This window comes from Brachycentrus maculatus, unplaced genomic scaffold (assembly GCF_059751285.1).
Source record: "Brachycentrus maculatus isolate JH-2025_06_01 unplaced genomic scaffold, ASM5975128v1 h1tg000050l, whole genome shotgun sequence".
Classification (NCBI taxonomy): Eukaryota; Metazoa; Arthropoda; class Insecta; order Trichoptera; family Brachycentridae; genus Brachycentrus; species Brachycentrus maculatus.
This window is the reverse complement of record NW_028280804.1, coordinates 1,183,625-1,667,147: the sequence shown is the minus strand read 5'-3', so window position 1 is coordinate 1,667,147 and position 483,523 is coordinate 1,183,625. Positions and strand designations below refer to the sequence as shown.

General features: G+C 33.9%; 17 protein-coding genes and 1 long non-coding RNA gene across 41 annotated transcripts; 9 read left to right on the top strand and 9 right to left on the bottom strand.

Moving 5' to 3' along the window:
- Positions 1-11,860: 11,860 nt before the first annotated feature.
- On the bottom strand, positions 11,861-65,181 carry Rat1 (5'-3' exoribonuclease 2 Rat1). The gene is made up of 17 exons (XM_088277856.1): positions 65,024-65,181; positions 64,475-64,607; positions 64,164-64,270; positions 63,196-63,425; positions 62,630-62,736; positions 61,491-61,649; positions 60,347-60,657; positions 59,268-59,483; positions 57,819-57,956; positions 56,024-56,205; positions 52,791-52,959; positions 51,992-52,081; positions 51,560-51,716; positions 50,636-50,825; positions 49,385-49,581; positions 48,440-48,556; positions 11,861-12,524 (listed from the first exon to the last, which is right to left on the bottom strand). Exons 1-17 carry the CDS (start codon positions 65,096-65,098, stop codon positions 12,160-12,162), a joined length of 2,943 nt encoding a protein of 980 aa, XP_088133982.1. The 5' UTR covers positions 65,099-65,181; the 3' UTR covers positions 11,861-12,159.
- A 436-nt stretch (positions 65,182-65,617) lies between these two features.
- Positions 65,618-74,741, top strand: mRRF2 (mitochondrial ribosome recycling factor 2). The gene is made up of 12 exons (XM_088277852.1): positions 65,618-65,856; positions 65,997-66,125; positions 66,843-66,980; positions 67,834-68,025; positions 68,597-69,111; positions 69,202-69,291; positions 69,834-70,188; positions 70,893-71,106; positions 71,923-72,040; positions 72,545-72,640; positions 73,311-73,457; positions 74,448-74,741. The coding sequence occupies exons 1-12, from the start codon at positions 65,697-65,699 to the stop codon at positions 74,607-74,609; spliced, it is 2,316 nt and encodes a 771-aa protein (XP_088133978.1). The 5' UTR covers positions 65,618-65,696; the 3' UTR covers positions 74,610-74,741.
- A 356-nt stretch (positions 74,742-75,097) lies between these two features.
- AMPdeam (AMP deaminase) lies at positions 75,098-117,092 on the bottom strand. 9 transcript variants are annotated; one of them, XM_088277847.1, is made up of 17 exons: positions 110,352-110,471; positions 108,430-108,652; positions 98,691-98,841; positions 89,849-89,981; positions 86,053-86,248; positions 83,209-83,428; positions 82,636-82,761; positions 82,155-82,353; positions 81,911-82,042; positions 81,655-81,818; positions 80,997-81,120; positions 80,726-80,892; positions 80,008-80,128; positions 79,157-79,330; positions 78,503-78,613; positions 78,055-78,192; positions 75,098-75,264 (listed from the first exon to the last, which is right to left on the bottom strand). In XM_088277847.1, exons 2-17 carry the CDS (start codon positions 108,506-108,508, stop codon positions 75,235-75,237), a joined length of 2,265 nt encoding a protein of 754 aa, XP_088133973.1. In that variant the 5' UTR covers positions 108,509-108,652; positions 110,352-110,471; the 3' UTR covers positions 75,098-75,234. The 9 variants fall into 9 exon arrangements, with proteins under 9 accessions (XP_088133973.1, XP_088133971.1, XP_088133976.1 ...); XM_088277848.1 differs by lacking the exon at positions 75,098-75,264 and adding an exon at positions 76,689-77,431 and having other exon boundaries at positions 110,352-110,516; XM_088277845.1 differs by lacking the exons at positions 108,430-108,652; positions 110,352-110,471 and adding an exon at positions 116,844-117,092.
- LOC148312067 (uncharacterized) lies at positions 116,630-119,324 on the top strand. The gene is made up of 3 exons (XR_015839286.1): positions 116,630-116,786; positions 117,537-117,687; positions 117,966-119,324. It is a non-coding gene; the product is annotated as an uncharacterized LOC148312067 (long non-coding RNA).
- ATPsynCF6 (ATP synthase, coupling factor 6) lies at positions 118,299-119,866 on the bottom strand. Of its 3 annotated transcripts, none has more exons than XM_088277854.1 (3): positions 119,665-119,866; positions 119,166-119,323; positions 118,299-118,613 (listed from the first exon to the last, which is right to left on the bottom strand). In XM_088277854.1, exons 2-3 carry the CDS (start codon positions 119,321-119,323, stop codon positions 118,442-118,444), a joined length of 330 nt encoding a protein of 109 aa, XP_088133980.1. In that variant the 5' UTR covers positions 119,665-119,866; the 3' UTR covers positions 118,299-118,441. The 3 variants fall into 3 exon arrangements, with proteins under 3 accessions (XP_088133980.1, XP_088133981.1, XP_088133979.1); XM_088277855.1 differs by having other exon boundaries at positions 119,826-119,866; XM_088277853.1 differs by having other exon boundaries at positions 119,841-119,866.
- A 916-nt stretch (positions 119,867-120,782) lies between these two features.
- alpha-Man-IIa (alpha-mannosidase 2) lies at positions 120,783-141,313 on the top strand. The gene is made up of 23 exons (XM_088277822.1): positions 120,783-121,383; positions 123,991-124,230; positions 125,203-125,350; positions 126,356-126,527; positions 128,097-128,398; positions 129,260-129,345; positions 129,434-129,534; positions 130,031-130,208; positions 130,911-131,095; positions 131,797-131,979; positions 132,057-132,129; positions 132,455-132,559; positions 132,673-132,762; positions 133,339-133,505; positions 134,171-134,392; positions 134,975-135,137; positions 135,715-135,870; positions 136,501-136,653; positions 137,089-137,214; positions 137,601-137,716; positions 138,434-138,548; positions 138,929-139,042; positions 140,192-141,313. The coding sequence occupies exons 1-23, from the start codon at positions 121,252-121,254 to the stop codon at positions 140,339-140,341; spliced, it is 3,477 nt and encodes a 1,158-aa protein (XP_088133948.1). The 5' UTR covers positions 120,783-121,251; the 3' UTR covers positions 140,342-141,313.
- A 4,478-nt stretch (positions 141,314-145,791) lies between these two features.
- LOC148312064 (uncharacterized) lies at positions 145,792-146,756 on the top strand. Its single transcript, XM_088277821.1, has 2 exons — positions 145,792-145,935; positions 146,024-146,756. The coding sequence occupies exons 1-2, from the start codon at positions 145,792-145,794 to the stop codon at positions 146,180-146,182; spliced, it is 303 nt and encodes a 100-aa protein (XP_088133947.1). The 3' UTR covers positions 146,183-146,756.
- A 5,895-nt stretch (positions 146,757-152,651) lies between these two features.
- IFT54 (intraflagellar transport 54) lies at positions 152,652-158,103 on the bottom strand. Its single transcript, XM_088277816.1, has 6 exons — positions 157,712-158,103; positions 157,147-157,264; positions 155,015-156,237; positions 154,388-154,561; positions 153,568-153,779; positions 152,652-152,842 (listed from the first exon to the last, which is right to left on the bottom strand). Exons 1-6 carry the CDS (start codon positions 157,844-157,846, stop codon positions 152,692-152,694), a joined length of 2,013 nt encoding a protein of 670 aa, XP_088133942.1. The 5' UTR covers positions 157,847-158,103; the 3' UTR covers positions 152,652-152,691.
- On the top strand, positions 158,048-172,976 carry LOC148312062 (DDB1- and CUL4-associated factor 10 homolog). 3 transcript variants are annotated; one of them, XM_088277819.1, is made up of 13 exons: positions 158,048-158,154; positions 158,244-158,327; positions 159,054-159,282; positions 160,423-160,536; positions 161,047-161,416; positions 162,711-162,866; positions 163,341-163,400; positions 164,068-164,247; positions 164,959-165,044; positions 165,943-166,077; positions 167,810-167,978; positions 169,134-169,427; positions 172,432-172,976. In XM_088277819.1, the coding sequence occupies exons 3-12, from the start codon at positions 159,074-159,076 to the stop codon at positions 169,389-169,391; spliced, it is 1,737 nt and encodes a 578-aa protein (XP_088133945.1). In that variant the 5' UTR covers positions 158,048-158,154; positions 158,244-158,327; positions 159,054-159,073; the 3' UTR covers positions 169,392-169,427; positions 172,432-172,976. The 3 variants fall into 3 exon arrangements, with proteins under 3 accessions (XP_088133945.1, XP_088133944.1, XP_088133943.1); XM_088277818.1 differs by lacking the exon at positions 172,432-172,976 and having other exon boundaries at positions 169,134-170,310; XM_088277817.1 differs by lacking the exons at positions 158,048-158,154; positions 172,432-172,976 and having other exon boundaries at positions 158,192-158,327; positions 169,134-170,310.
- Positions 172,977-173,812: 836 nt separating this feature from the next.
- On the bottom strand, positions 173,813-179,927 carry Etfb (Electron transfer flavoprotein beta subunit). Its single transcript, XM_088277820.1, has 6 exons — positions 179,778-179,927; positions 179,371-179,529; positions 177,144-177,302; positions 175,353-175,433; positions 175,032-175,172; positions 173,813-174,263 (listed from the first exon to the last, which is right to left on the bottom strand). The coding sequence occupies exons 1-6, from the start codon at positions 179,826-179,828 to the stop codon at positions 174,093-174,095; spliced, it is 762 nt and encodes a 253-aa protein (XP_088133946.1). The 5' UTR covers positions 179,829-179,927; the 3' UTR covers positions 173,813-174,092.
- A 957-nt stretch (positions 179,928-180,884) lies between these two features.
- Wsck (tyrosine-protein kinase Wsck) lies at positions 180,885-187,536 on the top strand. The gene has a single exon (XM_088277815.1). The coding sequence runs from the start codon at positions 181,121-181,123 to the stop codon at positions 183,290-183,292; it is 2,172 nt and encodes a 723-aa protein (XP_088133941.1). The 5' UTR covers positions 180,885-181,120; the 3' UTR covers positions 183,293-187,536.
- An 83-nt stretch (positions 187,537-187,619) lies between these two features.
- ps (RNA-binding protein Nova-1-like protein passilla) lies at positions 187,620-291,142 on the bottom strand. Of its 7 annotated transcripts, none has more exons than XM_088277814.1 (10): positions 290,959-291,101; positions 258,868-258,979; positions 205,493-205,639; positions 204,596-204,904; positions 203,110-203,267; positions 200,941-201,102; positions 197,868-198,078; positions 194,063-194,110; positions 191,259-191,510; positions 187,620-190,817 (listed from the first exon to the last, which is right to left on the bottom strand). In XM_088277814.1, exons 3-10 carry the CDS (start codon positions 205,518-205,520, stop codon positions 190,597-190,599), a joined length of 1,389 nt encoding a protein of 462 aa, XP_088133940.1. In that variant the 5' UTR covers positions 205,521-205,639; positions 258,868-258,979; positions 290,959-291,101; the 3' UTR covers positions 187,620-190,596. The 7 variants fall into 7 exon arrangements, with proteins under 7 accessions (XP_088133940.1, XP_088133939.1, XP_088133934.1 ...); XM_088277813.1 differs by having other exon boundaries at positions 197,868-198,093; positions 290,959-291,091; XM_088277808.1 differs by lacking the exon at positions 258,868-258,979 and having other exon boundaries at positions 197,868-198,093; positions 290,959-291,133.
- Positions 291,143-295,162: 4,020 nt separating this feature from the next.
- On the bottom strand, positions 295,163-301,945 carry Yif1 (Yip1d-interacting factor 1). Its single transcript, XM_088277807.1, has 6 exons — positions 301,911-301,945; positions 301,515-301,712; positions 299,165-299,439; positions 298,176-298,299; positions 297,298-297,560; positions 295,163-295,857 (listed from the first exon to the last, which is right to left on the bottom strand). The coding sequence occupies exons 1-6, from the start codon at positions 301,912-301,914 to the stop codon at positions 295,639-295,641; spliced, it is 1,083 nt and encodes a 360-aa protein (XP_088133933.1). The 5' UTR covers positions 301,915-301,945; the 3' UTR covers positions 295,163-295,638.
- A 4,748-nt stretch (positions 301,946-306,693) lies between these two features.
- Positions 306,694-312,997, top strand: LOC148312057 (transmembrane protein 179). The gene is made up of 5 exons (XM_088277806.1): positions 306,694-306,919; positions 307,250-307,393; positions 308,365-308,526; positions 309,555-309,639; positions 310,378-312,997. The coding sequence occupies exons 1-5, from the start codon at positions 306,810-306,812 to the stop codon at positions 310,555-310,557; spliced, it is 681 nt and encodes a 226-aa protein (XP_088133932.1). The 5' UTR covers positions 306,694-306,809; the 3' UTR covers positions 310,558-312,997.
- Positions 312,998-318,202: 5,205 nt separating this feature from the next.
- LOC148312055 (uncharacterized) lies at positions 318,203-354,767 on the bottom strand. Of its 3 annotated transcripts, none has more exons than XM_088277830.1 (6): positions 354,542-354,767; positions 354,317-354,453; positions 352,796-352,929; positions 347,937-348,089; positions 347,301-347,347; positions 318,203-324,042 (listed from the first exon to the last, which is right to left on the bottom strand). In XM_088277830.1, the coding sequence occupies exons 2-6, from the start codon at positions 354,393-354,395 to the stop codon at positions 319,713-319,715; spliced, it is 4,743 nt and encodes a 1,580-aa protein (XP_088133956.1). In that variant the 5' UTR covers positions 354,396-354,453; positions 354,542-354,767; the 3' UTR covers positions 318,203-319,712. The 3 variants fall into 3 exon arrangements, with proteins under 3 accessions (XP_088133956.1, XP_088133958.1, XP_088133957.1); XM_088277832.1 differs by lacking the exon at positions 318,203-324,042 and adding an exon at positions 325,753-327,804; XM_088277831.1 differs by lacking the exon at positions 318,203-324,042 and adding an exon at positions 329,978-332,854.
- On the bottom strand, positions 343,197-346,763 carry LOC148312056 (uncharacterized). Its single transcript, XM_088277942.1, has 2 exons — positions 344,533-346,763; positions 343,197-344,458 (listed from the first exon to the last, which is right to left on the bottom strand). Exons 1-2 carry the CDS (start codon positions 345,532-345,534, stop codon positions 343,316-343,318), a joined length of 2,145 nt encoding a protein of 714 aa, XP_088134068.1. The 5' UTR covers positions 345,535-346,763; the 3' UTR covers positions 343,197-343,315.
- A 1,908-nt stretch (positions 354,768-356,675) lies between the features above and the next one.
- On the top strand, positions 356,676-452,842 carry ERR (estrogen-related receptor). 3 transcript variants are annotated; one of them, XM_088277838.1, is made up of 10 exons: positions 356,676-356,828; positions 439,095-439,277; positions 440,291-440,401; positions 443,107-443,245; positions 444,417-444,647; positions 445,454-445,627; positions 446,764-446,870; positions 447,454-447,561; positions 450,105-450,277; positions 451,053-452,842. In XM_088277838.1, the coding sequence occupies exons 2-10, from the start codon at positions 439,101-439,103 to the stop codon at positions 451,213-451,215; spliced, it is 1,383 nt and encodes a 460-aa protein (XP_088133964.1). In that variant the 5' UTR covers positions 356,676-356,828; positions 439,095-439,100; the 3' UTR covers positions 451,216-452,842. The 3 variants fall into 3 exon arrangements, with proteins under 3 accessions (XP_088133964.1, XP_088133965.1, XP_088133963.1); XM_088277839.1 differs by having other exon boundaries at positions 356,687-356,828; positions 443,107-443,233; XM_088277837.1 differs by lacking the exon at positions 356,676-356,828 and adding an exon at positions 366,116-366,298 and having other exon boundaries at positions 443,107-443,233.
- An 11,102-nt stretch (positions 452,843-463,944) lies between these two features.
- LOC148312053 (lysocardiolipin acyltransferase 1-like) lies at positions 463,945-476,685 on the top strand. Of its 2 annotated transcripts, XR_015839294.1 has the most exons (9): positions 463,945-464,084; positions 467,572-467,686; positions 469,647-469,753; positions 470,271-470,634; positions 471,313-471,509; positions 472,085-472,263; positions 472,868-472,971; positions 473,683-474,663; positions 476,172-476,685. XR_015839294.1 is itself a non-coding variant. In XM_088277943.1 (8 exons), exons 2-8 carry the CDS (start codon positions 467,620-467,622, stop codon positions 473,925-473,927), a joined length of 1,263 nt encoding a protein of 420 aa, XP_088134069.1. In that variant the 5' UTR covers positions 463,945-464,084; positions 467,572-467,619; the 3' UTR covers positions 473,928-476,164. The 2 variants fall into 2 exon arrangements, 1 of the variants encoding a protein (XP_088134069.1); XM_088277943.1 differs by lacking the exon at positions 476,172-476,685 and having other exon boundaries at positions 473,683-476,164.
- The last annotated feature ends 6,838 nt before the right edge of the window (positions 476,686-483,523 follow it).

Below are 483,523 nucleotides of genomic sequence, written 5' to 3'. Positions count from 1 at the left end.
ATATATTTTTAGAGGGTTGCTAACACACAATGGAGGGTACTTGTGTTTTCAAGTGCCATGGGTAGAGTTTAGAATCGGCGCACACCCGGCGCATTGCAGAGATCCAGGATTTACCGTGAAATAAAACTTGGAATACCAGTGCACATACGAGGAACATCAAATTATTTTATTTTTATATTTTTTAAACATCAAATTAAAGATAACGGTGTCCAAAATTAAAGACGTGAGAATCGTTTCAGAGAGAGAAATGTTTTCACGATTTCAGGTTTCACATCGAAAGTTCAAATGAAAAAATAAAAAGGATCATGTTTCACGTTAACACGTCCATTTATATAATATCTTAGAATGATATGATGTAGGTGTGGGTGTTCATGTTAATGAAAATGTAAGCATAACACGTGTGGAATTGAATTCATTGAATTTTATGAAATCTCCTGAAAACTGAAAAAAGAACAATGAAATTATAAAAAAGTATGACGTTAGAAATTTTTATTTAAATGACTCAATTATTGTTTAGTAGCGTTTTATTTCGGTGAAGACGAAGAAATTGTGGGTGAATTTTAGTGAATTTTAAAAATAAATAAAACCCTCACAACACTGGTTAAAATCGATGAAACCAATTGTGGATTTTCTTGACCAGTTCAGACAAAATATTCTAAGCAAATACAGATCAATACTAAAATTTTATACACACTAAATTGACTTAAATTCTTGACCTTTCCTAGCCCCTTCACATTTTTACACTTGGTTATTATTTTGACTTCAGTCGATGACAATATTAGTAAACGGTATTTTAAAACCCTATTTGATAAATATTTTATTTAAGATTTTTTGGTTCAGCAATGCTTCTATCAACAACAACAAAATGCAATTAAAAAATAACAAATGCAAAAGAAGATAAAAGGACAATAAATGTAAACAATTCTTGTTTAAAACTAATGAAAAAACGGATTTAAATGGAAAAAAATCGGTCACCCATCGCCAAAAAATTGGTAATATTTTATGTAGTAGTTAAATTAATAACTCATAGTTCAAATAGACCTCGGCAAGGTATTACTAATATTAAACATTTATAATTTACTTTGTATATGATTATACTATCTACAAAATTAATTATAAATGAAAATACTAGAAACATTAATAAAATCAAGTATTCCTATGTTTTTTTGTTATTTAAAATGCTGATATTGACTATTTTAGAAATCCGTTTTTAGGAGACGTTCATACATGCGCCGTGGCGTAGTCGGGTAGACGCTCGACTTTGAAATTAGGTTCGATTTCCGCCAATTGCAAAATGAATTAAAAAAATATTTGTTTTTAATTAGTTTGGGTGTTTGTGATTTCTTTCACATTTACCTTCCTTTTTCTTACTATCCTACGACAAGCCACTTAAAGCAGAGGCTTTACGGGTTATTCCTTTAAACTAAATAATAAAAAGGTCCACAGTTTGACAGCCACTGGGATACAATACCTACTGGTTGTGCATGAGGGGGCATTAAACACGAAATGTTAAACGGTTGCACACCACTTCACCTATAAATGAGTGATGGAAAAAAGTCTGCCGAACTACCACTTTACGATATTACGTCAAATCGGTGCTAACACCACTAAACACAGATGTACCATAAATATACCAGGCAGCTAGGAATATCAGGAGAATGTAGTAAGTATACATATTTAAAACTATGCAAAATATTAACAGCAAAAAACAACCAAATACAGGTTTTAACTTTAGATTTGGGTAATTTTTTATGTGAAAAGAGCGGCATGTCTAGAAATGCCATCTAAAATAAAAATTACTAGTTATTTTCATTTTTTTTCTCTTAAAAGATAATTATTATGGTGTAATATTTAAATTGATTTTATTTACATCTCTCCGCCTCCAGAGTGCAATAATCAGCACGCTCGGCTACCGTTCTTGAGGTCCCGGGTTCGATTCCCAGGGAGGGAGGTCAAATAAATATAAATGATTTTTTTCACTCTAATAATTATTAAATATTTCCCTGGTTTGGTACCTGAAGCGGAAGGCTGATCATTTTTCTTTCATGTGTTAATGATCAAGATAACATGCGTTTATATGATGCAGTGTCTTATGCACCATTGGGATGGGGATAAGGGTTTGAAGAACTTGTTGATATCCTACACGATTCTGAGCATTTACATGACCTACGATCTGTCAATGGCTCGTTTAAGTGATCACAATACACTAAATAGTACTCACATTGTTTTTCGTAGAATATTATACTCGAAATATTGGCACACTAATATTTATTATATGGGAATATATATTATATTTTATAATTTCATTTTTAAATTATTTTTATTAAATAAAACTTGTAGATTTTCTTTTCAAGTGTACCTATTTTCATGTATTCTATTATTGCGTTTTCTATTATAATGCATTATATGTTTATATTATTTCCTAATAAAATATTTATCGTTGAAAAAATGTATAAATTTTAGGGAAATTTACTAAACTAAAAAAAATACAAAAAGTTATCGACAAATTCTCATATTTCGACAGTTAAATTTATTCGAAGTATCAAATTTTTAAAAGTTTCATGTTTGAATGCATATATAATAGAAGGCAATCAATAAAATATAATCTAAAATGAAAATCATTTAAGTTTTTTTTTCAGATTTTGCCAAAATTTTAATTCTTGAACATTTCACTCTTGCTGCTAAAGACGGCATTGTATGAGTATAAAACCTATTAGTTCACCTATTAGTAAAATAAATCCATTTAAAAAATAACACAAAAACACAAATTCACCATGAGGTAATATAATATATTCAAAATAATAAAAAGTTTCGTTTAATGTAATATGATTTCGTCATATTATATTCGGAGATAATATTGGAAGCTGAGGGTTGCCATAATAGCTTTCGCCATAATTTACAATGTAGCGAGTCTGAAGAGCGGACAGTTGCTCCTAACTTCCTAGCTGCAAATAGGGGTTGAGGGTTAAATCACAATACTTCATATATTATAACATGAGTGGGATACGTGGGCATTAGGCACTGCACTGCAGAAACAAAGTAACGTAACAAATTATGGTCGTTTAGGGGGCGCTGGACTGCGTGCAAATATACTCCACTAGGGGCGAAATATAATCCTTATTTATTTTATATAAAAAAAATCATGCTGATAATATTTTCTTCTTCTTGTCCTGGGAGGTGGATGACCAGCTATCTTTCCATCGCTTAGGTTTTGCTGGGGGTCTGTTACCTCTTATGCATTCGTCTGCTGCTATCCTAGCCACTCGATCCGAACTTGCTCTTCCCACATGATTTCTCCAGAAACGTCTTCTTACTTTTTCCCATGCTGATAATATATTAATTCAAAATATTTTCAAGACTTGTAAAGAATTTAAAAATAAATCGCCGTTGTGTCCATCAGTTCCTATCTTATTAACGTAAAAGCTCACCTGTTTTATGGTTCAACGTCCAAAATAAAATATACACACAAAAACATAAAAATTTTAGGTATGTAAATAATTTTTGGCAAATGATTGATCTGGTCGACGCGTTTGGCTAACGTGCTGGAGGTCCCGAATTTGATTCCCAGGAGGGAGTGAAAATAAATATTGGTGATTTTAAACACTTATATATATTTAATATTAGCCTGGACTGGTTCCTGAAACGCACAAGTGATCATCTTGCCTTCATGTAAGTAACGATCAAGATAACACTGTGTCAATACGATGCAGTGCCCTATGCACCATCGGATGAGTTGGAGGAAGAAGAAATTATAAAAAAAATCAGGGTGCTGACTCCTCGTAGTAAAAGCAGTGGCTAGCTGTGGTTTAAACCGATTATAAGTTTATGAGCTAAATATATAAGTTGTGTCAGGATTTATAAAGATATTGTTGATGATATTCCACTATTCTTTTTATAGCTGATAATTTGATATTTTATAGATATAAATTTTGGATTTTTAGCCATGTCTCGAATAAAAATATTTCAAATAAATCAAATAAGGTATGTATGGAACATTTGCTAATCATTCAAGGCTGAGTATAATCCCGTTTTATTTTAAGTCATTAATTTATTTATTTATTTATTCAAACAAACGCCCAGAGGGTTTTTACAAGCAAAAAGTGTCAAAAAAAAGAGTTGTTGAAAGTATAAGTTATTTCAACAATTTTTTAAAAGTTTAATATAGTAAACTGACGTTTTAACGGATATTCGTTCCTAGCCCCTAATGCAAAAAATAATATTTTCACACGAAAGTTATCCAAATATGCAACATTCAAATATCATTTGAGTGATGTTTCCAGTCAAGTAAACGCGGAACTAGCAAAATCACTTCCCAGAAAAGTTCCTGCACAAATACAAATGTCTCTCTTCGAGTATCGCGAAAATCTCGACGGAAAGTATGAGAAAGATATAGTGATAAAGTTTTAATAATGGGTGTTGATTGCTCCTGTGCGCCGTGAATGGCTGCACGCTGATCATTTCAATCGGCGGGCGCTATACGGAGGCGACTTCACGCTGAGAGGCAGAATCGCGAAACGTCACAACTGCGCGGGGAGCCGTGCGCATGAGCCGGCATCTTGAAATACTTACAAGGGTCACCAGTGTCGAGGCCTGCCGAACCGTGATGCTTTGATTTGTGCTGCTAGACTAGAAAGAATATTCGAGTGCTCCATCTTATTCTTTTGACGTGTGCATATCAAAGGGCTTTCCCATATAACTTGCGGTCGGGTGGAGAAGTCGAAACTCAACGTGGAATTGATTGGCTTCGTTCGTATGATGAGGGAAACGCGGAAGCAGTAGGGGGCATTCAAATTAATTAGGTTTGCTTTGCTGAAATACGGGAACATTGATCACATTACGGGAATTCAAATGATTTGTCTCGACACTAAACAACGTCGGCATGTTCACTGCTTGCGTGTAGGTACCTACTTACTTCTTTGCTATTTTTGACAATAATTTTTTTTTTATTTCTTTCTCCAACCCTTATCCGCCCCCAATGGTGCATAGGGCACTGTATCGTATAGAAGAAGGCCTTGCGCTTTTGGTACCAGTCCTGGGTGATATTATGTAAATATAATGAAAAAACACTTATATTTATTTTGACACTCGGAAGTTAACCCGGGACCTCCAGCATTGTAGCCTAACGTACTAACGCATCACACTATGGAGGCGGACATAAATAATTTTTTAAAATATATTTAGCCGTCTTTTATAAATAATTTCAAAAATATATTTAGTTGTGTTTTATGCCGGCACTAAATTTAGCTTCAAATACTCAATTTATGAAATACCCACAAAGTAGAGAAGTGTGGTGTAGGTAGTCGAGCGTGTCTATAAATTTTGAACAAACAATAAAATATGTCAAATGTGTAAATATAATATTTGAACAGGATGAGTAGAAAATAAAATTTAAATGAAGAGGAAAGAGCATTAAAGAAGCAGAAATGGCATTAAAAAAGGTGCAGATTACCAAGGAAAATTTCTGAATCAAAATCTACGATAAAGAAAAAATATATAAAATTAATGTGGAAAAAATTGCAGTTGTTATTTTATTCTAAAAATGGATGGATGCGTTTTGATGTATGAAGTGTACCTGCCTGAATGTCTATGGTTTATGGCAGGAAGTAGGTACCTAGTTATTTGAGTGGTGCCTACCCACGCGATTTGTCGCCGCGCAAATTGGCTATGCTTGTGCGCGGGAAAGTGGCGGGACGCGGGAATGGCGGCGTGCGGAGATATCGATTCAGGTGAACTCCGGATTATCCATGTGGCGCTGGATGGTGCTCGAGCCTGGAGATGTTCTTCACAACTTGAAAAGTATTTTTGGTTTTGTTGCGGCTACAATGCGAGGGAATTTCTAGAACTGTGGCGGATAAAGAGAGGTTATCGATACATCGCGATGTTTTTCAAAGGCATCGCATTTTTCGCACTCTAGTATAATACGAAAGTACTTACTTAACTACCTACCCCACCTTCGCAAAACAAAGAGATATTCCGTATTTGAAAAAACTTATTTTGCTGTAATAAATATTGACTACACTTCCAAACCTATGTTTTGCATCTATAGATCTAATAAGCTAATGTTTTAGTTGTATTGATAACATTTCGCAGACATTTTTCAACTTTTTAGTGAAAGGAAATTCATGATTATTTTCTCAACAAATAATAAGTAATTTCCTTTAGTATATATAGGGTTTTCCATTAAGAGTTGTACAGTACAAATAATAATAAAAAACATACATAAATTACTTAGTGAGACACAAATTTTAGTTTTATTTGAAAGGTTACATTAAGCCATTATGTATGAAAAATTACAGCGTTCATCTGAGCACCTTGACTTCTCTGAACAAACCGCATTCTATCTACCCGATTTTCCATCACTTTTTCACATCTTTCTATTACTAAATCGCTTAACCTACTCTTAACAGAAACGACGATATGTAGGTATTTAAATTTTCAATACTACTTTGAATCATGAGTGTTATTTTGAATGTATTTTTAAAAATTCTAACTCTTTTATGAAATAAAGTAAAACACCCAATTTGTTTTGTAAAATGTCCAATTAGATTTGTAAGGTATTCAATTTGTTTTATAAAATGTCCAATTTGATTTGAATGGCGTCCAATTTGGTTTATAAAACGTCCAATTTAATTTGTAAGTCGTCCAATTTAGTTAGTAAAACGTCCAATTCGTAGTGAAACCCTGTATCACCCTGGACTGGTACCTAAATTACATGCCTAATCACCTTGCCTTTACGTAATTAACGATCAATATAATACAGCGTCGATACGATGCAGTGCCCTGTGCACCATTTGGTCCAGATAAAGTAAAAAGGCATATCATTTAGAAAGTATGCCGTTTAGGCGTAGGATACCAGTGCCCACCCTACTGTAGAATACACGGTACACTCTGCTCTGCTCGCTTACTGAGGGACGCGGAAGAGTGGAATGGTGGCCTATTGTTCTGGGGCACAATCACAAAACATCCATGCAAAGGGGTGCCGCGACACAAATCGACTTGTAATTAGTCAATTATTACGGAAACTAAATTGTCAAGAATATTTAGATTCTGTATGGCAAATCGGGTATATATCTACTCGCTTCCTCTTTTTTCATTGGCATGAGATAACAGTGCCTTCTATATCAAATACGAACGGCAGCATTTACGAATCGGAAGCTAAGTTTAACAACGTAACCTATTTTACTATTCACTATTTTTACCAACACAATGGAGTTTTACAAGCTAGCACGATTGCGAATATGCAACTTCGAGTGATCTTGCTATTGCTGTTATTCTTCGTTTCCTCTCTTTTAGTACCTACTATTCTTCCTTCATCTCCTTCACCTTGGACTTCTTTATTTAATCTATCTGCTTCCTACCAATCATATTATACTCTTGCATGGTTAATCATATTATACTCGACATGATGCCCTATACACCAATCACCAATTGGGTGCAGATGGAGGTCAGAATTCCTCTTTGGAATAGCACTTGAACATACTTACATTTTAAACTTCAGTCCTAATTGACATAATTTTCAATTATCCCTAATGTTAATATTCTCTAGGTCTAAGCTATTTACGTAGTATAGACTTTACTTGGGAGAACTGCTCTTCCGAAACTAGCAATGTTGTTAATACAGAATTGTTTTATTGTGTTATATATTAAAAAAAAATCGGAAAGTGGAAGAAATCGAAATGCAGTGAAGTAGGTAGTAAATCTTGCACTTAAAACATGGCAGTTGGAAAACCGAAACTAGCAATGTTTATATCTTCTTCTTCATCTTTCCATGTTCGCTCCCTAGGTGGAGCATATGGCCAACACGATACGTCTTCAAGTCACTCTGTCACGCGCCATCTCCTTGGCTTCCTCCCAGGTCAGTCCGGCGTCTCGAAGGTCGTCAGCGGCCTTCCGGGGCGCCAGAGTCCTCGGGGTTGGAAGAAGAGAAATGAGGGGTTGATGCCCTCAGGTGGCATTCTAAGGACATGTCCCAACCATGCCCACCTTCTCCTCTTCAGGACTTCCAGTATGAGGGGCTGTTGAGTTCTTCTCCTCACATCGTCATTCCTGACGAAGTCATACCACTTTATACCTAGTATTCGCCTCAGGCACCTATTTTCAAAACTTGCTAGTTTCTTGCTTTGAGCTTTGGTGAGGTGCCACGACTCACATCCGTACAGCAACACTGTTAGGATGCAGGCGTTAAAGAGACGACACTTGGTTTTTGTCGAGTAAAGCAGTTAGTCCCAGACATTGCGCATTTAATTGAATATGTTAATATAGAATTGTTAATATAAATTCTGAGACTAGAAGAAATCGAAATGCAGTGAAGTAGGTAGGTAGTAAATCTTGCACTTAACGCACGGCAGTTGGTGGAATATCGACACAAGGAAACGAATGCAGTTTTCCCTCCGACGCCGCGGAACAATGGGCTCCAATCGACATCCGACGTGAATTAAGCCGAATAAAAAAGGTTCAGTCTGTTCACGAACCATTTATTTCTCGAGTGTTAACGGACACGTATTTGTTCTCGCTTTTTTAACGGCAGGGGCAACTGATTTTTTTGTCGCTCGGCCACTTGAGATTCGCGCGCGAATTAAAATCGACGAAACAATCGGCCCATTGTTTCTGGCGAACCTCGATTGAGAATTTTGCTGTTCTCCCAAGAAATATACTATCGCAGATGTTTGAAAACAATTTGTAACAGCTGTGACACTGGCCTTTTACCTACCCGTTTTGAGATGATAATTATATATAAAATTTTGAGTGTGTCCAAATATAAGAGTTTCTGCTCAATAAAAAAGCTTCTTCGTCTCACCAATGGATGTCACTAGTGAAAATTCTAGTGATTCTTGTACAATCGATAGATTATAGGAGTTATTTCATATTATTTTTTGACATCTCAACATAGATGAAGAATCCTGTATTATAATAATGTTTGTGATTATAATCCAGGATTCGGACCTCAGATACAAATAAAAGTGTTTCTGCTCAATAAAAAAGCTTCTTCGTCTCACCAAAAGATGTCACTAGATATAAATATTTATATATATATATATATATATATATATATATATATATATATATATATATATAGAACTTCCAAGAATTTGAGTAGTGTTGTTGTCAATCATGGGTAGAATTGGTGAACATGTGTAAAGTGATCACTTTAACCAGCCTATGACGGTCGTAAGCCCCGTTAATGCCCAGACTTCCATATTATTCTTCATATCTCCTTCGAACCCTTATCCACACCCCATGGTGCATAGGGCACTGCATCGTATAAGCGCATCGTTTACCGACTGGAAATTAGATCCCAGTGTTGTGTTCCTTCAGGATATCTACGTTTAACAGTATAAATATGTCAAATTTTGTCAAATGACAATTTCAAAATTGAATTCATGCAAATAATTCAGTATTAGCAATCTTTGCACACGTGAGAGGCAAATATTGTTTGCAAAGACAGATTTGTGTGGCGTTCTATTCTCTTTGCCTGGTAAGTTAGTAGAAAATAAAACAAAATATAAGTTTTAAGAAACGTTTATTTAAACCTTACAGTGAAGTGTAAAATTATATAAATACACATAGTCATCATCTCACTCCCTAATAAACTTGCAGAAAAAAATTGGTTTTATAAATAAAAACAATTTGTTGCACGCCTTTAACGTTCAAGACATAAAATTCATAATTTGTCAAAAGACATTAATTTTTAACATTTCATTTGTATTTCATATGTAAGTATAAATCTTTATACTTACATGTAATAACATATAGATATCGCTCACTCCTTTCAAGAACGTCATAAATCAAAAATCGTCAATTTTCAGTTGTGCATGTTTTCGGAATGCCCAAAAAATGTACTATATCCTAGCAAAAGAGGCATATTTTTGATTTAATATTTACCCGGTACAGGGCAGAAAGTGTTATTTTTGCATTTTTAAGAAAAGGTATTGTTTAATTATTTTTTTAAATGTACTTATTATTTTTCAAATGGAGAAAAAAACCTTCAGATTTTACATAAAAAGATCAGTTACACAGTAAAAAGTTCAATAAGTGGCTTGATATTTATTTTCAATAAATTGTATTAAATTTTTAAACATTAAAAACGTTCTCCTGAAAAATCAAGTATTTTGATTTGTGACGTTCTTGAAAGGAGTGAGCGATATACAGAATTATTAATAAAATATCGAGTGCACAGTTGTAAAGGGTAGTTTTGATTTTCACATTTTTAATATTGGATTCAATTTTGACTGGCTTTAATTTAGAAAACGTATCGAAATTTAGCCGATCTCAATTGCCAGTTTCAAAATAATTAAACGAAATCGAATTTCAATTAAAAAAATATTTACTATTTTTAATTTAAGTTTTACTTTTTTATTTATTGTTTCGGCATTGACTTTACGGTAAGACATGTTACAATGATTAAAGAAAACACTTCGTTTTTTTACCACTTGAGTTTTGTTATAGACTACATGTTTCAGAAGTTAAACTTCCATCATTCAGGTCTGTATAATAGAGTTATTATACAGACCTGAATGATGGAAGTTTAACTTCTGAAATATGTAGTCTATAATAACACTCAAGTGGTAAAAAACGAAGTGTTTTTTTTTAATCATTGTAAGTTTTACTTGGTAAATATCACTATTTCTTGAAATCTATTGCTTAACATACAATAGATTTCAAGAAATAGTGGTGTTTACAAAATGAAAATGACACGGAATGCATCGAAACACGTGTCACAATAGATTTTTAATAAAAAAAAATAGTATTCACTAAGTAACACTTAAATCAAAAATGTATAGATATAACCACAAAGTGACTGCCGAATCAATTTATGGAATTATTTACTCTCAACGCATATAGAATTTTTTGGAATTAATTTTTATTCCTTTTTTATAATTTTGACAAATATACATTTACAGACTTGCTACCCTTTAGCACTGGGCCATCGATGTAATATATCATTCGGTCAAATTTTTAGAAATCAAATATGTATGCAAAAATAGTATCTAATAGCAAATCGTCAAACATGTTCTATACCTACGTGAAACATATCTGGACTCGTCAGACTGCCATCTATCGGGTAGTTTTCCCACTTACTGCCAATCTGTTAATTTTACACATAAGCCGCTTGTGCACTACACGGAATTTTACCGTCCGGCAGTCCGATTTTGAAAAATAAAAGCGACTACGATAGTTTAGCGTGACCGAATTTACGCGTAACGTGTTCACGCACCGATCCGAAGAAAGATGGACAAAAGCACAAGCCAATCCAAGCTAATAATCGTTTTAAAACGCTAACTGACGTGCCGGACGGTAAAATTTCGTGTAATTCCGTGTAGTGGACAAACGCCTATACTCTAGCAATCGTTTTGCTAGCTGTCAGTTGGTTGTCACAATTTTATATAAAATTTCAAGTTAAATTAATTTTTTCAACTAAATTTTACTTGGTGAACACCTATAGGAACAATTATAGGAGTAATTTTCATATTATTTTTTGAATCTCATCAAAGATGAAGAAGAATATGGAGAAGTCTCACCAATAGATGTCTCTAGTGAAGTTCTAGTGATTAAAGAACAAGGTTTCTAAATTGGTTCATATATATAGAACTTCCAAGAATTTGAGTAGTGTGGTTGTCAATAATGGGTAGAATTGGTGAATGTAACACGTGTGTAAAGTGATCACTTAAACCAGCCTATGACGGTCGTCAGCCCCGTAAATGCCCAGACTTCCGTATTCTTCTTCATCTTTGATGAGATGTCAAAAAATAATATTGATATAAACAATACGAAGAACGCTGAAAGAAAGTTACGATAATATTTTTATAGTTTATGATCAAATAAATATTTATGAAAATACTATGTTTCAATTCCCTTCAAATTTGTTTTTGCACCAGTAGAACTTCTTGGTCAACGGATGTCAGAAGTGTGAACACAGTTTTCTACTGAGTTTTAGCGGAGTTTCGCGTACTAATATTTAAAAGTATCTTCTAATAATTGATTTGAAATTCAGGTATTACATCAGAATATAGAGACGTTGGACAGGTCCGATGTATTATGAAAAACAATGAAAACTTTTTTCATTAGTCTCGAATATAAGTGCACTAACCCCAAATAGTTTAACATAATCTGTTTAAAAATTTATGAATTGTAATTGACACGAATTTATTAATTGAAAAGCTAACGCCGTTGGTACCCCCATTGGTTGTTGGGCTCTCTGGAGTTCTGCGCCTGTCCCCCCCTGCCGCCCCTGAAGCCCTGGTAGCCCCCGCGGCTGCTGCTATCCCTGGACTGGTTGTAGCCCCCCCTGTTGCCGTCGCGGGGGTTGCTGTACCCGTAGTTGTTCCCCCCGTGGCCCCCTCTGCCCTGGCTGTAGCCCCCCCGGCCGGAGGAGTCCCGGGACTGGTAGCCCCTGCCCCCGGAGCCACCGTAGTCCCTGGAGGAGCTGTTGTACCCCGAGGGCTGGTCGTTGCTGAAGCGGGTCCTCTTCTGATCGGGTCCCGAGAAGTTTGAGCTGTATGAGACTCTTCCCCCGTATGAGTTACCTGCGAAAGAATTGGAAAAAAATATATAAATAATTTGTAAAAATATTATACGAGTATACAGTGGCAGCTCGTTAATCCGAACGCTAAGTAATTCTAGGCCCGCTGTAATCCGAACGATGGTAGTTTCAAATATTCTACCTTTTGAAGCCATGAAAGCTTTCAACATAGCCATAAACTGGGCTGAAGATGTCGTCCAAAACACCGAAGAATTTATAGTTTTAAGACGAATGCGTGATTTAACTCATAACACCAGTGAGGTTCGTTGGGATTGTGTTATGATTTTTATTTATATTTAAAAATAAAAATAAAAATGTTTTGTTCTTAAGGGGATACAACGCAACAAAGAATTCAGTCACCGGCCGACCGCCATAGAGGTAAGAGGTCTTTCAAAGCCCGATTTTTTTACAGAATGTATATTGGATTTTTTTCAGAATATGTTTACAAAAATATTTTTATAACTCTATTATTTTTAACTCCCAGCTTTTCAAAAACTTTTTTCTTTTCAAAACCATATAATTATTCCGAAGAAAAATTAACTTTTTCATTGCGAAAACGGAAGAAAATCGATTGCATTAAATGTTGAATTTAGAACCTATATTTAAAGAAAATTAAGTTGCGATTTAACGAATACTAGGCCTTAATAGAAAAAATCAATATTTTGGACAATTGGTGATAATGTAACGCGAGTCAGATAAGCCGCCCATAAACCCGCGTTATAACCGACTTCCACTAAATTAAATAACAGCAGCAATTTGGGGACCATTGGAAACGGCATACGGTATTTTCACCATTCCCCCGATTCACACATCCCAAAGTAACTATTCTCCTAGAACGGGCTCCACAAAGTCAAAGTGGTTGCCGCTCCACTCCCGCCCCCGCCCCCGCCCGTACCGCGGGCTACGGGCTGCAGTTGAAGATCGGCTGAAGAGGCCTTTCCTCAAAAGCTTCATTAGAGGATTTACACGATTCGGTATTAAAGAGAGGACAATTGCAATCTATGCCGATGGCGAACGACCGTTATGAAACAATTGCAGAAGAGAAATTTAATTTTTTTATTTTATTTATTTATGGTTCACAAACAATGAAAAACATATTACAATAAATGAAATACAGTGCAATATTTTAATACTTCTCATCAATTAGATGAGAACACAACGAGCTTACAGAAACAATAAAGGTGCAGGTTAAACACATATCGCTCACTCCTTTCAAGAACGTCATAAATCAAAAATCGACAATTTTCAGTTGTGCATGTTTTCGGAATGCCCAGAAAATGTACTACATCTCAGCAAAAGCGGCATATTTTTAACTTAATATTTACCCACTACAGAGCAGAATGTGTTGTTTTTGCATTTTGAAGAAAAGTTATTGTTTAATTATTTTTTAAATAAACTAAATATTTTTCAAATGGAGAAAAAACCTTTAGGTTTTACCTTAAAAGATCTGTTACACAATAAAAAGTTTAATAGGTGGCTTGATATTTATTTTTAATAAATTGTATTGTATTTTTAAACTTTAAAAACGTTCTCTTGGAAAATCAAGTTTTTTGATTTATGACGTTATTGAAAGGAGTGAGCGATATATACAGAATAGAAATTATGTTGTAAAAAAAGGGTAACATTTAAAAGTAATGAAATAAGAAAAATAAAAATAAAAATTAGAAGTAAAAATTAAAAGTGAAATTAAACTATGCTACATAAGGTACAAAATTCAAGACTCCACCAGATGGTGAAATCAATTTGAAATTGATTTCAGCAATCTGGTAATAGACCTCTTGTATTTCTCCGTGCCATCATTAAATATGTCGATAGTGACATTATCAGTATTTTCTAAATTATTATACAACCTTAGCATCCTAGAAATGGAGTTAAAGTGAGCCATATTATTGTTATATACTGGAAGGGAAAATGTGTTGTGCCTCCTTAATCGCCGAGAGGGGACATTCATTGCTATCTTCTCGACACAAAAATATAAAAATATATATGAAGAAAAAAAAGAAAATCAAGACGGAAGAGGAAGGCCATAGAAAACTTCAAATATTTCAAGTATTTCAAATACTTGAAGTGGTCAGGTCAGGAATAATCGAAATGTATGTTTGAGAATATGTATGAATATGGAAGAGGTGAAGATTGTGTGCAAAGACAGATTGGTGTGGCGTTCTATTCCTTCTACCTACCCCTGCGGGGAAGCGGCGTGATGGTTAGTTAGTTATTTCCGAGACCTATTGACGTTTTTTATTTATTATTTTTATATATTATTATCATCATCATAACATTATGTACGTCTTTATAAGCGCTCTTGGGGTCCTAGTATTTTACGAAAATGGCACTATATAAGCTGTGCAAATTATTACATATTTTTATTTGAAACTGAACAGTATGTATTAAAATTATTACATACATTATTTATTGATTTGGCGTTTAATTTGTAGAACACCATTTTAAATTATGTATTAATTTTCAAATCAAACACAGATTTTTTGAGTCTACTTAGTTGTATTTTCTTAACAAAAACAGTTAAAAAAATTAATATTGTGACAATTGTTTCGCCTAGTTATGGCATTTCGACAAAAACGACATTCGTTTGAAAATGCCATAACTAGGCGAAACAATTGTCACAATATTAATTTTTTATGTGTTTTTGTTAATAAAATACAACTTAGTAGACTCAAAAAATCTGTTTGATTTAAAAATGAATACATATATAGATTTATATTATCCACTGACACTTCGTGATGGAATTGCATTTTTAATTTATTATTAGATTAAAACCAATATTTTTAGCTTTTCCACTTTTTTATTTGACCAGCGACCGGGTTTCGTCGTTACCGACATCATCAGACTGGTGACCAGTCTGATGATGTCGGTAACGACGAAACCCGGTCGCTGGTCAAATAAAAAAGTGGAAAAGCTAAAAATATTGGTTTTAATCTAATAATAAATTGAATACATATATTACTCAATATTATTAATATTTAAAGCATTCACTTTGTGTTTAGTCATTTTTACTAACTTATTTTTTTACAAAAATGTTAGAAATATTAGTATATAACTACCACCGGTGAGTGGTTATATACTAATATTACTAACATTTTTGTAAAAAAAAGTATTATATACAGTTTAGTTTCGCGTCTCCGCCGTCGAATTCCCCGCCCTGGGGCAGCTTCTCGCTCCTTCCGTTCCAGCCTTTAATCCCGCCGCCCTTGGAGTGTTTAATCGTGGATTTGCATTAGTCCCGCCATTGTGCAGCCGAGACCCAAAGCGCGGCGCCCGACCATCTCCCGATCACTCGCGGTGGGCGGGATTATAGCTATGCATTGTTCCGCCGGAGAACTAATTCATTGGATTTACCCACTCTCCTTCGATCGCGAAACTCCCCGAACGTCGTCACAATACACTGAACTACCCATTTACGTGGTACATACGATATCCACGCGATGCTGTGTGAAAAATAATAACATACTAAAGCTATCAAATATGGTGGATAGATCGACGGCCCCTACGTAAAGTACTCTATCTGCAAATCTGTTACTTTACAGAAGAGAGCTTAGAAGATTTTTTTAACGTATTTTTTTTTTAATATTAACTAACGGTTTTATCTGAAATTCTAAACAAGTATTAAACATTCAAAAACACGATGAAATAATGTATTAAAGCGTTTTAAAACTTAATGCTTTGTAATAGATTTATATTATCCACTGACACTTCGTGATGGAATTGCATTTTTAATATATTATTAGATTAAAACCAATATTTTTAGCTTTTCCACTTTATTTTTATTTGACTAGCGACCGGGTTTCGTCGTTACCGACATCATCAGACTGGTCTGATGATACCAGTCTGATGATGTCGGTAACGACGAAACCCGGTCGCTGGTCAAATAAAAATAAAGTGGAAAAGCTAAAAATATTGGTTTTAATCTAATAATATATTATTAATGCTTTGTCAAAATTAAGTAGTTAGCGTTTTAGGGGTTCAGTTCATTTTGAAAATTCAATGTAGATAGCGTCTTATACGCCTGAAAACTATGCGTTTTTTGTTTGTTTATATTTGTAGATAACGGTCAGTTGATAACATACACCAAATATCTCAAAATTAACAAAAATTTAGTTAGAGCACTTTACGTAGGGCACGTCGAGATAGGTTTCCCTGTATAAAAATGAATTCATGAAATATAAAAAAAATCATTATTGCTAATTACATGTTAGTTTTATTTATAGAATAATTCTTTAAAAGAAAATTATGATTTTTTTGTTTTTGTTTTTATATTTACATAAATTGTATGCATTTATTTAAAAAACCATTTTAAACATATTAAAAAAAAATTTTTTTAGAGACCCACCAAGCCACCTTGTGTGTCTTGTCGGTGAAGTAACAGAAATTACTCGCTTAGCCTCCTTCCACGACGTTCCTCTCTGCGCATATCACTGAGAGACGGATGTAGGAAATTCCAAATTACTTTACGCATTGTGGAATGAATGTTCGACCGTGTTATTTGAAAACCGTGTAAAAAAACATGTGAAAGGGGTTTTAATGATCTATAATTTAAAAAATCACATTCGATACTTATTCATACTAAAAAAAACCACGGAACATATTGATTGAAAATAATGAGGCGAGTGTGTATTTCGTCACTTATGATGTTATGTATTTTGGTGTTATGACATCAAATTGTATATCTTAAAAATTCTGAAAATACGCTATGAGAAGAATATAACCAAATCAACACAGAGGTTATTGATATATGTCCTTGACTTGCATGTGTAAGCTAATTTCTACGATTCTTTTAAGGAATATGAAATAATAAAACGATGAAGGAACCGTACAAATACGAACGATCGCGTATCTATTTGTAAAACCGGAATCTAACTCATATCGATACCTCTTCTAAAATACTTGAACATTTCAAGCGAGTGGAACAAAAGAGGTTTCAAATAAACTTATTTTTCATCTTCAGTTTTCCGTCTTCAATCTGCTTGCAAAACGCTCGCAGCTGTCGAATGCGCTAACTCGGAAGTGCGCTAATTCTGCCTAGCATTCCGGGGTTGCGAGACATCCGCTGTTGAGCAAGCTGGGTGCACAGTAGCGGGTAGTATGTAGTGGACACCCCGACAGCTACCATAGTCCTCTCGCGACTGTCGAAGCGGTAGAAGTCTTGAGTCCCAATATACGATAAATTAATATACGAATAGGCCCACTTAAGGCCCCATATACGAATGAGCATATAAACAGAATGTCAGAAGACAGACTTCCACGTATCGCCCTTCAAGGAAACCTTGAAGGACGTAGACCGCTAGGCAGACCTCCGAAAAGGTGGAGAGATAGCTGGGAGTCAACATCCCAAGAGCGACAGGCGGAGGCATAAACAGTTCCTTAAGATCTACAAAAAGAAGAAGAGGAAGAAGAAGAAGAATTTTTCGATTAAAATACCATTTTTGAATTGAAAAAATAATTTTCTTCGAAATAAATATGGCGTTTTGAAAAGACGACTTAATGATAAAAATATTTTTTTCTATGTATTTTCTTTAAAAATGTCAAAGGATGCGTCACGTTTATTGGGTACATTTCGTTACACGAGAGAGAGAACACAGATATAACGTAGAGAGGAGATAGAGAGGTATACATTCCGACGCCGAGCGACGTATGATACAGAGCGATAGAATACGATAATGTCGCGCATGCATGCGTCGTAGATGTACACGTTAGATGCTATATATGAACAGTTAAGGTACCACGCATTGCGTAAGTAATATTTATCATTATGTTTCAACAAACTCACCGACATCAACATCAAAATCCAGACCTAAAATATATCAACGACATAAAAAAATTGTATCTTCTATTTTTTTGATATCCAATGGGAAGCTATTGAAGTACATGACATTCCAAAAGGAGTAAAGGACCTTTATTTTCAACGTTACCTTTGCAACGTTACAATGCCCCTAAAAGGAGAAACGAAACATGTTGGAAGGAAGAGGGAGGTGAGTGGAGCCTGCAAAAGGAATTACGAAATTAAATGTCCCAGGGAAGAGGACGGAAAATTCACTCAAAGGACAATATCAAAGGAAGCCGGTTTATCACGGCAGAGGGCCGGAAACAGAAGAAATGGGATATGCACGCCAAATGCCACACTAAGTGCGCGGCTCTACATAGGTTCTAGTTCCCTTCTATAAAACTTATTTACTACTACTACTACTACTACCATCACGCCGTTTCCCCGCAGGGGTAGGCAGAGAGGATGGAACGCCACACTCTTCTGTCCTGACATACACTCCTCGCCTCCTTCACATCCATACATCTAGTCATACATGCCCTCCGATTACGCAGACTTTTGACACCGCCAGATTTTAGGTTCTGATTGATCTGATCGTGCCAAGTCTTTTTCGGTCGTCCACGTTCTGTTTTCCCTCTCACATTCGCCACATATATTTTCTTAGTCATTCTCTCGCTATCCATTCGCTCCACATGTCCACCGCAAAGAACTCTTCCTAATCTTTTCAATTATTCCTCGTTCAGCCTTACATTCCTTTCTTATATCGTCGTTTTTAATTCTAAAACTTACTTCAATTTCTAATACATATCATATTTTCCTTAAGTACACATTGCATTGAGTCTGAATAATCGGCGAGTGTGTATGAGGAGATGCATGAATGTGGAAGAGGATATACACACATACACATAATTATTAATATTTTGTTTACTACTACATAATTTTTATCATTTTCAAAACCTGACCAATACATGTAATCGAGAAAAAAACTAAAAACATTTCATTTTCTGAAAACTTCAAATGTTGGTTTAACGACGATGTGTTCCAATGTGTTAAATAAAAATGTTAATCTTAGTTTATTCTAAATCTTAAATCTCCGCAAGTTATTCACCGATTCCCTTGAAATATTGACTAAACATTTTTGATATACCGGTGATATTTTTTACTCAATAATGGTAAAAAGTCGTCCAGAAAAGTAAGGAATTGATGGTTTTGAGACAAATGCGTGACTTAGCCCTTAAACACCACTTGGGTTTGTTGGTTTGAAAGAAATATCTGTTTTATTTCAAGAATGAAACAAGAATGTTAAAACTTTTAACTATACATTCGGTACCTTAATAAAAACGTAAAATAAAAATCATTTTCAAAAACCGAAATTTCCCTTTTTTCTCATTTTTCTCAAAAAACTCCGAAAGATTCCCTGATCTGCACTGCACGATTTACACTCGAATTGGCGAGCTGGCACTGTATAAAAATTTTATAGGTAATATCTTGATATAGGAAACTTCATTTGTACTAATTAAAATAGGTGTCTTATAATTCTGGTCAATCGAATACAACACATTTAGACATTACGGAAAAAAACTTAACGTGAAACACATCGCTCACTCCTTTCAAGAACGTAATAAATCGAAAAACTTGATTTTTCAGGAGAATGTTTTTAAAGTTTAAAAATATAATACAATGTATTAAAAATAAATATCAAGCCACTGATTGAGCTTTTTATTGTGTAACAGATCTTTTTAGGTAAAACCTGAAGGTTTTTTCTCCATTTGAAAAATATATGGTATATTTAAAAAAAAATTAAACAATACATTTTCTTCAAAATGCAAAAACAACACTTTCTGCCCTGTAGCGGGTAAACATTAAGTTAAAAATATGCCACTTTTGCTGGGATATAGTACATTTTCTGGGCATTCCGAAAACATGCACAACTAAAATTTGACGTTTTTTTATTTAGGACGTTCTTGAAAGGAGTGAGCGATATAGGATACCCGATGCCTATGTGTCCACGTGTATGGTATGTATAGTATATGTCTGTGTCCGGAATGCAACCGATACTGCATCTATCCGCAAATCTGGAGAGCCGCCAGGAGTGTCGCTCCTTGAGATTTCCGCAGCGAATCCCACACGGAGAAACGTTATCCTCCGTATTCCTGCTTTCTCCGCACACATAACATAATGTAACGTTTCAGTATATATACACACACACACAACCACTGGCAAAAAGTAATATCCATTTCATATTTTTCAGTATAAAGTAAAAGCATTTTTGTATTAAGCAAAAATATCCCCGAAAAAAATACAATATAACGCTCCTAGTACTTTATAGCGTATCATAGTTTAGTAAAAAATATGCGTTAGATAGACTCTTGCTTGTTAGAAATGAATCTTTGTAGGTTCTAGAAACAGTTTTTTTTGACACGCTCAAAATGTTTTAAATAAATTGACTAAGCAGATTTTATGCTGTGGTTGCTCTCTTTGCATTTATTGATTCTATTTTTTCAGGATTATAAAATGGTTATGTGGAATTTGATCGAAGAAAATCTCTCTTCATTGAATGAAATATTTCTTATATTCATCAATTTCCATTCACTGAAGATAGAAATAGTGGGTTATTTTTTTATATTCTAGAAACAGTTGTTTTTATACATTGCTCTTTTTGCATTTGTTGATTTTATTATTTCACAATAAGAAAATGGTAATGTGGAATTTGATATAAGAAAATCTCCCTTCAGTGAATGAAATATTTCTTATATTCATCAATTTCCATGCATTCAAGATTTTATGCATTGCTTGTTCTTTTTATATTTGTTGATCTGATTATTTCAAGATAAGAAAATGGTTTTGTGAAATTTGATCGAAAAAAATATCTCATCATTAAATGGAATATTTATTTAATTCATCAATTTTCATTCATTCAAAGCAGAAATTAAAAATTATAATAGCTGAAATATGATATAAATAATTTAGACTGCAAATTTTATAAATAATGAGGGAATATGCATTATTTGTTAGTATGATTTTACAAGTACTTATTTTGTAATACTCGTATGAATTCATGTAACTGTTCTGTAAAATTCCAAAATAAAATAAAGTTGAAAATAAAATATAATGAAACAGATTAAATAACACGGGCCAGCAATTTTTTTGTAACTGAAATTTTGATGACTGATTTGGACTAAGTTATTCGTTCTTATTCAAAGTCTATATGGTGACAAGCTTGTATCACGCCAAGTTTTGATGTTACAGTTATATTATTCTTTGTATGGGCCCCATACGTTGAAACCGTAATAGTGGTTGGTATCTAGACATGTTTTAGTCTAAGGGATTAAAAAAAAAGTATCGATAATTATGGAGTAACAGTGGAAATATATTAACTTATTAATATTGAAAACGATAGCATTATATGTTTCTATATATTTGTACATAAATAAGATAAATTTTAGTCAATATCAGAATAATAAACATTCCATAACTAAAAAATGTAAGGTGCTACATTTTTTTGCTTTCGTTTTTTAATTCAGCTATGCGAAGTGCACAAAGATAAGGTATTTTCATGCCAATTACAAAAGAAAAGTTGTAAATTGTTGGCCAGTGTAATACTTAATACTAAAAAAATCTAAGATGGCGGAATTATTGCTAGGAAAATAAATATTTAATCTATTTAAAATATAAGTATGTAAATTAAGCTTTGCGTACACCTCGCATCGTCCCGTAAGTAACAAACGACTCATTTTGCGTGGATGCTAGTTTGGTTTCCCGCATTCCTCAGCTTCCGGCATCCGGTTTGCGGAAATGCACCTCGAGTATGGGTGTACTGTGTGCGCAGGTACGGGGATAGAGTGCACCCAGTCTTGGGTTGCATTAGCAGACAGAATGCACTCACCGCAGCGCTACTACAGTCCGCTACGGCACATACCAAAGGGGTACATATCGCACTGGAAAATGGACGATGCATTATGTACTCAAATCCTACAAACTAGTTACAAAAGAAGAATGTTATATGGTGAAATCCATTATGCTTCAAATTCGATATGAAACATATATAGTGTGCAGATCTAAACACTAGTTTTAGTCTAAAGATCTTTGAAGGCTTCCGCCTCATTCTCAGGTCCGGTATAAAAAGCTTTTGTTTTCCATTTGGACCCGTCCATAAAAAAAATCTTTTCTTTTTTAAAACTTTTATCGGCATTTAATCAATCATGCAAAGTTTTTCGCGATCAAAGATTTTTTAAAAAATACTAATGCTTTCGAAGTCCCTATCACTGTCAGCGAGGCATGTAAGTAATGTGTACAACTCAGTCTAAAGGTCTAGATACACGTTCTCATTATTAGCATAAAAGGATACTATTATTGAGCAGTGTGCATCTGCAGCGCGGAAGGGCCGTGTACTGAGCGCGCCTTATGTCAGTGTTTGATAATGTCTTAATAAGACGAAACGCGTCACGTATTAACATATACATAAATAAATGTAGAATTCAATCCATTAAACCTAGTTTAATTTTGGATATTTTACTCAACAATTCAATATGGAATTCTACCAACTGACTGCAGTTACAATAAATAAACTATAATATTGATATATCATCCGTAGGGTGATATTTTTAGAAGTTTAAAAAAGGTATTGTAAATGTGTATTCATTAAATTCCGTATATTCTAGAGAGGCGTGATAATGCTTTAATTTAAAAATCCCATATCGTCAGCTAAAATGTCGATGTCACATGTTCTTCGGTTGAAATTTAAGGATGACGGCACGAAATATTATTTTTTTTTATAAAAAGAATTCAAGTGGCTCCGCGAGGCTGTACGTGCCTGAGAGGCTTACTTCCCCTCCACACCCTCTCCCCGAGGGGGGGGAAGGGGAGGAGGGAAGGATACCACAATTTGGGCAGAGGACACGTTACTATTAATTACTGAGAAAATTCCCAGTTTTGAACATGTTTCGATCTATCGTCTACAAAGTTTGCGATACTTGTTACGTTAAAGATATTGTGGAAGTTTATACATTGGTATGACTTCAAGAAAATTCAAAACAAGAATCGGGGAACACGATTATGTTTAAGAAATAATGCTGTGTCAGATTGTGGTCTCGTGGTTAGTGTCGCGGACTCTTGAGTCAGAGTTTCTGGTCTCGAACCCGCTCTACCACAATGTGATACCCATTTTTAATGAGCCGCTTAGGCTCACAAAAATTGTATAAAATTGTAAATAATGAAAAAACATTTTTTTATTATTCAAATATTTATTTTTCTTGTTAAAATAAAATAAAATAAATAAATTATGACAAAATCTTTTTACATTGTAAAATTGTGACTATATTTATGGCTGGCGATCTGATTAACACTAACAAAGCTTTTATTATTAGAATTTACTTAGTATTTCTTATATTTACTAAGAATTTACTTAGAATATAAGGTATATTAATAAACCAAATTCACAATTTACAGTAACTTCAAACAGAATTGTCGATAAATATTTGAAGTATGTTTGAAATATTTTCCTCGCCTTCGCAAAATTAAATTAACCAAAGGATTTAATCTAGTAACAGGATATCGGGAGGATGTAAGAGGTATCTTTTATCCGGCGTCTCCCGTCTTCCTGCAGGCGACTGGTTCGTGCGTGCCGAGAACAAAGAAACTCTTGTCGGGGAAATATACACCCGTAAATGTGTATGTCCGTATCAGGATAGCATGAATCATAAAGGAAATTCTCTCAAAAGTGGAGCGGCGGGTGAAAAATAATAAAATATATAAATACACATACACACAACAGGGCAAAAATGAGAAGGAATCAAAAGACAAATGAGCGCGAGAGGGCAGAGACAAAAGGCGGAGTACCGGGAGCGCAGAATGGGGAGGAGGAAATCAAGTCGAGTGGCTTCTGAGGACGGGCCGGGGGGCGGCGCGGGGGTCGGGCGGCTAGGGGACAGGGCCAACTCGAGATTATTTACATTTTAATAAAATCTCGAAAAAGTTCCATTTCCCGAAGGTCTGTATCTAATACGAGTTCATATATTTTCCTGTTCGAGAATTACACAAAGGCGAGATGATCAGATCAGTCTCCTTATACGATAAAACTGTCACCCGAGAACATGAATTAATGACAAATATACAAAAAATGTACTGGTTCATATTTATCTATTGAAAGTCGGAACAGAGCAGACATAATGGTGCTATTTCTTCTTCTGACCCTTATTCGCTTGCAGTGGTGCATAGGGCACATCATCAGACCGATTCATCTCTGATAAAATCGTTTATCAATGAAAGCAAGATTGTCAGGCCCGAACCTTAGATACCCGTCCAGGGTAGAATCTAATAAATAATATCCTCCTAGGAACAAACGCGGGACCTCCAGCACGGTAGCCGAAAGCGATTACCAAAGTGTTTGGCAATCGATTACCAAAATGCTGCGACGAACTATTTGCTTTTTGTTTTAATTTTAAGGCCCAATATACGATAAATCGCAACTTAATTTTCTTTAAGCCCAGGTGAAATTTGCTGTAATTGAATTTTTTACTCAAAACCGTTTTTATATTAAAAAATAAGTTTTTCTTCGAAATAAATATATGGGTTTGAAAATAAACAAGTTATTGAAATGTAAGGTAAGGCCATGTGAGAAGAATAGAACCATCCAGACTTCCCCACATTACGTTGAACGGCAAAACCCAAGGTAGACGACTCCCGGGCAGACCACCAAAGATATAGATCGACAATGAGAATCGACATCACAGGAGGCTAAATCCCTCTTAAAAACAGGCCACAAGGCCTACAACAAGCAGAAGAAAAAAAAGGTTATGTGAGGATTTAAAAAAATACTTTATAGATTTATATATATAATCTAAAAAAAAAATCTAATTCCAATGTATTCTAAAGGTATATCTTTCAAGAACGTCATAAATCAAAAATCGACAATTTTCAGTTATGCATGTTTTCGGAATGCCTAAAAAATGTACTATATCCCAGCAAAAGCGGCATATTTTAAACTTAATATTTACCCGCTACAGGGCAGAAAGTGTTGTTTTTGCATTTTGAAGAAAATGTATTGTTTAATTATTATTTCAAATACACTTAATATTTTTCACATGGAGAAAAAACCTTTAGGTTTTACCTAAAAAGATCTGATGTACAGTTCAAAGTTCAATAAGTGGCTTGATATTTTTTTTAATAAATTGTATTATATTTTTAAACTTTAAAAACGTTCTCCTGAAAAATCACGTTTTTTGATTTATAACGTTCTTGAAAGGAGTGAGCGATATGTGTCTAGCTCCTAGCGCGGCCGGTCGTGTTTTGAATTTGAGAATTTGAACGTTTAAGATCTCAGCCTTAATAAAGACATACTTCATTTCCTGGTGTGTTAATCAATCGACCCATCGACCATCACCCAACTCTCCGATCAGTGTGCACACATTGCTCATACAATAAATATTAAAAAATACAGCACTTGGAACTGAGGTAGGGGCTGTTGAATGTAATGTCGGTAAAGGCACATCCCTGCTGTAGTATTGCACGCTCGCGGGCGGGTAGGCCCTTGTTAGCGGTGCGCGCACTAATTGCTATAGTCATCATTAGGCCGCACATCGCCAGCCTCCTTACACACGACAAATTATTATTTATTATTTTACTCCGCTCATCTCCGGCGAATCCCCGCGCCCGGTGCTTGCGCACTTGGAAATGTAGCGATTATTATAATTTTCAAAACGCTAGGTCTAGGATTCATTACGTCCCGCTATTAGAGACCCCCCCCTCCCCCCCTTTGTCGTACGGGAAGCAATCGTCTGCAATTAACTTTTAACTACGCAAAATTTAAGTACACCACTATACGCGTAACGCTGTTTCAAGTATAACTTTTATTTTTTATAGAATAAAATAACGACTATGTAATTTTTTTGCACATGAATTTTATTTGACCAGCAACCGGGTTTCGTCATAACCGACATCATCAGACTGGTGATGATGTCAGCTACAACGCCGGTTGCTGGTAAATAAAATAAAATTCATGTGGAAAAAATAAAATAGTTTTTTATTTTATTCTATAAAATGCAGTTCCACCAAGATGTGTCAGCAAAAACTTGAAAAAAAAAAAAAAAAAAATTTTTAATATTCACTAAGTAAATACCAATTGTTCTTAAAATCTATTGCGACTCGTATTTCGACGCATTCCGCATCATTTTCAAACACTGTGTTCATATGGTGTTTGAAAATGATGCGTAATGCATCGAAGCACGTGTCACAATAGATTTCAAGAAATAGTGGTGTCTACTAAGTAAAAGCTAAATTAAAAATGGATAGATTTTACCACAAAGTGACGTTGGAATAAATTAATGAAATAACTTTAGTATGCTACTCATGTATTCGCGTGCAATCTTGCGACGCATTTGATATAATCACAGAGCACGTGAATTACGTGTTAAGATGACCTCGTTTAACGCTGTTTCGTTTAGCGACGGAAATGATTGAAACATATTCCCCGCATAAAGCGGGTCTTACTGTAAAAAATATTTGTATTATAGAGTTAACATTATTTTTTACAAAAGAATATAAGAATACAAATGTTAAATTTACGAAATTATTGCCTACTTATTTTCAAAATAAAAATTATGACATTATAAAATTAATATAAAATAAAGTTTTTTCAGAAAAGAAAAAATAGTATTTGGAAAAATTTTCTAATGATTTTTTTTTCTCTAAAACTACCCCCCGTTGAAACGAAAACCGAAGCGATTACATCTGTATAAAAAAACACGCATAAATTCATTTTTTCGGCATGAACGACCCGGCTGAGAAAAATATCTAAAACGTCTTATAAAAGCTTTAAAGTGCTGTAACGTTCTATTGTTGTACAGGTACCCTTTGTAGAGTACAAGTGATTCTACTGCAAATCGTATTTAGGTAAAAAAAAATACTTAAAGAAATACATAACCAGATATGGATGTAAATACTTTTTAGATTCGTACATCTTCAACCGCAAACCCCACGATGAATCGAGATTATTTTTAGAATTATTGTTAGGAGTGCGTTACGAAAAAAAGGAGACCGGCCAAGTGCAAAAATCTTGGATAATCTGTTTTATAAGATGGAATAGTGAATGGAACAGGTAATCTTCGTACTGAATAAAAGGATTCGCTGAAGCACTTTTTCGAGTAGGATTGCACTCTCTCGAGTCCTTGTGTAAGTACCTTTTGATTGTTATTTTTGCAGTGGCTATAATAAAATCTCTACTTTTATTTTTATGATCTCAGTGCAGTGGTTACCATTCTGAATTGACTCTTGCACGACGCTCCGGCTCGACTGGGTTAAACTCGACAAAAAGATCATTAATTATTATGATCTACTTCAGATAAAGTTTAACTGTTACTGAAATTATTTCTAACGTAAAGATTTTAATTGCCTTCTTCAACTTTTAAAAACTCTCGATTCATCTTCTTTACCCTCTGAACTTAACACTCTAGAATGATCCAGGTTCAACTCCTGGAGCAGACACTTATATATATTTCAGTTGTTGTTTGTTTTGTTCATTTTTACTACAAGGTACTTCCGCGTTCACGTGATAATCGTAGGAAAAATAAAACACATGAAACTAACTTATAATTTAATAATTTTTCACTTTTTAATCAATTTTAAATAATTTTGTTGCAAAAAAGATAGCAATACCGATTTTTGTAGATTCTGGATACATATATTTTTTTTCAAAATAGACTAATTAAAATGCAACTACCGGTTTCATAATTTCAATTTATTCAACGATAATATAAAATGCATTGATTCGACCTTGGACGCTTACAAATACCTCTTTTTTGTGGTTTTTGTCTCCAACAATATATACGGTGTTTGAAAATGATGCGGAATGCATCAAAACACGTGTCATAGTGGATTTTAAGAAATAGTGGTATTTACTAAGTAAAAAATTAATTAAAAATGGATAGACTTTACCACAAAGTGACTGCCGAATCAATTAATGAAAACATTATCCTTTCTTGCATGTTTTTTTGCAAACACTTGTAGCTTTATAAAACTGTATTTAAAAAAAACCTAGACCTTTGTTTTTAACCACTCTTATTTTTGGTACTTTTCTCCACCCGGTTTCGACATCTTTTGTCATCTTCAGGAATGTATAATTAAGTTTCCATTACCCACTCCTCAATCCCACCTATTCATCTAACTATGAATATTTCACATTTTAAGGTTTAATACATGTCCATTCCTGAAAATGAGTGTTGTTGTCGAAACCGGTTGGAGAAAAGTACCTTAAATAAAAGTGGTAAAAAAGAAAGTTCTAGTTTTATTTAACAAAGCTATATCATCTGACAAAATGTGAAATGTGTTTCGGAATAAATTCTAAATACGTCATCGATGATTTACCTCTTCACGTTATTTCTCAAGCAAATGTATTAGGAGTGCATAAAACGCGCGGGAGATCGCATCATACAGTTGTTAGAGGCATATCACGGCCCAGCGGACACGATCAATTGAATATATCTCCGGTGGTTGGTTATTTGAATTAAATTGTGTTATGATTTCTTATGAATAGCCCCCAGACATACACCGTGCGCCGAGGGGTGAACTTCGAGCGGCGGGGGTGAAACACTGCAGAAAATGCACGAAGCAACAACAAAAAGTCTTCTTTACTTTTTATTGATAAATTACGTGAAAAGTATGATATCTTTTAACAGAGTTTTGGCTATTAAAATAAAATATGCACATTCAAACATATACAACGGTATTTTTTAATAAGATTTAAAAAAAATTAGCGCGATATTAAAAGAATAATAGATATATGAACTTGGTTAAATGGAATTTCATTGGTACATTTCTCACACCGCCATTTTTTTTAATTCGAATAATTTGTGTCGGAAAAATATTAACCAATTCTTTTCTGAAGCTATTACTCCCTATACCATCTGTTTTATTTATGTACAATTATGAAATTATTAAATAATTCTTGCTGCTATTTTTTCTAAAGTGTGTTAAATTATTTTATTACCTAAGACATGATAAAAATAATTTACAGATTTCCACTTTAATTTACAATAATTATTTTATGTTAATTTATTTTTAATTTAACTTTTACTCGGTAAATACCAATATTTATTTATGTCTATTGTGGCACACGTTTTAATGCATTCCTCATCATTTTTAAACACCGTAACGGATAGATATGACTACAAAGTGACTACCGAATCAATTAATAATTAATCCCTTACTGATTTTCCAAATGAGCCTCGCGATCTCTATCCGTATGAATTTTGTATTTGATTTTTATTTCAAATCTCTTATTTTATTTAATTCACTAAAAATTGTTAAACTCATTTAATTCACTAAGTAAAAAAACGTTCAAATTACAAAGTGTCGTAAATCTTGAATTTACGATCATTCCGAGCAATTTTTTTATATTTCATCCGTCAGGTGCAGCTGCAGTGTTACACCCCCGCCGTGCGGCTCCACCACGGTTCATAAAGCACGGGCAAACACCGAGGGCAGAGGGCAGAGGGCAGAGGGCGGAGGGCGGAGAGCGCGGGCCCCCTCGGGCCCCCTCGGGCGCCGCGGGACTCGGGAGTCGCGGAAATCGCTCTAATTGGTGGTTCCCTTACAGGCGAAATGCGTTATTAAGCAAAATTTGGGAATCACATTCAACTGCGATTTTTCTCAACGAATCTTACAATCATCGATTTTTTTACAATACATTCAAATATAAGCAGAGACTCTTTTCATTTGTATGTAAGGTCCGAATCCTGGATTATATTCACATACATAAGAAACGCTTCAAAACATGATTTTCAATTCATTTTCGCTCTGTTCATTTTATTTTAGTATAAAAGTTTTCCTCATCCCACCATAGATGGCTTATGATATTTGTTTGTGTTTCTTTCCACGTGGCTATTATTAACTGCCTAACTAACCAACACGCCGCTTACCACAGGGGAAATCAGAGAATACAACGCCACACTAATCTGTCTTTGCAAACATTATTCACCTCTTCCACATTCATGCATGTCCTCATACATGTCCACCGATTATTAAGACTCCTCCCCGACCGCTTTCAAGTATTTAACAAACCTGATCATGCCAAGTTTTTATCGGTCTTTCTCTGCTTCTTTTCCCAACTACATTCGTCTCATAAATTTGTTTTACCATTCTTTCTTGAACTGGGCTATTATTTAAAATACTTTTTGAATTTGAGCATCGACGAAGAAGTATATAGAAGGGATGTGATGGAACTTTGACTCGCCCAAGAAAAGAAAAAAACTAGACTCACCATCCCAGCAATAAACATAAGTACCAAAACAAATTCCGAAAATGTAAATTCTATTATACAGTAACAATTTAACTCGTATTAAATGTGACCAATTTTCGTATTCAAGTGAAAATGTGACAATAATTTTATTTGTAACTAAACTGGTAAATAGTTGCATAGAAAAGCATCCAATTACTAGGCACACAAGATCGAGTCTCCAATTTAAGAGCAGATAAAAAAATGTACGAAAAAAGAAAAAAAAGGTGAACTCAAAGTAAAGATTCTTCTTATAAATTAGTTGTATATATAAACACATCAAATTATCCACCGCGCACAAAGGACATCGAAATCTGGAAGGCAAAAAAAATGCCCGCTAATGCGTATCGCACAATTGTGTGAGTGGAAAAAAACTGAAGATATTATCGTTTAATGCACGATATATAAACATGATAGTTCACAATGGGTGTTTGCACCAACAAAGGAATCCACCTTAGCGACGACAATGGCCGGGTTTCTCGGCTATTGGCCGCTCGTACATCTTTTGGCCTATTCTCTCTCCATTCAGCGCTGGGCAGGCCTATTGAATTGTAAAAGAATTGCTGCCTGTCAAAATATTTTACCCTGGAACATAGGATACGGATCGAGTGGGGTACGTTATAGAGGTAGTTAGAGGACGGAGGACAATACATGCTGGAACTATAGAACACTTATCCATCTTGCCACCGGACTGCGCAGTAGCTAGCTAATTTCATATGTTGTTTGTAGATGAAGATGAATATGGAAGTGTGGCATTTACGGGGCTTACGACCGTCATAGGCTGGTTTAAGTGATCGCTTTACACACGTGTAACATTCACCAATTCTACCCATGATTGACAACCACACTACCTACTCAAATTCTTGGAAGTTCTATATATGTATATGGTCCAATTTCGAAACAATGTACGAGAATCAATAGAATTTTCAAAAGAGATATCTATTGGTGAGATGAAGATGCTTTTTTATTGAGCAGAAACACTTATATTTGTATGTGAGGTCCGAATCCTGGATTATAATCACATATATAATTATAATACAGGATTCTTCATGCTTGCGATGTCAAAAAATAATATGAAATAACTCCTATAATTGGAGATAATCCAGATTTGTGAACAAGTATTTAGACTCACTAAAAATTTTGTTAATTTAATATGTTGTAGATATGTCCGCCAATAGATAAGCCGATAAGCCAAGTTCTTTATTTTTTTTATAAATGTAGATTTTTTTTCTTTTAAACGAATCTTTTCTATTTCAATATAACCCTATTGGCTCCTGTAGATGAAACCAGCTTACACAAACTAAAAGTATCATCTAATTAGGGGGGTGGAAGGAAGCCCGGTGAATTTACTTGTCAGATGATAAAAAGTTATTGTTTTGTATCGGGGTCGCATGAATAGCGCGAGATCGCTACATGTGTTATGGGGGAAGTACGCTGCATGCCCAGGAGCCTTTACAAGTTTAATAGACTCTAACAATTGCCCCACATTATTGTGGCAGGGGCACGATCCATTCATCTCACTCGACAAAGCAGAATACGTAATAGTTTATTATCTAAGAGATAGTGCATCAATTCTTGGTGCCAAGGAATGCGGATGTTCAGAAAAATTTCACGGATAATTGAGCAGCATCACGAAAATAAAGCTATGCAATTTTATTCAATCTTAATTCCACAAGGATAAGTAGTTTATTATGTCGAAAATGTTCTTGTTTTTACCGAATTATCTGACATTAATGTTTTGAATATAAATTCAATAAACTTTATATAAATTAATATAAAATCAGGATAAATTCAATAAAAAATTGGAATTTATCCTGATTGATGGTGGATTTTACCACTTTACGGAGAATGCTATAAAAAGAATCAATTTGCATGATATAATTATTGTGAGAATTGTAGGTATGTTTAAAATTATGAGTATTTACAGGAATTATGAGGACACAGTAAAAAAAAAGGTTTAACCCTTTGCATTTTTTTGTTTACACGGAATACCTGCTACGAATTGAGTGTTATCTAAAAATATGTGAAAAAAATGATATTTTTAGAAAATGAGAAAAATATATATTTTGGTAGGGCACTAAATAAAAAGTTGTGTGTTATTATTGTTTCGGCATTTACTTTGTGGTGAGACATGATTAAATCATAAATAAAACACTTGTTTTTTTACCACATGAGTATTATATTGTTACGGCTGGTTTCGAAAGCTACAGATGATTTACGATTACGGGTTTGAAAATAAACTACATTTAAAAATTATTGAATGAGTCCAAATCCTTGTTCACAAATCTTGCCACAAACACTGCCGTGAACTCAAAACATGAAGCAACATGAGATTTATGATAAAAGTATGAGTATCAAAGTTTGGACAAGCGTGGTTGTCAATCATGAGTAGAATGGTGAATGTTACACATGTACCTATAAAGTGATCACTTTACCAGCCTATGAGGTCATAAGCCCTGTAAATACTCAGACTTCCATATTCTCCTTCATTTATCTATCATGTTGAGATGTCAAAATGTCAATTAATTTATTTTGTCCCTCTGGGAATCGAACACGAGATCTCTAGCACGGTAACCTAACCTATAACCACTACACTACGGAGGCGGAAGATATTCATTTTATAATTTGCATACTTTTTTACATTCAGAAAACTATAAAACACGTGTTTAAAAAAATGACGTGTGGAGTATTGGGAGTTCGATCCATCAGGGGTGCAGAATGCGTGAGGAGGTTGTGATCTCGCATAATAGCGTGCCGTCGCACTATCGCGATCGCAGGGGCGAGATGGGGCGAATAGATTCCGGCATTTGCGTCCTCCCGAGTGCTTTGTGTGAGCCATGAGCACATTCGCGCGCATAAATTGACGGGTTGCAAATTGAACAATGCACAGCGCAGCGCGAGATGTATTTTTAATTTTACAATACAACCGCCCCTTACGGCTTGTCACAATAAGGGGCATCGTTTATTTTTTGTGATAATTGAATTTAAACTTTTTTAAAAAAAATACTGATGAAATTTTCTTGGTACAGCCGTTTTCATCATAGTTGATCAAACGAACACATACATAGGCAAAACAGATTATTAATAGTAAAAATGTAATTAATAGTAAAAATAAATTTATTGAACTCCATAATTTGTAATTTAAATATTCAAATCAAACACTGATTTTAAGGTCTACTAAATTGCATATATTTTTTTTTCAAATTAGAGATTTTTATTATAATAAATTTTCAATAATTGATTTGTTCGTAGATGAGTATTATGCACAAATTGAAAATATTGATACAAATGCAGCACTAACAATAGGCAGAAATACAATTGAATTGGTAAAAAGTTCGACCGCCATCTATAGGCACAGAGAAGTATTCATGTATCCAATTAAATAAAAATAGTTGGTAGTTTAAATACAACAGGTCATGAAGTGATTTCATTCGATAGTGAATTTTGGCGAATGTGAACGGGAGAACAGAACGAGGACGGCCGAAAAAGACTCGGCACGACCTGATCAATCAGAAACCTAAAATCTGGTGGTGTCAAAAGTCTACGTAATCGTAGGGCATGTATGACTAGATGTATGGATGTGAAAACAGAAGAATGTGGTCCTGTGATCCTCTCTGCCTACCCCTGCAGTGTAACGGCTTGATGGTAGTAGTAGTATAGTAGTAAATCATAAATTTCTCGACATAGGTAACAGACTGCTTAGCTCAATCGGTATTGTATTTGTGTTAGTGAGGCTATGTTTGGACCAACTCTAAGGGCGTTTGTCCACTACACGGAATTTTACCGTCCGGAACTTCAGTTAGCGTTTTAAAACGATGATTGGCTTAGATTGGCTTGTGCTTTTGTTCATATTTCTTCGGATCGGAGCTCTTGATCGGTGCGTGAACACGTTGCGCGTAAATTCGATAAACTAAACTGTCGTAGTCGCTTTCATTTTTCAAAACCGGACTGCCGGACGGTCAAATTCTGGGAAGTGGACAATCGCCCTAATGGTAGGGACTGACCGGAGCAATTTCGTCGTAGCGTAACAAGTTACGATGCGAACATTCGTATAAACAGTGAACAGCGAGCCGAGTGCTCCATCCATAGTTTAGGATGCTCGCTGATGCTCGCCGCGAGCGATGTTACGACGTAACGTACGACGAAATTCTCCGGTCAGTCCCTACCATAATGGAAACGTTTGTAATAGAGGTATAACCTCTTTTATGGCAAAGATAGAACTTACTCTTAAACGCCACTAATTATTTTTTTCAATTTTTGTATCGAGTGTTTCTGAGAAGTAAATAATTTGTGGTAAAATAAACACTGGAGAAATATGAGAGCTTTACATCATTAAAGTTACATAACCGTTTACGTAGATACAAAAACAAATAAGTTTAAAAAAAGTCTGTCACATGAGTTACAGAAAAACCAAGCGGTTGGAAAATTTATTATGAAACTTGACGGGGACTTCAGAGTAACAACAAATCACTTGAATGTCAAAACGGACTTATCATTCAGTAATAAGACACTCCGTCTTGAGGCTAGAGAAATATTCAAATGGAAAAATTGAAGGTTTATTTACATAGTTAGCCAGGGATACTAAATATAGGGAAAGTAATCACTATTTTTTTATTTGAAGATTTGGTGTTTAATTTGTAGAAAAACATTTAAAATGATGTATATTTAATGTTAAAATCAAACACTGAATTTTAGGGTCTAAAATTTTTTTATTTTATTATGAAACATTAGTTTGAAAATGCCAGAACAAGGCGAAACAACTGTCACAATTTTTTATGTGTTTTTAATAATAAAATGCAATTTAGTAAACTCTAAAAATCAGTGTTTTATTTTATTATTTATTATCACTTTTCTCCATAAATTTCGGTAAAACTTCCGCTTCTCCACAGGGGTTGGCAGTGAGAATAGAATGCCACACCAATCTGTCTTTGCAAACCATCTTCGCCTCTTCTATATTCATGCATCTCCTCAGATATACCGACTCCTGACCTTTACCGAAGTATTTGAAATACTTGATCACCCCAAGTTTTCCCCTGCTTCTATTACCAACCACATTCGCCTTTCTTCACCCATTCGATTCACATGCTCAAATCATCTCAACACAACTTTCTTTCAACCTTGCATTCTGTCCTTATTATCACCATTCCAACATCTACATACATCATTTTGCCACACATTCGTCTGAGAGATCGCACTCCGAGTGCATTCACTCTACTTTCATCCTTTTTTGCCAAAAATGATGATTTCAAGATGTCCTTTATCTTCCAAAGACGTCCAAAGTTACCCAGTTGGAGATTTTTTTAAATTTTAGCTTAACTTAGTAAATACCACTACTTCTTAAAATATATTGTGACACGTGTTTCGATGCATTCCGCATCATTTTCAAACACCGTATGTCATTATTTTTTTTAAAGAGAAATATTTGTGTTTTATTTACACAAATATTTCAATTTCATACTATTTCTGTGAGCCTAAGCGACTCATTATTAGAAATAGGTATCAAATTGTGGTAGAATGGGTTCGAACCGAGAAACTCTGACTAAAGAGTCCGCGACACTAACCACGGGACCACAACCCGACACATTTATTTTTGTATTTTTTTATTATTTATTATTATGTAGAATGGGATTCCCGATCGAATACGGCCGGAGGCATATTGTCCGAGGTACGTCACGCGCTCGGTGGAGCGCACTGATTGGCCGGCAGGACCATCAACACCCGAAAGTCTTCCGCGCGACAGGGACGCCACGCTGCGGGCGCCGCGGGTGCGACAGGGACCGACCCCGCTCAATGCGTCCTCTCTCCCGTGGAAAACAACGAAAATTGAACGGTGCGAGTGAGAGAGACGTGCAAATCTACAAGACACACACGCGAACGGGATAATGCTATTTGCCAAATGTTGTGTACGAATGAAACAGGTGAGGGTTGGGAGGGAAGAAGGGGGTGGGGTGGGGATGATCGGGATTTGGAAAAGTTAACTGAACGATTGTGTAGTGGACAAGTCGGATAATTGAATGTCTGTACCAAGTTTCGAGCGACTACAGCATACGCACAGTGCTAATCTTATACGCCCTTTGATCGGGAAATTTATTCCAGCAGGATGGATTAATTACCGCTTTACCGTTGCTGCTTCCCTGGTCCATTTTCGCACGTAAGTGGTGCATAGGGCCATCGAGCCGACGCGGTGCCAACTCGATCGTGACTAAATTAGGTGGAATATGTTTGATAACTAACTAACCATCACGCCGCTTCCCCGCAGGGGTAGACAGAGAGAATAGAACGCCACACCACTCTGTCTTTGCAAACATTTTTCGCCTCTTCCACGTTCATGCATCTCCTCATACATACCCGCCGATTGTTACGACTCCTAACCTGACCACTTTCAAGTATTTGGCATACCTGATCGTGCAATGTTTTTCTCGGTCTTCCTCTGCTCTTTTTTCCACTTACATTCGCCTCATAAATTTGTTTTACCGTTCTTTCCTCACTCATTCGTTCTACATGTCCAAACCATCTCAACACACCTTTCTTAATAAATATATTTGATAAGGTGAATTAAGTGAAGGAGTCCGATGTGAAGGTTATTACCGGAGGGAATAGTAGACACAACATTTTAAGTGTGTCCTAATATTTGTTCACGAATTGAAAATCATATTTTCAGGCGTTTCCCAGTACGTAAAAAAATCCGGATCTTGCATACAAATAAAAGGGTCTCTGCTAAATAAAAGCTTTTCTCGATTCAACAGGCTGAGATGGCTGTTGTGAACTCATATGTACTGTGTCATGAGATTGATCAATATGTGTCGGGTTGTGGTCCCGTGGTTAGTGTCGCGGACTCTTGAGTCAAAGTTTCTCTATTCGAACCCACTCTACCACAATTTGATGCCTATTTCTAATAATGAGCCGCTACGGCTCACAGAAATAGTATGAAATTGAAGTATTTTTGTAAATGATAAAAAAAAAAACAAAAAAAAAAAATTTTTATTTTAATAAAATAAAAATATCTAGGAGTTCCAAAAATTCGAGTAGTGTGATTGTCAATCATGGGTGGAATGGTGAATGTTGCACGTGTGTAAAGTGATCACTCAGCTCTGTAAATGCCCAGACGTCCATATTCTTCTTCATCTATTTTAAGATGTCAAAATGGAAAAAAACATATACTATTTATAATATAATAAAGGAAAAGGAGAATAGTACGAGCATTAACTTGTGTTAGGTTCTTTTTTTTGACATCTCATCAAAGATGAAGAAGAATATGGAAGTCTGGGCATTTACGGGGCTGACGACCGTCATAGGCTAGTTTAAGTGATCACTTTACACACGTGTAACATTCACCAATTCTACCCATTATTGACAACCACACTACTCAAATTCTTGGAAGTACTATATATATGAACCAATTTAGAAACATTGTTCTTTAATCACTAGAACTTCACTAGAGGCATCTATTGGTGAGATGCAAAGAAGCTTTTTACTAAGCAGAAACTCTTGTATTAGTATGTGAGGTCTAAATCCTGGATATCAATCACACACATGAGAAACGCCAGAAAATACCATTTTCATTTATATTATTTAAGCTTATAATTTGACCAGATAATTTATTTACAACATTTTGAGTGTGTCCAAATACTTGTTCACAAAATCTGTGTTAGTTTCATAGTGCCAATACGTATGAGTCCCTTCAGGATAAACGTATCAATAAAAATGCACGTAACAAGAAGCTCTTTCCAAGTATACCCTACTCGACTTATATTTCCTGTTGAAATTTGAAAGCTAACTTAAAATTTGACTCAAATCTTCCTGTATTTCCGAGATTAGGTCAGACAGTTATGGTCCAAATCACCCCATTTAAGTAAAAACAAAAATCAATGTTTTTGAACGGACGTCAGTCTTATATAAGTATAGTATTTATATAATAGTATTTTTAATCGCAGTTTCATTTACACCATAGCCCATGCGATACCAGTGAACGCTATTTTTTGCAAGTTTACCAAATGAACGTTACAGTTAAATAAATCGCAGGGGTGAGGAAGGGGGTGACACGGAAAAGCGACGCCACATTGATTGACGTCCCGTTTGTATGTCGGGAAAACAAAATAGCAAAACGATATTCGAAATTAATTTGGACCAATTTGAACGCGCCGCCCACGGCAGCGGGTGATCCTATCCGGGTAGCAGAAGAGCGAGGAGTGCGCGTGACAACAGCACAATGGCGGCCAATTAGGCGCGGCACACCTCCGTCCCGCCCCGCCGCGCCCGCCGCCCGCCGCCGTCCTGCCACCCTGGTACCTCCGCGTCGTAAAATTACAATTCTAACCCTCGGCCACTTGCAAGGGAGGGGTTAGTTAGTACTACGCTGTCGGATATTACGGAAATTTATTGTTGACGCTTCAATAAGAGGAACTTTACTTTACACAACACTTTTTGACTGAATACCTTTTTATTATTTTGAAATCACGAATGTCGACAGCTTAGAAAGGAAGGCTGGCAACTGTAAGATTCATTAGGATTTTTCTATCAAAGTCAGCTTTCTATAAGGGACCATAAGACGTAATTAAGCGATATTCATTTTAAAATAGTTAACCGTTAAACTTAGTTTTCAGAGCAGAAACTCTTATTCGCATCCATATGGTGTATAGGGCACCGAATCGGATTTACACGGTATTAAATTAATTGTTGTAGTCCTGCGCCCCAAAACTATGAGAAGACGAATATATTTAAAGGGATACAAATGACACAAGTAAAGGAGTTCAGAGTGAAGACATTATTTTTATATAATAGGGAAGGGAAATGGAGATAGAATGTCATGTAGGAAATAGAGAATAGCAATGGGAAGGTCACTCGGGAATGCATAATATGTAACATGAACATTCCTTTTTTTAACAAATGATAAATATTTGTGTATTTATTATTTACACAAATATCTCAATTTCATAATGTGGTATATTCCTAAACCTGAGCGGCTCACTATTTTTTTAAAAAAGGTCTCATATTGTGGTAAAGTGGGATCGAACTCGGAGTCCGCGACACTAACCACGGGACCACAACTCTTCAACAAAATATGAAAACTTTTATAAAATATTCATGAAACATGACGATTATAAATGAAACGACACAAAAATTGTCGAATACCTACTGAATTATTTGCACGATTTCAATTTAAAATGACAAAATTTGACATGTTTACAGTGTATAAGCGAAGATTTCCTGAAGGAACATGACACTGGAATCTAATTTCCAGCCGGTAAACATACATTTCCCACAATAAAAACACGTCGTTATCAGGAGGACAGGAGGGGCGGCAGTTGACAGACACAAAGGGTTTCCGCGCGCTCACAATGGGCACCGTGTTTGGGCGTTTATTTCCCGGAAAATCCGACGGGGTAGGATTTGTCGCTAGCGACTCGCGAAAGGGGTGATCGGTGCGCGAAGCACCATAAACCTCAACATGAATGGGTGATTAATGATTACATCATATTCAAAAGTAGAAACTGAATTTGTATTTGGGGATGTGAATTGCCAAATTATAATTCTCCAATCTTTCTGTGATATTCAAGATAAAATAAATATTCTATGAACTATTTATTTATTTAAACTTTATGACTTCTTACAGAAAAGAAATAAGTACCTTCTACATTGGGGAGCTTATTGCTAAAAAGGAATATCATCATATAATCAACGCAATTATCAAATTGTTTATATACGTTTTTACCGTAATAAACACATTTGTGTAGGGTAGTGGTCCCGCGGTTAGTGTCGCTGACTCTTGAGTCAGAGTTTCTCGGTTCGAACCCACTCTACCACAATTTGATACCTATTTCTTATAACGAGCCGCTTGTGCTCACAGAAAAAGCATGAAATTGAAGTATTTATGTAAATAATAAAACACACAAATATGTCTCTTTAAAAATAAATAAATAATAAAGTTTTCAAAAAAGCATTTGAGGTCGATTTCACCTCAATGGCAGCGCCATCTGTTGACCAACAACTAACGAAATACCAAAGATTGCTCATGGCGGACACAATCCTTCTAAATGGCTACCGTCACTTACCGTTTTTTTAGGTGGGGGTCTAGACAAAATTTTATGTTACACAACCACGCAGGGGTTGAAAACCATGATTTAATATTTTAATAAAATCTGACAAAATTAATTTAAATTGAATCAATTTAAGTGGTGTATACTAATAATAATTACATTAAAGTTTTCGTCAAGGTTTTAAGTTTCATTTTATATTAGAAATGGATTTTTGTATGTAAATTTAAATAATTATTTTTTATAGTGGGATTATTATTTACCATGGTACATACTGGCATTAGTTAACATACTGAGAGACGCCTAAAAACATTATTTTAAATTTTAATACAGCTTATAATTTGACCAAATTATTTTATTCACTACATCGGGACAGACCCGTAAAAGTTGTGCATATTCCCTTTCGTGAATGGATTTGCACAGCCTTCCCCGAGGCAAGGAATGGAAATAGATTCGATTAGGGGCCGGTGACAAAATAACCTTAATTCAATTTTCCCCCGGCTGACTCTGCTTTGCGAGCAACAACTGTTTATGTAATGTGACTGTCACTAGACGGGGTGAGGGAAGGTCTACGCAAACAAATTAACTCTAGGGATGGGTACCTATAGCCTACAACACTGCCATTCAGCGACTGAAGCGCAGTGAGAGCGTGTTGTAGAATAGAAAAACTCAAAAATAATCCCAATATCATCGCTTTACACTTGTATATAGTGATAACATTGGGATGATTTTTTTTTTACATTTAGAGCTCTTCAAAATACTTAGTACAGGGATAGCGAACCTATGGCACGCGTGCAGGTGGCAGGCGAGACGATTTCAATCTTAAAAGGGTAAAATTTAAGGCACTTCTTCAATATTTCGTGCACAATTGGTGAAATCAATTTGAAATAGTCTTGAATTTTGTACCTTATGTAGCTTAGTTTCATTTCACTTTCAATTTTTACTTTTTTTTTATTTCATTACTTTTAATTGTTATTACTCTTTTTTACAACCAAATTTCTATTTTTTATATATGTATTTAACCTGCGCCTTTATTTGTTTCTATTAGTTTGTTGTGTTCTCATCTAATTGATGAAAAACATTCAAACAATTTGTATTGCACTGTATTTCATTTCTTGTAATGTGATTATCATTGTCTGTGAAAGACATAAAATCCGCACTTCTCTTCTTTGTAATAGTTATTACTATAATAGAAATAAATGTATATCCTTTGCAGTTTGTTTTTTATTCAATTTTGAAATCCAAATTCTGCCACCGGACACCCTTATTACCATTATTTTTTTAATCTATTGTTACACGTCTTTCGATCACAATAGATTTTAATAAATAGTGGTATTTACCAAGTAAAATTAAAATTGAAAATGGATAGATATAACTACTGAAATAAAAAACTAGCCGCTAAGCTTGCCGTGAGAATTGGCCTATAACACATCGCTCACTCCTTTCAACAACATCATATCGCTCACTCCTTTCAAGAACGTCATAAATCAAAAAACTTCATTTTTCAGGAGAACGTTTTTAAAGTTTAAAAATATAATACAATGTATTAAAAATAATTATCAAGCCACTTATTGAACTTTTTTCTGTGAAACAGATCTTTTTAGGTGAAACCTGAAGGTTTTTTCTCCATTTGAAAAATATTTAATAAATTTTAAAAAATAATTAAACAATACCTTTTCTTCAAAATGCAAAAACAACACTTTCTGGCCTGTAGCGGGTAAATATTAAGTTAAAAATATGCCGCTTTTGCAGGGATATAGTGCATTTTCTGAGCATTCCGAAAACATGCACAACTCAAAATTGTCGATTTTTGATTTATGACGTTCTTGAAAGGAGTGAGCGATATATAAAAAAACATGATTTTTCAGGAGATCGTTTTTAAAGTTTAAAAATATAAAAAAATGAATTAACAATAAATATCAAGCCACTTCTTGAACTTTTTACTGTGCAACAGATTTTTTTAGGTAAAACCTGAATGTTTTTCTCCATTTGAAAATATTAAGTATATTTAAAAAAATAATTAAACAATACCTTTTCTTCAAAATGCAAAAACAACACTTTCTGCCCTACAGCGGGTAAATATTAAGTTAAAAATATTCCGCTATTGCTGGGACATAGTACATTTTCTGGGCATTCCAAAAACATGCACAACTGAAAATTGCCGATTTTTGATATATGACGTTGTTGAAAGGAGTGAACGACATACAAGACATCTAGCACATTGAACGAACGTGTCACCTCTGTACGTCCGACTGACGTCGTCAAAAATGTAATTGCGACAACTCAGCAAGTTGTAGTGCCAATTTGGTGTGAATGAGGATGTATTTATTCGGGAATAGTTCTTTACTCCCCCTATGATCCAATCAGCCTCCGGCTAGTTGACTACCCGACACTGACTACACAACGAGCCGGTGCTCACCGACACCATAATTCGTTTATTAGTTTGCTTATTTTATCCTTTATAATTGGCGAACGGAACCAAATCACCTAAGCAGGTCTCATCGAAGAATAAATTCAACATTTTGAGTGTGTCCAAACACTCCCAAATCTGGATTATCTCAAATTATAGAAGTTATTGTTCATATTTCAACATAGTTGAAGAACTATATTCTTCATCTATGCTGATATGTCAAAAAATAATATGAAAAATAACTTCCAATTGGAGATTATCCAGATTTGTGAACAAGTATTTGGACACACTCAAAATGTGGAAAATAAATTAACTATTTAAAGCTAAAATAATAAAATGAAAAGGATATATTTTAGCGTTTCTCGTGTATGTGATTATAATCCAGGATTCAGACTTCACATACAAATAAAACAGTTTCTGCTCAATAAAAAGCTTCTTTCATCTCACCATGTCTCTAGTAAAATTCAAGTGATTCAAGCACTATGTTTCGAAATTGGATCATATATATAGAACATCCAAGAATTTGAGTAGTGTGGTTGTCAATCACGGGTAGAATTGGTGAATGTTACACGTGTGTAAAGTGATCACCTAAACCAGTCTATGACGGTCGTCAGCCCCGTAAATGCCCAGATTTCCATATTCTTCTTCATCTATGTTAAGCAACTAAGTCAGTTAGTTTACTGCATTGAAGTGAAAAACACACAAAAGCCACACTCAAAGTGCATTCGGATATCAGGGGCACAGCAGGTCGGAGGAGAGAAACCAATAACCGAATTGGCATAACGCGGGGGTGATTCTACTGGTACATCTTCACGCACGGAAGGAACCTTTTGACTCGTAATTTCAACATAGGGTGTATGGAAAAAATGATTGGAGTTTTTTTTATAAATTAATTTCAGTTACGATCACCACATCAAAATTTCCGATAAATTAAAAAAATACTTGAAAATTGTCGTTAAAAAAAAAGAAATTGAGGTAATGTTTATTTTATAGGTCTCTATAGGATTTTATATGAAGATAAATTTAGTTTGATAGTAGTCAACGACGTGTTATGTATGTGTATATGTGTGTGTGTGTGTGTGTGTGTGTGTGTGTGTGTGTGTGTGTGTGTGTGTGTGTGTTTGTATGATCCTCGTACATTTTAGGTAACAATAATTTTTACTGTCCGCATTTGAATATGATTTAATTAATGTAGATCGAAGAGTTTATTTTATATTTTCATTCATGTCCGTTTTTTTTTCTTCTCTCTCTATCTCCTATTATATCGTTTATTTATTGTTATCACATACAATGTATTATGTTTGTTACAGACAAAATCTCTCGTAAACGAGAAGAGGCTTTAAAAGAATAGTCAACGACGTATATTTTAATTTTCGTGACATTTGTGTTGTCTTTCGAGTTGCCAAGGATAAACTTTGTTTTCAAATTACTTTTATGAAGTACCTACATAACGAATTCTCAGTTGAAATCTCGAAAGACTTTAAAATTGTTTATTCTCGAGATCCCATCACGCATAACGATCTGTAAAAAGAACGGAGAATCCTTGATGGAACAAATCTTTACTCGTCTGAAATGTCTGAAGTTCGGGAGGTGTATGTGTTCGTATCGCACGGGGACTAATTACCGAATAATAATTTGTTTGTCGTCTCGCTAATTGATCGCATTGTGACGGGTGACAGGCGCACAAAGCCGGCGAGAGGTCGCGTGCCTACATATTTATACTGTCGTTATTGTGAAGCGAGACAATGCGCGCGCGGAGAGTACCTTCCCGCCTTCCTCCGGAGTAGAATCAATGGAGTGGGCGGGAGGATTGTTTAAAATGTTTAATGACGCACGTAACCAGCTCTCTTGCATGCCTTCCTGGTACCCTCTGATAGCAATACAGAAGAATAACAAGCAAAAGTTGATCTATTAATTTACTTAGATATTTAATTTAATTTACTAATTTCTTGAATGTTTTCCCCAGATACTTTGTGGTACATTTTATTTTATCTTTATAAAATTAATAGACTTTGTTTTCACCACTTTTTTTATTAATATAATTCAACCTACCGGTTTCAACAACACATTGTCATCACCAGGGTTTATTTTAAATATATATAAAAAAAACATTAAAAATATTATAATACTTTCACAAAAAAAAAAAACTTCCACACACTCCATAAAAATCCTAGGATTTAGGATTTTTATGGAATGTGTGGAAGTTTTTTTTTGTGAAAGTATTCTAATATTTTTAATGTTTTTTTTATATATTTAAAATAAACCCTGATGATGACAATGTGTTGTTGAAACCGGTAGGTTGAATTATATGAATAAATAAAAAAAAGTGGTAAAAACAAAGTCTATTAATTTTATAAAGAAGATTATAATAATTTTAGTAAATTAAATTAAATCAACGTTTTTGTTTTTATTTTCTAATGTTACCTAACAATATTCTTACTGTTGTGAATATCAGTGTCTATTTTTTTTAATTCGCACGTTTTTTTAAATAGCAGTTATCAAAACTGTCATTTAGGTTTAATATTTTTTCACGAAAAGCAATTTTTTTGAATGTATGGAACCGTTTGTGCGCTAAAATTACACATCGTACACCTAGAAGGCCAAATTTCCAATTTACAAAATTTGGTAAAAACTGTTATTAGCCTGAACGGCTCCTAGATCCAAAAATACGACGGGCAGGACTGATCACCTTGCCTGGATATAACAATCCTGTGCCCTGTGCACCATCTGCACACAGATAGGGTCGGCCTAAAATTGTTATTAGCCTGAACAGCTCCTAGATCCAAAAATACGACGGGCAGGACTGATCACCATGCCTGGATATAACAATCCGGTGCCCTTTGCACCATCTGCACACAGATAGGGTCGGCCTAAACTTGTTATTAGCCTGAACAGCTCCTAGATCCAAAAATACGACGGGCAGGCCTGATTACCAAGCCTTGATATAACAAAGAACCGGTGCCCTATGCACCATCTGCACACAGATAGGGTCGGCCTAAACTTGTTATTAGCCTGAACACCTCCTAGATCCATAATACGACGGGCAGGACTTATAACCAAGCCTTGATATAACAACCATCCGGTGCCCTTTGCACCATCTGCACACAGATAGGGTCGGCCTAAAATTGTCATTAGCCTGAACAGCTCCTAGATCCAAAAATACGACGGGCAGGACTGATTACCAAGCCATGATATAACAACCATCCGGTGCCCTTTGCACCATCTGGATACGGAAAGGGTCGGCCCGCATCCGATATAACAATTTGGCTGCAAGATCGCTGACGCGAGTGAACCGGTTTGATTTGCGTCGAGTGCTCCCACTCGGCCCCTCGGCCGTCAATCAGCCGACACAAGAGGTCGGACTTCCGATATTATTATTAAATAAATTCCCCGCACTTTTTACTTCCGACACGCGACCCTCCCTCCCATAGGCAGTCGCTAAGCCCGAACCCATTTGGAACTGAGATTCGTTCATTATAAAGTTATTAATTAAAATTACTTATAACTTATGACCCTTATCCGCACCCAATGGTGCATAGGGCACTGCATCGAATTGACGCAGTGTTATCTTGATCATTACTTACATGAAGGCAAGGTGATCACTCTTGCGCTTCAGGAACCAGTCCAGGGTAATATTAAATAAATATTACAGTGTAAAATCCCTAATATTTATTATCACACACCTCTGGGAATCGAACCCGGGACCTCCAGCACGGTAGCTAAAGACGCTGACCATTACACCACGGGGGCGGACATTCAAATGACAGCATTTGTAAAATGTAATTTGAAAATATGATTTTAATAATAGTCCCATTTTCATAATTATAAAGTTATTTATTAATTAAAATCATAACCTTTATAACATGTAATTTGAAAATATGATTTCAAATGACGTCCCCTCTGCATATATCGCTCACTCCTTTCAACAACGTCATATATATATAAAAAATTGTCAATTTTCAGTTCTGCGTGTTTTTGAAAAGCCCAGAAAATGTACTATATCCCAGCAAAATCCGCATATTTTTAACTTAATATTTACCTGCTACAAGGCAGAAAGTGTTTTTTTTTTGCATTATGAAGAAAAGGTATTGTTTTATTATTTTATTTTAAAAATAAACCTACTAAATATTTTTCAAATGGAGAAAAAACCTTCAGGTTTTACCTAAAAATATCTGTTCCACAGTAAAAAGTTCAATTAGTGGCTTGATATAATATATTTTCAATTTTTAATACATTTTTATTATATTCTTAAACTTTTAAAACGATCTCCTGAAAAATCAAGTTTTTAAAAATATGACGTTGTTGAAAGGAGTGAGCGATATAAGGGAAGGAGAGATAATTTTGTGACGGTCCAAATTCGAGATACCATCTTTGACTAGGATGAAACCCGCCGTGGTTTCGTATTTATTGATCATTTGTTTTTATTAATGATACAATTAATTATAGAAAGCAACGAAGACATAGTGAGTAGGATCAAGTAAGGAGTCGAGAGGGGGAGAAAAAGATATACATATTGTGATTTTTTAGGTTCGAGCCCACTTTGACACAAGAGAACACTTTGAGAATACAAGTTGACAACTTGATTTCTAGTTTTGATGACGAGACGCTTAGCCTTAAAAAAAATACAGTAGAATTTAAATATTTTTGTATATAATAAAAACACATTATTCAAAAAAAATATTTTACAAAAAAAACACATAAAAAAACAAAATAGTTAATGAAATCAGTAACTGAAAAAAAAATTATAAAAAAAACTTTTTTTTGTCATCGCAGTTTTATTTTGAATTTAATGGAAAATATATTTTTAAATACTTAATTTTTATTTTATTTTAAATCATCAATACTTCCATATGAAAGCATCATTGTTGAGACCAGATATATATATTTTTTATTTTGTATATTTTTTCATAGATTTTATACACATATACCTTTTTTAATATGGCTTTTTTTAAATATATCTTTTTTTAAAAAAAAAATTTTAACCCTTATCCGCACCCCAATGGTGCACAGGGCACTGCGTCATATAAACGCAGTGTTATCTTGATCGTTTACACATGAAGGAAAGGTGATCAGCCCTCCGCTTCAGGTACCAGTCCAGGGTAATATTGAATAAATATGACAATGAAAAAATCACTAATATTTATTTTACCCCCCTTGGGAATCGAATCCGGGACCTCCAGAATGGTAGCCGAGCGTGCTGACCATTACACTACGGAGGCGGACATATATCATAAATATATCTTTTACATACTCATAATTTGAAACTTACAATTCCAATTGTATCACAATTATATCAACAAAAAAAATATTATTATAGCATTCTCCATAAAATGGTAATCAAAAGTGTTCTTTCAATCAGGAATAAAATTTGCAATTCCTATGGAAATGCACAAATAGTAAGTCATGACAATAATAATAAAATAAGACTTACCCCCTATGTTGGCTGGAGGTTGCACATTCCCGTACATTCGGTTCTGCTGCGTGTGGTGACCCAACATCCTATGTCCGCCTCGGCCCAGAGATGCTTGGCGGTTGTACGGCGCCATACCTGGTGCAAAATATAAATTATACTTAAAATGCGGGCAAGTTTTCTGAAATACAAATATATGCCCGCCGTAAACAATGTGCTAATAGTGATCGTGATAGAAATCAAACCCAGGACCTCGTGTTAAGTAATGAAGTGATCTAACGACTTCACTTTTATTTCGCTACCACTATCCACACCCGGTCTGCCTCAGATGTGTGATGGTCAGCACACTCGGCTACTGTACTGGAGGTCTCGGGTTCCATTCCCAGGGGGTGTCAAATAAATATAAGTGATTTTTTACACTAATACTTATTCAACATTACCCTGACCTGAAGCGGAGGGCTGATCATCTTTCCTTCATGTGTTAATGATCAAGATAACACTGTGTTTAAATGATGCAGTGCCCTATGCGCCATCGGGTGCAGATGAAGGTTTGAAGATTTGGATTGGATCAACGCGGTGTTATCTTCCCACTAGATATTTAAAAAAATTAGGAGTTCAGGATAAAGAACATTTCAGCAATATGGGGAAGTAAACAGATATGAAATATCTGTTTCCTTCCCCATATTGAAAACACTGAAAAAGGTTCTAATTAACCCTTACCGGTCCAATAGCGAATCTCATTTGCCATAGATTTTTTCCTCGTAGGTCCCATGTCAAATGTCATTCGACATATTTTTATTCATTAGTTAAAATACAAACTCACATTTTTTTCACTCGTATCTATTACAACAGTATGCGGAGTAGAGGACAAATGAATTTTTACCCATTGGAATGAATAACTGTCTAGGAACCTGTTTTTTGTTTTTTTGGTTAAGGAGAACAAGTAGCAAAAAAAGACAGACATACCAATCTGAGGCTTGTAATTTCTGTTCTCTTGGTGGGAGAGGTCTCCGGGCTTCAGTACCCTGGCGGGCTCCACAGCCCCGCTCAGGCGGATTGCCGGGAATATGAAATCATCAGGGTATGCGACGTCGCTGTACTGTACACACAACACACGGTTGTCAGTAATGTAAGGCAGTCCAGGAACTGGTGAATTCAATTGCCTAAAAGAAAAATCACAATCTTACTGGGAGAAAGAGCTCAAGCTATAGTAGTCATAGTTATTAATCGATTCGGCAGTCACTTTGTTGTTTGTATCTATCCATTTTATCTAGTAAAACAAATACTTTTTTATTTTTTTATTATAACCGTATAAAAAAAAAGTGACTATCCAAAATCAGAGGGTTTACTTTAAAAAAAATATATGTTCACATATTTTTACTTGTTTAGTTATTGCCTCATAGCCATGGCTTGCCAATGTACAAGTCGCTCACTCCTTTCAAGAACGTCATAAATAAAAAATCGACGATTTTCAGTTGTACATGTTTTCAGAATGCCCAGAAAATGTACTATATCCCAGCAAAAGAGGCATATTTTTAACTTAATATTTACCTGCTACAGGGCAGAAAGTGTTGTTTTTGCATTTTGAAGAAAAGGTATTGTTTAAGTATTTTTTTAAAACTTTATATTTACCCGCTACAGGGCAAAAAAAGTTGTTTTTGCATTTTGAAGAAAAGGTATTGTTTAATTATTTTTTTAAATATACTAAATGTTTTTCAAATGCAGAAAAAACCTTCAGGTTTTACCTAAAAAGATCTGTTGAACATTAAAAAGTTTAATAAGTGGCTTGATATTTATTTTTAATGCATTGTATTATATTTTTAAACTTTAAAAACGTTCTCCTGAAAAATCAAGTTTTTTGATTTATGACGTTCTTGAAAGGAGTGAGCGATGTATGTTTGATGAATAAATACATATTACAGTATAACGAAAAATGTACATACTATATGAACACTGTTCGGGTTAGTCAATAAAAACAAATTCATAAATATATTTGGCTCGGGCAAATCAAAACATACAAGTTGGAATACGATTTGCCCAAGCAGCACTCGGACACATCAATGCAACACAAACTCCTTGCCCGAGTCACGGTCGGGATAAACTGGCAACTAATTAAAGTACACATAATTGACAAAAAAAAGTTTTATTTCCGGAATGGAGTTAAGACTGATCATCATCAAGTATTTGAATAGGAATTTTATAAAAAAATAATCTTACCCTCCCTCATACACGCAGTCATCAGCAACCATCATGGTTCCTCTCACACCCTCGCAGGAGTAGGGGATTTCCACATCTTTGGTCTTGTTATTGGCCTGGGATACCTCCGTGTACAGATTCTTAATGAGGGCAAAGGAAGGATTGGCTATCCCTACATACAATCGGTCCTTGCCGTGTGAATTACGCAGCTCTGAAAAAACAATAGTATCAAACATCTCCAAATGCACAATGCCTGGATCAAAAGGAGGAAGCAAACAATATGAAATTTATCATTTTTTGACATCTCATCAAAGATTAAGAAGAATATGGAAGTCTGGACATTTATGTTGCTGACAAAAAAAAAAAACTCTTGTAATTGGAGATAATCCAGATTTTGTGAACAAGTATTTTGATACACTCAAAATGTTGTAAATTTAGTTGCTAACATTTAGATTACAATTTCTTGATTTATGTAACTACACCCCCGGCAACACAAATAGCGGAACCCGTAAAAAATAAAACTTTTTAAACACGAGGACATTTATTTATTTTTAACGTTCATCCTAACACATTTTCCAATTTTATGCTTTATATTTTAATTTGAATTTTATAATAATAATAATTTTAATTTTAATTTTATTTTAAACTAAAAAGAAATCACATCCAAATTACGCTTTCAAGTCTATAAAATCTTAAAAATTCATAAGTTGTTTACTGAAATTTCTCAGTGGGACGGAAATTAATATTACATAAGAATAAAATGACAACTAAATAGCTTTTTTCACTTTTCTGACAGAAATGGAAAAAGCTATCCAATATAATCAATACTTTCTTTGACACAATTTGACTTATCTTAATCTATGACACTTAAAATATGTTACATCAAGAAAGGAAACGCATAAGACTTTTTTTATACATAGCCTATAGGAATTTGGATAAACTTACTTTCGGCTTGTGTTAATTGATCCTTATACATTTCAAGCGCTTTGAACAACCTCTTCTCCTCGACAAATGGTAACAGTGCAACTCCCTGCCAGGCAAACTTCTTTCCGTTCAAATCAATTTTAAAATCTTCCGGGTAGAAATCAATAATGGGGGAGCTCTGGAACAAAATTAAGAATATAATGAAAAAAGGTGTCAAAAGATAATATATAAATGTCAAATATGAAGACAACCGCATCTCTACATCTTAAAAAATTCACAAAAGTCACAGAAAAAATTTACTCCTTAATGTTATAGAATGATTTTTGATATCAAGCTGACATGCCCAAAGATAACACTCATTTTTTTCACATGAGTAATAGAGTAAAATTCAACTTTAATGACAACGGTTGGATATTTAAAAGTGCTGATATTTATTGATAGGTAAATGCTCACCGGATCACTCATAAGAGTTGCCCACGACTTGGGTACTAAGTTACCACTCGCTGCGGGGAAAACACTCATCAGCTGTTCCATGGGTTTAATCTGAAATAGAAAGAAAAAATACAGGAACCATTGAAGAAGAGAATACTACTTTTGAAAAAGTATTATTCATCTCATTAATTTATATCCATCCATAATTTATTTAAGTTATATTTAGCAAATATCACTATTTCTTCAAATCTATTGTCATGTTTCGATGCATTCCGAATCATGTTTAGTCACAATAGATTTTAAAAATAATAGTATTCACCAAGTAAAACTTAAATTAAAAATACAATTAATCATTTAATTTGAGTTGTGAAGAATCCCACTATCATTAAATTTAAGAGAGGTGTGTTGAGATGGTTTGGGCACGTGAATCGAATGAGTGAAAAAATAACAGTAAAATAAATTTACGAGGTGATTGATTAAACAGAGGAAGACCCAGGAAAAAACAGAAATACTTGGCCATGGTCAAGGTTAGGAGTTAAAATAATCATGTATGAGAGGATGCATAATGTGGAAGAGGGGAAGATTGTTTGCAAAGACAGATTGGTGTGGCGTTGTATTCTACTCTCCTCATACTTGTAAATTGATAAAGTAAATCTTCGATCTTGAGCTGGTGTTTTCTTTGTTTCCTCTTTATCGCCGTGTACTTCCAGTACCATTAAGCATATAATACATGTGATTGTTGCTATTTAAAACATGATACAATCACAATTTATTATACTCTGTGATCACAAAACTAAGGAAGGATTAAATAGATTCTCACCGGCTTAGTGTTCCTGTCAAACTGTGTGGAGAGTCCGCTGATGTTGACAAAGTCGGATGCAAAGGGGGCATAGTGATAGGGAAAGTACCATTTCCACGAGGCACAACCTTGATAGTAGTAGCGGAGCACCCAGCATAGGCCACGCACATACTGCAACGCCACGTGATACCTGCACATACACATGTGATCTATCGGAAGTTCAACAATTAAATATACTTCAAACCCTTATCTGCACCTGATGGTGCATAAGGCACTGCGTCATATAAATGCAGTCTTATCTTGATCGTTAACACATGACGGAAAGATGATCAACCCACCACTTCAGTTACCAGTTCAGAGTAATACTGAATAAATATTAGATAAAAAAGTCATTTATATTTATTTGACCCCCCCCCCCTGGTAATCCAACCAGACCATTACACTACGGAGGTGAACATCTGATTTTATTACCAAGAACATTCACCTTGTGCATTTGTTTTACAATTTTTTTTAAAGATGATGGATTTCAAATACAGTAGAATCGCGATATAAGTGATCGCGATATATCGAAAAATGACGTATATCGAAAAAAAAAACCGAATTTATTCCCTAAAACTAATTTTTCATACAAAAATGCATTTATATAACGAAATCCCGTTATTATGTATAACAAAATCACTTTTGTCCCGTACGAAAAAGTGCCAATACATTTAAGTAAATTTATAACAAATAAAAAATGTTATGATAAAAATATTTCAAAGCCGCGCCGCCACGGCGCCGCGCGGAAATAAAAAATGTTAAGATAAAATTATTCAAGCCGCGCCGCCGCACCATATGCGGATGGTTTTATGGCGATTTTTAAAAGTAATTCAATACAATATCTCATCAGCTTGAGTAATTAGTAATTAGAGTCAATGAGTCAGTGAAATGATTTACTTTAGCAATAATAATTCTTTAGTTGTGTCGCCTACTTTCAAAATCCGCTAGATCCAGTTTTATAAGATTTTAAAATAAATACTCTATCGGAATGCCAGTTGTGGTTTTTATTGTTCAAAATTTTTAAATACTTGAAAACCCCGCTAAAAAATACTTAAAAACAGCGTTGTATTTCAAATTCCTGAAACTTGCCTTCTGACCCATATCGGTCAATCAGAGAGCGGAGATAGGTCAAAAGTTAAGATGACGTCATTATCGATTTGTGTCTCGTGTTTTTTTTTGAGTACTGAAAAACTTTCCAAAAAAATGGGAAAATTCTCTATTTTAAAATATTTTATATAAAGATAGACAAATCATTGAAACATAAATGTTATCCGGAGAATTTGGATTTTTTTTGTAAAATCGACTTATATGGATCTGGCGGATTTTGAAAGTAGGCGACGTAGTTATAATCTCTCTTCTTATTTCAATGAAATTATTTCTGTAGGCCATAAAAATTCTCAAGTATATTCTCTCCCATAATCAGTCCACCTGCTTATCTCAATGGTAGACAATAATAATTCTCAAATTACAATCCATCTTTTTATCTCAATGAAATGATTCTGTTGACAATAATAATCCTCAAATTGCATCCGTCTTTTATCTACATCGTAAGGGCATTTGTCCACTACACGGAATAATTTTACCGTCCGTTCGACACGTCAGTTTGCGTTTTAAAACGACGATTTTACGATCGAATTTACGCGCAACGTGTTCACGCACCGATCAAGAGCTCCGATCCGAAGAAAGATGGACAAAAGCACAAGCCAATCCAAGCCAATCGTCATTTTAAAACGCTAACTGACGTGCCGGACAGTAAAATTACACGGAATTTCGGGTAGTGGACAAGCGCCCTAAGTGGGGCGTAGTGTCGGGTAAGACAATCTGCACACTATTGGACTAGCGGAGTAACGTGTTACGACGTACGACATGCACGCATACTTACAAAGCACGCCACACGCGCAAACACAGAAACGTTTGTGTATTTTTACGATTTTATGCTAGGATTGGATTCCCGATTTTTTTACAAATTATTTATTTCCGTCGCTGCAAATGAATGACATTATGAATAACATTTACCAGACTCAACATTGCAAAATTGTTTTATTTAAACTTTAAATATGGCCAATAAAAGCAACTAGGAATATTAAATATGACGGACAATTTGGACAAATACGAATTTGTCCGTTTTATACGGATTTTGAAGGAATAAAGAGATCAAACGGAATTTGAAGGATTATAACGGAATTTTAACGGATTTTAGGAAATTTTTAGCGACGGCGAAAAAAAATTCATCGCGTAAATTTTGGAAAAAAATTTTTTTTCGCCGTCTCGTAATTTCGCAATCTCAATATCGAAAACTACTATTTGACGTCTGACAACACTGGCCGTCAGTAGCGCGCAAGCCGTTCTCGTTCTCGGCTTTGGCGGCTACTTGTGATATTATTACTATTATATTTGATGTTATTATTCTCCTTTTTAGATACATATTTACCAGACCCAACATAACAAAATTGTTAAATTTTAACTTTAAATATGGCCAGTAAAAGCAACTATGAATATTTACGTTTTTCCTGTTTTAAAATCACATTCTCATATTGTGTACAAAATACATACGAGTATCATCGATTCCCGCGGCACTTTTATCACCGTAAGGTTAATAAGAAAACTAGTGAAAATATGTAGATATTCAGTTCCCTATGGCCCTCTTCCTCTTTTGTTTGCAGAACTTGCGATCTTTTTGAAAAGCCGCGCAACATTTTTTGCAACGGCGCGCAACATATACATACTAAGTATGATTTAAAAAAATTCGTTATATGTGGGAATTCGTTATTACGAATTAATATTTTTTGGTCCCTTGGATTTCGTTATATCGCGATTCTACTGTATAGCATCATGGCTAATACTTTGGAAGGAGTATAGCGAGACAGGACCCCACAAGATGAACCCCAAGAATTCTACGATGGAGACCTTGGGAGAGCAAAAGAGGTGTCGGTAGACCCCAAAAGAGATGGTCTGACGATATTGTCACTGTGGGGGGTAAAAACTAACTGTAAGCAGCAACCAACCGGAGTAAATGGAAAGAATGGAAAGAGGCCTATATCCAACAGTCGAGGTCAGAGGGCTCGTAAAGAAGAGAGAAGATGGCTAATACTTATGCAAGTCCCGGGGAATGCTGAGCCAACAAATGAGTCCATCCTGAAAGAGCTGGACTCTCAGAATATTTCAGACATGTTATACACTGTACTATATTTATATCACAATGCATTGAAGATTACCTGAACTCTACGTTATCTGCTGCTACATCGAACTTGCTCTCGTAATATCTGTCCTTGAATCCATCTTCCCAAAGTCGGACTTCGTCGTGCGCCTGATCGTCTTCTTCATCAGAATCATTCTTATTATTGCCGTTGTTATCATCAGCCTTCCTTTTCACGCCTCTGTTATTATCATCGTTGGACTGGAAACAATACAAACCAATTTAATTTACAAATTAAAAAAGGGTATTAACACATTGTTGTCGGGCAGTTTTTTCATCAACCCCGACACTAATCAGTTAACTAATCAGGGATGTATACTAATTACAAGTAACTGCAAACCCAATTCTGATCTTTACAATGTTTTTTAGCGTCTCCCACTCTACCAAAAGTAAGCAAATAGAACGCTTAAGGTGGAGACTGACTGGAGCATTTCGTCGAAACGTAACATGTTACGATGCGAGCATTCAGGCAGTCAGTACACCGAGCCGAGCGTACTCCATCCATAGTTTCGGATGCTCGGTGATGCTCGCCGCGAGCGATGTTACGACGTTATGTTACAACGAAATGCTCCGGTCAGTCTCCACCTTTATAAGCGTATCCTGCCCTCTACCAACAGTATGTTAAATACGCTTTTAAGCGTTTCTCGCAAACAATGAGTCAAAAAGTTATTATTATTTTATTGAATAACTCATAGAGCACCATTTTTGTAAAATATTACCTCAAGTGTGATTATTTATATACATACAGCACAGTTATGTGACATTTGATTGGTCGAGACATTTCATTGAGCCGAGCCAATAATGGCCACATGTACTCAGAAACAATGTCTTTGAAGTAATTGTCAACACGGTCCAATGAGTAAGAATGCATTCAAGTTTGAGAGTTAATACTCTCCCTTGTCTAAAAGCCTGCTGTAAATGCATGTTTCTAGACACTAAGCAAGATAATCAAGCCATTCAGATGGGTGTCTTTCAACCTCTAATTATTCAGAGTATGCAATCACAAAATAATATTTATAAAAGGACCTACTTAGTAGTTTATAAATAAAATTTAAACGTCTTGACAGCCACAAGTGCAATATATAAATAAATAAAAACACTATCAAATATTCAGTCAAATTGGCTACGCTGGTGAGGTGGGTGTTAACGAGACATGGAATTGGGTTGGAATGTATTTCGCCATTGGAATGTCTTAAGAGACTGGCACTGCAATTTTCCTTGTGTAAATGCTTTTAAAAAAAAAGCCGCCTCCGTAGTGTAATGGTCAGCGCACTCGGCTACCGTTCTGGAGGTCCCCAAGGGGGGTAAAATAAATATAGAGATTTTTTTTCACTGTCATATTTATTTAATATTACCCTGGACTGGTACCTGAAGCGGAGGGCTGATCACCTTTCCTTAATGTGTAAACGATCAAGGTAACACTGCGTTTATATGACGCAGTGCCCTGTGCACCATTGGGTGCGGATAAGGGTTTAAAAAAAAAAATTAAAAATGCTTTAAGTCCGCCTCCGTGGTGTAATGGTCAGCGTGTTTAGCTACCGTGCTGGAGGTCAAAGGTTCGATTCCCAGGGAGGGTGAAAATAAATATTAGTGATTTTACACTGTAATATTTATTTAATATTACCCTGGACTGGTTCCTGAAGCGCAAGAGTGATCACCATGCCTTCATGTAAGTAATGATCAAGATAACACTGCGTCAATTCGATGCAGTGCCCTATGCACCATTGGGTGCGGATAAGGGTTATAAGTAAATAAAATGCTTTAAAATCTTAAATGTAATAAGGGCTCGTAAAACATAGTAATGCAATACTTACTACAGGCCTCATCATGGCTTCCAGTGGAGACGGCTGATTCTGATGCTGATTAGTGGAAGCATCTGTTTGCATCCCGGCTATACGCATCTTAAATGCCTCGTTCCTTGCGTTGTGCACTGGTCTAGCCTGCCCCAAAGGCTGTAATCAAATTACATGACTTTTAAACTAAACTGTTATTTACAACATTTTGAGTGTGTCCAAATACTTGTTCACAAAATCTGGATTATCTCCAATTACAGGAGTTAAAAAATAATATAAACCGTTATGATCGACCCAACTTGTTAGATGAGCATATTATCGCTTGCGTTCCAAAGTTGCAATTTTTTGTACCGGTATTATTATAAATTTCAATTGTACAAATATGTGGTATGGATATTTTTTTTTTAAAACCCCAAACCCGCACCCCAATGGTGCATAGGGCACTGCGTCATATAAACGCAGTGTTATCTTGATCATTCACACATGAAGGAAAGGTGATCAGCCCTCCGCTTCAGGTACCAGTTCAGGGTAATATTGAATAAATATGACAGTGAAAAAATCACTAATATTTATTTTACCCCCCTTGGGAATCGAACCCGGGACCTCCAGAACGGTAGCCGAGCATGCTGACCATTACACTACGGAGGCGGACCAAAAGGATATTTTACTCGCAGTTAATGGATCAGAATCACTTGTTACCAGATGTCGGTCTCCAAATTCAGCAATCTTATTTTTATGTTGGAATTTTACCATTTGATTTATCTAAAGTCATCAAGTTGATTTTGCAGTATTAACATTTAAGTCCGCCTCCGTAGTATAATGGTCAGCACGGTCGGCTAACGTTCTGGATGTCCCGGGTTCGATTCCCAGGGGGGTGTCAAATAAATATAAGTGATATTTTCACTCAAATATTTATTCAATATTACCCTGGACTGGTAGCTGACCGGAGGACTGATCACCTTTCCTTCATGTGTTGACATTCAAGATAACACTGCGTTTATATGATCCAGTGCCCTATGCACCATTGGGGTGCGGATAAGGGTTTAAATAAACGAAAACATTCAAAAGTAAGTTTAAACATTTTGTTCATATTTCTTTTGTTGTTAAACTTTTCATATATTACTTTCATTTCATTTCCTTTGACAGTAAGAAAAAATAACGGCCCTATTGCAGACCATTATGAATTGCCATGAATTTTTTTTCAGAGATTAGTGATTGATGCCAAAAATTGAAAAAATTATATTAGTCTTTAAAAATTTATTATACAAATAGACAGTTGTTTTGCCTTGTATTATCAAATTGTGTTAAATAATCAAATTGACACAATATTTATGGATGTATAAAAAAAATATCATAAAGGTTTGGCAACAAATGGTTGGCATTTCCACCATTTTTGGCTTTTGCCCTATGAAAGATTAACCAATAAGTCAAGAGTAACAGGAATCAAAACCTGCACCTTTACTCTCTCACCGTTGGCGCAAACTGGGTGTTGTTCAGCATGTTGAAGTTGGGGCGCTGCTGCTGCTGCTGCATCCTCTCCCTCCTCTTCTTGGCCTTGTCCCTGGCCTTGAACATCAGCTCCGTCTGCTGGCGCTTCTTGAATATCTCGTCTTCCGCCAAGCCCAGGTCGGCCATGATCATCTGCACCCTGTCCAGGTTCACATCTCCCGAGTCTGTTAACCAACCCTAAAAAAATGGATTGTTAAAATAAAAGGTACAGCGAAAAACGAAAATATGTTTTACTTTTTTTAAAGTTTTGTACTGACATGTCTTGGCGGAACTGCATTTTATAGAATAAAATATGTAACGACTGGTCTGATGATGTCGGCTATGACGAAACCCAGTTGCTGCTCAAATAAAATTCATGTGGAAAAAATTACATAGTTGTTATTTTATTCTATAATATGTATTCCGTTTGATTCCTCGAAGAAGCAAATACAAAAAAGTAAATCAAATGAGGTTAAGATTTCAGTGAAATGAAAAATGAATAATTAGTTTTACATCAGAATTTGTGTATAAAAAATTGATGTACAGAAAACACTCATAAATTTGATTTCATTCACGGTTATTATTATTTTGTAAATAACAAATACTCATTTCTTTCTAACATAGCTAAAACTGGTATGTGAAAATAAGTCAACCTTTGTTTTATAAATTTATTTTATTTTTATTTTTGAGCCTTTCAATTTCAAATAAATGGGCTTTTACTGTATATGTTACACAAATGAGATAATGCTACTATTTTTTTTACATGTGTACATATTTTTGTTTAAATCACTTCGACATTATCGCAGTGAGTATAGTTTCTTTGTAACTCATTATGCTCTCCAGACATGAATAAAAATTTTCCTGTGAGTGACTTTCTGTATATTTTCATTATTAATGATGTGCATGAAATGTCTAGTCTTTAGATATTCTTAGCCCAGTGCATTACAGAGTGACGATTTGATAAAAGTCAAGTAACAAAAAATCTCAAAGAGGAATATATTTGCAATGCTTCCAACTAATCCGAAGTAACTTGTAATGTAGTGCGTTATCTACAAACTTACTTTAGTTTTATAAATAGTCTTCTTGTAGAGATTGACCAATCTGTCGACAGCCCCCTCTCGGATCTCCAGACTGGGAAGGTGGGGCAGGAAGTCGTTCCCCACGAAGAAGCACATGAACACCCAGTCGTCCAGCGCCCGCTCGAAGTTGTACTCGAAGGGCAGGTTCGGCATCTGCAGCTCCTTCTCCAAGTACTCCCTGAGGACGTACAGCCGCACGAAGATGTACTGGTCCTGTATGGAGAATGCGGGATTGCTCGGAGTATTACTTGACTCCTCGGCCGCAATGCCGGCGCACTCTTTCATTTCGTGACCTGAAAAATCAAGGAAGTATAGAATAGATTTTTAAAATCTGATTGTGTTTATTTCTTCTTCTAACCCTTATATGTACCCAATGGTGCGTAGGGCACTGCATCATATTGATGCAATGTTATTACTTGCATAAAGGCATGGCACAATCACTCCTGCGCTTCAGGGACCAGTTCAGGGTAATATTAAATAAATAGAACCTGGGATCTACAGCATGGTAGCTAAACAAGCTGACCCATTACACCGCAGAGGCGGATAATTTTTAAGCAATCAATAAATATACAAGACTACTATTTTCAATAACCTGATTCTAAATGATGCATAAAATTAACTTAAATACAGCTAAAGGTTGTCAATTTGAAAATGACTAACACTTTTTTTTTAAAAAACATAATTTTTTAAAATCTAAATATGTACACTGATGCGAGGTGATCACATTTTGTGTTCACAAAATAACAAAAGCAGTGGATAAAATCAATGAGAATTAAAAGAAAAATATTATTACAGAAACTTTCTTTAAATTATTCAGAAAAAATGTGTTTTTGTATGGTACCAGAAGTTTATAATATTTTTCTAGAATTGTGACATTATTTATTGAAAATTAAATGACTTTATTATTTTTTTGTTTATTTATTGATTTGGCTTTTAATTTGTAGAACTCCATTTTAATTTATGTATTAATTTAAAATCAACACAGCTTTTTTGAGTCTATGTACTAAGTTGTATTTTATTAACAAAAACAGATACAAATTAATATTGTGACAATTGTTTCGCCTTGTTAGGCTTTGTTGTTAGACTTAATTATAGATTAAATAAGATAAACCAATTATTATTTTACCAGTTTGGCCGCAGATATCGCAGGGCCTCGGCTTATTCGGCTTGAACTCTTCCCTGATGATGGTGAAATTGGGCTCATGGGTGGCCAGACCCAACATGATCAGATCGGCGTCGGCTCCACACAGGACGTGCTGGGTGTTGGGATCGTGATCCGGGTGAGCTGTAATCACACAACAAGACTCAGCGACAGATTCTAACCTAAAGATAAGTTGCGTTTACAAATAATAAGAATGAAAATAAATAATAAACATTGGGTTACTGAGAAGAAATTTTAAGAAAAGAAGCACTATATTTCAATTTCACTTTTGCCTGTAGACATTGATTGCATTGTGCAACTATCTAGACTAAATTTTAAACTGCCTTTAAGGCGATTTTTCTCAAAAACGACGGTTTATAAATTGGCCATTTTTTTTGTATTTCAAAATCTGCTGCCTCAACATACGGGAAATTAGTTCCAACACAGCCTAACCACACATGACTCACTTAAGCTTAGTTGAGTGATAAGACTGATTGCGCCTTTAAGAATAGACAAACGCTTTTACAGAAACACCAACAGAACCTAATCTTTACTTATCCAGGAGTACAATAATCGATGTCCGACTTTCTCTGGTGAGTGGGTTTTTTTTTACATTAAATATGTATTTTATTTAAATAAATTCTTTGTATTATGAATACAGAAATTATGTAAAAATAATTTAAGTAAAAAATAAAGCTCACCATCTCTAGGTTTTATTTTATGACAAAGTTAAATACAAATATCTACAGATACCATTCCTATACAAATTACATTATATGTACCAACTGACAGATAGACTTCGACGTTTATTAACATCGATACTCCATTGAGGAAAATTCAAACTGACGTTCATTTACGTCCATACTCCCGGAAAGGTTAAATTCTAATTCAACTATCACAAGGTAAGATTCTTTTTCTTTACGTGTCATGTCGGTTCCCATTGGGTTGACGTTGACTATCACTTGTGAGAAAGTGTACTTATTTTGGGCAATCCGAAATAGCTCCTTGCCGTTCCGTACTCCTATCCACTCGTTTATATTATGGAGCCAGATCAGCTTTCTTCCGACATCTCTTCGACCCTCGATTAAGGTAAGTTTAGAAATAGTAAAAATAATTGTTATCACCTCTCTGCTTGCGAATATAGTCCATGATCTTGTGTTCTCCTTCTCCCGGAACCTTCGCATCAGACAATATAACCTTGATTCCTCTCCAACCAGGGTCGTTGTTCAACCTGTATTGTTAAGATAGTATTTATTAAATGACAAGAATTAAATTTAGGCAAATTGAGATTTTTCACATTGGTCCAATGTGCTACCAAACATCCTGTCTTTCCCTTTTCTCATCCACTGCTCTCTGACAAATCTGAAAATTTCCATTAATCTCGATGATGTTTCTTAGTCCACACCATCCGCATGTCAGGACACATTTGGTCCATCTACTTTGACACAAATTGGAAATAAGAAAAATTGTCTATGATTTCTCTACTCAATGAATTCTGTAGGTACTTATGGAACACAGGTTGTATTTTATAAGCATTTTTTATGATACTATAACTCTTTGAGTAATACTTATAACTGTAGACTAAAGTGAAATTGCCAGGGTAATTCGGAAACTGGTCATATTCATCCAGCAGATGATAAATACGGGCTGAAAAGAATATTTAAATCTGGACGCTGTTAAATAACCCTACCTGTCATGCACATAATAATGCAGACATTTGCTGAGACGGTCCATGAACTCAGTGCCGGGCGTGATGCAGTTGAGGTCGAAGTGATTCTCCTTGGTCTTGGGCGGAGGCACGTTGGCGCCCTTAGCCTCCAACTCCTCGCGGATGCGCGCGATCTCAATGATCTTCTCCTGGCCTTCTTTGGAAGCTCGGAAGCGGCGGGAGCGCTGCTGGTTCATCTTGGCACAGGGAGCCTGAATAATTCAATACAAACATTGTGAATTCTTATACAGTAAACCTACAATGTTGAAATAGGTATCCCTTTATTTTAGGAAATTTTAAAAGAGTTCAATGATTTAATTTGTATTTTTACATTTTAACTAGCGAAAATTACTGAAATGAGTCATTTAAAATTGAAATACAATTTAAAAACATTAACTTTCCTATAACGTGGTACCTATCTCAGCATTACAGGGGGGTTTACTGTATTTTTCTAACTTCCATCCACACCCAATAGTTTAGAGAGCACTGTATCGGATCAAACGGAGTTAACACATTGTTGTCAGGCGGTTTATTGACAAACCCCCCAACCTAATTAGTATACTAATTGGGATCATGTACTAATAAAAAGTAACCGCAAACCCAATTCCGACCTGTACAATGTTTTCCAGCATCTCTCGCGCTATACCAAAAGTAAGGAAATATAATGGTTACAAGCATCACCCGCTCTCTACCAACAGTATGTAAAAGATGCTTTTAAAATTTTCTCTCAAACAATATGTTAACTTAATTGTAAATTATACGAAGGCTAGGCAATCTGTCCGGCGCTCCAGATTTATAGATACGATTGAAGTTAAATTTATTTGAAGGAATATAAATGGTATAAGTCAAGGAGCTCAAGGAGAAGGACATTAACAATATATGGGAAAAGACATGGAGGTGGAATGGTATATAGGAATAAAAGAAAAGGAAACACCAAATGTTTTACTCACCACACCATCAATAGCCATGTACAGAACCTTCCTTGGCCGTACGATCTTAAATAAACGGTCCACACATTCAAAAATGGCGATCATCATCTCGTCCTCATTCTTGGGTGCTAGAAATTTACAAATTATAAATACAATACCTTTGATATTCTTTTTTGATGGCTTTTTACCCAAGAAGGGTGAAAAGCCATCAAAAAAGAAGAAGAAGAATAAATACAATAAATGAACTACTGAGTACATACGAAGTAATTTCAAGTAACAGTACGCAGCAATTTTTAATTCCTACATAATTTTTTTATATGGAATCAAATTACCTGGTTTATCTTCCGGGTGGGTACAGGGATGAATAATTCCGTTCATGTCCAAATAAAGATTATCGAATTCAACTCCATTTGGATTCGGGGCTGAAGCATCCACGGGAACTTGGACTCCGTCCACATCTGTGGTCTGGAACATTGAAAATATAAAAATTTGTCATTCAACATTCAACATTGTAAAAAAAAATTCTACCAAAAGTGATGCTTTGGTGATATTTATTCCTCGTTTAGATAGTAAAATATAATTCACAAATTAACATAAGAAGAAAAAGATTCAACTCGACCATCATCGACCTCCATAAAAGTTTTTTTTAAGATCTATTTAATGTCCATTATCGGCAGTAAATAACCAAAAAGGCGAGGAAAGCGAGAAAGAATTCGAGAAATATGAGTCTACATTTGAAAATAATAAAAAGTTATCTTTCGACTGGAGGCATTGAAAATATAAACATTTTTCCCTCTCTAAATAATGTCACTACGCGGTGTTAGCGGAAAATGTTATCAGAATAATAAGGACATAATATCTAGATTATACAATATGTTTACCGATTGTTCGATGCACTCGACAATGACGCTCGGATACTTTCGGCTAAGCCAGCGAAAAAACGCTGGAACACCCATGCTTCAATCAGTTATAACAGGAATTTCTAGTTATAAACATAAAATAACCAACGCGGCTATCCGGGAGATGCTTGTCAACAGGAAAGTCATAGAACAAAAATCTAGAGGACTGGATGACAGATTGCATAGATATGACAGACGAAAGACTAGAATAAAAAACAACACGGATTGCAGGTACTTACTTACTCTTTAATCCAAAAATCAATAATTTTTTGCCCCCACTACTCCAAATGAACTTTTTCCTGTAGCATTTTCCTTTATTAAAATTTAAAATGCATTAATCTCCTATTAAAATATCAAAAGCGAGGAGTATTTTGTAGCACGTGGATTTCGTAATTGCTATTTATGCATTTAGAATTCGTCGTTGTTGTGAAAAAGGAAAACGTCAGCCGAGAACTTATCAGCCTATATGAAAGCTTAAACTCTTGAACTTTTTTACCTCGGTCATTATTCGTATGAGATCCAAATAAAAATAAATCAAAATTGATGCTAAAGTGGTACGGTAATGAAACTTGTTGACGATATAACGTCTAACCTGTAGTAGTCACCAGTATTGGAAAATAACCTCAAATTTAATGACACTGGCTGTCAATTCAAAATGCATATATTTCGAAAATGCAGGAAACTGGGAACAAATGTATTTCACAATGTTTTAAAATACGATCGAAATTTTTCTATTTCCTGTGTACATTCACAAACTATAGACGATGTTTGCCATAGCCTGCGAAACATCGGTATTCTGGCCCATATCGATGCCGGTAAATATTACGATTATAAAATTCCAAAATAAAATTTATTCTACTGAATATTACTCATTGGCCATAAGTTTGCCCTTGTGTTTAAAAAATATCTAATAAATAAATATGAAATATTTTCTTGATTATTATGTTTTTACAAGGCAAGACAACTACAACCGAAAGAATGTTGTTTTATTCCGGTACTATTCGATCTATGGGAGAAGTTCATCATGGGAATACAGTAACAGACTATATGGCACAGGAGCGGGAGCGTGGAATAACTATTACCGGTACCTATTTTAGTTTTTGTTACATCACTAACCATTAGAGTTGAAAAAGAGAAAAGTTTTGTGTACCTACCCAAATTTGATTTGTTTATTTTTTTTTGTTGTTAAACCACATATAAATAATTTGTTTATAATTTACATTTTAAAATTCACTATGTGTACACTCATTCAGGGGATTAGTTTTTGTTTATTTTTGGAAGTAGAATAATTTTACATACTTTTATGAACACATTAAGGACGGGAAAGGTATTTCTACCCGTTCGGTCGATTGATGCTTAAGGACGGGAAGTGTATTTTTACCTTAAATATTTTACTTAATTTCAAAGTCAGGAAAGAAGGAATTTTTGATGTTTTTATATGAATGTTATGTACCAAACTCTTTGTAAAAGTCTAGACTATATGTGCACAATTATCAAATCCCGTTGTCAGCAGTCCGCAGGCGTAAAAACAACACCCGTCCGAAATGTGTTAACTTATTGTTGTCCGGTGATTTTTTCTCCAACCCCGACCTTTATTAGTCTTGAATATACTAATCACAAGTAACCTAATCAAAAGTAACTGCAAACCCAATTCCGATCTGTGCAATGTTTTTTGGCATCTCGTACTCTACCAGAAGTGAGTAAATAGAACACTTATCAGCATCTCCCACTCTCTACCAACAGTGTGTAAAAGACAGTTTCCCGCAAGTAATGTATTGATATAGATTATTTTAATTTGTAGCTGCGGCTGTTTCGTTTAAATGGAATGATCATCAGTTCAATTTGATAGACACTCCGGGTCACATAGACTTTACCATGGAAGTTGAGCAGAGCCTTGGGGTACTTGATGGTGCTGTTGTAGTGCTTGATGGATCTGCAGGTACGTAAATATTGCACTAAATTCTTTCCAATTTATTAGGTATTATTTCGTGGGTATACTTTAGAGTGTTTTATTACCACACCACAAAGTTTTTTTTCACTTTTATGTTTTTTTTTTATCATATTTTGAAATATAATAAATCAGTATAAAACATAAATAAACAATATTAGGAAAGAAAAACAAAGTAAGAATAAAAATATCGCTCACTCCTTTCAAGAACGTCATAAATTAAAAATCGTCAATTTTCAGTTGTGCATGTTTTCGGAATGCCCAGAAAATGTACTATATATTTTTAACTTAATATTTACCCGCTACAGGGCAGAAAGTGTTGTTTTTGCATTTTGAAGAAAAGGTATTGTTTAATTATTTTTTTAAATATACTAAATATTTTGAAATGGAGAAAAAACCTTCAGGTTTTACCTAAAAATATCTGTTGCATAGTAAAAAGTTCATTTAAAGGCTTGGTATTTATTTTTAATACATTGTATTATATTTTTAAACTTTGAAAACGTTCTCCTGAAAAATAAAAATAAAGTTTTTTGATTTATGACGTTCTTGAAAGGAGTGAGTGATATCTAGACTGGTGGGGGAATGACTCGACCTGGATTCGGGCAAATCAAAAAAAAATGTTTTGTGTACGATGTGCCCGAACTGGATTTGGGCAAAACACTGCGTTAGCAAAATACCTACCTGAATTGTATTCGGGCAAATCACACAAGGGGTTAATGTTTAAAATATGATTTGTACTTGATTTTAAACAAAGTAGATGCAGTATAATAAATTGATTCTCAAGCTGCGAAATGTTATTATTGTTATAAGCAATATAATTTCAGGCGGATTCTGGTTCCCGCAGGTGTGGAGGCACAGACCCTGACGGTGTGGAGACAGTGCGATGGCTACCGGCTGCCCCGACTCGCCTACATCAACAAGATGGATAGGAAAGACGGAGACCTGAACATGTGTCTGCAGTCGCTGAGGGACAAACTCGACGTCCGGCCGCTCTGCCTTCAACTTCCGATTCGGAACGATGCCGGAATGTTGACAGGTTTGGGAATTTCAGATTTCATGCGTCTTAAAAAAGATGTTTTCATTTTTATTTAACTTACTCAAAAACTTTTTTTTAAAAAGGAATAACACGCAAAGCCTCTATTTTTAGAGGCTTGTCTGCAGGTAAGATAGTAAGGATAGGGAAGGTAAATTTGAAAAATACATTACCAGCACCTTAACCAAAATAAATCTTTATTGAATTTATTTTGCAATTAATGGGATTGAACTGCGACGCCACTTAATCAATGCAACGCATCAATCTTTTAATGATTTAAAAACTATAACATTCTTGGTGCTACTGTTGCTAATACACACAGTTAACTGTCCTGGAAATATTATCCTCCTTTCAATTCAAATTTGTATTTTTGTTTTTATATATTTTTTTCATTTCAATACTATTATTATGTAAGCTTCAGCGGCTTAGTATCTCATACTTCCTAATAGTATATAGTATACTAATGAAATTTTATTTGTAATATTCTAATCATTCTTTAATAAGAACTTCATGGTAAAAGAAATATGTATGTTTCCATGCCCCTTAAGAAAACACTTTTTATTTTTATTTGTAGGGTTAATTGATGTTATAAATCTGGAAGAACTTACTTGGTCTAATAAATCGCAGGGTAAAATTTACACCAGAAGAAAATTGACCGAAGAAACTGATGGCTTCACTTGGGAAGATGCCACGTCGACTCGCAATGATCTGGTCGATAGTTTATCAGAACACGATGATGAATTAGCGGACATAATAATCGGTTCAGATTCCTTGGATAATATAGGTTCCGATGTTATAAAGAAATTTGTTAGGAAAGTAACACTAAATGGCTCTGCTTGTCCCGTTCTGTGTGGTAGCTCATATAAAAATATTGGCGTTCAGACACTGATGGATGCCGTGATTGACTATCTCCCTAATCCGAGAGAAAGGAACCAACTCTATCAATGTTTTGGAAAAGATCTGTGTGCCAAAGCGTTCAAAGTCCAACATGATAACCGGAAAGGTGTTCTAACTTATTTTAGAATATTTAAAGGGGAACTTACGAAAATGCAAAAGATTTATAATATCGGAAAAGAGAAAGCTGAACAGGTATTGCACATGTGTTTTTCTTTTTACTTTTATACTCATTTTTGTTATTTTTTTAAACTGATATAAAATAAAATATTGTTTTTGTTATAGGGAACTGCTCTATACATTCCTTATGCTGATGAATACGAACCTGTTTTGTCAGTAGGAGAAGGACAAGTTGCAGCTGTTAGTGGTTTGAAGGTACAAAATAAATACATACACCTTTATCTTAGAATCAATAGGCTTAAAAACTTTGCAATGATTAAAATTTGACTGACTGAAAACAAAAAACTTTTTTATGCTATTCTTGAATAATAATATGTAAATAACGAAATACTTTTACCAGATCATACAATAAATGTTTTTATCTCTGTATTTCTATTTCGGTATTAAGTATAGATTTACAACAATTATTATCAGGCATTTTTGATTTTATGTCACGGTCGTAAAAAAACGTACTGGTGTTAGTCACTATATCATTCATCTTACTAATACACAGCTTTTTTTCTTTTATCAATACAAATGCTGCAAGTTTTGGTAATAAGAATCTGTAACGAAAAAAAGCAGCTGGATGGCTGCAGCTGTATCTCAAGAGTTTGAAGTGTATGTTTATCGTTATTAAAGCCAGAAGATAACCTTTTTTGCAATCGTGGCCAGTCCATTCATTGTCATAGTTTTTTGCCAATTGTCCACACAGTTTGTTACCTTCCCCTCAATTTATACTATTGAATTGAATATTCTAGTTAACAATGACTGGAGATATCGTTACTTCGACACAATCTGTGGCAAATGCAGCCAAAAAGCGCCTCGCAGAAGATCTTAAGAATGCAAAGAAAACAGAAGAACTGAAAATCCCTCCCTACTTATGGAACAAAATCTCGTCTGACTTTGAGAATATCCCTGGTAAATCGGAACAAGTGGCTTCGAGTATTTTCGGTGTCGGTGCCACCATTCCTGATCCCGTGTTCTATTGCTCTATAGAGCCCCCGAGTTTGGCTTACCTGTCTTCTCTTGAAGTGGCACTCGCAGAATTACAAAGAGAAGACCCCAGCTTAAGATTGACTAATAATGAGGAGACTGGGCAGATGGTATTAGCAGGTAACTTTTATACTCTATATTAATCACCATATTGTTATTACATAGTAAATAAGAAAAATGTAAAGTGCCCTTGAGAGGATGCCCTTGTAAAAATGGCGCTACATAAATTAACAAGTATTATTAAATCTGCTTCACCGCAGGGTTAGGTAGAGGAGAATAGAAAGCCACACCAATCTGTCTATGCAAACATTCTTCGCCTCTTCCACTTATTTTATTCGCCTTGCCGATTATTTTGACTCCTGCCCTGACCGCTTTCAAGTATTTGACATACCTGATCATGCCTTCCAAAGTTTTTCTCAGTCTACCTCTACTACTTTTTCCAAGTACATAAATTTGTTTTACTGTTTATGTCCAAACCATCTCAACATACTTTTCTTGATTTTATCGATAATGCTTATCTCTGCTTTGCATTCTTTCCTTATTTCACCATTCAAACATCATACATCCTTTTGCCGCACAAAAAAATGTATTGTTAATATTTTTAGATAATTTTAGAACACAGTTGGTTGTGAAGTCATAATGATTTACAGTAATTTATACTATTATCAAGAATGAACCAAATGTATGAATGCTGATTCTCAATGTGAGCGATATTAGCACCCTGGAAACACCCCATATTTTTTTCCATTTTGAATTTCAATATCATAAAGTTCAAAGCGTTTTCTGTCAATATTATGTTCAGCTTAAACATCTTATATCCTCAGGTATGGGTGAACTTCATCTGGAGGTGATAAAACAGAGAATTTTAACGGAATATAAAATAGACGCAGATTTGGGTCCATTACAAATATCTTACAAAGAAACTATTACTAAAGACGCCAAGGAAACTCACACTTCAGACAATATCATCGGAGGAACTAAGCATTGTGTCACTGTCACCATGTCAGCCTACCCCTCAACTAGAAAAGAAATTTTGAAGTGAGAATAATTTATTAACCCTTTCTTCAAGTAACTATTCTCCTAATTATTTATTCAACCACTTTGCAGATTATTTTACATTTTGTTACTCAGTAAAAAAAATAACCTTTGCTGAGATTATTTGAGTTTGAGTAATTTTTATCCCTACCATTTTAACACGTTGACTGCCACAGCAATTTTCAGAATTCCGGTCTAATTTCACAAACAATAAAAATATTCTTTATCTTCTTGATTTTTAATAAATATTTTATAATTATATTTTCTATTAATTTATTTAGAAGTTTTCTGTTCATGTAAGCCAGCATTGATTTTTTGTTCTCTTCCCAGAAGCCATTTATGCTTATTTATTGTAACTGCAGGCAGTTGGTAGAATTCCATATTGAATTGTTGGGTAATATATCCAAAATAAAACAAGGTTTTTGTTGGATTGAATTCTACATTTATTTATGTATATCTTAATATGTGACGCGTTTCGTCTTCTTAGGACATTATCAAACACTATGGTGGGGAGTGTTTGAAACTTTCCTAAGAAGACGAAACACGTCATATTAAGATATACATAAATAAATGTAGAATTCAATTCGTTTTATTTTGGATATATTACCCAACAAGCCATCCATGCTATCTGATATACTAGGAATTTTATCATAGCTGCACGAATATAGCAAGTAAACACAGTATGAGATAACTCGTAGTAGGTGTCCTAAGCAAAGAACGTAAAGTGCGAGTTCTCATAGTTGGCAGTCAACGTGTTAAGTACTCAGGAGTATATCTGTATATTTTTAAATTGTTCTTTATAACTTTTAAATGTTTCAGGTTAGATCATTCGCAAGATAGTGCATCAAATTTATCTCATATTTTACCTAGACACATGCAAGCAATCAAACAAGGAGTCGAATCAGCATTATTACATGGTCCCAAATTAGGTTGTCCAGTAAGTATCTAAATACAGTAAAATCTTTTCAATTTGAAAAAGGTGACAAATCTTTGGGAATTTTAACCAAAAAGGGATAAAGAATAGCAATTAAAAAAAATATATTAATATCCCACACATGTAAAAAACTGATGCATGGCAATATTTTGAAATTCATGAGTATTATCTCACAAAATAATAATAAAACAGTGAATATAATCCGTTTTTTTTCCTAGAAAAACATTTTTTCATTTGTTTTTGCCTTTTTGTAATTTTATTTTGAATTTTATGGAAAATAATTGCTTGAATTTCAAATCATCACAAATTATCATAAAGAATAATCGTTAGTGGACCAGAATTTTCATACTTTTTTTTATTATTGCAAAATTCTATTCTTTTACCCTAAATTAATAATTATTTTATATTAATATTACAATTTGTCATAGAATAATAGAAAGATTTAATATAAAGTTAAATAATTTCATTGAAATACTTATGCAATTTCATATGAACATTTTGTTTTAGCTAATAAATGTTGGAGTCACGCTGCATTGGTTAGAAATACAAAGAGGAACTTCGGATACTTTCATTGCGTCAGCTGTGGCACAGTGTCTGAGAAAGGTCAGTCTACTAGTCTACACATTAATTTAATTTGTCTTTGACTCTCACAACTCATTTTTTTAGTAATCCAGTTGGCAAGACTTAGATGCTGTCCAACCAATTAACCTTCCGATCAAGCTGGGATCGTCTAGCCCGGGGGGGGGGCAACCTTTTCATTTCTAAAGGCCACATTCATTAGTTCGATTCGACTTAAGGGCGCATTTATAAAAAAAATCAAGTCACAATGATTAAAGAAAACACTTCGTTTTTTACCACTTGAGTTTTATTATAGACTACATGTTTCAGAAGTTAAACTTCCATCATTCAGGTCTGTATAATAACTTACTTAGTTATTATACAGACCTGAATGATGGAAGTTTAACTTCTGAAACATGTAGTCTATAATAAAACTCAAGTGGTAAAAAACGAAGTGTTTTCTTTAATCATTGTAACATGTCTTACCACAAAGTTAATGCCGAAACAATAAATAAAAATCAAGTCAATCCATTCACTAGAAAACAAATGGATGTTGAATTTTCAAATATAAAAAAATGTATTCAGAAGTCAAAAGGTCGTATCAGAGTAACCAACAGGCCGCAAGTTTCCCACCCCGGGTTTAGCCTGTAATATTGGATTTGCTTAGATATAAATATATTCACAAATATAAATCCTTATTTATGTTATTTTTTAGACTTTCCTTTCGTGTGAGGCAATTTTGATGGAACCTACGATGATTCTTGAAGTAATATGCGAAGAAAATCATTTGAGTAAAATTACAAGTGACCTAACTAGGCGGCGCTCCGCTATAAAACATATTGGCTACAGGGGAAAACAAAAGGTAATTACATGATGTATCATATTTTGTCCATCTTTCATAGAGATACATTTTAATTTGCTGATATTACAAAGACTTCAACTGTTGACTGACTTCACAAGAAAAAAGGAATAAATCAATTCTTAAAAATATTTCAAAGCCAATTATTTTCTTCACAATAAATAAGTCTTATCTGTAGTCTTTTTTTATTAAGGGAAAAATTTGTGTTTTTATTATTTACACAAATATCTCAATTTTAAACTATTTCTGTGAGCCTAAGCGGCTCATTATTAGAAATAGCTATCAAATTGTGGTAGAGTGGGTTCGAACCGAGAAACTCTGACTAAGAGTCCACGACACTAACCACGGGACCACAACCCAATACTCTTCTTTCTTTTTTTATTATTTAGTTTATAAATCTTTTGAATGTATTCCTCACTGAGAGAAACACTGTGGTTGGCCAATTGGTTGTCTCTATGAAAGGTAGACGGCAATTTTCAGTATGGTATTGTATTTTCCCAGATCTGTGTAAATTAAAATAATCAGGGCTGTTTTATTTTTGGCATTTAGTTTGTTCTAAATTAAGTTTTATCAACAAAGATAAAGTTTTTTGGGAAAGTAATTGTTGGGATTTACAAGTGTTGAATTATTTCACTTATATACTAACACATTGTTGTCAGGCAATTTTTTCATCAACCCTGACCCTAATTAGTATACTAATTAGGGTCGTATACTATCACAAAAAAACCGCAAACCCAATGTAGACCGGTACAATGTTTTTTTGGCATCTCTCGCTCTCTCGCGCTCTAAAATTAAAGTAATCAAAGTAAGCAAACAGAACCCTTATAAGCGTCTCACGCTTTCTACTAACAGTATATAATGGGCGCTTTTAAGCGTTTCCCGCAAACAATGCTTGAAATGACCAAAAACATTTTTTTTTTTTTTTTGTTAACAAAGATTTTAATATCCTGAGAAACATTACATATGAATAATATTTTTTGCATCTATTTGAAGGTAGTGGAAAGCATAACTCCTCTCGCAGAACTGTTGGGTTACTCCAAATTTCTCCGCACAGTGTCGTCAGGAACAGCTACTTTCACAATGGAGTTCCATAACAATCAACAGATGGCCCAATTAGATGAGGAAAAGGCCATCATGGCTATTAGAGGATACTAACAAAAACAAATTTAATATTAAATAAATGTTAATTATTTAAATTGTGTAAATTAAGTAGTTAATATAATTTAAATCCGTAAATAAAAAATAAAACAAATAAATAAAAAATAATTCCAAATCTTCTCTCTTTTTGAGAGGTATTTGTGCCAGGGTATTTATACATAAATACCCTGGCACATGGATAAATTTATTCTTCTGCTAACAGTTCCAAAGAAGATGGATGGTAAAATGTCTTGAAATATTGGCAAGAATTGTAAATAAAACAGCAAATGCATAATAAAATAAAAATTCAAACACCATACAACAAAAGAATTAAAATCTGAAGACAGAATCTTTATTTTAGCTTGTATGGGGATCGAATCCTGTATCCCAATTGATTTAATGTGCACTTACCACCATGTAATTGAACCACGGCAAATTCATGAATTCTGATTACATATTTCTAAACTTGTAAATCATGTTTTTTAAAGGGTTTTAATAAAAACACATTTATTTTTGTAGTTTTGTATACATTTATTGATAATTTGTATATAAAATAATATCTAATAGGTTATGAGGAACTAAAGATGACATGTTTAGTAATTAACTCTTCTAAAAAGTAGATTTTGAGGAGAAGAAAACCCACTTAGGTGAAAGTGAAGGTCGGTGCTTTCAGCTAGAAAATCAAAATAAAGAATTTAGATACATATATAACCTAATCTAAGTTTATAAAATTCAACAAAAATTTATGTATAAAAAATATAAAAATACATTACTAAAACGGGTTTACAATTTCATGTTTTCATTATTATTACAAAATATAAATTTAGCAACAGAAGTTGTCTCCTACCTTTTGCTGAAGAAATATTAAATATTCAAAGAATCATTTTTTTTTCTAATTTAAATACATATTGTAATTTTTTTAGCTGTTAAAACTTTAATTAATCAAAAAAACCAAAAAGATTCGGTCAGTAAATCTGTACTTTTAACTCATTGAAGGAAACTGAGATCTAAATAGTGGAAATTCCTAGTGGATTCAGGTAAGGCCAAATGTTTCCTTATATATCTACAATTTTGGTACTTCTAATGATTCTAAAATTATTTTAAGGCATTTGATATTTAGAAATTGTGAGGTCATAACGATAATTTCTGAATAAACGTAAAATAAGTGATTTTTAGCATTTAATTTTTTTATTATTTTTAAACGAGCAGACAATTTTGACTAGACTATTCTACCTGATGTGATAGAATACAAACTGCTTATGATTTTCTTAAGGACCATACCATAGACAATGGAAACAAGTAAATACAAAACGTGGCTTTTGACCCTAAAAACAATTTGGCATCTCAATTGGTTCATAATTTTCAATTCATTGGTCATATATATGTATTAGAATAAAGTTTCGTCAAATGTTTATCGTACATCAATTTTCTACAAAATGCAAACAATAATCCTACATAGCTAGATATATTTAATGAAATGCGTATTATAGTTTGCAATCATTTTAAATTCAATAATATTAAATGAATAATTAAATTTGGAATTAATTTTAGGCGTGACATATTTCTGAATGCCAAAATAGACTCTTGGAAGTAATTTATAATCCTTTTATAAACTCGGGAATGTAATAGATATTCTGTAAAATTTAACAATGCGATATAGTTATTATTTCGTAATATATTTTTGCTTACTATTAATACTAATCTAAACGGTTGATATTTTCCGTCTGCTCCAGATCTGCCAAAGTATAAAGAATGACATTATAGAAAGTGACTAATTATTACATAGTTATTTTATCAAAATAGAAAATTCTACAACTAACACTACCGCTAATTAGATTTATGTATTTGTATCTACATAAGAGTGAAAAATATCATTTATAAATATTTTATTTTTTTAAATATATAATACCCTCATCCACACAAGATTAATATCATACAATACACATGTATCTGAAAAATAAAATATACAAATCTGGGGAACTTTGAATCTTTTTAGCGTTTGCATTTGCTTTTGTTATAAAAGGTATAAACAAATATATACAGGGGGCTTTGGTTGTATGGTACATTATATGAATTGTACATGAAGTTCGTATTTCATTTTATTTTTCAATAAGAAATTCTGAAATCAGCAAATATTTCAGCTACTCGGTAAATTGAGGTTGTCAATCTTAATACATCTATAATATGTTGTAGTTTTATTTATTATGATAGTCTAAGATAAAAGTATGTCTTTTAGTAAATACAATAACCAAATTGAAAATATAATCTCAAATGTAGACATTGTAAGTACTATGTTTTTTATGAACAATCTTATTTATTACTATGCGCTATTTTATTTATACAGTAGGATAGTCTGTTTAACATACTTCACTACTGCACCAGTCATTAGGGAGATAAAAATTGCTAACTGAAATATTTCAGTTTTGTCCAATGTTAGTCAGGAGTTCAAAGTTACCCAGATTTATTGTAGTAAGAAGAATTTGTAGTAAGAAATAACATAACAAGACAGTACAGACAGCACTTACAGAGATTTTATTAACAACACATTAGTATGTATTATTATTATTTGGGGTATATAGTGTACCCGTTTTTGCAATAAAGCTATATGAAATATAAATGGCAAAAGCATGTCTAAAAGTCGAGACACATTATTATAATTAATTAAGTATGGAGACGGTACAGTTAAACTTGAAAAAATATATATAACTGCATTTAATATACAGTTTTTTGGGTCTCGTAATTTTGTTTAATTCTATTTGATTGGATGTAGTTAATTTCTGAGTGGTAAGTGTTGTGTTAGCTGCTTGTATTCGTGTTTATCCATTGTCAGATTGCTCTCCCTGAAAATAATAATTTGTTTATTAAACAAATGTGCTTCAAACGATAATTTTACCAATAATTTTGTGCGAGTGTAAAAATACCAGTCAACAGTAACTTGGTGCGTTCTAAACAAAAAGCATTGTGTCAAAGACTAAAATTGTACACAGATTTTGTTTCGACAATCTTCTCGTGTTTGCCAAGAGTGTATTTAGAATAATTTAACTTGAGAAATAACCACATTGTGCAGAGAGAAAGTTGAGACAAAACGTTAGTTTCCCCACTAATTCTCGGTATATTCACATTATCGTATTATGTACACACAGCTTCACACCCGAGTTATGTTGTTAGAATACATGTGTATGTAGTTTCCAAAGGAAGTTTGCTCAGTCTTTATAAGTTTTGAATTGATTTTTTACTGAGTGCACATGCTTATTTCACTGATAACACGATGGGCTTATTTATAAAAAATGCTACAACACAATTATTGAGTAAACAGTCTTGAGATTATGCACAATATGACAGTAAGTTTCAAATTATTACTGTCGTGTTGAAATAAACATGGGCACTGCTTAATAAGTAGTATGTTGACAAATATGTTAACAACTTGCCTGTGTCAAAAGCAAAATGACATTTAATTAAAAACCTTGAAGATGTTGGAAAGTTCGTTGATTAGAGTTTCGTAACGGAAGGCAACTCGGATGTCCGGTACGTTTGTGCGAGTTATGTCATTTCCGGGGACACCCTCCTTGGTGTAGTTCGGACCCAGCCAGTATTGTTTTGACTAAAAATTAGTAAATAAATAATACATTTTACAAAAAGGGTAGAAATTGTGGAAAATTATAATACATATTGACAATAAAGTAAAATTTTACAGCAGAGGACAGAAACTCCCTCCAGGTTATCTCATGGCTTGTAAAACAGACGTATGTATGAAAAAAACACATTAGTTAAGAAAAAATATATACAATCGTTACTTTAGAATTCAGTCGCGAACAGTGAAACTGGATTCTAAAATAATATGTTATATGTAACAAATAAAAATGTGATATACAAAATGCGATTGAAAGATCACAACAACAAATAATAAGTACCTTGTGTGGGAAACCACTCATGACCACACTGTTCCTAGCCAACTCGCACATGTCACAGGAACTTAGTTTCCACACCTGAGCTGCGATGCTGTACTCCTCCATGAGAGGCTCCTGGAAAAATTACAGATTCATTAGCACAAATAAAAAAGCAGAGACACAAATTTAAAATTGACATTATGTTAATAATTTCCCAATACATACCTGAAATGGATATACGATACAATATAAATTTGATTAGCCCAGCGCCAATTAGTATAAAAGTATAAAGCCAACAGTATTGTTTACAATGAAATGCCAAGATGAAAATTTTCCCAGACAACATGACAATAAGTTAATTTGGAGAAGATGTTATATGCTTATTTTTTACGCCTCAAATACCCCTTTATCCGTAATACAGTCCACCTCTAGTCAGTAGAACCTATTCTGACCAAGGCCTCTTTAATTGATAAATTAAAATCATCTTTTTTTATGGCGCTTAACAATTCGCAGCATCAGAATGCAGTCTGCGAAAAAAATGTATGGGAAGATGATCGATACTCAAACTTTCAATAATCATATTCCCAAACAAATTTTTTGCAAACACATACTGCTATTCTGATACCAAAACTGTAAATACTGACACAATCGAAATGTGTAATTATGGTTCGAACCAACCTTGGTGAAGTGGAACTGTAAAGGATCGTCAGTACTGAGGGAGACGCACAATCCCCTTGCGAGGTATTCAGGGAGAGGGTTGCGGTGGTAGTTGAGGAACAGGGAGTTGTTACTCAGCGGAGACATGGCGATGCCAATCTGCGCCAGATAGTACAGGTACTGCAACACCGGGACCTGCAGGGAAAAACACACATTAACAATGTTACATCATCTAGAATACAGGAGCATTTAAAACGCTATATCTTGAATAACCCGCAAAGCCTCTGTTTTTAGAGGCAGGTAGAATTCTTCTTTTCCGTCTTATTCCTCATTACTGAGGGTTGTTGTGACCCTTGTGGATGCAATGATTCTTCTCCAGGTAGGATAGTAAAAGTAAATGTGAAAAATACATCACAAACACCCTAACCAATTGAAAATATTTTTTTCTTAAATTTATTTTTTAATCGGCGGGAATTGAACCCGCAACGCCAGTTTTGCAGCCGAGCATCTACCCGACTACCCCACGGCGCTTGTTATAATATTTAATAATAACTGATGGAATGAAGTCTTGGCAAAATGGTTATGTACAATACGCTAATGTACGTGACTGCATAACAAAGTCATCGCACTTCGCATCCATCTCCTAAAAAGTTGCCATTTGTCACACCCGCCATTTTGGCTGGCAGAAGATACTATTATTTTTCTTTTTTTTGTATTAGATCTGAAAATCTATATTTTTTTTCAAGAAAGTGACTCTTCCTGTGATGTTAACGTCAAGCTATCCTTCCATCTCTTTGGTGGTCTTCCGGGAAGCATAGAGGCTCACACTCCCCTTTAGGGACCAGAATAAATAAATAAAAATCCACTGTTACCTTTCTGAGTAGGAGGCCGTGAGATATGTTTTCAGCCATCATGAAGCCGCAGACTAAATGTTGAACCGGACCAGCTTCACCGCAATGAGGTCTGTGCACAAATGTATTCATACCCATCTCCCTGAGAAAAAAATAGTCATGCACATATAGAAAAATAATGAACACTTTGACAAACAAACGTATTGATAGCTCACAATGAATACAAATTATTTTTCACGTGTCGGAAGAATAAAAAAAATACTGTACTTTATAATTTAATGTCCACTATTGTAATATGTATTTAAAATGTTTAGGAAACCGTAGGGTTGTCGAAAGAAAAAATTATGCTAGCCGGAACCCATTTGTCAAAATAAAGTATTCATCTCTCTCTCTCTCTGGTCTCAATCCTGCGGATTGGTCTGTAGCAACAGATTACATCTCTTTCGCCATTCTCGCCTAGTTTCGGAAGTCCTCTTCAGCTCCTCATACGTCGAGCAGCCCATGTCTTCGTATAAGTCGCTTAGGTATTTGCGATTAGGTATTAGAACAATGATACTCTTTTTCCCACCTTTTGGCATCAATTCATCGCACGATAATGTAAGCACCAAATGTATTAATTAAATTGAAACAAACCCTGTTTTGTGTGTTTTATTTATTCATAAGGCTGTAAAGTAAACTTTTTTATTGTTGTTGGTGAATTACTATTAAAAACTTTTTCAGCATAGTATTGGGAACTTACTTTCTGAAATGATTCAGGACTGTCATGTTGGCGTACATGTAGTATTGGTAGTAGGCATATGGAGGATTCTCAATATCATTCCACTGATCTGGTGTTGGAACGTCTTTATCGAATAGTGGGTTCTCCGGCTTACTCTCGTCATCCACAGAGTCGAACCCGATCACATACTGTTGACAGAAAATATTAAATTTTTAATGCACTTTCTTATTCTTACCTTAAACATATTATTTTTACCGAATATTGATGAGAATGTAAATGAGGAATACGATACCTGCAAAAACTTGTGCAATTCTGGGTGTGCCTCAGGGTTGTTAGTTGCTTCAAACAAAGGCAAGAATATGTTGTTCAGAATCTCTTGGAAATTATCCATCATCTTGTTTAGCTTGAAGATATCACTGAAATAATTTATACAAACATTAAATTTCATATACTTAGGATTAAAAAATTCAACAGCCCTAGCTCCCTTTAGAAATTAAAAATATAAAAGACACAAACACTCTAAAAATAAGATTTAGCGAACACTTTAAACTTATACAGACTATACAATAGAAAACTAAACAAGATAACTCCCTCGCACTGCATAAAAATATATGTTCCCCAGTAATATTTTTTTTTAAACGCAGAACATGATACTATCAAAAAAGAAGAAAGAAGTCCCTCTCCAAGCACAAGAGCTCAGTCTCTCATTTAGAGAGGGTCAGTGCAACTATAATTATAAGATTGTATTAAGTAGAAATATATAGAAATTGTATTAAATTGTATAAAAAAATTAACTATATTAAATAAATTAAATAAAAATAATAATTACACCATTTATGTGAAATTTTTAAATATAATTATATATTATATAATAAAATAAATTAATTATTAACATTCAAGGAGAGTTTTTAAATACATGGTCATAATATGTAGTCGGTACTTTTACTCACTAGAGTCGAGGAATCTGTATTAGCCAGCGGACATTGTCAGAGTAAACATTATAGTCAATAGCCCATTTGGCCAACTTTTTCCACTCTGAAGCATTTTTGCCGTAAATTGAAAGCCTCAGCTCCGAGTTTTGGTATTTACTTTCTTCCAGATCCGCCGCCACTTCCTAGTATAAAATATTTCAAGTCAATGTTATAATAATTCGAAATACTTTAATACATATTAACACTGTGCATGTTGACCTAGTCGATTACTCACCTTTATAATCCTTGCAAAATATTTCCCGTTAAGGTCATTATCAGTCTTGAGGAATACCTCTCTCAGCCTACTCTCTCCTATCGGATTATATTTGGCGTTGAACTTGTCAAATCTGTGAAATGTGTTACGATCCTGTAACAATACAGACATTTATGAAATAAATCAATTATCAGTGTCAAATATCTTCCTGTTATATACCAATATAATGAATATCCCAAAGTATAGAGTGAGAATGAGTACTCACCGCATGTACATCCAGCATGTCAACTGTTAGGTCGTAGGTGGTGAGATTCATGGACTGGAAGACCTCCTTCAGGGTCATGGGAGTACCTCGCTGACAAGTCACCACCTCATCTGCGTGATTCTTCAAAGTCTTCTTGATGAAGCGGAGGAGATGCTTCTGGTTCATGCATGATGCTGCGTGGATGTGAGTGTCCACTTTTCTAATGAAATGAGAAAATAAGATGAATACTTTTGATATAACTTTATTAATGCATAATAGACAAATAATGTAAATAATTAGTACATATACTGAACACATTATTGTTGGGAGGTTTTTTTACTGGTAACCGCAAACCCGATTCCGATCAATACAATGTTATTTGGCCTCTCTCACGGTCCACCAAAAATAAGTGTATCCCACTCTCTACCAACAGTATATAAAAGACACTTAAGTATTTCTCACAAACAATGTGTTAATTTAATAAAATGGAGTAAGAACTAACCTTATGTTATAGAAATCTCTATGTGGAACAGCTTTTTGTGAGGCCAATTCTCTCAACTCGTTAAGTAAGACATGCAGTTGGAACTTGGATGACAAATAACTCAAGCGACGGTAGCAGAATGATTTTCTGAAAGAGAAATGAAAGGTTATGGCAACATAAATATGAAGAAATGGTAATGGATATCTCTGGAAAAAAAAAGTTTTCAATGTTTCAGAGCATTTTTTTAACCACTTAACAGTCAAATTTTGGCGAGAAAATTAGACGGTGCAAGAAATCGTCACTAACAAGACTGGCCGAACACCACTCGGGTTGGTCAATAAATAAAAATACATAAATATATTTGGCTCAACAAATCAATACCGAGAAGTCGGAATACGATATTCCCGAACAACACTCGGGCTCAACATTACATTGCAAACTCCTTGGCTAAAATAGGAACTGGTTAATGCATATTTAAATATTTAAAGACAATACCCAGAAATTGGTCTTTCGAGTTTAAAATATTTTGAATATCATCAGTTAGTTTAGGTTAACATTTAAACATTTCAAATGATAAGTGATTATCAAACTTACAGGGGTCCATCAGCTATCATGCTGCAGAGGATATTCATGTCTTGAACGAACTGTGGTAACTTTATGTATGGGTAGTCCAAGGGTTTATCATTATTGAGGTCTTCTTCATTGGCATACACTTGGAACACTCCCTTAACGGCTTTCATAATATAATTTTTACTCGGGGGTGTCGGACAGTCCCACGGATCTCCCTCTGATGCCGGCACGTGAACAGGGTGATCTAAAATGCATTAAATACATATATAAACCATGTGATCAATTGAATATTTAACTAAAAATACTTGGGCCAACCAATATTGGTCAAATTTTAAAAATTCTTCCCGTCTGTTAGTATAACCCAACTGAGCGGCTTACTTTTCCTAAACATAGCAATTCCTCTTTCACTGTCGATTTTACTGTCAAACAATTGTTTAATGAAAACTAAATAGGTATTATAATGCTAGGCAGAATACCCAAATGATGTGGGGATTGTTCACTTACGGAACAAAACTGAATTTGTCATGACTTGAATTATGCAAAATTGGAATATAACTCTGAGAATAAAACAATAAACTTTACCTACTGTAAAATGCAGTCTCTAAAATTTAGAACACTAAATTTACGAAAAACGAGAAATAAATCAAATTAATATCATATAAATTTAGGTCTTTAATCAAATCTAAATTAACGGAAGAAAACTTTAGTAACATTAAACTTTAAAAATTAAGGTATTTAATTTTTAATGATAATTTGGGAATGAAAACATCTGCAATTTTAACAAACATGTACTTTACAAAGCCTTATGAGAATGAAACTCAGTGAATCGACGAAACGATGATAGCTATTTATGGATACAGATCAATTTCAATTACAAAAATTTCAATAAGCAAGTTACCTATACGAAATGAAATGAAGAATCTACACAAATTCAATAAATAATATAATATTATGTATCTACAAAATGCTGTGTTAGTCAAAATACAAAGCATTTCAAGAAAGTGAAAATGACTTTCAATTATAAAAGTGAGGTAAAGAATATATCTACTCAAATATTGTACAAGATTTCTGTTGTTGTTATTAAGTGGTTTATTAAAATCAATTGTGATTTTTCTTGCAATGTCTTCAAATACTATATGGAATATTTTTTCTGTTAAGAAAACAATACATTGAATCTCATACCTACTTCACTGTTTGTTTCGTAGCCACATAATAAAAGTGATATACTTATATATATTTTATTATTAAAATGACTGTTGAACGGTGAAAAAAAAACATTTGGTAGAAAACAGAAAATAATTTAGTTTGAATTCCTTTCAATAAAGATTAATGAATTTCAAGGATCAGTTTTAGTTTGCAATGAATATATTTTCCATACAGAATCATAATTTCAGAAAGTTGTGTTCAAAATCATGTGACTTGAAGGAACAAAATGGTCCATTCTGGTCCAAGATGGTCCATGACATTCACAAATTGTATAGGAAAGGCTAGTGAATAATCATGTATGAAGGCTAGTAAATAATCATGTATATAGCTAATTGTAAGATTAGACTTTGTGGCTACGGCATACGAAATGTGCACAAATCCACTTTATTGAAATACAAGAAAATACATACCTACATAATAATATTGTTACAAGTGTGATTGGATACGTGAGGTTATTACGGGGTAGGATACTGTTACCATATAAAAGGAAGATAGTGGAGCTGGAAATTTCTTCTACGGAAGAATCGTCACCTGCACATTTGTTGAATTTATTTATTTATTTGTATGTGTACTTGACACAAATGAATTTCAAACTAAAATAGGTGTCTTAGGTGATAAAATTGTTGAATCGTTCCAATATAGAAAGAATATTTTAAACAATAGGAGTTGACATTCAAGAAAGATGTAACGGGAAGAATACACAAAGGGTGGGTTAGGTAAGGTTATTAAAGCTAATTGGTAACGTTGAAGGTTAACTAACCAGCTCAGCCAAAATTACATTACAACAAGAGAGATAAGAGTTCAGGTACAAAGGTAGGTAACATACTCAATATTACAATATTTATATGAATTGTTTATATGAATTTCTTGTTTCATCAGACTTTTTTAAATTATAAAAACCAACATACAAAATAAAAATAGGATTAAGTAGTCAGGTAAACTCAGAACTCTTTTTTTATGAGAAAAAAGTTGAGTGAGTTTATGTCGCAAGAATTAAGATTTTATTTTTACTATCTTAACAAAGGTATTATTGTTTTTAAAGTTCAGGGTGGATTCTTATTGGACAAGCACAGGGTAGACAACGGGATATATGGTTAAATTTTGTTGGATAAAAATGTACTTAATAAAAGATGAAGTTACAAGATTCAATGTTGATTTAAAGTAGATAGATAGTTTGGAAAAATGCAAGTGAAAAGATTCAGGATTGATTCTATTATAAAAAATTATGTGAAGAAAGGTTACAAGATTTAATTAAGCTTGTCTTTTACTGTATAAATAGTTTAAGAAAGGTAAGTTTACAACATTCAGGGTCGATTTCTATCAGATTAATATGTTACAAGTTTCAGAATTTTGAATTTGTTGGATAAATGGTTTAATAATAAATAAAAGTTAATTTTTGATGGAACAATAGCTAGGAAAAGATAGATTACAACTATCAGGATCACCCTTCCCCCTCTAGGAATAAAACCCGGGGCCTCGAGCATGGTAGCTAAACACGCTTACCGTTGTACCACACACGGTGAATGTTACTTCACTTAACAGTCCTGTAAATACCCAGACTCCCATATTCTTGCTGACCCATGTCGAGATGTCGACATGACTTAAGGTAGGGTAAGGTAAGGTTAGGTTGGGGTTGGTTAAGGTTAGGTTAGGTTAGGTTACCTTCGATGGTCATCTTGTCGTCGTGCACCTCCTCGACGTGGCCGTTGGCCAGCGTCTGCTCGGCCGTGTCGAGCGTGCGCAGGAAGCGCGCCGTCATGTTGGGGAAGTTCTGGTGCGACACGGCCATGTAGCGGCGCCGCGTCTCCAGCGCCTGCACGAGCAGCCCGGACGCCTCCTGCAGGTCCTCCAGGGGCACCTGCACCAAACCGGACCATTGCCATAATACCATATACAGTGAAACCTCTATCTATCGTTCCTCGAATAATCGTTTTCCCGGATGTGTCGTTTAATTCTCCTATCCCGAATTCATTTCATACAAGATAGATCGCATCGATCGTTTCTATCTACCATTTTGCCGCATTGATCGTTTGAATCACGCCGCACATTTAACATATTTTGTCTGTTTTTTTGCATTCTTCTCAATTTTGTTACAATTGACGACAATATCCCAACGTGTGGTATAGAAACTATATAAAGCTTGCGTGACTTAAGGTTGACAGATACAGCAGAGGTCGATATTGATGAAGAGGAGCCGCTGCCTGTAGGTACTTTTATTTTCAGAAGCATGCACACTCTTTTAAAAATTAAAAGCTTTCTACTACGCACATTCAATAACTGATGCCGAAATAATATTTGCAAAGCCCAAAGTATACTATTGATTTATGGAAACAAAAAAGTCAAAAACAAATGTCTATCAAAGATTATTTAGAATGCAAAAAACATAAATATTTTTTTGGTTCTGTTAAATAAAAACATTTATTTGCATCTAAAATTTGTAGTCTGCTTAGAATTTTAACCTAACCATTATTATGCAGATTGGGAGGACGGTATCTTTACTCGATTGTATCTTGTTGTGTATTGACTTCTTAATCCCGCATCAATTGTTTTCCCGCATTCATGGTTTATTTTAATAGGTCCCTTTAGAAACGATGGATAGAGGTTTTACTGTACCAAGCTAGGACACAAAATGCCGAACCCTCTTCTAGTGGAACGGAAGGTCCGCTAACGACAGCCAACAGACCGGCTTCTCCTGAGAAATTTTACGTGGTTTCCTCCTAGCAATGAGCAAATGCTGACAGTTCCTAAATGGCCCAAACTAGATTATTCCTCCTGTCCCCAACACAGATTAATATAAAACATTTTTTTTAAGAAATAAAAATTCCCTCAACGATCTATAAACCTTGTACATAATGAGCAAGGCCTTGTACGTAAATGCAACTCCCATCTAAAAACATACCATTACCTATTATCGTCAGCTCGATAATCCGAATGTAAATCGTGCAATAGGTCGTTCGGATTACTGACTGTTTTGAGAAAATTGAGAGAGAAAAGGGAAATTTTGGTTTGTGAAAATGCTATCTATTTTAAATATTTATTTCGGCACTGAATGAATATGACTGTATAAGAAGTCCCTTTATCGATTACTTCAATAACTTGGAATAATACGAGGAACCATAATTAATAAGAAATTCTTTTACTTCGAAATCATTCGGATTACGGAGCGTTCGGATTAGCGAGCCGGCACTATACTGTTATTACTAATTTATTCTAGTAGTGAGATTAATGGGAATTTATATGTAAACAAAAAAATATCGCCATTAAATTTCGATATGATTTCTTACATTTTTTCTCAAATTTATCCTGGCGAATTTTCGAATGGCCCCGTTTTCGAATTTTCGATTGTATTGTTGTTTCATAGATTTTTAATACTTTTATTACTTTATAAAATAATACATATTAGAAATGTGAGATTTCTATTTTATTTCTTTTCCATTTGACCAGACCGAGCCAAAGCAACGCGTGGCTGGGTACAGCTAGTCGCAAATAATAGATTAGCCTCACAAATCGCTCACTCCTTTCAAGAACGTCATAAATCAAAAATCGACAATTTTAAGCTGTGCATACTTTCGGAATGTCCAGAAAATGTACTATATCCCAGCAAAAGCGGCATATTTTTAACTTAATATTTACCCACTACAGGGGAGAAAGTGTTGTTTTTGTATTTTGAAGAAAAGGTATTGTTTAACTATTTTTTTAAATATACTTAATATTTTTCAAATGGAGAAAAAACCTTCAGGTTTTACCTAAAAAGATCTATTGTACAGTAAAAAGTTCAATAAGTGGCTTGATATTTGTTTTTAATACATTGTATTATATTTTTAAACTTTAAAAACGTTCTCCTGAAAAATCAAGTTTTTTGATTTATGACGTTCTTGAAAGGAGTGGGCGAAATGTATTATGCTTCCATCATATGTAGTTATGCGTGTTACTAACCCAGGCATGGGGAACCTTTCTATTTCAAAAGACCACATTCACTTATCTGCTTCAACATGAGGCCGCAGTAAAGAAAACTTTGACACCCCCCCTATAAACTAAATATTTTTATTATATCACAATATAAATTGTTAAAAATGCAATTTTAAAAAATATGGAAAAATGCCTATTTACAAAAATTGGCATCAGTCAAAAGGCCGCACTAGAATAGCCAAATAGGCCGCAGGTTCCCCATGCCTATACTAACCCGTTCCTATAATATATAATAATAATATATAATATTGCACTGCAGATAGTAATGAATGTCTAATATCTGTATGATAATTACGTTATTCATAAAATAATCCCTTTGTTGTTGAAACCAGCTTATGTTTAGTTAACAGGATAATAGAAATATCGTGAATGGATCCGATTCCCATTAGAACTACTAATTCTACCTAATACAGAGTACAAAGAACACTCCAATTGTGTTCTCAATGACAAATGTGACGTGGAATATCCTTATCAACCCATATTAATCCGTCTAATAGTAATGTGGCCAGCTAATTTGTATAGGGAAATGTATGTATATTAGCCGTAAGCACATCGGATCGTGCAAAGATAGCATATTCCAAAATGGACGATATTTTAAAATTTGAAATCGTCGAAAATTATTTTTAAATAATACCCATGAAATTCGTTAACGTTTTACTGAAATTTTTCATGAATTGAGTTTTGCCGCGATTTTCCCGATCTAATTATAAACTTTTAATTTTCGAATTTCGAACTATAATATTTTCATAATAAAAATTTACCCATTGCTTTAAAATTTTGAAATTATAGTATCTACTTAATCGAATTATTTTATTTACTCTTTAGAAAATGACTTTATCAGTATTTAATCGTAATATTTTGATTTCTTACAAACTATTCATCATTCAAGCAAATAATTGTTGTAGAAAGAAAGTGTGTTGGTTATATACTACAATACTTACCTAATAATTTATTGATTTATTAACAAAAAACAATTTGATCTTTCAAAAAATCTTTGATTTAAATCAAAAGTAGAAAACTTAGAATGGTGAATGTTACAGTGTGTAAAGTAATCACCAATCATTCACTGGTCGTAAGCCCTATAAATAATTCTATATTCTCTTATCATTATACAATAATCCATCTTTTCTAAGATATAAATTTAATATTGATTTTTTATTTATTTAAAAAACTCCTATGCGGGGCATAACCCAGAATTTGTGAATAAAGATTTAGACACACTCAAAATAATGTGGTCATTTTTTTAAAATATAGACTAACTCGACGCGCGGCGGATCAACATTTGCTTCTTAGTGAACGAGTTTTCCCGCGATTTTTCCGTGATCTAATTTTAAAATTGAACGACTATTTTGAAACAAAGAATCGTTGTAGAATTATCAACAATAGTACCTACCTATGTTAACGTACAAATAAACAATAATTCTAATATTTTAAAAAATCTTGTCTATGTTTTTTTTCATCAATCTCTTCAAAAGAATTAAGAACTTACCCCGGAAGTGTCTTCCCCACTAATGGAGACTCTCTGGAAATGTGGCACGAAATCATGTTCGTCCAATTGCTGGTGTCTGTCGTCCAATTCATCCGCCATGCTCCCGACTACCGACTTTTTCTCCTCGGCTGCCCTGTGAACAATTCAAACACAAAATTAAACAACTATTAACCTACCCTTCTAAAAAAATACGAACACTGAAAACAAAATAGCAATAAATGGGATATGAAATTTCGACCGAAATTTCTTGGTTGGTTCCTGTTATATCAAAAATCACTTTATGTTATCATTAAAATAATCGTGTTATATATACCTATAAATCATCTTTTTTTATTAAATAAAAGGAGACGATAATACATTATTACCACGATGCTCTAGATAAAGATAAATAAATTTCGTTACGTTTAAAAAAATGGCGAATTTTAAAATAATATAAAAACCCTCCGATTTAATGGTGGTACAGTTAATTATGTCTTGATTGCTATCCATGCAACGCTTTCATTCAGACGACAGCCATCACACTGATGAGTTATTCTACGTATTAGTCACTAGCAAAATATTCAATACCCCTCCTCCCTTTAATGCTTCGTAAGTCGTAATATCATCGTATACTATACAAAACACCACGCATAAAGCAAAACATTTAATTGGATTCATAGGTGACACATTCATAGTAAATAGTATTAAACCTTACAAACTATATGAAACTATTCTTTATTTCAACAAAAGCATCCGTCATCAACCTTTTCCTTGCCCACTACACGGTAATAAGGGAAATGCATCTGAATAATGCAGTAATATCTTGATTGTAAATTAAATAAGACAAGGTATGACTCCGGAATTCTGGAATTTCATACAGAAGATAAAATTTTTACTTCGTAGTGTATCTTTAACTTTTATCCGGTTGAAAACAAACAAATATTTATTCATTTTATATTCAGTACCATTAACTTACTGACAATACTGATCGGTTTCAAAATGCCCAAGTGGAGAGAAAAAATTCTAGAAGCAAAGTAAAAGTTATCTAAAGTGCATACTTTCACATTATCTATTTATTCGCTGTAACTTCAGTCCGGGAAACATAACTATTGAAAAAATGGTTCAAAGATATTTCTTAGCTGACAACGCTGGGAGTTAACCTTAACTGGAAGGGAACCCAGTGTCTAATGCATGGTGGCCAAATATACAAACCACTAAAATACAGAGGTCAATAATCATTAATTTACACAAAAACAAAAAAAACATTGGAAATCGTTTAATAACTTGGCATTATTTTGACAGCTTTTTTTTAAATAAATTTATTTAATAAAAATAATAAAACCCTTATCCGCACCCCAATGGTGCATAGGGCACTGTGTCATATTAACGCAGTGTTATCTTAATCGTTTACACATGAAGGAAAGGTGATCAGCCCTCCGCTTCAGGTACCAGTCCAGGGTGATATTGAATAAATATTACAGTGAAAAAATCACTTATATTTATTTTACCCCCCTTGGGAATCGAACCCGGGACCTCCAGAACGGTAGCCGAGCGTGCTGACCATTACACTACGGAGGCGGACGAAATTTAATTAACTCTCCAGAATTATGTTATTTATCTTTATACTAATATTAAAAATAATAATTTACATACTTTTTATATATATTTCTTCCTCTTTCTTTTTCCCTGTACCAACGCTTGGAGTCTTGTTTATTCCCAAACATTTTTAATTATGCACGCACTAAGAGATCACGTTTAATAATTATTGTTATTGTTATTGCCTGAACGAATTGCTAAGTACGTATAACTGAAAAATAAATTATTATTTCACTTCACGTGGCAACATTAGGCGCTCGCTGTCAACCGACTTCAAAAATAAAGGAATACCAGGCAACCGTTATATGAATTCGAAACATTGAACATTCACACAAAGAAAAATGTAACTCGAGCTTGAATCGAAAGCTTTAAAATGAAAAACAAATCGATGTAGACACGAGAACTGAATTATAAACGGAAAAGTGTTATTTCAAACTGAACAGAAAATGTAATAACATCAGCTCAACTCACAAATATGGCTTCATTTAGTTTAAACGTGTATTTCCGTGGAGTGAGAAGGTAACATTACCCGCGTAACATTCCGTTTTAAAATAAAACGCGTAAAGAAAAAAATACATATTTATATTTTAAATTAATCAAAAAATTACTTGCGTAATTTAAATACCTTCCGCGACATTTTTAATTGTTGTAATTAAACTACACGAATTTGTAGTCGATCTTGAAAATAATGGAGAGTTACCAAGGCTATCGTGTATTAATTAATTTAAATTCGACCAATATTTAAATTCATACATTTTAATTTTAATTATAAACATGTTACACCTGTTTTGATCTGTTGTCAAATGTCGTCGTCCATTATTGTAATATTACAAAATAGTATTGTATTACACACCACCCATAACAGCGAGCAGTGTTTCATACTAACAACCGGAATGATTTGAAACATACATTATAATAATACGTCTTTACAAATATTTGACGAGTTATTTTGAAGGTGTGAAAATATAGGTCTCAGATTGGAGCGAAAATAATATTTTGTATGTAGTACTCGAGAAATGTAATTCTTTACCGCGGATGTCTAGTAAATATTTGCAAAGCAAACGCCGACGGAACGAAAAACTAACTAACCATCACGCCGCTTCCCCGCAGGGGTAGGCAGAGAGAATAGAACGCCACACCACTCTGTCTTTGCAAACATCCTTCGCCTCTTCCACGTTCATGGAAGATGGACGTGGAAGAGGCGAAGAATCATACATACCCGCCAATTGTTTCGACTCCAAACCTGACCGCTTACAAGTGTTTGGCATATATGATCGTGCCAAGTTTTTCTCGGTCCTCCTCTGCTCCTTTTTCCAATTACATTCGCCTCATAAATTTGTTTTACCGTTCTTTCCTCACTCATTCGTTCTACATGTCCAAACCATCTCAACCCACCTTTCTTAATTTTATCTATAATGCTTGTCTCAGCTTTGTATTCCTTCCATCTATTCGGACATCTATCATACATCCTTTTGTCACACATTCTTTTGAGAGAACGCATTTCGACTGCATTCAGTCTACCGAAGGAACGAAGAAGTTGGAAAAGTCTATAATTGATTTATTTCAATTTGTTTCTACCATTTTTTACAGATGCGTGGTAAAGATGACTTCAAATATTTCATTCGGAAAACTGGCGATTGATTGCTCTGATGCAACATAGAAAATGTCTTAGCAATACTGCGACTATGCGAATTTGAAAATGTACCCCACTTACGCAAAATTATTTCTCACGTTCAAGTTAAACAAATTTTACCATAATGTGGTGTATTAAAAAAGAAGAAAAAAAGTTCAATCTGAAAAATTAACAGACCATTTAAACCCCTTAGGACAATATTGCAAAGATTCTTTATATACAAAAGTATATTGGGAAAACAAGTTTTGCAGTAGAAACATGATATATAGGTAAATAATAATTAAGGGCTTATTTACGGAAAGATAAATCGGTTACAAAATAAAATGAAATAATTAACGATCACGACAATTATTAATGTTTCAAACATTCAACTTTAAATAACCGTTATTCAAATTATTATATATAACTTAAGTAATATGGGTTATACGAGTTAAGTAATTACCATATTTATATTTGAGGATAGATTTTCAGTCATTATTTACTATAGAATACGTATATAATAAAACCCTTATCCGCACCACAATGGTGCATAGGGCACTGTGTCATATAAACACAGTGTTATCTTGATCGTTTATACACGAAGGAAAGGTGATCAGCCCTCCGCTTCAGGTACCAGTCCATGGTTTTGAATAAATATCACAGTGAAAAAATCACTTATATTTATTTTACCCCCCTTGGGAATCGAACCCGGGACCTCCAGAACGGTAGCCGAGCGTGCTGACCATTATACTACGGAGGCGGACAATACGTATAATACGTATACGTAGAATACGTATACATATATATTTTTTGTTACATGGTGTAATGTTATCCCCGACCGATGCGACGGTGATAATTCTGTCCTTGCAATACTTTTTATGTATATTTTTTATATTTGTATGATATAAATATAATTTAAAAATATTTTCTATTATTACATAAAAATAAACAATGATATCCACAAGTGTATATTTTTCTAGTTCTTGGGACATTTTGGTTTTGTTTTTGTTATTTATTAATATTTTTACGTGATACATATTTTTTATTGCATTGCCTAACTAACTAGGGTTATCCCTGTTCTAAGTCAGACAAAAATATTAATGCAAATGAACATTTTATAAAAAATGCCGTAAAAAAATAAAAGAACGATAGATCATAGGATTATTTACAATTTATTTTTTAATATTTCTACATATCAAGATCGCAAGTATTTTAATCCTGAATTATCACGTTTATATCTCGTGTCGGGGCAATCAGGTTTGCAGTTTAATTATAATATTTGAAATTATTTAAAAATAATAAGAAATTACTTTTGAGACTTTGACATACGACATTTGAATATGAATCAAATTTCACATAATTTCAGTAGCACAGTGCCCTGAAGAAGGTTACTGTAAGGGATGGCCGCAACGTCAGTAGGAGTATTACACGGTGCAACTCAAAAATGTGTATTCCATTATTTTAAGTAATTTTTTAGTCAGAAAGTCGCAAACGGCCAGTATACTAAATTATTTAAGGTTTAGTAGTTTACGACATATTTTAATGTAAATTCTAAATTTCGACGGTTTAATATAAAATACTAAACGTTTATACATCGATATCTGAATACAAATATACATACATAAATACTGACCAATGAATGCTGGCCAAATATGTAAACATGTAAAATGTTACAGTAAAAATGTAGTAAATTTTCGATAGACGCAATGATTTTTATATTCAGTTTTCATGTTACTGCTACCACTACTACTACTACCATCCGGCGTTTCTCTGCAGAAGTTGGCAGAGAGGATGGAACACCACACTCTTCTGTCCTGACATACAATCCTAGCTTCCTTCACATCTAGTCATACATGACCGCCGATTACGTAGACTTCAGACATGTTAATTCATTAACTTTGTATACTTAAGTAATCGCAATACATGGGAGTATATTAAGATCAAGTATAAATATAATTTTACATAATTTGCAAATATTTTATACGTGATTCGTAATCGTAAAATATCTCGTCTTTAATATTATCAAAACTCCCGAAAGCGACGACTTTTGGTAATTTATTCGTAATTTTTCTAACGAAGCGGGACACGTGAAATTGCTTTCCCGAAATAAAACATATTCCAAAGAAACAGTCGGCGAAAAAAAATGGCCTCCGAAGCGAACGAAACACCTGAAGCGGCTGCGAGAGGTATGTCCGACTTCTTGCCGACGAAGATAACTGTGACGCAAAGGGCCGATTCCTGAGCAGGCTTGATACTTATAGGACCAGGATGGTCACTCGAGGGAATTCAGTCATGCAATGGCTACAGTGAACACACGAGGGGGTAATAAAATAATGATCAATTCATTATTATAGTACCAACCTACAGTCTTATATCCTAGCTTGACCAAGTTATGTACCTACCTGTAAGTTTAGTACCTACCACAGCCTTACATCCTAACTTCACGAAGTTTTGTAAGCTGAATCCAACCAGAAAATTACGAAAATTGAAGATATTTAGTTAGTGCATGTCAAACCTCGGCTCTTAATATCTGCGGAAAGGGTAATTTTACCATTTCACTCGGCTGGTGGTGTTCGGCGGGAAGGGTAATTTTACCTTTTCACTAGACTCATCGTAAATTGCGTGTTTTAGGTTATTTTTACGCATGACTATTGCTGCATCTTTTGATCTCATATCGATGTATACAGTATGGTTAAATGTTATCTCTTCTTTTCAGAGATGTTTATCTCTATTATGAACGCGAATGCGCCCGCAGATAGTCAGAGATGTTAATCTCTATTATGAGCGCGAATCCGCCCGCAAATAGTTTGTTAATCCATGTTTGTTCTGCAACCCCGAATGCATGTTGGTCCTCGGGACGCCCGAAATAGCATGTGATAAACATTTTGTGTAGTTGTAAGTGTGTGAATATTGCTACGGTGGTGACGGGTAGTATTGTTTGCATGCTGTTGTTGTGAGTGTCCTGACGAAGAGACGGGTACGTCTCGAAACCGGTAGACATAAACATCTCGAGTGGTTATTTACTAATTTGACTAAAATTTATGTAAAAAATATAAAGGTGAAGATATTTTTTTTAAATAACCTAACATCCAAGTGACTGAAATCTAGCTACGGTTTATGCAACACCGCTTATCATGACCCCTATTTAGGCTTCAACTTTAAACGTTTTAAAGTCTTTACCTACTTGTGAGTAGATTTACTCTTTATGTTTAAAGTTACTATAATTTCATGTAATTCATGAGTGAAAACTCTAGGCAAAAACACTCGCTATCTCGCTAAAGGCCCGATTTTAAACAAATTTTCTATGTTAGCAATGAAGTTACTTAGGTATATTATTTTATTTCTATGATTTGGTTTGTGAGTTCTTATTAGTATAAGTAGTTTTAGGTCACGAAACATCAAGAAATGGATGTGATTCTTAATAATTTTTGCGCTTATAACTGGTCTAACTTTTACCTGTTGATGACAACACCTGTAGTTTTCGTAACTGACGTGTTTACATTAATAAACCCAAAAAGTGTTTTTATTGAAATATTTTAATTTTTATAACTTGATCAAGTTATTCCACAAAGTTAATAGCAAATCTATTTATTGATTTATTGAAAAACCAACAGAATATTTTCAAAAAATTAAAAAAATATATAAAATTAAAAAATTAAATTCCAATTACAGGGTTTTAATTAAAAGTAATCTAAAACAACAACAAAAATCAATAAAAAATCAATACTTAATATATAGTAAAGCATGTACGAGTGATGATAATGATACATTTGGAAAATACACATCGCTCACTCCTTTCAAGAACGTCATAAATCAAAAATCGTCAATTTCCAGTTGTGCATGTTTTCAGAATGCCCAGAAAATGTTCTATATCCCAGCAAAAGTGGCATATTTTTAACTTAATATTTACCCGCTACAGGGCAGAAAGTGTTGTTTTAGCATTTTGAAGAAAAGGTATTGTTTAATTATTTTTTTAAATACACAAAATATTTTTCAAACGCAGAAAAAACCTTCAGGTTTTACCTAAAAATATATGTTGCTCAGAAAAAAGTTCAATGAGTGGCTTGATATTTATTTTTAATACATTGTATTATATTTTTAAACTTTAAAAACGTTCTCCTGAAAAATCAAGTTTTTTGATTTATGACGTTCTTGAAAGGAGTGAGCGACATATTGTATTAAGATATTTAAATTTAACACTGAATTATCTCAAAATAATAGTTATGTTGGTTGGATCTGGTTTGCAGAACTATAATTGTGTCTAATTGATATACTAATTGTATTCCTTAAACTCGGAATAGCGTGTACCACAAATTGTTAGTTTTTTTATATAATAATCGTTATCATTACATACTCGGAAAGTGGATGAGACGTTTTAAAATTGAAAGCAAATAGCCCCTTAAATATTAGTAAATACATAAATGAAGCAGCAAAGAAAACATTAGTTGTCTTTATGTACGTGGTTTACATAATAATTACTTGATACACGCTGTTCGCGTTCGTGACAAAGTATAATAAAAGTACGTGTTCAATATTGGTAGTACATAAACATCCTACGATTATTCCATCACGTAGGTACCTTCTAGAAAATATTATTATTACTTGGTATAACAGCGTGAAACATTAATTTTCTTCGTTTAATGTTATAAATGTGTGTAATTCCTAAGAAAATATTATAATCTAACGTGTAGTAATTATTACTAACTCAAAGTGGATATTCTGGTTTATGAGAAGTTCTTAAGATTGATTATATAAATGTCATATGCCTAGTAAATGTTGTGGCCAACTTTTGTTCAAATCCGATATGGAAATCTACAAAATGCCATACTTCGATATTTGTGTCCAATATTGATCAGTATTTAAATAAATGAAAGTTATATTTTGTATTTTAAAAGTATTATTAACTTGTGGTGTTGTGATATATTTCGTCCGCCTCCGTAGTGTAATGGTCAGCACGCTCGGCTACCGTTCTGGAGGTCCCGGGTTCGATTCCCAAGGGAGGTAAAATAAGTATAAGTGATTTTTTCACTGTAATATTTATTCAATATTACCATGGACTGGTACCTGAAGCGGAGGGCTGATCACCTTTCCTTCATGTGTAAACGATTAAGATAACACTGCGTTAATATGAAACAGTGCCCTATGCACCATTGGGGTGCGGATAAGGGTTTAAAAAAAATTGTGATATAACACTCTCTTTGCCATTCATCGTTCATTTTGTATAATACGGTATCATTTTGTATTTAAGGTCTACATTTGACCTGATGATGGAATGGTATTTTTCAAAACCGGTAGTCACGAAGTAGTGTTTTTAAGGGGCCTTACACGAAGTGAACGATGAATGATAAGGAGAGTATTAAATACAAATTAAATAGAACCCAAATAATACGGATTTGCTTCAAGCTGTAAAGACGTACGCAACGCGTTTTTGTATATGATTGCAAATATCAATACAAAGTTCCTGCAGTACATTGCCGACTGGCTAAAATGACGTTTTCTGAAGAGCGAATTTAGTAATTTGCTAGGAAAAATTATGATTTTAAATAATTGTGGATTCTCGAATTCTGTTTTTTCCTTCATATAGACTTGTCGCCGAACGGCAAAGATTTGAAGAAATTCACTGAATGTATGAATGTGTAGATATAATGAACTTACTTGACATTGAGCTGGCGCTGTATGGCGAGTTTCTTCTCGATCTGCTCTATGGGGAACTGGGGCACCTCGTAGGGGGCGGACAGCTCGTTGGGCAGGTCCCGGCCCTCCGCCCCCGCCGAGGGCGGGAAGGGGGACGTGGGGCTCTCGCTCCCTGGAAAAGAAAAACTTGTAAGTACATTTTCATTTCAGTGTCCTGAAAAAGAGACGGGTGCATTCCGAGACCGGTAGACACATCTCTGTGAGCGGTTTTATCTATTAAGTTCATCATTAAAAATCTGGTTATCTATAAAAAAAGAGACTAAAATTAAATATGCTGATTCGTATATATAAATTTTTAAACAATAAATTACACAAATATTTTAAGGATAAAAAAATGTTAAAAAAAATTCATGAACATATTACTAGAAATAAGGATAAAATAAGACTGAATTGTTGAAAAAAAATTGTCACTACATTGTTTAATGTATAGGGGTTTGAAAATGTGTGATGAGATGCCTGAATGTGTGAAGAATGAAAAGAGTCTGAAAGAATTTAAAAATAAATGTTTAGTTTACTGTAAGAAAACAAAATATACATGATGTAAATTAAGTGTAAATAATAGTTTATATTAGTGTAATATAAGCTAATTAAAGAAATAAATAAAAAATAAATAAATAAAAATTTAAAATGAGTGGGGTGGGCAGAGGGAATAGAACGCCACACCAATCTGCCTTTGCAAACGATGATTAATGCCAAATAAAATAAGTACGAATACTGTAGAAATGTAGTGACACTAATTTATGCACCTATTATTTCCAACACATTCATTAGATAGTACATATAAAGATAGTAATATCTTCTTAAGATTTTAGAGCACAATTAATTGTGTTTTTTTTTAAATAACGGCAGTAGAAAAGTTCTTGTGCATACTATATGCTGTTTTAAATTTGCTATATTTACATTTATTTGCTATATTATTTTGTCCGCCTCCGTAGTGTAATGGTCAGCACGCTCGGCTACCGTTCCGGAGGTACCGGGTTCGATTCCCAAGGGAGGTAAAATAAATATAAGTGATTTTTTCATTGTAATATTTATTCAATATTACCATGGACTGGTACCTGAAGCGGAGGGCTGATCACCTTTCCTTCATGTGTAAACGATCAAGATAACACTGCGTTTATATGACGCAGTGCCCTATGCACCATTGGGGTGCGGATAAGGGTTTTTATTATTATTATTATATTTACATAGAATATTCTAGTTTAGTATTTTTTTTGTTGGCAAATGCTGAATTTGCTAACAAAAAAATGGTATATTTATACAGTGTATAAATATGTTTATATTATCCATTGTATAAATAATTTAAGGGATCAGGAACACATTCAATACACGTACTTTATATTATTTTATATGGAGAAATTTATCGAAAGTTGAATAACTTGAAAGTCGAACAAGTCCCCTGAAAGTGTTAGAAGTTGGGTTCAGGCCCGAGGCAGCCCATTAGTATTGCAGGCCACTATTGCACTGATAGCCCCTAATACAATAGACATTCTTATCGGTATATTCTTAAATATTTTCATTTTGTAAACATTGATAACAGGAAAGCTAGAGGATCATATAGCAAGGTTGAAGTCTAGTATTAAAATATTAAAAAAATATATGGTAAAATAGATCAAAGATAAAAATATTACTTTGCTTCAGTCGCAGTAACTTCGATTCTGAAAGTCTGTCACTAAAATCGTCTTTATCGAAACTGTACTTCACTAAAGATGATTTCCTGCGGGAGCTCTCCATTTGTTCTTCACCTTCGGGAAAATACATAATAAACACTAAACTTTTCTTTCTTTCAAAGCAGCAGTGAAATAAACTACACTTTATCGCATAAATTTAATCAAACGCCGTTCATTGCACACTGGTGGAGCGCTAACAACAAGTTCAAACACCTAGTTTTGCAACAAAGGCAGATAAAAATACCGCGCGAAGTTGATACGAAAATAAAACGCGAATCGTAATAAAAATGACACGAGTCCAACACGTAAATAAACAGAACCGAAGATGTCAATACAATCAGCTGAGTCACAAAAAACAAAGGCGCGAATATATACGCAGTAAGAATGTTGTCATTTACACTCGTGCAGAGATATTTTTGCGTATTTAACAGACTCTATATGTGTCAAAAAGGTTTTTTTAATTAATTTATTTATGACGCCACGCGGATTTGAGACTTAACGATGCACACATGATCTCATTGGGCGCCTGTACCGAGACGCATGCGTCGGTAAACTGAGTAACCGAGCAACCGTGGAACTGCGGTTACCAAAGCGCGAGGCATCGCTCCAAGAGCTGTTCCTACCCGCGCCAGATGATCTGACACGGATATCGCAGTAACGGCGTGAGACCGCTTCGACACATGAAAATATCAAAGCGGATTGATTAATGCGTCCAAAGGTGAGGCGGGTCGCAGATTGTGGAGCGCCAGCGGTGCGAATTACGCAGACGCAAACAGCCGGGAAATAATTCCCGGAAAACAGACGACTCTTTGTCCCTATTCCATATAACTCCGTTCAATCATAAAACGGCGTTACTGAGAAGATAAAATTGCCCGTTTTATGAATGACACAGGTAACAGGTGTTTGTTTATAGTGAACCCGATTACAAAATATTCAGAATTCACATACCTCTACGAGGCAATATGTAGTTACGCCCGCCCTACGCCGGGATTTGCGCGTAGGGATGGATATAAATAGAATTTTCAACCCTCCTGGTATTCATATAATAAGACCATTCCTCCTTTCACTGACGACAAATATTGATTTTTGTGATACGTGTTGTACTCGCTTCAAAGTGTCTTAAGAGATTATTTAACAAAAATGGTTGGTTGGCTTAATATTTATTTTTGTATAGTATAATGATAAATGACTTAATAATTTATTCCTTAATAATTAATTTCCAATAAGAAACTAATCAGAACGTATTATCCGTTCTGGACAACTTTACGATGGAAATCCTATATAACAAACTAATCAACTAACCATAACGCCGCTTCCCGCAGGAGTAGGCAGAGATATTAGAGCCCCCCCCCACCAATATGTCTTCGCACACAATCTTCGCCACTTCCACATTCATACATCTTTTCATGCATACACGCCGATTATTCCTACTCCTGACTTGACCAAGTATTGGAAATACTCGATCATGCCAAGTTTTCCTCGGTCTTCCTCTGCTTCTATTACCAACCACATCCGACTCATAAATTCTATACAAAACAATGAAAATGATATACTTAACCAAACTGAACTAACTATGCTTAACTAAATATCAATAATTGTAAGTTAAAACAAGAGAACAAAAACCTAATTAACTTATTTAACTAAGAATGAAAATACTTTGTAAATGTACTCCTGTTTCGTTAAATTATGAAATGGTTGAACCTGCCCAAAAAATATTTCACTCTCACTAACAACCGTTCAATGAGATACATAATACTAAAATACTGTTTGCAAATCGTATTACCAATCCTATGCGGATTTTTTTATTTAAAATACATTGAACTAATATTCAACACCAGTTCTCATTTCACTCACTCCTTTCAAGAACGTCATAAATAAAAAATCGTCAATTTTCAGTTGTCCATGTTTTCGGAATGCCCAGAAAATGTACTATATCCCAGCAAAAGCGGCATATTTTTAACTTAATATTTACCCGCTACAGGGCAGAAAGTGTTGTTTTTGCATTTTGAAGAAAAGGTATTGTTAAATTTTTTTTTTAATATACTAAATATTTTTCAAATGGAGAAAAAACCTTCAGATTTACCTTAAAAGATCTGTTGCACAGTAAAAAGTTCATTAAGTGGCTTGATATTTATTTTTAATAGATTGTATTATATTTTTAAACTTTAAAAACGTTCTCCTGAAAAATCAACTTTTTATTTTATTTATGACGTTCTTGAAACGAGAGAGCGATTTGTCTTTTTTTATAAACATATTTTCCCGCGAATGACGCATAAATTGCTAGCTAGTGTTACTAATAATAGCATGTGGTCAAATATATTTTTATTTTATTTAACAGTTACGAATGGTGGGTCTAAAAATAAAATATATACTCATTTCGTGCCACATTGCTACGCACATATTTATACGTTTGATTGCAATTCCACGCACATACTTGTATAAACATGTAAATATGGATATGTTTATGAAGTGTAGGTTATACAATATTCAAGGTAAAAAAAAATTAAAAGAAGGAAATAAAAGTTGACCACCTTACCTTCGTGAGCCAATTATGGTATAAAATATTATGGTTTTCTTGATAATATTTATTTTTATAAAAATTAAAATGAAACTGGTTAGATCGAGTTATATTTTATTACTAATTATACAGGTATAACAGTTGGTGCATTCAAATCTCAAATAGATAATATCTTGGTCGATCATTGGTCACATCATCTCATAAAAATTACCAAAAAAACATAGTCATACACGTATGGACCAGACACATTCACCCCATTCGTATGTCGGTGTGTAAATTGATTTATTTTAACGCTTCATCAATTTGTCAACATTCAAATAAGTTAGTGAAAATATTTCGTGTAAAATGTTTAAAAATTAAACATTTTATATAAAGTTGTAGGTATAAAATGTTAGCAATTGTAGTGCAGATAGCAACAAAACAAAAAATTATATTAGTTTGAGTGTCAAAATTTTTATTAACATTTGATTTTCCTCCACTTAGAAGTTATAATATCAAGATTTTTTAACGATATCTTAATATATGTATTAATATAATATAAGTCGGATATTTTTTGGCGTCTCCTAGTATGTAAAATAATTCGGGATGAATCTAACATACATTTCATAAAGGTTTCTGTTAGTTTACAACATTTTGAGTGTGTCCAAATACTTGTTCACAAAATCTGGATTATCTCCAATTACAGGAGTTATTTTCATATTATTTTTTGACATCTCATCAAAGATGAAGAAGAATATGGAAGTCTGGGCATTTACGGGAGATTTACGGGGATATAAGAGTTTCTGCTTAATAAAAAGCTTCTTTACATCTCATCAATAGATGTCTCTAGTGAAGTTCTAGTGATTCATGAACAAGGTTTCTAAATTGGTTCATATATATAGAACTTCCAAGAATTTGAGTAGTGTGGTTGTCAATAATGGGTAGAATTGGTGAATGTTACACGTGTGTAAAGTGATCACTTAAACCAGCCGTAAGCCGTAAGCCCCGTAAATGCCCAGACTTCCATATTCTTCTTCATCTTTGATGAGATGTCAAAAAATAAGTTTCTGTTAGTAAAAAAACTTCAAAGTAATTTCAACTAAAAGTGGCACCGAAGAATTAGTATATGGAATATTTTTATTATAACACCTGAAATTTGAGGAGTGTCAAAATGGTTTTAGGTTAATGTAATTCATGTAGAATAGTAACTAGTCAGACGCGGCGTCCCCTGTTGAAAATGACCTAGGTCACAGGTCGGCAAAGTGTGGCTCGGGAGCCGCATGCGGCTCTTTGACCTTTTAAGTGCGGCTCCGGGACAAATATCCGCGAGAAGGCTCTTCGACTATACTTACTCATGCGAACAACCATTTTAAAGCGTGAACATTATTAAAAGTAATCTGAGAAATTGCTTTATTGACGAGAACCAGGAAATATGCTAAAAACAACGACATACAAACCTGACTTGATCAAACTCTCAAAGGAGATGCAAGGATATCATTCGCAATAAGTGGTGTTCTTATGGATACCTTACATTCAAAAGATTTGTTTATCAATTAATAAAATTCTTATTAAGGGGATATTCGCAAGCATAGAACTCATTCCATCGGAGACCATCGGAGAGGTCACGTTTCTCTTTTCTTTTCAAAACCATATAATTATTTCGAAGAACAAGTTATTTTTTCAATTAAAAAACGGTATTTTAAGAAAAAAACAATTACGTAAAATGTTTGTTAGCTGTATTTAGAAAAAAATCAGTTCTGACTTAACGAATACTGGGCCTCAAGTGTGAAATCATGTATAATTAAGTGTAACCGTAATTTATAATAATTAAGGTCTAAACATATAATTAAGGTGTACTAGAATTGAAAACAGATTTCGCTCTCAATATTTTTTTTTTTTTTTTTTGATTTTTTATTTTATTTATTTACGGCATTACTGCCTCTAACTAAAAAAAACATAGAAATTAGAAATTAAGATGAATTACATAGAAAATAATAATAAATTATTTAAAATTAAAATAACGATAGTGAAAAACGAAAAGATACGTATAAGGAATAAAAAAAATGCAAAACTTGGTGAAAAAAAGGTTTAAAAAACTGGTATAAATTAGGGAAGCTAATAATCGAAATAAAAGTCATACCAAGAGATCCAAAAAGTGCCCTGTAAATTTTGACTTAAAGATGTTTGTTGATTGTTGTAATGTGCATATTTGGCTTTCCGGCTAATAAGTTTGCCGACCACTGACCTAGGTACATGAAATAGGAAGCGATGTCGTATCGGAATCGGTAAACAGAAATACGAGTAGGTACATACAAATTGATCTAAAGCGACAACTAGTTTGCTTTGTACTCGCTACCGGTACCAATGGCAGTGCCGGTAAGGAGCTATTTACAGAATGACGGACCATTCCGTCTTGCCGGGATGGAAAACGGGTCAGTGGAAAATCCCACGGGCAAGGACTAATCCACGCCCGATCGGGCAATCTCACTGCTCGCCGAGTGTGTGGTGTTGACCAACACACTCGTCGAGCATGTTGGGCGAGAGAGTTGGTGACAGCATGCTCGTACCTTTGTGGGTACAACGAACATAGCCAAATTAAGGTGAGGTCCCATTAGTGTTATGAGCTGCGTCGACCCTATAACCTTTACGCCTTCTTAATTCCATTTCTAAATCCGAGAATCTGGAGCTTTTGAGCTCCAGATCCTGATCACTTTGCAATCAGATGATTAATAATCAAATTAACACCGCGTCGACCCTATGCGGTGGACGCTGCGACGACGAAACGCAGCGCATCGCACTAATGGGGCCTCACCCTTAAGGAACCGCATTCTTTTTATGTAATAAAACTAGCGTCCGGCATGCGTTGCAATGCCACTTAAAAAAACGAATCGTCGGGAGCCTCTCGTCTTCCAATTGAATAAAAAATAACTGTCTCCTATCTTTTAATAAAATAACAACTATGTAGGTCTTTCCACATTAATTTTATTTGACCAGCGACCGGGTTTCGTCGTAACTGACATCACCAGTCACCAGTAATCACCAGTCTAAAACCCGGTCGCTGGTCAAATAAAATTCATATGGAAAAAACTACATAGTTGTTATTTTATTCTATAAAATGCAGTTCTACCAAGAAATGTCAGTACAAAACTTAAAAACGCATTTTTTTGATCGATTGGATATATCGGACTCATGGAACGGAAGTTTTATTTGTGATTATGTTTGATCAAAGGTGCTGCAACAAAAGGGTGTATTCTTTATGTAAAGTGCTGCGATGTGTTGTCTTTCTATGTCATGGTTAGGATTTTGAACTAGGGTTGCTTTTTTAGCGTTTTTTAGGATTATGATAGATTTTGTGTCAAGAAAAATCCCAACTTGCCGATGAATAATGGTTGAATGGATACGATGACTGGACACTGTCGAGAAAAAAAGAGGAATAAAAAAGTAAAAAGGGTATTTATGATGTTTTTGTTTATTAAGAGCGAGCTCTAACATTCAATTCAATAAAGTGTTTTATACGTAGAAGCATTTTTTAAATATCGTTCAGAGAAATTAAATTACTATTATGTATAAAATAATATCGGCCAGTTGGCCACCACGGCCTTCCTTGGTCTCACTAGCAGTCTCCTTGGATTATATGTAGGTGATTGGCTCGAACGACATCTTTCTTATCATAAGTCGAGTGCAAAAAATGTTAATACATCAATACATGTGAGAATCATGACTTAAATTGCCATGTCAGCAATATCAATTCGGATATGAATTGGAAACCGAGAACATGCTGGGCTCGGAGTTGGCATAGAGTTTTTTTTACGGGCCAAACATGGTGAGCGCGGATGGGGGGTCTGAGCACTTGGCTGGACAACGTTTACGTAGGCACCGATCCCAAATATGCTCGTCAACATTACCCAGGTGAGACCGGTGACAATTTCTGGCACATGTTTTGATATTGAGATAAAATCGCAAGCAGGTACACCGCATTTAGTTCTGAGGAAAATGTAAGTGGGTTGCGGAAAAATTCTAAAAATATGATATTTTTAAGAAAAATAAAACGATGATTTTATAATTTATTTAATTATATTACGAATACACAAATATAAAATTCACAACATTTTGGGTTAATAGGGTTTACCCAAATAATTTCGATAGATCGTATTGTGAACCAGGCAATTGCCATGGATCTTCCTCGAAAGACATCGAGAGGAAGACCAAAAAATTTATGGATGCTACAGGAAGATAACATGATTCGAAGGCATGGCCTAGGTGACTTGTCCGTGATGGACAACGTCAACAACCTACAACATCAGGACAACATGACATGATGGACAACGACCTACAACCTGAGGACGAGGAGAGCTGACCCCAACAGTCTACAAAGACGATAAGTTGTGATGGAGCCGGGAAGGGTGTCGATAGATATAATTAAGAAGTCACAAATATAAAATTCACAACGTTTTGGGTGAATAAGGTGTCCATAGATCAATTGATAACCAAAAAATCGCCATGGATCTTCCAAGGCATCTAGACGAAAAACAACATTTTTACGGATGATACAGTAAGATAACATGATTCAAAGGCATGGCCTAGATGACGTTGTCCATGATGGAAGGACCTACAACCTGAGGACGAGGAGAGCTGACCCCAACAGTCTACATTGACGATAAGTTATGATGACGCCAAGAAGAAGAAAAAAAAGGGTGTCGATAGATGAAATAAAGAAGTCACAAATTGACAGATGTTCTCAACAAGAAAATAAATCAATTTTATCACAAGTTTTGGTTATAAATATATCGGGCATTGTCTGATACCGAATAACAACAGTAAACACTAGAGATTCATGACATTGAAATCCTGCCCAGTGTGTTAATGTGAAAAGAGATTTTGATAATTATCGTGTTTAGTAAACAGCATCACTTGCCAAGATGAATAAACATAAACTTTCGTTTCAAAAAGAAGTTTCTCGAATCATGTATTCAAATATATATCTCTATATAAATTAAACAAACTTAAAAGTAACGAATTCAGAGTAAGCAGGGTTTGCTTTGCAACTGAGGGGATTATATTTTGCACGTAAAAAAACCTTTTTTAGCTCCATTTCTTAACGATTTAAACTAAGTATCTTACATTCAATATAGATGAAGAAGAATATGGAATTTCATTAATTGATTCGACAGCTACTTTGTAGTAAAATCTTTCCATTATTTATTCAAGTTTTACTTAGTAAATACACTATTTCTCAAAATCTATTGTGACACGTGTTTCGATGCATTCCACATCATTTTCACTGTAAAAATAATGTGAAATTGCATCAAAACACGAGTCACAATAGATTTAAAGAAATAGTGGTACCTAGTAAACCTTAAAATAAAAATGGGTAGCATTCCGCATCATTTTCAAACACCGTATGTGATTCACATCTCACTCAAATCACTCCTGACATGACGTTAATGCCATCGAGATAATATTTCGTTTGAAAATTGTCATTTCTTGGAATGTTTCGGCGGTGAAGAGAACATGAATGGATCGCGTTACTTACCGGTTTCATCGTAAAACGAGTCGATAGACAGGTGAAGGCCCTTGCCGCCAGACGTGTCCACCACCCCCCTCTGAGACATGATGCACTCACGCGATGTAAAATACTGGTAATCCCTTTATTTATTATTACTTGTTTGGCACTAAAATGAGAGGTTTACGACTCTCCAAACGGAGACACTAAATAGTTTTGACGTTTAAGCTGACTTAAACAGCGCCACGAAACGCTATTCGAAAAAGGAACATTGAACGTGAATTGAGAAATTTAAAAGCACTCGAGTGGAAAGTATTCGTGATATTTTGGTGCCTACCCATCGAATGTTCGAGAACGGATTTGAAAATAAATAAATCTAAAGGTAATCTACCTGCATACATTAATATACAACCAATGTGTTTTATCATTGTTATTTTTTGTATGGATATATAAACAGAAATTAAGAAAAGTTTCCATAAGGCTTTCTTTAATCTATCAAACTTCCGTATGTAAGGTTAGGTTAGGTTTGGTTCCATTCTCAGGGGGGAGTCAAAATAAATGTTAGTGATTTTTTACTGTAATATTTATTTAATGTTCTTCATGGCTGATACAGGAATGAAGCGTGGGATTGATCACCTTACCTTCACGTACTGACAATCGAGGCAACACTGCGTCAATACGATGTAGTGTCCTATGCACCATTGTGTACAGACACGGGTTAGAAGATCTATCAACATCTTGATAGCAATCCCTCGAGGGTTCAATCCAGTATTTGTATACAAAGGTTTGGACATCTCTAAAAAACTATTGCTGTATTGTAGCTACATATAAGTAAGTACACATGGTATTTTGACCCATTTCTTTACATCTGCGGCTATCTACTACACGGTATACGAACCCACTCCTTTACATAAATTATTCAAATTTACCTACCTACGCTATTTTTAGTCTGGAACAGCCTACTCAACTTTCAGCATTTATTATTTGGCAACGATAAAAAATCTTAAATTTCACACGAGTATGGCCACACTGTGCGCCGAGATGGTTGACGATTTCTGGAAGAGAGCTATTTTTCCTTCCAAATCGCGTTTATTAGTTTTTTGCATTTTTTACGATTGGGTTTATAATTTGGGAGATTTGTATCATAATAAAAGGAAATTAGTAAAATACATTTTTACCTCTCCGTTTTGGACAGTTTGGTACGCGAATACTACCAGATCGGCTAAATAAGTTTAGTAGTTAATCTGGATTTGTCAACAAAAACTAACTTTAAAAAAACATTATTTTTGTAATCATTTTCAATTCAGCGACAGTTGTTTCGCTTTGCACCTATAATTTCAATCTGCTCTTAGTAAAAATCATAAAAAATGTACCGCATACTGAAGTTGATTGACCTCAAAAAAATATCTTGTAATTCAAAGACCTTGGAACGAAAGCAAAATGACAGGTCAAAGAAAAGTGTTTGTATTATAATTACTACATTCAAACACACGTAGGCACTACCGCACGTGTGAAAAGCCATCAATATAATTTAAATTGACAATATTCACCGTCCATAAAATTTATCTTCATCTTAATGGGTACCTACACAGATAAATCCACATGTACATCTATTTATAAACCTGGCAACATTCCAGCGAATTTGTTTTCGGAACGCAATATTCTTAGAATTTCCATTCTCCCACACGTTTCATGCAAATTTTTCATCGATTCAGACACTTAACGGGCTGTCAGGCATTTGGCGGGAACAATGGAAAATGTATGAGCTATCGATCTGGAACGATACAGCAGGCACCAAGAACGTCACGAATTTCCAGCACAGATTGTTATTTACTAAATCACTCATTGTAAATTCAAACAGCTGAGGAATGGATAAACGCGAGCGAGCACGGAAGCGCTGGAAAACCTGTCCGCGGCAGCGTCTACCTGTTGAACCCGCGGGAAAAACTTACGTAAGATCACAGTCTTCGACACGTACGAAAATACGATTATTAGGAGTTTTTCTCCGGTTTATTGCGACGTTTATTGATTGTGGGATTGAGATCGAACAATCCCGACAGTGTAGCTATTGTCGACTGAGTCGCCGAATTGTCCGCGCAGGGTACACGGCCTGGCACGGGCCAAGATTCGCGTGATTTTCTTGTTAGCGGGCCGGTCGCCTGTATATTGTTATTTTTATATTTTTGACACTGAATTAGGACCCAGTTGACTCGAAGCGTAACAAGCTATCGCCAAGTTTGTGCACGAAGTACACGATTTGTGTCACGCATGGCGTCTAGTACAGATATTCATGGAAAAATAATACGACAAAATAGTATCGTTTATACTATTTAGCAATGTGTATGTGTAAATTAAAATTAAGAAAAAATAAATTAACCATTGACATATATATGTACTAACGTCAGCTCTTGTTCCTTTGAGTAAATAGATTTTAAGTTTTAAACGTGAATATTTAAAACATCCAGGTCAAGGAGGATCGGGTCCCTTATGTGAAATAATTTGGAAAAGAATCTCACATAGATAAAATAAAGGTTTCAGCTCAACTTACCAAACTTTAAATTTCAACAATAGATGGGGTCACTGATTTTTTTCGAAAATGTTATAGATTACAATTGGAATATATACCATAAACATACATTGAAAGCTCCTAACCGCATTCCCGGATCTGATACAGAAGCATATAGGCTTCCTGACAGACTTCTCTTGCAGAGCAATTTTCAGCAGAGCAGAACTAAGAAGTGAAAATTATAATAAAATGTGAAACAAAAATGTGTCCCGAATCAACTGCAAATTTAAATTTAAAAGCTTTTAATTTCATGTCACTGCCAATCTAAACAAATACTAAATTCGAAAACCACCAAGTATAGAAAATATACAGGTTTCAAAATTTGAGTAAAATGGTCGTTAATCATGAAAAGAATGGTGAATGTTACAAAGTGTTTAAAGTGATGATTTAAACCAGCCAATGACGAGTTGTTACTGCCGTAAGTACCCAGATTTCCACATTCAAATCTAAGCAACTTTTATATAGGGACATCAATAAAATGTAAATGAATTTGTTAAAGAATGTTTGAAATTTCTTTTTTGGGTAATATATCCAAAATTAAACACGGTTATTGGATTGAATTCTACTTTTATTTACTTATATATGATAATATGCGACGCGTTTCGTCTTATTAAGACATTATCAAAAAATATCGTATTTTTAATTTTTTTTTCGGGAATTATACAGCTTTACATTTAAAAAAGTATATAATAAACAATAGTTACATTAACAATAATAAACATAACATTACATTAACAAAAATACTTACATTAATAAAAATAAAGCCAATTAAACAATTCCACGTTTATGTTATAATAACTATTAAAAACATTAAGAGATAAAAAAGGGTGTGGTATAAAAAAAATGCAGGAAGGAGAAGGAAAGGAGAGGAATTAATTGGTTTTGATAATGTCTTAATAAGACGAAACGCGTCACATATTATCATATACATATATGTAAATAAATGTAGAATTCAATCCAGTAACCGTGTTTAATTTTGAATATACTTACCATATTACCCAACAATTCAAAATGGAATTCTACCAACTGTCTGCAGTTACAATAAATGATTTTTTTTTTATATACAACAGACGTTCCTGGATTGTTTATTTTTGTATGCAACGACTTTAATTATACTGGTTCGCCAACTTGTATTATTGGTTCAATAAATATGGTATATATTGCATACTTCTTGGCAAACCGTTTGTTTATTCCACCAATTAGAGCTGATAATGACTTTATTATCACATTACAAACTAGGCCATTCATGAAAATCTCGATAAGTCGGGGGCTATAAAACGATAAAGAGCCGCTAGTAACAACTTTATCTTGCAGAACAATAAAAATATTTAGTATCGCGTGAAAAATCAAATATAAGTGATAATCAGAAGCGGAATAAGATGGGCAAACACACAAAAGTGTGGTCGCGATGGTAACACAAAAAAGTGTGGTCGCGATGGTAACACAAAGCCCTAGCCACAAATGCTGATTCATAGAGCAGCAAAATAAATTTGTAGAATTTATACTCCTTTTATCTGAAGGGATATTAAAAGCTACTTATTTGCGGTGATTTAAACAGTGAAAAACAACGTAGCATGATGTGCAATACAATAAAATGCATTTCTCTTTTTTTTTGACATCTCATCAAAGATGAAGAAAAATATGGAAATATGGGTATTTACGGGGCTGACGACCGTCATAGGCTGGTTAAAGTGATCATTCATAAATTCTACCCATTATTGACAACCACACTACTCAAATTCTTGGAAGTTCTATATATATGAACCAATTTTGAAACAGTGTTCTTGAATCACTAGAACTTCACTAAAGACATCTATTGGTGAGATGAAAAGCTTTTATTGAGCAGAAACTCTTTTATTAGTATGTGAGGTCCGAATCCTGGATTATAATCACACACATGAGAAACGCCGGAAAATATCATTTTAATTTTTATTAATTTAGTTTATATTTTGACCAGATAATTTATTTACAACATTTTGAGTGTGTCCAAATACTTGTTCACATATCTGGATTATCTCCAATTATAGGAGTTATTTTTTATATAGTTTTTTGACATCTGACATGAGATGTCAAAAAATAATATGAAAAATAATTCCATTATTATTTAAGTATTTGGACACTCTCAAAATGTTGTTAAATGTATTTCATTTGTTTTTAATTTACAGATTATTATTGTTGGTATCTCGTTGGTGTGGCGTTCTAGAAGTTTTAAACTGATTATTGTGGTGATAAAATTATGACAATTGATTCACTAATTTCTATTCGTTCAACCTTTTTCGATTCCTGATTGTTCAATATTCAATGAAAAAATATAATTTTACTACCAATACACCGGACACAGCCCAACAGCTGACTGTAGATTGACAGGACAAGGATGTGTTTGAATATATTTCGTGAAAAATCGATCGTCAAGCTCGTTACGAGAATTCGCCATTTTGCGTATTTAACGAAAATGCCGATAAATTCATTGACTTACCGGATGAAGATCTTCTATGCAGCATATCGAACTCCTTTCAGCACACAATAACTTAAAAAAATCTATGACTGAATGAAGTAACGAGTAACTGACAGTAAATTAGTGTGAGCCGCTCTCTGTAGCTTCAAGGTGTGAAAAACTGACACATGTGACGTTTGTTTGTAATGTAACATAAGTACTACCTTTAATTCGCAGAGATAAGAAACATATCGTAGTCGTACAGGAGAAAGTGACCAACTAACAAAACGCAAAATGTTTAGGAGGGCCATATAAGTCACTTTTGCTTGGCAAAAAAATTAAGCATCAATGCAGTTTTTAATTTTTAACAAGTCAATATATTATAGGTACCTCCAAGTTTAAAACCGCTTTGGGATTTTTTTCAGAGCAATATTAAGCTAGTAAGATATCAAATAGTCAATGATCACGTTTTTGTGAAAAATGCACTTGGTCACTTTCTCCCGTATGACTACTACATATTCTCCCATATCACTCACTCCTTTAACAACGTCATATATCAAAAATCGACAATTTTCAGTTGTTCATGTTTTCGGAGTGCCCAGAAAATGCACCATATCCCAGCGGCATCTTTTTATCTTAGTATTTACCCGCTACAGGGCAGAAAGTGTTGTTTTTGCATTTTGAAGAAAAGGTTTTGTTTAATTCTTTTTTTTTTAAATATACTAAATATTTTTTAAATGGAAATAAACATTCAGATTTTAACTAAAAAGATCTGTTGCACAGTAAAAAGTTCAATAAGTGGCTTGATATTTATTTTGAATACATTTTATTATATTTTTAAACATTGAAAACGATCTCCTGAAAAATCAAGTTTTTTGATATTTGACGTTGTTGAAAGGAGTGAGCGATATATGAATAATCGGCGGGCATGTATGAGGAGATGCATGAATGTGAAAGAGGTGAAGATTGTTTGCAAATACAGACTGGTGTGGCGTTCTATTCCCTCTGCTTAGAAGCACCCTGCGGAGAAGCGGCGTGATGGTTATTTGGTTGTTTTTTATAGATATTTTTGGGTTTTTTGTTGTTGCCATTCCTAAATGCCTTCTATATTTTGGACCCGTGTTACAATTTCGAGTTTTAAATGTTGATAATTTAATTTAAGTTTTTTTTTTAAATCAAGATATCGGTTGGCATTCGGATTTGTACAGGGCACCGTATGAGATTGATGTGGTGTTATCAAGACCACTAATTATATGAATGCAAGGTGATCAGTTATTTGCAATCAAGGACATATATTATCATGTGGTAAGGAAATGAGTAAGGAAAATGAGAATAACAGCAGTGGCTAGGGCACTCGAGGTTGCATACGTATACTCATACTATCTTGTGTTCTTGGCTACTGTTAATTTATACGAGTGCCTTGTGGCGAATTTATTATGTGAATTAAAAATATGACCACGAACTCATATAACGTTTAAAGTGTTAACAGACGATATTAGGTAAATGACTAAAAACTAAACTTATATTTAATGGTGCATGGGACACCGCATTGAAAAAATGAAATGTCATTTAATCAGAAATAACCGTGGTGTAAGGTGGCACCAATAGCGATTTAGATCTCAGTTTAGGTATCTCTTATGTCTTCAAACCCTTATCCGCACCCCAATGGTGCATAGGGCACTGTATCATTTAAACACAGTACCTACTATGTTGATCGTTAAAACATGAAGGAAATGTGATCAGCCCTCCGCTTCAGGTACCAGTCCAGGGTAATATTAAATAAATAATAGAGTGAAAAAATCACTTATATTTATTTGACCCCCCTAAGAATCGAACCCGGGACCTCCAGAACGGTGGCCGAGCGTACTGACCATTACATGACGGAAGCGGACTGAACTTATTTACGATAATTAAATATCACAATATTAAGGCGGATTTAATTTTTTTTTAACAATAATGTAGTTTTTCCTTCTAGAAATAATATTGTTACCTTTGTCATTTATGTACTTATATACTTAGTATATATTTTATTCATTGTTTTGGCATTTACTTTGTGGTAAGACATAATGATATTATTAAAGAAAACAAATGTTTACATTCAGACCTGAGGATGGAAGCTTAGCTTCCGAAACTAGTCGTCACAAAAAAAAACTCAAGTGGTAAAAAAACAAGCGTTTTATTTAATAATACTTAGTAGATACTATTTTCGGCAGGCGACGAAATGATCTTAATTACATTTCATTTAAAAAAATTCTCGAGTGTTTTCCGACTAACATAAAAATGTGTCATAAGTCATAGCATGTCATTATTTAGGTATATTTATATTATAGATAAAATAGATCATCTCTAGTCTAGAACGTTCCACGCGTTGAAACGTGGTCCGAACGAATACATGAAAAAAATACTACTACATAAACGATCACTCGTGTTTATTTTGCACAGAATACGAAAAGTTATGAATACGTTCATTTGAACAATTAATAAATGGAATAGTTATTATTTTATACAATGATAAATGATATATATGTATATATATATATGTATATATATATATATATATATATATATATATACACACATATATAATTTTATTTTACAAATGTATCTACTCTTTTTTAAGCGTCTGGCGATGTATATGTACCTACCACGAATGTCTGAAAATATGATTTATACAAGAGAGTACAAAATGTGAACATATGACTTTTTTATTGTACATTGTTTTCAATGCTATTAAAACGGCAGTTAATTTTAAGAAAGACAACTATACTTTCATATTATGTGAAATAAAGGTTTCACAACATATTAAAAAATATTTAATTATCTACACAAATGTAATAAAGTTATTGTGATACAATACCGTGATTCCGGACAAAAATATATATGTACTTTACAGGATCAAATAAATATATACTGTACAGGATTTTTAAACAGATTTTTAAGTATGTATGGTATATTTCCTTTAATATTTATTCAATATTACCCTGGACTGGTACCTAAAGCGGAGGGCTGAATAATACTGCATTTATATGATGCAGTGCTCTATGCACCATCGGGTGCAGATAAGGGTTTAATGAAGAATATTTCCTTCTATCTCCATAACAGAATAATGTAAATTGGCGGTGCAAGTTTTAAACAGACAACAATAAAAAAACTGCATTTTACATATCCATTATAAAAATAAAGAAGAACAATATTTGCTTACGTAAAAAGTGATTTTCCGACACTTAAATCATTGGTTGAAAGTAAGCTGCACGCTATGTCGCGTTTTTCGTCGCCGAGAAAATCTTCACCCCTGAATGGTCCTCCCCGACACGTAAATTATCGATCCACCCTTATACAGTGCCGCAACAACAAAAAAACTTTCTTTATAAGAAGTAACACCAAAACGTAAGTATGAGTAACGTGTAATTTAAACGATAAATACAATGGCAATGGATTAGTTACCTGTACGTTTTGAAATAGAGCGGCTTTGTCTACTGGAAGTGCTGTCACCGTCGCCCTCTTCCACGTCCATATCGAAAGAAAACGGAAATCTTTCCGTTGAACCTACGTAAGGTTGGGCCATAACTTAAAACACTTCTTTTAAATAATGTATGTAATCATACAAATTAAAAACAAGAAACAATTAAAAATTACAATAAATCACGGGTGTATGCACGGCGAACCTCTCCGCACAAGTTCTGTCAAACAGCTGATCGGTGAATAATAGTTTTGACAGAAAACATATCCTCTTTTTTCTGTGGCGTTGGCTGCAGTGAGAGGTGGGAGAAAAAAGTTTGCCCCATGAACGTCATGGGGCAGGGATGGCAAACAAAAAATTGTGAATTAGGGAGTAATGGTAGAAAAATATTTAAAACATCGTAACTATTTAGCAAAAAAAATAATTTCAAATAAACTCTTCAGAACAAAGTGGATTACTACTTAACAAAGATTAGATTTACGTAGGTAGTATAAATAGCGATCATTCAAATAAAAAAATAAGTAACCTATTTTTTTAACGAGTTTTACATTTTTTTTAAATGTATTTCGTTACATGTGGGTTTTGCATTCAGTGGACTATTATAATTTTTTTTTTTTATAAGCATAAAAAACATTAAAGGACAATCATTTTTATGTAAAATACAAATATTTTTTTAGTTGAAAACTATGGAAAAATACGAATTTGCAACTGGAGCCCAGTAACCTAGTTTCTACATTGATCCAATTTATTATGTTGAATGAAGACAAGGAGTCGGTTTTTTTTATCAAACTTTGTATTCAAGAAATAAAATTCAGGATAACACACATGGTGAGTGTGAGTAGAATAATTATTCTACAACAAATTCTATCAGTAAGGAAATATTTAAAGTCTATAACTTCGTTTTTTAAAAGATAAAGAAAGTTAGTTTTGTTGCTGTCTTTGGGAATGAAAATCAGATCAGCCAAATCAAAAACCATTTTTCTTATTGATGAGTTTATTGTATTTTCAGCTAAGATCATAAAAATCTATCACAGGTAGACTAGAGTGACCCGACTAACAAGCCATGTTTATAAAATTTCTAAATCTATTAAATTTTATAATTCCAGAAAGAACTACTTCACCTTGCTAAATTGTCAAACTGCGCCAAAAAAAATCAAATAGATGTAATTAGGCACATATTTCTAAAGCTGGCAGTGAGGATAGATCCTGTCATTATAATTCGTTATAGTGAGCAGATTTTTCTAGAATAACACGTTTGGAACATATGCATAATTAGTAAGCACGATCCGAAGTAAAGAAGGTTTATTATAATATTTAGGAATTTACAATTAAAACCTTTTTATAATTTTTGAGGAAACTATTTTTTCTAAATATCAAATAGTTATTTACTACAATTTTTTATTGATAGTTTTTAAAACATGATATATTAGTAAAAGACATTTTAACTTATACAAAATGATTTATTAAGGATGTAGAAGTAAAAAGCATTCAAGTATTGGAAAAATCATTACATTTCAATGAACTTAATATTTCTACATCAGAACTAGCGGAATATAATATTATGACGTAGGTAATTGCAGCTTTACTTAGTTTCAGCCTGGTTGATGGGGTCTACCTTAGCTTCTGGATAGTTCAATGTGGGGAACTTCGTCATATCAGTTCCAGCATCAGCGCCATACATCTTGGCCAACTTTTCCATCTCTGCTTTCATTTCACGCTCAATCTCTGATGTTGGTTCCACCAGTTTGCCACCACTACAAATAAAAGCATAAAACATTTAGGAAAGCAACAAAAGATATAGGCTGAAGGAATTTGACAATAAGTATAAAAACTTTACTACTCCGAGACAGCAATTACTATCTAATTACATGACTTAATAAATTTTTACTTTGGTTTTAGCGTAATTCTCATGATTAAAAAAAAGGACAAATAGGTATTACAATACTAAACTTTATGGGAACAAATATGGAGCCTTTTCAAATAATTCCAAATATGAGTACAACAGTTGTTTAGATTGGCATATAATCCAATCCACCTTGTCAGTATTGATATCAGTATAAAAAGTAACATTAGAAATCGTTTCCTGAAACCAGCAGCCTATATTACATGCTTTATACTCGTATGTGATTTTGCATATCACTAGGTTTTAGATCATAAGGTCTTAAATATATTTATACAATTATCAAATCCCGTCGCCAACGGTCCGGAGGCCTAACAAACACCATTCTTTAGTGTGTAATTGTTGTCTATTCACTATTTAAAAAAATTAACTTGCTCAAAAATATTATTAATAATATTTCACTTACACACTCTTTTTCTTATACTCCCTAATTTTGTCAATGAACAACTGCTGGATGGGGTCTGTGGCTTTCTGGAGTGCTGGAGCCATTACTCCAATATTACGGGAGACTAAAGTAGCCCCCCGGAACACTCGAAGGCCAGAAAGAAGGTTGGTGGACAGCATCTGTAATCATTTGAAATTGTTTTAACTCGGTATTATTATACGAGCAGTCTTTGACTTCCGGACATTCCACTTTAGTATGTTTTAGCATTTCACAAGCACAATCCGGTTTAATATATTTATTAATAAATTATAAGATGAACCCATTCATATAATGAACCACAATATGATGGAAAAGTACCAAAAAACAGCAGGTATAAATTGATTGAAATATTGTCTGTAATCCAAATAAAGATTGTTAAAAACTGATGATATACTATATTTTTATTCAAATATCGGGTGTCTACTATGCAAGGAATACAAATAAACATTAAGATTTACAGTAATATTAACAATTCCCATACATTTTTTGGTCATTACATAATAAACATAAACTTATATAGAAGGACTGCAGAAATCTAGAATATACGGAAGGAGACTAATTAATATTTCTTATTCCTGAAATTGTGTAAAATGCTATACTTAAGTACGTTTACAGATTATTTAAACGAAAAATAATTCTGACATTTTATAACCTCACCTTCAGAATTTTTCGACAGAGAAGTCAAAAAGCAATTGATACCAACTGAAAAATGAAAAAAAAGACCAGAGACAAATTTCAAATTTATGCTAAGTACCGGCCAGTAAAATTATCAAACAAGAATTTGTTTATTTGGGCAGCAAAATTACTCAGAATGGTCGATCAAAATCAGTCATAGTCAGCCGGATAAAGCAACCAATAATCTCATTCATTAAGATTCTAAAAGAACTTATAATGTAAGTAAATATATAAGAAAATAATAATAATATAAGAGCAACCTTAGAGCAGGACTAGGGAGTCTATTTGCTTACTTAATAAAGTAACACGACACTAAGCCAAATGGATAGACATTAATATGAGACACTCAGGCCTGCTTCTTACGATCGTGTAAGGCGTGTGCGAAAGCACAAACTACAGAGGACGACCTCACCTACATGGATACAATTACATGGATACAATTATCTCCAACATGCGTTGTAGCAGCTACGCCGAGTTGAAGAGACGAGTGAAGGATAGAGGCGGGTGAAGACAGGCCATAAAGGAAACAAATCTATCATTACAAAGATTGTAACCCATGAAAAAGACCAGGCAGTGTTAAGAAAAATATCGAATGCAGTATGCTCCAAAAGTGTAGTGACTGTGCAGACTTTCTTTTCGGAAGTACCAAGCACACTATATTTTCTCGCTGGTGTTTTCTTATTTCGAAATCCCACACGCCCATACATTGAAAAAAAATTCGAGAGGAAAATATTCCGAATTGTGAATAGCGGAATACGCCCGTATGCTAGCTGTATATCTTTCAGAGGAACTAAATAATAATTATATTGGTCAATATTGTAAAATAGTATTTATAAACTCATGTTCGAACGACTATTTTCAACTGCAGCCAAAATGTATATAAGATGCCGATATTCAAGCAGTGTGATATCGTTATGTATTATTAGAATGATATTTTTACATTTGTTTCTATACCCCGCTGATAAATAAAAAATAAAAATAAATATAAACGTTTGTTATCTTGTATTATAATTACGAAATATGCCCCATTTTTTAGTTTGATACATTATACGATAAATAATTATTACGATTAGTTGTTTCAGTCGATAACTTGACTTGTCAAACTGTCCTTTTGTTTACGTTTTTGACAGGTCGATTTTCTGAGACCGAAATTTTGCGGTTCGTTGAGTATTTATTTCGCACCGTGGCAAATGATAGCATAAGAAGATTAAAAAAAATTAACGTGTACATTCTTTGTTTATTAAAACTTGTAACCCGGTTAATAAAAATGTTAAATTATGTTCAAAAGTGACATGTGTTAAGCTTACGTGTATGGATGTTTTCATGATTTCACTTGGCTTTCATCATATATGAACAGTTATTAAATATAATTTGTGCTTTCAATAAAATCAAAATGAGACTTCGACGTCTATTAACGTTTGTTGCGGTATTCTCGATGTTATTGTGCTGTGCATCATTATATTTCTTCACCGATAAATTATTAAAACCACCGTCCAGAGGGACAGTTCCTGAAGAAATGCACGATGTAAGTATTTTTATTTCAATATATTTCACAGGTTTACACTTTTTGCCGATCGGAATATTGACAATCATCAAATTTTTATGCCTATTTTGTGTACTAGGTGGCCAACAATACTGACAAGATTCAAATACAAAGTAAATAATAATAAGAATTTGGTTATTAATACATAATATCTTAGGCACATACATAATATCATAATGTCAGATGTGCCTGCATAATATCTGACATAGCACAGATATGTCTAGCATAATAATAATGTTATGAATGTTAGCAAATCCAAAATCATGGTTTTTGAAAGAGATGAATGTTGATCTGAGTGTGAAATATTGGTAAATGGGGAGATTTTGGAACAGGTAGATGATTTCATATATTTGGGTAGTATGTTTTCTAGGGATGGAAAGATTGATAAAGACATAGAAAGGAGAGTGAATGCTGGGAACAGAGTGAATGGTGCACTAAAATCAGTTTTAGCAAATAAAAATCTATCAGCGGAAGCTAAACTGGCAGTACACAATGGAGTTCTGGTTCCAACCCTTATGTATGGAAGCGAAGCATGGAGTTGGCAAAAGAAGGATGAAAGCAGACTGAATGCAGTCGAAATGCGATCGCTCAGACGAATGTGTGGCAAAACGATGTTTGATAGATGTTCGAATGATGAAATAAGGAAAGAATGTAAGGCTGAGATAAGCATTATCGATAAAATTAAGAAAGGTGTGTTGAGATGGTTTGGACATGTGGAGCGTATGAGTGAAGAAAGAACAGTTAAACAAATTTATGAGGCGAATGTAGTTGGAAAAAGAAGCACAGGACGACCGAGGAAAACTTGGCACAATCAGGTATGTCAAATACTTGAAAGCGGCCGGGTCAGGAGTCGTAATAATCGTCGGGTATGTATGAGGAGATGCATGAACGTGGAAGAGGCGAAGAATGTTTGCAAGGACAGAGTGGTGTGGCGCTCTATTCTCTCTGCCTACCCCTGCGGAGAAGCGGCGTGATAGTTAGTTAGTTAGTTAGTTAGAATTTATTATTTGAGGAATGATAAATTGTATGCTGTATCTAGTATTCATGAAGAGCTTATAGATGAATACCCGATGTACATGGGTATAAATTCCCATTAGCCTCATATAGAGATATGAAATATTATCTAAAATTGGCAGTAGATCTTGGTGATTTTGAAAATCAGATAGCACAATAAATTCTTCATTATTATAACTTCATTATATACCCGCCGATTGTTACGACTCCTAACCTGACCACTTTCAAGTATTTGGCATACCTGATCGTGCCATGTTTTTCTCGGTCTTCCTCTGCTTCTTTTCCCGATAACATTCGCCTCATAAATTTATTTTACCGTTCTTTCCTCACTCATTCGTTCTACATGTCCAAACCATCTCAACACACCTTTCTTAATTTTATCGATAATGCTTATCTCAGCTTTGCATTCGTTCCTTATTTCACTATTCGTACATCTATCATACATAGTTTTGTCGCATATTCTTCTGAGAGATCGCATTTCGACTGCATTCAGTTTTCTTTCATCCTTTTTTTGCCAACTCCATGTTTCACTTCCATACATTAGAGTTGGAACCAGGACTCCGTTGTGCACTGCTAGTTTAGCTTCCGCTGATAGGTTTTTATTTGCTATAACTGATTTCAGTGCACCATTCACTTTGTTCCCAGATAATAAATTCCTGTTTGATAATAAATTCCTTCCCGTATATATCATTTGTGTCAAAAGAATATAACATTCCAATACGGTTATACTCTTGTTTTTACAGGGTACAGTTCTTATTGATTTCTGTAAATAAATAAATAAGGTATTAAAATCTGTATAGAAATAAAGGATTGAAATTTAGACATGAAAATTATCAAGTCACTCAAATCACATGTGAAGTTACATGTGACGATGTCTATTTGAGTGGACGAGACTATGGGGTCTATACTTTACTCCTGCCACATATGCATAAGCAGTATCTGATACGATTTAAATTATTTAGCAATATTTTGAACAGCATTGACACCAACCTTCCAAATACATGCATACTTATAATGTTGCAAAATATTACCAACTTACCAAAATGCCATTTTTAAATAAAATTATTATTCTTTCATATTTTTATAAATAATGTAGAGTATGTATGTCGAATTGTTAAAATCCATTAAATTAAATTTTTATATCAGCACACTTAGGATGGGAAAGGTATTTCTACCCTTTCTTGAATGTTTTCCGCAGATACTTTGTGCCACATTTTAAAATATCTTTATAAAATTAATTACTTTGTTTTCACCACTTTTTTATGAAACCTGTGGTTGAATTGTATTACTAAAAAAAGTGGTGAAAACAAAGTTAATTAATTTTCTAAAGGTATTTCTACCTGTTAGGTCGATTGATGCTTAACGACAGGAAGGGTATTTTTACCTTCTGTGTAAAGTCAGAAAAGAAGGAATTATTTATTGTTTTAATATAAATATTATATACCAATCTCTTTTTTTAAGTCTAAACTATGAGTATACAATTATCAAATACCGTCGCCAGCGGTCCACACCATAAAAAAACACCCATCCGAAATGTGTTAACCATTGCCTCAATGGTATACTTCCTTGTTACAGAACAAATGGCTCCATTTTGAAGATAGACTGAAGCACCTGGAATCGGAGTTGAACCAGAACCACGCCGTGGTTGGAGAAATCAAGTCCGCCATGCAGCATCTCATCCCTGCACCAGGGCAGCTTCCGCAGCCACTAGTCATGCCCAAACCTCACGTGGGCAGTAAGGAAGTCATGCAGACCTTCAAACCTGCCAATCAATGCGCCATCATGATGAATAACATCCCTAATTCTCATATTCAGGTACAAATTGTGCTCATTCAAACAGAACTCACTATCCTCAGCCGAGAACTACCGCTGACTCGGGTAATAAATCTCGTTATAGGGATGTCTCACTCACACTCGAACGCCTTACTTCCGTCTGTCCTGTAAAGTGTATAACTTCTTTATAATGATTTATGATCCGAGTCCTCAGATAACTTGAAAAAACTATAATCAAACTGTTTAAGCCTACAACATATTGTAGTCGCACAGGAGAAAGTGACCAACTAACAAAACATAAAATGTTCAGGAGGGCCATTTAGTCACTTTTGCTTGGCAAGACAACAAACATCAATGCACTTAGTAATTTTTAATAAGTCAATATATTATACTTCCAAGTTTAAATCCTTTGGGATTTTTTCAGGGCAATATTAAGCTAGGATATCAAACAGTCAATGATAAAGTTTTTGAAAAAAAATGTTCTTGGTCACTTTCTCCTGTATGACTACGATATAGTATTATTGTTAAATGTTCTTCTGAATAAATTGTTTGAAATTCATTTTGAACAAGAAGGTCGTCCAAGTAAACAATCAATTTTTTTTAATCAGAGTTTTAAGGTACCGTAGAATTGTCTACAACAATGAACGTATCGACATGATTCATTGTTTCCCTGACAGGTGACACTTATTGTCACGATACTTCGATCGATACCAAGATCTAAATATTTTTTTTGTACTGGGCTTAAGTAACACATCAATGTTCAAGTAGCCCCGTTCTACAGTAATTAAAAATTTGTTAATAAAAAAAAACATAAAATGAATTGGAAAATAGTTTTTATTTTAGTGTGGTTTAAGCCTTGTAATTTTGACCAAACACAGGTTCGAAGGTAATTATTGAATACAAGTATTTGATGGCTGGAAGATCTCTAAAATTGAAATGATTATAGCTGTTTACAATAAATATTTTTTTATGAATTTTTATGCACATAGTTTTGAATTAATTATTCATTTTTAGATGTTGGATGTGTACGAGAAATTGAAATTTGACAATCCTGATGGTGGACCATGGAAACAGGGGTGGAGAATAGAATATGATAGTCATGAGTGGAATCCACAACATAAACTTAAAGTGTTTATCGTGCCGCATTCCCACAATGATCCAGGTAAGTTTATATCTTAGCCAGTCTCCTTCGAGAAGCTGCAGCAGAATTTGTTCAGTGACAGTGATTATACTTTTGTCCGCCTAGTGTTATGGTTAGCACGCTTGGCTACCGTACTGGAGGTCCCAGGTTTGATTCTCAGGTAGATATATATCAAATAAATATGTGATTTTTCACTCTAATATTTATTTGACATTACCCTGGACTGGTACCTGAAGCACAGGGCTGATCACCTTTCCTTCATATGTTATCGATTAAGATGATACTACTTTTATATATATGATGCAGTGCCCTATGCACCATTGGGTGCGGATAAGGGTTAGAAGTAAAGAAAATAATACTTAATTTATATTGAAACACATGTTCTTAAATGGGATTATGCAGTGGTATTAAACATAACGTTACAATTAGAATATTAGTTTAATAAATATAGAGGTTAAAAAATGTGGTGCGTGAGGTGACAGGAATATATGGGGATGGCGAGAAATTACTTGAGAATTGAAAATTATCATATTTTCATGGTAGTAATTTAGTAAAATAAGACATATCGCTCACTCCTTTCAAGAACGTCATAAATCAAAAATCGTCAATTTTCAGTTGTGCATGTTTTCGGAATGCCCAGAAAATATACTATATCCCAGCAAAAGAGGCATATTTTTAATTTAATATTTACCCGCTACAGGGCAGAAAATGTTGTTTTTGCATTTTGAAGAAAAGGTATCGTTTAATTATTTTTTTTAACTAAACTAAATATTTTTCAAATGGAGAAAAAACCTTCAGGTTTTACCTAAAAAGATCTGTTGCACAGTAAAAAGTTTAATAAGTTGCTTGATATTTATTTTTAATGCATTGTGTTATATTTTTAAACTTTAAAAACGTTCTCCTGAAAAATCAGGTTTTTTTTATTTATGACGTTCTTGAAAGGAGTGAGCGATATGATAATCCATTTTTAGGATCTTTCAAGTTAATATATTTACTTATTTTCATCACAATGTTGTATGATTTCAGGGTGGTTGAAAACATTTGAGGAATATTACCTTACACAAACAAGGTCCATTTTAAACAACGCCATAGTTAAACTCTCCGAGGATAGTAGGAGGAAATTTATTTGGGCCGAGATTAGTTTCTTCTCGATGTGGTGGGCAGAAATTACCGAGGATCAAAAAAGGCTGACAAAAAAGTGAGGAAAAAAATGCTTATTTTGATTCAATAAAGACTAATAACTATTATTTTTCACCCCTTTGGAGAACATATCGCTCACTCCTTTCAAGAACGTCATAAATCAAAAATCGTCAATTTTCAGTTGTGCATGTTTTCGGAATGCCCAGAAAATATACTATATCCCAGCAAAAGAGGCATATTTTTAATTTAATATTTACCCGCTACAGGGCAGAAAATGTTGTTTTTGCATTTTGAAGAAAAGGTATCGTTTAATTTTTTTTTTTAAATAAACAAAATATTTTTCAAATGGAGAAAAAACCTTCAAGTTTTACCTAAAAAGATCTGTTGCACAGTAAAAAGTTTAATAAGTGGCTTGATATTTATTTTTAATACATTGAATTATATTCTTAAACTTTAAAAACGTTCTCCTGAAAAATCAAGTATTTTGATTTATGACGTTCTTGAAAGGAGTGAGCGATATCTATAGATGTCATTGACACATTGTCTATATACATTGTTGGTATTTACATATAAAAATAAAACATTTGTATTAGACCACTTTTTTATTTATGTAAATAAACTAGTCATAATTGCATAAATAAGAGTTTATATATGTAAATATGACTAGTTTTAAATACTGCAGATGTTCTCATCAAATAGTAAAAATACAAACTGATCAAAATTCACCTCTTGATGAAAATATTTATAGTTCTCGAAACTAGCAATTTTTTACATTAATAAACTCAAAAAAGTAGTCTTGTATTACAATTATATACATATCGTCATGTTAATGCCAAATCATAGTCCATTTATATTTTAGAGTAAACATTATCATTAAATATATATTTATATCATTTTATGTGTCATATTTTTACCTCAAACAAAATCCAAATCGTCTTTCAAAGGGTTTAATAAAAATTATGTATATGTATGTATTCTTTTAAACTATGATTGTACATGTAAAGCAAAATCAATATTTTATTTCCATTTTTAATTTAAGTTTTCTTGATAAATACCACTATTTCTTAAAATGTATTTTGACACGATCCCTAAGAGATATGACCCTTAGGGATGGAAAAACGAATGTTTGGATAGCGGAAAAGACCAAGGTAACCGATGTGGCTCAACGAATCACGGAACTAAGGTGGAACTGGGCAGGTCATGTGGCACGAATGTCTGAAGATAGATGAAGAAATAAAGGTGCTTGACTGGAGGTCTAGAACAGGACGCAGAAGGGTAGGTACGTCCTAGACAAGATGGTTCAATGACATTAGGAAAGTGACGGGCCTTCACTGGAAAAGAGTCGCGCCCAATAGAGAACTGTGGAAGTCCAAAAGAGAGGCCTCTGTTCAATACTGGACACAAGAAGAAGGCTGAAACGAACAAAACAAATTGTGACATGTGTTTTGATCCATATAGCATCATTTTCAAACACCGTTTTATATTTAATTTTCAAACAGTGCATCGAAACACATGTCACAATGGATTTTAAGAAATAGTGGTATTTACTAAGTAAAACTTAAATTTAAAATGGATAGATATTAACACAAAATGACTGTCGAATCAATTAATGAAATTTTATTTCCAGATTAATCCAGTCCGGTCAGCTAGAGTTTGTGACCGGCGGGTGGGTGATGAATGACGAAGCCACCTCCCACTGGATGTCTATCATGCAGCAGCTGACGACCGGCCACCAGTGGCTGAAAGATAAACTGAATGTGACCCCCACGGCGGGGTGGGCCATCGATCCGTTTGGGCACTCCGCCACACAGCCCTACCTCCTCAAGCTGGCCGGTCTCAAGGAGTCCTTGATTCAAAGAACTCACTACAGCGTCAAGAAAGAATTAGCGAGAAAGCAGAATTTGGAGTTCCGATGGAGGCAGCCTTGGGGTTTGTAAAATATTTTTCTTCAATGACTTTTCATTATTCGATGACTTTATTCAATGACTTTTCATTATTCGAGAGTGTCCAACCTCTGCCTGGCGATACTTACTTGTAGAAGCCTAGCTGATAGTTTCTAACCCTTATTCACACCATTGCATAGTGCACAGTGTCATATAGAAGCAGTGTTATTTTGATCGTTAAATTAATGAACTCAAGGTTATCAGTCCTGCGCTTCAAAATAAATATTAGTGAAAAATCACTTATATTTATTTTGACTACCCTTGGGAATAAAACCCAGAAACTTCAGCACAGTAGCCAAATACGTTGACCACTACAGTACGAAGGTGAATAAGCTGTTGTTGTTGGACAAACTGATACTTTAGTCACTCCTTGGTTTATACCTGGCATGAGCCTTAACATAAATTATGACCTAAAGCTATACACACCTCTTAATTCTGGAGACATCATTTCGAACTCTTATCTATGGCCTCTTAATGTTGGGCATCCCTTAATTCTTTATATATACCACTATTTCATGTCTTTCGATTCATTCAACATCATTATCAAAGAAAGTTGAATAAACAAATTTATCTGTATTACCACAAAGCGACTACTAAATCAATTAATGACTTTATTATTAAATTTGAAGTGAAGTAATGTTCGTTATTATTATATTAGAAGTGAAGTAATGTTAAAAAAAAATGTCTGCTAAAAGTGATAGTGCTCATTTTCAAGTGATTTTTTTTGACCAATTTTAAATATTACTGTATACACACCAAAACATTCAACTGGTTTAGATGATATGTGGTTTACTGAGGAGTCTTTCCAGCTTTAGGAGGAAAATATAACACAAAAATTTCTTTACAGATGGAATTGGAACCACCGACATGTGGACTCACATGATGCCATTCTATTCCTACGATGTCCCCCACTCCTGCGGACCGGATCCTAAGGTAGGCAGATCTGACTACAAAATTCTAAATTATTTGCCAATACATATTGCTTCAGGTTATCATTCATCTCAATTTTTATTTGTTGCAGATCTGCTGCCAATTTGACTTCAAAAGACTTCCTGGATACGGTTTATCATGTCCGTGGAAAATAGCGCCGCAAGTTATCAACGATAAAAATGTGCATTTCAAGTTAGTAATTTTTTTTTATTAATATATCATAGTCGTACAGGAGAAAGTGACCAACTAACAAAACGTAAAATGTTCAGGAGGGCCATTTAAGTCACTTTTGCTTGGCTATAAAATAAACATCAATGCAGTTAGTCATTTTTAACAAGTCAATATATTATACATCCAAGTTTAAAACCCTTTGGGATTATTTTCAGGGAAATATTAAGCTAGTAAGATATCAAATAGCCAATGAGCACGTTTTTGTAAAAAATACACTTGGTCACTTTCTCCTGTATGACTACGATATTTTGTACATTAAAAGCATTGTTAACTTTGTGGTATGAATAATATAACACTCCTTAACATTCTTCGAACACTTTGTGTAATACCACTTACATCAGTCAAAGGGTTAAACAGCAAATAAACTCGGATACCCCGTCCCAAGAAATACAAGCAATATTTTATTTGACACTTTTTCAAATATATGTGTATATATAATTTTCTAATTTGTTTTCAGAGCTGATCTGCTCCTCGATCAGTGGCGCAAGAAGTCTCAACTCTACAAATCGAAGGTGGTGCTGTACCCGCTAGGAGACGATTTCCGCTGGGACCATTCTACCGAGTGGGACGCACAATTCAACAACTACGACAAGTTGATGGATTATCTTAACGAAAATGAAAAACTTAATGTCGAAGTAAGAGCCACTTTTTAATAATGAGAGTCAGCAAATTTTAATTTTACGCTTTATAAGTTCCAATAATATTCATTTATTTATTTATTTATTTTATTTTTTTGGGAATTGTACAGCTTTACATTCAGTAAAAGTATATAATAAAAAATAGTTACATTCATAAAAAAAAAGCCAATTACACAATTCCACATTTATGTTATAATAATAATGATCAAAAACATCACTAGATAAAAAATAAAATAGAAAAGAGTGGGAGTGTGTGTGTGTGAGGAAGGGAGTAAAAGGGTAAGGGTATGGTATGATTTTGTAATATTTGGTATGTCAACCTTTCCCTTGTGGTGCTAAAAACTTCCCCGTGCACCGGTGATATATATTTTGTACACTATATGAAAATGTGGCTTAAAAACGTGAAAAATATGAATAATTTTAAATGTTGCTTTTTTTAACCATACTTGAAATTGAAATGTAACAATTTTGTGATGTTAAGTATCTCTGGCAAGTATCTGAAAATGAGAAAAAAAACATCGCAAGTAGCCGCCATAATATATTTTAATACTTTTATGTAGTACGTAATATTACGGCGGAATACAAAAATGATGAGCCCGTATCTATCATATTTTATATCAATATTCTCATTATTAGACTCAAATTGTAGTAAATACATATCACCGGGAAGGAAAGGTTAAAGTGATTAAACTTTTCCAGGTGAAATATGGCACTCTTTCCGATTACTTCCGGGCTGTTAGGCAAGAGATGCCGATGCAAGAATTTCCCATTCTTTCCGGAGACTTCTTCACTTACGCCGATAGGGACGACCATTACTGGAGCGGTTATTACACTTCTCGCCCCTACTACAAGCGAATGGATCGAGTCATCATGTCTTATGTCAGGTGAGATTTCACTTCACCATATGCTTTCATTTCCAAAAAATATGCACAGTATCCAATAAATTTCTTAGCAATGTTATTGCTCTAACTAAGGTTTCGGTGAACGCGCATATGAAACTGATGGGGTTCGGTACCTCCAACACGGTTAAGAACCACTGCTCTAGAACATCTCTGTTTTATCCATATATCTTTGGAGTTACACATATCGCTCACTCCTTTCAAGAACGTCATAAATCAAAAATCGTCAATTTTCAGTTGTGCATGTTTTCGGAATGCCCAGAAAATGTACTTCATATATCCCAGCAAAAGAGGCATATTTTTAACTTAATATTTACCCGCTACAGGGCAGAAAATGTTGTTTTTGCATTTTGAAGAAAAGGTTTAATTATTTTTTTAAATAAACTAAATATTTTTCAAATGCAGAAAATACCTTCAGGTTTTACTTATAAAGATCTGTTGCACAGTAAAAAGTTCAATAAGTGGCTTGATATTCATTTTTAATACATTGTGTTATATTTTTAAACTTTATAAACATTCTCCTGAAAAATCAAGTTTTTTGATTTATGACATTCTTGAAAGGAGTGAGCGATATCTATTTTTCTTAAAATTCCAGTAATCATCAATCGGTCGGTATGGATTAGTAAATCACAAATTGATCGCTATAATGTTTGCAATTTCTTACTAAATTTATTTGATTCTTCCAGGGCTGCAGAGATGATATTTACGTTGGCCAAATCCCGTGTGGACATTCCCGATCCCATAATATCCCACGCCTCCCGGTTGCACGGTACGCTTGCAGCAGCACGGGAAGCCTTGGCACTATTCCAGCACCATGATGGGGTTACAGGCACATCCCGGGATCCCGTGGTGGTCGACTATGGCAACAAGTTAGTACTCAACACTTTGGTGTATGTGTTGAAAGTCTTGGACGAGTCATTCAAATTAACTGTTTTTGTTCTTGTAGGATATTCACGGCTATATTGGGAAGTCAACATGTCATACAGCAGTGTGCCTATCATCTTCTCGTTCAACCTGAGGTAAAAATAGTATATTGGTGTAAAATTAGGTTTCTTTCACATACATATATGTATAAAGATAAATATTTGTGTTCTTATTATGCACACAAATATTTAAATTTCATACTATTTTTGTCGGCCTAGCGTTATAAAAAATATCAATCAAGTAACCAGCAACTCGAGAATTATTTGATACATATTTGATTTCTACATATATCCTCATATTATGTGTAAACAACATTTTAAATGATAAAATAACTTTTATTTAAAAAAAATTGGAGATCGCCCTTCTTTTAATCAATACCTCTGAAAGCGAATAAAATAACCATTAATCACAAAATTTCAGCTCTTCCACCAGCCAACAGCGGATCATGTGTATTTTGAGATTGATGATATGCGAAGGGCTCGCAATTCGCTCCCTGAAAAACTTACTATCACAGTGGGCCCAGAGGTAATAATATCAAATACATATTTCATTTAAAGTATGAACATGATGTAACTTATCTTCTATGCACTGATAAAAATCTGTCTCTGAGTGTAGTGGTAAATGTTTTCCATTTACAGGCACCATCGAGGAAGATTGTGTTCTTCAATTCTTTGGCCTACACACGAGAAGAGGTGGTGACATTACACGTGTCTGTTCCTTTTATTACAGTAAGTAAACCTTTATTCTGTAATGATAACCTCAATCTGAAAATTCCGCAAATAATGGATAGGTACTATTTTTGGTTAGTGCTTTTATACCAAGTTGAATTGAGAATCCTCAAGATGAACCATAAACCTGTTAGAGGCATTCGTAGAATGCTACACATTCCATATACCGATATGGTCAGCAAGCAAATGTGCTTCAAAGAGCAAGAGTAGGAAGACAATTTATGGCTGATATCAAAGTCCGGAAGGTGTCCTATCTGGGGCATGTGCTGAAGAAAATCTTAATGCTTACTTAAATTTCAGTATTATTTTGAATTTTTTTACATAGTAAATTAGTCGCATATAAAACGACTGAACTTACTGCAGTACACGCAATGTGATATTAATTAATATTGAAATTATTTTGTTGCCAATACATATGTATCTGGTTTTCTATGGTCTATCAATAGATTGATAGGATAGAACGCCACTGTAAATATTCTTTGCTTTTTCCACATTCATGCATCTCCTCACACAGGCCCGCCGATTATATCAACTCCTGACTGGTCGACTATCAACTATTTTATTTTTATTTTATAGGTAGTAGATTCGGATGGTGTCCCTGTAGAATGCCAAGTCAGTCCGTTATTTATATCGGAGGCCTCCGTATCACAATCCAAGTACCTTCTGAGCTTCATTGCTACAGTTCCTGGAATGGGGCTGTCTTCCTACACTGTGACAGCTGTGGAAGAACTCGCACTACCATCGTAAGTTGCTTTATTTAAATTTACTCGTAAATATTATTTTCACAGCCATCGTTCAAACCTGACATTCTAATACCATGTGCCTACTAAATAGCAAGTTTTACTTGTTACCTTTGTGATAAGTATTTTATGGATTTAATGTTTTTTTATTCTTTTTTTATTGGTGGAAATGTGTGTGTTCTCATGAATATAAATATTTCAATTAAATTTTATTGTTAGGTAAACTCTGGCGGATTGTGTTTGAAAAAAGATTTCAAGAGTTTACCATAGACAATTATCATATTTTATGATATTTTCAAAGACCCAATCTAAACATAAAAGTAGAGTACTTAAAAAAATACAATCTTATTAAACCCCGTACGCATCATCTGAACACCTAATAGAAATTCGATAAATCTCAAAACGCATGACTACATTTGAACGCCTCTAGAAACAAGCCATGTAGTTAACACAGGTCAACAAGACACCCAATAGCCACATATCATATATACCGGGGGTCACAGTCAAAACGAATTTGTGCAACTGGCTAAAAGAGAAGACTTCTTTTCATGTAGCCTATACGCAGAATATCACCAATGCCAACATAGACTAGAAGGGTATAATGTCGTTCTAAGGACACAATTGACTGCTTTATTTGTTAGTTAATCATGTGAAAACTTTTTTTGTAGCTCGACAACATTTGCTCAAATACGGATGATAAACTTCGAGGGTGATCTCCGTCTTCATCACGCATTCAGTGCCCCCGAGCCGAGCACGGGCGGGGAGTTCAGCGTGCGCGCGGGGGGCCCTGCGGGAGCCGGGCTTGCGGGGGCCTTCTCCAAGATGGGACTGCTGAAGGCAATCACCCTGCCGGGGAAAGAAACTGTACCCGTACATCTAGATTTTATCAAGTAATAAATATATTTGTGTTTGCTTTGTTTTTTTTTGTCTAGTGTTAAAAAATATGGAAATATATTTTTATGAGTGCAGATTTTTCCAATTAGGACATAAAATAAGTTTTGAAATTGCGACCTGGCGATCATGAGTATAGTGAAAATTGGGAACCTGGCAATAAAAATGAATGTTTGCTTAATCTCGAGTTGCCATGATGATTTGTAAACAAAAATATTGAAAACCTGCGGTAGCATGACATGTGACAGAGACATTCTGATTTTCTTGATGTGCGACCAAAAATGGATTCTCCCAAAATGTATGGCTGACAGAAAACAAAATAGACAATTCAAAAAGAACAAAACGGATCCTGTACCATATGGATTCCTGAAAACATTCGCCCTTCTATAGAATGAATGAAAATCACTCAAAAACGCAAAAAACTGATAAATAAATACTTTTTTTGTTGTATAAATTCTTTATTATTTGTTTTCTAGTAACCATTTCTAGAAAAATGTAAAAACAAAGTTTATAATGTACAATTGTAAATATTATATTGTATTGTAATTGAAAGTTTATCACGTTTCATTGGTTTGTTTAAGGTATGGCACTAGGTCTAGTGGTGACAGAAGTGGCGGGTACTTGTTTCTCCCCGGATCTGAAAGTGTCATTGTCAAAAATGAAAATCTAAGTCCTATCATATCCATTATTGAAGGGAATATTATGTCAAGAATGGAAGTGCAGCTGCCTTTTGTCCACCATACAGTGAGTATTTCTTCTTCTTCTTCTTCTTGGTGCAGGCCTTGTGGCCTGTTTTTAAGAGAGATTAGCCTCCTGCGATGTCGATTCCCAGCTGTCAATCCATCTCTTTGGTGGCCTGCTCGGGAGTCATCTACCTTGGGGATTCCTGTGCAATGCAATGTGGGGGAGTCTGGATGGTTCCATTGAGTATTTAATAACGTGAGATATAAAAATTCTCATGACTTCAAGTATTGAAAACTAAGACTAAAAAAATCAGAAAATCAACATTCAAAACAATATATATATTTTTTAAATTTTGATTGAAGAAATCCTCTATTTAAATTTAAACAAACCAAAAAATATTGGAACCGGGTCTTCTTCTGGGTGGATTCTGAATTTCAACTAAGCTGTATAGACACAAGAAAATAAACAATTCCCGTCTTCAAAGTGAAGTAACCAACTTTATTCATCGATCATATGAAACCAATCCAAATTAGACCAAAATGAAGGCTTTCAACCATCACTTTATCCTCAGATGGATTTATAATGAATAATTTTAGATGAAAGTAGTTGAGTTTGTCTAATAATTTATTTGTTACAGGTCACAATTTACGCTGGTAAGGGAGCTGACAGTTTGGGCTTGGAGGTTATCAACATTGTGGATGTTTCCACTGCCAATAATTTGGAATTGGCCATGAGATTGTCTACCAATATCAATAACATGGATGAGTTCTTTACTGACCTTAACGGATACCAGGTACATAACTATTTATTTAATCTTTTTATATATTTGGTGTTAATCTATTATCATCTTTTCCCATAGTTTTACTTAGTTATTCTGTATTATTAACCCTTTAAGTTGCAGAAGTCTGGGAAGTATTAAATTTTAGAAAATAATACAGTTTAATTTGTTTGGATTTTTTTGGGAGTAAATTAGTAAATAAGTTCTGACATCCCTAGAGGTGGCAGCATAAGCGTCATACTTAATTTGAATTTCTGGGGTAATTATTTTCCGGAGAGACGTATGGCTCCATATAGGTATAGTGGGAAATTATTCACCCAGTACTAAGGTTAGCACTCAAAGGGTTAACAAATGTGTTTATGGCGTGTGACAGAGTGACTTGGAGACGTCTCGTGTTGGCCATATGCTCCACCTAGGGAGCGAACATGGAAAGAAGAAGGAGAATAATGTGTTTAAAAACTTATTAACATGTCATAAATTATATCACAGAAAAACGCTACCATCTTTCTTTTAATCTGTTCAAATTTAATCAGGGAAAGTACATCCCCACCCCCTGTATTCTGTCCTCATCTCATCAATTATTCGACAATGGGCTTGAATTCATCTTTTTATGTATATGTAGGAATGTATGAATGCCATTTCCAGATGATAAGACGCAAGAAGTTCAATAAGTTGCCACTGCAAGCTAATTACTACCCTCTCCCCGTCGCCGGCTATATACAAGACCAGAACACTCGACTCACCCTTCTGACTTCCACTTCCCTCGGAGCAGCAGCCCTCGCCCCCGGACAGTTAGAGGTCAGAGCTATTCCGTCACTCCATTATTATGTTACAACATTATTTTAAGCTCTTAAAAAGATTTTAAGAGACCGCAACAAAGCTGACTTAAAGTTCACCTCTTTCTGTTTTTTTTTGGTCTGATTTAATTATCATTTGAAGATTCTACTTTTTTTTGCCCTAGTAAAGGTGAAAAGTTCATTAATAGTATCAACTAACTCAACAAAGTGTATTCGTAATATCATTCTAAATAGGTACTAAGTTTTCATCAAATTAATTATGTTGTTTCTTTATTTCATTAAGCTCGATTTATTCAGTCACCTATTCTCTGCACTTGGCTTGTATATGCACACTGCTGGATCAGATCACAGCACCTTAACTATCCCTTAACTTTTTTCATATTTATTTATTTGTTGAAATTGTCAGTTTTATGGACTAATATTATTTGATTCACAGGTCATGCAGGATCGTAGACTAAACCAGGATGACAACCGGGGAATGGCGCAAGGAGTGTTGGATAACCATCCAACTCAACATATTTTTAGAATTATACTAGAAACTAAAATAAATTCTAAATGCCAGGTTAGTTATGATTATGCTGCGGAATACATATGCATACATATTATGAAATACATGTTAAGTATATTTTCAACAAATATACAAAACTCATGACAGTTAAACTTCATCCCCATCTTAGTCCATCACTGAGGGTTGTGACCCTTGTCGAAGCAATGACTCTTTTCCAGTTACCCCTTGACTGCGCTGTACGTAGCGCTCCAACTACCGACAATTAAAAAACCATACCCTAAAACAATCCTTATCAATGTGAAACATTTACTAGTTAAACACCACACAAATTATCAATAAACACGCTACTCACACACTCCCGGGCAGGTTAAAGGATTGCAACAATTTACTCATTCTCCTTGTTATTAATATTTAAAGTGTTTATTATGTATGACTTTTAGAGCACCGCTCAAGAACATCCTTCAGGACAGCTATCCGTAGCAGCACAAGTCAGTTCCCAGTCCCTGCTGCATCCGCTGATTCCTCTCTTCTATTCAAGAGATGGGAGCTTAGAACGGTAAATATGGGATCTTAATCACTAATGCTTAATGTAATCCTTACTGACAAAAACTGTAGAAAACCAACATGGGGCTTTGTATGCGGAAAATGGGTACTTTTTATATTTTATGAAGTTGTCAAAGTATTTTTAAAATGCTGATCTCTTTAATTTCAAATTAATGAGCTTTCATTGTAGGATTAGATCTACCAGAATGTTTAAACTTTCATTATTACTAAACGTATACATACATACTGACCTAACAAATAATCTTGAACGAAGATGATTTATGTTAGTATAAAGTGAGAGGCAATTGTCTATCCGTGGCTACTGGTATTCTTCATTTATGCCACTCTATTTTGTACAAATTCCACAAAGGAAGAAATACAAGCTACATAAGTGTGTAGAAAATTATTGTATGTGTTTGGCGAAGGTACAGTTTCTGATAGAACATGCAGAAGATGGTTCAAAAATTTAAAATAAGTGATTAGACCTAATATGTATTTGAATTTAGTGTTTACATTGACTAAAATCTGTTTAAAATATTTTTCCACATGGTAACGGATGTAATTAGTTCTACTTCAATAACTACATGGAACACATATTTATGAAGTAATGTAATATAAAACTTTATAAATATGGCATATTTCTAGGAAAATATCTTGTTCTTGAAAAAGTTGGCATTTGTTTACTGTTTGTTTTATTTTTATTTTGAATATACCATGTTTGTTGATTTAGAGCTGGACCAGAGGAACCACAAGGAACCAATCTACTTGCATCTTATAGTGCAATGGGAAAAGAAGTCGGAGTGGACATAACAGTTGCTTCGTATCGCGACAATGTAGTTGCCTCGGTATGTTCATATTTTATTTTTATCGTGAAATTTATTTTATCATACCAAGGACGAGAAAAGTATTTCTACCCGTTCGGTCGATTGATGCTTAAGGACAGGAAGGTTATTTTTACCTTTTGCGCCGGCCTCATTTCAAAGGCAGAAAATATGTTTTTATATGAAAATTATACACCTATCTCTTTTTTAAGGTCTAAACTATATGTACATAATTATCAAATCTCGTCGCCAGCGGTCCGCAGGTGTAAAAAATACCCGTCCTTAGTGTGTTACTAAATACTCTCTCATAAAACAAAGAAGTTGTAACAGTTTCTAGACTGATGTACTAAATATAAATAAGCAGTATGTAAATATATATTTTTACTTTGTAATATTTTTTACAGTTACCAAATGGAAAGAAGAAGAATGGTCGCGGCATTGTGTTACAAAGGCAAAATTTAGATGTATGTTACAGTAGTGAAGAGCAGAAGAAATTGTTTTCCATTAGCGATGGACAGGTAAAATACACGCTATGTATATAAATTTTTCTCAATTCTTTTACGAAAAGTAGATTGTATTACATTCTAACTCCTATTCACATCTGTATGGTGCATAGAGCATCGTGTCGGTCAACTTGATTGTTTATTATAAGAAGGCAATGTTATTCCTAAATATATACATATTTGAAATGATATAGCGGAAAAAAAGTGAATGACTTTATGGTGGAGAAAAATGTTTCTATATGAAAATAAAAATTATTGATGAATAGTATGCAGGAAAATGAGAATAGCAGCAATGACTAGGGCATTTGAGACTTTATACCTGTACTCATATAACCTTGTGTAATTTCAACACAGTAATGTGTACAAGTTCTTTAAAAATAAATATTACACATAATATGGAGGATAAATGTAATGATTATATTTATATCTAATTTTACATTATATGAAGAACATTATGCTAGTAATTTCATAGAAATGGGATATTATACTATAGTAAATTAATGTCTTCTTCTTCCTGGCTCCATCCCAACTTATCGTCTTTGTAGACTGTTAAGGTCAGCTCTCCTCGTCCTCAGGTTGTAGGTCCTTCTATCATGGAAAACATCACCTAGCCCATGCCTTCGAATCATGTTATCTTGTGTAGCATCCACAAATTATTTGGTCTTCCTCCAGACGTCTTTCGAGCAAGATCCATGGCGATTGCCTGGTTCACAATATGATCAGGTTCTCTGCGTCCTATGTGCCCGTACCATCTCAATTGATATGTGTCTAATGCTAATTCACATATAAATTCAGTAGTGTCAAGGACTGTAAGGAGGGGTTTTAAATGATACCCTGTTTTTTTTTAACCCTTATCTGCACCCAGTGGTGCATAGGGCACTGCATCGTAGTGACGCAATATTATCTTGATCGTTAATTGCATGAAGGCAAGGTGATCAGCCTGCGCTGCTTGTTCTAGGGTGATATTATATAAATTTGAGAGTGAAAATCACCCATATTTATTTTGGCAAAACCTTGGGAATCGAACCCGGGAGCATGGTAGCCAAGGGCGCTGACCATTACACGATGGAGGTCGAATACCCTCTTTACCCTATATGTATCATCTTCTAAACTTTATTTTTAATAAACATCAACAATAATATGTGTGCATATATTTTTTTCTAGATAAGGATATCAGAATTGGTTCCCATTTCTGTAATAGACGAGATGCACAACTCATCCTTATCCTTCCTCCACATTGGGCCGCCTACAGATCCGTTCTCTGCACACGCTCTCTGCCCCGTGGAAATTAATAGTTACTTTATTTATCGGTAAACGAACACACAGGAACAATATTATTTTCTGAATTATATCCTTTGTAAATATAGTTAAGAAGACATATCGCTCACTCCTTTCAAGAACGTCATAAATAAATAAACCTGATTTTTCAGGAGAACGCTTTTAAAGCTTAAAAATATAATACAATTTATTAAAAATAAATATCAAGCCACTTATTGAACATTTCACTGTGCAACAGATATTTTTAGGTTAAACCTGAAGATTTTTTCTCCATTTGAAAAATAACTAGTTTATTTAAAAAAATAATTAAACAATATCTTTTCTTCAAAATGGAAAAACAACACTTTCTGCCCTGTAGCGGGTAAATATTAAGTTAAAAATATGCCTCTTTTGCTGGAATATAGTACATTTTCTGGGCATTACGAAAACATGCATAACTGAAAATTGATAGTTTTTGATTTATGACGTTCTTGAAAGGAGTGAGCGATATGTTTAACGTTATTATGCAGATTTATGCTGTTGGTCTCTAAAAATAACTATTGTATAACAATTGTGTTCACATTTTTTTTATTCTGTCACCTGTACTGTATTTAATTTAATAATAAAATTAAAATATGTAAACCTCCTAAAAAAAAATGCGATCATATCATAAAATTTATTTTATTGTGTGCGAATTATTATATTTCAAACAATGATTAAACCTGGTTTTCTGACAAATTGGTAGTGATGATTCATAAAATGAGGAAATAGGTCAAATAGGTACGTAATACATAGAAGGTAAAACAGCAATTATTTTGGTCTCTGGCCTTTTATATATTGATGCAAGCTATGTCCAAAGTGAGTTTTGAAATATTATAAATGTATTCTTTTATTTGTAAACCAATTTCATGTACATGTATGTAGTGTACTGAATTATTTTATAAAAGTTTGTGTGTGTTTTTACTGTATATGTAATATGTTATAATATACAATACAATGTCATTCAAATACATGCGTTTCATGTTGAAAGCGTTTATTTTATTAGAAATAATAGTAATAATCATCAGAGCTATATAGTTTCACTATTAATTATTTTATAAAAGTTTGTGTGTGTTTTTACTGTATATGTAATATGTTATAATATACAATACAATGTCATTCAAATACATGCGTTTCATGTTGAAAGCGTTTATTTTATTAGAAATAATAGTAATAATCATCAGAGCTATATAGTTTCACCGGTAAATATGTACACACCTCATACCAAACTATAGCAACCAAATTCCATTGTTATGAGAGTGTATTTATGATGGTTTCTATGTAATATGTAGTTCTCAAACATATCTTGCATCAAGGCGTTGGTTTATCATCTACAAAGCTCCACTTTTTATGTACTAGGCTAACATATTAAATACTTTGGACGGAGTATGTTTAAAATACATACTCCAATGTAGAACTGCATCACATTGAAGACTGTAAATATTATAACATGACTAATATTTGATTCAACAGGTCAGGAGTCAGAAAAGTCGATGAGTATAAATGAGGATATGCATGAATGTGAAAGAGGTGAAGTTTGTTTGCAAAGACAGATTGGTGTGGCGCTCTATTTTCTCTGCCTACTCCTGTGTGAGAAGCTGCGTGATGGGTAGATAGTTAATATTTTAGTATTTCAATATGTTCTATGGTTGTTAAAATGTAAATCTTACCAGTAAAATACTTGTATCATTAAAATATTGAGGGTTTGGAGTTTTTGTGATGAACTGATTTTTTGATGTTATTTTGTTTTGATCAAACAAAAAAATGTTGCTACGTAAACATTTATTTTTAGTTTTAATATATATTTGAATATCATTGCATATATAAAAATGTTTCTCTGGCATATTACCATGTAAATGTTATACTATATTTTGATATTACAATGCTGAAAATTTATCAAAATTTCAGTTTAATGTAAACTTTTTACTCAGATAGTGCAATATTTTCATTCAATTTAACCTTTAAAGAACTAGCTAGTAAAATTGTGTAAGGTTTTTTAAAAATACCATGAGTTCCTTACGTTGCATTCTGTAAACCTTTTTGTAGCTTAAATATCTCATAAATTGAATTTTTAAACAATTAAGGGAGCCATCCTTTTTTAACGTCTTTATTTTTTTATTTAATGTTTCTACAGTCAATAATAGCACTTATTGATAACATTTATAGCTAAATTCGAATTATTTTTAAAGTTTGCGACAGGTACGCGTGAAGCAAATCCCTTTTAACATACTTTTTGATGTTTATGATCCCCAAATAATTTAACATATTGAAAAAGAATAAACAGAGGTACTTATAAAAATATATAAAATGTAGTTATAATAAAGAATACTTTAAATTTAAATGTTTTATATAACTTTTATTAGTCATTAATACTGCCACATTTATATATGCTGGTTACGACTTGTATAAATGAGGGACGTTGTTGTGCATTAGTGCTAAACATTTGCTGAAAGCTATGGACACATATCAAGTCACGTGTCGGAAACGCCATCACCTAGACAGCATTAAAGACTGTCCAATAGCTCCTACATTTAATAAATTAAAATAATAAATTCAATGAGCAAGTAGAGTATTTTTTGTATATACCTGGAGTGTCAGATTACTCGTGAGTTGCCAATAACTATAACATATTGTTATAAAAATGTAAACTTTAAGCTGTTTGTTGAATTAATTTTTTTCTTGGATACAAGGAAACAAATTGCATGATTGTCACCTCAAATGTCTGTAGAGAATTAAATATTATTATTTTTTAGTAAATTACACTTCTTTTTGTGGTTTAAAGTACATATTTAAAGAAAACAAATTCTTTCCATTTTCTGGTCTTCAACTTTTTAATCACTTTTGGAATTTTATCAAAAATAGTAAAGTAAAAAATCAAACGAAAATGTCTCCAGCTTATCAATTTGCAACTCCGATTCTGCAGTCCTATATATACAACCACTTTGGGTATTAGATGTTTGAAACAGAATAATTAAGTTTAAAATTTATGTAGCTCTACTGTATTGTACTGTAATTTTTTTTCTAATTTTGGAGATTTCCTATCGCATACTTGCTAATGTATGTACGTCGTATATAGTATTACTGTATTCATAAAATGTATGGACATGTACAATGATTGTGCAAATATAGAAAAACTTGTTAATTCAAAATTCAAATTACAAAAAAAAAATCACCCATTTTACATTTCAGTTTTGAAAGAAATTCATATTTTGTCAAGAAAAATGTCGAATAAATTGTATGTTTTTTTTTAACTATGGGATTTTTTTAAAACTTTTAATAAACAAGCTGTTACTATACATATTTTGGTTCCCTATAATTTACATTAATTCAATAAGGTCGATAGGTTTAATGGTGGTAAAATAACATACAAATAGTCCAAAAATAATAAATAATAATTTGCTCTCTTCAGGTTTAAACAAATCAAAGTTCTATAAATGGCATACGTTTTTGGCAGTTTTTATTATGTTAACATTTATAATATCATTTACTTTGTACAAGGGATATTTCTAAGTAACACATAACAACACAGACAGTTTACACATAAAATTATAAATATTTTATTTTCAAATATGCGAGATCGAAGATGTCGTTAGGTGGGGAAGGCAACGAAGAAGACAATGGTATGCGCATGTGAGGAGAATGGAACCACCCAGACTCCCCCACATCGCATTGTACGGCCAACCCCATGGTAGACGACTCCCGGGCAGACCACCAAAGAGATGGGCCGATAGCTGGGAATCGACGTCGCAGGAGGCTAATCCCTCTTAAAAACAGGCCGTAAGGCCTATAATAATAAGAAGAAGAAGAAGAATAGATCATTCTCATAATCATTTTGTTATATGCACAGATATTTAAAAAAAATCTTACTATCTTTTTGTGATTTTTGTGATATTTTAAATAGGTGACCTAATTTTGTTTATGTTGCTACAAATCTATTTTTTGTAACGCAGTATATTGGTATTGCACTAAGGAATGGAATTTTGGGAGTAATTGTAATCAATATGCATTGTTGGTTTTTATGATAAATCAATGCATATTATTATTTATTTCAATTTGAGTATTATTTTGTTATTTTTTTTCAAATTTGTCTTGTTTGAAATGCAATATTTATGTACATGATACATAACATATTTAAAAATGTATAAAACTACCAATTTGTAAATACTTGTTTGGTAAATTATGATTTTTGATGAATAAATAATTACATAAATAAAAATAATAAAAAAACGCATTTTTACTGGGGGGGATAAGGATATACATATATATATATATATATATATATATATATATATATATATATATATATATATATATATATATATATATATATATATATATATATATATATATATATATATATATATATATATATATATATATATATATATATATATATATATATATATATATATATATATATATATATATATATATATATATATATATATATATATATATATATATATATATATTTATATGTATATCTATATATATATATACATATATGAATGTTTCTTGAATTTATTTTGTAATTGGCGGGAATCGAATCCTCAACGCCAGTTTCGCAGTTGGCAATCGCAGTCTTAGGGAAGCATGAACGTCTGCAAAGACAGGGCGGTGTGGGGTTCTGTACTTATTTTTTACCCCTGCGAAAAGAGACATGATGGTTTAACAGTTAGTTAGTTTATTATTTTTAAATAAAACAATTATTTTAAAACTATTTGTAACAGATACACGAAACAGTTTGTATTTATTTTAAGTTGAATGGTAGCAATTGCAACTTATTATTTGTAGATAACTCTGAGGTCCAACTCTGATGCGGTACAGCTTTTACATGGATTTGTGCAGTCAGAAAACCATCCTTTTTTTTAAATTACCTAACGTCCAAGTGACTCTGAAATCTAGCTACGGCTTATGCAACACCGTTTATCATGTCCCTACTCAGGCTTCAACTTTATAAGTTTCATAGCCTATGCCTACTTGTGAGTGGATTTACTCTTTATGTTTAAAGTTACTATAATTTCATATAATTAATGAGTGAAAATTCTAGGCAAAAACACTCGCTCGGAAAACCATCCTGTGCTGCGAGCGATATATATATATAAATATTGTATTTGAAGTAGGTACTCCTTAAAAATAATAAGTTCTAATTTCTTAAAAATTCGATAAATTCCAATAATTGAATATAAACGTTAAATAGGAACACATAAAGCCTATATTAGCTTGATTATTATATATCTTTTTGAGAAGAGATCTAGTCTCTCGGAACTCATCCTGTCTCTTTCTCTCTTCTTTCTTGACACTTGTGACTTGTGTTCACTTGCAAAATAAATAATAATTTATATAAATAGTTAGTCTGTGTTCACTTGTGTTATGGAAGTGTAAATTACTTTTCGTACCTTCATTTTCAAGAATACTTTTACAAGTTATTTTGCACTTTACTAAATATCTTTTCTCTATTATTCATAATGGGAAGTATCGATAGAGCTATGTTGACGGGATTTATATGTAGATTATGCTCTGAAATGCACAGAGTAGTTATTCATATCTACGGTGTTGAAGGCCTAAGACTAGGATTGTCTGAGAAAATTAATAGATATCTTCCTGTAAATGTGAGTGGTTGTTAAGTTTTATCTTTTATTTTATGTGAATTAAGAGTGTTATTATTGACAAGAAGCATAAATTTACGGGTTATTTCAGGTATCACATTCCGACCCTCTGCCCAAAACCATTTGTCACGTATGTCTCGAGCGATTAGAAGGGCAGCATTTGTTGATGTTGCAAATAGATCGCGTGAGAAAGCGCCTCCAAGTGCCTCGAGAGACGAGGCACGCCCCCAAGAAGAAGAAAAGGAACTAGACATGTGCTTTTTTGTCATGATTTAAACTATTCAAGGAGATTTGTGCATTAATCCGACGATCGTCCGCCAATACCTACACACGACCAACTGGTGCAAAACAAGCTAATATTAGTATTCTATAGGCATTATTTCCATTTGATCTCTAATTTGTTATGTCACAAGAATGGAGGAAGACAGAGCTCTCCATTGTGTTTTCATTTTTCATCAAACAATTATCATCCTCTGTTTTATCATCTCCATATATCAAAGTGTTAAATAAGTGTGGATAATTGCAGATAAAACAGATTTTTCTATTGTACTTGACCTTTATTTAGGCTGAACTTGGTTCTTGCCCACAGATAATGTGAGATGCTTAGAATACAGTTGTTGTACAGATGGGTTACTGGAGGATACTAGAATTTACCATCCTGTCTAGCTTAACTTATAAATATAATTTATATAAAAAGATTATAAACCATGTTTATGCAGGGAGTAGGAGCTGATGGGAGTGAAATCTTGCCCTAGTTTTGTTAGCATAGGTACCAACTCACCAGAAACGTGCATACTTGTAATGATGCAATTATGTGTTTTTTTTTTCATAAATACCAAATAAATCTTAAAAATCTCCATATGTATATATGATAAATCTAACATCTCTCTTGATTGGTATATACCCTTTTGTAAATGATATTAATTTGTGGTAGGTTAGGTTAGGCTTTCAAGAGCTTGTGTCGATCAATTATCAGGTGAGCCATGTAAGCGCTCACATAGATAACCTTAAAACTACCCACCTTGGATGCAATGTGGTGAAGTACCTATTATCTGTAGTGGGCAATTATTCTGTCTAAGGAATTGATTAAAGACTCTGTGCATTATCCATGGTTATGTTGACCGTGCGGTCGATTGGACTATATGGTATCATTTATTTATTTGTTGGTAATTTTCAGGCATTATTTTGGAACCACAAATGTTTATTGTAATTTGATTTCTTTATTAAAATATAAAGTGAGTCTCAATTGGCACTTGACTGAATATCATCGGAACACAAAAGAATTTAGATAAAAGCAAATATTTCTCTTAAGATTATAAGATATTTGGATGCACGTTTGTGTAGTAATGTGGTATGGGATAGATTTACGTAAGTAATATAGTTGTATATTCGTGAAAAATGTACAAATTGTGGTCAGTATACTGTAATTTAATTAAAAAATCACTTTTCAAGTCGTTTTTCAATTCTTCATCATTTGTAGTTCACGGTTTTTACAGAAATTTTATGAACATCTATTTACTCACTTGAAGCCAACCTGTCAGCACAGTAAAATTGGTTATTTTATAGTAATGCCAACCTGTCAGCATAGTAAAATTGGTTATTTTATAGTAATATGTAGTTTTTTCTTATTCATTTACTGTAAATGAGTATGCATATATTTGTTAAACATAAATAACAATATTTAGTACTGTTATATAAAAAGGTGATCAGTCAAGCAAGTTTTTTAATTAGCTACATTGCCGACTAGGCTGTAGTTGGCGACTATTCACCAAGTAGTCGGCTTAGCAGTTAAATTAAAAGTGTTTTGAGTAAAGGCACCTTTTTGTTAGATTAATACAATTTTGAATGAAAATAATCAAACAAATGAGATACGTAAAGAAACTAATGTTTCTGTTTGTTATTTTTTTCCTTAATCAAATTTTTAATCCATGACAGTATTATGCCGTTAGAATGATAGCTTTTCTGCTCATTCTGGTAAAGATAATTTTGTTTTCTTTTGATGAATATTTTAAATATTGTCGGCCGATTAGTTTGCTTGATAAATGGCTGACTAGTAGGATAAAGCCGTAGTCACTGTATCTCTACTAATCATGTCAGATTTATATCTAGGAAATAGTGGATATGAAAAAACAATCCGCCATGCTTTCTCTCTTCTGTTCTCGTAAATTGATTCCCGGTAATATATGCACATCTCAATTTTACTACCTGATGAAGAAAAAAAATGTACTTGTATAGTTTACAGTGGACCTCTCTATTATTTAGGGTTAACCTAATAAATAAATTTAAAAATACTAATTACTTGCCCGCAACTTGCATTACGTTTATAGTTAAATTAAGATTATTTGAGGAAAGTATACTTTTATCTTTTAGGGATTTTTTTTAAAAACCACCGAGAATAAGATTTTATTTTGATAAAGCCGAAAGCTTAATTAATATTTTAATAAAATAATAATGTTCCTTGTCTTTCTTCTTCTAGTATACTGATTTGTTCAAAAATAAAATAAAAAAGACAAATAGGTTTTTTAGGCACCAAATCTCTTTTAAGAAGTCACGATTTTCACTGTATTCATTGTCATTACTTTGCTTTTAAAAACATTCGTATTATAAAAGAAGTAATTAAGTAAGCACATCAATTGTCATGCAGTTTAAATTTAAGATATGATAATTAGCTAAATAATTTCTGTAAATTCCTAAATATATTTCATGTTTTATAATTTTTTTCTCAGAAAAATTATCATTGTTCTGTATAGTTTCCAAGCAATCAATTTATAACAAAATTAATTAACATTTTTTTCGGTAAAATGTACTAATAGATTTACTTAATATATTATTTTGTTTTCCATGTATGGAATCGGCTTTGAAACAAGTCTTCAAATTGTTTTATGATAAAAAAAATATGGCTACCCCAACCTAAAATGGCAGTTACTCATATTAAAATTTCAAGTTTAGAACAAAATTCTTATTGTCAAGAAGGTTTTCCAAAAAGTGCTAATCTCACATAATATTTATGTACCGATAGTGTGAAAGGCGATACTATATATTTTCTAAGCTAGTCAATTGTGAGTTACATAAAATGACATCCCTTTTCCAAATCAGGTTTATTTGAAAAATATTTAAAATTTGGCTGGTGATAGAGAATTTTGATCTTAACATAGGAATGGAAGTATCTCGAATACCCAAAATGTTTAGTTACTGCCTTGTTTGTTACATATATTAGCTGATATAAACTTTTTTGTATGAGTTACATGCTTACCTTATTTTAATTATTAATTTTATGTTTAACAAAATCAAATCTTAAACCTGTTTCAGAATTCTATTTATATTTACTTACAAAATTATAATTAAACAGGTCGAAACATTCATCAACTCAGTTTAACAAGGTGGATTAAAGTATAAGTCTATCATTTTATATGAATTGCAATAAAGTTCTAGTAAAAACATTTAATTTTAATGTTTTACTTTGCAACATATCTCTGTCTGCATTGACCTTCCTGGATGGTGATAAAATATCCACAATTCTACCAATATAAGTGTAATGAGAATCATGTATTCTGAAGATTTTTTTCAGAAATATAAAAGTTACAATATCTTTGAGTTAGACGTTGTTTATACTTAGTGCATCATTTAATTTTTTTTATTATAATAATATCCTAGCAAAGTCCATACACACTTGTGAAGATATTGCCTCATATTTATTTTGATAATAATCATATCATACTCGTATAACAGTGACATCTTCTGGTTCTAGTCAAATCACACAAGATACATATTTTGGTCACCGTTGAAATTTTTTGTTTTAATAACCTTTTCTACACACTGATTACATGTTTTATAACAAATTTATGTACTATTTAGGCTAAATAAATATTTGAAATGTTTCTGGCCTTCTTATTTCCCCTATTTAATTGTTGACCTTTCATTTGCAGCCCAGGTACGCAAATTACCCGCTCCCGACAAAAAATAACAATACAGACTCATGATTGGAATAATTACACTTAAATCCTTTAACGAGGATCCGTTGGAGAGCAAGTTTGGTGCCAGCAGGCGCAGTAATTCTAGCTCTAATAGTATATACTAAAGTTGTTGCAGTTAAAAAGCTAATTATTTCTAGCGTAATAGGATTGTCCAAAATTTTTACTTTTATGTTATACACAAAATGGTATAAGACTTTTTATGTAGGTCCAATCGATCCGATTATCGCGATTCTCATAACATACGTGTTTGAGGCTTTCAGGGCCTGGTCACGGTGTGAGTTGTAAGTGGTGAGAATTAGTTACGAACCAAGTACGGAACCTCAACAGTTATGCCCTGCTTATCCTTTTGTTCTTTGACTGCCACTCATATATTTGATGCGGCTTTAGGCAATTATAGTGTACAGTGCTCACAGCTGTCTAAGGACTGTGGTATTTTGTCAGTGCCCAAGATTTAGATCCTAGTGTTTAGTATTGAGATTATTTTGGCTAAAAATACAACATAACACACATAGTATTTACATCTATCCAAATAACCCCGAAGAATGATATTAAGCAATTAAGAGAGATATTAAGCAAAAAAAGGCAATTTTGTGGCAAAAGATTTGTGATGCGGAGATTAGGTTGCTGTTAAGTATTTGCTACAAAGTATTATTTGTCTTAATATGCATTGGAAATTTGATAACTTATTTACTTGAAATGCTGAAATAAAATACTGGATACGTGTATAAATACATTTTAATATATATTTTGGTATAAAACTTATAAACATTCAGAGATACAGTTGACTCTGCTTAATTGGGACACAGGACATCATATTTGGCCCAATTAAAAAGATTCGACTATGCATACTATATGGAGAAATGGACAATTCAATAAACAAAACCATTTGAAGAATTTTTTAGGAATATGTAGTAAATAAACCTCTAATGATATCTCACAAAAAATTATACTTGTGAGTAAAAAAATATTTAAATAAAATCAACAATTTTGGTTAGCAAAAAAAATATAGGTATATATATATATATATATATATATATATATATATATATATATATATATATATATATATATATATATATATATATATATATATATATATATATATAGCTGTTGTAAACATTTGAACTGCCATAAATGTTTTAAAATGTCACACATTTTTGTACTTGTAAAGGTAAAGGGTTTTTGACAAACTCAATATAGTAACATTAAGAGTTGTAATATTTATAATCAGATTTGAAGATAATAACACAATAAATAGATAAACAAGTAATTTATTTATTGAAAGGGTGACTAAAATCTGATTAATAATAAAAATAATCACATCGCAACCACAAGGTTGAGTCTAACTGTTAACGATAAAAATGTATAAAACTATTTTTTTTCCTAAAGCTACTCACAGAACTGTACTACAGTAGATAGTTCAGAATTATTTCTACGATATATAACACACATCTATTAAATTGCACAACTTTGTGTTTTTGTTTTGTTTTTAACATTCAATAGTTAGGTGCAGAAGACACTGATTTATAAATTTAATTACACAAATTCTCAGCGGATAAATTAAATGAGTTACATTTAATGCCAAAATAAATGGCAAAATGGAAAATTTATAGAACCAAATATATATCTTTTGACTGGAGCAGTGTGCCAGTTTGCTCTAGTTCATTCCGAGTCCTAGAAAACTTCTGTTTTTGAAAAATAAAAATAATAAAACCCTTATCCGCACCCCAATGGTGCATAGGGCACTGTGTCATATAAACGCAGTGTTATCTTGATCGTTTACACATGAAGGAAAGGTGATCAGCCCTCCGCTTCAGGTACCAGTCCATGGTAATATTGAATAAATATTACAGTGAAAAAATCACTTATATTTATTTTACCCCCCTTGGGAATCGAACCCGGGACCTCCAGAACGGTAGCCGAGCGTGCTGACCATTACACTACGGAGGCGGACAAATATTATTTGAAATTTGAAAAATAGGTTTCATTATATAGTAGATTTCTGATTGCCTTATCTTAATTAGGTATTTGATACTCCAGATTTTCCAACCAAAATGCAGAATCATATCCAGTGTTGGAATGCTGTCACAGTGCTGTATTTTATCAATTATTTGAAATAAGTATTAATATTTTAGTTTTTTCATGTAATACTAAAACATTTTATGAATAATACAAGAAATATTTTGAAATTATGGTGTCTCTCGACAATTTTACATGCAAAACTTCAATATTTTGAAACAAAGAATAATTTGAAAAAGTTCCTTAACTTGAATTTTCATAAAATATTCACGCCAAAAAAAATAAAATGACAAATACAAAATAAAATAAATACTTAAATCTTAAAAAAAAACAAAAAGACATTTCATTAATTACATAATTTTAATTTCGTTTAGATTCACTGGTTTTATTTGATTTATTTTGTTTTAAAAAATGTGATTATCTCTGGACAAATTGCAGCACTTTGAGTGATATATCTTTTTTTTTATTTGCTGATTTTATATCCATATTTTGAAAATTTTGTTTGAAAGCGAGTTTTTACAGTAATGCATTGAAAAAGATGTTGGGATAGAATGATCTAACCCTAAACTCATGCTACAATCACAACCCAACTAGATATGTATGTAGATATTAATTTTAAATTCTATTTCACTAATATTTTTAATACACAATTTTTTTTTAAATAAAATTTGTAATAAATAAAAACTGTCTAATTTTTTGGTCTATGAAGGTCCCATATATTAAGAATTTCTTTATGCATTAAAATGGTATCAGTAATCTGAAAAATTTAATCGTCACCATCAATGAGTTTTGATATTTTAAGTGAATTTCTGTATATGTTGGATTTTACAGTATAAACAGATTCTGTTTGTTCCACAATACTATCTTCCAGTTGCTTTAATTTTGCTAGTAATGGTTGTATCTGCTGCTCCGTGAGACTAGAAAAAAAGCATCAATATAATCAATCTGGGTAAACTAGACCTCCCAGTAATATTCGATAAAACCGAAACATTTCATTTGGCAATTTTTATCCCTATTATCTGGAATGGTGTACTGATACATTTTTAGTAACTTTGATTAGCACAATATATTTATTAATTGATTTGGCAGTGACTTCATGGTAATATCTATCCATTTTTTTTTTAATCTCTTAAAATTATTGTGACAAATATTTCGATGCATTCCGCACCTGTAGATGACAACATCTGTTAGTTTTCTAAACTATACATGTGTAATGAAATAAAACTCATTGAGTGGTATTTTACGTGTTTTAATATTTAAGTGTTAAATTTTAATATTTAAGTGTTAAATTTTAATATTTTAAGTGTTAAATTTTTAAAAAAAAATCAACTTATCATTCCACAAAGTTATTCCCGAATCCATAAATAATATAAAAATCTCTTATACATATTTATATTGAATATATTTCCCCCTAGGAATTTAATCTAGGACTTCCAGCATGGTATCCACACCTGCTAATCACTATACTTTGGAAAAGGACCACAAATTATTACAATTTCCAATCACAGAAAGAAATATTATAATTATCATTGCAATTTAAAAAATTGCATGATTTTCTATAGCTTTGGGAAATTAAAATTTTATTTATTTAAAATCTACCATTGATATGTTTCTAATACAGTTTTCTAGAACCAATCAATACCTCTGCTGATGTTTAAATTCTGCTGCAGAACTGAGGCGGGCATCTCTCCACTGGATGAGTTCCTGTCTCATGACTTCTACGTCTTCCTGGATATAGTCCATCAGTTTTCCCAGCGGATTGGAGGCCCGGGAGAGTGACTGAAGACCATTCCGGATACTTTCTACTTCCTTGTAAGATGCTTCCCTCTCTTTTCTGGCACCCCACTCCCATTCCTATCGTAAGAATTATTCTTATTTTAATATTTCATTGTTAAAATGTCAGGTAGATGAATTTTTTCAAAAGAACATATTTTGAATGTTTGAAATTCAAAAATCATTTTTGAGATTTTTACATTTTTTATCTTGAAATAGGATTTAACCAGCCATAAAAACAATACCTCAACCAGATGCAAATTTAGCCGCAATTTTTTTTCAAATGACTAATACATAAATATAACAAATTAAAATGGCCAACTCGTTTGCCAAGTCAAAATAAATCAAGAGATTTAAAATGGTCAACAGTTGAAGTCAGTTTGGTATATTCTATATGCGGATTTTGCGGAAACTTGTCCATTTACATTTCCAACCTTTAATTGACCAAATCCTAATGAATAATAAAATTTAAAAAAATGTACACGGCAATATGGGACAGCAACGAAAAGTCCATTATCTTTTCAATTTTATTTTTTTTTTATTTTTAGATTCTCAGTCTATGATTACACACAAATAATAATAATATGTTAAGAAGAAAGATTTTATTTTATCGTCTTTCGGGAACAAAATAACTATTTTGGTATGTGTGGTTTTTCTCCCATGGTCTTAATTATACTAAAAAAAATTACAATTTCAACTTTGGGTGCATCATCAGTTGTCAACTCCTTTTGAGTTTCAAGAATTTGCTGCACCAAATGTCCATGACCACCGGCAATAATGTCTATTTTTGTTTCTCCTCCACCTGAATTGGTAATATTGTCATCTACAGTTAATTGGACGACCTCCACACTTCCTTCATCATCCTGGACAAAAAATTATTATCAGTCACATTGAAAATTAAAGAAAAGCATATAAATTGATGGGATCAATTAATTGAGTGATTTTAAGAATCAAATGAGTAATCAGGTCATCTTGTTGATCCAATAACTTAATCGATTTTTGAAATGTGTCAAATAAAAAGAAAAGCCCTACCCAAAAAAAAGCTGTCACAAAAATGCATTGCCAACTAAAAAAATGTGTCGTGTTAGAAATCAAGCCAGCGACCTTTGTTTGATTACAAATTATCAATAGTAATCTACTGCTAATTTTAATTTAGAACTATTTGAATACATACTAACATTCTGAATAAAGTTAATCAATCCAATGAATTTTAAAAATAAAATAATTAAATAGATTGATGTAATGACTCAATTATTTTCGTTTAATTCATCCCATCGTTGATATTACTTGATCATTCAATTTAAATTGTTTCGTACCTCAGGCTGATTGTCATAATTCTCCACAATTACATTGACTTTACCTACAAGAACAGGCTCTGCAGATGTAATAATGATATCGGTATTTCTTTCCTTCAAACGAGGAGCTCCTGGTCGAGCTGACGATGGCCTAACACTCGGTGGTCTTAAAGAGGTCCTCGGTCTCGCATGGACTTTGTTTTCTGATTCGTTTGAAGATAAAGACTTTGGGTCGATTATATCTTCACTTTTACTTTCCACGCTGATGCTATGATTGTTTTTTAAGATCTCTGGTTTAATTTTTGCACTTCTTCTGTTGGATGAGGCGGTTCTCACAGTTGGTTTCTTTACTTCCACTAGTTCAGTGCTCAACTCACTCTGTTCAGATATTTCTGAACTCACTTTATTGGTCACACTTTGAATAGTTTCACCTAGCAGCGACTTATCCTGTATACTGTTCTCTTTTGCAATCTCTGTCGGTTTTATTTCACTACTATCTGATACATTATGTGTCAGTGAGTGATTATTTGCACTTTGTTTTCTAGATATTCTACTTTTAGGACGTACGATTGTTGTTTCCTTTGGTTTGACTGGTTCGGGAATTGATTCATTTAGTTCTGGTTGATCAACTGGATTAGTGACAACAATAGAATCGAGCTTTTCAATTTGATCTTTTTCAATTGAATTCGCTTCATCAGAATCGATGATATCTTTTAATTCAACAACATTTCCGAGCAAACTTTGTGGTTCTTTAATTTGAACTTCATTTTGTACATCGGGTACAGATTTAATAACACTGTCGCTTTTCTTCACTGATTTTTTTATGTCCCCATTTGTTTTTGACGATTTTAAAGGTTTTTCATTTACCTTTAATTTTTTCGACGCTTCTGTTTTCTTTGTTTTGGATAAAGTTTTTTCTACATTATTTATTTCTGGTTTAGATTTTTCTTTTACGGTTTTGCGGTCAGATAATGAGGAAGTTTTATTTTTATTCAAAATATCAGATTTCACATTTTTTGCAGGCTTATTTGGTTCAACTTGACTTTTATCTTTTATTTCAGTCGGTGATAATTGATTCGGCTTAGTTTTTCTTTTCGACACGACTACTTCAACAGCTTGTTTACTACTGAGGTTCTGTTGGAGAGCATAACCTATTCTTTGAAGTAATTCATTTGTTTTTTCTGGTTCTAAACCGGCTATTACTTTTGATGGTCGAGTTGTTAGAGATGATTCGGTAACAATGTCTGAGAATAAAAAGGCTTTACTGTATATTTCTTACAGGTAACACAATATCTATCTACTCATTATTCAATTTTACATAATACTTTTTTCAAAAAGCTACACTTAACTTCCATGCCTAATTTTGGAACCCTATTTGCACCCAATGTACATAGGGCACTGCATCAGATTGAAGAGTATTAAATTAATCTTCAAAGCATGAAGGAAATGTGATCAGTCAGCTCAGAAGCTCAGGGTGAGGGAAGACAATACAGCTTTATGGGAAAGTAAATGGAGAAGGAATAGAAGGTAGGAAAAGAAGAATAGCAGCAATAGCAAGGGCACTCTGGGTTGCAAACCCCCACTCGTACAAGCTTGTTTTAGTTGGACAAACTGCTGCTGCTATGCACGAGTCTCTGGTGATCAAATATAGAGAGAAAAAAAATATCACGCCACTGCCCGTAGGGGTATGCAGAGAGAATAGAACGCCATACCGTTCCGTTTTTGCAACGATGTTCACCTTATTCACATTCATGCATCTTCTCATACATTCTTCTTCAAACCTTTATCCGCACCCGATGGTGCATAGGGCACTGTATCATATAAACGCAGTGTTATCTTGATCGTTAACACATGAAGGGGAGGTGATTAGCCCTACGCTTCAGGTACCAGTCCAGGGAAAAAAATATTAGATAAAATATTAGAGTGAAAAAATCATTTATATTTATTTGACCCCCTCTGGGAATCGAACCCGGGGCCTCCAGTACGGTAGCCGAGTATGCTAATCATTACACTACGGAGGCTACTTCTCATACATAACCGCCGATTATTCCGACTTCTGACCTGTCCTTGCCCAAGTATTTGAAATAATTGACCATGCCAAGTTTTCCTCAAAAAAATATATATCATAATAACAAATTGACTGTTTGACTTACCTACAACTTCAATGAGTTTTTGTAAGAAGGCTATTTTGGAGTCTCTATCTTTAATATTATCAGAAATTAATTCTTCCTCAGAAAACAATCCATCAAAAAAACCAGTGTTTTTAATTACCTGTAAAAAAAGGAAATATTTGTGTGTATTTATTTAGCAATCAAACCCAGGAAATTATGCATGGCAGATAAATGTGTCAGACATCAAACTATGAAGACAGAAAAGGTAGCTTATTCACTAATAATGATTTTTTTAAATCACTACAACCCTTATAAATGAATTGCATTAATAATAATATGCAATTAAATAAATAACAAAGGTATAATATTGTAATTTAAAATATTAAATTGAGTGGTTCTTATTCTTATGCCCTAAATAGTGGAAATAATTTTTTTTCTATAATATATCAAAATAATACTCAATAAGGCGGTAAATTTTGTACGTTTATTTAAATGTTTCGAAACCAATATCAAATATACATTTTAAAACCTTAATAATCAATCCAGACCATTCTAGTATATAATATTTGTTGAAAATAATAATTCCGTATGTTTAAAAAAAACTTACCGCAGTTGTAATATCATGGAGGAAACGAAAAGGGGGTTTCTTCAAAAGTTTTTCACTGAGTGGCGGTTTTTTAATAAATTTTCCCAAATTTTCCTGTGTTAGTTTGATAACTTCCGGACTTATATCTGTAGACATTTCACTTTGTAATTATTGAAGAATGTGTTAAATTGCCTAGATTCAAACGTGTTTCAAAAGTACATTGACAGGTTGTCATTGTCAATGTTTATGTTACTGTAACCATAGTAACAAAAATAAATATATTTATTGCCAGTTATAAAAATTCAAATTGTGAAAAGTAAACTCGAATGGTATTGCCATCATCAATGCGAATCTGTCAAAGCGGAAAGAAAATTTGTTACCCGGGTGCGCGCTTTCGTATACTTGGCCGTGGTACATGTATTATTATATTTCTGTGTTGGTGTTTTGTTCGTGCGGTCGGGCTTGTACGTTTCTCTTTTCACAAAATCACAAAGCAATTTCAATGCGTTATACCTTTTTTTGTAAAACCTTTGCCTCTTTATTTTATTTTTAGCGTACGTATGTAAAGAACTATTGAAATATAGTGTCGTAGAAATCGCGTTTTGTATGCGCTACAATTACATGCACGCTGTCAGCGGTATGTATTATGTATTCAGATTTAATTATTAACAAATCATCTCAAAAATAGTATAACGAGTAAAAAAAGTAAAGTTCTTTATTTATTATAAATATGTTAACTGTGCGGCTTCTAATTATATGTGCTCGATTGTCAACATTGTTTTTTTTTATGTATTCTTCAATATCGTGGTTACAACTGAATTACTTTGTTGCGCGAAGCATATTGTGTCGTTTTATATCGAATGGTTCAAGTGAAGTCTTTATTCGTGATCTATTTTAACAGTAACACATGTCAAGAGGTTAAAGAAGGCAATCTTTTTTAAAAATCATTCTTGTGAATAATAATTACATTTAGTCATACATATGTTGTATAATTGTCAATATCAGTCATGTATAATTTGTGTAATTTATGAGAAATATCGCTATTTATCTGGAGAAATGATATCCAAACCCTTAATGAATGCAATAAAATTTGTTTGTTGTAAGTTTGTAAATAAATATATGAAAAATATGTAAAAGAAAGCCATGTTGAACTAAATTATGATAATAATACTTTGAGTCCTAACTCCCCTGAGATTGTCTACAGGAAAGAGTAAACATATCATAATTGAATTGAACCATCAAATGGAATAGGTAGATTCCACACTTAACTCATTTTGGACACTTGATAGTCATCGATGTGTATAGTTAATATTTCCCTTTATAATTAAATTCTCACAATAAATCGTTTGAAATTTGGGTTTAGGTCTCGCATAAGACTGAAGAATGAAATGCAGAGCTAAAGACTATGGAGCGTTTAGTGGGATATGGCCGAGACAGAGGGAGTTGGGATACCCGGTGCCCATCGGTGCGGGAGATGCATTCGCACGAAGCATCTATAAAGCCATGACCCCGTACGCGCAATGGGACCCTCTGGAAGACACCAACGGAGTCAACCACGGAGGAGTCTTCAATCTGGAGTTCTCTCCGGAAGGGTATACAATATATATTTTAATTTTATTTTTATTTTTATTTAATTTTTAATTTTTAAAGGGACCATCTGCAAAGCCTCTACTTTTATAGGCTTGTCTGCAGGTAGGATAGTAAGGATGGGGAAGGTAAATGTGAAAATCACATCACAAACACCCAGACTAATTGAAAATAAATCTTTCTCCAATTTATTTCGCAATTGGCGGGAATCAAACCCGCGATACCAGTTTCACAGTCGAGCACCTACACAACTATGTCATGGCGCCTGTCAAAGAAAACAATCAATTTGCAGTAATCCTAGATTACGTACAAAAGGTGAAGATACTGGAAACAATATTTGGAATGTGTCCAAGTTTTTTCACACAATTACTAGATTTCACAGATGAAAGATAGTTACCAAAATATATTACTTAGCTTACTTTTGAAAAGAATACTAAAGTCTGGGCACTGGTCTTGGCTGTGTTTATAGGGTTTTAAACCTGTTATCGGCTGGCTTAAGCTATCACTTCAAACGCTTGTGTAATGTTCACTAATCTGCTCATCATGATTGAACATCAATACCACTTCTAAATGACCTGACTTCCGTATTACTGTTCATAAAAATTGCTCCTTTTCTGTTTAGACAAAAGAAAAATATTTATACGAAAATATAGGTTTGGCCACTCCTGTAGAGTGAAAATCCATCAAACAAGAAGTAAAACAGATGTTTTTTCTGGTAAAGCCAAAGATTTAGACTATTTTAATAGAATAAATTTTAAATACATTTGATATAAGATATTTTTTATTGTTTTGTCAACCTCGTATGGAATAGGAATGTTGCGTCCACGCCTGATAAAAAAGATATGTTAAGATGTTTATGGACTTCTCATAGTTTCTTGAAGTGTAATTATCTGTAATACCGACATCACAATTACTCTTATTTCTAATAATGAGCCGCTTAGGCTCACAGAAAAACTATGAAATTGAACTATTTTTGTAAATAATAAAGATACAAATATTTCTCTTTTAATTAAAATAAAAAAATAACTCACTTTGATCTAATAATCTGATGATTGAAGATTATAGAAATCCACTATCGGTTTTTCATTTCAATGATTCTCTTAAATATTGTGTTGATGTCGTGTTTTATGTTATATTTCTTGTAGATCCCTTTTGGTAGCCGCTTGCGAAAAAAAATCCATCCTGATATTCGACCCGTTGACACATAAGAAGATACATTATATTAGTGATGCCCATACAGACTGCGTCAATTGTGTAAAGTGAGTATATTTCTTCTTCAAACCCTTATCCGCACCCCAGTGCATAGGGCACTGCATCATATAAACGCAGTGTTACTTGATGGTTAACACTTGAAGGAAAGGTGATCAGCCCTCCGCTTCAGGTACCAGTCCGGTGTAATATTGAATAAATATTACATTGAAAATAATCGCTTCCGAGATATCTCATCTCTAGTAACCATCGGGTTAAAAACACATAAAAATAAAATTAGTGACAATTTTTTTGCCTTGTTATGCCATTTTCAAACTAATGTGAAGATTAAATGGACTGAGGGTCCTTATATAGCTATACAATTCTAGGTACTTAATAGTTGTAATAAAAAACAATTTAGTAGACTCTAAAAATCAGTGGTTGATTTTAACATTTTATATATAACTTAACATGGAGTGACATAAGGGATGCAAGATCCCTTGACCCCCAAAGAAAAAAAAAGAAAAAATGGAGTTAAGAAATTAAACGCCAAATCTATAAACATCTTGAAATACTTTTAGATTCCTAGATTCCAGAATGTTTGCCACATGTTCGGATGACACAACGATAGCCCTGTGGGATATTCGGAATTTAAAAACGCGCATCAGAACATTACAAGGCCACTCCAACTGGGTGAAGAACATAGAGTTCTCAGTAAAGGATAATTTGCTGGTCACCTCGGGACTAGACGGCAGTATATACACGTGGGACATCAACTGTTACACGGAAACCAGCTGCGTTTATCAGAGGGTCTTCCATGCCGCGGGGCTGATGAGGTGCAGAATATCTCCCGATGCTAATCAGCTGGTTATGTGCACGACCGGTGGCCTGTTGATCATTATACATAATTTAGATTTACCTACTTTGGCCCAAGACTTACAAGGTTTTAAGGTAAGACTCTTTTACTATCAATTTAATAATGAATTTTATCGCTCGAACGATTTTAACACACTGTTGACGGACAGTTTTTTCATCAACCCTGACTCTAATTAGCATACTAATTAGAGTCGTTTATGAATCACAAGTAAACGCAAACCCGATTCCGATCTGTAAAATGTTTTTTTGCATTTCTCGCACTCTACCAAAAGTAAACAAATAGAACACTTATAAGCGTCTCCCGCTCTCTACCAACAGTATGTAATGCTTTAATGTATTTCCATCAAACAATGTGCTAATAGACTAAAATTAGGCAACCTTCTTTTTAACGTTATTCATGCGTCATTCTAACTCTTTTTATTAATTCATTCCATAAAAAAAATATTGTGTTTCAAGTGAAATCTTATCATCAAAAATACTTCAGAAATCTAATTTCTGAGTTAGTATTTGATTAAATTTTTAGATTTTTTTTGTCAATTAGTAAATATGTATTATAAATAAAAAACAATAAATCCTATATAGACATAGCCTGTGCATGCATGGGTATTTAATATAACACAATATGTACTTAGGTAGATACTCGACTGCAAAATCGTGGGTTCGATTCCCACCAATTTTTAATGCAAGAAAGATTTATTTTCAATTGGTCTGGGTACTTGTGATGCATTTTTCACATTTATGTTACCCATTCTTACTATTCTACCTGCAGACAAGCCTCTAAAAGTAGAGGCTTTGCGGGTTATTCCTTTTTTTTAAATGGTACGAAGCTAATTGTAATAATTTTAAACCAGAAAATAGATGGAAAACAAGATAAAGAGTAGAAAATTAAGAAATATTAAAGCAAACATAAAACACAGGAAACAGTAAAATGTAAATTTATATAAAATATAATTTTGTATATAATAAAATAAATTTATATATAATAAAATATTTATAGATATTTTAAAACAAAGTTACATTTTAATTATGAAATGGAAAATCACAAAGTTAGTGCTTCAAATATAAATTATAAACATAATTTGTTTAATTTTTAATTTAAGTTTTACTTAATAAATATCACTATTTCTTAAAATCTATTGTGACACTTGTTTCAATGCATCCGCATCATTTTCAAACAGCGTATATTATGCGGTGTAGTATAATATGGTACAATAGATTTTAAGAAATAGTGTTATTTACTATGGTAAAACTTAAATTAAAAATGGATAGATTTTACCACAAAGCGTCTGCCGAATCAATTAATGAAATTATTTGTTTCTCCTGCATAGTAAAATGCTTGAATCTGACAAATGTTTTATTTTTATTGTAGCCGAATATGTACAGACTTATGCAAATGAGTGGGCAACATATTCCAATAGCGTGCATCTACAGTTATCTATTTGAAAGAAAGAGAAAACACAATAGAGTTGAATTTATAACAGATTTTCCGGAAGGAAATGAAGCCGAAGTTGTTAGCTCACTACAAGTAAGTGCTGTTTCATTCAATGAATGTGTACCTTCATTTCCATTTTCTACATTTACAAATGACAAATGTGTAAGCGCCTACATTACACCTGTTGTAATACCTAAAGTGTGCCTAAAGCAGTATTTCTTAAAGTGGGCGATAATGCCCCCTTGTGGGCGTTCTAGAAGTCCTTTACAGGGCATAAGAAGCCCAAAGAAACAGATAGAGGTGCTAAGAAGCAATATATATAAAAAAATTATTCCTTCCCCCTTTCTATGATGGGACATTCTTTTTGATAGGGCGCAAAAGATTGGGAACCTGTGGCCTTAAGGATGACAATAAAATAAGTTATCGATTATGTGAAAACAATTACTTTTCTGAATTTTATTTAACAAATTAACTCTTTAAATTTTTCATTATCTTTGTATAACTACCCCTTACTTTTCCATACATATTTGCATCACTTTTTCATATTCAAAATGTTGTTTATTGCAGATTCACCCTCACGGATGGTGTGCACTCAGTAGGAATATTAGCCATGATGACAAATCAGAGGTGGGATATTTTCACAGATAATATGGAGCATAATATGATTTGTATTATTACGGGTAATGATAGTTTTGGCAGTTTACGTATTTCAGCAAACTAACCCGCCGAGGTCAAATTAGCCGAGGTCAAATTGTCATTGACTCACAAAGCCGGCGATTCGCCGGTTTGTCTTTGAAGCGATTTTTTTTTACATTTAAACAAATGACAACAACTTTCACGACTCTGAACTGAACACACTCTTGCAAAACTACCTGGAGATGAGCCATAATGATCTAGCTTACGAACAACAAAAAAATATGCTTTTTATGTTTTATCATTTTTATTTTTTGTGTAATTTAAACAGAATTTAGTTTCAGTGTTATTGTAATAGTAAAAATATTTTAAAATTAAATAATGTGTTGTATAAACAAATTGTGTCATCTTTATTATTAGTGCAATGCGTTAAGCTTGCAATCTACAAAAGGTTGAAAATAATTACATATACCTTATAATCTATGTTAGAAGTTTGTGTTTACAATATATGTATTTTTCCATCTTCCTTTCTCTTTCTTCTAACTTCGGACAAGCCTCTAAAATTGCGACTTTTGCAGGTTATTAAAAGAAAGTTTATTTACCAATAGTGAGATACCTTTTACAAGTTCTGAGTAAAAAGTTTATGTTTCTATTTTAACAGTGGACGTGTATACACGACATTCAGGAGAGTGTTCCTGAAGTTGAAGTGGAGGAAGAGGAGCCTCGGGAGGCGCCCACCCCTTCCAGAGGCTCCAGGGGGCGAGGGGCGCCCCTCCCGTCACGGGGCACACCCCCTAGCACCAGCAGATCGGGGGCGCATCCCATCCTGACGCTAGACAGGGTAAATTTATATTAATGATGTTGCCAGTAAAATAAATCAATTGTAATGTTAACCGCAATATGGCAATATTTTTTAAAGAATATTTATTGTGAGCATTTTGAATGATGATTAAAATATAAAAATAAAACACTTGTATAAAACCACTTTTGACTTTATTAACACACTTAGGACGGGAAAGGTATTTCTACCCGTTCGGTCGATTGATGCTTAAGCACGGGAAGGGTACTTTTACCTTCTGTGCTGGCCTCAAGTCAGGAAAGAAGGAATTTTTCAATGTTTTTATTTGAATATTATGTACCGATCTCTTGATTAAGGTCTAAACTATATATACACAATTATTCAAATCCCGTCGCCAGCGCTCCGCAGGCGTAAAAAACGCCTGTCCGAAATGTGTTAATGTAAAAATGACAAGTTTAGAAAACTACAGATGGTTTCATCAATAGGTGAAAATAACAGTTTGTATTTTCACATATTCATGAGAACATCTGTAGTTCTCGAAACTGAATGTATTTACATTAATAAACTAAAGAGTGGTTCCATACAAGTGTTATATAACATTTAAATGGTCATGTTATTCCACAAACTTAATATCGAATCAGTAAATTTATTAAATGATTATTTAAAAAATATGTATAAACTCGACTCTTCTATGTCTTGTCTATTGATATGTTTTTTTTGGTTGCCCTTTGGGTTAATAAACTAATTTTACAGGGAACATCTACGACTGGACAAAATGATGTTTGGGAGGCGTTGATAAGTATAAGACAAAACAGATTACGCTTGGACCATGTTACTAGGTTTGTATATTACATGAATAGTTATACTTCGCACTCGGGGACTTTTCTGTTTGGTATGACCTCCTTATGTAAAACGGTGTGCCTGTCGAGTGTACCAATCCACCTACCCACTCACTCGTTAACCTACTAACCCTTTCACACTCCACACTGACGAATAATAATTTAGATTTTTAAAATAAACAAAATAAAGTGTCCAAATTTTCGTTCATAAATTCTGGACTTGCTCCACATAGGAGTTATTTATATCAAAATTGGGTGGGGATAAGAATTAGAAGAAGAAGGAATATTCGTACATAAATACTTTATCATAAAGATTTCTGAAAAATAAAAACTTACTAATTTCAACCGTAGATGTTGCTGAAGAAGTAGCATATGAAAGATCTTTTCAATTGAAGCATTGATATGACTTCCTGATTTGAATTTTCAAAACTAGGATTGACATTGACTTTTAAGATTTTTACATAAATATTCTTTATGGCTTCCACGGCTTTAGTTGCATTTAGTCCACTTTCAAAAAAAGCAGCATGCGGTGACGCAAGTGTTCGTCGTCAATATTGGGCTTAGACAATTTACCCTTAAGAAAAAATATGCAAGTAAAAACAAGATGATAAAAATTATATAAAAAAATGTCAACAATGTTTCTTCCACCGCATATGGACACAGACTAAATCAAATTAGACCTGAAAATGATGGCGGAATTTGTAGTACCTCTAATATATGCTGATTTTCGGCCCATCCAGTTGGCAACACTGTCACTTTTTTATTACTGTTGTTCCTATCATAGTACTCAAAACACCATAAACATAATGGAAGTTTATATATATTTTTTAAAGTTGGTATTAGGGCCTACACAAAGCCAATTTAATTCTATTGAATGAATTTTTATTATCTGTTCCAGAGGACAGTTGAATCGTAATTTTAATATGCAGAGAATAACGGGAGTTAGTTCTGGTATAGCCGCACCACCGGAGGAACGACAAATTCCTGGCCTGACTCCGACTGTCTCTCACAACACAAACTCTCCTAGCGAACGGTAAACATCTAAAACATGTCAAGTCTCTAAATTGAAAGTCCCGCGAACGGTCAATAACATTCTCACGAATAAAGAAAGGTGTTTTGAGATGGTTTGGACATGTGGAACGAATGAGTGAGAAAAGGACGGTAAAACAAATTTATAAGGGGAATGTAGTTGGAAAAAGGAGCAGAGGAAGGCCGATAACTTGGCACAATCAGGTATGTCAAATACTTGAAAGCGGTCAGGTTAGGAGTCGAAATAATTGGCTGGTGAAATGATGCATGAACATATGAGGTGATGCATGAGCGTGGAAGAGCCGAAGAATGTTTGCAAAGACAGAGTGGTGTGGCGTTCTATTCTCTCTGCCTACCCCTGCGGAGAAGTGGCGTGATGGTTAATGTGACAAATGAATTGTTACCGAGGCAACAAAGTGATCAATATTTGCGATATCTGACTGTCGAAAAAGTATGTGAATTTTGATCAGTTTTATCGTTTGACTGTGTGATTAACAATTTTTATCTCTGGTGTTCTCCACATTTTATCTATGGCGGTAAAGCTATCTCTGTTTTCATGGTTTTGTTGAGAGTCAAACATTTCTCCTAACCGCGTATTTAATGTGGTAAATATTGTTCCAGTGTTATGAAGTAAACACTTAGCCCAGTTGTGATTTATTTATCTAGGCGTAACAGTTTAGATGATTCTGCGCCATTTTCAGTAGGCTTTCTTGTATGTGGATATTCATTACTTTGTATTGGCTACTTGGAAGGGGTGTGTCTTGCAACTTGTTGGATGGACTATTAGGGATGCTATCTAGCAGTTCCATTATCTGGTTTAAGATTGATTCAGTGTGTTCCATACAGATAAACCCACAAGTAAAAACATAAAAGATCAACTGTTAAATTAGGCTACTAAGTAACCGAGGTTGCCTCGTATCAGGCACCCTCTGCTCGTGATGTGCTTCCCTCTCCTCTGGATGACCTGAACGATTTAAGATGAGCCTGACAAGATGTTTGTAGTCGGGGTAGATGGGAAAAAAGGTAGTATGTATACCATCTTGGATCTTCAAAGTTGTCAGTCATGGAAACATTTTGCTTTGTAATAGGATGCAGTTTCACTATAAATACTGTCGTAGGAGTGGCAATATCTGTTATGTATAATTGGTTCAGGAGATGAATAACACAATGTGTCTTTTGGTGATGGATATTTGGTCAAGATATTACAAATTACCAAATTTTGGTAACATTTTAAAATTACAATTTCGATGACATTTTAAAATTACATGTCGCTCACTCCTTTCAAGAACGTCATAAATCAAAAATTGTCAATTTTCATTTATGCATGTTTTCGGAATGCCCAGAAAATGTACTATATTCCAGCAAAAGCGGCATATTTTTAATTTAATATTTACCCGCTACAGTGAAGAAAGTGTTGTTTTTGCATTTTGATAAAAAAGGTATTGTTTATTTTTTTTTTTTTTAAATAAACTGCTTATTTTTCAAATGGAGAAAAAGCCTTCAGGTTTTTCCTAAAAAGATCTGTTGCACAGTAAAAAGTTTTTTTTAAAATTGTTTTTGATTTATGACGTTCTTGAAAGGGGTGAGCGATATTACAAATTACCAAATTTTTCTTTAATATATTCCGCGATAAACAATGTATCGTGAAAGTACGTATTCCGAGTGCAACAAAGATATCCTTTGAAATTTTTATCTTATATTAATAATTTTTGTCTGCTTTTGTTACATTTAACCAGTCTCAGGCCATCGACATCAGGAAGCACTCAACCGATTCAGAATGTGGAGGATGCGTCTGATCCCGATTTCGAACCGACCAGACAACCTCCCGTACAAACCATCCACCAGAACAAGAAAAGGCTCCTCTACTACATCGAGGAACCGAACTTGGGAAAAGGATTTATTAAGGTCAGTAAAAGTGGCAACTACTGTTCTATACTGGCGGAGGAAAATATGACTAATGCTAATTCATCATAATATGATATTTTGAATGTCTATGTCAACATCCGTATTTACAGGCTACTGTTTAATATGAATATATTTTATTTAATTTTTTAAAATTTTGTGTTCTTATTATATATATATATATATACACATATTCCTCTTTAATACTATTTTCCTAGGCCTGAGAGGCCTGTTATTCAAAATAGGAATCAGGAAATATAGGTTAAGGAAGTAGCTGTGGTAGACTTTGGGCGCTTGTCCACTACCCGGAATTTTAATGTCCGGCAGTCCGGTTTTGAAAAATGAAAGCGATTACGACAGTTCAGCGTAATCGAATTTACGTGCAACGATTCACGCACCGATCAAGAGCTCCGATCCGAAGAAAGATGGACAAAAGCACAAGCCAATCTAAGCCAATCATCGTTTTAAAACACTAACTGACGTGCCGGATGGTAAAATTCCGTGTAATTCCGTGTAGTGGACAAACGCCCTTTGGCTCAAACAGAAACTGTGACTCTGAGCCCATGACGCTAGCCATGGGACCACAACCCGTATTGTTTTAAACTCATTTAATTTTCTAATTGATGTTTTTGATCATTTATAAAATCGTATTTTAAAACTTTTTCCTTTTACATAATCTCAAACAAATAGCTCCACCTTTTTATGTACTATGACAAAGACTGGAAAAGACAAATAAAGAAAAAATGGATACATTTTTGACATCTCAGTATGTATATGGTAGATAAAAAAAGAATATGAAAGTATGGGCATTTACAGGGTTTATGACCTTCATAGGCTTGGTAAAATGCTGTAAATGCTGTAAATACCCAGACTTCCATATTCTTTTTCATCTATTTTGAGATGTTAAAAAATTGTTGAGATGTCAAAAATGTAAAAAATAACTCCTAAGCGGAGATAATTCGGATTTGTAAACAAGTATTTGGACACAGGAGTGGCAGGCATTGAAGGAGACTTTCACCCAGCAGTGGATGGATGCGGGTTGAAGACACATTTGGACACACTCAAAATGTTGTAAAAAACAAAAAAATTAACAACTTAAAATTAACATTCCGAACAATCCAAATTGCAAGACTAAAAAGAGGCCATTTTGATTTGCAGGAATTGTGTTTCTCGGCCGACGGGCGGCTGATCTGCTCTCCGTACGGGTGCGGCGTGCGGCTGCTGAGCCTCTCGGAGAACTGCTCGGAGCTGCCCTCGTGCGTGCCGCCCGCCGGCTCCCCGTATACGCTGGTACACCTCGGCGAGAGCAAGAGCCACAAGGACCTGGTGGTCAGCTCCAAGTTCAGCCCGCGACACTGCATGCTGGTCACGGGCTGTCTCAGCGGCCGGATCGTGTCCTACTTGCCGCATGCCTAACCGCTAGCAACGCCTACTCATCGGCGGTAAATCTTGGTAAATTTATTTATTAAGTATTAAAATCATACACTGATTTTTGAGTCTACTAAATTGTATTTCAGTATCCACCTTTTCATATCCACAAATAAATTACGCCGCAGTGCTCATTGGACCAAGTATTTGTAAAAATAAAGGTGTCTTATAAAGTTATTTGTTATGTTTATTTAATTATAATTTATTTACAAATACATATTATATCGGCTTAAAAACAAAAACAATCATTTCGCCTTTTTATGGCATTTTCAAACTACATACTGTCAACAGTCGACTGTTGATAATAAAATACAATTTTGTAGACTTTAGTTATCAGTGTTTGATTTTAATATTTATTATTAAATTGGAGTTCTACAAATTAAATGCCAAATCTATAAATAAACTTGGTGAACGCCAACCGGAATATAAAAAAAACTTTTGTGTGTTGCAAATTTTTGCTAAAACGAATTTATTAGTATGTCAGTTGCAATACTAAACCACTGCGGAGGCAATCAACTTGAGGACCAAATAACTCTGCCATATATTGCAACAGCCGTGTGAAGTCGCGTCGGTCATTCCATTGTTCTGAGGAATGTTTTCCTGGAATTTGCAATAGCTATCTGGTATGTATTATCGCTAGACATTATTTGATCCTGGAGTTGATTGATCCCACACCATTAAATATTAACTTCAGCCAACAACTGTACAAAGTTTGTGTAACTTGTTGATTTAATTTTTTTTCATAATAATCCCGAAAACAATGAAACAAACGTGGTTGATAATATTTTATTCTGCCGAATAAAATTGCTGACTGACAGATACCTAGCCTTAAACTACATTTGTAAATAACTACACTTTAAAACAACTACGCTTTATATTGGCTAGTTGACGTTAACAGAAATAAAAATGCCATCAAAACAAAATCGGGTTTATTGGTTGGCTATTGTAACTACATATATCATCACGGGTAAACAAACTTGGTAGCCATCTCATCACGGGTAAACAAACTTGGTAGCCATCTCATTAAGGGTAAACAAACTTGGTTACTACCAACTCATCACAGGTAAACAAACTTGGCCACCAACTCATCACAGCATACTTAACTTAAACTGCATACTTTTCACTGTAGTTAAAGGTAGAGTTTTCCACCGGGACTTTTTGCTATTGAAAGGTTAAACTTTTGTTTGCACCGTTTAGAACAGATATATAATGTTAATAATTTTTGTTGTTGTTACAACTGCATATATTTTTTCATTTTTAAAGGTTGTTTTATCAATTTCATAGAACGGATTACAATGTGGATATTTTAAGTGTTTTTAAAATGAGATTTTATCCCGCAGTGAGTTTGTGTAGTAACATTACAGTACGTCTCAAATTAAGCTCTCGCTGAATTTGCTTAGTTTGTTTTTAATGTATTGTTTTTAAAATCTTACATGAGAAATTATGTTTTTTATAAAAATTATAAGGATTCCAAAAAATTGCTTTTGATGTTTGACACATTTTAAATGCTGTCTGTGAACCCTATTGTTTTTATTTTAATCCTTTTATGTAAACCGATTCTCTTTCAATCAGTATTAATGAGCTGGATATTCAAACTGGTTGTAGCAACAGTCTCGATTTGCGTAAACTTCAACTGAATCTAGAGTGATGGCAATCTCTTCTTTTCTTTTTTCACTTTTTCTAAAATATCCTGCAAGATGTTTAATATTTTATATAAAAAACATGCCTCATTTCAATCCGTTTTATAATTGCTAAGCACCATTAGGACAATTTTATTATTTCATAGACCGATTTACCTTCTAAGATTTAGCTTTACGCAATTAATTTTAGTATCAATATGGCAATTTTTATGACACAATAGCATATAAAACATCAAATGAAGATAAATGAATGAATGATTTAAAAAATATGTGTATTCTATACAGATCTATACTATCCTATTCAGATATGTATTTCTATTTGATACTTTCCTGTGATTGTCATCCTCACTCAACAGTGCATAGGATTACTTTGATATCAGACTAGGAAATAAAAAATTACATGTAATTTAAGAATGTTTTAATGAATGAATACCGAATATCCCATTGTAAATTCCATGCGTGAAATAATTAATAGCAATCAAATATAAGATTCGCGTTTTTTTATATCTAAATTTTATCTTAGTAAAAGTAGTCTTGTATGTAATAAGTAAAATTGACTGATTTGTATCTATCGGAAAAAATATGTTAATTATATTATATTATATTCTTTATTCCCTGCTTCATTGAGAAAACAGGCATAAAGACCACTACAGAAAACTAAGCGTTTAGTATGTCTACAGATGATTTGTATTATTTTATTTAGTAACAGTTAACGCCGGTTGGATAAAAAAATTAAATGAAAATGTTTTAACTGAAAAACATCTCGAAACGTAAGAGCCTTAAGCGGATTTCTTTGGATTGCTTCGATCCTATCCAAGTGAATTTTGTAATTTGGAGACCAAATGATGGAGGACTATTCTAAAATACTTTGGTAGAAAGATTTATTCAACGTAATGGGAATTAGTGTATTTTTTTACTATTTCTTTATCCTTAACATTTTGTGTGCCGGTTCCCTTTAAATTTAACAGTCCTTGGGGCCAGCCATTTTGCGTAATGGTAATAATAAATGTCGCAGGTTAAACAAAAACTGTAATATCTCTGATAATACATCTTATACTTTCACCAAAACATTGTGTAAAGCTTCTAGATTGAATATAATCGAAAAAATAGATCCTAATATATAGTTCCAAATAAATCCACCGTGGCATAAAAAACTGGAGACTAGATGAACACTCATAAATACTTGAGCCTGAATACAAGACCTCGTAATAAGTGCTCCCATACCCGTGTAATTCCTGTATTGGCAGTTGTTTGTATACATTTTATATAAAATGCATAATTGATAATTATAAATGTAATATCTATATCCTTTTACCCGTAGTTCTTGAGCAATTAATATTGTATGTTATAAATATGTAAATTAATAGGATGCTATTTTTATTTTTAAGGTGGAGCTATATTCTTCCATTGTATTATAACTAAGGGGTATCTAGGACCCAGTTGGTAGAATTTTCCACTGTGTATTTTACTATGTATAATATATTATTGTGATAAAGTTGTATATAAATAAACCACCTACACCTATGTATATGCACGTACCTTTATGCGGTATCGGCTGATTGGATAAATTTAATACCAATGCCGCTTCATATTTCCCTAACCTGTAAGACACAAAATAGATTTTTCTACTAATTATAAAATGGATTTAGTTATTTGTAAATATGTATTTATAAAATGTTTTATACGGTGTAATGCGGAAGATACTTGGTGAATAATTCAAACAGTTTCATACGCAATGTATTTTTTCAAAATTTAAATCCATTTTGTAAATATTTGTACAGTAATTCTATTGAAGAATCCCATGAAAACAGAAAAATTTTATATTATAATTGGTTTTTACATTATGTTTTATGTAATGATGTGTAAGGATGCTCTCAATAGGTCTGCAGGTAAAAAAAATATTGTTAAATAATAAAGATGTGTTTAAGAATTTTATGATTTACTTTATTTTGATTTTTTTTAAAACCTGAAATATGTACATATACACATATATATATATAAATATATATATATATCCACAGTACTTCCCGTAATTTATTTTTACCACTCCTACTGTTTGTTTACAATGTATTAATTCTTAAATAAACAATGACAATGTAAAAAGATTATTTTATTTACGTCATCTTTTTGCTTTAAAAACTTGAATAATTGACATTTGCAAGCATTTGGATTGGAACCACTAATTTTTAGTGCCGGCATACACCAAACACTCGTTAATTAAAAATAATAATAAAAAAAACATACCTAACGAATAGATATAATAATGAAAAAAATTCATTGGGTAAAAACATTTTCTATATTATTTTTTTTTTTAAACCCTTAACCGCACCCCAATGGTGCATAGTGCACTGTGTCATATAAACGCAGTGTTATCTTGATCGTTTACACATGAAGGAAGGGTGATCAGCCCTCCGCTTCAGGTACCAGTCCATGGTAATATTGAATAAATATTACAGTGAAAAAATCACTTATATTTATTTTACCCCCCTTGGGAATCGAACCCGGGACCTCCAGAACGGTAGCCGAGCGTGCTGACCATTACACTACGGAGGCGGACACTATATTAATATATTAATATGACACTATATTAATTTTTTGCATGGGTTTTATGTATTTCATTACGTTCGATTATGTTAAAATTTCTTCACACATTTCCGATCATAAATAGTTTCAATATTACATTTTTAAGAGGAATCTGTCATTATAGGTAAGTTTTTCAAAAAACGGAATTGTCCATTGAAGGGTTAAGTAATTTAAAAAATAAAACAGTTTTGTAGTTCTTGCAAAAATCTATATATTTTCGTAACGGTAAACATTGAAAATAAAATAGATTACATACACTATATTTACAGGTATATTTTTTTTCTATATATCTATATTTTGGCGGTATGACGTGTAAACAGTGTATAAAATGTATATTTTGTACAATGTAAGGCTGATTTATTAATTTAAGTTGATAATCTCAATAAAAAAATACACAACATAACAAACCGGCAATGACAAAATATAGCTACGTATGAGTAATTTGTGCGCTGATGGAAATACGTATTTAGACGTGCCCTCTCTCCTTCAACTTGGCAACGAGAGTGTCCACATCGGGTACGATGGATCCGGCTTGCCTGACGGGAGGATCCACAACGGAGACTATCTTGATACGAGCAGTTATATCCACACCCAAATCTTTGGGAGTAATCTTCTGAATCGGCTTCTTTTTAGCTTTCTGAAATATTAAATGAAGAAGTTTAAATATTAATTATATATGACCACATTTCGGATGGATACTTTTTACGCCTGCGGACCGCTGGCGACGGGATTTGACAATTATGTACATATGGTTAAAACCTTAACAAAGAGATTGGTATATATATATATAAACATATATATATAAACATTGGTTTGGTATATATATATAAACATAGATATATAAACATTGGATGATTCCTTCTTTTTTTGATTTTGAAATAAGGCTGGCACAGAAGGTCAAATACCCTTCCTATCTTTAAGCATCAATCGACTGAACGGGTAGAAATACCTTTCCCGTGTGAAGTGTGTTAATATAATACATATTATACACAATTTGTGTAATGTGTTCTTACTGGGATGTATCTTGCGGGTGTCACAATTGAAAAGCAATATGAAGACCATAAAGAAAAAAGAAGGAAAAGCTGATATAATTGCAGTTTAAAACATTGAACCCTGAAATTTTTATTCTGTAGGCTATATTTATTCTTCAATGTACCTCGGTGCACTATGATTTTTTTATTTTTTGTATTGGAAAGTATGACTAGAAAATTAGGCACTTTTGCTAATATGAATCAACCACTTCAAGCAGTCCATTTACTGCCTAAATATTAGTTGTAAAAACAATTTAAAAAAAGATAACTACCTTTTTCAGACAGTTATCTAGTCGTAAATAAAATGATAGAAATATAATTGTACTTAGTTATCCCGTTGGAAATGAGTTTTAAGAATGGAAATCAAGATTTACCATAATATTGGGGAGCGTAGCATATCTCGGCTCATTGAGACGAAGATCTGCGCTGATGACAGCCGGCATTTTACATTTGATGGTTTCCAGTCCTCCGTCTACTTCTCTGGTGACTGTCAATCCCGCATCACTTTTCTCTACCTGTACAAAACAAATCAATACATAATTATAGATTAATTGTGAATTATTTGATTAATTGATTTGGCAGTCACTTTCTTATAATATCTATTCATTTTTAATATTCATTTCATTTGGTAGATACCACTATTTCTTAATATCTATTGTGAATCAGTATAAAATGTAAGGTTTATTTGAACTTACTTTAGATGCAAAAGTTCCTTGTGGCCAGTCCAGAATGGCGGCAGTCATCTGAGCAGTCTGGTTCAAATCATCATCAATGGCCTGATGAAGGTAAAATAAGTTGAAATTAAATAAATTTTAGATTTAGATATTCCCAGCCACTCGTGTCTAGCAAGTCACAAAGATTAACCAAAGTGTGTAGGCATACAATCCTACCTGTTATTATTACTTTGAGCCTTTTTGTTTGCTTCCTACGACTGAGTAAATAACAATATACTATCATACTAAAATATTCTTTACGTAATGCATATGTTTGTACGCAACTTCATTCATCTTCCTTTTATAAAGCAAACACAGATAAGAGAACCTTATCTTTAAACGCTATTTACATATGGCAGTTATTTATTGTCGTATTAAAATACCTACACTTATAGTTCTGGTAAGTAACTATTATATTTTCATAAAATTGATTCGGCAGTCACTTTGTGGTAAAATCTATCCATTTTTAATTACATAATGTTTTACCTAGTAAATACTTAGTAAATTACGGTGTTTGAAAATGATGCGGAATGCATCGAAACACGTGTCACAGTAGATTTTAAGAAATAGTGGTATTTACTAAGTAAAACATTAATTTAAAAAAAAAACTATTATATTCCCTAGTAAATTACGGATGATCAGAACCCAAGTGCAAAAAAACTCACAGCGAATGCAATCTCCAACATTATGTTTTACAAGATTTCCAATCATAAATAATGTCAGTACTTAGCAGTGCAATACTAAAGGAATTATCTCGGATATATTTGCTTTTCTATAAGTTGATTCAAGATTACATCACTTGACTCATAACAAGACCATTATTTTATACAAGTTTATGTTATCTGCCAAAATAGAAGGTTATGTATCGCAATATTATAAAAAATAACCTCCTTTACCCTGATTATCGTTATAATTAAATTTAATTCATGAAAATATTACAATAATAATATCATTACTTCTATTTTCAATACATTCAACAATGACAGCCATCAGACAAGGTATGGTATATGATAGTTACAGCTGCTGGCACACCTGACGATTGAATAACTGGACGAGGAAGCGTTTGAAAAAAAAAATTACATTAAAAAATGTATCATTAAGTGTGTTTTAAGAGTTGGCCTATATTTAAGCAACTACACATTACCAACATTTTGAGCGTGTCCAAAACCTTGTTCACAAATATGGTTTTCTTCACTTAAGAGTTATTTTTACAAAGACACTTCAACATAGATGAAGAAGAATAAGGAAGTCTCGGTATTTTTACAAGGCTTATGACCTGTCATAGGCTGGTCAAGTGATCACTTTTTAAACACGCGCAACATTCACCATGCTACCCATGACTGACAACCACACTACTCAAAATTTTGAAACTCTTAGATATATGATGAATCTCATGACATATGCCTTCACAACAGCCATCTATGTTGGGTTGAGAAAGCTTTTATTAAGCGGACCTTTTTATTTTATTTATTTATTTAGAGTATTTACAAGGCTTACGACCCGTCAAGCATATATTATTTACAAAAAACATGTATGGACTGATCGAAGATGTCGTTAGGTGGGGAAGGCAACGAAGGAGACAATGTGAAGAGAATGGAACCATCCAGACTCCCCCACATCGCACTGTACAGCCAACCCCATGGTAGATGACTCCCGGGCAGACCACCAAAGAGATGGGTCGATAGCTGGGAATCGACATTGCAGGAGGCTAATCCCTCTTAAAAACAGGCCACAAGGCCTACAACAAGATGAAGAAGAAGATTTACGGATTACCTGTTTCCCAACGATGACCAGGTCAATCTTCTCATCCTTGGCCAGTTTAGCCAAAATCTTGGCAATGTGAATGGGCTGAAGAGTCTCGTATTCCGCCCCCGAGACCTCCACATGGATGCCCTTATCCACCCCCATGGCCAAAGCCGTCCTGAGGGTTTCCTACATGAGAAAACATATTATATAGAGAAATTATCAAAAAAAAAAGATAAAAGAAAGATGTGTTCAGTAATGAGGCGTTTTTCTGTAGAATTTGTAATACAAAGATAGTGAAAAAACCCTCTGTAATAGGAATTTTCAATACATTTTTTTTAACATTTATTTGTTAACTATATACAGTGAAACCTCTATCTATTGTTCCTCAAATAATCATTTTCCCGGATGTGTCGTTTATTTCTTCAACCCCGAATTCATTTCATACAAAAATAGATTGCATTGATTGTTTCTATATCACCATTTTACCGAATTCATCGTTAGAATTACGCTGCATATTTGATATATTTTGGCTGTTTTTTTTTTTTTACTTTCTCTTCAATGTTGTTACATTCAATGACAATATTCCAACGTGTGGGATAGAAACTATCGAAAGCCTATGTGACGCAAGGTTGACGGATACAGCAGGAGAGGTCAATATTGATGAAGAGGAGCTGCTGCCTGTACCTCTATTTTCAGAAGCATGCACACTCTTTGAAAGATTGAAAACTTTCTTCTACGCACATTCAATGGCAAAAAAATTTTATTTGCAAATATGAAAACATACTGACTTACGGAAACAAAACAGTAAAAAAACAAATGTCGATCACAGATTATTTAAAATAAACAATAAACTTCAATATTTTTGATTCTGTTCAACTTTGTATTTTATAAATAATAAATACATTTATTTACATCTAAACATTGTATTCCTCTTAGAATTTGAACCTACCAATGGTTATTCAGATTGGGAGGACGGTATCTTCACTTGATAGCATCTCTTTGTGTATAAACTTCTTAATCCCGCTTTCATTGTTTTCCCGCATTCATAGTTAATTTCAATAGGTCCCTTTAAAAACGATAGATAGAGGTTTCACTGTACATACTTATAAATACATATACTGTATGTAATGCTTCATTTAAATATGTTACCAAGCCACCTTGTGTCTTATTGGTGGACTTCTTTTGTTTTTTTAATGTTTTATTGTGTCGTTTTTTTTAAACATATTGTTTGTATCTATTTTAGGGTAACATACGCACAAAAAATAATAATAATATGGACACAATATGTCTAACTACATTACAATAGGATCTTTTCACAATTATTTGTTATGTTTGGAAAATAATTTAAAAGATATACAATGATAAATAATTTTTAATTTTTTTAACTATGTTAAATGAATTTTCCATACTGATTTAAAATAAAGATATCTCTTAGTGACACTTTCGTAAGGTATGAATCTATGGACGATATGGTCATCACGAGCTATGTTTTCAATAAAGAATAACGACCTTCTAAGGTGCTAAGGAGCCCCTACTTGTGTCACTTATCAAAAACATCCTCCTTTATTGTGATTTCTCCTCTAGATCATAAAAAAATTTACAGCGCCATTTAACTCATCAACTGCGGTTAAACCAAAATTATAAATGACATGATTTTTTAAATAGTAATATCATCAAAATTGACAATATATGGTTTACGTTAAATGGTAAATGGTAATTATTTAATAGAACTTCTCGTAACGAGTAGTTCGCATAACGATAAAAAAAATTGTGAAAAATTTGCTCCCCTAACACACTAAGGACAGGTATTTTTTACGCCTGCGGACCCCTGGGTTTTGATAATTATATACATATAGTTAAGACTTCAACAAAGAGATTGGTATATAATATTCATATAAAAACATAATAGCGTAATTCCTTCTTTTTTGCCTTTGAAATGAGGCCGGCGCAGAAGGTAAAAATATTCCCTTCCCGTCCTTAAGCATCAATCGACCGAACGGGTAGAAATACCTTTCCCGTTCTTGGTGTGTTAACGAGCGATACTTTGCATGACGAGTTACAGAGAAAAGTCCCTTTTTCCCGACATCCGCATCAGTCAAAATAATTATTAATAATTTGAGGAAAGACCCTATTGCAACTGCTGTAACCATGATAAAAATGTTATTTCTCCGAGCATTGACCATTTTTTTTTAACAAATGAAGGAATAATATTGTCAAATAAATAACTTAGATGAGAATTAGATAAATAAATAACCTGTGATTGTGCTGGGCCACAGGAAACTGCTATGATTTCTGAAGCCAACTTCTTCTCCTTCATTCTTACGGCTTCTTCCACAGCTATTTCATCAAAAGGATTCATAGAATGCTTCACCCCATCTGTGACTACGCCAGTCTTGTCGGGCTTAACACGGACCTGAATAGAATAGAAATAAAATATTATAATTTCTCTAATAAATATAAATAAGGACATCATCGAAGCAAATAACGAAATAATGATGAAAAGAAGTTGTTTTTGTCTAATTATATCACAATGGTTCAAAACATACCGCATATACATTATACAATGATCTCTCAGAAACAACCTTTGATCTCCAAGCTGACTGATAAAAGCAATACTATTTAACATTTCTTTATAAATAATATGAATGAAACTTTTAATACCTTCACAGCATAATCGATTACTCTCTTCACACCGACTAAAACTCGAGACATTATTTATAATACTGCAACAATGTAGGAAATAAAATAAAGTTTTTTTTTCGACATACACCACCAAAATACAGTAAATCTTCGCGAGCTACTCGAACTGACAGCTCGCGGCGAATTTCACAGAAAATGTGTGTAAAATTAGTCCACGTAAAACTAATTGTTGATGGTTTATACTGTTTTTTTTATGGTATCTACCTAATTGTTTTTTTTTATATTTGAATGAGAGGTTTTTTTGAGAATTCAATAAAACTCAAATACTGTATATGGGATAAATATATATTTTTACTCACTTTTTTTTACCCAAACCAAATTGACTTCAACTTTTCTTTTATATAGCTTTTCATCCTACAAGAGTTTTTTTAAATTACCTAACGTTCAAGTGACTCCAAAATCTAGCTATGGGTCATGCATCATTACTTATTATGGCCCTGCTTAGGCTTCAACTTTGTAAGTTTTATAGTTTACTCTTTATGTTTAAAGTTACTACAATTTTATGTAATTAACGAGTGAATATTCTAGGAAAAAACAATTGCTACCCTGCAAGAGCTTTCTAGTTATTCGACTTCAATTCCTCATCCGCTTCTTCTTCGACACTCAAAGAACATGTGATCCAGGTCCTTCCATTCAAGATGACACTTAGATATGGCAGTATCCCAGGCATGCTTTATAAACAAGTGGGAGCCACAACAGCCATGATTTAATCGTATTCTACGGATTGATGTCGTCTTGAACTTGAGTTATTTGGAAAAGCCAGGGTTTTTCTGATATTGAAGGAGAAAATTGCCTTTGACATGGGCAGAGGTCTCCCAATATTTCTGCCTTGCGTGAAATAGTCTTTTCTTCACAATGATGAGGAGGTCGTTGATTCACATTTACCGGATCCCCGATAAGGGCGGCTTCTTTTACCAAGGAATCAACATATTATATATTATCTTTGATTAGTTGCTAGTTGATTCAAGTTAATATATAATCTTTGATTCAAGTCCTGCTGGCCCTAAATTATTTAATGTTGCCGTAGAAAAAAATACAACCTCCACTCCAGGGCGTAACAAATATATTGGCTATGCACCGTGTGTTTTTGTTTTTTGTGGTTGTGTTAGTATGCGTCATTTGTCATTTGAAATAAATAGTTTTAATTTTAATAGTGTTAATAATCGCGCTACAGTATAATTTAATCAAATGATAAGTTGAAATAATTTTTATTGTTAAAAGCTACTTATAAATTCAAATGTTTTTTCGATGTTAGTTTTTCCGGTGCGTTTCGACAGTATTATATTTTTGAATAAAAAAACAATATGAAGAACCAATTGATAATATTATTTTTATGCGTAACAGTTCCTTGTTACGATGGTCTTCGCGGAGACAGTATCGGCTGTTACAATTTTGAAAACGAATTTATAAACACCCATTCCGGGGGGTCCGTCGAAATATGTACGTCGGCGTGCGAGGAGATTTACTATCGTTACGCGTTGCTCGCGAACGGGTCGTACTGTTACTGCGGGAACACTCCCGGGAGGGCGATGGCCGACAGCTCTCTGTGCAAGATGCCGTGCCCGAGGAATGTGAGCCAGCAGTGCGGCGGGGAGGGGTCGAGCAGCGTGTACGACACCGGCGTCATGATCCCCGGCCCTCCTTCCGACATTCGGATCACCAATATCACGGAAACTACTCTCCGTATATTGTGGAACGAACCGGAAGCCCACGGATCCATAACGGGTTACAAAATCAAGGCCGAAGCCGTATTTACATACGCCGATTACGTTCCCAAGGAACTCGAATGGTTCTTCTCCAACAACATCTCAGTTGCCCAACTCGTCAATTTACATCCCGGGACACTGTACAACATCACTATCTGCGCCCTCTCTACCTTCGGGCCCGGAATACCTACTCACGCTGAGGTGGAAACTAACATCGGAGAACCCGATCCCTCACCTCCGGAGGCCATAGTCATCGAGAGACGCAACGATCACATGGTCGTCCGCATTCCGCCCGCTAGTAATATCAATGGCCCCGTCACTAAATACAGAATTGTAGTTATAAATAAAGACCTCCAACAAGGATTCCTACCATCTAATCTCAAGCCGTATGATGAAGCAGCCGAAGAAGGATTACCTTATTATATCACAGCCGAAATCGACCCGAAGGATGTAGAAAATGAGTTCATAATAGGAGACAGAGTAACGTACAATGGCTTCTATAACGCTCCTCTACCGCAGTCTAGAGAAATCCAAATTGCCGTCGGCGTAGTGAGTAAAAAGAAGGGGATCACGAGAGAAAGGTACACCCACGCTAGCGATATTGTAGTGCTCAATGTCAGGGAAGATGAAGAAACGTCGGGACTCGTGATGGCGTTGGGAGTTGCGGTCGCTATCGGTTTTGTCCTTCTAATCGTCGGTTTGGGAATAGTCATCGTGCTTCGAAGAAAAGTCGGCGTTCACAGGAGACAGAGATTATCCCAAACTATGCCGTTAAGCGGGCCGTGTATAGAAATAGAAAACTCGGGCTTTATTCCGGATGATGAAGACAGGGTGGATCATTATGTCAATTTGAAACGTCAACTTTGGAATATTCCGAGGAACTTTCTGGAAGTGGACACGGGAACGGTGGTCGGCATCGGAAGTTTCGGGCAGTTTGTTCGGGGAAGAGTTCAGCATCAGGGAAGCTACAAGTCTTCTTTAGTGCAGGCTATACCGGACAGCCAACTCTCCAGAGCCGATAAGAAACTCATGTTGAGCGAGCTGGACCTACTTATCAAATCTAACGGTCACGAGAATATAGTATCCCTCGTAGGAATCTGCGAAATTCCCGACACTCTATATGTCGTGTTGGAAGATACTCGCCACTCTTTGAAGGAATTATTACTCTCTTCCCGCCACAGAGATATTCCTAACAACAAGTTTTCATTGGTAAACGAGCAGACAATACTGAAATTATCTTTAGATATATGCAAAGGAATGGAATACTTATCTAGTAAAAGAGTAACGCACAAGAGACTGTGTTGTCGAAACATAGTGATGGCGGATAATTTAACGCCGAAAATTAGCGGGTTCGGATTGTCCCACATTTACACGGCCACTGAAAAACCGGATTACACAAGGTGGACTGCCCAAGAAATGTTCAAGCAGAACAGTTTCCACGTGAAGAGCGACGTTTGGTCCTTCGGGTGCCTGCTGTGGGAGCTGTACTCCCTGGGAGGCACCCTGTATCCGCACGTGAGCAGCAAGGAGGTGCCCACCAGAGTGATGCGCGGCATGCGGCCGGCGCAGCTGCCTTACACGGGTGACGAGCTGTACCAGATATCCCTCCACTGCTGGCAGTTGGACCTGGACGAGAGGCCGCCCTTCTCCGATATTTTACGTACTTTGGACGAAATGATTAACCAAGACACGTCGGGTGTAATAAGCTTTACGTATTACAATGGATTTAATTATGAAACTCACAATCCAGAGTTAGAGATTATAAATTAGTTTCCATCCATGATGGTTACTACTCCGATCAGTATGAATCTCATATCAGTATTGCAATCGCACCATGTAGATAAATATGTACTGGAAAATTAATTATTTATATCTACTAGAAGTTGCTATGATATAGCAATATATATTCTTTATTTCTTTAAATCGTACAATTCAATTAGGAAAAAATATTTTAAGCTACTTTAAAAAACGCATTGATATATATATATATATGATATGAAAATCATAAAGAAAAATAGCGTGATCACCATCAGGCCATATAATGCTTGTAATAGTTATGACATTTCATTTTATAACAGACAAGAATTTATCGGGATTACTCATAGATTATTTTAATTGACTGCACAATAGTTGTACGCTTTATTTACTAATGTAATGAACCTTGCGTAAAGCTATTTTATAGCATTATATTATATGAATATTAGAATCTCATCTTATATAAGTACTAAAAAAATCAGCATTAAGTAATAATTTTACTGTTAATATTAGGAATATACTTACATAATACAACACTATACAATACTTAGAAATTCTGAATTGTTCTTCTGAAACATTACTGGATTGTTAATATATTGATGTTTATCTTCAGTATAAAAAAAAGCATTAATTAAAATTGAATTCGGTTTACAAACTTTCATAATATTTTGAAGGTAAAAAACTTTGAAATATTAGTATTCATCTACATTTAAAGAAATCAAACATTATTTATTTCAATATAGAATAAAGCAAAGTGGTAATATTTATTTTCTTTGAAGGAAGAAAATATGATATTTCATGGAAAGATCATTCGAAAACAAGTAACTCAGTTCCATCAATTTTCCAATAAAACCAGTTATTGGTCAACGAAAGCGGATTAAAGTATCGACCTATGATTTGATTAATCTCAAGAATAACTTCGGTAATGTTAACATTTCTTTTTATGTGGAAGATATTTACTTTATTTTAAGTTTTATCGGTATGATCGAAATCAGTATAATCCCACTACTCTGGACGCATGATTAAATTCACCATAAGTTCAAACTTAATAAGTCCATAATTAATTTGAAATCCATACAGTGGCTTGAGTTAAGTATCTTTCAATTAGACTAAGAGTCAGATTGTTATTCCGTGGTTACCAACTTTCTATATTCAACTCCACTGCCACAAATTGATTCCTATTTTCAAACACAAGCTTCGTCGGGTTGTGGTCCCGTGGTTAGCGTCGCGGACTCTTAAGCCAGAGTTTCTCGGTTCGAACCCACTCTACCACAATTTGATACCTATTTCTAAAAAGCCGCTTAAGCTCACAGAAATAGTATGAAATTGAAATATTTGTGTAAATAATAAAAACACAAATATTTCTCTTTTATTAAAAAAAAAAAGCTGCTTAGATTTACTTGAAAATAGTTTTCTTATACTTGTGTCCAAAACACACACACACAAATATATTTAATCTTCCAAATAATGATTATGGATGTAAATAGTATGTATATGGAGTATTTCTTATATTTGTTTTCACTTTTGTAGTGGTTGGCATGTGTAATCTGTAATGCCAGCCTACTGCAAGAAGAGGTTTTTTATGTGTAATTTAATATTGTTTTTGAGAGTACAATCAACTTAATACAAACATTTATATTGGATGAAAAAAAACATAGAGTACACTTTTCTGTGATGAAACGTTAGTATTATCTGAGTAGTACATTTTTCTTCAAGTTAAGACTACATAATGCTATTATTTACGTACTTTTATATCTTTATATTAATAATAATGTTTCCATAAGGATTATAAAATCTACTTTTTTATATGAGCATATATTTCCAAAATCATTCCCATAGAAATTAAGAGAATGTATTTATTTGATTTTTTAAATAACTTTTTTAACAAAGACAGTAAAAAGGTTTCAGTCGCATGGGAAATTCTCTGTTGATTACAAAATTCATATTTAACTTGAACCTCCCCAGATCTCTTATGAATAAAAATAAAAACACCAGCACATTACATTTTAATTTAATTATCCGAACCGAATTGCCGTTTTAGTAAATTCAACTGTTTATATTTTTCATTATCTAGTTAAAAAAACTCCAAAAATATTTATTATTTTCTTTAATCTTCTTAGTGTAGGCCTTGTGGCCCGTTTTTACGAGGAATTAGTCTCCTGCGATGTCGATTCCCAGCTGTCGATCCATCCCTTTGGTGATCTGTCTGGGAGTCGTATACCTTGGGGTTGGTAGTACAGTGCAATGTGGGGTAATCTAGATGGTTCCATTCTCCTCTTTCTTCAATCGATTCCTAAATTACTTTAAATTTTCAATATCACAGAAAAAAAAATTGTTGCTAAATGAATTCCTTAGAAATGTAAGATCCAAATATATATATTATTTGTTTTGTTTGATTATACTGAGCCTCGTAATCAAACATTTCTTAAATTATGTAAAAATAATTATTTTCTGGTACATTCTGTGTACCCATTGAATCTCTTTAAACATTGTAAATGGCTTCAAAATAACAATTCTCTTTTATTTGTGTAATTTATACAAAGCTATGTATTTATCCATTTTTATAAAAAAATATTTAAAAAAAAATCCAAGCAATGATGAAGACGATGCATAAATTTTACCATCCCAAATTAATGAAGCTTTAAAATAGTATAGCTAAGCATTTCAAATGGGATATCTAAATATTATATAAATTTTTACAATATTCTTGCCTATGTGCGTGCGATACAATAATATTTAAAAAAAACTATGGACATATATTTATGCACATTTAGAAGGAATACTCTCATGTTTTTTTTTGAGACTGGATTATTATTTAATAAGATATTTTTTAAACAATATTCTTGTTTACTTTACATGTTATTAAAGCATATCTATTCAAGGCCTTACTGTAATTTTTTATATAAAAAAACCATTCGCTGAAGTCAGTACTTACATATATATTTATATAAAATGAATTTTATATAAATATGCTGAAAGAGAGTAAAGTGAGGATCTATAAAACCTGCGTAAGATCGATCTTGACATACGGCACGGAAACAAGAGCCGACACCGCAAGAACAAAAAGCCTTCTCAGGACATCGGAAATGAAGACTCTACGACCCATTGCAGGCCTAACACTTCGCAACAAAGTTAGAAACTCAGATATAAGAAAAATCTGCGATGTTGAAGAAGTTGTGCGATGGGGAAGAGAAAGAAGACGTTTCTGGAGAGATCATGTGAGAAGAGCGAGTTCGGATCGAGTGGTGAGGGTGGCAGCGGACAGCAGCATAGGCGGGATCAGACCCCCAGGAAGACCACCTAAATGATGGAAGGATAGCTGGTCTTCCACCTCCCAGGAGTGACCCGAGAATGACAGGACCTAGTCCTAAAAGAAGAAGAAGAAGAAGAATTTTATAAATAGACTACCATACTAAGAATAGATAATGAAGTCCACTTGGATGTTATATTTTATTATAAAAGCCCTTTGGTCTTTTGTAATTGTAATATAAATAATATTCCAAATCTTGCATCATGTTCAAAATAAAATATTAAGAATATCATTCTCCAACTGATTACTTAAATTTTGTATATTAAATTTTGATGACATATTTGAAGAGCTGATATTTAATTTTATGTAGATGTAACTTTCAACAAAGCTCCTCTAACTTTCAACTGCGGGATGTATCAATATGTTTTCCACCTCCTCCCTAATGTGTTAAGTGACATCTCCATTTTACCAAATTTTTGCAAGACCCAAAAATATCTAATTAAATATTGTATTGAAAAATCTAATAACTTTTAAAGATTGTTATTATAATAGGTACATATATTTCTCTGTATTAAGGTGGGGACTGACCGGAGCATTTCGTTGTAACGTCGCTCGCGGCGAGCATCCGACTTAGGATGAAGCACTCGGAACGCTGTACCGATTATACGAATGCCCGTATCGTAACGTGTTACGTTACGTCGAAATGACTGGTCAGTCCCCACCTTTAATTAATGTAATCCAAAAATTTTGCAAAGTATTTTTTTATGCAGTAAGAAAACAGCGACCAAAACAAACAAATTATATTAAGATATTTTTACTTATCTTAAGTAATTAGAATTATTTGTGACGTATATTTGTATTATTACCATTATTATTTTTCTTTTTTTGGTTGGCATAGTGTCCAAATGCTTCCAATAGTTTTCTAGTCCCCTTATATTTTTATATGTTCAGTTGAAAACCGTCCATTTTCTTTGTGTACTATGATTTTTGTAGTGAATAAAATAGTTAATCACCAAAACATTGTTTTCAATTATCCCGAAACATACTTTGCTACAGGAAAAGGGAAAAAGGGAGATAAATAAAATGCGGGAATAACCGTTTGAAAAGGATTTATTTAATGTTATTTAATATGACATTGTTTATGAAGGTACCATCTGAATTATTCAAACATAAAAATAAACGTGCTGTCAACTTGAAAATTAAAATGAATCTGGCACACAGTTCTAACGAACCCGAAACATAGATTTTGTCAATACCATTCTCCAATGTTGAAAATTATTAACCCCTAATTAATACAAACCATTTGAAACAAATAAAATATATATCAATATAAACAGAACAAAATATAAGTAACAATAAATTTTACTTAAATTCTTATTTACACATACTTAAAAATTATTATTCAATTATATTTTACGCAACAAGAATTATTATTTATCAATCTCAACATGTGTACATGGTACACCATGTACAGAGGGTGCAGTACGGATAGGTAACTTCATAATGCTTATAACAAATAACAGGCGACCTCTGTGAAGCTACGTAACAACATCTCATTCCGTGTGAGCTGCGAGGCCGTGCTCCTCTGGGCTAACTAGTGTAACAACGGTGGCTCCCGAGGCGGACCTCTGGAGAACAGGACTAACTTCTACGGCAGGCGCCCTCTGAGCTAACTAGTGTAACAACGGGTGGCTCCTTCCCCTCTACTGACCAGTAGAGCAGTAGGTAACTCAACGCATCTTGCCAGGTAACTCAACATATTTATACAATTCCAACACCTTAACTTACCATATATGACCAAGAGTAGATTTATATAGATGAAAACTTTACCAATAATATATCTCACTATAATTCTATTAAACTTTCTCTATAATTATATATATATAATAATGGCTTTTTTGAAAAGTATTAATTGAATATTATTCCTATACAATATAAGTGGATCAGAGTATATTCGTATATAGAGAAGACGTGGGAGTGGGAGGGCGGAGTGGAGGGGAGGGAGAGAAGAGAGAGAGAAGCGGGGGCAGTAGAGGTGGCACTCCCCAATATCACAGAACAGTAAATAATTATCTCACACAAGTGAATGTATGTATAGAATATAAGGTGAATATGAATATTTGCCCTTCATTCTGTTGTGATATACTCTGGAATATTAGTAACAATTTGAATAATAACAACATTAACACTTGAATATTTAGTTCTATACTAGGTAATTATTGTTTATATGTATAAACGGGCGGTGCGAGCTTCCCCGCTCCGGAATGTAGTCCCACTAGCTAGCGAGCGTCGGGCGAATGCTATCACGAGTCCCGCTACATACCCTGACCGTACGTACGTATGTAGCGCTACATTCCTCCCGCGCGCTTATCCTTATCCTACACTTCCAGAAGAAACAAATACTCACTTATCTAAATAAATAACAACTAATTAACAACAAAAAATGTGAATCCATCCAAAATAAAATTTACCTTTATTGAAAATTGTAAATAACGTTTTCGTTATATATCCTCCCGTGATATTCCTAATTATATCCTAAATGAAGAGTATAACCCGCAAGTGACCGGAAGCCAAGACGCATCACGGCCGGCCGGCCAAATTGACAACCAACATTAAATATCACAGCCAAAAGTTCAAGGCTATGTCGATGGTAGAATGATACATCCGCAGCGGGCGGCTGGCGGCCAGGCGGCCTCGGGTATGGCAACCTAACATGTAGCATCACAAACCACACTTCCGACCCATAATTTAACTACCCTTAAATAATTTAGACACAATAAACATTTTGTACTATTCTCCGTAAAGAGCTCATCTTCACAACCGCCCCGCTATCCGCTACCGCAGACGTCGGGGGACAATGTACAAATTAAACAATTGGAATTTCTTCGTGGCCGAGATGAAAGTCGAGTGATTCAGGATATACAAATGGCAGCTTAAATAGGTGAGGTGGTGAGTAAGCCAAGGAATGTATCGCGAGATGAAGCGGGTGGCGGGTGACGGGTGACGGTGACGGTGACGGGTGACAGCCGGCCGACGTGACTACTCGTGTCAGGACACTGCAGCTACTCTACTAAGTGTACTAGTCCCTGCCTTTCTCTTCCTACTTCCTACTTCCCGCACGCTGCTCCCGCTCCCCAGCACCCTGACCGACCCCTCCCTCCCCAGCCTCCTCCTGTGGTCGGTAGGCAGGTAGGCAGGTAGGTCAGGTTGCGCTGCTTGTTACGTTGCGGATTAGCGTGGAGGTACTTATCGTGCACTATTATTCACCAGACAAAATGTTGGTAGGAAAAGATTACTAAGAGTGTGTAGGCTCTCTTTAGGCCATGTAACTTTGTGCTATAGCTAACGATATCTAGTTAATTGCTTTAAATCACAAACAAATAAGAAGCCTTCGGCGGTAACATTTTCTAGGAGAAATACGACTGTATGCGAGACTATGAGAGTAGTTATGAGAGCAATTTGCGTAAGGTGAACGGGATGCGGGTGACGGCGTTAATGACCAAAACTACGTGAATAATGAAATGTGGAACATAAACAGATTTGTTAATAGTGTTATATTAACAAATAGACGGCTACCTGCAATGTACAGGTAGGGACAAATAATAAAGATCAAGCGCTTAGTCTTGCGTTAGACAATACTCTAACTTGTCAGGATAATGGAAAAAGCAATAATTCCAATAATTTAATTTTAAATAAATACCATCTTTCGCAATTCTCGGCATTTGCGACGATTGGACTAATTAAATACGATACCTACATTGTTTGTATATCGCCATCTAGCTATATAAAGCGGGGCTTCATTAGGCAACATGAAATAATGGTCTTATCCAAACAGCCGATATGAAGTTACGCCATTAATCCCATTCCAGTCTCTGCAACAATTTGTCGAGTGAGCCCTTGGTGTTCCAATGGGGGCGATATAATATTCCTACTCCGGGAGATGTCGCAGTGTCACTCGAGGAAGCTCGCCGATTCGGATGAGAGTTTCGATGGCGGGTAATGTTTGGTCAACATTTGGCGTCAAAACTCCCATAGAAATGGGCGGGGCGGGAGATGTGGCCGGATGGCCTTACTGCATGATGCTGGAGATGTTGTTGTGGCGCGCGCGCTTCATCTCCTCCTCGGCGATGCGCTGCTGGATGTAGTAGTGCGCGCTGTTGATGGAGTTGGGCGACCCGCTGATGGTGACTATGCGGTTGCGGGTGCCCGGAGCGAACGTGCCTTTCTTACTGATCTGGATGCTAGCCCCCGACAGGTTCTGGATTTCTATCAGGTTACGACCGCACGGACCTGGAACAGTATTTACCAATCATTACTGACAAACACCACTTCACACAACATGCCACCATGATGCTCGGCTCACTTTCCGCTCACCTTTGCGTAATAGTGTGCTTAAGTCAACAGAAGCGTGTAAATCTAAGCATGCACACATTCATTGTGGCATTCACTTGTACAAGTACCCGGGGATTTAGAATTAGGCGCGATTTGATGGTATACACTCTTGGCATCATTATAAAGCCACAACCACAGGAATGTTTCCTCATAGCTTAGCAAAGTAGGTAGGTAGGTTAACCAGGTCTGAATTCTCTCTCCCTTTTTATAGATGTATTATTAGCTGCGATAAATCTTATCCGACTGTCTTCCGCATGTGTTCATATTAATAGAGTATTTAACACAAAAAAGCTACTAGTAAGTAACTGCATGGAGAAAAATATCGGCGCTTTAACACACCTAATATGGCGCCGACGATAACCTCGGCGATCTCCACATTCTTGGTGTCCTTGGCGCCGAGGTCTCCGGGGGTGGGACTCTTGCTGAGCGGCATGAGCCCCGCGGGCCCCCCGCCGCCGCCAGTGGCCAGCCCGAAGGAGTTGTTGTTCAGCGAGATGGGTGCCACGGCCGGCTGGCGGAACGCCTGGTCGAACGCCGCCTCCGCCGCCGAGAAACGTTCTAGAGAACTCCGGGTCGTGGGCGATGTATTACCTAAAACAAATGGAAAATCCGCTCCATCAACATTTGGTCATTAATTATGATATATGTCCCGACAGTTTACAATAGATCCGCAGGATTGTACAGTTCAACATTTACAGGACTAGTGTTAAATTTAGCCGTCACTCGGTTGCTTGGGATCAAAAGGATAAAATTTTAGCATTTTTGAAAATGCCAAAATCTCATCCCTTAGATGCCAAGCAACCGATAACCGAGTGAAGGCTAAATTAGTTGTTACAAATGATCGTACATAATATTTGCAGCTCCATCACGGCGGTTTAAGATTGCATCAAATGTCCAATAATATCAAAAGACTTCAAAATATTGATGTCTAAATGAGAAAAAATACACTTCATTTAAAATTAATTCTTTTAACTTTAATAAATAAATAAAAATATTAAAAAATGTATTATTTTTGTATGATTGGCATCTTTTGCCATCTGAAATTTGTCTACAGTTTGGAGAGATGAAGGTTAAACAATACAAATATGTAATAAATTTTTTTCTGCAGTCTGCCTATTATTCGGACGTATTTATAATCATATTATTCACTTAAATAGACTTTTGTAATACTAATTTTAAAAAAACTAGGAAACTAGTATATTTTTCACAGAATTCCTGCTTTTGGTTTCTTAAAAATGAAAACTTTATAAAATGCATTGTAAATTTTATATGATATAATATTTATTATCATGCACATTATAATAAAGAGTTTTATAAAGAAAAAAAAATTATATTCAGACAAAAGACCCAAAAAAATTAACAGAGTATACTCATCAATTTTTTGTCATAAAATGATGTGTTACATTCACTAAATGAATCCAATAGAAGTAAAATACATTTTATCTAAATCTCCATTAAAATTTCAGATGATAAGTTCCATTTCAGAATATTACAGATAAACCTAACACTTATTATTATGTCGACTCATAAAAGAAGTCCAAAACGTGCCAATAACTATTTATTCAAACTCATTGAAAAAAAAAGAAATATCAGGCCTCGGAATGGACCATACTAAACTTAAACAAAAAGGGGCTTCTTGAGATAATTATAAATATAGCTCCAGTTTATGAAATGGTAAGATATTATACTCCAGTTCATCTTGCTGTTCACAAGGCCAATTTTTAGTTAATATTGGCCTCGTGCAAATAGGCAATTTTCCAAGCAAATCCATTGAATTAGAATGCCTAACTGTCGGGTCAATAACTTCCTTCAGCATTTAACCCTTCTCATTGGGTTGTCTGTTGGCCTATCGAAAATGCTATCAATCAGTGGACTGGCATAGCAAATCGCCCCTTAACCTTCGCTCTCATTGGCAAAATTTTCCATTTCAAACCCTGAAAAATTGTTTTGTAATTTGTTTTGCAAAACAAGACTTAAAGTACTATTTATAATAAGTTGGGTATTAGCATTTTATTAATGATAAACACTTTGTGTTAGTAACATTTGCAGAACATCCACTATTTGAAGCCATTCCGTGAGCATTTCAACAGCAGATTTAGCTTAGTACAAAATACATATAGTCTTATAAATAATTTTCAATCAGTTCAAATTGTAATTTCAAGTATTATAATACAACATTAATTATTGCATTACAAATTAAATAGATTCATAATGAACAAGGTCAAATATTGATAGCTAACATTGGTAAAAAAGATATAAAAAAATATCTGTGAGTCAGTGTAAAAAAGTTTTATATGTCTGTCACCACCGCCAAAATCGTAAGAATATATGTAACTGATTTTTCCTGGCCAAAGCAACACTTTCACTTTTAATTTTTTCACTTTTCACTTCTCAATTTTTTTTCCCAATATAAATGCGTTCCCACTTTGAAAATGATACAAGAGATTCCAAAAAGTGAAAGATTGCTTTTAACAGGGATTATCTATTCATGATGAGTTGCCTATTCTTGCAATCCTTAATCGGTTGGTTGAAATATTAACAGAGATATCTAAAATTAAAAAGATCAACTCTTAATCATACTTTTTAACCCCGGAATACTAAGGTTCATCTGAGAATCATAATAAAAAACATTTACTGTATCAAAAGTTTACTGAAATTAAAAACGTTACTTTAAAGTACAGGTTTCCAAACTTTTTGAGTCTGGCCCTATCAAAATTTCTCGTCAAAGGGGAAAATAAAATTGCCAGAATGTCCCAAGGAAGGAATAAATATATATATCTTACTTCTTGGCACTTCTATCTGTCTCTTTGGGATTCTTATGCCCTGTAAAAGTTTTCTAGAACGCCCACAACAGGGTGTAATCGTCCACCTTGAGAAATACGACTTTAAAGCATTAAAAATAAAAATAATCTTTGGAGAGTATAAAAACAAGCATAGTATTCTGGGTTATAAAGTATTTTGAATACAACCCTTAAAAGATTGACACTTTCCAGTTGTATGAATGAACGAGGCTTTAAATGAGTATAGAATTGGATTTTTTAGCACGGACACACAGATATGGCACTGCAGGGGAGAAAGAGTGAGAGACTGAGATGACAAATAAGGAAATGGAGACAGAAACACGTCTGCCGAGCGTGACCTACCGATAACTGTGTCGTAGAAAGCCACCGGCGACCAGGACCCCTCTTGAGCTAATGCAAAAAAATATACTTTACACATTTACTCCAAACTTACACAAGGATTCCGGCCAACGAGGCTATTCCAGTCCAAACTCCTTGGATTTACTATCAACTGGTTGTTCATCGAGAAGAGATTCAACGAGCTAATCGTCTTGTCCGGAATATTTGTTAAGTATTTTCTACATATTTAAAGCGGGAGAGTGAATCTTGGAGAAGATCAGAAATTTATTCCAATACGGATTGATAAATAATGTGTTATTTAGCGACAAAAATGCCCAAATGTTAACTGTATTCTTATTATGAGTACGGATATTTCAATCAAAAGACAATTTTGTGGCTCAAAGTGGACTGTAATCAAAAATAGGAATCAAGTTGCGGCACAGTGGGCTCCAACTGCGAGTGTGGGACACAAATTACGCCACCATAACTTGACTCTTTTTTTATTACTACGGTAAAAGATTCTCGTTTTTGTGGGCTATTTATAAAAACCCAGAAAAAAAATTAAATTCAAATTGCTGAGAAGATTTTATGATTTGAATCAATGAAAAACTAAAATTTTGAAGGCAAATTACATATTTTTTTTTATTCTGAATATAATTCATAAATAAAAAATCCCAAAAGATAAATACATATTATATATAAAATCTGAAATTGGAAAACTCCAATTTTACGTTATATAAATATTTTTTTGGGAATTCCACCATTGGCTGGACTTAGAAAAACAAAACATCAACGATTTAGTTGATGTATACCAACTCATACAATGGAAGTACATAAAGCTCTCTGTACCATCAGACTTCCCTATTTGCCGCATTGTATTTTATGTTTGTTTGCATTTTTTCTCACATGAGGATGGCAACAGTATGAGGTTGGTTTACATTGAATTAAATCTTCTCCAGTTTTCACAAAAGGGTTATATTCAACTTTGGTAAAAAGCTTTAAAAAGGCAAAAAAATATAAAGCGAAAGAACAAAGATATACAAAAAAAAAATAGTAATAGACCGTTTCCAGGAATATTGCACTAATTAAAACTTAATTCAAATATTAAATATCATACAATCTACTGCTAACAAAAATAGAAAATTACATTTAAGCTAATTTGCACAGAAAACACAAATTAATTATTTTGGCAAAATTTTGACACGCTCAATGAATAAAGTCACAACTTCTTATACAATTTTAAACACACTAGACGTTTAGTATTATAAGCTTATTATATTTTTGGGATAACTTATTATTTCCGCTACCGCAAGGGCCATCCTTGCAGTAACTAAAGCGCAGCAAGAGCACTTGTGCTGTTTAGTTGCAGTTTTTAGGTGCTTCTTGAAGCACCTAAACAGCTCTACAAACAAGTACATATGCAGAGATGATATTGAAAAACCTTTTTGAAATTTGCATTTCACAATTACGGTAGAATGCAAAACTCAAAAAAAAACATCGCTTTATATATATATATATATATATATATATATATATATATATATATATATATATATATATATATATATATATATATATATATATATATATATATATATATATATATATATATATATATATATATATATATATATATATATATATATATATATATATATATATATATATATATATATATATATATATATATATATATATATATATATATATATATATATATATATATATATATATATATACGCTTGTCTGTACAGGTTTCTGCTTGCATGCGTATTATAAATTACACCTCATTTCTGCATTTTAGAGGCTCTATGGAAAATTTTACTAACATTTTGTAATTTCCATATTGTATCCCACAATTAACAGTGAGCAACATTTACTAAATAATTTTACTAAATTAGACCAGGCAAAAAACTTGTTTTTTTTTAAATTTATTTTATTTTTAAATTTAGTATCCAATATTTTCCAAACCACAATGTGTCAAAGATCAGACAATTTTGAAACACCAAACTATTAAATTGGGTCCAGTTTTTTTTTTGTCGCTCACCCTCTTGTTAAGTTATAATTTTGTACATCTGACTTTATTCTATGGGTGCGTCAGCTTCACGCAAAGCGTAAATAAATAACACAAGTGTTGAGCTATTTTTTGATAATATGTCATTTGTAATTTTACTATTTTATTGACATTAGATGTGAAGATAATATATTTATATTAACAATGAAAAAAAGGAATTGCTTGAAATATGAAATAGTAATGTATTTATATTACAGTCAAAGAGTGCAACCCTGAGAAGCACCCTTCTCGGTCAGCCGGTACTACCTCAGGTACTCAGTCATTCCTATGAGAGACTAACTCGGTCAATCAAATGTTGAGATCTATTTTATAAATGTCAAGGTGAATTCTTGGCGTAGCCAAGAAATTACTTTGAAAATGAGGATGTTGTAATGTGACTATAGCTGATGATATTAAGAATGGAATCCGTGGCATGGTCAAAAAACTACATTTATCTACCGGTGAGTGAGTTTTTGCGAACTAAACTGTATCCAAAGAGTTATTTATTTATGAAATCATTGATTACCCAAAAATGAACTAATATTGTTAGTTAAAATGTAATCTCAATCAATTTAGAAGACAGTGTGTTTTTGTAGTTTTCAGCTCAACATATAAATGGCATATAAATAATCGTAGAGCGGAGATATCATTAAAAGTCTTATTTTATAAATACGTTCAACAGTCCTTGAACTATAAGAGCAAACGCAGCATCACCTTTGGGAGTAAGATAAGGTTCATTCGTATTCTAAGAGAGATTGAAAATCAGTCAAAAAAAAAATGAGCTACCCGTATAGTCAAAATATGTTTTTTTCAACTGAGCTATTTATTCTCGACTATAACATTAAAACGAGTAGAGTATTAGACATAAGGAAGGTAAATAATAGTGAGTGTGTCAGTGCAGACAGTAATACAATATGTAATCAGCGTGCGTGCAATTCGGTTTACTGAAGAAAGTTAGTGAAGGCTACGGGTGGTTGTAGAACTAGTTAGATCGCCACAATGAGGAAATTGAAGGAGTTATTTGCGGATCTACGTAATATTCCCACTTACTTGTCACTTCAGCTAATTTTGGGTGATTTATTTTATAAGAAAATATTACCGATGGTTACTCGCTCACTGTAATCCACGGCCTCCGTTAGTATACTACATATCTGTATTAATGGATACTATACACCTTACGTCAAATGAGGGTTGATAATGATACATGTATTTGGTGAATGTTTATTCGGATCCAAGAGTGATGTGTCAGTGTTAATAGATTATTATCGATCGACAGCCAGATAACCTCAAGCAACAAATTCGGAGGATTCACTTCATCACGGTGGTAATGGATGTCTTAAAACAGTTTTCTAGTTAAAAGGGATTAATTATTTTTCATAAATTCATGTTTTTATTAATGTTTTTTTTTTCAAATCTATATTATATTCCAAGTTTCTACGCTCCTTAACAATTTATAAGTAATTTTATTTCAATACACATTAAAAAAAATGTAAAAAATTGAATTTTTTTTTCAGCCTGGAACACATTATCGTATTTTACATTGATTTGTATGGGAAAAAATGTTTCGCTTAACGAGTAAGATGTTGGAACAAATTAAACTCATTATGAGATGTTCCACTGTATTAAAAGTAGAAAATTAGAATAATATAATAAAGGATGGTTCAATGAAATCCCAAGGTTGTAATGAATACATCCTTCAAGCTCCGGAATCTTGGTCGAGGTGATCTGGCATGCTGGTGATGTGTGTGAGTGTGTGTGATGGTGGGGGGGACTCACCGAGGCTGACCTGCCCGATGGGCCCGAAGACGCTGGGCGCGGGCGCAGCGTCCGGCTGCAGCGAGGGGAAGTAAGGCAGCGAGGGCAGTGGCGGCAGCGAGGGCAGCTGCGGCAGGCCGAGCCCGAGCACGCCATGCTTGGCCAGCAGCCCCAGTGCGGCGCAGATCTCCGACACGCCCGCCTCCGTGTACCCGCCCGCGCGCAGGTGCACCTGCGGACCCGCCGGCTTACACGAGGTTAGATACGTACTATGTAATTATTGACATCAATATAAGGCTGAACGAGGAATAATTGAAAAGATTAGGAAGAGTTCTTTGCGGTGGTATGGACATGTGGAGCGAATGGATAACGAGAGAATGACTAAGAAAATATATGTGGCGAATGTGAGAGGGAAAACAGAACACGGACGACCGAAAAAGATTTGGCACGATCAGATCAATCAGAACCGTCAAGAATATGGCGGTGTCAAAAGTCTGCGTAATCGGAGGGCATGTATGACTAGATGTATGGATGTGAAGGAGGCGAGGAGTGTATGTCAGGACAGAAGAGTGTGGCGTTCCATCCTCTCTGCCTACCCCTGCGGGAAACGGCGTAATGGTAGTAGTAGTAGACATCAATATTCTGCAACGACAACTTCAATTTGAAACTAAGGCAGAGAATTGTAAATGAGAACACCTGTTTTTTTTACCACTTAAGTTATATTTATTTTAACGACTAGTATCAGAAGCTACAGATCCTTCCATCTGAATCTTCAATCTAAGAAAGAAACAAACACGAAAAAATAAAAATAAATCGTATTACCAACAAACATAACTAACAAGTATAAGTCCCTCTTCAAGAATAAGAGCTCAGTCTCTTTATTAGAGCGAACTGCGTTTTAATTTTAAGATTGTGAGTAGAAATGTTTAGAAAATGAATTAAATTTATAAAAAAAACTTTTGTAACCATATTAAACAAAAATAAAAATCTATGGGTCTGAATATAAACTCATTTACAATTTCATCATGTCTTATCACAAAGTAAATGTCGAAACAATGAAAAAAGGCAAAGAATATTGAAGTCCTATGTCTGGTCTGTACTGCTGTATGGCTCGGAGATTCGGACTGAAAGTTCACACTATGAACCGGTTGGAAGTATTCGAGATGTGGTTGTATAGGAGAATGCTTCGCATACCATGGACATATCGCTCACTCCTTTCAAGAATATCACAAATCAAAAATCGTCAATTTCCAGTTGTGCAGAAAGTGTTGTTTTTACATTTTGAAGAAAAGGTATTGTTTAATTATTTTTTTAAAATAAACTAGTTGTTTTTCAAATGGAGAAAAAACCTTCAGGTTTAACCTAAAAAGATCTGTTGCACAGTAAAAAGTTCAATAAGTGGCTTGATATTTATTTTTAATAAATTGTATTATATTTTTAAACTTTCTCCTGAAAAATCAAGTTTTTTGATTTGTGACGTTCTTGAAAGGAGTGAGCGATATTTAGTCAGCAACTCAGAGGTTTTGAGGAGAGCCAATTGCAGTAGACAACTGCTAAAAGACGTTATGATGTGTAAAATTTCATATCTGGGTCACATTCTGCGGGGAGAGAATTCAAGTAATACTGATGGGGAAAATTGAGAAAATTGAAAATTGTCCTGGCAGAAGGCAAACACCTTGGCTGCGCAACATAAGAGATTGGACCAGAGCCTTCGCCAGAGTGATTGCCAATGTCGGGGGGATCTGATACGGCACAGGAAGAAGAAGAATGTAGTTATCCCGTCAAACCTCTCTACATATAATAGCTATTTTGAGGATTAAAAATCACAGACTACAAACACGCGAAAAAATAATGGTTCGATAATTTTGTATGGAAGTGTACGACAGTGATGACCAAAAAGTGTGCACTACTTTTGACAAGTCATGCCTTCCTGTATCCTACACCTTACAAACTAAATTTTACATTTATCGGCCACAATTCGACTTAAAGGAAAATCAATGGTTAATTATTGTGGACAAATTCATGCAATTAAAAATCTCAGTCATTTCTGATGAAATTTTTGTATAAATACAATGATATAAGCTAGTAATCAAGGAGTGAGGGCTTATAGCAACCACATGAGTATATATAGTGCATGGAAAATATTTATTTATTTACTCAAACTTAATGTTCAGAAAATAAATAAGTACATTGGCGGGCTTACTGCTAAAAAGCAAGATAAAATATTGCATGTGAACAAATAATAATTGGGGTAAAATATAATAACAATAAATAGGAATGCAAAAGTTACACAAATTTTGAAATGTTAGTTGTCATTTGATAATATAAACATATTAAATATACAAAAATGTAAGAATGATGGAGAAATCAATTATTTTGTAAATTTTTTTGCCAAATTAAACCGCAGGAATAAAATATAAACCTTTTTTCAGAAGCATTAGGAATTTCTATGGTGAGAAGTAAGATATGACTAGCCTACCACTGTACAGTGAGTGATCCTAGCATAGAGAGTAGTGGCTGACCTTGATGTGGTCTAGAACCCAGATGGTGACCGTGGCTCTCAGGGGTTACGGACAGGTAGGGTGTGACTAGCCTACTGTGCGGGGGGGTGACCCTAGCCTAGGAAGCAGTGGCTGACCTTGATGTTATCAAAATTCTGGACGGTGATCGTACTACTCGGGGGTTGTGGAGAGGTGGGGTGTGACTAGCCTACTGTACGGGGGTGATCCTAGCCTCGAGAGTAGCTACTGACCTCAATGTGATCTAAAATTCGAGCGGTGACCGTGCCGGCTGAGAGATATGGTGGGGTGGGGTGTGACTAGCCTACTGTAAGGAAGTGACCCTAGCCTAGAGAGTAGTGGCTGACCTTGATGTGGTCTAGAACCTGGGCGTTGACCGTGCCGGCTGAGGGATATGGTGAGGTGGGGTGTGACTAGCCTACTGTAAGGAAGTGACCCTAGCCTAGAGAGTAGTGGCTGACCTTGATGTGGTCTAGAACCTGGGCGGTGACCGTGCCGGCTGAGGGATACGGTGAGGTGGGGTGTGACTAGCCTACTGTAAGGAAGTGACCCTAGCCTAGAGAGTAGTGGCTGACCTTGATGTGGTCTAGAACCTGGGCGGTGACCGTGCTGGCTGCGGGTTGTGGCGAGGTGAGGTTGAGTGTGAGGTTGAGACTAGCCAGAGCTCCCCCATTCATCACCATGCCCCCGAGCCCGCTGCTGTTCAGGGAGGACGTGCTCGAACCGAATGCGTGAGCCTGTAATGGTCATCATAAGGCATGAGTTATTACACCTCACTAGACGGCGACAAGAGAAGTAAATCTAGCTACCTATTTTCTACACCGACGGTATTATCTTCTTCACTAGTCATTTCCCAAAGTAAAAAGCTTCAATGAACTAATTAAAAATGTCTAGCAACGGATTTAATCTATTGAAGTTTGGTGTTGATGTGAGTGGAACAATGACATTTACAAATTCTTACTGTGAGGGTAATAAACATTGAACTTTGGAAGTCTAATAAAAACGATATGTGTTGTACTGAATATCAAATTATCTCAAATTTGAAATCCCCTTCTTGGATTTCAAGAAGAGTATGATATTGGTGTATATATTATTGTTAGTAACAGTTGTTAATGGTGGGAATATGGCAATTGTGGAATATGGAATTGTAATCAATGGTTAAAAATAAAAGTAATCTTCGAAATACTAACATATCCCAAACAAATATTCAACATAAATAAATCATTCAAATTTGGAGTCAATCTCATGCAAGTCATTAGTCAACAAAACCTAAAAAATTTTAATACTTATTTATTACAAATAAAAACAAAATTATCTTTTCTCTGTATTTAGGAATTTATTACGACAAAAAACATCATTGCAGGGTAACACGTCAAATATTAAAGCAATTTGAGTATCAAACCGGCTGGGAATCACACCCGATACCTCACATACTAATATACAGTATTAACCTCATGTGTTATGCAATATGCTACACATCACGAATGAAAACAGAATAATCTGATAGACTCAATAAAATGTTTTGGATGTATCACATTTTTGTTACATCACAGCTTTGTTGGAACTGTTTACAAAACATTACGCATTTACCATGCATCAATTATTATTTATTTACCATGTAAAACTACCAATCAAACATCAACTATTCCGTGCATGCACAATTATCTTAAACTTGCCAATTACGTATTGCTTCAACAACTGGAGATGCACTGGCTAGATTTTGTTCTAGTAGCTGACCATTTCTTTCATTTCAAACATATTTCACAATTCTGAAAAGGGCCTTTGGAGCTAAGCTGACTGATAAGTTGGCTTAAAAAATGGCTGACTGTTGGATGTCAGCAAGTAGTCAGTGCATCTCTGGTGATTTTATTAATTCATTTTCTCAATGGTGCATAGGCCACCGCATCATACCGACGGATTGCCATCTTGATCCTTAATTACATGATGACAAGATACTGGTAAAAAAAATTCAGGGTGATTTCAAATAAATATTAGAGTGAAAAATTACTCACATTTATTTTAACCACCCTTGGAATCGAACCCAGGTTCTCTAGTACGGTAGACAAAGACTCTAACCAATACACTACGGAAGCGGACAAACTAGACACATCAAATTAGAAATGGTTTGAATGATAATAAATATCATTCTCAATTTTAAAACAAAAAATTGTCAGTCATAGCAATATTATGCTACATTTTTTCAGTATTTTAGAAAACAATTCATTGCTTTTAATTGCCAATAATTTTTTAACTCAAATAGTGGTCATTCATTTTTATGAAGTAAAATTAGCATTTTATGTGATAAATAAAATTTTGTAATTATGAAATTATTCATAATTATAAATATTGTACTTATGAAATATTGGTATACACAGATGGCCATGCAATGACACTTTGCATCATATATTTCTCTGACTTTACATTTAAGTAGAAACTCAATTCTTAAACTGGCATTGCGGGTTCGATTCCCGCCAATTGCAAAAATGAATTTGAGATGGACAATTCAACCTTACTGGATAGTCTTTTTTGACATCTCATCAAAGATGAAGAAGAATATGGAAGTCTGGGCATTTACGGGGCTGACATTTGATTTATTAAGTGATCACTTTACATTTGATCACTTTACAGTGATCATTTTAGATTTGTGAACATGTATTTTTACACACTTAAAATGTTGTGAACTGCAGTTAGATGCTGCTCTACTCTGGGATGAACTCATGCATAAATTAATAAGTGACAGTTACCTGTTGTCCTTGGGCATAGGGTGAGCCCGTTGGATTGAAGTTGGCTACTGGACCCACCACATCCGCGTACGACACATTCAAACACAGTCCTGATGAAGGGTCATCTACCACTTTTGCTAGAATCATCATGCAAGCTTTTTTGTTGGATTCTTTTTCCCCTGAAATCAAAGTAACAAAATTGATAAATAATCTGCTAATTGTTGGGTCCTTGAAATAGGTACCTTTTAATGAGTGGAACTTGGATAAATTTGAAATAGAAACAACTGAAATTACTTCAGTTTGTACCTACATATGTGTCGCCTACTTTAAAAATCCGACAGATCCATATAAGTCGATTTTACAAAAAATGCCAAATACTCCGGATAACATTTATGTTCCAAAGATTTGTCTATCTTTAGATAAAATATTATAAAATAGAGAATTTTCCATTTTTGTGGAAAGTTTTTCAGTATTTAAAAAAAAACACGAGACACAAACCGATAATGACGCTATCTTAATTTTTGACCTATCCCCGCTCTCTGATTGGCCGATATGTGTCAGAAGGCAAGTTTCATGAATATATCAAAATTTGAAATAAAACACTGTTTTTGAGTATTTAATAGCAGGGTTTTCAAGTATATAAATTTTTGAAACAATAAAACCCACGATTGGCATTCCAATAGAGTATTTATTTTAAAATCTTATAAAATTGGATCTGGCGGATTTCGAAAGTAGGCGACACATATCACTAATGCCTGGTTTTTTGAGCAGTACTAAAAGTTCAATAAATGAATTCAGTAAGTAATGGGCTTTCATTACATCTTTACTTGCAGACAAATAAATTAATATAAAATATCACAAGGCAATTGGTACAGTTCTAATAGAGGAGATGTGAAGAATTATAAAATATATATTCCAATTGCAAAAATAATCAAGTGTAACTTTAAAATATGAATCGCAAAACTTGCAACTTCTTTTACTGCGCCTTTATTGTTACCACAAAGTTTATATAGTTTTCAATACAGAATATTGACATATTCTGTATTGAAAACCAGAGAGGTAAACTTTTCGTACTGGTTTTAACTTTTCTAAACCAAGCAAATGCATTTTGATGAAATATGTTTCCGACTTACAAAAATGCCGTGTTTCGATAAGCGAATTTTGAAAATGATAAAAGGAATTATTGACATTTTGGATTAATACAAAAAAATCTTAAAGATCATTTTATATGTAGAGAAAGTAAAATCCTATATTCCATCCTAGAGAAACTGAAAATTGGGTCATTTGACTGTTGGTTACTCTTCAGTCAATGCTTAAAAAGTGTTGGGAAATAACAGAGTATTTGTTTGACCACTGTGACAATATGTCGGCAGTTCTCGTCAGAACTTCGGGACGCGGACCTGAATTGGACCCGAATTGGGAGGATGCGAGCGAGCTGGCAGCCGACAGAAAAGCCTGGAGACCATATGCTTGACCATATAATATATAAATATTTGTTTGAACTCACCTATGACGGTAATACACCTTTCCTGTAAGGATATATCTTTGGCCTTTTGTGAGATCTGTACATAGCTGCCGGTGGTTTCCTTGATCTGCTTAATATAGTTGCCCGCCTTGCCGATGATCATGCCCGCGGTGGAGTTGGGCACGAGGATCTTCACCTGCTTGTCCCTGTCCTGCGACACCTTGGGGTCCGCGTCCGGAGAGAAGGACTTGGTCAAGTCGGGCTTCTCCCGTATCTTGTCCATTATGAAGTCCATCACTTGCATTATGGCCTCCACCGTTCCCGTTATCAGGCAAACCCGTTCCGACGTACCTGCAAACAATTTGCGTAGTAACTTCTAGCTGTACTATACAAACATACGTAGATTATTGGCCAATGTAGCAAAGGTCAAAAAGTGCATAAACCCATTTATGACATCATTTAAATAAACCGATCACCTATGTCATATATAGTACAAAGCGCAAACTTAAGGACGAGATCTCAGACGGTCAAATTCAGAACATGAATGGCTGTGCTAAGAGCCGGTCGTATTTCTGTGTGTGATTTTTTAAAGAATATGTTGTAATTTGACTTTTTTTAAATACATATATTGAAAAAACATGAAACAACACTCTTTCTTTTCAATACCACATATTTAATTTTAAGAAAAACTTATTTTTTCATTACAAAAACGGTATTTTAAACAAAAAATTCAACTACGTTAAATAATACCTGGGTTTAAAGAAATTTAGGCTGCGATTTTATCGCATGTTGGGCCTTAAGATATTATTGCCTATACGGGAACTAAATAGTCTTTTTGACCTATTAAATTACATAACTGCACTATTGAATGAATTATTATTTGTATTATTAATGACTGGTTAGGAGGGAGGAAGTAGTACAGAAAAGATTCTCAATTACCTGGATAGTAGTCTTGTGACTTGGACATCTTGACTTTGGCCCCCGTCTCCTTCTGCACCTGCGCGATGGCGTCGCCCCCCTTGCCGATGATGGCCCCCGCCGCCACGGAGGGGACCAGGGTCTTGAAATTGTACGTCGCATCCCCGGCTGGGAACAAACAGACAAAAATCATAAATACTTCAACCACACAGGACATGCAATAACAGAACCACAAGTGTCGGCTCGAACTTAACTCTGAGTCTGATTCTAGGTTCAAGCTCACCCCACCACATTAACTATTTTTAATGACAAGTCACTTGGGAAAAAGAAAATTTCAATTAATTCAAATATTTGTGTATATACTAAAAACACAATTAAAAAAAAAAACAATAATAAAGACAAATATTTACAAAATCCCCAGCTATATATTTTTACTACTGTACATTTACGAAAATTTTAAAAGAAAAAGGATTACAAAATTACATGTATACTGTTACAAGGTTAGCGTGATATTAAATGTACACTTTTAAAAAAAAAAACATGTTCAAAATATATTTGATTCCCAGGGGGGTGAATAATTTGTTTTATGTTTTACTCTAATATTGATTTAATATCACCTGGCATTAGAAGCGCAAAATATTAATCATCTTCCCTTCATTTAACAAAATATCAAGATAAAACTGGTTCTATACGATGCAGTGCCCTATGCACCTTTGGATGCGGATAAGGGTTAAAAGAAAAAATATATACATTATTAATTTCGATATACTCAAAATACAAATAAAAAATTAATACGGATCGCGAGGCTCATTTGGAAAAGCAGTAAGGGTTTATTTAGTAATGCGAGTATCATAAAAATGGAAGAAAATATAAAATTATCTGGCGCCATAATTACTAAAAATATATACTCCTCTGTATTCAACGATCTTAATGAAAAAAATGAAAACTGGAAAAAAAAAATTTTTGTTAAATGATATTAATTTATTGAAAGTTTTCTAACTGCTATGAAATTCATGAAAATCCTCTATTCGTGATAAGTTGAGTCGCGCATTATACGGGTAACTAACTATCTGCCCATTAAGTATGACTATAACTTTTTATCTACACCCATGAAATTTGATGTCAACGATAATAATATCGTAACGATTTATGAATTACATAGGAATAAAATAAAACAGAATCGTGTTTGCGCAAGGTGCTAGGATTTTCGCCTAGCCACAAATCTTCACTAAAATGCTAATGAATCGCGGACAAGAGAAAGCTTACATTCCCGTTCGCAAAGTTCAAACGATTACGGAAACGCAACTACATAGGTTGACCGAACCGCAACAAAGTGCTGGAGTTAGTGCACGAATAATAATAGGCACTAAAGGTGCGAGAAAGCATGAACAAGTCACTTTCCTGGGCAATTCAGAGAGACAGCTAAAAAATGGAATTGAAATCCTCTGATGCTAAAAAATCATAGGTACAACATGGTTATTGGCTATATGATAGCTAATTAACACGTTAAACGCCATGGGGGGCACCGGTGACCCCCCCCCCCTGTGTTGGACCGCAGCGCCATGGGGGGGCCAGTGACCTCAATCAAGAGCTACATTCAAAATGCTTTAACTATAGAACCCATCGTCAAATCAAAAAATTAAATTACTTAAAAAAACTAAAAATACCGAAAAGTTTTTTTGTGAATTTCAAAATTGAAAATTATCAGTATTGGCGTTTGACGTGTTATTGAAAAATAAAATAATTTAAGAAACGTAAATATATTATCGCAATGTTATGTATTTTGTTTATTTTTATTTTTATATTAATATATTCGCCATTGGAAGAACGGATTATCTGATTGAGAAATTGTTTTATTATAATGATGTACGTATTCCGAATACGTTGACAATAAAAAATGCAATTATTTCATGAGGGACACCTCTCCTGAAATGAAAAAAAAGGAAATTTTCCTCAGTAACTGTTATTTTCAGTATAATTTCCAAATTTCCGCATTACATCCGGGCATTTCAGTATAATTAACAAACCTTTATTTGCCAAAGTTGTGATTTGTAACGTTTTCGGAATACGTGGCTGTTCGCCGGTTGGTTTGCAAACGGAATCGGGCGCGCCGGCAGCGTGCGCAGTAGTACGTAGAGCTAGCCGCTAGTAGCTGGCCGTTTCGTTAAAGACCCTAAATTTGCATACATTTCGGCAAAAAGCTCGGCTATAAATTAACTTGGACCATTCTACCAACCAAAAGCCGAGACCCGATCGAGGTGCAAAATACGAAGCAAAAACGAACGACGAATGGCCACTAGAAAAAAGTTACCGCGCTCTTTTTACAGGCGGAATCAATTCAGGTATAAGTTATTTTTGCTAATATCGCCAATTGAATAACATTGTGAATACATAGTTTATTGCGATAATAAAGAATTCACTTAAGGCCCAGTATTCGATAAAAAGCAACTTTATTTTCTTTAACCCCAGGTAACATTTGATGTAATCGATTATTTATATTAAAACACCATTTTTGTATTGAAAAGTTAAGTTTTTCTCGAAATAAATACATGGTTTTCAAAAGAAAGGCGTTATTGAAGAGTAAAGAGTAAAAAATATATAAAAATATATTTTTTTAATATATCGTACCTACTGGCAAAAAAAGTTAACTCGAAAATATGCAATTTTGACTTAATGATGCATATTATAAAGTTTTCAACGTTCTATAAACTGGCAAAATACACTAAGTACTTTGAAATGTCATATTTATGTGGTATGAAAAGTAAATTTAACTTTGAGTTTAAAAGCGGGTATTTTATTCAGGCTAAACGCTTTAAATAACAGGGATTATTCAAACAGGGATTTCAGAGTTAACGTTTTTTGCTAGTATACCCACCATATTCTTTAAAAAAAAACAACAACAAAAAAATCAATATATATCCTAAAAAAAAAACATCGGGTGTCTGCCTTTCAGCGAAGTGGACGCTTAATGAATTCTATTATTAAGGACTTAGGGATAGCGAGATTATTATATTTGTTACGTAGAAAATCAAAAGGTTGTGAAAATAATTAAAACTATCAATTTCTACAGTTAAATACATACTTGCGAGTTTGAAAAATCGATTAATTAAAAAAACAGCAAAGGATATTTTGTATTTTTGTCTTACGTAATTATGATGGACTTGAATATAACGCATAAGTAATTTTATAGTGAATTAAGTCCAGATAAAACGACATGTTTTCGTAAACATCGGAAAAAATGCGCATTATGGTTACGTAAAACTTTGTTATTGATCGCAAGTTTTTATTTATTTACGCGGTTAATTTAAAATACTGGTTCGGTCCGACAAACACGGATATTGACTTTCAAAATGAGCCTTATAAAAACAACAAAATGCAATTAGCATCCAGTGCATACAGTATTGCCTCTGGAATTTCAAATGAAATGGTATTTATTATTTCTGATCATCGAATTTAATCACGATTGAATTCAACAAATGGAATCAGACATTTATTACACATTCATTAAAATTTCGCGAGAATATACGTATAATAAATATTTATTTTAAAAATCAACAAAAAGAATAAGTTATTGTTGAAAAAAATGCTATATAGATGGGTTAATCGAAGACTCTACTAAAGTCACCGCATCAAAAGTCACATCGTTTCATCACTATCCTCAATGTAACTTTCATCAAATTTGCATACTCAAAGGCTGGAATCGTAGAGATCTTCTAACTCTTTTCCGCACCCAATGATCCATAGGGCATTGCGTCGTATTAACTCAGTGTTATCTTGGTCGTAACTTACATTAAGGCAAGGTGATCACTCCTGCGCTTCAGCGACCAGTCTAGGGTAATATTAAATAAATACTAGAGTGTTAAATAACTAAAATTTATTTTCGCCCCTCTCCCCCTGGGAATCGAATCCGGGACCTCCAGCACGATAGCTAAACGAGCTTACCTTTAACGCTTAAATGTAAAGTGATAAGATCTTACAGTTTTTAAGTTTATGGTTTTATTAAAAACAATACCTGATTAGACACTGATTTGTAAGAAAAAATATTTAAAAATAAAATGGCTTAAAAAGTAACAGATCAATTTATTTTGTTACCCTTATATGGTGCTTCAAATTTTCCAGTGGAAATGAATCCCTAAATACTTTTTAAAGTAAAGATTGGATTTTTCATAATTTATTCGCAAACGAAGCGATTATCGCTCACCAAATTTAGGAGTATATACAGACATCGTGTAAGTACATTATTTTACTTAGTGTAAAAGTACCCGATGTTAAGCACATACTCGATGATAAATGGCTACATTTCTATGACTCCACAAAAAGCATGAGAGAATGCGGGACTTCGTTTGTGCACTGGATAAAATTTTCGAAAACACAAAAAAATGTCGGAATCTCCATTTCATTACTACTAGCAATAAAAGGATCACGGATATCTAATGCCTTGGCCGGACTCATTTCTACTGCGGCATTGCGCGCCTATTGCGGTCCACATTGCAGTGGAAATTGTTCCGGACATATCGCTCACTCCTTTCAAGAACGTCATAAATAAAAAAAACTTGATTTTTCAGGAGAACATTTTCGAAGTTTAAAAATATAATACAATGTGTTAAAATAAATATCAAGCCACTTATTGAACTTTTTACTGTGCAACAGATCTTTTTAGGTTAAACCTGAAGGTTTTTTCTTCATTTGAAAAATATTTAGTATATTTAAAAAAATTACTAAATAATACATTTTATTCAAATGCAAAAACAACACTTTCTGCCCTGTAGCGGGCAAGTATTAAGTTTAAAATATGCCTCCTTTTCTGGGATATAGTACGTTTTCTGGACATTCCAAAAACATGCACAACTGAAAATTGACGATTTTTTATTTATGACGTTCTTGAAAGGAGTGAGCGATATATACAACCACAACCCGAAATACATACGCGTGCATAACTATAATATTTACAATAGATATTACGCATATTAAATTTTCCAACTAGATTAACACATGGTATACAAACACTTCAATTTATTGGATTATGTAAGTACCTACGTACCAAATACGCGAAAATAATCCGATTGGATTTGCATAATGTGCCTGTTTTTGTATCCGAGCTCCGTACGTGTCCTTATTTAATATTCAATTACGCGAGTGAAATTATTATTTTACAGGGGAACAACGTTCATTATGTGGTTTTAATCCCTACAACGCAGTACTTAAAATACTCAACATCACAAGAAAAGTAGAGCGCAAAAAATCATATTCACGTTTTGGTAAGAAAAAACAACTGATAAAAAAGTAATATAATCTGTGTCAGAAAAACTTCTCCTTTTTTGTTATGCACCATATTTTGCGTGGGTAGCAAATGAATGAACAAATGTGGAGGTCCTCACCAAAACGTTACATTTCCACTATAAATGATTTTAAGTAATCAGGAATTGTAGCTTGTAAATTTTTTACGTTTTGGTGCGATTTAATGATTTCATATTAGTTCAACACAGGATTGGTCACGTTTTGTCATAACTTTAATAAAGATTTCGATAGAATACAGTAAACAGAACAGATTAGTATTTAAAGGATTTTTTGTGCAATATTGGAGATGTGACGTTCTGGTGAGGACCTCCACAAATACACTCTCTTCTTTATAGATTTCGAGTCTGGGTAGTACAACAATTATTTCGCCTTCTGGGGGCATTCTTAAAAGTTCGTAACTCAACATAACACAACATCGACTGAAGAAAAATACGCATTTATTTAATATCGTTCAATATAAATTCGTTGTGAAGCATGTTACGCGGTTTGCGCGCTTTATTTTGGCATTGGTGAGTCAGTTATTGCATAACGTTACATTATGAATAATCGAAAGGAAACTGGCCGTTTTGTAGAGCAACTCGATATGGATGACCGCCATGAATGATAGATGGGAAATAGGGTCTAGTTTCTAGGTAGAAAATGCTGACGGATTTGCGCCGACAGTACCTATACGAGAACATAAATGAAGAATTTACAAAAGTGCGTTTCCAATTTCATATTGTACCAGCTCTCTACGATAGATCTAAAATTATGTGTTCGAAATAGTCTAAATATGATACAAAGATCCAACACTATATGCAGAGTAACGACAGAAATTTGATCGGAGACAGAAGTATTATGTAAACTGTAGATGGTTTATATTTACTGCGTAAACTTGGCTTTACTCGATGTTTCGATTTCCATCGCAGGGGTCATTATCCATAATGTTCTTGTACTGAAGTTGCGAAAAACATATGGGTATTCACCATATTACATATTATATTGCATAGGGTCGTGTAAGAGAATGTGAAATCAGTTTGATTTTGAACTTATTGGTGGTAATGTAGACGTTCCAAGAGAAAGGTTGTAAAAAATAAACAAACAAACAAAAACACATTTCGAATTAAGCGATATACGCATGCATTCGAGCAATCAGTACATTTCAATACTTATTACAACACTCATTAATCTGAAAAGGTATGTTTGGTACTAAGAATTCGTGTGTTTAGTTTTTTTCTATTTTATTATACCTACAGTATAAACAGACAAAACATTAAAATACATACAAAGTAATGACGTCGTTTTTCCCTTTAATGTCTTATGATTCATGTAGGATTTAGCGCAATATTCCGTTTGTTTGGGATTCCGAAAGCTTGAGCCCAGAAAAGCTCTCTAAACGACTATATTAAATTCACTCATTGTACAAAGGAATGAAATCAGAGACAGTTTGTAGGCTTGAATGTTGAAAAAGGCGGGATAAAAACGTTTTGCATTTTAATTTGGAGCTATTTTGGAGTCGAGCGCCGTAAGCCACATGCCACAAAGATAACCAATAAAGGGGACCTATTCGGAATGACATCCTTTAATGTTAAAACGTAATTTTCCTCCGCCCCTATACTTCAAATGAACAAGAGAATATGGCAATGGTTTTAATAGCCGATTTTAAAAGACGTACACACGTACTATTGATCGATATAAATCACAAATCGGTACAATTATTTAGAGAGTATGAAAATTCCATAAATTCTTTGTTTTTTTGTTTAATTATTGGAAGTTATTCAAAAGTATTTACGTTTGAATTTGGTTAATTTAAACAAGGTGACTTTGATTACCACATTAGTTTACTGGGAAAAATATGATTTTAGCCGGCATCAGGTTAGATATATACAAAGGAGAGGGATTAGATAAGTAACTACATAACTTTAAAAGTACTATTATTTTACTTTTTACATATTTTTTTGTTTAAAGGTATAGAGAATCGCGCCGAAAGGTCTATTGTATCACATAAACTTTGCTTTGAAAAGCTTTCGTTAAATTTTCACAAACAAACACGACACACCGAGAAAAGATAAAATAGAAAATAGAAAAGATAAAAATATAAAGAGTGCTTAGTAATTTAATGCTTTATTGTCGGTCGGTGTTCGGACACACATCCGGCAACTGTTTCTCTTTTGCGTATTCATTTCAGAAATCGAAACCTCAGGTAGAAGCAAACGCTCTAACTTTTTAGATATTATCATGATAATAAACAGAGTTTCAGCGAAACTCTTTATAAATATGCGAAACAATACAAAATATTGTTACACTAAAAGCGCTGAAAAGTTTATTTCCACCGATTACATAATTTGATCCGTGAATCAATTTGATGAGAAATCTCTACTAGTCGCTCGAAGTGATGACCTTTAACACCGCATTGCATCATTGCTGATGATGTCAAGACATCTCAACTTAGACCTTCAGCCACATTCTACATACATTAAACTACCGATAAATATGATAATAAATGCTCGCAGCATCTATGCATAGGTAGGTGCTACTCCGACACCACAACCGGACTCGATAAAAACAATTAATACAAAACGTGTAAACTTTTTTTTGTTTTAAGATAATTGTAACCGTTTCAACAACGTTAAGGTGCGCTTCTTCTAACCCTTATCCGCACCCAATGGTGCAAAGGGCACTCCATCGGGATCGTTAATAGATGAAGGCAAGGTGATCACCCCTGCGCTTCAGACACCAGTCCAGGGTAATATTAAATAAATGTAAGAGTGTAAAATCACTTTTCTTTATTTTCAAATTGAATTGAACCCGGGACTCCCAGCTAAATAGAGACGGTAGCTAAATATGCTAACCATTACTCTCATTAATTCCTCCTCTCCTTTCCTTCTCCTTCCTGCAAAATCTATTTTTTTTATATACCATACCCTTTTTTACCTCTTAATGTTTTTAATAGTTATTATAACATAAATGTGTAATTGTTTAATTGGCTTTATTTTTATTAATGTAACTATTTTTGTTAATGTAACTTTTATACTTTTTTAAATGTAAAGCTGTACAATTCCCAAACAAATAAAAATAACATAAAATAAAATAAATTACACATTGTATTTTTTGTTTCAAGATAATTGTGACCGCTTCAACAGTCGAGGTGCGCTAGTAACTCGTAAGTGGTGTTGAATTATTTATCTTAATGCGTATTTAGGACGCGTAGGTAGGAAATAGCCCTCTGAACTAAAAGCCTATATTACCCTGTGCGCGTAATTTCTAGAATTTAACGAGACCGCAGTTATGAAATGGGCCGCGCCGAATCTGTTCCGTTTGGCACATCACCGACAGCGCTGTATGGGATTACAAGAAACAGGGCCACAATGGCGGACAGTCCTAGCGACATTGGCTCGAGTTATCTAGAGCGGGCTTTATCATCGCGAAAATAAATTACGGCACAGAGATATTACACTTAATTATTTACGAACGCGTGGGAGACGTAGGACGTAAATAATCGCAAATTTATCAACTGGTACAACAATAGCGACCGCGCGATAAATACTGGAACGGTTGCAAAATCACGAAATATCAGAACCTAATCTGAGGTAAATGTTGAGATAAGTTAAATGGTGTCTTCTAAACCTTATCCGCACCCAATGGTGCATAGGGCACTGCATCGTATTGACGCAGTGTTACCTTGATCGTTAACAGATGAAGGCAAGGTGATCACTCCTGCGCTTCGGTTACCAGTCCAGGGTAATATTAAATAAATATTAGAGTGTTAAATAACTAAAAAAAAAATCACCCCCTCTGGGAATCGAACCCGGGACCTCCAGCACGGCAGCTAAACAAGCTAACCATTACACCACGGAGGTGAACAAATGGTGTACATGGTGGAAATGGTGTACCTAACTTAATCTCTTTTATACTTCAAATTGTGACATTTAAAGGCAAAACACAATATATTAATTTTCTTAGATTTGAGATAATCACGAAAAATGTTAACATCTTTAAGACAAAAACAAGAACAAAAAAAAATATACCTAATATTTGTTTGTTTTGCATTAAAAATAGTATGACATTTTGGCACATACTATGTTTCTAAAATAATACAAAAATCCAAATCTATAAGGAATTTCTAATTCTGATTTTACAGGTTTCTACTAAGTATTCAAAAGTAACTCGTTTTTGTATACTTAAAAATGGATATGTCAGATTATTTGTAGGATAAAATACAATAACTCGTGTAACATGTAAAAATAACAATACCTTTGTACGTATGTATATCGCATGTTTCGACGTAATTACAAAATATATATTTTTTTAAATAATCGAAGCGATTAATAATAAACGTCATCGTTGATTATATATTTTAACAATTCATATCCCCCTTCCGCCGACTTGGCGCGCAAAATGGATTCCGACATTGATAGCTACTATTATTCCATTGAAAAAATACATATTCGCAAACATTTACCTCGATGAGAAATGGTAAAATATTTTCCGGATGTCCGATTTGATCGTGAAAAATGTGTCACGTGTATGGCCCGCGGTAATGTCACGTCATAATAAATTATTTGATTTGGACGCGAACAATAGGAACCCATCACTTACGGAACGAGGTTTGCAGTCACACAAAACTTCAACCGTCTCATTCCAAACTAGAGACCTCTAAGGACTTACCTGAATTTGGAATTACACGACCCACTTTAAACTTCAATACCCAAAACATAACTATTATAAATATTTAGCCGCCAAAATAAGCGCCAAAATCACATTTCATCGGATTTTTGTTGACATTTTAACTATCATTATTTTTAGTAATAGATTTGTACACATATTATATACGCTTATATTAACCCTAGATAACTAAACTTTATTTGTAGATACAATACCATTTGTGGATCGCACAATATTGACATATGTAGTAGCTGAGCGGAATAGTGATTTATTGTTAAATGTATCTTACATTCATTCCTAATAAACCAAACTTAAGTGCCATGTAACCGGTTCCTATTATTAATAAATACTTTCGATTAAGTTTAACGTTTTTAATTGCGTAGTCCGCCAGACGAATGTTTAGTTATTAAGGGTTAAAATGATGTACCTTATCAATCTAGAAGTGTCATAAAGTTAGATTATGAAAATTACACCATTCTTTATTAAAATTAAATTAAAACGGAGTAGCGAAAAAATAATAATGGAAAAGGAAGGTGCGAAAAATAAATCACAATATCAAGTTTCATTTAGAAAAAAGCCTATCGACACGAATACTTCAATTTCGAAACGATTTTGTTATATTGTAACAAGTTCACGATCTGTTTAATACAAAAAAGCAAATTCAATACAAATCCGACTCCCAGTACAGACGTTATGAAATGTTCCATTATTAATACATTCATCACATTTTACTGCCGGAAAAAAATATTCCTTAAAATCACAGACAACGCGACGCCATAGTTCAAAGCAAACGGATAATTGGCAAAAAACGATATCGCTAGAATATTTAGCGAGTATATATAAAAGTTCATACTTACAGCGATGAATAAAAAATTGAATACTTTCTTAGTATTTTATTGGGGTCGGCCCATTTACTAACTGTACAGGAAGACGACCTAGAATTTTGTTGACTAACTTTATTTAAACGGGGAAAGAACTTAAATTGAAAGAAAAAAGTAAAATGGCTTCGAAACTTTAGCAATCCGTCGCGGATACATGTTTGAATTCAAAGGATCCATATCTGTGTAAGATTTGTTGGTAAAAGCGACGAGGGGAAATTAAAATCAAGATATAAAACAAAGGAAAACGATTTTCATTAAATACAACGAGACATGATGCTTTCATCAGATTGAAAATTGTATTTCTATAAATATTGTTGCTTGAATAATCCTCATTGAGCGCAAGAAACTTATTATTGAACGTTATTCAAAACTGAACTTAAGCCCAAGTTGATATAATACAAAGCGTTAAATAGATATTAGAAAACTTGGTGAGTACGACACAAGAGTAAAGTACCGATTTTCCGTGAATGTTGCTCATTGATGCGACAAATTGATCGTTTACAGAGGTTATTGAATCGGATGACATTTGTCATTTTCCACTAACGAAAAAAGATGTAGATTTCGATCGGAGCCAATCTTTATCTGGCTTTGTCTCTGGTAACCTCTATAATAGAAGCGTTGCCTCCATTGTTCAAAATAATCATATCAAAATATGTCTGGTTTTGACGAGGATCAAAGTATTTCTTTAGATCTTGTGTTTAATGTATAAAATATCATCCCGATCTTGTAAAATATAAAGGAAACAAAAATTCCCGCTACGATTATTTGCCTGAAATAATCGTGGCACCGTATCGCGTCTTTTATTCAACTTCAAATTGAATAATATTATATCGTAATTTTGCAGAATTACTTACAAAATCGCATTGCAACGAAAACATCCCGCAATCACGCTTCAATAAGCTGGCATTCACGAAAACGTATTGTCAATTTTAAATTGATTGTGTCGTGGGGCCAAACACATTATTTTTCTAACTATTTTGTATCTCACTTTCGTTTTGTATTTTCCCGGGATTTTTGTATCGCCCTATATTTACCATTATTAGTTCTGAACTTTCAAAGTATGAGCCGTTATTTATTTCAGTTTAGTCAAACGGAGCTATGGGAAAATTTCCACGAGTTCGGCCGAGCGCGTGGACCTACAACTGGAAGGTCCGCATTAGAGGAAAAGTTTTGCTAGCTTACGTGGGGGAGAGACAAAACTCAAAATACCAATGTTTAATATAAATTAACCAGGCGTACCACGGATACAGGGGTGGGGTAAACTCGGTAAAATCTACGACCATAAACTGAACGTAAAAACAAGGTAAATAAGGGCCTGTTACTGCATAATCATTTTACTACAATACTTATATGTTTAAGTATTATCATATATGTAAAAAACACTGCTTTTCTCTCTTATCAATGTAAATAAAACTAGAGTTAGATACATAAAACGAGTCGTAACATAGTTGTAATTTTTATTTTATTACATGTATGTTACCTACATTAAATACGACTTTATTTATTTATAGTCTAGAATGTCTGTTAATTGCAATGCTAAGTGATATTTCATGTAAGAACAGTTATAATAGCTATAAAATAGGTTTAAGCGAAAGTTGAGTAAGTACATCCAATTCTATTACTTTTTTTAGCATTCGTTAAAACTCTACGAAATATTATATTTCCCCTTACAAAACCTAAAGCGCAAGAAGAGTTCAGTTATACTGTACTGTAGGAATGTGTTCAATGTTTTATTTTATAGTACGTGCATTATCGAGTGCAACCTTCGATTGCAGTAGCTCATTCATATTCCATATAAGGACATTAAATAAATTGTATAACATGAAGTCGTGCCAAGGTTTTGCCTGACACATCATGTTTGTGTTGTGCTAGTTTATAGTTGGGGTCTAATTAATTTTATCTTTATTAGTATATATTCCATCGATAAAGTACATCAAATAAGCTACAGTAAAAAAAAAATGAGATAATATTATTTCATTATAATTTATATTTGAAGCACTAACTTTGTGATTTTCTATTTTATAATTAAAATGTAACTTTGCTTTAAAATCACTATGAATAATTTATAGTGATTTTAAAACAAAGTTACATTTTAATTATATTATTTCATTATTAAAAGAAATTTAAATAAAATATTAAAATATAACCCGTTTGAAAAACCTTAAATTTACGTCCATTTTTGATATCTAATTACCAAAATTTACCCTTTACTCAGTGAACCCGAAATAGATAACGACGAATTTTAATACATGAAATGTTATGTTTTGATTATATTATATGCTTTATTAATTAAAGTTATATAAATTGAATGAGGCTTAATAACTTTTCCGTTTAGTTAATAAAACACTCATAATTTGAAGGAAGGGTTAGAAAATAGATATTGTAGGATATCAAGTTAAAATAACAAAACATAATTTTATTAGAAAATTTGTTAGTCTAAATAATTATCGTAATTCGGAAATCGAAACTAGGTTTCCCCGCGATGACGAAAAAGCAAACAGTATTATTCTGCCGTCAAAATACCTAAATTCCCTTAATTGGAACATACCAGGCAAATTGTGAGGAAGTCGAAAAATACTTGGCACGATCAGATCAATCGGAAGCTAAAATCTGGCGGTGTCAAAAATCAGCGTAATCGGAAAGCACGTATGACTAGATGTATGGATGTGAAGGAAGCGAGGAGTGATTATCAGGACAGAAGAGTGCGGCGTTCATCATCTCTGCCTACCCCTGCGGGAAAACGGTGTGATGGTATTAGTAGTAAAGGGTGGTCCAACTATAACGCTCGACGTTGATTGTAAATAAAACAAAAAGTTTTCAGAGAATTATCTTATTTTTTATTATTATTTATTAAAAAGATCTATGACAATTATGTGTGAAACAAAGTATTGGCCAAATGCTCGCCACGGCTTCAGTGGCATACCTCTATCCGATGGTCCATATTTTCAATGACGCTGAGGCATAATTGAGGTTCAATGTCGTTAATGTGCCGAATTATCATTATTTAGTACAAACATGAATTATTCTGTACCAAAGTCGTGTAAAATGGCAAACTTGTGAATAAAATAGTCAATAAAACACGACGGCTGAGTACAGAACCTTGTTTAACATTTTATGTAACATATGAAAGCAAACGCCAAATGAATGTTACCAAATTGAGAGCGTCCCATTATATACGAAGATGTAGATTTTTAGTTAACATAAAAGTGATGTTGACAATGGGCGAATGTGATGAAGAAAGGGGATGGCTCGGAGTGGGAGTATCGCGGTCGGGCGGGCACAATGCGAGCTTTGAAAGCTCTCGTCTCCCGCGACTCGAGTGTGCCGAGTGTGCCGAGCCGAGTGGCCCCGCGCCTGACGGAATACGCTGACCGCGCAGGGAGCTACTAGCTGCTCGCCTCTCTTCACAATCTGATACCCTGGCACCTATTCTCTTCACACTACTCTCGCGCGTTGCGCCATTATGAGAAAAAGAATTCCGAATTCGCGAAAGATTCGTCAAACTAGAACACGTGGAAAATCGCGTGAAAACTCGTTCACTTATTAGTTGCATTAGCGAAATTGAGGGTGGGTTTTGTTCGAAACTCGTCATTCGCTGCCAGAATAATTGTATTTAATATATACTTTCTTTTGTAGTCTTCCATTGTACACTAAAAATGTCAATATTCCATTTATGATGTCTTTGATTAAAAAAAATATTAGAAGTATACACACTTCCATAATATCGAAAACTAAATGTCATTGAAACAAATTTTTAAAGGTTTCGACAAAGGAAATTTTAATAAACATGTAGTATTAGTCTGCCTCAGAGCAGTAGTCAGCGCGCTCGACCACCGTCCTAGAGGTTTGGGTTCGATTTGATACATCACTTTAAAATTTATTTCATTTTTCACTAGACTGGTACCTGAAGCGCAGGGTTGGTTGATCACCTTTCCTTCATGTATATCACGATTAAGATAAAACTGCTCTTATACGGTGCAGTGCCCTATGCACCATTGGGTTCGGATAAGGCTTAGAGGAAGTATTATATCACATACTTGTATTACTCAATACAAAAACGACAAAACGCATAAAATTACTATAAAATAATAAAAATATTCCTGAAGCGTATAACGTGACTACGTCGTTATATTTACATACAAATTAATGACAACAGGAAAGCTGTAAAAAAACAGGTACCTAAATAATTTTGAACTGCTGGAAAAATATACTATGTGAATATAAAATATTCTTTAAAAACTTCCTCTAACCCTTATCGCACCCAAAGAGCGCTGAATCGTATCCATGTAGTGTTTTATTTTTATCGTTAATTATGTGAAAGTGGACGATTCTGCGCTTCAGATACCAGTGATATAAAATCAATGTCAAAACGTTCTTACGAATCGAACCCAGGACCCCAGAAAATGTAGCTACACGTGCTAACCATTACATTGCTGAGGCAAACATATTTGTATTTTGACGTTTTATAAAGATAATATAAAATATATCTATAAAGCATACCTTGTAATTATTGACGAAGGATTACAAGGTATGCTATACAAGAAGTCTAGAAAAGCTTACATTGTCAGTGCGATTACAGACCCAAAGATGTTGGTTAGGCCTATTTTAATGATGGTTTATATTCGATGTTCATTATTTTGCAAACGGCTTAATCGTTTGTCTTGTTTTAAATATCACATGTTTCACGAATGAATTCAAACATTGACTAAACCTGATTATTTGCAGAATTCGAAATTAATTTCCAAAATAATTGCATCACGCGTTAAAGTGTTAGAGAAAACATCAACCTACTTGTCGGTCGGCAGAAACGGCTTTATTGGCGCAATATTTAGAGAAAAGGAATCCGTACTGGTGACATCACACCGTTTTGTCTTTATAGATGCGCTTCAACGTTTATAGTAATTTTATTACATAGATTTTTATATATTATTGTGTAATAATACTACCAATACTACTAAGTTTTACCCGATAGGCCCTTTTTGAAGTCTTATCAAATCAGATTTCGGCGTGTTTAATTTTAAATACACATGTAAAAATGTAAGGGTTTTTAGGTTTTCACAATCTCTTAAAAGTTTTCGGGAAGAAACTGTCGACGGTAAAACAGCTTTACAGGGCGTCAATTTCAAAGGGCTGAAAGGCTTTTCACTACGTAGCTAATGATTACATATATTTTGGATATAATTAATAGCCATAACGTAAAGCACAACAAAACGTTTTCTTGTAAAAAAAGATAGTGACGATTGTGTGAAGAAACCCCTAGAGAAGGGATGCCATCATTTTCTCGAGTTAAAATGAAATATTTATTCAGAGTTGGGGGCGTATGTAAATTCGATATGTACTTTATTATAAAATAACGATTGAACGAAATCGTACAAACTCCCCCGTGCCTACAGTATTCCGAGAGACGAGAAGAGCTCGGAACAAACAACCCAACAACGAAGCCTTTCGATTGATTAAATAATTTTATGGGTCCCAGCACCATCAATAAAGATAGACATTTTTAATTGAAGCGTGATGGAGGAGCGTCAGTATTTTGTGAGTGTCCTTTTTTTTTCTTTCGGGAGCTAGAGAAAATGAGGAATTATTTTCAAATCGCTACCGGGGTTTATGCATTCTTTATACTTAAAAAAAAACAGTGCATTTTTAAACCAGTTTTAACTGTATTCAGAGTAAATTTTTAATTTATTTTTTTTATTATATTTTCGTAATATTTACTTTTATTGTTAGATTTAAATTTTGTAAAATCTTGTTAGCTATCTTTATTATCGAGCCTTTAATTTAATTATTTTTACTCATATTTACTTAGATCAAATTTTACTTAAATCGAAGTTTACTTCGATTGAAGTAAAATTTGATCGATAAATAATAAATATATTTATATAGTCAGAAGTTATTTATTTCTATCTGTCTATAAAATTATCTCTTTAAGTTTAATTATACCTTCCGGTAACGGAATAAATATTGTTTTATAAATACTTAATTATAAGTCATATAGCACGGTTCCAAAATAATAAATGATAATTACTCATAAGGAATATATGTACGTAGAAACATGAAAGTATTATGCTTTCGATTATCGACTAAACCGTGAAAACATTTGAGTCAATCTGGCAGATCCTTTGCCACCATAGAAAAATGTGGAGACACTAAAGATAAAAATTCTGTTAAGGTGGAGACTGACCGGAGCATTTCGTCGTAATGTAACACGTTACGATGCGAGCATTCGTATAGTCAGTACAGCGAGCCGAGCGCTCCATCCATAGTTTCGGATGCTCGCCACGAGCGATGTTACGACGTTATGTTACGACGAAATGCTCCGGTCAGTCTCCACCTTTATTGATGTGTCTCATCAACGAACAACATTGACAATGTAAATGATCGTGCCACAGCCACTTTGGGAGTGGATCTTTATTAAACAGTGTGCGTCATTATTTTTATACGCATAAATGGGGGAAATATATGTTTTCCAGTATTTCGGGGTAAATACGTTCAGAGTCTATATATAGAGTCAAAGTGATATCTCTTCGGAAAATATTATTATAAGAAATGTATACTTCCGGCGTAATAAAATTTCGCGGGTTGAAATGGAAGTGGACTAATAAGCGGAATGTATGACAAACACGGTAACAGCTGCGCCTAGCAAAGGGGAGGAAAATAACAAACTAATATGTTAGACTTGTACAAAAAAGAAAATACAATTTTATTTTATGCGAATCGTGAAATTTTATTTAGGTTCTAAGGTAGATATATAATTTCCACAAAACTGTATCATATAGTAGACACACAAGTAAAATAACATTTAACGCTTTTACTACCAGCGCATTTACAATGTATTTGCTTAATTATGTTTATTTTTTCATTTAAAAAAATAATAGTAACACACATACAATAAATACATACATCAAATTATAATACTCGCGCTTAAACTTAATGTTTTTACAAGATTTTAATATTTACTGGCAGTATTCAAGAATTCAAAACTGTTTACGACCAAAAGCGACATTGCAAACAGCAAATTCTAGACACGTTTAATGCAACAAAAACATCATGTATTTGTTGCATAAAAAACCTAGCCTAACTAATGAATTGGTCGATCGAGTCCTAATCGCATTCATGCAAAACTACAGCTCATGTATGATTCAGTATCTGATAATTTGAACAAAAAAAGCTTTTGAATAAAATGCATAAAGTTCTCTAAACAAAAGATATTTTCAATACGTATAAAATATCGTTTTTCAAACGTAATGTCAAACTATTTCCTTTCTGATTACATTTTCTTTGTTATTTTACCCTGGCGTGCCAAAAAACCTACTTCCCGATGTTTCAGCCGCCATATGGTGAGCAATTAATTGCAGGGCTTTCTATATATATTATTATGTATTTTTTTAAATCCCTTATTTAGTGTAAACATTGGTCATATTACATTTACATTACTTATATTATTTTTAATTTTACTTGGTAAACACCAATATTTCCTAAAATCTACTGTGATACGTATTTCCATGCATTCTGCACCATTAGTGATGCGGAATATGTATATTGAAACATGGGTCACAATATTTTTTTCTCTAAATTGTGGTATTTAACAAGTAAAACATGGATTAAAAAGCATTTTTTTAACATAGAGAGAACTATTAATTGAATACCGAATAAATTAAATTATATACGTTATTTCAATTTATTCTATACATATGTATATAAAATAAATTGTATAAATATTATATTTATAAATATATATATATATATATATATATATATATATATATATATATATATATATATATATATATATATATATATATATATATATATATATATATATATATATATATATATATATATATATATATATATATATATATATATATATATATATATATATATATATATGCCTTTAAATAAAATAAAATAAGTGCATCAAACCAAAATGCAGTCATTCGTTGTCTCTCTTCATCGCGGTGCGATTAGAGCGGGATGAATAAAACGTTGGTATTTTTTTTTCAAACTAGAAACCTCGTTCCACATTAGCCAAGGTTGATTGATGCCAGTTGGAGAGCCGCTGAGTAGATCGATAATGCATTTTTTTGTAGGTTAGAACGAAGCACTGCTGTGGTTAGGTAATAGTGATAATCGACGTAGCCATCGCACACCGAAGCGATAGGAACACGATATAATACATATAACATACGATTATATCAATTACAACTACCTCGACATATAAAAATCACAAGCCTTCGTTCGGTTTGCTTTCGTTTTTGAATGTGCTTAATTTTGCTAAAAAATGTTAAATGCGTACATCAGATACTTTTTATATCATAAAACAAAATGAAGTATTTTAAAACCACAATGGTTTCAATTTGTATGAAAACGTTTTAACATAATTGAATTATTGTAATTTAATATCGACAAGTAGCAAGTTCAAAATGTACGCGATTTGACTGGAATCGGTGTACATATAACGTAAGGACCGGAAGGGTCGATTGAAAAAGAAGCAGAGCCAACAACAAAATACAGTATTTTGCTTAAATTTCTTAGTTACATAAGTAAAAGTCGCAAAATTAGAAATTGTCGTAAATGAGTTTCGGAGATATCTACGAACATGAAGATATAACTAACCGTCAACCATTTAGTAAAAACAGAAGTTATTTTCGGATGTAGCTAATTAAGACAAGTTTATTTTCCCATCAATTTTAGTTTCTGGTGACCAATTATAAGTTCCCTCTAACAAATGTATACCTATATATTTTATTTAACACCGGCGTACAACGGACATGATATTATGACACGCTATATTCTATACACGCGTATTACACATTTAATAAAGCGTAAATGCAATACAAATTAACGGTGGTCGTCGAAGTGAATCTCGGCGTACAATTTATTGTTACAAAATATAATTGTTGTTATTATGAACGCGATCATTACGTCCAATCAATGGAAAACGGATCGGAATCGTCGACGAGATATTCTTAGAATAATTCAAATTTAATCTGTGAGTAAAACGAGATTTCTAATCGCGGAGAGTTGCTCAATAACCTTTAGGGTCAATTCTTTATCGCCTAACGGGAGATATTACGTGTTTTGTGACTCCGAATCTTCAGTATTTAAAGAAACAAACCGAATATATTATTTTTATTATCATCGCGCCTAAAGTATTTACATCACTCTTTGAACTTCTATCACGAAGTCGTCGGTAGAAACCTGTTCTGAACATAGCTATTCGTGTAAACTTACTTGCACACACATTATTTTGGAAGCTTTTTATTGCACAATATAGAAAGGAAAAAAAATGAAGAGGAAACACTCGTGCCCGATGATTATTGAAAATATGACATTTAAAAGAAACGTTTTTGATAGTTTGACAGTTGATAATTTAATTTCTTTATGATGCAGTCATACAAGTTTCTCATCATGTCCCAAACTTTCGCTTTCGCAAGAAGGTAGAATAGAAATAGGCTATAATTCCACTTACATGATAAAATTCGTGACGGTTTTCAACCAGCAAATTTAAAAAACACGTTTCACTCAAAGCACTGAGGCTATTTTATACTTTTGTGTTAGTTAGTCTAATTATTAAGTCCTGTTCATTTAAATTTTTGTCATTTTATTTAGAAATTATACCATTAGTATATAAAACACAATTATTCTAACAGTTCCGTTCACTATTAATTACACGAAGGTGCGGGCTATATGTTTATGTTTTAAAATATGTAGACCCAGTTAAGAATTGAACCCGCGACCTCATTCGCGCTAGATTTGCCAGAATACGTGCTAATCACTTGTAATTTTTACTATACACATAATACACCATCTGCTAGTATAAGCAACTATATATTCCAGACGATTTGTACCGAAAAATCAACGAAAATAAAATTATTAATCACAACATAACAATCATTGGGAAAGGGGGGGTCGTAGGTAATCAAAATTCAGATTTTCGGACCACAAGCCCGAATATAATTGCGTTATCCACCATTTTAAATTATGTAAATTTTCTACTTTATGTTGTAAATTGTGGAAGCAAACTTTTCGGAAATTTGATTCTCTTCAACTTAAGCTATTATAATAGATTTATATTATCCACTGACACTTCGTGATGGAATTGCATTTTTAATTTATTATTAGATTAAAACCAATATTTTTAGCTTTTCCACTTTTTTATTTGACCAGCGACCGGGTTTCGTCATTACCGACATCATCAGACTGGTGAGAGGCTATACAAATTGTTATGTTATATATAAAAGAAGGCAGGAGTTGATAACCATGATTTGATATAATTTTATGAGAAATTAATTTAATTTGAGTGAATTTAAGTATTGTATGATAATAAAAATATTTTTTATTAAAGTTTTTTTGTATTGAAAGCACGATTTTATATAAAGTTATAATAGATTTGCGTTTTTGTAAATGAATTTCAAAATTCATTTACTAAAAACGCAAAAAAAAAAAAAAACCCAAATCTATTATAACTTTATATAAAATCGTGCTTTCAATAAAAAAAACCTTTATAAAAAATATTTTTATTATCATACAATACTTAAATTCACTCAAATTAAATTAATTTCTCATAAAATTATATCAAATCATGGTTATCAACTCCTGCCTTCTTTTATATATAACATAACAATTTGTATAGCCTCTCACCAGTCTGATGATGTCGGTAACGACGAAACCCGGTCGCTGGTCAAATAAAAAAGTGGAAAAGCTAAAAATATTGGTTTTAATCTAATAATAAATTAAGCTATTATAATTTTTTCTTCGAGATTGACATTTTCAGCTTATCGAGAAAATGGGATACATAATTCAATTAAATATAATACTTAAAATAGTGAGGTTTTCAGTAAAAAAAAAACTATTGATCAAGTGAATGACAACATAAACAGGCGCCGTGACGTAGTTGGGTAGACGCTCGACTGCAAAACTGGCATCGCGGGTTCGATTCCCATAAAATGCAAAATGTATTCACGAAAGATTTTTTTATGGTGTTTGTGATGTATTTTTCACATTTACCTTCCCTATCCTTATCATTCTACCTACAGACAAGCTTCAACATCTAGACGCTTTGCGGGTTATTCCTTTAAAAAAACTAAATTAATTGAGAAAAAAATCCTATATACTTATCTGATTATTATCAGTTTGAGCCCAAAGTTAAAAAGATACATAGTTCAAGATGCCGTTAACGCAACAGGGTTGTAGAACCGAAAAACCTGACTACTAATGACACCCCCTTGCCACAAAACAATCGCAAAAGAAAAACTGCAGTACCTACAGTAAAACCCCCTATAACGTTGAGATAGATACCGCATTATCAGAGGAAATGGTATTAGTGGTTAATTTTTAAAATAGTATTTTTACATTTTAACCAGCGAAAAAGACTTAGAACATTAATTTAAAATTAAAATACAATTTGAAAACATTAACCCCTTACAACGTTTCCATTAATAACGCGGTACCTATCTCAACGTTATAGGGGGGTTCAATGTGTACTATAAACGAAATTTCAAGTTATATTCCGACAAGCCTAATACTTTGATAGATTTAGTAAATAAGAGCACAGGAGTCGAGTGGGTCAGAGGCGGCAATATTCAGTATTCGCGTACCCACACGGATACCGAGACACGCACTCACACATGCACTCACACACGAGGGAGGTGATTTAGGTCGAGCAGGCGCATCGCCAGCAACCACCGTATTGCGGAAAAATATAAAAGAATACAGTAAACATATGTACTACATACCGTACGTTATTATGTACCCGTCATTTCCCTAGGTCAGGGGTGTCGAGCACGCCTCACGTGAGGCGTTTCACTCGCACGCCAAACATCAAATGGGATAGCGTTAGAATTATCGCTATTTGTGGGCTCATTGAAATATACGAGATTTTTTCTTTGTGGGTTACAATCTTTATGATTAGTTTTCTTCTTTCATGGTCACCGACTCTATCCTCCGCTCGTCTCTTCAACTACGAGAGTTTGTTTGAGAATGTTTGATATTCGACACGAAATTGAGGATAAGTGATGTTAGTATTGAAGCGCCCTTGAGGTATTATTTTACGAAAATGGCGCTACATAAGTTATCCAAATTTATTTATTTTTTTATTATTCATATTATTTTTTGACATCTCATCAAAGATGAAGAAGAATATGGAAATCTGGGCATTTACAGGGCTGACGACCGTCATAGGCCGGTTTAAGTGATCACTTTACACACGTAACATTCACCAATTCTACCCATTATTGACAACCACACTACTCAAATTCTTGGAAGCTCTATATATATGAACCAATTTTGAAACATTGTTCTTGAATCACTAGAACTTCACTAGAGACATCTGTTGGTGAGATCGTAATTGGAGATAATCCCGATTTTGTGAACAAGTAACAGTGGACACACTCAAAATGTTGATGTTAGTATTATTTTACTAGTATTTTTAAGGAGTTCTTGTGGGTAAATGAAAACAATGGAATTTTTCGATAAAGACAAATCTATATACTAGCTCAAGTTTTTTTTCCAGGTCGAAATATCAAATGGTAACGAATATTCGTAAAGTTACGTAATATATTACACACGTTAACGTATTTTATTTGGTGAAAAATATTGAGATGGTGATAATCAGACAGCTCACCCTCACCGCCTGTTATATTGAAATAATATATGCACCATTTATATGCATATGTGTGTAAGTATAATTACCAATAGTATGATTTAAAAAACAGTGATTAAACTTACGAATACATGATATTGATGGTGTTAATGTAAATTAGGAATCACATGTTTTTCAAAAAAAAAAAAAAAACAGTTTATACCTTTCAAAAAAATAAAAGAGCTTATTAAGGCGAGAGGTTCTTAGTAAGGAAAAAAGATTAATTTTCGTTTTATAATTACTAAAATTGTTTCAATTGTTTTGTAAGAGGTTTTGTTATATTTTTGCAACTGTTCAATGAATAAACACATAAACATTTTGAGTATGTCCAAATACTTGTTCACAAATCTGGATTACCTCCTATTGTAGGAGTTATTATAGGAACACTCAAAATGTTGTAAATAAATTATCTGGTCAAATTAAAAGCTTAAATAATAAAAATGAAAATATTTTCTGGCGTTTCTCATGTGTGTCATTTATAATCCAGGATTCGGACCTCAAATACTAATAAAAGAGTTTCTGCTCAGTAAAAAGATTATTTTCATCTCACCAATAGATGTCTCTGGTGAAGTTCTAGTGATTCAAGAACAATGTTTCAAAATTGGTTCATATACATATAGAACTTCTAAGAATTTGAGTAGTGTGGTTGTCAATAATGGGTAGAATTGGTGAATGTTACCCGTGTGCATCACTTAATGTAAGTGATCATTTAAACCAGGCTATGGCGGTCGTCAGCCCCGTAAATGCCCAGACTTCCATATTCTTCTTCATCTTAGATGAGATGGGCAAAAAATAATATGTATGTTGATTTTGCACGAAAAAGTAATCCTGTCTGAGAGCCTCTGACATGATGGAATATGGGATTCTGGAATTCAAAATATTCAGTCTTGCAACAAAGACGCAGCATATCTAACAAAATGATTAGCTCTAACGAGTAAACGTTAATAATATCCTTTTTTAATTAATGTATTACTTAGTAAATACCACCATTTCTTAAAATCTACTGTGTTTCGATGCATTCCGCATCATACGGCGTTTGCGGAATGCATCGAAACACAGTAGATTTTAAGAAATAGTGGTATTTACTAAGTAAAACATTAATTAAAAATGGATAGATTTTACCACAAAGTGACTGCCGAATCAATGAATGAAATTTAATAATATAATTGAGAATCATGTAAATTATATATTTAATAATTTACATGATTCTCAATTAAATGTTACATAGTTGTTATTTTATTATATAAAATGCAGTTCCGCCAAGAAATGTCAGTACCTACAAAACTTAAATTACATATGTTAATATATTATGATGCGTGCGTTTTGTACGATATGCCGTTTTGTATAATATGCCTACGTCCAAACTTCCAAGTGGCCAGAATATGGAATTAATTACCTATTCATATGAAAAACGAAATGCCTGAAACATTACTATATGTCACTGGAATACTAACTATCCGTCATACCATTCGTCCTTGATTTTCTTCTACCTTTCCCCTCTCAATTTCTTTTCTGATCCTACATACTTTTTCTCCTCGCTTTCACAATTCACAGTTCATTAAATTAATTATTTGTTTATCGTATCGCATTTAAAAGTAGTTTAAGTATTTGTTGTTGATGATATTTATTTACAAGTATTGTACTATCTGCCCTCTAATTACAAACGGCTGTATAAAGCTTAAACATTTGAACAGCATCTCTTGTCTGTTTTAGGTTGGTAAGAAGTTATCGTTTCTTAGCAATTAAGCCCGCAAATGTACGTGTACGTCATATACAAGAAATTTAAATACATATATAAATACTAAGTTACATTCGAACGTTTTCAATTACCGACGAAAATTTTCCAATCTAGAACTGCCAAACTTGAAGCGTTTACATAACACAGAAGCTCATCTCGAGATCCTAACGACTGAAAACAGATGACGTGTTGACATTCCTTTAGCAAAAGCTTTGCGTGTCGAGAAAATACACAGCTGCCATTATTTGACAACTAAAAAAACTATTTGGCTAAAATAGTTCAATAGTAAGTATCCGCAAATAAATCGGTTACATGAACTTTAATTAGGTCTAGAATAAGTAGATATGTTACGAAATCGTAAATAGGACCAGACTAAACACGCCAAAAACGAAGGATATATATATATATATATATATATATATATATATATATATATATATATATATATATATATATATATATATATATATATATATATATATATATATATATTTATATATACAGGGCGAGAATAGACGGTGACTACTATCGGAAACTGCATACATCGCACCCGAATCTGATAAATCGTGTTGCATGTAGCGGAACAATTGGGAGTAAATTTGTTCTCGCGTCACATTAAGTTTAGGAAGTGAGTGCGGCTACATGGAAATTCCTTAGCGATGAAGCAGCGCTTTGTACATTTCCAGCGGTACCCGAATCTCCGCACTGCGGAAAATTTCTTCAATTGGCTAATGGTACTGCAATAAGTAAAGCACTAATCCACAGTATGAAATAACATCTACAGAAATAAAACAGATTATCGTTTTTTTGTGCATGTATTATATGTAGAAACAGTTTATATGTTTTGTATATTAAAATCATTGTTAACTTTGTAGTATGGTAATATAGCTCTCCTTATCATTCATCGTTCACTTTGTGTAATACCACTTAAAAACACAACTTTCATGACTACCAGTTTTGGAATCACCATTCCATCATCAGGTCAAATGTAAATTACATTTGGCCTGGTAGTCATGAGTGGTATTACTCCATAATGGTCAGCACGCTCGGCTAGCGTACTGGAGGTCTCGGTTTCGATTCCCAGGGGAAATAAATATTTGTGATAAAAGTGATTTTTCATTCTAATATTTACTCAATATCTTCCTGGACTGGTATCTGAAGCGGAGGGCTGATCACCTTTCCTTTACGTGTTAACGATGAAGACAACACTGCGTTTATATGATGCAGTGCCCTATGCACCATCGGGTGCGGATGGGGGTTTGAAGAAGAAGGTTACACAAAGCAAACGGTGAGTGATAAGGAGTGTTAGTTTAAAAGTATTTCGAGCAGCGATATCTAGGCAATTTAAGCGAGACTTTATCACGAATATAGTCTGGAACTTTTCAATTACCGTCTCGCTTTGTGGTTGATTAAAAATACCGAAATTCTCGAAGAAAGAAAATGTAACAATTTCAATTGTACCTGTTTACGGTCACAAAGAAAGAGTAATGCGCAAATAGTATTATAAGAGTATGTTTTCTCCGCTATACAAGCCGGCTTGTGTAGGTCGGTCGCCTCGACTGCTTTCATTATACCGTAATATAAAAAAAGAACATCTATCCCTTTCAATTGAAAAGGTTTGGCAACGCCAAACAACGAAGGAAAAAAAGGAAACTCGTACTTCCGCCCTCATTCAGAAAATAAAAGAGATTTTACGTTCCAAATTTTATATTAAATTTGTGGCTATTTATATTTGTAAAATATATTTTTTAAACATACATTAAAATCAAACACTAATTTCTAGAGCCTACTAAATTGTATTTTATTATTAAAACAAAAAAAAATTGAGACAATTGTTTCGCCTTGTTATTATCAAACTGTCTAAATAGATTTTCGTCACGATGTTGGTTTATTGGCTAAAAAATAAATATGAAAAATCACAAGACTATGGACAAATTCTTATTGAAATCTGTGGAGAACTAAGGAAGATATGAAGGTTTAAACATTAGATATTTGAATAAATCAAAAACGTGCGTTCGCATACGTTATCAAATTTCCGTCATCGAACGTTTTATGACGTCATATGGTTTATTGTATTATTATATCGGCTGTTATAATCACAAAACGAGTATAATACAATCCTTTATAGGTTGAGTATGTTAAATTAGATATTTGTCCCGTCTGATGATGATCCATTAAACGCCGAATATATATGTTTAAAAAATATTTAACATTACTGAATAAAGAAGAAATTGTGGCAATATTACCACAATTTCTGCGAGTCCGATTGTTCTAAACTGATTTTTATTAAAAATTTCTATTCATAATTCATATTAGACTATTCAATGCAAAACAAAGATACCTACATATTATTATAGAGGCATAATCTACTTTTTAACCCGTATCAAAAACATTATTATTTCATGTTTAAATACTAATACATAAAAACTAGCAGTTCCCGATAAAACGACAATTTGGATATTCGATTACGTTATGTATTTATTGGTGTCTTGGAGTCTATGTACCCTGTCAGTAATATACATACATACTTGAAATATTTATATAAATAAATGGTGAAAGTATGTAAGAGGTCATGGTGTCTAAAGAGAGAAAGATATGACAGAATGCAAGATTATCGTACACAATGAATCCTTGGAACAGGCGCAAGAATTTTTATATCTAGGAAGCATGTTCACAAGAGATGGAAAAGTGGATAAGGATATTGAGAGAAGAGTGAATGCTGGGAATAGAATAAATGGTACTTTGAATAGAGTGATTGCAAGTAAAATTTGTCCACGGAAGCTAAACTGGCACAACGGAGTGCTGCTACCGACACTGATGTGAGGAAGCGAAACATGGAAACGGCAAAGGAAGGATGAAAACAGAGTGAATGCTGTTAAAATGCGTTCTCTCAGAAAAATGCGCGGACTGAATGGAATGCATGACAGAATTAAAAATGAAGATATTAGAAAGGAATTTAAGGCTGAACTAGGAGTCATTGAAAATATGAAGAAAATTTCTTGAAGGTGGTATGGACATGTGGAGCGAATGGATACCTAGAGAATGACTAAGTATATTTGGCAAATGTGAACGAGAGAACAGGACGAAGACGGCCAAAAAGGCTTGGCACGACAATAATCTAAAATCTAGTTGTGTCAAAAGTCTATGTAATCGGAAGGTATATTTGTGACTAGATCTATGGACGTGAAGGAAGCTAGGAGTGTATTTCAGGAAAGAAGAGTGTGGCGTTCCATCCTCTCTACATACCCCTGCAGAACGGCATGATGGTAGTCGTAGAATTAGTAGAAAGAAATATATTAAGTAGGTAAGAGAGCAAACAAGGACAACTGTAAATTTATACTGCAATGACGTCAGATAACAAAAAAGCTCTCCTTCAAAAGCATACTCGCGCGGGTGGGATTATAACCATTATTGTATGAGGGGAATAATATACACCATGGGTGGCCAACATTTTCAGTAGCCAGGCCTGATTTTGGAAATGAGATTCCCTACCGGGCCGTAAAACAAAATTTATTTCATTTTTCAAAGCAAACAAGATATATATATATATATATATATATATATATATATATATATATATATATATATATATATATATATATATATATATATATATATATATATATATATATATATATATATATATATATATATATATATATATATATATATATATATATATATATATATATATATATATATATATATATCCATAAACGAGTATATATATTATATTATAAATATATTTATTAATTACTTTATTACGCATATCAGGCATGTTGGCTTTGTTTCAAATTCACGAAAAAATAGTTTATAGTAAATCTGCCTTAAAAATTTCTCAGTTCTTCTGTTACTGTTCTCTTCTTTAGTCCAACGTCTTACTTCTTGACGCCATTATGGGTCTTGAAATTACCAGGATAGTGAAATACTCCCATATATGAGATATGATACGAACTACGCACGATGGAATGGTTTTGTGTACACTAAAGGAAAACATGGGCGACTTGCTCCGCGGGCCGCAAGTAGACACTCGGCGGGCCGCGGGTTGGCCACCCTTGATATACACCGAGTGGCCGTGAATTTTAACGGTAATTTCGTATTAACTATCCACAGCTGAAGGTACGTCACGAATATTAATAGAGGTCTTACGCTAGAAATCGAACGTAATGTTCGGGCGTCCAAGTAGCGTGCTAGCATAATTGTCTAAAAACTGAAAGTCTACGTAGGCCAGCTAGAAAACTAGCCTATAAGAAATAAAATAATTGAACAAAACATCAAAGTATAGGATTTTTTCACAAAGGCCAGTAATGGATTTTTGGTGAAGCCAAGAAAAATATATTAGTATCAAATGCAATGTCACGGTAACCATAGCACTATCTTTATAGGGTACATTGCCGAAAGCCAGTCTATAAAAACATCAGAGGTTTTCATTCTATCGCATTTCTTGACAATGATTGTTAATATGTAAACTAGCGAACACAATGGAACAATCTTCTATGCCATAATGTTTTGTCATAGATCACTAGACTCTACAGTAATGTAATAAAGTAAGAACGCAATGCTTGTCCGCCTACGTGGTATAATGGTTAGCGTGTTTAGCTATCTTGCTAAAGGTGACGGGTTCGATTCCCAGGGGGGTGAAAAAAACAGTTATTTTACACTCTACTCTAATATTTATTTAATATAACTCTGAACTGGTCCCTGAAGTAATGATCACCTTGCCTTCATGTAAGATAATATAATAATAATCCCTTTCCGCACCCTAATGGTGCATAGGGCACTGCTTCATATAAAGGCAGTGTTATCTCGATCGATTACACATGAAGGAAAGGTGATCAGCCCTCCACTTCAGGTACCAGTCCAGTGTAATATTGAATAAATATTAGAGTGAAAAAATCACTTACATTTATTGAACCCCCCTGGGAATCGAACCCGGGACCTCGGCGGACATGTAAGATACGAACAATATAACACCGCGTCAATACGGTGTAGTGCCCTATGCACCATTGTGTGCGGATAAGGGTTAGAAAAAGAAGAAGAATAATAAAGTAAATAAACAATCAATACAATTCAAGGTAATCGTTATTCATTAGTAATAACTCCAAATAACACAAGGTTATTATTATAAACTGCCCTAACCACTTCTGCTATTCTCCGTTTCCTCCTCTTATTGTACCTATTTTTTCATCCTCCGTTTGCCTTCCAGTACAGGAGTTATTTCTATAATTTTCTTCGTTTCTGTAATTTCCACGGCTTTTCAGATGCTAATGATAGCCGAAACGTTGCCAAGAATTACGATCGATGCATGGCATAATGACCCAGAAATACGCTATCGCTTTTATACCATTAGCGATCAAGGTAACACCGCGTCGATCCGATGCGGTGTCCTTCACACCATTAGGCGCAAATAGGGCCAGAAGCAGTACAGCAATACTATTTTAAATACGATACAATATTATTATTACATTACAATATAATTTTTAAAATACAATACTATTGTAAATAAAATGTAAGTGTCTCAATCAATCGAAATCCAGGTGATGTTAATTTGATCGATAATTATATGAACGTGATCAGATTTCACTAATTTAAACCCTAAACCGCACCCAATGGTGCATAGGGCACTGCATCATATAAGCTTAGTGTTATCTCGATCATTGAAGGAAAGATGATCAGCCCTCCGTTCCAGGTACCAGTCCAGGGTAATATTGAATAAATATTAGAGTGAAAAAATCTTATATTAATTTGACCCCCCCCCTGGGAATCGAGCCCAGGACCTCCAGTACGGTAGCCGAGCGTGCTGACCATTACACTACAAAGACGGACATCAGATTTAGGAGTGAAATATATTTTATTGGATACAGATGAAGTCAAAGACCTTAGGCTGAAAGATATTATAACTGTATGAGAAAAGAAATAGAGAAGGGATGCCAGGTAGGAAAAGGAGAATAGCGATCATGGCTAGAGCACACGGGGTTGCATACCCGTATTCATACTCGCTTGTGTATCATATAAATTGCTAATGTGTACGGGTCCCATGAGGTAATGACATTAAATCAATATAACTGTTTGCAATTTGAAATCCAAGGCCGTTTAAAAACGGTGATAACATCGGTTTATTATGAACCCAACTCACGATGAGTTGCGCTGGCGTACATCGCTGGACGCTGGGCATTGAGCAGTCATCAAGCAATCAGTGGAAATTGGCTAGCTTTAATCGAATTTTTAATTGGTCCGAAGAGGGTCAGCTGTCAGCCGTACGAGTATAGTAACCATCAGGAGTTGCGAATTATCCAGTCGACACATCTCCGGGCGGGAAATGCATTTCCCGTTCCTTTAGTTTTCCCATCCGCTTGCAAAAGTGTATTAAAGGTTTTAAGTTATCATTAATACAAATTTATCTTACCGTAAATATTTGACATAACAATGTACCATAACCTATCGTTATAAGTATAGTTATAAGTACATATAACTTTTTTTAATTACCTGACGTCCAAGTCACTCTGAAATCTAGCTACGGCTTATGCAACAACGCTTATCATGACCCTACTCTGACTTCAAATTTTTCAAAGGCTTCAACTTTTTAAGTTTCATAGCCTATGCCTACTCGTGCGTGGATTTACTCTTTATGTTTCAAGTTACTATAATTTCATGTAATTCGTGAGTGAAAATTCTAAATTCTAAAAACATTCGCTACATATAACGAAAAGAGAACAAAATAAATTTATATCAATTTCCTCAAAAAGAAAAATTCATAAAACCTCAAAACATCTCTACGACTTTTTCTTAACTACAATAACATATGGAATAATAATTATGTACCTTCAGTTAAAGCTGTTAATAAAATATGGATTTTTACGTTATTAGATTTCTTTACATCGACGGGTAATCATTTGATAAGTCGTTTTAGATTTTTTCCTCTCCCGGAAAATTTGTTGGATTAGCGCGCATCGAGCCAATGATACATTAAGATGTGCATTTTAGAAAAAATAAATTATTGTATTAACACAAAACCTAAAACCTATCTTATATTATGTTTGCATGAATTTCCATTGGCCCCTATTTTCTTCGATATTTTGTTTGGCTTTGTAAAGCTATGTAAACCTGGTTTAGTTAGCTACAGCTAACGAAACCAGGCCAATTTTTTTTTAAATTTTCAGAGAACACATTCGACCATAATATAAGAGAATAAAGCTATCGGAGGACCTATCGGTGGCGCAATTATTGGCACAGCATTAGGCCCAATGTCTCACGATAGGATTTTATTCGAGGCTATTACACTTTGGGGGATTATTCAAACCAGAATGTTACAAAGCTACATTCGGCTTTGAAAATTCGCCTGTATCTGTATAAATTTGGGATTCGGTATGTATAGTATGAATACACAAGGGTGTCGATCACACACGCCACATTCCGTGTCCCGAGGCGGGTCGCAAGCCGTACTTGGCACAAAACTCCCTAATGATAGAGATTATTTATTAAAAGGTATCAATTTCACGCCAAATAAACTATTTGTCTACCGGTATGCGGTTGGAAATCTACCGTCAACTGTGATCCTACATTTATTTATAACTTGGGAAATCCTCCGCCACGGCTAAATTGGGTACCTACCTAAAAAATACCATACTCTTTGAATGAAATAATACCGAAAAAACAACTCACTTTGTTAAAAGTGCCTTTATTTATAAAGGCATACACGTTGTTGGACGTTTAAGTCCGCAGTCACTGACCGAGATTTTAGTCGATCTTTGAATATTTTGAAACTTGGCCGTCTCTTTAAGCAATATCATACATCACTACCGTAGTAGTATTCACACACCTACACTAACTGACACATAATATTCATTACATGCGTTATTAGTCGGGCTGAAAAAAACAACCGCAGAAAGATCTGTGGGTTGGGAAGAGAACTTTGGGGCGTGGAGAAAAATTTAGATAGCAAATATAATATTTTTACATATTTTTCTCCCCTACCTGCAAACAAGCCTCTATTAAAATGAGAAGCTTTGTTGACTTTTCAGCTATATGAAATATTCCTTTGATATATTATATTCGGTTATCAGATATATCAAAAGAATTTTCTTTTTGACTCTTATCTGTAAGGAACTGCATTAGGTAATGACAAGGCGGGGGGGGGGGTGATTTACGCTTCGAGCACAAGTCCATGGTGACATAAATTACAATGAAAACAAAATACAATCTAATATTACCGTGAATCGTTACAGTACAATAGAACATAGCATATGTAGATTTATGCGGTAAATATTTATGTTTTGAAAGGATCAAAAAGAAAAGTTCACCTCTATTTCCGTTAGATAACTGGGCGCAAGTGTTCAATAAGCGATTTTTATAGACAAAGGGATTCGATCAACTTTTACCAAATACGTAAACGCCAACTTTTATTTTCTCCCGTGAGATTCCCACTGGCACAGCTATGTAATATTTATTATACCAGCGCATGCACTAAAAAGATTCCTTATTATTCCTTTCACAAAGAAAACCTCGGCATTCTTTTATGGTCACGGGCTTGTATCGTAAAGAAAACTCGTTTTTTAAAAATGAAAAACGATTTTTAAAAACATTTGTATATTATCGAATTTTTAAAAATTTGTTAAGCCTATCTTTACTTGTTTATATCGTAGTCATATAGGAGAAAGTGACCAAGTGCATTTTTACAAAAACGTGATCATTGACTATTTGATATTTTACTAGCTTAATATTGCCCTGAAAAAATCCCAAAGGATTTTAAACTTGGAAGTATAATATATTGTAAAAAAAGTATAATATAATGCATTGGCGTTTATTTTCTTGGCAAGCAAAAGTGACTTAAATGGCCCTCCTGAACATTTTACGTTTTGTTAGTTGGTCACTTTCTCCTGTACGACTACGATATGAAAAACGGGAACCCGGAAGTCGAAATAAACAGTTCATAATACCATTTATATTGAACGTCAAACGGCAAGAAGAGACAACATAATGAAAAGCCTTTTTTATACAATAATTCATATTGTAGAACAAAATCTAAACGAAGTTCCTATATTTATCGTTCATCAAAATCGGTCAACAATGAATATGTGAATTTCGATATTTCAACATTGAGATCGCTTACATAGTAAGTCGATATTGATATCGTGGTGTGTCCCTATTTTCTAGTAATTTGTCTTTGACTTTGATCTTTCTCCTTTTTCCCTTTTGCTTCCTCCAGTCCCTCTTCCGGGTATTTTTATTAAATTACAAATATGAAATTTCGTAAATGGAATGGTACAAATACCTGTTATGTGTTATTCGTTAGTGTAAATGAATTTATTTATGTGACTATTGTGTTAAATTTCCAAATAAAATAAATAATATTCATTGAGATTCTTTTCTCACGTCATATGTATCCCACTAAATAATCGAGTAATAGATCCAAGGACTCGGAGCGCAGGACCGATCGCCTTGCCTTCTCATAGTTCGTGATGAAGCTAATAAATACCACGTTGATCTGATACGGCGGCCTGCGCAACAACAAAACGTCTAAACGACTCCCATGATCTCGTTGCAGCTCATCCAACACTGCTAATCACGTTCCTAATTACAATAGTTGCATCAGCATCTGTACTTCGGCGCTTGCTCAACTCACAATAATAATATTCATGAAATGCAGTTGGGAAAAAATCAAGGGAAAAACACTTTTATTGATGTTTAAATAAAATAAAAGAAAAATATTCATTTTATAATACAAAATTAATTCACTATAACTTCTATTCTATTCTATCCCTTATTCGCACCCAATGGTGCATAGGGCACTGTTCCGTTTTAACGCAGTGTTATCTTAATCGTTACTTACATGAAGGCAAGGTGATCACTCCTGCGCTTCAGGGATCAGTCCAAATAAATATTAGAGTGTAAAATCACTAATATTCACTGTCACCCTCCCCCCCTGGGAATCGAACCCGGGATCTCCAGCACGGTAGTTCAACACGGTAACCATTACATCACGGAGGCGGATATATATAAATTACATCAATAAAATATTTAGTGAACGCGAGATCTCCCCCGAAAGGCCTCTAATTCGCGGTGTACCACAATAGTTTTCAATAAACGGAAATCATAATATACCGGTATTATTATATATTAACAATAATCGGTAACAGAGATGATGTGCATCCAGCAGCGGCCAGCGTGCGTGATGGGCCTATTGTGAAACACGTCACCGCACTGGACATTAGCACGCGCCACCGCATTGCTACCAGCCACCAGGTACTCCACCATTAGTGGCCATAATAGACCGACGAGTAACTTGTTGTGAAGTGCTCACTCACTCTGCTTGTGATTTAATTACGTTAGAGGTGTCTAGTATGGCGGGATAACGATAGCACTCGGCACTATAACAATTATGTCACACCGGTGTATCGATAATGAACACAATACTCAATACACAACTGATTGCTAATGTATTTATTGAATCGATGCAATCGTTATCAATTGATTACTCCTATAATATCCACGTAATCTAACAATAAAATTTCTAATGATAACCCCTATAAAGGTGGTTATGACTTTTTATAACACGTACCTATATCATTCTCGTTGTTTTATATAAATTGGCAAACCTTCTTAATATTGTTATTACAAGTGTCGGGTTGTGGTCCCGTGGTTAGTGTCGCGGGCTCTTGAGTCAGAGTTTCTGAATTCGAACCTACTCAACCACAATTTGAGAACCGCTTAGGATCACATACATAGTATGAAATTTAAGTATTTTGGTTTATAATAAAAACACAAATATTTCTTTAAAGTCAAAAATTGATTCAAAACACCGGTAGTAAATGGTATGTAAATCCTTGTGAGATATGACTCTTAAAAGATATGAGATATGAGATCAGACTCTTTTATGGAGAGGCACAGCGAATCGAAATATAAAAGTTCTACATATGTATAAATGATTCAAATGTTATTATGTTATAAATAAAAATGTAAATATATTAAATGAATAAAAAAAAAAAATATATCTAGGAATATTCAAAGTTACAAAACGAATATTAAATTATTGCATTCACTAGTACTAAATATGTCGCCATATATTTAAATTTTGCGATTGTTTAATTGAGCGAGGTAAAAATATCGCTTCATAATTCATAAATCGTATTTTAATAGAAGTTATACAAAAAAAACATGTGTAAAAATATGTGTACTCTAAAATATTATGAATTGCAAGAAGATTCAGAATATTCAGTGACTATTACCGTTTAAAAACACGCTAAATAACGTCAAATACAGTATATTTTCATTCAAGAACTAGCCCATCAACGAACATCATTCTATGCAGGTCATTTTTTTTACCTTGTTGCAGTATTATTTGGTATTTAACAATAGTAAATCAGGAGCTCAAAACAAGACTGAGCGAAATTATTTCAATATAAACGTCGTTACTGTAACGATGTGAAGTCGATTAAACTACAGCTGAATAAATGTTGACAAAAGAAACGTCAAGGCGAGACGGAAACCTAGACATCCATTGTTCTTAGGCGAGTTCGCATAGTCTACGTCGAGTTACGCGCTCCGCTATGGTGTATGACAGGGATGGCGAACTTATGGCATGCGTGCCATAATAGGTGCCATGCGAGACGATTTAGCATGGCACGCGAATGAAGAAAAAAAAGTGATAACAAAAAAATGTAGACTTACAGACGAAAGTATTCTTGCATTCTATTATATTAAAAGTTACCAGCTATGAACACGATATAAAATTTTGGCATCTAGCATTTAACAACAAAAATCTTAATAATAATGAAATTTTAATGGTTCTACATTTTTTTGAAAAGTCTATTTTTTTTATTTATTTCTTTTATTTTTCGATTAATAAGTATTTATTTATTTTTATTACTAATAAGTACTTAATTATTATTATATTAAGTATTATAAATAAGTACTTAATTATTTTTTTCGACGTATTAATGCTTTGTTCATATTAAAAATCTAAAGTTACACAAAAATTTGATGCATTTTTATTTCTATGGCATGTGGCACGCGATATATTATTATATTGAACAAAAAAATGGCACTCAGGCTCCTAAAGGTTCGCCATCCCTGGTGTATGGAAATCTGGGGAGTAATACATGATATCGCGTAACGTATGCACGTTACATAGGTGTGTCGTGTGATGATATGCTCAAAGTTTCATCTCGCGGTGGCGCTACTTAGTAATGAACTCTTCAGGCCCTTTCAGCCAGGATCGCGCGACTCGCTGGCGGGGGAACACAAAGGAAGAGAAGGCCGCGGAACTGAGTTATTAGCATCGCGCACTACACGCCAGTGCCGGCGCTGCAGCGCGCTGGTGGTATCACGTGGGAGGGAAGCGCTTGTGACATTAGCGTACATTGTTTCAGCGGCGAGCCGGACGCTGGCCCGAGACTAGAGACACGAGAATATACACACTTGTGTGTACGATGTAAGTATGCGAACTTGAGAGATTTTATCTCGAATCTCGACTATGTATGTATTTCGGTTAGACCCCGCTAACCGAAACGGTGTGACGAGTGAGGGTTAATGTTGTTGACATCGATACTCCCGAGTCGTAGTAACGAACTAATGTGCGGGTCTTTTTTTAGAATTTCCACCAGTGCGATCCGTGAAAAGTAATTTTTTTTTAAATATTTTTCTTTGCATTTCACAATTTAATATAATTACAAGTACAAAAATACTCCATTACATTTATACAAAAAAAGATACCACCAAGGCATGGCATGTAGGGACACATTTTATTTTAAATTATAATAAAGGATACGTGAAAAGTCGTATTAGTTTTTTTTTGGCTTTTCACAATATAATATAATTACAAGTACAAAAATACTCCATTACATTAATAAAAAAAAAAGATACCACAAAGGCATGGCATGTGTGTGGGTATACATTTTATTTTAGGATATAATAAAGGATACGTGAAAAGTCGTATTAGTTTTTTTTTGCTTTTCACAATATAATATAATTACAAGTACAAAAATATTCCATTATATTAATACAATAAAAGATCCCACAAAGGCATGGACTGTGTGCGGGTTTACATTTTATTTTAGGTTATAATAAAGGGTACTGGAAAGAATACAATAGATGTCAAAAATTAATACTTTAATAATTAATTATTTAAATAAAATTCATAGATGGCTGTTGTGAACTCACACGTATTGTGCCACGAGATTCATTCATATTTCTTGGAGACCAAAAAAATTGAGAAGTGTGGTTGCCAATCATGTGTAGAATTGGTAAATGTTAAACGTATGTAAAGTGATCACTTAACCGACCTTATGACAGGTTGTAAACCCTGTACATGCCCAGACTTCCATATTCTTCTTCATCTACGTTAAGATGTCAAAAAATGCAAAAAATAACTCTTAAGCGGAGATTATTCAGATTTGTGAACAAGTATTTGGACACTCAAAATGTTGTCAAGAAAATTCATTAAATGCCGTGTTTTTACCCAAGGACAAGAAAGTTCACGAACTTATCAGGGTGTGTTTAAGAATTTTTTTTTGACAAATTAATGGCTATAAGAGCCTTCTTAAAATAAAAAGTCTAGTGAATACATCGTTGGTGTACTGGCAAAAAACGTTAAATCGAAAATATGCATTTTTGACTTAACGATGCATATTATAAAGTTTTCAACGTTCTATACGTTTAAACTGGCAAAATACAGTAATTAGTTTGAAATGTCATAAATATGTGGTATTAAAAATAAATTCAACTTTGAGTTTAAAAGCGGGTATTTTATTCAGGTTAAAAGCTTTAAATAACAGGGATTATTCAAACAGGGATTTTAGAGTTAACGTTTTTTGCTAGTATACCCACGACATATGGGTGGGCAATGGAGGAACAATATCGACAGACCTACTTCCAGTGCGGCCGGTGTCAGGTCAAGGGACCGTCATGATTAATTCAGGAAGATCGACCAACGATAGGTCAGCCATGAGAATTAATCACACTTAAGGGGGAAATAACGTGAAGAAAGCTGTAATAAGTATATATATTTTTTATATTACCCGATTGAATATTAGAAGGCCTCGTATATGCGGTCAGTGTGTACATGTTATGTGCGTGATACAAACCGAACATCGATAATTAAATTTACTTTTATATAAGGTATTATTCCACAGCGAAAATAAGCAACAACACGTATTATGTAATGTTTGTTTAAAATTAATCAAATTTTCAGTATAACCCCTAACTGTGTAAATAAACTTTTAAAACCGTGAATTATATATAATTCTACGCTGTCTAACGTTACACTAAATATGCATAAAGAGCGTAAGTCATTGTAGTGTTATCTTAGTTGGTAATTACACGAAAACAAGAAGAGTTAAACGCTTTCCATGTCAATTAAGGTCACCGTAAATAATAATTGTTATAACAAAATAAATATTTAAAAAAAAACACTTTGTCAGTTTGTACGAGAATTAAATTCCAGAGATGCCAGTTTTTGGTCATAAAACTAGTACAAATATTGCAATAATTGCATGTGTACAATAGTACAGAAACATTTCAATATAGTGGTAGCTGAAATAACTAAAGGATTGTCTGAAACGATCACTGAAACACTTCGTTGCCACAAATCATTAAAAAAAACTGCTGAATATTCTTGCAATTCTATAAAGTACTTAACGCGTTAAAAACAAAGAATAAATAACTTTGCTCTTAAAAAAAACAAATACTTATTCATTAACAACACTTTAATTGTGTGTCCAAATGCTTGTTCAGAAATTTGGATTATCTACAATTATTTTTTACATTATTTTTGATATCTCAACATAGATGAATAAGAATATGGAAGTCTGGACATTCACAGGGCTAATAACCGTCATAGGCTGGTTTAAGTGATCACTTTACACACGTAATGTTACACGTGTGTAAAGTTATCACTTACCCAGCCTATGACGGTCGTAAGCCCTGGGAATGCCCAGACTTCCATATTCTTCTTCATCTATGCTGAAAGGTCAAAAACAATGTAAATATTCATTAATTTCATATTTGTTATCCTGACAAAATTAGTTGACAACTGTATAAAAATGCCAAAGTCGTTAGACATCTAAATAAACTCTAGAAGTGAATTTGAAGTTATCCACACTGTGCAGTTAACGCGTTATTTTTTTACTGCAATTTCATCTCTGATAGATAAATTTAATGAGAACAACGACAAAAAAGGGTCAACTGGTTGGAGTAAACATTTATATAATAGTACGTAATATTGTGTTTGCAGAATAAGGTTTTCCATATTTAGCATGCCGAATAAGGGATTTGAATTTCAGTGCTAAATTATACCCAACATTTTGTACGATAACGCGGTAATCTTAATTAATCTTCCAAATTATTTCGGCTAAACTGTTGACTTGCATTACACTAAATTTACTTATTTCCTCGTTTATTTAGATTACACCATAATACGTATTTTATATCTGCATCATAATCGTACTCGTTATCTACGTACATACTTACATACATACAGGTATATTCAGAATCAGTAATATTTTATTTATATAATGTGTAGATATATATTTAGTTTCCGCAATATAACTTACTATGAACGATGTATACGTAAATAATAATCAATGAATAAAAGAAGGATTTTGAAAATTATAAAACATTTTCTTTTTCGGGATTCCAGCTTTGTTGCCATTTGAGTTATTAAGGGGATATTTGCAAAGACAGATCTCATTCGCCGGCCAACCGCCGAAGCGGTAATTTTTTTAAAGAATATTGGATATATTTTTAGAAAATATGTACAGAAAAAATCTTTTTAAAAACAAAAAAATTAACTCCTTTAGTTTCAATAACTCTTTCAAAAAATTCAATACAAAAACGGTGTTTTAAGAAAAAGAAAAAAAAGAAATACGTATAATGTTACCTGGGTTTAGAGAAAATTTGGTTGCGACTTAACGAATACTGGGCTTTAAAGTCGATAATAGACATAATCCATAATGGCGATTTACGCAACAGAGTTGGAGTGCCGAAAATCTGATTTTAGACTACGAATGACACCATCATAACTGAGAAAAACTGTATTTAAATATCATCGAATTTGGAATGGATGTACCCTACACCTACTGGTCGCTTACCTAAATTTCTCCTTTTAACCGCCGACATACTTGTTCACATGTAACGTTGATGTGAAAGATAAATCTTTGTCAAGGAGAATTTATATTTTGTTGCTGTTTTGAATTTGGCATTTTTCCATTGAAATTCCGGAAAATGCAGGCATTTTAGCTTTTGTTGGCAAATAACAATGGCGTATCGTCGCTCTCCTAAATAACTGTCGTATCTGCAAATTAGAACACATTTTATAGTAGAGCTGTTTGCGTTTTCCCTTAGTACTTAATTTCACCTTAAAAGTAAAGTGTGCGCTCGAGAGGGGTATACTTGTCCTTAATTATCGATATAGAGGAAAAAAAGTCAAATATAACCTTGTATTTATTTGATTAAAATGTAATGAAACCGTTTTTTTAATACTTGATTTATGTTACACGATGAAATTTACAGATATGATACAAAATCGAAACGTACAAATAAACTAAATAACGAAAATCTATATAAAAGTGAACTTAACTAAAGGTTTGGAAAAGTATCAGTAAGTCAGAAGAAGGATAAAATTATATGTAATATGTTTAAGCTACTACAATTAATACTCCTAGACTATCTAAAAAATAAAGTAGCATCCCGTAATGGTTGCAATTATTATCATCATATTCTCAAGTTGCAACAATTTTTTTTTACTATTATATGACACACATTGACATAAATGAAAGTCTGAAATCAATTGAAAGTATTTTTAAAATTTGATAGACAAAAAATGTTCATTCATTTACACCTCTTATATAATAAACAGTCTTATAAAAATGGTGAGATGCACCATCGGTGATGCTGCAAAACAAGTATAGAAAAAGTACAGAAACTAAATCCAAAGTTTTATATACAGTTGTTGGAAATTTAGTTGACAATAACAAAACGGGTTAAGTTGTTAGAACGAATCGTAATTAACTAGATTTGTTTTTTTTTAATGGATTAGGGTAGGATAAATCGAGTGAAGATATTGTCAGATATCTCTTTTTTGGTATGGCCTATTCATTAACATTAACAAAATTATTTGATTTTGTATATTTGTACTATTATTTTCTACTACAATATTCAGAATCTGGAGCATGGGACTGATCACCTTGCCTTCATATAATTAACGATCAAGTTAACACCGCGTCTGTCTAATGCGGCGTAATCTACAGCAGTGGGCCCAAAAGATGATAGGCTGTTCTTAAAATAGCCCGTGTTGCTATATTATCAACGTAATAAAGCATTTTTATGTAATAATAAATTAAATAATTTTTAATGAAATTATCGTTTGAACTATCATCCGGTAGGTGAACCATATCCGAATATCCCGATTCGTTCACATCGCAACACGTCTTACTTCAATTGCCAGAGATCTCATTTCGATTCGCACTAACTAAGATGGAGCCGAGGGGAAAAGATCGTACGAAGAAGTGGAAAAATTAAAATCGAGATTAGTCGGGAAACGTGGGAACGGTTTTTTGTTGCTACGCCAGGTGTTTCTTTACAACGTCCGTCGTCAGTGTCAATGCCAAAGGAATCCTCCGCGGGGAGTTTTCTCATTGGCACAATTCGTAGATAAAGAACATCATAAAAATATATTATTTCAAAGAAAGACAAACCTATTATTAGTTGAACTCATTAAAAATCATAAAGCAAATGTGACGTTCAACAACTAGAAGTAAAGACTCAACGTTTATAAGACTGTTTATAACGTAATTCAATTACAAAATATTTTTACAGGTTTTACTTAATAGGAGAACTCAATAATATGAATTAATTAACATCATTTTGGATAAATTTGAACTCACGGGAAACATTTAACAAAATCTAAATATTTCGTTGAACAGTTCTTATCTCCATAATAATTGGAGCGTAAAGTGAATTAACCTTTTTTCGTTACTTTTACTTTTATAACGCGATATCATAATAAATACTATACATTAACAAACAGAGACAGAATTTTTAAAATTGGCTTAATTTATGGTCATTTTAAGAATTATAAATTTACTGGGTACATTTACTCTTTATTAAATAAATTACTGCGTAAATCACTAATTTTAACTATTTATTTTATAAATTTACTGAAACATTTTAAAATTGTCTATTGAGAAAAAAAAGTTTTTTTTTTCTTGAATGTTTTTTGCAGATACTTTGTGGAACATTTTATAAACTTTATAAAATAAAACAACATTGTTTTAACCACTTTTTATTGGTACACTTCATCCAACCGGTTTCGACAAGAACCTTGTCATCATCAGGAAAAAAATGTATCTGATATAGAACTCGCAAAAATTTCCGTCTAACACCTCAACATACACAAGTATTTGATTATAATTTTTGTAACAAAAATAAACGCAATTGCTTAAATAATCCAAAAAATATTCAAAGACCAGCCCATGTCGAGTGACTGCAGATCACGAAAAATAATAACCGCCTACTCCAGGACTCCTGGTCGCTACTTTCGGTCGAATATTGACATATCGCTCACTCCTTTCAAGAACGTCATAAATCAAAAAACTTGATTTTTCAGGAGAGCGTTTTTAAAGCTTAAAAATATAACACAATGTTTAAAAAATAAATATCAAGCCACTTATTGAACTTTTTACTGTGCAACAAATCTTTTTAGGTAAAACCTGAAGGTTTTTTCTCCATTTGAAAAATGTTTAGTTTTTTTTAAAAAATAATTAAACAATACCTTTTCTTCAAAATGCAAAAACAACACTTTCTGCCCTGTAGCGGGTAAATATTAAGTTAAAAATATGCCTCTTTTGCTGGGATATAGTACATTTTCTGAGCATTCTGAAAACATGCACAATTGAAAATTGTCGATTTTTGATTTATGACGTTCTTGAAAGGAGTGAGCGATATGGTAAAATAAATGCAATATTTCAGTGTTATGCCGAATTAACGAGACACCGTGGAAATTAGGAATACACTTGAAAATGAATCGTGTAATCGCGGGCTTTATTGAATGTCTATGGGTGTAATCACATAACCTCACTCCACACAATTTGTTACGTAAAGAACAATAAGTGGAGCACGCGAGGTGCTCGTATCCCTGCAAAAAGGCACTTCGCATATTACAACGTGTACCGAATAGGAATGATTAATGTTCGTGCCGGGAACAAATTTCACCCAGGCGGAAAAACAAATCTGTATGCTCGTAGATACAATTACTTAATTTCCAAGCGGAATATAGTATTCTCAAGTCTCGGGAGACTACTTACACATACTTGATATGATACAACCGAAACGATTTGTTTGATTTGACATTAAACTAGAATCAGGAAACGTAGAATAATATTGTTATTATAAAACCAGCTCGATAATATCACTGATTTTAATCAATCAAATAGCTTATTAAAGCTTCATGCTTCAAACTAGTTTCGAATTTGTGATAATCAATAACAAAATGCGAAATTAATCAGAGCATTGTGGATATGGATACGAGGGCGTTATGGATATATACTTCAAAAACTGGATTTCAAGGCGAAATACGGCACAAAGTATTATCATATTATTAAAACTTTGCGTGTACTGAAATGACGAAGAAGATGTATTACGAGTATCAGAGTAACTCTAGAGTATTATTTCATTTGAAAATGATTTTGTAAAATTGTTATTCCTTAGAATCATTTGATTTTCTTGGTGATATAAAGTTGGCTTATTTAGGTTACTATTGACCAATGTCAAGATGATATATCGTCGATACTTTATGATACATCTGATATATATTATTACATATAAGGCGATACATCGTTCTGGCATTAACCAGTCGATATTATAGAAAAAATAAGACATTCAAATATATATTGTCGGCGGTATTGTCTTTATGGTAAATTCGAGGACTGTTATGTGATGCTTACTATCTAGACACGAGGTGCTTCCTATCTAGTTGCGGTTTTGGCAGGAATGCTCTCTATCCTCTCTCACTACTGCTAGTCTGCTACACGCATTCCCACTTGCATGAGAACCGTGTCTCAATCTTTCCCTCTTTAACACAATCACCTCGCAGTATGCATTTTTTTATTAATCTCAAAATAGCACACCCATAAACTATGCATAAAAGATTATCATTTAGGTTCTTATATATTAAACCATGGGTATAGTTTACATTTTTTCAACTTTGAAATATTTAACGATGAATTGTGTAGAGCAGTGGGTGAATAGTGTATTCACGTACTCGACTCCTTTATAGTACTTTTAGTGCCGTGGAATAGAAGAACCAGCCCCTTTGAATTAAATATTAAACTTGTACGTCATAAGCGAGGTAAAAAATCCAATCCCCGCTTTTAAAAAAATATGTATGAAATAGTTTTGGAGCAGAATCCATCTCATATTAAACTTTAAACAATTTAATTAAAGAAACGATATTTTAAAAGGTTATTAATCCATGGTAACGATGTTATAGGCACAGTTCTATTTGTTATGTAATCTTTTAAGGCAGGATAATCGATAGTCCGAAACATAATTTTCTTCAAACCCCGGTAACATTTAGGGCAATTGAATTTTTTGCTTACACCGTTTTTATATTGGAAAAATATGTTTTTCTTCGAAATAAATATTTAGGTTTGAAAAGAAAAGAGTTATTGAAAAGTAAGGAGTTAAAATTATTTTAAAAAATTGTTCAATATTTTTTTTCATATGCAGGAACAACACGCGTAGCTTGTCGCGCAGCCGGTCGCGTATTGAATTGTATATTTCAGAATACACCCTTAATGTCGATATACTTGCTTTAATGTTTCTGCTCACAAACGTTACAAACTTCTTATTTATTTTTCCGTTCAAACGTTGAGATCCCATAAGTTATGATAACTGGAAAATATAGACGGATTTACAATTGCAAATCGACACAAAATATATACAATGCCGGTTTTCACCCCCTGTATCCTACCCTCATCCAGCTACAAACATCACGTTCTCTACTTAATTACCGGAGCTCAACACCCATGTGTCAAAAAACGGATAGTGAACACAGTCGCCATCCGTTATATTTAATGAGATTTCCAATAACAATTTCATGAATATTCTCTATTTGTGCATGACTTGACCTTTATTTTATTACAGTTTATATTAACTGACAAAATGACGCGCTTTATAGTAAAAAATATCACAAGTTTTCGCCATTTCGATTGCTGACCAATTTCCGATGAGAAAATATAATGTCATAATACATCTAACAATGAGAGCCATAATAATCAATGACAGATATCAGCCGAATGTACAAGTAAAGGCCGCGGATGGAATTGAGAGAATTTCGTTATGTTAACAAGTCCCGTTTCGAGAATTAGTCCCGTAATCTATTATTAGTCGGAAGGCTTAGCCGACAGATTGGCTCCTTAGCGGGATTGGGGAGCAGCGCGACACAGGGCTCACGCAAATACGCATTATTACCTTAACTGAATTATGTGCTGACCTACTTCCGCTAGTGCCTACCTGCGCTAGTGTGTGTCTACCCGCGACACGTAACAAGCCGGGCTGTAGCTGTACGTTACGTATTGTATCGCACATTGCCACTATCTAGTACTCGTATATCGGGATTTGTACTTCATTCACTAAAATAAGTTATTTATTGTCCGCGGCTATTGTATTTTCAGGCGAGCTCATTCACTACACAATCGTTACTGTCATTGAGTATTTGCTTTTGTTTAAGATCGCGTCGTGCTGAATTATGCTTCACTTTTTTTATAAAGCTTCAAAAGTAATTCAAGCGGAAACTGAACGATTAATCTTTATTATACCAGAGTAATTGTTTTGTTTTTAAATCTTTCTTTAACCCTTAAAAACTAAGCAAACTTAAAAATTAATGAGCAACATTTACGGAAAATCAATACTTTACTCTTGTGTCCTACTCATCAAGTTGTCTAATATCTATTTAACGCTTTGTATTATATCAACTTGGGCTATAGTTCAGTTTTGTATCACATTCAATAATACGTTTCTTGCGCTCAATGAGGATTATTCAAGCAATAATTTTTATAGGAATACAATTTTCACCCTAATGAAAGCATCCTGTCACGTGGTATTTAATGAAAATCGTTTTCCTTTGTTATATATCTTGATTTTACCAACAAATCTTACATAGATATGGATCCTTTGAATTCAAACATGTATCCGCGACGGATTGCTAAATTATATGATGCACTGCCCTATGCACCATTGGGGTGCGGATAAGGGTTAAAAAATATTCGAATATCTTAATGAAACGTCTGTATTTTTGTGTTTTAGCAATCGAATGAGCACCTTGATCTTATATTCCTTCTATATGCTATCACTTTTAATTGTTTTTTTTTCCAAATCCTTGCAATGTTAGGAAGTTACCTTTGTTCCTCGTATATGCTTTACGAATACATACTACTTTTATACCAATGACCGTTTATTGTATTCCTTTAATGGCACGTCCAACTTTCGATTTTGTCAGTCGTTAGATACGCTTTAGTAATTGACTACGCCATTTAACATCGCAATCTTTAAAAGGACAACTTTACTGCAGAACAGGACCAGAATAATAAACGAAATAATAGATAAACACGGTTGTAATTAGTGTTGGAAGCATTCATAAAAATAGACACGTAATTAAGAGAGCGTTAGTTAATTAAGATGTTTGAGCGGGGCGTCATTTTATCAACGTAGCAAAACACGGACTTCTAGAATAATGAGATTTACGAAATATATTTCTGGGACAAAAATAAATGCGCGAAGACCGGTATAATAATATAGGTAGGATGTTAGGAGTTATTTCAAGTATCGAGTCGCGGAAAGTCGCCGCAGCGATCCCATTCTATTAAACGAATCTCGCCATTAAAATAAAAAAAGGTAATTCAGAGAAAGAAGGAAGAAAAATTTGGAATCGAAAAAGCGCGATAACATTCTCGCGGGCTGATTGCCCTGAGAACTCGTAAAATGTGCGATTTAATCATAACCACACTTCAAACCCTTTTCCGCACCTCAATGGTGAATAGGGCACTGCATCATATAAACGCAGTGTTATCTTGTTCGTTAACACATGAAGGAAAGGTGATCAGCCCTCTGCTTGAGGTACCAATCCAGGGTTAATATTGAATAAATATTAGAGCAAAAAAATCACTTATATTTATTTAACCCACCCCCCTGGGAATCGAATACGGGACCTCCAGAACGGTGGCCAAGCGTGCTGACCACTACGGAGGCGAAAATAAAAAATATAAAAAAAATTGGAGAAAGAAACCGAGAAAAAATTGGAAACGAAAAAGCGCGATAACGGTCTAGCGAGCCGATTCGTTGGGAACTCGTAAAATGTGCGATTAAATCATAATCCACGCTCTTGACATAATCTCGTACCGTAATAATTATGCATGTAGCAAAAGCGAAGTGTAAGTGAAATTCCCGTTCGCATTTATGGGCGTCACAGACTGTCGGTACTCGGGTACGTAACGCGTCACACGGCCACGTGGGAAGGCGGCCAGCGCGCCTTAGAGCGCTTGTGCACTACACGGAATTTCCTGTTCGGTAGTCCAGTTAGCATGAAAAAACGAATAATTGTCTTTTGCACTTGTCTGTCTTTCTCCGGATCGGTGTGCGATCACGGTGCGCGTAAACTCTATCACGCTAAACTGTCGTAGTCGCTTTTATTTGAAAAAATACGGACTAGCGGACAGTAAAATTCCGTGAAGTGCACAAGCGCTCTTACACCGCGTGCACACGCACACACCGCCGGCTGCTGGAAACCGGGGCAACAGCTGTTAGAACGCCTCGTAGTCCCGCTAATTAGAACACGTTTTTTTTCACATGGAACTTTCAAAAAATGTCAGATGAATAATAACGCGAATACTTAAAAAAACAAGAGAAAAGAAAAAACGTAGAACGCGCCATTTAACGCGGAAAAATGTTCACGGTACGTAACGCAAAACCATCATATAATTGACAATTCTAATCTGTAATAATGTAATATTTGGCTAGGCCATGTACTTCGCGCGCTTCAATCAGGCTTGCCTCTTTTACGAGGCGTCAGGTTACCGCCGCCCAGGACGTCCACCACTGACAATCCGTCTGAACTTCGAGAAGCCGGCCTGACTTGGGTGCTGGTAGCCGACAGAAAAGCCAGGAGGCAGTTTGTGGACTCCTTTATGCTCATATGCATAGAAAATGGCGTAAATAATTCAAGGCCATCGGATAAATCGTATCATTCCTTCGAATTACCTAACATCCAAGTGACTCTGAAATCTAGCTACGGCTTATGCAACACTGCTTATAATGACCCTACTCAGGTTTCAACTTTTTAAGCTTTATGCCTATGCCTACTCGTGAGTTTATTTACTCTTTATGTTTAGAGTTACTATAAGTTCATGTAATTCATTAGTGAAAATTCTAGGCAAAAACACTCGTGATCGCGCTAGAGGTATGAGTTTATACATATCATTGATTCTAAGTTAGCAGTGACGTTACTTAGGTGTATGATTTTAGATATGAGACAGTTAATCGCGCTGAAAATCAATAATGGATAATATTTCGGGATATTGCCATAAAACTCGGAGCAGTTTCGCTACCGTTTTCGCGTCGGTGGCAACGCTTTCCCTTTTATCTCGCAACTACGTTCAGTTGTTCGACGGGAGGTACGGAAGTCTTGTACCCGGAGCGCGGGAAAGGAAAACAGAGGAAAGGATTTCCCGCCTCCATTCTAGGTCGGGAGTAATATCGTACATTGTGCGTATTTATATCCCTCTCCACCGCACCGCCACCGGCGCAAAATGACTCGATACTTCTATCTTTAGAGTGATCGAGGGCCCAGTCAAACTGTCACGGAATGTTTTATACGATTTATGCCCCCCATTCATCGCGTGTAGATAATACGCAGCTACCTACGTGTAGAGTAGTACCTATTATCGTTGATCGTATCGACATATTTTCTGTTATGGCCTGTTAAAAAGGAATTATAAGAAAGTGTATCAAATGTTACGTGAACTTTACTTAGCACGCGTTAACACGGAATATTTTAGTTTTACTCCGAAGGAATACGATATAATTAAAATGGCAACACAGCGACAAATCTCTTTATTTGATTTATTTTTCTATTTTAGAAATTTAACAGATCAGTCAAATTGTAATGTAATCATCCAGGGCTTCTAAAAAAGATATAATACATACATGTAATTTTGCTGCGTAATCGGAGGGCATGTATGACTAGATTTATGGATGTGAAGGAGGCGAGGAGTGTATGTCAGGACAGAAGAGTGTGGCGTTCCATCCTCTCATATATATTTCCACTATATTTGACAGATAGTGGAAATATATATCCATTTTTGATTTTAATTTTACTTGGTTTTTACCACTATTGATAGTAGTATTTACCAAATAAATTTTTAATTAAATTTCATCATTTACATTGAAGTAATTGCTAAAAAGGGTTAACCGAGTGAAAAAACGGTTTCCGGTTTAATAGAAAATGGAAAAAAGCCGTTCAGTCAATTTTAGTTCAACTTGTTCGTAAGCCCTAGTATATTTACTCTTTCATTTTATGAATTCAGCGTTATTTTTTAATTAATCATTTCATAAACTGAAATCCTACTAAAAATTTAATTTATCTCCCTTTCAGGATATTTATTAAAATGGTTATATTTATCTAATGGGATTGGAAAAAATACATACTACTAACGAAACGTCATAATCCCCAAAGCGACAGCAGATTTTTTTTTGTGTATTTGTGGTATTCATGATCACTATGGCTAGGTTTCTGAAAACCCTCACATACAACACCCGTTTATGATAATCATTCTGCGAATAAGAGGGTCCGTTGAACTCGTATTTTTTTCGCTTCCTTTTCGGTGATAAACTGCGTCTATTTTCCGTTTCGCAGCTTATATTATCATGACTCGCGTCTGAGGTTCACTTTCGAGAGGATGTACCAAATGGAAAATCTGGCGTTTGGCATAAAACTATATATTTGAAACATGGCAGCTTTGCCCCTCCCCCCTACATACCGCATCTGAGGACAAGTGTCTCCTTGGAGGTGCCCGTATACATAAATAATAATATATAGCCGTATAAATAAATAAAAAGCTGCCCGCAGGAGCTATCTCTAATATGGTGGTAGCCTTGGCATGAGCAATAATAAAGAAAATTATTTTTTCGCTGGCTTAAGTTGAATTGATTGGACATTGTCAAATCGTCATGATCACACAAGTTTATGTGTGGACACCAGATCAACATATGTTGACCTAAAAGTGCCGTAAAAGGACAGAATACAGTTATGAGAAGCTTCTTAGAATAAGAAATCAATTCGAAATTTGTTCTGAAGTTTGGTATATATTATGACCACAATAAAAAGGATAAATAGCAATATATAATAAGATCAAAAACAATTTACTTTTAAATTTACTGTAAAATTAGTAAAATCGGGTAGTCCAATGATCAAAGATGATCTTAGGAGAATAAGATGCTAGTATAGTTAAACCTACGATAAATTCGATGTATTTTTTTCCTAAATTTAGAATTAAATAGAAAACATAAAATAATGACTAAATATGTAGTTTATCTGGAATCGCATACTCCGAAATTCCTCTGGTGCATTTCCCTCCTCCCCCACTTCCCCCGGAGCGCATGCAGAGACAGTAGTGGTACAGTAAGTCAGTATGTAATGCGGCGGCACGCGGTCAGTGGGTTAGCTGCGTTGCGTCACCGCGAGCCACCGGCCCAGCGTCTGCAGAGCGGAAAACACGCCGCAGCTGCGGCACAGGCACGGAACCAAAAGGCTCAACTGACTAATAATTAATTTGCCGAACACCCCTATCAAATTGATTCCTTTTTCCGACAGTATGCTGTTTTATTTGTATCGATTTTCGGAAGGCGTCGTCGACTTTTTTTATACCGCAGCAAGACGGCAAACAAGTCCTGCGGCGATACGTCGCGAGGCGACCTCGACCTTTACATTATTAGTATGTAGGTGCCGCGCCGTGTATGGCGCTCCGAGGGGGGTAACACTAATGAAATCGGGGCCCTTCTTGCTTTATTACATTTTTTTATTTATTTCCGTTTCAGATTCATGTTTTTGTTCATGTTCATGTTCCATTTCGAAACATAACTTACATTACTAATATTCATGTTAACACAGTAAAAACCGCAATGAATTAACAAATGAGTTTATATACTCATGTTACCTTATATGCTGATTAATCAGAAATGTAAATAATAAAAAAATAGATACAAAGTGAAAAAAAAATGTTACAGAACGATTAGTCGAATTAAATAAGTTTAGATTGATTAATTTAGTTAATGAGGGTTTTAAAATTATTTAATGTGATATGATTTTAACAAGTGCATAAGCCATCCTGAACATTGATATACGAATACTGGTTGCGAACAAACGTACCTACCTACTACCTATTTATGTAAAATACATACACACCTACATTGTACAAAAAAATATAAATAACAAGAATAACATCAAATAAGCAATCGTGACAAACTGTGCGAATTTACGTATGTTTTTATTCTCGCAAAAATAAAAACTGCAGTATTTGAGATATTTAAAATAATGACATAAACATATGATAGTATTAAGTGAAATATATTATACATACGTGCTCAAGAACATGACGACAGATAGAGTCAATGAAGAATGTTGCCATCTAAATGAGGATGATTTACCAAATGTCGGATCAACAGATGCAAGATGTTTGGCATTTGGAAGTAGTAATTAATATTCATCGGGCGGAGCATGGAACGAGAAGGTACAGCATCGAGCCGCGAGCCGCGAGCCGCGAGCGCGACTTGTATGGGGCAGCTATCGGCATTTGCATATTTATGGACGATTCGAAATAGGCATAGGATTCATCAATGACACAGCACAGGGCGAACGAGGAGCGCAGAGGCTGAATTCGGAAGTCGCGTTCGGAGTGTAAAAGTGACCAGACGAGCATGTAAGAATGGTCTACAGTGATAAGCCCCTAGATCCTGTTAGGCTGTTACATCCATAGCTGGGGGTTAATAGCGGTTAGGAGAGTCCTCGGAATGATGATGACAGAATGGGATGGAGGAAGTCTACAGTACTCCCGACGAGCGGAACGTGTCGGCAGTACGGATGAAAGCTCTCGCTGTGAAAGGAATGATTGGATGGCCATGGCAAAATAATTGCTCCGGTATTTACCTGAAGAACGACACGGGATACCGTGTATACAAGGCCATGACAATCGAGCACCGAGCTGTGGCCACTTCTATGCCTTAACTTCTCCAATTTATCATTTTCCTTTGTTCTCCTCCTAAAATTCACGAAAATCTTTATTAAAATAAACTGTCCGGGCCGAAGAAAATATAACATTTTCTTAGCCAGGTAATAGTATAACACGAACAGCCACGAATATCTACAATGACAGGATATTGATGGCTTCGGAATAATTCTCCCTCGCAATGGATGATAAGGGTGCGCAGGAAGCGGAGCTCGGACAGTACGCGGTCCGCGATGGGAATTAGAGTTGGACTCGACGATTATTCTATACGGTTGTAACCGTTACCGTTTCGAATGTAACACTTGTTTTTAAACAGTCCGATAAACCTCCGACATCTAACATAAAGACTTACAAACTTTTTTTACTTTTTCAATAATATTTTTTAATGTTAGTACTTTGAATTAAACAGGGAATCAAATTGACAAAATCACTCGCTCGGATTGTTTTAAGTAGGTTTTTTACACGCACGTAATAGATATTCGCTCAATTCATAAAATAATGTTAGACTTACCACTGGACACACGCAAAAACATCTAAAGGATAACCGTTTCGACACAAATAACGATAATAAAAAAATACTTTCGTGTTTTTCTTTACCATCTCTACGAGGAGTACGATTTCGTAGAACAAGTAGTGATCTCGCATCACACTCGCCTTACTTTAATCAATCATTGCTTAAACTCGAGCCTCGGCAGTGTTTCATATTTCGTGATGGGAGTAACGAGAACAAACACATACAAGCTGAGAAACGGGTATAACGTCGAAGAGCTTCCGACAGGTGGCAAAAGTTGAAAGCTTTCATTAATCACGAGGAAGAAAAATATTTGTCGCTCAATAGAAGATTTTAAAGCTTTCTCCTTGTCGCCGGGGCTATAATAATACGCAAGATCTAAAACAAAGGGCCGGCGCATAAATTACTACGAGGTTACGCAAAGTCCAACGTGACTTCATATATTTATTAGTATACGATACGGCATTACGGGTCGGACTAGCACAGCGCAAAGGTTGGCCTCACAATACCACTAAGTGAACACACAAAATATTAGACAACGCGATAGTCGTAAGTATTGTTTAATGTTGCTTTATACTAAAACTACCCGAACATTTCATTTATACGAGAAAACAAAGGCGTGTGATATATTATAGCCGTGTCAGAACTAATCCGTACAAGAAATGTGATATTTCAAATATTGAAAGACGTTTATAATAAAAATAAAGTGAGATATGTAAGTGGATTTTTTTATTTTTTTTTGAGTAAACGAATATTTTTACTGAGCTACTAGACATCATATTATTACGTTAGTCCCTGACCGGTCGTATTTCTGCGAGTGTGATGGATTGTACACCGATTATACTAACACTTCTCCGACAGCTAACTTAGTAAAGAGAAATATTTCGAAAGCTCCTATACATTTTTTTAAAACTAATTTGCTATAGGATGGGAACTCATGCCTCGGACGTTTGGTCGGCCGGTTGATTGATTCGAAATCGAGATTTCGCAACTTATTGGAGATGCGCAAATAGTAGGTGGGTGACACTGACAGCGAATCGTCATAAATCAAAAGCGAGCGGCGATAAATTGGACAAACGATGGGCGGAGCGAAGGGAGTGATGATGTTACGTTGTTATGGAGCTAGTTGGCGAAAGACAAAACGTTTGCCAAGTGAAACTGCGCCAGTGCCAACTGCCTCGGAAACGGGTCGCCCAGAGATATAGGTGTATCACCCAGTGCGACCACTTTTCGGTCGATTACGTACAATTCTGTGAGATCATCTCGCGACTTGCGCTGTATTGCCAGTTACTAGTTGCTGGGCCGCTGAGCAAACCTTTATCCCGCTAGCAAACTTATGCAGGCGATTCCTCTCATGTCTAATCCGACTCGAATTATGTATCCGTCGCTTGCTTCACTTAATTACGGAGTAGGAGACAAAGCACTTACGTTTGAATTTTGTAGCATTTTGCAAATATTTTAGTCAGTTTGATAATGTCTTGATAAGACGAAACGCGTCACAATCATTGTAAATATTTAAATAAAAGTATAATTAAATCCAATAACCTTGTTTAATTTTGGATATATTACCCAAAAATTTTAAATGGAATTCTACCAACTGTCTGCAGTTTCAATAAATAAGTAAGGCTAGTATCCAGTCGAAAGTAATTTCGAACTGGGCACCGGTTGACCTCTGATACTTGCCATCGCAACAAATAGAAAAAAATGCATTAGGCAAACCGATTTACGCCTTATAAGAACGACCCGGAGCAAAACAACATAATTAACAACAATATAAACTAATCAATTTTGAATTCTAATCAAAATCGCTCAAATTTAGTTAGATTTAACGAAAAATTAGATGTCATAGTCAATGTCGTCAATGACATAGATTATCACAAGCATCTAGTTTTTCGAGTCAGAATCAAGGTGCGCGAGCCAGTGGCGTCGGGCGCTGATTGGCCGGGGCTACGTAACGCGTATCAAAAAGAGAACACGAAAAAACTAAGTTACCTCATAACGAAACGAGTAGTGCCAGACCGCAGACCGGGTGACATTGCCATTAGAAAAGTCTAACCGTAGACTTGATACCCTTGGTCTTTGGGACGAGTACCAGCATGCATGCAGTGGGTGACTCGTTCGCGCAGAGTGAAAGGTAAATTGAAATCGGAAGACCGAGAATCGACCGGCAGGATAATATTAGAAATATAACAAGGCACTAAAGCGTTGCAAAGAAACAAGATTTATTACTAGCGTTCATTTTCCAGTCATAATACAAGACAGAGATCAAACCTCTCCGGCACGTTGTAAAACTGGTTTGCGCAAATATTTCAGTTGTAGCGTAAGACACTAAAAATAATCCTCATTGTTCGCTCCAGGCAGGTAGGCAGGCACTCATCACAGCGAGGGTAGGTATAAGGTATGTATTCGAGTCGAACAAATGAGTAAATTAATATTTAACATTGGATACTTCCAATATTGTAACTTCGTAATTGCTGTTATGTTTTCGATTTGGGTTAGAATTCCGTAATGAACCTTAAAATATTTTATCCAAAATATAAACCTGTAATTGTTTTCATTTATTTTATAGAAATACAAGCGCAATTTGTTCATATTTTGGGAGAAACAGACACATTATATGACGTGAAATGGCAGATATCGCTGCCTGTGGAAAGGTATAAAATTAGATTGCAGTATTTTGTGATTTCCTTTGTATCTTCGGTAGTTGCTAGTTACAATATTTAAAAAAAAGTAACATTCTCTAGAAATACAGCTACAATTTTTTAACCGATCTCTCGTAAACATTCTCAACACACAAATAGGTACAAACGTCAATTATCATCTCCCGCGTTTAGTATGACAGTGCATAATACAAACAAACATATCGAAAACTCCAACTCAAAAAGCTAAAGACCTTTTACCATCCCATCATTATGATGGACGAGAAAACGTGGTAGGTATAGTTACTTCGCGTAGTTCAATAATTACATTTACTCGGCTTAAATGTTTTCAAGATAATTCTTCTAAAAACGCTCTCCCGAAATAGCGCGGACGAGCGCCACTTGTATCGAAACAAAGCATCTCTTCGGAAACACTCGAGAATGTATACGGGAACCGTGGGAGGGTCGCAGGGATGATGAAACAACCTTTAAAGCTCGCACACTATGCGAAAGAAATTTTATTTCGGTAATATTTTAGTAAGCACAGCCGACCTACATTGTTTACTTCACGCTATTCACAAGGATGGCGTGATGGGCCGACACTGCATTATATAGTGTGATGAGAATATAGATACGAAACAAATATTAAATTACACATTCTGTAAAGCTTAACAAAAAATAAAATGCTTACACAAATGAAATGATCCAATTAATTTTTGATACCTAGACATTTCCACAAAACAGCTTATGTTTCAATATGTTTATAATATTGTACGAAGTGTAATTTAAAACAATTAATTTCATTTTATACTTGAATAACAATGTTTACAACAATAAATCTTAAAAATATATATATCATTGTATTTTGTCCACAAAAATAAGTATTTTTATGCGTCTTTCGAAAATACTAGTGGCATAATGGTAGTTTTAGGGACAATTTAATTTTCTGATTTCATTTACTACGATTTTTCAAAATATCGACTTAGAAAGTTGTATTTATCGATCATTATTATATAACACAAAATCTTAATATATTTTTTAAATAAATACGAAAAATCTGTTTTTCAGGTAGGATAGAATATGTTAGAACATACAGAATATATGAACATTTCTTGAAATCATTTAGCAATCGGCGGCAAAACCCGGATCGCAAGTTTTGCCTGAGCTTTTAATGAAATATGTGAGTAAGAAACTGATTTACCCTAGATAACTAAACTATATTTGTAGATACATAGTAACTAAACATTCGTCAGGCGTACTACGCAATTAAAAACGTGAAAATTATCAAAAGTATTTATTAAAAATAGTAACTGGTTACATGACACTTAAGTTTGGTTCATTAGGAATGAAAGTAAGAGACATTTAACAATAAATCATTAGTCCATAAACAAAGCCTGGCGGGTGCGGGGTGCAGGGAAGTAAGTGCTCTTGACTCTTTCGGAGAAGGGCGTCGTCGCGTGGACGAATGTTTAGTTATCTAGGGTTGATAACCATAAGAAAGTTTGTTTTTATGCAGTTCAGTATGAGATGGAATAATGATCAGAAGTTGCCGCAGAATGTAAGCACAGTCCTTGCGAAGTCGCTAAACTCGTCATCTTCAAGAGCCAAGTAAAAATGCGCATTCAATTTAGAAATGGTGAAACGGGGAGATTTCCATAATAAGGGTAGCGAGCCTCACCAGTATTGAAATTGGTTTAAACGGCGGCCTATTTGGCGCTCTCTTTTATTATACATAGGCACTCGATTACACTTTCAGCCGATCAACCCCTCAACACAAACTGTACGAAGTTATTGACAGCTTCGAAATATTCCTCAGACGTCGCTAAGGCAATACGAATTATACATCGAGCGGAAATTGAGAAAACAGGGTGAATAATCACATGAAAAGCTATTTTTTTTTTGAAATCGTGTGGTATTTTTAGTGTATTTGAGTGAGTACAATGGATGAGATCTCAGAAATTAGATTTATAGGGGTCAAGATAAACGTAAGAAATATTTTCATCATAATATTTCCAGCGCTTGGAGGTCAAAGCCGATTATCTTTTTTCATATAAATGAACACTGAATCGGTCATAGCAAAATATAAATGTAAGAATAAAGTGTCATATGCATTGATCAGAAGGAGAAACATAAAATATTCTTCTTTTTCTTCAAACCCTTACCCGCACCCACTGGTGCATAGGGAACTGCATCATATTGACGAAGTGCTATCTTGATCGTTATTTCCATACTTTCACGAAGGCAAGGTGATCACTCCTGCGCTTAAGGGGGAAGTCCAGGGTAATATTAAATAAATATTAGAGTGTAAAACCACTAATATTTATTCCCCCCCCCCCTTGGAATCGAGCCCGGGACCTCCAGCACGAACATAAAATATAATGGAAAAAAACAAGTGTTAGAAACTGTGACTAACTAACTAACCATTCTCCGCAGGGGTAGGCAGAGAGAATCTAACGCCACACCACTCTGTCTTCGCAAACATTCTTCGCCTCCGCCACATTCATGCATCATCTGACCCGGCCACTTTCAAGCATTTGACATACTTGATTGTGCCAAGTTTTCCTGTGTCTGTGACTAACGTAAGATAAAATACAATATATTAGGCGATTATATCAAACTGTGAACGTTTGGTAAAAGACACAGAGTTGAAACATTTTTCAGTGTCAGAGAGAGTAGGGGATAATCCGCCGAGCAAACATTCACCGGTTTATACAGAACAAGCAAAAAAAGTGAAAACGCAATACATAAACGAGTGAAGTTAAACAAATTTTGAACAGTAAATATTGTATTGTGGCTAGAGAAATCACACGCTGTTCTAGTGGCTTTATTCATCATCTATTTATCGAGCAGAGATGTTATAAAAAGTCAATACATAGATATTTGGTGAAGTGAAATAAAAACGAGTTTTTTTGTGTTGGCCAATAAAGCGCCGTTACATTGAGACAAGCGAAGTGTTTACTTGTGAACTCAGATTAAGTACCTACTCCGAATAAAAGAACTCTGTATATCATATTCGATATTCCACGATAATTCATAAAAAAAAGCCTTATCCGCACTCCATTGGTGCATAGGGGACTGCATCATATAAACACAGTGTTATCTGGATCGTTAACACATGAAGGAAAGGTGATCAGCCCTCCGCTTCAGGTACCAGTCCAGTGTAGTATTGAATAAATATTTGAGTTAAAACATCACTTAAATTTATTTGACCCCCCCCTGGGAATCGAACCTGGGACCTCCAGAACGGTAGCCGAGCGTGCTGACCATAACACTACGGAGGCGGACAAAATTTCATGATAATATTGTTCCACAAATGTCATGAGATGTCGCAGAAATATACCGACAGAGTAAAGAGAGTTTGTGTTTTCACACTCTTGCGCTATTGAACTTTCAAGCTCTTTACTCATTAAAATTACAGATTAGAAACGCAAGACAATGTTTAATAAAGTTTCGGTGATATTCAATGTTCATAAATGCATTATAATACGGAGATAAAAATGAGCTGAAAAATATACATCTAATAATATGCATATTATAAATAGGGTGTTGTTATTGACATTCAAAATGTTCATGGAAGCATACTGTCAATATTGTCCAACACTTGCTGCCTAAATATACAGTCGTATTGTACAAAAATGATCAGTAAACAATAAGAAAGTTATTATCAGATAACGTGACGAAGGGTTTATAACAATAAATATTTCCAGAAATGATTTTTTCACTATTCGAATTGAATTGGGATGTTGATTTAGAGAAAATACAAGGAAAATTCATTGATAATTATCAAGAACAAAATACAATGTCGTGAGGCATTAAGCACTTGACATTTTTTTATAAATAATCTCTTCAGAAGCAAAAAAGCTTTTATGGAATCCGGGAATTTAAGTGCTAAATTAAACTGGTCCATGGCAGGTCGTAAGGCCTGTAAATGCCCAGAATTATTATTTATATAAATCCCTTGATGGGGTTTGATAAAGTATTCGAGCGTAAAGATTGCGAAAGAGTATTCGACCGTAAATATTGCATTGAAAAATAACTGCCCAAATATTTTTACTTGAAATTTCACTTGCATTGTGTTATAATTAGATGTAATTAAAAAAAAATAAAAATGGCAACGAAATATTGTTAAAGGCTGGGAGTAAAATCATTAGTTTCTGCTATTAAATTATTTTGTTCAAAAGAAAATGAATATCTCTCTTAGTCTGCGGTTATTTATCATTTGGTTTCCGCAAATAACTCGAGGATGTCACCACGAAAAGCTCCAAAGAAATCTTCAATCTAATCAGACTGTCTCGAATCGGCCTCTTATTTTCTTATTTAGATAGCCTAACGACCTATCCAATACGTTCAAATATCTCAAATCTTGACTGACTTATGCCGTCTCGACATTTTGTGACACAAAGTGGATTGGTTTGATTATTTGATGTAAACGGAATGTCATTTTTCCAGACACGTTATTATAAATAACTATTATTATGAAATATTAGCTTGAAAATTTATACAAAATATGCTTTTTTTAAGCTGATATATTTTTATTTATCTGCGAAATAATCTTTTTTAATCCAACATAGACGGCTGTTGTGAACTCATATGTACTGTGTTATGAGTTCAATAATATATCTAGGAGTTCCTAAAATTTGAGTAGTGTTGTCGTCAATCATGGGTAGAATGGTGAATGTTGTACGTTTGTAAAGTGATCACTTAACCAGCCAAGGATATGTCATATGCCTTGTAAATACCCAAAATTCCAAATACTTCTTCATCTTTGTCGAGATGTCAAAAAAAAATGTTTTACATCTTTTTCTTCTACGCTGAATAGACAACTTGTCTCAAAATTGAGAAAAAAAATTAACATAAAAAAATATTGCTCTTATTATTACGAATATGTATTCTATAGTATTTAATTTAACAATAGTACATGAAGCGTTTCAAAATAAGAGAAATTATTATTTACTTAAAGCCGTTCATTAAAAACTATAAAATTAATGTATTAAATATTAAAAATGTTATAAGGTTACGATTATATTATACAATAAAATTGAACAGACATTTTACGCTCGAGACATGATACAAAAAATAATGGGTACCCGAAACGGCGTTAAATAAGAATAATATCTAAGAACATCTCGATCCATCACCGGTGCGTGAAATATTAATAAAAAGTGAAATGAATTAGCACGAGAGGGAAAAACTCGGTTCGCCTTGAACCAGTCAGCGTGCCAGTGTGCGGGTGTGCGAGTGCGCGAGCGTGCCCGGTTCATAGTACCGCTCCGGTACACATTACAATATTCATTGGGAATGTAGAATCGGAGAATGCGGCATGCGGTATGCGAGTAGGTAGTTAGGTACTAGCGGCGAGTAGCTACTCACTACTAGTAGTGAGCAGTACGTAGTAAGCACGATCCACTAACGATTTTCGGATGCTGCTTTGTCCGCAGTGCGCCCGGCACAGCCTGATATACGAGATTTCCGATTTCCACGCGGGAAACTATCCGATACGATGTGATAACCAAAGCGCGGATTTATTCGACAAAATTACGACGTTTTGTTTGTCCACCGCAACATAAATTGTTTGTTTTAATCGCTTTTTACCCTGAATAAATCATAATCTTAGTTTATCCGTCCCATGTTTTACTATTATTGTACTTTTGATGTTCTTCGTATGACACGTAAATTTCCATAAGCCTTACCTAAAATGCCGGGGAACCTATTTTTCAGGATCAGTACCTAAATAAGATTCAAAACAAATTTTCATTTATCCTTGGGTTAAGTTTGATTCCTTCAAATAAATATTTTTGGCTTTTCCCAAATTGTTTTTTCTCTTCCGAGACGATTAGCGCATAAAATACTGTATCGGAATTATGCATTCATAATTTATTTTTTTAAAAGGGAAGAAATTTAATTCCTGACCCTTGATTAATGACTGAATTCATTAAAATCAATGATCCTAGGTATCAGAAGCGTGAGATCGACTTTTATTTCCTGTCAATTAAATGTGCTGATTATTACGAACTAGGTACGAATATGCTTATTTACTGTCATATTTTTTTTATTATCAATCTACAGATAGACAAAGCTCATCCTTAAAAAAATATTTTATTTACTTATTATTTTGTACGACACGGTAAATATTTTCTGCATTGCAGCTTCAAATATTATTCAGACTTGTGCCATTATCACCGTATGATTTAACAGGGTAGTGAAATATAAATTTCCGATTGCTTTAGTAAAAATATATTTATTATTTGATAATTTCAGAGATAGCGTAATTAAATATTTTTTTCATAACGTATGACTACTGTTTACTTAATTTTCCTTTTTTGATATTAAAATAAAATTAACTCCGAGAATTCAACCAAGAAAAATATATGTATAACTCTAGGATACTTGACAACCCGGAAATCCTTTTATATATTTAGACATAATTTAAGGAATAAGAAAGCAAGTCTACACCACAACTGGAAATAGATCCCTGAAGGTTCTCATGGAAAAGGGAGTAATAGAAGGCGTATTATAATATATCCCTGAGTAGGGTCAGGTTTCCAGATGGAATATAATTATATAAAAGGCATTCAAAGTGGACTCGAGTTATACCATATACATTAATATATTGTAGAAATATTGTCTAGAATTCATACAATTGAACCATTATTATTTATAACCTGATAAACTGTAATAAGAGGGTATTTTCAGACGAAACGAAATAATTAGTTATAACGGGAATATGGTGAAAGACGGAGGTAAACGGTTTGGAGGATCTAACCATATCCGCAAATAAAACACTCTCTTTACCATACATTTTTTACTTTGTGTAATACCACTTTTTAAACACTTATTTGTGACTACCGGTTTCGGAAAATAATTCCATCATAAGGTACATACATTCGCATATATTTAATAACCTCCAAATAGTCCCAGGAAATGAACCCACACGAATAGGAACAAACTCTGCGATGATACCACAGAGCTGGTGAACTTGTGTGTGTCCAATTTCACTTTAAAAATCATTAACAAACAAATATTTGTATTTTCAGTCAATGCAGTAACTTACATCCGAATATGTTTGTTTTCACAAATACAAGTATGCCGTGTATACATACGAGTATGTACTCTGTACACACCTCAGTAAATATAGAATTTTAACGATAGTTTTAATGGTTCAGCCTCTCGAAATAAAATTATGTACTTTGAAGCTAAAGTCACCAATTAAGTAGGAAGGAATAAACACTTGTTTCCGCAAAACTACGTATGTATATCGGGGAAAAGAATCGTTATTTTTAACAAGCCATTTGAATTCGCGAACAGGCGGCGCGCCGTGGTGCAATGATTTTTCCATATCATATACAACCTCTCATGTAACCGATAGCGATTGGAATATGATCGATAAATAACTACTAACGAAATTTTACTTTTAAAAATGAAGAAAAGGATTTTACTTCCATAAAAAATATTTTATTTCGTCCGTACACGTGATACGGTCCCACGGAACGAGTTCCTCTCCATTCCTGATTATTGTCACAACTCGATTACGTTTTCCAGAGACAATGTTTAAAAAATTCAATATTTTTATTGGAGCATTGCAAAACAAAATATTCGTGAAATAATATTTTTGACATTAAAACAACACCGTAGCAAGATTCGTTTCATTTGAATTTGAAGGCTTACTTGTATCTTTTTCGGAGGATTGCAAAAAAATACTCTCGAAATAATATTTTTGCCATTAAAACAACACCATACCAAGATTTTTTTAAATTTAAATTTGAATGTTTTAATGGTGTTTACCAAACATCACAACATATTGAAACATGAATGCTTATTTTTCATATTATACAATAATATTCATAATTTATTGATGACATCATCATCGTGATAAGGAAAGTAAAAATTGCCTAATAAAGAATAAATAACACCTACATAAAGGCGAATTCCTGTTAGAAGAAAATTGATAGTCGTTTAACGATCAAGATAACACTGCGTTTATATGTTGCAGTGCCCTATGCACCATCGGGTGCGGATAAGGGTTTGAAGAAGATAATGAAAACATGAATGGAGATTTTGTCACTGCCATTTATTATTCGGCTAAACCATGTATTGACGTTTCGGCAACTTTTCAGCTATTTTCAGCAGTCGTAATAGCTCCAGTTTTTTTTTAAACGTCAGTAGGAGAAAATATAAACACACGGTGTATGTAATTCAATAACACTAGAAAAAGTATGTAGGTAGATATAGTTCCACATTTTGTATTTGTGTAGGTTGTACGTATGTCTGCGGAGTTTGTAGTCGAAAAGGAAATTGGGAAAAGGTTCGCGACGCCCGATGTACGGTGCCGGGGCGAGCCCGCAGTCCGCAGAGTGGGGCGGAGAGCGCCATTGTCAGCTATTTGGGTCAGATACTCCGCGCTAGGGGTGGCCAAACTTTAGCGCGAATAAACACTAATCTACCGTTTGCCCAGGACTCCAACGGCCGAGCCGGGCTCCTTTAAACGAGGGTGCTCTGTCGCGATCGCAATACCACTGCTTACTTGGCGTAATGTACTATTAAGGACAAAACAGGAAGATAAATCACATAACGGGGTACGTAAACATCCAACGAGAGTGAATTTTCACTCTCGGCGTATAATATTGTTGAGAATATAACATTCACACGCACAAGATACAATCGAGGCCAAATATTTTCCTACGGTTCGACTAACTGATGTATTATTACATTGATTCACGCTACAGTAAACAAGCTGTTCGGTAAAAGCTTCCTAAAAATGCGACAAATCTAACACAATTCAGGCAAATGCAATTTTTTTTTAAATAAACTAGATTTCAAATAACATTGTGAATAAATATTAGAGACCTCATTTGTTTGCACCCAAATACAAGATAATCATTTTATTCAAAATTTCTGGTCAGCACATATAACCTATTCTTAGCCACATTTCTTATTTGTACATTTTACAGAACACTTACATAAATACATTTACATTAACGAGTAACACAAAACAGGTATTTGTACCATTCCAGCTACAAAATTTCACATTTCTAATTTAATATAAATACCTGGAAGAAGGACGGGAAAAGGAGAAAAGAGAAAGATCAAAGCTCAAGACAAAGACAAATTATGTCACAAATTATGTGAAAATAATGAATGTCGACTTACTATGTGAGCAATCTCAGTGCTGACAATATACATACTTATTATTCTAAATATGCTTCTATTCTTCTGTCTAACCCGATGGTGTATGGGGCACTAGATCGTGTCGAAGAAGGATTACCGCGTTCGTTTATTAAGTGAAGCAAGGTGATCAGTCTCGCGCTTCACAGGGTGATATTAAATAAATATTGTAATGACAAATCACTAATACATATTTTGTCACCCCTGAGAACCGAACACGGGGCCTCTAGCACGATAGCCAGACGCGATAACCCGGTAACCACTACACTACCAAATAAATTGATAATCCGAGCTATAAACCAACAAAGACGAGAGATAGAGATGTCGCTCGCACTGAGGCTAACGGGCCGGACCATCAATTTATTTGGACCTTATACATATAGTAAAGTATACATGGTTCAAGATGCATCGGTAAACCGCTTATCACAGTTTATTAACAATATTATTGTAGTCCGGCCGAATTAGATATTGGAAATATGATAGAAAATAAATCGTTTAACGATTAACCCTAACTAATAAATAAGATAGAATAGTGATAGTGTGCCTAATATAAATGATGTGACGGCCCTGTGTGTCATCTGCCGAGTAAATAAAAATATTGGGTCGAGTCCAAACTGACTCGAAATGATAATAGCGAGGTGCAATTTTAATGGGCCATTCAGAATTATAACGTTTAATTTATATAAGCAAAACGTGAAGAAATACGGGAATATTTTAATAAGAGCTTCATTATTCTCTTTTTATGACGCTTTAATACGCAGATACTGGAACATCCACGGGATTAGTAAATTTTTTTACCGTTTACAAACAACTGACGGAACACTTGCATGGGACTTGTAAATGTCGTTGAAAAAAACAATTAAATACTTTCATATAAATATTTTCAGGGTTTAAAGCGTCACTTTATTATAAAATATAATATTTAATGTATGCCAAATACTTGAAAGCGGCCGGGTCAGGAGTCGTAATAGTCGTCGAGTATGTATGAGGAGATGCATGAATGTAGAAGAGGCGAAGAATGTTTGCAAAGACAGAGTGGTGTGGCGTTCGATTCTCTCTACCTACCCCTGTTAGTTAGTTATATTTAAATTGAATAAGCGTAAATGGTTCGCTTAAAGAAAATGTTCAGATCAGGAAACGAAAAACATGTCGTAATATATAGATGGCAATCTAACAAATATTTTATGAATGGAAATGTTCCCGTTGCCTCACCGTCCTGACCGAGTTTGTGGCTATTGTTACGAGAGGAACATTCAGTGTATTCATAGGCACTATCAACACATCATGTCAAATAGGAAAATACGACAAGGCATACTGCCGCGGGATCCGTTTAACTCTTAACTGGCAGTTTGCGAAGGAAAAGCGCTGCAGCTATACCGCGGGCCGCGGCTTAATGCAAATTCAACAAACCGGGACTGTGTTAATGCGACAGGCCGCAATTTTCTAAAGTCGGCTTTATTTTAACCGACTGATGGAGAGAACGAGAATCCGCAGTGTGACTGCAGTTTGAGGTTTAATTTATATTGAACGAACGGGAGCTCGGCTAGTCACATATAATAGCATACGTATAATCGCAATTCAGCGGTGACAGCGACGCGCGTGCGCGAGGCGCAAAGGCGCGAAAATGCAGTAAAAATTAAGGGCATGTTACTTAATGATGAATTTCCACACAGATAAAGCAGAAAACTTCGTACATATATTTCCTACATTAATAAATATTACACATACTGGAATAAAGAAACTCGGCTTGACAATTTGGCTGTTAATCATCTATGTTACACGTTATGCTGAATCATTTGCCAATAAACTATGCAGAATGCTCGGTGCAAAGGATTTATAGTTCAATAAAACTGTTCAACGTTCCCATTGATATTCGAGTGCCAATGCCGTAGTAAATATAAAGAATCGTTACAAAGAGAAATATGTAGTAGCGTTGTACCTCGACGAGGGTAACATGGCCTACCCCAAACGAGTATTTTAGGACGCGATCTAGAATACATCTGCCGAAATATTGGCGGCTTTCCTACTTGTAAAGCGCGAGACGAGGTAGGAGGATACCGAGAGGCCGGTATAAATAGACGTAGTGATATTACAGAATAAAGAGTTATTAGTTATTACGCCGAAGTAGTCGATGCGGTGCATTCCGAGATCTAAATATAGCGCGGCGTACTATATAGCGCGGGTCTGTCGCAGCGCGCAGCTTGCCGCGCCAGCGGAATACGAGTACGGACGGCATCGCGGATTGTGACAGGAGGCTTATTGTGTTTGTTTGTTGATGAATCCATTAGAGTGGCGGCTACACAGAATAGCGAGTGGAGAGATGCTGGTGCCGACTATACTACTGCACGTAGGAAGCCATCGTGACAGTGCTACTTCCTACAAAACACGGAGAGACAATCCATTGCACCGTTTTTGTCCCAGTTGGGGCAGAATCTCATTTCCTTCTTTTAGAATCAATTCATTAAAGTGACATCGGCACGTCAAATATCGAAAATTTCAACGTCAAATGAGATATTTCCAAAGGTTTTTCATATATTTTTATATAACTCCGTCTATGGTTTGCACAAAATTAAAACGTACTAAGGTTTAAAAAAACACGTTGGATAACTACGAGTACATTCAATATACAGTAATACAAAGTTTTTAAAAAAAAGGAATATTCCACATAGCCTGTATTTTAGAGGCTTGTCTGCATGTAGGCTAGTGAGTATAGGGAAGGTAAATGTGAAAAATACATCACAAACACCTAGACCAATTATTTAATTCATTTTGCAATTATCGGGAATCGAACCTGCAACGCCAGTATCGCAGTCGAGTGTCTACCCAACTACGCCGCAGCACCTGTCAAGTCAATTTCATACAATCAAAAGTGTCAACTACACAAACACATGTGTATTTTGTATGGACACTTTGTACCCAGAAACAACGGTGAAAACAATAGATGGGTGTTGTTTTTTAATAGTTTTCTTATAAAGAAATAAAGACGATGAACTGCGGTTGCTACATGATAACTATCACTATCGTATTTTTATTGCGTGCGCCTACTTACATAGCCGCAATGATTGATTTTTATCGGCCGAAAGTGAAGGAGGGAAACACTGTAATACTCGCTCTATACATGTAACGGCGATAACGACGCTGCGATAAACAAGTAAGAAATAGTAGTACACGGTTGCGAGTTTTTTTTTCTCTAATCTCGGTCAAAAGTCAGAACCACCAAAACGTCTTCACTAGGAATAACAAGCTGGCCAATGAACTGTTTACTTGACACGAGTAACTCAATCTTCAGTTGCATAACGTTATTCGATTGCAAAATATGTTTTTTAAAGGAAATAAAAAAGATTATTATTAACAGTCTAATTTAATTATATGAAATAATTACTAGAATACGAAGCGGGTGATTTTAGAATACAATTTTTTCCGGCGTGGTTTTTTGATGCCATATGAAAATATCGAGTTAAATAAGATAAAAGCGAGATTTTTGGAAGAAAATCAAATAAAAAATGGGTAATTATTATTAATAATAAAATATATATAAAACCCTTACCGCACCCCAATGGTGCATAGGGCACTGCTTCATATAAACACAGTGTTATCTCGATCGATTACACATGAAGGAAAGGTGATCAGCCCTCCACTTCAGGTACCAGTCCAGTGTAATATTTAATAAATATTAGAGTGAAAAAAATCACTTATATTTATCAAACCCCCCTGGGAATCGAACCCGGGACCTCCAGAACGGTAGCCGAGCATGCTGACCATTACACTACGGAGGCGGACAAAATGGAATTATTATTACTGTTTTTAATTTGAATAACAAACAGTATGTTTTAGGTATAAGGAATTAAGTACGACGCGGGTGATCATTGAATACAATTCTTTTCCGAATGGTTTTTTTTCTATGAGATAGCTAATGAAAATGTCGACTTGAGTTAGCTAAAAGCGAGATTCCTGAAAAACATACAATTGAGTTCATATAATGATATAGCACTTATAATTTGTATTTCCTCCAAGGACTCTTACAAATTTAGAGTTCCAAGTTACATAAACTAGTACAAGTACGAGTATGCAACTCCGAGTATCCTGATCATTGCTTCTTGTAATTAGCGATTGAGTCAACGCCGCGTCGATCGAATGAGGTACCATATGCACCACTGGGTGCGAATAAGAGTTATTAAAATAATAGGAAGAAATTGAATAATTATTATGGTTTTCGACATCTCAACATAGATGAAGAAAATATGGAAGTCTGGGCATTTACGAGGCTTACGACCGTCATAGGCTGGTTTAAGTGATCACTTTACACACGTGTGTGAATAACTCATAATTGGAGACAATCCAGATTTGTGAACAATTATTTATCCACACTCAAAATGAAGTACATTATTATTTATTCGTACTATCGTAAAAGCAACTAACCTAAGAGCTTCAGATTTACTTTGATAATGATATGTTACTACATGGTAATGTACCATTTATGTAGTTTAGTTTTAAGACAGCGACGATTTCGTTTAATTAGTGAGTAACAAACAGCAAGGGGCAGATTTGTGAAATGGAACATCGAACTGGGTTATCTCCGCCTTCCCAACTGCGTACTAGGGTAGTATTATAAAATAGCCGAAGCTGAAGGCTGGCACAAGACCGAAAGAGGTCATCCACCACACGGAGATTGGGGGCCAAATTTTGAATAGATCGATAGGAGCTGCAAAGGCACCGAGAAAATGCGGCAATAAGAATATCCGTCTCAATGGGCAAGAGAAACATCAGTAGGTACAATACTAAATGCAGAAAACATAAAAAAAAAAATTTTGTTTCGTAAGCCACTGTCGTAAAAAAAACCTTATCAGTAGCAGGAATAGATAAAATAAAATCTATTATTGGCGTGTCGAGGTTTTCTTTACAAAAGTTATTTACAAATAATTAATAATCGTGTTACGTAAGTGCCCTAGCGCTGGCAGAGCGGCGATATGTAAATACAGGTTATAGAAAAATGCCAACATTTTTTAACAATATAAAAATAACAATAAAACTATTAAGGTAACATCGCTCGCGGCGAGCATCCGAAACTATGGATGGAGCGCTCGATTTGGTGTATTTTTTTTTTGAAGTACCTAACGTCCAAGTGACTCTGAAATCTAGCTACGGCTTATGCAACACCGCTTATCATGTCCCTACTCAGGCTTCAACTTTATAAGTTTCATAGCCTATGCCTACTCGTGAGTGGATTTACTCTTTATGTTTAAAGTTACTATAATTTCATGTAATTCATGAGTGAAAATTCTAGGCAAAAACTCGGTGTAATGACTGCCTGAATGCTCGCATCGTAACGTGTTACGTTACGACGAAATGCTCCGGTCAGCCCCCACCTTTAGAGGTAATTCAATGGTTTTGATCTTAAAATGCGCGGAAAAAAGATTTTTAAAATTCGTATGAGTGTATTCCGACGAATTGTAATGATTTAACTACCATTTGTGTGAAATACCTGCGGTAGCAAATCTCTGCCGCTATTTTTAAAGTTACTCCTGAAATGATTGAATGTATGTAAGTGGCAAGAAATCGACTACAGACTGGCATCTGCAGAGCGATGAACGGTGCAAACATCGAAAAATACCATGGTACGATTTTTAAAAAAATCCGCTCATTTTAAGATCAAAACCTTTGAATTACCTCTGATAGTTATTTTTTAAATATCAGTTTGTCATTATTTTTCGATGTCCCTGTTTTATATAGCCGGTTGCACAATGATAGCGAACGCTGTTCGCGTTGCCGCGGCGTTGGGTTCACGGAATCGGTAAGAGATAATGGGTGGCTTGCGTTGGACAACTTTGCAGATAAACTCTCGGGAAGAATTACCGGTGACGTTGATTTATCGAAGGAAAAAGGGTTTTCCTTCCTAGTGCACATGTTATATAATACATATAATGGATATATTTCAAAAAGATTTTACGGAAAGAGTTCACAGCCGCAAACATTGTTGCCAAATGTTGTAGGCTATTTTTTATTTTTTCATTAATTGATTCGGCAGTCACTTTGCGGTAAAATCTATAAATTTTTAATTAATGTTTTACTTAGTAAATAGGTGTTTGAAAATGATGCGGAATGCATCAAAACACGTGTCACAGTAGATTTTAAGAAAAAGTGGTATTTACTAAGTAAAACATTAATTAAAAATATTTTATTTTTCTTAAAATGATGACAAATTTAGAAATAACAAACGTATGAAAGGGTATCCAAACGCGCTATTTTCTTTCGTATTTCTTCAACCAAAAACTCTTTACTCTAGAATGTTATGTATTTATAAAATTATCCGAAAATATGTACTTTTTTAAAAAACCTACCTCAATAAAATTTATTATGACGTCTTAAAATAATTTAAAATCTTTAATTTGTCGTATCAAAGTCATTGATTAATAACACATTTTCAGTACACAAAATATTAAAAAATGATTACGTTAGTAAAATTTAATTGAGGTAATCAAATTTCTTGTATTTTTGTTCATTCACACGATTTTATAAAGTAAAAATTATAAATAAAATATATGCAAAAATACTACTTTACGAATCCCTTTAAACTCTACATTTTGAGCAAAGATTAAACATGTTGAAAAGGAATTTTAAAGAAGAAAAAAGATAATACGAGGAAAATTTGTGAAATTTTACCAAAAGTAACTAACCATTTTCCAGGTGTTCCATTTACTATTTCGGGTGTAGAACCAAATATTGTTCGTATTCATCCTGATAAAACATTTCATGTATTTGTTTAAGGGCTATTGAAAATTGTAAAGGCTAACATGATGAATATTTAAATTCGAGGTCCCTTTCCCGTGACGGTTTAACGCCAATTTAATCCGCCCCTTGTAACAAATATTCTCGTGTACCCACAATACGATACTGGTTACAGATTAACTAAAAACTGTTCGGTATTACCCAGCAATTATTTTAATGTCAAATAATCATTTTGAAAAGAACCATATACTGAAACATTATAAATACTAAAATTATATACAACATTTTGAGAGTGTCCGAATACTAGTTCACAAAATCTGGATTACAGGAGTTATTTTCATATTATTTTTTGACATCTCATCAAAGATAGAAGAAGAATATGGATATGGAAGAAGATGTGATTATAATCCAGGATTCGTACCTCACATACTAATATAAGAGTTTCTGCTTAATAAAACGCTTCTATACTTCTCTACAATAGATGTCTCTAGTGAAGTTCTAGTGATTCAAGAACAAGGTTTCTAAATTGGTTCATATATACAGAACATCCAAGAATGTGAGTAGTGAGGTTGTCAATAATGGGTAGAATTGGTGAATGTTACACGTGTGTAAAGTGATCACTTAAACCAGCCTATGACGGTCGTCAGCACCGTAAATGCCCAGACTTTTATATTCTTCTTCATCTTTGATGAGATGTTAAAAAATATTACTAAAATTATAGTTTAATTACTTTATTTTTATTTCAGTTTATATATATATATATATATATATACAATATATATATATATATATATATATATATATATATATATATATATATATATATATATATATATATATATATATATATATATATATATATATATATATATATATATATATATATATATATATATATATATATATATATATATATATATATATATATATATATATATATATATATATATATATATATATATATATATATATATATATATATATATATATATATATATATATATATATATATATATATATATATATATATATATATATATATATATATATATATATATATATATATATATATATATATATATATATATATATATATATATATATATATATATATATATATATATATATATATATATATATATATATATATATATATATATATATATATATATATATATATATATATATATATATATATATATATATATATATACCAACACATAATGTATGTATGTAGAATCGTTAGAGTACCGGGTTTTGATCTGCCTCGAAGGGCATGGGTACCACAAAAAGTTACAACGAAAAGTTAAGGTAAGTACGTAGAATCGCAGTTTGTTTCGTGTGCAGGTTTCGTTATATACGCGTTCCGTTTATTATTTTGAATTTTTCCTCGGAATCCACTTATAAATCATCAAAAGATCCGACGATGGATGCCGCAATGAGAACCGAAACGACAGTTGAGAAAAAAAACACATGGCCGTGACTCGAAAATAATCAACAATCGATAATATACGAGACTAGAAGTTTTTCAAAGCAAAAACTTATTTAATTTAAAATTTGGCAGGTACTACCATAGAGTGAAGAAATAAGAATACTATTGTATTTCTGGTGCAATTGATTGGTACTGTTACATGACGTTATCGCATGATTTAGATTCACACGAGTAAAATCATAAACGATAAGAGATGTATCAAACTATCTCCTTAATACATATCGCTCACTCCTTTCAAAAACGTCAAAAATAAAAAAAATCGTCAATTTTCAGTTATGCATATTTTCGGAATGCCCAGAAAATGTACTATATTCCAGCAAAAGAGGCATATTTTTAACTTAATATTTACCCGCTACAGGGCAGTAAGTGTTGTTTTTGCATTTTGAAGAAAAAGTATTGTTTAATTAATTGTTTAAATATACTAAATATTTTTCAAATAGAGAAAAAACCTTCAGGTTTTACCTAAAAAGATCTGTTGCACAGTAATAAGTTCTGTAAGTAGCTTGATATTTATTTTTAATACATTGTATTATATTTTTAAACTTTAAAAACGTTCTCCTGAAAATTCAAGTTTTTTTAATTTATGAAGTTCCTGAAAGGAGTGAGCGACATAGGTTTTTTGGAAAATATTTGCAACATTATATTCTGCGCCTTCTATGAATTCTCACTGGGCTTGGCTAGAGATTTGGCTCCCTACGTTGCCGGTAGTTTCCCATAGACTAACAGCCCCATTTCTTAGTAAATTATGTAAATACGGTGGGCGAAGAAAATTTCTTATAAATATTAAATCTGTAGCGTATCTATGGGGATAGCGACAAAAGCTAAAAGTAATATTGTTTCGCGGGATAAGCTGTCAAGCAGTAACAAAGTTAAAACTTTCCCACCACTTGAATTTATCGAAGCGACAAGGTTACGATAAAACGTAAGCTTTGACGAACAAAAATCGGCCCTCGAAAAATCAATATTCACGAAGGAAAGGACAAGTGTGTCGAGAGTCGAGACATAATACAGGTACAAGTGCCGAGGAAAACGTGGATCCGGAAAACTGTTTAGGATGACCTCCTTATGGCACACGTCACAGGTCAGGCCCTCGAGCACAAAAATATATTATATCGTAACATCGCGTCGGTGTCGACGAATAGGTAAAGCTGTGCGAACCGTTGATTCTGACCGAGGAAAAAAATAGGAATGTTCGTATAAAAATTGTGCTAGTGGGTTAGATCCGACGTCTGAAGTTGTTAAATTTGTTAAATTAATATAATACTTATGTTAAAGGTTGTTAAATTTTCCAATGGGAACGGGAGAGAAAAAAATGTTTTTCACCAGATGCCAGAGCACCCATAAGTATTTTCTTTTTAGTCTATATGTAACTGAAAATGATTTTATTAATACGTGGAAATATAACTGCACTTGTTAATATCAAATACAAAAAAATATATATTTTCACAAAAAACATCGCTTTCATCCCCATATTTCCTTTCCTACCTAAATGATTTATTAATACCTGGAAATATGATTGCACTTGTTAATATGAAACCTAAAAATATGTATTTTTCGATTGACATTTTTCATCGCTGTCATCCCCACCTTTCCTTTCCAACCTAAAAACGAAAATTTAACGTGGAGATTAAGCGTAAATATTCAGAAACGAGATTTTTCCAAAAATGTTTTGAAAGCGCAAAAAAGAATCGAATATTTCGTTAAATTTAATGTCTCGTATATTGGGGATTTATGGGGAGGAATAAAGTTCACGAAAGTTTGAGAGAGGAAATCATTTTCCTAGATACGAAAAATAAAAATACATAATATTTCTTTCTCGAAACAGAAATACAGCATTATAAATGTTGAACACGCTTACAGGGTTTTTTCATTAAAGTAACACTTAATTTACTTAAAAAAAAACCTTTGTGTATGTTATGGAAAACTGCTTTTTGGAAATTGGTTTTCTATGAATGATCTGATATGAATTGAATAAGGCTCACAACATTTTGAGTGTGTCCAAATGCTTGTTCACAAATCTTGATTATCTCCAATTAGGAGTTATTTTTTACATAACGTCGTAAGCCCTGTAAATACCCAGACTTCCATATTCTTCTTCATCTATGTTAAGATGTCAAAAAATAATGTAAATAGGGCTCATCCAAAAATCTAAGCGATGGGTAATTTTTTACTTATTTATTTTTTTACAAAAATGTTAATAAAATTAGTATATAACCACTCACCGAGATTTTTACGTCTACCGGTTTCGAGACGTACCCGTCTCTTCGTCAGGACAATCACTAACACAGCATGCAAACAATACTACCCTTCACCACCATAGCACCATTTACACACTCAAAACTACACAAAATGTCTAACACATGCGATTTTTGGTCGACCCTTTTTTGGTCGATCGATTTTTGGTCGATCGATTTTTGGTCGATGGGTAATTATTATGATAGGTCGGGTACAGTAGGTACAAGCCGGTTACTAATTTAAAAAAATACATACTTCACGAAATATTTTGAGCAATACAATTGTACATTATCGGGCTTATTGGTATAAAGCAATAAATTCTAACCAACCAAAAGCATATGAGTAATAGTAGTAAGGTTTGCGCTTTATTAAGATGTAAATAAGTAGGCAAATAGTCCTTACATACGAATAAGATATATAAAAGAAAATTATAAGGAGTAACAGTTAAAAATAGGATTAGGAATTATTAAAAAAAATTGACGCTTAATTCTATTTAAATAGAAAACACGACAACAGGAGCAAGATTAGGTAAGAAATTGAGGGGAAAGGGGGGTTCATAGCTCTGAAAAAACTTTTATTTTCACTCATCTGAGGGGAATCGCGTGAGTAATGGACCAAATTTATCTACGGTCACATATCATATCATCCCTTTTAAAGCCGGAATATAAATCAATATAAAAAAGAATAGAAAAATTCTCACGTGAGTAATTTCTAAAATATTTTATTGTAGGATAAAAACCAGTACATTTTTTTAGTTTTTGTATATTGAAAGAATTGTTAACTTTGTAGTATGGTAATTAAACACTCTCCTTATCATTCAACGTTCAATTTGTGTATAACACAAAAATTAAGAGTGGTATTACACAAAATGAACGGTGAATTATTATTATTAAGGAGTGTTTTTTTCTCTTTTTTTTCTAAATAAAAGTGGATGCTTCAAAAAAGTTACAAGGTCGCCGCTAATCGGGAAATCAGAAAATTGATATATCTCCTTATCATTCATCGTTCAATTTGTGTATTACAAAAAAATTAAAAGTGGTATTACAGAAAATGAACGATGAATTATAGTGTTACTTTTTTTCTAAATAAAGGTGGATGCTTCAAAAAAAATTACAAGGTCACCGCTAATCGGGAAATCAGAAAATTGTTATTTCGAGAGTTGGAGGTGTTCGGTAATTTGAATGTGCACGTAGAATTAAGCGAGTTTAGAAAATAGCTGATGCACGATCTCTCCTTTCGTGACGACTCGTGACGACGGACGTCACGATCACTCCGCGGCGATATTTCCATTACACATTATAAATCCGCCTCCGATGAAAAGCAATTTCGTCCCTGAATGGATGTATCTGTGGTCTCGACAGCGCGCCAGATTTATGTCCTCCATCCAAACTCGCGGCGCTAATTTCTTTATTCAAAAGTAACGCCGTTATATCGATCCACCTGCCCTTCCCCCGCCCTCACTGGACATCGAGTAAGGTCAGATGTGACTACGGCTGTTATTAATTAACCCCGAACTACTTTCGGGTATTGGAGAAAAAAAAGGCCGAGATTATACTATCTTTTTTCTCGATCGAATTCGAGTATTCGGATTTTACGCGGAAAGCCTCGCCGTTGACATAATTATTCGTGACCTCGTAACGTCGGGGGTTTGAATTAACCATTGCTGTCCTAATTTTATAGCCCTCGGTGTGAGTGTAAGTGAGTGCCACACTTTGTAAACCTTCATTCCACCACCGCCGTCTAGTTCATAATGACGATTAGTGAAAAGTAACAAAAAACATCGTTCCAATCATTACGGTGTATAGTGGGATGTAAATATTTAACCCTAGAATACTAAACTATCGTAAAAATTACGACGGCAAAATGATGATTCCTATTTAAAAAAAGAAACTATGTTCGCGTCGTTCCCGCGCGCCCTTCTTCACAGTACCTTTCTTCTCTTAAACTCAAAGAATGCTACTATTACTTCTAAAGTAATAAAAGTTTTTGATTATCTTATTCATTCCCGTTTTATTTCCATGTCGTATTTTTTTACGAATATTTAGTAACAACATCACTCCTAGTATAGTTTATAAAGTATTTACGAGTTTGTAACTGTTAATGTTTTATATAATAATTGTACGTATTTTTACTTCACATATTATCCCGCGTTAAAAATATTTTGTATTTATACATGTATATTTAGTAACAAAGTCATTCGTAGGATAGTTAAGTAATCTAGGGTTAAATTTTAGTAAACCGGAAGGCGGTTTTTGGGATTTTTCTTCCCGGTTCCCGGTTCATGCGGGTCTGCATCCCGCGACCCGGGGGGACGCGCCAAAGAGAAAGGGAGAATGACGTCACTCGCCCCTCGGCGGGGCGCGGTGGGGGGCGGGGGCGCCGGGCGCCGGAGCCGGGCGCCGGCACCGGCTCGGCTGTTCCGGCGGGGATATATCGCCCATCCCCCTCCCCCACCACCAGAAAACGGAACAATGCTCACTTACATAACGTGTATACCTATTTTCCCCGATAACTTATTTTCCAAAGGATGCTACACTTTTATGGGATCCACAATATCATTTATCACGCGGAAAATCTCACTGAAAAACTTCTAAAGGTGAGGACTGACTGGAGTTACTTCGTCGTAACGTAACACGTTACGATGCAAGCATTCGTATAGTCAGTACAGCGTTCCGTTTATATAAAAAAAAATCAACATACATTTCAATCTAAAAAACCAAAAAAAAACAATGTAAATTCTTTAAAAAAAAAATGAGAGTGAAGACACGTGCAGCCCTGGGCGCGGCCGAACGCATTCTGAGTTCAAAGGTTGAGATCTAAGCCTTAACCCTAGATAACCAAACTATATTTGTAGATACAATGCCATTTGTGGATCGCACAATATTGACATATGTAGTAGCTGTGCGGAATAGTGATTTACTGTTGAATGTCTCTTACATTCATTCCTAATAAACCAAACTTAAGTGCCATATACCGGTTCCTAATTTTAATAAATATTTTTGTTTAAGTTTCACGTTTTTAATTGCGTAGTTCGCCAGACGAATGTTTAGTTCTTAAGGCTTAATAACGTTATCGCGCTATAACATTGCGGTACATCTAAAACTCGGGCATCGGTCTCGAGCTGATCAAACAATGAAGCAATGTTTGAAATCAATCGCAGAATAGCAGCTGGACAAATTAACGATGCTTTTTTTCACAGTAAAATGTGGTCAGATATTTTTGGACGAATAGTCAACGAAGGAAAAATATATATACGGTTAAACAAAAAGTACGTATACGGTGAGGATGTGAGATTTGAAATGCGAGATGTGTTTAAATTATCCCGGCAACAGAATAACAAGAAAAATATAACTATAAACTTACTATAATCACACCAATATTTATAAAATAAAATAAAACTAACTAACTAACCATCACGTCGCTTCCCCACAGGGGTAGGCAGAGAGAATCGAACGCCACACCACTCTGTCTTTGCAAACATTCTTCGCTTCTTCCACATTCATGCATCTCCTCATACATAACCGACGATTATAAAATATAGAAAGAATAATGCTAATATGTACTTGAAAGCGGTCCGGTCAAGAGTTGAAATAATCGGTGGGTATGTATGAGGAGATGCATGATCGTAGAAGAGGCTAAGAATGTTTGCAAAAACGGAACGGTATGGCGTTCTATTCTCTCTGCCTACCCCTGCGGGGAAGTGGCGTAATATTTTTTTTCTCTATATTTTGTTCACCTGAGACTCGTGCATAACAGCAGCAGCTTGTCCAACTAACACAAGCTTGTACGAATGGGAGTTTGCAACCCATAGTGCTCTTGCTATTCTTCTTTTCCTAACTACTATTCCTTCTCCATTTCCTTTAGGCTTTAGTTTTTTTTGTGAAAGAATGTCTTTAACGCCAGCTGTAGACAGTGTGCAGTAGTTGGCACATCTGTGCAGTAAAGTTTCGTAAAGTTTCTGATTTAGGTGAATTGTTTCATCAATTGCCTACTACCAGATATGTCATTAAGTGATAAAATATTACTTGTTTAGATAACAAACTAATACATACGATATGATCCGCATCATTAAAACGCAATTATTCTGAAAATCCCAATGATTCGATCTAGTAAATACCGAGTTCAAAAAGTCACCGAATACGAAAATATTTACTGATATTGTAGGTACATCATGTTCATCTAAGTTTGATATATATATTTTACATACGGTACATGCAATAAATATTATTTTAATAAAGAATCATGTAAAAAAATACAAATGAATAATACAAAAAACAGATTTTTTGTTTATGTTTTAAAATCATATTTTCTTATGTTGTTATAAATGTATTAAATGATTACTTTTTTGTCGTAAATGTTGTTATTTAGTGGTTATTTAGGAATAATAGAACTTGTTAGAATTAGCGGTAATGCAATTGAGCATATCTTAAGGCCAAACTCGCATGAATAAAACTCAGTTGGCTTCTGGCAACGCATAGAGCCGGTCATCGGGTCACGCCCATATTTTTGTTTTAGAATACAAACTAGGATTTTTTTTTTGCTTACCGTTACGTTTCAATTACTCTTTTATTTTCAAAACCATACATTAAAAAAAAACACACAATTACGTCAAATGTTAACTGGGTTTTAAGAAAATTGAGTTGCTATTTAACGAATACTATATATGTATAATTGTATATTTTGTTATTTAATATTTAAAAAAAAAACGATATTCAGATACATGAAGTAATCACAGTTCTCGACAACACAAAAATACAATAAATAATAATGTTCAATTATAAATCGCAATAAACTTATAACAAATAATATAGAATGTACTTTCGACACGTAAAAACACGAAGTACATTAAATATGCTGGCAAACATAAATACATAAATGCTTTGTGTATTCTATCATCAGATAAGAGATTTAGAATGAGATAATAAATAATATTATTGTGTCGGTCCACTAATATGCATGTACTTAGTGTGGAATATATATAGATCGGTCGACTTATCTGCGGTAACAGTGATAACAAACAATTGTTGTGTAATCTTATTGGTTTTTGATACACGATGAACGATCCAGTCGCATTATTTCGTGCCAAAATAATATAGAACATTCCACACACCATACGTTCCTCACTTGAATAATATTTAGATAATGGCGAATCAATACAATAGTCAATGAAGTGATCACTTCAACCAGCCAACGACAGGTCTAACCATTACCCAGACTTTACTCCAAAATGGAGCGAATCCGGCATTTGGGAACACGAAATATTGGGAATGAATTTCGTACATTCTAGATTTAATAAAATAATTTTTACGGCTTTTCAACTATTTTGAACGATTCCTATTGACCTAAATAATATAGAGAAATAAATTTTATTACCCATTAAAAACGCATTTTAACCAAAGTGGTAAATTCAATGGAACCTCTTATGACGAGCATAATTCGTTCCAGAATCTTACTCGATAAGCGAAACATTTTTTTGTTTTGACTGGTGCGGAAGTCCAGGCTCACAAGTGAATGTCGTGAAAAGGGCACTTGCCCTTTTCGTGTAACGCGTTATGCGAAATGTCGCTCGCTAAGGGAACAACTATTTTTTTTGCTCGTTATAAGAATTACTCGTTATAAGAGGTTCCACTGTAATTCAAATAATGGGGAGTCCTCAAACGAGCATTCGGCTGAACGTTCTCCTTATAGTCAGGTAAGCAGCACGACCAAAAAGGTGTCTGACTCTACATAAATCTACCCGATATCAAGCACATTCGTAAAATGAAATTGCTATTATTGTATGAGTTTGTCGGTCTCAAATATTTTATTAGAATTTGGGTACCAAAAGTTTCTACTATATTATATATTCTCAAGCGAGAACTACAAAAACTGACATTCAAGTGTGGACTATATGAAAACAAAATATTAATTTTCATAGCTGGCCGATAATTTGAGAGAATTTAAGTTAAAAATAAATTCGAATTAAAAAAATAGATATACCATAGATAATATTTTAATACGTTTCCTTGTTGATTCTTTTGAGAAATACAAAACATCCGATTTCTTTTTAATCACCATTAATCTACATGACTCGAGAAATTGAAAATTATCAAATATTTCAAACTGGAGAAACTCTTCCATTATATTTGTTTTAATGTTTAAACTCATTAAAATGTAAATAATTATATTTCACATAAAAGACCTTTGCCCTATTGAGAATGTCTAAATGTTTTTTTAGCCCATAAGAATAGCATAACGATAACTCCACAAGGCAATGAAGTCAAAATATATCTGCGTTTTATGCTAATGAAAAACAAGCATTTTAACATTCCAGAAAAAAATGTCGTCTCTCATTATTTTCGATGAAAAGCGGTATTTAAAATTTCTACCAATTTTGTTTGCAACTATTTCTTATCAAATATAATATTCCGACATAGTTAGCCTGTTCACACGTTTGGATAAAATCCAAGAGATTCCGTGTCGGTGAATTCGATTAGGTCAATACAAAATTTGTATTTGTCGCCCTGGACAAGCATCTGAAGCGTAAGACTGCCACCCTCGTCTTCATTTCATTTGCAATTAAGAAACATAGCACCGATGTCCCTTGCACCATTTACATGGAAAGCAAAGAGAGATTGGGAGCATATGAATAAATAGGGTACAAAATTAGAAAATAGCTCCAGCAAGAAAGAACTCTGAAATAATTTTTAAATGAAAAGCTATATGGGTAATTTATTTCGTATAATATGTAGGTAAATTATAAATATATTGCCGTAAATTTAAAAGCACTGAAAGACGCACAGTATACCAATGAACGTCTGTAATAAATAATATCAGCAGGAAGGTATAATTTTCCACGATTTACCAAGAAAAAAAGAAGTTAGTAATACGTTTATGTATTACTAGGGATAGTTAAGGGGTTATTGGCGGTTTAAATATATAAAATATAGTGGTTTTCATAGAAGTAATTTAAAGGATTATTTTTCTAGAGGCGACCTGCTCAATGAATTCGCCTAATTACACAGGTAGAGCCATACGTTCAAATTGCTTCTACAGCAGTATGGTTGCCGTGGCCGATGTTGAGCCTCATTGAACACATCACGTACTTTATTTATAATTTATTAATTTATTAATCACGTCAGTTTTAAACTTTAGTCACCTTTAAACGATGTTTAAAATAAGTTGTGATCGGCATAAATCAATAATCAAATACATTATATTTCAATTCTTCCGTGGCAATTGTAAAAGACGTTCAAGTGAAGCAGAAACAGTGATTGGCGGGAACAAGTTTCAAATACTTGTATTTTCTAAATCAGCAATGATGTCGACCTTGCAACCAAGTACCATTTAACGTAAAGTAATCAGAACACGATAGAAAAATATGCATAATTATGTCAAACATGAAATCCGCGCTCACGAATACGTGGATCATTCCTGAAAAAATCCTTACGTACTCGTAATAATTTTCTAGTACGCGTAAGCAAATTAACAAGGCTATATTGAAAATATCTAGAGAAGATTCATCGATTTCTTTTAAAGTGTAATGGAAGGTGGTAGCCATATATATTTAAAAAAAAACAACAAAAAACAGAAAACATTGTGTTGAAAGACGTATCTCATTTCCGAAAGTAAATGACGAGTTTAAAAATCTCCATCCAACCAATTTTCTCTTCGTTCCAAGGTTCGTTAAAGATTAAGAAAAAAAATCATTTCAATAATTATAAGGAAAAGTAGCGATGTATTACATATTTATTCCTTGCATGAAAATTTTAAAATTAACATATTATTTTCATTAAATTGATTAATTTTTAATAAATAACTCGTAACCGTAAGTAAAAAAATTAATAAAAAAGGTCGATATTCTATTTTTCGTGACCCGGACAGGATTACAACGAAAAATGTAATAACGTAATTGTAATTATTAAAGAGTGGCTTACGAAACTCAAAATATTCGAATAGAACGAAAAGGTGAAGAAATATTTATTACAATGTTGCCAGCGAAAAGGGGATAAGTTTACAAAAACACCGTGGTTCCACATTTAAAAAAAACAGGAAAAATACAACAAATATTACTTGTGGTCAAAATTATGAAAATAGTTCAGTAATTTCAATGTTTTATGAACTATTTATTTTTTCCGCATCTAATTATACATAGGACACTGCATTATTGCCATACAATTACATTATATTGATCTAACATTATAATTTGAAAACTTGATTTTATTAATTATCCATGTCAGTTAGAATCTAAACAGATTCTTATGATTTACCTAACAATTTTTAAAAAATGAGTCTCGACGCCAATTTCTAAATATTATAATGTATTAAATATAACAGCTGTTTCTACGATTTAAATCTTATCACAAAAAATAATGTAACATCTTGAATCGAATTGATTAATAGACCCATAATACAAGCTATATTCGATTGTTTGAAGGCTAACTAAAAATAGCTACATTTATTGAATAATAATAAATGGACGTAATTAATAACAGATATGTAATTACTCACAGTAATCGGGAGCTCGCTTTCTATAACCATTTTCCACCGGCAAAGCTGTCACCAAATCATTCACCATAAAGTAATCACCTCTGTTTAACATTTGAGAATATTATTACTCAACACCCATAAAATTTCAAAAAATGGAACACCTTTAAAGTTTAAACTTTCGAAAACACTGAACGGAATTTCAACCTTCTTTTGTTGAGCACGCACAATATTTATATTTAAAAAAAATATTATTTTGAATAATCAATATGATACTAGAACACACACGAGCGCGAAATGGAAATAACGAAGATTTTAATGCAGTATTTTTATTTAATTGTCAGTAACCAGCGAAATAAATTGATTTATTATTATTACTAGAATAATCACAGTCAAATTTCGATTATATTAAGGAAAAACACTCTTTCCGAAAGGAATCTGGCGGCGCACAAAAGGCTTCATTCGAAATGTATTCGTCACCAGCTGGGAGTAGTGACGTATGGAAATTTGTAAACATAAATTTGCAATAGTTCAGAGTAGATGTAATGATAAGAGAATTTATATATATAAATAGTGTCACCACTTAAAGAGTGAAGGTTTCTATTCAAAACATTGCAATGACTCCTATATAAATCGAGTATACACTGCGAAACATATAAATACAAAATATGCACGGTCAAATCTCATGGTGGTCGAAGACGTAATGACATAGAGACGAATTTTGTAATATCAAAACAACGTAATTTCTTAAACTTTTTGAATGACTTAATTATATAAATACCTGAACTGAAGTGTGACCGTTTGATATCCCCATTTTCTGTGTCTCCATCGAGGGGACGCTTTCGGGAATCGGCAATTTCTGGACTAGGGCACGTATCCATTCCTGAGTCAGCGGCCATGTTGGATCAGGGTACAAAATCTGTTAGTAAAAACGAAGCAACATGAACTTAGCTGAATATCGGTATTGCGCATGATCAAAAATGTTACGATTACTATTTCCTAGGCGCCTTTCCGTTTCAGAATTTCCTTTATTTTGATATTTGAGCGGCGAGAAATTTTCTTTCGTTTGTTTATACTATGATCTCTCGCAATTATTGTAAAATGTATAATTCGAAACATTTCCCAAAAATAAAAGATATTTAATTGCTGTTATTGACTGTAAAACTTATTTTTCCCCATCCTCTGATTTATATATGCCTTGAATGACATAAATTCGTATATAGGTCAGTGCGTCATGCGCTATTTTGGTAAGACTAGGTCTAAATAAAGAATGCAAACAAAATTGGTGCATTTATGCAATCTTGTATTTTATGTATTTTCATTGTAGGTTGACTGCATAATTTTCTTTGTATTGAGTTACTTTTCTTAAACTAAAATTTCAAAGAAATTACATAAGCATTTTTAAATTTTAATTTAATAAGTAATCTAGACCTTATCAGAACATGGGAATAAATCATTGTTTAATATTTTATTTTCGGAATCATGTTTTGGGGATCTAGGATTTTGGATGGGTAATAAATAAAAGACAGACTAAATATTTTATGTGCAGTAATAATAGAAGCAGGGTAAAAAATTATTTGCAAAAAGTTTTTTTCTCAGTTGGAATGCAGATTTTAAATTATTATCACACTTTATCACCAAAATTTTCATACATCCATTTAATTAACTTAGAAAAACATATTCAGAAACTTTTTAAATTAGGCCTAATTTACTTTCCTAAACAAAGACTAAGGTTTTTTTCTTCAGAAAGAGAAAAATGAATGACTTTCTTAAAAATATATGTATTTTACTATTTTTTATTAAATTTACTACTTATCTGATCATAATATGTATATTGGATATTTGGTTTTTGCCAAATAGTCAAGCAGAGAATGTAAAAATTGAATTTCTGTAATTACGGTTTTCAGATAAATATAAAATAGTTCATTAGAAAAGATCCATGTAAAATTTCAAATAGTTTATAAGTGACTGTGCTTGAAACTTTACAACACTAACCAAGGACAGGAATTGAAGTTAATTATGCAATTAGACAAGTCGGACATGCCTTCGCAAGTGAAACACACTATAGTGGTTGGGGCTGGTATTGAAATACTTACTAACATAGAAAAATGATCATCAATCATTATCTTAGTTATATAGGGTTTTGTCATTTTTTAAATGTTTAGAAAAAGCCATTGTAATTTAGCAATACAAATAATTTATTATATTAAAACCTTACATTGTAATTATAGTACAATAGTTACAGTAAAAATACACTAAGATAAAATTGCACTTTAATGTTTAATAACATGGGGCTAAACTTTAGAAGAAACAAAAACCTTAAAACACATAATCCTGGTTAACATAGAGAGATTGGAAGATTTAGTTGTGATTATGAATCCATTTTTTTCAAAGATTTCAATTAGGAAATAAGTTTTGGGAAATTTTAATGTACTAATTTTGTGACCAAAAACCTTTAGACTACATTCACAGAAAAAATCTAGGATTTTATTTTGAATGGAACCGTATTATATCCAAATAATATAATGTACATCATTATTCTACTTCACGTTGTGCGACTTGACAGTGATGGTTGGCAATTGTCATGCCGTTTTTCAGTTTGTCTGCAGACACTTTTAGCACCATCTTAGTGCTTACACTGGCCCGTATAAGGAGAAATGCGGTATCCACAAATATTTTTATCATTGGACCTAGCATCTAATTTCCTATCATTTGTGAAAGATCAGGAAAATATTTTCAAATTATGTTCGTATGACCGTGGTCAATCACAACAATTTGAAATTCATAGGAAACTTATTGTTTCTTCTTCTTTTATATAAATTTTTATTGATGTCTATAATTTTAGAAAAAGTCATTGGCGTTTTCAATAACTTATAAAATATCAATTACTTACATTTTGTCCATTATCTTTTACCTAGGTTGCAGACGCAGCATTTTTCCTTATAATGGCAGTATGGTGAAACATCTATCTCAAGTTTTTAAAGACAGGATAAATGTCTTCATTCTACATTGCGTTAACCTTCCACTGTGCATCATAATATTTCTTCCCCACAAAATAGTCATGTACATTTTTACTGGTTTGAAATGAATATAATAGTAAGGAATGTTTTCAATGATTCAATGAATTATGATTGTTGTAGTTGAACTAAATCTCTGCCAAAACGCAATATCAAAACAAATTGTAATAACTGAGATTTTTGGTAATTTCATAGATAATATATTAATATATTCGGGGAAAACAAATTAAATTATATCTGATAAAAACAATTTATCTTGTGATGAGCATTGATAATTGAAAACCTTAAAATATAAACCATAAATGTGTTTTATTCGATTTTTAGATTCCATATAAATGATTAATCACAACTATGGATTTTTTTATGTGTCTCTCAACTCGGCTGTGAAAAATATAAAATGTTACGAAATATCGTAACATACTTGGTTTTTATTATTTTCTGAAAAAAGTATTTTATGAAACATGTGGTTTATTCTGGGATCTTCAATTTAAATTTAAGAAAATGGGTCATACAGACTGTCAATTAACTTAAAACGAATCAGATCATTAACAAAATTAATTAATGGGTGAATGAATGCAGCAAATGGTAAGTACCAAAAAAAGAACTTCCTAAGTATACTAGTAAAATGGTATGTTTGCAGCGGTATAAACAAACAGATTAACACACATTAAACATCATAAAGAACAAATATAAATATTTTGTAATTTAAACATTGCTGTTACTATTGTGTTTATTTTTAAGAACCTCATCCTACATTAGGAATTTTTTTCTCCGACTTTTAATTAAAAAATTATAAAATATTCCTTAAAAATGCCTAGAACATGGAAAGAATTTATGAGACGAGTTGTAGACCCGCGCTTAAGGTTAAGACACTATGTCAACTTGATTCATTGATTTTCAAACACAAGCCGCTTAAGATTACCTTAAAAAAGTATTAAATTGAAATATTTATGTATGTCATCAGTACATAAAATTTAATTTTGAAAATATATTGCTAATTAATGTCACCCAAATAAACACACAGCTAAAATTTGTGCCGATTTCAAGCTAATATTTTTCACTGTGAGACCAGATACTTGGATGAAAAAAAATCTTTCAATTAACATTAATCCATTTGAAAAATATTGAAAAGATTTATGTAAAAATATCTTTTTTTATACACGGATAAAATCATACCACTGTGTTACCAGTATCACTATACTTACATTATTAGTATATTACCCTTTAAATTTGAATACAAAAATTACATACATCAGACATCAAGTTCTTGGGAGGTAGATTTCATTTTGGAAATAAACCAATACTAAGCCTTAATAAAAATAAAAATGGTGGTTTTGACAATTTTTATGCTTTAACTTGTTTGATGAAAACAAGTCTGCACTTCGATTTCAATTTCAATCAATTTCACGACAGTAACAACATACTTTGGGATTAAAATATATAGCCATGAATCGTTGCAAACCTCATTAATTGGTGAATGATTTTTCTAATGAAGATCAGATTTGAGACATCAAAGAACTCTTTTACCTCAAACCGAGAGAATATTACACAATAGGGATTGAAATACTGTTGATAATTGACATAAAACCATCATAAATGATGGTTAGTAATTTTTTTTATTTAATTATTAAAACTATTGTAAGAAAGATTATGTTTTAGGATTATGCAATAACATTAACAACACTCAAAAAGTGTGATGAGAATATTAATTGCTGTCAAATTTCCATATAATGATGTTAGTAAAACACTTTTTTTTTATATTGGATAAAAATTATTATTTAACATATATGTATATTTATTAGCATAATATTCTGAGATATTACTAATTTCCCTTGATTTTGTTCATTTCTTGAAGTGAACACTGACATTTAAAATGTATGTATGTATGTATTAAATGTTACATTACACATCTGGAATTTGGGAATTTAAAAAATAATAATGGACTTCCGCTTGTATGTATATACAAAGTTTTTCTGTAAAAATAGTTTATTAATCATTGCTCTTGCATGGGACACTAACATTTCATTACATGCTATAAGGTGAAATTCTAAATCGGTTTTATGGAAGATGAATCTCAGATATTTTTTTGTAAAATAGAAATAAATGTCAGTTACACAAAAGGGAAAATACTTGACATCTACCATATATCCTTAAGGTTCTGTGATCAATAAAAATATTCATTATCAGTAGGATTTTGCTAAACTTAAGTTCATTATGTGTTATTCAATACATGGAAAGCAAATTAATATTATAATTATAAACATATCATGGCAGTTCAATTATACAAAAAGCTTAAAGCATGACTGACAATTTTATTTTCAAGGCAACCAAAACAGTATAAAATAAATTGATTCTTATATTCAATAACTTCTAATGACTTCCAAGTTGAAGTACAACTTACGAAGATTATTTTGGTAGACCATTCGTTAAAGTAACGATGAGGATTACGAGTTTAATGGTGATGGGTCGACGGCAGGGACGTTGTTCAGCGGCAAGAGGTGGTAGGTGAGCCACCACGACAACACTGGTTGCATCGTCGCCACAAATAACAGGAAATACACTCTACGTTTGGACCCGCTGCTGTGCCTAGAGTGCGTGTATGCATCCTGAGGATATCCTTGGTTTGTAGGCTCTATTAGGACTTGCACTTTTAATGTTCTCACCTGAAATTATATAGATAAAATGTTTTTTAAACAAATTCACATGTATGTTTTCTTAAATCATTTACAATTAAATCAAGTTATGGTCGTGCGGTTAGTATTGCGGACTCAGAATTTTTATCTCCACTCTGCCACAACGTGATTTCTATTTTCAAACACAAATCGGTTTGCCTTATCCAGAAAAAGTATAGAGTTGAAGTATTCGTATTAAAAATCCTGAAATCTGGTATTGTCAAAAGTCTATGTAAAAGGCATATATGACTGATGGATGTTAAGGGAACTAGGATTGTAAGTCAGGACAGCCGCTTGTGGGGTTCCATTTTCTCTGCCTTACTTTGCAGAATAATAATAATAGCTATTTATATGACGGTGTAATTGATTATCCCTTTCAGATAATATGTGTATAATTACCACATCTGTTCAAAGGTTAATCCTGATACTTAATAAAAAATTAAATTGATTACTTTATACATTAACTTTTTTTTGTTTTGGTTGGACAGTTGAATTTGTTAAATTAGGAAAAAATATCCATATTTCTGGATGAGTTATGACAATAATATTACTTTTTTTATTCAAGGGTACTAATTTATATCTGAATGGGTTAATACAATACATATTTCATATATTCCGCTTTTTCTGTAAAAAATAAATATATTAAATAGACATACATCAAATTATAGGATAATCATACTGGACAGTCATCATTACTTATCATAATAATAAAAAAAGATAAACTGTTACATACACATAACCAGTATTGGTTTACTGTTAGTTTATACAAGTGTATTGAAACATGCACAAAATTAGATTAATTATATATGTAAAAAATAATTATGCATAAAAATGTTTTTGCAAGCCAAGGATTTAAATGAAGAAAACTCCCAAGTGAGAATAGATGTAATAAAGATCAAATTATTAAACTTAACAAAGAATTTTGATGGATGAAAAATAAATTTAAAAAGATAAGGAAAAATCTCATATTAATAAAATAATAACTTAAAAATGTTATGTTCTATTATAAATCATGAGCTCATTTATTTATTTGGTATTTTTATTTATTTCCCATGTTAAATTCAATCTAAAAGATACAAAGTTACTCTTCTAATTATAAAGTGTACTGCTTGTTGTACAGCATATTTTCAATTTAATCATGTTACTTATTACTAAGGGTTATGTATAAGAAATAATCATAATCAAATATTACACGCAAATAAAAACATTCAGTCCAGTAGAATAGTTTCAGACTGGAAATATTTGCCAATCACGGTTCTTCACTCAACTATGGTCTACCAGTTTAAAAAGCATTTTTTTTAATAAAGCAGATCGCAAAGGAAATACAGTGTACGAGATAAAGGCCACCAGCCAAGGTTTAAGCCTGTAAAACATTTTAAAAAATATTTAAAATACATATATGTAATTATAACATAATATAAGGCCACTTACCAGAAAAAATGCGAGTGATATGCTGCAGTAAATAAGGCACGAATAATATCCAACTTTTTTAAATACAATACTTGTGAGAATTGCAGCAATTATAATGGTGTACTTATACCCAGAAAAGGAGAGTAAGTCCAGTGTGCTGAGGTTTGTTTGGATATTTGTAATGTATAATGTTGCTAAGTACAAAAATATTTCAAAAATGCTGTACGCAAGCGCACTCGATGCCTGAATCCCTATCTGTTCGGGAGAGAATCTGTGCTGCATGCCTGGAAACAAATCAATTCAATCAGTTACCTGGAATGATCCATCGTAAAAGTATACACAACTTTTCATTACTTGGTACACATTGGCTCCCGAAAAACAAACAAATAAAAATAGTGTAAAAAAAAATACAATCCATCATTGAGTACCAACTAAAATACAGAAACAATTATGAAGCATTAGGGGTACATAAAATTAATCAATTTATTTCAAAGGTCGGGCAGAGTTAAAAAATATTAAGAAGTTCATACGCGCAGTCAACACTGTTTACGTTAAACAATAAATGCGTCAAACTAGCAAGAGCTCTTTTATGGAAGGGACCTATTATGAAGTGCCAGAGAGAACAGATACTGGCGTTCCAGTGCTTCCAATTAAAGGTGGGTAAGATCCGATAATTCTGACGATCTACATTAGTTTAGGTTATTATGTCATTCTTTTATTCCCATGTAAAATAACAACTGGCAATAAAAAAACTCGTTTGACTTAAATAAATTAGCAGTATTTTTTAAACTATTTTTATTAGCCACTATACTGTACCTAAGAAAATTGAATTCAGTCTGAAAACGTGTGTTCAAGATAATGGCAGACATTGTTTTATTTTACTAAGGAAAACAACTTACCTAATACAAATCCAGCTAATACTATATAAGTCACATATGCCATTGTAGGAATGTATAAATCGGGGGCATTTGGTTCAAGTCTCGGTTGTAATGGAGTTTCCCGGTCATACTTAATACTCCAGTCCTAAACAAAAGAAAACAATTTTTTAAAGGAATAACTCGCAGACAGTAAATAACCTACAGACAAGTCTCCATTCTGGTAGAGCCTTGTCTGCTGACGAGATAGTAAGGGTGAGAAAAGTAAATACAAAAATACACTACGACAAACCTGAAAAGACTGATTGAAAATAAGTTGTTCTAGAATTCATTTTGCAATTAGTGGAATTATAACCCACGACAGCAATTTTTAAATGTCTGGTAAAAGGAAAATTTTTAGCAACATTTAAAAAAAAAGTATACTTATTTATTCGTGGACAAAGTACAAATATTGTGTGCATGGAGCAATATTTAATAATATTTCACATATAAAGTTATCGGAAAAGCGTAAAATAATTAATTTTAAATAGTGCAAAAAATCAATTTTAAAACTATATAATTGGATTTTTTTGCATTTCATTTATATTATTTGTCCACCTCATAATGTAGTGGTTAGCGTATCTGGCTACCGTGCTGGAGTCCCGAGTTCGATTTCCAAGGGGATCAAAATAAGTTTTCAATTTCGTATTTATTCAATATCACCCTAGACTAGTACCTGACACCTTGACTTTGTGCAATTAACAATCAAGATAACAAAGCGTCGATATGATGCAGTGCCCTTTGAGTGCGTGTAAGGGTTAGAAGAAGATTTATATTGTACCTATTAACATTTCTCACAAAAATCAGTTTGTACGTAGAAAGTATATATTTAATTTTTTTATTTTAATTATCTAATTTGATATACTTTTTTTAATTTAGTATCTTCAATTTTGAATTGAAAATCTTTTTCCGTATAGTTAAGAGCAGTCATATTACACTGTAGCCCAATAACAAAAGAAAAAATGAACACTTACTTTATTAGTGTACGGAAAGAATATCAAGAGCAGTTTGTTGAGGACGTATTTCGTGTCCACGGCGAAATAGTATTTAAGCCTGGACACCGTAACATATTTCTCTAGTTCTCGGTGGACCATGTCCTTGCCCTGGTTGGCGAGCTGCTGGCCGTACTGCATGGCCATATCCTGCACCACGGGCTGCTGCAGCATGCTGCCGAACTGCGCCGCGGCCGGAGGGAAGCCGCCCATCGGAGGGGGCGTGTAACTATCGGCAGGAGGGTATGCAGGGAAATCTAAACATACAAAAATATAGTGGATTTATTCTTTTTAAATAATAGTATGCTACACCCCTAACAAAACTAATCATATATAAACTTCAGGTAGCACAAAGAGCAATGGAGAGAAGGATGCTAAACATATCCTTTCGGGATAGAAAAATGAATTTTTGGATAAGGGAAAAGACCAAGGTAACAGATGTGGCTGTAAGAATCGCAGAATTAAAGTAGAACTGGGCAGGTCATGCGGCACGTATGTCTGAGGATAGATGGACGAAAAAGGTGCTTGACTGGAGGCCTAGAACAGGACGCAGAAGCGTAGGTAGGCCCCAGGCAAGATGGTCCGATGACATCAAAAAAGTGGAGGGCCTGCACTGGAAGATACGTTAAAGTATACGTGTAAAGGTACGTTAAAGTGTACTTATAATAAAAAAGTGGTTAAAACAAAGTTGTTTAATTTTATAAAGTTCATAAAATGTACCACAAAGTATCTGCGAAAAACATTCAAGAAATGATTATTTATTTACTTAAAAATTGCTTAACCATGAATTGAATTCTGTTTTAACACAATCATTGCTGACGAAAAAATTCAATTTTGCATTTTATTTATTTAGACATGTCAATTCGCAGTATGAAAGCCATGTTTTAAGCAAAATAAATTTCCAAGTACCCCCTTTCAAAAACAAATAGTCTTGTACCACCAAATTGTACTTTTACCGGTAAAAGTTATAAATTTTTCATCTGGCTGAGGTTATGTTTATATGGTTGACACTGTCACTTGACAGATTCGACTGCTAATGAATGGATAACAAAAGGTGCAAAAATCTTTTAGTTTCAAATGACAAAAGAAATATTGCCCTTTACTAAATATAAGAAGAGTTGAAGGAAAAAACAAATGGAGTAAAAATAAACGGTCAACAAATACATTGTATAAGATTCGCTGATGACATCGCCCTGATAGCAGAGGACGAGAGTGACATGAACCACATGTTAAACACTCTCTCTAATGCTCTGGATAAGTTCCATTTGAAAATTAATGCCGCCAAAACAAAATCAATGATCGTTGAAAAAGAGCAATCTGACCTCCATCCAACAATACTTCTCGGAAATAGAGTAATTCAACAGTTGGATCAATTCTGTTATCTGGGTAGCACGCTAACATATAACAATAAATGTACCCTAGACATAAAAAAGAGGATAACGCTAGCCAAGCAAACTTTTATGAAAAAGTACAGCCTCCTATCAAACAAACATTTAAAAATTGAAGTAAGAAAAGGATTCATAAAGGCTTTTGTTTGGAGTGTTTTGTTGTATGGGTGTGAAACCTGGACCATCCAAAAGTACGAAAAAGACCGGCTTGAAGCATTTGAGATGTGGGTTTGGAGGAAGATGACCAAAACATCATGGGTCGTAAGGAAGTCCAACGAAAAGGTGTTGCAGGACGTAAAAGAAAGAAGAGAGCTTATAAATCATATTTTGAAGAGGAAGGCCAAGCTAATAGGGCACTCAATTAGACATAGCACCTTTCTTAGCAACATCTTCGAAGGAAGAATCTTGGGAAAACGAACAAGAGGCCGCCCAAGAACTTCATACTTCCAGGATTTGAAGCGGCTCATGCAAGAGGATGGCGACTGACAGAAACAAGTGGCTGACACAACAAGGCGCTGCCTTTAGAAGATGATGATGACTAAATATAACTTAATGTTATTACCAGTAGTGTTTAAATACAAGTGCGTGATTATTATTTTAAATACTGGGTGAGAAGAAATGACAAAGGTAAGCGAGAATGTTCATTACATTCAAATTTTATTAACTATTTGCTGATTCACTACCAATTAAACATATTTTTTAATAAACTGAGAAGTAAAAGTTTTTTCGTGGTGACACACACTTCATTTTAGAAAATAAAAACAGTATATTTAATAAAGAAAAACGTTCCTACTAATTGAATTAATGAACACAAAAGATTAAGAATAAATTACTGTAGAAGGTGAAAGGATATCATATAAATATGAAATGTAATTTACACTATAAAATAAGCGTCTGTGATTTCTTAAATATTCAAATGTAAAAGTGAAATTCAATATTCTTACTAGCATTCTGCATCGGTGCGTTGAATCCGTAATTTTGTTGATCAAAACCATTGCCGTCAAAACTTTGCGGTGTACTTTGACTCATCGGAGCCGCAAAGGAAGAGTCAAATGATGAAGCCTGAGGGTAAGGAGCCGCTGTGGGCGCCATGCCCATAGCAGCCACATCGCTCACCCGCTTTACTTTACGTCCAATCCCAGCTAAAATGAATCCAAAACATTACAATATTGACTAACACCATATGAAATGACACAATATGAGAGTAAAGCAGAGCAACATATTTCTATTGGCAGGTGGAAATTTTAGATTGGTCATCATAATTATACAATATTGACGACTTATATCATATAAATAAGATTTTAAAATACAAATAAATTATTATTAATTATTAAACTTACACATCACCAGCGAATTATTGAATTTGACATTAATCAAAGTTTTTTTGCCGTATTTTAAAGCATGATGGTCATATATTAAATAGACATACAAATGTGAGCAAGTACTGGATATTAAAGTACCTAATTGTGTTATATTTATTTTTTGCCCCCATTTTGTTTTATGTTTTTTTTTTAATGAAATACTGGTAATTTAAGTGAATTTTTCTTATTATGTATAGTTACTATAAAATTCGAATATTTTATAAGAGAAGGTCGTTTTGATATGATTTTAATATTTATATTTTTGAGGCAACTAGTCCTGCAAGAATTATGATCAATCGTGATGTCATAATTGATTATTCATGCTAAGTAGAAAAATAAATTTAAAGTTTTATGCTGATAAAACGGTCTGCCAAGAGTTAACTTCTAGAGTACAATTCCTATTTATTTCAATTGTATATTCGTCTTATTTTTCTGTTATTTCTTCACTCATTAGATTCACATGCCCAACCCATCTCAACATTCCTATCTTAATGACATCAATAATGCTTAGCTTTCCTTTCCTCAATTCTTTCCTTTTATCACCATTCAAACAAATAATACATTTTTGCCACACATTCATCTGAGAGATCGCATTTCGAATGCATTCAGTCTACTTTCATCCTTCTATTGCGAACTCCATGCTTCACTTCCAAACATTAGGGCTAGAACCAGAACTTCTTTGTGCACTGTCAGTTTAGCTTTCGCCGAAAGGTTTTTATTTGCTATAACTGATTCAATGCATCATTCACTCTGTTCCCAGCATTCACTCACCTTTCTAAATCATTATCAATCTTTCCATCCCTAATAAACATACTTCCCAAATATATAAAATCATCTACCTGTACCAAAATTTCTCCATTTAGTACTATTTTACATCCAGGTCTACATTCATCTAGTTAAAAAACCATGACTATGAGTTTGTCAATATTTATCAGCAAATCACTTGACTTGCACACATTATACACCTTTGACACCAGCTCCTGAAGGTCTTTTATACTATCTGCAAGAAGCACAGCATTGCAGCATTACAAAAGGCAACAGAGATTCAAATTTATCATTTAAACTCCAATATATAAAGAGGAAACTAATAGCGATAATCATAAATTGCCCATCTTCCATGTTTCAGACCAAAAGATCAATAAATGTTAATGGGGACAGAATGAAGGACTTTATTTTACCGGTTATTGAACAAGTTCACAAATAGTAAAATAAGTTAACATTGATGTGAAATAAAGAATGCCAGAGTAAAAGAATTTGAAGATGATTATTTTAAAGGAGAAGAACAAATTTATTAAAGTGCTATACTTAATCTATGTGTAGGTATATCAATGAAAATATGTTACCAAGCTGTTTTCATAACATAACATTTTTATTTTAACGTGAAATCAGAAAAGAATCTCTCCGAAAAAAGCTTTGATTTTAAGTATGTTTGTCAACCATGGCAAATGGTAAAGTGTATAAAGCGATCATTTAAACCAGCCAAAAATAGCTCAGTAAATACCCTGACTTCTATAATACCATCACAATAACATTTTCTACTATGTGGAAATATCAATCAAAAACTTCATTTATATTTTTTAAAATGTAATTTTAAAACTTGCTTATTATATTTTTATACAGCATTGATCATATTTAGCAAAAGTACAAATCAAATCAGTAATTACTGTGAACTTTTTTAATGTTCCTTTTTATTTAACTATTCAATAATATAATAATTTTAATTGACATATAATAATTATAAAAAATTGCATCAGGATTACTGATAGCGTTCTTCTTCTTCTTCCTCTTCTTGGTGTAGGCCTTGTGGCCTGTTTAAAGGGATTAGCCCCCTGCGATGTCGATCCATCTAACTCCACCATTGCCGGTCCCAAGCCCAGATGAGAAAGGAGGAGGGTTGGTGTGCAAGGTCAGCAGTCTACATTCTTTAAAAAGAGAACCAACACTCACAGTAAAGAGAATTTAGCCTCGGACTGGTGGCGTTCTTATTATAAAATCCAATGGGGGACAGTTATAAAATCCTGGTAATATACAGCACATCAAAATTGATATTATTCTTCAGGGCCATCTCTAGTGGTGCGTGACAGGTGTGGCCTCAAGCTAAAACAGTATACCCACTCTCACCAACAGTATTTATGTAGTTTTGAAAAACTCCAAGTAAGCGAATAATTACTTTAGTATCCTTGGGGCCTCAAAAGTTCTTGCAACGGAACTAGCTTTACTAGGGACAGCACTGTTTCTCTTTATTATCAATTAATTAAACCAAATCCGCTCCCTAGGTGGAGCATATGGAGTCCACAAACTGTCTCCAGGCTTTTCTGTCGGCTGCCAGCTCCCTTGCATCCTCCCAGGTCAGATCCGCGTCCCGAAGCTCTGACAAGAACTGCCGACGAATTGTCAGCAGTGGTCGTCCTGGGCGGCGCGAACCTGATGCCTTGTATATTCTCTTTATTATAGTGTACATAAATTACTTATGATGGAAGGATAAAACTGGACACCTCTACCTTGCAGGTTTATCATTTGGTTCACAAGTGAGACCTCCTAATAAAGATATCTAAACACTACTGCATAAATAATTGACATATTGAGTTTGACTGCACTTTTTCTTAATCACTGTTTTTTACAGAACACATTTCTTGGGTTAAGCTGTGAATTATTTCTTCCCCCAACATTTCACAAAAAAGTAAGAATCGCATTTCAGTGAAAGGTAGACACAAGGAAATAATATATGCGTTGACCCAAAAGTGATGTATTCTATCAACTGCCTCTAATGATATGAAAAATAATAAACAAAAAGTGCTTATTTTAAAATAATATATATTTTTTAAAGGAATAACCCACAAAGCGCATGTCATAGATGCTTATCTGCAAGTAAGATAGTAAGGATAGGGAAGGTAAATATAATAATACCAAAAATATAAAACACACATATTTATTTATAAGTGGAACACATAAAACTGAAAGACATTTACATGATATTTAGTATTTCTTATTATAACATATCGGAAGGTTCATCAAGCTTTCCAAGTAACAATGTGGGTACAGCACTTTCCAAAAGTTCTTCACGGTACTCGTTTGTGAAATCCTCAGCAGTGAAATGGTCTTCACATATTCTGTACATCTGCATTTCATTTAAAGTTTTATGGAGATACTTCAAGCGGCCGAGGCTTTCTATCCATTCCTTACACTTTTCTTGGTTAGGGGGGAAACCGAAGAAGTTTTTCTTCTGTTCGATGGCTTCCCAATCACTACCATCTCTGTAGTAAGCGTTGGAACATTCTGTCGCGGAACACAAAATAGCATACTTGTGTTCAGGTAAAAGTACATTTGGCCGTTCATCATGAGATAGAACAAATGTAGGATTATGTTGCGGTATTCTTTGAACAAAGAGTTGTAGTAATGTACTGAAACTCAAATCAGGAGAACAACTTTTGAAAAATTCCTTCATTTGTTGTTTCATTTCAGCGGCATATGAAAGATCATCATTTGTCATCTTTCTACCTAAAACGTTTACCAACACATCGGGACCTTTAATGTTAGATGTTTCAAATTCATCGTCGCTTTCTTCATCAGACTCGTCGAAAAAATCCTCTTGTATATTAATTACAGGTTGACTTTCGTTAACAATTTCCTCGTCTTCCTTGGTATACGCCTCGAGATGGAACTCATTTTCTACTGCGGTCATGTCACTTATTTCTTCATTACTGTCTTTTTGAGAGGAATCAATGGTTTCTATACGAATCTCAGAATGCTCATCTTCAGCATTGGTCATTTCGTGATCCCAGTTACCATCTTCTATCACTATATGACTTTCAGTTTCTTCACCCACAACTAAATCTACATCAGAAGTAATCGAAGTATCCGTCATAGTCTTTTCATTTAAACTTGCAATTCAAATCAACATAACATTCACCCGATAAAAATAAAAACCGGCATAAACTTCAATTTCGACAGTTTATTTAGCGTCATAGATTTTTGGTTCAATATTATAAATGTGAATGTTTTTAGCGGTTAGTCAAATAAAGTACCTACCTTCATTGGTTAAAATCTGGATACAAAATACAAAAAATTATAATAATAATGCAAGATGATTGTAAAATTAATAAAATAAAAAAATATTTTTAATTCATCAAGTGTTTCTGATGTATTTTTCACGTTTACCTTTCATATCCTTACTATCCTACCTTCAGACAAGGCGGCTTTGCGGGTTATTCTTTTTAAAAAAAGTCATCTTCTCCTACAATAACCAACAATCAAAGATTAAATTATCACCTTAATGCAAAATTATACTAAAGTCGCATACAATTTAATTTAATTTTCACTCATGTTTAGTTTACTTTGTAGGATTTATGATGTAGGATTTGTGGTACAGAAAGATCTTAAATGAAATTAATAGTTTTTAGAAATTTTTGAAGCCGAATTTTAGAAAGAAAATATTACGAGATGATTTGAGAAGACTCGCATTCAGTAGTTTGATTGCCTCCCCTGTACAAGTTTTTTCATACAATTAGGATAGTTCTGAATTCAGGTAACGATAAATTCATTATAATATAATTAGCACTTGTGAAATTATAGTACATAAGGGTCCATTAAAATATTTTCATTTGGCGGTCTGCGTACTTTTTTATAAGCCTTTACTCCCTTCACTCGTTTTCTAGTGATTTCCGCGTGCTATTTGTGCGTTGATGCTTTCCTACTTACATTCACTCTTTTCTCTTTTGCTGTTTTTTTATCTGTGGTGTCTTTATCATCCAGCGATATCTATGGAGTGTGTCATCGATTACTGACAGTTCGGCGGTGATGTTTTTGTTCGCCTGGATATTACACGATTAATCTTTGGTCGATATTTTGCATCAATCCAATTTCATACTACGTATAAAAATGGCCTTAACGAACGTATTATTGTTGAGCCAAATTGCTGGCTACGTTATCGGTCTTATTTTATCACTTTGCATTGTTGTGCCAATGAGTTTGCATCAAGACGAATTTAGGTACGTAATACTTCATTCAGTCAATGAAAATTTGTGTGTACACATATTTATTTAAATATACTGGAATGGTATTGGGATAATATTTAGGATAGTTTTGCATTTCGCATAGTTCATTTATACTAGTAATGATATTTTATCTGTCTGGCCAAATAAAATGCTCAAAACAAGACATGTTTATATACATAATTTACTGTCTGTGACTGACTTTCCTCCGAAACGCGGTTCTGAAAGATTGAGGAAGTCTGAAAGTTAACATGACTTTCGTTTGTTTTCAATCACCTCCACGTGAATTGTTATGTTGTATTATTTTTCTCACGTGATGTTTTCCAGGGGTCACTGCTTGCTGTTTTCCACTGGAGAATGGCAGGAGGCGGACGGGCAGTTCAATGTTTCCTGGGCGTCGCAAGGTTACTGCAACTATGCCATCTTCGTAGGTCTAATGTTATTCATTGTGTCTGCAGTACAGATTTACCGGTAAAATTATTTTCTCACTACTAAAATAGGCATTTTTTTTTAATCACTTCACACTCGGTTTCCTTTAAGAAATTGGTCCAAACTAATGTATATTTTTATTATGTATGAAGGTATCAAATGTGATAGAGCGCGGACATAACGCCAAGTGAACACGCTCACCTGTGAGCGCGCGGATCTAACGTAAAAGCTAATTTGCGCTCACCAGTAAGCGCGCGAGTGTGAAGCGGTTAATGCAATGTAGTATTTTTAAACTTAATTCTTTTACTGATAATAAACTCGTCAGCTGAATTCAGAACTATTCTCAGCCGCATACAAGTCAATTTTGTTTTTTTTCATGTATTTAGTCCGCCTCTGTAGTGTAATGGTCAGCACGCTCAGTACGGTAGTACTGGAGGTCCCGGGTTTGATTCCCAGGGGGGGATCAAATAAATATAACTGATTTTTTTAACTCTAATTTATTCAACACTACCATAGACTGGTACTTGAAGCGGAGGGTGGATCACCTTTCCTTAATGCGTTAACAATCAAGATAACACTGCGTTTATATGATGCAGTGCCATATGCACCATCGGGTGCTGATAAGGATTTTTAAAAATCTGTTCTTTATGGAAGTGATTTTCTTGTGCTCTTTATCTAAACTTAAACAAATAACTATTCAAACATTATGAATTTAAATATTTAAAAGAAAATACTACTAAATGATTGAGAGAACTCACTTTCGATAGTTTTATTGTCTCCCCTGTAAAATTTCCTCATCTCTGTCATCCCTACTTCTTTTCGCAATATGTACTGTAGGGTAGTGGGTTTATCATAGTTACTAAAAATGTTTGTATTTATTAAATTGGCTCAGTTATTAGGAAGGTGAAGATTGTCCATTATATGTTTATTTATTTACTATTCATTGTTACCCAGAAGTTGAAAGCAACCCATATTGATTGATGTTATGTATAAAAGATATAATCCATTTCCAGGTTATCAATGTATGTGTACAAGAATACAGACAGCTCCTTCCTATCGGCTTTCATAGACGTGTTGAGCTCCATACTGTTGTGTGGATTTATTGTGATTGCCGCCATCATGATTACACTGGGCTTCATGACTTGGTGTCAAGACATGACACAAAGATTCCCTTCGTAAGTGTACAAATTAATTTGAAAGAAATAAATTGAGAAAATAAGAATGAAAATCTTAGATTTTATTTTTTTCTTTGTAATTACTCAGATGTTAATTGACATTCAAAAAAATTCAGATTCAAGTTAATTTATAAGTTAAAATTTTCAGCAATAATGTAAATAAGATTCGCTTGCTATTTGTGGAAAAAGGCCACCATAGCGATAGTTAGCTGATAATTGGGCGGACCCATAGCTTTTTTTAGAGGTTCAATAATGTTCCAGCTTATTTACTGGAAAAGAGGATAATTAATGTGGGTTAAAACTAATTGATTGTCAAGCACTATGATAATATATCACTCACTCCTTTCAACAACGTCATATATCAAAAAATCTTGATTTTTGATTTTGATGAACAGGAGATCGTTTTTAAAGTTTAAGAATACAAGAAAATGTATTAAAAATAAATATCAAGCCACTTATTGAACATTATACTGTGCAACAGATCTTTTTAGGTAAATCATGAAGATTTTTTTCTCCATTTGAAAAATATTTAGTACATTTAAAAAAATTATGAAACAATACCTTTTCTTCAAAATGCAAAAACATCTCTTTCTGCCCGCGGGTAAATATTAAGTTAAAAATATGCCGCTTTTGCTGTGATATAGTACATTTTCTGGGCATTCCGAAAACATGCACAACTGAAAATTGACGATTTTTTATATATGACGTTGTTGAAAGGAGTGAGCGATGTGTTAATTTAATATTCTTATTTCTAAAGTAATGAAGATTTGTTTATGTGTGTGTTTTTAAAAAAAATTTAAATGTACAATTGGATATTATTTATATTTCAAGTAATTATTATTATTGTTTGTAGTTTTTTTTAGCTTCTATCACTATCTCCTCTTGTGTCCTTTATTTATTGTTACAATGTATTTTGTTTGTTAGAGCCAAAATCACTCGTAAATGAGTGGGGGCTTAATAAAAATAAAAATAAAAATGATATGTATTTTATAAAACATTCCACATTAAAAATGTTCTTATTTTTTAAGGTGCGAGATAGCTGCCGGTCAGGATATTGACAAACATGATGGAATTGATACTGCCGGGTTTTATATTGAACTTGGAACTGCTCAGGTATGTATCAGCTGAATCTCTTCTCCTTTTTTTTCTGGATCCTAAGGATCTGTTTGTGCCTCCGCTTGTAGCTCTTGGGATGTTGACTCCCAGCTGTCTTTCCACCTTTTTGGAGGTCTGTGTCCTTCAGGGGTTCCTTGAAGGGCGATATGTGGAAGTCTGTCCTTTCGTTCTCAGCGGCTGAATCTGATAAGACTAATTACTATTGACATACTTTTTTATTTAGATACACTGACATCTTTAAAAAGAGAAATATTTGCATTCTTATTATATATCTTCTAACCCTTATCCGCACCTAATGGTGCATAGGGCACTGCATCATATTGACACAGTGTTATCTTGATCGTTACTTACATGAAGGCAAAGTCATCACCCCTGCGCTTCAAGGACCAGCCCAGGATAATATTCCCCCCCCTGGGACCGAACCCAGGAATTCCAGCACGGTGGCTAAACACGCCAACCATTGCACCACAGAAGCAGACATATTATATATGCAAATATTTAAATTTCATATAATTTTTTTTGTGGGCATAAGTAGCCCATTATTAAAAATACAAAATTAATAGTTGAGCGTGCTTGAACCCAGGACCTCTGACCCGGAGTCCACAACACTAATTACCGGACCACAACACGAGTTTAAATTAAACAGTGAACAAGTGTACAAAACACTGGAAATGTGAATTTGCATTGGGTGTTTTCAGCAAATGTGTATATTTTATTTAATGTTTATTTTGTCAGTTTGGTGCCTGGGGTTCTTTTGCCACCTGGGTGGGGCTGTCGGTGTTTGCGATGCTGAAGCTGTGCCGCTACCACCAGATGGAGAATGTGCGCGTGTCCATGTATCGGGAGAGGCAGCGCCTCATCAACGAGGGCGGGTCCCCCAGCGGCTCCCTGCAGAGGGACGAGCCGGCCGCCTAGCTGCTGGACTCCGAGTCCATCATGCCGTTCTCAGACCACATTTAGTACTATTGCCATTGTCACGTGAAAACATAAGCTGACATGTAGGCTCTATGCTGCGCTAATGTTGTCCATATCAAGTAAAGTCTGCTGAAAATTATACTTGGACTAGAAAAAAACATTTCATTAACTTACCATTCCTTCACAATAAACACGCTGATAAATGTAATAGCACATCTAGTGCTCTTAATGCATTATGGTATAAACCATTTTGTTTCAACCCTTTTTCTATTTGTAACTATTTTAATAATTGGTTAACTAACAAAAAAAAACACGTTTACTATATTTTAAAATTTTGAAAGTCCCACAAACCTTGTGTTACTAAGTAAATTTATTATTCCAATATTTCGCTCCAAATCTGACTACTGTTGTTGAGTTTTTTTTTTCCAAATCTCTCTTATAAAAACATAAGTTGTTTATTCGATTAGTCCACCTAAATAGATTTTATAATACATAGCTGTAGATAAATAATAATCAACAGTATATAAACAAGTTATAATGCTCATATGTAGTTCATTTTCTTGGCAATATATGAAAATGTTTAATATTATGCCTTTTAATATGTATCATAGCGGTAGATGTGAGTGACCAAGTGTGTATTGATTTGTTAAGACATCTCTGGGGTCTTGTAAATCGCAATTTGAAAATGTACAATTACGGAGATATAATCTAACACGAAATACTTCAATAAAGTTGGAAAAATATTGATAGACCACCCTGAAAAAAACTTTGTATCCTGCATTAAATTTATATAATTATGCCCGGATGCAAGCAATAAAAAGCATTATGAAATACCTATTTACATCAGGTGAACTGAATAATTTTTTACAAAATAAATAAAAATTAATTAAGACTTTATGTTTTGTTATACATATAAATTTTCATAGTTTGTACCAACCTTAACTTTTCCTATTTGGATCCAAAGTTTCTAGAACTAATAAATTTTATTGAATTGTGTTTACTGTAAAAAAATGTTTAATTGTTACAAGAACGCTGCATCCTTTGATAAATTGCGTTAGATTAACACGGAGTTAACCTCATGTATTTTTTGTTATTACTAACTATACATTTTCAATGTAGACTCTGCAGGTTAGAAATGTTTATTTAATATGCCTTAATATGTCCCGATATGAATCAAATACTAAAACGAATGCCTGTAGCTGCACAAAATTACACGCCACATTTGTCTAATGATAATATAGCGGAATTTGTTATTCCTTTTCGTTCCATGGTGTATTTATTTAAATTGAAAAGAATCTTAACTTGTATACAAAGGAATATGAAAGTTTTTGCTAGGATTGCAAATGATTTCACCACCTTAAAAGGTAAGTAAGTTTTAGGAAAGTATATATTTATTACCAATGTATGTACTAAACTTTTAACCTGTTACCGGGCGGGACGCATAAATACGTCTAACACAAACAATATCGGGTACGGGAAGGACATATGAATACGTCCTTGAAATATAGGGTCCGCCATCTAAAGTTTTTTTTTTCAACTAGTGCTTATTTCGTGAATGGTAACACTTAGCTCATGTCTGATTTGACAGATAATTAGTTTTATCCTTCCGCTGAGCGAATATGGTTGTGTATACGCTTGAACAACGCTGGGAAATATTGCGACATTACTTTGAAAATCATGGTAATGTTGCAGAATGTGTGCGAAAATTGCGTACGGTTTTTGGAAGAAGAGAAGCACCGTCAGCTCCGTATGTTCGTTATCTTGTGAAAAAAGTGAAAGAAACTGGCATCCTCATCGATAAACCAAAGCGTGAAAAGCCAAAAACAGTGCGTACACCCGAGAATATCGATGTTGTGGCAGAAAGTGTGCGTGAAGCGCCATCAACATCAATTCACCGTCGTTCTCAACAATTGAACATTTCGGAGACATCATTGAGACGAATTTTGCATAAAGACCTTGGTATGACGCCATACAAAGTCCAATTGGTTCAGGAGTTGAAGCCAACTGACCATCCAATGCGTTTTCGCTTCGCTGAGTGGGCCTGCGATCGACTTACAGAAGATGCCGATTTTGCCAAAAAAATCATCTTTTCGGATGAAGCTCATTTTGATCTTGGCGGGTATGTAAACAAGCAAAATTGTCGTATTTGGGGCACAGAAAACCCGCACGCATACATTGAAAAGCCGGTACACCCAAAACGAGTCACTGTTTGGTGCGGATTTTGGTCCAGAGGCATAATTGGGCCATTTTTCTTTGAAAATGAGCAAGGAGTGGCCGTTACAGTCAATGGCGATCGTTATCGGGCCATGTTGAACGGATTTTTGTTCACAAAAATTGAAGAGGAGGATATTGGCAACATTTGGTTTCAACAGGACGGCGCTACGTGCCACACAGCCGAAGCTACACTCGATGTTTTGCGCCCTGTTTTAAAAAAAAAAAAGTTATTTGGCGGACCCTTTATATTATATATATATATATAATTATATATATATATATATATATATATATATATATATATATATATATATATATATATATATATATATATATATATATATATATATATATATATATATATATATATATATATGGACATATATTTATCGAATAACAAAGGTACTAGCCATCCATACATGTCTCGACATGAATTTAAGACACGGAGTGAAGCAGACCGCCCGGTTAACAGGTTAATCATGGTATCAGCTAAACTTGAATTTGTGTTTTAATATTGCTATCACAACATTGAACAATAAAGTTAAATGCAAACTAATGTTAAATAATAACAAAGTTTATCATTATGTAGGTACTAGTTACAAATATGTATACTGTGATTTTTCAATAAAATAAAATAACAAAAGAAACTTTTCAATGTTATATTCAACCCTTACCACTCCAAGTGTCGAGTGTGGCTTGACATGGTATTTATTATGCCAACTTTGATGTTGACTCTGGCTCCACATTATATGGGGAAATTTCTAAAAAAGTGAATGCATTACAATGCTTCAATACAAAACTAATGTGAGGTACATTTCTATCTATTTTGTAAATATTAAACTAATTAGTGAGAGGCAAATATAATCATTAAGGAGTGCTAAGGGTTAATTCAGTTTTTGAAAATAATTATGTAATTTTATTTTTAATGTATATAGATTGTATATTGTGCATGTTGTATTGTTTTTCAATACTTATTATGTAAGATTTCGTATTACAAACATTTAAAAAAAGCTATCTGCCCACCATTTAAACAAAACAGCCAAAACAATGCTTAAATAAATAGTTGTGCATTCTACATATTTATGTACTTTTAGACACTTCTATTATTATGTATTGACTTGCTATATCTCGTTATGTATGTCACATCTTTGGAATAAGTTTGTATGGACACATGCAGTGTGTTCTTAGTACTGAATTAAATTGCATTCAAATTATTTTAAGTTGGTTATATGTGGATACATGTTCTATATATATTTTTTTTACTAAAATGTGATAACTAATATATTGTGTACCTAAATTATGTTTTGAACTCTTGTTTTCTAAAACTTGTATTTTTATAAACGATTTAGATTTTAAAAGGTTGAAATCCAACCTACATTGTTAAGATTTACAATGCAATTACAGTGTAAATATCATGTTATGATTAAAACGTTATACAATTTTAAAAAATTATGATTTTTGTTTTAATATAATTAGTTCACCCATTTATTTTTCTCCCTTTCTCTTATTTGCATTCAAGAAAAAAGGTGTTCTTACTGATGTGAAATATGGAAATATAAAGAATTTCATTAATTAATTTGGCAGTCACTTCAGTCAGTTTTGGTGGTAAAATCTATCCATTTTTAATTTAAGTTTTACTTAGTAAATGCCACTATTTCTTAAAATCTTTGTTTTGTTTGAAAATGATGCGGAATGCATCAAAACACTTGTCACAGTACATTTTAAGAAATAGTGGTATTTACTAAGTAAAACATAAATTAAAAATAAAGAATTTCATTGACGATTGCTAAAATATAGCCCATAATTTGTGATATATATTTTTTTTATTGAATTAAAAATTTTGTGGGGGGCAAATGGATTGCACGGATTACGGTGCGCTCCTAAACCACAGGTCATTGCTCCTCAGAAGATGCGTTTATGAAGGGGTTACAATTTCATGAAATAATCACTTACTTGATTCCACATTTTATTCTGCAATATTTAACAATGTTATAAAAGACTTATAGCTACGTTAATTTAATATTAAAGAATGATCACTGACCCTATACTTTTGATTTTAAGTAGTTTATTGAAATGACTATGCGGCTAATGGTAACTGTAGATAGGTGAAAATAGTACAGAAAACAATAATTTAAGTTATTTTGAAAAAAAAAACATACCCAACAAAATTATATATATATATATATATATATATATATATATATATATATATATATATATATATATATATATATATATATATATATATATACAGTATCTACTCAATGAATTAGGGCCACCCATTATTTTTTTGAATACTCTGAAATCTTTTGGATTATTATATTTATTTTACATAAATACTTTAAGTTTTCTATTGACATCTAATATCATGTATATTACCTTCAATAATATGTAAAATACACCTGGATTATTTAAGCCTTTACAAAATTTCATACCCTTTTTCTGAGAAAGGTCTCTAATTAGCACAGGTAGACAGATAGTTGAAAGTTCAAAAAATAGTCCTATCTCATTTATTAGTGATGTTTCTTGAGTTCTGGTTGTTGTTTTGTTCAGAGAGGTTATATAGTTATCGTGTCTTGTGAAAAAAACTTGATTTTTAATTTTTGTTCATAAAGTAAAAATTTTTGTTGTAAACACAAGAGTTTTTTTTGAAAAGGACAAAATGGGAAAAAGTAAAGACATTTCTGAGGAAAAAAAGTCTAGTGTTATAGTGCTACTGAAATTAGGAATACTATCTAATAGAGAAATTTCAAAAAAAGAAAACGTTTCTCGTCAAACAGTGGACAGAATTTCAAAATCAATAAAAAATCAGCCACCCGCCACCAGCAATCGGCGAAAGAACTGTCGTAGGATTAGAAAAACAACACCGAGGACTGATCGAAAAATCGTTCAAAGTGCCTTAGAAAACCGTAGTGCATCAGCAAAAACATTAAAAATAAAATTGGAAGAAGAGGGTATAAATATATCGGTATCAACACTGAGGCGACGTCTTTACGAAGTAAATCTGAAATGCAGGCGCCCTGTAAAAGTACCAAAATTGACACCACGAATGAAAGCGGATCGATTAAAATGAGCCAGGCTACATCGAAATTACTCGGTAGATGATTGGAAAAAGGTATTTATTTAAATTGAATTTTCAACATATCATTTTAGTAAATAAGCTTATATTTGAATTAAACTTAAATTTTCATTATTTTTCAGGTCATCTTTAGTGATGAGTGCCGGTTAGAAGCCGTGACAGAGAGCCGTCGATTCGTCAGGAGAACACCAATGGAACGTTACAATGAGGCCTGTGTGGTAAAAGTTATCAAACACCCCCCTGCAACAATGATATGGTCATGTATTATTAACAATTTACCTGGGCCGTTGTTTTTCGTGGAAGGAACAATGAACCAAAATTCCTATAAGCAGGTCCTCGAACGAATTTTATTGCCCTTCTACCATACACTCGACCCAACAGAAGGTCCATACACCTTCATGCAGGATGGGGCACCTTGCCACCGGGCTAAATCAATAATAAAATTTTTGTCTAACAAAAATCTGCCTTTGCTCCCCTGGCCTGGAAATTCTCCGGACCTTAACCCTATAGAAAACGTATGGAGCATGTTAAAAATAAGGTATACTCATTTCCAAATCCGACAGTAGACTGTCTAAAAAAAAATATTCAAAAAAATTGGTCAGAAGACGAAGAAATAAAAAACATGATAAAACAGTGCATTTTAAGTATGCCAAAAAGAATTGAGGCAGTTATTTCTTCCAAAGGTGGAAATACTAAATACTAACTATATTTATATAAAAATTTATGCATAATTTAAGCGTAATAAAGTGTTCATGTGTAAATAAAATTCAATGTTGTTTTATTCAAGGTTTTCTCTGAGTTATTCCTGTTTGAATTGAGAAATTGCGCGAAATTCTGCGTGGCCCTAATTCATTGAGTAGATACTGTATATATATATATATATATATATATATATATATATATATATATATATATATATATATATATATATATATACATATATACATATATATATATATATATATATATATATATATATATATATATATATATATATATATATATATATATATATATATATGTACCAGTACGCAGGCAGTTCTTCATTTACAATTGATAGTTTTATTACAACAATACAAGATAAAATAAAAGACAAAATATACATTTAGAAAATATTATATAAAACCTTTACTTTTTATGCAAAAGTATTTCTATAATTCACAGATTGAAAATACTAAAAGATTTTTACAAAAGCTGTTTAAATACTACTAACATTAAAATTTCAATATCAGGTGTATGTGTCAATGCAGATGACGTTATTTGATTTTGATAAGAAAAAATTACTATTTAAAATCTTAAACCCTTTAAGACTTTTGGGGTTACTGTGTCAGAACTACTGCGATTTTAACATAAATAACTCATAAGTAAAATGTGTTAGATAATTCATAAAAACTCTGTGCCATTGTTTCATCTTCGGCGCGACGTAAATATCTCTCGGAGTTTAGTTAACTAAATGTATGCAACCTTATACAAAATCTACTAATAAGTAAATTTGAATCTACTGATAAGTGCTCACTAAATGGCCACCTCCTTTTTTACACCGTGCATATAAAACTGCAAATTTAAAAACTCCCATCCTATTTGACAGCATCCGGTGTTGAAAGAAATAGAGTAGGGGTGCGAGTAACTAACAAATAAACAATATTTTGTTTATACAATGTTTTTAGTTAAGGAATATATTCGCATATTGTTTATTAATCTTGACATTTGAAAATGTATTTAAAATCTTTTTAAGTGATATCACAGCTTAACACTACTTACTTTTTGCAAAAACAATTGGTTTAATGTATTGTTTTTTCTCATTTTTCAGTATTTTTGTAATATTACAATTAATTGTAAGGTGTACGTAAACTCCGTGTTTACTAATACTACTACTACCATCACGCCGTTTCATCAGAGGATGGAACGCCACACTCTTCTGTCCTGACATACACTCCTCGCCTCCTTTACATCCATACATCTAGTCATACATGCCCTCCGATTACGCAGACTTTTGACACTGCCAGATTTTAGGTTCTGATTGATCTGATCGTGCCAAGTCTTTTTCGGTCGTCCACGTTCTGTTTTTCCTGTCACATTCGCCACATATATTTTCTTAGTCATTCTCTCGTTATCCATTCGCTCCACTTTCTTAGTCATTCTCTCGCTATCCATTCGATCCACATGTCCATACCACCGCAAAGAATTCTTCCTAATCTTTTTAATTATTCCTCGTTCTGCCTTACATTCCTTTCTTATATCGTCGTTTTTAATTCTGTCATACAATGATTTTCCACACATTCGTCTAAGGGAGCGCATTTCAACAGCGCAAAATTACTAATTAAAACTATTATTCTAATTAAAACTACAAAATCATTTGAAAATCTTTTTTTATTTCACTAAACATAACATGTGAATGAATTGAGTCAAAATTATAATATTTGCTCAGTAACCGTGAGAACAATGTCATTTTATCCATCCTTTATATCCTTAATAAATTATCTTACAATGCTTACATTATTACTTACATTTACAGTACACATGGTAAACAGATTTACAGAGTTTGAAAACTGAACATTTTTTTATGAGCCGGTTAATTTTAAAAGAAATAGTTTTGTATAAAATTTAAGTTTGGTACATATTTTGGGAGATCTAATACACAAAGCAATGAATATGTACAGCTATTTTTTGTCCAAAAATAAGGCAAATTACAAAACCTAAAACTGCAATGATATTAATTTCTAATCCCCTAAGGGCGTTTCTCCACTACACGGGATTTCACCATCCGGCAGTCCGGTTTTGAAAAATGAAAACGACGACAGTTTAGCGTGATCTAATTTACGCACAACGTGTTCACCACTGATCAAGAGCACCGATCCGAAGAAATATGGATAAAAGCACAAGCCAATCATCGTTTTAAAACGCTAACTGAGGTGCTGGACGGTAAAATTCTGTGTAATTCCGGGTAGTGGACAAGCGCCCTATTTACATAGTTGATTAAAATCACATCTAAATGAAATAAAAATTAAGGGTAAGTTGCAAATAACAGTAGCTTATTATTTATTTGCGATTTTCAAGTAGATTTATAATTCTTTTTTTGTAAATTTTGGAATGAAGCATTTTTTCTTCCCTTTTTAGATTTGTATGCATAACTGAAGAATTTATTTATCAATATATAAGTCAATAACTCATATTTATACAAGTCAATTACTCAATAGTTGAATTAATACAGTGGAGTTACCAAGAGGACCCTCACTTCTGCTTTGGCCAGAGTGTTGTCAAATGTGATTTTGAAACTAACTGTGGAGTCTACAGTCAACGAGATTGTGTCATTAGCCAATATAATGGGACTCGAGGCGGATAACAACAATATTAAAGAGCTTGTGAAAGAGTACAGCCAAGAGCTGACCACCGAAGAGCGTACGGAATTGCATCATGTTTCACAGCAAGAAATTATAGAGAAGAGTTTGTTAATGGAGGAGGAAGAAGTAGCAGAGCAACAATCTTCTAGCGCAATAAGAAAATTTGTTTTATCGCACATTAAGAAGCATCACCCTCATAAGGAGGTGGCTATTCGTGCTACAAATTTATTCAATGATAATGCTGTGATACAATTTCGCCAAACTTTGAAGCGTCGGCGTCAGCAAAAACAAATGTCTTAAAATAGTTTTATAGTAAAAGGAATTTATTATATGTTATAAATTTATATTTTTATTCATGCTTTTTTTCAAATCTATATTATGTTTCTTTTACACTCCTTAATAATTAATAAGTAATTGTTTTTAAATTAACGTTTAAAAAAAATATACAAATTGAATTTTTTTTCGGCCTGGAACGCATTATCGTATTTTACATTGATCTGTATGGGAAAACAATGTTTCGCTTAACGAGTAAGATGTTGGAAGGAATTAAACTCGTTATGAGAGGTTCCACTGTATTGATAGAGTGACAAGACCGCCTCACTGTCTTCCTCGCCAAAGTTGATGAGATTATCGTACACAACTTCCTGCGACAACGATACTGGTTTGGCTCCCTTGGATTTCTGGCGAGGGTTTCCCTTACGTTTAGTATTTTGGCCAGTATTGTTGACAGCCAACAATTTATGTTCGAGAGGATGTTGTACTACGGCGATTCTTCCCCCGCATTTGGCTGAGTGAATTTTGGACTTGTGCAAACGAATAAAAGGTTTGGAGCACTTTTCACATTTGTATCTCTGATGCCCCCTCTTGAGATGGCGATGGAGGGCTCCCTTATTTTTAAATTCTTTTTGACAAATCTGGCAAGTGGTGGGTGGCTGTTGGAAGGAACCTTTGCATTTGGCGGAGTGAGCTTTCAGCAAATAAGCGAAGGCGAACTTTTTCGAGCACTTTGGACACGCAAGATGAAGATGCTTGTCGTGAACGATTCTGTTATGATGAAATAAAGCTTTCCTACTGGGACAAATCCTAAAACAAATAGGACAACTCTTTCGAAACTGATCACGTTCTTCGGGAGGACGGTGAAACACATTTTGGTGATGTCGGTAATTGGGTTTGCTTAAGAATTTACCGCATATGCCACATAAAAATTTATTTGGGCGAGTATTATGTACTCGTTGTATGTGTAAAGTCAATAATTTTACTTTTCTCTTACAAATGGCACAAAATCCTGACTCATTCTTTTTGATATTGTTTTTATAAAGAGAAGCAACTCTGTCCAGATATGTTGCTTGGGGTTGGGTCGGTTTAGTATGCTGAGAACATTCCTTGTGGAACTGGACATGCTTCTTCTTTTGTTGCGGTGTAAAACAGCACGTTTCGCATTTTTTTACTTCACACTGGTAGAAGAATGCGTTGAGGTCGCGACTGTCCGATTGTTGATGATGGTAATGATACAAATGTTTTCCCATTTGTTTTAATTTAGGGCACATATATTTGCAGTATGAACAATTGTACCCCGCCACTTTTCCTTCTCCATTTCGGTTCACAATATCAACATGGTGCTGTATAAGGTGCCGTTTTAAACGATGTCTATCTGAACAAATAGTATCGCAAACTGGACAAGTCAGTATTAAAAATAATTCGTTTCGAGGCATCATTTTAAATAACTCGTTAATTTTGTTTTCGTATTTTTCTAATGCATTTCTGGAAAACTTATCAATTTCATTTTTCAAAAAATCATATTGAGAATCGGGAAGAATATCAGTAGGATTTCCGTTTATGCCATCGATCATACAGCACGCGGTACAAATAATTATTTTGTATTTAACAAACGTAGCTGTAATGTTTGTCACATTTTCAAAGAAAACTCCAGAACAGACATCGCAGGTAAAGTTATGCATGTTCAGCTTATACTTTAAATTTTCGGAGCAATGTGAATTGATAAAGTGAATTTTGAGTGTACCCTCGCAAACAAACTCCTTCTCGCAACGTAAACAGATGAAAGTATCGGGTGCAAATTTTACCTTTCCAGTGTTATGTTTCTTGGTAAAGTGAAGTTCGAGCCTATCTTCACTAGTAAATTGTTTATCACAAACTAAACAATGGAAAGAATCTGAATCGCCTTGTCTATCGGTGTAATGTTTATTCATAAAGTGAAGTTTTAGCAAACTTTCACTAACAAATTGCTTATCACAAATTGAACAACCAAAAGAATCTGAATCTCCTTGTGTTTCTGAGCGATGTTTACTCATAAAGTGAAGTTTTAGCATTTTGTCACTAGAAAACTGCTTCTTGCAAAATGAACAACCAAAATAATTGAAACTATCTCGTGTTTCTGAGAGCTCAAATTGCTCATGGAAAGTAGAATCATCTTGTATTTCTGAGAGCTCAAATTGCTCATGGAAAGTAGAATCATCTTGTATTTCTGAGTTATCAAATGGCTCATCAAAAGTAAAATCATCTTGTATTTCTGAGTGATCAAATTGCTCATCCGAAATAGAACGACCTGAGGATTTTGATCCAACTCGCTTTTCTAAGCCATGTTTATTCTCAATGTGAACTCTTAGCATATCCTTTTTAACAAATAGCTTATTGCAAATTGAACAAGCAAAAGAAATTGAATTTTCTATTTCTGGTGGATGGTTATTTGCAAAGTGCTGTTTTAGCATATCATCATTATCAAATTTCTCATTACAAATAGAACAACCAAAAGATTTTGATTCAACTTGTTTTTCTAAGCTATGTCTAATAAGAAAGTGCAGTTTTAACCTATCTTCATTAGGAAATCGTTCACCACAAATAGAACAACCAAAGGATTGTGATTCAACTTGTTTTTTTAAACGTTTTCTCGTAAATAGCATTTTTTGCATATCTTCATTATCAAATTGCTCACCACCAAACGATTTTGATTCAACTTGTTTTTCTAAACGTTTTCTCGTAAAGTGCATTTTTTGCATATCTTCATTATCAAATTGCTCACCACCAAACGATTTTGATTCAACTTGTTTTTCTAAACGTTTTCTCGTAAAGTGCATTTTTTGCATATCTTCATTATCAAATTGCTCACCACCAAACGATTTTGATTCAACTTGTTTTTCTAAACGTTTTCTCGTAAAGTGCATTTTTTGCATATCTTCATTATCAAATTGCTCACCACCAAACGATTTTGATTCAACTTGTTTTTCTAAGCGATGCTTATTCATAAAGTGCATTTTTTGCATATCTTCATTACCAAATCGCTCACCACAAATAGAACAACAAAATGATTTTGAGTCAACTTGTTTTTCTAGATGATGTTTATTCATAAAGTGCACATTGTGCAAATTTTCATTATTAAACCGCTCACCACAAATAGAACAATCGAATGATTTTGATTCAACTTGTTTTTCTAAGCGATGTGTGTTCATAAAGTGCATTTTATGCATATCTTCATTATCAAATCGCTCACCACAAATAGAACAATCAAATGATTTTGATTGAAATTGTTTGTCTAAGCGATGTCTGTTCATGAAGTGCAGTTTTGTCATATCTTCACTACCAAAATGGAGATCGCAAACAGAACAATTGAAAGATTTCGAATTGCCCTGTGTTTTTGTGCAGTGGTTTTTCACAAAGTGAATCTTGAGCGTACATTCATTGACAAATTGTCTAAGGCAAATTGAACAACCGAAGGAATTAGATCTATCCTGCGCTTCTATACTCCGAGAGCTGTGCATTTTTATCATATGATTTACAAGTTTTTCCTTATTAACAAAATGCTTATTACAAACACAAATGACACTTTTTGAATTGGGTTGAGTTTCCCAATGATGGTTATTCGTAAAGTGAAGTTTTAGAGTATCCTCAGTAACAAATTGCTTATCACAAATTGTGCAAACAAAACAATTTGAAGCGTTTTGTATTTCCAAGTTATGTTTATTCTTGAAGTGTAATCCGAGCGTAAGTTCATTAATAAATTGCTCATTGCAAGCTGAACATCCCAGAGATTTTGAATCTGGCTGCATATCTGATGGATGTTTATTCTTTAAGTGAAGTTCTAGCGTATCCTCGCTAACAAATTGCTTATCACAAATTGAACATCCCAAAGATATCGAGTCTGTTTGATGTTTACTCTTTAAGTGAAGTTTTAGCGTATCCTCACTGACAAAATGCTTATCACAAATCCAACATCCAAAAGATTTTAAATCTGCTTGTTTTTCTGAAGGATGTTTATTCTTCGTGTGAAGTTTTAGAGTATCTTCACTATCAAATTGTTTATCGCATATTGAACAATCTAAATCATTTCTGATTTCTAAGCGATGATTTTTCAAGAAGTGAAGGTTAAGCATACCTTCGCTAACAAATTGCTTATCGCAAATCAAACAATCGAAAGAATTTGAAGTGACATTTTTTTCTGAGCGATGTTCATTCATTAAGTGAAGGTTTAGCATAATTTCACTCACATATAGCTTATTGCAAATTGAACAACCAAAAGAATTTGAACTGCGTCGTGTTTTAGTACTATGTTTATTCACGCAGTGAAGTTTCAGCATATCTTCACTTTCAAATTGCTTATCACAAATGGAACAATTAAAAGAATTCAAATTGACTGGTGATACTTTTGCGATTTGGGAACTATGTATATTTGTCATATGAGATATGAGGTTGTCTTTGCTGACAAATTGATTAGTGCAATATGAGCAGTGGAAAAGTGCAGGTTTTCTTGTCAGGGCTGGAGGCGGGTAGAAGTCTCCTAAAAAAGATGATTCTTCTTCATCCAGCTGGCTGTCTTGTAATTCTAACGTGTCCACGTATCTGAAATGTGTAAAGGGAAGTATGAAATTAAAAACTGCAGCTTCTTTTTCAAAATTTTTATTAAAAAAACAATATACATCAATAATAACTTATACTTGTGTGAAATACATTGTTCAAGTTTAAAGGATAAAAATAAAATAATCAAAAAAGTTGATAAGCATTAGTGGTATTTCCTCAAACAACGTTGAAATCTCGTGTACATATATTTTAATATACTAAAGCGGTATTAAATAGTAATTAAAACAAAATGTATTACTTTGATAAGAGGGTTTAAATAAATAAGCGCAAATATCAAGCTAGTTAATGTTCTCTGAACCTGCTACTTGTAAAACTATTGTTAGTAACTCTGGGAATAACAAATAATTGCAAAAAAGCCATAATCTTTTATTATAAGGCGGCTGTTATTTTGTGCAGTACCGCTGTGCCGCCACTAAACTTTGCCAAACACCTTTTAATATTCTAATTGTGTTCTAGCTGTCGCACAGCAGTGTGGTCATTGTTATCAGTGAGAAATATATAAATATTATTATTAAAAATTAGAAATCTTAAAAAAAAAGTAATAGATTATGAATGTAAATACCAATTCGATAAATAAATAAAAAATCTGGAAAAATTGAACACACACAAGTATGAAAATATTAGAAAAATACAGGCGGACCTCAACTTTCGCACATGATTGGTTCCTGAAAATGTGTGCGAAAGTTAAATATTCAAAAGTAGAGGGATAATTTTTTTTTTAAAACACCAAAAATTGTACATTATAATTTGTTTTTATAAAAAAGTACTACGAAGTACATATTGAATAAAAATTATATTTTATTAATAAACTTGTCAAGAGTTGTATTTTACTATTTTTTTTTCTTTTCTTCGGAGAGTTTTGTTACATGAAGTACTATTATGGATCGCCCTACGCACTTGAGATATGCGTTCTCTATTGGGATCACATTCAATTCAGTACGTGCATAACACTTTTTACAGTACGGACCTGGTTCATTTGCATTTCATAGTGTGAAAGGGAATCAACTGCACGGATTTTTTTTTTGCATTATTGCCAAACGAACTCAAAGTCCGTAACTGAATTCAAATAATGTAACTCAAATATGTATTATTTTCTCATGCTAATAAGAGTTATGCCATTAGAGTTTCTTAAAGCACATTGTGGACCGCATCGGAGCATCCATCATCAGGGCAGGTGTGTTTGTATTTTGTGTCATCTTACCCAGTTATCTTTTGCGCATTTGTCAGTACATGCACAGCATTTGAACGGCTGTGAAAACCGAAGAAGTTTATATCTTTACGCATAACTTAACTGTTCAATATTTTACACAACAGTTACATTAATATTAATAAAGGTATTGTAATTGTTGATAAATTAAAAAACTAAAATGATCATTTTGCTTCGGCATATTTTTTTTTAAGCCAAAAACATCAATAATCCATTAATTGATTTGGCTTTCACTTCTTGGTAGTAAATATATATCTATTTTTAATTTAATTTTCATTGATAAATACTACTATTTCTAAAAATCTATTGTGACACGTATTTGTAACACCGGTTTGAAAATGATATAAGGAATGAATACAGATGAAAATGGTGAATGCATGGAAACATGTGTCATAATAGATTTTAAGAAAAAGTGGTATTTACCAAGTGAAATTAAAATTAAAAATCAATAAACCAGTTAAGGTGTAGTTTTTTAGTATAGTATCTTTTATTTAATTTCTAGATCGGGCATATCGCGATAGTAAGTATGGCTGGACACCTTTCCACCGTGTCTCTTCTTGCGCACGTGCTTGTCTCTAGAAGGCGCGACGGCGATACCGTGCCTCTCTTGGTGGCGCTTGCAATCGCCCGCCTGCCGGAAGCGCTGTCCGCACACGCTGCACGAGTAGGGGCGCTCGTCCGTGTGTATGCGCATGTGACACTCCAGGGCGTCCTTCCTCACGAATGCGTTGGGACAATGCTGGCACTTGAACTTTCGTTCTACTATATCGTGCTCGATCCTCAAATGATTGGCGAGTTGTACTTCGGTTTTGAAGAACACGTCGCACTGAGGACACGAAAACGCAGGATGTATTTTTGTCAGCGGGAGCTTTTGCGGTGATTTTTCGGATAAACTACGAACCGACGGAGGAGGGAGTTCGGTTGCGTATTCCGGATGACATTTTGCGATATGTTTGGTGACTTCGTAAGAGAAAGGAAAAGTTCTCGGACAATACTTGCAAGGCAAAAACAGATGTTTCTCGTGAACGATTCTACGATGCTGAAATGCGTTCTTGGAAGTTTTAAATATTTTGTCGCAGTACGAGCAAGCCATGGGTTTGGGCAGTTTGCGGAGGGGAGGGCGACACCTATTAGTATTCAAGTGGGCGTAGTAATTGACGATCGAAACGAGTTTCCCGCAAGAAAGGCAGAGCCTCGTCAGTTTCTTGTGTTTGAGACTGATATGAGAATGTAAATATTTCACCATTTTTCCACAGTGAACGCAAAGTTGAGGCTCTTCAACTTTCAGCCTGTGGGCTCGCTGATGAGTTCTCATTTTGTTTCTCCCGATGATGATTTTAGTGCACTTGTCACACTTGACGTATTCCTTTAGCGCGTGCCAAGCGTTGTGTTCTTTTCTCTCTTGAAAAGAAATGTTGGAAAATATGAATGGACAATAATAGCACACCTTTACAGTGTCAGAATGCACTTTCTTAGTGTGAGCATTCCTGGCGTCCTTGTTGTAAAACAAGGAATCGCAATGTTTACACTTTATAAATGCAATGTGACAATTGTAAAAGTGATGACCGATCTCCCGTAACGAGGACTCTTTCACTTTACAATATCCGCACGACAGGGCTTTAGGAATATTAAAGATTTGAGGTAGAGAATGGCTTCTAGTCATATGGTCCTTGAGATATTGCGAGGATTTGAATGTTTTTGGCTTGTCGCAAATGAAGCAAGTGCTTTTAGTGATATGTATTTTCTTCGCCTCTAAATTGAACAACGCGTCTATCTTGTGTTCATGTACTAATAAGGCATTAGAGTCCGCAGAAACATTCTCATTAAGTGTATCTGTATTTATCGTGCGTTTAGATCTTTTTTTCCGAATTTTATTGGAGTTTATATTTATACGAGATACCTCCGTATTTGGACTCAGGGGTCCCGTCGGGGGTTCATCGTTGACACCGGAACTCGGTAGAGTCAGATATGACATAGGCGTAATTACCATCATCGGTTTTGAATTTGTACCTTTTAAAGTGACTTGTAAAGCGCATCTCTTTACTTCTTTGCAAATGGCGCAAATTATGTTTTTGTACTTTGAATAATCTTCATTAATATTTGGCAAGGAATCGTAAAATATCACGGAACAAAGTTCGCAGGTAAAATCATGCTTACTATCTCGGAAGATATTATTGTCTTGGAAGTGCTTACTCAAAAAGTGAACTTTCAACGAACCCTTGTTGACAAACTGCTTCTTGCAGTGCCAACAGTAAAACTTTATACAAGACTGAAGATGTTTCAGCAGCAATTCCCTGGACGGAAAGTGCACTTTACACTCGCGACACATTTGCGTCTTGTTCTTACAACGCTGTACGTGCGCCACGTACGAAACCGGGTGACAAAATATTCTGTGGCATTTGAAACAAGTGTGAAAGTCTCCCTTGTTAGCGAGAGTTAGCAGTTTCGATGATACATATGTAGAAAGTTTGATATCCAATCCGTCTTCATCCACCAAAGTGAATCGTTTATTATCTTGGAGTGTGTCATCTTGAAACCTGAAATTTGCAATAAATTGTTATGTCGTAAAATTCCAACAACTGCTTATTATCCTTTGGCAGGTTTCCATACGTGCGGAACTTACTCTATTCAGAATGACAAGTACAGCAACAGCTCCAACTGGAGGTACAACAGAAGACTGAGAATCTACGCGATACAGAAGAGACGGTAGTCAGTCTGTCAAAGATTATCGGTAACATAAGGAAAACTTGGCACATTCGGGTATGTCAAATACTTGAAAGCGGCCAGGTCAGGAGTCGTAATAATCGTCAGGTATGTATGAGGAGATGCATGAATGTAGAAGAGGCGAAGAATGTTTGCAAAGACAAAGTGGTGTGGCGTTTGATTATCTATGCCTACCCTTGCGGAATGCGGCGTGATGGTTAGTTAAACCAAAGCGGAAAACACTCTTCAAGTGGTACAGAATGAGTTTTTTACGGTTTACTCATCACAGCTTAAGTTCCTTAACACGTTCATTGCTGGCTCGCGGCGGTCATGTTAACCGTCAACGCGTCTCACGCGGTGTCGGCAATGCACATATTAATAGTGTAAGTTTACATCCTTAATAATATGGGCACAGCTGACTTATTCCTCCATACCTTAACTGATCTTTCTGATGAAATATAAACCTTACACATTATAAGCGACGTAAATAAATAAGTCCGCCTCCGTAGTGCAATGGTCAGCGCGCTCGGCTACCACTCTGGAGGTCCCGGGTTCGATTCCCAGGGGGGGGGTCAAATAAATAAAAGTGATTTTTCACTCTAATATTTATTCAATATTACCCAGGACTGGTACCTGAAGCGGAGAGTTGATCACCTTTCCTTCATGTGTTAACGATCAAGATAACACTGCGTTTATATGATGCAGTGCCCTATGCACCATTGGGGTGCGGATAAGGGTTTGAAGGAGAAGAAATAAATAATTGAGGCCTGCCAATTTACCACACCAATATGAATTTAAGATTGAAATTGCACAATGTTATCAGACACCAAAACTTTCCATGTTGAGTTTTGAGTCATTAGCGAGTTATACTGAATTTTTTAAAATACTACTACATTGAGTACATGAAAATATATTCCGTGACGGTTGTGATATCCGACTAATTGACGGTGGGAGAAGTTCCCAATCCCAAAGCAAAGGCAAATATACTAGTCGCACATAAGAAACTCCACCCTGATCTGAGTTTGCCGAGAGAGAACCGGTGTTTGCCTCTCCATTGTAGGGAATCATTAGAGGATCTTTGTTTAATATTTTGTCATTCGTGAAACGAAACACCATCCTCGACTCTAACTTGAGAACATACATCTTGCAAATGATTTTGTTAAATATATAACACTATAATATATGTGTATTATTTTTTGACATCTCATCAAAGATGAAGAAGAATATGGAAGTCTGGGCACTTACGGGGCTGACGACCGTCATAGGCTGGTTTAAGTGACCACTTTACACACGTGTAACATTCACCAATTCTACCCATTATAAAGTGATCACTTAAACCAGCTTATGATGGTCGTCAGCCCTGTAAATGCCCAGACTTCCATATTCTTCTTCATCTTTGATGAGATGTCAAAAAATAATATGAAAATAACTCCTGTAATTGGAGATAATCCAGATTTTGTGAACAAGTATTTGGACACACTCAAAATGTTGTAAATAATATATGTGTGTTAATGAAGATGTTTTGAAGGATTTTTTGCATAGATGGCATCTGAATTTTTTTAACAAAGCTCACAGTCGCTTCTGTTTTCAGCCGTGCAACCATACATTACAAAATAGTTAGCGTGCTCTGAAAATAGCGCAATTGAAGCACTGGAAGCTCCCCGACTGCTGGGATCGCCACTCCGTCACATGCTTTAGGAACCTCAGAATCAAGCTAAAATTTGACACTGTGCGCACTGGTGGTAATGTGGAATTCCATCTTCGTTCCCAATTCATCCACATTTTTTCTATCCAATTGTAATCCTTCCAACACAACAGGTTTATATCTTTACGCCATTAGATTCCCATTTATTTTTTCCGACACTTCATAGAGAAGAGAATCCTCGCTAGAGAAGAGTTTGTATACTGTTCACGATACATGTAAGGACCGCAACACGGGTATTGATTACACACAGAAAGGGATATTGCCTCTTTGAATGCAACAAAATTTAAATAAAATAACTTCCATTACCAATCTATAGTTTATTGACATTTAAAAATATCTACAAACGTAAAACAAACTAATAAAAACCTTTAAATCGTAAAAAAAAAAGTATTTTTTTTGCCATAAATTCATCACCAAATTACGCAGTCACTGAAAAAGGACTAAATATTACCCACATACAATAGGTGAAGAAAGAGAATGTATAACTCGCATGAGAAATTATTTGATCATTTAATAATAATTTCAACTCGACTGGGTCAGAAAAATAATGCTAAAAAATTGATATTTTCATAAATATTAAAATTTGCTTGTAAGAAAGGTGTAAATAGGTATATATTAAATTAGCAGTGTCGGTGTAGCGCTAGTTTTGAACGATGTAGCTGAGGAAGGCGGCCGCCTGCGTGTCCTCGCCTGGCACGAGCAGCAGCGGCCCCTCGGGCTCCTCGACCACCTCCTCTATGACCACCTCGGGGTTGGCGCGCGGGCGCATGCGGTGCGGCTTGTTGTAGCGGAAGCCCGGCATGCTGTGCTTGGCCTCGTGGCGCTTGCAGTCGGTGCGCTGGCGGAAGCGGCGCTGGCACACGCCGCACGAGTAGGGCCGCTCGTCCGTGTGCGTGCGCTCGTGCACGATCTGCGCGTCCTTGCGCTTGAACTTGGCGGGGCAGTAGGAGCAGGGGAAGTTGCGCTCGCCCACGTGCACCCACTTGATGTGGCTGTTGAGCGAGCCGAGCGTGGTGAAGGAGCGGTGGCAGAAGCCGCAGCTCAGGTCGGGCTTGGGCTCCGTGTGGCTGGTCATGTGGCTCTGCAGCTGGCGGATGAAGGGGAACTCGAGGTGGCACAGGTCGCACTTGACGTGCAGGTGCTTCTCGTGCGCCACGCGCCGGTGCGTGGCCACGGCGCGGCTGGACTTGAGCACCTTGGGGCACAGCGGGCAGCGGAAGCCCTCCTCCGCCTCCAGCTTGAGCGGGCGCGGCGTGCGCTTGTGGTAGGCCAGCCGGTGCGCCGCGTACTCCTCGGGCGCGCCGAACTCCATGTTGCACAGCTTGCAGGAGGTGTTGCTGTCCGAGTGGTAGTTGCGCTTGTGCATGCGCAGGTTGCGCACCTGCTTGAAGGCGGCCGGGCACTGGTCGCACTCGTGCGGCCGCCCGTCGATGTGCGTGTCCATGTGCTGGCGCAGCAGCTCCTTGGCGAAGAAGGCGCGCGAGCAGATGTGGCAGCGGAACAGGTTGCCCTGGCTGTGCATGCGCTCCTGGTGCCGGTTGAAGCGCCTCACCTTCACCAGCAGCCCGCAGTCTCCGCACAGCACCGTCTCCTCGTTGCCGCCCCGATGCACGTAGCGCAGATGGGCCTGGAGACTGGACTTGGACGACAGTTGCTTGCCGCACTCCGGACAAGCTATTTCCTTCTCCCCTTGATTTCGAAGTTTATGATAATTAGCGTGAATTTTGAACTTCTTTTTCCCCTTGATTTTCTTATTGCAATCTACGCAGTCGATGATTTCGTGAAACCAATGCCAAGAGCAGTGCTGCCTGAGTTCATTTTGCAAACTGAACTTCTGGGGACAGTCCAAGCAGCTGAAGGCGGGTTGATCGGGATGGTGGTTCAGAATGTGGATCTTCTTTTCTCGCTTGGTGAGGAACATCCCGTCGCAGTGTTCGCACTTGATGTTGGTCTCGTGTCGGGAGTACAAGTGCTTGTTCAAGTCCCGCAGGGAACTGCGGTCCACTCTGCAGTGCGGGCAATGGTATTTGTTATCCGAACTAAATAACAGACTCAGTTTATGGGTACGATTGGTGTGTTTCCGATAAGTAATAGAAGACTTGAAAACTTTATTGCAAACTATACACAAATATTGATTTTGGTGTTCAAAATCTAAAAGCGGTATCGCCGTATCGAATAACTCGTCAATTTTACTTTCAAATTTTTCCAGCCCGTTGGTGTACACTTCCTTCTCTACTTGGGAGTCCGTAGACAGCTCCTGAAGCTGCAAATTATGCGAGTCGATCAAGTGGTTATTCAGATCATTGAAGGAATCGTATATTCCTTTACAATAACAGCACTGATATTGCATGTTGGCTTCCTCTCCGTCTTGGAAGGGACCGCCTTCTGGGAGAACCGCATACATCGCATCCTCGTGCGTCACCTCATCTTCCATAGGCCTGTTTATTTCCAATTTTATGGGAAATGCATTGCTGTCGACTACTTCCATCTTAATGTTAGGTCCATCTGCTTGGAGTGCATTTTGAGTTTCTGTTGTACAGAAAACGTTATTCATATCGCACAAGTCGCAAACGATTTTTCCGTTGGATTTGGCGAGCTTAGTTTTCATCTTGTCGATGGTGTGCAAGAACACCTTGAGACACACTTCGCAGTTGAAGTTGTGATAGTCGGTTTTGTGGACGTAGCACTGGGCGTCGGAGGCGAAGCGAGAGGAGCAGTACTCGCAGCGGGATGTGGCGTGCTTGCTGAGCTGGTGCGAGGCCAGGGTGTCGGCGCTGATGAAGCGCTTGGGACAGTGCTGGCAAGCGAAGATGGCGCACATCTGCTGGTGGCTCTCCAGCAGGGCCTTGGTGGAGAACTTCACCTTGCACTTGGCGCACACCAGCTCCGAGCACTTGGGCACGTGGTTGTGCAGCTGCAGCCCGTTGACGAAGCTCTTGGCGCACAAGTGGCAAGTGACCACGCTATCCTTGCGGCCCATGAGGTCTCGGAGCTCGGGACCCGACAAGCGACAGTGATTCCGGAGGCTACTGGGAGCCTTCCTTTTGGTCTGGAAAGTGATCAAGTTGGGCGCCTTTGTTTCCTTTTTAATCCCCGGCTCTAATTCTATCTTTACGGAATCTTGCTTGCGGTCAACCTCCAGCTTCCTCTTTACAGTCTGTCTCCCACATTCTTGGTATCTGCAAAGTGGGCAACAGATTGATGTTGAGTAACTCATAGTGATTGTTTTATAAGTATGTATTTAGCGACGTTAAACTATCGCAATTATTATTTTACTTCGTTAGGTGGTCACTTGTCAGATTTACATATTTTTATAAGGTCAGTATTTAGCATTAATAAAACTATTCGTAATGGAGCTAAGTTCTAAATTATCCCCGGCAATTGATAATATTGAGCTAAAGCATTACCTTCATTCATCAACGGGTGCGACATATTAACTTCCCTCCGATATAGAATACGAGCGGGCCAATAGGACTATCTAAACCAATAATTAAGGAACAGGAACATCCCAACACGGGTACTCTGCCAACCGCATTTCGTTCAAACATTTTGGTCAAATATAATATAGACTGAAACAGCATTTCAGAATTCACATAGAATATAAAAAAAGATGAAAATATTATTTGGAAAAAACATTTAATTAAAAAAAAATGGTTACACAAATATTAAGAAACATTTGCATTCCACAAATTGTTTGTATTAATTGACACTACTTAAAAGGTAAGAGCACTAGACGGTGGAATGTTTTCTTTTGGTGTGGATCTTGAGGTACCTAATTTGCGAGAAGGTGACTCCGCACTTGTTACAGACGTGCTTTTCGTGGTCGTTGTGCAGTTTGGCGTGTCTGGTGAGATCGTACTTGACGGCGAAACCCTTGTTGCACTGGGAGCAGAAGTACTTCTTCTCCTTGGTATGACTAGCGATGTGGCGCAGCAACTTCTGCTTCCAGCGGAAGGAGCGCTTGCACGTCGTGCACTCGAACTTCTTGGTCTCGCAGTGGATGTTCTTGTAGTGGATGTACACGCTGGCCTTGGAGCGGAACTTCTTGGAGCACTGCGGACACGAGTAGGGCTTGTCTCCCGTGTGCAGAGTGAGGTGCGCCGTGAGGGCGCTCTTCACCGCAAAGTTCCGTCCGCACACGTTGCACGTGTGTTCCTTCACTCCTTCGTGGAAGTGCTTCTTGTGATAGTAGTAGCTGGAGGACAACCTGAAATCTTTCGAGCAAATAGGGCATATGATGCGACTCGAACCTGTTTTTAGGGGCTTCTCCAACTTCATATTTATGATAATGGAGGTTGCGGCGTCGTTGTTGGTATTCAAAGGGTTAGAAAACTCCAAGGGCTTGGGCTGTTTTTTGCCAGCAGAATCGCTGGCTTCATCCGGATCTTTGATAGCTTCAAAAACTGAGTCGGGAATGGGATCGAATCTGTCTTTAGAGTGACTGGATATTGAAAAGGCGTCGTCGTTCCCTTCTACCCTTTCTTCCAGAGTTTGAGCGGTGGCGCTGTTAACCGGCGTGCGGTCGTGATTCTGTTCTCGTCTCCGATGGGAGGCCTCGGAATACTGTTCCGCATGCTTGGACATGTGGGGAATTAGTTCTTTTCGATCTAAGTACGATCCGCAAACATCGCATTCAAAGAGCAAATCGGCGTGAGTATCTATGAGGTGTTTAGTTAGCAAATCGTTGGATCTAAAAGAGCGATAACAGAATGAGCATTTGTGAACAAGTTTGAGTGGTTTTGGGGATTTAGCGCGTATTCGTTCGGAGTTGCGCGACGCTAACAAGGGTTTCTTGCGTTTTGTAGACTGTTCGGTGGAGTCTGGACGCAGTCTTCCGAGCAGTAATCTGGAAGAAAGGATGCCAATCACACTATGCTGATTTCTGAATTACAAGTATCTACATCAAGTTGATCTACAATTAGTAACCACGGTTTTTGCAACTATCAACAACAAATATTCTATACACAAAATTCCAAGTCGAATAACTTCACTTTTGAAATTTGCATGCAGATAACATAACCCGACAAAACAGAAAATAATACGATTATATTTCTAAAAATCAGCCGAGAAGTTACTGCGCTCGTTATAAATTAATAAACCGAGTCGGGAAAAGCTATGTCAGAGTCGCTCGTGCGGACAAAGTCTACACCTACAGTCCATCGGGACGGAGAAAGGTGTCTTGGTGCAAACTACGCTCCGTATGTACCGCTCTCTTTAAATAAAAATACATACACGGAGAGAATCCAATTATTTATTGTAAGATTTGTATAAAACAGCTTCTCCGCAAGATTACATTTTGTGACAATTTTTCAGATGAACTTTGAGATTTTTGTTATGGCGGAAAGTTTTATCGCACTGCGTGCAGCAGTAGGGCCGGCCGTCGGAATGAATCTTCATGTGTTGGTTCAGCTGGGACTTGATGGCGAAGGACTTGTCGCATTGGCGGCACGGGTGGGGAGTCTCTCCCGTGTGCTTGACCATGTGGTAGTTGAGCAGCGACTGGATCTTGAACTTGGCGTGGCAGTGCGCGCAGGGGAAGGGGAAGTGGTCCGAGTGCGTGCGGCCGTGCACGAAGAGGGCGGAGCGCTGCTTGAATCGCTTACCGCACAGCGCGCAGGCGTGCGGGCGCTCGCCCGTGTGCGTGCGCCGGTGCTCCAGCAGGTTGGTGCTGGTGCCGAAGGAGCGCTGGCACACGTCGCAGGCGTGGCTCTTGATGCGCTGGTGCGTCAGCTTCAGGTGCACTTGCAGCATGGAGGCGAGGCGGAACCGCTTCCCGCACAGATGGCAGATGCATTTCTTTTCCCCCGTATGTATGCTCCTGTGACTGATGTAATAGTTGAGCCTCGTCAGTCTCTTACCGCACACCTCGCATTCGTAATAAATGACGCCGTCTATAGTGACTTTTGCCTTTTCTATAGCCCTGTAATCTAGATAATTACGGCCATTTTTCCGCACGTCACCCGAGGAATGCGTGTCTTCATCGGGTGAATTATGGTATGTCGAGTCACGTTTACTCGTTGCCGAATGGATGTGTCTCATATGGTTCTTTAAAAAGCCGAGCAGTCTAAATTTTCGGCCGCAAATATCGCAAGAAAATAACTTCTGCCCCGAATGTATCGTCTTGTGAATTACGTAACTGTATGCGCTCGTTAAATACCGTTTGCACACCTTACACTGGTACTGGATCTTCCCATTCACTCTGACTTTAGCATTGTTTAACTCTAGCTTGGTTTGCGGATCGTAGAGACGTCTGCTACTCCTCGTGAACAGATGAGGCAACTCGCGGTGCGCCTTTCCAGTGTGCGCTTCCAGATCGCCTTGGTTAATCCCTACGAATGCGCATCGTGTGCACGGGAAACTGAAAGCGTTCAGACTCCTGGATTCGTTTTCGCGACCTGCGGTAACAAACGTAGACAAAGGCTCGTTGTCCTCGTCATCTTCGCTACTACCGCTAACCTCTGCACGAGAAGTGTCGTGCGATTTGGTCACGTGTTCTTGGAGTCGTTCTACGACAGTTTTCAATAATGAATATTGTTTTTTCAGGGATTTTTCTCCAGATTTGACATCGTGCTTTCCATCATAGTCGCTGTAGTCATCGGAATGGTAGTCTTCCGAATGAAACAAGTGGTCGTCCATTAAGAAATGCTTACAATTTTTCGCTTCTATATCAGAAATGGGTTCAAATTTAATCCCACTGCCGAGGGGAGAGGGGGGCGCTCGGGGAGGGCACCTTCGAGTTCGGTGGTAAGAGCCAAATGGCAGGTCGTACCTGCAACAAATGGCTCCATTACACCCTCTCTCTGTACTATTTGTCCGTATCTAGTGTGTAATAAAAGAACAAGTAGTGGAGTCGTATCGCTTTATATCATGTTGGTAGGGATAAAGGATGGAATCAACTCTGGATTCGCCAGAGCAGACTGAAGTCGGAGCAATAAGAAAACAGCGTTTCAAAAATTCATTTTTATAAAAAGAAAACTAAAAATATTTTATAAAAAATGTATTTCTTCATAGAAAATATGTACAATGCTAATGAATATAATATCTTTAATGGACCAATTGCACAAAATTTAAATATAAATAAATCTATTTCTTATACATATTTCATAAACTATATTTATATAAAAGATAAAATGTTAAAATGCTTTTGTATACAACACCTCCAAACTAATGATTATTCTAATGTAGACTTTTATGCGTTGTTCTATACCGTGGGATGAAATAAGGCATTTATTGTGAATATTTTAGTACATATAATTTTTTTAAATTCAACTGATATATTTTTTTTTACCTATTTCTATGTTTTTTTTTATTATTTATAAGCGTTCGCTTATATATAATAATAAAACGTTGTTTATCAGGGTCGCATTATTAATACTGTAATTTTAATATACTGAAATTACAGTGAAGCACTATAAAAATAAAAATTCAAAGAAATAAAAGTAGAAATCGTCATTAAAATAATACACTAGTTGTTCAAACAAATAATGTATACCAACTACATTTTATGGCAATTTTTCAAGTGGACATTCAAATTGCTTCGATAACGGAATATATTTAATGGATTGAATCGCTCACTCCTTTAAAAAAAAAAATGTATCAAAAATCGTTAATTTTCAGTTGTGCATGTTTTTGGAATGCCTAGAAAATGTACTATATCCCAGGAAAAGCGGCACATTTTAAACACAGGGCAGAAAGTGTTGTTTTTCATTTTGATGAAAAGGTACTGTTTAATTATAAAAAAAAATATATTAAATATTTTTTAAATGGAGAAAAAACATTCAGGTTTTACCTAAAAAGATCTGTTGCACATTAAAAAGTTCAATAAGTGATTTGATATTTATTTTTAATACATTTCATCATATTCTTAAACTTTAAAAACGATCTTCTAAAAAATCAAGTTTTTTATATGTGACGTAGTTGAAAGGAGTGAGCGATATCCTAAACGAGTAGGGTCTGATTTTCAGATGATATTTAGAATGCCGGTTCGAGTTTAATGGAGTTTGTCAAGAAATAGAGTTTTCCAACTACATTTTATGGCAATTCTTCAAGTGAACATGAAATTTTTTCGTTAATGGAAGGCTTTATCATATATCCTACAGGGGTAGGCTCTGATTTCCAAATAGCGTTTGCGGGGCAGTTCAAGTTGAGTGGAGTTTGTCAACAAATATAGTATTCCGACTACATTTTATGGCAATTCTTCAAGTGAACGTTCAAATTGTTTCGATAACGGAAGGCTTTATCGCATATCCTACACGGGTAGGGTCTGATTTCCAAATGGCACTTGCGGTGCTGGTTCAAGTGGCAACGGGCGGGGAAGGCCTTCCCGCAGAAGTCGCAGGAGAAGGGAGTCTCGCCCGTGTGCTTGATCATGTGGTAGTTGAGCTGCGACTGGATGCGGAACTTGGCCTCGCACTGCGGGCACTTGAAGGGGAAGTAGTCCGTGTGGCTGCGGTTGTGTATGTACAAGGCGGACTTCTGCTTGAACCTCTTGCCGCACTTGGAGCACACGTACGGCCGCTCCCCGGTGTGAATGTGCTGGTGCTCCAGCAGGTTGTTCTTGGTGCCGAACTTGCGGGGACACACGTCGCACCCAAAGTCCTTGATGTTCTCGTGCGTCACTCGCATGTGCACACGCAGCATGGTGACCAAGCGGAAGCTCCTACCGCAATGGTGACAGATAAACTTCTTTTCCCCCGTATGTACGGTTATGTGGTTCAGGTAATACCTAACTCGGGATAGCTTCTTGCCGCAGTACTCGCATTGGTAAAATACTTCTCCGTTAATGATCACTTTGACCCTTTCGATAGCGTTATAATCGAAGAACTTACGACCGCCCGATTTCGTTTCCTCATTCTTATTATCGGTCGATTCGGATTCCGGATGCGACAATTGATAGGTTAGCAAATCTTGCTTACTCTCTATGGAATGGATCTTTTTCATGTGATTCTTTAAATAACCCTGTATTCTGAACTTGCGGCCGCAAATCTCGCAAGGAAACAGCTTCTCCGAATGTATGATCTTGTGCCTGAGGAAATTATTGGCTCTGGGAAAGGCTTTGTCGCACACGTTACACCGGTATTGGATTTTGCCGCCAACTTTGACTTTGACATTCTCGAGCTCAGCCAGGGTTTGCGAGTCGTGGACGCGCGGAGGCTTGCGCTTCACCACACTGTACTTGGAGCGGGATTTGTGGCACTCGGAAACGTGTTCCTTCAGTCTGCCCACGATGCTTCTCAACAGCTCTACTCGCTTCCCCGGCTCCTCGTCCGGGGGTTTATCTTCGCCTTTCAAGGGCTCGGATACAGTTTTAGTAATAAAGGATAATTTTATATTGTCATCGTCGTCGTAATCATCATCGTCGTCATCGTCATCGTCAACATGGTTGGCATTATCGTCGGGATAATTGTAAGATTGTGTAGGAAATAAGGTTTCATCCATAAAGAAGTGCGCGTGACTTTGGAAAGTGGAGGTATGGTGCCTCCGGGCGATAGGATCGGGTTCGAGTTTAACTTCAGCGCCGAGGGGAGAGGGGGGCCCGGCCGCCCGGGGGGGGGCCCTGGGAGCTCGGTGGAATGAGCGAAATGACAGGCAGTACCTGCAACAAATTGCTCTATTACACCGTATCGCCTTATAAACTTCATCGTCAAACTGTTCATTCCGCCCCTTTTTGTCACATAGATCCCTCACACATCGACTAATGTCGTAGAAGCGGGAGTTAGAAGCCTCTTCTTGCGTTTCTTGAAGGCAAACAACAGTATGGCATGTATGTTTCCAGTTTTAGCTGGATAAAAATGCAAAAAGAATCAAAGAAAAACTTTCACATCAATGATGACTGATGCGGCCCTTTAAATGCATTTTTTTTAATATGTTTAATGGAATCCGTCATAATCACTCGTTTAATTATAATGTTTAAGAAATAATTTTTACATATGTAGAAGCTTATTTCGAAATTACGTGTTTAATAATATAAAATTGAATAAAAAAAGTACCGTAGTAAGATATAACAATTCAGTTGGACTTTCTATAGAAAACATTATAACGTGGCTGACAAGTTGAAGTACTATTAAATTTAAGTGCAATGTATGAATTGGAGTAAGGAAATTTCTTAAAACAGAAAAGATGCATTTATTGTAGTTGATTTGTATAAAGTAGTCTCAATAGTCCATTTTATGACAGTTCTTCAAGTGAACTTTCAGATTGCTGGAATGCCGGAAGGCTTTCCCGCATAGGGAGCAAGGATAGGGCCTGATCTCGGTGTGAATCCTCATGTGATGGTTGAGATGGCACTTGAGGGGGAAGGCCTTGCCGCACATCTCGCAGGAGAAGGGCTTCTCGCCCGTGTGCTTGATCATGTGGTAGTTGAGTTGCGACTGGATGCGGAACTTGGAGTCGCACTGCACGCACGCGAAGGGATAGTGGTCCGTGTGGGTGCGGTTGTGGATGTAGAGCGCGGACTTCTGCTTGAACCGCTTGCCGCACTTGGCGCACACGTGCGGGCGTTCGCCCGAGTGGATGCGCCGGTGCTCCACCAGGTTGTTTTTGGTGCCGAACTTCTGTCCGCACACGTCGCAGCTGAAGTTCTTGATATTCTCGTGCGTCACGCGCAAGTGGACGCGCAGCATGGTGTTGAGGCGGAAGCGCCTTCCGCACAGATGACAGACGAATCGCTTTTCCCCCGTGTGCACGGAGATGTGGTTGAGATAGTAACTGACTCTGGACAGTTTCATGTTGCATATCTTGCACTGGTAGAAAACCTCGCCGTTGATAATCACCTTTACCTTGTCGATAGCTTTATAGTCGAAGAACTTCCTCCCGGATTTTCCTTGATCGATACCTTTATTGGTCATATCCGTTTTCGGATGCAAACGTTGATACTCGGCCAATTCTTGGTTATTTCTCAAGGAGTGTATTTTTCTCATATGGTTCTTTAAGTATCCGTGCACCCTAAATTTTCGACCGCAAATCTCGCAGGGGTACAATTGAGAAGAATGCACAGTTTTATGGATCAAGTATCTGTTAGTTCTGGGGAAATACCTACTGCAAATAGGACACTGGTATTGAACCTTTCCATCTACTAAGATTTTAGCATTCTCGAGTTCTTGCGTTGTGGGAGCGTCGTAGATACGAGGCGTCCTCTTTTTAATTTTGTGAAACTTGGAAGTGAATCTATGACATGCGGCTACATGTTCCTGCAATTTGGTGACAATATTTTGCAGGGAAGAATAATCCCTTTTGAACTGTTCGCACTGGGACTTGTCGTCGCTGTCGGCGGGTATGGAATTGGAAATGGCTTCATCGGCATTGTGGTAAAATGCTTGCGAAGAAAACTCAAAAGGAGTCTCGTCCATAGTTAGCAAGTAATTGTGGGTTGGGAAAGGCAAAGTGGCGTGCCTCTGAATACTACTAGGGTGGGGTTCAACTTTAACTTCAGAGTAATGGCGATCGGCGGCCAGGGGAGTTGCGGCCACCTCGGGAGGTCGGTGGAATGAGCGAAATGACAGGCTGTACCTGCAACAAATTGCTCTATTACACCGCGTCCCTTCAACATAATTCTCCGTACATCGGTCAGTGGACGAGTCCAAGAATGAAAGATTAGTATTTTATTCAGTTAATTTTATTTGTAATGCTTTCCTAATCGATAGAAACCGTTACAACTTATTCTAATATCACTGTACATTATTCGATAAAGCATTATAATACACGGATCGTGAGACTATGAATACTAAAACATATTGATTTTTTGGCAGTTTTTAGAGTGAACGTTTAAATTCTTAGAGTGGCGATAGGATTTGTTACATTTGGGACACGTGTGAGGTCTCTCGTCAGAATGACTATACATGTGGCGTTTGAGGTAACTCTTCAGGGGAAAGGTGGTCTTGCAGATGTCGCAGGAGAAGGCGTTGACATTGTTGTGAATCATCATGTGATACTTGAACCGAGATGAGGTTCGGAACTTGGACTTGCAGATGGTGCAAGGGAAGGGGAAGTGATCGCTGTGCACCTTGAGATGGTGGTACAGTGCGGGTCTCTGCTTGAAGGTCTTGCCGCACTTGGGACACACGAGGGGCTTCTCGCCCGAATGCAAGCGCTGGTGCTCTATCATGGTGTTCTTGGCCGCAAACTTCCGATGGCACACGTCGCAAGAGAACCTTTTGATTTTAGTGTGAGCGGTGCGAATATGGTTTCTCAGTATGGAAAGAAGACGAAAACTATGCCCGCAAAAATCGCAAACAAATCGTTTTTCTCCCGTATGAACAGTTATATGACTGTAGTAATAACAAGCTCGGGAAAATTTCATGTCGCATACTTTACACTGGTAATAGGTATCTCCATTTATCACTACTTTTACTTCCTCCATGGCTTTGAAATCGTAATACTTTCGGGGTTTCTTTCTAAAGAGATCCATTACGGTGCCGGAACTATCTTGGGGTGGGTGCATCTTTTCTATGTGCAAATCCAAATAGTTTTTAAGTCTAAATTTACGGCCGCATATATCGCAAGAAAATTGCTTTTCAGCATGTACAACCCTATGCCTCAGAAACCGGTACGCTACTTTGAAGGACTTGTTGCAGAACATACATTGATAATGGTTTTTTCCGTTGACTATAACTTTAACCGATTCGAGTTCGGCTAGAATTTTGGGATCATTAATACGAGGCACTTTAAACGCACTGTTTACAGGATGCAAATTGTGACACTTTGCTACGTGGTCTTGTAATTTGGCGAGTACATTACGCAGCGTGGAATATTGCTTTCTAAAGTGCTCATCGTCAGATTTATCATTTTCATCGGGAATAGAATTAGAGATCCAGTCGTCATTGTCATCGTCATTTTCAAATTTGATGGAATCGAACACTTGTGCGGGGAATAAATTGTCATCCGATAGAAACATGTCGTTTCGCAAATCGGAAGGGTTGTTCACTTTGATAATAGAATCGGGCTCAAATTTAACATCATCGGCGAGGGGGAGGCACCCGCGAGGTCGGTGGAATGAGCGAAATGAGAGACGGAACCTGCAACAAAGTGCTCTATTACACCCAATCGCCTGCCAATATCACTACGCTTTAGTACTTCATTCCAGTCAGGGTAACCACAGTGCCATTTCAGAGAAGCAAAACAAGTCATTTCTAACTAATAAGATGTGTTTTATGTAACAAAAAGTTCATATGTGATTTAAATACAGAAGATATTCAGTCATTCTTTATTAATAGATCGTCTTTAAAAATAAATAAATTTAAATGTAGATATTATTCATCCAACTCAGAAAAAAAACACATTAATAATTACCATATTCAAAGTTACGATACTGTCGAGTATGTTTGCATATTACGAGTTCATATTTTGAGAGATAAATTTGAACAATCAAATGAAAATAAAAAAACATAAAATAAGCAAGATAAAATACTTGTTAAATAAAATATGTTTAAGTTTAATATTTTTTACGTTGACTACTCAAAATCATTTATAAAATGGGTTTCTCAAATAATAAAAACTAAAAATTATTTCAATATACACCAGATAGAGAAGTTGGTTAACTGCTTCATACTTTTGAACGAGTCACGCTCGCGCACTAAATGCGTTCCAATGTTCCTGATGTTTTTTAAAACACTTTATAAAAAAAAAACCCTAGCATTAAGTGGTTAGGTAGTTCCAGCGGGACGGGAGTGAGTGCGCTTCCTGTGGTTGCGCAGGTACCTGCGCTGGCGGAAGGACAGGCCGCAGTCGGCGCACGAGTGGGGCTTGTGGTCGGTGTGGATGAGCTTGTGCGTGTTGAGCTCGTGCTTGACGCGGAAGGCGCGGCCGCACTGCTCGCACACGTTGGGCCGCTCGCCCGTGTGCTTGTAGGTGTGGTGCGTGAGTTGCGCGCGCGAGCGGAACTTGGCGTCGCAGCTGGCGCAGGCGAAGGGGAAGCTGTCCGTGTGCGTGCGGCTGTGGATGTGCAGCGAGCCGCTCTGCTTGAAGCGCTTGCCGCAGTGCGCGCACACGTAGGGCCGCTCGCCCGTGTGGATGCGCAGGTGCTGCAGCAGGTTCTGCCGGTTGGCAAACAGCCCGCCGCACTGCTGGCACGCGTGGCTCTTGATCTTGTGGTGCGTCTCGCGCAGGTGGCGCTGCAGCCCGGCGTTGATGCGGAACTGCTTGCCGCACAGATGGCACACGCACGGCTTCTCTCCCGAATGTATTCTCATGTGGAAAATGTACGTGTGCGGGGAACGTAAATTCCTTCCGCATTCTTCACACCTGTACAGTGTGTTTCCGTCGATGATAACTTTAGATCTTTCCACACATTCTATATCGAGAACTTTGGTCTTGTGTTTTCCTTTTTTTGATTCCGTATCAGAATTGACAATTTGGCACTTTAATTCTATATCGACGGAAGGGTCCATATAATCTAAATCTTTACCGCTACAGAATGACTCCGGAGAGTTTTCCCTTTTTATTTCCACGGGTACCTCTTCCTCTTGAATAAATTCACAATCGGTTACTTCCCGAGCGCCCGAGTCCAGAGTTCTTTCGGAGGGCCTCGTATCTTCCGTGTGTTTACGCGACCGCTTGGCGTGGGAAGGAGTAAGTTTCTCGCGCGCGGTTGAGCGTGAGCGACGCAAGCGTATCGTGTCCGCTCGAGTTACTCTCTTATTGCAGACAGAAACCGGAAGTAAGGGTGTTCTAGAATCGTCAAGTTCTACCGATGGATCGTCCAAGAGAGGGATCGGTAATGCCTTCTGAGCTTCCAGAAATGCATTAAATGAAAGATGACAAGAGGTGGACCTGGAACAGACAGGCCACTATTACACTCTTGTCCTTTCATTTTGACGCTAATATACATTTAGTATTTTCAGTAATAGCCCGTTTGCTAAACTTGTCCTTTCCTGTAATGAGATTTAAGGTGTTCGTCGAGATGATTTTTCTTTCTAAACCGTTTCTGACAAATCCCACACTGGTGTTTCCGCACGTCAGAGTGTACCGCGGTGTGATACAAGAGGGAGTTGCTAGATCGAAAAGCTTTAGGGCACAAGCCGCACTTATAGGGGAGGAGTCCGGAGTGAATGCGTTGGTGCACATCTCGCGAGACACGAGCGGCGAATGTGATTCCGCACTGGTGACAGACAAACTGTTTCCCCCCGCGTCTATCGTGTTGCACGCGCTCGTGGTATAAAAGAGCCGTACGACTTTTGTACACTTTTAAACAGGCCTCGCAGCGATACACCGGTTTTTCAGCATCCATAATTCCCGGCAACGTTTCAATTTGCGCTTTGCTATTAGTATCTTTCATTATGGAAACCGAATGTTCATTTCCTTCGATAAAGTTTAGTCTATTTGCACATACCGCACATATACACCAGCCGGGTTCCTCTTTATATACAAAGTTGGATTTTAGAAATTGAAGAGGGTCGATAACTCGATTGTCCAGAAAACATTTATTCTGGAAATCAGAAGCCACAAAAGGTATTTCCGATTTGCATAAAATACAGAAACACAAAGTTGTGTCTTCGGAATACTCGTTACAGTCGGAAGAACCAAGATCAATAAGGATATTGGCCAAAAAAGGCTGTCGAAGAAGATTCGAAGTAATCGTGAGAGAATGAACAGAGTATAAGTCGGCGTGATTCACAACCGGGCGGTGAGCCAACTCCTCAAGGTGGATTGTTCGGATGTGCTCCGACACATTATTTAGTGTAAAAGAATGACAGAGGTTACAAAAATATATTTTAGCGGTAGAATTATTCCCATCTGATTGCATTACACTAAGAGCAACACCGTTTGATCTGTCGGAGTCAGCGAGTGTTGAACCAGCATCATCGGGATGGGAATACCTGCAACCACAATAGCAAACCCTGTAGTGGGTCTCCGTTCCGATCATCTTCACATTTCCGTTTCAATGCGCTTCCTACTGACAACTTTACCAATGGGAACTCGTATACCCGACTAACCTCGCAATACAGACCCGAGTGCTAAAAGAGCTACTATTTATAAGGACACAACCGATCTGTTAACGAGTAAAAGAATATAAAAATGTAATCGTCAGAGCTCTCAATGTGAAGTGATGGTGAAAATGATACAATAATATTCAACATGACACAGATAACAGGGGAACAAATCATAGTGATCTTATTCAGAAAGGCATACAAAACATTTAAGCGGGATTGTAAAAGATTTTTTATTTGATGCAAAAATGAAAATAGTTAAATATTTGTGACTCAAAACCGACAAAGGCTTGTTCAGTACAGCTGCCCAAAAGTAAAACCAAGTATCTAACCCTCGGATGCTAACTGTTTTCTTAAATTATTGTAATAACCGGTGTGATATGGGGTTAATTAAATTTTTTTAAAACCTATACCTATCGAAAGAAAATATTTATCGAGACTAAAATATACAATAAAAGCTCATGAATTATAACAATAATTTGAATATCATCACATTTGAAAATTGGCTAAATTCTAGTTCCTCCAATACTGATTATGTATAAAACGTATAATAATGTGACAGAAAAAGTTGAATAATTCATTATTTGAAAAAATATTTTACAACAAATTTGGAAATAACAAATTTTATTCGAAATGCAAAATCTTTTCATTGCACAATCGTGGTGAAAAGTGTTGAGGCGAATTGTCAAATTAACTCGCTACCTGAAGTGCAGTTCACTCGTAATAAATGAACAACCCATCACTGGATTTGGATAATCTACCCGGAACTAGGAACTATCCCGTTTATCATAGCTTGGAATGTCAATTAAAAAAAAACATATCATATAGGCCATTACCAAAAAAATAAAAACCATCAAAAGTAAAATACAATCTCGTGTAGAATTGTTAAATGTCAAAAAAAAAATTGATTTTGCTTTGGGGCTGTCGGGTATAATAAACTACAAATTACCAATTAAAAAATCTTTTACAATGACAATAAATCACAAAAGGAAAATAATCAAGTAAGAATTTCACACATTTTAACAGATTAATGAAAAGTATTTTAGGATAATACAGTAAAATCTCTTTTTTGTCTTTGCGGGAAATGTCAAACAATGATGCAAAACTGAGGAAAAGGAAAATATTAGCATAAATGGAATTCATGATCGAAACTTGAGAAATTTAAAAAAAATATATTTCTAATTTACAATCCTTTGTGTGCAATTTTTGTGAAATAGAGTATCTTCATAATACATGGACTTGATTTTTTTTTTTAAATTAATGTAAAAAGAACCCACTCCCCAGAGAAAGTCGGACATCAATTTTTGTACTCCCGGAATGGTTAAATTAATCATCAATCATCAATACCAAGCAACGCATTTAGTAATTATTTCGGAATTTGATTTATCGGTGTAAAATGGGGAGAATCCAGAAATAAGGAATGTAAAATCGAGGTTCTACATACTGTAGTTATAATTCAAAATGAAGCTTGAAATGTTAAAAAAAAAATTGAGACAAGTTGATATGTGACGCATTGAAATCGGGCTAAATGTGCTTCATACACAATTTCTTCTTATATCGTCCAATAGCTTCAACCTTCAGTAGTGTTCAAAATGATTTTCTTTAGTATTAATGAAGTTTCAAAATTCTGTTTTTACGATAAAGTACTCGTGTAATAATGTGAAATTCTTACTTGAATAAAGTAATAAAAAAAGTATCAAACCTTTCTTTGTTGATTTGTGATGCATCATTTTTTGATTGGGTTAATTCCTGTAGAAAGAAAAGAAAAAATAATTATTTTTCAGAAGTCGTAATTGTGTACATGCAACACAGCACTTTCAGAAACTAGAATTAAATCATTTTTAAATTTTCAAAATCAATTAGACGAAACAATGCTTGTGCTTGCATAATTACAATCTATATTTATATAATTCGTCAAAATGATAAAATATGGTATTGTAATAAACATTTAAATGATATTTGAATACATTTTCTTTTAAAGTAAAAAGCTTGACATGAGTTCCGTCAAGCTTGGTTTCTTTCTTGTTTAAAAAAAAAAGCCCTGCATTTAAGTAATGTACAAGCGACCATTCACTCCATGAGGGTTAAAGCGCACAAAGCGTATACACCAGTGTATAAATCAGTTGATGGCAGGTCATAAGACACGAGAATGCCTAGACTTATCATATTCCTTTCCTAACAGCATTTTATCTCTCCTAAGATATTATGATTTTTTTAAAATAATAACCCTTAATGGTTTAATCCAGTAATTGCATATAAAGATTTGGACATAGAAAAAGTATTGCTACTATTTAACGTACTAAAAATCCGCAGAGCCAAAAATAAAAAGTCGACCTACCTTAGAAAAAGTTTTCTTGGATTGACCAAGCTGCACACGCGCTGTTAGCGTGATATTAGCTTGCGTACAACAATCCACGAGATCGTGGAAGGCCAGCAGAGTGCTGGCGCACTGGTAGCACACATGGTCGGGATAGTCATCTAAATTGTTGACCTGGAAAGAAAGGGGATTATTTTGTCAGTAAGAAAAAAAAAAACTTTTTTTTTCTCGCTAATATTTATGCAATATTACCCTGGACTGGTACCTGAAGCAGAGGGCTTATCACCTTTCCTTCATGTGTTAACGATCAAGATAACACTGCATTTATATGATGCAGTGCCCTATGCACCATTAGGGTGCGGATAAGGGTTTAAAAATAAAACAAAAACAAAAAAAATGGGCACCATGCCATGAGGCCATTATCAATTGCAGAGAAAATTTTCTCGGTGATTAAAATCATTTTTCGGAAAATTCAGTCCCATATGTATTATGTAAATAGCATGAAATTTATGTATTTTTGTAAATAATAAAAAAAAAACAAATATTTCTCTTTTTTTTTTTAAATAAAAAATAAGACTTATTTCGTATAATACAGATCATCCCAAGTGGAATCTCAACATATATATATATATATATATATATATATATATATATATATATATATATATATATATATATATATATATATATATATATATATATATATATATATATATATATATATATATATATGTATATATATATATATGTATATATATATATATATATATATATATATATATATATATATATATATATATATATATGTATATATATATAACATTTTGAGTGTGTCCAAATACTTGTTCACAAAATCTGGATTGTCTCCAATTACAGGAGTTATTTTCATATTATTTTTTGACATCTCATCAAAGATGAAGAAGAATATGGAGGTCTGGGCATTTACGGGGCTGACGACCGTCATAGGCTGATTTAAGTGATCACTTTACACACGTGTAACATTCACCAATTCTACCCATTATAAAAAAAATAATATGTATATATATATATATATATGTATATATATATATATATATATATATATATATATATATATATATATATATATATATGTTGAGATAGGCAATTCTTAAGAGTGTAATTCTGCATAACACATCAGCCAATATCAGATTATGAACATGAGACAAAGGGCTGGATGATTCATAAAAATAAGAACTAGAATAACAAATCACTTTATTCACTTTGTGCCATAGCTAATCTTATCATTAACAAGGTTCTCTCCTCATCCAAGTGGAAGACATTCTTCCACTTGGGATGATCTGTATTATACGAAATAAGTCTTATTTTTTATTTAAAAAAAAAAGAGAAATATTTGTTTTTTTTTTATTATTTACAAAAATACATAAATTTCATGCTATTTACATAATACATATGGGACTGAATTTTCCGAAAAATGATTTTAATCACCGAGAAAATTTTCTCTGCAATTGATAATGGCCTCATGGCATATATATATATATATATATATATATATATATATATATATATATATATATATATATATATATATATATATATATATATATATATATATATATATATATATATATATATATATATATATATATATATATATATATATATATATATATGTAATAAAATACCTAGGTACCTACCTATACATTTTATTAAGTACCTACAAATAGTACCTACATAAAACAGTTCTACCAACAGATGTCGCATGCGTCACTCAGAAGAAAACAAAAGACTTCCGATAATATTATTAACTGTCAGAATCATATAGATATAAAAATTATTGTAAAGATTAATTAAGAATAAACTTTTATTGTCGTTTCTTTAATTACAAAGCAACACATTGTTTATTTTATTATTATACACCCACTTTACATATTATTTACACTTAATTTTCAAAAGGAAAATATTACCACGTTATAAAACGACAATTTTGTTAATCAAAAATAAAGAAACAAAATAAAAATAAAAATGGATACTGCTCCTCAAACATTACAAAACTTACTAGAAAAATTAATACAAAATGCTCAGGTAAGCAAACATCAAAATTTAAAAGATATTTCAGAGAAGTTCATCATTGAAAAATTTACAAGCAAAAATCCTAATGCAAACCAGTGGATGGATATTTTTGAAAAAGAATGTATACGTTTTGAGGTGACAACGGATGAGAAAAAAATTGAAATATTAAGATTGTTTATGGATAAAAGTTGTGAAGATTGGTACAGTTCGATGATGATAAAATTTTCCATGAACTCAGAATGGATAGTATGGAAAAACAACTTTTGTAAAACATTTACAAACAAGGGATGGAACCATGTAATGTTTGCATTATCTTTTAAATATAACGACGGTTCCTTGTTAGACTATGCCATAAGGAAGGAAAAACTTTTGTTGGAGATGAGAAGAACGATCGACATGGGTACCTTAGTAGATCTTATTGTGGCTGGTTTACCAGAATTTATAATTAATATGATTGATAGAGAAAAATTAGAAGATACAGTCGATTTATTCAATGAAGTAAAAAAACACGAAAACATTGTAAATAAAAAAAGGTTTTCGGATCAAAGAAGATATGGAAATCTAAGAACTAGTGGTAAAATTAAAGATAAAAGTCCATGTAAGATTTGTGAAAAATTAAATAAGGGAACTCGATATCACCCTGAAGTAACGTGCTGGTTTAGAACAAAGGAGGATGATAAGTTTAATAATAAAAATACTATCAGACATGTAAACAATTCAGTTATAGAAGCTAAGTTAAACGAAACCGATCAAAAAAACGAATAGTAACACCATTAATAAATGTCAAACTATTACTAAATGATCAAATTGAAATATTTGGAATTTACGATTCAGGTTCAAATGTTTCTCTAATAAATTCTAAGTTATTAAAACTAAAAGGAAAAGGAAACAATATGAATGAAGCAGATTTAGTAACAATTAATGGTGTTAAAAAGACAAACGGTTTGACGACTTTGAAAATAAAAATATTTGAATTGGAAAAAAACGTTGATGTATATATTATTGATGAAGAAAATTTCAAATATGATTTTTTGATAGGATTAGATATGATAAAAAAATTTAAACTAATCCAAAATGAAGACTTAAAAATAACACAAAGACAATGCTTGAAAAATGAAAATAAAAATAAAGTAGAAAAAACTTCTACGAAAGATGAAATAAAATATACTCCAGGAAAGAAAAATTTAGAAGTAGATTGTCTAAGCCGGAACCCAGTTTTAGAATCGAATAAAAATGCAGATGAACAATTAAAAGTTGTTATATTAGAAGATACTTTAAGAGATCTGAATAAAAATGAAGGAATTCAAAAGAAAAAAACAAATGGATTGAGAAAAACTGTGTCTACTTTAAAAGGGTCAAGAAGAAAAAAAAAATACAAAAAAAAGAAAGAAAAAAAAGAACGGAAAAAAAAAGAAAAAAAAAAGAAAGAAAGAAAAAAAAACAAGAAAGAAAAAAAGAAAGAAAAAAAAAAGAAGGAAAAAAGATAGGAGGAAAAAATAAAAAAAAACTTTATCATATCACTAAACTTATACCAGTCCCTTCACTACAAGAAGATGATCCGGAGGACGAGTGAAAATTTTACTATGAATTTTCATCCCCAAGGGGGGAGATGTAATAAAATACCTAGGTACCTACCTATACATTTTATTAAGTACCTACAAATAGTACCTACATAAAACAGTTCTACCAACAGATGTCGCATGCGTCACTCAGAAGAAAACAAAAGACTTCCGATAATATTATTAACTGTCAGAATCATATAGATATAAAAATTATTGTAAAGATTAATTAAGAATAAACTTTTATTGTCGTTTCTTTAATTACAAAGCAACACATTGTTTATTTTATTATTATACACCCACTTTACATATTATTTACACTTAATTTTCAAAAGGAAAATATTACCACGTTATATATATTAATAATTTTTTTTTTTTACATCTCCTTTACATCTCACCAATAGATGTCTCTAGTGAAGTTCTAGTGATTCATGAACAAGGTTTCTAAATTGGTTCATATATATAGAACTTCCAAGAATTTGAGTAGTGTGGTTGTCAATAATGGGTAGAATTGGTGAATGTTACACGTGTGTAAAGTGATCACTTAAACCAGCCTATGACGGTCGTAAGCCCCGTAAATGCCCAGACTTCCATATTCTTCTTCATCTTTGATGAGATGTCAAAAAATAATATGAAAATAACTCCTGTAATTGGAGATAATCCAGATTTTGTGAACAAGTATTTGGACACACTCAAAATGTTGTATGTTAAATTCAATTAATTTACTTATCATTTTTTGTCCTCATATTTTGTCAGCATGCTTGGCTATCGTACTGGAGGTCCCGGGTTCGATTCCCAGGGCGGGGGACAAATAAATAAGTGATTTTTTTCACAATAATATTATTTTATTTATTGTTTCGGCAATTACTTTTTAATAAGACATGATGAAATTGTAAATGAAAACACTTGTTTTTTACCACTTAATTTATAAATATATTAACAAATAGTTTCAGAAGCATCTGTAGCTTCCGAAACTAGTCAAAACTCGTCAAAACTATTTAAATTAATATAACTCAAAAGTGGTAAAAAAAAACAAGTATTTTCATTTACAATAATATTTCTTCAATATTACCCTGGACTGGTACCTGAAGCAGAGGGCTGATCACCTTTCCTTCATGTGTTAACAATCAAGATAACACTGCGTTTATATGATGTAGTGCCCTATGCACCAATGGGTGCGGGGTAAGGGTCGTATATATATTTTTAAAAATACATATTATCTCAAAAAGTGGATCAGGAATAAGATACATAATAGGAAGTAAAACTTACGCTGATTGGAAGGTGCGCGTGTATTCTGTCAGCCAAGCTGTTCTCCTGGCCTTCCCCCTCGAATATCGGTATGAGGTACTCATTGGGAAGCGCACATATCCTACACAGCTGTGAGAGTGGCACGGTCGTATCTCCTGAAACATTCATACACATAACATACTCACGCTGGAAGGGAAGTGACTAGGAAGTGAAGTATCCCAAATAGAACCTCTGATACGATCATAAGACCCTTTATTTATTGCGGATTAATATTTAAATTTAAAATCTTGATTAAAAAATTGTGCAATCTCTAAAGAAGTGCAAATTAACACACTAAGGATGGGTATTTTTTACGCCTGCGAACCGCTGGCATTCGATAATTATGTACATATAGTTAAGACCTTAACAAAGAGATTGGTATATAATATTCATATAAAAATGTTTTAGTATAATTCCTTCTTTTTTTCCTTTGAAATGAGGCCGGCACAGAAGGTAAAAATACCCTTCCCATCCTTAAGCATCAATCCAACGGGTAGAAATACCTTTCTTGTCCTTAGGGCGCTTATCCACTACCCGGAATTTGGCCGTTGGCAGTCCGGTTTTGAAAAATGAAAGCGAGTACGACAGTTTAGTGTGATCGAATTTACATGCAACGTGTTCACCCACCGATAAAGAGCTCCGATCCGAAGAAAGATGGACAAAAGCACAAGCCAATCCAAGCCAAAATCATTTTAAAACGCTAAATGACGTGCCAGACGGTAAAATTCCATGTAGTGGACAAACGCCCTAAAGAGTGTTAATAGTTGTTCGAATTTATAAAAAAAAAAAACAAAATAACAATGCATTCAACCATGATTCCCCAAAATAAGAGTTTTGGCAGTCTAGGTAAAAAAAATACATTCAAAATTCAAAAATAATTTTTTAAATTGGTTACTTTGACTTTCTGATAATACAGGTCGAAATGCAAATGAAAAATGAAATTACGTAAATTACCAAAAAGTTTTTTTTGTGGATTTCTAAAATGGCAAATTTTAGTATTGGCGTTTAACGTGTTAACTAATGAATTAACTTTCATACATAACCCGGCACAGAAGGGGTCATAAAATGAATAATGTATGAAATGAATAATGCATGATCCTTGAGATTTTATCTCATCTTGTTTCGTAATTCAACTGTTATTGTGTTTGCTGGAGATATGTAAAATTTGTCAACGAAATGTAAGCCTTGACTTCACATTATGCTATTAGTTTTAAATCCAAAAAGATGACTTATAAAACTTTTGAATCATCTGCCATATCCTCGCCCAATTGTGCATTTTGCTCTGTATTGAATTCAGTGTTGTCCTGATTATAATTTAATTAATCAAATTAGATAGTATTGAACATTTCGAATCAGTTAGTGAAGTACCCTGATTCAGGTATTAGGAATATAACTATAAACTACTTTCATGGTGACGAAACGATAATCCTACCGATACTGATGCGAAAAGCATTAAAAAGAATAAAATCGTGAATCAAACTTTAAATTTACTAGAAAATTTACCGTCGGTCTTCTGCGTGTCCCCATCAGCGCCTCCGAGACTGGAAAGAACCTTGTAAAGAATTTGGCCGCTATCGTCCATGATTACGTGGATGCTTCACCAACGGCTCCTAGGTCATCTTCAGAAATCGGTTGAATAACTAGAAATAGCAAAAATATGAATTTAGACCGAGAAACAATGAAACCGAAAAAAGGACGCGTGAATTTATCACTTAGTAGCATACTTACCAGTCCATTGTGCTATGGCGTCGGTTGAAAAATCTCGAACCGGCTTTAAAATTTAACAAAACCGCACAATTATCGAACTATTGTCATTTATTCGATTTGCATAGAAGTATTTTTATACAGATAAGTTGAAAAGACACCGACTAAATACGAAAAGCGTACACGGAGAGTTCCAAAGAAGAAGCGACAAAAATCGAAATGCGAAGATCGCAATTCAACACAAAATGGCGTAGTCCAGAGACAAGGGCGTCATTGGGCGTCATCGAAATCGAAGCGCGGCAAAATAAAACCATAGTGCATATAAAATACAGCCCAACACTCGAAGAATAGAAATATATTTTTTTAATGCTTTATAAATATAAAATCATTATTTGCAAGGGCTTTCTCACTGTAGTATGTAGTGTACATAACAAGAAATGTTACTAAATTAATCATTACATTAATTGTTATAATATAAGAAAGCCAACAAACGAAAAACATATACCCTTTTTGATTTTTCAAAATATTAAAAATTGAAAATTTCAGACAACTCAAACAACATAATGATTTATGTCTGAGATATTATGTTTGCAAATATATCCAAGCTCTAAATAATAACAAAAGGCTTAAAAATTATGTTTTCACATCCATGTCACTTTTATGGAAAAAAACAATTATATTACAATGGGAAGTTGTAGGAGATAAAAAGCTTAAAATATAAAATACAATAACATTTAAAAATATATATATTTATCATACACGTAAATCACATACGACGTATGGTATATTACGAACGATTTAAAAAAATCCCTTCATCCAAACTCTAGAAAATAATACTCAGAATTGAAAGTATTCAAATAAAGTATTGGAATAAATAAAAGCAATTTTTAAAAATGTTTTATCGTTTACCCATAAATGTGATTATTTTATATATTTTTATTTTAAAATGTGATTTTTATGATTTTCAAAAAATACTTCTTGTCAATATTTAATCATTATCGAACCCTGTTTTATGATGTTGAGTGCATCAAAACATGTGTCACGATAAAATATAATAGTGGTACGTACCGAGTAAATCATAAATTTAAAAATGAAAATATATTAAAACAAAGAGACGGCCGAATCAATAAATAAGACTTTCATTTTTTCTAAATTTTATTTAACGACCTTGGTTTTGAATATCCAATGGAACGAAATATTTTTTTATTCTTGAAAAAGAAAAAGTAAATCGACAAAAATAGGTAGCCAGCCAACGTAAGTCAAAACATATAGTCTATAATAAAACTCAAGTGGTAAAAAACAAGTGTTTTCTTTAATCATTGTAACGTAAGTCAACATTACCTTTTTCCATTTTGGAATTCCGAATGCGTGAAATCCGTCCAATAAAACAAAAATGAAGTACGTAGGTACCAATTACATGGTCGTTAGAGTGAAAAGTAATCCACGTTGTGAATTTTGTGTGGTTTTTGTACATTTAGAAATTCAAAAGAAGAAAACGCCAGCGGAAAATAAATGTTTGCATGGGGATTTGTACTCAAATCACAATATTCGTATTCACATATTTGATCTCGTTACTTAAAAATGAAAAATTTAACATTTAATCTGGGCAGCATCCTTTGTATCTTACTCTCATCCGATTAAAATTAGCTTTTTCTTTGGGGTTTTCTCACATGGATCAAGAAGTGACCCATGTGAGAAAATTTCTGGAGAAAAAAACGACTTCAAGTGGTGGAGTGTAGAATATAGAGGTGAGACTAGCGTTATCTTTTTTAAAGTATGTATGGAGTTTTTACAACAAGATAAAAATTCAATGGCAATTGTGAAAAGCAAAAAAGTCAGTTGTTCTTTTATTTCCGAATATTCGGTTCTTGAAATTCCTTAATTATAATGCATATTTTTTATTCATAAATAACATCATATTTACATGTTTATACATACATATAACACAGATAATTAAAAAAACCTATACAGTCTAACAAATTAGATATTGAGTGAAAAATACCTTTTTCTATATTTGAAACTCGTGAAATTACGTAAAGCTGGTTGGATTCAAGTCTGATTATGAACTAATTGATTTACTATGGGAATCAATAATTTTCATACAATTTTTTTGCGACCGGCATCGATCGATATTCTTCCCAACACTAGAGCAATAGTTGCCAAAATGCCAAATCGTCTTGCCTTGTGCTGCCATCTCGTTGATTGTGTTAGTATTGCATAATATAACCTAGTTTCTTTGAAACGCAGTAAATAGCCTAATAAAGTGTTTTTTGTGAATAATATTTGTTAATGCAGAAATTATACGATTAAGGTAAGAAAAATTTAATATTCCTACATTATTTCATATTTAATTTTGATCGGAAATGCGTGGTAAGTGCATTCTAGTGTTTAGATTATTTGCAGAGAACTGTCATTTCATAAAGGAAAACAAGATTTATTTTTCGGTTTTAATTTAAGACCGAATAATGCCAAATGAAAAGAGCATTTTTTTTTTAAACGCACATTTTGTTCATTGTTTCGGCTTAAATCGTTTTTATTTTCACCTTTATTACTTATTTTTAATTCATTATTGCGCAAGGGCTGGAGTATTTACCATTAAAATCTTAATAAGTTCTTTATTTTATAATTATTTCTGACGTTATTAAGTTTAGAAAAGTATTTGAAGATGATTACTATCGTATAATTATACGTTGCAGGTGTTTTAAACAGTGTGAATGCACTTATATGTTAACAAAATATAATGCATATTTCATTTACAACATATTGTTGACAGACGTTTAAATATGGTCAAGTATATTAATCTAAACAAACGATTTCATTAATTTAACCTTGTTAAATAAAGCAAAAATGTGGGAACATGATCAAGTCTGTATTATTTGTAAATGTGTCAAAAAAATTGAAACATTTCCTGTTCCAAATATTTCCCTAAACACTGACTATTTTTCTGTCCAGGATAATGTTAATACCTTCATTCTTCTATGTTTTTTTCCTTAATTGTGCTTAAAAAATAATGGTTTTTATTCTAATACACCTATTTGATTTACTGAATGTAAGAAAATTCTTACCGCAAGGAAACAAACCATATTTTTATATTTTATTTTGACATAATGGATGAGAACAAAACATTCTCATCCATTATTTGCTTTAAATATAATGTATCTTGACTTAGACCTGCCATCCATTATTGAAAAATATTTTATGACTTATTTCTACATGTGAATGGTCAATTGGGGCTCTGATTTTTAAACAAAGTGATCCGTTTTCTATTTTTCTGAATGAAAAATCTATGTGTGAACCATAGAAATTTCCGGTAGATACGATTAGGCTGAATTGCTCTTGTTTGGAAATTTTGCAGGACATGGAATATGGAAAGATGAAAATTTATGTCAAAATGTTTTCAGAATGAATATGAGTTGGTTCCATAAGTTATTTTGAAAAACATACTTTTTATTTGACTGTTGAATCAAAATTTGTATGGGAAAATACCAACATGCTAATAATTGAATGCTCTTCCAAGGAAACATTGTGATTAAAACACATAAAAAAAACCCTAACAGTGAATGTATGATTAATTTTAATTTTTGTACAGTTGCCATATCTATATGATATTTTCAACATTCAAATGATAAATGAATACAAAACCTACTTTTATGAATACCTTATAATATAAATGTCACTGACACATCAGCTGCACGGTGTCGATTTTTGCTAGTGTGACAAATAAACACTGTCATGTTAAAATATCAAGGAATTTAAATATGTTTCTATAGGTTTATTAACTACTTTATTTTAAAACTTATTATAATTAAATTTTTAAAAGAGAAATATTTCTGTTTTTATTGTTTACAAAAATACTTCAATTTCATACTGTTTTGTGAGCCTGAGCCGCTCATTATTAGAAATAGGTATCAAATTGTGTTAGAGTATGTTCAAACCGAGAAACTCTGACTCAAGAGTCCGCGACACTAACGACGGGACCACAACCCGATGCATATTACATATCGTAAGTTACATACATAATATCGGCAAAGAGTGATCGTAGTACTGATAGTGGTAACTACAAACGCAAGTAACGAAACGATAGTAAAAAGACATATTTCAATGAATGAACTGTAAATATGTTCGTTGTCTTAAAAATATAAGCGCATGATTGAGAAAATTTAGTTACAATGTGTGTTCCGTCTCCTTATGTTTTTGACTATTTTATAAATTTACAAACTTTCATATCATTTTCTTTCTTTATAAAGGGAATAGTTCACAAAACCTCTTTTATTAGAGGCTTGTCTGCATGCACGACAGAAAGGTAGGGAAGGTGAAAAATACATTGTAATTAACCATTAATTGAAAAAATATTTTTGGAATTTATTTTGAATTTTCGAGAATCCAACCCGTGACTCCAGTTTCGTGCACCGTATGTGAGGGGGTTTAATGTCAATCGAAATAGCTAATAGCCACTGTTTAATTCCGGACTGCACAACTGAAATTACCAGTATAAATTTAGACAAATGTATCTTATTTCATTTATTAACGTATTTTCAAATTTCTTCAACTGTTTATTAAATATATAGGAATTGAATATTTGAGAATTATTATAGCAAATGGTCGGAGATCAATTTAATTTTAACACGTAATTATTTTAATTGTAACACGTAATTATTTTAAATTATAAAATAATTACGTGTCACATGAACCATTTTGTCTAGAAATAAGCAAAAAATACTTTATGAACATTTTATACCTTATAATATACGTTTTTAATGAAATTGTATACACACCTTTCATTCCGTTTACATTTTGAATGTATAAAATATTAACTCGTTTGTAGAGCTAATCGCATGCCTTTCCCCCAAATATCTATTGCTTGCCATTACTGCACTTTACACATAGTACATCACAAATAAGATTTCAGTGATTTCAATGATAAATATCGACTTTCTTGCCGATATTTAGGTTGGGGTATAAATATGTATTAAAATAATTATAGCGTATATTCCGGTAAATTATAAAATACATATTGTATGAAAAAACTAGTAAAATTATACATTTATAAAAAATAGAGACATCTCTCATCATTTTGTTGAACATGCACTTGCATGGAAAAGCTTCTCATAGGTGTACAGAGATGGCATCAGCGCCGGCGCTAGACTTTTTGATACCAAATTAATTTGTTTTTATATTCATTATTCACTATCATTTCTATTTCGTGATATTTTTTCTTCCATTTCGACATCAAAAGTACAAAAGTATTTTTTTTCATTATTTAAAAAATAATATTAAATGCCTTATTAGGAAAACGTACAACAATAATGAAAAAAATAAATGTAACTTTTGAAATTTAACAAATAGCTCGCTCCTTTCAAGAACGTCATAAATCAAAAATCGTCAATTTTCATTTGTGCATGTTTTCGGAATGCCCAGAAAATGTTCTATATCCCAGCAAAAGAGGCATATTTTTAACTTAATATTTACCCGCTACAGGGCAGAAAGTGTTGTTTTGCATTTTTGAAGAAAAGTATTGTTTAATTATTTTTTAATTACACTAAATATTTTTCAAATGGAGAAAAACCTTCAGGTTTTACCTAAAAAGATCAGTTGCAAAAAGATCAGTTGTAAAAAGTTCAATAAGTGGCTTGATATTTATTTTTAATACATTGTAATATATTTTTAAACTTAAAAAACGTTCTCCAGAAAAATCTTTTTTTTATTTATGACGTTCTTGAAAGGAATGAGCGAAATGTGATGATTATCATATTCTGCTAGGCGCAAAGTTAATTTTTGATTTTTTATGACATTTCCTGAAAAGTGCTAAGAATTAGAACTAATGGGCGCGCAGAATTGTTTTCTTCTGGGCGTAGGCTGTGTCGGACCTACCCTCGGTTCATTTTGAGGGGGGATAATTGTGCTTGTATTAATTTATACAACTGACTCCTCAAGGGACTCTCTAATATCCTCAAAGAATATTATTTATCGATTCGGCATTGACTTTGTGGAATGACATGTTGATTATTCAAATAAAAACACTTTTACAATACCACTTCCTGAGTTTTAATTCATAACACACAACTAGTTTCGAAAACTACAGTTGTTGTTTTTATCGACAGGTGAATAGTAAAACTAGTCGCGTGTAATGAAATAAAACTCAATTATTAAGTGGTATGATACAAGTGTAGATACATAGACATCAACAAATAGAGCCGCCAATAATTTAGCAATGTTACCAATATTAAAATAACTCCATCGTTTCTGTGACGTCATTCATTGCCAACTTACGAAAATAACGTTTTTTCGAAGCATTCGACCGAATGAACACCACGTTGATTCGATGCGGTGCCCTATGCATCATTTGGGTCTGGGTAGGAACCAGAAGAGGGAGAATTAATATTACAAGCTTGTATATTCTCGTCCCCTTTGAATTTGTCCACCTCCGTAGTGTAGTGGTTAGCACATTTGGCCACCATACTGGGGGTCCCGGGTTCGATTCCCAGGGGGGGAGAAAATAAACGCATTTGTGTTTTTTCACTCTAATATTTATTTGTTATCACGGAATGGTATGGCAGTTTGTAAGCTCTGTAAATACCCAGTTTTCCATATTTTTCTTCATCTATGTTGAGATGTCAAAAAACGACAAATTCTTTTGATTATATTATGTAAGTGAGACTGGATGGAGTTACACACTTCACGAATTAAGCCGACAACATGTAGGTAATTCCTTCTTTATTTCTATACTCTTCGAATAAAAATAATTTTTATGATATATATTTTTCGTCGTTGATAAACTGTATTTTGGAAATATTTCCGCAGCGCATATTTTTTCGTGTTATTCGTAATAATTTTAAAATGGCATTCCCACCCCCGTATAAAATTGCTCTTCCCTATGTATTGTTTTCCGGGACCCCTATTAACAGGGATGTATGTACCTTTAGAAAATATTTCCTCATATTCTCGTTTGTACGGATTCCGTTTTTCCTGCATTTAGCTACATCATTGTCGCGCATACTTGCATATCTATACTTGAATACATTCGCAATGTTGCATACTTTACGCATGTGTGTGTGTGAGAGTTGCGTGTATGGGTGCCCCCCTTCCCGTTCCTGAGAAGTCTGAAACCCAGTCAAGTTCAAGGCCGGCTCGATATATGTATTCAAAAATATATATACGTAATATATGTATACTCGCTTCCACAAAGAGCCGTTATTACTTAATAAGGATGGTGCATTTATATTGATATTTAATTTTTGAGATCATAACGTAGATGAAGAAGAATATGGAATTTTATAAAATAAAACATTTTTGTTTTTAACCACTTTTTTAATGGTATATTTTTTCTCCAACCGGTTTCGACAAGAACCTTGTCATCATCAGAGTTAAACATGCCGGTTTTTAAAAAATGTGCTTATAAAAAAGTGGTTAAAAAACAAAGTTGTTTTATTTTATAAAGTTTATAAAATGTGCCACTAAGTACCTGCAAAAAACATTAAAGAAAAAGTATATGGAAGTCTGGGAAACGCCCAAACTTCCGTATTCTCCTTCATCTATGTTGAGATGTCAAAAAAAAATATATAAAAAATAACTCCTGCTTGGAGATAATCCAGATTTGTGAACAAGTATTTGAACAAACTCAAAATGTTGTAAATTAATATTTAACCCTTATCTAATTACTAAAAGTTTTTAACACAAACTTTTGTGGTGAATCCTTTTTTTTTAATTACCTAGCGTCCAAGTGACTCTGAAATCTACCTACGGCTTATGCAACACCGCTTATCATGACCCTACCCAGGCTTCAACTTTTTGAGTTTCATAGCCTATGCCTTCTCGTGAGTGGATTTACTCTTTATGTTTAAAGTTACCATAATTTCATGTAATTCATGAGTGAAAATTCTACCACTGGGCCTACGGGTATTCAAACGAATATGTAGTTAACACTCTCCTTGTCATTCATCGTTCACTTTGTGTTATACCATGAACGGTGAATGATAAGGAGAGTGTTATATTACCGTACCAAAAAGTTAAGAAATGCTTTTAATATACAATGTAGTTGACTAACAAACCTTAAAACTGTAAAACTACTATATTTTCGTAACAATTATCAGAGATTTGAGAGACAAGAATTTATAGTAGTAAGGCAAAGTTTTCTGAAGTAATTCGATGGTAAAATTCTATTTGTATTTAAGTTTAGTGAAATTTGTATTAAATTATCAAACATAGTAAGGGCTTTTCTCAGAATCTGAAAACCACCCTGTTTAGTACATTAGTTTGTTGTGAATTTCCTCCCCAACTCTCTGATTTACAAGGTTTTGCGTGTTTTTTTCATTAATTCAGCTGTTTTTGGATGGCAATTTGGTGGCCATAATCCGTAACATCAACCGAACCTGGAATAATTACTTAAAAGCAGAAAATGGTATATTTCACTACTAATAATCAGGAATCATAAATACAAATTTAGAGGACCAAATATATATTGTAAATTAATCTTAATATTTGACTTTTGAGTGAAATTCCCTAATAAGAAATTGTGTTTATTCAACCAATCCGTTCATTTTTTTAAACGCTTGGATTAGGAAACGGATTTCCGAATTAGTTTTTATTTACATTTTTTGACATTTAACAACAGATAAAGAAAAATATAAAATGTCTTGCTATTAGAGGGATTATATTTGGTCAAATGATCACTTATGTTATTTATTGATTCGGCATTACCTTTGTGGAATGACATGATTATTTTATTAAAATTAAACACTCGAATAATCCACTTTATCGAGTTTTATTTTTATTTACGACTAGTTTCGAAAACGACAATTGTTTTCATCTTCTGGTACAAATTAAAACTAATTAATTTTTTATTTGTACCAGAAGATGAAAACAATTGTCATTTTCGAAACTAGTCGTAATTAAAATTAAAACTCGATAAAGTGGATTATTCAAGTGTTTAATTTTAATAAAATGAATGATCACTTTACCACCATTCTACCTTTGATTGACACCACTCCAATTTTTGGAACTCCTACAAATATCATTGATCTCATGACGATGTACGTATGTTTTTATTTATATAATACAGCGTGAGTAACGTATGAATAGTCGAAAAAATGTACCGTTCGTCTCCGTATTAGCCTATCCCAACATTATCACTCATCACCATTCTTTTCTTCCGGATTTAAGCTCCAAGACAGATTAAATACAACGCATATAAATATGTAGCATAAATAACTTTTCTTGTGGACTTTTTTCTAATGACATTGGTATTTTTAAACCGGTTGTCTGTCCGTATTGTAAACATATTAAAAGTGCCAAAAAAACATGAATATTTGTTTTATTGGAATAGAAATAATGTTTAAATTTACTTTTACTTTACGTTTAGTTTCTTGCGAAAGTCCTGGATAACAATGTGTTCGACTCCCGACAATAGTAAAGAAAGTTCAAGATAGGTTTGTTTGTTAATTATTTTAAATGAACTTTTCATACCTTTCTCCCTATTCATTATTTTCTTAGACGTAAATATAGTGCAGATAATTTTCGGATCACTCCCATAAAAAAAACGTATTTCACAATTTTTTCCCTTTCAGTTTCAAGTTGGTCAAATATCGTACATTTTTGTTTGTAATTTATAATCCAACTAGGATTATAGAATTGAAACAATTAAAGATTATAGAATTATAGAATTGAAAGCAAAGAATTGAATTTGGGCATAGCGTGTTTTATTATAACATATTATTTTCTCAAGAAAATATGACGATAGTCTGATTCATTCATTTCATTCATTCTTATTCTTGTCCGCACCAAATGGTGCATAGGGCACGCAGTAGAAATTGATAATTAATTACATGATGGCAAGTGACCAGTCAAGCGCTTCACGGCTGTCCAAATTTAAAACACAGTAAGGGACATTTTTTTGAAGTAGGTTTTTTTTGCATTTATGGACTAAGTAGAGTCTACTTAGTCCAAAAATGCAAAAAAAACCTACTACAAAAAAATGTCCCTAACTGTGTTTTAAATTTGGACAGCCGTTCAGGTAGGGTAATATTAATAAATAAATATTATATAAAAAAAATATTAAATTATTTTAACTCCCTTGGGAGTCGAACCTAGGAGCTCTAGCGTGGTAGCCATACAAAGAAATGTAAATATGAATATTAAAAATTTTATAAAAATATATTTGTATATGTGACAGGTTATTTTATTTTATTTAAAACGTGCATATATTAATATAATATGTAAATGTAATATAAATCCAAAATGTCAGAGCGATCGGTGAATAACTTTGGAGATTTAAGGTATTTGAACAAATGTTTGTATGAATTTATTAAATTTTTAATTTAATTTTTACTTGGTAAATACCACTATCTCTTAAAATCTATTGTGACCCGTGTTTCGATGCATTCTACATAATTTTCAAATACCGTATGAATTTCGTACATTTTTTATTGACAAGGATGTCTTTTTCATTGCCCTATTGATATGCTGATCCGGGGGTTTCACTTGAAAAATTAAGGGCTTTAATTTTTTTTTGTGATCATCTTTCTGAACATAGACGCCAAGGCTGTCAGTAAGAGTGAGCTCATTCGGGCAGCTTTTTTCGTTTGTTAACGAACCTTATTTCCACGTATGTAGGGACTTCTGATGCGGTGTGCGATTTGTGGATAATAAATATGTTTTTTTTAATTGACCGGGAATTTAATTTATATTACCTACGTCTGTTTTTAAAAAATATATATATATACTAATCGCGTATGTCCGTTTTTATGAAAAACATCAAATGCTGAGAGCAAGTATTTATTTACAGATTATATGGCAGAAATGCATTCTGTACACTAACAAAGACCTCACCTGTGTGTGTGTGCGGTGGGGTTCGGGCGTGTGTGTGTGTGTATGTGTGTATGTGTGTGTGTGCGAGTGGCGGGGTGGGGGGTGGGGGGCAGCCAGACGGCCCCCTCCCCCGGAGCCAGCGCCGAAAGGAAAACATACACCGGCCGGCTGGCAGATAACGCACCATTTCGGCATAATACTCGAATTTTGACACGGCTCGCGGGATTGCGCGCAACCTGCACGGATAGATTCGAACGAATTCGCACGAAAATTCAAAATTCGTACAAAATATAAAAATACCCGCCATTTTCACTTTCGAGTTTCCTGCGGCGGCGCGGCTGCACCGCCGCTCAGTCAGTCGCCCTCCGACTTCCGCCGGAGACGTTGGCCGCCCTCCTGCGCCGCTCGCCTCGTCGTCTCCAGCCTCGCATCCTCCGATCCTCCGATCGGACCTTTTCGCGCCCTCGAATCCGCCGTCGGAGCGATGCCGATGCGCCCCGAAATCGACATTTTCGTAACTCTCCGCCGACTCTATCGCGATTAACGACATTTCCCCAAATTGAGTCCAAAACTTGCCGAGGACTTACAGAGAAATTTATTTTTTCTTGCATTTTTTTTCCGTCAGTGTGTCAGTATATCATGGACAAAAGTATATAGTCGGATAGTCGAGTGTATCCACTAGGATTCGCGTTCAAATCGACCGGTAGTTTCCGCGTTTCTCGTTCCGGGAAGTGCATCCCTCGCGTCGCGGTGGAGCGCCCCGCGTGCCCGGCGGCTGGCAGGGCCGGCGCCGTGGAGAGGTTCGCCGGCGCCCTGCCGTGGGAGGCCCCGGGGCCCCCCGCGCCCCCCGCCTCGCCCGTCGCGCCCCCCGCGGGCCCCGCGCCCCCGCCGGACCAACACGCCGCGGACGCCTTCTTCGCCGGCATGGAGTTCGACCTCGCCAAGGGGCAGCCCATGGACCACTGGATGGACGACGTGGTACGTCCATACGAGAACCCCTACTTCCTTTGATTCTTGGATCCATGTACCTATTCGCATTATCTTGACTAGGTCACGGTTGCTCTGCGGATTTTTCTCCGTATTTTTAATGGAATATGTACGGTCCTATGTTAACTATATTAACGTTTTACTTAGCAAATACCACTGTTTATTGAAATCTATTATTGAAATACTATTGTGACACGTGTTACGATGCATTACGCATCTTTTTTAAATACGGTGTTTGAAAATGATGCTGAATACACCGAAACACGTGTCCCAATAGATTTTAAGAAATGGTGGTATTAACTGAGTAAAAGATAAATTAAGAATGGACGGATTTCACCACAAAGTGACACCAAATAAATCCGTTGATATTGAAGATAATATTTCGTCCCATTATGAATTCGTGACATCACACTCTTTTTTTTATTTTTCGCGCGGTAATTATCAACCAAGATATTTGTATCCAAGAAAATTATATTGCAATTCTTTACGAGTAGTTCGGCGTCGTTTTTTTAATTACCTAAAGTCCAGGTGACTTTAAAATCTAGCTACGGCTTATGCAACACCGCTTGTCGTGGCCCTACTCGGCCTTCAACTCTCGCCCTAGTGCACGGCTGCCCGGCAACACGGCTTCGTCTTCTACGATGTTCCGTTCCTCCATTACCGCCACGTGATTGCACACCCAAATAAAATGGCGGACATTTGGGGCTGTGTGCTGTTCGGAGAACGCGGTAAACTTATTCGCAATGTTATAATTATCTGTCCGTATGTGCGGGCCTTCGTATGGGCCGCAAGGCGTTCAGGCTTGAGGTAGGTCTACTATGTATTATATTCGCGAGCCGTATCGCGCTCGGATCAGGTTTGTTTCCTTATAATACACGAAATGTACATCGTTTTAGCATGCATAATCATGTGTGGATACCTCGAATAACGAATACTAATTTTGGACAAAGGAAAATTATAATTTTACCGAATAACACACTTCATTCAATTTAAGTTTTCAACAAATATTATTTTGCGATATTATGTATTTTTGTACATTATTTTTAAAAAAATACATAACGATGATTTCTATTATTTTATTTATTTTTAATTTGTAATACCTACCTGTATTAGGTAGAATTACATAAATAAGCATCGAATTCAATAATATATATATATATATATATATATATATATATATATATATATATATATATATATATATATATATATATATATATATATATATATATAAAATTATATATATTAATTAATAATATATATATATATAATATAATATATATTAATTACAATATTGAATTTATAATGGAGGGAATGACTAACGTGTTGTTTTTCCAGAAAATGAATCAAGTACGTGTGCAATTAGTGTATTTTTATTACGTGTATTAGGTATTAGGTTTTTGTTTTTCGTGAGTCAATAAATAAAAGGTGGTAAGATACTGGTCGTCTGACAACATATGATTCTTATAATTGAAACAATGGGAACTTGTAACATTTTCGTATTACGCAATTGAAATATTGTGGCATATTTCTACGTAAATTAGTGCAAATAACAATTTATTATTTTTTGCCTGTAATTTTTTTTATTTTTTAAGGGTTAAATAATACATATATCTATTGAGATCTAAAAGTAAATATCAAAATCCGCTACGTCCATATTTTTTTACATTAAAACATGTTTTTGTTGAATACTGAAGCGTTTTCTAAAAAAGGCTAAAATTCTCAATATCATATTATATTTTAAGATAGACAAATCCGATAATTTTGTTTTTTTTTTTTCGTAAAATCGACTTTTATGGATCTGGCAGATTTCGAAGGTAGACGACGCATAACTAACAAAAGAGAAGAAGTATTCTTTACGAATCTCTACTCTGTCATCTAGACCCGACATAAAGGAGAAGGAATATGAGATGAAATCAATTAGACTGATCTGATGTAATAGGAGGGAAATACAACGTCTGATACATTGTAGTGGCGATGTATTAACGGTGACATGGTTTTGTTTAGTAGACAATTCCAGATTTTCTCCGCTGTTGTGGAGTGGACCAGACATGGACGCCCATATACGTAAAGTTACCCTCGCGGCGCAAGCGTACAATGCAAAAGTAGGTTAGAGCCATTGCCTAACCATAAACTTGCGTCAGTTATCTGACATGTCGCTCACTCCTTTCAAGAACGTCATAAATCAAAAATTGTCGATTTTCAGTTGTGCATGTTTTCGGAATGCCCAGATAATGTACTATATCCCGGCAAAAGAGGCATATTTTTAACTTAATATTTACCCGCTACATGGCAAAAAGTGTAGTTTTTGCATTTTGAAGAAAAGGTATTGTTAATTAATTTTTTTAAATATCCAAAATATTTTTTAAATGGAGAAAAAACCAATTCAGGTTTTACCTAAAAAGATCTGTTGCACAGTAAAAATTTATAAGTGGCTTGATATTTATTTTTAATACATTGTATTATATTTTTGAACTTTAAAAACGTTCTCCTGAATATTCTAGTTTTTTGATTTATGACGTTCTTGAAAGGAGTGAGCGATGTCTGAGATTGAAATTTTACAAATTTAACTTTTAATTTAATTTTTAGTTTAATACTTAAACATAGATAATATGTACCTTTTCTCGTAGTAGGTACATTTTTATTTTATTTTTATAATGTTTATTAGTTGCCTAAGAAAATTCTCCTTTAACATTATGTACCAGGATTCATAGCATATTTATTTTATATATCGTATATCTTAAAAACTACCTCCGTAGCGCAATGGTCAGCACGCGCAGCTACCGTTCTGGAGGTTCCGGGTTCGATTCCCAGGGGGGGTCAAATAAATTTAAGTGATTTTTTCACTCTAATATTTATTATACTATCCTGGACTGGTACCTGAAGCGGAGGGCTTATCACCTTTCCTTCATGTGTTTACGATCAAGATAAGACTACGTTTATATGATTCAGTGCCCTATGCACCATCGGGGTGCGGATAAGGGATAGAGATTTCTTAAAAATGGTAGTTTACGTGTAAAGTAAATAATAAATGAATAAGGTTGATCCCTAAAAATAATACTATACAATAGTTGGCTACATTAGAGAAGCCGTATTTTTCTGTCTGAATATTTTCTATAAAATATTAAATTCAATTTTCATATTTGACGTGAGGAGGGGGGGGGTAGATTTAAAGATTTTTCAGGATTTTTAGATTTATTTTTTATTTTTCGGGATTTAGATCGGGGGAAGATTTTTTGTAATAGAATATTGATTTTCGGGATATTTTTTTCTGTTTATGGAAATGTCCCGACCGAATCTCGTACAAATATGGCTACCCGAGAGCTACGCTCTCAGTGCGGCTGTATTTTTGTATAATATATTGCCATTTTCAGTAAAATTTAACAGAGTTCTTTTTGTATTTTTTTTCCTTACAGACATCTGTCATCGGCCCCACTCCCAAACTTGATATGTAAATTGAGCACCGCCGAATAGCCTCAGACCTAATTAACGAACCATAACAAAATATTTTTCATCGAGTTTTACAACTTGCATACGAAAAATAAACATTGTTTATTTTTCCTCATTATAATTCTGTCCTTCCATTTCGAAAGCACACACATCCACAGTAAATAAATCGGATAACAAAAAAACGGATTTAAAAAAATGAGCAGTGTGGTTGTAAATCGTGGGTAGAATAGTGAATGTTGCACGTGTGTAAAGTGATCACTTAACCAGCCTATGAAAGGTCATAAACCCTGTAAATACCCAGACTTCCATATACTTCTTCATCGTTAACGAGATGTTAAAAAAATGTATTTTATTTATAATTTACATTTGAAGCACTAAATTTGTGATTTCCATTTTATAATTAAAATATAACTTTGTTTTAATTATGTATTTTATTTGTTGTTTTTCGTGCGTAAAATATAATATATTTTGCGTGAGTGTACTGGGAAAAAACGTTAACTCGAAAAAATGCAATTTTGACTTAAAGATGCATATTATGATGTTTTCAACGTTCTATAAACACACTTAGTAGTTTAAATATCATATTAATGTTGTTTGAAAGGTAAATTCAACTTTGTGTTTAATAGCGGGTATTTTATTCAGACTAAAAGCTTTAAATAACAGGGATTATTGAAACAGGAATTTTAGAGTTAACGTTTTTTGCTAGTATACCGACGATATCTAGATTAAAAAATCTGACATTGATTTACTTGTTATTTAAACGTAATCGTTTTGGCTCTTATAAAAATGCATATGTGTTACATTATGCAAGCTGTTAATCTACATGATTAATGCTTGGAACAAGTGCAAGAATTTTTATATCTGGAAGCATGTTCTCAAAGGATGGAAAAGGTGGATTAAGACATTGAGAGATGCGTGAACGCAGGAAATAGAACAAATGCAAAAAAGACTTGGTACGACCAGATCAAACAACGTCTTGTCAAAAGTTTACGAAACCGGAAGGCATATATGACTAGATGTATGGATGTGAAGGAAGTTAGAAGTGTATGTCAGGATACAGGAGTTTAACATTTCATCCTCTCTGCCTACCCCTGCAGATAACGACGTATTGGTAGAAGTAGTAGCATACTAAATACTAAACAATTTCAACAAAACTTCAAATTCGGAATTAAATATTTCAATAAACTCCCTAAAGAAATTAAAAAAATAGAAGATATAAAAATTCTCAAGGAAAAAAATTAATGCCCATTACATATAAATCTTTAAAAAAAAAATTAAAAAGACTATTATACTTTTAATTATATAAAACATTAAGCCTTGAGTGTAAGTCCCTCTCCAAGCACGAGAGCTCAGTCTCTTTTTTGGAGAGGTACAGCGAATCTATAACTATAATTTTGCCATATGCATAAATGTTTAGAAATTGTATTATATTGTACTTAAAAATGTATGCTATACTATATTAAATAAATAAAATTTAAAAAAATGTTACAAAACATTCTAAGTAGTTCTATAGAAAATGACAATAAAATAAAATAATTAAATTGTGGTAGTGGCTGCTTTTGAAATATAGGGACACAATTAATGGTTTTAATATTTTAATTCACGTTATTATATGTATTTGCGTCGTTTTCCGGTTTTGCTGTTTCGTGATAGCGCATAACAAATTATTAAATATTCGGCGATTGGGTTACTATGCCGTCGCACTGTTTTTTTTTTTTTTTTTAACGAAATGCATTGCTCCGTCTAATAAATAAATTTAAAGCGTTCTCTTAATTAAGTACCACACGGTATATCGACGTGCCCTACGTAAAGTGCTCTAACTACATTTTTATCAATTTTGAGATATTTGGTGTATGTTATCAACTGACCGTTCTCTACAAATATTAACAAACAAAAAAATCTTCAAACCCTTATTCCCACCCCAATGGTGCATAGGGCACTGCATATAAACGCAGTATTATCTTGATCGTTAACACATGAAGGAAAGGTGATCAGCCCTCCGCTTCAAGTACAGTCCAGGGTGATATTGAATAAATATTAGAGTGAAAAAATCACTTTTATTTATTTGACCCCCCTGGGAATCGAACCCGGGACCTCCAGAATGGTAGCCGAGCGTGCTGACCATTACACTATGGAGGCGGACGAACAAACAAAAAAATATATATAAAATAAATTACGCCTAGTTTGCAGGCGTATAAGACGATATCTACATCGAATTTTCGAAATGACTACTTAATTTTGACAAGGCATAAAGTTTTAAAGGTAGTTCGCTTTTAGTAAAGTAACAATTATCGCGTATTCTCCCTCCTGAGCGGCATACAATGTTTAGTGTACATTACTCAACTGCACATATCTGCATTACATCATAAGTGCATCATTTATCGGCAAGGTCAGCCTTCCATTGTATAAATGTAATACCCGGGGATAAAGTTATTCTTCGGAATGTAAAATGGCACTTTTTGTACACTATATATCGCTCACTCCTTTCAACAACGTCATATATAAAAATCGTAAATTTTCAGTTGTGCATGTTTTTGAAATGCCCAGAAAATGTACTATATCCCAGCAAAAGCGGCATATTTTAAATTTAATATTTACCCTCTACAGGGCAGAATGTGTTGTTTTTGCATTTTGAAGAAAAAGTATTGTGTAATATATTGTTTAAATATACTAAATATTTTTCAAATGGAGAAAAACCATTCAGATTATACCTAACAAGAACTGTTGCACAGTAAAAAGTTCAATAAGTGGCTTGATGTTTATTTTAAATACATTTTATCATATTCTTAAACTTTAAAAACGATATTCTGAAAAATCAAGTATTTTGATATATGACGTTGAAAGGAGTGAGCGATATGTAGTTTTTACGATAACTTCTTTCCGTGTTTATACACTAAAAAATATTACCCACGTTTGATACCTTATATAGCTGTTTGCAATCAGAGGGTAGATAGTACTTGAATATAAAGTATAATGAAAAAGAAAAAAAATCATAAATTACATATACTGCTTCCAAAATACATAGTAAGCTCATAAATTTGTTTTTCTATTCTTTTTTCACTGATTTACCTGCACAAACCATCTCAGCTGTCCAAACTTAAAACACAGTAAGGGATATTTTTTTTGCATTTTTGGACTAAGTGGAATCTACTTAGTCCAAAAATGCAAAAAAAAACGAACTACAAAAAAAATGTCCCTTACTGTGTGTTTTGAGTTTGGACAGCCGATCTTAACACACCTTTTATTTTATTTTATCGATAATAACCGACGTAACGAATGAATTTTTTTTTAATTTTTATTTTTTTTAATTAAACACTTGAATATACCACATTAATGAGTTTTATTTTTATATACGACTAGTTTCGAAAACTTACAGATGTTTTCATCTTCTGGTAAAAATGATTGTTTTAATCTCATCATCTTCTGGAAAAAATTAAAACACTTATTTTTACCAGAAGATGAAATTTTTTATTTATTTATACTTTATTAATCTCATCATCTTCTGGAAAAAATTAAAACACTTATTTTTACCAGAAGATGAAAACATCTGTAAGTTTTCGAAACTAGTCGTAAATATAAATAAAACTTATTAAAGTGGTATATTCAAGTGTTTAATCTTTAAAAAAGAATGAACATGTCATTCCGTAAAGTTAATGCCGAATCAATAAATAATATAATGTAATAGTTAATTTAACACCTTTGCAATTAACGCATGATAAATGGCGTCATCCTTCAAGCTCCATTTCCTGACATCTAACGAGCCTGACGCGAGAAATGTCCTGATGATTTATTTTTCCTCTCCTCTGTGATTTACTCGCATGTCCCGCACCAAATTACATAATACAATCTTAAATAATTCCCATGACACGATTTCGAAATATCTGGCTCAAGTCTTCATCGAAATTAACTCTGCTTTCTATACCGCATTGTAAAAATGATCGTAAATTTATTGGTATTTTCTCATTTTTAATTATATGGTAGCAATGAAATACAACTTTGAAATGAGAAAAAAACTCATGTATTAAAAAAAACTGCTAAATATGTAATTGATTTGACTTAAAACATTTTTTAAACAATATCAACAGTTTGGTCTTAGGGCAATATAAACACCAAAATATATTTGGTAAAATATATTTTTTGTTTATTTTTCTGATCTTGTGTGTTTGGTTTTGTTTCTGTTTTTTTTTATAGGAATTACCCGCAAAGCCTTCACTTTTAGAGGCTTGTCTGCAGGCAGGAAAGTAAGGGTAGGGAAGGTAAATGTGAAAAATACATCACAAATACCCAGACTAATTGAAATTTAAATCTTTTCGAATTTATTTTGCAATAGCAATAGGAAATCTTAATCTAAAAAACATGTTTGAAAATTTATTGTGATTGATTTTATCTTGATCTGTGCGCATAATTTCACCGTGAATTTTCTGTAGTGATTTTCAAAATAAAATGTAATAATCGTCAAAAATGCACCTACGTTATGTTATGTCACTTCTCTTAGATCTATCTGACATTTATTTGCAATTTTTTCTATAGGTATCACGCGTGTTTAACAGGAACCCTGAATGCTGAAATTTTTATCTTATTTTTTATTTGTTGAAAATATTATAAGTATACCTCGATCCCGGATTAAGAATCACGACACATTTTCCTGATAATTTTATGTACCGGGTTAGGTATGTAATTTTTTCATACCATTTAAATAAATGCATATGTTTTAGTATTTTGAGTATTAAAATAATCACATTTATTTGACCCCGGACATCGTCCTCACGATTCAATTAAACTTTAACACACAATATCATGACTCCAGATATATTTTTAACACTGATATCGATTTTATTACATAACATTGCTTGTATTCTTGAATCACAATTAATGTCTGATGTTTATCATACAATATTCTTTCAAACGCATCTACGCCCTGTCAATATAGCCACCTAATGAGCTGTCATTTTTCACGTGTTTTCAATGTTAGATGTATTGAGTGAACAAAATGATATTTTTTTTGTATCAATTATCCATAAGGAATAAAAAACAATAAATAATAACAACAAATGAAAAATAATATATTAATAATAAAAACCTTATCCGCACCCCAACGGTGCATAGGGCACTGTGTCATATAAACGCAGTGTTATCTTGATCGTTTACACATGAAGGAAAGGTGATCAGCCCTCCGCTTCAGGTACCAGTCCATGGTAATATTGAATAAATATTGCAGTGATAAATCACTTCTATTTATTTTACCCCCCTTGGGAATCGAACCCGGGACCTCCAGAACGGTAGCCGAGCGTGCTGACCATTACACTACGGAGGTTGACAACATTTTTTTTTACAAAGGCAGATTTTACAAATGAAAAAGCAGTAGTAAATAAATGATCACAACACAATGATAATAATTAATGTATTTTATATTTGAAGCACTAACTTTGTGATTTTCCATTTTATAATCAAAATGTAACTTTGTTTTACAAAGGCAGATTTTACAAATGAAAAAGCAGTAGTAAATAAATGATCACAACACAATGATAATAATTAATGTATTTTATATTTGAAGCACTAACTTTGTGATTTTCCATTTTATAATCAAAATGTAACTTTGTTTTAAAAATCACTATAAATATTTTAATACAACTTAATTATAATATCTACTGGTTATCTTCGAAACCGGTAGACATTATAATTAAGTTATAATAATAAAATGTAAATAGTGATTTTAAAACAAAGTCATATTTTAATTACAAATATTTAAAAGTAAAATATCGTGAAAAAATGTTCCGACTGCTTCATTTTATCAGAGAGACAGTCGGGATTTTATTAAAACATTAAAATACCAGATACGATGCGACCTTGATCTTCGAATTCGCGACTAAATGCGCGTCTTTGGTTATTATCGCAAGATTGCATATACAAGTATGTATAGTAATGTATTATTATTATTTTTGTACCAAAATTAGTTCCGTTATCAGCGCTGTTATATTCCAATACGGCATTTCGTGCCACCAACATAACCTCTCTCAACAAGAACAGTCTGCAATTGTCTCGTCAAAGAAAATTATAAACACACTCGTTTAACAACGTTAAGGTGGAGATTGACCGGAGCATTTCGTCGTAACGTAACACGTTACGATGCTAGCATTTAGGCAGTCAGTACGCCGAGCCGAGCGCTCCATCCATAGTTTCGGATGCTCAGTGGTGCTCGCCGCGAGCGATGTTACGACGTTTTGTTACGACGAAATGCTCCGGTCAGTCTCCACCTTTACGAGGTAGGTAATCGCACAATTTAATATACGCGTGTGAATCTATTCAACCATATATACAGTGGCGTACATTTTATATACGCAGTGCCTAAGCAGTGCCTACCCTAATAGAATGAAAAAATATGGAAAACTGTTATAATAATAATAATAATTTAAACAAAGATAAAAAATAACTTAAAGTTTTCTGTTATTTATCCCCGACAAAACACGTATTCTTCGAGTTATGACAGAATTTTTTAATTTTTTAATTTTTAATGAAACGCTGTTTTCCTACTGCCTTTCCTGATTAAAAACTCTATGCACGCCGCTGCGTATACACACTGCTTGCTATATCTGTAAAGAAAAGTTAAAGAATCGTGCTTTTTCAAACCGAAATTTTGTTATGAAATAAACCTTTTTCTTTATAATTTCTGCGTTTGTAATCAAATAACATGGATCTTCATCGAAAGACATCTAGAGGAAGACCGAAGAATCCATGAATGCTACAGAAAGATAACATGATTCGAAGGCATGGCCTAGGTGAGTACATCTTCTCGTACACGCACGCCTATTATTCCGACTCTTGATCTGACCACGTTCAAGTTTTTGAAATACTCATACCAATGAAATCATACCAAGTAGTCCTCGGTCTTCCTCTGCTTCTATTACCTATTCACATTCCACATTCACCTCATAAATTTGTTGAACTATAATTTCTTCACTCATTCGATTCACATGCCTAAACCATCACAACACACCTTTCTTAATTATCCACCCTTCTTTCTGAACCTAATTCTAAAATTGCGGTCATAATATCTAAAATTAAAAAAACTAAACGCGTTCAAACTATGCAAATTTAATTATTATTATATGTAATTATTTTGTTTGTAAATAAAAATATGACTTGACACTGGAAGAACATATTCTTACCGGGTGACTGCCAAATAAAAATAAAAATAAAAAATATTTTTTTATCGATAATGCTTTGCATTCTTTCCTTACATCACTATTCGAACATCTACCATGCAACGATTTTTTTATTATTGCGCATTAGACGTGTTAAATGATATATCGCGATTTATTGATGTCGCCGAGTTTCGGGACACCGGGTGTAATACGTACAGAGAATCCCCGCCCATTCTATAACAGTGTCGAGGTCACGGTCTCCGGTGACGGGTGACGTCACCGTCAGGTGGTAGGCAAGCCGCCCGAAGAGGCACCGTTCAACAAAACAAAAGGTGCAAAATGATTCATGCTTGAATATTTATCCGACTGCTTTTTGCGCGGCTGCATTTTTTGTGCAATGCATTCGTACGTTAGTAAAAACGTAATGTAGTGGGCGCCCAAGAAAAACGCGTCAACTACAGAAATATTATAAAATATCATCTAAGGCCAACAGGAACAACAGGATATTTTGAATAAGAAACAACAGGATAAGGGAAATATGCGAGATCGAAGATGTCGTTAGGTGGGGTAGGCAACGAAGGAGATGGTATGCGCATGTGAGTGGAATAGAACCATCCAGACTCCCCCACATTGCACTGTTCGGCCAACCTCATGGTAGACGACTCCTAAGCAGACCACCAAAGAAATGAATTGACAACTGGGAATCGACATCGCAGGAGGCTAATCCCTCTTAAAAACATACCACAAGGCCTACACCAAGCAGAAGAAGAAGAAGATCCGGATTTACGTTACGAGTCAGTTACTGACGTCAGTACTGGCGCTGAGAACTGACTTACATTGTTTACACCGGTAATATAGAAGTCGGCACTGACGCGACAGTGCTGTCTGTACTGACTTGAAAATTAATTTATACGATAGCAGTACGGAGTCTGACTTGCCATGGATTTGAAGTCAGTCACTCACTCAATGTAAATCTGGCCTATGAAATCTTTCTTTCCCCCTATTTGTACCAATATACTGCTTAAGGCACTGCATCATATCGACGCTGTGTTGACTTGATTGTTAATCATATGAAGACAAAGTGATCAATCTGGAAGTTAGGAGTGCAAAGGCATACCGATGTCGTTAGCGAAGGAGCGTAGTGTGAAGGACATTACTGCTATGTGGAAAAGGAAATAGAGATAAAAAGTCGGTAGGAAATGAAAAATAATATTGTAAGCATTGCCAAGTCCAAATTACTTGGGATCGTTTAAAATTTATTAGAAAACGTATTTTATTTTATTTTATAAGGTATGACGTAGATCTGCATCGTCATTTTTAGTGATATCTCAAGTTTGACCGTTAGAGACTTGAGAATCGAAATATCGACTCTGGTATACTTAGCCGCAAAGCGCTGCCGTCGATATACCGACGATGACGCCAGTATATTTTGTATTCTGTAAAAACGTACTGTTTTCGCCTTGATTTGAAATGGGATATTTTTGCAAATGGTCGTCAGCAATTTTAGCATACCTACATATAGCAAAAATCTCAGCACTAAAACGGTTAAAATGGAATAAAAGTCCGCCTTGTGTATTTTTACAGATCGATCACCATTTCGCGATGGGAACAACGCTAATATTTCACTACAGTTCCCTTGGTTTTTTAAAAATAACGAATGATCGCCGTAAGCTCGCTGCTGAGTATACACGAACCTTGGAAAACGCTATTGTTTAATAATTGTTGTTTTATTACGATAATTAACTTTATTGATTTTTCTTGTGCAGAGTCGTGGGTGTCGTTAAGGTGGACGTTCACGAGATAACTTTTAGCGCATTTTTCCTAATAAATACGTCTTTGTTAAGTCCGTGGATACGCTTCTTCTTTTTCTTTACGTGTTTTAAAAAAAAATTTTATGGAAAATCAACAGTTACTAATAAATGACAGTAAACATGACAATTAACGCAAAGGCAATTATAGGTTTTCATAAATAGTGTTGTGTGGTAAATAGGTACCACAATTTCTTAAAATCTATTGTGATACGTGTTTAGATGCATTCCGTATCATATTCAAACACCGTACACGGTGTTAAAATGAAATGATGCAGAATGCGTCGAAACACGTGTCACAATAGATTCGAAGAAAAAGTGGTATTTATCAAGTAAAACTAAAATTAAAAATGGATAAATATTACACTACAATGTGACTACCGAATCAATAAATGAAATTTTAAAATATGTAATCTTTCTAAACGCTTTGTAAATGTATGAAAAAAAAGCGAAAATTGCATAAAAAATAAGTTAAGTCTGTTATGCAATTACTGCATATTTTTCTTGCTTGACTGTCATAAAATTATCAAGAAAATGAACGAAAAAAAGATGAAAATAATTTCTTTTGTAATAATTTTCGTAGATAAATTAAAAATAATGATAAAATTTTTTATTTGGCAATTACGCCGTTAGATAAGGCCATTTTCTTAATCGCTCGCTTTACCCAAAACAACTCAACAGCCGCACGTTTTACGCGAAAAGCGCTCTTTCGGTCGGTCGTAGGATTTCCGCGCAACGCTACATCGGCTCGGAGCCTTTCCGCTAATGTCGCTCTTTTAGCGGTCCGTCCGGGCGGGAAAATTCACGCCCGCCTTTAAAATTCTATGAGCGTAATGATATGAATGTTGGCGAGGTCACGTCGCCAGACAATAGTAAATCTGTTTCGGGCAGAAAATATTGACTGCCAAGGTCGCGCCGCTCACTGAAACAGTATGGATTATTTGCGGTGGGCATGGTTAGCATTGTCGGTGCGTAGTTTGTCGAGCGAATAGTTTGCGAATTTCCATTCACCGTTTTACCCGACTGTCCGTCCGCCTCAGTGGTGTAACGGTTAGCGTGTTTAGCTGCCGTGCTGGAGGTCCCGGGTTCGATTCCCAGGGGGAGGGGTGAAAATAATATTAACTACACTTTGAGTGTGTCCGAATAACTTATTCACAAATCTGGAAATGAAAGAGTTTATGCATAGTAAAAATCTTTTTTCATCTCACCATTAGATGTCTCTAGTGAAATTCTAGTGATTTAAGCACTATGATTCGAAGTAGTAGTGTAGTTTTCAATCATGTGTTTTTTAACAATAAAATACAATTCAGTAGACTCAAAACATCAGTGTTTGATTTTAACATTTCATGTATGAGCTATAAATTACTTTTTGTAGGTGCTCACTTTTCTCTTTCGAGATTCCCACTTCTTTTTAAATCTCAGTGTACATCCAATATCCAAATCCTACAGAGAATCTTAGTTTCTCGAGGTATGGTTATGTAAAATGTTGCATTTTTATTTATAATATCCTTGCACGATTAACGTATGTAGTACTCGTTACAGCATTATCTAGTTATTATCGGATATATATCTGCCGAAGGTCGCCGAGTAAATTGCAATTTACCGAACAGCGAGCATATTTTTGTAGAGTAATAATGTTGGCATTTTTTCCTGTACTATGAGTTGTAATATCGCGCACTCCTTTCAACAACGTCATATATCAAAAATCGACAATTTTCAGTTGTGCATATTTTCGGAATGCCCAGAAAATGTACTATATCCCAGCGAAAGCGGCATATTTTTAACTCAATATTTACCCGCTACAGGGCAGAAAGTATTGTTTTTGCATTTCGAAGAAAAGGTATTGCTTAATTTTTTTAAACTAAATATTTTTCAAATGCAGAAAAAACAATCAGGTTTTATCTAAAAGATAAGTGGCTTGATATTTATTTTTAATACATCTTATTATGTTTTTAAACTTTGAAAACGTTCTCCTGAAAAATCAAGTTTTTTGATATATGACGTTGTTGAAGGGAGTGAGCGATATGTTACATAAATGGTCTTATTATTTTGTTGTTGATGAATCTACTGCTTGATATATGCAACCTTCAATATGAGGGTATTAGGGAAATAGGGGTTCCTGTTTGTAAAAAAATCTTGGATGATAATATGAAGATTGACATTGGAAAAGTTTTATTTGTGCTGTTATATATGAATTAATTCGACGTTTTGAGTATGTCCAAATACTTATTCACAAGTCTAGATTATCTTCAATTAGTGAACAAGTATTTGGACACGCTCAAAACGTTGTAAATAAATTAACTAGTCAAATCATTAGCTAAAAATAAAAATAAAATGTATTTTCTAGCATTTCTCAGGTATGTGAATATAATCTAGGATTAGGACCTCACATACAAATCAAAGTGTTTCTGCTTAATAAAAAGCTTGCCTCGTTCTATCATAGATCTCTCTCGTGAAGTCTATCGAGTTCAAGAAATATGTATCGAGTTAATTCAATACATCTAGAAGTTCCAAGAATTTGATTAGCATGTTTGTCAATCATGGGTAGAATTGGTGAATGTTACACGTGTGTAAAGTGATCACTTAAACCAGTCTATGACGGTCGTAAGCACCGTAATTTTTTTCTTGACTTCCACATTTTTCTTCATCTATGTTGAGATGTCATCAAATAATACAAATTAATGCACGCTTACTAATACAGGTACTAAGAATAATCAAGGGCTAATTAAACGGTGTTTCAATTTTATTTTTATTTATTTATTTTTCAAAACATATTACACACATAAGTCAAATAAATAATATTCCCGATGAGTAATTTCTATTTCTCATTTTGGGATAATTCAGATTTTTTTTATTATCAATATTTAATTATATATGTATGAAGAAAGGAAAATTGTATTTTTTATCAGAATGGATACATTCAAATTATTTTATCTCGCCGTGGCATTAAATCAGGTTATCATTCTTTCAACTGTCCAATGTCTGGTTTTATTTATATTACATAACAATTAATTTTTAATAATCTTACTAATATCTTCTTAAAAAAATATATTCGCGGACAGACATGGAAAGTAAAAATATCTCTCCGTAAGCCTCGTGTTCAGAAACTTAGTCACACTTTTAAAACTCTTTTAATCTCATGTTAGTATTAGACTCAATATATTTTATGTATAAAATATTCAAATTAAACACTGATTTTTAGAGTCTACTAAATTGTATTTTATTATGAACAACACAAAAAAGACGAGAATTAAAAAAAAAAGTTAAATTAGTTATATGTTATTATATTAAACCATATCCGTTCCCAAAGTGGAGCATATAGACTTCAAAAACTGTCTCCAGGCTTTTCTGTCGGCTGCCAGCTCCTTTGCATCCTCCCACGTCAGATCCGCGTCCCGAAGTTCTGACGAGAACTGGCGACGAATTGTCAGCAGTGGTCGTCCTGGGCGGCGCGAAACTTGTAAAAGAGGCAAGCTTGATTGAGGCTCTCGGGGCATGCGGAGTACATGGCCGAGCCAACTGAATCGCCTTTTCTTGACGACAGTTGTGACCAAGATTTGCTGCGTCCTACGCATTATCTCTTCATATATACATATATGTTATTATATAATTGAATTATTTAATTATTGTCACCTTACTGTGTTGCTATTTTCCGAATTTATAGATAGCGCCTAGTGACTACCGACGAATAGTGCGTCGTAATTATTTCTGGTATATTTAATTTTTGCCATAATCGGCAAAATGAATATCGCAACGATTTATACTTTGGGGTCAAGACCTCTCACACTCCGTGACAATGTTTACATCAGGGTTGCCAATCTGTGGGGAATTCCCCAAACTGCGGAGAATCTCAACCAGATTGGGGAATTTGTGAAATTTGAAAAATTTGAAATGAGGGGATTTTAACCAGTTATTAATATAATAATGTTTTGAAAGTATATTTTGTGAGTGTTCTCCTTTTAGTATTATTTTTTCTACGTGTTCTACATAATTTTTTACATTTTCATTTTTTGAACTCTGTTTATGCTACAAAATAATGAGTAAAGTATGTAATTTTTTGTGTAATATGTGACTTTATATGGTATATACATTAGCTATTTTTTTTAGGCTGTCCTTTTATATATTTTATTACGTGTCAAATGTATTTTTAATTTCTGTGTAATTTATGTAAAAGCCCAATCAGGGCGTTAATATATAAAAAAAAAACAAGAAGTCGATTTTTTATGAAAACTTGTTTTTTCGATGGGATAATTATGTGGGGTATTGTGGGGAATCGGGACTTTGTTTTCCCCCAATTGGGGAAATTTACCACGATTTCGGGGAATTCTGAAAAATTGGCATTGGCAACACTGGTTTGCATATTCCAATGTTATCGCCGTAACTTCCTTATCTCGCGTGGCGTACAAACATTGCAACTCTGCTATTATGACTTACTTTTTAGCATGATGGAACTACTTTTGGCATTATGTAAAATGTTCTTGAAATATATAAATGTGGAGGTCCTCACCAAAAAGTTAAATATTTGTGGAAATGATAAAAACAAAAATATTTCTCTTTTCTTTTAAAAAATGTGTTTTTTTTTTAAAAACAATAAAATACAATTTGGTAGACTCAAAAAATCAGTGTTTAATTTTAACATTTACAATATAGACTTAATATTCTTTCTTTCGTAGTCGACGAAACTCGAACTTACGACATACATAGGGAAAAAAACGAGGAATGTCGAAAGACAACATTCTAAAACAGAGAAGTCTTCCCCATCCTAAGGCTTCTAAAGAATGTTTGACATGTAAAATTCCTGCACAAAGTTCAAGTAAAATAGAAAATGATTCAGATACAACGTATCAAGTATAATGATTTCATTAATTCATTCGGCAATTTCATATTCAGTCACTTTGTGGTAATAAATATGCATTGTCATTTAAATTTTACTTGCTAAATACCACTTTTTAAGGAAATAGTAGTTAAAATTTAATAATAAAAAACAGTAATGTAAAATAATATAAAAAGTACCTACCATATTGGCAAACGTTATATTTTAGACACTCTGTATATTATCAGAAGATGAAAAATATGCTCTAAGATGCATAATAATAAAAGTATAGATAATTAAAGTGATGCATCACTTTAATTATAGTCCACGTTAGTTGTAATACTGACATCTTATTAGATCAATTGAAAAGGTTACACGCAAATGATATTTTCGTAAATTCTGACACTTCGCTCACTCCTTTCAACAACGTCATATATCAAAAAACTTGATTTTCAGGAGATCGTTTTTAAAATTTTAAAATATAATGAAATGTATTAAAAACAAATATCAAGCCACTTACTGAACTTTTTACTGTGCAACAGATCTTTTTAGGTAAATCCTGGAGGTTTTTTCTCCATTTGAAAAATATTTACTCTATTTAAAAAATAAATGAAACAATACATTTTATTTGAGATGCAAAAACAACACTTTCTGCCCTGTGGCAGGTAAATATTGTTCAAAATATGCCGCTTTTGCTGGGATATAGTACATTTTCTGGGCATTCCGAAAACACGCACAACTGAAAATTAACGATTTTTGATATATAACGTTGTTGAAAGGAGTGAGCGACTTGTGTCGCTACTTAGGTCCGCATTTTTAACCCTTGATGGGCGCAATGTATCTTTTAGATACATAATCTTATATATTATAATCAAAAGCACGTTCTAGACTACTAGATGTTCATTATTGTTGCGTAAATTTCTGTGAAATTCATCGCGCCCGTCAGTGCATTATATTTATTGTAAATTTGTTATTTTTTTGTTTTTGAATAACAAGATTACTAACAAAATTTGCAAGCAAGATATTGAACAAAACCACAAATTTATATCATGTCGAGTTTCATAATAAAATATAAATTCCGTATATCTAGAAATGAAAAAGCTCTTTTGATAGGCTATTCAGCAAACGAATCATTCTCCCCGTGGCATTACCAACTGTGATTTGGCTCTCTCAGGAACAACAAACGTTCTGTGTTTCCTGGATCTTTCGTAATTGTTTAGTACAGCGATTTTTATACGTTCAATTGAGATGGAGATGCGCAAATCTTGCTTTTTACTCGACCTGTCTATGGCCTGTTTGACTGATCACTTTATACACCATTTTTTAACTTTTATTAAGATATTATTTGATAAACTATAATTAAATGTTTTCCTTTATTAAATATTTTTAAAGGCATTACAAGAGTAGAAATGACGAGTGTATCTATTACATACATTTCGTCCGTTCCTGTCTCGCTAGGTATTGCGCCCATCAGAAGGTTAAACTAATCAATTTTCTTTTAAATAAATACATTATTACCGACATTCGACACGTGAATTAACGTTTTCCATTTGATATAAGTACAAAAATACGTTATGAAAAAAAAACTCATTTTGCCTCCTACTGACAAAATAATATTTGCGAAAATGTAGTATAGGGTTGCCATGTTTTTCCGAGACGCCGTGGTGATATTTTCTCTAAGAGGTATAAAAGTGTTACGGGAACCCATATTTTTTAGCCGACGATTTTCGCTCTGGTGGATAATCCGCGCTTCTCTGTTCATAGATTTTCAGACGCATTCCCGATTTTAAAAAAAACGTATATCTGGACACTTTCTAGGTTGTGAGGACATCACAAAAACGGTGAAATGTCCCGACGAATGTCAACCTAATCCAGTATTATCCGGACAAAACGGAATCTTGCAATGCATACATAATTTTGTACTATTTTGCGCCACTCAACCGACCGAAATTCAGTGAGATATTTTAGTGTTTCCATTAAAACGCAGACGATGTTTATGATTGATATATACATATGTAATAATCTCACGATGCATACTTGTACATGTTTGTTTTTTTATGTATTAAAAACATAAAAATTATGATTCGTTGAACTTGTATATCGTACGAGACACTGCATACGATGCACCAATACACGTTGTATAATCAACTCATAGGTAGAGGTGCGGCAATTAGACCGCGTTCAAAGTGCGCGATCCTCTCCTGATGCCCTCTGCTTGCTGCAATTTGATATTGAGCACTATCAGTCAATAACCCCCGCATATCTGATGGCCGAATCTATTCTTGAAGGTCAAAAATGCAGTCGGCGGACAAAGAAAATTAGGGTCCGCGACGTAGCGGATCCGCGTGCAAAAATACTAATATAAATAACCCATTATTATTTATTTAGGAGGTCGAAAACCTCCGTGCGCGCGGACCGAATGTGATCTGTTTCGTATGTCTTCGTCATGTGTTCAAAACATGTATGCAAATATTTTTTATACATGTATCAAAACTGATGAATGTTATTTTTTCGAAATGAATTGGAGAGTATTGAATAATAATAATTTACAGGATTTATGATTTGTCATCGTCTGACTAAATTTGGGAGTTCGATTCAGTATTTGCTTACAAAAATGTAGACGTACCTACGGAAAATATATGGAAAATATATGTTTTAAACTTTATAAAATAAAACAACTTTGTTTTTAACCACTTTTTATTGGTACTCTTTTTTTAACCGGTTTTAAGAAGAACCTTGTCATCATCAGGGTTATTGTACTAATTCTAAAACATTGAAATACTCAAAGTTGGGTCACAGAGAATTACCCTTCCCTTACTATACCAAAAACTTCCACGCACTCCGTACATCATATGAAAATGTGATTTAAAAAACGGGAAAAACTCCTAAATGTTGCTTTTATTGAGCATTGCGCAGCGAATACGTCCACTCCGTACGACAAGAAATATATGCTTTAGTTTATTTTTAACGTGAATTTCAAAAATAAAAAAAATGGATTAAAAATTAAATTCAATGTTTTAATAACACACTACTTTTCAGAGTATTTCTTATAAATTAAATAAAATATTATTGATTTCATAAATTTATTCGGCAGTCACTTTGTGGTAGGTAATAAATCATTTTTTCTTAAACTCTATTATGACACGTCACTCTTGCGATACATTTCGTATCATTTTCAAACAATTGTGAAGCTAATTCTGAAAAAAAAATATGTATCATTGTTAGGTTGAAAAGAAAAAATAAGAAAAAATAACTGAATTTATTAAATTAATGTGGTGTATCTCTGAATATCATCCTGTTGGGGGGAATTTACAGCCGTTATGAATTATGAAACGAGTTTAGGGTTAGGTCCGTATTATGATATTTTTCGCCACCTTATCTTATCACTGATTTTCGTGTTTATTTAAAAATTATTCGTAACAGTTTAATTTTTGCAAATATTCATTACATTGTATTCATGAAATATTCCTTATGCGAAAGCAAACACTCCCATAAGTTTGATTTATTATGTAATTTAATTTAAGACCTTCGCAGAATCTACTATCCTTAAATTTGAAATCAGTTCATTCAAAATATTACCGAAAGTGCGTACTAGATGCAATTTTCCTATCGAAGGTGTTTTTAATAATTTGTAAGTTCTAATAAGTGATTTGAATAAAATGTAATCCAGTAAAAATATTTTGTGCTATTTTTAGTTTATGTTTTTAGATAACATGGCAACCAATTAATGACCGATAATTGCGAGATATTTTTATTATTTTCATACACATAATTACAATTCACAGTAACGTGTCTTTACTGTGTTTTCCCGTTCCGAGGGCACTTATATTTTTATATTTTATTATTAAAGATGATTGGAATTAATGGAACGCTTCCATTGATTTAGATTATAAGAATAAAAAATATACAGTGGAATCTCTCATAACGAGCATAATTCGTTCCAGAATCTTAGTTGTTAATCGAAACACAGACTAATTCGTTGGCGCGGAAGTCCTGGCTCACAAGTGAATGTCGTGAAATAGGGACTTGCCCTTTATCTGTAACTCGTTATGCGAGCAACTTTAAAAAAAAATTTTGCTCGTTATGCGAATTACTCGTTATGAGAGGTTCTACTGTATTTTTTTTTACTATCAGAAATTAGAAAATTTTCACTGTCAAATCCAAGCATTTGTGTCACAATTTAAACAGGGCTGTGACATCATTCAGGTGTCATAATAGTACATCTTACTCGATCCGATAAACTTAGTGCGTCATACATGTCATTTTATCACGGAATTTTCCATGCATTTTTATTTTTTATTTTAAAACCATTTAAATTTCATTAATGTGTTATACATACAAGTATTAATGAAGCGTCATAGAAGCATATTTGAAGGAAAAAATGAGAAAATATAAAAATATAACTAATCACTAACACAAATATCTTTCCATGAAGTATTTTTTCAGTTCATTAATTTTGTATCCCTGATTGGGTACTGTTTTGTATATGTACTAGGCATATTGTACAAAAAAATCCTTAAAATGCAAATCTGTTTACAAATATGTTTACTGTATTCTATCGAAATCTTAATTAAAGTGTCCACAAAACGTGACCTATCCTGTGTTAAACCAATATGAAATCGTTAAATCGCACCAGAATCTAACAATTTTACAAGCTAGAAGTCCTGATGACTTAAAATCATTTATAATGGAAATGTAACGTTTTGGTGAGGACCTTCACATACATTGCAAGGACCTTACTCCAAAGTTGCGTTTATCGGCTCCGCATGTAATGGACAAAATATATCGGATTTGGCTCTTTCTACGCGAGATCCGTAGTTATATGTGTGTTCGCGCGTTCCGCCGACCCACGCGGGCCCGTCTTTACCTATGCCAATGCTTTTTGTGTGGACGCGGGTCGGCCATATTACACTCGGGAAAAAAACGCATACAGACATTCCAACTCTCGCACACTGACGGAGTGTAAACACTCTGCGCGTGTTTACCAACACACATGCATCGAGTTCGCCAAAAATTTATAGCGCGAGGGACGCCATCAAGCGAAATGTTTCGGCATTCGTGGAATTAAACTACTCCTAAGGAGGCGAAACAATTATTACGAGAATAAGAATATACATTTTGAAATTTCAACACAGATGGATGTCTGGGTGTTTTCTGTCATAGGCTGGTTGAGTCATCACTTTACACAAGTGTAACATCGTGAGATTTATGATATATCCAAGAGTTCCAAAAATTTGATTAGTGTGGTTTTCAAACATGGGTGTAGTAAAGTGATCACTTAACCAGCCTATGACCGGTCGTTAGCCCTGTAAATACTTAGATTTCCATATTCTTCTTCTTGGCTCCATGCCAACTTATCATCTTTGTAGATTGTTGGGCCTGTCAGCTCTCCTCGTCCTCAGGTTGTAGGTCCTTCTATTATATACAACGTCATTTAGGCCATGCCTTCGAATCACGGTATCTTCTTCATTTATGTTAAGATGTGAGAAGTAGAGAAATACAAATTTTTGAACAAGGATTTGAATTTTCACAAAATTATATGAATAAAGATATAGCCTAAATTCAATTTTTGATTTCACTCTAACTCCCCTTATGTGAAATTCTATAATACCAGATCGATAAGTAAGTTATATTCTTTGAGACAATGTATTCAAATCATGTACATACTTGTACACATAAACCGATGAAGTATGTAGTGCGAATTATTGGCTAGATCCGACCACTTTATTATACTTGTAAATTTTTATTGTATGATAATAATGTTCATCGGAGCTAACGAAATGCATTGGTTTGCATTTACGGTAGTTTGAATAATTTTAATCATATACAGTGTCGAACAGGTAAATTGAAACAAAACTTTTTTTTTGTATTTTCAACACCCTCTAAAAAAAATGTTTTGGGGGTGTTGGGTATGTACCCGGGATTTCCTTTCTAATTTCAAATGAAACATTAAGATATCTTTGAAGATTGCTTTGAAAAACTTTTTTTTTAATGTTGGAAAGATTATTCCGAAACTGGTAGTCATAAAGTGTGTTTTTGAGTGGTATTACAGAAAGTGAATGATGAATGATAAGAAGAGAGTTATATAACCATAGGTACCACAAAGTTAACGATGCTTTTCTAATTTGTAAAGGCAACTAGCCGTAACTCAAGTTGCGGCTGTTTGGCGTAATATGGCTCAAAGTATTCTTACAACAGGCTTCTATCATATACAATCACAGTTTTATCTCTATCACTTTCCTTTACTGAGATATTCATTATCCAAGTAGCCGCAAAATTGTATTAATTTTATTGGCGAAAAGCATCATTTTAGGTTTATTATAAACGCATTTATCTCAAAACTTCTGTTTTTAACTTGCGGCTATTTGCCTTTGCACATTAGTTTTGATATACAAAATTAAATATTTTTCTCATCCACGTGGTCATTCTACGGCATATGTCGGATAACACTGCGAGTAAATAATACGAGTGTGTTCACACAATTTATGCACTTGGTCAAGGTCTTGTGGTTTGTATGGAGATGGGTACATGCCTGATTTATCAAGCGTAGTTATACACAATACTTATTATCGTTGCCATGCAATATCCGCACCGAGTGGAAGAAAACTAACTGTATTAGAATAAGCTGTATGTGTATTCATTTTTAAATCAAACACACATTTTTTGAGTCTACTAAGTTTTATTTTTATTAAAAAACACATTAAAATTAATATTGTTACAATTGTTTCGCCTAGTTGCTTGGCTTTTACAAGCTATGAACTATAGTCGATCTAAGCGTCCAAAAGAGAAAAAAAATGGGCGACTTTGTTAATTTGTTTTTGCATAAATTGACTAAGTTTGAATTAATGAAAAAGTTAATTGAAAAGTTTAAGAAGAGTTTTTTGAGGTGGTATGGACATGTGCAGCGAATGGGTAGTGAAAGAATGACTACGAAAATATATGTGGCGAATGTGAGCGGTAGAACAGAACGAGGACGGCCGAAAACGACGATCAGATCAATCAGAACCCAAAATCTGGTGGTGTCAAAAGTCAGCGTAAACGGAGGGCATGTATGACTAGATCGGCTGTCCAAACTTAAAACACAGTAAGGGACAATTTATTTGTAGTACCTTTTGTTTGCATTTTTTGACTAAGTAGATTCTACTTAGCCCAAAAATGCAAAAAAAAAAACATACTACAAAAAATGTCCCTTACTGTGTTTTAAGTTTGGACAGCCGAGATGTATTGATGTGAAGAAGGCGAGGAGTGTATGTCAGGACAGAAGAGTGTGGCGTTCCATCCTCTCTGCCTACCCCTGCGGTGAAACGGCGTAATGGTAGTATTAGTAAAAGTAGTAAAACTATTTTTTTTTATTATATGACGACCGTTTGTAAACCACGATTGGTTTTGATTAATGATCAAAGTATAAACTAAATGCAAATTAAATTAACAGTTAGAATGCTAATTATTTTGTACTGCAAAATTGAATACATAAATATATCCACTAGTTGAGGTAATTAAAAACCACAATAAACTTGTCCATTAAAAATAAAACATGTCGTAAATTTGTATTTATATATTTTTATGTTGTGAATACATATGTGTAGGCGTAGACCGACCTTGAAATGCATACTGTAAAATTAGACGTAAATAAACCTTCATGTATAGGTATGTACACTCATACCGTCTCTGTTTAGGTACGTCACCATTTTTTTATTGGCAAAGGTACGTCACCATGTGCTAAGGCAATTTAAAAACATTCAACTTCAAAGGATTATGGAGTGAGAAAATGGTTTTAGGTTTTTTAATATTGAACGATTGAAGAACTTATGTCAAAAACCGTAAACAGCCGAAAATTGGTTGATTAGCGGCGTGAATGAAAGCCCAAAATTGAATGTCATTTAAACGTCTGCATACTTTTCATTTTCACCACATTTTCTCTCATAAATACGTGTTCATTTGCTAGATCTACACTTAATATTTTGTACTAATCTTTATGCTTCTGTGGTTAACTATAATTGGCTTGTTTTATGTACCTGACTTTACCTTAAGCTGCTCCATAGTTTGTCTTTTTCTTCCCCTTTTTTCACTATTTTCCCTCTCAATGCTAGTTACAAAGTTGTCTTACCGCAGGATGTGATATATCTCTCCTGTTTTCTATTGTTTCTATGTAATAGTAGCAGTAACTGAAAGCGACACACACCTTGAACAGCTACTCAATCACATCATGATTCACTCACTCTCCGTACATCGTAGCAGTGTTCAATGTACACATAGAACACTATTCAAAGAATACGGTCTACATATTATCTTTTCTAAAACCAACTAACGCGTATTGCACAAAATTCCCTATTCATATTGTACAGAACAATTAAAATAATCCAAGTTTCTTTATGACATTTCAAATTTAAAATTCACTTGGTAAATACCACTATTTCCTTTAAAGTAAATTTAATCACGTGTTTCGGTGCATTACGCATAATTTTCAAACATGCAGATTGCATCATAACACTTGTTATAATAGGGTTTAACAAATAGTGGTATTAACCATATGAAATTCTAATTAAAAATGGATAGATATAACCACAAAGTGATTGAGAATCGATTAATAAAATTCTTTAGGGCGTTATTTTTTTAAAGTAAAAGTGAAGTAGGAGTGAAATAAAGACTGGAATATATATGGCGTAACAGACATGAAACCACGATTCACTGCTCAAAAAGCATAAAATTCAAGTAGAAATATTTTAAAACATATGTCTGGAGAAAAACCTATGATAGCAAAGCCTGAACCATGACTAAGAGCGAGAGAGAAAGATAAGCGTTTGTGTTGTGGTGTTGGAGAAGGATGTAAAGAATTATCTGCGTGAAAAGAGTGATAAACGAAAAGTTGAAGAGTTAAATAAAATATTCAACTGTCTCTTCAGGTCCTATTTTTTCCAGATTTCTCTCTTTGGGCTTTTTTTATCCTTTTTCGATCGAAATTATACGAAAGTGTTATTAGATAAAACATATATCGCTAATTTGGTGTAACAATGCCGTAATTACACTTTAAACAAAGTTAAATATGTCGGAATATGTGGAAAGACTATTTACATCGGGAGAAACATCGACAGAATTGATTTTGTGTTGAAATGCTGCGAGATGGCGCGAGTACCATTGTAGAATTGGGTAAAATGGCGCCATTTCTGTTGCTACAACGTCTGAATGGCATCTCCTGTAATATTTATAAAAGTGTAATTACGTCATTGTTGCACCAAGTGAGCGATATGTCTGTGATGATTATTATATTTATTAAAAAAAACTTCTTATTTAATTTTACCCTGTTTAACCAAACATAGGTACTAGTATAATGCTTCGCGCTCAAAACGCGCAATTTATCCGAATCCGCACGTTCTAGCCTTAAGTTGTATTGTATCCCACACCTTCCCATTCCGTTTTCAGGCACGGCATTTCAGCCGAAGGGGGTTTCCCCTTTCACTTTCAGCCAGACAGTAGTCCCCTTCCCCGCGGCCTCCCCTCGCGCCCCCGGCGTCGCGACGCCCTTCTCCGCCAAAACAGCGTCGCGTCCCCAATACTCTAACAGCAATGTTCACTAAAACGTTGGTATTACTATGCTTGTCTGTAAATGAAAAAATATGTATGGAAATCGGATTTCCTATTGCAAAAAGAAGAGTATTTAAAAGGGGTTAACAGCGTGGCTAGTCACTCTAGTGCTAGGTTTACCCTAATTCTTGTCAGTGGACTAAATCGTGGGTATACTGGCAAAAACGATAACTCTAAATTTCTTGTTATTTAATGCTTTTAGCCTGAGCAAAATACCCGCTATTAAACTTAAAGTTGTATTTTCTTTGAAACTACATAAATATGACATTTCTAACTACTTAGTGTATTTCGCCAGTTTATAGAACGTTGAAAACATTATAATTTGCATCATTAAGTCAAAATTGCATACTATCGAATTAACGTTTTTTGCCAGTATACCCACAAAATACACCTTCGTGTTTTAATTTTTCTTCTTTTTACTTTCATCTCCATCCAATGGTGCATAGGTCACTACATCAAATCGATGCACTATTCAGTTAATTATATGATAGCATTGTGTATCAGTCCAGGGTAATACAAAACTATATTTATTATACCCTGTATATATTTTTTATATACAGGGTATAATAAAAATATATCACAGTAAAAAGCACTTATACTTATTTTGATCCCTCTGGAACTCGAACCCGGGACCCCATACATAGTAGCTACACTATGAAGACGGACACTGTTTTGTATGGCACTATGTGTTTTGATAGTCAACAGGTATTTCATTGTCACTTGTAAAATGTGTGAAGAAACCAAATGTGTAAAAGACGATTTGTTTTTGTGCAGTGCAGATATTGATTTTCTTTTAAATTATTATGAAACCTTGAATACCGGGTATGACATAATACCTGTGACGATATACGTAGAATGATAGCTCTATGATACATTTTATGTATTATACCTGTATTGGAGTAAATCTGTTGTACTGTGTAGTGCTCGTACGAGATGACACACATAGAACGACCCGATACATACTCGTACACACGTTCCTATTAATCTTTAAATCGTAATCACGCACATACTATCTTGTATATTCATTATTTATAAAAATATAATATGTATGATTTTACTTGATCGTCGACATTCTAAGTGCACAGTGTGTATTCGATTTTTTTTTATAACGCTCTTTTAGGTTTGAAATTAGCGGTTTATTTCTTTTTGTACTTATTACTCAAAAACACATTATTTTATTTACCCATTCAATTTTCCAATAATGACAAACAGACGTTATTAACATTTCTACAATGTATATTTATTTATTTATTGGTGAAATTCTCCTTTTGACTGCATAAGGTACTGCGATGATTAGATAAAGTGTTATTTTGATTCCTAACACAAAGGGAAAAGATTATATTTTCCGCACTTCGCGTACTACTCAAATGATTTTTTTTAAACACTTCCGCATCCGCACCCCAATGGTGCATAGGGCACTGCTTCATATAAACGCAGTGTTATCTTGATCGTTTACATATGAAGGAAAGGTGATCAGCCCTCCGCTTCAGGTACCAGTCCAAGGTAATATTGAATCAGTATTGTAATGAAAAAATCACTTATATTTATTTGACCCCCCCCCTGGGAATCGAACCCGGGACCTCCAGAACGGTAGCCGAGCGTGCTGACCACTACACTACGGCGGCGGACAGATGAAATGAATATTAGGGTAAAAAATCACAAATATTTACGTTGACGCTCGTTGAAAAAAACAAAATTTTATTTATAAAAAATATATCAACCCTAGAACCACCATGTGGTTATTTTAACCCCTTACTTTTCGTATTTTTTTTATTTATTTATTTTCTGCTTTTACAGAGGGCTGAAGCTTTTCTTTAAAGCAGAAGTGAAAATATAAATTTTAAGACTCTTTCTATTTTTGTGCGTGTTTCAAGGTACGAACTATGCAAATATCAGAAACTCTTCTTTTAATTATTGGGATTATTCAACAAAACCCTTGTTGTTGAAATATTGTTAAATAATTTTATGCTCATGTTGCTATAACTTGTATTGAAACATAATAATAATAAAAATCAACGAAGTGCAATCGACGTAAAAAAAGTCTTAAAACGTAACGTTTTTTTTAGGGTGGGCGGATCAAGTAATTAAAGCACGTGCTCACAGCAAAAACAATCACTTCAAATAAGTTATTTAAAGCTATATGCTATCAATATTTATTAAGTTAATTATGAATAGTAAATCATAAAAATACCTTTATACCTCTACATACGAACCCGAATTCGAGATACGAACCGTGACGTAGTGCGCTTGCGGGTGTTGTTGGTTGATACAGCGTCGCACTAATCTGTAATACGACGCTGTATCAACCAACAACACAACCAAAAAAGCACACGTGTGCTGCACGCACATGTGTGCTTTTTTGGTATCTATTTCGGTATTTGTGTAATCGAACAATACAATAAGTGTAGAGCTTTGACGGTTTTCATTAAATATATGTACTGTATGTATATTTATTTTTATGATCCCATGAATGACGGAATGACAGACGGATGAAGAGGTACGTTAGACGAAAAAGGGTATCCATTTTTAATTTATGTTTTACTTAGTAAATACCACTATTTCTTAAAATCTACTGTGATGCATATTTCGATGCATTCTGCGTCATTTTCAAACACCGTATGCGATGTTTGAAAATAATGCGGAATACATCGAAACACGTGTCACATAGTAGATTTTAAGAAATAGTGGTATTTACTATGTAAAACTTAAATTAAAAATTGATAGATTTTACCAAAAAGTGACTGCCGAATCAATTAATGAGAAAGGGTATCGTTAAATAGCGGTTCTTTTTTATTATATATTTATTTTTTAAATCTGAGAAGGGATTAATTTATTTTCTTAAATGATAGGATATTGAGTTTTCTCGTTATTCGAACCACAGTCAGAACGAATCATGTTCGTAAGTCGAAGTTGCTCTGATATACTCGAGTATAAAGTATCTAGATGTATGTTATTTGGTTAGTTTCAAACGCTCGTGACTCAAGGCGCTAATAAAGCAAATGCAATAATTTTAAATGCATAAAATGAATAAAAGTGGCACACTGATTGCGTCCTCTCTAGCGTAGCCTAAGGGCTCAAACCCTCGGAGATATTGCGCAGTGATTATGCACATACTCGAATTATACAAGTGCACCGAACGACCTACTTTGTGGTGTAGTTAGGCGGTTTTCTGGAACTTTCGAATTTTAAATGGAAATACAAAGTACGACCCCTCACTTTCAGCTACGCTATAATACTTGAAGTTTTCACATTTATTCGTCTACTAAAAAACTCGCTACCGATAAGAACTACTATAACACAAGCTACAGAGGACGACCCGCTTAAACTATGTTACGTAGACCAAATTATCTCCGACATGCGCTATAGCGGGTGTGGCGATTTGAAGAAACGAGCGGACTATAGAGACGAGTGGAAACTGACCACTATACAGTGAAACCACTCATAACGAGCACCTCGCATAACGAGTAGATCGCATAAAAAGCAAAAAAAAACTGGAAAAGTTGCTCCCTTAACGAGCGATGTTTCGCATAACGAGTAACATAAGAAAGGCAAGTCCCTTTTTCACGACATTCACTTGTGAACCGGGACTTTCGCAGCTTGGGAAGGAGTTACCAAGAGGACCCTCACTTCTGCTTTGGCCAGAGTGTTGTCAAATGTGATTTTGAAACAGTAACTGTGGAGTCTACAGTCAACGAGATTGTGTCATTAGCTAATATCACGGGACTCGAGGTGGATAACAACGATATTAAAGAGCTTGTGAAAGAGTAAAAACAAATATGGGCAAAAACAAATGTCTTTAAACTAAAAGGGATAAATTATTTGACATAAATTCATATTTTTACTAACTTTTTTTTCAAATCTAAAATATATTCCAAATTTTAACACTCCTTAACAATTTACAAGTAATTTTAATTGAACGTGTGACGTGTGACTGCAAAAGTTTATTAATTATTGTAATGTTCTTCAAGCGAAGTCCAATTATAAATAATAATAGAATAATATATATGTATATATATATATATATATATATATATATATATATATATATATATATATATATATATATATATATATATATGTATATATGTATATATATTTATATATATAAATATATATATATATATATATATATATATATATATATATATATATATATATATATATATATATATATATATATATATATATATGTATATATATAAATAGACATATATAAGGTGTGTTGAGATGGTTTGTGTATGTGAATAGAATGAGTGAAGAAAGTAAAACATTTTTTTTGAGGCGAATGTAGTTGGAAAAAGAAGCAGAGAAAAACCGAGGAAAACTCGGCACGTTCAGGTAGAGGAGATGCATGAATGTAGAAGAGGGGAAGAATGTTTGCAAATGCAGAGTGGAATGCTGTTCTATTCTCTCTACCTACCCCTGCAGATGGTTAGCAAGTTAAAAAAAAATAGTTTATACTTATATCAATATTGTAATCAATAGCTTATATATGAAAATTGTACATTTTTTATATTCTTAATTTTTCTCTCTTTTTTGTGTGTATATCAGGTTAAAATCGTTAAAAATAATAAAAAATGTATTTTTAAAGAACTCCACCAAAGACACACAAGGTGGCTTGGTGGGTCTGTGCAAAAAAAATCTAAATGTGTAAAAATTGTGATTGAAATAAATGCATACAAATAAAAAAAAAAATAAAAAATAAAAAATCCGTTGAGGAAAATAATGGTTCGTATCTAAACTACAACAATAAAAAATGGACATGTATGATAAGAAAAATTATTGTGAAAACTCACAAACAAGAGTGAGCATAACATGTTGGCCGTAACGGAAGGTCAAGGTTTCGGATATTTTTGCACGGCAAAAGTTATCTCCAATGCCGCAAGACACAGTAAGAGCGCTTGTGCACTTCACGGAATTTTACCGTCCGGCAGTCCGGTTTTTTAAATAAAAGCGACTGCGACTGGGGAAGAGCGAGTTCGGATCGAGTGGTGAGGATAGCAGCGGACAGCAGCATAAGCGGGATCAGACCCCCAGGAAGACCACCTAAACGATGGAGGGATAGCTGGTCTTCCACCTCCCAGGAGCGGACCGGAGAGTGACAGGACTTAGTCCTAAAAAAAAAAGAAGAAGAAGAAGAAGACTGCGACAGTTTAGAGTGATCGAATTTACGCGCACCGTGATCACGCACCGATCAAGCGCACCGATCCGAAGAAAGACAGCCAAAAGCACAAGCCAATCCAAACAATCATCCGTTTTATCATGCCAATTGGACTGCCGGACAGTAAAATTCCGTGTAGTGCACAAGCGTCCTAATGATTAAAAATAACGACTACTATTTTTATTTTATTTGCCTTCTTTTGTTTGCGCAATTGGTGTAAAATTTACAATGCTGCTTATTTTGTTTGTGCGCAGTGTTTAAATTGGTCCGCCGATAGCTGCTACTGCTGCTGTAAAGCGTTTTTCTTTGTCTGGCTATTAAATTGTATTTTTGTATAATTCTTAAACAAATATTTTTAATTTATTTATTGTTTCGGCAATCACTTTGTGGCAAGACATGATCAAATAAAAAAATAAAAACTTTTATATTTTTTTTACAAAAATGTTAGTAATATTAGTATATAACCACTCACCGAGATTTTTATGTCTACCGGTTTCGAGACGTACCCGTCTTTTCGTCAGGACAAAGAGACGATTGTAAAAAACATTTTTGTAAAAAAATATAAATAAATAATGAATAACCACAAAGTACTTAAAATATTTAAATATTAAAGCTTTAAATATTAATAATATTGAGAAAATTAAAAACATTTGTTTATTACCACTTGTCCAAACCTTTTCTGCACTCAATGGTGCGTAGGGCACTGCATCATATCGAAGTTATATCAGTGTTATCTTAATCGATGATTGCACTAAGGCAAGGTGATTAACCCTGCGCTTCAGGTGATAATAACAGTCCAGTGTGATAATAAATAAATATGAATGTGAAAACCACCCATATTTATATTGACCCCCCTGGGAATCAAACCTGGGACCTTCAGCACGGTAGCCAGTTGCGCTAACCACTACACTACGGAGGCGGAGACATGTCTCACATGATTAAGACATTATTAAATATGAAATAAAAACATTTGTTACCACTTGGGCTTCCGTGACTAGTCGTTAAAAAATCGTATTGTTAAATGCGATAAAAATAACAATAAAAAATAATAATACTGAAATGGTAATAAACTCATGTTTTTTTATTTACAATTCAGTATTTTTAATCATTTTCATTAAAATTTTCGTTAAAAACAAGTTGAAAAAATCCATATAAAGACGATAAGGTATATCATTTTTTTGGTGATGATTTAATTTCTGAATTTTTTTATATAATAATCATGTAATAATAATAAGGTAAACAATTTTTAAATTTATCAAACTTTTTGGGTCACGTAATAATTTATGTTCATTAAATGAAAATTACCGCCGTCATGTTAGTTTTTTTACCGTAAAAATCAACAAATCAGTTCTGAAACTAGCTATTTAACCATCATGCCGCTTCCACGCAGGGTAGGCAGAGAGAACACAACGCCACACCAGGCTATCTTTGCGCACAATCTTCGCCTCTTCCACAAAAACACATTTCACACATACTTGCCGCGTATTCCGACTTTCCGTACCTGAACACTTTCAATCAATTTAAATACTCGATTATGTTAAGTTTTCCTCGGTCTTCGTCTGCTTCTTTTTTTATATATTTATTTTGCTACTAGTTAGTTTTGTCCGCCGCCGTAGTGTAATGGTCAGCACGCTCGGCTACCTTTCTGGAGTTCCCGGGTTTGATTCCCAGGGGGGGATCAAATAAATATGTTTTTTTTAATTCTAATATTTATTCAATATTACCCTGGACTCGTACCTGAAGCGGAAGACTGATCACCTTTCATTCATATGTTAACGATCAAGATAACACTGTGTTTATATGATGCAGTGCCCTATGCTCCATTGGGGTGCGGATAAGGGTTTGGAGAAGAAAAAGACTATTTCTAAAATGGCAAGATCGGAAACAGTATAAATAAAAGTTCATAAAAGTTCCCAGAAAATAAATATAAGGGTACGTACCTACACCCCCCATTAACTATTGTTGTCTCCCGTAAATTATTACTGGACAAGTTAAAACTATTACTTAAGTACCTACCCAGAACTGTATAGCTATGTAAAGACCGTCAGTCCCTTTAATCTTCACATTCGTTTAAAAATGCCATAATTATGCGCACTTTTTACATACTTTTTACTTTTTACATAATTAACAATTTTTTTTTGTAGTAGGTTTTTTTGCATTTTTGGACTAAGTAGACTCTACTTAGTCCATAAATGCATAAAAAAACCTACTACAAAAAATGTCCCTTACTGTGTTTTAAATTTGGACAGCCGAATTGTCACAGTATTAATTTTATGTGTTTTTTTTATAGAATACAACTTATATTATTCATTGATTCGGCATTAACTTTGTGGAATGATTGTTTGATGATTATTTTTTTTAAATTAAACACTTGAATATTAGTTAGTTTTAATTTGTAGCAGAAGATGAAAACATCTGAATGTTTTGGAAACTAGTCGTATATATAAATAAAACTCATTAAAGTGGTACATTCAAGTGTTTAATTAAAAAAAAATACAACTTAGTTGACTAAAAAATCGGTGTTTGTTTTAAAAATTATAACATAAATTAAAAAAAATATATATATTACATAAAATAAAAGTTCAGATGTAAATTTAGAATGACGACGCAGTCGACGCGTTATCTTTCCTTCGGTATACACCCCCCAGACTCGCATTCGTCATTCTTGCATCTCTTTCGTTCAGGCAACATGGAATCCGTCGATAAAAATACCGCTTCATTTTATAACGATATAATCGACGGAATAACGTTTTTGAACCTGATAAAATAGTAACCGAAGAACTTGATAGTGCCACGATTACTGTTTGCTGTTCGCCTCTAGTCTGTTGTGTGTCCCTGACCATGGTACATGAATATTGCGTTGCGCAAGCCTCCATATTGTTTTCCGCTTCTCGGCTGGGGAGGGGATGGAGAGGGGTAGGGGGAGGGAGCGAGGGTGGGGGGTGACGTCACGACGCCCGTAGATAGAGACGGAGAGATAGAGAAACACACACACACACACACACACACAGGCATATAGACGCGTCTCACATGCACTGTCTGTCTTGTCTAGTTTAATATTTAATTTGGATTATCGATGGGGTTTAATCTTTTAGATCATGCCTAACCTTGCGGGAGCATATAACGTTAAAATAATAATAAATTTGGATAATTTAAAAAGGGCTATTTTCTGAAAACACTACCTCAAGGACGCTTAACCTAACCTAACCTTACCTTACCAACAACATTTTGAGTGTATCCAAATACTTGTTCACAAAATCTGGATTATGAAAAATGAATGCCCAGACCAAACCTAAGGGAGCATATTACATATTTTAATTATTTGGACTCTTTCGCTGGGTCCTCAATAAAGTTTTTTTTTTCAAAAACTGTAATTAATGAAAAAGGCTCCAGTGTCCGATATAATAAAAAAATTATACATATGGCGTTTTATTTGTATTTTAATTTATATATATGTTTTTTAAAGTCTACTAAAATGTATTTTATTATTAAAAAACATAAAAATAAAATTTGTGTCGCCTTGTGATGGCATTTTTAAACTACTCAGTAGTTTGAGAGTAGGTACATAACAAGGCGAAACAATTGTCACAAATGATATTTTTGTATTTTTAATAATTAAATACAATTCAGTAAACTCTAAGGTAATGTCCGCCTCCGTAGTGTAATGGTCAGCACGCTCGGCTACCGTTCTGGAGGTCCCAGGTTCGATTCCCAAGGGGGGTAAAATAAATATAAGTGATTTTTTCACTGTCATATTTATTCAATATTACCCTGGACTGGTACCTGAAGCGGAGGGCTGATCACCTTTCCTTCATGTGTAAACGATCAAGATAACACTGCGTTTACATGACGCAGTGCCCTATGCACCATTGGGGTGCGGATAAGGGTTTTTATTTATTATTATTATAAACTCTAAGGAGGATGCGAGGGGGCTGGCAGCCGACAGAAAAGCCTGGAGACAGTTTGTGGACTCCATATGCTCCACCTAGGGAGCGGATATGGTTATTATAAACTCTAAATATCGTTGTTTGAATATTTAATATATAATAAATATTATTGATATTGTTAACAAATTTGGTAATTCCTTTTCGTAACTCGTTTTCCGTCGATTTTATTTGGCTCATCACAGCGTGAGTAATTTATCGGGCATTCTGAATGATGTCTGAGCATTGTTGGCAATGCCGAAATCGTCGGGTAGAGTGAATAACACCTTCAGGTGGAAAATTTGTATAATATCAGGCTTGCCGAATTTACGACGCTATTGAAAACATCATGTTTCTAAGGGAATTATTATGTGAGGTTCGACTGATGTATTCATAGAGTTTTTCTGACCGAATAAAATGTTTAAAGACAAATATTCCCAGACAACATCGATTTTACTTTCAACCTTATTGCTGTGTTATTATTTTGATATTTCATCAAAGATGAAGAAGAATATGGAAGTCTGGGCATATACGGGGCTGACGACCGTCATAGGCGTCATAGGCGCATATCGCTCACTCCTTTCAAGAACGTCATAAATCAAAAATCGTCAATTTTCAGTTGTGCGTGTTTTCGGAATGCCCAGAAAATGAACTATATCCCAGCAAAAGCGGCATATTTTTAACTAAATATTTACCCGCTACATGGCAGAAAATTTTGTTTTTGCATTTTGAAGAAAAGGTATTGTTTAATTATTTTGATAAATTTACTAAATATTTTTCAAATGGAGAAAAAACCTTCAGGTTTTACCTAAAAAGATCTGTTGCAGAGTAAAAAGTTAAATAAGTGGCTTGATATTTATTTTTGATACATTGTATTATATTTTTAAACTTTAAAAACGTTCTCCTGAAAAATTAAGTTTTTCGGTTTATGACGTTCTTGAAAGGAGTAAGCGATATGCCCATTTTTCTATATTATTCTTCATCTTTGATGAGATGTCAAAAAATAATATATATAATATAATTTAAAAATTGTTTTCAGCGGTTTTCAGTTTATTTACTTATTCAAAAAGTATCCTAAACTAATCCTTTAGTACAATTGTGTAACGCCGTAAATGTATATGTGTTTGAAAATTATGCGGATTGCATCGAAACACGTGCCACAATAGATTTTAAGACATGGTGGTATTTTCCATTAAAACTTACATTAAAAATGGATAAATATTTCCAAGTGACACCCCAATCGATTATTGAATTTTTTTAATTTTAACTACTCTACCTTCGGGTTATTTTCAGGCATATTTTTTATAAACAAGCAAAAAAATCACAACGTTTGTTGTCACAAAATATTGTCAGGTATGAAACCTGACAAAAAATTGTCAGTGTATCCGGTACGCAATAAATATTTTTGAAACAGATAACTTTTCTCGTGCGCGTAGGTCATACGGGTTAGCGCGGAATGGTGAAGAAAAACCGTACGTATCACGTACGTTCGTATGTGTTGGGCGGTTAATTTGAATTATTTGTCAAATATTTTAAAATATATATACAATTTCCCAAAAATTCTTACAGTGCCTGAAGGAATCAACGATCTCTATATCGTTTAACGTTTTTTGTTAAAAACAACAACCTTTATCGATGGTTGAGACAATTCTACAGATAAATATTTGTTTTGTTGGAAAATCAATATCAAAATTTCATCGTTATACAATGCGTACAAAAAATAATGTGCGCCGCAAAAGTTAAACAAATATTATGTTTTTCCGGATAGAAAAAAAATTACCAAATTTCAACCTGCTGGTAGTCTCCAAAAAAGCACATTCAAGTAAGTCGGCCCTGAGAAAACACGTTTGACTTTTAAAGGTTTATGAAAATTCAGTGTTCGCCAGGCAAGCGGGCAAAAAAGTTGTACTTGCTTATCCCTAGTGTTATATATTATAGTTTCATAACAGAATGCTTAAAAAATAAAGTTGATAATAAAATTAAATAAAACAGTAATGACACACACCTTATTTCGTTCCCCCATTTAGAGAAAACGAGTCTTCGTGTATGCGTGCGACAATCGTGTACGGATGGAGTAAACACCAGTACTTGTATACCACTGTACGTGAACCCTATCGCGGTGTGCGAATCCTCTATTTCGCGATTGTGCCGTGCTCACAGACACAGATGAAGCCAACCGACACACGGACAGGCCAGACAGGTGTACGTACACGAAGCGTGGCCTTGACAATGAACTAGTCCCGAGTCAGCACCAATACCGATGCAGCCCGAATACGTGATAACCGCGCATTCTCGCATACACGCACATTGCGCAAATTTGTACACGGTGTTGTCTGCACGTCTATACATCAGTCGGAAGGGATATAAAATTCGGACGGCGGATTAGTGTAAAAAGGACCTTTTCTATCATTGAATAATAATTTAATCTTGTTTTTCTTCGTTAGAAAAAGTGCGCAGATTTTCGCGTCTGCAGTATAATTATATATTTTTTTCGTGATTTTATTTACTTTATATGTTTTTCGTGTAGTACCAAGTAGAATCTATTATCAGAGATGAATAACGTGCAAAATCCATTATGAAAAAGTATGAGTCGTAAAAACTTCTAAATGTACATATCCAACATATTTCTGTTTTTTTTGTTCAGGAAAAATGGCCTTGATTTCGTGAAAATTCTTCATTTTCCCGGAAAGAAAATGGTTTTGAACGCTTTGTGTTTCCTTTAATTTAGTTTATTTAATTTTGTATAACTTCGAGTTTTTCAATTTATTTATGAGTATAACAGAAAATGGGATATCAGTTAAGTGAATTAGAGCATTTGATCTTAAGGTAGATTTCAGTTAGTCTAAAGATCGATATCGTATTAATTTTTTAAAAGTTAAATGCTAATATTCATTATCGTCCCTTAACAGATCTATTCCTTCACAGATCATATTTACAATTTTTGCTTTTCTCAACCTTTCATAACAATAACAAAACAATGTAAAAAGGTACTCAAATATTATTATTACATATTATTATTATTACATATTATTATTATTACATATTATTAGTATACATGAAACATTATTTTTTGTCAGTTTTTTTATTTTTTCCTATCTAACTGTATACAATATTTTATAAAATAGCTTCAATGAAAGTACTGCGTTTTGCGGTCTTTATGTTTTTGTGACTTTTATATATGGCGGGATTCTTTTGCAGATTTGAAAAGTGCTTCAAAATATTTTAGGGATTCTCTTCGGCCTGAGATATTCAATATTCCAGTATCAAAGTTTTAGTTATCAGTTTTTCAAACCATACTCTTTTTCATTTCGTTGGGTACTTTTTGTAGTTTACAGGTTTTAAGCAAAAATAGGGTCAAAGAAGTTTAGTTTGAGTTTTTTTTTCTAATTTAGTTTAAATTCAATGAAAAAGTTGAATCCTGCTTGATGGCACAATGTATATTTATTTTGTAAGATGCAACTTGTATCTTACAAATAAAAACTGAGCATTGGTTAACACTTCAACTTACAAACTAAATAAAAAAAGAGACGAAAATTAAATTAAATTTAGTGTGAATAATTTATTTCTATTAATTTTATTACAATTCAAGCATACATAGAACTGACTCCTGTGTTGGATTTACGGCAAAATATTAACTTTTTAAGTAAAGTATAAATAATAAGCATTATTTCTAGTCTTTTATTTATTTCTAATTTGGTATTTTGCAATTGGCTGTTGATTAGTATTGTCGGAATGTTAAATGATACCGAAAAAAAGTACAAGTCTAAATTATAGTCACTACAAAGGTAAAAAAATTAAACCATATGAAATCGATGTCCTGGTATACGTATGTAGACTTTGTATAAGCCTTGCGTTAAGAGTCTTATGGTGATGGTAAGAATCAGAAAAAAATTATCTTTTAGAAAATAATTATCGGTTTTCCTTTTTATAAATGTTCTCATACTTATAATACAAAAAATCTACAATTTTGGAAATGCTTTATCCTTGGTCAGTTCACGGTTGGGACACGTTGATAAACTAAATCTTGATCGAGTCAAAATGTCTCTTGTGAGACGTTGCTTTTCAGCCGACGTTGAAGATTCCATTTGTTAAAGTCTAGAGAGGAAATTCTATGAATAACTCCATTTCTCATTCTTACTATTCCTTTGTAGAAAACTTTTCTTCAGACGCGCAAGTCCTTTAAATATTCTGAATTCCGTCCATAAGTCTTCGAATGCTTCAAAGCTAGCTTAAATTAACTACATTTAAGCTGCTAAAGCACAACAGATAATTCAAGATGTAATATATAGATTGCGCCTTCTATTCATCTAACTAGAAATATGTATTTTTTTTCTGTGTAGGTCTCCTGAAGATCGTACCAATCCCTCGCTAAACTTTTTCCTGTTATTTTTATTTCTTACAAAACCGGATGTCGATCAATATTGTCGACGCATTAGAAAAAATACTACTTATTAAACTTTATAAAATAAAACAACTTTGCTTTAACCACTTTTTATTGGTACGATTTTTCCTACCGGTTTCGACAAGAACCTTGTCATCATCAGGGTTTATGTACTAATTCTAAAACATTGAAATACTCGTAGTAAGGTTATTATTAATTACCCTTACCTACACTATATGAAAATGTGATAATTCAAAAAATATATATTAAAAAAAACGGAAAAAACTCCTAAATGTTGCTTTTATTGAGCATTGCATTAAGTTTATAAAATGTGCCACAAAGTATCTCTGAAAAACATACAATAAATACTACTTATTATTTCCAAGCTACAGCGAGAAAAACAAATTTTACAGAGGTGCGGAGACTGATTTTTATAAAAATGTTTTTATACCTTCCGAATAGTACATATAATGTAAAAATGTAGTCATTTTTAACTGTACACTCTTGTGTTTTCTAATGAAAGGACATCGCAACAGCACTTTTATCATATTTACTTTACCATGTTATGTTTACCTGGAAATAATGTTATTGCATTCGTTTTTTTTTAATGCGAGAAATTGGTTTACTGTAAAAGAACAATAAAATTTAAAAAATCAAGGTACGTTTGCATAAGTATGATATTTTCAATTGATATTGTTTACATGAATAAGAATAAGAATGATAGGTTTATAATAGTAGTACGTTGGTAAAATTTAACTGACGATATTCTTAGTTTTTTTCGGTTTTTTGGATGAATTTATTTAGAATATATCGTTTTTCAATAAAGAGTATGTAGTAAAATGAACATCTTTTAGAATACCTTTTTACCACTCTCCTTGTTTGCAATGCTGTGTTTGCACTGTTTACAAAATATCGAGACTAAACAGTCTATTAATAATCCTAGATTAATGAGAATGCTTTCTTCAAAATCGATTCAGAATATTAATCTAAAATATGCAAAGAGACGGCCATGTTTAAATAAATGAAATATTATAAAGTAGTAGTCTATCCCTAGTTAGTGTAGTTATTCATAGAATAATTTTGAGGAGGGTAAATAATGAAGAGGGGGGTGTTTATTGAGCGCATATTCTTTGTTATTATATGGAGCATTATAGCCTCTTCGTATAATGATGATTTAATGTCACGATTTTCTTCGAAATTGAAAGACAAAATTTTGTTATTTTTTTTGTTACTCATATTGTATTTTTATCTATTGTATTACTTTATAGCTGTATTTGGCTACGTTTTGCTGTGGCCTAGTATATTTAAAAAGAAAATAGAAAGCTTGCATTTCTGATGATGTGCTAATTTTACACCAAATGCTTGTGAAGCGATAAAAACTTTACAAATCTTTGCAACGACAATGCGGCAAAAAACGTTGAAAATTTTAAGTGTTGCGTGTGTTGCTGTTACGTCCGACAGGCGCTGCCATTGCGGTCAAAAATGATGTTTTTCAAAAAAAGCGTGATTTTACCTGTCACGGGTAAAAACGCCAGTACGAAAATACGCACGTATTCGAATTCAACGTTGTGACAAAATTTCAAAACAATAGTTGAATAACTTAAGGTGAAATAAGATTTTGAACAAACGAACGTTTCTGTTTATATAGACAAGTGCATAAATTTACGTACAGAAAAAATCTATAAGGTATTTATAAATTATTTTGTTGGACGTGGTATTGGATTTCCTTGTGAGTCAGTGGCGTACACAGAAAATTAATTAGGGTAGGCGGTAGAGGTAGGTAAGCTAGTTACTATTTAGCAAGGAAGGGTAGGTGCTGGTTGTGTTTTTATATGTCGCGCGGGTAAGTTAGGATAGGCTCTGCTTTTCTGCCTATATGGAATGCACGCCCATGTTGTGAGTGTACCATGTATTTGATTATTCATGTAGTATTTTTCGTTGATTGCTCTGTACATGTGTATGCATTATGATAATATAATATAACCCACGTACAGATACGATACTCGCATTTTAACCTCTATGTTCGCGCTCCTGTTCGCCCGGCACGAACTTCTCTCTCGTCTGGCGTTTATCAGTGCCTCTCGATCTAACGCTTTTTACTCTTCTCTACAATAATTCCGTTGCTATTCGCTCGGAATACAGAATCCAGTCATAAGGACATACGAAGTAAGTACATTCTAGTACCTCGTTCATAATAAAAGTCACCCCACCTAAATGAAGTCAGCTAATCATATTATCATTGTAGCATACTTGTCAATTTCTCACCATGCTAAACTCTACTTATTTTATAATTAGAATGTAACTTTGTTTTAAAATCACTATAAGTATTTTATTATAACTAAATTATAATGCCTACCGGTTTCGAAGCTAACCGCTTCTTTATCAAGACTGATTAATAATCAGCGAAATTTGGCGACGTTTTAAAAAAAATAGGCAACAAAAAAAGAGTATAATTTATATTTGAAACACTAACTTTGTGATTTTCCATTTTATAATTAAAATGTTACTTTGTTTTTAATCACTATAAATATTAATCAGTCTTGATAAAGAAGCGTTTAGCTTCGAAACGGGTAGACATTATAATAAAGTTGTAATAAAATATTTATAGTGATTTTGAAACAAAGTTACATTTTAATTATAAAATGGAAAATCACAAAGTTAGTGCCTCAAATATAAGTTATACTCTTTTTTTGCTGCGTATTTTTTTTAAAACCTCGCCAAATTTCGCTGACGTTAGATTGTGTCTCATATTTTAATATGTTCGTACGTTTATAACATTATAGCACTCCGTGCGTGCGAAAACAGCCACTATCAGCTTGTTATTTTGTTCCTTAATCTCTTGAGAGATTATTGTGTTGGCTGACGACAGCTTATCTCTGCGTTACATGACCTATGGCAATATTTTTTAAACATTATTTCGCCTTTTAAAATGCAGATAGCTGATGAAGCTCTTCTTGATAATTGCTGGCGTTTTATTCTAAATAGTGCTAAATTATTCCATATCTGCATACTGGAAACGATAATGGCGTTGTCATCCTTGATGCCAAAAAATACTGCCACTCAAAAACGGATTAATTTTATTAAACGTCTTATTATTCTGAATTCTGTACGTTATTTTATTTTTCTTAAATATAATGGCTTCATAGTGTAATGATCAGCACGTTCGGCTACCGTTCTGGAGGTCCCGGGTTCAATTCCCGGGGGGTCAAATAAATATAAGTGATTTTACACACTAATATTTATTTTATATTGACCTCTAGACTATTTATTACCTGAATCGCAGGATCGATCATCTTGCTTTTATGTAAGTAACGATCAAGATAACACTGGGTCAATAAGATGCAGTGCCTTATCATCATTTGGTACGGATAAGCGTTAGAAGAATATATAATAACTGTATTTTTTTACTTCTTAACATAGATGATGAAGAATATGGAAGTCTGAGTATTTACGGCGCTCATGACCATATATTTCAATCATTCTCTATTTTACTTTTTTACTCAAGGAATAGATTAATTGATTTAATATTCGTGTTTAAAAGGCATCATAATTAAGTGATTCTTGTATCGTAGTCGTACAGGAGAAAGTGACTAACTAACAAAAGGTAAAATGTTCAGGAGGGCCATTTAAGCCACTTTTGCTTGGCAACAAAATAAACACCAATGCAGTTAGTCATTTTTACCAAGTCAATATATTATACTGACTTGGTAATTCAGGGCAATATTAAGCTAGCAAGATATCAAATAGTCAATGATCACGTTTTTGTAAACAAATGCACTTGGTCACTTTCTCCTGTATGACTGCGGTATGTTTATTTTATCCTAAAATCCTTACTCAAGAATGACAATTTTAAGTTAGTTTATAAATTAGTTAAAAATATTACTGTGAATATAATTTAATTTTCGTACGACTTTAAGAAATATATCATCTTTATTTTAAAGGATTTTCGCATTTTACAATCAAACATTTTCTTTTTAATATTAAAACAATTAATAATTTGTAATTAATTAAGCAAAATATTTTAATAATTAGTGGTACATACCACACATCATTAAAATATTTTGTGACACGTGTTTCCGTCATCGTTTGTTTGTTTTATTTATTGTTTCGGCATTAACTTTGTGGTAAGACATGTTACAATAATTAAAGAAAACACTTTGTTTTTTACCACTTGAGTTTTATTAAAGACTACATGTTTCAGAAGTTAAAGTTCCATCATTCAGGTCTGTATAATAACTAAAATATAAAATATAAAAAAAATACATAAAATACATAAAATCCTCGATAACTCAAAATCTAAAATTGATTTATTACAAAAAAGTGGTGTTTATGAAATTTCGTGTGGAGATTGTGATAGAAAATATATTGGCCAAACTGCGAGAAATTTGAAGATTAGAATTAAAGAACATCATAGCGGTCTTGTTAGTAATTATTTTTCGGAATTTGCAAATCATATAATAGAGACTAATCACTCATTTCACTCTCATAAATTAAAATTATTACACCTTGTTCCATATAAAGGCCAAATTATGAATTATCTTGAAAATTTAGAAATACAAAAAAACCTGAATTCTAATAATAATTTATTAAATAATATATTGTTTCAAAATTCTTCGCCATTGCTTTCAATTTTTCCTTTGTTTTCAAACTCCGTTCCTTGACTAACCCCTTCCCCTTACTTTCCCCTCTCCTTATTTATAGAAAAATTTTATATTTTATATTTTAGTTATTATACAGACCTGAATGATGGAAGTTTAACTTCTGAAATATGTAGTCTTTAATAAAACTCAAGTGGTAAAAAACAAAGTGTTTTCTTTAATTATCGTTTGTTTGTATATGATTTTAAGTAATCGAAACACGTGTCACCATATAGTTAATGGTATTTAACATTTAAATGTTTGAATAAAATAAATAGATATTATTACCATAGTGACTGTCCAATTAATTTATTTAGTTATAGATAACTTTTGGTTAGTGTGATCCTTTTCATAAAGATTTTTTTTATGTGTCGCATAACGTTTTATAACGTTTATGAATTTTTTTATAATGCAAGTTATTGATAATATTTTTTACAGATAACATTTTGTTGCTTATTTGGCATATTATATAAATAGTCTTATCAATTTTCGATAAACGAGTTGAATGTTCTCTTTATTGTGTTGCTTAGTTTCTGCATTTGGAGGTCATATGTTGGTTGCGTTTTCCGATTTGGAAAATTCCGCTAACTCTTTTTGATAACGTGAAAAATATTTTTTTATCGTTACTTGGAAATAAATTGAATTTTTATTTTAAAATAATGAAATGGTTGTTTACATCGGAAATTAACGGGACAGTTCAACGTCTTGTTTCAAATCCACAGCTTCACTTATCCATGTAAAGTGTTTGATTTAAGCGTAGTATGATGTTCTATGCGTAATTTATGTATAAACGTTTGATATCAGAAAAATGTAGATTTTATAATTTTTTATATAGTAAAAATATATACAATTTCTATACATTTCTACTTAAAACAGTCTTATAATTTTAGTTGCGCTGAGCTTCTCCAAAAAAGAGACTGAGCTCTTCTGCTTGGAGAGGGATTTTTTAATAGTGACATGTTAAACATTTAAAACCAAAATATTACTGGGGAACATATTATATATTTTTATCCGATTCAAGGGAGTTATCTTGTTTTTTTTTTTTTAAATATTTATTGTATAGTCTGTCTATGTTTATAGTGTTCGTTTGTGGTTATGTCTCTTCCAACATAACCACTGTTTAATTGGAATGTATCTCTTGCTTCTTGGCTCCGTCCCAACTTATAGTCTTTGTAGACTGTTGGGATCAGCTCTCCTCATCCTCAGGTTGTAGTTCTATGATTTTTTTGGTCTTCCTCTAGATGTCTTTCGAGGAAAATCTTTTTCAAAGGATTTTTGACAGAGGTCTTATTGTTTCTTCATAACCAGCAACGTAGTTACATGTTATGTAGGTAGGAGAGTATTATATGATGCCATGACTTCACAGACTCCCTTTTGTTCATGCCTTTAGAATAATACCTTTTATTTTTCATTATAATCGTCTGGTAACGCGATACAATAAGAGAAGGTCTCACAACACCTCAAATACGTACATAACCACGGTATGTTTGTTTGCGTATACATATCTATGTTTATATAATATTTCTACTCCTACGTATTATCAACTTTTTGTGATTTAGTTTAGGACAGACGCCCTGGCGTAGCTGGGTAGACGTTCGACTGCGAAATAGGCGTCGCGGGTCCGATTCCGCCAATTGCAAAATGAACCAAAGAAATATTTCATCGATTGGTCTAAGTGTTTGTCGATTGATCTAAGTGATCGATTTTATCGATTGGTCTAAGTATTTGTCGATTGATCTAAGTGATCGATTTTATCGATTGGTCTAAGTGTTTGTCGATTGATCTAAGTGATCGATTTTATCGATTGGTCTAAGTGTTTGTCGATTGATCTAAGTGATCGATTTTATCGATTGGTCTAAGTGTTTGTCGATTGATCTAAGTGATCGATTTTATCGATTGGTCTAAGTGTTTGTTATCCATTCATTTACCTTCCCAATCCTTACTAACCTACCTGCAAACAAGCATATAAAATAGACGCTTTGCGGGTTATTATTTTTTTATAATCAACTTCCTAGGGGTTAAGTTTCTTTATACAATATCTATAAAGAGGTAAGGAGATTGATTAAAATAAATTAAGCGAATGAAGGCATATTTATGAAAAATATACCTTTTTTTTAGGTATGTCTATAGGTTCTTGTGTATTTCTTCTTTAGGTATTTATTTCGTAGGTCACCTTTCGTCCTTTTGTGGGGCGACGATCGTTGGCTTTAATGGTGTTGTATTATTATTATTATATCGTGTTTTTTTTCTCTTCATTCTGGTTATTAGGTATCCTTGATTAATTTTTAAACAGCGAACAACGAACGTATATTTTTAGTCGATTTAGTGATTGTTTTTATCGTAAGCGGAGGCCTGATCACCTTTCCTTTTGTTTGCGATCAAGGTAACACTGCGTTTATATGATGCTGTGCCCTTTGCACCATCGGGTGCGGATGAGAGTTTGAATGTAAGCAACAGTGATAAATACAAAAATATGATTTATATTTGAAGCACTAACTTTGTGGTTTTCCATTTTATAATTGAAATGTAACTTTGTTTTAAAATCACTATAAATATTATTGTTCGCCTCCGTAGTGTAATGGTCAGCACGCTCGGCTACCGTTCTGGAGGTCCCGGGTTCGATTCCCAGGGGGGTCAAATAAATATATGTGATTTTTTTCACTGTAATATTTATTCAATATTACCCTGGACTGGTCCTGAAGCGGGGGGCTGATCACCTTTCCTTCATGTGTAAACGATCAAGATAACACTGCGTTTATATAAAGCAGTGTCCTATGCACCATTGGGGTGCGGATAAGGGTTTTATTTATAAATATTTTATTATAACTTAATTATAATGTTTACCGGTTTCGAAGCTAATAGCTTCTTTTTCCACACTTCAATTCTCTCGCACAATTCAATCACCTTTCGTTATCTGACAGATATGCTTTACGACAGTAATTGAATTAAATTTCGATTCGCCATATCATTTCTTGGCAATATTTCTTCGCATTTTTAGCATGAAGTTTTTTCTTCGCATTTTTAGCATAACGGCCGAGCGCACCAATCTACCGAGCGTTTAGTGCGGTAGGTCGGGCTAGAGGCATTCTCGCCGTCCGTTTCTTTGCCTTTGTCATACAGCCAACTTGTGACTACGTTGTTTTTTGTACCGAAAACTCCGTTCACACATTTGTCTCTGCCAAATGCTGAAATAAAAACATCAAAAGGCGGGATAATTTACAAAACCCTTTATTTTCAAACGTTTTTCGTTACATAGAATGTTTACGCTGTTATTAAAGAATAAAAATACTCCTTTGTTTACTAAAAATGTGCATAAGAATTCTCAGAACAGTTATACATAAATTTGAAAAAATATTTTTTTAAAATGTAAAATTTCTTTTTAATTTTAAATGAAAACTACATATGTGTCAACAGGTGATTACAAAAACTGTTCACCTGTTGATGAAAACATCTGTAATTTTCGAAACGATCCCTTTGTATTGCAATAAAGCTCATTAAGTGGTATTAAACAAGTGTTTAATTTTTGAAATAATCAACACAAAGTAATACAGTTATATATATATATATATATATATATATATATATATATATATATATATATATATATATATATATATATATATATATATATATATATATAAATTTAATATTACGTTACCTCTTTTGTGTTCTTATTATACCACTTAACATTGCCTATTACGACAAAAGTATACATCCTAAGTAGGTCTGTATTTAGTCAAGATACTGCAAAACGTATCACTGTTATTCATTATTATGTTACATTGAGCGAAATCTTAATATATTTTTTTTAAAAACCATGAAAGTTTCTGAAAATCAGGAGGGCGCGAATCCCCCTCCTATCCCCCAGCCGTTGGTTTTGTGTCCACGAGATTCCTTGAAGAAAAATTCTGAAAAGAAAAATAATTTAATTTTTAGGCTGAATTTAATATCTACGGGTAAATTGAATTAATTTTTTACGAGTATATTCAATGCTGTATGACTGTAGAGAAATTGATTTTAGGGAAGTTCTAAATTTAATTTCTGTAAACTTCATAAAACTGCTGTAGGTCAGGAGAAAGATGACTAGAGAATATTACGTTATTTGCCATGGCAACAAAATATGTCCCCCTCCTTTTACCATGCCTTCTCCACCGCCTCCACCGCCACCCCTGGAGGTGCCAGTTACTGGAGGCTTAATATTTCAGTGATTCTCAACCATAGAGCCAAAACTTATATTTGGGAAACCACAGAAGTCTTTAAAGTTCCATTGCTCCATTTAAATAAAGTTTTGTCTAGGTTATGCGGCGCTTTTTCGTAGCTGGGACTGCCTGATTCATAGCGGTGTGTTTTTAAGCCTTTAATTTTTTTTTTAAGCCTTTAATTTTTTTTTTCAATTTAGCAGGGTGTTTTTTTAACGTAAAAAAGTGGAAAATGGTTGAGAAACAATGGTGTATATAATTGCCCACTCCGAATGGCGTAAAATGTAACAATTTCATTTCAGGTATCATATTGATACAATGCAATGATAAAGGCAGGCTAAAATATCATTCGCCAGACATGTCACTCTACTAATAGATACTAAAGAAAAATATACTTGGATGTCTGAGCATCCCAGGGCTTACGACCTGGCATTTAGCTGGTTTAAATGATCAATCGACATCTCATCCTTAGGCCGAATAATCCAATGTCCGATGTAATAAATTATATTAATATTGTTAGATACTAAAGAAGCTATCACTAAATATGGTGAATCGTAATATGAACTAGATTTACTTTTCTTTTTCACCACATTTTTTATTTATTTCAAGACCATTTTGAGTTCAACAAGTTATCTCGATATTATTAATTCGTTTAGTTAATTTTTTTAAATCGGCGAATAGCCTATGATTTTTATTTATTGTTTCGGCATTAACTTTGTGGTAAGACATGTTACAATGATTAAAGAAAACACTTGTTTTTTACCACTTGAGTTTTATTATAGACTACATGTTTCAGAAGTTAAACTTCCATCATTCAGGTCTGTATAATAACTAAAAAATAAAATATAAAATTGTTCTATAAATAAGGAGAGGGGAAAGTAAGGGGAATATTTATTTTTATTTTTTAGTTATTATACAGACCTGAATGATGGAAGTTTAACTTCTGAAACATGTAGTCTATAATAAAACTCAAGTGGTAAAAAACAAGTGTTTACTTTAATCATTGCCAATGATTTTGTTAACATTACGCCTGCAAATAGGCAATCTGTTTAACATTAACTGACTGTTCGTTTTCAGGAATCTCGTATTTCAGTTTTTATCCACGAATGTAATGTAATGCATGTGAACTGAAATTTAAACTGTTCGTATTTCGTGTATGAAATTTGAATTTAAATAATCTGCCAATATTGTACCTACTTATAAAATAGGTTGAATATTTAAAAATGAAACACTTGTAAAGTAAAACCTTAAATGAGATGATTTATAAATCCTGTCGATGAAAACAACTGTAGTTTTCGAAACTAGTCCTGTGTAATGAATTAAAACTAAATAAGTGGTAGTAAACATTTTGTCCGCCTCCGTAGTGTAATGGTCAGCACGCTCTGCTACCGTTCTGTAGGTCCCGGGTTCGATTCCCAAGGGGGGTAAAATAAATATAAGTGATTTTTTCACTGTTATATTAATTCAATATTACCCTGGACTGGTACCTGAAGCGGAGGGCTGATCACCTTTCCTTCATGCGTAAACGATCAAGATAACACTGCGTTTATATGACGCAGTGCCCTATGCACCATTGGGGTGCAGATAAAGGTTTTATTATTTATTATTATTAAACATTTTAAAAATAATCAACATATCATTCCACAAAGTTAGTGCCGAATCAATAAATTGAATAGTTACATTTGAAGAAAATACTAGTTTCGCTGTAAATTTAAAAATATTTATAATGCTAGCATCTCTATTGATTATTTATTATTATCCTGGACTGGTTCCTGAAGCGCAGGAGTGATCACCTCGCCTTCATCTAAGTAACGATCGAGATAACACTGCTTCAATACGATTCAGTGCCCTATGCACCATTGGGTGCGGATAGGGGTTAAAAGAGGAAATACAAAAATATTTGTATTGCTAGCATGTGAACTTATTTTTTTTATCATGGAAGTATGTATGTAAAAATCATTATTCGTATAACGTAATAAAGAACGTAAGTTAATTTGTTCCTAATTACAAAAAAAATGGTGTTGCTGTGTACTTAAATTTATTTTTTTTTTTATTCAAAAAAATATGCTTGTATGTAAAAACCATTATTCGTAAAACGTAATAAAGTAACCAAGTTGTAATTGTTACTTATTTTTAAGAAAAAATATCCTTTTTAATTTAAAAATGTTCGGTGTTGCCAGTCGCCTGAAAATGTTCGCCCTCTATAAATCTGCAGGATGTCTTTGTGAACTCCTACTCCCCGGCCCCGACGCCCGGGTACCTACTTTTCCATATTACAGCATGTAACGTTCAGTCGGTGAAGTACCTACCTACCTACCCACGTATTCGGTCCGTTTTTCCGAGTGTTACGCGCGTGGGCCGGCCCGGTGCGCGTGCACCCGCCGCCCGGGCGAGCGACTGCGATTTGGCTTGGGTCAGGTCAGTAACCGGTCCCGTCCGCGCATGTGCCGCCGATGAGCGTGCGCCGTCCCGCTCGCGTACGCGGCCATGGGCGCGAGCGAGCGGGACGGCGGCCCGGCGTTACCTTGACATTGAATCTATCGCCGTCTCGCTCCGCGATGCGCCGCTCTCTAGCGGAGACGGGGTCGGGGGAAACGGGGGTTTGGCCGTGAAATATTATCGCCGTTTCCCCTCCGCTAGCGGGCGGTAGGGGGGAGGGAGGGAGATGAAAATATGCCGCTTAGGCCAGGGGTCGGCAGGCATTTCGGGGTTTTTAATCTTTTGGTCTCTTAAATCTCTTCAAGGTGGAGACTGACGGGAGCATTTCGTCGTAACATCGCTCGCGGCGAGCACCACTGAGCATCCGAAACTATGGATGAAGCGCTCGGCTCGCTATACTGTTTATACGAATGCTCGCATCGTTACGTGTTACGTTACGTGTTACGTTACGACGAAATGGCTCCGGTCAGTCTCCACCGTTATATATTTAGAACAACAAACATCCTTTTCCAGTTATCAAAATATAAGACAAGAAGCGAATTCTTCTTCTTCTTCAAACCCTCATTGTCTTTTTAACAATGGGCTACTTTTATTTTTATGTTTTATCCCTTATCCGCACCCCATGGTGCATAGGGCACTGCATCATATAAACGCAGTAATATATTGATCGTTAACTCATTAAGTAAAGGTGATCAGCCCTCCGCTTAAGTACCAGTCCAGGGTAATATTGAAAAAATATCAGAGCGAAAAAATCACTTATATTTATTTGAACCCCCCTGGGGATCGAACCCGGGACCTCTAGTGCGGTAGCCGAGCGTGCTGACCATTACACTACGGAGGTTGCCAACATAGATTAAAATAAAACGCGTTTTTAGCTAGAAGAAACGAAAATCCACTTATTGATCCATGAAACTCGTATAAAATAAGCAAAATAAATAATAAATGCAATTCTCATATATACCTAAAAAAATAAAAACATTCGTCTATTTTGGATTAAGAAAGCTTTTATTTAGCAGTGAGGGAGAAAACAAAATTGAACCTTTGTCAGCATGACATTTGGGTCTTCCCGCAGAAAGGTTGCCGATCTCTGATCTAGGCTATACACCGTACGTGGTGCTGCCTCTCGAGCTGTCGGGAAGTGCGAGGGAGGGGGGACCGGCTGCCTTGGCCATGAAATAAAATTATCCATAATTATCTCATTGCCTCTCGCTCCCCCCCCCTCTCCCCCCACTTCCTCCCCTCGCCGAGCGTCGCCGCCGCATTTTCCTCGTTCGGCGCGTCTCGTATAAAATATAATGTTTTTTTTTTATCTATATTATTTATTTGTATTTTTTATTTATTTATTTATAGTCATCATATACGTTGTTCAAAATTACAGATTACGGTAATGTGCCCTCATCCTCATCCGCACCCAATGGTGCATAGGGCACTGCATCATATAAACGCAGTGTTATCTTGATCGTTAACATATGAAGGACAGTGGTCAGACCTCCGCTTCAGGTAGCAGTCCAGGGTGATATTGAATAAATATCAGTCCAGGGTAATATTGAATAAAAACAACTCATATTTATTTGACCCCCCTGGGAATCCAACCCGAGACCGCAGTCCAGGGTGATATTGAATAAATATCAGTCCAGGGTAATATTGAATAAAAACAACTCATATTTATTTGACCCCCCTGGGAATCCAACCCGAGACCACCAGGCAAAAATAATAAAATAATAAAATAATTTAATTTTTTTTAATTCGAGCTGCTACAGCAAGTGATTCATAAAGTAAAAAAAAACACACAATAGTAGAAAGAAAAAGCAAGAGAAAAATCATCGGTTAGTGGAGAAGTTTTTTTACCGCAATGGCAGAGCCATCTGTTGAATATGTATTATTACGACATTTCTTACATATGCTGTGTACCGCTGGCCGGTTCATTGTTTCGCGCGTTGCTAGGTCGCCGGTGTGGCCAAATAAAGAATCAATTCATCTGTTATGTTTAAGTGGTTATCTGAAGATTGCCAATGATACACAATGTCAAACATCTCGTTAAATTCAGGATTCAAATACTATGTATTCTGTAATCATTAAAAAACCGGTTAATTTACCCTTTTTTGTCCCTCAAACATTATATATAATACGTTTTAAAATGCTAAAATACATTTATAGGCGTCTCAATTGGATGTGAAACATGCATCGTTCCTTTTTATATGAAAGAAGATGGAAGTCTGAGTATGCCAGTGCTTACGACCTGGCATTTGGTGGGCTTAAGCGATCTCTTCACACACTTGTGTAACGTTCACCATTTTGCCCATTGTTGAGCATCCATATTGCATTAATAGATTTTTGTCACGATGTTGGTTTATTGGCTAATAAATTAATATGAAAAAATCACAACACTATCGATAACATTCTTATTGAAATACTTCTGGTTTCTCGCGCAGCCGATCGCTTTCTGAATTGTGTGTTTGCGAGTTCCCATTAAACGGTATATCTATATATCTATATATGTCACTTTAGCAGTCGCGTATCGATATGTTCACAACTTAACCCTTTGGACGCGTAAATCGACTAAAGTCGACCGATTTTTTTTCTCCTTTGTACACATAAATCGACTATAGTCCATGACTTTTAGAAGCCTTGAACATGGCTAAAACAAATAAAAGAAATTTGATAAAATACTTGATTGAAAATTTGCATTTTTCAAATCAACTTTTAGTTTTTGCTTAACGCGTTCAAAGGGTTAAATTTTGTCTTCGTGGTACCTGATTATCCTTAGTTAGAAGTTCATTGACTCTCCAATGTCATTCCGTTTGATCTTGATTTTTACAGAATAATTATCTTTTATTCCTCTCAAATTTTAAAGAGTGCGTCATTTGAATATTGAATACGTTGAAACGGAACATCATTGACATTTTCAGTTCCAATATCGCAATGTCATCTAAAATTTATTCCATCTTTGTTGTGTGTTGTGTGATCACGACTTGATATACCACACCACTTCACAAAATATGTACTATGGGATTCAAAATTAAGTGCACTCCCTAACACATTTTATGCAATGGTAAGTTATTTATAAAAATCGAGATAAATTACTGTGTTTTTAAATGCCACAGAAATGTACGATTTTTTAAAAATAATTTCAACATTTTGAGTGTGTCCAAATATTTGTTCACAAATCTGTATTATCTCTAATTTAAGAAGTTATTTTTCATATTATTTTTTAACATCTCATCAAAGATGAAGAAGAATATGGAAGTCTGGACATTTACGGGGCTGACGACCATCATAGGCTGGTTTAAGTGATAACTTTACATTCGTGTAACATTCACAAATTCTACCCATTATTGACAACCAAATTACAATTATTGGTTCATATATATAGAACTACTCAAATTCTTGGAAGTTCTATATATATGAACCAATTTAGAAACATTGTTTTTGAATCACTAGAACTTCACTAGAGACAATCTATTAGTGTCTATATATAAGTTCAGTATTCATTGTTATTAAAGTCTACTAATTGATTTGAATTATTATTTATTATCTTTAAAATAGTTATTGAATAATAACTAAGTAAAATATTTTTCTTATCAAGTTAAATATAAGAGAGATAACTTAGTACTTAAATGTTATATCGTAAATGATGCTTTGGTTTATAATAAAACATATTGAATAAATTAAATTAATAAAAATGATATGGTAACAAAAACGCTGTAACAGAACAGTTACAGAATAAAAATTATTCAGCATGTTACATATCATCAGATTACATTTTTATCACTTGTTTCCCTTCTCCTTTTTAATAACAGTATGTTGTTATACAATTGTAATTGATAATTTTGAATTTAAATGTCCATCAAAGATTCTTGTGTAAGTAACCCTTAAGGCCGAGATCTCGAGCTTTCAAATTACAACGCGTTCGGTCGCGCTGAGGGATAGACGTCTTTTCACTCTTAATTTTTTTAAAGAATATATATATATATATATATATATATATATATATATATATATATATATATATATATATATATATATATATATATATATATATATATATACATACATATATATATATATATATATATATATATATATATATATATATATATATATATATATATATTGGATTTAGACTTAAAAGAAGAAGAAAGAAGAAGACTAGACGAATAAATATTTTTCAACATATATTTAAAAAAAATATATGTTGAAAAATATTTTTTATATATTTTTAACTCCCTACTTCTGTAAAAACTTTTCTTTTCAAAACCATATATTTATTTCCAAGAAAAACTAATTTTTCAATTCAAAAACGTTGTTTTAGTGACTAGTATTCGTTAAGTCGCAACTCAGTTTTCTCTAAATCCAGGTAACACAGTTTTTGCATTGAGAAAATAAGTTTAATTTTTTTTATATGGTTTTGAAAAGAAAAAAAACATTAAAAGGTAAGGAGTTAAAAAAAATATATATATATTTTTTCTGCAAATATTCTGAAAAAAAAAAATTAATGTATGTGCATTTAAAAAAATGGGTGTGGAAAGACATGTTACTCCTCGGCGGTCGGCTGTTGATTGAATTCTGTGTTTGCTAGTAATGCCTTAAGCAAAATATTCAATTACGTCAAATCACTCCTTTCAAGAACGTCATAAATCAAAAAACTTTATTTTTTAGGAGAACGTTTTCAAAGTTTAAAAATATAATACAATGTGTTAAAAATAAATATTAAGCCACTTATTGAACTTTTTACTGTGCAACAGATCTTTTTAGGTAAAACCTGAAGGTTTTTTCTCCATTTGAAAAATATTTAGTATATTTAAAAAAAATATTAAGCAATACCTTTATTCAAAATGCAAAAACAACACTTTCTGCCCTGTAGCGGGTAAATATTAAGTTAAAAATATGCCTCTTTTGCTGAGATATAGTACATTTTCTTGGAATTCCGAAAACATACACGACTGAAAATTGACGATTTTTGATTTATGACGTTTGAAAGGAGTGAGCGAAATGTTACCTGGGTTTAGAGAAAATCAAGTTGTGATTTATCGTTTATTGAGCCTTAAAATTCACATTTTAAGATTAGAAAATGGTGATAATTGTATTTTTTCTGCAAATGACTTGGTGAAAACATCACATTGTATGTATTATGTTCATCTTTGTTGGTGCAGTATGTGCAAACATATGTTAGAGGACATCAATTGACACAATGTCTAGAGTCTAGACTACACACTGAATCTTGATATGGAATTTGTAACAATAAGGTAGCTGTACTGCCATACAATAAATAATGTTGTTATTCTTGCAAGGTCTTGACTTTTCCACACATCTCATTTCGTGTTGATCCAGAACTCCAAAAGGTCACATTTTTTGTTGTATAATATACATATTCCAACATGGCGACACAAGATCACACAAATGAGATACGAATATTTAATTTTCAAAACAAGTCCGGTCATGTTTTATATTATTTCGGTAGATTTTAATTTAAGACGTTAGCTCGGTTCATTCTTGTAATACAAATATTTTATTTAAACAAAGTAATATATTTCTTAGTTGTTGCTTGAATTTTTATTCCCGGGATAGATTCGTTTTAATATTTTTAACATTCTTATCTCTTTTATACAGTACACAACGGAGTCCTGGTTCCAGCTCTAATGTATGGAAGCGAAGCAAAGAGTTGTCAAAAGAAGGATGAAAGTAAACTGAATGAAGTCGAAATGCGATCCCTTTGACGAATGTGTGGCTAAACGATGTATGGTAGTTGTTCGAATTATGATGTTAGGGAAAAAATAAGAGCATTATTAATAAAATTAAAAAGTTGTGTTGAAATGGTTTGGAGATGTGGAGCGAATGAGCAAGGAGGAAAGAACTGTAAAACAAAATTATTTGGAAAAAGGACCCGAGGAAGACCTAACAAAACTTGATATAATCAGATATGTCAGTACTCGAAAGCGGCCGGGTCAAGAGTCGAAATAATTACCAAGTATGAGGAGATGTATGAATGTGGAAGAGGCGAAGAATGTTTGCAAAGACAGAGTGGTGTGGCGTTGTACGCAGCGGTAAGCGGAAACGCCTACCCCTGCGGGGAAGTTCTCTTTTGACTGTACATTAATTACCGTGTTAAACTGTACGAAAACGTGACCTGGATGTAATAATTTAAATCTTTATTAAAAAAATATTTTATTTTATTTATTTTTACACCATACTTTATTCGTAGTGGGTTATAATTAAAAAAAAACAAAATTCTTTGTATATTATATTATTGAGTCACAGAGATGGTATATTCATCCCTTATTTTTATCCAAATTTAACGATTCGTAAACACGATATGCGTAATTATTTCGAACGAATCGCTCACTCCTTTCAAGAACGTCATAAATAAAAAATGATCAATTTTCAGTTGTGCATGTTTTCGGAATGCCCAGGAAATGTACCATATCCCATCAAAAGCGGCAAATTTTTAACATACTCGTATTTACCCGTTACAGGGCAGAAAGTGTTGTTTTTGCATTTTGAAGAATTAATTGTTTTTTTAAATATACTAAATACTTTTCAAATGGAGAAAAAACTTTCATGTTTTACCTGAAACGACCTGTTGCACAGTAAAAAGTTCAATAAGTGGCTTGATATTTATTTTTAATACATTTCATTATATTTTGAAACTTTAAAAACGATCTCCTGAAAAATCAAGTTTTTTTATTTATGACGTTGTTGAAACGATTGAGTGAAATGTGCCAGCCGAAGGTTCGGCCAAAATAATTCAAGTAAATTACACAATAATTATCATGACGACGCTGTCCGCCAAGCCCACTCGCTAACATAATTATCGCGTGTATGTTCATTATTTTTGTGCTCTCTACTAAATATCAACGCTGTCTTTGTTGGGCAAGGCCTGGGCTTGGGTTGGGGAAGGTTAGTTATTTCCCGCTCTGACAGGGCCCTCCCAGCGGACCCCCAAAGCCCCCCAAGCCCCCCCCCGACAACAACAACGAGATGGCGGCAAAATTAGGATTCAGCGGCCCGCAATCGATATTCCCGCACTCTCGCAAAACTCTGCCTAAGGACGCGCGCTTTTCAAAGAGAGATGAACAAAAAATCTCCGTAAATCAAAGTATATTACGTTTGGTGTCGTGAAATATTGCCAGCCTATATTTTTTGTTGGATTTTATCGTCTTTTATTTATAGTCTCACTCGCGTATGATATTTTATTTATTAAAAATTACACAAAGTTCATGGCAATCAATAAATATGTAATAAGTTATGTTAAAAAAGTTATGTAATAAATTATTATGTTTTATGTTATTTTACGTTTGCAAAGTATAAATAAATAATAAAACATTTCTTGATTCCCTTAGTCTTCTTATTATTCTTATTTTGTTTCTACCTTATGTTTTTTATATTTTCTCATTTGTTTATTTTAAACACGCTTCTTACCTTATGTTTTTTTCATTTATTTATTTTAAATATGCTTCTTATGCCTATTTATTGTACCTGTTTATTGTTTTTATATTTTGCCATGTATTAATTTGGTTATTTCAAAAAAACCTTTTTTGTTACTTTATTATTTGTGTTCCAGTCTTGTTAACCTAAATCCTGTGTCCCAAAACGAGAAATAGAAATTACTCATTGGGAATATTATATATATGACTTGTGTATATAATATGTTTTGAAAAATAAATAAATAATTTTGAATCCCATTTTAATTCCAATTTCATTTCAAGTCTACATTATATGATAAAAGTATGGTAATATTACAATCATTACTTTATTAGCACCCCCTTATCCGCACCCAATGGTGCATAGGGCACTGCGTCATATAAACGCAGTGTTATCTTGATCGTTTACACATGAAGGAAAGGTGATCAGCCTTCCGCTTCAGGTACCAGTCCAGGGTAGTATTGAATAAATATTACAGTGAAAAAATCACTTATATTTATTTTACCCCCCTTGGGAATCGAACCCGGGACCTCCAGAACGGTAGCCGAGCGTGCTGACCATTACACTACGGAGGAGGACTTTGACGGGCGTTCCGTTATACTCGTACGAATAATATTTCCTTCCTGTCTAGAATTAAATTAATTTAGCCTTCACGCTAGACTTCTGTTTTTTCTTCCACTACCGATTACATTTTTTGCACTTCGCTGTTGAATATAACCCTTTAAAACTTTCAAGGTCAACATCTCGAGTATACAGAACTACCGACAGTATTTCAAGTTTCTAACAGTTATTTATCAACTGAAATTTACAATATTTTTTCTATTAGGTTAACTGTTAGTATTTTTTGAAAATCCTTGATCACTCAGAATCTGAATAGATAAAATGATTGTTTTTAAAAATACGAATAAGTTTTTAATAAAAAAAAAGTCCGGATTACAAGGCATCTATAATTTAAATAAAATGTTTTTTGTTCATAAAAAAAACTGGATTTACTTAGGTGTTTAACTTGAAACGAGTATATCAAGATTTTAACTGACAGGTCCTGATTTTTTTTTAAATAAAAATTTAGATATACTTACTTAAAATATTTGCATTTCAATAACAAACATATCATATTTTTTACGATTATTGATGTTTTTAAAATGAAACAAGTATTCATTTTTGTTTACACGACAATGTCTGCTGCTTTTTTTTATTAATATATCGTAAATAAGGAAAACTGACAAATTTCATTAACAATCACTTTTTTCTGATTGTGAAATTAATATTATCCGATTTAAAGACCACAATAAAAGTTTTAAAAGTATTATAATAAAAAAAATAATAGCTACAATTCATTACCCGTTGTCGCGACGTACTTGCATGATGTAAAAATTGCGTTTTAGGCTATTTCGCTTATGAAATTGCTTTTATGAAAATATTTTTTGTGTAAAATCTATTGTGACAATAGCGGTCTTTTCGACAACCACTTTAATGAGGTAATAAAGTAATATAAAGTTAACAGATTAATATAGTAATATGTAATAAACGATTCTTATTTTTTTTTACAAATGTTATAATAAATAAAAATACATTCGATTTCACCTTAAAAATTATAATTTTTTTAAAAAGAGAAATATTTGTGTTTTTATTATTTACATAAATATTTCAATTTCAATGTAGATTGTACATAAATATTTCAATTTCAAACCGTGATCAAATGCATGAACTATAAACTTTGTTTCGATGCAAATGCAGAATAAAGCGTATTACATTTTACCTTAGCATTTTCTTCAAGGACGCCAACATTCACCTCATTAGTGAACTATTTTTTTAAAACAATAGTTGATGCGATATTTAGAAGTCTTGTAGGACGTGTTATATCCCGAATATTTATTTCAAATAAAATATTCTAACATTGAACAACTGTCACAAACTATTAATAAATTATAACATTGTTTTAGGTGTTAACCTTAATTGTCTAGAATTATGTAAGATAGTCCGCATCCGTAGTGTAACGGTCAATACGCTCGGCAACCGTTCTGGAGGTCTCGGGTTCGATTCCCAGGGGGGGTCAAATACATTTAAGTGATTTTTTTACTCTCTAATATTTATTCAATTTTACCCTGGACTGGTACCTGAAGCGGAGGGCTGATCACCTTTCCTTCATGTATTAACAATCAAGATGACACTGCGTTTATATGATGCAGTGCCATATGCACCATTGGGGAGCTGATAAGGGTTTGAAGAAGCCTAGTGAATAAGTCAAAATAATATTATTTTTTGACATCTCATCAAAGATGAAGAAGAATATTAAGAAATAGAAAAAAATAAAAAAGAAAGAAGAAGAATAAGGAAGTCTGGGCATTTACGGCGCTGACGACCGTCATAGGCTGGTTTAAGTGATCACTTTACACACGTGTAACATTCACCAATTCTACCCATTGACAACCACGCTACTAAAATTCTTGGAAGTTCTATATATATGAACCAATTTAGAAACCTTCTTTACATCTCACCAAAAGATGTCTCTAGTGAAGTGCTAGTGATTCAAGAATAAGGTTTCTAAATTGGATCATGTATATAGAACTTCCAAGAATTAGTAGCTTAAATAATCAAATAGTCAAAATAAATTTCTCTATTAGGAAACATCGTCCTTGGAATAAGTGCAAGTCCTCGTTTGGGCAACATGCGATGAGATCAGTGGCGAGCATGCACTTTGCCCGGCGGTCGGCCTTGGCTCCGAATTCCCGCCTCAGTTTGCCTTTTTCTCCGTTCCAACCGATTTGGATGCACTTTTTTATCGGACATCCAGTCAATATGATTCTCGGAATGATTACCAAGTCTGCGGCCTTGATTCTTTTTCGATCTCAGAAGATATCTTTTTAGTTTTTGCCCGAGTGGGCCGTCCGTTGCATTTATTATTATACCTGGAGTTAAATGCATTTCTGCCTGATCACTCAGCGGTCCGGCGTTCAGCTTAATTATATTATAATTTATATTTGAAGCACTAACTTTGTGATTTTACATTTTATGATTAAAATGTAACTTTGTTTTAAAATCACTATAAATAGTTTATTATAAATTAATTATAATGTCTACCGGTTTCGAAGTTAACCCTTATTTATCAAGAGTGATTAATACTAAATACTAGTACTAATACTAGTATTAATCAGTCTTGATAAAGAAGCGCTTAGCTTCGAAACCGAAAGACATTCTAATTAAGTTATAATAACATATTTATAGTGATTTTAAAACAAAGTTACATTTTAATAATATTAGGTCAACCTTTTTATTGGTTTTATTTTTTATGAATTTAATTAATTGATTCGGCAGTCACTTTGTGGTAAAATCTAACCATTTTTAATGTAAGTTTTACTTAGTGAATACCACTATTTCTTTTAAAATCTATTGTGACATGTCGGCTGTCCAAACTCAAAACACAGTAAGGGACATTTTTTTTGTAGTACTTTTTTTTGCGTTTTTGGACTAAGTAGATTGTACTTAGTCCAAAAATGCAATAAAAACGTACTACAAAAAAAAGTCCCTTACTGTGTTTAAAGTTTGGACAGCCGATGTGTTTCGATGCATTCCGCATCATTTTCAAACACCATACGTTCAATTTTTCAATACGGTGTTTGAAAATGATGCGGATTGCATCGAAACATGTGTGTCTATAGATTTTAATGAATAGTGGTACTAACTTATCATCTTGACGCTTCTCCGCAGGGATGGGCAGAGATAATAGATCGCCACACCAGTCTGTCTTTGCGCCCAATCTTCGCCTCTTCCACGCGGCGTTTTGTTCTCTCTGCCCACCCCTGCGGAAAGCGGCGTGACGGTTAGTCAGTTTAAATTTCGTTCCGCCGATTCCTCTTGCATTTTCCGACGGCATCCTGATTATAAACAGTGAATTTGGCATTGGAAATGGAAAAGTACAGCGCTGACTGCAGGAGGAGGGGGAGATCGGAAATAGCGAGGCTGGGGTCAACGTTAGCCGAACTGTTGACGTATTTACGGACCAATTGGAGTTTTCCTAGAATCCGACACAAATCACCGACTTTATTTTCTAAGATTTTTACATATGCAGATTGGCGCAGTGTAGATATTCTTTGGCCCGCGCCTCTTGTTCAGGGTGCGAATACTCCCAAGACACCGTTTTATGCAAGTAAATTATCAAAATTACATCATCATTACAAACTATTTTCTAGATCCACACATGAAGGAAAGAATGTAATATGAGCATTTACATGGCTTATTATATTTTTATTGCGACATTTATTAACCATAATTAACATACACTGTATCACATGATTAAATCGCTCACTCCTTTCAAGAACGTCATTGATAAAAAAAACTTTCGTGAGAACGTTTTTAAAGTTTAAAAATATAACAAAATGTATTAAAAATAAACATCAAGCCACTTATTGAACTTTTTACTGTGCAACAAATCTTTTTAGGTAAAACCTGAAGGTTTTTTCTCCATTTGAAAAATATTTAGTAAATTTAAAAAATTTAATTAAACAATACCTTTTCTTCAAAATGCAAAAACAACACTTTCTGCCCTGTAGCGGGTAAATATTAAGTTAAAAATTTGCTGAGATATATTTATATTTATTTTATTTATATTTATTTTACTTTGTTGCATATCCGCTTCAACCCCTAGCTAGATTTTGCCGTTGTTCTCTTTTGCTCAATTATTGCAAAAATACAACGAGAACACGTCTCAGTTAAGTCACAGAGTGGCCCCCCGGGCAGTCAGTTCTCGGAGTAGTAATATTTTCATATTAACCCTAGAAATCCAAACTGTCGTAAAAATTACGAAGGAAAAATAACGATTTCTGGAAAAAACAATGTTCGCGTCATTCCTTTATTTTTTTCATTATTACATATAGCTCAAATAATATTACTATCACTTCTAAAATAATAAAAGTTTTTGAGTATCTTATTTATTCCCGTTTTATTTCTACGTCTTATTTTTTACGAATGATTTTTTAAATATTTATGTTTTAAATAAAAAGAGAAATATTTGTTTTTTTATTATTTACAAAAATATTTCAATTTCACACTATTTCTTTGAGCCTAAGCGGCTCATTATTAGAATTAGGCATCAAATTGTGGTGGAGTGGATTGGAACCGAGAAACTCTGACTTAGAGTTCGCGACACTAACCACGGGACCACAGCCCGACACATTTATTAACAACGTCACTCGTAGGATAGTTTAGTAATCTAGGGTTGAAAGTGATTGTTATTCCTGTTGCGCTTGACGCTGAGCGCGGAATAATCTAATATGCCAAACGAATGCTGCTTGCGAAGGTCAGGGTTGGTTCGGCTGTGTTTAGTATGGGATAAAGGATATTACGACACATATGGATATATGTATTTGTACAATACTCTCGCGTTTTGTCAAATCACCGCCTAATGGATAAATATCGCGATGTGTGATTATTGGCTAATAAATTAATATGAAAAATCATAAGACTATCGGTAGCATTCTTATTGAAATCTGTAGAGAACTAAGGGAGATATTAAGGTTTAAACTTTAGATATTTGAATAAAACGAAAAATGTGCGTTCGCATACGTCATCAAATTTCCGTTATCGAACGTTTTATGACGTCATATGGTTTATTGTCTATGGTTTATAGAGCTGTAACAGTAGTAGTATGGATTGTTTGCTTACCACTACACTACCATTTGTCTAATACAAATATGAGCGGAGGGAAGGGGGGTGGGAGGGTGGACCATAGACATCAACAAATAGAGCCGCCAATAATTTAGCAATGACACCAACATTAAAATAACTCCATCGTTTCTGTGACGTCATTCATTGCCAACTTACGAAAATAACGTTTTATATATATATATATATATATATATATATATATATATATATATATATATATATATATATATATATATATATATATATATATATATATATATATATATATATATATATATATATATATATATATATATATATATATATATATATATATATATATATATATATATATATATATATATATATATATATATATATATATATATATATATATATATATATATATATATATATATATATATATATATATATATATATATATATATATATATATATATATATATATATATATATATATATATATATATATATATATATATATATATATATATATATATATATATATATATATATATATATATATATATATATATATATATATATATATATATATATATATATATATATATATATATATATATATATATATATATATATATATATATATATATATATATATATATATATATATATATATATATATATATATATATATATATATATATATATATATATATATATATATATATATATATATATATATATATATATATATATATATATATATATATATATATATATATATATATATATATATATATATATATATATATATATATATATATATATATATATATATATATATATATATATATATATATATATATATATATATATATATATATATATATATATATATATATATATATATATATATATATATATATATATATATATATATATATATATATATATATATATATATATATATATATATATATATATATATATATATATATATATATATATATATATATATATATATATATATATATATATATATATATATATATATATATATATATATATATATATATATATATATATATATATATATATATATATATATATATATATATATATATATATATATATATATATATATATATATATATATATATATATATATATATATATATATATATATATATATATATATATATATATTCACTTCAAAACATCAATCAGCTTTTTTATGCGACGTACGTAACATTAAAATAATATACTTTTTAGAAATTAATGAGCGCGTGGCCCGGGAATGTATTGTACCAAACTCGTTATTTCGGCTCAGACGTCTGTAGGGAGGAGAGTGAATGTTGTTGAGGTTATGTAGAGTTAGGGAGGGCGGGGGGGGGGTAGTTCTAGACACCACAACAGTGTTGCGGCATTTAAATTACATATTGGAGAAGATTCCTAGTATGACATACAATAGTGTGTCCTCTAAAGACTCTCATGCCTTGGTTTAATTGCCCCAGACAGAATATTGCATTTCATATACATATTATATAATATTATTTATTTACAACATTTTGAGTGTGTCCAAATACTTGATCACGAAATCTGGGTTATCTCCGATTACAGGAGTTATTATCATATCATCAAAATGTTGCAAATAAATTATCCGGTCAAATTATAATAATAATAATAAAACCCTTATCCGCACCCCAATGGTGCATAGGGCACTGCGTCATGTAAACGCAGTGTTATCTTGAACGTTTACGCATGAAGGAAAGGTAATCAGCCCTCCACTTCAGGTCCCAGTCCAGGGTAATATTGAATAAATATAACAGTGGAAAAATCACTTATATTTTTTCCCCCCTTGGGAATCGAACTCGGGACCTACAGAACGGTAGCCGAGCGTGCTGACCATTACACTACGGAGGCGGGCAAAAAATAAGCTTAAATAATAAAAATTAAAATAGACAGATTTTGTGTACAAGTATTTGGACACACTCAAAATGATGTATTGTATAATATAATATATTATTTTTTATTTTATATATCACCCATTCTCTTTACATATCTATACCACCTTAAAGACCTTTTTTTGTCTTTTCAATTATCCCTTGGTCAGCCTTACATTCCTTTCTAACATATTCATTTTTAACTGTGTCATACAACAATTTTCCACACATTCGTCTGAGGGAACAAAACGAGGATGGCCAAAGAACACTCGGCACGACCGGATCAATCAAAATCTCTGGTCAATAGTCTACGTAATTGGAGGGCATGTATGACTAGATGTATGGACGTGAATGAAGCAAGGAGCGTATGTTAGGACAGGAGAGTGTGGCTTTCCATCCTCTCTGCCTACCCCTGCAGGAAATGCAAAATAATGGTAGTAGTAATAGTAGCAGATACATTTTTTGCGCAAAATTTGTGTGAATGGATGGGCCATCATACAATATCAGTTATTTTCATCGCCGAACGCGTCAGTAAACTTCTAACCTTGATAATTTAAATAGCGTCATTTTCGTAATATACCATCCCGAGGAGGGAAATCATGTAGTGCTTGTTAATGTTCAATTGTCGACCTTATAATTACTCAATTTTACGTTTTATGGGTGTAATGTAGAAAAAATATTTAAAAGCTTTTTGCCCCTTAAATACTGGGTCACACAGTTTTAGAACCTCCGCCCGATCCGATAATTCCGTATAATGTTATATGCTGTTGGTACTCACTGTGTATTATAACCGAAACGGACTCTTTTCTGTGTGTTGGTATGCGAATATCGGTGCATTCACCAACACATACTCGCTCGCCGAAATACTTTTTGCATACTTCCTCGCACACATGTACGCGATCGAGTTAGCTCACAGTATGTGCTCACCGTATTAGAAAAGAAAATATATTTTAAAATAAAAAATAAGATTATAATTTATATTTGAAGCACTTACTTTGTGATTTTCCATTTTATCATTAAAATGTAACTTTGTTTTAAAATCACAATAAATATTTTTTTATAACTTAATTATAATGTCTACTGGTTTCGAAGCTAACCGCTTTTTTATCAAGACTGATTAATACTTCTGATCAATACAGCGGTTAGCTTCGAAACTGGTAGACATTATAATTAAGTTATAATAAAATATTTATAGTGATTTAAAAAAAAAGTTACATTTTAATTTTAAATTAGAAAAAATAAGACTAACATAAATTTAGTTATATTCCTGTCAATTTCCGTTTCAAGTCCTACAAATTTAGCATAGTAATCTACGTGATAGATTTCTGGTCTTATAAAGTCCTAATGACGTCAGGTGTGACGTATGAAAATACAACACCCGACCCAGTTTCTCCAGGGTATGCTTGGCTACAATAGTTTAGAGACTAGAAGGAATGTGTATTTGATTACGCCTTTTTATCGATTGTTGCGCGGTATGATCGATAATCCTGAAATTATCCGGAGCATTGGTCTGTATGTTCCCGATAGTTACCTAAGACAGCGTCGGCATAGATTGTTTCACATTTCTATACACAGGACCAACCTGCCGATGGTTATGCGTGTAGGAAGAGCTACCGCTATGTTGAACAATATCACATTGGATATTGATCTGTTCCATGTGTCCGAAGGAGTTTTCCGAAGCGGGATTCTTCTACACCATTAAGTCTTCTTGCTTACTTTTAATATATACGCCTTGAATATTGTTTGTTATGTATATATTATTTTTTTTTTGAACAAATTGAAATTGAAATTGAAACACTACGTTGCAATACTTCTTAATAAGGATTGCATATTTTTAAATAGCAAATAAATATATATGGAAAATTAAGAGGAGTTGGAACTTTACATTGTATTTTCATAGATATTTATTTTACCCCGAAATCTTTGAGGTAAAATAAATATCTGTATTTGGTCTACAATAATGAACGTATCGACATGATTCATTGTTTCCCCGACAGGTGACACTTATTGTCACGATACTTCGATTGATACCACGATCTAAATATTTTTTTGTAATGGGCTCAAGTAACACATCTCAAGTAGTTCCGTTCTGCGGTAGGTTGATGAAATTTTAGTCACGGTAATCTATATTCTTCTTCATCTATGTTGAGATGTCAAAAAACAATATCATAAATATCTCCTATAGTTGGAGATAATCCAGATTTGTGAACATGTATTTGGACACACTAAAAATGTTGTTAATACTACGTTGCGTTGATCCTTAAAAATAAATTAAAAATAAGCTTACAACATTTTGAGTGTGTCCAAATACTTGTTCACAAAATCTGGATTATTTATACGTTATCTCATGGATTGTTACACGTGTGTAAAGTGATCACTTAAACCAGCCTATTACGGTCGTTAGCCCCGTAAATCCCCAGACTTCCATATTCTTCTTTTCCAAATTCCTTCCATATTCCTTTTCTTCTTTTCCTATCACTGCCATCTCCTTTCCTCTTTATCCCATCCTTGTCTCATGTTCTTCCTTTATATAGACCTCTATTATGCATAGTTGTGAAGAACTATAATTGGAACTCATGATTTTATTTTTTGTATTCTGATGTATCATATATTGTAACTGTTGTTCTTCCTTCCGATAAAATAAAATAAAAAAATAAAATTCTTCTTCATCTTTGATGAGAAGTCAAAAAAAATTAAAAAAAGTTCTTACAAGTTCGGCTCACACCAAAAGTGCATTTAATAAGTTCTGCCTTCATCCGACCGGTTCCAAAGCGCTGCCCCCCCACTGTACGCGTACCGATGTGTATGTTTGTGCCATTTTTTCACAGCAGTGTTATTTGTGTTCAAGTTCAGGGTCATTCGTTTGTCTGCTGGAATTTTTTATCATAAATTATCACGCCGTTTGTCGGTGGAGTGGTATAGGCGGAGTGGCATAGCGGGGAGGGGGACTGCATTCTGCGGGGGGAGGGGGGCGAGAGGCGGTCGAATTCCGGGGGAATTAAAAGCTACAAGCATGCAATTCCAGTTTGGAAAAGGCTATATTTATTATTGTTTTTTTTCTGCATATCTTGTTTTACTAATTAATTATTTAAATTACTTGTTTTTTATGGCTAATTAAGTAAATATATGAAATTAAAAACAAGTTATACTTAAGAAAATATGTGCCTCGTATTGCATTGCAATATTGATCGTGTATTACGTGACCATACTATTCTATAATCCGCAATTCGGTTCAAAGGTTTATTTTTATTTTTGTGTTTTTCAACACACACACATATCGCTCACTCCTTTCAAGAACGTCATAAATAAAAAATTGTCAATTTTGAGTTGGGCATGTTTTCGGAATGCCCAGAAAATGTACTATATCTCAGCAAAAGTGGCATATTTTTAACTTAATATTTACCCGCTACAGGGCAGAAAGTGTTGTTTTTGCATTTGGAAGAAAAGGTATCGTTTAATAATGTTTTTAAATATACTAAATATCTTTCAAATGGAGAAAAAACCTTTAGGTTTTACCTAAAAAAATCTGTTGTATATTATATATGTATATACATATAATATGGTCAGGTCAAGAGTTGGAATAATCGGCAGGTACGTAAAAAGGATATTCATGAATGTGGAAGAGGCGAAGATTGTTTACAAAGACAGGTCAGTGTGGCGTTCTATTCTCTCATTCTAACCTACCCCTGTGGGTATGCGGCTCGATAGTTATATCATATTTTTCATATGTATTTTTGATCCATAGTTTTTCATGAACCACAAATAGCTATGGTCCATCAAATATTTTCTTTAATTGATCGAATTATCACAATAGTTAGTAAAATGTTAAGTTTACATTTTTAAAAAAAGTTAGGCGAAATAGCCTAATAGTTAACACAAACTATTAATAGATAAATTTGTCCGCCTCCGTGGTGTAATAATGGTCAGCGTGTTTAGCTACCGTGCTGGAGGTCCCGGGTTCGATTCCCAGGGGGGTGAAAATAAATATTAGTGATTTCACACTGTCATATTTATTTAAAATTACCCTGGACTGGTTCCTGGAGCGCGAGAGTGATCACCTTGCCTTCATGTAAGTAATGATCAATAAAACACCGCGTCAATTCGATGCCGTGCCCTATGCACCATTGGGTGCGGATAAGGGTTATAAGTAATTAATAGATAACTGAAAAAAGGGGGACAAAGTTTTAAAAACTCAGTCTATGCTCTCTTTTAGTAGCAGAATAGCCCATTAGGCGTCGCTCAAATTTTTGTGTTTGGACCATACTTGTGGCTTTCTTCATTCTTCGTCTTTTAACCCTTATATGAACCCAATAGTATGATATAAATTATAAGTGATATAAACTATATATACGGTGTTATCTCGATCGTTAAAATACATGAATTAAAGGTGATCAGTCCAGGGTAATATTAAATAAATGTTAGTGTGAAAAATCACTTATGTTTATCTTGAACCCCGGAATCGAACTCGGGACCTCTACGCTAACCAAACGCTCTGACCACTACACAATGGAGGCGCACCTACCGCCCGAGAACTAGGATCGTATATAGTTATTCATAATCCATCATTTTAATGTAATTAAAAATAATGATTTTTCACTACGGATGTGTTCACGCATTATTTTATTGTAATTATATTTGTTCACGCATTAATCATATTAATATTTTTTTGTTTCTTTATTTAACCTTTTATTGTTTAATTCGTATCTAGACATGTCTAATAATGTCATGCTTTGTAATTGAAATGTCGCACAGTGAGAACTATAGGGTCGTACCTGCAAATAAAATTATTTTCAGCAATTTCAGATTTAATATTTGAAAATTGATTATAATTCAATTCATCGATTATTAGCACATAGAGCAATAGTATGTAAAGCTTGCTTTCAAGTTCCAATTAATACCATACAGCATTTTTTCTATCAAACTGCATTCATAAGTCATTTTTGGACTTTTCAGTAAGCACTTTCTCTCTCTGTGCATTATACGTGTATGCACGATACACGCACGTGCGTAGCTTGACAATACGCCTGGTGCTAGGCAATTATGTTACCATATACATTTTGTTATCATGTCGTGGGTATACTGGCAAAAAACGTTAACTCTAAAATTCATGTTTGAATAATCCCTGTTATTTAAAGCTTTTAGCCTGAGTAAAATACCTGCTATTAAATTTAAAGTTCAATTTTATTTGTAAAACCACATAAATATGGCATTTCAAATTACTTAGTGTATTTTGCCAGTTTATAGAATGTTCTAAATTTTATAATACTGCATCATTGTCAAAATTGCATATTTTCGAGTTATTTTTTTTTGCCAGTACACTTACGATATATTTACTATATTTTGTAATCATGTTACCATATAAGTTATTATTTAATTTTTTTGTAAAACAATGCTTCATTTGTTTATTTAAAAAAATGTGAATACTGCTTTTAAAAAGTCGTGTTATTGAGCTCAACTCCCTCTAAAATAAAGAGTTACTTACGTTTAGGGGACAGTTAAAAAAATCTATTGAAATAGACAATACAGTTGTGAGGATTCATTGGAAAGTGGAAATATTGAATTAAAATACTTGTATTTTTTAAAGTTTTTCTTTGTTTTTCCTTTTTTGAGTTAACACAAAATAAAACAGAAATATTCGGTGATAATACAGAAATGTCCACCGTTCCAGCCTAGTCATAAAGTAGTAATACAGATATATCCATCATTCCAGACGAGTCATAGAGTGGTAATATAGAAATGTCTATCATTCCAGCCTAATCATAGAGTATACAAAAATGTCCATGATTTCTGCCTAGTCATAGGGTATACAAAAATGTCCACTGTTCCATCCTAGTCATAGAATGGTAATACTGTTATGTACATCATTCCAGCCTAGTCATAGAGTATACAAAAATGTCCATGATTTCTGCCTAGTCATAGGGTATACAAAAATGTCCACTGTTCCAGCCTAGTCATAGAATGGTAATACTGTTAGGTCCATCATTCCAGCCTAGTCATAGAGTATACAAAAATGTCCACTGTTCTAGCCTAGTCATAGAATGGTAATACTGTTATGTCTATCATTCCAGCCTAGTCATAGAGTATACAAAAATGTCCACTGTTCTAGCCTAGTCATAGAATGGTAATACTATTATGTCCATCATTCCAGCCTAGTCATACAATATATAAAAAAATCCACTGTTCCAGCCTACCCATAGTCAGCAGAGTGGCAATACATTGATATGATAGAGTGGCAATACAGAAGTGTCTCCCGTTGCAGGTATCCATGATGTCGGGCGCCGTGGCAGCAGGCGCGGGGGCTGCGGGCGGCGCGGACTCGGGCGGTGGCGAGGCGGGCGCTGCCGACGGGGTGCTCGTGCTGCACCGGGTCAAGCAGGAGGCCGAGGCCTGCTCCCCCTCCACCAACATGTACTCGCCCGGGACCACCGTCCTGCAGCACGATGTAATCACACACATTTCCTAACAATAACCTGACTGTATAATATAATATGGTGTAATGGTCAGCATGCTCGGCTACCATTCTGGAGGTCCCGGGTTCGATTCCCAGGAGGGGTCAAATAAATATAAGTGATTTTTTCACTGTAATATTTATTCAATATTACCCTGGACTGGTACCTGAAGCGGAGGGCTGATTACCTTTCCTTCGTATTAACGATCAAGAGAACAATGTGTTTATATAATGCAGTGTCCTATGCACCATTGGGGTGTGGATAAGGGTTTGAATTGAAAATAATATGGTAGTACCATTCCATTGCTTACATCAGTTGTTAACACATTTGGGTGTTTTTTACGTCTGCGGACCTCTGGCCACAGGATTTGATAATTGTGTTCATGTAGTTTAGACCTCAACAAAGAGATTGGTATATCTTCTTCTTCTCTCATTACTGAGGGTTGTGACCCTTATAGAAGCTACAGCTAAACTACAATGAAGGATGATAAACGTCGGAGCCGGGAATTGTAGAACAACTATGACCAATATTTATGAAGCTAAAATGTAGTGGAGTGGAGCGGCTGAACGCTGCCATATACTCTTTTTTTTTCTCCCACATAATGCATACTGGAAAGCACTATAGTAAAAGTGTAAGAATCCCTTACCCGTAGCATGACCTGGCATTTATAAGCAGGGTGCAAAAAAGTGAAAAAAAAAAGACCTTGATGGAAGCAATGACCCTTCTCCAGTTATCCCTTGACTGCGCTGCACGTAGCGCTCCAACCACCGAGGTGCCTGCTGCTGCCTTAATTTGATCGGTCCATTGGTAGTGTTTAGTTTACACCAAGAATTGAAATAAAATAGAAAATCTTTTTTTCCATAATACAGATTATGGAATATAGAAAAAATAGTTCGTATTTGAGAGTATGTTTGTATGGATGCTTGTGATTTTCAATTGTACTTATGCTTTTGAATAAGTGGCCGAGTCTAAATTAGTTTAAATGTGAATATAATTTATATTTCAGATTGACTATAGTCAAAGTCCCGAAGACACCAAGTACCCCATGTCGCCTGCCAGTCCAGACCGACACTTCTGCTCTTCCACAACTCAGCCGACTGGAACGCCACAGCCCGAAGTAAGTCTCGTACTGATCCAATATCATATTTCATCGGACCTGTCATTTCCCAGTTTTTATTTAAAAAATAAATGACCGCTGTTACTCTAAATTTTAGTTCCAATACTGCCATTTTTCGATTGTAAAATGTCAATTATTTATATGCAACTGGGTTAAGAAGAATCTTAGTTGTATGTATAAAATCATAATTGAATTAAATTTGATTCTGTTTTAGTACATTTTGGTTAAGTTTCTAAACATACTTCAAATAAGACATATTGCTCACTCCTTTCAAGAACGTCATAAATCAAAATACTTGATTTTTCAGGACATTGTTTTTAAAGTTTAAAAAAATAATATTCATATATTACCTGTTGATTCAAAAGTTTAAATTAATCTTTAATAATTTAGCCTGGCTGCATGCTTAAAAAAAAGAATGTTCATCTAGAATTCTCCTAAAAACATACAATTTGCCGCTACAATCTTCCTGCATTATGAAGTCTTATTCTGTCGGATTATTCCAAAGACGAGCATCCTGAATAAGAAAGAACAGTTTAATTTGAAATTGTTTTCAAAACTGTCTGAATTCAGATCGTTTGTCTCCCATTCATTTTGACTGTAGAATTCAAACGATCTGACCTGTTTAGTTTATTCAGGGGGGGCTATTCCATTATTGTCGGCCACCGTATGCATTGTGAATTGGGTGTATAAATTATTTTTTAGTAACCACATTTTCTTACAGAATACTGATAAATACTTAGGCTTCTTACATACAAAATGTAAATAATATATTTGCTCGTAAGTGAAATATGATTTGTGAATACGCTTCCAGACATGTTACTCAATAATACTTGGCAAACCCAACTGATTATTCAGGAACATTTTCGAGAAACAGCCTGAATTAATATCCCGGGATTTATGCACTCACATTTCATCTATACAAGCCTGCACTAAGAAACAAAATTATACCATGCTAAAAACATTTAAAGTGGAATATTTCGAAAAATATATATTTGAAGTTTTCGACAAATTTTTCGGCAATTTTCTCTACTTCTATAAGTTGAATGTAAAATAACTCGATTTTATTTATAATCTTGTATTTCATTGTACAAAATCTTTAAAGTAAAATTCTCTCCAATAATCGATTCAGCCGATTTCCAATAAATTTTTTGTACAAATTTCCTTTGATTGGAAATTTTCATTCTTTTTTGTTACAAATTAATTACTTTTCGCAAACTATAGCGAATAATTAATATTGCTTACAAGTGATTTGAAAACTTCATTAATTGATTCGGCAATCACTTTGTGGTAAAATCTATCCATTTTTAATTAATGTTTTACTTAGTAAATACCACTATTTCTTAAAATGTACTGTGACAAGTATTTCGATGCATTCTGCATCATTTTCAAACACCGTGTTTGAAAATTATGCGGAATGCATCAAAACACGTGTCACAGTAGAATTTAAGAAATAGTGGTATTTACTAAGTAAAACATTAATTAAAAATTATTTGAAAACAATAGGTTTCATTAATGTATTTACATAATCCATTTTGTAAAATGTGTGGATAATGATGGCGAGTAGTTTTCCTGATGCATCTAACAATAATACCTTTTTTATGTTATTATACTGTATAATTTCATGAATATTTGTATTTATTGTGATTAGTTGGGAATTTGTAAGCCTGATTGTGGAAGACCTTCATTATAATTTATTCTTAATAAGTTATAATGACAGTAATTAAATTGTGCGATCAAGTAATGTTTAAAGGTGATTTATTATAAGCATTATTACTGTTTCATCTCATCTTGTGGGAGTATGTATTAACCGATGTCACATATATTATACGTATGTATATAGAAGATACGTTTTCTTGTTGAAATGTTTTCTGATCATTGCAAAGCATTATATGTATGTATTCACAACATTTTGAGTGTGAACGCGAATTTGTTCAGAAATCTGATTTTATTCCATTTAGGAGTTATTTTTACAATTTTTTTTACATCTCAACATAGATGTAAAAGAATATGTAAGTCCGGGTATTTACATTATATGTTTATTTGAAATGCAATATATTTTTTAAAGGAATAAACTGCAAAGCCTCTATTTTTATAGGCATGTCTTCAGGTAGGATAGATAGGGAAGGTAAATGTGAAAAATACACAGACCAATTAAAAATAAATCTTTCTTGAATTTATTCAGTAATTGGCGGTAATCGAACCCGCGACGCCAGTTTTGCAGTCGAGCTTCTACCCAACTACGCCACGGCGCCTGTCTTTGAATTAGATTCTTTTCATTTTTTCTTATCATAGTGGTGAAGGCGTTTAGCTTCCAGATGTGTGTTTATTTAGTACATATATTACTTTTCCAATAGAGATGTTGCACTGAAAAAACGTGCACTCCGTAATGTCATCACTGTTAGATCCATTTGAGAAGAATGTGTGTAAACATATCCACAAGTTGCAATCACAAGGCTTTATTTATCTGTGGATAAAGCCTCATTGAGCATCGTAATCCCTCGTTATAATAATATTTCATTAGTGGCGTGCACAGAGAATTTATTAGGGTAGGCAGTAGTAAGGTAAGCTAGGTACTACTTACTAAGGTAGGGTAGGTACTGGTTGCGTTTTTAAAATTCACACAGATACGTTAGGATAGGCACGGCTTTTATGCCTATATGAAATGCACACTCCTGTATTTCATGTATATGTTTTGTTGATTGCAGGAAGGCAGTAAAGAAGAAGAGACTCCCCGGAGACTGTGTCTGGTCTGCGGCGACGTGGCGTCTGGTTTCCACTACGGAGTGGCGTCTTGTGAGGCTTGTAAAGCTTTTTTCAAGCGCACTATACAAGGTAATTATACTAGTAAGCCACACTTCTTTTTTTTATCATACATCATCACATTCGTTCATTCCTAACATCATCGATATCACCATTTAGTCTAAGAAACAAACGGTCGCAATTATGATTAACCTGATCATCGGTGAGCACTTGGGCAATAACAGTAACTAGCACACATTTGTGAGCTGTCGGAATCCAAGGTGCAACCCTTAATTTTTCAGCACAGAGTATTTGGAATGTAATGATTTTTGGCTTAAAATATGCATAATTCTTAATACAATGGATATTTGTGCAAATAATTACAAAGCTGAATGTCATTTGGTAAGTAGAATGATAAAATTGATCTATGATACTCCGAGTGGTCACCAAATGTTTACCAATCGGAGGATGCATATCGATAAAGAAAACTTCGAGGATGAGCCAATTACACACAACCTTGATACATTATTATGAATGAAAATTTTCTGTTATTTTTCTTAAATTGTATTTATTTTTAAATATATGTTATTATGTTTCTTACAGAATGCTGAATTATTTGAGTAGTAATACTAAAATCATATCATTGAGTAGTAATATCCAGAAAGAAATAATACCATAATCGGTCAATATTTGAGAAAAATATTGTTGATTGTGTGTTGAGATGTGTACAACACCTAATAAAAAATAATTTTACTTCAGAAATTAAAATGTCTTTAGAAATTTTATCGTACATACTCCAAGAAAAATCTCAGCACTAAAACGGTTAAATCTAAGTACATAGCGGGTTAAAGTTGTCTATTTTTAATTTAAGTTTTACTTAGTAAATACCACTACTATTCACCATTAAATTAAAAATGGATAGATTTTACCAAAAAGTGACTGCCGAATCAATTAATGAAATTAATGTTGTCTATCTCCATAGTTATTTATGTATGTCTCTCGGATGAGGTCTTCTTTCTGACTACATCCCAACTTATCGTCTTTGTAGACTGCTGGGGTCAGCTCGCCTCGTCCTCAGGTTGTGGGTCTTTTTGTCATGGGCAACGTCACCCAGGCCATGTTTTCTCTTTGCAGCATCCACGAATTTTTTAGTCTTCCTCTAGATATCTTTCAAGGAAGATCCTATTGCTTGGCTCTCATGAATGAGGTATCCTCATCTATTAGTCAAAGTATAATAGGTGCTCTATTTTTATTGTCTTGAATTGTCTCGTTGCAGGGAACATCGAGTATACGTGCCCAGCTTCCAATGACTGCGAAATAAACAAGCGACGTCGCAAGGCGTGCCAGGCCTGCCGCTTCCGCAAGTGCCTCCGCACCGGCATGCTCAAGGAGGGGGTGCGCCTCGACCGAGTGCGCGGCGGCCGCCAGAAGTACCGCAGACACAACGACACGCACTCGCTCGCCATCGTGTCCCCCTTCAGCTCGCAACAGCGCCCCGCCCTCGAAGGTTAAATTTCTTTTATTTTACTCTGCAAGATGAGGGAAGGTCGTTTTCTAATAAAGCATTTTTACTTCTTTAAAAGCATTTTAAACCTGAAGTACTCATTTTTACAACCAAATATTCTTAATTCTTATTATATAAACGCAAAGAAAATACATCAGGAATATGCTATATTACAAATAATTTACCTGCAAGTACTGGGAGGCTACTCTAATTTGCATACAATAAACATCTCATGCATTTTTGACAACATGAAAAAGTTTTATGACCTGTTTTTAAGAGGGATTAGCCTCCTGCGATGTCGATTCCCAGCTGTTGATCCATCTCTTTGGTGGTCTGTCCAGGAGTCATCTACTTTGGGGTTAGCCGTACAGTACAATGTGGGGGAGTCTGGATGGTTCCATTCTCCTCACATCCATTGTCTCCTTTGTTGCCTTCCCCACCTAACAACATCTTTGATCTCACATATATCTCTTATCCCGGTGTTCCTTATTCTGTCTCGTAGACTCTTCCCAGATATGCTTCTTAGAGTCTTAATTTCTGACACTCTAAGCGCGTTTTTTGTGCCAATGGTGTCCGCTCTACTTTCGATCCCAGACCTTGGGAGAACAAAAGAGGTGTCGGAAGACCCCAAAGAGATGGTCTGACGACATTGTCGCTGTGGGGGGTAAAAACTAGCTGCAAGCAGCAACTAACCAGAGGAAATGGAAAGAAGGGGAAGAGGCCTATATACAGCAGTGGAGGTCAGAGGGCTCATAAAGAAGAAGAAGATGTCATGATGATAAAATAATAAAATAAAAAATACCTTTCAGACATCAAGATCTTGGAGGTGCTGTGCTCCTACGAGCCGGAACTGCTGGTGGCCTCCCCCTCCCCTGCCGTGTCCCCCTCCAGCCCCGCCTCCGCGCACTCCATGCTCTCCATGCTGAGTGACCTGTACGACAGGGAGCTGGTGGGCATCATCGGCTGGGCCAAGCAGATACCTGGTGAGAATGTTGTCTTACTGAAATGTCCAGATGGCCTCATTCGAGTGTGGTTTTATACCTAGTGAGAATATTTTCTTACTGAAATATCTAGGGGGCTTCATCATAGTGTGATTTTACACCTGGTGAGCATCATTGACTCTGGGTCAAGCAGATACCCGTTGAGAGTGTGATTTCATCCAAGTGTGATTTTATACGTATCGAGAGAGAGATCCATCTATCATCGGCTGGTTTAAGTAACTACTTTATGTTTGAATAACTTTGTAACTAAAAAGAATTTGTTTTATGGAAGTTTGACTGCATTTTCAGGACTAGTTTTAAAAAATATATATGTATGGTATATCTTCATATGGTAGGTCTAATGACCTGTTTTTAAGAGGGATCAACCTCCTGCGATGTTGATCCCCAGCTGTCAATTCATTCTTATGTGCGAAATCACAATAACGATGACGTACGGGTCATCTTTCACCCAAAAAATCTGTTGATAATAAAAATTTAATCGTTAATTTAAAATACTGATAATTTTTTATCATATCAGCAAATAAAGTTCATTAGAAGTGATTTAAGAAAAATTTAATTTTGTGAATTATCTAACTGTTTAACCTGTTAACCGGGCGGTCCGCTGTCCAATTACGCAACTTGTAACGGGCGCGAAAATAGGTAGGTATGTGTAAGTACGTACCCGTCACTGCTCACCCAGAACACGTCATCCACTCTCAATAGCGAAATGATACTGATTCACTTTGTGTCTTAAATTCATGCCGAGACATGTATAGATGACTAATACCTTTGTTGTTGGAAAAATATACGTCCCGGCCGTTCCAGGGCGCAACATTTATTTCAAGGACGTATTCATATGTCTTACCCGTACCCGATATTGTTATATCGCGTTATGACGGCGGGACGCATAATTCGTTTGATGTATTTATGCGTCCCGCCCGGTTAACAGGTTAAAGTTATCCAAGTTTAGGTCTTCAAAAGTGTCAAACATGAAGGCCTAAGTAAAACCTTTTATTATTGTTAGCCACTAAAACCAACTATATTTTCTCGATATTAGTGACCGGTGGGCGTTTCATTCCAACACAATTGGGCTATAAAGTGTTCAGTTTTGTATATTGGTGGATGTATTTCATTTGCAGGCTTCACGGATCTCCAGTTGAATGACCAGATGAGATTGCTACAGAGCACCTGGGCCGAGATGCTCACCTTGATGGTCGCCTTCAGATCCATGCAGTCCGGCAATCAGGTATTTTCATCTTTTTCATTTTGATTATCACATGTTACCTGTCACCATACATAGCTCCCCGGGCTCAATTGTCTAATCTCTTAAACTCTGCAAAAAAAGTCTTAAAAAGAAAATATTAAAATCGAGTCGGTTAGGTTAATATTTTGAATTGTACCTTTGACACAGTTGACCTTAGTTTCGACAGAGCACTCACTCGTGTTCAGTAGAAATCCATCGGAAAAAAAACTCAAGAGACGATAACCTTGTGTAATAGTTTTGTCCGCCTCCGTGTTGGTCAGCTCTACGTGCATGTAAGTTGAGACGCTCGGCTACCGTTCTGGAGGTCCCGGGTTCGATTCCCAGGGGGGGGTCAAATAAATAAAAGTGATTTTATCACTCTTTTATTCAATATTACCCTGGACTGGTACCTGAAGCGGAGGGCTGATCACCTTTCCTTCATGAGTTAACTATCAAGATAAAACTGCATTTATATGATACAGTGCCCTATGCACCATTGGGGTATGGATAAAGGGTTTGAAGTTGAACAGTTTTGATTCGTTTTTGTTACAAATATCAAGTGATTGAGTGATTATTTTATCCGCAGAGTACGACGCAGTCTTCCGGTAGCAGCGTGCGACTCCGCTTCGCTACCGACCTCACTATGGACGAGCGGGAGGCTCGGGACGCCGGGGCCCATGAGCTCTACGTGCATGTAAGTCGAGACAACTTGGCTCACTCCGCATGCCAATTGTGGATCTATTCCAATAAAAATTGGAAGAGATCCACAATATATTTTACTGAAAAAAAAACTGTTTTATTCTTGTGATTAATGCAGTGAATAGCAATTGATTATCACGGCAGCCAACGTCAGGTCATAAGCCTTGTGAATACCCAGACTTCCCATATTCCCATCATATTATAAAAATAGCTTTAAAAATAGCATCTTATATATCTTAAGGTACATGCACATACCAAAAGAATTATTCAAATCCAAAGGGTTTTTGCACTCAAAAGCTTTTGTACGGTAAAACTACTAAAAAGTATGGTATGTACTAAAAAGGTAGTGCATACTGCCAACTCAATCTAATTCCGAAACTTATTACTATTTAATTGTAGTTATATGATTCTGGTTTAATTATATTAAAAAGTGAAAAACCAATATATCAAAAATATTGAGGATTAAGACTTTATTTTCTGAGCGCCATAGTGGCGGCATTCGAGTAGTACGGCAAGCCATGCATGCCGCTTCTGTGACTGCACTTCAGTGCTAAGGGTTAATATATAGGGCACTAAGGGGTTAATCCAATGTTTGATTTAATAATATAATTTAAAGAAAAAAGTTAGTTATTAAAATTCGTATATCACAGATTAAAGTATGAATCGCTCACCCTTGTAGTGCCGTTTTAGCTTTTATTTGTATATTATACTGCATTCAGTCTGTAATAAAGAGATTTGTTTTTGAAATTTTTCATATTATTTTTTGACATCTCATCAAAGATGAAGAAGAGGCAGTCTAGGCATTTACGGGGCTGACGACCGTCATAGGCTGGTTTAAGTAATCACTTTACACACGTGTAACATTCACCAATTCTACCCATTATTGACAACAACACTACTCAAATTCTTGGAAGTTCTAAATATATTGGGTTGATGCAAAAGTTTTGACCGTTTTTTACATATATTTTTTTTTAGATTTTTTTTCTTGTGTATTATTTATTTAATAAATTATATAATTTCCATCAGTTCTTATAACCTTCTCCCATCTTTCTATCAACTTATTAATACCAGTAGTATAAAATTCCGTGGATTTTAATGCGAAAAATGAAGTAAGGGATGTTTTTACCTGCTCTATTGAATAATTTTTTTCATTATTTAAATTTTTTTGCAGTGATCGGAATAAATAAAAATCAGAAAGAGCAAGATTTGGAAAATACAGTGGATGCTTGATAACATCCCAATTTAACTCATTTAGCTTGTGTTGGGTCATCATAGCCACATGTGGTCGCGCGTTGTCGTGATGAAACACTGCCCCTTTTCTGTTTACCAATTCTGGTCTATCCTTTTGAAGGACCATGTTAAATTTGGATAATTGCTGACAATATCGTTCTGCTGTACTTGTCTTATCGTGTTCTAAGAGTTCAAAATACACAATACCCTTATTATTCCACCAAACACAAAGTATAACTTTTTTTATGGATTTCGGCCTTCGAAGTTGTTAATGGGGCTTGTCCAGGTATAGTCCAATGTCTTTTTCTTGTCACGTTGTTGTACACGACCCATTTCTCATCTCCCGTCACCAAACGATGCAAAAAAGGTTCATGTTTTTGTCTCGCACTCAAAGCAACGCGCGTTGAAACACGATCTAATAAATTGGCAGCCGACAATTGATGCGGTATCCACACGTCGTACCGCGAAACCATTTCCATACGCTTCAAATTTCTTAATGCGATTGTTTGGTTGACTCCCATCATTGACACAATCTCCCTGATGGTTAGACGTGGATTGGTGTCAATTATGACTTTTAATTCGTCGTCATCAGACTTCAATGGCCGCCGGGTACGTGGTTTATCAATGAGTGAAAAATCTCCAGATCGGAATTTCGCAAACCATCTTCGTACCTGTCGAACTTTGATCACATCTGCTCCATACACTTCACAAATGTTTTTGGTTGCCACACTCGCGGTATTGTCTTTACGGAATTCATAAAGTAAACAATGACGTAAATGCACTTTATCAAACGACATTTTGAAAAAATACAAGGGGTTATTACTGTACTCTGGCCAGGCCAAAACTGAATAGAAAGTAGAGGAAAAGCATCCTTTATACAATGGAATCATAAAAAAAGAAGATACTATTCATAATTTATGAAAAAAAAATTTTCACCTGGGATCATAAAAAACGGTCATTACTTTTGCATCAACCCAATATATGAATCAATTTTGAAACATTATTCTTGAATCACTAGAACTTCACTAGAGACATCTATTGGTGAGATGGAAAGAAGCTTTTTATTAAGCGGAAACTCTTTTATGTGAGGTCTGAATCCTGGATTACAATCACACACATGAGAAACGCCAGAAAATATCATTTTTATTTTTATTATTTAAGCTTATAATGACCATTATTGACCAGATAATTTATTTATAACATTTTTAGTGTGTCCAAATACTTGTTCACAAAATCTTTTTGTGACACACTCAAAATGTTGTTAACCTAAGTCTAAATATTAAATGTGAATAATGAATTTATTTCCAGTGTGTACAAGTGATATCCCGTTTGGAGAGGATCGCCATCCTGAAGGAGGAGTACTACCTGCTGAAGGCGCTGATCCTCGCTAACTCGGACATCCGACTGGACGAGCACGCTCACCTCAAGAAGTTTAAGGACAGCATTATCACATCGCTCAATGACTGCCTCAATATACTAAGGTAACGTTTACTATCATTCCGTACCCCACTAACTCGGAATCAATCATATTCCTCTTCTTACCTTTATCCGCACCCAATGGTGCATAGGGCACTGTATTGTATTGACACAGTGTTATCTCGATCGTTACTCACATGAATGCAAGGTGATCACTCCTGCACTTCAGGGACCAGTTCAGGTATATATTAAATGAATATTAGAGTGTAAAATCTTCTTCTTCAAACCCTTATACACACCCCAACGGTGCAAAGGGCACTGCATCATATAAATGCAGTGTTATCTTGATCGTTAATATATGAAGGAAAGGTAATCAGTCCTCCGCTTCATGTACCAGTCCAGGGTATTCGTATTGGAGGGAAACCAGAGTAAACATTAGAGTGAAAAAATCACTTATATTTATTAGACCCCCTGGGAATCGAACCGGGGACCTCCAGAACAGTAGCCAAGCGTGCTGAACATTAATTCCACTACGGAGGTGGACAAAAAAAGAAACTATCCTATCCGCCTCCGTGGTGTAATAGTTAAGAGTGTTTAGCTACTATACTGGAGTTCCCAGGTTCTATTCTCAGGAGGGGGGGGGGTGAAAATAAATAATGCTAATTTTGCACTCTAATAACCGCAGGAGTGATAACCTTGCCGTCTTGTGAGCAATGATCAAGATAACACTGCATCAATACGATGCAGTGCACGATGCCCCATTGGGTGCAGATAAGGGTTAGAATAAGAAGAACGAAAAAAAATGAGGCTTTTTCTAAATAAACAATAATTATTTTACAGACCTTACAATGCATCGAGTGTTCTTCAGCAGCTGCTCCTCATTCTGCCGGCGCTCCGGCAAGCCGACCACATCGTGCGCAAGTTCTGGACCTCCGTCAACCGCGAGGGCAAGGTTCACATGAACAAGCTCTTCGTGGAGATGCTGGAGGCCTTCTTCAGGTAAGGACGGCGTCGGAGACAGCACGGGAAGACTCCGGATTGGCGCTTCCCTCGGATAAACTACGTGAACACAGGGAAGACATTGGAACCTCGGCCGCATTACGCTTGATACGTGGAAACATAATTATGGCTTGTGTTTTCAACCGAAATGTCCCGGTCAATGAAGCCGGTAAATCAAGGTTATGCCCGGTTATGAATACGAGGTTGATTTGGCAAAGTGAGCATCTTAACACATTTCGGACGGGTGTTTTTTACGCCTGCTGGCGACGGGATTTGAAAATTATGTACAAATAGTTAAGACCTAAACATTGGTACATAATACAATATAAAACATGAAATAATTCCTTCTTTTCTGACTTTGAAATGAGGTCGGCGCAGAAGGTAAAAATACCCTTCCCGTTCTTTAGAATCAATCTATCAAATAGGTAAAAATACCTTTCCCGTCCGAAGTGTGTGTGTTAACAATTGGGCCGATCAAAGCCCCAAAATTATTGTCAACAGAGGAGTAAGTGGTAGTAATTCTCTTAGAAGATTCTTCTGGAACGTTTGTTACTTAGGATAACAAATACCTCCTATGTGAGAGAGCAGTAGTATTTACTTTCCACTTAATGATGTGTTTGTCAAAATCGTAACCATGCGGTACGAGTCCTGTAACGTGAACTTGTTAAGGGTAACTAGTGTGTAGAATGGCTACTACTTATATTATTATTTGTGAAATGTAAAAATATATCGTTTTCGGTTGGGAGTATAACCGAACTTATGTACGTCACAACCTAATTTTTTTATCGTGTACAGAGACTAAAAGACACAATCTCCCAGTGAAACAAGCTAAACTGCTGAACGGGTACTGAAATTGTTTTTTTCTAATGCTGTAAATTTATTTTCGAATTGACTTGAGGGTTTTTGACCAATACCTTTAGATAGCTTTAGATACCTGTTTACCAATAGATGCAGGGGTAGTAGGCAGGAATAGAACACCACACCAATCTGTCTTTGCAAACAATGTTTACCTCTTCCGCATTCATGCATCTCCTCATACATACCCGCCGATTATTCTAACTCCCGACCTGACCTGACCATGCCCAAGTATTTGAAATACTTGATCAATATCAAGTTTTCCTCGGCCTTTCTCTGCTTCTCTTACCAACCACATTCGCCTTATAAATTTGTTTTACTAATCTTTCTTCACTCATTCAATTTACACTTGTATTATTGATAACGCTTGTATTATTTTGTTATATCACCATTTGAACATCTATCATACAACGTTTTACTGCACATTCGGCTGGGAGAATGCATTTTGACTGCATTTAGTCTACTTTTAGTATCCTAAGAAGTATCTGACAGTCGTGAGTACAATAGTAGAGAATACTCTACTCACAGGCTGGCTGATGCTCTCCAAGGTGCCCAGCCTCTCATTACGGAGTAATAAAATAGGTTAGACACATTTTCTCGTGGTTTTCGTCACAGATTCTATCTATGTTTAGGAGTTTCTATATTCGATCCTCATTATACCACAACTTGATTTCTATTTTTAAACACAAGTCATTGAGTCTTACCTGAAAATGTTATTGATTGAAATATTTGTGTTTATTTATCTTAATAACGTAAATTAAAAAAAAATAAACAAACTTTTGAACAAATTTCATAGTGATTCATCGTAAAAAGCGTTAAAAAACCACTTAAATATTGTGTAGGGTATAGTTATAGTTACTGTATTTCCTGGTTTGGCCGGGATTATCCCAGATTGAAGGCACATCCCGGTTTGTAATATAATACTATCCTTCCCAATAAGTATCCCAATTTATGGTCAGGGTAATACGGTAAGTCTAGGTATAGTCAAGTTATCGTTTTATGACATTAAAAACCATTAAATTAAACTATTCTTGATTATAAACAGTACACGTTCAGTAGTCAATGTTTGTAATTGAGTAATAATACATATGTTAATATAACATATAAGGTTATATCGGATTGTATATATATATATATAAACGTTACAGCAGGAGTGTTTGTTTCCGTAAGAATATTTAATTTTAAGAATACCTTACATTTTTAACTCATCGTTGTTTTAACTTACTTATTAATATTTTTACTATATGCAAAAGCTGTGTTAGGAATATGCTTTGTAGATCGAGAAGGATAAATAATAAATATTCACATTATAATAGAAGACACTTGTACAGTACGTGTTGTAGAAATGTGCTTACATATCATATATGTATATCAAATTGCTGTGCATTCCAAAATTACACGTCTCCTAGCACGAGTGCTTTGGGTTCGAGGTAAAATTATAATTTTATAGATTTCACAGCTTTAATTAAGTACTCTGATATTTAGATTATTTCATTTGGTAACAAACTTTGTGAATTCTAAGACTGTATGAACGTTTTTAATCTAAACATATTAAATGCATTTGTCCTTGAATCCTTTCTCTTAAAATAATTTACACAGTGTATCTGGATTGTAGACAAACAATATACAAGCTGAGTAACCGAGAATTTACAGTTTATCTGGATTGTAGACAAACAATATACAAACTAAGTAACCGAGAATTAAAGCTTTGGTTTGAAATGCGATCTAAGTGAGAATTTACACAGTTTATCTGGATTGTGGACAAACGATATACAAGCTAAGTAACCGAGAATCAAAGCTTTGGATTGAAAAGGGATCTAAGTGAGAATTTACAATTTTTTAAACTAATATTTAGTGGCATGTTTATAGGTATTTAACGCTTTCATGACCAGAGCAGTCACTTTGGTGGTTTCTTGATATGAGTAGTCCACTCGCAAACCACATTATGTTATAAAATTAAGTTTTCAGCCGATAGCGCCAATCGGTAGAAGATTTAATCTTCTACTGATTTGAGCTTTTTTTTAAGCGATTTTAGAAAGTGAACTGTCGGTCGGCATAGCGAGTTTTGCATAAGTATTGATTTATCTTCTCCATTTTATTCTTAACTTAAAGAGTTTCGGCAGATTATGTTAAATATGGACATTAATATTTTTAATTTTCTACCGATTGGAGCCATTGGCTAAAATACAATTTTTTTTAATATATCGCTCACTCCTTTCAATGAATACAATAAAATGTATTAAAAATAAATATCAAGCCACTTATTGAACTTTTTACTGTGCATCAGATCTTTTTAGGTAAAACCTAAAGGTTTTTTCTCCATTTGAAAAATATTGAGTATATTTAAAAAAAAATTATTAAACAATACCTTTTCTTCAAAATGCAAAAATAACACTTTCTGCCCTGTAGCGGGTAAATATTAAGTTAAAAATATGTCGCTTTTGCTGGGAAATAGTACATTTTCTGGGCATTCCGAAAACATGCACAACTGAAAATTGTCAATTTTTGATACATGACGTTGTTGAAAGGAGTGAGCGATATCATGGTTCGCAAGTAGACAAAGTATGAGTTAACATGTTAAAATGGTTGCGGACACTTTATTTTTACAGGAGTTTCCCATAAGGACACATCATGTTTTTATATTTGAAAATATTTCAGTTGGATATATTTTATATCTTTGCCCTACATATACATAGTTGGTTCAGTTTTGCACCAGTCATAATTTTCTTTTCGAGTGCTGTTTTTTTACTTAGCTAAACTGTCTTCATGAGAAAAAGCATTTATTATAAATCTTCTGTTGTTAGAGTTAGTTTTCAATCATTTATAAAAAATAACAATCTAACATTGGAGTTCTGTAATCTGAAACAGTGGTATTTACCAAGTGAAATTTAAATTCGAATGGATAGATAGTCACAAAGTGACTGCTGAATTAATTTTATACAAATGCAGATATAATAATAATACATTAAATGCAACATTTTATTTTTTCACTTTAGGTTTTTTATTTACAACATTTTGAGTGTGTCCAAATACTTGTTCACAAAATCTGGATTATCTCCAATTAAAGGAGTTATTTTCATATTATTTTTTGACATCTCATCAAAGATGAAGAAGAATATGGAAGTCTGGGCATTTACGGGGCTGACGACCGTCATAGGCTGGTTTAAGTGATCACTTTACACACGTATAGGATTCGGACCTCACATACTAATATAAGAGTTTCTGCTTAATAAAAAAGCTTCTTTACATAATAGATGTCTCTAGTGAAGTTCTAGTGATTCAAGAACAAAGTTTCTAAATTGGTTCATATATATGGAACTTCCAAGAATTTGAGTAGTGTGGTTGTCAATAATGGGTAAAATTGGTGAATGTTACACGTGTGTAAAGTGATCACTTAAACCAGCCTATGACGGTCGTCAGCCCCGTAAATGCCCAGACTTCCATATTCTTCTTCATCTTTGATGAGATGTCAAAAAATAATAGGTTTTTTATTATATTACTTTGGCTCTTTTAGCGTTAAATATGCCACAAATAAACATGCACAAAAAAGTACATAATTCAATGTTGACCGGACCAACACTCTAGCTATTTTTATAATTATTTAAAAATTGATCTCTTTTAATAGATTCTTTTTTTAAGGAAGGCTCTAATTTGAAAGTTTGGCTTTCAGCTAATCATCATTTTATTATATAAATGTTAGATTAATGCATTGTGCATCCCATAAACGTTTTTATGTAAATATGTTCTTAGCGGCTAAAGTAAAAAAAAGGCTCCAGAAAAAAGCTTAAACAAAGATCCCCTTGTCAACAGTTTCATGGATAAAGTGTCACACAATCTGTTATCAATTGATGTTTGATCTCAATATTTGTGTTAACCTAGTAGGTATTTGTTGGGTAGTATATGTTTTTTATAATTTTTTTTTTTTAATTTTCAAGTCAAAAGTATTAAACAATTTACTTCAGCGCTTGTTTTACATAAACATTTATGTAATCTTTTGTAAGAGCGATAACAAACACGTATTGGAATTAATTTGCTATATTAGATTTTAAAGCCACTCAGACGCTGATATTTCTGGGTATATCACGCACTGTTTGAACTTCAGGGCTGATGTTGAATGCTGTACTTGATTCCAAAGATTCAATCAGATACCTCATTTAATTACATTGTTCATTTACAACATTTTAAGTGTGTCCAAATACTTGTTCACAATATCTGGATTATCTCCAATTACAGGAGTTATTTATTATCTGGTCAAATTATAAGCTTAATAATAAAAATGAAAATGGTATTTTCTGGCATTTCTCATGTGTGTGATTATAATCCAGGATTCGGACCTCACATACTAATATAAGAGTTTCTGCTTAATAAAAAGCTTCTTTACATCTCACCAATAGATGTCTCTAGTGAAGTTCTAGTGATTCAAGAACAAGGTTTCTAAATTGGTTCATATATATAGAACTTCCAAGAATTTGAGTAGTGTGGTTGTCAATAATGGGTAGAACTTGTGAATGTTACAGGTGTGTAAAGTGATCACTTAAACTAGCCTATGACGGTCGTCAGCCCCGTAAATGCCCAGACTTCCATATTCTTCTTCATCTTTGATGAGATGTCAAAAAATAATACATTGTTCATGACGAAAAATAGTTGTCAAATGACCTGGTGACAATTAACACAGTTGGATGGCCATTCTTGACCCAGATGAAGATGACGCAACACATCTTACAATAAAATTAAGCATCTCCACCCTGCTGATAACAGTGGGATGAATATTGGACAGAGAGATGATTTTTAATAGTGCCGGTACGCATACAATAGCAGTCATCACATCTGTTGTTAACTTCTGGATAGTATAGATGAATCTTATCATGCAAACTAGTTCCAAACGAGTATGGATGAGGTTTGGCATTAATTCAAGAGCTTTCAAATTATTTTTTAAATATCTTATTTTCGTGGACTTATTTGCATAGTTTCCTAATGTTTTTCTTGAATTGTTGGTAATTTTTTTCTGCAATACTGGTTGTTGAAGATTATTCATGTCCACTTTCTATTTTGTCTCACTTGACTGCGTGAATTCCTTTTTTTTGCCTACTAAGTGTTAGTGATTACATTATGATTTTTAAAAAATATCTAAAACAGAAAACCAATTTCACCAAGAGGTCAAATGAAATGACTTCCCAGCTTTGGTAAATATTTATAAACCTATTTTACAAATACTGCTGTAAAATAAAATAAAATCCTTTACTTTGTTAAAATCAAAGTGATAGTTGCTTTTAATAATTATTTAACATTATCGGGGAATGGGAGCATAGAAAATTAATATTGCATGTTTTTATTCGAAAGTGAACTGTTGTTGTTTATTTATGTGTAAACATAGTTGTTAAAATTTGAATGTGACTGTTTTATTATAGGTATATGTATTATGTACGATAAGAAAATTAAAAATACTTGTGTAGAAAGTGACTACTTTTACCATTTTTGATTTTTAATATGTAAATATGTTACAATGACATGATTGACTTGCGCGGGAGACTGGAAAATTATTATTTTTCTTGTTAAGATGTAATATTAAGGCATTGATGTCATTTATGCGTGTGCGAAGGAGAGAAACAGTGATAACATAATGTTTAAGTTACAGTCTAAGTATAATTATAGAATTTATACATATGCCATAACATTTTTTAATTTAGTTTGGTGAAATGGTTTTCTTCTTCTTTACACTATTTTATATTAATCTTACATATATTTATGACGTAGTTTAACTTTTCCATTGCCATATTATTTATTGTAATCAATATCAGGTGTAGTGGTATTTTACTAAAGTTTAGTTCATTAATACCAGTTACCAGTAGCGTGTAAATGAAAATACTTAAAGTTACAATAGTCAACTACTGTAAATTTTATAAAATAACTAATATTCTTAGAATGCCCTCGTATCTCAATAATGAATTGTTATTTCTATATTTTAAAATACCTTTGTTTTGTGCAATAAACAAATTCTGGACTAAATCATAGATAAAAATATTTTTCAAAATCATATTTTGTATATATTTTTATATTTATATTTTATTGATGTACTCTTTTAATTTCAATATAAAAATGACTACAAGTTTCGAATTGCTCTTCCACAAAATGCATTTTTGCTATTGCCGCGTTACTTGTCAAATTGGTAGCTAACGAAGGCAATTTTAAGGATTGTTTGCTTTATCATTTTTCATATTGTCGGGTAATTTCATAGTATCATATATCGTTACTTAACCAATTTAATTTTGTAGTGAAATCTATGAAACCTATAATTTTTGACGGCTGTTTGAAATTAATAAAATCCCATTTTTAGCTTTATTCACAAAATCTTATTCATTTTACCAAAACTGGCATTGCAAATTTGTTTCCTGCCAATTCCAAAATGAATTCAAAAAGGATTTATAAATTTCAATTGGCCTGGGCAATTCTGATGTTTTTTTTCATATCTGATATAGAGTGTTTGTAATTTGACAACACCGTATTTATGTTTAGTATTTTTTTAAATAATTGTTGAGATCTAATTGCCATTATCTATGTCCCATCTAAATAACACTTATTTACCACTCTTCGTACATCATAATTAAGTTGTAATAATGCATTGAAGTGGGGAGCAACGAAATCTGAATACTTTCAATTTTATGAACTATTAACAATAGTGTATTTTCAGAATCAGTCGATTCCATAGTGTAAAAACAAAATCGTTTTGCAGGGACATTAAAATATTTTAGAATTGAGTCTTTCTGTAAAATATATGTTTGTAGTGTTTCCAGTTTGTGGTGGATGAGTTTTGTAAATAACTGAAAACACTATTTTCTCTCCAATAGTTAAGTAAGAATATTAACAATTCTGTATTGTAATCTTTTTTAATACTAGTACAAAATATTTTTTTTCCGGAAAGGCTCGATATTTTTCACAAACATAATAAAGTACCTCCATATTTTTAATATTTAAAAAAATATATTGTCTTTCTATTTTTGTGCAATTCTGATTCTTATACAGTGAATTTTGTATTTGTGTTTATGGCATTGGAAACTTTAACAAAATGTATTTTTTGTCATTTGTTTTATAACATAAATAACCGTTTATTATATTACAAATATATGCAGTCCACTCGCAGTTGAAAGCTTATGTACATACGAGTTCTTTTCGCTCGCTATTATTTTGTTCATTTCAAGCCTAGTTGGATGAATATTTTTTTTGTAAAGAACCAATTTACGGAGTGGCGGAAGTGGATGGATTTTCGAGTGAGCAATTAGATAAGACAATTTTACCCGTGTAATTAGAGTAAGTACTACTCGTTCTCCAGTGCGGTAGAGTAAAGTCGGGTGTAGGAATCTTGTGATAGCCGTATTTAGTTGAGGTTTGCATTTAATTTTTATTGTGTTAACCAGTTTTAAGAATGGGCAGATCTAACCCTAATACTTCTTCAGGCCCAAGGCTCTAGTTGACCTCGATGTAAAGTACAATTATATGATCAGATTAAGTAAGGTAAACAGTATGACATATTCATTGAATAAAATATCTGTGTACTAACTGTGGGATTTGTGTATAAACCATTGTAAGAAATGTATGGAGTAAATATAAATCATTTGTATATAAATATGTGTTTTATTTATTCACCAATTACACTGGCCAACAATGATTTTGTAACTGAAATTTTGATATTATTTTTTGATATCTCATCAAAGATGAAGAAGAATATGGAAGTCTGGACACTTACGGGGATGACGACCGTCATAGGCTGGTTTAAGTGATCACTTTACACACGTGTTACATTCACCAATTCTACCCATTATTGACAACCACGCTACTCAAATTCTTGGAAATTCTGGAAGTATTTGGACACACTCAAAATGTTGTGAAATTTTATGACTGACTTGGACTAAGTTAATCTTCTTATTCAAAGTCTATATGGGGACAAGCTTGTATCACATCAAGTCTTGATGTTACAGTCATATTATTGTTTGTATGGACCCCACACGTTGAAACCGTAATAGTGGTTGGTATCTAGACATGATTTAGTCTAAGGTCTAAAGGATTAAAAAAAAGTATTGATAATTATGGAGTAACAGTGGAAATATAATGACTTATTAATATTGAATACAATAGCGTTATATGTTTAAATATATCCATACATTTTAATAATAATAAATTTTAGTCTATATTAGAATCAAAAATATCCATAACTAAAAAATCCAATGTGCTACATTTTTTTGCTTTGGTTTTTGAATTCAGTTATGCAAAGTGTATAAAAATCAGGTGATTTCATGGTTGTTACAAAATAAAAGTTGTAAATTGTTGGCCAGTGTTATTATTTTCAATATAATATTCCCTTTCCGAGCGCAACACATTTATTTCTTTATTCAAAACTTTGAATAAATAAAAAATTGTTTCTTTATGAACTTTCACATTCAAATTGTTTCTATATCGCTCACTCCTTTCAATAACGTCATATATCAAAAATCGTTAATTTTGAGTTGTGCATGTTTTCGGAATGCCCAAAAAATGTACTATATCCCAGCAAAAGTGGCATATTTTTAACATAATATTTACTCGCTACAGGGCAGAAAGTGTTGTTTTTGCATTTTGAAGAAAAGGTATTGTTTAATTATTTTTTTAAATAAACTAAATATTTTTCAAATGGAGAAAAAACCTTCAGGTTTTACCTAAAAATATCTGTTGGACAGTAAAACGATCAATAAGTGGCTTGATATTTATTTTTAATACATTGTATTATATTTTTAAATATTAAAAGCGTTCTCCTGAAAAATCAAGTTTTTTGATTTATGACGTTCTTGAAAGGAGTGAGCGATATGTATTTTCACGTCCACCTCCAGATAAATTAGTGGTTATAGTATTTGACTACAATACTGTATTAAAATTCCAGGGGGATCAAATTATTTATTCATTAATTACGGACTAGGTCCATTTCAACCACCTCCATAATCTAGTGGTTAATATTATTCGGCTACCATGCTGGAGATCCCGGGTTCAATTCCCAGGGGGGTCAGAATAAATATAATTGTAATTTATACTCTTATATTGGACTGGTACCTGAAGCTCAGGACAAGAATGGGAAGGCAATAAATATAATACAAAGATATAATTAAAAATAAAGTCATCATAACATCAATTTGATGCGGTGCCCTATGCACCATTGGGTGAGAACATGAGCCAGTAGTAATAATAGGACCTATTTAAAACAATAATAACACGAGAATTAAATTTTATAGAACATGGTTTATAATAGAAAACTAAAAACAAGGACAAAATAAATTTGTGAAGAAGACTACAATAACAGGGAGACAGGATCTTGACTACTTATTCAGTGATGTCCAAATCTCACCAGATTTACACATATCCTGTCTCGAGTTCAGATACAGCACGACACAAACAGGACATGAGAGCATCAACCTTTCAAATATTAATGACATTTTAAAACATCAAGGTGAATAGTGCGCTGAAATCAGTTATAGTAAATAAAAACCTATCAGCGGAAGCTAAACTGGCAGTGCACAACGGAGTCCTGGTTCCAATTCTAATGTATGGAAGTGAAACATGGAGTTGGCAAAAGAAGGATGAAAGTAGACTGAATGCAGTCGAAATGCGATCTCTTAGAAGAATGTGCGGCAAAACGATGTATGATAGATGTTCGAATAGTGAAATAATGAAGGAATGCAAAGCATTATCGATAAAATTAAGAAAGGTGTGTTGAGATGGTTTGGACATGTGAAACGAATGAGTGAGGAAAGAACGGTGAAACAAATTTATGAGGCGAATGTAATTGGAAAAAGGAACAGAGGAAGACCGAGAAAAACATGGCACGATCAGGTATGCCAAATACTTGAAAGTGGTCAGGTTAGGAGTCGTAACAGTGTTTGCTAAGACAGAGTGGTGTGGCGTTTGATTCTCTCTGCCTACCCCTGCAGGGAAGCGGCGTGATGGTTAGTTAGTTAGTTGGTTAGTTTTAAAACATCGTTTTTTACAGCCACACAAAAAGTAAAGTAGTAGAGAGCATTAATATCGAAAGCAGGAGTGATGATATTTGTGAATGGGTAATAATGGCTCAATATTCTTCTTCTATTCCCGCCCTAGGATGCATAGGGAACTGAATATTATAAAAATAGTTATCTTGATTGTTAAATACACGAAGGAAAGCTGATCAGCCCTGTGCTTCAGGGTAATATTAAATAAATATTGGAGTATATGTGAACTGTATGTGTATGTATGAAGAGATGCATGAATGTGGAAGAGGCGAAGATTGTTTGTAAAGACAGTTTAGTGTGGCGTTCTATTGTCTCTGCCTACTCCTGCGAAGAGGAGAAGCGGTGTGATGGTAAGTTAAATGTTAATGTAAAATAGTAATACCAGATTATCATCGTGAAAATGTACTCCGCACACAAAAAATAAAATAAAACCTGGTTTTACCCTTAAGTGCACTTAACCCTATCCGAGCCCTGATGGTGCATTGGGTACCATCTATTGAGAAGGCAAGGTGATCAGTCCTGTGTTACGGATCCTTAGGTTTAGGCGTGGAATATATTTGATGGAGCACATACATGTATGGACTATGTTCTACAGGTTTGAGTAAATACTAGACAGCGTTTAGTTTCCAAGATTTTGTTTTACATTTGAATTCAGCATATCGCTCACTCCTTTCAACAACATCATTTATCAAAAAACTTGATTTTTCAGGAGATCGTTTTTAAACTTTAAAAATATAATAAAATGTATTAAAAATAAATATCAAGCCACTTGTTGAACTTTTTACTGTGCAACAGATCCTTTTGGTTAAATCTGAAAGTTTTTTCTCCATTTGAAAAATGTTTAGTTTATTTAAAAAAAAAATTTTATACATTTCCTTTTCTTCAAAATGCAAAAAAAAACACTTCTGCCCCGTAGCGGGTAAATATTAAGTTAAAAATATATTTTCAGGATATTCGGAAAACATGCACAACTGAAAATTGACGATTTTAGATATATGACGTTGTTGAAAGGAGTGAGCGATATAGGAAACCCAAAAGAGATTGTCACTAATTTAATACAAAAAAATAATATAACCACTCAAAAAATGTACATATATATAATGTATGAAAAAAGTAAGTTTCATTTATGGCATTTAGTTAGTTAGATTATTACACTTTTTTTGCAGACAGAAGGGTTTTCATATTGATCAGTGTATATCGAGAAAATAAAATAACAATATCCGCACTCTGGTGGTACATAGGGTACCACATCGGATTACCATGGTTGTAACTTGAACATGAATTTTATGAAGGTAAGTCCCGCTCTCCAGATTCTTACATGAGGGATTCCGAAAGTGAAGCTGTGTGCAATCCCGAATGCCCTATTTATTACTGCTATTTTCCTCTTGCCTACATTTTATTACCCCTCCGTTTCCTTTCCCCACGGAATGTTATTTATTACAGTAGTGGCCTCCGTCCTAAACTATTATGTACATTTAAACTTTTGTTATCGGAAAATAATAAAAAAAAGCTACGCTCTAAATTTCGGTAAGTAGGTACTATTTTTTGTACAGATTTTTTTGACAGTTATTTTATGATGGCAACACAGAGAGAAAGAGGGAGAGGGGTATTCAAATTTTCCATCTCAGGCAGGTAGGGGTGAAAGAGAATAAATGAGGGGGAAATATTGCAACCGTGGACCGGCTAGGAAGCTGTATTGATTTTCTTCCCCCGCCTAATTCCATAACATCACATGCGCTCGAGTAACGCGCGGGAATTTGCGCTTTACGCCTTCTCTGCCGAAGTAGCTTTATCGAATATGTTTTTTAAAGTTAAATAGGACAAGGGATTCTGGATTGCGAACAGTAGATGTACCGTCGCTATGATACGGAATAAGAATAATAATTTCTAGGTGACTACCGGGTTTGTTCGGCCGGGAATTTTCTCGATAGAGCTGAGAGAGGAGCCGACCAGTGAAAATGTTTGGACGTCCTTAGCAAGTGGGATTTTGGTTTTGCACACACACAAAGTGGTGAGTGAAATACCTCTAAATAATAATTTGGTGACAGCTTATTTTGTTTTACGTACACACTCGGTTTGCGAGAAAGCAATTAAAAGGCCATGACTGGTTTTGCATAAATTTTAAAAGCTTGTTGCTTCGTCGCGAACGGAGATAAAGAAAAACGGAAATGGACGGCTGTTAACATATTGAAAACGGAAATGTAACACATTTATTTGTTTATTTGTTTTAAATCAACAGGTTTAATGCTGATTTCCATTTTTTAAGTTTGTGGTGTATTTTTATATACATCGCTCACTTCTTTCAAGAACGTCATAAATCAAAAATAGACAATTTTTACTTGTGCATGTTTTCGAATTGCTCAGATTTTTACTTAATATTTACCTGCTACGGGGCAGAAAGTGTTGTTTTTGCATTTTGAAGAAAAGGTATTGTTTAATTATTTTTTTAAATATACTTAACATTTTTCAAATGGAGAAACAACATTAAGGTTTTACCTAAAAAGATCTGTTGCACAGAAAAAGTTGAATAAGTGGCTTGATATTTATTTTTAATACATTTTATTATATTTTCAAACTTTAAAAACGTTCTCTTGAAAAATCTATTTTTTTTATTTATGACGTTCTTGAAAGGAGTGAGCGACATATCACGTGTATTGATTGGTAAAGTGAAAAGCAGTGCTATATTTAGTTGGAATTTTCCAATGTAATCAGTTACGCCTCAAAAAGGTCGTACAGGTGGGTAAAAAAATTAATGCAAACATCTTTTTAAAGCAAGAATTCAATAATAAAACAGCCTTTTAGATATTACTTTGGAAAAAACGAATAAGAAAACACTTCTAATTTCGGAAAAAATCACAACATATGGTTGCTGAAATACTTTCAATATGGTAGCAGGATTCTTTTAAAACTATTGTCGTTGTATCTTGAACAAGTACACTTTTTAATTTGTTTGGCTTGACTTGGGAGGATGCAAGGTAGCTAGCAACCAACAGAAGACCCTGGAAACAGTTTGTAGTTTCCATATGGTCCACAAGGGAGCGGATATGGATTAATAAAATGGATGAATGAAGGACAGTTCTCTCCAACAAATTAATTATTTCTCAATCAAAATAAAAAAGTAATATTTTCTGAATATTTAACTACCACGTCGGTTCCCCGCAGGGGTAGGCAGAGATTATTAAACGCCATACTACCCTGTATTTGCAAACATTATTTGCCCCTTCCATATTGATGCATTTTTTCCCATACACGCCGATTATTCCGAGTTCTGACCTGTTTACGCCCGAGTAACTATATTCGAAATACTTGAACATGCTAAGTCTTCTTCAGTCTTCTCCTGCTTTCACTTACAATTACATTCGCCTCATAGATTACCGTTCTTGCCTCACTCATTCATAACATATGTCAATCATTTCAACTCGTGTTTCTTAATTTGATGGAAAATGCATATCCTTACATTATTTTCTTATTTCATCATTTGAACATCTATCGTACATCGTTTTGATGCACATTCATCCAGTGAATTATTGTGGAAATTCTAAATATGATAATAAGTATAATTTCATAATCAATATGCTGAAACCACGATGAATCTCCCAAAAATACAAACCCCGTTTTTTTCTGAATTTTTCTTTTTCAGGTAATATATTTTTATAAGGTAATATAATTTTACAAGGTTATACAAGTTTACTAGGTCAATATACACATGTAATATAAGTTTATAAGGTCAATACATACACTAATATAAGTTTACATCCAAACATATGCTTAATAATAATTAAGAGTGATCATGAAAATATACATTTTTGGTTAGATGACAATATAAATTTATGAGAATATATAATGTCTGCCTCCTTAGTATAATGGTCAGCACGCTCGGCTACCGTATTGAATGTTCCGGGTTCGATTCCCAGGGGGGGGTCAAATAAAAATAGTGATTTTTCACTCTAATATTTATTCTATATTACCCTGGACTGGTACCTGAAGCGGAGGGCTGATCACCTTTCCTTCATGTGTTAACGATCAAGATAACACTGCGTTTATATGATACAGTGTACTATGCCACCATCGGGTGTGGATAAGGGGTTTGAATGAATGAAAAAAATTAAATTCATAATCCCATTTTTGGCTTTATTTACGAAATCTTATTAATTTTCCCAAAACTGGCATTGCAAATTTGTTTCCTGCCAATTCCAAAATGAATTCAAGTAGGATTTATGAATCTCAATTGGCCTGGGCAATTCTGATGTTTTTTTTTATATCTAATATTTATTCTATATTACCCTGGACTGGTACCTGAAGCGGAGGGCTGATCACCTTCATGTGTTAACGATCAAGATAATTGATAATTTTATATAATGCAGTGCCCCATGCACCATAGGGTGCGGATGAGGGTTAAAAAGGAAGGATATAATGTATCGATTGTGAACTGAAACCCTACTATAAATGCCAGCGGCTTATCTTAAGCTCTGATTCTGAAACGTTTTAGTTTTAAGGCTTCTCTGCCTGCGTCTGTCAGACGATGCTTTAACTCAAATTGAATAACGCAAAGTCTTGTCTTCAGTTATTTACGACATCGTCAGCGAACGCCGCTTACAGCTCGAACACGGTCAACATAACATTTTTAAATCACAAATAATATTTATTTATTTATTTACGGCATTCCTGCCTTTTACAAAAAGTATAAGAATATTACGTAGAAAATAATAATAAATGATTATATAATTTGAAAAAAAATTAAGATAGTAATAAAAAAATCAAAACTTGGTGGAAAAAACGGTATAAATTAGTTAAGCTAATAATCACCATAAAATTCATACCATTGAAAGCTTTTCCACCGCATGCCCAGATCTGATACAGAAGCATCTAGGCTTCCTGACAGATCTGCTCTTGCAAAGCAATTTTTTGTTGTTGAACTAAGTTGCGAAATTTATTGAAAATGTGAAACAATATAAAATTGTATCCTGATTTTACTGTGAATTTACATTTAAAAGATTTCAATATTCCTGTCACTGCCAATCTAAATAAAATACAAGTTTGTAAATCCGTCACCAAATTTTCTAGAAGTACCCCGGCGTGGGCAGTGAAAGGGATTAGTATTTAGTTCAATTAGTCAGCTAGATCCGATTCCGACCCGACGTTGGCCGGTACACAGACGCCCACAACTCCGGCCAGCACAGCAAACAGACACGAAATAGTGCAAAGACAAAATTCATACCAAGAGATCCAAAAAGTGCTCTTTTAAATTTTGACTTAAAGATATTTGATTGAAGTACTAAAAATATCAACCAATGGCCCGTATTCATTGCCATATCTTAGAATTCTCGGAATAGGAAAGAACATATGGTAGTTAGTTTTCGAATTTAAAATTTACAAAAAGTCACTAAGTAAGGTATTCTTTATTTTTATGAGTGTGTTTTGCACGAGGGTATTTAAAACACAAAATTTTACATAATGATCTGCTAAAAATAAAAATAGGTTTCTGTTCATAATTTCAGTGAGCTTCAGCAAATCAACAACACGGCATCACATGAAATAATTTCAAGATGGGGCTGATGGATGTTTGTAGGGGTGTTATTTTTTGTTCCTTTTGGTTCTTCAGCATATTGTATGGTAAGTAAAATCGATTTCATATTTTTACAACGTGAAACAGCCTTAAGTCAAATAAAATTGTAACATTATGATATACAATTAGTTAAACAAAATTCTACAAAGAAATAATTTTGCTTGCCCTTGTGTTAGAGGCGCAGGTGCATTTGTCATAAAAATGATTTTAATAATATTTTGATAATTTGGTCCACCTCCAGCGTTACGTAGTGTGATGGTCAGCACGCACGGCTACCGTTCTGGTGGTCCCGGGTTCGATTCCCAGGGGGAGGAGGGGATCAAACAAATATAAGTGATTTTTTCACTCATATCAATATAACCCTGGAGCGGAGAGCTTTTCACCTTTCCTTCATGTGTTAACGATCAAGATAACACTGCGTTTATATGATGCAGTCCCCTGTGCACCATTGGGTGGGGATGAGGGTTTAGAGATGTAAAATGAAATCAATATTCTTACAAGGTGAAATGCTGTTACTCGAATAAAATCAATACATTATTATATACAATTAGTAATACAGAATTCTACAATTTAATAATTTTGCTTGCATATTATTCATTTACAGTAGTATTTTCATATATTTTTCTTTTAATATACATAACTCTTTAGTTATAAGTCATACAATAGCATATATTTATACAACTTAAAAAAAAATTAAATAGATAAAATGCATTTGTGCCGACACATGTGAGAGTACATTTGACAAAAAAATGTGGCATTTAAAAAAGGTCTACCTCAAAAATTTATTTTATTTTTAATTATTAATTATTACAAACGTGAAAAATTGCATCTAATTCATCATTTTGGATTGTTTAAGCGACTCCTTTGAAAACAGTTGCCTTTTCAAGATATTCCCTTCATAGACAATCAAATTCCGTAAAAAAAAAACAAATTCAAAATCACGAAAACTGCTTTGTTACGTGCTCAAAGCTAAATCGACGTTGATTGCAATATTTTAATTTCTACTTATAATATTTTAAAATAAACGTTTTACTTTTGAAGCCCCCGTGAAACCCGCTGCGTGGCCACTGCCTAAATTAGCAGTGCCAACACTGCACATTAGTTTTATTACATTCTGTAATATCACAGATTGTATAACGTCTGTTTAAAGTAGTAAAATGTAATTTTTCTCCAACGTACTTTTACGCATGCGCCGGGAAATGTTCAAAAAAGCGCGAATTGATGGAAAGAATTATGCGCAAAAACCAAAATATGCTCATTAACTCATTTGCGCATGCGCGGGAGTATAGAAGATGGTTCTCGCGGGAACCTTCCATTATACGAGTACAAAAAACAGGTGAGACCGAAATACCAATGTTTACGAAATACATATATTTATGTATTTGTTTACACGAAATACATATTTCTTTTTAACATAATTCTTTAGCAATGCGTACATACAATACCACATTTAATACAACTTAAAAAAGATAACTCAATTAAATTTCATCAACGTTTTATTCATGGAATATAAATATCCATCTTTTTCTTTTCAAAGTTATCGATATTTTTAGTATGAAGAACTTTGAATTTTTTTGTGGAATGTTAATATGGTTTATTCACACTAAAATATTTTTTACACACGTTTTATATCTTAAAGACAGTTTAAGATATAAAATGAAGGTTTTATGTTACGGAACACCTTAAAAAGAATAGAGTTAACGTCCCTATAATGCTGAAATAGGTACCGCGTTATCGGAGGGGGTGTTATAGGGAAATAAATATTTTTTATGTTGTATTTCAATTTTAAATGACTCATCACATTCATTTCCACTAGTCACAATGCAAGAATACAATTGAAAACCCTTATAAAATTCCTTCTTACAATTCTTCTAAAAAACCCTTTTAAAAATCCTCTTATAATTTTTTTTAAGCTAAAAGGGTACCTTTGTCAAAGTTGTAGGGGGATTTACTGTACCTAGTACACAATATTTGAGAAATACTGACGATTTAATGAACTTTTTTCAGGTTTTATGATAATATACGCGCCTGTTATGGGCGTTTTGGCTTTGAGCAACGTGACCTTCAGGAAGGCCACTGATAAAATCTTTGCATTTTGGGAACTATATCCAACTGTAAGTACTATAAATCACTTTAAATCTAATAAAAAACAAATAAAATTCATTAAATTATATGTGATTTTTTAATTCAATTCAAATTCTTTTTGACATCTCAACATAGATGAAGAATTATATGGAAGTCTGGGCATTTACAGGGCTTACAGCCGTCATAGGCTTGGTTAAGTGATCACTTTACACAGTGTAACATTCACCAATACCACCCATGATTGACAACCGTACTACTTAAATTCTTGGAACTTCTAATTATATTGTTTAATTTCGAAACAAACTGCTTGAATTTACTAGAATTTCACTAGAGACATCTGTGACGAGATGAAAGAAGCTTTTTATTGAGCAAAAACTCTTTCGTTTGTATGTGAGGTCCGAATCCTGGATTATATTTACATACATGAGAAACGCTAGAAAATATCCTTGAATTTGTATTTACTCAAGAGTCCGTGACACTAACCACGGGACCACAATCCGACACTTCATGAGATTCATGTATTTAATTAATTATCAAAATTTTCAGGCTATGCTACAACTGGTATTCGGAACAAAGATCATCGTCCACGGAGATGCTGTGGATCCTGACGAGATGGCTATCATCGTTATGAACCACAGAACCCGAGTGGACTGGAACTATATATGGCTATGCATGTTCCACGCGACGAAGAAGAAAAAATATCTCACTGACTCTACCCACACGGGAACTTGCGACTCTCTGCAAAATAACCGACAAAACCACGCGGACAGGAATTCCGACAGGACATATGCTGTATCTGACATGAACGCAGATGTGCCGACCAGAGAGTGGAGTGTTTGGGACGCGTTCAATCAACAAACCAAGATGAAATATGTCCTGAAGGATGAAATAAGGCATATACCTGGACCCGGTAAATGGACACCCTCATTTACAAATTAGAAACCTTGCTGTCACTCTTAAAGTGACGACTGACCGGAGCATTTCGTCGTAACATAAGGTCGTAACATCGCTCGCGGCGAGCATCACCAAGCATCCGAAACTATGGATGGAGCGCTCGGCTGGGCGTACTGACTGCCTGAATGCTCGCATCTTAACGTGTTACGTTAAGACGAAATGCTTCAGTCAGTCTCCACCTTTAAACAAGGTTTTATATTGCTTTAGAGAGAGACTTTATCTTATTTACTACTATTACTGGATGTCCCGGGTTCGATTCTCAGGGGGAGTCAAGTAAATATAGGTGATTTTTCACTCTAATTCAATATCACCCTGGACTGGTACTTGAAGAGGAGGGCTGATCACCTTTTCTCTATGTGTTAATGATCAAGATAACACTGCGTTTATATGATATAGTGCCCTATGCACCATCGGGTGTGGATAAGGGGTTTGAATGAATGAAAAAAAAAAATCAAAATCCCATTTTTGGCTTCATAGAATTAACTCTTGATCATTTACCCATACCTTTATTTTGCCTTTGTCGGTATCTACACTTCCAGTTTCAAAGATGGTGTAGCGTAACGGTAGAAAAGGTGCACATCATTCAGTTTTGCATAAATAAAACAATTTTTTGTTATTTTAATAATCGTTTCAGGATGGGTGATGCAGATGAACTGCTTCACGTTCATCAAGAGGGACTGGAGGAAAGATGAAACCACAATGCGGGAAGTAGCGCAATACATGGGCAAACTCAACTACAAATACCATCTCCTCCTCTTTCCGGAAGGAACTGATCTGACGGAAAACAATATTAATAAAAGCGACGCATTTGCCATCCAAAATAAACTACCGGTTAGTGACCGATCGATTTTTCAAATTAAACAGTTTTAATGCTGTGGTTTTTCTTATATTGCTCACTCCTTTCAGCAACGTCATATATCAAAAAAACTTGATTTTTCAGGAGATCGTTTTTTAAGTTTAAAAATATAATAAAATGTATTAAAATAAATATCAAGCCACTTATTGAACTTTTTACTGTCCAACAGATCTTTTTAGGTAAAACCTAAATGTTTTTCCTCAATTTGAAAAATATTTTGTTTATTTAAAAAAAATAATTATACAATCCTTCAAAATGCAAAAACAACACTTTCTGCCCTATAGCGGATAAATATTAACTTAAAAATATGCCGCTTTTGCTGGGATATAGTACATTTTCTGGGCATTTCGAAAACATGCACAACTCTAAATTGACGATTTTTGAAATATGGCGTTGTTGAAAGGAGTGAGCGATATGTATGATAAAATTTCCGAAGACTTTTTTTGTCAAAAAGGTCCATTTCAAATCTAGTGGACATTGCAATGCGTTGTAAGAGCAAAAATAATGAGTGTTACAAAAAAAAAATTAAATAATTTTTATTTTCAACTAGATGTACCGCCACGTTCTCCACCCGCGCACGCGGGGCTTCACCCACCTCACCCGCACGATAGGAAAAGATCTCGAGGCCGTGTATGACATCACAGTGGCCTACGCGGGATGCAATGGCTGCCGACTGCTAGATCTCGTATTGGGAAGATTTCCACCGGAAGTGCACTTCACTATCAAAAGGTGAGCAAAGAGTGTAGTTCGTGCACCGCACGCTGCATATGCAACCTGAGGACGCAAGTCTCTTTGTCGGTTCCTTCATTCGATGTAGAAATAGACCTAATTAAGGACCAAGAAAAGCTTTTGTACAATACTTTAAAAGTGGTCTCCGGTTAATAAATTTATGTTTTTCTTTAATAAAAAATCTTAAGGTCCAGTATCCGATAAATCGCAACTTAATTTTCTTTAAACCCAGGTAACATTTGACGCAATTGATTTTATTTTCTTGCACCATTTTCGTATTGAAAAAATAAGTTTTTCTTCGAAATAAATTTTGAAAAGAAAACAGTTTTGAATAGAAATGTAAGGAATTAAAAAAATATTTTTTCAATACATAATACATTCTCAAAGAAAACAATAAAATTCAACATGTATTCTAAAAAAAAAATGAGCGTAACCTGACATCCGACTCTCAGCGCAGCCAGCCTCTTAATGAACTCTATTATTGCGAGTAAGGCCTATTTAAAAATATACAAAAGCTCGTTTTTAACTTTTCTTCAATTGTTAAAAAATTGGAACTTAAAATAGATGGTTCTAGATATTTATAAGTTTTTTTATCTTTACACAGGCATGCTGCTGAGTCTCTCCCAAAGGATGATGAGGGATTGGGGGTTTGGTTAAACGACAAGTGGAAGAACAAAGAAGAACAGCTCAAAGATTTCGAAAAACACGGTGAGTTTTGATGGTATTTGTTTAGCAGGAATGTGCATTTTAGCTGTTAAAAATGAACCAACGTGTATAGCAAATTGCCTATACTCAGGCGTATTTACGGCAAAATTATATTGTAAACTGCAAAACCCGCTCGGTTATTCATATCCTTCATCTTACTCATTTTTGAGTGGTGCATTGCATCGAATTGACGTCGTGTTAATCGATCTTGATTATGCAAACGCAGACTACTTGTCCTGCATCCCAGATATAGCAGCGAAGTATGTTTGATGTGATGCTCAGATTGAAGGATATTACTGCAATATGGGAAAGGACTACTATGTACTATGAGGGAGGGAAAAGGGAATAAACAGGAATAATGGCTACGGTACCCGAGGTTGTAAATATAACCATACAAGTATATTTATTGAAAGCTGTTCCACCGCATTCCCAGATCTGATTCAGAAGCATCTAGGCTTCCTGACAGACCTTCTCTTGCAAACAATTTTTTTGTTGTTTTATGAATTAAGTTGCAAACTTTACAGAAGAAAAAAAATGTATCCCAATTTAACTGTTTATTTACATTTAAAAGCTTTCAATATCCCAGTTAATATGAATCTAAATAAATACAAGTTTGTAAAACCACCACCAAATTTTCTAGAAGTGCCCCGGCGTAGGCAGTTTTTGAATTAAGTTTTACGATTGTTTAATTTAATATTGCGATCAAATTGGCAGGGCGCTTCGTGAACGTATCCAACAGGCTAGAAAACCTCAACAAAAGGGAGCTGGCGGTGGCGCTCGTGTTCTGGAGCAGCTTCGTCGCTTGCAGCCCGCTGCTCCTCACCAACTTCCCCGTCATCGGCGTTCTGGGCACGACTTGCTGCTTATTCTTCACCTCCTTGAACCTGGCTTCCAAAGGATTCCAGCAGATTGAGATGGACATGTTCAAGGTTAGAGAGAAATGCGGGATGAACTTTTAAAAAGCTAACAAGGATATATCTGGATATCGAGCAGTGTGACCTTCCTTTCTGGGAGGTTTCGGATCGCTTTGCAGCATCAGAGAGGATATACCTAGAACACTAACTGATGAAATACACTACAAAAAGAAACTGAACTTACGCAATTACGCAATCATCACGCGTTTTCCCGAATTTTACTCGTACGAATCCGCGATTAAACATACAGATTTCGAAAAAGCATTCGCGCGATGTAGTCGCGCGTCGTTGATGCGCAATTTTGATAGAATCGGTGTCTTAATTGAGATTCGCGCGATAGTCGCGTCGCATCTTCGGGGACGAACAAAGGACATTGCGTGAACAAGGACTCGCTCGGCTATCTATTAGGACAGTGTGCCGCATTTTTTTCTATTCAAGGTACACGCTACAAGCTACTAACTTAAGAAATTTCAAAGGTGCATATTTACCATATTATGGAAACATATTGAACATTTGTTAAATGCGAAATGTGAGCCTATTTAATTAAGCGCAGGCAATCAAAATTTGGAGCAATTGTTTTCACAAAACTAGACTTTTTTCCTCGGCACACCAACTAATCACCATGGTACACCAGTGTGCCGGGGCACACAATTTGCAGAACATTGTATTAGGACTCCCAATTTTCGCCATGGCAGTTTGATTACGTCATTAATTCGCGCGATGATCGCGTATTTGCGTTGTATTAGGACGAGGCGTAAATGTATATACATATAATACATAGGTACGTAAATGTAAAGATGGACGGGAAGAGCATCAGGTTTCAGGACCATGTCCGGTATCTTGGTGTTCAACTGGACAGATCTCAGTCGTTCCTCACGCACATCAAGACCGCCTCGGTAAAGGCTAAAAATTTGTTTTTCCATTTGCGTCGCCTAAGTTGTGTTGAATGGGGTATTCGTTTTCCAGCCCTGCGGATACTATATCGTGGATCCTATGTGGCTCAGGTTACGTATGCGGCTCAGGTATGGGTACATCGTTTGGATATCGGGGTGGCTAGACTGGCACTGCTTCGTGGACAGAGGGTTCCCTTGCTGGCACTGACAAGGGCATATCGGACTGTGGCGTCTGAGACCCTTCCTGTGCTCGCAGGAGTTCTCCCGATAGACTTGGAGACCAGAGAGGCAGTAGCAAAACGGTCTGTGAGGAAAGGAGAGAGTTTGGAATACTTCGGTATCGTGCTGCGCCCTTCCGAGACAGGATTTAGCGAGTTATGTAACGTCATGCGAGGCTTAACTCTCAATCAATGGCAGAATAGATGGGATATGGCACGAACAGGGAGATGGACGTGGTCTTTTTTACCTTCCATCAGACACAGGATGTGTAGCGAGTTTTTGGTTTTTGATCATCATACTGCACAAATGGTCTCTGGTCACGGGGAGTTTAGAGACAAGCTTTATAAGCTTGGACTTTCCTCTGTTTCGGGCTGTGCTTGCGGCGATGAACATCAATCAGCCGAACACATCCTGTGGCATTGTGTGCTATTGGATGACGCCAGAGATGAGATGCTGAATGGTCTGACAGGGGTCATGCGACCAGCGTGGAATGTGGATCTGATGGCCAACAGTACGAATTTTGCACTCTTCCGTCGGTTTGTCCGGACTTGGGTATCTCGTTGGGAACTCCTCAGATGCGCGGACGCCTAGGTGAGATTGATTTGGTGGGACAGGCTGCTGTTCCTGTGGGATGCTGATACGGCCAGGACTGTGCTTCCTTCCGAGCGGAACGCACACGTTCTTTTGTGTTTTGTCCTCCCCTTACGGGGGTGGTATTTGGATCCTCTGCCTTTGTTAACCCAGGAAGTCCTTCTTTATTAATGGTTTTTTTTTCTTCTCTTAATGTATATAACGGTGTTTTTTGTTTTTAAATATTAGTTACTAGTTCTCTATTACTTTAGTCTTTAAGTCATTGTTAGTGTTCGTCTTAAATTGTATTCTGTTTTTTTTTATTCTTGGAAACAGTGTTATTTTTTTTTTTTTTGTTGTGTTCTTATTGTTTTTATTTTATTAAAATTAAAAGAGGTAATGAGGGGATCCCGAGGGGTGGGGACGAAGTGTCGGCCTCTGTCCGTACATCCTCCTCCCCCCTCATTAATTGAATAGAGCAATATTTATTTCTTCAGAAATATTTTGAAGATTTTCCTCTATGTGCAGCTGACAGAGAGTCCCTCAGGACTCTATAACTGCTGCGGGTGGATGGTGGGCTCAGATTCCAAAAAAAAAAAATACATAGGTACTATACCGTACAGGCGTCGACGTCTTTCTGGCCTTTTTGGATTTATTTTTGTCATGCGCATGAGCATGTTTTTAAACGCATTCCATCATTATTCTGTTATTGAGCATTTTTCAAGCTCTAATCTTAGAAAAATCTAAGACATTTGATTTACTTGAATTTCTTTGACGATCAATTACTTTGAGTCTTCTGAGAAAAGAAATATGGTAACTGATTGCACTTTCTGTGAATAATACCCACTTGTCATTTGTACTTAAATTCCTTTTGCCAAAACAAGTTAATTCTTTCAATTATAAGCTTGGAATTACGTAGAAGTGTTTGCTATTTTATATTTATAGTAGAAAAGTGTGATTTTAATTAATATAATAAGTCTGCGTGTGCATAGGTAATATTTTAAAGTGAAACATTTTTGATGTTAATAAGATATTGGAGAAAATGTCATTTTTTAAGATTTACATAATCAATATCGTATATAACGTACGAAAATATTATTTACAGACTGACCAAAAAAAAATTTCAAAAAACTTCACGTTGAGTGAAATTGCCCCCTACAGGATTGGTTTTCTAAATTTTTGGTCACGTTCTTGGTTATGCATACATCAAATCCACATCGTTCATCCGTAGGAAGAAAAGATAATCACCGATAATAGCACCGGTCTTTATCATTTAATTTAATTTTTCTCATAACCACTTATAACATTCGGGTTATGTTTTTTTTTTCAAAATAATAATTGATAATCCATGCGGTAAGAAGTAAAATAAAATCGGGTAAATAAATTTAAATAAAACAATGGCTGTTACTTAAAGTCGGTACGCGATTTTAAATCTCAGAGTTGGCTGTGATCAAAAATTCACTAAGCTATTTTTGTTTATTTTGATAGAAATTAATTCATGTGTGGCGTTCCATTATGAGAGGAAATCGAAATGTTCATGAAAGGGTAATTTTCAAATTTAATGTAATGTAATGTGATTTAAAGCTCCTTATGATCGGATCGTGGGAATCTAATCGTGCCAAGTCCAATTTTTCCAGAAATAAATAAATTATTGAATTTTATAAATATGAATAAACGAGTCTTTACGGGTATCATTTTTTATTCGTTACTTGCGCTTCTAAGCTTTTGTAAACAAGAACGGCAAATTAGCGACAATTATGACATTTTTCTCACACTCGGAAAAACGATTACAAAATTACCCCACAAAACTATTGATAAAAACATTATATTTGTATTGAAATAAGTAAAAATGATCTAAATACTATCAGTGTTTACTTGGTAAAATCTCAATTTTTTCATAATTTCAAGAAATTAGTTAAATTTCGTACATCAAAAATACAATACTGCAATTACTCAGTACTTTTTCGCTTTTTGTTTTGTTATATTTTGAAAAATCAAATTGTAGACTTGGCACTTTTTGGAATCCGGGTTTTATTTAGTAAATTTCATATTACTAAGTCATATTTTTTCGAAATTGTAATGTTTTGTGAATATATTTTTCATGAATATTCAAATAAAAAATATTGTACTCAACATTTGTATTGTTAGCTATAAAAAAAAGTGTACATTGAAATTTTGACAAACGAATTCCGAGAATACGAGTAGGAACTATAATAAAAATATGAGAGTAATTTGTATATATAATACTAAATAATTACTCTTTAATTTTAAGGTACAGTAAGTTTTTCGCCCCTTATATATAAGCTTTTAGTATTAACTTTTGGGATTTTAATGTTTTTTCATAATTTTTTTAAAAATATTGTTTAAATAATAATGCATTCGGTTCAATGAAATATTGCGCATCGATAAAATATTCCGCAATAGAAGTGATGAACTTGCTTTAATCGCAGAGGCATTTATAGTTAATTTTCTTGGATAAATATTACATTAAAGGGTCTGGATAGCCACATTCTTCTATTTTGCTTACAATTTTTTATTTATTTATTACGCTTACAAAAGTTATTTTTTAAGTTTATTTCATTTTCTTAACATTTCTACTTACAATCTTAAAATTAAAAACGCATTTCTCTCCAATAAAGAGACTGAGCTCTTGCGCTTGGCGAGAGATTGACATAAATATCTTAAAATAACATTTTGATTTGACTCCATTCAATTAAAATATTTCGTAAAGTAAAGAATATATACTTTCAAGTTTTCCTGAATACTACATCCGAAATCAATGTTTTTCAAATCCCATCATAAAAGCGACGCACTCACGCTCATCCTATACACAAATATCCATTTTTCTCGCATCTTATATATTTTTTCATTGCGATGTCACATGATTCTTCATTAATTGAAAAGTTTTTTTGTTAGCATAATTATCAAAAAAAGTATTTTTTCTTTGTGAAAATCGTAAATAAGTATTAAATTTGAAGTATGTCATTGAATTCTTACAACGTAATTGCTATATAAGTGTAAATAAAAAAAAAATGAACGCACGGGCTCCTTTGATAAAAATAATAGGTCTTAAGGATGTCTGAGTAATTTGTAAATATATTGACATTACTCAACTCTGTTATTGATAACATAAAGTAGATTTAAGTTTGTATAATAAATAATTTACATATATATATACATAATTAGAAGTGTATTTGTGTAAAGATATATTATAACAGTATATAACGTGCACAAATTAAAAATATAATAGTATCGAGTAATGTGTACATATAGAAATAACTAGTTTTATTTAAATTAAGATAAATATATACTTTGAAAAATATTATAACGGTTCAAAACATTGTCAAATTTGAAATATTACCGAGTGGGAGAATAATTTGAGCATTTAGAAATTACACATTTAATTTTGAATAACGATAACATATATAGCAAAAAATATTTTTTTTAAAATATAAAAACAAATAAAAAAGTGGCCATATAAAAATAGGATTGTGTGAGAGTAATTTGTTTATATAAGTATATAGAAATTACTCAACGATAATATACATACTTAGAATGAATTTGTAAATATATTATAATACCTACTCAGAAGCAGTGTCAAATAGAAAATAGTTTTGAGAATGAGAGTAATTTGTACATATAGAAATTACTTGTTAAATTCAAATTACGATATTATAAATATATAATAAAAATTTAATTTTCAAAGATATTTGGAACCATTCGGAACAGAAGCAAATAAAAAATAGTTTTGAAAGTGAGAGTAATTTGTAGGTACATATAGGAATTACTCGTAGCCTTAAATATTATATATATAAATATATATATATGTATATATATATATATATATATATATATATATATATATATATATATATATATATATATATATATATATATATATATATATATATATATATATATATATATATATATATATATATATATATATATATATATATGTGTGTATATGTCCGCCTTCGTAGTGTAATGGTCAGCACGCTCGGTTACCGTTCTGGAGGTCCCGGGTTCGATTCCCAAGGGGGGTAAAAATAAATATGAATAAATATAGAATACATATAATATTGAATAAATATTACAGTGATTTTTTCACTGTAATATTTATTCAATATTACCATGGACTAATACCTGAAGCGGAGGGCTGATCACCCTTCCTTCATGTGTAAAACGATCATGATAACACTGCGTTTATAAGACGCAGTGCCCTATGCACCATTGGGGTGCGGATAAGGGTTTTATTATATATATATATATATATAACTTAAAAATTAGGTTAATTTATTCTTAGTACACGATAACATACATACATAATTGGAAATGTATTTGTAAATTTATAAAATACTTAAAAGCAGCGCAAAATTAAAAATAGTATTGAGCGTGAGAGTAATTTGTACATATTTAAATTACTCGTTAAATTTAAATTACGATAATGTCAACTTTAAAATTGTGTTTTAAACTTTAAAACTCAGAGGTATCGGATAGTGACAATTATCGAAGTTCCATGGTATATTTTTACTAATTCACACTAATTTTCCTCACGGGATCCATCCTTTCAGCGACAAAATAAATAAATATCCCAGACTATTTGTATTTTTGGTATATTGAATTTCACCAGAACAATTATTCCGACTTGTCTTGTCAAATTTACAACCTCTTACAGTAAACAAAACATTTATTTTGTAATTCTTTCAGACTCTTTTCATTCTTCATACATTCAGGCATCTCATCATACATTTTCAAACCCTTTATTAAACATTAAACAATTTTGTGACTCGGTTTTTTTTTCAACAATGGCAGTCTTATTTTATCCTTATTTCTAGTAATATGTTCATGAAAATTTTTGTTTAACACTATTTTATCCTCAAAATTTTTGGGTTATTTATCGTTTAAAAATTTATACATAAAGATCAGCATATTAAATTTAAGTTTTACAGATAACCAGTTGAGTTCTTCTCTCATTTTTTCTATATAATTATAGTATAAATATATAATAGTGTAAAATAAGTAATGTTTATTTTTAAGCCATATGTGTACATAAGAAACGGATAAAAATAAAATTCGAAAGATTGTAAAAATAACGAACAAAAAAATGCATTTACTATTAATGTACGTTTTGTAATATTTGTTTTCTTTTTTGGCGTGGTGGGTTTAAAATTTATTATAAATGATATACGCTGGTGAAATTTATACGATTATACGTATTTTATTAAAAAACGGTGTTTACCTCTTAAAATGTATACGTACTTTTGTAAAAACATGTCACTCAATGTATTTTTGATATAATTTAACTATACTTACCAATATCACATATATTATTAAAATGTTTTATTTACATTCCTGCAGACTTTTATCATTTTCAAAAAATGTATTCGGAAATATTTTTAGATAATCGTATTTGTTTTTTATTCATATTTACAACAAATATTTATATCTTGGCAGATTTTACACCCCTTTCACTTTTGATGTAAAAAAAATAACATTCTGACTTATTATGGTATAACTAAAGTCACTTTCCAAATATTTTTGATAATTTGATCAATCTACACTTTTAAAATTAAATTCAGGGAATCTGTTCCGGAAGAAGAAAAACTGAAATAAATCCTAATTTATTTAATGACACGTATTTATGTAGTACATATGCTGATATAAAAAATTCAAATGACAAAAATACTTATTTTTTTTAAAATGTGACAAAATTCGTTTATCAATTCGCTTTCATAACTTTATCACCGGTTATTTAAGACCAAATATGTTTTAAAGACAATGTATTCAATTTACAGCTTTTAATTTCAAATAACAAAATAATTATTTAATAATTGATATTATTTCCATGCTAAAAAATTAACCTTTGTTTCCATATGTATATTTCACTTATATTTTACTTTACCGTACTGAGTGCGAGAGTAATTTGTACATATAGACATTAATTTTGAATAGCGATAACATATTGATGAAAAATGTAATTGTAAATATATAAAAAAACAAATAAAAAAGTGGCCAAATTAAACATAGGATTTTGCGAGAGTAATTTGTAAATATAGAAATTACTCATTTAAGTAATATACGATAATATACATAATTAGAATAATTTGTAGACTATAATTTATCTATATTTATATATATATATATATATATATATATATATATATATATATATATATATATATATATATATATATATATATATATATATATATATATATATATATATATATATATATATATATATATATATATATATATATATATATATATATATATATATATATATATATATATATATATATATATATATATATATATATAATTATACATAATAAGAAATGTATTTGTAGTAAGAGTGAATTTGTAGACTTTAATTTTCCGCGTACTATGATTTCCGCGTACTAAACAAAATAGAAAAATTGAAATGTTCAATAATGATGTTTGAATACCAACATGTGCACTACATATTTTATGACTGATTTGTGTGAAAGTTCAGACGGTGAATTTGTTACGAGTTAACTGAGCAGATAAAATACTACGTATGTACAAGTAGCAGTAGTGAACACATGTATAGATACGTAACGAGTATTCGAGAATTTTCTATAAAATCGCTTTACTAAACAAGGTATCTGAATTTATTCAACTCAGTCATCACGAGTGAGTAATGCTTTCTCTGAATAATAATTTCTCTCCATAGACCGCGCCATCAACTTTATATAATGAAAAGTTTCTACAAATTTATTGTTTATTACTTAACGGATAAATTCACTATGGTTGATGATGGTATTAAAAATATTTTTTTTAATGAGCAGAATTTTAAATTTATATAAATATTCTCATTTTATGAAACATTTCAAAATTTAAAAAAAAGTGAAAATAAATCAAAATTAATACTTTAAGAATGTAATACAAACAGCATATAAGTATTACAGGGCTCGGTATCGGTAGTAATAACTCGTAATTAGGATGTAGTTTATTCAACAGGTCGCTTGATCATTCAAGGACAAGTGTGTGCAGTCTCCTTTGTATCAATCTTATAAGGGTTGGATCTTGTAACATAAACATTCCCCGCGTACATTGCCGTACATTGCCGTAACACAAGAAAATGGCGCCGAATCGTTGTTCTAGCTCATTTCACGATAAAACCATTTTTTTTAATTAAAAAGAGAAATACTTTTGATTTTTTTTATTTACAAAAATACTTCAATTTCATGCTATTTCTGTGAGCCTAAGCGGCTCATTATTAGAAATAGGTATCAAATTGTGGTATCGTAAATTCGAACCGAGAAACTCAAGAGTCCGCGACACTAACCACGGGACCACAAGCCGACACCGACCTGACTACTATAGTATGTACAATATGTAAAACATCACCCTTATATTGTGTATTAAAAACTAACCACCACTATTTTATCCAACATGGATAAAAATATTTTTCTTTTTATGGTTCAATTTTTCTTGTCTTAATTTTCCCCAACTAACCCTTATCTTAGAACGGATAGAATTGAAAGAAGAAACGAAAAGGATGTAAATATTCAAAGCCAAGAAGAGGATTTTTTGGAATAATTATCAAAACTAAAATATTCAATTTTTTTCATTTAATACATAGTTTTTAAATCTAAGTAAATTTGTAAGATTCAATCCATAGTAATTAACATGTATTACGAGTAAATGGTGATGATGATATGTATAAAATTATTTTAAAAAGTACTCACTGTGGATTCTTCATTGTGCCAAAAGACAGAATTCGAGTAAACACGTTTGTAAAATATTATGTAGGTACTTTCATATAATTCTATACTAAATATTATCAATGTATCTCTATAACCCTTTGGCTACTAAAATCCGATATACTGGTTTTTGGTACTCTAGCGAGAAATAACGGATCCGTCGGATCTGACGTCACGAATTGTAAAAGTACCAGATACATTTTGGACGGAATTTTAGGGATTCCTT

Coding starts and splice junctions, on each gene's coding strand:
- Rat1 (XM_088277856.1), bottom strand. CDS start 65,098: ATGGGTGTTCCAGCGTTTTTTCGCTGGCTTAGCCGAAAGTATCCGAGC. Junction 50,826..51,559: donor TCAATTAACACAAGCCGAAA/GTAAGTTTATCC, acceptor TTGTTTTTTCAG/AGCTGCGTAATTCACACGGC. Junction 48,557..49,384: donor AAATTACAAGCCTCAGATTG/GTATGTCTGTCT, acceptor ATTTTGCACCAG/GTATGGCGCCGTACAACCGC.
- mRRF2 (XM_088277852.1), top strand. CDS start 65,697: ATGCATATATTTCGAAAATGCAGGAAACTGGGAACAAATGTATTTCAC. Junction 66,981..67,833: donor AGTGCTTGATGGATCTGCAG/GTACGTAAATAT, acceptor TGGTTCCCGCAG/GTGTGGAGGCACAGACCCTG. Junction 73,458..74,447: donor GCTACAGGGGAAAACAAAAG/GTAATTACATGA, acceptor ATCTATTTGAAG/GTAGTGGAAAGCATAACTCC.
- AMPdeam (XM_088277843.1), bottom strand. CDS start 100,490: ATGTATTTTCCCGAAGGTGAAGAACAAATGGAGAGCTCCCGCAGGAAA. Junction 83,429..86,052: donor CGACAAGATGACCATCGAAG/GTAACCTAACCT, acceptor AATGCATTTTAG/ATCACCCTGTTCACGTGCCG. Junction 82,762..83,208: donor ATGATAGCTGATGGACCCCT/GTAAGTTTGATA, acceptor TTTCTCTTTCAG/AAAATCATTCTGCTACCGTC.
- ATPsynCF6 (XM_088277854.1), bottom strand. CDS start 119,323: ATGCTGTCCACCAACCTTCTTTCTGGCCTTCGAGTGTTCCGGGGGGCT. Junction 118,614..119,165: donor GAGTATAAGAAAAAGAGTGT/GTAAGTGAAATA, acceptor TTTTATTTGTAG/TGGTGGCAAACTGGTGGAAC.
- alpha-Man-IIa (XM_088277822.1), top strand. CDS start 121,252: ATGAGACTTCGACGTCTATTAACGTTTGTTGCGGTATTCTCGATGTTA. Junction 125,351..126,355: donor GCATTCCCACAATGATCCAG/GTAAGTTTATAT, acceptor GTATGATTTCAG/GGTGGTTGAAAACATTTGAG. Junction 134,393..134,974: donor GTACATCTAGATTTTATCAA/GTAATAAATATA, acceptor GGTTTGTTTAAG/GTATGGCACTAGGTCTAGTG.
- LOC148312064 (XM_088277821.1), top strand. CDS start 145,792: ATGGGAAGTATCGATAGAGCTATGTTGACGGGATTTATATGTAGATTA. Junction 145,936..146,023: donor ATAGATATCTTCCTGTAAAT/GTGAGTGGTTGT, acceptor GGGTTATTTCAG/GTATCACATTCCGACCCTCT.
- IFT54 (XM_088277816.1), bottom strand. CDS start 157,846: ATGTCTACAGATATAAGTCCGGAAGTTATCAAACTAACACAGGAAAAT. Junction 154,562..155,014: donor ATTATGACAATCAGCCTGAG/GTACGAAACAAT, acceptor TTTTTTGTCCAG/GATGATGAAGGAAGTGTGGA. Junction 153,780..154,387: donor ATGCACCCAAAGTTGAAATT/GTAATTTTTTTT, acceptor TTCTTACGATAG/GAATGGGAGTGGGGTGCCAG.
- LOC148312062 (XM_088277819.1), top strand. CDS start 159,074: ATGAAATGCAGAGCTAAAGACTATGGAGCGTTTAGTGGGATATGGCCG. Junction 163,401..164,067: donor GCCATGATGACAAATCAGAG/GTGGGATATTTT, acceptor CTATTTTAACAG/TGGACGTGTATACACGACAT. Junction 167,979..169,133: donor TGGGAAAAGGATTTATTAAG/GTCAGTAAAAGT, acceptor TTTGATTTGCAG/GAATTGTGTTTCTCGGCCGA.
- Etfb (XM_088277820.1), bottom strand. CDS start 179,828: ATGTCTCGAGTTTTAGTCGGTGTGAAGAGAGTAATCGATTATGCTGTG. Junction 179,530..179,777: donor TAATCGATTATGCTGTGAAG/GTATTAAAAGTT, acceptor TATTCTATTCAG/GTCCGTGTTAAGCCCGACAA. Junction 175,173..175,352: donor AAGGAACTTTTGCATCTAAA/GTAAGTTCAAAT, acceptor TGTTTTGTACAG/GTAGAGAAAAGTGATGCGGG.
- Wsck (XM_088277815.1), top strand. CDS start 181,121: ATGAAGAACCAATTGATAATATTATTTTTATGCGTAACAGTTCCTTGT.
- ps (XM_088277808.1), bottom strand. CDS start 291,076: ATGGCCGCTGACTCAGGAATGGATACGTGCCCTAGTCCAGAAATTGCC. Junction 205,640..290,958: donor ACGGTCACACTTCAGTTCAG/GTATTTATATAA, acceptor GTTTGTTCCCAG/CCGGGGATGCGACGTACAAT. Junction 201,103..203,109: donor CCTATGCCCAAGGACAACAG/GTAACTGTCACT, acceptor TGACCATTACAG/GCTCACGCATTCGGTTCGAG.
- Yif1 (XM_088277807.1), bottom strand. Junction 299,440..301,514: donor CGCACCGATGCAGAATGCTA/GTAAGAATATTG, acceptor TTGTATGTTTAG/ATTTCCCTGCATACCCTCCT. Junction 298,300..299,164: donor TCTTTCCGTACACTAATAAA/GTAAGTGTTCAT, acceptor TCTTTTGTTTAG/GACTGGAGTATTAAGTATGA.
- LOC148312057 (XM_088277806.1), top strand. CDS start 306,810: ATGGCCTTAACGAACGTATTATTGTTGAGCCAAATTGCTGGCTACGTT. Junction 308,527..309,554: donor ATGACACAAAGATTCCCTTC/GTAAGTGTACAA, acceptor TTATTTTTTAAG/GTGCGAGATAGCTGCCGGTC. Junction 309,640..310,377: donor TTGAACTTGGAACTGCTCAG/GTATGTATCAGC, acceptor TTATTTTGTCAG/TTTGGTGCCTGGGGTTCTTT.
- LOC148312056 (XM_088277942.1), bottom strand. CDS start 345,534: ATGATCGGAACGGAGACCCACTACAGGGTTTGCTATTGTGGTTGCAGG. Junction 344,459..344,532: donor CTCATTACAGGAAAGGACAA/GTTTAGCAAACG, acceptor AGAGTGTAATAG/TGGCCTGTCTGTTCCAGGTC.
- LOC148312055 (XM_088277830.1), bottom strand. CDS start 354,395: ATGGACGATAGCGGCCAAATTCTTTACAAGGTTCTTTCCAGTCTCGGA. Junction 348,090..352,795: donor ACGCGCACCTTCCAATCAGC/GTAAGTTTTACT, acceptor CTTTCTTTCCAG/GTCAACAATTTAGATGACTA. Junction 347,348..347,936: donor CCAAGAAAACTTTTTCTAAG/GTAGGTCGACTT, acceptor TTCTTTCTACAG/GAATTAACCCAATCAAAAAA.
- ERR (XM_088277837.1), top strand. CDS start 366,245: ATGGAGTTCGACCTCGCCAAGGGGCAGCCCATGGACCACTGGATGGAC. Junction 439,278..440,290: donor CCACCGTCCTGCAGCACGAT/GTAATCACACAC, acceptor TTTATATTTCAG/ATTGACTATAGTCAAAGTCC. Junction 444,648..445,453: donor ACAGCGCCCCGCCCTCGAAG/GTTAAATTTCTT, acceptor AATACCTTTCAG/ACATCAAGATCTTGGAGGTG.
- LOC148312053 (XM_088277943.1), top strand. CDS start 467,620: ATGGGGCTGATGGATGTTTGTAGGGGTGTTATTTTTTGTTCCTTTTGG. Junction 470,635..471,312: donor AAGGCATATACCTGGACCCG/GTAAATGGACAC, acceptor TAATCGTTTCAG/GATGGGTGATGCAGATGAAC. Junction 472,972..473,682: donor CAAAGATTTCGAAAAACACG/GTGAGTTTTGAT, acceptor TCAAATTGGCAG/GGCGCTTCGTGAACGTATCC.